At 35.7% G+C, this 548,169-nt stretch overlaps 23 protein-coding genes and 1 pseudogene across 33 annotated transcripts; 12 read left to right on the top strand and 12 right to left on the bottom strand.

Moving 5' to 3' along the window:
* Window positions 1-40,286: 40,286 nt before the first annotated feature.
* Window positions 40,287-62,168, bottom strand: LOC120629858 (ubiquitin-protein ligase E3C). The gene is made up of 20 exons (XM_039898934.1): window positions 61,759-62,168; window positions 61,418-61,621; window positions 60,916-61,035; window positions 60,145-60,271; window positions 59,610-59,763; window positions 58,078-58,298; window positions 57,099-57,480; window positions 55,590-55,858; window positions 54,303-54,526; window positions 53,065-53,278; window positions 52,404-52,518; window positions 52,205-52,323; window positions 50,775-50,886; window positions 50,390-50,522; window positions 48,381-48,593; window positions 47,006-47,100; window positions 45,323-45,483; window positions 43,681-43,811; window positions 42,659-42,826; window positions 40,287-40,753 (listed from the first exon to the last, which is right to left on the bottom strand). The coding sequence occupies exons 1-19, from the start codon at window positions 61,882-61,884 to the stop codon at window positions 42,659-42,661; spliced, it is 3,288 nt and encodes a 1,095-aa protein (XP_039754868.1). The 5' UTR covers window positions 61,885-62,168; the 3' UTR covers window positions 40,287-40,753.
* Window positions 62,169-62,384: 216 nt separating this feature from the next.
* Window positions 62,385-83,367, top strand: LOC120629025 (lamin-C). The gene is made up of 10 exons (XM_039897762.1): window positions 62,385-62,933; window positions 75,113-75,245; window positions 75,406-75,604; window positions 76,585-76,706; window positions 78,301-78,441; window positions 79,215-79,420; window positions 80,170-80,428; window positions 80,956-81,177; window positions 81,749-81,841; window positions 82,203-83,367. The coding sequence occupies exons 1-10, from the start codon at window positions 62,503-62,505 to the stop codon at window positions 82,245-82,247; spliced, it is 1,851 nt and encodes a 616-aa protein (XP_039753696.1). The 5' UTR covers window positions 62,385-62,502; the 3' UTR covers window positions 82,248-83,367.
* Window positions 83,368-86,180: 2,813 nt separating this feature from the next.
* On the top strand, window positions 86,181-95,868 carry LOC120631263 (UPF0489 protein C5orf22 homolog). The gene is made up of 4 exons (XM_039900751.1): window positions 86,181-86,281; window positions 93,308-94,163; window positions 94,633-94,878; window positions 95,737-95,868. The coding sequence occupies exons 2-4, from the start codon at window positions 93,369-93,371 to the stop codon at window positions 95,833-95,835; spliced, it is 1,140 nt and encodes a 379-aa protein (XP_039756685.1). The 5' UTR covers window positions 86,181-86,281; window positions 93,308-93,368; the 3' UTR covers window positions 95,836-95,868.
* Window positions 95,869-106,168: 10,300 nt separating this feature from the next.
* LOC120632927 (insulin receptor-like) lies at window positions 106,169-229,780 on the top strand. The gene is made up of 26 exons (XM_039902959.1): window positions 106,169-106,391; window positions 125,083-125,225; window positions 191,247-191,421; window positions 193,990-194,098; window positions 194,654-194,785; window positions 195,581-195,722; window positions 196,248-196,426; window positions 199,420-199,575; window positions 200,092-200,251; window positions 202,912-203,056; window positions 204,750-204,970; window positions 205,921-206,095; window positions 206,756-207,003; window positions 207,910-208,086; window positions 208,784-208,983; window positions 209,808-209,967; window positions 213,489-213,683; window positions 214,187-214,335; window positions 214,421-214,582; window positions 215,717-215,965; window positions 216,319-216,407; window positions 216,692-216,923; window positions 217,223-217,441; window positions 218,030-218,110; window positions 218,920-219,166; window positions 222,972-229,780. Exons 2-26 carry the CDS (start codon window positions 125,126-125,128, stop codon window positions 223,208-223,210), a joined length of 4,341 nt encoding a protein of 1,446 aa, XP_039758893.1. The 5' UTR covers window positions 106,169-106,391; window positions 125,083-125,125; the 3' UTR covers window positions 223,211-229,780.
* A 199-nt stretch (window positions 229,781-229,979) lies between these two features.
* Window positions 229,980-231,365, bottom strand: LOC120630717 (gamma-glutamylcyclotransferase-like). The gene is made up of 3 exons (XM_039900008.1): window positions 231,126-231,365; window positions 230,519-230,652; window positions 229,980-230,373 (listed from the first exon to the last, which is right to left on the bottom strand). Exons 1-3 carry the CDS (start codon window positions 231,249-231,251, stop codon window positions 229,980-229,982), a joined length of 654 nt encoding a protein of 217 aa, XP_039755942.1. The 5' UTR covers window positions 231,252-231,365.
* Window positions 231,366-232,146: 781 nt separating this feature from the next.
* Window positions 232,147-238,704, bottom strand: LOC120631661 (gamma-glutamylcyclotransferase-like). The gene is made up of 3 exons (XM_039901330.1): window positions 238,537-238,704; window positions 237,339-237,478; window positions 232,147-232,493 (listed from the first exon to the last, which is right to left on the bottom strand). Exons 1-3 carry the CDS (start codon window positions 238,651-238,653, stop codon window positions 232,205-232,207), a joined length of 546 nt encoding a protein of 181 aa, XP_039757264.1. The 5' UTR covers window positions 238,654-238,704; the 3' UTR covers window positions 232,147-232,204.
* Window positions 238,705-242,148: 3,444 nt separating this feature from the next.
* Window positions 242,149-246,767, bottom strand: LOC120634708 (glycosaminoglycan xylosylkinase homolog). Of its 2 annotated transcripts, none has more exons than XM_039905481.1 (6): window positions 246,150-246,767; window positions 245,690-245,827; window positions 244,665-244,893; window positions 243,938-244,133; window positions 243,133-243,333; window positions 242,149-242,491 (listed from the first exon to the last, which is right to left on the bottom strand). In XM_039905481.1, exons 1-6 carry the CDS (start codon window positions 246,450-246,452, stop codon window positions 242,278-242,280), a joined length of 1,281 nt encoding a protein of 426 aa, XP_039761415.1. In that variant the 5' UTR covers window positions 246,453-246,767; the 3' UTR covers window positions 242,149-242,277. The 2 variants fall into 2 exon arrangements, with proteins under 2 accessions (XP_039761415.1, XP_039761418.1); XM_039905484.1 differs by having other exon boundaries at window positions 242,343-242,491; window positions 243,137-243,333.
* A 10,824-nt stretch (window positions 246,768-257,591) lies between these two features.
* On the bottom strand, window positions 257,592-286,700 carry LOC120630707 (short stature homeobox protein 2-like). The gene is made up of 5 exons (XM_039899997.1): window positions 286,478-286,700; window positions 280,514-280,701; window positions 269,396-269,453; window positions 258,963-259,147; window positions 257,592-257,804 (listed from the first exon to the last, which is right to left on the bottom strand). The coding sequence occupies exons 1-5, from the start codon at window positions 286,698-286,700 to the stop codon at window positions 257,592-257,594; spliced, it is 867 nt and encodes a 288-aa protein (XP_039755931.1).
* A 1,172-nt stretch (window positions 286,701-287,872) lies between these two features.
* On the bottom strand, window positions 287,873-291,356 carry LOC120632508 (mitochondrial import receptor subunit TOM40 homolog 2-like). Its single transcript, XM_039902329.1, has 3 exons — window positions 290,613-291,356; window positions 289,664-289,858; window positions 287,873-288,636 (listed from the first exon to the last, which is right to left on the bottom strand). Exons 1-3 carry the CDS (start codon window positions 291,327-291,329, stop codon window positions 288,412-288,414), a joined length of 1,137 nt encoding a protein of 378 aa, XP_039758263.1. The 5' UTR covers window positions 291,330-291,356; the 3' UTR covers window positions 287,873-288,411.
* Window positions 291,357-291,802: 446 nt separating this feature from the next.
* Window positions 291,803-297,622, top strand: LOC120631982. Its single transcript, XM_039901711.1, has 4 exons — window positions 291,803-292,241; window positions 293,693-293,874; window positions 294,447-294,581; window positions 295,429-297,622. Exons 1-4 carry the CDS (start codon window positions 291,947-291,949, stop codon window positions 295,564-295,566), a joined length of 750 nt encoding a protein of 249 aa, XP_039757645.1. The 5' UTR covers window positions 291,803-291,946; the 3' UTR covers window positions 295,567-297,622.
* A 48-nt stretch (window positions 297,623-297,670) lies between these two features.
* On the top strand, window positions 297,671-305,827 carry LOC120631961 (mitochondrial enolase superfamily member 1-like). Its single transcript, XM_039901678.1, has 9 exons — window positions 297,671-298,299; window positions 299,539-299,757; window positions 300,472-300,594; window positions 301,095-301,245; window positions 301,662-301,819; window positions 302,667-302,809; window positions 303,557-303,720; window positions 304,629-304,810; window positions 305,440-305,827. Exons 1-9 carry the CDS (start codon window positions 298,201-298,203, stop codon window positions 305,572-305,574), a joined length of 1,374 nt encoding a protein of 457 aa, XP_039757612.1. The 5' UTR covers window positions 297,671-298,200; the 3' UTR covers window positions 305,575-305,827.
* On the bottom strand, window positions 305,587-322,042 carry LOC120631953 (WD repeat and HMG-box DNA-binding protein 1). Its single transcript, XM_039901666.1, has 16 exons — window positions 321,778-322,042; window positions 320,857-321,100; window positions 320,295-320,541; window positions 319,667-319,782; window positions 319,031-319,199; window positions 318,032-318,157; window positions 317,625-317,835; window positions 315,951-316,133; window positions 314,180-314,342; window positions 311,748-311,874; window positions 310,328-310,536; window positions 309,464-309,562; window positions 308,663-308,785; window positions 307,560-307,880; window positions 306,999-307,142; window positions 305,587-306,217 (listed from the first exon to the last, which is right to left on the bottom strand). Exons 1-16 carry the CDS (start codon window positions 321,852-321,854, stop codon window positions 305,963-305,965), a joined length of 2,814 nt encoding a protein of 937 aa, XP_039757600.1. The 5' UTR covers window positions 321,855-322,042; the 3' UTR covers window positions 305,587-305,962.
* Window positions 322,043-323,109: 1,067 nt separating this feature from the next.
* On the top strand, window positions 323,110-340,278 carry LOC120631970 (cystathionine gamma-lyase). Of its 2 annotated transcripts, none has more exons than XM_039901698.1 (8): window positions 323,110-323,219; window positions 325,008-325,160; window positions 327,070-327,266; window positions 327,737-327,827; window positions 331,026-331,296; window positions 335,890-336,042; window positions 338,401-338,575; window positions 340,134-340,278. In XM_039901698.1, the coding sequence occupies exons 2-8, from the start codon at window positions 325,008-325,010 to the stop codon at window positions 340,276-340,278; spliced, it is 1,185 nt and encodes a 394-aa protein (XP_039757632.1). In that variant the 5' UTR covers window positions 323,110-323,219. The 2 variants fall into 2 exon arrangements, with proteins under 2 accessions (XP_039757632.1, XP_039757622.1); XM_039901688.1 differs by lacking the exon at window positions 323,110-323,219 and adding an exon at window positions 323,226-323,398.
* A 5,312-nt stretch (window positions 340,279-345,590) lies between these two features.
* LOC120634424 (trans-1,2-dihydrobenzene-1,2-diol dehydrogenase-like) lies at window positions 345,591-350,577 on the top strand. Its single transcript, XM_039904954.1, has 6 exons — window positions 345,591-345,762; window positions 348,961-349,165; window positions 349,271-349,562; window positions 349,642-349,888; window positions 350,019-350,172; window positions 350,389-350,577. Exons 2-6 carry the CDS (start codon window positions 348,961-348,963, stop codon window positions 350,502-350,504), a joined length of 1,014 nt encoding a protein of 337 aa, XP_039760888.1. The 5' UTR covers window positions 345,591-345,762; the 3' UTR covers window positions 350,505-350,577.
* An 877-nt stretch (window positions 350,578-351,454) lies between these two features.
* On the top strand, window positions 351,455-355,274 carry LOC120633622 (trans-1,2-dihydrobenzene-1,2-diol dehydrogenase-like). Of its 2 annotated transcripts, none has more exons than XM_039903881.1 (6): window positions 351,455-351,543; window positions 351,704-351,924; window positions 352,223-352,514; window positions 352,927-353,173; window positions 354,288-354,441; window positions 354,517-355,274. In XM_039903881.1, exons 2-6 carry the CDS (start codon window positions 351,720-351,722, stop codon window positions 354,630-354,632), a joined length of 1,014 nt encoding a protein of 337 aa, XP_039759815.1. In that variant the 5' UTR covers window positions 351,455-351,543; window positions 351,704-351,719; the 3' UTR covers window positions 354,633-355,274. The 2 variants fall into 2 exon arrangements, with proteins under 2 accessions (XP_039759815.1, XP_039759824.1); XM_039903890.1 differs by having other exon boundaries at window positions 351,456-351,543; window positions 351,720-351,924.
* A 1,254-nt stretch (window positions 355,275-356,528) lies between these two features.
* Window positions 356,529-360,454, bottom strand: LOC120633752 (gem-associated protein 2-like). Of its 2 annotated transcripts, none has more exons than XM_039904090.1 (4): window positions 359,861-360,454; window positions 359,216-359,561; window positions 358,410-358,509; window positions 356,529-357,194 (listed from the first exon to the last, which is right to left on the bottom strand). In XM_039904090.1, exons 1-4 carry the CDS (start codon window positions 360,107-360,109, stop codon window positions 357,086-357,088), a joined length of 804 nt encoding a protein of 267 aa, XP_039760024.1. In that variant the 5' UTR covers window positions 360,110-360,454; the 3' UTR covers window positions 356,529-357,085. The 2 variants fall into 2 exon arrangements, with proteins under 2 accessions (XP_039760024.1, XP_039760032.1); XM_039904098.1 differs by having other exon boundaries at window positions 359,231-359,561; window positions 359,861-360,312.
* Window positions 360,455-361,717: 1,263 nt separating this feature from the next.
* Window positions 361,718-371,562, top strand: LOC120629448 (probable RNA helicase armi). Of its 2 annotated transcripts, none has more exons than XM_039898393.1 (6): window positions 361,718-361,952; window positions 362,616-363,058; window positions 363,705-364,111; window positions 366,837-366,989; window positions 368,823-371,093; window positions 371,173-371,562. In XM_039898393.1, exons 2-6 carry the CDS (start codon window positions 362,863-362,865, stop codon window positions 371,518-371,520), a joined length of 3,375 nt encoding a protein of 1,124 aa, XP_039754327.1. In that variant the 5' UTR covers window positions 361,718-361,952; window positions 362,616-362,862; the 3' UTR covers window positions 371,521-371,562. The 2 variants fall into 2 exon arrangements, with proteins under 2 accessions (XP_039754327.1, XP_039754331.1); XM_039898397.1 differs by having other exon boundaries at window positions 361,718-362,093.
* Window positions 371,563-374,512: 2,950 nt separating this feature from the next.
* On the top strand, window positions 374,513-396,716 carry LOC120629299 (protein hook). Its single transcript, XM_039898206.1, has 15 exons — window positions 374,513-374,758; window positions 375,051-375,203; window positions 376,552-376,668; window positions 378,166-378,260; window positions 380,266-380,391; window positions 382,134-382,427; window positions 383,967-384,104; window positions 385,445-385,558; window positions 386,963-387,143; window positions 388,131-388,261; window positions 389,311-389,455; window positions 390,102-390,275; window positions 391,214-391,316; window positions 391,975-392,120; window positions 392,940-396,716. The coding sequence occupies exons 1-15, from the start codon at window positions 374,671-374,673 to the stop codon at window positions 393,023-393,025; spliced, it is 2,091 nt and encodes a 696-aa protein (XP_039754140.1). The 5' UTR covers window positions 374,513-374,670; the 3' UTR covers window positions 393,026-396,716.
* Window positions 396,717-398,820: 2,104 nt separating this feature from the next.
* LOC120633314 (cytosolic carboxypeptidase 1-like) lies at window positions 398,821-505,989 on the bottom strand. Of its 3 annotated transcripts, XM_039903506.1 has the most exons (25): window positions 505,901-505,989; window positions 502,718-502,852; window positions 485,698-485,780; window positions 485,392-485,482; window positions 485,238-485,318; window positions 483,840-484,007; window positions 483,359-483,490; window positions 482,119-482,250; window positions 481,276-481,419; window positions 480,827-481,024; window positions 480,483-480,744; window positions 480,159-480,403; window positions 479,873-480,068; window positions 479,663-479,785; window positions 479,453-479,579; window positions 479,151-479,358; window positions 478,393-478,562; window positions 476,846-476,983; window positions 476,136-476,314; window positions 408,741-408,828; window positions 407,330-407,494; window positions 405,986-406,162; window positions 405,300-405,418; window positions 401,392-401,433; window positions 398,821-399,622 (listed from the first exon to the last, which is right to left on the bottom strand). In XM_039903506.1, the coding sequence occupies exons 2-25, from the start codon at window positions 502,842-502,844 to the stop codon at window positions 399,544-399,546; spliced, it is 3,474 nt and encodes a 1,157-aa protein (XP_039759440.1). In that variant the 5' UTR covers window positions 502,845-502,852; window positions 505,901-505,989; the 3' UTR covers window positions 398,821-399,543. The 3 variants fall into 3 exon arrangements, with proteins under 3 accessions (XP_039759440.1, XP_039759448.1, XP_039759457.1); XM_039903514.1 differs by lacking the exon at window positions 401,392-401,433; XM_039903523.1 differs by lacking the exon at window positions 485,238-485,318.
* Window positions 444,355-475,891, top strand: LOC120633338. 4 transcript variants are annotated; one of them, XM_039903541.1, is made up of 6 exons: window positions 444,355-444,485; window positions 468,636-468,741; window positions 472,624-472,700; window positions 473,121-473,328; window positions 473,902-474,057; window positions 474,853-475,891. In XM_039903541.1, exons 1-6 carry the CDS (start codon window positions 444,428-444,430, stop codon window positions 475,289-475,291), a joined length of 1,044 nt encoding a protein of 347 aa, XP_039759475.1. In that variant the 5' UTR covers window positions 444,355-444,427; the 3' UTR covers window positions 475,292-475,891. The 4 variants fall into 4 exon arrangements, with proteins under 4 accessions (XP_039759475.1, XP_039759467.1, XP_039759492.1 ...); XM_039903533.1 differs by having other exon boundaries at window positions 473,890-474,057; XM_039903558.1 differs by having other exon boundaries at window positions 473,902-474,067; window positions 474,853-474,980.
* Window positions 505,990-513,394: 7,405 nt separating the features above from the next.
* On the top strand, window positions 513,395-515,807 carry LOC120630699 (protein PELPK1-like). The gene is made up of 3 exons (XM_039899986.1): window positions 513,395-513,478; window positions 514,396-514,563; window positions 515,109-515,807. The coding sequence occupies exons 1-3, from the start codon at window positions 513,395-513,397 to the stop codon at window positions 515,805-515,807; spliced, it is 951 nt and encodes a 316-aa protein (XP_039755920.1).
* A 774-nt stretch (window positions 515,808-516,581) lies between these two features.
* Window positions 516,582-519,382, bottom strand: LOC120630692 (annotated as a pseudogene).
* A 1,140-nt stretch (window positions 519,383-520,522) lies between these two features.
* LOC120630683 lies at window positions 520,523-524,308 on the bottom strand (the record flags this gene model as incomplete). The annotated part of the gene is made up of 1 exon (XM_039899961.1): window positions 520,523-524,308. A coding segment is annotated over one exon (3,768 nt), but the record flags the coding sequence as incomplete, so codon positions are not given.
* Window positions 524,309-527,278: 2,970 nt separating this feature from the next.
* Window positions 527,279-542,465, bottom strand: LOC120634852 (extensin-like). Its single transcript, XM_039905689.1, has 3 exons — window positions 542,374-542,465; window positions 529,523-529,717; window positions 527,279-528,876 (listed from the first exon to the last, which is right to left on the bottom strand). Exons 1-3 carry the CDS (start codon window positions 542,395-542,397, stop codon window positions 528,274-528,276), a joined length of 822 nt encoding a protein of 273 aa, XP_039761623.1. The 5' UTR covers window positions 542,398-542,465; the 3' UTR covers window positions 527,279-528,273.
* Between the last annotated feature and the right edge of the window lie 5,704 nt (window positions 542,466-548,169).

Here is a 548,169-nt window from a genome sequence, read left to right as displayed (position 1 = left end):
ACATCGTGAGAAAATCTCTATACCCGAAATTTACCCGATCATAAAGTGGCGTGTTAAGTTCACTAATCCGCACTGGACTGGACTAGGGCCTAAGCCGTTCTCATTGTGAGAGGAGACCCGTGCACTTTAGTGGGCCGGTAATGGGTCGTTAAGAAATGACTTAGTTATTCCAATGTTGGTGGACTTTAACAAATACGGATATAATGGCAGATGTTAGTGATTATATCCCTACTCTTATTTTCTTTAGTAAGTAACGAAATGAAATCACTAACTATCCCGACAACACATTTTCCACGGTCACCCTAGTTAAACTGTATCCATAATAACCGATATTACCCATCGATGGCAGATGAACTTTTTTGCTGCAAACTTAATTAGCACTAAAACGTGCGTTGAAAGCTCGCTTAGCCGCTAATAGTTTCAGAGCCAACCGGCTGTCTTCCATTAAATTGAATACATTTCATAAAGGACTACAGTCTTCAATAATAAAGAATGTCATATTTACTTCAGTAAGTTAACCGTCCCTACTCATAAATAGAGAACACAGTTAATATGAGTAGGTACAAAGCTGCCCTAACTAAAATGTATTACAAATATGTACTTGTGCGTTAAAAGAGGGCAAAACATGATTAAAGAGCGTAAACGTAAATAATGGCGTGCTTACAGTAACAATTAAATCTTTAACAAACATTGCTTTAAAGAGGCACGCACTGTCTTTTATTTCCTGATATTATGAAACCTTTCCGTCCTAAAATCCAACCGTTAATGTACATTACAGTGAATACATAAATAATGAAATAATTTTAATCTACTAGACTTTTATTCACTATACGATGCTTACTTTACTCACTAAATTACTTGAGTTGCTATTCTTTAAGTTAAGTACTATAATTTATTTCTTCTATCATTCTCTTTTTTTATTACCAGGGTAAATAATAGAATAAGTTATGTATTTAAGAATTAAAACTGCTGTAATTAAGATCTTCAAAAAGAATAAGAAAATTAATAGAGATAAAATTGATGATTGATGAAAATCGGGCAACGGTTTCCAGGGACATGTCTCTTGATGTAGAAACATGTCCCTGTAAATTTACTTATACTTCATTACGTCGGCGCCGATTATAAATAGGCATTAACTGCGGACATTTGTAAAGGAATAAGTAGTGTTCATTTTACATTAAAAACACTAATCATCGGCCTAATGCTTTTCATTAGTGACGTTTTAAAATAAACGTATCCACACTAATTATACTATGCTACTTGCTTTTTCTGTCTATTTTCGAAAAAAGACAGAAACATCATAAGAAGTGTAAATCATTCTTAAATAAAAGTCAGTCATATCATATATTTGATTATTCCAGGACCTGTAGAGTGTCTTTCGTTTGGTACTGCACCTCACTACTATGGTAAAACTTGTATATACACCAGTTTTACCATTTTAGTGAGGTGATGGTGATAACTACATTAATTATCTTAAGCTGCAAGCTTTCAAATGCACCCAGGTCTATGAAGACCAAAAACGTACCTACTATTCTCATTATGTAGTTACATAGCGAAAAAGAACTTAAACTAAGCATACTCGTATAATCCTTATGCGAAAGTATTTTTTTCGTTTGTTTATGCTTCCTTTACACCCCAACTAAGCAACCAATAAACTTGATTTTAGGCATACAGTTAGTTTAAAGGACTAAGGAGGCATAACGGTTTCCAGGGGTTTTGTAAAAATGTAATAAATACGGACGAAGAACGCAGGCAAAATCGAGTTTTTGATATAATTTACACGCTAACCTAAAGTAAAACGATTAATTTTTTTTGCACATCCGAAAAGTTTAGCCCAATTAAGAGTTCCCAATTTGATTAAATCAAAAATCGCATAAATTTTTGTTCATTTAGAAATTTATAAAAAAGTTTGTCTTGTGTCTCATAGTTTACATTAAACAAAATTCATCTCCTTCGTTATAAAAATTTCAAAGTATTTCACATGTTAAATCTAACTAAAAATGAATTCAAACCGCGAACACCCGCAAAAGGTTACAATCCCATTTCGGTCACAAAAAGCCCTTATAAATAAAAATATAAATAGCCATATGAAGCAATAAATTTGTTTATTGTACAATAAAATAATATAGCAGTCGTGCTGGGTGGTCCGCAGACAAAAAGCGGGGCAAGATGGTCGGTAACCCGTTACCATAGAGACGTGACGCTCTTCGCTGCACCGTCTCACTTCGGATATATCATCATGTTCCAGCTTTAACATTATGTCATTATTTTATTTTTAAATAGACTAATAGGTGAATTTCTAAGACAAAAATCTTGACACACGTGACTAAATATAGTGTTCAAATTGAGACCAAAAAATGCATTTTGCACGTAGAGTCCAGCCGTTGAATGAATGCATTCCTGACAGCTCGTGATGGACTGGCCGATGTGACTTAAAACATTTTTTTTGTTAATTAGCACTATTACTGAACGAATATTTATAGTTAAATATTCGTTCGGGCCTTACAAATAAACGTATCTAGTATTACGTCGGAATCGTTTTACAGTATTAAGTCACACTTCAACTGACAGTTGCAGTGCACCTTTGATATATCAGAAAGTGATAAAACACTTAATAATAGATATTTACGCAACTGATGTATATAACTAAAACTCGAATGTGGGTTTAATCTATTATGTCTACTTAAAAAAAAAATACAAATCTTTAGATTACTTACAGACGTCAGGAACGCTTTCATCCAGTGACCGGATTATAATTTTAATTTAATTACAAAATGAAACAGTTATTTTAAATTTCACCATAAAGCCACGATTTTGGTATAGTATATAACAAATAATTTGATTTGTTTAGTTTTTATTAGCTCATATAAGTCGCTGGCATGAATTGTATCAATCTTTTAAATCGAATTGAAACTACTGTAATACGATTAAATCATAAATTCGGTGTTCTGAGGAAAAAGAGAGACCGATCCTTACAGCTATACGAGAAACTTCTCTATCCCTGAAAAGATAAAGAGTTATAGTACATAGATCCACCAAGCCGTAGCAATCCGGGATAGTTCTGAGAATATCTTAGCAAACAACACAATACCTACTAATGATTGGCCCGACTCGAAAATCGATCTACTCCAATGTCGTGAAGCTGTTTAGACGATGTCGAGATTGATGTCGTTGAACAACTTTATAGATTATTTGTACTGAGAACTTTATATTCAAACTTTTAAATAAATATACACATATTATATCAAGAACTATTATTATTCGTGAATATAGCAAGCATACTTGTATTAAGACGCATTCCAAAAATTATAAACTAGACATGATATTTACAGCTCAGATAGGTGAGCGTTGATGTCTTTTGAAACAAAAAAACTACTTAATTAAGATTTTTTTTAAATATACGAGAAATTAATGCAAACGTTTTTTGCAACGTTTGCATTAATTTCTCAATATAGCGAAGTAGTTGTCGCAAGTAAAGTGATATATTTATGTACATTTTTACAAGAGTTACACTGACATAATATTTAATTATTATATAAGTTGACGTAAACTTTTGGTAACTCTATTTGAGCCGGATGTTTCATATTATGTTATATCTATACGTGCATTCTTTAATAATACACATCTTTAGAACTCAGCAAAAATATCAGTAGGGGTTCGTAAATTGATACGGTAGAGATTGAGCACGCCTAGCGAACTTATCGTCTGTAGCAGGTAGTTGAATGTACCACTATGGATATAACTGCCGATATTGCATCATCGAAGAAGCTCAAACATTCGGCAAGGATATGTATCTCTATTGATAGCTATATGAATGTCTCTCTCGGTTATCATCCCACAATTCGTCTTGTTATAAAGAAAGGGATATATTTACTAGTAGTAGAGCTTCTTGACAAAGCTCATCCGAGGAGGGATAACCGCCATGCTTATTCCTGTGTTCCGGTCTGGAGTTGATGGTTGCCGGTGTGATTATAGGCATGAGGCTTAAAAACGCCTCAGTTTGATGAACATCGAGCGGCACCTATTTCGTAGAATGTTGTCAGATGGACTATCTGTTAAGTCTGTCAATTATTACTATAAGCACATCGCCTGATGTTAAGTTATTACCGCTCATGTACATCTGCAGCGTCGGCAACGGTTGATAGCTCCGGAGGAGGTTGCCGACTTTTGAGGAATATTTTTATCCGCATCGTGATCAACAGGACAACAGCGTATGTAGCTTGTGTTATGGGCAATAAGATGACTGATGAATATTTTTATGTATAATATTTTCGTCTTCAGCCTTTTTGTACTAAATTGATGTAGGCCTCCTTCTACATATTCCACTTCCCGCGACACTGAGCTGTGTGGATCCAATTCGAACCGGCTACCTTCTTCACGTCGTCCTTTCGGCAAATTTGTGGTCGTCCTTGAGGGGGCTTTTCTCCCCATGGTTTCCATTCGAGGAGTTGCATCATGTTTGCATCAAGAGTTCTCCTTCCGAGATATATGTCCGGCCCACCAGGACGCCTTAGACAAGCGGTGGGTTATCCTGCCTAAGCCCTTCAACATAATGTGTAATGAATAATATACATAGAGGGATATAATATACCGATAAACACCCAGACACTGAAAAACATTAATGTTGATTACACAATATTTTTCTAGTCTTGGGAGTCTAACCAACAGCCTTGGACTCAGGAAGCAGATTCGCTGCCAACTGGGCCAATCGCCTGTCATAATATACATATATTTTCATTCCATGAAAAATTTGCTCCGTTAAGCTTCAGTTTACGTTAACTCGGAATGCATCATCTAGGCTAGCGCTCCACCCTATTAAACCTCATCATTGCTTTCCATCAGCATATAAATTAACGTATAGTTTCATTATGTATTTTTATATAGAGGTTCAATTAGAGGTTCAAACGTAAAGTTATAGCTGAAAACTTTTTCCTAAATCTAGTTTTAAACCACATCCGTTAACGTAATTTATTTAGTTTAGTTCGTTTGGTGCTAAAGTTAGTTCAACTAAAATGTTTGCAGTATCTATTGTATTGTTGTTTTTCTAGCTATTACAGGTCCTCTGTTACAAATAAACATAATTTTTAAAACAGAGACGATTATGTATTTTCCACGATCTTGAAATTTTTTAAGCAAATATGATTGTGTTGTATTTATCCAATGTGTAGCTATATACACATATAGATGTATATAGCTACACATTGGATAAGTACTTTTTTATTATGATTTAAATACCATACGCATCAAAAAAATGTCCTATATTAAATTTATGTTGTAGACACCTTGTGTCAAGAAGATCATTTATATCAAACACATGGCGATTACCTGGCGACAGGGCCTATTAAAGACAGACTCAACCAAGATTGGTGGGCACCTTTTTTAACTATAAAAAAACGCCTAATCGAAATATAATCACTCTATTGACAGTCTACTCTTCTTTAGAGATATAGCGGCTAAGACTTAATAGCTACTATTGCAATGAAAATTTTGAGGTCATAAATAAAAAAAATATTAGCACCCGTATTTTAAAGTGGGACGGCGCGGCCGTGCCGTGCCGTGTGCAAAGATACACTTGTCGATACTAGTTCTTTATATATCAGTAGTTCTTTATACTTTATTTTTGTAAATGAATCTTCCTAAATCAACCAAAAAATCGACACACATGGATGGATGATGGTGATCTTAGTCAAAAACTAAAATGTTTTGATGCACCAAACCTTTTGTCTTACTTTACGTTCTCATTACTAGTATACCGAAGCTGGCTACTGTGTCTCATTGCCATGACTGGACACATAAATTGTGGTATTTTCCCTGCATAGCATTTCCCTGCAAAAGAAGTTGTTCTAAGTTTGTGTAGCAGCTAAAGCTCAACCGCGCTATAAACCTGCTTCCTTAGTGGCGTTTAGCTTTGCGTCCAGCGAGCGACCTATGACACAAACTTGAAGCAGGCAGCGTATAAACGATCAAATTAAGTGGGGCACTTCAAATGAATTCTATCGTATCTTACCGATGGATGTTAAAGTCAGCCCCCAACGAGGTGGACTGATGTCACCAAGCGAGTCGCTGGGAGTCGCTGGAAACAAGCGGCCCAGAACCGTGGATTGAGAACCTCGCTACAAAAGACCTATGTCCAGCAATCAAAGTCAATCGGTTGAATTTATGATGAAAATGACACCATTGATTCACAAGTCTACAAATCTCGAACCAGGAATCAAACGCTTTTGCTAGCTCGATATTATATCCGCACCACTGGACCGGCAAGTTCATCGGAAAACGAGATTTATTAAGATATCATTTTAGAGGAATAAAAAAACAGTTAATTTCCTGGAACACAACTCGTTTCTTCGAAGTATGATAGAATTTAACTCGGTTCGCCCGTCAGAAGCGCCAGCGATGCCAATACCTCCTTTTCGAACGTTGGCGCCGGCATGCGGCTGTCCCAATATCGCATATCTTAATAACCCGATATAGAAAAGCGGTACAACTTCATCAATGCGTACAAATATTGTTTTGTTGTTAAACATTTTTAGCACTTATGGCCCTACGAAAAGAGCCTCGTTTTCTTTGGTCAGTTTTATACCTCAAACGTCTTCTATAAGACCGGCGTTCCCGTGCAATAGGTGGTCACTCATTTGTCAGGAAACGAGAAGGTATTCAAGAAAAAATGGTATAAATGTCGGTCTCAATCAGCCAACAGGATGTTCTCACCAGTAGGTATTATTTGTAGTCTGGATTGTAAAATTAATTATACGTCTGCTAATGCTTTTGTTGGAACTGCGGAATGATTTTAGTTCAACGTAAAATAATGATGAATGTTTTTTTTTTAAATAATATATTATTGACCCCGATGACTTTTTGCTGAAAATATAGCAACAATACAAAATTATTAGTGCCCACGATTAATCCTTTGCGAATCTTGTTCTATGTTACTTGAAATTTTGCCGCGAATGCCGGAATTTTGAAAAATACTGCCTTTATTCTTGCATTTAGTAAATAGGGAACTTTGGTGAATTTTTTTAACTTCCTAGTAACTAGACTAAACTTTTCTTTTTATTCACATAAATTTAAGGCTAGTTTGGAATGTGTATATGTCGAAGAGTATACTGTTGAAACGATGTACTCTATAGAGAGACACACACAGACTTCTTTATTTTTGGATTCGTTGTTAATTGTTCGCTCAAATATTTGAAATTCTACAAACGAGTGAAGAGTGACGTGCTCATGTAATTTTAAAAATCATAATGCATTTACGTTGACGCCTAAGATGTTATTACGACGTATTATGAAACTAGAGTGTAAATATTTAAAAATTACTTTGTTCAACGTGCAATCGTGCGTTCATTCATGGAGCCAGCTTACTTTTATTGAAATAACTAAGCTCATTTTTGCCAAAATCGGTTTCATTACTCAAAAAACATTCAAGGTTATAAAAGTACTACAGATAAGTTTACCGGATTCTATTCTGGATATCTTATGTCCTTCTCCAGAACGCGCGCTATCTATAAGCTAAATTGCATCAAAATCTGTTCAGACAAACTATTTTTCATATGAATTCGATTTGCCTTTAAAGCTACTTTTACTACTTACATTTATTTACAAACGAAAATTGAGCATTAGACTACCTTAACTAGCTGTAAAATTAATTCTTCCTAAGGTATAATAAATTCTCATGAAAACTAGAATTTGTTTAACTGCATAGCACCACAATTGAAATTACTTGCAAAAATAGGCCTTAAAACTGCTTAAAATGATTCATTTAAATTGAAAGAATTTAGATTATTAATAAAATCTAGGTATGTAACATATTTCCTACCAAATGGGTGCTTTACGGGATTAAGCAAACCTTTATCGATAGAAATCAATGATAAATTTACCTGTAAAGAAAATTTAAATTACGTTTTTCTTAGTAATTCTTAAATTTTTTGGGATAAAATAATTCTGAGGGTTTTAATTGCTTTAATTTGTTTTATGCTAATTTATACTTATATTTCCTCCAAGTTAAGATAAGAAAAGTTAATAAAAATAAAAAACTTGACGACTCCTCGAATGCATCAAGAATCGCAAAAAAAAATAAGGCAAATAATTGCAAATTGCAACATGGCACACTGAAATCGAATCCGTCGTTTACAAGATCTTTTAACGTCAACTATTACGTCACCTTTGCTCTTTTGGACAAACACAATATTACTGGTGAGGATATATCATTCTCGAAATATGTAAGAAACGTTAATTGCCCAGTCAAATATTTAAAAAAATGTCTTTATTTTGAGTGATACGCACTTTATTTAGGTTCGATCCACATTAAAAAATTAAATTAAGAAAAAATGTAGAAAAGATGTTTAGTCCGTTTAGTTCAGTTTTTCGTAAATATTTTTGTCAAGGTTTTAATATGATATCCTTAATTGTCTATTATTTTAAAAGGTCTGTGTTGAAGTCCCTAAAATATGTATTTTTCAGTAGTTTTTGAAGTGAAACTTCTTTATTCTTCTTCTTCTCTCTGAGCAGTTTCCGCATGTAAGCTAATTTTTAAACTTCTTTATTGTTAAACTTCTTTATCGACGTCTGAAAAAAATAACCGTCACATTTTTCGGTTACGCATCAGACATTAATCAGACATTGGACGATATTATTAATTTTCTTCACCATTTATTGCTGTCATACACAAGTGGAGGTGCCTCTTTACTCGTTAACAATAATGATAAAATACCGATGATTTTAAGCGGAGATTTTAATATCAATTTAGTATCAGAAAAATCTTTGAAGCTAGTTGAATTTATGAAAGATAAATTGAATTTATGCATGAAAACCTGTCCTCAAACGTCAACAACTCGATCCGGCACTACAATTGATGGAGTTTTTACTCGGTAACTAATTTTTTTGGAATGTAAACAATATATTTCATATTTCAGTAACCATAAGCCATTAATAAAAACATATAATAACGATAACAATGATAGTAATAATTCTATTACAATCAATGAAATGCTGTAATAATCTTAGCAGTAATAAGGTGTGTACACTTAGTACACGCACATATTTTTTTTTTTAAGTTTATTTGCTTGAAACATTTCAATTACATATTTTATAAATAAAGCTGTACATACCACAAATTTTATTTATTATTCAAATACAATACGTTTCTAAAACGAATACCGATTAAAGCTAAAAACAAATTAACAATTGATAGCTCAAAGTATGCCAGAAAATCAAATCAAAATAATCATTTACAGTCACGACGCGTTGCGCGGTTGTTATAGGTATATGTATCTTTTTCTTTATTGTTATGACTTATGAATTTATGGTGATAACTACATTCGTTAACTTTAAAATTAAAAATTACGAGATTTTCCGTACACGCCTTTGTATAAGAAGTACACAAAAACATACATAGCCAACTCAGCGCCATTTACAACTAAATATTGAGTTAGAGAAATAGATTCTTCATTCTTTATATATAGTAGAATTTTAATTTTTTTTTTTTTTAATAGGTGGAGTATGTTCCAGTCAAATTAAAAATTGTGTACAATTTCCTACATTTATTAAGTCCGTGAATTTTTGTTATCTGATTCTTCTGTTTTACTTGCAATAAAATATTTCTTCATAGTGTGCACTAGAAGTTAACCTTATTTGTGATCTTGTACGAATGTTTGAAACATTTTTTTTTTTAATTTTAGTCGAAAAAGTGTGTATTGTCCCTTAATTTTTAGTGTTGATGTGGTTGCAAGAATTTTAATGTCTGCGAAGTCATTTAAAACTGGCGCATTTACGTAATTCGGAAGCGTCCTGAGCACGCGCCTTCCTTACTCAGGTGCACACAACGTTTCTTGGAAAGTTTACGAAATTTATACATCTTATGCCACGTTGGTTTAACGTGGGGGTTAATGTGTTCGACGATGGATCATGAGGAGGACTTTGGTCCTGGGTGTACATGTTTTTTTGTTATTAAATACTGAGTACTAGTCCGGACCTAGTAATTTCGGGCTCTCCACCACCTTGTGCTTTAGGGCAAAAGCACATAAAAAAAATGACTAGCATATAAATTCAGTATGCCACCCGCTTTGGAGCAGGATAGATAGAGAGTTAATGGCGGATCAATGCCATTGCCAGTCCTTTCTTAAAAAATATGTAAATCAGTTCAGATTTGGTGGAGTTCGATATGTATAACCGACAAATACTATACGTTAAAACTCCCTATTGTTTGTGGGTATTAAGACAATATATACTATATAATTTTTTTTATTATTATATTATTATTAAGACAATGGTATAGACTAGGACTTTTAATATGTATTTTAAATAATATATTCATTAGAAATTTCAAAACCTTCGACTTTAATATTGTGTACATAATTCTACTAGTCGAGGCCTTTCGATTGACATCAATATTGTGGGATTTGTGAAATCATATGTAAACCGTCATTTTGTGGCGGCGGCCATCTTGGACCAAATTCCATCAAAAATAACTTAAAGCAATTTCAAAATCGGTTCATACGTGCGGGAAATAGAATGCCACAGACCAAAACACACACACATAGAGACACGTCAAACTTATAACACCCCGTCGTTCATGCGTCGTGGTTTAAAAACTATTGCCGTCGACCTGAGCCGAGTCTTCTCCCGTAGACAGCGATGTGACAGATGTAGCTCAGATTTTACCTATACAATTTGACGAGGTCAACGTTTCGTATTCCCGTGGTTTCTTATCCAAAACGTTTCTCAAAACATGTCTTATATACATTGGGAAGCAGTTAGAGTTTTATTAATAGTATTTACCAATAGATGTGATTGTTCTTGAAGAGATGGATTTTCGTTACTAAAAACACGCTAAAATGTCTGAAAGTAAATTAATACATACTACAATTGGCACAAAAATCACTTAAATTATAACAAGTACAACATATCATGCAGGAACGACTTACGAGCTTGAGGTTATGACATATTATGTAGTGAGCCATGAATAGGTATTGCTTGTTTATTATAATTACAGTAGAATACCAGAGCTCCCTTAAAACAATGATTTATATAGGCATTTAATGTCTTATGAGTGTCAGATAACTTTGTTGCAGTGTGTTTAAGTGAGCATTTATTTATATTCATTACAACTTAAACATGAATAATGTGAGCTCTTGGAAATATGTCAAGTCACAACACTGTCATCTTGACCTTTTGCACGGACATAAATAACTTTTAACGCTATGGTTATCTGCCCCGGAGTGCCTGGGTTTGTCGTTGATAACAAATGGAACTGGCACATATCCTTTGTTGTTAGTAATTTTTTAGTCGTTTGTTATTTTGTTCTCACCCAATTGTAAGTGACGATTGAAGAAGTGACACGTAAACGCTAGTTATCGTCTAGTTTGTCGTACGATAATGCTAAATCACTACTTTTCGCGGCTCTACTGGTGATGTTCAGTAGCATAGCGTCGGGGTAACTTATTCATATCAAAATTTCTAACTGAAATCTTTCCAATTATTCCTTTTAAGTTTACACCCCATACCGCTGCTACTGCTATGCCAGAAAGGTCATAAAATTGAATTTGCTAAGGTATATTCTTAAAGATTCAATGTATCATTGATAAGTATGGACACGATCGCTATTGTTCTGATTTAGACGAATTCAACTTTCAAATCTGATTGAAGCTGACAACCCATACATCGAAAAACTGTGTATACTGAATTGAGAAATGAAGAGACCATTTGACAATGACCAACGTGGAAATTTTTAACTAGATAGGTTACGTTGGGTTCATAAACAATAATAGAAGGGTATAAGATAAAATCCAGTGTTATACGTATATCACTTATGGATTTTACATACAAATGATGATATATAATAAAACGTAATATGAATTAGATACAGCGTACTCGCATTTGCTTATTGCGGCAGCGATCGATATGCGTCGGGCACGGTCGTACTTATCAGACAAATCAGATTTCAATTGGAGGCTCGTACGTCAATCAGGGCGTATCGATGTCCAGCGCCGGTAGCGGTTTGGCAGAGCGATAGCGGGCCGCGGGCCGCGAGCGGCGCTGCCACGTGGGTGGGCGACGCGTGTGGCCGCGCGCTGGGTGGCCCACACACACACGCGGCCGCACCAACACACGCCACGCAAATAAACACAATAATCAACTAACGATACTTTACTCCGTCACCGGATAGAGTAATCTCTTGGATGCTATTGCAGGAATCGCGCCGTGACACGCGCGCGCTCACCTTTCCTACCATACGAATTACGTTCGATTGCTGCTAATTTTCTCGCTCGCGCACGATCGTGTTAAAGCGGTTTAGAGGGCAATAAAATCTGTATCGCTGCAGACATCTACAGAATCCTTTACTCAACCACCTACTCGCACTATTTATGTCCTGTTGTAAACGTCATATAGTCGAATGTAATTGGATTTAATCCAACCAGAGAGTATATTGAAATGGCTTTTGTGACACCGCATCTAATTTTTTAACTAGATCATGATCATTATTATCATCAGTACATAACCGGCCCACTACAGGGCGCAGGCAGGTATTTCAGAATGAGGGTTTAAGGCCGTAATCCGCCACGTTTTCCTTTAACGTTATTGCAAACTTTTTAAAAGTAAAGGTGACCGAAAGTAAGACCGACGTCCTAACCTTTAGGCTATCACCGCTTTGTTTTGACTTATCAATAAGATACTTTTGATTTTTATTGTTGTGGTAATATTGAATTAAATTATTACTTACTTAAATAGGTACCCGAATGCCTCAAAATAATATCTCTTAATCTTATTACTAGATGATGTATCGCAAAACTTTTTAAATTCGATAGTAAATTACATCATGGTTCTGCTGGTTAAACTTCAAGAGGATCCAGAGTCAGATATTCGTCCAAAAACCGTTCAATATTCCGATTAGCATAATAAGAGTTGATCTCGTAACCAGTGCCAAATTGCTTACTAGAAAAAAGCAAGCAAAACACGATTTAATTAATCTTCCAAAGGTCTCTAATTGTTAGCTTTAGACTTTCCAAATTTAGAACTACTAAGTATATAACAGAGCAAAGTGAGTACTACTTATTGTAGTTTATCACTGAAATAAAAAACCCAGAGATTTCGTAATCATGCATTAGTTTAAGAACGGAGATTCTGTATGCAATGTGTCAAGGCAATATAGATTCTATGAGCTAAATATAGTCAGTAAGTAAATTAACAACAACTTAGCACGCATTGTTCTACCCATCATTTATTCTAACTCCGTTCCTTCTTCGAATCCAGTGACGCCGGTATCGATTGCATTAACTGATAGTTTCATACATCCTCATTTCAAAGAAACTATAACAAGGAACAGGGAAGTGTAGAAAGTTATTCCAACGACAGAATATACAGAATATATTAACTCAAAAAACTAATTTTCAGGGGTATGTGGCTTAAATTAATTTCATATCAGACTCTTGAATTGGAGACTACTAATTAGCGGTACAAAATTAAACTTTAAATAAGGAAAATTCCTAGAGTCACTATATAATAGTGCTGTTAATATAACGGTATTATTTTATATGTGACTACAAAAAAATAAAATCAGTGTATCTTGTGGGTATAAATAAATAAATATACTACGACAATACACACACCGCCATCCAGTCCCAAAGGAAGTGTAGCTTGTGTTATGGATACTAAGACGACTGATGAATATTTTGATGAATAATATACATAAATACTTAGAATATACATATAGACACCCAGACACTGACAAACATTCATGCTCATAACACAAACATTTTCCAGTTGTGGGAATCGAACCCACGGCCCGAGGCTCAGAAAGCAGGGTTGCTGCAAACTGCGCCAATCGGCCGTCAAATAGCTATCTCGGGTATAGCTAAATAGGTCTCGCAATCTATCTACGTATCGTACAATGCTCATAACAGTGTTAAAAGTATATCGTTCTCTTACTCTTTTACTATACTATAAATACGAAAGAAAGTTTTTCTTAAGACTTGATAATTTTCAGAAATAAAATATAATTTTCAAAGACATCGTTGCGAATCAATCTTGCCGTAGAACTAAACCGAATATTTGATGCTCTGAAAAAAGGTGTAATTTGGTTTTTGAAGTGAAAACGTCTTTAGCGTGGTACGCATATTTTTAGATGAATAAAATCTCTGGACTCGTGACACCGTTACGAGACGCAGTTATTTGAATTTTCGAATAGGGAATTTGATTTAACTACGTCCAATAAACGCAATATTAGCAGATCGAGATATAAAGTACAGTTTATGCGGTATTCATGAGATATTTAAATAACTAAGAAACAAATTTATTTAGTTACTATTTTGCCATGAACCTCTACAGTTTCTATTTTAGACTAATAATTTTAATAATAACCATGATTAATAAAAGAAATTTAAAATATTTTAAAGTTGTTAATAATGAATACCCCAATAACCATTTAAAAAATATCTAACGCGCCGAAATAATTTTTCACTTCTATCGACACTCCCGGAGTGCAGAATCATCAAGATTCGAATAATAAAGTTTTAATCCTCAGTACGGAACTTGGTAAGGCTCGCACCGAACCGTTTTCCATATACCTAATTCTTTAATGAAAAGTTGAACAATAACGCTAACAAGTACTTTACAAAGTACACGACAATGGACAAGGACAATTTAGCAGGTACCTAATTCAATTTTTGTTCTTAGATTTGACATTGACGATTGTCTTATAATAATAATAATAATAATATTTATTTATTTGCCAAATTGTGGGTACATAACAAGTACACATTTCATTAAACAGACCCTTCACAATCGACTGTCACAGACAGTGTGCAAATGATTATAAAAATAAAAAATAAAAATAAATTACATTACAATTTTAAAAATAAAAATACCATAATCTGAAATAGTAATAATGTTATAAATAAATAAATTAATTAGGCAAATAATACAAACACAAATGTTGTTATACAGTTCTTGTCTTAGGAGATTTAAATAAAATTTGGCACTTTTAAATAGTCCCAAGGAAACACAAGTTACGAACAAAAACTGGTATCCGTTAAAATTAAAACATACTGTTACATTTAACTAAATGTATAGTTTTACTGTACTCAGTCTTCAAAACCCAAGCATTTTTGAGTCAGTAATTCTGAATTTAATTTTACCATTGTTCAAAATTTCTTGTTTTATAACCAGAAGCCTTTAGTGTTGTTACAAAACAAAGCGTACCGATGCTAAAATTATTCATGAATAGGGTTTCCATCCTTAAAGTTTTAAAACCAGGCCTTAGATTTTTCTTTATTCAAATACAATTTGCGCTCGACTTCAGTTATTGATCTCAGTTGTAGGGCGATTGTGTGAGGCGGTCAATGTATATGGTCATGTATAACATAATATGAAAATTTACTGACAATTGTTGTTACAACAAAGAAAAGTTAGAATTGAATGCTGGGATTCGAACTCGGCTCCCTGAAAGTGAAGTTGAAGTCCTACAAACTGGACTATGACCGCTACATATACTTGCTTATGTACAAATATACCATAGATGTCTACGTGTCAGTTACGGTAGTAACTTCAGAATCGCTTAGCTGGCTTATTTGGTGGTGCCACTTGTTTTATACAAACGATACTAAATTAAAAATTCTTAAAATAGTGTTAGCCTTTTTTACGGGAAACAATATTTTAAATTTAGTTTAGTTTAGACCTTTTAGTACAGCAAATTTGTGCCATAAGTAGGACTATCAATATCATCATCATCAAAGCTCTACATGGCCCCGGGATGGGCCAGGGCTTGGTCAAGCAAATCTCTCCATTTGAGGCGGTCAGAACCTGCGTCTTTCCAGCACTGAACACCCAAAACTCCCAACTCCGCCACTGAGGTCACTTTTTGCCAGTCCTAAGCCTGGATAAAAGGGGAGGGCTTTGAACAGCTGGCTCACACTCAAAAGTCGTTTAGAGTGAAGAGACTGCAAGCGCAACAGCGTGCGGTACTTCAGCACCATAATACTGAGTCTAGTATAGCGGTGGATAAACCCGAGATAAAACCTGGCGTGAATCTGCGTCAAAGATGGCCAACCAATTTCCGAATCTAGGATGCAGGGAGCCAATCACTCACTAATCTGAAACCCAATACGTGATGATGAAACAAAAAGTAAAAATATCAGATCGAACTAACCGAAAACTACCCTGCTATGTTATTTAATAGGTCCAGGCAGTGCTAATTTAAAAATGAATAAAACCGCTGTTCCCTGCCGGAAACTCAAACCCCGTAACTTAAAATCAAAAGGCCATAGCGCTTTTTCTCTCTCTCTCTTCTAATAAATTTGTGTTCACTATAACAGCTGACAATTGTTGTTACAGTGAGGAACTATAAATATTGTAAAAGCTATTTATAGATTCCAATATCAAAAATAAATAAACAGTCAAGTCCTGTGAATCTCAGATTAATGGAAAACCTATATATATAACAAATCGCGCACCGCTATTAACGTTGTAAGTTTCGTGCCTTCGCCAGACTCGGGAATTTCGTCAAGCATCATCAAAAGTAATAACTATTGAATTCAGTAGCGTTTTACTTAAACTCTGTTTACACAAACTGACGAAGCAAATATATTTTAGGGTTCCCTTTATAAAAAAACAATTTTGTAAATTTAAAGACGCAGCTAGCCAAACTTCAGACTCAAGTACATCTCACACATCAGTAACATCAGTAACTTACGTACCTACATTAAGTCGGCAAATGCATGTGTTTCGCCATATTGCGTTTCGGTACGATGCCGCTTAGAAACCCATTTGGGGTATGGCTAGTAGTATCAACTGTTAACACCAGGTCAGATTGTAGTCATCATCAATTTGGTAAGTCTTCGTTAACGGAGATCCTAAGGCCATCTTTCTACTGCTTCAGCATATTAGCTGTTATAATTTGTTCTCGAAATGGGTTAAGGGCGAACATGACACGACGTAATTTTGTAAAAATCCGACGCCGGGAACTAGTGCAAAAGTTATTTTCCAGGTTTGTTCTGAGCAACACACAAATGCACTTTAAATAAACCTTGTAATCATGTGGGTAACCCTGAATGATAAATGTAAAGTGCCAACCCTAGCTTTCAAACAAAATAATAGGCATTTAATTTGTGCGTGCTCGACAAACGCCAACTAGCACATAAACAACGCATACAAATGACAGTTACAACACTTCATTCGAGGAATCTCAATCGGATTAATTTCATCGCATTCTCCAAGCCCATTAGGAACGTTTACGAATATTTAATTGGCTATTATAACCAATTAAAATGCCAAGTAGACAGATCAACTTCACTGCGTAATGATAGACCACCTGCACCCAGAGTTACAAAACTTATAATTCAAATCTCAAAAAACAGGCGCTCATAAAAACAATTAAGTTTGACCGCTTTACCATAAAAGAGAGTAACATAACCAATCTTAGAGCAATTAAGGATGGTAATGGCAGGAAAGGATAGTAACGTACGTGAGCGGCCATTGCCAGGGGTGGTATCGCCATAATATTTATTCTATGAACTTAAGGCAAAGATTATAAAAACAACAGAAGCTAATTCTAATTACCTACCTACTCGTTTTTGAACATTTTAAATTACAAAGTTAATTATTTTCCCTATCATATCGAAAGGGAAGTTAGAAATGGCATTCTTTAGGGTTTTTTTCAGAAATGTTTGTTGTGTTTTTCCTTACAATCATTAATAACTCGGATTTATTTGGCTCTAAATTTATTTTTGAATTGAATTCTCCTCCCGTGAACAGTTATACGTAGGGACTCAACGCTAATGTTAGTATATTTGAACACGAGGCGTAAACGAGTAGCTAACGCGTCGTCAACGAGAAGGCAACGATTATTTTTACAGTTTTTTTAACAACTTACTTTATACTGCAGGGCTTGGTTTTCCGTGTTCTGATTTAAGTCCAGTTGAAGTCGAATCGGTATCCAATCTATATGATGTGCAGTTGCCTTAGTCGAACATTTGCTCGCTCGCAATCGAGGAGTCGTTTTCACATATCAAACTCTGTATCGTCAAAGAAAATCGAACCTAATGTTATTCGTTTTAGAGACGCAAATCCTGTACTTCTGAATTTTGTGTTACAAAGATTCTGTCAAAAGCCCGAAGTAAAGAGTTGTAGGCATATTTAGGCTTTAATGCAATGCAGATGTTAACCATTTTATTGCGATGTTCAATCATACACGAAATGGACTCCTCGATTGCGAGCGAGCAAATCTGGTACTAAGGCTACAGGTCCGTTCATACCACAAACAAGCAATATAGCGCTATACAGACTCGTAAAAGTGTAAAACCAGACAAGTACGTGGCGTGCACAGGGTTTTCGACTAGGGTAGGCATGCAGCAGGAGATTGGCATCGAGTGAAAAATTCGGCTTTTAGACTAGTTTTATAAATAATGTAGAATAGGCAGTGCTTGTGTGCACGTAGGAATTGCACGACACTGTTTTCAAAGTAAACGCATTTATCTATGTATTAGATTGAGTTATCCAAGCTAATCAAAAACACTAATATCACTGTCGTTTGCGACAGCTTATAAAAGTTTGTTTGTGTAAGATTATTGTTAGATCTCCTTAGAAACATCATTTAAAAATCTATTTTAATTTTCTGTAAAATTTACATAAAGTAATTAAGTAATTTTAGATTTTCCCTTAGCAAACTTAGATATCGGAGGAAAGGTTAATTTTTTTTATGATTAATGAAAAACTGTGGGCCACGTGGTAATTAAAATTTGATGACAAGATGTTAACCAAAATTAATTTATAACTACGGTGTAGCAGCAAAATGAGAGAAGGGGCCTGGACACTCGAACGGACAGATAGGGAGATAGACAGATCGACTTTCATACAAAAAATGTACCCGATAAGTATTCTGTTAACCTTTAATAGCGGAAGTCAGCGACTTCGTCTGCGTAGCTTTTCTTTTAAGCCGCGCGAAAAGATTTTTCTCGTTGCCTATACAGTCACTGTAACCAAGCAAAGCTAAAAGCAAATATTAAAAATGAAATACCAAAAGTATGTATATAATTTGTAAAATGATTTCCTTTTTCTTCAAACTTTAATCCATTACTTCCGTGATGCCCTTATTTTTTTATAAAAAAATGACTCATATACATTTTGCTCTGTCTACCTCCTTAAGGATTAGAACTTTAAGGTCTATAAATAAAAAAGTTAGAACAAAAGTCAGCCGTGCCATCAAAAAATGAAATTTTAACGAAAAGCTAGTCTAAAAAAAATGATATGAAAAAGACGATGTCCAAAAGAAAGGTAATACTAGCTATCAGTAATATACCATAATCAAATAGCAATCTGTGAAAACTTGTTATTGTGTAGTTCGATCCGTACCTAGTCATTTTCATAACTAGGTACTGATCGAATTTCATATCATTATCACTTAACCAAAATTTACATTCAAAATTAAATACATAAATAAAGATAAAAATGTTCCTATATCGCTATAGGCGTGGCTTTATATAAGCCATATTTGAAGAGTTCTCCAGATTTCTTCACTATCCCACCAATAGATCTAATGACAGTTTTCCACTTGGAAAATTCATGTCGAATTAAAAAAGAAAATCCAATTCGGTTAATAATTGGTATAGCTCTAAGGTAACATACATAAAATAAAAATTCAGCCGAATCTAGAAATTCCTCTTTTTTTTGAGTCGTTTAAAAATGGCAAGACTTTTTTGTATTTCGAACTTAATTAGCCACATAAAATAGCAACAAATCACCGATTAAAATAAATGACGCTGTAAAATAAAAACCCAAATTACATTTCATCTTCCAGAGCGGCCATAAATTTTTCAAAGTTCATAAGAATGTTAAATTTTCAAATTAGTCGTACAAAACATACAATAAAATTTTTAGTGTGTAATAATACCTAATCATGCGAACGAATCGGTATACATTATGTCACTTTTACGATGCCGACAGGGGTCTTGGCATATTTGATACTAGTGCGCTTATCCCTGGTTTGTGCGCGTAAATTCACATTTTTGGTACTTTTATTGTAATAAATACCTACTGCCATTTTTTGGGAGACTATCAGGGTCTAAAGAAGCGTTATGGGTTGTAAATCTGATGAGAAATAAAAAATAACTTGATAATGCGTAACCTACGTACATAAACAGTTTATCTACTTAGGTTGTAACATCTAGTTTGTTTACCAGCAATCAATAAACATCCATAATAGTTAAATTAATACAGTTTTACTGGGTAGGTTCTGTTAGTTCATATCCTATAAGAACGCTATTAAGTGCGACTTTTTTGAATAGTAAAGTTTTAAGGCGAAGCATAACATGATGACGTCTTAAAAACTATAGCAGTCAACGTGGGTGGCCTTTGTCATTCCTTGCATTATAATCAATTTGTACGCCTAACTCTGCGCCGGCGCACCCCTCGCAATGTGCCGGATAGATAGGTCTTTCGACACGCATCCTGCCTCTATTAACTTCTTCTTTGTCGCACTAATATTATTTCTTAGAAGTAGCCGATCATATTATGCCATGGGTTTCTGAGGTTCACACAAAATAAAACATAATAATGATAAATGAATTCGTAATTTAACATTCTGTGATTAGCTAATCTAATAAGACCTTACGACGATTTATAGCCCTCGAAACCCCCTGTATGCTAAATTTCATGAAAATCGTTGGAGCCGATTCCGAGATTCCAATTATATATATACAAGAATTGCTCGTTTAAAGATACTCCTATATTGATATTCCAGCTAGGACAACAGTCAAAAAGGAAATAAATACATAGGTGAAGTTTAACAGTTATCATTAAAATCATGAAATCAAATATAAGGATAATTGAAAAAGATTTAACTAATTTCATTGCGGCATATCCTATAACATTATATTTTCTACCGTAAATTATATCAAAAGTGTCGAGTGATTAACTGTTGTCCATTGAACTTGTACGTTTTCCAATTCGAAAGATTTCGCTAATATCCCCACCAAATTGTTATGCAAGGATGAAGATACATCCTCATCAAATGTTAAAATACTCATTCAAGTCGTCCCATCCCACAAAAAGGTATACGCTTGGTATACGCGAATGTCGGGCCGCACTGGTAACCTCCAAATAATTTTTTTTCGTAAAAAAAAAACCCAAACTATAATGTTATACAAACAACATTTACAATAAAATATAACGTAACATAAACATCAAGAAAACACAAACTTTTATCATAATAGTATGCGAATAAGACCACCCACATCGAACGACTGTTGCGGCTTAGTTATGGGTAAATTTTGCAAACAATGCAGACGTTGGTGTGGGATGACTCAATTAGTAGGATCCAGAAGATAATAGGATACACAATGGGCCGTAAATAGCTCTAGACGCCACTAGAAGTCTTTGAGATAGCCATACTGAAAGATTTATTTTTGATTTACAATTTGTTTTATACCGTAGAATAGAATCTTTCTTCAACAGGTGAAAGAAATGCAAGGAAACGTGAAACGGTTTGTAAACAAAGCTTTTATGGACCTTCTTAATGAAATTTCTTTATTTAAGAAGTAATTTGATAGTTTTGAATATTCGGTCACTTTTCTTGGGATATCTACGTATCCAAACAAAAGTGACTTGAGAATTCAAACTTAATCTGGGATTTATCAATGACCTGCATTTAAAACTATCACTCAATAAACATTCTTGGTTGGCTTTCTTTCTGCCGACGAAGATGAAAGAACAAAAATGTAAACAATATAATCAATCATTAACGCAGAATCGTCAACAACTAAAAAGTAAAAGATGTTTAATGTAATGGCAGGATGTTCTCGGTTCCCAGATATTTTTTGGAGTTTTTTTTCTCGCTTCGTCAAGGTGGCATCGGGCTGAACAAACTTAGCCTCGAGCGCGACATCAATAATTCACTCTTCAATCTATACAGACTCCGGGTTTGTTTCCATTTTCCGAAAAAAATACCTATATGATGTTTTTTAAACAGAACAGCAATCAAGTTTTATAAGTACCTGATACTATCAAACTTAAGCTAGTAAGCTTTAGTTTGATTGCTTGCCTGAATCTTTGACGTTTGGTTCCCATGCTTTGTATTCGTACCCTCGAACTAACTACTCAAGATATTTTTAAAAATTAAATTATACTAAAAATTAAATTATATTAAAATTGGCGTTGCGTACTTTCGTGCCTCCGAGAGCATGTTAGACCATCACCGACTTGTAAAAATAATAATCGTTAAAGCCCACATTAGAACAGCGTGGAAGGTCAAAGCTTAAATCTCTCTCGTATTTTAAATAGACGCACGCACACACAGGTGCATCAAGTTCAAACGTTTTATGAACGTTCAAAAATAGAGAATGGAAACACGCCTGGGATGACAGATATCGGTCACGGAGACTGACCGTGCTTCCTGATTCAATATTGCCGAGCTCCGTAGATAATCTTCGTGCGATTATTTACATTAATCCAAGCCGGGATCCCTTGTTCCAATTTTATTTTCCCAAGTCTTGTCGAAGTTTATTTACGTCCAAAAAATCGTTGATTAAACAGACTCTAGAACCGTTGAAGAGTTTTAATCCATTGTTGACTATTCTTTGTTGAACAGTCTTTATGTTATTTTTTTTAACGAATAGGCATATAAACTATTGATGTTTTCTACGTTTTTGTGTGCTTATTATTACTTTTCAACGTAGAGTCGAGTTTAAGGATTTTTAAGTAAACTTCGAATGCTGTTATGAAAAGGAAATGAATATTGGTTTGCACCTTGTTCAATATCTGGAGTGGTAATTGATTACTTTTTTTTAGACCTGACCTAAAAATGCCTCGTTAGTCCAATTGTTAGACTCTAGATTACGAGATATTGGTTTCATTACGGTTGAAGCAGAAAATTGTCACTGAGTACTCTGTAAAGAAATTCTCAGTACCGGTGATGTAGGGGAATGGGGTTAGCAAATTTGCAAACTGTCAAACCTTTTAGAGCACGTTATGCGTCGTAATAGGTCGTGGTAATTTTAATTAATCATTAGAATCGTCACGTCATCATCGCTTATAACAGTCCATTGCTGTATTAAAGGTATCTCCCAACGAGAGGGTTTGCCCATAATCACCACGCTAGGAAGACGGGCTAGTGATCCCATTATATAGTAGTAGTAGCATAGAGGACGCCGCTTCCCCTTTCTCCGTTATTTTCCCTTAGTCGCCTTCAACGAACACCCGCGGAAAAAGGACTTGTGGTTTTTGGACAATTGTATTTTGGTCTCTGGTCTGAGCAGCGTGGTGAGTCCAAAATCTTAATTCCTCTTTTCTATGGCAGAGGAGATATGTGCCTATAAGTAAGATATTGTTAAGCTATGTACGTCCACCACGAAAAAAGACATTGGCGGCGTGTAAAGGAACGAATTACATTATTACATAAATATTAATTTCAAGTTCTAGTCGAGGTAAATTGAAAGTATTTATTTTAGTATATATTAAGTAATTATGATTTTTTTGTCGATAATAACCAAACACTACTTAACAAAATTATCTAAACACTTTTATTTTATTAACAATGATTTATAAAGATATATAATAATAAAATACAAATAAACATTACATGTATATTAATTCTACTATAACCACTGTAAAGCGGACCCACATCCATTAAAATGTTACTCCACGCATTTTGGTTACGTTTTTGTCTGCCTGCCGTCGTACCTAACTTCGTTCCAAAAACCGACTTCAGAAATAATATCTACTAAGAGCGATTATAACAGCCCCAAAAAGTTTCAGAAATTACCTTAACCAATTTTTAAAAAGACAGAGAAAAAGTTTTCTTGTATCAAAAATGTATTGCAAGTTAATACTACGAATTATCTTCTCAGTCTATAATCATGAACGAAACAGATTACTGGTAAAAGCTCAAAGGAAATACTTAAGCATTAAAGCTTACTTCCTCAGAAACTATTAGCAAAGATTAAGATAACGCACTTTAGCAAGAAAAAGCACCGCTTTTATACCCACTTCAAATTCGTCTCCGAAAATATATTTTCTGAGAATTACGAGTATATACTACCTTCGTATAGCTTTGTTTGTGTTTGATAGTTGAGATAAATACTTTAATAAAATATAAACTAGAATCTATAAAATAACATGGGATAGTGATATAAATCATTAAATAAATAAAATAAGGTTAATAAAGTTACTATGTTAAATTATTTAATGTAATATGTACTTGCGTTAAATTAAAAACCTTTAAAACTAATTTTGTTATTTTTCTCAATAATATAAAATTTTCGGTAAATTATAAAATTAAACTATGCGGGCTCCGTTGTACGTTGTTGAGTTTAATTCGAATGTACATTACCTAATTAATAACTAGGGCAATTCAGTAATAGATAACACATGAACAAAAAAGTCTATTAAATTCTTTCTGCACGAAAGCAAATACGTGAACATTTGCTTGTTGATAATACGGCTACCAGTTATCTCACAAGTTAACATTTTTTTTCGTAAGCTTGCGAGTTGTCATCGGTTTCGAGAAGTATAAAAAATGTCGTCGCAAGTGAGGACACAGAGGTGTTTGCGCATTCAGTTATCGGGCGCTTGTTACCTCGAGTGAGGATAAACAACAGCCTTAATTCTTTGACAGTGGTAACTGGTACTGCTTCGGCGTTCCGAGGTTTTGCATTGTTGGTTTTTAAGGTGCCCATTATTTGCACGCTATTTAGGACTTTGCTTTTTGTGTTTCCATTTTCAGTGGCAGAAAACTTGTAGACCTGTCATCTTTTTTATTCGATTATAAGTTAGCCCTTGAATATAATCTCGCTTGATGGTAAATAACGATGCAGGATAATATGGAAGCGTACTCACCTTGGTTTACCAGATTTCAAAACCAAACCCGTAAATGATCCTGTAAAGGGGTATTAAAAAATGTTAGTGTCACAGACCCTATTATTATTAATAAGTATTTCATGCCTAGATTTTTACAGCTCCGTACGCTTTTTCATACGCCATTATAGTTAATTCAATCTATAATATCTTGTGGACACATTTCGTACCAAGCGTTTCTTGATTTAATTGTTAAAAGTTTGTTCATCAGAGAGAAGCAACGAATAGTCGCTACTTCCAGAATATCAGGTGGAGTCTAATTCTCCTCGATTATATCTATTTTATTTATTATCCAAAATTTTAATCGCTAGATATACGTCGGTTGTTTTGTATATTTATCTATTCTTATTCTTACCACACGACACTACACATAAGAATGAGTATCCTCAATAGCCTATAACAGTCCTCTGCTGGACTTTGGGCCTTAGGCATTGCCCTTAATCACCAAGCTTTTGGTGATCGCATTAGTTGTTATACGTATATATGTTATATTGCCTAAGTCGACACCCGTGGGAAGAAGAGGGGTAGACGTCACCACGCGGCACTAAACACCAGTGGTATAATACTTTATCTTTTTAATTTTATAAAATAAACCTACATTTTTATTAATATTTTTATTCCACTACAAGTTAGCCCTTGACTGCAATCACCTGGTGGTAAGTCATGATGCAGTCTAAAATGGTAGCGGGCTAAACTGTTAGGGAGTATGGTAGTCACACCCCAGACCAGAGAAAATTCAGAAATTATTAATTACCAATTTTCCCCTGCCTGGAATCGAACCCGGGACCTCCTACTTAAATTCACAGCACTCACAGTTGCGCCAGGGAGGTCAGAGGTCAGAGGTCAGAGGTCAGAGGGAGTCAATGCAATAAGTGCGTTGCATTTTAAGTGCCACGAAATACAACATTGATATTATTGTGCACTGTAACCAGTACCCACCTGAATATTAAAGAAGAATATTATAATTAAATCATGACACAGTATATATTATGGTCAATGTAGCCATGTGTATTGTGCACGTACTGAGGTGGGCACAGGGTTGCCATATCCCTAATAATATAGATTAGCCGGTTTTCTGTTTTAGACAAGAAACCAAAAAAAAAAACGTGGTAATAACTTTTCTAAGCTATGTGCGTTTTAAGTAATTACGCTTGTTTCAACGGTGATGGAAACATCGTGAGGAATCCTGCATGCCTGAGAGTTCTACATACTGTTCTCAAAGGTGTGTGGAGTCCACGAATCAGCACTAGGCCAGCGTAGTGGACTACGGCCTTAACCCCTTCTCATTGTGGGAGGAGACCTGTGCCCTGTGGTGTACCGGTAATGGGTTGATATGATGATGATGATGATGAATATAAGTTACTGTTTATATTATAATTTATAAAAAAAATATAATTAGTCCTGTATAGATCAAGTTTCAAACGTTACTTAACACAACACAAGCTACGCTTACTTTGGGGCTAGGTGGCGATGTGTGTATTGTCGTAGTATATTTATTATTATTATTATAAACACAAACAGTAGAAATCCTTCGTTAAAAATTGTTATGCGATTGAGAGAAATTCTGACCTTAATACCCTGTACTTACCTACCACAATTGTTGATGGTTATAAGTAAATAAATATACTACGCCAATACACATCGCAATCTAGTCCCAATGTAAGCGTAGTTAGTAGTTATGGGAACTAAGATGACTAGATGATTTTTTTACATAAATACATATAATATACAGATAAACTGCCAGACACTAAAAAGCATTCATGTTCATCGCACAAAAATTTTCAGTTGTGGGAATCGAACCCACAGAGGAAACTTAAAAAGCAGACAAAAAGAAATTTTAAAATTTTTGATTAAAAATCTGATTTGATTTTTTTTCCCAAAATAAAATACTTTTTCAATGACCTCCGATAAAACCAAGTCACTCCCACTGTTTGTTCGCTTCAATCTTTTAAAAAACGCAACGGATTTTAATGTAGATTTTTGCGATAGAAAGAGTGATTCAAGATATTTTTTTTTCGCTTGTAAATAATAAATTGATGCTGATTATGTTAACATAAAGAAATAACAATGGTTATATATATTATGAAGCTACAATGCCAGGTTTGTTCAGAATTTAATAAACCCTTTATCGTTATTTAAAAACAAAATAAAATGTTAGGTGGTAACCCTAGGTGTGCTATGTGTACTTAGGACGCTCGCAGTAGCTGTTTGCGCTACCTGTGCTACGCGGTAGCTACCTGCTCCCCGCGCCACTGCCATGCCTCCCTAAACAACGCAAACAATCCTTATCATCCCATAAAAATACTAAATCCTCAGGTAAGGCGGTTTATATGTATACAATTCCATATAAAAAGCGTATTTGAGTTGCTCTCAGGCGCAACGGTGCGAATAATCTGCTTGCAGAGAATAGCTCCCGGATTTCGTTTCCATTTGGGTATGTATCTCTCCTCCTCCGTGATAGCCTGCAAAAAATTATAGTTACGGGCAACACCGAAGGTAAAAGACCTAGACCAAACAAGATGGGAAGACCAGCTGAAAACATCAAAGTTAGGTACTTGAGATAGAAGACACCTCTCTGGCGCAGGCCTCTCCCAGCTCTCTCCATTCCCTTCTTTCCTTAGCGTTTAACTCTACAGCTGTATCCTTTTAAAGAAGAGTCCAAGCAATAGGACATTAATAGTCTAAGGAGGAAGATCATGATTATTTAGGCTTTTGCATCACAATATTAATGCCTCAAATATCTCTGAACACGTAATGCGTAGTCGCTATAATAACCCCCAAATGATACCCCTGTTAAGAAAAAATAAAAACAAATCATTACAGTAGTTTTCGAATGATAGCTAGGTACCTTTGCAAAAAGCTACCTACTGTCCCACTGGATATGGTCTGTGCAGCACATTTGGTACAAAATATTATCACGTAGGCACGGGTAGGTAGGTACTAATACTTTTTACCAGGAAAACAAAAGATTCGTTCAGGATTAAAAGGCCCAATAACGTCTTCTTAACAAAGTTTGTAGAATAAAGTACACAGCAATGAGGCTTGTATAACATTGTATGCATTATATTCTTTTATGTATTACGTGCAATAAAGTAAAGTGAAGTAATAAAGTAAGCTTCTAAGTCAAAGACGCGGGCGAAATTAAGTAGGTAGGTACAATTAGTAGGTACCTTCTTAATTACTTAGAATCTATATTACGATTTTTTTCTTATTCCGCCACAAATTAGCCTTTGACTGAAACCTCACCTACTGGTAAGTGATTATGCATTCTAAGATGGTAACAGGCTAACCAGTTAAGGGTATGGTAGTTATATTATTTATTTATTTAGGAAAACCAACCGCTAATACATTTTTTCTTGTCCAAGTTTTTACGTTGCGAGCTAAGTGAATGTTCAGCTTATTACAGGTTTTCACAACGTTTACAAATAATCTCAAAATTAATTACATTTTATATATAACTGCATTACAAAATAAATGTCTAAAAATATTTTACTAATTAATAATGTTAAAAATATAAATAGAATTAAAATTAAAATTCATATTAAATTAAGAATTAAATTAAAAAATTAAATTTAAAAAAAAAAAATTAACATCAATGTCCAAGTTTAAGCTTATTAAATTAAACCGTTACCTCCAGTCGCTTTTTATGAGACATCGCACTGGAACGCTTAGCGGCAAATTTTCGTCGGCAGTGTTGTGTAACTAGCCTCGGCCGAAGCCTCCCACCAAACCAGACCAAAGAAAATTCAGAAATTCATTAAATTCCCAAATTCTTGCTGGGTACACAATCGAACCCGGATACTCAAACCACAACGTTCGCCGTTTCGCTAAGGAGTTCGTCCAAAAATTCAAAAAATGTCGTTTATAGAACAAAGCATAATATAAGGAATCAAAAATGCCTCAGAAAATGTCTTCTAGGCATTGTACGAATTTAACCCTTCCACTTTTACCTTAACCACAATTTTATGTTAAAAGAACGAAATCATAAATCTTTCGACCGAGACATTTTTAAAGCGAAAAAAGTAACACGTGTCCGCGTCGTGTTATAGAGGGGCTAATTTCCTTTAGGGATTAATTTTTTTTTATGTTTTTAAGGAACACAGAAATGCCACCCACGACGACTCCAAGACAACGCTATATATATGAAAGGGGAGATAATATCATCGAACAAGTCTGAATAGCCCATTCAGTACTTGTTTGGATGTACTTGAACCATAATACAATGCTCGAGTATGATTTGATGGTGTCTATGTCACAGGTGGTAAACCCTTGAAATAAAATGTCCCGTACCTGTACAAAGTACTTTACGGCTGGATATTATTTTACACAGTTTTTATTGATTTATTTAATAAAATTTGCAATTAATATAATGTAGCTAATATAATAACTTATTACTTAACTTAACGTAGGTACCGACCAATTTGAATATTGACATTTCATAATCCCAATGGAATATTACCATTGATTTTCATATTAGAATCTTCTATGTACAATGATACAATATTTATTATATACAATATTTTGAATATTCTAGTTTATTCTTAGATTTGGGCTTAATTAAGCGCTAACGAATGTTGGACTTTAACAAACCACTTAAAGATATAAAGTTAATCTACAAAAATATACGAAAACTAATTAAAAAGTTAAAAAAATCTATATTAAAGATTCGAGTAGGTAATTAACAAAATAGTTACAATACATTATATCTATCTAAAATTATATAAAGTAAATCAAATAGCCAATAAATAACATGGTACAATTACATAAGTAACTACTTAAATTATTAAAAATCGATGTACAGACATAAGTCTCTTAACTTTTTTATTGTAGCTATGCGTAGATTATCTCTACCGCACAAGAATGAGGCGGCCGGTCCGATCAAAATAAGGTCTTTGAATAATTTATGGATAACTTATTTTTTATAGTTCATTGTACTAAATGACGCGATAATCAGCCTCCATCATGCCTATATCGGTTTGTAAAACGAATAAAAGCTTGGATTGTGTTGTTGTTCTCGCGCATACCTACCTACCTACCATTTGTGTGGGTAAAACGATACGCACGTTTTTTTTTACTAAATTTAAGATATATAACACAACCTATAATGCACTGCTTCTGGAGTTTTTTTACAAAGATTTAACAATAGGGAACAATTACAGAGGAAATAAAGACAGTCACATTGTTTACATAATTTCAACACAAATTCCTAACTGAACGGGCAGCTTAAGTTAATGTAAGTACTTACAGAATGTATGGAATCATGTTCGCGTTTTTGCCAGGAAGTATTTTTCGATGTTTTTCTTTTACCGATCCAGTGACGTAGGCCTAGGTATATACTAAGTAAAACTGTTTTCAAATATTCAAAGTAGGTATACCGTATTTTATTGCCGACAAAAGATTCATATAAATAAGGCAGTAACAGACGTATGAAGTAGCAAAACGGCTAGGTTACCTACTAGGTAAACAGAAATTCCACCTCAGAAATAGAAATAATTCTTAGTAGGTATGACGTTTTGTTATACCACTGGCTCATAAGGCTGCGTATAAGACTCATGACGTTGAAAATTCTCCGAGGTGACGCATCCAGACGCACCGTTGCACTAGATCCGATATGACGGGAGATAACTTCTCGCTATCTATTTCAATATTACTGGAGCGAACGCAATATCTTACAAATCTCGGCCTCATTCTGTCTGCCAGCCTACAGCCCACGACAGACCACCCAAGTCGCGTACCACTCTATAGTTACAATCTCTAGGTACATATAAGGCGTCTGTCTGTTTATTATTAAAGTATACTTCACTAATCTGTTTAATACTTATAACTAGCTGAATAAACGTTAGATAGGGGCATTCGGTTTATATGCGCCTTCTTAGGTATTATACGGGGCTGTTTTTTATCACTCAGTAACCTGCCGACTGAACATACGACTGTCAAATACGCAAACTTTAACCAACGAATCATTTCAATAGCGTGCACATTATTTATGCAAAAAATATGCGGCTCAACTTTGTCGGTACGGTGTTAACTAGCCACGGCTAAAGCCTCCCGACAGATCAGACCAGAGAAATTTCCAAAATTACCCCTGCGAACCCGGGACCTCCTACTTAAATTACGTTCCGTTGCGCAAGGGGAAATTGGCAAACCATCAACCAACCATCTTCCTGCTTTATGCCTTCTCTGTTCAAATACCCTGTGCACGAGAATGACCTGTTTGTTAAACTATCTACTCCTCATTAGGGTATACGTACTTGGAATATACCTACCTATTATACAAGGATAGTGAAATACTCAATGAAACGCGACAAGTTTTCAAATCACAAGCGTAGGATTTTGCATACAAAATACAGTCTTTGTAACTATGAAATATGCATACTGTATTTATCCCACTTTATTATACCTAACCTGACAGTTTCGCCCACTCAAAATACTGATACGCAACATATTCTTATGGTATAGTATCAGATTTCTCAGTCTTTCTGTCAACCTGAAACTTAATAGCAACCAAGTCGTTACTGCAAATCCTAGTTCTCATCATCGAAGAAGGAAGCCATAAGAGCGACTGAGTTAGAGTATTCACTCACAAGCGGGTTGGCGTGCTTTGATACAATTATTATGACATGTTAGTAATAATAGCTGAGACTAACGGGTTTCCGAGGTTGAGATTCACAGCGTCAATTTCGTATCTTCGTGCTGAAACTTCTTTTTTTTATTCCACTACAAACTGACTTAATCTCATCCAATCTCACCTGGTGATGATGCAGTTTCAGACAATATCTGGCCTTTCGCTTTTCCTTTTACGGATAGGTATGGCAGTTATAACCCTAACCCGTAAATTATATAAAAACCCTAACCCGATACGGTTGCTACACTGCAGTTACCAGGAATGCAAAGTCTCACGCAATCGTCACGACTTTATTGGTAACCACGGCTGAAGCTTCCCATGTGACTATCAGGCTTCTGTATCTTAATCGACACCAAATTTAACTAGCCACTGTGGAAGATTGCCACCTAATCTAGGTTTCCAACTGAGACCAGAAAAAAGTTAATAATTATAAATTCTTGAAGCGACCATTGGCGCAAGGGCGATTGCTATATTATTAACAGAATAACTCGATACCTAACAAATATTGCACTGAACCGGGAAACGTACCCAGGACCTCGTACATGACAACTAGATAGGCGAGGCAGTTCCTTAAATTGTTGTTGTTAAATCCTTATTTACGAATAAGTTAATGTAGGGAAATGCTTCACTGTTTCGTAGGTATTTTTCACAGATTAAACGGTAATTTGTTCTCACTTACAAAAAGTGAAACGAGCGAGCGTAAACATCATCTCAATAAAAAGCATTGCCCATCCAGCAAAAGTAATAATAAACTATTAATTCCTAAGCAATTGCGGTTAATGTTATGGTTTATGTATAACTAAGTGGAAACTTTAGGTTTATGTGATATAAAAATACGACATTACTTTTATGTGAAATAGTACTTTTTGCTGCCCTTGAAAAACTAATAAATGAATAAATAAACTGTAAATAATATAATTAATATAAAATAAAATATTCACCAGCAGTATTATAGCTAGTCAAAAGTAAAGAGTTTGTATTCGCCTTTGCTATCCACTTAAAAATCTTCAATTTGCCATAAGTAAACGTATGCATTCCTACCGTATAAGCTGGCCTACTCATTAGTTTCCTTAATAGTCCAATTGATTTCCTCATCCAATGATTGACAGGTAAGTTACCTATAATTACAGCTCTAAGAGTAATTTCACAAGCGCTTAGTTTTACTACGTAAGCAAAGCACAAAGCCTGCGCCGATGACCTTCCGAGAAATGGCCTGCCCTGGTGTAGTAAGCGACCACCCTCGGAGCCGATTGTATGTGTCGAGCTTTGTTAGAAGACACTTGACGCCTTTATTTCGTATAACAATACAAATTAAGACGTTTTGTAACGTTAGTAATTTTCGAGGAAGACGTTGCCATAGCACCTACGGACAGGCGTGAAATATTATACCATATTTATATGCTGAAAGGTAAAGATCTTAAGTCTTACGTTATGTCTTAGATCATAACAATTAATTAGTTGTTCGGTAAAACTGTTAACCTGAACTTTAAGTTCGCCATAATCCCAACTAATATAGTAGCTATAATGTGAAAATGTGCCTGTTTGTTTATTATCTATTCTTTCTATCTAGTTTAATTTAGATAGGTACTGGGATTGATCCTGGAGACAGACATACTACATAGAAAAGCAACCTGGAACAGTTAATGCGGGATTTAAAATATTAACATTTGTAACCCATGCACGGCTTCACATCTAAACAGAACTTGGCGAAATTTTGCTTAGGGATAGCTCACATTCTGAAGACGGCCAAAGCATTAATTTTATCCCGGGAAAACTAACGGCTCGGCAATTAAATCAAACAATGCTGGAAAAGCCGCGGACAACAGCCAGTGATGATCTATTCTATGATCATTTTCAGGATACAAGCTATGTACTTATGTGCAAATTCAGTGCACAAGTTAAGTCGAAGAGAGTCCAGTGGCGTGCTTAGAGGGTATGCACAGGGTATGCAGATGATATAAAATGAGGTATATTCATCCAGTAAGAGTTATAAAAACGTAACGGTAGGCTTTTTATGACTTTTACAAAGCCTATGCTTAAGTTTTTTATAACTCGTACTGAGATTTGTATAATTTTATATAATCTGCATACCCTGTGCATATCTTGAAGCCACGCCTCTAAGCCGAACATAGGTAACAAACCAATAAACAAACAAACACAATCTCGCATTTATATATTACTTACCATGCCAGGGACCAGAAGAATACATATTCATAAATTGCCAAAATCATAACCCTACCATAAAAGGGTAACAAACGAAACATTGGACCGCCGAACTCTTTAAAAATCAAATCAGGGAACTCGAAAATGAGTGCCATATATCTTCTATTCAGTTGTCGTATTGTTTCGTCCAGTATCTTTCCAGGGAACATTGCAAGTATTTGCAGTTTGGCGAACAATGTTGCAAATTAACTAAGCATGCCGAATTGGTAGGACAATCGTCACGGACGCGCGTGCCTGCGTGAATCGCATGCTAAGGTGGCGTATGTCGTCAATGCTCCGCGACAATCCGTCATTAGCAGGCGCTGGATAATCCGAGTGCATCGGTCACTTAAGTGGGAGCTACACTGAATGCCTATTTAAAAACCGCAATGAAACTAAACTACGTTTTTGGAATATAAATTACCCATAAACATTTTAGTGTGTTCGGTATGTTAGTACAATGACAAAACTCATAGTTTGTGAGAATACATTGGTACCTACATAGCCCTAAGAATTACTCTAATTATAATTTATGAATAATTGAAATTAATCATTATCATCATATCAACCCCTAACTGGCCCACTATAGGGCACGGGCTTCCTACCATAATGACAAGGGCAGGCCGTTGTCCACCATACTGCACCGCCGCGCCGCTGACCCGGATTGGTGGTCTCCTATAAGAACATTATGGGGAACTCTAGGCATGCAGATTCCCAAACAATATTTTATGCGCTGTTAAAGCTAGTGATTTTTTTAGTTACTTAAAAGGATTACTTTGAAAAGTAAGACGTGCATGATTTCAATTTCGGGGCGCCGAGTTTGAATCTTTGTAAACTCTGCCCCTCGAAATTGAAATCACCGAAGCCGAATTCTCAACCTTAAATTATCTATCAACACTTAAATTGTAATTAATAGAACTGGAGTTTTGGTTTTCTCGTTGGTAAATACATATTGTAATAAAAGGATCTAATAATTTAATGGCGGAACTTTAAATTAATCGACATTAATTTAACGAACTCTGACAGGCCACCTTAGGATAAGGAAAAACATTATAAATTTAAAATGCACATAAAAACTAGCTGCTTCTCTTTCTCTAGGATGGTACAGCCGCTCAAAATGCTTATTTAAGGCAATTAAGGATAGTTTCAGCTTCTGGTAGCTTCAGGTACTTAACATGAGGCCGGATAATCAGAAGGCATTCCAAGTTATAGGAACTTCTGTAACACTACTAGAGAATTTTAGAAAATAGTTTTTAATTCCGATTGCATATAAGATACATACTTATGTACCTAAGAAATATATATAAAATGTGTAACTGAATTACGAAATATTGTCGAAGGGTGCATACGTTTATTTCATAAGGAATCACCCTGTTATAGTATTATATCAAAAGAAGCATAATAATTTTTCTATACAAACTAATTCAAAACATTCTAAATGTTTACTTACGACAATCCTATTGAAGATAAAAGACCCACACGTACATGATAACTACGCTATGCGACGTGTTCTTAATAAAGTGACAGGAGACACTTGATTTTACTTTTGCATGTGATGTTAGGGCTGTATCTGCTTTCTTTCAGTAATAACTATGGCAATGGTTTAATCAAAAACTATTAGCGTTTCGGTTTTACAGATACAGTTAAAAATGTACCTCTAAAGTCTATGTCTCAGAGACAGTAAATAATGATAATATAAACATTTACACGTTGTATAAGGCAAATCAAACTATAGCTTTTTTCACTGTCGATGAAAAAGAAGAAGCTTGAAAGCTTTTATGGCATTTAAAAATGTAGCAATGCTTTCGTTGAACGGCGGTATTCAATCATCACTGAGGTTACAATTCTGTTACCCTCTCTCAAGCTAAACAATTTTATACACGGTGGAGTCATTTAATTCACATTAGGGCTGACAGGCAATCGTTTAATCCTTTCATTGGTGCTGAATTGAATCGACTGAGCGAGCGCGGTGGCCGATGACTCACGTCATAAGAAGTCAGTTTCTACGGTGTACCTTCGTCATGTTATGATAGTGACTAATCTATAGTATATTTTAAACAAACTAACGTATTAATGTATTGATTGATTGACTTTAATGTATTCAGTTGAATAATTATGATGAGCGTCTTAGGACATACGGAATAACGACACTAAGTATAAAGATCTCAACAAGCTTTTTGAAATCGTCATCGGTGCGTTCCTAGGATATCCCTCCCAATTCGGGTAGGAATCCCACAAAACCCGATCTCTCCCTTAGAGAGTCGGTGGAAACTAACAACAAAAAAAAGAGATATACAGAAATAATAATATATTACAGCTAATAGACCTGATATAAGGTACTTGCGGTAAACAAGGGCCACCTTAATTTAAAGCTTATAAAATGGTATAAATTTAAAAATAAAACTTAATTTGAAATCACAAGACAAATATTTGAAGATGCATTCATCTAAAACCGTACAAATATTACTGTTTTTATCACATTTTCGATGAAAAATTACGTTTTTTTAAAACCTTAGCTTTGGTCCTTATTGAACTTAGGTAGTATAATAAAGACCATTAATTATTACAGTATTCAAAATACTAACGTCAATTCTCACTGGGGCTTCTAGCTTATTATATCTTACATTATCATTTTGGCATAGAACAATAATGTAGCTACAACAAATTATGGGGAAAAAACCATTGTGGTCCTTAATAAACTTATGTAACAAACTTATAACAATAAAAAAAATTTCCAAAGAAATATCCAGATAAATTGGATATTTTAGAATAGAGAATTATTTACTCTTTCACAACTAGGGACAGGAAATAAGAATCGAATATAATTAAATTACAAAAAAAAATAGTGGCCCTTATTCGACATACGAAGTATATAATAACGAAATAAAACTTTCATTAAGTGTTTGGTAACATATGATATATTTCTTAAATCTTAGTCACTAATCATGACACCATTTTCGGCCGAGTGGGCATTGACGTATATCTTCACAACGTTCTGTATCATATGCGTGGCAGTACCTTATGTAATAATAATCTATTTATTTTGGTTTCTTGCCTGAAGTTTTCTTTCTAGAGTCTGTCTTTTGTGTTCTTTTTCAGTTCCTTGAGATTTGTTTTATGTTATTTTCCTTTTGATTTAGATCTCTTTATTCTTTCCTTCTCTGTAAGTAAATCTTTTGAAAACATAACAAAGAAATAATCCAATTATATGCACTAAGGATGTAAAAATATCTATGTAGATTTGTAAGTTTAATAAGGGCCGGCTAGCGGCCTTTATTGCCCGCCTGGAATGCGGCTCTTGTTAGACTCCTTAGGCTTGCTTTATAAAATTTACTAAAAAATGTACATAAAAAGTGAATTAATGGTGAACTTTCCTTGATTTGTCCGTAATAATCATTTTCTTGAATTCCTTTAATTAAAGATTACGTAAAATTTGTATATTTTAAGCTTTAAAATTCTTCACTTTACCCAAAATTTTAGCTAATGTGTAACGTAGACCTACTCATCGGATGGCGTCGTGGCTATTGACGAGATGGCTGATCGCGTGATGTTGCGCTTTTAAATATTAGCTTCTAAACTTCTAAAGGACCAATCAGAAGATTGGTCCTTTAGAAGTGTTCGTGAATGGAATCTAAATTAATATGTTACAAATGTGTTTTTGTGGCAATGGACCTTGATAGACACCGGCTCTTTCTACCCGCAGGTACCTTAGTGCTAGTTGATCGACCAGTGCGCAGCGCAATAATTGTTGACATTACTATTCTTAATCATTCATAACAATTAAAAAGATCAATAAATGATAGAAAATAATAATATAAAGATCTAAAAACCTATGATTGTCATCATACCATGAAACCCACCTTATTCTGTACTGGGCCGGTTGATATGATAATGAAAATCATGATGATGCGTACGAGTCGTCTTACATAATGAGCAGAGTTTTGTCGTCGCTGCTCAAGTGCGGATTAGTAGACTTCACATGCCATTGATAACATTATGGAAATTTACAGGCATGCAGGTTTCCTCACGACGTTTTCTCTCATCGTTAGTGAAACTAATAAGAAATTGCTTAAAAAGTATATAACTCCAAAAAGTTATAGGGGGTCCAAACCCTTTACGAAGGGAAGCCAATTTCTTTACGAAAAAGCTACCACACATTCTCAGATTAAATTAAAATTTTATTTTAGTTTCATTGTTATTTCAATCACAATAATAATAATTTATTTGCTTTAGATTGCCAGGGTAGATTGGACATAGACGTGTCGCTAAGCGATTTAGCGTTACGGTACGATGTCGCGATAACTGCCATAATCCAAACAGGATTGCCCATTACCATCGTAGACAGCATCATCATTGATCACTAATCAATTAGTTAAGATTGCAGACAAGCGCTAACTTTAGAGGGATTAAAAAATTAACATAAAAAACGACTTCTACCTAAGGCACGCTGTTTTGTATATTTTAGTTAAAATTACAAAATACCATAAAGGCATTCCAACTTATTACTTCCAACTCATAAACCATACCCAAGTTATAGATAACAGTGTGTATAAATCTTTAGATCGCTGATAAAGACCGATATAGAATCAAGATAGGTGATCTGACTTAGAATTAGGATCGTCCGTGCGCGTATGAGCGAGCTACCGCACACAGGCGAAGGCCAGCGCGGAGCGACCGTCTCGCGAACCTCATTCATCAACCCTGATTGATTGCAACTGTCAAAACTGTAATGGCGGCGAGTGGCGGCCATATTTGAAACGATGAATGCACCTAAGCCAATATTAATGCTGGTTATTGATGAGCACCGCATACAAGGTAACTTATTAAATGTGTAATTTATTTAACCTTAAATGCATGGGTATTTGACGACCTCTGCTAGCAAATAAAATGCCAGCTGAACTGAAACCGGAGTAGATCAGCCATTGAGCCAATTTCGGAAATAAATATTTTTGAAGTTATGCTTCTTTTGGCGCGTTAGGGAAAAATTATGAGAGTAACGATGCGCACGCACACCGTCACAAAAAACCGACACCCTGAAGAAAGCTATAGTCAAAGTTTTAGTTTTTTAAAAAAGTTACCAACAAAGTAAAAGTAAGGACGTCTACGTATGGTGTCGTCATGATGATAATTAATTGAACTTTATTTAACTAGATAATCTTATTTAAAACTTTCAATGTATTAAACACCTTTATTCTATTGTTAGTGTAGTTTTTCTATAAACTAAGAAAAAAAAAATTAAATACTTTTTTGTCTTGTTACGCCAAAGAAGTATAGCTTCTAACGAGCAAGCAAAAAATAAAAAAACACGACACGACATAAGTACACACAAATTTTTTATATTTTGCTTTTTAGTCTAATTTAAAAGATTTTATTTAAGTGAAGCTGGAAGCTTTATTTATTTTTTATTCTTTAGCCCTTGACAACCCTCTCACCTGGCAGTAATGATGCAGTTCAAGATGGTGCAAGGCTAACCTGCTAGGGGTATGGCAGTAATATTAAACCTATACCCATAAGGTTTCTAAGCAGATCGTACCGGACCGGTAAATCGCTTGCCTTTGTCGGTATGGTGATAAGAAAAGCCTTCCATAAATTATTATTTAATTGCTCCTGTCAGTGATGGAAGGTATCACTTATAAGCATCCCTAAACGTACAAAATAAGTGAAACGAGCTGGAGACCGTTGAAGTAAGAGTGGTGTTGCTTATACCCATTAAAGTATAACTAATAAATGATTATTTATTATTTCAAATAAGATATAAAAATCTGGAAAATTTGAATACCATGATATATGATGAATATTAAGCTTGAAGCGAAATTATTAATGCACACCAAACATATTTACAGCAATGTACTCTGTACCCACGTTTCGCACCGACACCGGAGCATCCTGAGATGTTGACTTCACACTGAACAATTGCTAAGAAATGCAATTGTTCATTAATCAATTGTAATCGAAACAAGTGATGAAAAGTTATACCTAGTGAGGTAGGCTACCTTTCTGAACTACGATTGACCTGCGGTTTAAAGAGTATTCTGGAATAATTAGACTCAAGAGTTGATTAAAGAATTCCTAGTGTCATCCGGTGATCTTATTCCAAATCCTCGAGCCCCAATACTTAAACATCTGAATGTCACCTTATGCAGGGTTAAATTAAAAATACCAAAAAACTCTCGGCCTGTAGTTGTTTACATTAAAACTAAAAACTTTTCCTTGCAATTTTATTTAACTTAACTTTTCGAAATATTACATATTCAACATTTTACATGGATACTCTATTTGTTACTACTCTGTAATGTGACATCAGCAATATCGCGCGAACCACAACTCTATCATGCGGTCACAGACCCGACTACGCGACTTTGTAAAATCATATGTATTTGGTTACACAGTGTAATGTCACTTTACAGAGAAAACATGATTTCTTATTTTTTTACATGAATTAAATCAAAACTGAATTTTAAACAATCGTAGACTAAAAGTTGTTAGTTTTAATGGTAGGAAAGACAAGGCCGAGAGCTTTCTGGTTTTTTTTGTTTATTTCTGTAAGTTTGTTTGCGTTGCGCGGTAGTAAAAAGGGTCTATAATTTATCTGGAAATTTGATAAAAGGCGTAGAAATTAATAAAATGTTATAAAGTTTTAACAAATTTATTTGACACTTTCAGATGAGATAGTATAATTTAAACTGGTTTAAAACATACATTACACCCGTCACATAATCATATCACATAATGATATTTGTATATTATACCCAAACAGCCTCCGGAAGAGAAATCTGACTTACTGTTATTCTACACTTATTAACATAGTTATAAAATTCAAACACAAAACTAAATACATGTCTACTAACTAATTCAGTATTACATCACAAAGTCGAAAAATATCTCTACATTTTGTAAATTTTTGTATGAGCAAGACCTTCATAATAAATAAAATACGACATACGAACTCAATTTAACATTTATTTACATATACTACGCTAGGAGCTTAGTTTATCACATTGAGATTAACGATTGGTATAAATAACATATCGCGAAAGGTATATTTGTTTTATGTATAAAAGTTGTTACATTAATTCCTCTTAATAGATTTACCTGAAATCCAACAAAAGACCAATGTTAATTTAAATTTCCAAAAAGCTTAATACAGCTCTGCGAGGCTTTGTAAGATTTTACTGCCCGATTCACTAACTTTACCAACAGTTGCTAAGCGGTTGTCAACTGTTATCTCCATAAAAATTAAGCGATAAGTTGACAACTGTTGCTATCAAATTATGCGGTGACAACTTGGTGGAAAAGGTAGTGAATCGGGCTGCCGTAAAGTTACTCACTAACCCCTGGAAACTCGAACACTTGTTCGTTTCAAAAACAAACGAAGATCTGAAATGTCTTACCGAAACCAGCAGTTTTCCTCACAACCTCCAAATCAAGAGCATCTTCTAGGCAAGAGCGTTCTACCTTAGGCTATATTATCACTTATCATCCGGTTCATTGCAGCCAAGACAAATTGACGGTACTTAAATAAAGTAATTGTTGCGCGAGCATTTGCCACGCAAGCAAAGTGATAACTGAAAAATTAACACTTTTTTATGCTCGCGAAAGAATACGCATGTTTTCTTCGCCAACAGACACGTAAGCACGTAAAAACTAATTCCTTAAGTAGTGTTCGCCAAAAATGTTAAATTCGAGATTTTAAATTTAGATTGCATGACAAACGTAACAAATGCTCACAACACGAAGTTTGCAAAGCGAATGGAGAGCACCGTCGCTGAGTTCAAGTACCGCAATAAAAACTAGTAAAAGACATCCATTTAGTTGCCTTGAAGGCGTAACATTTTACAAAAGTGCGATTATTAATTCACTGTTGTAAAATAATGCTGTCATATTTATTGTAATAGATCCAGTTCACTGTGTTCTGATTCAAGAAGTAGGTAATAAAAAAGTTATCAATATGACTCTTCTTGACACAACACTTTTTATTTTTTTATCAAAGCTTTTATGGCCGTAAACTCCAGGTTACGAAGATATTATATGAAGTTTGTTTGTTACGCTTTCATGCAAAAACTACTAAACCGATCATCAGGAAACTTTGTACACATATTCCTCAGTTCTCTTGGGAGAGGGGACGAAAGTGTTTGACGATTTTACACAAGGCTTAGCTATCCTAAATACATAAAGTGCTGCCACATTCATGAGGCACCTGTCTTTCGAAAAACAAAAACAAAAGCTGACGAAGTTGCGGGCAACGGCTAGTAATTCATAATTAATTAATAATTAATAATTAAAATTAATTAACTAATTATTAATTAATAAATTGTTTATAGTAAATTAATTGATTATTAAATTATTATCAATTAATTCACACATTTACATGTATTAGTTGAGCTTTTTGTGACAGAGCTTGTCCGGGGAAATACTACCGCCATGATCATTACTGCCGCTAAGCAGCAATGTTGGAATGCTAAGTTCCGGTCCGAAGGGCGTGGTCGCCGGTGTAATTGATGGACACAGGGCGACATGTTGCAGATCAAGTTGCTTGCAAGCCCCATTTACTGTTACCTTGGCGATGGTTTTCCACCTACCATTAAGTGGGCCATCTGCTTGCTCGGTTTACTATCACTATATATTTTTTTAAACTAATAAATAAATAAATATACTACGACAATACACACATCGCCACCTAGCCCCAAAGTAAGCGTAGCTTGTGTTATGGGTACTAAGATAACTGATGAATATTTTTATGAATTATATATCCATAAATACTTTGAAAATACATAACAAACACCCAGACACTGAAAAACACTTATGCTCATCACACAAACATTTTCCAGTTGTGGGAATCGAACCCACGGCCTTGGACTCAGACAGCAGGATCGCTACCCACTGCGCCAGTCGGCCGTCAAATACTAATGTATTTCTCTAGGCAAAAGTTGTGGTACAAATGTTTTTACTATCACAAATACTCCATCGGTAGAGTGTCCTGTTTCAAACATTACTCACTTAGCTCAGTTCGAAGCCCGCGCCGGCTTGTATTGCATATAGAAGCTTCTCGGCCATCGCCTGTTCCGAGTGGTACTCCGGTATCTTAAGAAGATTCATGCACGTGGAAGCTGACGGCAGGCGATCTGACGCACCCGCCGACTGGATGCAGAACGGTGGTTGTAAATCCTACAAGGACCATATAAAGTTCAGAATTAAAAACTGAAAGAAAGAAAAAAAACTGTGCAATTCACACACGACAGAACTGAAACTTCTGAAATATATAGCTTGTTTTTTAATTGGATCATTAAACTGGTAACAATCAATGAAGAATAACATATATAAAAGAGAAAGACAGGAGATTAAAACCTTCTGGAAATGACCACAGCGCGCTTAATTAAAATAATCTAAAAGCAAATCAAATAACAAAGCAAAATTTAAAACGAAACGCAAGCAATTGAATAGCCGCATGCCGGATTTTGGCCATCGGATTAGAAAACGTCCCATATTGGTTCCCACAAATTATGGTGACCCTATCGATACATTATGTTTATACAGAAATAGTAACGATTCAAGGAAAATATAGCAATATACTAGGTTTCGTGCAATATACTAGTTTACATAAAATTCATAATTCGTTTAAAGGAAATTGCATAAAATTCTACAACAAACTACCCATTGACATCTTGGAGATGTCTCATAAAAAGTTCAGTTTGAAAAAAAAGCTTGGGTGTGAATGATTGCTCTAACCAGGTTGCTAGATAAATGACAATTTGAGATGGTGATGACAAAAAAAACACCCGGCTAAGTCGGTTGTGGGCTTCTTATTGGACCAGGACGCGTTTGGAACCCTCGTAGCTTTAGTTTTAAGTTTACGAATGTGGTTATCGCCATCATCTCACTACCGAGTAATTCTCATGTAACGTACTCATCAAAAGTGCCACCTATGGGCCTACTTGAATGAAGAAATTTTTGACTTTAACTTTGACATTGACTTTAAACTACTTTTACAATGGCAAAAAAAAACGAAGGAATCCAAATACCTTAAATCCTAATAGTGGTGGCCTGGAACAACTCGTGACGAACTTAAGCAATTGACGCCGCTGCTCATCTGTGAAGGTCTCTACCACACGCCAGAAACACTTGACTGTGGCATGCGCCTCCGAGAAAGGTCCTGCACGGAGTAAAAAGTTAGCTTAGTTTATTTTTTTGTCCACTACAAGTTACTGACTGCGATCTCATGTGGTAAGTGATTATGCAGTATATAGTGTTAGCGGACTAACCTGTTAGGTAGAATGGCAGTTATATTTAACCCTATAGGTTAAATTCAAATTGAAATTCAAATATGTTTTATTCATGTAAACCTTATTACAGGCACTTATGAAGCGTTCATACATTTAACATATTACACTTATGTTAGTGATGGTGATAACTGCATTCGTTAACTTAAAACTAAAGCTAAGGGTTAATTATAACCATTCCATCTTATACTGCATTATTATTTAACACATGAGAGCGCAGTCAGTATCTTGTAGAAACGTAGGTAGGTGCCTACCTCTAATACGCGACATCATACCGGAACGCTTAATTCCTTAGTGGCACGTCTTTGTCGGTAGATTGGCAACTAGCAATGGCCGAAGCCTTCCCACGAGAACAGGCCAGAGGAAATTCAGAAATAATATATTCCCCAATTGCCCCTGCCGAATTGGGAAGCGAACCCGTGACCTCCAACTTAAAACCGCAGCGCTCACCGATGCGCCAGGGAGTTTTTTTATTAATGGATGCAGTAGGTAGTTCATTTAATTATTTAAAATAGCACTAAAATGTTGCAGCGCTAACAGCTTAGTGGTTAGGATTACGGCTTTACTTTCGGGGCGGGGAGGCGAGTTAGAATCCCGGCATGCACCTTTAACTTTTCAATGTTATGTGCGTTCCAAGCTTTTAAATATCAGATAGATAGAAAGTCTTCATGACACAAACAGAAAAAAAAACAAATTAAACAAAAGAAAAAGGTAAATAAATATATTATATGCGCAAAGGCAGCTTTATCGCTTGAAGCGATCTCCTCCAGACAACCTTTGGTTGATGAAGCATGTTTGATACGGAAAACGGGATAGTGCAACATTCAATTTATAAATAAATAATTGATATACATTACATGTACTTTACATAGTAATACCACATAATATATAGATAAATGAGATATATATATATATATATATATATGAGTAAATATATATATATGTTGGATTGTGTACGCTTCAAAAACTCAAAAAGTTCTGCACCGATCGAGCTGAAATTTTAGCATGATAAATAATACGCATCAAGGATTGTTTTTATCTATTTTTCTCAACCATTTAATCACAACGTGCCACAGCGAAGCGTGGCAGGGTACAGCTAGTATATACATATAAATACATGAATCATTATATACTTTACTACATTTTATATAGTAAATGGTCGTTTATGATTTGAAGAGAAGTTGCTTTAACGGTGCAAGAAAACATCTTAAGGAAAACTTCATTCCTGGTTGGTTCATGTTCAATGTTCTCAATGGCGTGTGAAGCCCACCAATCCGTACAGTGGCCACTACGGCCTAAACCTTCAGATACAGCAAGAACAGTATTAAAAATTAAGGAAGAACAAACATGAGCGTTTTGGTCATAGAAAATTGGTATCGCTTACCTCCATACTGCGTATGTCTTCGAAGGTCATCGAGATCGATAGGTACCTCTGCTCCCGATATTAACAGCTGTAACTCCCGGCAGGAGAACATTCGGATCCATTCCGCGTTCACCACAGACGTTAGACCACGTTTAAACGCGTTGCACTGCGCCCTTATTTGTCTATGAAACATTAAAAGCATTGGAAATAACGAAGATTTACAATTGCTAAGGTTAAAATAATATAGTTTGGCAAGTTGCGAGTCGAGGTTGTGTGTTGCTGTATTATAGCAAAATAAAATACGTACAAAAATAAAAAAACTCGAGTACACAAATTGATAATACGATAGCAATAAGAGGTACTGTTAACAGAAATACATTTTCTATTAAATTATGCAAATATATACAACGTTTAACCGAATTACGAAGTAATGTTGTAGGATGCGTAAGTATGTTTCATAAGGAACCAGCCTGTAAAAATATGAAATCAAAAGAAGCTTATTTATTTTTCCATACAAACTTTTGCATTGATAACATTAGTAGTTTTATCACAGTTAATAGTTTAAATACTTATATTTTTGTAACTGACTTCAAATATTGACATTTTGGTATACATTGCAAGTTTTATATCCTAGCTGTTAAGTTAGACTTTGATTCCAATTTAAACTTATGATACTTCTAATTATTTTTATCAATTTGATACAGCTTTCATTCAATGTTTTTCTTTCATGAACTTAGTCCACTTAAAACTCTACTTAGTTTATTTAAGCCCATGGAACCTGATCAGTTCTACGCATAGTGTCTTAAAGTTAAAATCACCATTCATCCATACCATACATACTGTACTATTTTATGTGTTGTATCCGTCAGTAACAGCGCTGGAGAAATCCGATCACACAGAAATAAAATAATACTGTTATACAACGTGTAACGGAATCACGAAATAATGTTGCAGGTTGCATAAGTATATTTAATAAGGAACCAGCCTGTAAAAATATGAAATCAAAAGAAGCTTATTTATTTTTCCATACAAACGAATTCAAAACATTCTAAGTGTTTACTTATGACATTGAAGACTATTGAAGATAAAAGACCGACACGCGCACAGTACTTACGCAACGCGACGCGTACCTAATAAAGTGACAGTAGTCACTTGATTTGAATTTAGAATCGGATGTTAAGTGCTGTATCTGATTTCTTTCAAGTAAAAATTATGGCAGTGGCTTACTCAAAAACTAATAGGTTTTCGGTTTCACAGATACGTCTCAGAGACAGTACATAATGTACCTCTAGAGCCTGTGAAATATTATTGCGGTTTTCATTTACACGTTGTGTATGAATATTATATAGACAATATGAAATGCCGATTGGCGTTATCGCGAAGCTCAAATATAGGGCAATGTTCATATATTTAAATTTTTCTGAAACCTTGTTAATTTAAAAAAAAGGTGAAACTTTTGGAATTGGAATACAACACAAAGAAACAAGGAAAGCAGAAATAGTACTTAGTGCTAAAGTGCAAAGGCTGCCTTATCAATAAAAGTGATCTTTATCTATGGATTTAAATAAAGCTTATTAATATTATTATCATAAACTTACACAATACTTAATTGCATGGAAAAGTAGTCTTTTTTTTATTTTAATGTTGCCGCACCCCTAAGGTTTCAACCTTAAACAAAACGGAACAAATAAAAAATCAACGCACCTATTTAATTTGTAGTCGGCAACAAGATGAATATATTCTATCCTATTTTCAGCTGTGACAGGAATGTTTGCACCGCCTGGTTTTAATTCTTCTATCTGCAAAAAAGTTTTTTTTTTTATTCCCCCACAAGTTAGCCCTTGACTGCAATCTCAACTGCAAGGCTAGCATTGGCAGGAGACAGTCATATCCCCGGGGAAAGGATACAAATTTACCTTCTCCCATAGCTTTATCAACTCTCAAAGCACTGGCGCCACAAGTGTATAATATAATAAAATCCACATACAATATATGTGAAATAATAAACGGGGGTACACTACTCTTATTCCATGTTCCCGTGCTTTAGCAGGTGGACAAGTTAATTATAACCCTTCTCAGGGGATATAAACGTGGTATATAATTTTTGTCTCCTGCCCGTGCTAGCACTGCTGGTGGTTAGTTATGATGCACTCTAAGATGGTACCGGGCTAACCTGTTAGGGAGTATGGCAGTCCCCTAATCGGTTTCTACGCGACATCGCACCGGAACACTAAATCGCTTAGCGGCACGTCTTTGTCGGTAGGGTGATAACTAGCCACGACCAAACCTCCAACCTGAACAAATTCAAAATTCCAAATTCTAATAACCTATTAAGCCCATGGCTTTCAAAGCTGTTAACTCAAGGTTACCTTGGGGACCTTATTTCACCCTTATCATATCATAGCCGTTGCCCGCGTGCTCCGTCCACGTTAATCACTTTTTTTTTAATCCCATTGAAACCGGTTGATTTTCTTGGTATAAGAAAAGCCTATGATACTCTCCGTATTTTCAACTAACTGTATGCAAAAAATCAAGGTCATTGGTTGCTACGTTAGGCCCTGAAGGAAGGACAGACAAACAACTTTTGCATTTATTATTTACAAGCTGTAGCCCGCATTCTACGTCCAAGTTACTGTTTCGCTGCTGAAGTTATTAGATTATTTGGATTAAAAATCCAAATTTTATTTTTAAAAATTGGTTTGTGTAATAAAATTTGTTGAACACCTTATGCATCTAGTAAGAATAATTTTTCGATTCCCTTATTAAACGAAATGAAGCAATATCCAATACATAATTAAGGTCTGAAGTTTTGCAATACATAATTAAGGAATTAAGGTTTGAAGGTTTGAATTTTACAGTTTACAACCTTAAGAATGTCTCTCATCTCTCATAGGATAGAAAAACTCTACATGAGATGCATGAGGTGTTTAACAAATTCTATGTGAAATGACATTGAATAGAGCAATCTCCTGTCTCTTGCCGGCTTCTCCTCGTCACTACAAACTGACTGAATTGACGTTTCAAAGTTGCTTATAAACTAGACCTACTTTAAATTTTTGACTATGAAGATAGTACTTACCCTCTGCTCTCCTAATTCATCGCTAACTATGGTGAAGTCCAAGCCGAGATCGGGAACATCCTCTCTCCTGTGGGACTTCAGCATTAAGAGTCCTCTGTACAACGCGGGGTCTAAAGAAGCCAACGCATGGACATCCGGTTCTCGAGTAGAGCACATCTTCGCCAGGAAGAATTCCGCTAGTGGTAATTCTACTAGTAGATTCTCATACAAAGCCTGAAATAGATCATGACATTACACAATGTGTAAATAAAAACTGAAATATTACTTCACGGGCTTTAGAGGTATATTACTGACGGCCACTGAAACTTATCTGTAAAACCGAAACGCTAATAGATTTGAAAAAACCACTGCCATAGTTTTTTATTATACAATTGATGAATTCCTTAATGACAAGGTTGCTTGGAAGCATCCGGCTCCGCTTTAATCTTTCACAAGATAGAAAAATTAATTTTAAAATGTAAATTGTTGATATTGGAAAAGAGCAACTGCTGAGTTTCTTGCCGGCTTCTTCTCGGTAGAATCTGCTTTCCGAACCGGTGGTAGAGTCACTACACACATACAGACTTGACGTTTCAAAAGTGCTTATATTAGGCCTACTTGAAATAAATGAACTTTTAATTTTGCTGTACGAAATCAGATACAGCCCTAACATCACATGCAAAATTAAAATCAAGTGACTTTGTCACTTTTTAGTTTATTTAGGTTCTATGCGCGTGTCGGTCTTTATCTTCAAAAGGGTTGTCATAACTAGACACTTAGAATGCTATGAATTAGTTTGTATGGGAAAATAAATATGCTTCTTTTGATTTAATATTTTTACAGGCTGATTCCTTATAAAATATTTTTATTAACTCTTCAACAGTATTTCATAACTCCGTTACACGTTGTATAGCAGAAACGGTGATAGCCCAGTGATATGACTTCGAATTCACTTTCGTGGGGCCGAGCTCGAATCCTAGCACGCACCTCTGACTTGTTTAAGTTATGTATGTTTTAAAATAACACTTGCTTCAACGGTGAAGGAAAATATCGTGAGGTAACCAGCATACATGAGAATTCTCCAAAATGTTCTCAAAGGCGTGTGAAGTCCACCCATCCGCACTCGGCCAGCGTGGTGGACTACGCGTGGTAATGGAGTGATTTGTAGATGATGATGATTATATAGAGTCAAAACGTAGCCCTAATTATGTCTTACATTCTTATCGTGACTAATACTTAACCAGAATTTGTGATATAAAAGTTTACTGTCCTTGTATAAACAGGTATAAAAAATGGATACGGAAAGGCAGTAATCCCTACTAATATTATAAATGTCAATATAAGTTTGTTTGTTACGCTTTCACGCAAAAACTACTTAACTGATCCTCATGAAACTGTACACATATTCTTAGAAGTTTTAGAAGTAATATAGAATACTTTTTGTCCCGACATTTAGCTCGGTTCCTTTGGGACAGGGGATGAAAGTGTTTGACGATTTTACACCATAACTACGACAAATTATAACCGATTTAAATAATTATTTTTGTACTATAGATATTATAATACGTGTTTAATTTTGCCCAAACTGTGGGTGGAGATAGAGAACAGAACCTCTCAGCGGACAGCAGCAAACCCCTCATTTAAGGCTTAGCGTTACTGAATACTTTAATTTTTTTAGAACTGCAGCTAAATTTTAAGCCACATGAAAAAACAAACTCAAACACAGTCGGGCAAAAGCTAGTAAGTTTATAAACAAAATATTTTTTATTTTTTGTTCCTATAAGTTAGCCCTTGACTGCAATCTCTCCTGGTGGTAAGTAATGATGCAGTCTAAGATGGTAGCGGGCTAACCTGTTAGTTGGTATGGTATCATACCCCTAATCTTTTTCTACGCAACATCGCACCGTAACACTAAATCGCTTAGCGGCACGTCACTGTCGGTATGTTGGTACCTAGCCACGGCCGAAGCCCACCAGACAAACAACAACAGAAAATCTGTAGTAGGTATTCTATAAAACTGTATCACTTACCTTTCCCGCTATTCTTCCAACGAAGTAATAATGCATAGGGAAATCGTCATATAGCAAATGCACCCCTGGATTCGGATACAGCATATTGTCTTTGGTAAGGCGAAACAAGCCTCGATTTGGATCAAAAGCCGATCTGAAAAATCAACTTAAAACTTGCAAATCGTAGACAGCAAAAATACAGAAATGTATCAAATATAAGGCGAAAAATATTATCTTTCCCATAAAAGTCCCTTTTAGCACATTAGTCATGTTAGTAACTAAGACAAGAAATATAGTACTAGATACAAAACTTCACACATATGCAACGTGGAATATGTTATTTACCATGACAATCAGTTCAAAGGAGGCTTCTAAAGTGAAAAACATATAGTCCATGGGCACTTACTTTAAAAGTTCTGAAAGGAATTCTCTGAACAAACCACCTCCATCTACTCCTAGTTCCTCCGCGCCTGCCTGATTTATTAATTGCACGCGAAGTTTCAGCTTAAGATCGGGTTCTAAAAGAAATACAATTTGATTGATCAAGAACGTACAGAATCCGTGTACACAACTAGTATAGAAACATCAAAAACCACTCCAATTCAGTAGTATTTTTCTATCAGGCGGTTAGTCACTTCATTCACTAAGAAGTTTCATTTTCACCATTAATTATTCTTAACGTTTACGATATAATGAGAAAAACGGGAAAGTTTGTAAGATAGCGATATTCCGCGGGTGTGAAGTGAGACGAGGACGTGTTCTCTATTTTTGGACACAATTCACTGCTTGCAATAATAGCTGAATGAGAATTCTGCATGTTCTTAAATCTGTGGTCACCTTCAAACTGATTTTAAAATAGGAGGATCTGCATGGGACAGAAGAGTAGAGAAAACTTTATTTTAAAATGTTCCAGTTAAGGAAGTAATGCAAAATTTAAAATTGCAATCCTAACTATTATTATAAATCCAATACTTTGTTCGTTTGCGCTTCTTTCATGCTCTAACTAAGCAGCCCATAACTTGATTTTAGGCATGGAGTTCGTTAAAAGGACCCAGAGAAACATAGGATACTTTTTATGCCAGGGAAACAAACGGTTCCCTTGGGATTTGTAACAGACCGTAATAAACGCATAAAGAACGCGGGCAATAACTAGGATGTCACCATCATCTTCATCAAATCTACTGCTGGAGAGAGGTTTTATTTGTATGCTGGATAGGGTTTTTATTTGTATGGCGTTCAAAATTAAATGGTCCTTGTGTTCAACTAAATTAGCTAACGACAATTTATTGCTGGATAGAGGTTTTATTTGCTGCTGGATAGGGGTTTTATTTGTATGGAGTTCCAAATTACATGGTCTTCTGTGTTCAACCAAATTAGCGAACTACAATTTATTGCTGGATAGAGGTTTTATTTGCTGCTGGAAAGAGGTTTTATTTGCTGATGGATAGAGGTTTTATTTGTATGGAGTTCCAAATTACATAGTCTTCTGTGTTCCGCTTGAGTAGCTTACAACAATTTATTAGAGCTCAAAGCACAAATTTTTCAAACCAATCTCTATAGAGGTGCGAGCTATGGTGAATATTTTATCTATAATAAATTATTGTCTGGTGTTATCCAACGAAACTATTTAAAATGTTACTTTTACAAATCTACACTAATATTATATATGTGAATGTGTCTTTCCACCAGTATGTGACCTTCAGGGTCCAGAAAACTAAATATTCTATGCTGAAAAAGTCGCGGAAACACGCTAGCAAACATGAATTATCCTTCCTTCGAATTTCTGCAGTTGAATAATAGAACAGTTAAATGATATTATGGAAAATTTAAACTCACCATTTTCTGGACTAAGTTTGCCAAATGCATCCTCATATAAATGCGTACGTCGAACACTTATGATTATTGATGGTCCCTCATTGAAGTTTGTCATTTCGTACCAGTGTTCATGTTTTTCCCTAGAAAAATATGAATTTATGAAACGCTTCGAAATGTTACAAACTAAATGTTTATATTTTTATAGAATTAAGATTTTTACCTAATTAGAAGACCTTGGAATATCAATACTCTAGTTGAAAATGGTACTACGAATGGAATTTCTCTCAATATTGTAACAGTTCTTAGTTCTTTAATAGTTAGCGGCGGACCCTCGTCTGTAAATAAGAAAAAGTTTAAACAATTACAAATTTTTGATATTCGCACAGAATTTAACACTGAAAAAATGGGTGAATGTCTTAAAATAAGGCTTGTATTTTAAGACATTTACATATTTTTATGTGGATGTATAAAATGTCTCCGGATATAGTCCGATAAGTCGATAGGTCGACATGACAGTATAAGGTATGGCTGGAAATGGGGTCAAATCCCACACCCGCATACCGTCCGTAACATTTTTATCTTAATGTTTAAATATTAAAATTACAAAATACTGGAATTTGTAAACCATAAATCCATCTATAATAATTACCTGTTGTTTTTAAAGACAGGACTTACAGTAAGAGATCGGGATGTGCCAAGAGTGTTGTAATATATACATAAATATTAAATACCAAAATGTATAGATACAAATGCATACATAACTTAAATAAACATACTTAATATATAAATATAAAATATACATAAAGTAAAGGTTAAATAGTTTGGTCTTCATAGCATTTATTTCTTACGTCATTAACGCTTCACTAACTTTTCCCACTCACCGTGGTCCGCCTGCGACAGTCTTGGTACGTAGGCTCGGTAAGGTCTCGCAGATCGAGGTGTACGGGCGGCGGCTAGGGCCGCCTCCGCGCCGTCGCCCGGTACTATCGGCCCAGCCGCTGTCCAAGCCGCGCTAAGTGGACTCCCGGGATGTGACGCACAGAACCCTAACCGTGCGTCGCGAGCGTATAGCGCACGCAAGAGTTGCGTGCACACCTTAAAAAATACAACTTAATTATTTTTTTCGACCTTGAAACAAATTATACTCTGTAACATTAATAAAGCAGCATTTAAAAAAAAAACTGACAAAGTTGTTTTGTGTGCTCCTTCTTAGGTTCAACGTTTAAATGAAAACCAAAATATTACTTTACAGGCTTCAGTGGCACATTTTTTACTGTCTTTGAGGAACCGAAACGCTAATAGTTTTGAAGTAAACCACTGCCATAGTTTTTACTGAAAAAAAATCAGATACAGCCCTAACACATCACATGCAAAATTAAAACCAAGTGACATCTGTCACTTATAATTGTGAAGGTACGCGTCGCGTCGGGAGTTACTATGCGCGCTTCGGTCTTTTTTCTTCAATAGAGTTGTCATAAACTCTACCGAGCTGTCGTAAACATTAAAAATAAAAATATATATATGCTTTTGATTTCATATTTTTACAGGGTGATGAAATATTAGTACTCATGCACCTTTTAACAGTAATTTGTAATTCGGTCAAACGTTGTAGATGTTATTGCAAAATGTAAACCAAAATACAATAATAATGGAACCACATAAATTAAAATATGAGCAAAGATTCAAATTAATAACCAATTCAATTCTGACGGCCGATCGGCGTATTGGGCAGCGACCCCGCTGTCTGTGTCCAAGGCCGTGGGTTCGATTCCCACAACTGGACATTATTTGTGTGATGAACATGAATGTTTTTCAGTGTCTGGGTGTTTATCTATATATTATGAGTATTTATGTATATTATTCATTCAATTATTCATCAGTTATCTTAATACCCATAACACAAGCTACGTTTACTTTGGGACTAGATGGCGATGTTTGTATTGTCGTAGTATATTTATTTATTTAATATAGTAGAAACTACCAGATAATGTTTTAATGAGCGTGGGATACTGAACCAAACTAACCTAGGACTACCGATGTTTGGCTTATGGACTAACTAAGAGATAAAAAATAAAGAAATTTCAGAACCTATAGTTAAATATAAAACTTATAACTTTACTTTGAATAAATGCGCCCACGCAGGAGTTTGATTCTTATCGGACAGTTCTAGCTGATAGTTCCCAACGGCGTCCTTGTATTGTCCAATCACAGAGGGCCTGTACTCCGGATACGCAAGCTCCACTAAGCCGAGACACACTTGTTTGAGCGTGCGACACAGGCCTCCCAATTCGGAGAAGTCAAACGCATGGGCGCGTCCGAAGCATGCGGTAGACGAACTTGTTACTGAAAAAAATAATATCCATAGATAAGTGAGTGCTTGACTGTCTCACAGAGTAAGAAATTACGACGAAATATTTACAGCTCAAATCTTATTCCTAGAATCGTATTGCTAGATCTAAAGAAAGGCATTGAATTTTTTTATTTTTTTTATGTTTATAGACGAGCGCATGACTGCAATCACACCTGATGGTAAACGATGATGCAGCCTAAGGTGGACCGCGCTTGCCTAGAAGATGTCTATTTACTCTTGATTTGAAGGTACTCATATTGTAGGCACTGGGGAAAATGGAAGCTGGAACGGCATTCCAGGTCCTAGCGGTGCGGATCAGAAACGAAGATGCAAAACGCTTCGTACGCGTCCGCGGTATATCGATCCTTACGGTGCCTCGCGGTTCGAAGGTAAAAAGGCGATTGGGGAACTAGATCAAATAGTTCTTGAGCACACTCTCCGAAATATATCCTGTAGAATAAACACAAACAACAAAATAATTTTCCAAACTCTGAATAGGAAAACTTTTCGATTGTTGACTTCAAATTAAAGAAGTTGGCACCTGATGATGTCGATGATGATATCGCAAAATGATATTTAGCCATTATCAATAGTATATTCATGTTATTTTATTTATTTATTTAGCAACGCACCCCGCGAACACATTACAGTTGACCAATTCGTCTCCCCAGGGCTTTTAAAAGAATTGAACAACAAAAAGTGATAATTGAAGAGGTGTATGCGTTGTTATAAGGGAGCAGCATTAATCAGTTTTTTTACACGATAGTACGCTATCAAGCCAGTTAAAATGCTGGTTAAAGCCCATAGTAGAAAACTAAAGCGCTTTATTTCTCCAGCTCGCCTTACAAATAGCGCTTGTTAAAACGCATTTCTTGCATGGAACCAAAAAAAACACAGTAAAGAGTGCAAGGAAAACGCCAAGAATTTACGCCCCTGGTATCATAGAAGTATCTCGATACCACAGAAAATTGCAGAAAAAAGAGGACTATCTTACACTACTTTTTACAAAAGAATTGTACACATTCACATTTATAAGAAAGAATTCGATCTACTTACTAATCATTTTTTCATCACCCTCTGTGTCTCTAAAGAACTCCGTGTCGTGCAGAGTACCAATCAACAGAGAAAACAGTGCACAGAAAACTGCAAGAGGCGCCAATAGTTTGTGCACTCCAATAACGGAAGTATCCGACCCCATGCCGCGGGAGAGCGCGGAAAGGAGGGGAGTGGCCGAACCTCCGAATGAAGACTCGTGGCTCATATTGCTAAGCCACTGCCAAAGGTCGCGCAAGAAAATTGGCTTAAATGCTAATGTGTAAAGTAACCTGGAAATAAGAAAAGGAAAAATCAAACTAGATAATAACAGAGGTTAAGCGGTGAAAGCCTAGTGGAAGTCGGCTTCACTTTCGGAGGGCCGAGTTCGGATCTCAGCACGCACCTCTAACTTTTTTAAGTTATAAGGGTTCTAAGCTATAAAATATCCCTTGCTTCTGCGGTGAAGGAAAATATCGTGACAAAAAAGTAGTAGGGGAAAAAACGTGAAAACTTGCATGCCTGAGATATCATCACAATATTCCCAAAGGCGAGTAAAGGTCCCCCAGTCCGCTCCGTTAAAAACTGTCTTACATAAATAATATTATATATTTATGTGGTCATCTTAGGTGTTAGAAGTACCTAATGGTATAACTTCAAAAAACTACTACAGTGCTCTTAGCAAAACAATTTGCTAACAGTTTTCATTGTAATTTTTCTTTTTTTTAACTTTAAGTAATAATTGAGCAATGTTAAGTAAAAATATAGTGATCGTTCTGCATTTCTAGACTCTGAATAAATGTCACAGGCATCGACCACAGGATTTGTAGGTCGATGTTTTCCTGGCGATTTGCTGTAGTGGTATTCGTATACAGTCTAAGCTCCAGCATTTACAAAAAAAAACCGAGTCGGACCCGCGCACGAAGTTTTCATTATCTATAAACGGTAAATAGTTTCTTTAATCTGTTTTCAGTATTTGTTTTGTAGTATGTGCTGTTGAGCGGCAAAAGAAATACATATTCTGTTAAAATTTCAACTGTCTAACAATCAGGGGCGTAGCTACCGATGTATCAGCGTATCAATCAATGATAAGGGGCACAAGGGGCAATGATATGTGTAAGCAAAAATTAGTTAAATGATTTCCACAATGTCACTAGATCTCGTGCTTTCCGATAAAAGAAACTGTCATACGTGAATATAGAGTTTTCACTTCAGAAATGACAAAAGGAAAAAAAACTATTTTTTTAACGGATACCAAATTATTTCAGGACTTCAATGGGGCAGGAACGGCTACCAGACTTGTCACTATTGTCTATAGAGGCAGAAATGAAAAAAAAAAAAAAAAAAGTGAAATCGTCTTCATCTTTTGTGAGAAATTTAATAGTTAATTTTGATACAAGGCCCCTCCAAACTACGCCACTGTAAATGAAATACTGACTGGTGACAGACAGATGAGACGGATAGCGGAGTTTTAATAATAGGGTCCCATTTTACCTTCTGATACGGAATATTAAAATATAAACATAAACTTACCGATACTTATGCAACGCCGTCCTATGACTTAGAAGTAGATTATGGCATATCTTCGACATACTATCAAGGAACTCATCGCACAACTCACTGTCAGTGATCTGTGAGCACATTGTCATGATGCAACGGTCGGGCTCGTTCAATAGCTCTATACATTTTGTGAGGAGCATTTGCTCGCGTATCGAAGTTGGATTCGGTTCTGTGTCACTGTCGCTATCGTCGTCGTTATCGGCTGCTGTCTCTTGGCTGTACAGCGAATCCTCGTACTCATACGTTATTTGCTTATTGCATACGTTAACAGTTAATTTAGCTATTATTTTCAAATATTCTAGTACAATACGGTTGTGTGGCAGTCTTGTGTTGTCTATTTGGAGTAAACTGTTTACTGTAACAACGATGAATAAATAAATCTTCTAAAACATTTTACTAGCAATATTAGATAGTTCTTGCTTAAAACTATGACGATTTGGGGTACATTCTTTTGCATAGCAATACACAATTGAAATTCAAAATTCATTTTTTAGATGGGCCTAGTTTATAAGCACTTTTGAAACGTCAAGTCGGTTTGGTTTGGTCGGTTTGTAGTGACTCTATCTCCAGTTCGGAAGGCAGATTCCATTGAGAATAGCAAGCAATAAACTCAAAGATTGCTATTTTCCAACATCATTTTATAGTTCAACAAATTTTTCTGTATTGCTGACTAAACCTCAACTAAGCAACAGATTTTTGAAAAAGACGTAGAATTAAAGTTGTTAGTTTTAATCATAGGATCTAGAAGTCCGAGAGCTTTCTGGTATTTTTTTATTTAAACCTGTAGAATCGTCACAATATACGTTCTCAAGAAGATGGCGTATTAAATAATGTAATAATACGATGGAGTTTTGAGAAATATGCTACTTTATCCCGGGGAAAATAACGGCTCGGCGCAAATTATTAATGTGAAAGTTACTTCAAAGCTTATATAAATACATGCTCAACTTACCGAAATCCGGTGGCTCTAAGGTTAAAATGGAATGCAATAACCAAGAATCGTTGACCAGACGCCCCGAAGTAAACTTATCCATGTATAAACTATGTAACAATGACAGAAATGGAAAACGCTTGTTGGGATCATTTATGAGAGCAGGTAATACGAACATCTCCACAGGCTCTGGGTAAGGGTTACAAAGGAATGCTGCAGTGAATTCGGTCACAACTGTATCGCTGAAACAACACAACAACAAACATGAGCTTTTATTCTTTATTAATAAACCAACGAAAAATATATTTTTCTAGGGAAATAATAATTACAAACTAAAATTAATATTTACAATAAATATAAGCCGCTAGCGCTATTGCCCCTTTGAATTGCTAGTTAAACATGAGCTTAGTTACCGATACTAAAATTCCTTGTTTAATTATTTATTCTATGAAAAAAAAAATTAAATATAAATCATCATCATCGACTCCATCAAATTGACCCATTATCGACCCACTACAGAGCACGGGTGTCCTCCCACAATGAGAAAGGTTAAAGTACCCATGTTTACGAAAATTGCGCGGACGGAAGAGTATGAAATTTCCAACACTTATAGTATATATTGAGAAGGAATAGAATAGAATAGAATACAAAAACTTTATTGCACACAACACAATAGGAAAAACACAAGGAAAACGGTAATAGTACTTAGTGCTAGGGTACAAAGGCGGAATCATCCCTAAAAGTGATCTTTTAAAGGCAGCCTGAGCGTACGAAGCCGATAAAAAAGTGGAAAGTGGGTGGTGCATTAAGGATGTTACAAAAATTAAATAAACTTACATGAACATACATAATACATTTACATATGAAGTACAAAAATACCGATATAAATTTATATATACTATAATGCTATTATAAACTTACATAAGGAATGCAGAATGCTAATTTTAAAACTTGAAAATACATTAAATCAATAAAAACAACATAACACACATTATTATCATAATCATATCAACCCATTACCAACCCACAATGAGAAGGGGTTAAGGCTGTAGTCCACCACACTGGCCCAGTGCCGATTAGTGGACTCCACACACCTTTGAGAACATTTTGTAGATCTCTCAGGCAAGCTGATTTCGTCATGATGTTTTTATTCACCGTTGAAGCAAGTGATATTTGAATTACTTAAAACGCACATTACTTTGAAAAGTTAGAGGTGCCTGTTGGGATTCGAAATCGGCCCCCCGAAAGTGAAGTCGAGCTCCTACCCAAAAAATAAAAACTTGCTTGACTCCAAAGCTCCTTTTTACTAGTAACGTAACATTAAATAGCTTATTACATTACTCAAGTCAAACTGGCTATCAAATGTTATAAAATATTTTTCAAAACAGTTTTCCATAACTTAAACATGCGCAAACAAAAAACAAACTCTTCAGCTATGTTTAGATATAGATATAGATTTAAATAGATAGATTGCATAACGGGTGAAGGTTTTTATCACAAGATGTATGCTGATAAAGTAGTAGAGAACAACTTATTTATACACAACTCCTTACCTATATTCAGGTACATTAATTTGTGAGATAAGTTGAAGTGGCCTCTGTATTAAATCTAACAAAGCAGCGCTCAGCTGTGTTGGCGGGTTAGGCGAAGGTCCATACAATGGTGGTGTTTTCTGACACAGCAGTAGACGCAAGTCCTTGAAGTAGCCTACAAAATCATTATGATATTAAGACTAGGATTTGAATATGTGAGTTTATAAAGATAATGTTTAAATTAAAAATATAGTCAGAAACACCAGTCTTCATAATGTCACATTGTACTTAGATGTTTGTTTTACCAAAATTATAAGTCGAATAAAAATATTTTTTTCAACACCTTAGATAAACTAAATAAAGGGGACTATTTTTCATTAATCTAAGTATATATATATTTGAAGACTAGATTAAACTTTTAGCACCTGAAGAAATGTCAAATTTAGTCATCAGTTAAAGTATGTTTGGTAACTGTTAAATCTGTATTAATTGAAAAAATATCACATTCATATCTAGATTTTAATCAGCCTATGATTAAATAAAAATGAATAAATACCTCTTTTTACTAAATACAAGAATGTTGTTCCTATATTATTGACAACTTCATTAGATGTCATAGATGATTCAAAGGAACTGGTGGATGTGAATACTTCAATCATCCTCAGTGGAACAGCCAAAGGTACCTGAAAGTCAATCATGTGTTAACTTAGCTTAATTAGAGATATACAAGCCAAGAAATCTAATGGCTTTACTTCAGTGGAACAGCCAAAGGTACCTGAAAGTCAATCATGTGTTAACTTAGCTTAATTAGAGATATACAAGCCAAGAAATCTAATGGCTTTACTAACCGCCTTGTTGGTCTAGTGGTCAACATATTTAACTACAGACATGAGATTATATGTTTGATTCTCAGGTCTTTCCAAAGGTGTTTCTGTTAAGGAATTAATACCAGCCAGGAGTTAGAAAATTGGTGTTGGTCATCCCCATACCTTCAATAGCACTTTCAGCCATCCATCCTGGTTATTATTACCCAAATTTGATAATAATTATTAAAGAATGCCACCACAGATTGGAGCAGAATAGTTGGTTGGGCTCAACATACCTCTCTCCCATGAGAGAAGGGGTACAGCCCTGGAATAGAATAATGGTGGATGATGACAGCTTAAAGATATAATAAATATTAAAGTTAAAAACACAAATTGCTTTTGCCAAATATTGTATTATTACTTGTGTGATAAATTTCTAACACTATTTGTTCATTTATTTATTTGCTCATTCACAAGAAATCATAGGGAAACTCTTTCTTAATTGAATATAACAAATATACCTTGCTATCATCCTTCAATAAGCGAAGATGCAATGCTAAAAGTCTCCTTATCTGTATTGAAGAGCCACAACTTTGGAATACTCTTTTCCATTGCTTAAGCAGGACTTGTGATATGGAAACCTAGAAATTTTTCATAGTTGTTATTAAAAATGTATGTCAAAAAATGTATTCGTAAGTACAGTCTTATTATAAAAACATGTACAGAGCTAAGCAAATGACAAACCTAACTAGCCCAATAGTTGTAAGTAATATAGCAAAAAATTTGAACCAATCAACACCATACCAAAATATTAATAGTTACAGACATGTTGAATGCAATAACAGGTTCCGAGTATACCAGCTACTGGGTTAGATAAGTTTGGACTATATACATAAGTGAAGTGAAGCAAGAGTTGTATGCTGCCAAGCTATTTAGTATGTAAAAACCAACTGGGGTATGTATCCAGAACACTACAATACACTACGTTTCCTCAAAAAAAAAACAATAGTGAATCATTTATACCAATCTTGCACAATCCTTTTTGTCATCATAAAAGAATAGAATCTTAGCCAAAAGCAGAGTTATTAAACTTTGATTCTCAGCATCACACTTAGTGAAGATATTATCAAATTCCTCCCTCTCTATTTGTTTGCAATGTTTTCTTGTTAAATAGCTTCGCACAAATGCTTGAATTTTTATAGCACTATGTAGTTGTTTTCTGTGCTCCTGTGAACAAATAAGTTATTGAATGTATGCCTGGCGACCTATTTTGGAGCAAGCTCACTGACTTGCAGTGGTGTGGAGGACCTAAGCTCCAAATCCCTTAATCCTTTGAGAGTAATAAATTGACAACAATAACTAACCTCTCGCTTCTGTCTTTGTTGTTGTGACTGCAGAATAAGAGCTTCTCTGTCAGTCTTTCGTTGTGCACTTGCGCCTGCTAAATTTTGCTGAGGCTTACGCCTAAAATCTCCCTCGAATGAAAACATGGCTACCTGTGATTGTTGTACTTAAAAAATAATAGGAAAAAATAACCCGTAAACAAGAATCAGCTGAATATTCCCATTCCCAGTCGAAAATAAAATACGTCACGCTCACTATTTATTATTTATGTAATGCGCAATTCATTAGCATTAACAATTATTAGTTATTTTTTATGATTCAAACACATTTTTTCCATAATTTAGAACACTTTTAACAGAAATTAGCAATTTATAAAATTAAATACAAATTTTGATGATTGGTGTTTTTCATGTGTTTTACCACAAACTAAAAATTCATCAAAATACAAAATAGGCCACAGAGTTAAAAGCTATGTTTATTACTGTCACGTTGGTATTTCTTTTAAGGCACAGAATAAACATAACAGCCGACAGGTAGCTTCCAATCTCCAACAAACCACCAAGTTTATGAAACCACACAAGTTGGGTCGTCTGTGACTAGCACTATTTTCATGGCAACATTATTTATGACTCAATGGTCACGTGACTACCTTAGCTTGGGTTTACAAAGTTGGAAAATTGTTCGGCGCTTGCATTTGATAGTTGGCGTGTGTTAAAAACAAATCGTGTTATTATTAACTATTGTGACTGAAAAACCGTTCAAAAATGTCGTCTAAGTCAAAAAAGAGTGTGTCATCATCCACTCATGTAAGTGTTGTGTCGTCAGTGCAAAGCCCGCCGCAATCAAGCACTCCTGTTGGTAGCCGCCCTTCCAGTTCAGCCGGCCGGCCAAGCAGCCCGTTAAGCCCTACAAGGCATACCCGCCTCCAGGAAAAAGATGCATTACAAAATCTCAATGATCGTCTGGCGGCCTATATTGATAAGGTTCGACAACTGGAGAGTGAGAACTCCGGCTTGCGTCGGGAGATTCAAACAACACAGGAGGTCATCACCCGCGAGGTTTCCAGCATAAAGGGCATGTACGAGCATGAGCTACAAGATGCCAGGAAGCTTTTAGACGACACTTCCAGGGAGAAAGCCAAATTGGAAATCGACTTGAAGAGGTTATACGAAGAAAATGACGACCTTAAAAAACGGTACGTTTTTTGAATTAATAGTTCATTAATAATTTAAAAACATGAAATCAACTTATTTTGGTAATTTTAACCGGCTAACCTTAGCATAGTTTACGTCATCGACGGCGTTTTGAGTCGGGCTAGGAATGACGGGCGCGCGCGACCTCGCCTTTACGACATCGTGACATCATACCTCGATATAACTATCCAATCACCTACACTCGTTGCACTAAATATAACTTGCGCCGCTGTATAACTTAACTTTTTCCTATTGTCACTTTGAAACTATGTCAGTGGATTTGTTTGTAAACAAATTTGTACTCCCTACACACAATGATTGTAATATATCAATTCAGTCAATTTAGTTTCTATTGTATAGGAATATTTATGAAATGGTGTAGTCCTATCAAATAATTTTACCACCAACATGTGTTTCATTCTACAAAGCAATTTGGTAAAGCTCTTCCTCTCTTGCTATATGTTCTCACTATAGCAGAGATGGCATATGAGCTAGAATCACTATATTGATCAAATATTAGGTATATTTAAATGAATACTTATACTATGAAAGTAACCTCATTCCCAATCTATTTGTGTCAAGGTGGATGTCCCACTTTCTCTGATGTTATATTTAATATTTTTATGCATTCACAGCATAGCAGAAAATTTATAACATAGACCCACCATGGATTAAAGCATTTATACAGGTTGGTGTTCTTTAATGCTATGGCATGGCATGGGGGTGGGTGTACACAACCAATTTATGAACTAAACAACATAAATTCATCTGCTATCTTGTTTTTGGCATAATGGATATGTAGGCTGTGTAGTCCTAATGTTACACACAAATTATGCTGTAACTAAGTTCTCAATTAACAAAAAAGTTAATGAATACAGGGACTGGTCCAAGAAATAGCAACTACAATTGTCTTTAATAATAAAAAAAAATTGCTTAAATTATGAATACCAATCATAATAAGACAATAGTAAGGAAGAAGTAAGTGTAATAACAAAACAATATAAATTATAAATCACATAGATTAATACATATAAGGGTACAAATTAGATTTATTTGAATCAAATGATAAAGTCTGACAAACTAAAATTTTAAAATTCACATTTTTAAAGTATGTAATAGATTTAAAACATACAGCTTAGATATTTTTTCCTTACCAATAAGAAATGTAAAATATTATTATTTTAAAATAAGTTTGTTCTTAAAAGGTCTTCACTCCTATCTTAAAAACCTGATAATGAATTCAAAGAGGTTGAATATTCCGGTTTAATTCTGGATACAAATATATTATTATGATAGTAGGATGCTCCAACAAAATCTAAACTTCCAAATCTAAACTTCCTTACTCACCACTTACAAGACCCTGGAGACCACCCTGGTGGCAATTATTGTATTCTGATCTACCATTACTACATGGCTATTTGGTACAGTTCTATGTTGGTAATGTATTTTAATCAATGATATTAATGTTTTTTTTTTGGAAATAATGCAATTTCTACATTTCAAGTTTTTACATAAAACAAACTTTGTATGAAGTTGACCAATTGAGAAGTCCAAATTGGGTGTCTAATTCTAATAAAGCCTTCCAAAAAGTTATGTAATAAATTTGATAAAATTTTAATGACAGGAGCAGGGCTGGCACGGGCGGGAGATAAAAATTATATCCCCCGATTATATCCCCTGACAATCCCTAACAAGGGATATAATTAACGTGCCCACCTGCGAAATCACTGGAACATGGAATAGGAGAAGTTTACCCCCGTTTATTATGACACATATATTATCTGGATATTATTTCCACTTGTGTGTCAGTGGTCTGAGAGTTGATAAAAGTGTGGGAGAAGATAAATTTGTATCCTTTCCCTGAGGATATAATTGTCCATGCTAGATGTGATGGCATAAAAGCTTTGCGGGTTATATACAGTTAATATGTTATCCATTCTACTAATATTACTACATATTTTTAATGCTTAACAACAAAAATATCTGAGCAAATAGAAGAAAGCATTGATTGTTAAATTAATATAACCCGTAATCGGGTACTGAGATTTTTGCACTAAATAATATAAAGTGTAGCAAGTATGTTGCCTTGGGCTGTTGACCCTGTAAGTTACGTCATAAAGATCGAAACCACGCGGCGGCCTTACGGCCACTGCATAAATAAAGCTAAGCTGTGACATCATCAACTATTTGAGTCTTTATAATGACGATTATTTCGATTATTGACGATATTCCTACTTTATAGTAAGAAATTTAAAAAAAAATGAAATAACAATAGCCGCAGAAAAATTATAGAATGAAAGATGAAGATATGAAATGATTTAAATGATCTAAAATTTATCGGATTGATTGGCACTTAAATTTTATAGTATACTGAAATTGCGCCGGTCAAAATTCAAGTGCAGGAAAGCTTTCGTAGGCGCGCCCGATGTTTCCAATTGCTAGGATAAAAGTCGCATGTCTGCAGCGGATGCAAAATGCTTTTAAACCTCTGACGACAGAAAACTTGAATGGTTTGTTGAGAAATCCATAAATTAATTTATTTTACAGTAAAAAATTCAGTTCCTAATATGAACAACTTATACCTATGTTTCTACTTATCAAGTTAACGCTTGACTCAGATCTCTGATAGTTGCGACTTCCTATTTAATCGGAACTCAATTTGTGTTTCCCTTTCTTAAAAAATTAAGATCTCGCCTGATAGTGCCTCAGATATGAAGATAGAAGGTGTATGGCATTTTTTTAAACCCATACGTCTAATCGGTTAAGTAGTCGCACGTCTTTGCCGCTAGTGTGGTTACTAACCGTCGCTGAAACCTCTAGACCTCTAGAACCAGAAAGAACCGGAGCAGATTTAAAGCATAAATTCTCAAATTAAGTCCATTTGAATCCGGAAATCGAAGCCGGAACTCCCCACTTATGAGGCCGCAGTTCTTTAGTTAGCTAGTTCAAACACTGACCACACTTTTGTTCTTAAAACACGAATGCTTTAGATCCATTCCTTCTAAAGTTGTAAAAGTGTGTAGGTATTTATTAACTAACGTAACTTTTGTTTGTCTCAACAACCATGACCTATGATGAAATTTCGGGTGCTTGTATTGCTTCCTTGGTAAAACACCCGGAAACCTCCCACGCTGGAGAAAACAAGGCTGGTTTGTTACCAAGTTTATTGATGTTGACGAAACTTTACATAGAAATTGTATATAAGGAGACATGTTAGTTAAAAATTATGAAGGCAGAGTTTTCAAAATACTGTTTTCTTATCGATGTTTATAACTAATACGTGTTGGACCTAAACATTTTTTTGCAATGGGAAATTTAGTATAACTGGCAAGCTTTCTGAGTTTGAATGAATGACCTTAATCAACGATGATGACATAAATGGTCAACAATGCTTAAGGTTGTATGTTAAAGGACCGATGGCAATACGAGGAATCGTGTCGTCATTGACATTATAAGCTCCACAAACAGTTGGCCGCATCGGAGGTCGCATACTTATATCCATGACGAGTTATAGTAATTCTTCGAACGAATTATAATTTTTCGTAGTGGCTTATGAAAATTCGATTCACAACGAAAACAAACTTCCTAACTGGTTGCCTATAATTGATATTATTATCCTAACTGATTTTGTAAATGCCAATGTGAGTTTTGTTTTCACTTTCACGGCTAAATACTAAAAGCCTAAAACCGAACATGATGAAATCCCGTACGTAAGTACTCCCGAGAGAGAGAACAATTGCTTTTAGACAAGGAAAACTTGAAAATATCTACGTTCGCCTATAAAATGCAAAAAGATCAGTTTAGGTGATTAGCTTGTTGAAACTAAAAGCTTTATTAAGATTTTTTTATTTTATAGTTAGGATTTTGTATATCCGACATTCCCACACTAGCTTAGAAAAGGCTCATAATTCTGAAAACGGCTGAATTGGGCTACTCCTCCAGGGATGGTTAAACATTCATAGGAATTTAAAAAAAATCAAATCAAATTTGACAATTGAGATGGACTAAGACAAAGTGGTCAAACTTATAAGATTACCACTTTTATAGTTTCGAACATTAAAAACGGTGGTCAATGAAAGGGTGGGTGAAATATCTATTTAAAAAAATACACATTGAACACAGAGGGATCTTTAAAAAATCAATCCTGATCAGTTAAAAGAACAATTTTATATTATCATCGCTGCGGGAGGTAAATTTGTATTATTGGCAACGGCCAAGAGTTCAAACAACTTTCTTATTATTTATTGACTTTTATTTTCCTTATTAGTTTTACACTTCTATTTTAATTTATCACTCGACACTAATTAACACAAGTTGCTACTTCGTTGAACGTTCGCGTTCGAATGCCTCAATTTTCGTAGAATGGCCCCCGAGGCGCCATCTTTGTCCCTTCCTAAATTGTTGTTGATCACGTGATATTTAGCAAAAATGCGCGAACCGGAAACGAACTCGCAATCCATGTTAAATCTTATACAATTTACTTAATATTAATATAAATGTCATGGATACTGTAAATGGATACTGTCATGGCGGAGCTCACTAAGCTGTCACTCCAGTTGCAGCCCCTTCCAGAACTTTTCAAGGATATTCATTGCATTAAATCGGATATGGCTGCACTTTCGACTTCCACTCAGGAATTGATCAGTAGAATCGATAGACTGGAAAAAAGGATTGATAATATTGAGTCTGTAAGTGACGCCATGCCTGGGTTGAGGGTTGCCATATCTCAACTTCAAGAGCAGATAGATGAGCAGGATCAGTGGCTTCGATATAATAATATTGAGATAAAAGGTGTACCTGTAAAGCACAATGAAAACCTTTTCGATGTTTTGTCTAAAATAGGAACAAAGATAACCTTCCCTGTTTCTAAAAACAATATAAACTTCATCGCGCGTGTGCAGTCCCGAAATCCTTCTGAGAACAAAATCAAGCCTATAATTGTGTCTTTTATTAATAGATATCTTAAAGAAGATTTCGTAGCTGCTGGAAAGGCATTGAAGACACTCATAACATCTGATATCGGCATCCCAGGCAATACTAGAATCTTCATTAATGATCACCTGACGGTCAAAAATAAACAGCTGTTATCTAAAACGAAACTCCTTGCTAAGGAGAAAAATTACCGTTTTGTTTGGGTGAAGCACTCCAAACTATTTGTAAGAAAAAACGAAACGTCCCCCGTCTTAAGTATCAAAGCAGAGAAAGATTTGACGAAAGTAAAATAAAGTTAGTAACTAAAATAACATTTATTAGAAGTATATACCTAGAAATAAACTTTAATCTTAACCTCATACCTCTTCGTACCGCAAGGTTGGGAAGCACTGGCGTTCTTATCTCGCTCCTTTGTTCGATGGGCGCAAGCTATTCATTTGTAATTCCGAGCGCCTCCGTAGTTTTTGTAATGAATATTGCTAAGTTTGAACGGTGTTATGATAATTTATATTATTTCTACTTACGTTATGTAATTCATTCGAAAATATTGTTTTTTCTTAACCGAGTATTATTTACTGTTTGCATTGGTTACATTTTAATTTTATACACTGTTTACCATATTCAGGGCATTTGGAAACTAGTTGCGTATATTATTGCTATTAGGAGACGTCGATTTCTATTACACTATTTTATAGTTGTTAATGGATTACTATTAAGGTACACTGCAGAATTAAGAAGTGCACTTAAGTATGATAATACAAACAGTAGTTGGTGTAAGTTTCTCCATTGTTTATGTTTAAATACAACGTTTTTTACAAGAAACGGACCTACTATTTCTATTAATTTCAACATATTGTCATTGATAACCTATGTTGGTGTTGCAACTAAGTCGTGTGTATTTGGAAGGCTGCAGTATTCTTATTATTGTGTATTATTTACTATGGTCTATAAGTGGATTACTTTTAGGCTTATTTGGTTTCTTTATAGTTATTGTGTGCAGTGTTCACTCTAGCTAAACTCAACATTTATCACCAAAATGTTAGGGGATTGCGGACCAAGACGGACACTTTTTCCAGAAATATTTTATTGAATGGTTACGACATAATTACAGTGACGGAAACTTGGTTGCTTGATAGTGTTTCGGACACGGAACTTTTTGACACAAGATACTCTGTATGGCGTCGTGATCGTGATTACAAGCAAATGTGTCAGACAAGGGGAGGTGGTGTAGCTGTGGCTACTAAAAAGAGCCTGAATGTTGAATGTAGGTCGGATTGGCAATCCTCAGCTGAATACCTCTGGGTTTCAGTCACTTATCACAACAAAAATCGTAACACTTCGCGTATTCATATTTGCACTATATATCTCTGTGCGGAGAATAAAGGTAATTCATTTGATCAACAATTGGATAACTTTTTGATCAATCTTGAAAAATTAACTAATGAACATCCTAATGATATGTTCTTAATTTTAGGTGATTTTAACATGAGTTCCATTCGATGGAATGAAACTGAAGAGGGCCTTCAAGCTTATAATTTAAATGATAATAATTCAAGGAACTTTATTGATACATTAAGTTTATGTAACCTCAATCAATTTAACAATATTAAAAATAACTTCGGTCGCATATTGGACTTAGTCTTATCGAATGATTCAGTGACTGTTTTACATTGTGATGACCCTCTAGTACCTGAAGATCCATACCATAAGGCCCTTTGTATCAATTTACCGTTCTTTTCCATCCAGACACTACCATTGTCATCTAGAACTATGTATGCATATAAAAGAGGTAACTTTTCTCAGATTAATGAAGCCTTATCGAATTATGACTGGGATACTCTATTGCATGTCGGGGATCTTGAATCTGTTGTCAAATCGTTCTATAAAATTTTGTATGAACTGCGAGATAGATTTGTTCCCTTAATCAAAAATAAAAGTAATAAATATCCATCCTGGTACAGTATTCCACTTATTAAAGCAATTAAAGAGAAATACAAACATTTAGTTAAATATCGTACGTATAAAAACCTAGAAGACAGGCTTTCATTCGATATACTAAGAACCAGAGTCAAACTACTTGAAGATAACTGTTACTCATATTACATTAATTCACTTGAAGAGTCTCTCACGAAAGATTCTCAATTATTCTGGTCACATGTTAAGCGTAGTATTGCCAAACGTGCAACTAGCTTCTATCCTAAGTCTATGACTTATTCCCATTCTAAATCTGACACTGGAACAGGTATATGTGAACTCTTTTCATCATACTTTCATTCAACCTATCAACAAGTAACTTCTTCATCTTCGCATGTGCAGCCAGGAGATTCTATTACAACTGACATTTATACAATTGAATTCATTCCCCAAGTTATAGAAAAAGCCCTAAAATCTTTAAAACCTAATAAATCAGCTGGCCCAGATGAAATTCCTGCCATTTTTCTGATTAGTTGTGCGCATAGTTTATCAGTTCCCCTTTCTATTCTTTTTCGGAGGTCTATATCTGAAGGATATATGCCTTCTCTTTGGAAATCTGCTTATATTACCCCTATTCATAAGAATGGCCCAAGAAATATGGTAGAGAATTATCGCCCAATCTCTAAACTTTGCCTTGTGGCCAAAGTTTTGGAACGTATTGTATATAATCAATGCTATAATGTCCTAAAGTCGCAATTTAGTCAGAACCAACATGGTTTCTTAAAGGGTAGATCTACGGTCACAAACTTGGCACTATTCTTAGATTTTCTTACTGATAAGTTAGATAGTCGTGACCAAGTTGATGCTGTATATACTGACTATAGCAAAGCTTTTGACAGGATTGACCACATCTTGCTTCTAAAAAAACTGGCCTCCCTTGGGATCAGAGGAGATTTGTTTCGCTGGTTTTCTTCTTATATTAATAACAGACTTCAAACAGTTGTGTTAAATGGTTTTAAATCAAATTGGATGGCAGTACCGTCGGGTGTGCCCCAAGGGTCCTTGTTGGGACCCTTTTTATTCACTATTTTTATTCATGATATCGATCTCTGCTTTATACATTCAAAATTTTTACTTTTTGCTGATGACTTGAAGGTATTTCGTACAGTCAATAATGTTAAAGATGCGGAACTTTTACAAGCTGACTTGTTTAGATTAGATGATTACTGCATTCAAAATAAACTTGATCTTAATGTCTTAAAGTGTAACTCTATATCTTTTACTAGGAAAAGGGAACCTTTTCTCTATGACTACATTTTAAAACATCAAAACCTTAACAGAACTGATATTATAAGAGATCTCGGGGTACTCCTCGACACTAAACTAATTTTTGATTATCATATAGATGCTATTGTGGCCAAAGCATTTAAAGCTTTAGGTTTTATTATACGTGTTAGTAAACCATTCAAAAAAATGAAAACCATCAAAATCCTCTACTGTTCACTGGTCCGTAGTCAACTAGAGTATGCTTGCCAAATATGGAATCCTGCGTATCACATTTATATCAATAAATTAGAAAGTATTCAAAAGAAATTCATTAGATTCCTTAAGCACAAATTTCACCTTCCTAAAACTTCCTACGAAATATCATGTTCGGATTTACACCTTGTACCCCTTCATACACGTAGAAACATTGCCGACGTTTGTCTCTTACTTAACATTGTTAGAGGGTCAATAGATAGTCCGGAATTACTTACTAAGTTAGATTTATTTGTACCCTCGCGATTACCTAGGCATAAAAAGATTCTGCACGTACCCTTAACTAAAACTAAGAATAGATTTAATTACTTTTTAATCCGTGTCTCTCGCCTTCTTAATTCTGTTTACAATGACCCCGAAATTGACCTATTTTATGGTAATATGAATAGTGTACGTCGCAAATTAGTAGATAAACTGTTGCATGCTAGGTAAACTTAACACTTTGTTTTAGTTTGCTGCGTTTCTGCTGGGTTCTATCAGGTACCCTTGTTTATATAAGACTTATCTGTGGAAACCTGTTATTAGTTTTAAGTCAATCAATCTGTTAACTAGTTAGTATCTACAACTGTTGGTTTTCCAATTAAAGAAAAAATAAAATAAAATAAAATAATTATTCATTTAGTCTATTTTAAATAATTGTTGAATAAACAAATATTAGAAATCTACCATAAACAGTATTTATAATAATTACATTCATAATTAACATCCGGAAATAACAATTCTCTAGTCATACTAGGATCTTGATTATGTTATTTTATACATTTAAACATTTACAATAAAAGTTTGACAGTAAATAATCTTTAATTAATAAATAACCCTAACAGTATGTATTACATTCTGCGAATACTCTAGTAATGAGGGCATTGCTGTATTGAAAATAATTAATAATAATATACAAGTGTGGTATAAACGACGAAAAATAAGAACAAAGAAATATCGTCCTCTTCATAATGAACATCTGGAAATACTCAATTTTCAGAATTAAACCCACTGTTAGTTTATGTCTTTAACTTTAATAGTATTAATAAAAAATGTGAAATTATTCCTATTCGACTAATTAAATTATGATAACGCATCTACTTAGCAATTTAACATTTCGGAAGCCGAATTAATAAGTCACGATGGTCACGGTTATATTTACTTGATTACGTCAACGACCAAGCTGCGATCACATTAACACGTAGCCACCAGATTATTTAAAGCTATCTTCATTTTTATAAGCATCTCACACCGACTATCCATATTATTTAAATGCTGTTTTATTATAAAACCGCCTAAAACACTGTATACGTATTAACCTCGTAAACCGCGATTCCTCAAAGAAGATCGCAGGATCAAAGGAATTAATTTTAAGCTATCCTTAATTTTCCACTACAGATGCTACAATAAGTTGAATTTGTGAATTTCTATATATTATTTCGCGTACCTATTAACGACCTAAAACTTGATTCACAAAAGACGACGGTTTACAAGCTTTACCTGAAGCTTTTTATTCAGAAATGTATTTCAAAGCTTTTTTTTCAGTCATAAGCCTGAGCGAAATATAAATATCAGCCAGACTCCATATAGTTTAGGATGTTCTGGAAACGGAATTTGAACACACTGACACGTCAAAGTATAGTATTAAGTGACCCTAGAATATAAATCGTAAAGCCAGAGGTCGACTGGGTGAAGTTGAATTGGGGCTGTTCGCCCTTTTTAAATTTATACTACGTAATCTATGTTGATGCTAGTACGAAGAGTACTAGCATCATCGAATCTTCAAAATATTAGCTTGATTAGCTATTTCATCAAGAATAAGTATTCTAACCACATAAATAAGCGATATCCTTATTCTATACCTAATAATGGAAACACACGATAAAATAGCCGAGATTCCATTGATGAGATTACATTGAAAATATATTTTTGAAACACTAGTTGCCTTCCGCATTTCAAGTTATTTTCGTCAACATGGCACGTACCTATACGCGATCAAGCAGAAGGCCCCCAGTTAGTTTATTAGAATTGGTCACGCTATCTTACGTAAACTAAACGAGGGGCGACTACTACACTATGTGCTGAACTAACACAAATCGTTTACGACTGTAAACATTTTAAAGTTGATGTTAAAACATTATATTCTATTAAAGTTCCGAGAAGAGTTTATCGGAACTTAAAAAGAACTATCCTTTACTTTCCAAACCAGAATGGCTTGATTACGGTGTGTAGATTGTTTTCAGAACCGTATATTTTTTTACCACGAAAACGGTTAATCAGGTAATACCGGAATTATTACACACATTATACATTATTACAGTTGATAAAATAGCAAAACACACCTACATACAATAACCAAAGTGGCGTTTCTAGGGTCTTGAATTTGAGAAAGCCTAGTTACTAATTGGAATCATCATGATTTCTAAAAGGCAGTTTTTGTTGTGCCAAATGACGAACAATATCAACTTATATTAGAACGACACTACGATTATGGTCAACACGCGAATTTCAATTGAAAATTTCGATTATCAGAAAAACTTTTTCTGATAATTCTGACGTCTTTCAATAGCAACTTGATACCTTATTAAAATTTAAATCACAATTACCAGCCGCGTTCCATCATTTCATTGAAAAAAAACTCAACTTAGTAGCAAAACCGTGATGTTTGTGATTGCGGACAAGTACTACCGATCCCGGGTACATCTGAAAGGTCTAGGAGGGAAAGAAAAAAAGTGTTATGAAAATAATTAAGGAAATTATACGCGTGACAAGCTGGCGGACTAATCTATAATGCCGGTTAACAAGGTCTATACGTCTGTATAAAAACAATATGTATGTCAAGAACAGTGTGCAAAAATAAACTTTATATTAAAGTAGCTTTGTTACCTTCATTTCTTAGTAATTTCTTTTTTAAACAGACTATGGCTCGCTTATGATTTTAGCGGGCTGTATGTATCGCTGTTCCCTTTGATAAATAAAAATATTTAAAATGTAACGTTGGATTTTTTATGACGTCATAAAAAATCCAACGTTACATTTTAAATATTTTTTTCAGTAACCATATATCTTATAATTATAATTTATGTGTCAAAATCATCATAAGGCTCACTTGTAAGTAACATTAAAGTACCCAAGTCTCGGTAAAACTACTTTATCTTATATTGAAGACCGTTTAGAATCAAGCTTAATCCTGCCAGCATTGATGACGTCATGTTTTCAACTTTGCTCTCTAACGGCGTACAAGATTGCTTGCAGCGTTTGACCAATCACAACAATGCGCGTTTGTGAAAGTCTTGTGGATAGTCTTACATTTATGATGTCATGAAAGTGGTGCATTTGCTCTTGAGCAAAAATGTCTGACGCTGATAAAAAACCGCGACAGCATCCTGAACCCTTTGATACATTGTTCCCTTAAAGTATCTTTTGCCTTTTGTGTGACCCACGGGGCTTCCTTATTACACCGGCAACCTGCGAGCCAACCCGGTTCGCTTGGATTTGTCTTTCAGCAAGCTATCTCATGAAACGTAATAGGTTGTTGTATTGTGTTGTAATATGAGAGTTAAAATTTACATAGAATGTATAGTTCTATTTCAAATATAAATAAAAAAAGGTGAAAATTAACGGGGGGCCCATACAATAACTTTATAACTTTTTCCACTCGATCTTAATAATATATAAACCATATAGTGTTTCTATGATTGGAACATGGTACGAAACTCCTCCCGTGCAAGTACTTCCCAATCGGATCAAGTTAAACCCGCAGCCCTTTCCCTTACAAGATCAAAGAACCCAATGTTAATTTTATTTATTTTTACAGTTTGGACAAGAAGACGAAGGATTGGCAGCAGGCTGACAGCATGGCGCGTCACTATGAGACCCGCTTTACAGAGGAGAGTAACAAATACAACACTGCCCTTGCTGACAAGAAGAAGGCTCAAGATGAGGCCAAGGTTTGTACCACTCACGATTAGTTTAAAATAACTTAACGGATACGAAAACAAACCGTAGAAAAACTCCCAAAATCAGACTGCTTATTTATCAGACGCATGGTTAACATTAAAGGCTTCAATGAGCTTGTTCGATTTACGTTTTTTTTTTTTTTGTTACTAGGAACTCGCGAAAGAACTGGAGAAACTGCGCAAGGTGTACGCAGACACTCGCAAGACCCTTGAGGAGGAGATGTTGTGCCGCATTGATATGGAGAACACCGTGCAGAGCTTGCGCGAGGAGCTCTCCTTCAAGGACCAGGTGTTCCAACAGGAGCTGCAGGAGACGCGCACCAGGAGACAGGTGGAGATCTCCGAGATTGGTGAGTATTTTCGCTGGCCTAAGTGGACCCTTAACAGATCGTTATCAACCCTGGAGGTACGATACTGATAGTTTTGGGTATCATCGATCTACAATGACTCGAAATTGATAAGCTAAGAATGACTCGAGATTATCAAATCCAAAGTATCTTCAACTTTGAACCTTTTTCAATCTACTTCATGCTAGCCGAAGGGCTCACTGAGCTTGGCTGCAATCTCACCTGATGGTACTGGCAGTGGCGTGAATACAGGGTATGCACTAACCGGGCAGATGATTTAAAATGAAAAAAAATCCCCATTACGAGTTAAAAAAAACTTAAGGATAGGCTTTGTAAGAGTTATAAAAAGCCTACCCTTAAATTTTTTATAGCTGGTACTTGAGACTCTTCATTTTATATCATCTGCATACCCTGTGATATCCTCTATGCACGCCACTGGTTACTGGTTAGTGATAAGTTTTATAGTAGCGGGCTAACCATTTTGGGGTATTGCATTTTAATACACCCATATAGAAGCGTGAGTGGGACTTCTACTTCTCTTTCGGGGTGCCGAATCCCAGCACGCACCTCGTAACTTTCCTAAGTTATTTGCGTTTTAATTACTAAAACATCACAGGCTTCAACAGTGAAGGAAACATCGTGTGGGAGGAGATCCGTGCCCTGTAGTAATAGGGCCGGTAATAGTTTGATATGATGACACCCATATAGGGGCAAGGGTTCTACGCGACATCGTACCGGACGCTAAACCGCTAGGTGCTCTTTTATGGTTTATGAAGGTTTTTCACAAATCCTGTAGTAACCATTTGTCTTCCTGGGATAAAAAGGAGCATGTGTTTACCATCTGTCCTTTCAACTACATAAAGGTAGTCCGAAATCAAGTTGGTTGGTTACTTAGTTCGCATTTATAATGTTAGTAAGGCTTCCAAGTTCTCACAGGTATCAGTTTTTTAAATTTATTAATCAAAAATTTTTTTACATCTTAGATGGACGTCTGGCTCAGCAATACGAGGCCAAACTTCAGCAAAGCCTGCAGGAGCTGCGAGAACAACAGGAGGCCAATATTAAGGCGAATCGCGACGAAATCGAAGCTCTGTATGAAAATAAGGTACTCTACACACTTCTACGCTATTATTACTAACGCTTTAGTATGGATCAGTGTAAAACGCCAGAAAGGACTTAAAAGAACCGTGGCCCGCGGCTTCGTCCGCTATTAAACTTATTTATTAATCCAGGTTTTGATCTATCTTCATCTCATCTACTACTCTACTTTCGAGCACAAACTACTGAGCCAATTTTAGTCGAATTGGCTCAGTAGTTTGTGCTTGAAAGAGTAACAAACATCCATCCATACAAACTTTTGCATTGATAACATTAGTAGTTTTATCACAGTTAATAGTTTAAATACTTTTACTTTTGTAACTGACTTCAAATATTGACATTTTGGTATACATTGCAAGTTTTATATCCTAGCTGTTAAGTTAGACTTTGATTCCAATTTAAACTTATGATACTTCTAATTATTTTTATCAATTTGATAATCTAAGTCACAGCTTTCATTCAATGTTTTTCTTTCATGAACTTAGTCCACTTAAAACTCTACTTAGTTTATTTAAGCCCATGGAACCTGATCAGTTCTACGCATAGTGTCTTAAAGTTAAAATCACCATTCATCCATACCATACATACTGTACTATTTTATGTGTTGTATCCGTCAGTAACAGCGCTGGAGAAATCCGATCACACAGAAATAAAATAATACTGTTATACAACGTGTAACGGAATCACGAAATAACGTTGCAGGTTGCATAAGTATATTTAATAAGGAATCACCCTGTAAAAATATTAAATCAAAAGAAGCATATTTATTTTTCCATACACACTATGTAATTCAAAACATTCTAAATTTTTACTTATGACAACAACCCTATTGAAGATAAAAGACCGACAAGTGCATAGTACCTACGCTACACGACGCGTACCTGGTAAAGTGACAGGAGTCACTTGATTTTACTTTTGCATGTTATGTTTGCTGTATCTGATTTCTTTCAGTAAAAAGTATCGGCATTTCGTTTCGGTTTAACCGATAAGTCTCAGAGACGGTAAATAATGTACCGCTACAGCCTCTGAAGTATTATTTCGGTTTTCATTTACACGTTTTTTTTGACTAGACTAGCTTCTACATTGCCAAAAGAGCAAGATTGCAATTGCTTTCTATTTTTGTCCTACGATTAATAATGCAAACTAACACTGATAAAATATTAACATGAAGATAACAGCGCTATCTGAAGAAATAAATCTTATTTAATAGGGTTTTCATAACATTAAAACATTTAATGCATATTTGTTGGGTAGTACAAATACCGCTAAATTATTTATCTCTATTAAGGCATAACTTACCAACGAAAAGGTCAGCTTATAAATTGTTGTGCGTGAACATCGACAAAGCATGCCTACAGCAAAACCTTAAATATAATACATAAATTAGTTTGCTCTGTTTAAAAACTTTAATCCACACACACACACACATTTTATATAAAGTAAATACATAATACGGTTATTTTGGCATGTGTCAATGAATATATAATGCATGAATTTTATTTATTACTCTCTTGTTATCTTCGATAAATAACATTAACGAAAGCATACCTTCATGTAGGTTTAGAATCGTCTCTTTTAACCGAAACATATGTTCTGTACAGATGAAGAACCTACAGTCTGCCGCAAACCGCAACAACAGCGCGGCTACGGTTGCAGTGGAGGAGCTACGCACGATGCGCACGCGCATCGACTCGCTCAACGCCACTCTCAATGACCTGGAGAACAAGAACGCAGCGCTCAGTGTAAGTTATTTATCAACTATCTCTGTCTTTTCATCCACTGAAATAGTTATGTATGGTACAAGTAACCATTGTTGGTAATTAAAGTATAGATGTAAATATATAGCCCTGAGTTTTATTAACACGGTTGACTCAGCTATGTTGTTCAATCTTAGTAAAAACGAAACAAAATGACAAAACTACCCACTTAAAGGAAAGAATGAATGAGATGGATATAGGCATGATGGGTATGAAAATATTGTATTTATCTATCTGCAAAATCCGAGATCCCAGCTATGACACGTCAAACGCCGAATTCAAAATTATAACGTCACGTCTATGTAATAATAATTTTGTATCGCTTGAGCTTCGAGAATCTCTGCGTTTATCAAGTATTCTGTGATTTCAAACTATCAGTTGCTAAGATTTTTCTTATATACCTTAATCGATGATATTTAGCTATGGAACAAGGATTCACTAAAGCTCTAAATTGTCTATGACGTGACGAGCGCGACCATGGCATCCGGCAAGCGTTTTCAATTCGCAATTTCTATCAACCTAAACCTTTAATTTCGCGAAATAAGATATTTTTTGCATATACATCCGAAAATCATAGGGACAAATATAGTTATCATGCCTATTAACATCACTTGAGGGAGTCATCAAGAGTCGTACATGCAACATCTGGCAGTTCGGATTCGACTAGGTACTGATTAACGAACGATTCTACTGGTGGAGAAATCCAAAGGAACATCGCCAAAAAATGTCATTTAAAAGAAAAACGTGTGTACCCTTAGAACCGCTGTCGCGAATTGGAGCGCCAGTTGGAGTCGGAGCGCGCCCGCCACGCGGAGGACTTGGCGTCCCTGGAGCAGGAGTTGGCGCGATTGCGCGACGAGATGGCGGCGCAACTGCGCGAATACGCCACGCTGATGGACATCAAGATCTCGCTCGACCACGAGATAGCCACGTACCGCGCGCTGCTCGAAGGCGAGGAGGACAGGTGAGCATTCAAACATCGACAAGACATACGTAACACTCAGATTACTAATTTGCTACAATTGGTCATAGTTTCTTCCGCTAACATGATGAAATACGAGGCTCACGTGATGATCTAAAGTATATACTCATCATCATCGTCTGCATCCTATTAGCTTCCCACTGCTGGGCACAGGCTTCGTTTTTCATAGAAGAGACGGTTTTAGAGCATAGACTCACCATGCTGCTCCCATGCGGGTAGCTGGGTTTTTAACGGGTTTTTTTATCTTCACCTTTTTTAATTTTGCTTACATATGTTAGGTGCCCGGGTAGGTATTATATATATATATATATATATATAAGTCTATGTAAGATTTGAAAAATTGGGCTTTAGACAAGAGATGATCATAATATTGTTACTATCCTCAACTCAGAAGTTATAATACTCTAGACAGGTGGCTTAAAAAAGTAAAATTACTCTGAAGTAAATTCGAATTACAAAGTAAATACCCTTTGCTTGGGTAAATTACTATTAAACCATATTGAACTACACAACCCACAGTTTGTTTTTACTTATGATGTCCTAATCCTAAAGTTGCCTGTACGAAACTGCATTAAGGCCACCTTTAATCACCAAAAATAAGATACCTATACTTTTTTGGTACTTAACTTAAAGATTAAACATTGATCAATCCGAATTCACCTACCCTTCCGATAGTACCTTAAAACCACTATGTAATGTACCTTATATGTTAAACTTATTCCGTTTTGTAGATTGAACCTGACATCCCAGTCCCCTGGTCGCGAGTCCCGCGGCTCAATGAGCGCTTCCGCGAGCGCCAGCGGTGGTCGCATAACTCCAGGCCGTCGCGCCACTCCGCTTAGAGCCGCCCGCAAACGTACACTCTTAGACGAGAGCGAGGAGCGTAGCTTGCAGGATTTTAGCGTGACATCCAGCGCTAAAGGAGACTTGGAAGTCGCTGAGGCGTGTCCCGATGGCAGCTTCGTCAAGATCAGGAACAAGGGGAAGAAGGTACGTGATCCCAAATCTTGTAGCAATAAAAAGACAAACCGCCTGTGTACATGCGTGAAATGGAACCGCAACTTCAATTCACGCGTGTTGTGATAACTTATTCTATATTTATTTATACAAGTCACTTAGCGTTCCGTTCGCGGGTGGAGAAACCATAGTGGGTTTAATATAACTGTCATACCTCTAACAGGTTAGCCCGCTATCATCTTAGACTGCATCATCACTTACCATCATCGAGATTGCAGCGTTGAAGGTTAACTTGTAGTTAAATAAAAAGATAAAATTACATACCCAGAAAGACATTAAGTTTTCCCACTGAAGTTTATCTAAAATGTTTTAAAAAACATGAACATTGGCCGAGAATAAAATATTATTTCAATAGTAGAAAACTATTTATTGATTATTAAAAATTATTAGCAAATTTGTTAAAATTCGTATCAATTTAATAAAATATAAAGTTGAAGTTATCAAGAGGTGATTATTTACCCACTTTACAAAATTACTGTAACCCGCTGTTTACTTCACAGGAGCAAAGCCTTGGTGGCTACCAGATCATTCGCAAGGCTGGTGATCAGGAAACATTGTTCAAGTTCCACCGCACTGTGAAACTCGAGCCGGGAGCGATCGCAACTGTTTGGTCAGCCGACGTCGGAGCGGACCACGATCCACCACGCGACATCGTCATGAAGGGACAGAAGTGGTTCGTGGCTGACAACTTCACCACTGCGCTGCTGAATAATGACTTGGAGGTGAGAGTGTATTTTTAATAGGTTTCACTTTAAAGTGCAAGAGTTGAGTGTTATAAAAGAATATTTTATTTCACCTGCCAGCTTATATGTGCAGGAGACAATTATCTCCCCGGGGAAAAGATAATAATTTATCTTCTCCCACAGCTTTATCAACTTACACAAGTGGAAATAATATCCAAAGAATATATGTGTAGTAATAAAAAGGAGTACACTTCTCCTATTCCATGTTTCCGTACTTTAGCAGGATATAACGTATATAAATAGTGTCTGTGCTTGCCCTGCTGGTTTGGTCTACCTTTGAGAACCTTTCCGGCTTCAAAAGTTACCACCCTGCCGACAAAGGCATACTGCAAAGGGAATACAAACTGATATGGGTTTAAAAAAAAGGGTAGCCCGATGCCATGGGAGCTTGGCAACATCACCTGGTGATTGATAACATCTTCAGATTCAATTAAGCTCACAGACAGACTGTGTCCTAGATTGACACTTTTTAGGGCTCTAACCTAAACATGTTAACTTTTTTGTTACATATTACAGGCTATTTATTGAAATATATTAATTTTGTTTCCAGGAGGTGGCGGTTTCGGAAAGGCAGCGGCGCCAGATTAGCACAAGCGCACAAAGACACCGCGAGATGGCGCACAAATTCCCTCGCCGTGAACAGGTAAATATCTCTGTTATTTACAGTGGCTTAGTAAGTTGAAAAAATAATAAAAAACGCAGCGTTAATCATCCCCCAACGCGGTGGACAGGCCTCATCAAGCGAGTCACTGGGAACCGCTGGAAACAAACGGCCCAGGGCCTTGATCTAAAGATCTTGGACACAGACCTCTGTCCAGCGGATGACGCCAATCGGTCAATATGATGATGAAGAACAAATAAATAAAAAGTCTATCGCGTTAGTCGTGATTTTATATATCACATAAATAAAGCTGATATTATCATCGACGTCCTTATAGAAAATATCTTTATTTTTAAACTACAACGAAAGATAACGCAATTGCTAATATATATTTTTATTGCAGATTGGAGAGATTCGCGAAGGTGATGAAAATTGCCGCATAATGTAACGTATGCCGGACAATGCGCCGCGTAGTTGCTGGTGCAATTTTTTTAATTACATGGTGCCTCACCACTCCTTAGGTTTCAATTTCGCCCTATGGGCTATCTCCTACCATATTTACTTAAAACAAGTATTATCCCCGGCTCGATGGCTGACGTGACTCCATAGAGGGGTAAGATTGACGATGTTTGATGAAAACGCTACTTATTCAAGACGTGCCTACGCATTCTTGCCCATCTATTGTGACATTGCGGTGCCTTAAAGTTTAAAAAAGACGTTGTGTATTCGACTTTAAATTTTACATCATATTTTGTAAAATGTTATCTAGTAAATCACAAATTATTAACTTCACTGCCCTAAATGGCATCTCCTTCGTTAAAGTCAAGATTTAGTGAACAAAGTACAAACATTAATCGTTCACTGTCATTATTGGTAAGCATAGATTATAATTAATACGTACGTAACATCCCCACCCATTAATTTGCATTAGATGGATAAATATTTGAGTCATTAATAAAAACAAACACGTTTCTTAACACCACATCAGTAGATTAAATCTACACAATTCTCTATTTTCGTAGTAATTATGGACTAGTAATATAGTTTGGTTAGATTTAAGACAGAATTGACGTATCACACCCATTGTCAATTTACGCTGGCCGCATATGGATATTGTATGAGAAACCAGTCTCCTTAAAGCAGTACTTTAAATAACTTTCATACCGATTTTCCTTCTGAACAGTAGCACAAGCAAACCTTTTTCCTTCAAGCTACAAGATATTGCAAAATTACTAAGCGCTTAAGCGACTAAATAGTTCAAGCGATAATAACCAATGTGCGATCAGCTTTAGATTAGGTGGCGTTTGTCATAATATTATTAAATGCTATTTTTATATTAACACAGTTAAATGCAGGTGCAAGTCTCAAATGCTAAGATTTTTCACAATAAATAATCATAAGATGTATTAAGAGCATTTATGATATAAATATGACGCGTATGGGTTGTCATTATTTTTCTTTAATCTAATATATTTATATCATAACGATTATGGAATTATAAGATTATATTAGGATAAATCGATTTTCACATGGTTATTTTCTATTATTAAAAAGAGGACAGAATCTGATTTGGTTGCTTAATTTTTTTTTGTTAAAGATTAATCATGAGACTTTATTTTCAACCCAGATGAAATATGTAATATTTTCCATGTGTAAATTACAAAATAAAAGTTTATTTAGGTTTAATAAAATTGTGAGTTTCATTGTGTTCACCTTTCTCATTATCCAGTGTCTGTATCCGGATATGTATAATTTGTCCAATCCGGTCGCCCGAACAATAATTTTGCAGCAATGCATTTACTATGTGATACATTGCTGTAAAAAAAAAAACCCAGTTTTGTGTGATGATTTGCATTTTTTGGTGACGTAGAATCCCATGTATTGTGTGAAGTACTACGATATACGACTAATATTGAAGCATCAAATAGACAAATACCACTCCACTTTAGTAGAGTTTCTCGATAGTCACTTCATACCATTTAGCAGTTGAACATATTGAACGTATAAATATTTTACCTCAAGCTCTAAATTATTCCCGTGAAATTGGTAAATGGTTTGTAAGCTAGTAACATTTCGCGGGTATGCAAGGCGTTTCACTTTATTTTTTTCACCAGGTACCTATTTAATAATGGCTAAAAGAGGGTTCAATTGAGCAATATTTATAATGTATTTTATCAAGACCATAAATCCGTTACTATGTTACTGCGTAAAGACAAACCAGCTAACATTCAGCATTAATGAGTAGGAGAATTAAAATCATCATCATATCAACCCATTACTACAGAGCACAGCTCTCCTCTGAGAACTTCACACGCCTTTGAGAACGCGATCTTAGATTATTATTATTTTATCCTTTCCTTTGCCGATTGTTGATTTTACAAAATTATACCTGTTAGGTTAGGTTGGTGGGTAGAGGTAAGGAGGATCATCTGTGTGTATGAAAAAGTGTCGTCAAAATGTATTAAATTAGGATAGCGCCACATTTGCATCAAGGTAACTCTTAAAAGAAGCGCCAAACCAAATATTGTTAGAGTAGGCTTGAAAAATAAACAAGGAAGTAAGGTTATATTTACCACAATATTTTGTACAACGTAAGTTGTTGAAATTCTCAATAATTAACTACTTTAGTCGATAATGACATTAAATTTTTTAACTCGGCATACTTCAATTCATCTACGATTGCTACATTCATACCATACCCTGTGCATCCACCAGCGCCATTGTGGAGGATTTTTGAACTGTTATTTAGCGCATACACTGGACACTTTTTCAACTTTTTTCATAGTTTTTTCATATACCATTTACTAAATCCCATCTCGGAAAACAAGCGCCTATTATACGTATTTGTGCGAAATACAACGATTTATCTAAAAAGACACCTAGCATCGATATCTTCCATGACTCACCCACAGCTTTTAGAAAAAAACTCACCGAACATCTATCGGTGAGTTAAATTTTGTGTTAATTTTTTTTTATTTTTTGCAAATTATGTTTATATGACGCTTTGTCAATGCTATGTGCACTTGTCATTGACGTGCATATCAGTCCATGTGTTCGTGTGTGTCCTATGTTTAAAAAACGTGTAATATGCATGTTGTTAGTGCTCTTAAATAAATAAATAAACTTTTCTCCCATATAAGATGACTCACCTTACCTCTACCCTCCATAGAATAGAAGATTAAGTAAAGTATTGTGGATAGAACGTTACAAATTGGGAATAGATGATTTATAATGGAAACGACATACTTAACGAAATATTGTTGTGGCAAAACAAGAGTCGTATATACTGGTGATGGAATTGAGATGAGTTGTTAAAAGTTGTTGGTACTATGGTTGTACCTGATGTAGCTTCAGATAAGTATATCTCCTTTGGGTTATTCAGGTATCATATATGGAGCCCTAGCATTATTTCATACAGATAGCTTATGTAGCATAGGTTGCTCTATACAAACAATTTGTTTCAAAAGTCCTGATGTTATAAGTGATCATAGTAGTTATGTTTGACCTGTCTTATATGTCTTGTATCAAAGGGCCTAGCGTTATAACATATGATAATGTTGTAATTGTGTTTATAAGTCTTGTTTTAATTGATTGAATAAAAGAGCAACGGTAGAGTTTCTTGCCAGTGATCTTCTCTGCCGAAGACAGCATTCCGAACTGGTTGTAGAGTCATTTGAAGGTAACAAGTAATATGAATTATAGAGAAGCTTAATATACAGTATTAGAGTCAGTCTAGTTGTTTTATTTCACTCCTTGGGAAGTCAGGTTTATAAAGTACAGACCCACAACACTGCTCTAAAGCAGGTTGGTGGGCTTTAAAGATTTCTTTTATAAAATTAATACTTTAATAGGAAGGAAGAATAATAGTCATGAGAATAAATGATTACTGCTAAGAAACTAGGTATTTAGCTTCAATAATACTGTTAATTAATGAAAGATCTAAGTGCCATCCTGAACATTGTGGGTATTGCAGTGAATAAGTGAATACCTTGGCCTCCCATATTTATATTTTTTTAGCAAGCGCATACAACTGGACACTTTTTCAACTTTTCTCCCATATAAGATGACTCTCCTTACCTCTACCCTCCATACTCTACCCTCCATACTGTTAGGTTAGCAAAACTGAAAGCAATATAGTCTTTGTCACAGACTAACATTCAATCAATGGTTTGTGATGTATCTTCATTCAATGGTTTGTAGGTACGACGAACGGACAATATAGTATATTGTCCGTACGTCGTACCTTAACGCATGAACTGATAGGCAGTACTGGAGCATTCAGTGCTGTATGATTCAATAGGAATGCGGTCGTAAAAGTTAAAACAGAAACACTCATTCTCTTATTTTTGCGCCTTGACATTGCTATTTTTAATCTGTGACACATTATGTCAGTGTCAAAATTATAACTATTTATTATCGAGAAGTACCTACCGAAGAATTGAAATATCATTTCCCGATAGATATTTATAACAAAAATATTTCGTGAGTACCCGTTTGAACCGGCTTTTTAATTATGTATATAAGCGAACAAAGTAAATAGAAACATTTCCTTTAGTAAATAAACTATTGATTACTTTATAACCTTAAATTTGTTTGTTTACATTTAACATGTAACATAAGTATATTTACATTTAATTAATAGAAGAATATAAAATAATTACGGCCCCAAACTCCATATACATTTACACTATGACCTTAGTTGCCGCTCCTTTGGCCTGTATCCTTTAATTTATTTATAAAAATTTAGTTTGTTTTTTTTTGATGCGAAAAACAACTAAACCTTCTTAATCATACTTACATCGATTAAAATGCTAATTGAAATGGACTAGAACCCAAATTACCACGAAACTAGGATATTTTGTAAATTAAGCCTAATTTTTTTTCTCCGCGAAAACAGGAGCAGATTCTCCTCCTTTCTTCGGCAATGTACCATCAACGCATGTTTCGCTCCGAAACCGGAGCATCCTTAGGAGACTTTAAAATGAATAATTGGACACATTACACACACATTATAGGAACATTGCTGAAGATCTGTTTGGTGTAGTGTATCAGGATTGAAGAAATTATAAATTACACACCATACAGATCCTTCTGTTTTTTGCGGAATAAAAATTCCGCATTTCCGAAAATTTAGCTTAATTTTCATAATATATCATAGTATCCCGCAAAGTAAAGCCTGCTTCTATCAAACACTGAACTAGTACTAGGGCAATAGCTAATCTATAAGCCTAAAAATTCAGGTGAAAATATGTTTATGTTCTCAAAACTTGGACATCAGTTGATGGATTGTTTCACAATATTGGATTTCTATTTATTAATCTTTGTTTAACATACAGTTTATCATTAAACTTAAGTAACAGATCCTGAAGGGTCAAAGTGTATTTGCCATCTCCCCTCCACAAGATAAATCCCTATGTTCCCACAATTACAGTTATTAATAACATACAACCATAGAGAAGCAGGTCCGGTTATATGTAGTAGAATATTATATTTTTATTTTTTATGTAAACATACAGTACTATAATTAAGTAATATGCGATACATATTTATAATTCTTACACCTAATGGTTTCCTAAGTTAGTTTGGTACTCATAACATTATTATTAACCCCTGATGAAATAGTTGGGTATAGCTGCATACATAATAAAGAGTGGTAGGATTATAAGTGGTATTTAATTACCTTAATTTTGGATAAGAAAATTAAAAAAATATATATTGAATGCTGTTATTTTCAAAATCTCTGAACACGAATCCATAAATCTGCAGGAAATAGTTGCTTGCTCATTATATAGTTTTTTTCTTGCTACATTATTATTATTAGGTAACTAGTAAGCAGTTAGGTTACTTTCAACCCAACCAGTAATATTAATAATCTAATGTTCCGATGTGGGAATGCCCTTAGTCCTTTATTGGCACATTTGACAGGGGTTTCCTTCTGTTTTTCACTGCTTCATCTCAATATAATCTTTTGAACTGAATTTTATTAATACAGATGCCACATCATCTATAATTGATACTTATAATAAATCTTTAAGTGGAAGATTTCTTTACATTTAATATATTTTGAAAATTTTGATCAAATTTTGATAGGGGGATGCTTTATAATCAATACTGAGTCCAAAACAGATTATTATTTAAATGTTGTCTGTCTGTCTGTCTGCTCGGGCATCACGTGAAAACTACTGAACGGATTTAAATACAATTTGGTATAGTGGTAGCCGATATTCCGGGTCAACATATAGGCTACTTTTTATCCCGATAAACAAAAAGTTTCCGCCATGAATTAGGAAGTTTTTATCAATTTTACTTCATAACTCTGTTAAATTTGAACTGATTTTAATAATTCTTTTTTTTTTATTCTATCAAGTATGTATTGTCTAATTTTAAGAAAGATCTGGTAAATATTCTCGGAGATAAAGGGCATAACTCTTCACTGATAACAGCAAGTAGCAAGGCATATGGGACAACAAATGCATGCGTACCGTCCTACTAATGTTATAAATGCGAAATTTTGTGAGTATGGATGAATGGATGTATGTATGTATGGGTGGATGGATGTTTGTTACGCTTTAACGCCACAACGAAAGAACCGATTTGGCTGAAATTTGGCAGAGACATACAATGTAGTCTGGAATAGCTCATAGGCTTCTTTTTATCCCAGAAAAGCAAACAGCTCCAACAGGTTAGCATCGCTCCTATCCTTATCCAAATAAATAGTTTTATATTTAAAAATGATTACGTACCTGCAAACTCCTCTTTAAATTATTTAAAATAGACCTATGTTTAGAAGTTACGACGGGTATAGAAATGCTAAAAGCAAGAAATATGCTGATGGACGCCCGGCCGCGTATATAGTTTGGAAATAAAACTGGACCCGGTAGGTGGCGCTGCAATTAGGTTCTTAGTTTTTTATAAGATATTAGACGAAGATGCGTGGGTGAGCTAGTCATCAATAAATAAACAGTCTACTGCTTCACTACAGGCCTATCCCAATGGGAGGGTTTGTCCGTAATCACCATGCTGGTCAGACAGGTTGGTGATTACATAAGATGGGTAGTAGTAGCAGTAAGGATGTGGCTGCCCATTGTTTGTTATACTAGTTTTCCATTGCTGGTGAACCTGCTTAAATGTCTAAAACAATATTAACCACCCTGATGTTCGAGCAAAATTCTGAGTCAATGGTTAGTTTATAACATTTCCTACAAGAATAGAGGTTGGTGCCCTACCATGGGAATTGGGATATTAATTAGAATGATACTGATATTCTGACCCACACTTGATCCATGATTACAGAAGGCGATATAGCCAAACCAACCTTGCTTATCAGTCAAAGCTAATTATTATATGACATTCAATTGTGCCCTACTTCTCACCTTGTTTATTACTTGAAAGATCCGATTATTACCCCTTCTGCTACAGAGTGACACGTATGTGTGTCTCTTCAATTTAACTAGCAATATTCAATCTTTCTGCCTGAAGGCCTATCCTTCAAAAATGGGGGATTTGCAATCGTCAGACTAGCTAGTGCTTAGCTGTTTAAACCAATCACTGTTTGGCGGACTGTGCAGGTTATTAATTGCAATGATGATCAGCCTGAATTTTGCAAGGGCCCGCCTATTGACCGCGATTGGTGAAAGGCACTTCTGGCTAAAGTATGCGATTAGATCATCAGATTTCTAAATGGGCGCATCAGCAAAATTCCTCAAAGACGCTTTAGACAGGTTGGCAAATATCGTGCACGGCGTTAAACCCATGCCCACTGTCTATACAAATCATTGAGCCTTTTGGTGTTACTATTTAGAATAAAATACCTACAGTCATTTTGAAGGTCAAGCAAAATAGCATTGGAAAGGGTTAGGAGACCGTTCAACGGACATTACGCTACTTTTCCCCTAAGTACAGGCTCCTGTTTTCTGTGTAAAGTTCAAATTCCACGCAAGATGTAGTACTGTTATTACGTCTTGGCCGGAGAGTTCACACATTGGATGTGACTGAAGTCGAAATCGGGTAGTGGAGACAATTCAAAACTAATAACTGCGGATGACTAAATTCGTCAGTTCGCTTTGTCTGTATGCAGCAATAGCAGAGTTGTAAATAATTTTTTTAACTACCACTTTTCTAAATTTCTGAAAGTACGATCTAAAACAGGTAATTTGTTTTACATACATATTTGAAAAAAATTGGATTATCTGATAAACGGATAAAAAATAGGATCCTCGAAAGCTGGCAATGCGACGTATTGTACGATGCAGCATATACTATTTGAAAAAAAAAAGGCAACCAAGGATGGAATACTTTAATGTCCCAGCGGAGTTCATTACAGGTAACCCTAGGTACTGCTCTGGATGAAAGTGGCCAGTATTATGGCTTAAATTCTGGAACCTGCGGGAAAATATAAGTTCTAAGCCGATAAATTCTTAAGCCTTAGCAAGTAGCATGATGGAGTTAGTAAATATATAAACTGTTACCTATAACCTCGAAAACCTTTACCTTAACGTACATCCGGATGTCGGATGGATCCGACACCGTTTTTGCGCCTTGACCCAAGTGGGCGTAACAGCGCAATAGGTCACGGGGGAGAAATGCGCGCGGGGGGCATGTTTGGACGGGTGTAGTAGCGTAGTGACGTCAGAGACGCGCTGTATCGACCCCGGGAGCCGTCAAAACACTCCGCTCCTCTCGCTCCACCCCCGCCGGCCCGGACAGCTCCGCGCATCTACGCATCGCGCCGCCCGGAAGTCCGCCCCAGCAAAACCTATAGGAAGTACCTATATATTCAGAAATCTGCTAACTGGGTAACTCCGCAATATCAAGTGTATCGTATAATCAAGTTTATTATCAACATGGTTATTGATACACTTAAACTTTTGGTTAACGTTATAGGAGTAAACTCTAGCTAAGTACCAGTCTATGATGCAAGGACTTTGATATATCAATATATCCACTTGCAGGAACTTATACGAACTTTTGTGCTGGACCCATCTCTATATTTTGTTTTGATTCGCCATTGACAAATCGCTTACAAAATTAAATTTAATTAAATCTTTTATCACTTGGTTCCATGGTGAAGGAAAACATCGTGAGGAAACCCGCATGCCTGAGAATTAATTATTCATAATGTTTTCAAAGGTGTGACTTTTATCAATACGCACAAATTCTGTGTGTCGTATTGATAGACCCGTGCCCTTTAGTGGCCGATAATGGGTTGATAGTGATTCGTTCCTGTGACCGAGACCTATAGCTTGACGAGCTCTCAGGGGCAAGAAGGAATGGAAAATTCACCAATTCACCGCTATGCATCGGAAGGATCTGCACCGTTACCATTATATCATTTAGACCTACCTCGTCCGTAATGCATGTTTTTTCAAATCTAGAAGGAACATAATTCTTTAAGTCAAGCGCTGTTCTATATTTTGGTCATCATACTTAAGATTTGGGTAAACTTTTGTTAAACTGCGCAATAAACTAATTTGAGTTATCGTAACTGTGTGTCACTCTCTAGCTTAGTTTACAAAAGCTTATGCTAATAGGAACATGAAGCGAAATAAAAACTAAGGCTTCCAATTTACTCGCCATGGCGTGCCATAGCGTGCCATCAATGCGGCGTATATTGTGATTGGTGTCACATATGGAGCTAACTTGCACGCTAATGCCAAGCAGGTTGGAAAACTTGGTTTCAATGGCAACCTTTAATAAATAATTCCATTCGCTTGACATGAGAAAGTGGAGTGTACTCAAAACTTCAAAAACAAACTATTTTTGGAGTACTTTTACGTTTTAAAGTAATTTACCCCTATAATGCCTATACCCCAGTCCCAACATATTATGCACGCCATTTGTTATCGATGAGGTAAGATCAAGATTAAATACATTCCATTATTTCTGACCTGTCTTATAATGTTTCATTGTTTTTCATTGTTAATACTTTAGAAAATTTTGATAAACTACAGTAGTTACCTACGTACACCAAGAAAATAGTGATAGAGATATAAAGGGGGGGACGATTTATCACCATAAATCTGTCAAATGTTAACTGAATTAAATATTTTTTTTGTACTGGATAGGTTATACTATCGGTTCAGTTTTGCCCAAATTTCATGTAGATCTGATGAATATGTTTGGAGATAAAGATAGAACTCCTCAGCGGATGATAGCAAAACGCTTACATAAAGCTTAACGATACTGAATACATAAAGTCTGGTCACATTTATGACTGAATAAAAATGTTAGAAATATTCTTGGTTTACCTTCAGCTTACGAATCAATTAAAAATGCGATTTTGATATCTTCCTTTGACGATTACTATTCTTTCTTAGTGATAAGAGCTAAGACTGATGGACACCAATATATTTTTCAAATTTCCATCCGTTTACTGTCTTTGTTCAAAGTTGCTTACCCAGCACTATCGATTAATATGTAGTGCTGCGGCTATGCCGCACATTATTTGCAGTTATTTGTTATAGGGATTTAAATGTATTTAGAATGAGGCAAAACGCGAGTTGGCTCTCGGGACGTGCATTTGCGATTGGCAATGTTTATGTGATTGCCTCCAAGAGCAAAAACAGATATATTTGCTGCCACCTCAGTAGTTGGGTAAATATTTTAAAATATCTGAGGCACTTCCAGTAGGTGCATTTGAAAAAACTTTGAGTTAGGAACCTATCTGACTTTTTGAGTTAGGTGTAGACTATGTAGCAATACACTGCATCCTTTAAGCCGCGGGGCACATCTATTTTTAAATATATTTATAACTCGCTTCACTAAAAAGTAACAAAAAGATTGTTTACATTTAAGACAGGTAAGAAAATATAGATTATAGATTCCTTTGCCGCTCCTCTGTTGTGACATATTTTTGTACATATAAGTACATACGCAGTTGCCCACTGTTCATACATTCACCTAACTACTGTTTGGTCGGTATTTTGTTCTCCAAATAGGCACTGTACTCTGTCAATGTCAGAAGTCAAACACACTAAAATATGTGCGCAGTTTCAACGAAGTGGTGGGGTGGAACTTTCCTTTTACCTTTTTTCGTTATTAGACCTTGACCTAATTCTGAGGGACGCAAAGTTACGCAGTTGCCTTTGTTTTGAAACGTTGGCGGCTAAGAGTCTCAGCGATTTACGACTTTAAACGAATGAAAGCCCTCTGATGTAACTAAATTAGTAAATGTAAATATCTAAGCTCGCAACTGTAGATGTGTTACGTAGATATATTTTCAATAGATGAAAATCCCCTGTTCAAAGTAGATATGGAAAAGATTCTCTAAGTTAATAATTAGTTTATTTTCTAGATTTCTCTAATACAAATTTTATTATCTTGACAACTTATTTTTCGCAGAAACCAATTTATTTATTAAACCGTGATACACGCGTGGTTTATTAAATAAATTGGCGCTCATCGTTTATTATTCTCACAAAACAAATTAAATTGAGACTCGCTAAGATGTTAAGAAAATATTGCTGACTATATTTAAATATATTTTTTTAAAGAATTTTCCTTTTTCAGAATGCAAAAATGTTATGACTTCCGGTAACCACCTGTATATGCGATTTTTGTTGGAATAACAATGAATGACCACACTGATCTCAACAAAAAAGAAACTTTGAAACGATTCAAAAAGATTCCAGTTCACGTAGTAGAAGAACACAATGATGCTCTTCAGTTTATATATTCCGCTATAGGAGGCAAAAAATTGCCGACAGAGGGCACAACATTGCTGCATTTAGATGCACATCCAGACATGCTTATAGATCGTAAATTAAAGGGGCGAGAAGCTCGCTCTGGTAGAAAACTTTTGCCATTATTGCAAATAGAAAATTGGATTGTGCCCGCGGCGGCAGCTGGCCATTTAGGTCGAGTGGTATGGCTGCGGCCACCGTGGGCGAAGCAATTTACCGACGGCACTCGCGTTATACATGTGGGAGACCACCCTGCGACAGGCTTGCTTCGCATAGACAGTAAAGAGCCTTATTATTTGTCGGACGCATTGTATTCAACGAAACTGCTCAATGAAAAGGCATTTACATTTACCGTTGCAGAGCTATTGGATGTCGACGAGGATCGTATAAATAAATTGGCTCTGAATCTTGGAATCAGTCAGCCGTATGTTCTTGATATAGACTTAGATTTCTTTAGTACTGGTAATCCGTTTCTTAATTTGTTCGAGGAAATTGGATTATACGATCGATTGGAAACAATCTTCAGTTCAAATCTCCCGTCTGTTTGTGACGTTAAAACGCTAGAAGAATATACAGAGATAAGAGAATCCGAATTACAAGAACTCGAAAACATATTTGTACATTTAGAAAAGTTTGGCGATTTAAGTCTATACAAAGGATCGAATACAGATATTTATAAAAAGGTGAAAATAATTAAGTATTAGTGTACTTAGTATAATATCAAGGGTACTATTCTGAAATAACCTAAATGCTAATTGAAAAAGTTACGCATACAGGACAATGATGTATAGGTATATTGTTTTGTTTGTATACCTACCTTCCTTTTATTGTAATTTGTTTGGTTGATTTTAATTGTAATGGAATAGCGAAGTCTTCTGACACAGGGGCAGTAATACTACTCTTAAAATAAGACTTCAGCGTTATATTGATACCACTGTGTTTCTTACCGAAATAAAACAATTTTTTTCAAATCGAATAACATAATGCTTTGAAGTATTTTGATACTCCAGAACTGTTATACGTTTGCTAGTGTGTAAAACTTATACTTGGTACGTAAAGAATAGTAGGTAGGTCTTTTGGGTTTTGTACGGGACGCAACGGTAATCAGATTTCGTTACGGGCTTTCGAAAATTTTCGATTTTACTTTCCCAGGTATGTGATTTGGTCAAAGTTGTCACTGCGGAAGCGAACAGACTGGGTCAAACTCCTGACTGGTGGATGATATACGCGGCAGGCTGTACAAGAGACCAAGGTGGATTGCCGTATCACATTAGCACGGAAGAACAAATAGAAACAGCTATTAAGAAAACTTTAAAACAATTCTTACACAATCTGCCTCCGCCTGTTTTAATTACCGTCGCTAGATCTACGGATGATGGATACTGCCCGTCAGACCAAGTACGTTTAATTAATTTAAATAACCTTTATTAACAAAAAAAACGATTAATAACATATAAGAAACGTTTTAATTTGTATAAATTACATTATTCATTGATTTTATACTTGTTTTTGTATTTAGTAAATGAATTTTAGTAATATTAAACTAATAGATTGTCAGTTTTTTTTTATAAATTTAATAATGTTGAATTATTATTATGGAGGTATAGACCGAATCAAACTTTATGACTTGTCAAACGTGCGTTTCGATGCGTAGAATTAAATATTTAGTATGAAACAATCAGCGGGCGGTGCAGCTAACTTCCCCGACGGCTTATAGTTTGAATCGAACTATCTTTATATAAAAAAATGTGACAAAATAATATTTCAGTGGTGAGCCCTGACTGCAAGACCCTATATGAAATAAAAAATATCAGAAAGCCTTGTAGTTCCTATCATAAAACCTAATAACTTTTGTTCTACGACTTTTCAAAATGCAGTATTAATTTATTTCATACGAAAAAATTAATAATTCATATTATTTCTGTAAAATTACATTACACTGTGTAACAAAATACATGTGATTCGACAACGTCGCGTAGTCGGTTCAGTTACCGCACGATACAGTATTGGTTTGTGCGCTGTTGCCAATGTTATATTACAGAGTAGACTGTAGAAACAAGTAGAGTATATATTATGTAAAATTTTGACAATTTATTAGTTCAAAACTATCGAGTTAAAAAAAAATTCGTAGATCAAAAAGTCGTATAACAAAAGTTCCTAGTTTTAATGTAATCAACTACTTACAGGCTGAGACCTTTCTTGTTTTTTTACATTTAACTCTATATATTATTATGACCGATTTAATTTTTCTTACAGGTGGATCTGATACAGTGTCTTGTACTGGAAACAGTCAAAGATGTTTTTGAAACGGACGAACCCAATTTACATTATCTTAATACTTCCAATCAAGCTTGAGTTGTTATTATAAAATAATATACTAACCTTTACTTTTAAGTGGCTTATATATTATTTTAATTATTTTATACACGCCCCAATTTCAATTCATCGGAACTTTTTTTTCCTAACAAAACAAAAATCATGTTTATCGCATATCGCATTTATTATGTATTAAATTTGCAGCATGTTATTCAGATGCATTGCTTAAGGTGTAATTCAAAATTTAGCGGTAGTTTATTAATCGCCATCATCTCACTACCATGTACCTATCAACATTTTTTGATGAATGTACGCATCAAAAGGGACATCTTTGGGCTATTTGAACTTGACGTCTTGACTTTGTCTTTAAATAATTTCTTGAAAACCTGTAGCGTTCGATCATGCGAGTTGCATGACTGAGTTCAGGTGATGAGCTTACGTCTATAAGCACGTATTAAACCACAATATTTTAACATTACGTTACCACCCTTAATTAACGCGAATGAAACAACGGAGAACAGCCAGTAAGGTGATAAAATTCACGTCGTAGTGTCTTTAATTTGCTTGTTATCAATAATTGACCCGGCCTGACACTGAGCCCTGCTAACTACGCCGCATGTTAGTCCGGCATTGCAAATACTCTAATACTAATTTAGTATGGTACCTGTGGCTTTAATTCAGCATATGAGCACTTCTGTCCCCGTTATTATCATTAATTGCAATTCTAAATACGCCAGCCAGTATTAGAGCAGCGTGGTGTGTCGAAGTCTCAACCTCCGGAGAGGAGGCTGATGTCCACGAAGGATTAATGATGATTGCTTTTGTAATTAAAAGTCCTGATAAAAGGTTATTTTTGAAACGAACTTCGTGTTAATTGGGGTTTTCTAAATTGCAAGGTTACAGTTCGCCCTACTGCTACTTTGGAACTATGCGAACATAAAGAAAAAGTTGTGATAGGTACTAAATAATGAAACAACCAAGAATTTAAATACTAAGTAGTATACATCTGAATCCTATCTAATTTTGAGATGTACCGGATACATGTAGTGTAACTAAGTACCGAGTTTTACTTGGTTTCATTGTCGCCAAACCATGTAAGTACTTACTCGGCCAAGTTACTTGGTTAAGGTGTTCGCATCTTAAAAAATCGAAAACTTGTTTAAAACACATGCACGGCAAACAGCGCTGTGCGCGAGCATTCACTCGGTTCCCGCTTCAAGCGTTTTATATGCAAGATTAGTATACCAGCCGCAACTGTATTTTACGTAAGTTTAGTCACTACGTCTCGTATACAAGTGGCTTATGTATTTTACGCGAAGTTAGTAGGTTTAGTACGTTTAGTATAAAATTCGCAAGTGTCTTTTATATCCGTTTAGTACGTCTAGTATATAAGTCGAAAGTGTAGTTTATGCAAGTTTAGTACGTTTCGTATACAGGCCACAAGTGCCTTTTAGTTAAGTACGCCTTGTAGACAGTTCGCAAGTGTCTTTTACGCAAGTTAAGGACGTCTCGTATACAGGTCGCAAGTGTCGCTTAGGCAAGTTTAGTACGCCTGGTGTACGCAGCGCAAGTGTCGCTTATCCAAGTTTAGTACGTCTAGTGTACAGGTCGTAAGTGTCTTTTATGAAAGCTTAGTACGTTTCGTATACAGGTCGCAAGTGTCTTTTATTAAATCTTCGTACGTTTCGTCTACAGGTCGCAAGTGTCTTTTATGCAAGTTTAACATGCCTCGTATGAAGGTCGCATGTGTCTTTTATGCAGGCTTAGTACGTTTCGTATAAGGGAAACAAGTATGTTTTATGCAAGTTTAATACGTCTCGTATACAGGTCACAAGTGCTTTTTATGCAAGTTAAGTGCGTTTCGTATACTTACAGGTTGCAAGTGTATTTTATGCAAGTTTAGTACGGTTCGTATAAAACGTATGTGCCTTTTATGCCAGTTTAGTACGTCTCGTATATAGGTCGCAAGTGTCGCTTATTCAAGTTTACTACGTTTCGCTTAGGCAAGTTTAGCACGCCTGGTATACGCAGCGCAAGTGTCGCTTATGCAGGTTTAGTACGTCTCGTGTACAGGTCGCAAGTGTCTTTTATGAAAGCTTAGTACGTTTCGTCTACAGGTCGCAAGTGTCTTTTATGCAAGTTTAGTATGCCTCGTATGCAAGTTTAGTATGCCTCGTATGCAGGTCGCATGTGTCTTTTATGCAGGTTTAGTACGTATCGTATACAGGAAACAAGTGTGTTTTATGCAAGTTTATTGCGTCTCGTAGGTATACAGGAAGCAAGTGTAGTTTATGCAAGATTAGTAAATCACGTATACTGGTCGCAAGTATCGCTTATGCAAGTTTAGTACGTCTATTAGAAATAGTTCAATCGTGAGGACAGTTTTTATTTAGTTAATATAATATCGACAAATCCTATCATGGTAAAAATCTTACTTTAAAATTTTTAGTTCGTCCTGTATACAGGTCACAAGTGTCTTTTATGCAAGTTTAGTACGTCTTCTGTATAGGTCGCAAGAGTCTTTTATGCAAGTTTAGTACGTCTCGTATACGGGTCGTAAGTGTCTTTTATGCAAGTTCAGTACGTCTCGTATACTGATCGCAAGTGTCATTTTTCAAGTTTGAGCTATTGATTGATCTGCTTGTTGTAGTATCTATCCTTTAACAAATTAACAAGTAAATACACTTTTGTATTTATTAGACCTTCATTATCATTGAAAAGCCATGGCCTTAGATCTATCAGAACGAGATGGGCTTAGGCCGTAGACCACGAAACTGGCCAAGTGATACTTGATAGACTTCACACGCTCTTGAAAATATTAGGCATGCGGGTTTTACTCACGATGTTTTCCTTTACCGTTGAAGCAAATTAAGTGAAATTTTATTGCATAAAACACTAAGAACCAACTCCAGAAACTATCATATTATTTAACGTTACCTCTTTATTTATAACTTGTGAAGAAAGTCAAGTTGCCGCGCCAAAATTTTACATTTAGATTAATATAGCTTTATAGGTTTTGTTGAAAATTCATCCGTGAAGTCTAAATGACGCAATATTATTTTATAACTCCTCTCGTTAAGAATTATGGGAGTGCATTTGGCAGTTGGCACACACGTTGTGCAGCATTGCGCCTATTCTTAAGTCGCCTTTTCGTTGGAGTTGCTACGTAAACTATACCAATTCTTTAAAAATAATGTGGAAGTTTATGGCATCAAATATCACTATAAGACCTGGGAGAAGCTAAGTGGGAATAATATGATATTAATAAATGTTTTTTACGAACAAGTTAGTCTAGGTTTAACCATAATCAACCTAAAATCAACCCATTACCAGGTCTTCTCTCAGAATGAGAAGGCTTTAGGCCGTAGTCTTCCGCGCTGGCCAATTGCTGATTGGTTGACTTCACATACCTTTGCAGAAATAATGGAACCGAAGGAGCCGAAGCCTTGACCACTAAGTTATCGCCACTTAAATAAATGAGACTCGCAAGAGTATATACGTACTTTCTCCATGGTGATCTCCACTCCCATTGACGTTTTTGATTAGGTATATCCCGCCAAATTTTGAGTTTGAACTTCGTATGGACCACTGGAATTCAGGATTATAACGCGTTCTGCGTTAGATCAAGTGAAATATCAGAACGCGTTATCCTCTCATCTAATAAGAGTTGAAATTAGAGCATTGATCTACCAGTATATTCCGTTGTTTGTTTTAAGGGGAAAAATCCGAATGGATTGGGCATGCCCCAACAAACCTCCCGTTACATCAGCTTCACTTCATCTTTGAGGAACCGTTAATTACTTCTGGAAGAGAGCTGTCCCTCTGAGACATAGACTCGGTTTTGTCTTCACTTAGGTGAGAGAGAGTTTTTAAAATCGTTAAGTAATTTTAGATTTTATCCAACACCCACAATCATTAAAATATACAAATAAATAAATATGTGAGAATCAAATTTTTCTTTTTTAAGATATCACTAGCTATTGGCCGCGGCCTAGTCCGTTTTGCTTTTCATAAATCCCGCAGGAACCGTAATTTTTTTCGGAATAAAAAGTATCATATGTGTTAATCTAGGGTATAATCTATCGCCTTTCAAAATTTCAGTCAAACAGGTTCTGTAGTTATTTAGTGAAAGGGTATCCTACCATCCATTAAAACTTTGGCATTTATAAGTAAGTACATAATAGGAAGTATGGATGTTAGTAGGACGTAGGGACTTCTTAGTTATAATTATTAGTAAAACGCAAAAAAAAGTCACCGCAGTAAACCTCTAAATAGGTAAGAACGCTCTCATCTCTATTGTTATTGTATTTGACTCTAGGTACATAGGTGTGTTCGGTAAATAGCTACATAATAATATCATGTAGTTTCTGATCATAATATCATTGATCGGGCAAACAATTTAGTCCTTCGATTGGGGGCGATTGGGGTCAACTGCACATCGAAGTGGCCACACTCGGGTCTCATTACTAACGTTGAATTACATCATGCAGCGGCCATGTCTAAAAGTTTATCAATTAAATCCAATCAAAAGTGCTAATGGCCAATGTAACATACGTACGTAGGAGTCTCCTTTACAACTATAGATCCTAGAACAACAATAAATTATCCTTTTTTATTTCACGCGATTTCGAATCAATAAAAGTTGAATGAATGTTCGAAATACTTGGCCTGTAGGCGTGACTGCTGCTGAAATAAATAACGAGTGGCTTGCGTAAATATCGTTTTCACGAATGGTGACATTTTGCAAGACATTGTATATTACATATCGTTTATGTAGCAGGATTCCACCTGGCCTTGTAGTGTTTTAATAAATAAATAGGATATCCCGATACCATTTTAGACTGCCTGAACACTTACCACCGAGTAAGATTGCAGTTATGAGCTAACTTGTAGCATAATAATAAAACGGTACCTTCAAGTGGGATAAGAAATATCGTGCGATATTTATAGTAGTACGTAGGGTAGATGTGTGAAAGGTGTCACTCGAAAATCCTTAGTGTGGGGTCGGTGGGCGCTTATCCCCCTAGATGAGTGACTAAACATAATATCTGCCCGAAATACCCGTGCGTAGCGAGTACAATTATAGTATAGCTTTGTTTGGCCCCGTGATTGACTGATAATCTGCCTCCCCTAACTTTCTCCCATTGCCCCCCCTTCTCTTACTCAATATGAATTACACCTGCCCGGTTATACACAACTCTGTAATGTATGATGGTAGAGTCACTACAATAACACTTGACGTTGACGAGCTCGTAAAACAGGCGTACTTGAATTGAATGAAATTTTACAGCTTTGATCAGGTTCAGATCAAATGCTCTTAGGGCTGAATAAGGTAAAGAAAACAGAATGTTCTCTACATCTTTTACCTTATCGTATCTTAATATAATCACCATGTCAACTAGTGGATGTCTACTGCTAGGTCTTTTCTATGGAGGGCTCCCTACGACTTCTAAATCGTTATGTTTTCTGTCAACCTAATGGGTGATCTAACAACACGGACGCTGCGTTTATCGATGCGAGTTCGCCATCCCAGCTCATTGGTTGATATCTTAATATTGGTTCATCTAAATTTAAAGCACACCGGAAGAAATCCTGGCTACGTCCTTCTCCTTCTCTATTTGCTTATCAAATCTGAAAGTCTAGGTTGCATTGTCTATTTAATTTCTTCACCAGTCACCTGTGTTTTTCACTCAGAAACACAACATTGTTTTTCTTAAATATAAGTAGACTAGCTCTTAGAGTACAATTACAACCATTGTAAGTGATAATAAAGTCCAAGGCAGAAGATGCCTATCGCTCTTGATTAAAAAGGGAAGACGGAAACCGGTAGGTCACTCCAGATCTTTGCGGTAAATATTAAAAACGAGAAAAAAAGCAATTCGAAGGTACCAAGTAAATCAAAGTATCATAGTTACAGGAACAGATATAAATAATTTAGTATTTATATACTAAAAGTTCCATCTGCATTGACTGTTCTGCAATAGTTACATAGGTAGAAACTTACGTTCATTGTACTCTAATCAGAAGTCAGAACCTACCAGTCTAATAAATATTAAATAATGAGAGGTATGATTTAAAGTTACTAAGTAATTACTTAATTACAAAATTAATTGTAATAATAACTGAACAGTTTATATCTTTTGACGACCTGTAGCGCACAAAGCTAGTGATCTTATTATTTGAAGTGAAACACAAATAATAGGTCCATTCAATAATTAATCCGATACTTCTCGAATAGAAGGTATAAGACTGGTCTAACTTTCTAAACTCATGAATAATCTCCCATGAAATGAATACCAAATGATTATTTCCATTTCCAAAGCAGAACTATAACCTGCATTATCGGTAACATGGAATTCCGCAATGCAACAGATATTGCCATCTCTGGAAAAATAGCAAGTCCTAGCGAATTCATTGCTTATATACCTAAAGAAAATCCTAGTAGAAACAAAAATATAGCAAAATTAATAGCAAATTTTTGGCAATTTGAGTTCATAAAAGATAGTAAAACGATCTTGGAAAAGCAACTGCTGAGTGTCTTGCCGGCTTCTTCTCGGTAGAATTGGTGGTAGAGTCACTACAAACAGACATACTTGACGTTTCAAAAGTGCTCATATAAGGCCTACTTGAAATCTACGAATTTTGAATTTGAACAAATGGTGTGAAAAACAGAGCAAAGATTGAGCACTAAGTGGTATATAAGTCTAGTCTCTACATTATAGTTTTAGTAGTTCACTAGAGTTTTCTGTGGAGCTTTTCGTCCAGGTAAGTACCTCCTGTCGTCAATGCTTATTTCTGCCGCAAAGCAGTATTGTTGCACTGTATTTGATGCTGTGTTCCTATCTGTAATGTTGCCGGTGTAATTACAGGCACATGGGAATTAACACCTACGCGTCAGGTTAATAAAAGCAGGGTTCCACGCAGTTTATAGGCGATGGTTTACCACTTACCATGAGGTAAGTCGGTTAATGTTTACTATAATAAAATAAATCCCGGTTAAATGCGACTTGACCTTTCAATAGTGCTAATATTAGGCCTAAATGAAATAAATGAATTTTGAATTTTTTGGAAATGCAGTGTTGGCATACGGAGTGTTCCGTATCACGGTTGAAAAAAAAACACTCCCAAATAATGTAATTCACATGATTGAGCAGATATACCACAAAAACATGTTTCCCGTAAAATAAAGTAACGACCCTGTGAAAATTATAACTCTAACTAGTAAGGTACTGCTAGTTAGCATATGGACGGACGGGCATAACGACAGCGGAGGTTTAGTAGGTAATAATGGCATGTGCCCGTTGGCACCTTTCAGGATAAAAATTATAAAGATTCTTAACATATTAATTATTGCACGTGGTTAGGTTAGGTTAGCTAGGAGTTAGGCAAAAGTAAGAGTTAAGGAATAGGCTCCATAATTACACTTAATAAAAAAGTTTCGGCCAAACTGAAGTTTCGGCGAATTATACCGAAAAATGGCAAAAGTATAACCATAACCAGAAGGTCAAGAAAGTACTATCGCCATGATTTTATAACAGAGCGGCGTTGTTGTGTAGCGGTATGAAAGGCGGTTCCCCGTGTATAGGTATTAAACAGGCATAATATTATGAGACCGAAGGCGTATGTGTTACCTACGCCTTGGATTGATAGGCGCAAGGCGGGCAATTTTTTGGACATGGTCCTTGCATGCTCTGAGAAGAGTTGCTCTGTCTAGGCAATGGTCAATTTGTTGGATAATTATTACTATAAAATTTAGGTATGTTAGTGTCACACTTCTGAGTTTAGGTGTCCTGTCGAATATGATTCCAATATTAAAAGTGCTCTTTAAGAGAGCAACAACACCGAATTCCTTACTTTGGGATGATACCTACAGAGATTTTCTTTCAAGAAAATCTCAATAAGTACTTACTTGTCTACATCCGGGAATTTAATCCAGAACATATTTTCGAATAATATTATATATATTATTATTCGTAATATTATTCGAAAATGTCGACATAAGAAAAGAAGGAGGAGTCGAGAATAGAGACTGAAGATACAGATAAAATATTTTGTGCGACTTCTACCGAAGCATCTATTTTTTGTCTGACTGACAAACCGTCTCACCTATTTGTTGTGAGCCCGGGTGTACGATAAGAAAATTGCTTTCATTGATAAATGTTGCTTGCGTAAAACTTGTTTTTCAATGGCGCGGTTGATAAGCGGACCGGGCGGCGCGGCGCAAATATCACCGAATGCCTACCGATATGATAGGAGCCATGAGTTACCTCAAAGGTCAAATAAGACACCTGTATCCAAACATAAACGATTATTATAATTTTCTTACCTAAAGTTATGTCCTTACACAAAATACGGTTGGAATTTAATTATTATCTTACAAGCTGTGCAAAAAAAACCTAGCCTAACCTAACCTAACCTAACCTAAAAGTAACCTAGATCTTGCTTCAGGATGCGAGCTATTTCTGTGCAGGATTTCGTTAGGATAGTTTCGTTCGATAGGAAGTATAGGACGTTAATAATTGTCTGAGGGTATTAAAAGTAATACTGTAGAAGTGTCTTGTAAGAAAGTAGGCGTAATAACTAACATTCCAATTCCTTCCCAGTTTCCTTGACTGATTATGGCCACGGGGGTCAATCTCCAGGGAGACTTTCCAAAAACGCGGGAGATTTTAAAACTACGCGGGAGATTTTCCAACTACGCGAGAGATTTTATAGTGCCGAGCGTGTGCGCAAACATAGTGCACTCTCTACTCCCTCACTCTCATAGTCAGATGGGACGGAAGCTCTGACACGACCGGAAGAAGATTAGGCGCAAGACCGATAGCGAGGCACGGAGGTGAATCACCACCAATTACCAAACTCCGGGCTAGTATTAAGAATTCCTTGATAGAAAAAACCAATAGGTTTGTCGTTGGCCCGACCCGTGGATCGAATCCAGGACCTTGTGATCTTAATTCGAATATGCTCACCACTGTACCAACGAGGCAGTGAGCCATTAAAAAAATAACAAGAAAAGAATATTATTTTGTATAGTTACCTTCTATATAATATGATTGCACCATAAAAACACTCGATTCAACTACGATTCAACAGATAGTTACGTCATAGGAATGTCGTTATGATACACTTTGGCTGTTATTGTAATGCTATTTTTTTATTGTTAGGAAAAAATATCAAACCCAACCTGATTGCTAATTGTGAGACCCTAATATGTTATGATACAAAAGTAAATACATATTAGTATTTATTTATTTATCATAACCTGTCTAAATAAATACATATTAGTATTTAGGTATGTTAATATGATCGTGCCTTAAAAACACAGGATTCAACGTAAACATAAATGTTGTTTTGATAGATACATTTCGCCTGTTGAATATCGATTTTTATATTATGTAAGCCATCAAAAACAAACGCCACGCACGTTTCGCTCTGAGACCGGAGCATCCTCAGGAGATGTTGACTTCACAATGAATAATAGTTAAGTTGACTTAACGTAAGTCAACTTAACCTCTTTATTAACTTTCATTTGTAAGTGATCATTGTTTTATTGCTTTCATTTGTAAGTCATTTTAAAGTCGACATCCCTGAGGATGCTCTGGTTTCGGAGCGAAACGTGCGTAGAGGTTACATGGCCGAAGATCTGTTTGGTGTGGATTATAAGGAAAGAAGAAATTTTAAATTACACCATACAGATTTGACAAAGGATATTTACGTGTCTTTTTGCCAAAGCACGGCTACAGGGAATAGTAGAAGTTTACTCCCGTTTATTATTACACGTATATTCATCATCATCATATCAACCCATTACCGGCCCACGGCGGTACGGGTCTCCGCCCACAATAAAAGCTTTAGCCCGTATTCCACCCCTCTGGCCCAGTGCGGTGGACTCCGCAAGCCTTTGAGAACATTATGGAGAAATCTCAGGCATGCGGTTTTCCTCACGGTTTTTTCCTACACCGCTGAAGGAAGTGATATTTTAATTATTTAAAGCGCACATAACATAAAAAAAGTTATAGGTGTGTGGTGGGATTCGAACCCACCCCCCCAAAGTGAGGTCGAAGGCTTAACCACCGCTCCTTATATTGTTTGGAATATTTGGATATTACTTCCACCTGTGTACCAATGCTCGGAGAGTTAATAAAACTGTCAGAGAAGATAATTTTTGTCCTTATCCCGTGGAGAAAAAGTCTCCTGCCCATGCCAATAGACGTTTCGGCCAAACATGTAACACCCCTCTTTTCCTTAGGGGGTTAAAAAATAAAGCATGCGAGAACGGGCTAGCCGCATTCCTCGACTGGGTCGACGCCGCGCGACGGTCGGCACTCCGCACCGGGCCGGCGCCCCGCGTCCCCACCACCCACCGTCCCACCAGTCGTTTGCGCGCGTCGTCCGCGATAGCTTGTGTATGTGTTACCGCTCTCCGCGCGCTGTGTCTGTGTTTACAAGTGTTGTTTTTGGTTATAACCGAATATAATAACAAGTGAACGGTGCTTGTGGCATAGTGATAACATTATTCGGTCTCAACATTGCGACAGTTGATAAACGATAGTGGTACGCGTGGAGCAGACTAACACGGCAGGCGCCGAGCTCAGGTAGCGTTTCGTATGTTTTCAATCTGATTACGTCTAGGCTAATCTGGTACATAATAATTATTATTGTCGTGTGGACGCCAGTGCGTTTCGTACGAGTGCAGGTGTAAACGGCGGCCACGTGATGCAGTATATTGATATACGCCGTAGGTACCCACGTGGTGCGGTGGTGTAAACAACTCTGCCCTTCTCTTCACATTTCGCTTCACGCGCCGTGCGTCTCGCGCATAGGCCCTCATGGCCATTCCATGAACTCTACTCTCTACATCCATTCTAAATATTATAAACGCGAGTAGGTTTGTTTGTTTGTGTATTTTTTTGTTACCAATGCGGGCCTCAACCGCTGACGATATTTAGCTGTTGGGCTAGCATGCGTGCGACTAGATAATTATGTTTACCTTTTTTTTCCTATGATATAAAGCGAGAAAATGCTTAATATTAATCGCATCTCAGCCCTACGAGAGACGGTCAAAGTAAGCTCCATTATTATTTACAGGGAGCTGTAGGTAAGACCTTTATCAAAAAGCTAAACAGCGGTGATAAATACTTGGGCCTCCCTTTCGGAGACACAGAGTTCTATAACGGCGCGTCTCCAACTTTCTGGAGTTTTGTGTAAAAAAAATTATATATCGGTGAAAGTAAACATTGTTTGGTAACCTGCACGCCTGAGTGTTACTAAAATTGCGAATGTTCCTATAGCTGAAGTGTAATAAAGCGCCCAGAGCAGCATAATATTATTATACCTAATTGCAGAAAGTGTGTCAGTGTTTGTTTGTTATCCGGATCCAAAATTGCGCACAGAAAAAGCTAAAATCCTGGAGACGGTTACAAGAGTTTACACAATATATCCCGACCTACAGCATAGCGCCCGTTTTAGGCTCCTCTAGTTTGAGGTTAAGTAAATAAGGACTTGCTAAGGAATCCGGCTGTGAAATGCATATTATAATATATTTACCTTCTTCTTAGTCACAGAGATTAACGCATTCAGACAATCAAAAAACATCCTCTGCAGCTTTATTATACCTACCTAGATAGATTACAGAACGACCACGGGAGTAACAGCAAAGCTAGTTTTCTATCACAGGCGTAGGTAGGTACTGTCGCTAAATCCCATAATTTATGAAATCGGACATTTATTTCTTATGGCTAGGTAGGTAGATTATATAGGTAAAACTCAAGTAAACCTTTTAGCTTTACAACAGGGACACAGGCATTGATATAAGTCTATTGAAGTTATTGGGCACGGGTCTCCTCTTAGAATGAGAAGGGTTTAGACCGTAGTCCACGCTGACCAAGTACCAATTGGTAGATTTCACACGTCTTTGAGAACATTATGGAGAACTCTCTGGCATGCTAGCTCACGATGTTTGGCTTCGCCGTTAAAGTTTAACTCTTATAACGCACGTATCATCAAAATCAGTTCGAATTTAGCTCTTCAAAAGTAAAGCCTAGGCTCTACCCACTAGGCAATCTCCGCTTAGTTGTTAGTATTAGTTAAATTGAAGGAATCACGACAATAGTCTATACATTATCAAAGGCCTTAACCCAGAGAGTGTCCGACCGATTTACAAGCCCAAAACTGGAACAGTTGATTGGGATATGCCCGCACAATTGTAAATTCAGAGGCTAAATCTTAGTTTAGATACCTTATAATAGCTATAGGTCATTCATCGTGATCAGCTGTTAAAGCGGATTCCTTATCAGCAAAAAAACCGCTTACCAATTTTTGTCCGACCCGGAAGTCTAATCTGGGATCTCGTGATGTGAACCTCGCTAAACACTAGACCAACAAAGCATTAGTGAAATATAGTTTCTAGCTATATTGTAAATTATGAAACCACGGACGATATAGATGCGGTTCTTACCTAGCTACCTATTATAATTCCTCTTTGATAGCTAAATACCTACTATAGACTAAATAATCCAACATAAACACAGGTGTTGTAGTGTCAAGGATTGTTTACAAGTTTACGTATAAAAGTAAGTTTTAATTTATTTATTTTAAATTTGAATCAAACGTATGCAAATATAAAGTCGGTTATTAATAGGAAGGAAAAATAAAAAATCGTTTAAATAGTTAAATAAATACTATACGGAGATACGAGTAAAAAATCTTGTCAAATTAGTTAGTTATTAGTTCATTTGTTTAATTTATATTTACTATTTTATTTGTATTAATTTAAATTTTCTACAGTTAGAACTATAAATCGTGAAATTTTTTACTTACTTTTTTATTTTTTACTTTCACAAACAATTATTTTATTAAATTATCAAAACAAACTACATGAGAGTACAGTATAATTTGCGAACAATAAATTTCATGTTTCACAAAGCCTTGAATGAATAATTTTTATTGCTATATATATCGTATAAAACTGAGCAATAGTTTTTGTAAAATATTCTTGTTTCGTTGTTCTAAGAGAGGCGGAGACTTTTCTTTATTTCTTTCTCCCGGGATTTTCCATCATAAAATTATTTTAGGTGAAATTTAAGGCACAAATTAACGTTTTTTTTGGTTGTGCAATAAAGAATTTTGAAAAATGATATTAAATGATTTTTTAATCCCGCGTGCAATTTACACACATAAACTTGCGTTTCATTGTATACAGTGTAACATTATAAAAAACATGCAAAGCAAAAGTTGACCACTTATGAGTACACTTACTACATGTGGTACATGGGGATCATATTTTGGCACTTGTTTGTTTTTAAAACATAATTACGTCATCCTACAATATGCGTGCGTTGCCATCAATAATAATTCACTGCAATATAATGCAATCTAGTTAAACCTACATAATATGCAGGTCAACATCGTAAGCTATTCGTCGTTTATATGCAAGTACTTTTGAATTCAAATCTATGCAGCCCGCCCTTTTACCATTATCTTCTCTCCACTGTTGCATTGGGTGGTCCGAACTTCGTGCAGGAAACACGCACGCCGGATGGATATGGAATGACAATCACAAAAACCCTTAAAGTTTCACTGCAGACCATCACCATGGCTTATTGTTTAATGGTAAAGAATAGAAGAAATATCTAGAACGTATAACTAGTTCAAAATAATCAATCTCAAAAATTCACCACTTAGAGATTAATATTACTTGTAATAGAGCTTGTGACAGATCTGACTGGGAAAGGACTTACTACCGCCACGCTTATTTTAGCTGCTACCAAAACCAAGCATTACAAAAGTTGCTCTGTTTATAGATGATTTTCACATGCGCTGCTTACGCAAAATCTTGTGCATTAAATATAAGGATGTGGATGTGGAGACCAACGAGAGTGTTCTACAACGTGCGAGAACATTCAGCCTCACTGCCTTATTAAAGCAAAGTCTTGTATAAAATGACTCTTTTACCGCGACAGGTCCTTCTTGGCGCAGTAGAACACGCAAAGAGAAATGTGGGTAGACCGCTACGCTTTAAAGACTGCGCCAAGAGAGATTTGGCCGACTTTCATATTTATCACAAAGATTGGGAGAATCTCGCGATCGACTGGATTAGTTGGAGAAGTTGTTTAGGGGAAGGATATGGAATCCACGACACCACATGGTTTGATATTCCTGCACTGAAAAAAACGAAAAGACGGATCAGTGATTGTCAGTTTTTGGCATAGCAAGTGTTGTCGAAATTGTGGCTCGCAAGTTGGGCTGTGTACAGAAGAAAATGCCTCCGCGACAATTTTTGAATCGTTTAACACAGACATAGAGGCCTGATAATGATTATAGGCGATATTTTTCCTCTTATCATTACGTGGGCCATCTGCTTCGACCGTCAATTGTTACTATAAAAAGAAGTTACTTGATATGTACCCGAAGAAGGCCGATAGACAAACAACCTTGCGAAAACGTCGGTGTTGTAAACAGTGAGTAAACGAAGAGTAATCACTGATTAGTGACATAGGCCGGATATTAATTGTACAATTGATCTTAAAAAAAAATTTTTGGAGATTTTCCACGGTAGCCAATAGATCTTAACAAATTTTTACTTCAATTTATTACACGGTGGCAAAAATACAAATAGAAAAATACGTGCCTATTTAGAATGCCGCAATGACACGTGAATTTCTTTCCCACTCGATTGGTTTGAGAAAACTGCCCTAGTTTAGACTAGACACCCCGTATAATGCACTGCTGCACATACCGAAAAAGTCTACATTATTTAGGCGGCAACAGTTGCTAACAGCCTAATAAGAGGTCACCACTCTTTAACCGATGAAAAAATAATTGGAACTTTAAGGAAAAAATAAATAAAATCTTCCACATTATTTAGAAACGCAGACAAAGAACGCGGGCATCAGCAAGTAATTAAATAAAAAGATAACTAATAATGTACTTTTATTTATTACCACCTACAGTTGGCAAATGGTGGTGGAAGTTGGCTTCAACAACCAAAACAGATCACAATCAGATATTATGTGACTAGCTGGTCTTAGTCACAGATAACCTTATACGAGTATCGCGCTGACTGTTTAAGTAACTCCAGTCGGAACAGGAGAATAAAAACTTTATCAAAGTTGTTTATCAAAGTTAAAAAGTTGACAGTTTCGGAGAGTGTACTTGTTCTCTTAAGAACTATTCCGTCAAACCTTCCGATTTATCCCACCTTCTCTCAAAACTATTTTCGACTCCTTTTCTCATATGCTAGGTTTTGGTACGCCCTTCGGAATTCTGTCTTCTTTTCCGATTCTTACAACCTAAGTATGCAGCAGTTGTAGAGCTTTTTGTGACGGAGCTCGTCGAAGTACCACCGCCACGCCATGCTTACTTCTGCCGCTTAGCAGCTTTTTTGCAATGCTGTGTTCCGGTCTAAAGGGCTTGATTGCCAGTTTAATTACAGACAAGTGAGGCTTGACAGCTACGACAGGTGGATGGAACACAAGGCGTCACGTTGCAGGACATGATCCTTGCATGCTTTACTGCTTTTTGTGACGGAGCTCGTCGAAGTACCACCGCCACGCCATGCTTACTTCTGCCGCTTAGCAGCTTTTTTGCAATGCTGTGTTCCGATCTAAAGGGCTTGATTGCCAGTTTAATTACAGACAAGTGAGGCTTGACAGCTACGACAGGTGGATGGAACACAAGGCGTCACGTTGCAGGACATGATCCTTGCATGCTTTACTGCTTTACAAAAGTTACTCTGTTTATAGGCGATGGTTTTCCACTTACCATGGTAGGCCATGTGCTTGGTACGTCAATTAAAAAAAAGTCTTGAATCTTCTTTTCAAGGTCGTCCCATCTAAAGCCACATATACTTTCTTTAGTGCGATTGTGGTCAAGCGCGAGCTATTATCTCCAATTGCTTTATATGAGACCAATGACCCAAACGGTAATGTAGATAAGTTTAAATAAAATACCTCATCGAGGCGCAATGAGGCGGAAACAATAAGATCTTATGTTCACGAAGTGTGCTTACTAGATTTTATTTGGCATTTTTCCGCAATTTTGTCGACGTCCCAGCTGCGCCGTTTTAAGTTGGAGATCCCGAGTTCGATACCCGGCAGGTGCAATTTGGGAATTAATAATATCTGAATTTTCTCTGGTGGGAGGTATCGGCCATGGCTAGTTACCACCCTACCGACAAAACGCGCTGCTACACGATCTAGCGTTCCGGTACAATGCCCCGTAGAACAGATTTGGGGTATGGGTTTAATATAACTGCCATACTCCCTAACAGCCTTCTACCATCTTAGACTACATGAGCACCTTCCACCAGGTTCTGAGATTGCAGTCATGGAGTAGCAATAAATAAATTAAACAGCTTAGTAGTTACCATGTTTGACTACTGATAATGAGGTGCAGGGTTCGATTTTGGTCAGACCAATAATAATTGTTGGGTATTCGTTATTTAAGTATAATATCCTATTTATATGAGATAGTACGAGATAATGGGCATACAAAATTATATTAGCCCGCTGTTTGCAGGATCTGATCAAGGAAACTATGTTATTGCAGTGCCTTAATTAAGACAACTGTCTACCAACATTCAAGTATATTAGACAAGTGAAAGTGAGATAAATGGATCAATTACTGTATGACTAATAATTGTATTTATGACTAGAGATTAAATCAGGCTATAGCATTCAATAAAAAAACGGTATTTATTACGATTAAACAAGCGTTTGTTCAAATTGAAATTATGAATGTTCTTCTGTTTTTTTTTATACTTTCCTTTTTTGTGCGATATAGTTTGATAGCCAAAAAACCGTATAGTAGTTACACCTTTGGGAACTAAAATTTTCCGGTGTATTAATTCACGGTATCTCCATTCCAATTTTCAACTGTTCAGTCGTTCCAAATAAAAAGCTTTCAAAATAATTATATTCAGTTAAGTAGGATAAGGAACCCGTTTTTTGTACCGGGTCGGGAATGGGACAAAAAAAATGTCCCTAAACTACCTGCGTCTATGCATACTAACAAAATATAACGGTAACTTTAACTATAATCTATTAATATTATAAATGTGAAAGTGTTTTTGATTGTTCTATTTTACGCCCCAACTTAGCCACCAAACCACTCTATTTTTGGCATAGAGTTAGTGGAAAAGAATCACACAGGATTTAAAAAAAAAACCCGTAAGTAAAGCGGACCAGGCCATAGGATAACTACGAAATAATTGTTACATAATGATATTTAGAATGTATATATGGAAACGTTATCAGGCCCCGGTGACTATAAATACAACATAAATAAAGGTAACCTTTCACCTATAGTCCAATAACCAGGTACGGTAATCGGATTATTTACGAAGTAGGTAACTAGGAATCTATCGTTTATTGTAATTACGTTACATTATATTGTAAATCGTTACGTATAGACGCAACCGATAGCGCGTACAAACACTGACACCTATGTACACCTTAAAGTCTTATCAAGACAATGTACCGAAAACATTTTGCAATTGTATGGCCTTGAATTGGCTTATTGATATGATAAGTTGAAAACAATCTTTCATATGTCAACGCTCAGTTTAAGTACGATCTTGGTCACCATTTATTGCATAATTAAAGTAATGAATACAACTTAAGGCATTTTCGCGTCGTTTAAGTCTTTCCGCAATACTAAAGCACCCGTATATACCTACTCATTGAAGTGTTCCCAAAACTTTTAGTCTTTAATTAGCTTATTGATATGTTAAGTTGAGTACAATCTTGCTTAAAGGTCTCGTTTATCTCAAGTAAGAAGAGCTCTGTTTCAATTAATACACTCAATGTATGAGTACAGACATCATCTTTCAGGTCAGATATTGGTCTCCTTTTTGTGCTCCTATAAGAACAATATGAGAATAATTGCGATTTTAAGAATTCTAGTCTCGTATGCAAACAAGCAGTGAAAGCATTCCATCCAGTATTAACCGCAAGTTATGATATTTATATGCATTTCTTATGTAATTTCCAAATCCTTAACAGTTACATAATACTGGTAGGTACGTTTAATAAGTTAGTGATACATCTATAATTATAATAAGTTGGTGACTTTGAGTTAATAAGGTACGTGTTGTACCTAATTAACTCAATGTCACCCAGCGGAGAGTGCTGCTCGGATTATCTTTAAGAGATAAATTAGAAATGAGGGAGATCCATCAAAGAACCACATAGTTCTATAGCAAGTCATAAAGCTAAGTGGCAATGGCACATCGCTTACAGAACCGTTGGACGCTTTGGTAAGCTCCCAACGTGCTGAAATGGCGACCCGTGTCGGTAAACTTTGTGTTGGTAGACCCGTACTAGGTGGACAGATGACATCAATCCGCATCTTGCAGCGCGGCATGCAGGTTTCTTTAGGATGTTTTCCTTAACCGTTGATGCACGCGATATTTAATTGCTTAAAACGCACATAACTCCGAAATGTTAGAGTTGCTAGGGATTAGAATATTGATACCATATCCATAACCGCCATAATGTGTAATTGGATCCTTCAAAGTAGCAAAAATATCTCATTTAATAAAAGCTTCCAGTAGTAGGTAGGTAATTACGTAGTTATTACCTAAGAAATAAAATATCATAGATATTGCTTTTTTTTATCGAATTCGCAGTATACATTTTCGTGTGCCTAAATAAAACATGTTATAGGTTGGTACCTACATAACCATGATACACTTCTAACTGAATGTAGAATTGTTGACTACACGACTTCCTGGGTTCTATTTCCGGCTCGGGCAAGGAATTGTTAGGTGTTGAATGCATTTGTCAAGAATCAGGTAGGTAGTTGCAATTGTCCACCAGGAGAGCATGATTTGCCGACAGATTCGCTAGAATCTTATGATTATCATAATTAGGTATAGTTGGCCGATCCACATTGAAGCAGCATGGAGGGTCTACGCTATAAATTCTTCTGTACCATGACAAGGAGCTTGTGCCCAACATGATAAGCTAAGAATTTTGCAACGAAGCTATTTGATAACCTTCAGATAGTTACAGCAACATTAATAGCCTGAGAATACTGATTTTCCTATTAAGTACTACCTAGTTGTTGTAACGAAAATAGCTATAGACTGTAATAGAGCACGTTGCAAGGCTAAACAAACGCACTCGGCGGCCGGCGCTGTTATCAAACTGCAATGAGGTTACGACGAAGTGTGCTTACTGCACGCTTTTAGCTTCCCGGCGCAGATGAGATGCGGGGGTGGGTGTAGTATTTTGGCCAGCAGGCATCGCGCCGCCGCACCGCCCGCGGCCGGATCGATCGTGCTGCGTTGCGCTGTTCTATTATTTATTACCGAAAACATGGCGGCGTGGTGCGGCACGCGGTCGTCAACCTCGCTGGCCGCCACGCTACGGCGCGGCGCGTAAACAACACGGAATGCAGCGCGGGAAACTGGTACCTCCCTTCCCTACCTGCTGGATTCTACACGCCGCAGACCGCAAGCCCTGCTACGGGTGCGCCCGTCCCGCTTTCACCTGCTTGCAACACCCAACCGTTTATACCTGTCTCTCTCTAAGAGACGCTACGCTAGTTGCTAGTAAGCAGCATGCGGTACACGTGTTAAAATTCCTGCGTAGTCAACAAGAAATTCGATAGTACCTAACTAATTAGTAATGAGGTATGCACATAGAGTACAAAGGCCGGCTTCATAGATCCACGGGTAAGCAACTTAGCCGTTTCACGTCAAAAAAACTTATTCAATTGTAACTATTAGTTACTCCTTTAATGAAAATATATTGTGATTCCTTAATTTTTCCGTAACTGTTTTAAAACCAAACATCAAAAAGGTTTGGTAAATTATACCGAAAAAGATTGTTACGGACAAATGTCGATGTCAAATTATGGGTTTTTGGATGAAGAAGGCCTGTTGGAAAAATGTTGGAAAAGTTACCTTATCGAAACCTAGATTCGGAAACGCTATAAATCGAAAACATAACAGCAAAGCCGATCTTCACGCAGTTAAATGTTTTGTCAGAGTGAGGCAGAGTGGGTCTAGGAATCAACAGGGGCAAGACGAGGATTATGCTTATGTTTCGCTTCACCCAGTAATCGTTGAAAACAACTGGACTCAAAATTGTAGACGAATATTTATCATATAATTCAGTTTGTGTTGGGTTGCCGAATCCAACTCAGACGAAAAGCTTCGTGACATCTTTTTCTCCAAAATCCCTTAGTTTCTGAAGGCCAAAAACTTCGACCAGTGCATGCTGTCAGTGTTGACGTTTGGTAGTGTACCACGGTCACTAAGGGGCTCGTTAAATGGCTGACAGTAACTTAGCGGGCAGTGAGGAGGCTGTTCTCGGAGTATCTCTACGTAACACACTCAAAAACGAGGACATCTGTAACATAATCAAAGTTACCGAGATACTAAACAAGTTGCGGAGAGATTTGGGTGAGGCATGAAGCATTGAGGAGCGATGGAGGTTGGGGTCCCAAGGTTCTCAGGTTTTCCACTAGGTTCAACAGACAATATCAAGCGAGTAGCAGGGAGTCGCTGCACACATAGTACGTGTAGATAGAATCATTTCCAGGTGCGATCATTTATCAATTGCAATGATGACGAAGATAGGTGCTTGATTGAGCTTGACTGCATATCAGCACTGATGGAAATAACTAATGAAGTCTAGGTAGGGATTTGACAACCTCTAAAACGAACTTTTTGCTTTAAAGGGACACAAGTCGTACTTGGTAGGGAATACGGACGGCGGAAGGGCGTCTAAACTTAGCGGTTCAATGCGGAAGTAAAACGTTTCGTGTAAGTTTATTGCTCATCAATCAACCAAATAAGGATGCCACCGTTGCCTTATGCTGTCCTATGTTATAACGGTAAAAGATTAACCAAATGGTGGGTTTTGTGATTATTCCTAACAAAGTATCATCCCTCAAATACCGTTTAATATGCCGCATTGCGTCGCTACTTCTAACCTAACAGTTTTGAGTGTTAGTAATTCGTCAGCAATTAAGCTCGGCGATCAACCCGGTGAAATAGATCGAACTGGAATTTGGCAGAGCAAAAGTGGCATCAACCTGGTGAAATAGATCGAACTGGTATTCGGCAGAGCCATCCCAACTTTAAAACAATTTTAAAACTTATCCTTAACAATAACCATAGTGACTATTCCGAAGCTGAACTTTTTTAACAGTGTAAAGTTTTACCAGTGCATGTACAGTTGAAATATTCAATTTTAAAAGAAAACTTTTTCAATAACATATACTGGAACAAAGTACAACATCCAGTATGCACGCGGGCCGTCAGTCGAGGCCGGTTATGCACTTCGGGCGCGTTCAATAGGTATGGCGAGCGCACGAACGTTTACCTAGTTCCTCGCCTTATTAATGAATTACCCACTGATTTACGAGACAATATTAATCCTCCTCCACTGCGGTGTATTTGTGCAGATAAGTAGACTTCACATGTCTCTGTGAAGATTATGGAGACCTCTCAGGCATCCGGGCATGCAAGTCTCCAAAGACTGTTTCCCACCACATATAAAGCAAGTGATTTTAAATTGCTAAAAACGCACGTAGCGCCAAAAAGTAGATCGAACTCTTTCCCCCGAAAGGAAGAACGAAGTCTTTACTTAACAGTTGTGTACAGAATACCTTAACACGTTATCTAGTGGGTTACAAAAATCTAGTTTGATAAGCGCAACGTACCTATCGCGTCCGCGTCAGTTCGGCGCCGTGGTCGCCAGCGTCACGGTGACGTTACATTTGTAAACAGAACACGTAGGTACATACTAGATAGGTATTGTGTGAGCGTACTTACCATTGATTACATGCGTCGATGTATGCCAGAAGACAAAGTCTTCGAACAGTGCGTGTTGCCAGTGGTGACTTAGAGTTCTGAAACGTCACTGTCGCGCTGACTATGGATCTCGTAACAGGGCCCAGAGTCACTCATCGGTTGATCGCAAGAGCTACGCTTAGAGTATCTCTAGGTCTTAAACATCATCGTCATATCAACCCATTACCGCCCCACCACAGGGAACTTCCACAATAAGAACAGGTTAATGCCGTAGTCCAGCAGTCTGGTCCAGTGTGGATTGGTGGACTCCACACAGTTTTGAGAACAAAATGGAGATCTTTCAGGCATGCAGGTTTCCCCACGATGTTTTCCTTAACCGTTGAAGCAAGTGATATTTTATTTACTTAAAACGCACATAACTTGGACAAATTAAAGTTGCGTGCCGGGATTCAAACTCGGCCCCCCGCAAGTGAAGTCGAAGTCCTACCCATTGGGTTATCATCACCGTTTCAATAACGTGTGATATTAAATAATTGTTACAGCCCGCCGCATTAGAGCAGTATTCTGTGTTTAGCTTCTAAAATACTTTTCTAAGAGAGGACTTGCCCAATCTCTCTTGCTGAATCTGGGCATTTATTTAATTGACTGAGAATGATGAAAAATCCTGCTAATATTATAAATGTGAAAGTTTGCATGGATGGATGGATGATTGTTACTCTTTCACGCAAAACTACTGAACCAATTTGACTTAATTTTGGAATGGAGATTATACCCTGGATTAATACATAGGCTGCTTTTTATCCCGGGAAAATGTACGGTTTCCGCAGGATTCGTGAAATACCAAAAAACCGCTTACGAAGCCGCGGGCAACCGTTGGATAGACATAAAATTTTATATTTGTTTCTATCTCTATTCTACTGGAGTATACACTCGGTGCAGCTGAAAAATGGATTATATGCGCTGACTAAGTTGCAACTGAAAAGTAGACAGGTCGAATAAACAAATCGTTGTTGTATTCAGTTAAATCCTATTGTCGGCAAAACAAGGTTACCACATGCGCCCGCTCGCAGTGCTCTTCGGCACCAATAAGTTGGTACCATTTTGATTGTTCAGTTATTTAGTAAAATTAGTAGAGCTTTTTGTGCCGCCGAGTAGCTTTGCTGTGTGCCGGTGTAATTACAGGCATATGAGGCTTAACACCTACGCAGTTCGTAGGAAGTGTCCATTGCATTCCCTGCGAAGTTTGCGATAATATTCCATTTTCCATGAGTTTTAGCTATTAGATTGTTCAGTCAATTGTCTTGATGACAGTAAAAAAGAATCACAAAAATAAATTCTTTGACAACAAAAACTGACTTTGTAAAAAGTGACTATGTATAGATCATATACTTCGTATTCCTTTATATATAGAAGCAAGGAAAGTACTTGTAGTTTTCTACATTTTATTTGGCACCCACTTAAAAATGTTGTAGAAAATATTTATGTCAAATATTATGGTCTTCATCATCAGTTTTACTTGACCAAATGGTGCTTTTCGATAACAAACGCGCTCAAGTTAATACTTTTTTTTAATATTATTTTGGCAATATTTATTTTTTATATTATTTGTAATTTATGTCAACAAAACCTTTAATTTTCGCAAAAATAAGTTTTTTTTTGGATATAGTAGATACATCACAATAGCTTTTCAAAATTAGTCATCATGGTTATTATTACTAAATTTTTTTAAGGCTGTCTGTGCATCATATTGTACAACTGCTACTACGAAGTACAATAATGAGACACAGTCACGATACAGAAGGCGCCATCGCCATACACTAGGTGCCCCGTTTTACCGCCGCAGTGTAATTTGCATAGGCTTATGTCCGGGTACCATATTCAACTTACTTGTACTACCAAAGTACCTTTAGTTAGTTAGTTTGATTTGTACATATTTTTGTATAGTATAGTCTCAGTCTAGCTCGTCAGCTACTAGGTCATTAATCAAACTTGGTCCGCTGGAAAGCCTTTTTTTATTTTTTGTTGATGGTTGCCATTTGGACCCTTTAGCCGGCTGTCTGTCTTACTGTCCGTCAGTCTGACTTGTCTATCTTTTTATCCACTCCTCCTGTAACTCCTTCACCTACGGCATCAACTGCTAAACTTAGGTATTTCAAAAGCGCGTCACCACACACGGCCGTTCGCCTTCTCATCCAGCCGCTAACTATTAAAAAGGCTATTTACAAGGTGACTAATGAACCAACAAACGCGTACCCATAAACCAACAACACGACCCTCCGGTAGTCAGTCGTAGAATAATCTAGTCAATATTGTAGACGAATTTCCTCAAAACCTCCAGTCATTGCCTGCTGGTTTTGATTGCAAATGGCCAGTTCTGCGAATTTTAAACTCAAGGCTCGAAGACTTCGCAAAATGCAATAAAATTGGTTTGTTTTTGTAGCTCTGAATGTTTACGTTTTAATAGATTTTTTTCGTGTACTCTTGATTGCAATTTTTGGCGTTAAATAGGTTATTCAGGCACTGAGATCATCCGAAACCTGAATTATGAAACTAAGCTAATTCGATTGACAGTTTCCATAAGATCAATAAATGCTTGATCGATATTAGTGACGTTCTGTACGATGGGTTTCAGAATAAAGAGTAAATGTTTTTATCTTTATTCCACTAAAAGTTATCCCTTGACTGCAACCTCACTTTTGCGGCAAATGATGACACAGTTTAAGATTCGCCGTGGGTTAACATGTTAGGGGTAAATATAACAGTTATATTAAACCCATACCCCTACCGATTTCTACGGTGATGATGCGTATGCGCACAATTTTATAAAATATGAGTTAATGAACTTTTAATGCACCCCGTAACAATACAAAAATGTAAATCCGATCTGACTCAAGGCTTTACGACTGTTTGGAAAATACGATAAAATTTTTCTTTGATTTACACGATCTAAGGCTGACTTTTCCATGCTTCAATTTTAGTCAAAGCCTTCGTACACCGTATCGACAATTAGGTGTATTTAGAACCTCGCGAACTAGATAGACCAACGGGACTCACCGTGACCATATCAAGGCTCGAGAACTGCTTGAAAAATCAGATAAAAGTTTTTCGATTTTCTAACTTCATCATTCTCGCTAAACGATTGTGTGAAAAAGCTCTTAAAAGTGTGATTCGGGCCGGATTCACATTAGTGTGGTTTTGTGCTTTAGAACGGAATTGTTGAACGGAGCTATGTACGTTTTGTGGAAAATGGTTAAATGCCTACATTCGTAATACTGAGAGAACTGGAGAAGACAGGCGTCTTGTAATCTCATATAAAATGGTTAGGGATCGTACCTGTAAGTGCATCACTTAGAGCAGCCAGAACTCCTAAGCCACGGCCGGCATCGCGACAGCCAAATATGCACTTAGCCTCTTCATATAATATGTATGACGAAGGCCGTCCTTCAGATATATTATGACAGAGTATCAGTGTAATGTGATACCGCTTTAATATTTATCTTCGGGAGTGACTCTGGTACGTATTTAGGAATATTTTTTATGCCTTCTTACTTATTATTCTCTAGTACGGAATATTTTTATTCCTAAACACGTACCAGAGAATAATAATTAAGCATATGTGTTTTTATTTCACGTCTACTTATTAATGTTTAATTTATTTAACCGTAAATACATGGGTATTTGACGACCCATCTGGCCTAGCAAAGCAAATGCCAGCTAAACTCAAAGCAGACTTGATCTATCGTCGAGCCCATTCGCGAAATATTTTTTTTTCTCAACTCAAGCCACTGCCAGATTTTTTTTTAAAGCTAAGTTTAAGTTAGCCCTTGACTGCAATCTCATTGAACTATTAAAACCGTAATCATAATCGTTAACTTAACTAAGAAAAGAACGCGGTAACCTTAACGTGCTGTCATAGCTCAAATTTGAGGGGTTGGCGCTCTCTGCACCCCCTCACATGTTACATTTAACTTGTCATGCTTAGTATTTTCGGAGTGAATCCTACTTTTCTTTAAGGAGATACACTGCTTTGAAATATTATTTTTTTATAAAACAAAAGTACTTAAATCGTATTTTGACCCGCGAGTTGAACTAATTTAAGGTCTTAAAAATATAATATATTTTTTCGAAGCACAAATATGTCACCATTTCAAAGATACAATGCGTTGAAAACCCCTTGTTTAGCACATTTAAACTAAGACTCCAACTTAAAGAGGCACACCCCTAATCGGTTGGTATCGGTGGTAATCGGTCAGTAGGGTGGTAACTAACGCGGCTTTAGCCTCCCACGAGAAGCTTTATGTCAAAAAATCTTACAGCATACCTAATAAGCCCCAGCAGGTCTGTCGTGAGAATTGCGCGGGGCTCCCACGCTAATTACCGGTGCCTTCATGCTCTTTGTGGGCTTTGCGAACCGCCAATGTTAATGAATGTTTATTATGACTTAGTGGTTACCCGCGGCTTTGTTCACTTACAACTTCTAATATCGTTTATTTGTATATCTTATCTTATATCTTTAAACGAGCAATTCTTGTATATATATATAATTGGAATCACGAAATCGGCTCCAATGATTTTCATTAAATTTAGTATACAGGGGGTTTCGGGGGCGATAAATCGATCTAGCTAGGATTCATTTTTAGAAAATGTCATTTTATTCGTGTTTTCCGGTAATAACCGATTTGGTGCAACGAAGTCGCACGGGTCAGCTAGTGATTATAAAATGTGCTGTAAAAATTATAAGTTTTAATTTATTTCACAAAAGATGTTTTTTTTTTACTATTTTTATGACGCTATAAAAAGATTGTTACGGTAAAATGAAAGTTCGAAACATATAGTACGTACAACCCACAGTGTAACATTTATGTTTTTATTGCAGCTCTGGTCATAGCTTATTTTCTTGTCTGTAAACAATCTTACCATTATTTTTTATTATTTAGTTTTATGAATAAATACATTCAGAAAATGTATTTGTTTTATACTTTTAATTAATATACTTAATTTTCTTTGCGCACTAAAAGGGAATAAAAATATTGTTTGCTTTTAAATAAGGCAAGTTAAAATTTTGATTATGATTCATATATAATGAAAATATATCCTTAGTGAGACTTGTATTTATAATTTACAAAAAGAACTTCAAAATCTAGCGATCGTTCATGACACGTCAAAAAAAATTCAAAATTCAAAATTCATTTATTTCAAGTAGATTAATAAGTAGGTCTAATTAATAAGCACTTATGAAACGTCAAGTCTGTTTGTAGTGACTCTACACCGGTTCGGAAGGCAGATTCCACTGAGAAGAGCCGGCAAGAAACTCAGGAGATTGCTCTTTTCCAACATCATTTTAAAGTTTAACAATCTTTAGAATTTTTCTGTTTTGTGAGAGATGGGAGCGGAGTGGCCTGCTTCCAAGCAGCCTTGTCGTTTAGGAATTCATCAACGTCACTTCTAATATAGTTATATTAGAAGTGACGTTGATTGTTTGTACCACATGAACTTCCAAAATCACTGCACTTCTTAATCGCATTATATATCAAGTATTTTGAGACTACAAACTATCAGTTGTTCAGTTTTGTGTTTTCAATATTCTTTAGCTATTATGTAACAAGAACTTGGCATATATATATATATATATATATATATATATAGCTCTAATTTGCGTATGACGTCACGAATGTGGCCGCAGCACCTGACTAGTTTCCGTTTCGCGGGAAATAATATTTTATATATAATTTGCAATTTAAAAAATAAATAAAAAATATGAAAGCAGGCATCAATCAATCCTAACCGTATTCGGTCACAGCGACTGTTTCAGATTCCGGCTGAGAGCGCCGCTGGTGAGCCCTTAGATGACTCGCATAACCTGATTTTGTGCTAAACGTGCGGCTGCATTCGCTACACGTCAACACACCGGCAATGTAGTTATATGATAAGGCCGCTGGTTGTCGGGCCTTTAGCTCATCGCGTTTAGCATCAAGCGCCTTAAGTCGCCTCCACTCAAACTTCGTCACGTTCGTGTTTACTAAGCGCCGCCAATGTGAGCGGTCTTTTGTAAAGGTCTCCCATCTTGCCGGAACTATGGAACATTGCTTCATATGACGCTTCAGCACATCTTTGTACCGCAGAAGCTGGCCGCCTTGTTTCCGCTTGCCATCTTGCAGTTCAGAGTAGAAGATGCGCTTTGCAACTCTTTCGTCAGACATCCGTGAGACATGCCCACACCACCGTAGCTGCCGCCTCATCAAGTATGCCTCGATACCCCAGACATTTGCTCGCCTTAATATTTCTGTATTGCGAACACGATCCGACCAGTGAATATTCATTATATCTCGAAGACATCTGATGTGAAATCTGTCCAGAGTGCGGATGTGTTTACGGTAAAGACACCAGGTCTCAGAGCCATACAAGAGATTTGGATGCACCACTGCCATGTAGACGCTCACCTTGGTAGATAGTTTTATGTCATGTGAACGGAACACCTTGTCTCTCAGCTTGCCAAAAGCTGCAGTAGCTGCTCCTATTCTGCAATTTATATATATATATATATATATAGCTCTAATTTGCGTATGACGTCACGAATGTAGCCGCAGCACCTGACTAGTTTCCGTTTCGCGGGAAATAATATTTTATATATAATTTGCAATTTAAAAAATAAATAAAAAATATGAAAGCAGGCATAAGACTACCTTGAAATAGTTTGGACTCAACAAGGTACCTCCATTCATTGGTTACTTATAGGATATAGGTAACCATTGAATTAAGAACATACAGAATCCTCATTTAGCCATTATTTTTTGCAGTGTATTGTATCCAAAACAGTCAAAACGCCCCGCGCACGTCTCACTTTACACTCGTGGAACGTTACTTGCTCGCAAACTTTTTCCTATTTAGTTAAGGTTTACAACATTAGAGGTACGAGCAAAATAATTACTCTTACTGCTAAATTGTATGAAATGACGAACCGTTTGTTCGAGAAACCATTCTAAAGTGGAGTGGTTTTTGATGCTTCAATATTACTATCCTCTCGGAAAGCTCTCGCCAGTACCTACTCGTGATCTTTTTATGGTAAACGTTTAGAACATTAGAGGTACGAGTAAAATAATAACCGTTGAAATGCTTCAATATTAGTCGTGTACACGATTTCTGTATTTTCTTAATCCGTTGTGGTTAATTAATTAACAATGATCTTTCGTATTATGAAAATGAAGCTTAATTTGCTATACTCCGCGAAAATCCTTATACTCCGCACTAAACAAATCGTCGGTAATGCCTCTACACACGTTTCTCTCCGATACCGGAGCATCCTCAGATGTTGACTTTACAAAGAATATTTGTTAAGTACCTACTTGTTGTACTTAACAATTATTAAGATCTGTTTGGTGTGGATAGAAGAAATTGTAAATTACACCATACAGATTCTCCTGCTTTTCGCGGAATATTGCAAATTAAGCTTAATTTTCATAATATATCATGGATTTCCGCAAAGTAACGCCTGCTTCTATCCAATGATCTTTCGCCCGCAGCTCTGGTCATGCGGAGCGGGCCGGGCCGGCTCGGCGCGGCGTGATGCGGCGCGCGTGCGGCTGGGTCGCGTGGCCGGCGGTGGCGTGTGCGCTGCTGCTGGCTTGCGACCATGCGGGGGCTGTGGACATGCTGGCCCCTGGCAGTGAGTACACTGTTGTATTAATGCTGTATGGTAAGCGGGGATAGCCTAGTGCTTGGATTTTCAGCTTCACTTTCGGGGACTTTTTTTTTTATTCCAATACAAGTTAGCCCTTGACTGCAATCTTATCTGGTAAGTTATGATGCAGTCTCAGATGGTAGCGGGTGTACCTGTTTGGGAATATGGTAGTCATACCCGTAATCGGTTTTAACGCGACACCGCACCGGAACACTAAATCGCTTAGCGGCATGTTTGTTTTCTATCCTAGTTCCCTTTTTTGCCATTGGCCACAAGTGTTTCTATATTACTTTTAAATATTTTTTATGTCATATGGAGGTGTGAAACACGACAACTAACGAGTCTTTGCATTATTAAATCAGATTGTGTTACCAAGCCAAATATCAGTTTAATGAAATTTTACAGATAATTTAACTTTTCTGTAATAATTTAAGTAAGACACGATTTTTATTTGTTAATGTTATGGTAAAATTAACTATTCCAGTTACTTAAATTTTAATTTAGATGTTGTAAATAACACAAAATGTAAACATCGCCACGGAATGGAATGTACATTTAATTAAAACGGCGTGGGATAATTACAGTTTCAGACGTGGAAGAAAATTTTGTTATGTTCCAGTGTTCACTAGATTTTTTTTGGAATACAACTTGGTTTGCAGTTTCCTTTTTGATTCTCAGTAAGGCGAAAAATCAAACTTTGGTAGATCTTATCTCAAAACTAAACCAGTCTTAAGATGTATCTGTTCCTAAGATGTGACTTATATTAAGAACATCTTCTTTAGACTTCTTTGGATTGTACTCCTTTTTTGAAGGCAGAGGGTAGTTTTATTCAAATTCTGAAGTGGGATGATCAATTTCGTCCAATGACGTGATCTAACTTTTTTGCGTCATCTCTTTTGTTTATGATTTCTATTAAGCTTGCCTGGGCATACATGGTGCGCAGAGTATACATGCCCATTTTCAGCGTCAGTGCTGTAGGTAGATGAGTTGTTTACAATAACATTTTTTTACTCATAGATCTTATCATCAGTTACGAAATAAAAAGTAGAATGAAGTTACTTTTGTCCTCTACTCATGCAAAAGTCGTGTCAAAATAGACTTCCGGACAAAAATGTAGAAGAACGTTTTCTTTGGTTATGGTTTCAAATTCTAAATTCATTCATTTCAAGAATACTTAAATTACTTTTTAAACAGAATTGAAAAATGTCTAGTCTCTCGGCTTGTAGTGACTCTTTTCCAACATTAATAATTTTTTTATCATATGAGTATAAAAAGTGGTAGTATCTTAGAAATCATGGACACTTCAATTTTACTTATTTGTACACCAAGGAACTCTATTTATATTTATTTATTCCTAAACATCCACGTAAAGTCATCGCCGATCGTTCAAAATTCTGACACTGGAATAAAATCTCAAATAAATCTTCTCTATACGTATCAATGTAATGTTAATTGGGGACTTGGGGTGGTTGGCCATTTGTTTTCGGTAGTCAGAGCATCTGCCACATCTGTCAGCCTTTAGTACATTCGTGCCAGTCTCCGCTCCTACCTTTTTGCTCCCTTCCCCTACTCATGTGCCCCCATTCTATTTTAAGTATATCCACGTAATGTTGACGGCTTGTTAATTACTCTATGAATAATATTGTCGCCTACACATCACAAAATAATGTGTGACGCGTTGAAATGTAAAAGGCGCAAAATTCAAGCAACCGTTTTTCAACCGCCATTGATATCCTGCGGTCTATTAAACTCCAGTTTTCTAATTCTACGCCCATAATGGAGTTCAAAGTTCGTTAATCTGTTTAAATTGTATGTGGTTGCCAAAACATGACGTTCTCTTATCCGTACAAAACGAGGAGACGTTTGCTTCCAGACCAGTTTTGTAGTGACTTGGAATTACAATTTAAATGAATAATATACCTATGATAGCTATGCCCAACAAATTTTGTATTTTTAATCTTGAAATACGACATTTAATAAGCAATCATAATATAATAAACTTGCGCTCTATGAAAAATTCATATAAAAAAAATGTTTACAAGTATTTAAAGTTAATAGAACGTACGCAGGTCTCAACTAGATACTTTTTTAAAGATTTGTTTTTATATTATACATATACTTACACTATAATAGCAAGAGTGTTAAGAACACAGAAATACCTTCTGCGTTTTATCTTTACCAAAACCGGATACGCGATAACGACCTTGCTATAAATATTGTTTTACACAAACAACTGCTATAGGTTATGTTACATTCTTATTGAGAGCAATTTTTTCTATTGACAATGCAATGTTTTCCTTGCATCTAACATGCACTGCTTGGATATAAAAAATCCCTTTTTATAAGCTTATATTTGACTTACAATTTATGCATGTTAATTTGTTTAGGTGAAATCTTAAAACTAATGTAATAAACAGCTAATGAGGGAACTTCTAGTTCAAACCTCTTACCACTGTCGTTAGATTCGTCAAAAACAAAACATGTCTGTGCTCCTTTACCGTACTTCACTGGGGAGTTCCATTTATCGCATCCATCAATAAATCAACTCGATACCATCTAGGTATTCATTGACATCAAACCATCAGATTATGAAACAACACAAGTAAAATTTCAGGTCGTGATTGTGGCAAAAATTTAATAATTATTGTTAAAACGTGAAGGACAACCACACCTGTACGTATTAAAATACCTGTACATACATGTCGGAAGTCTGCAAATGAAATAAATTCTTGTAAGCAGGTAAATTTACTGTCTGTAACACCTAACAAGAAAAATATACGTAGGTATTTTCTTTAAAGGTCTTAGAAGTAATTCTTATTAAGTCGATGTTAATGAACGTAAATAATGAAAAAAAATCTGCGTCTCTTTTATTAATAATTGAGAGGAAACCAAATATCTTATAAGTTGAACGTAGACTGCCACAAGTTACTATTTTTCAGAACGAACCAATAGAAATGCAAGTGACAGCGTCAATCGACCTTTCAATTGTTAACGTTTTTAATTCATATTTGCTCAGCCATTGCATCACTGGTGCTGATCAAAATTTTTTTGTTATATCGGCAAATAAGACACAAGGATAAGTTAACACTTTTTAGGAGATCATCTGATAATATAAGTGAGAAACAAAAATGGCCCCATTAGATCGCCCTATTGCACACTCTAAATTGGGACTTCTCTTTTTAGGTTTAGTAACAATTCTTATTTTAAAGATTTCAGCTTATTGTACTTGCCCCATAATTGCCTACGTAAGTGTTATGAAAATCGCCAACCATTGGCGACCTGTCATGTCATACTGGACCTATGTATTTTTGTGTCGCTCTCAATTCATACGTTTTTTTGAAGATTAGAGTTTTGCAGGTATACCAGAATTATTGGAATCGAACTGCGGGGCTTTTAAATATCGTTGAAGCCCGCGGGTTCAGCGGAGCCGCCTGTCTCAAGCCCGTTGTGAGATATAACCCTGCTCGTTATAGTTTTATACGCTTCATGCGGCACTTGGGGCGCTCGCGGCGAAGTGCGGTCAACTTTATGGTCAATGTAACAATCAAGGGCAGTGGTTTCGGAGCGTGGCGGCGGCGAATGGCGAGCAACGTAAACAACGTTAACACTCCGGATATTCGCAAAAACTTCCGCGGCCATTGATCCTGACCATCGTGAGGCCACTCGTACCTCGCGATTTTTTCTCCCCCGCTTTATTTGAACTTGTGCTATTGAACCCGATGCGTCGTACCGCGGCGTGCTCAGTATCATGCCGCCTTTTAATCCTTTAGATAACGACTCAACTGGAATACCTACTCAGTATGTTGTTTGTTTGTAATTCCGCTCCGCTCGCCGCCGACGAGCTGAGGCCTCGTTTAGGAGGCGCCCCGTGTTATCTTGCGAACAGAGCCGAAATTCATTCGACCGTGTAATATGTGCGCCGATATCGAACTTCACGATGTAAACACGCGCCCGCGCCGCGCACCCCGCGCCCCCTACTTCGCCCGCACTCGTCTCCACCATCTTAATTGTATTCTTTTTTTGTTTTTACCCATCCTTAAAAACGGTGGAGGCTATCTATCATACCCGAATAATGATGTATGTTTGGATACGTTACATGTGTATTGTGTATGTCTGTATTTAGCGTCCAAACGTCGTCGTACTCAAAAGAACTACCTACCTATTATTTTTGACTCAAAGAAAACTTTTCATGATAATACCAAAAACGTTTTTAAAATCCAAGTTGGCCCATGACTGAAATCTCACCTGGTGGTAAGTCACGATGCAGTCTTAGATAGAACCGGACTAACTTGTTAGAGGTATGGCAGTTATAATAATAAACCCATGCACCTTTCTAGGCGACTTCTTACCGGTACGCTAAATCGCTTAGTGGCACGTCTTTTCGGCCAGATCGATCTTGATGGAATTTTGCACACATGTAGCTTGCATCCTGGGAAGAAAATGTTATCCGGAAGGCATAAAAAATACTGTACAGCTTTACTAGGTTAATTTTTGCTTTTCAAGTAGTTGGCATCCTAAGAATAATACATTTTATCCCGGGAAATAAAGGGTTCTTGCAGGATTTTTAAACCGTTCCAAATTAAACGCGGTTGAAGTCGCGTTCAACAGCTATTAACTCTTGTTATATTATAAAGAGAAATTGTTATTGTTTGCTTGTTTGATTACAAATGCACGACTGAGACGCTGAATTGATCGTTACATAATCTGGAGAAAAAGTTAGAATTTAAAACAAAGTTTGTTGAATGAAATATTGGAATTCCTTAACAAAACATTGCCAATCTGTGCAAAAGTTTAGTAAACAGTAGGTAGGTAAGGACGTGCCAATTTTTTTTTCCACCAACAGATTTTCATTTAAATATCGATGTAAACTAGCTTATATGCAGTATGAAGGAAAAAAAATTCAGCTACTTGGTAAACACCGCATGCAAATAGATAGTGTTAAACTAGCTTAAAACTACATTCAATCATAAAATAGATTTTATTTACATTTTATCATTCATCTCTTAGTTTTGCGTAAAAAGATTCCAAGAGTCGCCTAGATTGAACGCAATAGTAGAAAATATATTTTTGTACAAATATTTTTTTGTAACTTAACGATCATTAACCTACTCGAGGCACGTAACTGCGCAATTCTATGCTGAAGCCTGAAATAGCTCGCGACCCGCAAGCAATAACTCATTTCTCTCAAACTATTGTTACATAAATGATGAAACCACAAGAGCTTCATAAACAAATTGCTACAAAAACATTTTTAACATCTCTTCTTTTCTTAGTACAAACAACGGATACCGTTTGACCCACTTTCACGCCATTCATAAAAATATTACAGTATTTATCGTCGGACTTAGGACTGGTCGGTAAGAGAACAAGTAATTCACAATAATTTTCACACGATATGACAAACAAATGTAGGTTCACTTGCGTTTCGATCAAGTTGCTTTTAGGTTAGAATGAATGGTTTTCAGTGTATCCTCAACCATGGGGTTTCTTTTCTTTTTAAAAAAATAATGTTTATTACCCGACTGCCTAAAAAAAAGTTATAATATCAACCCATTACCAGGGCACGGGTTTCCTTTCACAATGAGAAGGGGTTTGAGAAGGCCGTAGACAACTTCGTTGGCCCAGTGTGGCCCATTGGTGGACATAAGTGTAGCTTGTGTGTGTACCTTTAATAATAGTAGAAATCAATGGTTTAAATCTCGTGATTTTCAATAAAGAAAAAAGTCACAGTCAAGTAGTTGTTATTTCTTTATTTAAATAGGCACATAAATGGCATTTTAGACGAGCTCATTACAGTAGTAGGCGATAACTGCATTCGTAAACTTTAAACGTGCCAAACGTGCCGTGGTCAATTGTAAAAATGATCATCATATTGGGATAATAAAAAAAACCCCACTTGACCTAGTAACCCACCACTTATATATTTTGACCCTCTTTTTATTGAAATCATTGATTTTCGGATTTATAGACCAAGCGAAGTACGAGTAAGAGGCTTTTAGTGTGATAATAAGTTATGAAAGGATGTATATTTAAATTGCGTTTAAAACTAAAATATTTACAGCAATAAGGCCAATCACCTTACTATTCAGCGTGAATTTAACTCGATAAACCAATCTGTTTCTGAGAAGAAAAAGGCCTTTAAACACAAATTGACGGAATAACGGTTTGCAAGACCACTTTGTGATCCTATTAGAATTTAGAGTTCTTACCAGTGAAGTAAAACTAAAGTAAAAGATTATTGAAATTAGAAATTACAAAATTATGTTGAAATTCAGTTACTTAACATAAGTTTTAGTTTTCGTGGTCCATCAAAGAAAAAAAAATTTTAATACTTTCTACTCTACCTTAAAGTCTAAACTGAGACTATTTTAACCCTGTCTTTTAAGATACCGTGGCCTGTTTCCTGTAAGATGTAATCCTCCCGGGGTACCATATGCTCGTCTACAGAATGCGACGCTCTTTATTTTCGGGGGAATTACGAAAAATCCTGAAAAAAATAAATAAGAAATCTTTAAAGCGCGAAGATAAATCCGCCATTTTCGCTTTCTATGTGAGCATATTCTAAAATCCTTATTCCCCGTCTACATTATAAAATGAACCACTGCAATATTTCAGCTTTCTTGGTCTTTGAGGTTGGATTTGATAAAACAGTTAGTGAGTGTATTGTGACTTTTCATTTTGTTAATAGTTGCAGATAGAAATATAGAATATAACTATACTGTTAGGTATTTCATCACTTAACCTACTAATACCTACTTGACGTCACCGAGGCGGTGCGTTGTACTCACATAGGCATAGTAACGCGTCGTAACTATGTAAACTTTGGCACAACATTTTCGTCACGCGTCCAGATAATGTCAAATTTTGCCGAACCATTTAAAGTCTTCTCCGTGAGTCGTGATGAATACGTAATACCCTCATAGCTACGTCAAAAGATGTTAATTTTTAATGGACTTCTAAAAGGGACTTAACAACAGTTTTTTTTTACTTTTTTTGCAGCTATATTATCTCAGATAAGAATTAAATTAACAGGCACTTTTTTCCGGTAGTTTGAAGTATGATGAATTGTATTAATATCGAGCTTTATTAATGTCACCTCTCCGCACTGGTTTCAAGTTTCTATAGAATGGAATACCCACTCTAGACCCACCACTTCAATTCCTTTGGGCTGCGAGAATGTTATTGCGCACCTACAAAGTGCAGAAGTTACTAACTGATAAATATCGGGGAAGGCTAACAAAAAATAAAACTATTAATTATTATGTAACGAATTTATTTTGAGAGATGACCGTTTGTTTAAATAAAATGTCCGTGAAAACTCTGCAAGGCCGAACGTTGCGGCGCGCTCCACTAAAAAATGAAAACATACAAAACACGGAAAACATTTTCATTTGTATACGTATATCGGGACTTTATGTTTTTGTAGAATCGGTAGATTCACACTTTAAACATAGTTGTTCGTGGATCGTTATAGACATATTCGCATTTCGATTAATTTTCTATTCAATTGTGACCTAAAAGTGACCGGGTCTTTAACATCAAAAATATTGTATTTCTTTGTGGTTCTATCCCTATCTACGTTTCAAGGTGTAAAATGTATACGATTTTCTGCGAAAGCTATAATACCTTGGCGAAACAGTCTTTACGTTTCAAAAGAACCTGTGAGTCCGTAGGTCTAATAATTTTGCAACAAATGATGTATCAGTCGAGTTTCATGGTTCTTATAAGTATATATAGTAAGTACGAATAAAATATCATAATTTGTAGTTGCGTTTAAAGTATTATTTTTAGCTTCTTAGCTTAATTTAAGTTTGCGTAATAATACAATCTTATATTTCTTATTTATATAAATTGCTATTCGTCAGTCTCACCAAAAATTTTAAACGGCTCGACTGGTTTGAATAATTGTTGTTGTATTTAGATTGCTTCACACAGGGGTGTGTTAAAAACCCAAAGGAACAGCTGAAAAATAGAAAAAATCTGAATTGGTAATTTTGTATCGAAATAGGTGGTATGCGAAATTCACCGGGTCATCTTTATATATTCCCACCAGTTTTATTATAGTCGATAGCATAATATGTTTTGCGCATTTCCATGACGTAATATATAAATTAAATGATAAAGGTTGGTATTTAGATGAATACCAATAATTATACAACAAAATAAAATTAAAGTCATTGATGAGGCTTTTGTAGAGACTTTTACTGTGGGAAATGCGAAAACAGAGTTTGCGTTTACTACTTTGCTCAGAATCCTAAAAACCTCGGAATAGCGAAAAATCTAGTTGCATCGTGCTATTAGTTTGACCTTTTTTACCACATAGGAGTAGGTATCTACAAGCAAAAACATTAGCGTATAAAACCAAAACATTAATCAAAGATAGCTAAAAGTTAAAAATGTTTTGTGTCACTGTTCTTATCTCCTTTAGTGCCAGTCGGCATCGCGTGCACGAGCACACCAGCTGTCGGGGTCAACGACCGCCGCCGAAACAACCCCATCTACGACCCCCTTTGTGTCAACATTGAACCATGAATTAAATTTCCGTTGGAGACCTAACTGCGCACTTTGTAACCGGATCGTATTACCACAATAGAAAAAAAATATAACGAAAGCACTTACTAGGTTCCCACCGGCAATGTTTTGTTTATTTTGTTTTTCTACTTGTAATACACTTTAATCCAACTCTTCAGGTGCTTAGCGCTGTCAAAACGGTTATCCGCTTTACTATTTTACCTGTAACGAAAATTAGAAGTACGCTTTTCTTAGTTGTTTATTAAAATATTGGGATAACAAAAAACCCTCGTACCTTATCAGTGTAGACATATTTAATATATTGGTCGTTGAATTTTTTTTGCAAATGCAAAAATCAGTAGTTAAAAATGTGATCATTATTTTATTTTTATTCCAATACAAGTTTGCCCTTGACTGCAATCTCACCTATTATAATCTGCAATAGTCTAAGATGAAAGAAGACTAACCTGTTCAGGAGTATGGCAGTTATAATGAACCCACCAGACCAGGTCAAACCAGAGAAAATTCAGAAATTACCAATTCCCATATTGCCCCTGGCGGGAAAAGAACCGGAGACCTTCAACATACAACCACCGCTGCGTCAAAATCAATCTGATCATGTCTGACTCTGACACTGACTAGCAAATAATGCGTCAACTTGCATAAACTTTTTAAGATAACGTACCTAAAGGGTTATTAATCAAGAGGCAAATTGCTTGCATAAATCTCTTGAATTCACTTTAATTATATAAAATTTAACTAAAACAACAAAGTTAATTTTCCCCACAGGTTAGGTATCTGGAGTTGGAAACTGTTAAATAAAACTTTTATAATAAAACGCTATCTGACTTGGTCTCGAGCTTTTGCAGACAAATTATTAGTTTCAACAAGTTTCCCAATTATGAACATTGTTTCCGGGAATTTAAGATTCATTTCTTCCGAATGAAATAATTTGTCGCGTTTCCAGACTACTTAGTTCTTATGCAGAATAGTCGTTGTCATCATCATTCCCAGCTTATTAGTGACCCACTGTTGGGAACAGGCTTTTTGACGACGCTGGACAAAATCTTACTCTTTTTACGGGAGAGGAACTTACAGCTTTTTTTTATTCCAGTATAACTTAGCCCTTTACTGCAATTTACCCCGTGAAAAGTGATGATGCAGATGGTAGCGGGCTAACCTGTCTGGCTAAAACATACATTCTCCGTCGTTATTTGTGGGGATTTTAACATCGATAGACTTAAGATAAACGCGGTATCTTTTCGATTTGAGCAATTATTTAGTTGTTTTAATATGAAGCTGGTGTTGAAGAAACCAACAAGATTAAGAAGCGGTACTTGTATTGATAATTTTGCGCATAATTGTAGGAGTGCAAATTATCAAATTCTGATTGGCTTTATCAGACCAGTATGGCCAGCTACTTAAATGCCGAATTCAAAATATGTGTGCAATTTCCTATTGGAATGTTTATAGACGTGACTTAAGTCAAGATAATATGGTAAAGTTTTTAAATTATTTGAATTGCTTGACTTTTTCTGAACAGGAGACCCTAATAGGGCTTTTGATATATTTTTCGATTTATTCAAATTGATGTATGACCTATGTTTTCCAGTGATACGAGTGAAAATAAATGCTATTCAAAAACCAAAATGGATAACTAAAGGTATAAAAAGTGCTGTGTCCGTAAAAGACAATTATTATGGGAATTTAGGAAAAATAGAAATGAAAAGAATAGAATGAACTTTAATATTTTTACCAAGCGCCTTTAAAAAATTATCTTCCTAACACAAAAAGCACAGAATAATGGTTACATAAAGACATCTTCAAACAAATCAAAAGCTACCTGGAGAGTCATACAAAACCCTAGTAATAGGCTCCCTCAAGATAGCATTGAAAAGATAGAAGTAGAGCAAAAATTAATAACAGATCCATCTGAAATAGCGCACGAGTTTAATTCATATTTTATAGGACAAACTGATTCCGAAAGTCCCGCTATTAGAACAAAATTCAAAATACCTAGTAAATGTAAATCTATGTTCTTAGGTCCGACTGAACCTCCCGATATAATGCGCTATATAAAGTCGCTTAATAATACCGGTAGTACTGGGTACGACGATATTTCTACAAAAGTAATAAAATTTGTATCTGCTAGTATTGCCTCTGTTCTCAGTTGCCTATAATGCATGATAAATTTCCAGAAAAATTAAAAATAACTATTATTAAACCCATATATAAAAAGGAAAGTAAAGAAGATATGGGTAACTACAGACCTATTGCATTAGTTCCCGTATTGTCAAAAATATATGAAAAAGTCATATATGACTGCCTCTATAGTTACTTTGAAAAAGATGATAATATGTTTGCTAGCCAGTAAACGGGCTTCCGTGAGAACTAACTGTACAATAAATATGGCAATCTTTAAATTCCTTCAGGAAGTAACGTCTAATGTCGATAAGAGTGCTATAGTTTGTGCTTTATTCATGGACCTGAAAAAAGCATTTGACCATGTCATTTTACTAGATAAAATGTACAGTTATCGGGTTAGAGGTAGCGTTTTAAATTTGTTTCAATCATATCTGATGAATAGGTTCCAAATGACTAGATTAACAAGAATTAATTTAAAATCAAAATCAGAGATAGCGTACACATCTAGTTCTCAAGCCATCCAACGGGGCGTACCTCAGGGTAGCGTACTGGGTCCGCTGTTGTTTAATATCTACATGAATGACTTTCCTAATTTTATTAAACATCCTATTTTCATGTTTGCCGATGGTTGTAACGTAATTCTTAAAGACGACGGTAAAACTGATCTTAGTATAAATATTTGACGGCCGAGTGGCGCAGTGGGCAGCGACCCTGCTTTCCGAGTCCAAGGCCGTGGGTTCGATTCCCACAACTGGAGAGTGTTTATGTGATGAACATGAATGTTTTTCAGTGTCTGGGTGTTTATCTGTATATTATAAGTATTTATGTGTATTATATTCATAAAAAAATATTCATCAGCTATCTCAGTACCCATAACACAAGCTACGCTTACTTTGGGGCTAGATGGCGATGTGTGTATTGTCGTAGTATATTTATTTATTTATTTATTTATTTATTTATTTATTTATTTAATGATACTTTGGCGACTATTGCAGAATGGGTAACAGCAAATAGATTGACATTAAATTATACTAAAACTAAAATCATGACGTTTGTAAACAAAAATAAGCGACGGCCAGTAATAAAAGCTCAACATGGAAACGACAGCATCGCTGCTATTACTTCAATTAAATTTTTAGGGATTCATATCGACCACGATCTCAATTGGAAGGCACACATTGAGCATGTCTGCATTAGGTTGCAAAAATTTTCATATGCCCTCTACATGCTTTCTAAAACAGTAAATAGAGAAACACTACTAGTTGCCTACAATGCTTACGTTGGCTCAATTCACCAATACGGTGTAATTTTTTGGGGCAACTCTGTAGAGCGAGAGCACGTGTTCAAAGCCCAAAAAAAGTGTGTTAGATCAATATGTGGCTTGAAACAAACTGAAAGCTGTAGACCGTATTTTAAGGAACTAAAGGTCCTTACACTACCTTCGTTATACATTTATGAATCATTGCTCTTCGTTTAGAAGAACATGCATTTATATTATAAGCATTGTAATAGAGAGCGCCATAAACATAAGCTTCTTATGCCTCCATCGAAAACATTAAATATAGCAAAAGCTCATATGTTATGTTACCTAAGCTATACAATAAACTACCGTTAGATCTCATTAAGACAAATAATGTTAATATATTTAAAAATAAATTGAAAGAGCATCTTCTGAATCAATGTTATTATGATGTAAATGAATATTTAGGTTAATTTTAAAAATTATATAACATTAGAAGAGTAATCAACTTGACTAAACATTTTGGTATTGGCTGACATTTGAGGACATACTTTAATATTATGATATTAAATTTAGTTTATAACTTTGGGAACCAAATTGTATAATTGCGTTATCATCGTAATGATATAATTATTATTAGTTTTTAAATAATGTTAATGATTTAGCACGCCAATTTTGGCTGAATATGAAGATCATGAATTATGCATAACATCTATTTTTTTTGTACCATGTTCAAGCAAAATTTAATAAATAAATAAATAAATAATTGGTTTCCATTTCCCTTTTTATTAACCTTACCCTAAAGGTTAAACTTTATAAAACGTTGTTTTTGTTTTGTGCTCTGACACTTATTTACATTACTATTAAATTACTTTAAAAGATTATTATATAATTTTTTTACAATTACCGTTGATTAGTACTTACCTACCCACAAGTCACGTTACACTGCCATTAGCCAATTATATCGTCTGCCAAAAAAAACTTAACACTTTTGTTTTGTTCTATTTATATATGTACATACGTTTTACTATTTCGTCTTGAATACGTTTTAATAAAGAACTTGAATTTAATTGATAGCCCCCAGTTTAACTTATCAAGTGAACGAAGTAATATTTGGAGTTACATATAAATCAGACAAATGTGTATTGAAATGCCCAATTGTCATTTCCACTCCTTTTTATAGAATGCCCGATGAACGCTAACATAGCAATGATTTTAAAATTTTTAATAGTCTTTTTACCTACATTTGGAAGAAGATATGACTTTTATAAATTTAAAATGCATATAAACATTTTGCAACCTGCGACTCTTGCAAGCGCCTGAGCGCTTTGACCACTAACACTTTGCGCTTTGAGTTTTGACAGTAGGCGATCCGTATCTTATTGGCCAAAGCTTAAGAAAATTTTATTATTTTAAATGCATTTTAAGTTTAAAAAATAGATATGATGTTAGGTTATATGGATCGTGGCGTAGGTGTTAAGCGTCATGTGCCTATAATTATAGCGGCAGAAAAAACAGAGCCTGAAAAAACTCTACTATTACTACTAATGTATGTGGATGTAACTAAAACCCACCTCAACTTTCTGGACTGAAATAGTCCAGTAGTTCTAAAACACTGAAATTTCCAGTAAAAGAACTGACGGGATTTAACGCATAAAAGGTTCATAGAAGGTAAAATACCTTCTATGAACCTTTTATGCGAAAGGAAACTCATTTAGACTAGGTCATCATGATATTGCTACAAAGTTACCGCCAGCCTTCGATTACATGCACGTGTACCTTTAAGCCACGGCCGCGCCGGCGGAAGGGCTGCTATAGGCATACCAAACCAATGCTATACACAGTTACACAGTTAGTGAATCGACAAATTGTGTTAACCAGTCATACGTCAACGATAGTATATGTTATTTAAACGTTTTAATCCTTACGAGCGCAGCAATTGTATTCTATTAGTAGGTATTCCATTAAAAGCTTGATAAATATTCCGTGTATCTGTACGAGAATTCACGCTCGCCTTCCAGCTTTAAAATTTACTACTAATCTATATACATATTATATTATATACCATATAAATGGTAATGGCATATAGCTAAAATATAGTAATGTCAATGAGAATGCAAATATGGTACAATGTAGTGTATATTACATGTAAAATGATCAACAATTTGATATTTAAAGATTCTCTTTTTCATGTTTCTTTTTAACAATGCAAATGGTAGTAAATTAATAATTTTTTTCTTTACAAGTATATTTAAAAAAATGTTAAAACTCCTATTTTTTACTTTGTCTTGAGAGGGAAACACTTTTCATTACTGTTGAGTGTTTGTTTACTTTATTAGACAATTAAATATTTTAAACTAAGATTTTCGTAGTTAATCAACATTTCTTAAATTTAGTTCAACGGGTACATACCACGATAATATTTTTGGATTTGTCGATATTTCGACCTAGTTGCATGGATCGTGGTCACGACGGGAACTGGGTCTAAACATCGACAAATCCAAAAATATTATCTTGGTATGTACCCGTTGAACTATATTTAAGAAATTTATTAGACAAGGTAGAAAAATGGAGAATATTTGTAGGACTATATAACTATATATATACTATTTATAGGATTTCCGCTATAGTTATCATAACTGCTTCGAGCTCGTTAGATTAGTCTATATATGACTATGTGATATGGCACATATAATCATCATCATCATCATCATTACTGGCCCACTTCAGGGCTCGGGAACGCCTCTCAGATAGAATATGATTAAGACCGTAGTCCGTGACACTGGTCAAGAAATATTAGTGAAATTTAATTGATTGAAATTAACGACGCACATAATTCCTACAACTTAGAGATGCGTGCTTTGGATCGAACTCGCTGTCCCCGAAAGGGACAACGAGGTTTAATACATAAATATGGGATATTGTAGACTCAAAATTGAAATAGCTATGTTATTATTAAAGTTATATTTAAGTGAGTCAAGCGCGAAATGTTTTCGTTTGTATTGTTATTGATTGATAAGAGCGGAACGAGCTGGGCGATTGCGTAGGTTGCCCAATTCCAACAGATAATGCCTATCGTAACAAACAACTGATAAGTTTGATGGCGCCATGATAGGGGCGCTACGATACTATAGTTTTGAGCTCACTTTCAGTACCCTTAGTACAATAACTACTCGCTTGTAATCGAGGACTCTCGAAATACCGTAACATTAAAGCAAAATGGATGTTATTCCTATTGAGTTATAGCTCAAATTTGTTCACATGTCTTCAACTCCGTGTTTTGGCAAAACGTATGTAAAATAAAAATCAGATGCAAACGATTCCCGACTTAAACGAGGCAGATTATGCCCATTTTGCGTTGACGGTGAAGAGTTTGATATGCGAAAACGAAACTTCGATTGCAAGCGAGCAAATCTTGTACTAAACCCAACTAAACTGTTCATGTGGTCATGTTAAATTTCATTCAACTTGAGATACCAATGTTCTTGACGTAGTTAAACGAAAAGCTTGTAACATACATGAAAGAAGTCTCGGAGCATTTGGGAGCTTCAATATAGCATAACGAATCTAAGAAATAGCAGTCTCTAATATTGAAATAAATAAATAAAAACCCTGTTTTTATTCTTTGATTTACAGGTACAAAAGTTATAGTCAAGCTTTTTTAGAAAAACTGAAATGTTGACTATAGCTAACTTCATGGTGTGGGTTTTTTGTGACGGTGTCACGCCCGCACAATTTTTACGGTGCGCACGCATCGTAAAAATTTACTCTCACCATTTTTCCCTAACGCGCCAAAAGAAGTATAACAAGTATAACAAAATCTAACAAAAACGTTATTAAGAAAATAAGGTCTTCTATGATTTAAGTGGTTTGGTATTTGAATTGCATAATGGATGTTTTCTCTAAGATATAGTTACTATGCACGAGAAATAATGCTCAACTATTACGGCGATTAGATTGTGATTAATTGCTTTTAAATATCCGGTAAAAGGTCATACGCATGCCCATTGCAACAAACCTGTTACCACTGGTATTGTAAACTGATAACGTTATAGTTTATGTTTATACTCTTACTTATTATGATAGCTAATAGTACCTTATAACCTTAGCATATAATGAATGCGATTACTACTGCAATGATGATGTGACTAAGCATAATAATGAGATACGCTGATAGTAAACTAAATGCGAAAGCTGCGTATATAGACACCGGGAGTTTTTTTTTTATTTTTATTTTTTTTTTTTTAAATAAATATAAATAAATATACTATAAATATACTACGACAATACACACATCGCCATCTAGCCCCAAAGTAAGCGTAACTTGTGTTATGGGTACTAAGATAGCTGATGAATATTTTTTTTTATGAATATAATACACATAAATACTTATAAGATATAGATAAACACCCAGACACTGAAAAACATTAATGTTCATCACACAAACATTTCCCAGTTGTGGGAATCGAACCCACGACCTTGGACTCAGAAAGCAGGGTCGCTGCCCACTGCGCCACTCGGTCGTCAAAAGTTATCTTTGCTTCGTTCGAGTCCATGTAGGACTGAGCTGCATCGATAATCCGGTCGTATTTATATCAAATTACCCACCAACTCAATGTCATGAACATTGGTTGTTAATCAAACATAATATTGATTGTTTCTTGAAACTATCTATTAACTACCTTATTAAATATCTGCCAAATATGAATTTATAGTTATCAAAAGTTTAAATATTTACCCACTTAATAAATTTGCTGTGACAATAGTAATAATTGGCGTACTAATCTGATGGCTTATCTTGATGGAAGTGTAAAACCATCAAAACTCCAAATTCAAAATTCATTTATTTCAAGTAGGCCTAATATAAGCACTTTTGAAACGTCAAGTCTGTCTGTTTTTAGTGACTCTAACACCGGTTCGGAAGAGAGTCCTACCGAGAAGAAGCCGGCAAGAAACTCAGCAGTTGCTCTTTTCCAACATCAACAATTTACATTTTACATTCATTTTTCTATCTTGTGAGAGATGAAAGCGGAGCCGGATGCTTCAAAGCAAACTTGTCATTAAGAAATTCATCAATTGTATAGTATAATTTTACACACATTTATTACCTCGCTGTAATAAATGTGTTTTAACATATTCTTTAAACTTATGCATTGGTAGGTCCAAAATCACCTTCGGAATCATATTATAAAAATGTTTACTCAATTCCACAAATGACTTCTGTACCTTTCGCAGACGATATGCAGATGACACTAATTTATGACCATTTCTTGTAAGTCGACTGTTTATGTTGTGTTACAAATACTATATTATTATAAATATATGTGTGATTGTGATTATGATATATGTGATTTCAGTTTATTATATATCCCCTATAAACACTTTGCAGGGCATGTAACATTCTAGAAAATGTCGGTCTTTGTACTTCTATTAATACTACTTAATACTTCTTCGTAACAGCTCTGTTACAAAATCTATACTACTATTAAAAAGTGTGACTTTTGCAATCTATAATTTAATGTTTTTGGTTTAATTGGTTAAGAACCAGAAGTGTAATGTTAAAAAATATTTTGTTTGGATAGAAAATGGATTAAATTTCTTTTCGAAGATTCGAAAATTCATTTTCGAACCATCGTGTTATACAAGTTTGTAAATATGACTAATTTCCATTTTTCCGCAAACTTATGATTCTTGTGTATAGAGAACGAAAATATTTATTTATCTAGCATTATCATCATCATTACAAACCGATTACCGGACTACCACGGGACACGGTTCTCCTCTCAGAATAAGAAGGGCTTAAGCCGTAATCCACAACGCTGGCTTGGTTCAGATTAGTAGACTTAACACTTGAATGATATTTAAAAATATATGAATAAAATTATGTATATTTTGAATGTTGTTGTACAACACAAATATTAATTAATTATCATAAATCAATATAAAAACAAAAATAAAAAAAAACCAAAACCGTTTTATTATGTTTTATGTCCAATTAAATATACATTTTTTGTCTTCGTCTGACATTTATGTTCAGGTGAACGAGTGAAGGTGTAAAAATAAAATAGTAAATTATAAAGCTCTCTATAGATGTACCAACATTTTGACTGCCGACTCGTTCTAATCTATGAAGTAAATAAATAAAATTCATGAGCGTGTTAGTAGATTTTCTTAATATTGGTTCTATTGGTCGGTTGCTATTTAGCCTCCAGCTTTTATTTATAGTTATTAATTTGTATACTAGTATTGAAAGAAATATATCGTTTGCATTGCAAATCTGCTCTATGTCATCGGTCGAATTTATTTATTGACCAGGTTAACCAACACGCCACAAAACTAAGTATTGAATCGAATTAAATTGAACTAGCCTAACGCGTTTCGGCAGACGAATTGTGCCTTGTTGACCCAACTTTTGCTCTTATTTCAGATTGTGTTGGGTCAATTCAAAGTCAATCCAGTGCTCGCATATTCACATTTCAGCTTCTATTCATTTACTATCAGCTGTTAACTTATTAATCCACTCAATTATATACACATACATTTTGACTATCGAACTCTTGGAGTAAGTTTAGTTTTCTGTAGATGTCATAAAAAAAAGTGATAGGCAAAGCTCGTATAATCCATTAATTCATTTAAGTTTTTTCCCAACTACCTGTCCGACAAGTTGGCTACCGACCTCTTTGTGGTAAGAGTTTGGTTTGTCTGTCAATGTTATAAAAGAAGTGATAGGCAAAGCTCGCGTCCAGAGCGAGAAGTGGCCATGACCTACCACAAGCGGCCAGCCAGCGCCGCGTCTCTTGCTCGCCACCCGACGCGGCCGCGATAAGCGATCCCTCGATAGATATAAACGGAGCCGTAACATGCGAGCACCACGCCATATCATCGTAAACTAATCTCCTCTTACAATGATAATGCTGTTCAAACGGCTTGCGTCGCCGGCGGTTGTGCGAGTCCTCAATGTCCACGCAAGTCGCAGTGCAGTGCGCGTGCACTCCATGAATGACTTCTCGGACGTGTCTCGTACCTACTCAAACTTGCTTGCTTACTACCGTCGCCCAAAGCAGTGTTATTTTAAAATCGTTGACATTGTGTTTCAGGGTTTTAATCCTTATTTTAACAATTTCTTGAAGTATGTGAATTAGACAGTCATCCTTACTTATATCAATGCGAAAGTATGTTTGTTTGTCCTTCCTTCACTCGCGATCAAATTTGTTTTGCTCACACAACATTAACGGTAGGAATGTTTTTGGTGGGATACATTATATTCATAACAATATACGTGTATTCATCATACCTACATTAGTCATTGCGTGTACCTGTATGGTTAAACAAATAAAAACAGTTTCATCATTATTACTAGAAGGTGAAATGTCACACATAAATTGATTAAGTAAATTTTTGAGTCACTGGTTTTTCCACCAATCGTTGTACAACTTTCGCAAGGATAACAAAATTTAACCTTTCTTAAATACATGAAATTCGGTCTGCCTTAATAGGTAAGACCCTAGTTTGATTTAGAATTAGTACAAAATTGTGCCGGAAGATCAGAATATGGTTGTCACCCTTTCCCGAGGAAGTCTAGACTAAGGGAACATAAAGGAGACCGGGATAAATCTCTCTTTCTCTAAACTTTATGGTACTACTACAACCTACTGCGATCACCTACCCGCCTGCCCAGCAGCATGTTGATTACGGGCAAACGCTCCCTTTGGGAGAGACCTTTAGTCCAGCAGTGTACCTACTGTTGTAGGCTATATGCATTTTTTTGCATTCAAAACAAACGCAAATAAAATCGTTTTTAAATACATGAAATTCGTTCTTCCTACATAGGTAAGACCCTAGGTTGATACAGAATTAGTACAAAACTGTGCCGTGTGGTGACGGCCGATCAGAATGTAGCTGTCACCCTTTCCTGAGGATGTCGCACGAGGGACTAAAGGAACATAAAGGAGAACGGGCAGCAGCGTTCTCTTTACTACTTCTACAATGGCGTGCACTGGACCTCTTACCAGGGTATGCATAGCAAGAAGATTGCCAAAAATCCGCCTACTGTACGCGTTATAATTCAATTTTAGGGTATTCAGTGCATCTGTGAATGTACGAAGTGCACGCCTGCTCTACTACCATACACTGCTATCACCTACCCGCCTGCCCAGCAGCTAGGTGATTACGGGCAAACCCTCCCGTTAGGAGGAGCCAGCAGTGGACTGTTATAGGCTATATGAATGTATATGATTGCCAAGGTTTGCGCAACACATCACATTCGTTGCATTATACCAATTTATCCGATGATTCTTTGCATGAAGAATTGTTTTTCTATTAATTGTTGTTTGGTAAAGATTCGCTTATTGTTACGTATGTGCGTGGTTTTTAAACTGGCTTTGTATATTAGGGTTAGTTTTTGTAAACTGGTCTTATATGTAGAGTGACAAGTGGAAGCACAAGTGACAAGTGACAAAAATGAAGTGTACTACACTAAAAGTAACGTAACTTGATATTGTGTGTTAAGTAAATAGAAATAGTACAACAAACCCAGCCGAATACAACTCATATGCCTAACTTTGTTAACCCAAGTAAATTAAAGTTGCTGATTAATCCTTACACTTTAACGATATGACCTAGAGTCCCATCGCGCCATTAAAAAAAGAGAAATACAAATGTAGGATACTAAAAATATAATAAAATTAAGTGTTACATGTATGATAAAAATGCTTAGTTATGAATTGCTCTAAATTCATAGCTAAACCATAACATGACTTTGAGATACTAAAAAAACCTGGTTACGTTTGTTGTGGGCTCTTCTTTGACCAGGGCGCGTTTGGAAACCTCCTAGCTTTAGTTTTAAGTTAACGAATGCAGTTATCACCATCTCCTAACATTAGTGTTCACATGTTAAATGTATGAACGCTACATTCTTGCTGTGATAAGGTCTACATGAATTCAACATTTTTGAATTTGAACAAAAACATTCCATAGTTTAAATAGCCAGCTTTGGTGTATTATCAACATGAACACTCGCCTCAATGCTTCTCTATTTCTGTAGATACGAGTATATTACTGTTTACTTTTCTAATTAGACGTGCCAAAAGAAAAGACGGACGGTCAAGCGGCTCGCGGTAAATTTATCCCTACTATTTTCGAAACAATCACGGGAAGTGGGTCACGGGGAAAATATATCGGTTGTAAATAAAGCAACCTTTTCACAAGAGATGTGAGTCGATGCTTGTTTTTCCATCAACATTATCAACTCATTATTGGCCCGTATTGGTAGACTTCACACGACTTTGTGCAAGTCAAAGTGATATTTAACTCCTTAAAAGCACGTGCATATGAAAAGGTAGAGGGGTGCATAGATCACATTGATCAATCAATGTTATAATCTATTATAATAATAATTATTTTCAAATAACCAAATTCGTAGGAGTAAATAAAGTTGTTGCTATTTCAGACAGTTGGGATTTACATGCGCGCTGTGAGATGATTATGTCTACTATTTTCTCGTCAGAGTTATGAGTTAAGACATAGTTGAATTGGTATAGTTTTCTAGGATATGTGGATATGTTTGTGTGTGAGGTTGGTGATATTGAATTATGTTATGAACACAGAAGTAAGGTTCATCTAAAAGCTAAGTAAGATTTATATTCCGAATACGCCCAAATTCCATCTAAATAAGTTAGTGCTGTATTATAACGTTTTTAATTTAAACTTTAATTACGTACTAGTTAACGTCGCAAAAAAGGTTTTCCGTATTATATTATTTATAACTAAGGCCATAAAAATTAAGTAAAGTTTATTATGTATTATTAAAATAATTTTGCATTATTTTCACTAATTAGTTTAATTACAATAACACACTTGACCATGGAATTTCGAATACCAAAGCTATTGCAAAATGGCTAAAAATAATATAAAACAATTCACTTTGTATGTTAGTATTCAAGATAATCAGCCTAGTAAGTGTATTAACTGTTGGGAAAATATTTTCTTTAGAAAAATATAGAGCTTAGACGCACCATGCTGCTTGAAGATGGTTGTATGGGCTGGCGAGAAGGTAAAGATAATTCTAGCCAAGACAATATATATATTTTTTTTATAATGCTGGTTAGCCCTTGACTGCACTCGTGCCTGCTGTTGAAAGTGTGAATCCAGCGGGCTAACCTGCCTGGGGTATTACAGTTATATTTACTTAAGAAAATTTTGATATTTCCGAATTACTTGAACCGGGGATCGATCGAACCCGCCCTCCACTTATATAAGGGCACTTCACTCACCACTGCGCCAAAAGGTCGGCAAATTAGGTTACAATTGTCATCAGGTGTAAGTAGGTCGGGACGGGCGGCTCAACTTGCTTCCCAAAGCACGGGATAAACAGTAAAAGCCGAAGTCGGTCATTCATCTGGAATCCGACTTCCGTCAACGTTGCGTAACCAATGCAATCGATTTGGTTGCTCTGCATTAACTAGGTCACACCACCCTGCTTTATTTTATACGTAATGTCGGCAAAAGGTATTGAATAAATCAAGTCAACGAGTAACGGTTCTATGCTGTGGGTTCCTCATTTGAACTGAAACTACTTGTTCGTAGTGTTTGTATTTTCTTTGCAGTTAAAAACGGCAAAGATGACAATCACTTTTATTCGCTTTAGTTTATGGCCGCCGTTATCGCGGCCGCCGTCATCGCGTAGTTCAATTAACTTTTTACGGTGATACAACGTATATAATACAACTATTTGGCTTGATAAGCCATGGGCACCCATTTGGGCCTCCCGCTTCTGTATACCTTACTCGCGCGTAGTGTTTATGTTCTCCTTGCAGTTATTAGCGATGATATTGTTAAAATTGCACCACATTACCGTCTACCTGAGCGCATGCGCGAAATTCGCTCCACTTTGTTTTTGCGTTCAATGTCAGTGTATCGGCTAATTTTATCACGATTCGCACACACTACATAACTATAAACATATCTTGCTCGATGAGGCCAAATACTGTTTGTTTTGATTTCTCCCGGCCCAAAACGTTATATAAAACAAGAATAAACTATGATAAACGTTAAATACCTATGGGGGTAAGCTACTTGTTTGTATGGCCTGAGTAATAAAAATAAGTTTTTTTTTTCCCAAATATGAAGAACTCTGGCTGTGGAAAATGGACCAGTGTATCCATTTCTACGACTCTTAAAAAAATTAGTATTTATCTTAATACGGGTTTTTTTACGAATCAACCTACTGAGTTACCTATTGAGTTACATGTATAATACATATTTGGGTAGATATTAAAAATTCATAATTTATGTGTAAAATGTGCATCCCCAATCGATATAAATGGCCAGACCCATGCCAATAATAAAGACTAAGACACCAGGTGATATCCTTGCGCCGCCTGAGTCTGTCAACAAGACTGAATTGTTTTTATATCAAAATAATAAAACATTGTGTCTGTGCACGTGAACATTCGCCCGCTGTGAATCAAATAAACTTAACGTTAACTTGATTTAAATTAAATTATTAGCATTTTTTACAAATCTACTAACAGTTAAGAATTAATTATATATAGGTATTTTAATTTTTTTTTATAGTTATACTTACTTTAATTTAGGTAACTTTAATTATTTACCCACTTTACAAAATTACTGTAACAATAGTTACAATGTAAACTCAAGCCGGGGTCTTCGGGTTTCTTAAAAAAATAATCATCCGGTCTCGAAAAGGGCTCTTCTGATTTTAGGACCGAACGATTTACCACCTAAGCTGTTATACCCTAATAGATGGTGCCGAAATTTATTTTCAAATTCTAATAATAGAATATCAACAGTTTTTCATTGAGTAAAACAACGGATAAAACGATGATTTCTAAAAATGAAACCTCGCTATGCAGGGTGCATACAAATTTCATGAAAAAGCGTTGGAGCTGTTTCGATTCAGTTTTATATTATGTATATACATATATAATACAAGAATTGCTCGTTTAAAGTATTAGATATACATCTGAAAAGTATGCTATTTACCAACGACAGCAGAACAACATGTGCGAGAGGTGAATGTGCGGGCATCCGCGTGACGGCGCGGCGCGCGACCAAACGTTTTTCATCGCTATTTCCGCAACAAGTGTTGTTTTGCAAAGAGAGGCCAAAGCGGGGAGCGGTCGTGTCGCCCCACGCTCTCAAGCCCCACAATTTTACCCAACTGCAGAAGGGTTATAATTTTGTCTGTTTGTGCTTCCCGCACCCAGTCAATAATATTGACAATATGCAGTAATTGTCAATAATAGTGATGTGTGTGCAGTCAAAACTTTCTGTATTTAAATAGGGCTCACCAATAGACGCTTCTGTTTGATGCGTTCATACACTTTTCGCTATTAATATTGTAGTTAGATAGTCGATAACCTCATTCGAAAACATGACTAGAGAAAAAGCTACGCGCCTAGTTTAAGACAAAGCGCACAAAGTCAGGCGCGTTAGCATTTTAAATGTTTTTTTTACGATAGAACGAATGTAATAAGTTGGATTTAGCAGAATAAATTACAAAAACTTTGTTTAAATAAAAATTTAAGCCTTCATTGTATGGATTAATATCACTTGTGTTAGTAGTCGTTAAAACCCACTAACTTTAATTCGAGCTCTTTGCTCTAAAACCGTATCGAGACGAAACCTGTGCCCAGCAGTGGGACGTTAATAGGCTAGAAATAGTAACAATAAAAAGGTATCAGTGCTCAGATATTTATTTTCCTAACTAGAGATCGGGTAATTTTTGTACTTTGTATAGGTAGAGCTTAACGTGTCTGTTACGCTGAGCGAATGCGGTCCTAAAAATGTAAAATGCGTCAGTTTGTGGTATAAAACATTTATATACAGTTAACCTTTCAACCGCGTAGTATGAATTTCATTAAATAATGTTTTATCATTATTATTTTCATTTAAGATTAATTTAAGATTAAAAATGTAAACCGTGTTGATCAAACCGAAAGATCAATTTTTGCTTTACGATAAAAAATATTTTATAGTGAAGCCGTGATACTTTAGAGTTACATTGTCCATTTTACGACCTGTCTTGGCGCATTCTTAAAACGGCTGAACGATACGTGTAACAGAATTACGAAATAATATTGAAGGCTGTATAAGTATAATTTATAAGGAATCACCCTGGAAAAATATTGAATCAGAAGAAGCATTTTTATTGTTCCATACAGCGAATTCGAACATTCTAAGTTGTTTATTTATGACAACCCTAATGAAAATAAAAGAACGACACGCGCTTAGCTATACGAAGCATACTTAATAAAGTGACAGGAGTCACATGATTTTAATATTGCATGTGATGTTAGGGTTGTATCTGATTTCTTTTAGTAAGAACTATGGCAGTGGTTTACACAAAAACTATTAAGTTTTTGGTTTCACAGATAAGTCTTAGAGACAGTACCTCTTAATCCTCTAAAATACCTCTAAGACGATGTTTTCCAAAGATACTTCAAGTTAAATAATAGAATTTAAAATATAATAACGAGACTGACAACATTTCTACGCAGAAAAAAGAAGCGGCTTATTCAACCATAAATTATCATGTATTATGAACTGAATTAGAAAGAAACAGCAGTTTTTTGCAAAATTCCAGTTGATATTACTGCCTTTTTATGATTGCTTGACCGTCATCTCGATGTTTTGATATGACGGTCGTGTTTGATGTTTAATTTATTGGACAGTTTGTTTCTTTATAGTGTTATATAGCTGTGCAATATTGCGTCAAATAGAATTATCGCGTTCATCACACGTCACGCGGTACGCAAATAAACCGCGTGGTCATCGACGTCGTCACAGTTGCCTTTTCAGGAAATTACGCTCCTAACGAACCGCTTACCGCTTTCTCTTCCTGTTCCCACTTGTCGCTTATCGCTTATTAATTGTACTATTTATTTGTGACTTTGTAAGGCAATAAAAACCGTATACACATCAATAGCCTATAACACAGTCAACTGCTGGCCTAAAGGCCTCTTCCAACGGAATGGTTTTGCCCAAAAAGCACCACGCTGGGCAGTCGTTTTGGTCAGCACAGTAGACTTTCGAAGTATCACAGAGGACGCTGCTGCTCGTTCTCAAGAGGAGTGGTGGTAACAACTGTATCCTGAATTCTGACGGTTTTTTTGCAGTGACACGAAGATTAACGAAATCGGCAAAAAAGCTTATCCACTTCTCATGCTCTTAAAGTCTTATTTTAGTCTATGTTTAAGCGGACTAAAACTCGATTGTATGCACTTGTGCATAAAATTCAAAAACTCAAAATTCAAAAGTGATTAAACACGGCTCGTTTAAATGAAATTTTTTAATAAGTCCCATGCTTGGTTCCCTAGCATAGATGCCTTTAATGTGATGAGTCCTCCAATTGTACAAATGCGTTTTTTTTTATTTTTGCATGTGCTTCTTGGTATTTACTAAAGTACCTATCTTTTATGTATTACGTACCAACCTGTTTATATATAATAAATTCAAACTAAAGGATGTAAACATAACACTCAACAATGAATAACGAGCAAAGCTGACGTCGCTCTCAAAGATTAGAAGTAGGTACGTTAAAAACCGGTCAATGAATTATATGCGGCGGATGGAGATCGGTATTCAAGGCGCGGGTAGGCGGGGGTGGTGAGAGGTTCGCAATCTGCAGTTATAGGTTGCATTCCGAGCGCATTCCGCCGGCCCCACCCGGCGGACGGCCTAGCTGCCTCTAAATGCACATCCTTGTGTTATCGACATCGGTATGCGGTGTGATTTTTACAGAGAGTAAACAGCATAATAAAATTATGCTGTGTACTCTTCGCAAGGTGCTTTTTTTAAATCACTCTGCTATTTGAGATGAGTTATTAATTAGGTTAAGCGCGTATATAACGTGTAACCAAATTACGAAATACTGTTGAAGTGTGCATTAGGAAACAATTAAATCAAAAGAAGCATATTTCCATACAAACTAATTTAAATTATTCTAAGTGTATAACAACCCTATTGAAGATAAAAGACCGTCACGCGCAAAGTACCTACGCTTACGCGAAGCGTACGTAATAAAGTGACAGGAGTCACTTGATTGTAATTTTGCATGTGATGTTAGGTCTGTATCTGATTTTCTAGATTTGTAAAAACTATGGCAGTGGTTTACTCAAAAACTATAAGCGTATTGGTTTCTCAGATAAGTCTTAGAAACAGTAAATGTACCTCTAAAGCATGTAAAGTAATATTTCGGTTTATCTACACGTTGTATATTCATTATCACCTGTTACCGACCCACTACATGGCACGGGTCTCCTCTCAGAATAAGAAGGGTTTAGACCTTAGTCTGCCATGCTGGCCGTGTGCTAATCGGTACACTAACCATGCTATTAAGAAAATGGGTGGCTAATCCTCAGGTATGCAGGTTACCTCACGATGTTTTTTGTTCACCGTTGAAGCAAGTGATTTTAATTGCTTCAAACGGGCATAATTCCAAAATTTTTGCGGTCCGTTACCTGGTTCAAACTCGGATTTGGAGTGGGGAGTCTGTAGTCTTACCCACTTTAGGCTACTACGGCTATTAAACTATATTTTTTTACTGCTGCTGGAATTTGTATTAATAAACTGCAATTGATGGTACTAGAAACTCCAGAAGAAGTTGTGAGAAAACTATAACTATCTACCAATAAAAACTTCAATTAATTCCGTTCTGTACTTTTTGGAATTTCAAACAGGTGCGATGGATTGACTTTATTACATTGTAGTAATTTACTATTTCCATTCATGATAGACTAGCGCTCGATTACAATCTCGCTTCTTGGTAAGCAATGTTTGCCCAGAAGATTAACGTATCTTATTCAGTTTTGCTTTGAAGGCAACTAAATTATATGTAGCACGAAAAACGGACGCTGGCGGGTTTACTTCTTTGGATCATACCGAGATGAAATTCGTACAGTTTGAAGCTTTTACTTTTCGGTGGTGCGTCTGCCGCGCGTTGTAATTGCAATATATTACGTTTTTGACTAAAGTTAGATAATACAGACTTAGAGAACTCACGAAAAGGTTACTCACGACTGTTTCAAGAGATTCATTAGACTAGCTGATTGACTAGTAGATATTGTAAAATACCTACATAAATTTAGTAGTCATATAAAATTCACCTTTCACCTTTTTAATATAAGATAGATTATTTACATCATAAGTAAGTAACTTTGCAGTGACCCTGCTTTCCGCGTCCAAGGCCGTGGGTTCGATTCCCACAACTGGAAAAATGTTTCGTGATGAACATGAATGTTTTTCAGTGATTGGGTGTTTATCTGTATATTATAAGTATTTGTGTATTATATTCATAAAAATATTCATCAGCTATCTTAGTACCCATTACACAAGCTACTCTTACTTTGGGGCTAGATAGCGATGTGTATATTGTCGTAATATATTTATTTAACTATATAGTATAGTAACAGTGTATATTAACGAATAAAGGCTTGTTTATTAATCAGGTACTTGTTTTTAAAACAAACTACCCAACTTTTAATAAGTTAAATAAAAAAGCGTATGCTATAAAATTATAACATTCTTAACATTATTTTGCGTGGCCTCCAAGATACTCTCAACTGCCGGCTTCTATAGATGTATCAACATTCCACATAATATATTACATTACCATTATAATTATGTAATGTAGTCGTTATACATAAAAGCCGCAATTTTACCTAGGAATGCTGTTCCGCTACCTACTTATCAATAATTTATTTTATAAAATTCTGACTGAACAAGCATTGAACTTGATGAAATTTGGGATATTCATAGCTTGCATCCTGCGAATAGGCATAGGATACTTTTTATCCCAGACAAGCACCTGGAAACCGTTTCCGCGGAGCACCAAACATAACCTTAATTAATACCTGCTAATACCGATCTAAAACAGAATGTTATAAAGTAAGCTACAACATTTTGGAGATGGGCATAGAATGCTTATAGCTCTGAACAAACGTTTCCCGACGAAGTCGCGAGCAATAGTTAGTATTCTACAAATACCTTACATTAATGTACTGAGCAACGTTATTTTTTTCGGCCCGGTTTCACTCCAATATCCGTCCTTTAAGTTGAGCCATCCGCGTTCCTACATACAAACGTAATCGGATGCTCAATCTTTATTTATCACTAGCTTTAGGCCCGCGTCTTTGTATTAATGAAGATTTGTCACTCAATGTAGGTTGTTCTTTTCCAAAAGTAATAATCCATCCCTCGGGAACAGTAGGTTCTTTTCCTGTATGAAAGGTATGTCTTTTTTTTTTTGTAATTCTGATAAAGTGTATAGAAAATCACATGATGGCCGGTTGAGAAGTTGTGACGTAAAAGCGTGACAATCAAATATAATATATTAGATCTATCGGCTAATTCGCTCGCGTTTATTATATCCCAGCAAGGTTTTTGAGTTGAAACAGTTTTGTTTCAGGCGATCGATATTATTATTACTAGTATTATACGACCTATCAATGGTGCCGTAATGATGACTACGCAATAGGGGCGTTATGCGCAATATAGAGTCGTAGGAATGCCGCAAGCAAGGGGGTCCTTCTCAAGCACGCCTCCTGTAGACCCCCCTCTATACTGGCGTTTCCGGGTCGACGACCGCGCCTCGTGACCTTGCCGTCGCTCATTGTCCTTTACATCCGACTACCGAAGGGATCATTTCGATTTTTCTGTCTATATCTTTATTACTTGTGGTCCATCTGTTTTGCATTTTGATAAACAATTGCCTCAAAGGCCTTTTTGACCGTGAATCACGGGACTTTAGATTTTCGGACTTTAGAATAAATTTTCATTATTGATTGTGTAAATTTTTCATTATTGGAAATTTAAATTCGAGCACGCAGTTAGGAAATTGGTGTTATCAAACCCCTTTTCTAATAGAGCACGTTAAGACGGCGCGGCGCTACCGTTTAGTATCATTGACATGTAATCATCATCGCTTCAACTTATTGAGCAGTGGGCACTGCTGGTCTTTTGCAGTTAGTTCAAAAATCCACTGTCCTGGGACGTTTGTTTCCAGCGCTTGTTTCTTTGTTAGGGGACCTACGCTGCATCTATTATTGGACCCCAACATCCATCTGTTCTCCGAGTTAATGGCATTGGCATGTGATAATAGCATTGAAATAATCGTTTAAGCTCGGTAACTTTAATTGGAGTAGTGAAAACTTTTTCAACGTTTCCAGTATAGATAATCTTATGACTTCGGTATCGAAATGTTCCAATTATGAATTTGACAGAAGTATCGTATTAGGAGGAAATCCCACGCAGTCAAAATCATTGTCATACCGGTAACTGTAACTATCTAAATGGTGATGGAAAAGTGCTATTTGAATTAAGTAGTGCAATAATTTAGGCAGTCATCGAAGAAAGTTCGGCGGTATGTATCCGCATACGTTGAATAAATTGAATGTTGGAATGATTGGTATCGCGTAGTCGGACATGTCACATGGCCTGTATGGCCAGTTGTCCGTTTATAGTGAGTCACCGGCGAATGGCGCAGATTGGTTTAATAGTAGACTCTTAGATACTCAAAGCTGCACCGAAGGCAAATAGATCGGCCTTATTTGCGCTTGTTGAGGTCGTATATCTGACCATTTTCAACTGTCTAGGGCCGGGGTTCCCAACCTTATTACACAAATTTGCGCGGTGCGCGGCGCCCGCGCTCTAACGAAGCTCGCGTAATCATATTAGATGTAAGTATTTTGTAGTTCGTTGTTTGGCAGATAGGCGGAAAAAATAAAAAATCCTCATTATGAAGGTAATAAAGCAATAATTAATAATAACAAAGCTTTAAGAAAAATAAAACTACCCCGACAATAAGATTGCTGAGCTTGATGATCTGCACACAATTTTTTAAATTGTTGGACAAGCGGTGACTCCATCAAAGACTAGATATAAAAAATATTAAAATTTCTCTTGATTTTTTTTGAAGTACAGAAGGAGTTCGCGTTGCACCTCTTTACTTTCTACGGCTCGGCAGGGTGCAGCGGCTCACAGGTTGGGCAGCCCTGGTCTATGGTATTCTCAAGAACTCGTTTTCGTGAGCACGGTGCGAAGGAATCTGCAGCCATGCGTAACGGATGCAAGGATGGCGGATGGATTGGGATTTGAAAAAATATATAATCTTAGCTTTGCCTAATTCATAATTTATTATTATGACTGTAATAAGAGATAAGCTATCTTTTGGGAAGTCGCGCCAGGAAACGGTGATGAGCTACTTCTTTTTTCAGGTTCAACCAACAATGGTATTTGCATCTTTTTTTTCTCTATTATTTACATTTAGACAAATTTTATTTGTTGTCATCATCATCAAGCCATTAGCGGCCCACTACAGGGCACGGGTATCCTTTCAGAATGAGAACGGTGTAGGCAGTAGCCCACCACGCTGGCCCAGTGCTGGTTGATAGACTTTACACGCTCTTGAGATCATTCTGGAGAACTCTGAGGAAGCCCAGCACGCACCTCCAACTGTTGTTCTAAGTTAACATATCACATGCTTCGACGGTGAAGGAAAACATCGTTAGCAAAACCTTCGTGTCTGAGAGTTCTCCATAATGTTCTCAAAGACGTGTGGAGTCCACAAATCCGCACCGGACCTGGGTTGATATGATGACCAATTGTTTGCGTGGTCTAGAGTGCGACGCATCGCGAGCGCTCTCTGCGATGTAAACAACCGGTACGTCCGTCGTCCTGCGAGGTCACCGTGCACCGAGTGCAAATAAACATACCTACGTCACTCGTTGGCTTGTATTCTCTGCCAAATGTCTAGGCATTTATAGTGCCCGTCAGGAAATTTTAAGTACCTAGTTGATTCTGAGGTACCTGGTAGATAACAACCTTGGTGCGGTAGAAAGGACTCAGTAATCTCCTAGTCCTAGTCCTAGTAAAATGAAAAAAAAATATGCAGTATGAGTTATAAAAAGCCTACCCTAAAGTATTCATAACTCGTACAGGAGACTATCTTCATTTTGTATCATCTGCATACCCTGTGCATACCCTCTATGCGCGCCACTGCTAGTCCTGTAGGGACTTATATCCGCCAGTTTACTGTACATTACTAATACGCTTAATTTTCATTTCATAAAATTTTATTCTTATGGAATGAATAGTGTAGTAAGTACTTAAATACATTTACTTTATCGATTAGACTTCTTTTGGTTTTGCATTGTCTGCACCTAACAGTCGTTTGTGCTGGTCGTCCTGACATGACTATTTTTTATTTATTTTCAACGATATGCCCATGTGTCCCATATGTTATATTTTTATTTTTATTTATAGAAATCATTATTCCTACCAGTGGACTTGTAGCGCTAAACGTTTACTTGTACATCTTATGTGACTACTTTTTGTATGGATCGCAACCGATGTCTTCTGCCTGTATTTTTCGGTTCGGGGGATCTTAGGTTGATCGTCTCGTCATAAATATTATTATTGATTTCCAACGATATTCCCCTTGAGTAACATAACGTTGTATTTTATTTTTATTTTGCGCAGTAAAACGACGTAGCTGAACGAAGAGCTAGTTATAATTAAACCAGTTTAGTGGTCGTATGTCGTTGTGCTTACATTGAAACAAAAGGTTACTACTGCGCGTCAAAGTACGCGCACGTCGATGTTTTAAACGATTGTCAATAATTAGTTAATAGTACACTACTATAGTACACTGTGTACGGGCAATTTTGCGTTGCATTAAGCAGAACGGATGACGTCGGTTGAATAGATTGTTTTCGTCAATAATGTTAATTGTACAATTACACACCTCAATAGGTCTTGTGATTAAACTTACGATTAACTAAGTACGAGTTACAGTTACTAATTGTTATTACAGGCTGAGTTTATGGAAATTAAGTGTGTGTGGAAAACACCGGGGTATTTTAGTATAACTTTTTGTGATAGAATTTGCCAGGGGAAGTAGCGCTTTTCACGCTATTGTTGCTGCCAAGTAGCATTGCTGTATTTCGAGCTGAAAGAAATTATTATCTCGGTTATCTCAATAGAAAAAATACGAGAAACTTGTAGAGATAACTACCTCATGCTCAGTGGCGTGCATCTCATAGATGCAAATAAGCAGTGCATACCCTGACCTCAGAGCCTCTCAGACCATAAGGACGACTTAAAATTTAAAGATTGAAAAAAAATTATACAATTAATAGAAAACTATAAAAGCGCCATCTAGTTAAAACCGGCCGCACTTCTATGTAAATCAATGGACAAGTCCCGTGTCATGGTTTAGAACTAAAATAGACAAACTGCATAATATTTCGACTATATTTTAATTTTGAGTTGTAAACAGTATCCCTAAATAAAAAGTAACGCTTTAAATATAATTTAAATCTCATAAAATAAGCTGGGGTTTTCACGATTAAGTATCCATTGCCGGGCAAATCGTTTATTCGTCGCTCGAATTAATGCGCCGCGCCGCCGCGGTCTCCATAGAAGCACAGCGATTGAATGCATCTGTCGTTACTTGTGTGCACCAGCACACAAGGAAGTTCTGGTGTGTAGTGATATAATCGCGTGCGTGCTTACACAATATTTGGCTCTTTCTATGTGTGCGAGTTTTCCAGGTTTCCAGTATAGGGGTTTCGCTTGTGTGCAAATCTTAAAAGCACTGCTTACGGAAATTTGAAATCCAAATGTATGCTTTGTTTTTTTATAAGCACAAGTAATTTGCTTTGTTTGTTATTGTTTTAAACGGCAATAATTCTTTTTTGTAGTTAAAAAATTTCACAATGAATTTTATTACATTCAAGGTCTTTAGAAATTTATAAGTACCTAATTTGTTCAAAAAGTATATTAAATAACCAAATTAAAAGTTGCCGAATTATGTTAAATAAATAATTAACGTATACCAGGTGCCATTGGTAACTGATGAAGTAATATTCTTCAAATGACAACTTTTAATAGCATTTGTGTACTAAGAAAATATTACGGACATATTTTGACTATGATATTCTCATTATCGCTGGCGATCGCTCAGCGCCATTATTGTTTACCTTTTACCTTCTGTCATAACAACTTATATTCACCGAATTAGAATTAATCACTGTTTTTTTCGTTTGCTGTACGGTTGTTTGTAAATAGTTACAATTATTATTGTTAACATTAACCTTTGTGACAGTGTACTGTTTGTAAATGATTGTGAGGAATATTCTTAGTGTAAGAAAGTTCTTATATTCGGCGTGTGATCTGATGGTTCAGTGTGCTTGGAAAATGTAGGTAAGTTTAGAGCTAATTCTTACTAACGTTTAATTGAGATTATTCGTAAAGGAAGGAATGCACCTACAAGGAGCGGCACGTAAAAAGAGCTCTGACTGACTTACAGAAACAGGCGAATAGCAGTGATCAATGTTTTGTTTCATTATTTATTTATAATAATACCTATGTTTGTTTATTGTTTACACTAAAAAACATTATTTAATGTAATTGCCGCAATGGCAGACAATTTTAAAAACTCGCTAGTCGGTCGTCTCAGAGCTTACTATACCTACTGGAAATAGGAGATGATGAGAAGATCTACATGGGTATCACAAACAATGTTAGGTTAGGTACCTACTCACAAATAAAATTATACAGTAACATCAAAATAGCATGTTCAGTACCTATTTTTTTTTATGCATACCCTGACCGAAAACCCTATGCACGCCACTGCTCATGCTGGCCCTGCTGGTGTCCACTACCATACAAGCCGAAAGGCCGGGCTTGCGTTACAATAAATATCTCTTAAATTTTTCTCGACTATTCCGAAATGAAATTAACAAAATAATTAAAACTTGATAGCAATGAGGATATAAATACAATGTTTTAACTTTTGCTTAATGATGTATACTCTTTGTCTACTTTACTGCAAGCACTACGTTACTCTGGCAGGTAGTCTCTGTGGTAGCAACCAGCCGAACGGCGCGGCGCCGCGCCGAACTATCACTATCGCGCTCTTCGCGTGTCTCCGTACGCGATCGGAGGCCCCGCTTTGTCTCGCTCACACTCATTTGCTTATATGGGGCTTTTATTTTACTGCTCTCTCTCATAGAAATTTCAATGTATTTAGCAGAGACAATCTAGATTATTTAATAATTTAGTATGGAGATGAAATGCCAGATTGCGAGTTGAAGTTAGTGAAGATGACCAGCGAGCGAATTGAAACAACTTCACGCGTGTTATTGTTTGCGTTTCAACTGGTTGACACTTGACAGATTCATTATTATTGATTAGTAACTACTTAGTTAGGAATTTATTATTGTTTTTTTGAGTTGAATAGTGCATTTTACTGGTTTGTTTCTTAAAAATTATAGTAAATATTGTTAAATGTGAGCTCAATTTGTGTGCAGATTGTTTCTGTGGCGAAATCAAAAAATAATTGGCGAACAACAGGTACATTTTTGCATATTTTTTTTCTAATGAAAGTAATGCTTGGAACGCGGCTAGTTACGACATAAATTCCAGGCATCACAAGAATTAAAGAGAGCAGAACTCAAAGAAACACTTGGGATTACTATGATTACTTTTTAATTTTGGCAAACATTGCATAGAAACTTCTTTATCATAATTCGCGTGCTGACCCTAACCGTAGTGTTTTCCCAAATGTATGGTGGATATGGTTTGTCATTTGGAATGGTGACTTAGAGATCATGACTAGTTAAATTTGTCCTTTAGGTAACTGGGCTTGCTCAAATTCAAAACCCTAGGAACGCCACTGGTCTAGATGTGGGATGTGTGAAGCTACCCGTGCACTCGCTGGCTTCTCCCGTTCACTGAATGACGACGCGTGCGATGGGAATTCGTATTTGTACGAGTAAATACAACCACTGCGTTACGGTAGGAATTAAATGTAAAAATATGTCGATAACATTGTATCGATAAATATATAATACGAAATAGTTAAGTCACATTGCTTAAATGGGGCCGGTCTGTTTATACATTTACTACGATTATTTATTCTACGCCTTTCCTCTGTTCCTTCAGGGTTCAGAGTCGTGTCGCGTGCTTACAGCGCTCACCCCCACGCAATTATTACATTCCTCGAATATTCCGACAGAAAGCTTCCTATATAGCTTTGAACATAATAAATACAACATGATTGCGACTAAAATTGGCATCATTAAATTAAAGCGCCTACAAATTGTATAAATATCCTTTTTTATAGCTTATTGTTACGTATATTGTAAGGTATTAAATGAAATGGTAAAAGATTCCTGTTCATTTCATGTAATCAGTGCCTACCCGTATTGAATTTCAGTAGGTTAATGTGCATTATCATAATTTGGCAGCGTTTTTTTTGCTCTTTTATGTGTAAAACATGTCTATTATTGTCGATGGTTTACACTTTCTTCTGAGATGTTTAACGATATATAGCTAAGTGTATTCAATTTTAAAAAATCAGAACTCTTTTGTTCATTTCATAAAGTAAGAGGGTTGAAATTATATTCAAAAATACCATCTGTTTTTACACAATAATTTAAGTCTATTGTGCATCAGAATGCTTTTATTTATTGTATTGATAAAGAAAACTCTATTTTAGATAAATTATATAAAATTGGTATTTGTAATGTTTTCACCATTGTGTATTAAATGAATTTATTAAATTATTGACCGATTTTGATGTCGATGTGAATGTCATAGAAAATATTTATTTCTTGCTATTTTTTACGAAGTCGGTGTTTATTTGTCAATTTTTTATTTGAATTTGTTTATAATTTTTATCTGTTAAGATTTTATTTGCCACTATTAGTAAATTATTTTATATTAATTTTACCGGCACACTTTATGTTACTAGTTTAGTTATTGTTTTGCAAATGTTTGCTACGAAAGGTGGTACTTATTTTTTTTATAAAATTAAAATAAATTTAAAAAAAATTAATTTTTTAGTTACACCATTACCAGTTTTTCTAACCCAGGATTTGCTGATGGTTGGAAGACTAGTTAGTCTAGTCTTCCAACCAGAGTTACATAAAATCTTAATATATATAAATCTCCTGTCACGATGTTTGTCCGCGATGGACTCCTAAACTACTTAACCGATTTAAAATTAAATTGGCTCACCGTGAGCGGTCTGGTCCAACTTAAGAGATAGGATAGCTTAGATCTTTAATTATAGTCGCAATTTTATTTTATTTCAAATTAAATGTCTATAATTAATTGGCAGTCACATGTTATATATATATACTACTATACTCATTTAAAGCTTAGCGATACTGAATACTTTAAAAACAAAATCAAACGCAGACGAAGTCGCGGGCAACAGCTAGTATATTATATAACATAACCGAATACGAAGTAGTATCTTCGATACGTATATATAGTATACGAAGTAGTTTATAAATTATGTATGTATACCTATAGGAGCTTATAATATATTGTTCCAATAAAAGAAACGATGGTCTTCTTTACATATTGCTCGGTGCGTGGAAAATTTTATGACGGTCCGCTACGTAGGACATAAAGCCCGAAATAGAACAAATAAACAAATACACTTGAGTAATTATCAAGGTTTCACGGCCAAATGGCAAGCCCTATACTTTCGCGACGACCGGTTACCAGTTAGATAACAATACTTAGGGCCTGTTGCCTCCTTCAGCAGGGTTAGCACAGACAGGAGACGTATAGCTATTTTCTTAACAGGTTAGTTGCCATCATCTTCATCATTTGTTCCGGTCTGAAGGGTGTGGGTGCCGGTGTAATTACAGGCACATAAGGCTTAACACCTACACCTTCGGTTGATGGACACAAGGCGGCACGTTGGAATACCTGTTTCTTGCATCCCCTTCTCCTTACATGCCCTGCAAAGTGTTGCTCTGTTACAGATGGTTTTCCTTTAATCACCAGGCGGCCATCTTCTTGGTCCGTCAATTATTACTAAAAACAATCTTAGACTGCACTTATTACCACGCAGTCTAAGGCTAACTAAAAATGCAATGCTTAAGAAAAGTATAAACGGATGAGAACACTACGCTGCTCGAATGCGAAATACGCGAATGTTGGTCGGCGAGATAATCAACCGACTCACCTTTCCGGAACACACTCGTAAATCTCTTTAAGTTCAAGTTTACAAATTGATATCTTTTATTAATTTACGTTATTTTCCATGACAGTTAACTAGGCAGCTATTGGCCCTCTTTGTTTTGTCTTTTTTAAACCATCAGAAACTGATCGTTTTAGCTAAATAGTTACCTATGTCGGTCACCAGGATACAATCTATGCAGTCTTAGATTTTTTTAACTGTATTTCTTCTGATAGAATACTATCATTTGATACTCATGTATGGGGGAGTTCTGAAGAAATATCTCATGAACCATTTTGTGGCGGCAGCCATCTTGGACACACAGAAACTTCAAACTTCGTACTTTCGTCGGGGGTTAAAAATTAACCTTATGCAACTACCGTGCTGAAGTCTATTATACACGTAGTAAGAACTTGAAGCAATTGAAGATGCCGCAAAACAAGGGATTAATGAGGTCCCTGATATTGGTGAACCACCGGTGATTTACCTGTGGTTCTATCATTTTCCTGCGAGACATCCTGATTGATATTATAAATGCAAAAGTGTGTTTGTTTGCACTTGCCTCACGCCTTGACTAAGCAACTAGTGAACTTCAATATAGCAAAGAAATAGTTGAAGGGGTGGAGAGGATTCTTAGGAAAACGAACGGTACCCACGGGATTTGTAAAAAGCCGCAATAAACGCGACGAAAAACGCGGGCAGCAGCTACTATGATATATTCATGACACCCCTGTGGAATTAGGTTAGTTTCCATCCCCATTATATCCGAAAGATATTCCGCTGCCGACTAGGTACCGTGACCAGATTTCCATTAGAAGTAGGTATCCGCGCCAGGCTGGCGTTACGATCGTGACCTGAATCCCTCCACGCTCTACCTTCTCCGTGTCTATTATATTACGACTTACGTGCCATTGTTTTTACATAAGAAAGATCAAACATTTTTACCAGTTAATACATGCGAGATAAAATTATAATAATATAATCGGTGCTGAGCGAAAGACCTATTCATTGAAGAGGCGAAAACAATATAAGTGATCCAGAAAAATTTTTTTTTATTTCGTACGTTAAAATCTATCAACAACCATATCATCAATAGCTCAGTCCACTGCAGTGGATTTAGGCCTCTTCAAACTAAACCCCTTCCATTAATTTCTAAGCTACAATATCGTTACATATAAATTTATTACAATGTCGTACGAAATTACTGACGTAATATGCGAAATTCGTATTATAATGTTTACCTCGAACAAAAATGTTATATTGTGTTGGAATCAATTAATTGAATTAGTGTAATTGGGCTTAGTCCGTTTGTCCTTTTTTTTTATTAACATCGTGTCCCAAAAATTGGTCCTTACGTCTGGTGACCCAAGAGCTGGCGCTTATTTAGCCCAAAGGCTAAGTCTAGCAATTCAAAGGGGCAATTGCGCCAGCGTTTTGGGTACCATGCCCATAAGTGAACAGTTAGAAGGCTTCTATTTATTGTAAATATTATTTTTAGTTTGTAATTATTATTTTCCTAGAAAAATTTATTTTTCGTTGGTTTACTAATAAAGGATATACTTTGTCCGTTAAAGTTAAATAACAATATATAAATTAATAATAATAATAAATAAAAAACGAAATATTATTCGGGCATTACACGTCATATCACCAAGTTATAGCAAAAGGCTTTAAGGCTTCTCGATATGAACACTCGAAAAGCCTGAGCCCTGAAACCTCTTTTTTTTATTTTAATAGCGGGCAAACAAACAACTGGTGTCATCTGATGTTAAGTAATCACCGCCATCCATCAACATCTGCAGCACCAGAGGAGCCACCGATGCGTTGCCGGCTTTAAGGAATTTGTTGATCCGCCCCTTGAATAACCCTAGATTGTGTTTTTGAGGAAACACATCAGATGGGAGAATGTTTCCGCGCACCCGTAGTCGATTCAAAGCGAAAAGTAACTTAAATCCCAAACAAAAATGGTACAATAACTCAAGTTTAAGATATAATTAGTTTGATATAAACCATGAATACTCTAAAAGCTAATAGTATGCTTATCCTATATCTGTATCGGCGTTCTTAATCATATTTAGACACACGGCAGTGTGTTAAAACCAAGTTTTGTAAAAAAAAAAAAAAAAAGATTTTAGTACATAGCCAACTTGAAATTAGGATTTAGTATTTTTTTTAAATTATAAGATAATAATAATAAAAGAAGGTCTATTTTCGATCTAGTCTGTTCAGCAGTTTATGCATATGCTAACATCTTCTCAAAAGTAGACATTTATAATTTGAGTAAATACTTCTCACTAATATACTATAGGCATTGCATTGTTTATTATTGTTTTGATCACATGACGGGCACAGTGCGCGCCGTTGTAGCTCTTCATGACCATAAATAGTTTTTACGAGCGCGTTATCGACTGTCTATTATAGAAATAAACTGTGGTACCGAGTACGTGTTTCCACATCGACAATGTTAATTGTTTTCGCAAGTTTTAATACGGAGTGAACGAACAAATGGATGTAAAGCCTTGTACCCATTTTCTAAGCCGTAACCGCTGAGGTCCCTCGACTCTAACTCAATCGAAGGAATGTCTTGACAAACTCAAATCTGCCATTTTTACTTGTCTGGAAGAGGAAATGAAAAGGATTTTTGAATAAGTATCCTTTTCATTTCCTCTAATTCTAAGTCGTAACCCCGAAAGCATCTCGACTTCAAATTAATCGAAGGTAACTCAAGGAATGACTTGGGGAAACCTCCTCCTCTCAAATCTGGTATTCATATATGTCAGGAAGAAGAAATGATAAAATACGCATTATTGTTGTTCAAAGTTAGGTATCTTGAAACCTCCTCATAATTACCTCAAGTGAAGAAGCTGTTTTTGTTGATTAGATAAATTGCAACGGTGAATATTGAATTAAAACACCTCTAAAAATTTATTTAAGCTTTATTATGTTTTAGTAAATTTCTTAAAGGTCCAACTGAAAAAGTTAAGTTCAAGATAAGTTATATGTAAACAAAGTACATAAAGTTTATTTTATGTTCAAATTATAATAAATTAATTAATATACTACGACAATACAAACATAACCATCTATTCCCCAAAGTAAGCGTAGCTTTTGTTATGTACTTATAATATGACATATATAAACACCCAGACACTGAAAACATTTCATCACACAATCATTTTTCAGTTGTGGGAAACGAACGCACGACCTTGGACTCAGAAAGCAGGGTCGCTGCCCACTGCGCCAATCGGCCGTCAAAAAATATACATAATAAATATCAATACTAATACCTCCTATACACAGCTGAATTATTACTATTATATCTACCCCGTAGCTGAACATAAACAATAGCGGTTATCTGTTAGTAGCTGCATATATAATATTTGAACAATGTGATTCGTATCTTTACAGACCCAAACAGACTTCTGAAGTGTTTACTCTCATGTATTAATCACTAGTGGTTCCTCGCGGTTCCATTCGCAAGTGTTGTAACGTAATTTCATAGTATTGCGATCTAAGAAACGCGTACATATAAACGTAAACTTACCATTCGACCTTGCTTAGTTCAAACCGCGATATCAAGTGCCACAGATTTAGTACGAACTTAGATTTAGTGCTTCATTATTTCCTAAACTATACAATATGTATCCAAATGGAAATCAAAAAAGGACTGTTTATTCATAGGACGATTGTAAATCACAGAATTAAGAGCATACAGAATCCGTGTAGACGACGAATATTTAAGTATCAACCATTCCACTTTAGTAGTGTTTCTCGGACAGGCTGTTAGTCACTTCATCACATTCAGCAGTTAACAGTAATTATTTTACCTCTGATGTTCTAAACAATTACCATGAAATGGAGAAAATGAGAAATTTTGTGATCAACATTTCGCAGGTTTGAAGTCAGACGTGCGCGGGGCTTTTTACTGTTTTTGGACACAACGAACTTAGTGAGGGTTCTGTATTTTCTTAATTCTATGTTGTAACTCACCTATTAATTTTTAAATTATTATCAGCATAAAATGCGTTATTGTGGCTTATTTATAACGAGAGTTGGTTGAATTGTACTAGAAATCAATATTTTGCAGTGGGTACTACGTACATACTTACATAGTATCTATTAAATGTATACCTAAAGAATCCTTTAGTCAGCGCACTTGGATAAAACAGCACGGCGCCATTTCTTAGTCAAGTTGTTTTTACGTCATACATTACATACAAAAAGAAAATAAATCTTCCCTCTTTATAATATAAGTATAGATATTTTTAAATTTTTAGAATATTTTCATTGCACATTATAATATAAATATTTTTTATATTTATATTATAATGTGCAATGGAATGGTTCACATAGGGCATACAGTAGTTATTAAAAAGGGTTTTATATGTAAAGCATTATCCATTATATAGATCGTAGTATTTTATTGTGAACCGAATTATTTAATTATTTTATTTCGAACGTCACGTTTTTGATAGATGCGAAATACTATCTCAATAAAACCGTTTATTACTCTGCGCTTGCGCATCCAATTGTAAATAAATAACAACTGACATCGTAAATTTCGTTAATGCGTCTATTGAATATCCGCCAAACAAATATTGAGATTGTTGAATATGAAGTCTAAACTCTAGTCTAGTTTATTTTGCACATCTTATATGGCATCCATTATTAGGTAATACATTATTGTATGCTAAATGTTGTCATTTTACGGAATAAATCAAATCTTAATGTGTATTTAATACTACTATAAATGCACAATCAAAGTATATTTGCCCGAACTTCCATATACTATAAGTCTCTACCCTGGCATGCCCTCTTGATACTTAAATACCTGGATGACCGCTCAGTTTTTTTTTTTTTTTTTCAATAAAAAAAAAAAAAAATATGTATTTATCTGGTCTCGAACCGGGGACTTCTGGTTTCTTAAAAAAAAATATCCAGGGCATCGTTTTATCCAGGGGGCGAACCAATTAGAATTTTGTTTTTTTCATTTAAAAGGTGAATTTGTTGTGTGTTCTTAGATGATGGAAATCGTTCCAAGGTGGCCGCCGCACAACTCCCTCAATATGGGTATCAATTGAAAGGGCTTGACTGGTGGAATAATGTACACAATAATGAAAATCAGGGGTTTTTTAAATTTATATATTTTGTTAAAAATTCAGCACGTGCACTGTGCACCGCTCACTGCCTACCTACAATACGTTATCGTTTATTGCGCAAGTTGTTTTGCTCCGTATCTACCGACCCATTTATTTGTGAACGAGCGAGCCCTAACCAACATTCTACATTTTAATTAGGTGTTGCAACTTGGCCCCTATGTTTATATTTTAAGTGTAAATATTCAGGATTAAAGTTTATTTATCTTTGACAGGCAATAATTTATTTTTTTATCTACCTTTGTTGTTTTTATTATTAATGGCTAGATACCAACCTGCCGACAAAGACGTCCCGCTTAGCGATTTAGCGTTCTGGTAGTGTGTCGCTTAGGCGCCGATCAGGGGTAGGTATGAGTTTAAAATAGCTGCCATACTCTCAGCCCGCTAACGTCTTAGTGAGTGAGTGAGTAACGGTGAGATTGCAGTCAAGGGCTAATTTGTAAAAAAAAAACAAGTTTACATGCACAATGCATATAAGCGAAACTTAACCGTTGATATAGTTGATAGGTGTATACAACTCGTAGTAGAATAACGTAATCTATATATATAAAAGAGAAAGTGTGTGGGTGTGTTCCGTATAGGCTCCGAAACGGCTGGACCGATTTCAATGAAACTTTCAGGGAATCTCCGGATTGACCTGGCGAGTAATCCTGTAAAGTTTGGTGACGATCGGAGCACTCCTATTTTTGAACTGTCAAACTGTCATACAGCTTTTATTTACTATGATGATATTCTATTGTTGGGTGTACACCCGCCCCTCGTACATCGCCTCGGTGAAGATCACCCGCTCGAGAAGAGAATGAATACGGAGAGAAATAAATGATTTAATATATTTTTAATGATGTAAGTTTAATGTTTAAATAAAATAAAGCAAAATCTCAAAATCTCTCTCAAAAAGCCAATGCGCTATCACCGCTTCATATATGTGAGAATTATGGAATGAATATTATTCAATATCATCCTCCACTAGTTGGTGTCCCACTGCTGGCCGCAGTCAATTTCTCTTTTCAGTGATAGATATAGCGCTTAGACCCTCCACGCTACCCTGATGCCAACTGGCGGGCAATACTTAATATTAGCAAAACCGTAAATAAATCATAAGCGAAAGACATATAGAGCAAAACCTTTGAGAATAGATAGTTTATTGATAAGAGATGACAGCTAAGACGGGTTAACCCGTCTTCGTTGACATCTGTGCAACAAATTTTATTTTTTATTTTTAAATAAATGAAATTAGCAACTAATGCAGGCTGGAAGGTATTATAAAAGTCCTTATTTTGTGAAGTCAGAGTAGGTATTTGAGCTACATCTTCATTACAATTCATATAGGTAGCACTTCAAGTAAAATGAGAATAAAAGAAATAAACTAAGTAATCTTAAAAGTAGACGTGTTATGGGATTAGAAATAGAAATCTTTCTTTATTCATCAGTACAACTATAAAGAGTAAAAATTTGTTTGTTTACTTATTTGTAATCGATAAAGTTTAAAAATACTGTGCTGATTTTATGGTGATATACTTTTAAATAGTCCGCGATGTTTATCTTAGAGCCTCCTGTTTTTTCTTTTCCATAGTGAAAAAAGTATTCAGGTTATTTTGAGAAAACTGTATTATTCTTTATCCATTTAGTTTTATCCATTATATACGTTGTACGTTTCATGTAGGTCGAAATTTCTCTTTACGGCATATAATTAAAATGTATATCGTAGATTCTTAGAGGGTATCAGAGATTTAAAAAGCGGTGGCAGAGCGGCTCGCGGGTGCAACATTAAAACTCCCACTAAATTACATACACACAGTTTACATACATGATACGCACCCGTGCGCAGCCGGGGCTGGTCACTAATTTTTTTTGTTTCATAGTTAATAATTGATGGACCAAGCAGATAGCCCACCTGATGGTAAGTGAAAAACCATTGCCTATAAACATAGCAACACTTCGCAGTATGCAAGGAAAACATTAACCTGAGGCGTAGATTTTAAGCCTCATGTACCTATAATAACACCGCCGATCACGCTCTTCAGGCCGGACACAGAATCGCAAGTTGCTCACAGACGAGCTCTGTGATCAAAGCTGTACTACTACAAAAATAAATTAATAAATTAAGCGATGAGGAAAATATTTTGGTAAAGCATAATGTATTTTTATCGCCGCGGCCGCAAAATGTATGTGCAAAAACATTGTAATTTGCATTCATCGTAACAATCGGTGTGAATGAACAGCAACAATAACACACTGCGCGCCATGTGTGGCGACCATTGATATCTTCATTCACGGACCGGAAACATAAATCAACGTAGTGCGACGTTACGCCTCTGGATTATCCCACATACTTCGAGAGTTTTACGCCTTCCAGTTTATCATCGTCATCATTATCACTTTATCAACCGGACATCCTTCCTTGATACTGGTTAATGGACACACTCATAGGTATATTGTATGGGCTTCCGAATTCGACGGTCTTGTGTCGCTTATAATAAATTTCCAAGGCCCACAGATCAGTTAGTTTCTAGGTTCGGGGCTCTACGTTTTCCAGTTTACTGTCGTATCTACGTCATCATCATCATTACCGACCTATTACCGGCCCTAGAGGGTCTACACCCAGACTGATAGGTTTAGGCCGCAGTCCACCACGCTGGCCAAGTTAATACGGATATGAAATTTATATGTGAGTTTTCCTACGGCGTTATAGTGTTATTAGAATTGCTTACCCAAACGAGCAAGCCTCTCCTTATCCTGATATAATTTTGCAATAATGTTGCCTTCCAATTACGAGTTCAGTTTGATTGCAAGCCATCCATTTCCTAAATTCTAATAGGTACCTACAATACTATTAATAGCATCTCGTTAGATTTGTTACATGTTCTTAATGCTTAAACTGATAATGTTTGAATAATTTTAGATAACGACCGTATATTTGCTAACATGCGAGTATGCTACGATTGTGGCAAAATCATAGCTAAAATATAGCTGTCATTGGTACCTAGTGGCCAATGTTGTAGAAAAACAAATTCTATATCGAGTTCTTTCACACAGAAGTAACACTGGCAATAAAAATAGCTACGATGTAATAATTATTTAAAACTGGGGAAAACCGTCAAATTATACACTTATTTTTTATGTCGAATAAATTTTGCAATAGACTTGACTCATCAGTTGCAATTCAAACGCGTGTTTTTCGCATTATAATTTATTATATTCAAGACAGCTGCATCCTTCTTATTTTTCCCAGATAATATAAAATCACCACAAATTGTGAATAACCATTTTCCCCGCGTTATTCTACAGAATCAGATATTCTATCACTTTATAATCAGGTAAGTACTTTTAGTTAAGTAGTAAAAAGTAATACAAACATTTTAAACTTAGATTTTCGTGGTTAATCAACATTTCTGAAATATAGTTCAACGGGTACATACCACGATAATATTTTTTACCACGATATATATTTCAGTTGCATGGATCGCAATTGCACTTATACCTATGTAAGTGTACGTTTTTATCTATTTTCCAGTTGTTTCAGCACTAAAGTATTTTGTGGAGGCATTTTATTTGAAAGAACAAAACATGTTTTCTGGTTAACATATATCAGTTCGATATCGATTCTGAACTAATTAAAAATAAATTAAGGGTGACGAAAAATGTATCCTGTATACTTTATGCTTCCCTAGTCCAGCGATTAGTCACTAATCATTTGTGTACTCTTACCAGCTTTTGCCCGCAGCTTCGTACGAGGTTTTTTGGTTTTTCATGAATCCAGCGGAAACTGTACATTTTACCGTCCCGTCGTGTCTACGATCCATGCAGCTGGGTCGAAATATCGACGAATCCAAAAATATTGTCGTAGTATGTTCCCGTTAACTATATTTAAGAAAAAGTAATACATTTACTTCTGGTGGAAAAAACACTATTTAATATTTGATATGTAGAACTAACTCTGATTTCGATAACGTTCATGTATTATAAACTTTGTATTCATAATTTTATTTAGTAGATTCAGTCTGCCGTCTTAGAGTGACGCATTTTATTGCATGGATGACACAATATGTCGGTTTCTTTTACATTTTGTTGGTTTCTTAGCGTATACTTATTCTATCGTAGTCGATAGCGTAGTCGATAGATAAATACGTAAAATTCTATTCCCGGTTGCCGTGCTTTCGCTGGTGGACACAAAAAGTGTACAAGAGGTACACTTTTTGTCCGGGATACAGTTGTTATCTCCTGCCTAAGCTGGCCTATGCTAGAGTAGAAAACTTTGATATAGACCATAGCTGCCTATATATATGTAGGAACTGTTACTATAGATTTAGTCTGAGGTATATAGATAGATAAAGTGTCGTAATTGCCTATATTCTAAGTCTAACACATGTGTGAAAGTGTGCGTTCAACTCAAATGTGAGGACGTGCTGAAATAGATTGATGACTAGATTTATCTTGAGTCTGATAGCGATAAATCCTGCGGGATGATTCTCTGAGTAAAATTATATTTAAATGGCATGTTTATTTAGAAAATATTGCTATGGAAACATGCGATGTTGCAACTAACATAAATGTCACAGGGAAATGAAGAAAGCAAGCATTTCGTCATCGCGGTAGAGATACCACAAGTCTAAGGATATGACCGGTGGTCTCGGATAGTCAAGCATGCCATAACTCTTAAGTGCAGGCCTACACTGCTACAAAACACTGCGCGTTTATTTTATTTTTACAATTCTTTACGTTTTACAGAAATGTATTTTAATGCAATATATACATATTATAGATATATACACACGTACGTGGAAAATAAATAAAGGCAAAATCGCGCGGACGTTTTCGCGCCGCTGGGTAGTTCTACGTGATGGCCACTGGACTTTCGCGTCGCGCGAATGACTGAAACATATGTATTGAAATATACCAAACATACCTCGGGTAGCGACGCGATTACCCATACATTTAAACAAAAAAAAAATCAGAGATATTTCGTTTTAATAATTGAAATATAAAAAAATAAACAAATAATATTGATAGTTTTATAAATCAAGACTTATCCGTCTCAAAATAATGAAACAACTATAGATGATCAGTTCCCCCCATAGCTTTCGTGGATATATTTTGCTGTATAACTTATTTTACAATTTTTTTTGGGAAGATATTACCGAATCTAGTAATTGCATTATTCAGTGGTATGAAAAGAAAATTCGTTATATATCATTGTTTTTCGACCTTAATTTCATTTTCCTTCTATAATGACATAAAGTGCTGTCAGCGTGTTGGCAGTAGCATACAGTCAATAAAGTTTAAATCTATTGCAACGTAACCGCAAAAGTAGGACGTGTATTCACGATTGTAGCACATTTGCAATTTACCTTGTGTTTCCATTCAAATGCCATCATGGCTGCCCTACTTGTGAACATAATAACATTATGCAGTCGTCACAGAACGAGATTGCCCTAAATGGGCGGCGTGCGATCATCTGTGCGAACGATACGTCGGACGTCCGCGAGCCGGGGTCGTAACGTAACGTCGAACGTATTGTGCACGTGACGTTGCAGTGCATTAGTGTAGTTATACTTGCATCTAAATGTGACGGAGCGTCGCCAAATATACACTAGCTCTTGCACGCAACTTCGTCTGCATACGCTGTATCCCTACATGCCTATAAATTTGAAAGTTGAAGCGTGAAAAGCTACCCGCACACCTTAATATCATTGACACTATTGTCAATAATATTGACGTGTGTGCGGGCAGCCAAAGATGGACTGAACAACAAACTCCGTTCGTAAAAGCTTTATTATTACACTTGCTTTTTTTTATTTAATAGCGGTGTTAGCTCAGTGGTTATGACTTCGACTTCACTTTCGGGGGGCCGAGCTCGAATCCTAGCACGCACCTGTAACTTTTCTTAGTTATGTGCGTTTTAAACAATTCTAAAATCACTTGCTTAAACGGTGATAACATCGTAAGGAAACCTGCATGCCTGAGAGTTTTCCTTAATGTAGCAGCACGGAGTACGCTGCTGCCCGTACTCTGTTATATTTCCTTGCCTCGTACGCCGGTGGGAAGAGGAGGGGTGGTGACAACTGTATTCTGAGCTGCAGTCAATTTGGTTATGCATTATCACCGGTTCCCAACTGTATTTTTTTTCTTAATTTTTATGGAGGGTTTGTTCAATTCTGAACATGCCACCCTGAAAGAGAGTCTTCGCTTCGGACACATTCCACCAAAATGTGATAAATACCGCTATAGTATTGCATTCTGAGCACTTGGCGACGAAGATTTTCTGACTAGGTGCGCAAATCAATTTTCCCAACTGTTAGAAAAACGAAAAGCAAGGATAACATGTTTAGTCTTCACAGTAAAAGATTGCATTAATTCATTTTTTCGGAATAAAAGGTAGCGCATGTTAATTTATGGCCCACTAGCTGTTGCCCGCGACTTCGTCTGCGTTTGATTTTGTTTTTGGATGTGGCATTCAATTTAGTTGTAGTTTTAAAAAAATTTAAAGTATTCAGTATCGCTAAGCCTTAAATGAGGGGTTTGCTGCTGTGCACTGAGGAGTTCTGTCCTCTATATCCAACCACATTCATAAGATCTACACAGTTTGGGTAAAATTAAACACATATTATAACCTCAACAGTACAAAAATAATTATTTAAATCTGTCGGAGTTATGGTGTAAAATCGTCAAACACTTCATCCCCTCTCCCAAAGGAACCGAGCTTAATGTCGGGATAAAAAGTATCCTGTATTACTTCTAACACTTCCAAGAATATGTGTACAAAGTTTCATGAGGATCGGTTCAGTAGTTTGAACGTGAAAGCGTAAAAAACAAACTTACATTGACATTTATAATATTAAGTAGGGATTAACTGTTACCTATACAAAAAAAAAATTGTCCTGTTGCTGCGTGAAAGAAGGACAAACTTTCGCATTTCTAATATTAGTAGGGATGGTTAGACAAGCAACTCTATTTGCAGTGAAAGTGCAGTGAGTCAGACGCAGGCGGCGAATCCGACGCGCGCCTTCGTGCTCCGAAATAGAGCCGCCTCGACGGCCGCCTATCGCCGAACAGATGCACACCCACATCGACATCAAACAATTTTGACACTTATTTCTAACAAAATAAAATCCACAATAGCTATTTAGATTGTCGGTCACTCGTGCGGCCATCCAAACTATTTGTGCGCATCCATGAATTGAACGCATAACCGAAATAACTTGTTGTTCACTTTATAAATATGACTTCGCTTAATGGACGCGATACTCGGTTTAAGGGCTCACCTATGGAGCGTGAAATTCACTTTCGTTTATAAAGAATTCCTAAACGAAAGTTAATTTTAATCGGCAACGGCAAACGGTCTTTTCGTCCACACGTTGCCCGAATGGAAATGCCACTTCTTTGCGCGTCTCCCGCCGAAAACGGGCGACAGCGGCCTCCTTGAGGAGGTCATCCTCCGCCTTTTGTTTGGCCTGGGCTTTCGCCTCTGCCATGTTTTCCTGTTGAAGGGCCTCCCTAGCTTTTTGCAAAAATAAAAATAATTAATTTCACTGGAAACTTTTCGGACTTTTTCCGAAAATTTTCCGAGTTTCCAAATTTTCTAACAAAATTTTCACATAAGCGTGTGGTCCTCACCGGACTGCACGACACCCGCACGCGCGAGAGCAGCGCGCACGCGAATTTCGCACGTTTTAGACGGTCGAAAAAGACATAATTCTTGAACCGAGGCTACATATAACTGCCATACTTTGAGTGATTTCATTCAACAATTTGACTGTTAAATACACTTACGCCGCTCCTGGTCGAGACTTTCTACGAGTCCGCTGTCGGGGTGTGCTTCCTGGCCTGCTTGGCCTGGACACTGTAGACACGCACGCATTTTAGAGAATGAAACTTTTACTTATGAATATTTTGAATGAATGAATGAATGAATGATTTTACTACACTACTTACTTTTACTTTTTTATAGACGACGAAACGACCAAAAAATTCGCGAGAGTCCTCAAAGTTTGAAATTGATTTTGGCCTATTTCAAGGAATAGCCAGGGAGCTGGTGGAATATTCTGTAGAGTTACTTCAAATTAAGAATTCATTTATTACAAGTGGGCTTACTACAAAAGGTCTTTCGAAATGTCATGTCAGTCTGTTTGTATACATAGAAATAGAACTACAGAACACTATGTCCAGCAGTGGACTTCCATTGGTGGTTGGATGATAATGAATGTTTTAGGGTCTTCACTCCTGAATGCTTGTTCTTCCCTAGAAATTAAATTTTTCTGAATTTTATAAAATTATATTAACTGGTACTTAGAGACAACTGCTAGACTACGAGATACACACAAATATAAATAGAATATTAAAAAAAAACTCAAAAAACAAACTTCACATATACATAAGTGAACACACTTTTATTATACAACTAAACAAAAGTACAGAAGACAAATAACCAATAACGCATATATTAATAGTTTTCGATTGATGTCCAACGACATTTCTGGCAAAGTTATGGAATTTTATTCCATCGTAAAATTTCTGTCTCTAGTTCACAGCTAATTAAGATGAAAAAAATACATAAGTGATATGTTTTAATATCAAAGCCGGTATCTTAATAGTTTCAACTTATGGATTAAAACGATTATTAATTAGATACGTTTGGGCAGGAAGTGTTCACTGAGCCAGAGTGACTATTTGTTTTTATTTAGTTGCCAACCGGTTATCTTTACACAAAGTACATAATTTGAAAACTATGTACTTATACTAGATGTACAGCTTTAGTGACAGAGCTCGCAGGGGTAATTCTGCCGCCATGCTTATTTCTGGCGTCAAGCAGCATTGCTGTTTTCCGGTCAGAAGGGCATGAGCGCCCATTTAATTACAGGTATAAGCTTAACTGGTACGTACGCCTCAGGTTGATAGACACAGGCCGACACTTTGTAGGCACGTGTACCTGGCAGTGGCGTGCACTTCATACATGCACAAAAGCACTGCATACCCTAAAATTTTTGGGAATATATAAAGGAATGATTTTATGTCATCTTCCTTCTTTATGCATACCCTGGTCAAAAACCCTGTGCACGCCACTGGTACCTTGCATACCCTACCGACATTAGTTGATCAGTTTGCGAGTATTTGATGATTTTTCCACTTACCATCAGGTGGGTCATCTGGTTCGGCATTTTTTTTTATTCAACCATAAGTTAGCCATTGACTGCAATCTCACCTGGTGGTAAGTGATGATGCAGTCTAAGATTGTAGCGGGCTAACATGTTATGGAGTATAGTAGTCATATCCCTTATCGGTTTCTACGCAACATGGCGCCGGAACACTAAATCGCCTAGCGGCACGTCTTTGTCAGTAGAGTGATCACTAGCTACGGCCAAAGCCTCCCACCAGACAACTTATTAACCCTATTAACTATTTGTACAAAAAGAAAATCAAAAGAGTGGTGATGACACGGCCATCACCACCCTTTCGATTCGCAACTGTCAGAAAAGTTACAGAGTACAGGTCGCTGGACTGACCGTGTATACCATTCCTATTATTAGGATAGGCCCTTATATACCAATTCGGCGAAGAACACATTAAAGAAAGCGTTCATTCATTCCAAAATTTAGATAGTGCTGAAATTTAGCTGGTGTTACTTTGCGGAAGTCCATGACTTAGCTTTTACGTTGCAAAATAAATTTGATCTCTCCTGAGAATGCTCGGTATTGTGCGAAAGGTGCATCGAGTGTGGATGTGGTTTGTCCAAAAAGATATTTTTTTATATGTTAAAAATAACGTACAGTTTTGTCTGATTGTCGAGAATTATAGTAAACTATTTGTAGCCCATACTTCCACCGCGGTTTTTCCGTCCCCGTGACTCAAGCCTTGCAGAATTTTGCCAAAGATCAGTTAGCAAAGGTTACGTATCTATAAATTCCTACAGAACGCTGTCTTGCTACTTTTTCAGGTGCCACTGTCCATCTTCAGGATGCAAACTGTATATTAGTCAAATTTCATCAATATAGCTGCAGGTTAGTTGATCCGAACATAAAACAGAAACATTCCAGCATTTATAATACTAGCTGGCGTGGTACTAGAAAATGTTCATTGCATTCCAAAATTGTTTCGATTAATTAGGAAATTAGCACAATCACGTGAGTTATGCCGTCGTACAAACGTTAACTGTGGAAAAATTGTTTGTTTTATTAACACAAGTAGAGTTGCCTTCACATACCGATCGTTTTAGTGTATCGAATAAACTTACGGCATGATTCAACTGTTTTTAGGTTACCGGAACCGGAACTAACAGTTAGTGTTGCGTACATTTTTCAGGGTTCTGTAGCCAAAGTGCAAAACCAAAACCAATTAATATCACAATTCTGTTTATCTGTGGAACTGCGTCGGTGTCACGGAATTCTAGCTCGTTTGTGTACTGACTTACAGATCCGAAATGTGGATATTTAAGTACAGAAAAAAAGATTGTTTCGCTTTATAGGTTGATCGAACCGGACCTCAACAGTTCACACACAGTAATTTACTGTCCCGACCCAATTTTACATTATCAGCGTAAGATATAAAATAGCCCATAAACTTTCAATTATTTTGCGTGTACGCATTTTAAAGTTGAGCAAGACGGCCGATTGGCGCAGTGGGCAGCGACCCTGCTTTATGAGTCCAAGGCCGTGGGTTTGATTCCCATAACTAGAAAATGTTTATGTGATGAACATGAATGTTTTTATTGTCTGGCTGGCTGTATATTATAAATATTGATGTATATTATTTATCAAAATATTCGTCAGTCGTCTTAGTACCCATGACACAAGCTAAGCTTACTTTGGGGCTAGATGGCGATGTGTATATTTTCGTATAGTATTAATAAGTAAATTTTAACTTCTTTAGGCGTACGGTAGGGAACAATAATAATAAATAGTAAATGCTTTTAATTCAGGCCAAATACCCATATGACAAAAATGACAAAAATTAAAACAAAAATACAAAAAATACTGTGAAAATAATACAAAAAATTAAAAAAAAAAAAATTGTACCCACCACTCAGTTGGACCCATCGCGTGTTATGGCAACAGCTAATTGTGCCCTAACTGGACAGAACCCGGCCCGAAACTTGACTTTATAAAAGATCAGCTCTCATACAGTCAGATTCGACCGAGCAGACTAAACCAAAACTTGAGTTCGGGCCAACCACGTATCCTGGAAACAGCTTATTGTATCCGATCCGGATAGGTTCACTTCACTTCACTTTTTGAGCTTATAAAAATAAACCAAAGAAGCTCTTATAAAAATAAACCAAAGAAGTTGTTCAGCTACTTTTGGTCTGATACTGATTTGTTTTAATTGCAATATAAGTACACTCTTGCATAATTGTCTGTAAACCTATTTGCAAACACTTAATTGGTGCTATTCGTTATATGTAGGTACAATCTCGATCTGACGATTTTAAAATTTGTTTTCTGGGCAAACAGGAAAAAGTTATGTTCTTGATAGGTACCACAAATGCGTCAGAAAGATAAACGATTCTGAAATCCTCGTTTCTGTAATTATCATACTGATCTATTAATGTATTTGTGTCGTAGTGAACAATGTATAAATTAAAAATACAAATAAACTTGGTGATTGTCTTTAACTATCATCATCTGTAGGCGAGGCAAAGTGAAGCAATGTTATTAATATGAAAATCCTGTATTTGAGTGGTTAATATGTCTTTAACTTAAGTAAGTAGGTAAGTAAGTAAGTAGTAAGTCTTTTAACTTAATATTATTTGAGCTTTGGTTTCGTCTTTGAGTTCGTAGGCATGTGCTATGAAAAGGTTTCACGATAATGAAACCAACTATAAGAGGTTGACATGAGGGGTTGGAACGTTATATAAAAATTATATGTTGACTCTGTAAAAGCTTACATTTACACTAAAGATTCCCGCCAACGAGTTATGTGTTTATCGAATGCACTGACGCCATGTGCATACTGCATAGTTGCGTTACAAGCGGCATCTACTACGTTGTGCCACATATTATGACGCAACCTGTTTATCCAACGAACATCACAGAGCGAACTCAATGACTATAATTTTACGGAATTATCGTAAAACGTGACGGCGGTGCCGAGCTCACCATTAATAACTGGCCGCAGCCCGTACTATTTGATTCGTTTATACCCGAAGGAAAACAGTGCAGTCGTTCGGGAATTTTTGCCTTGCCAAAAATACTGTATAAATCCCGTTGGATAATAGAAGCAACATAGAGGTGTTCAGATTCAGTAACCTTGGAACTCGAGATCCGTTGGTAAACAGTAGTCCAAAGTGTGTTTGGGTCCATCTTAATTGATAGGTGGAAGACGGGTTCGCAGTTCAAAATTATGTTCTCACAAAGAAACCCATTAAACGGCTTATATTTTTTAAGTTTAAGATTTAGGCATTGATCTAAAGAGCATACTATGACTTTGCGCAAAGTAAGTTAAAAGTTAGTCAAATAAGACAGCTGTAAGTCAAAGTCAGATACGTAACTTTTACCGGTTTCAACTGTGTTTTAATTCTGACGGAAGTCAAAGCACACTTCTATAGATATCAGTTTAATTCTTTGGTAATGATTTAAAATAAATGTAAGTGTTAATGAATCCATTCCGAAAATTACCAGACAGTGTCACACACGCACGACGAACGCTACTTCCGGCCATAATCAGCATTCTTAGTCGAGAAAAGCTAAAACCGAAAAAAATAGAACTCCGGTCGATTCATTTGCAAGTATTTTTCATTCTCCATTTTGCATGCCTGTCTTATTGTAAAACTATCTTTTAATATTTTTGTCCTAAATATGTTTTAAAATATTTAACATATATAAGTAGTAAAAAAATATAAGTAGTAGCATAAAAAACTCATTTTCTTTTATTCATGTATGTACACTTAAAACATTTGCTATTTTCTCTTATTTTAAAACACGCTACACTAAAAATTAATCGAAAGATTACCTTAGGTATAAGTGATTAAAAAAATATACAAGTCATAAACAAGAATTTAATTAAAAAATGGAGTAGGGTATTAGGTATCGCATGTTTATTTCGTTTAAATTTTGTGAGAATCTCGTACAGACCTTTTTTTTTTTTTTAGCTATAGTTCACAACCATGCATGCATTGAACATGAGATGGACCTTATTCCAAAGCATTTTCTAGCAGCTAACATTTCGACATGAAGAGCAGTTCTTAATAGAGAACAGCAAATCTCTCGGAATAGTTTAAATTTAAATTCTTTATTTGAAAAAATAAGGTAGCTACTAAACGCTGTAGTTAACGGTATGCTTTGACCTAGCGAAGATGTATCGAAAGTGGTTTACTTATTTTTAACAGCAACTATTATTTCCGTAAGGTATTTTTGTTTTGATATTCTATACATTTTATATGTATGGGTTGTCGCGATACGGTTTCGTAGTAAGGGGCCGAAGGGTGCGGGCGGAATGGAGGCTGTAGTAACGACGTAGTAAGCGCGGGGAGTGTGGAAGGGGGAAGGGCCGGGGCTCGTAAGCGTTCAATATTCCGTTTCACGAGTGTGCCAGTGTTGTTTATAGACTGAAAGTCATTCTATCGAGTATCGATAGTTGTTTTATCGACATCCACCATCTTTTTTTTTATGACAAAATGAAAATTGCCTTTAAGGGTAACATATTAAATCCTTGTTGTATGGCATATAAGTACGACAAAGTGCGTTTAGAAATCCAGGTAAAATTTTCAAAAATAAACACAGCTTTTTTCACCAAACTAAGTTTAAAACTATGATTGCTGCTCATTTAAACATACCGACATAAGACTGGTTATAAGTGTTCATACGACTTATATATATTTGCAGAATGTATTCACAAATTAATATCAAACTTGATATATTTATATTTCTGCTCTATCTATCACGTCCGTTATTTTGCCTTGACATCATGTTGTATGAAATAGAAATATTATATTACTCGATTGGATTATCATCTTATTAGCCTAGAACAGTCCTATGCTGGCACCACTTATCCGTTATATTCCCTTATTCTCCTCGCACAACACCTGCAGGAAGAGGAGGGGTGGTGAAAACTATATTCTGATTTGCCGCCACCACATTCATCATCTTCAACTTTCGTTATCGTAACGTTCTCTATTCAACATTATAGGAACCCAGGTTTTCGCATGCAGATTTTCTTACGATGTTTTCCATCGCCGTTGAAGCAGGTGTTTTATAATTGCATAAAACGCATATAACTTTGAATGTTAAAGGTTCGTGCTGGAATTCGAACCGGCCCCTCGAAGGTTAAGTCGATGTCTTACCTACTGGATTATCACCGCTTCTTTCTTTCATAGTCGAATAAAAACAATGTCGATACAAATTAACGGACATCACTAGCACCTGCGAGGAGTACAATAACATTCCATGCACTATAAATATCTGTTGGGTCGAGCGGTGGAGTGCGGGGCGCCGTTCTGCGGAGTGCGCTGAGTTCATTTGCATCGCAATGCACTCGCCGTGCACAGAGTACCGGCGCGGCGGGACCACGACATTATTTGCCTAGCGTCCGGCTCTGTGGTAACGCGCCCATGGTGCCATAATCGTTGCACCGAAATGACAAGTCAAAGCAATATTGTGGTCAGATACTAAAAGAAAACTAGAATGAGGAAGTTCATTTGTATCACTATACATACAGTCCACAATGTTCTTTGCCTGGAGCCCGGCTTTACGGTGACGCGCCCATGTTGCTATAAACTTTGCACCGAAATGGCACACAAGTGAAAGTAATATTGTAGTCCGATTTTAACAGAAAACTAGAATGAGGAAGTTCATTTGTATCGCTATACATAAAATAAAAATAAATAAATAAATATACTACGACAATACACACATCGCCATCTACCCCTAAAGTAAGCGTAGCTTGTGTTATGGGTACTAAGGTGACTGATGAATATTTTTATGAATAACATACATTAATACTTATAATATACATATAAACACCCAGACACTGAAAAACATTCATGTTCGTCACACAAACATTTTCCAATTGTGGGAATCGAACCCACGGCCTTGGACTCAGAAAGCAGGGTCGCTGCCCACTGCGCCAAATGCCGGCCGTCATACATACATACACACAGTCCACAATGTTCTGGCGCAGTGGAACCAGACCGACATTCTTTGCCTGGCGTCCGGCTTTGCGGTCACGCTGCCATGTTGCTGTAAACATTATACCAAGTTGACTTGAAAAATATTTTTTATTTATTCTCCAATATTAAAGACATATTTTTAATAATGATTGTCCTCCAATATTACGAACAACGTTTAATTATTGTATCAAACCGTATACACATATTTATTAATTCAAATAATTCAAAATTAATTTATTTCAGTTATGCCTCCTTTATACGACTCGTAGAAACGTGAAGACTGTATGTTTGTATCCTACCGAGTCTAAGCAGCCGACAAGAGCAATTCAGTAGTTGCTCTTAAGATTCCAACAACATTTTACAATATTTTTTCTATCCTGCGGCAGATGAAAACTGCTTCCAAGCAACCTAGTCATTTGTATAGGATATCTTAAGTCGTGAAAAAATACCTCTGACCAGACTATTTTTACAATACATTTCATTAGTTGTTGAATATTTATTTAGTGGACCCCAGCGCCACCCAAACGCATACCAAAAAATTCATTCAAATCGGTCCAGACGTTTAGGAGGAGTTCAGTGACATACACACGCTCACAACAAATATATATATAAGACAAGCGGACCCTAACGCCATCTGTCGGGCTGATTTGTGAATCTAAACCATTCAGGGTGTCACCCAAACGCATACCAAAAAATTCATTCAAATCGGTCCAGCCGTTTAGGAGGAGTTCAGTGACATACACACGCACACAAGAAATATATATATAAAGATTACGCAAACATAAATTGGGTACTTATTTTACTACATAAGTACCCAAGTTCTGTTTGTGTAACGACAACTGACTTCAATGACGCTGACGAAATAACACCTGCCACATGTTGATGTACAGGTATAATTTAAAGAGAGCTCCAAAAAACTTGAATAGGCATGGCTTTAAAAATATAGGATTTTTTCGATTTCCATGGGATCCTCTCATCAGATTCTGACTGGGTGATAATAGGATCATTTACCCTCTAAACGTATTATTTTTAATAGGTTCTCAATTAATATAGAAATGGATAAACCAACAAAAAATACAAACAGTCGTAGATAAAACCTCTTTTATTTGTTATCTTTAACAAATATTTAACGACATTTAAATATATAGATTGTACATAAAAGGATGTGGTTTACCGTGTGATGAAAAAAAATGTGTAAAAAAAAATAAAAATAAACTCATAACAACCTACCATATACGTAGTTTCATTCACGGTCTCATATCCCCCGCACTTTACAAACTGTACAATCATGCCTGACTCATTGATTAGTGTACGTACATACCTACTTTAATTATTGCGTCGTTGTTTTTAGCCGAGTTATGGTGAAAAGGTCATTTATTTATATCTGGGAAATATTGCCGTGTTAAATGTTTGTTTTGTTATCATTTGTGTCAAGTTTATAAGTATAGTCGTTATACTTTTAAGACTCTGTAAGTACTGTATACCCGCATTGCGTCGCGTATACTGAGTTCTAAATGAGATACTTTGAGATTTTTGTAATATAAAAAAAAAATTTTTTTTTTGAATAGCTATTTATTTTGCCGTGTTGTAATACAGTTTTTCACCACCCCGTTGCTTCCTGCGGATGTCATACGAGGCGACTAAGGGAATGTCTGCGATACTAAATAATTGAAGGAATTATGTATTGGATAGATATAGGAAAGTGAGCGTTACTTTGCGGAAGGCTATTACACTCAATTAATATTAAGCTCAATATTAATATTAAATTTAATCGACTACAACCAAAACAAAAAACAGCACAAACAGCTGAAGGTTTAATAATAAAGGGTTTTTATTTACTTTCTTCCTAAAGGGGATTCTTTTCTAAAATTCTTTTCCTAAAGGGGATTTTATTAAGCACGGGGTGAATGTTTGGGTATGAAAGCCAAATTGTTAACGTTGTATCTGTAATTTGGTATTTTGATTTTTATTTGCTTCAAGTTGAGCTGTATCTTGCTTTTTGAAGACGGTTATACGATCCGTACAACAAAACTTAATATCGTGAAAACTCGTTAGTATAAATAAATTTGTGCAAATATTCATATTAGTAATAGCAAAGCTTTTTGTGACGGCTCATGTCCGAGGAAGCTCTACCTCCATGCTTATTGCTGCTTCCGAGCAACATTGCTGTGTTCCAGTCTGAAAGGTGCCGGTGTAATTATAATGACATGAGGCTTATATAGATGGACACAGATCACTTTGTAGGATGCATTCCATGCCCATTTACCATCAGTGTTGAAGGAATACGTAATACAATAAAATGTTAGTGTAGATCAAATTGAAGTTTTAATGTTTGCGATAAATTTAATAGGTATGCGAAGTGTGTCCATATCCATTAATTCATTCATTTTTTTTTGCCCGTGCGTGTATGAAATATGCGCTGGTAAACCAACAAAAACTGAAGATTCTGTTGGTTACCTAACCTGTTTCAATATGCAATCACATACATATCTGTTGGGTTGATTAAGAACCTATCTACTAATATTATAAATGTTGATTATGATTGTTGGTAATTCTTCTTGTTAGCAGCAACAGAGCAACGGATAACGATAGATTTCGTATAGAGATACTCGTAGTTTATGTTGCGGAGAATAACATAGCCTATTAAATACAAAGCGAAACTTTCGGGTATTGAAAATACTCGTGATATTCTTTACGTCCCCAAAAACTAGTATTAGAAAAGTGAGTTTGTTGATTAGTCGTCCTTTTAATCAGCGACATTTGCATTTATAATATGAATGCGAGACACCCAGGCATATCTACAGCAAACGCGTTAGTCAAGACTTGTTTCTAGAAGATGTAACAATAATGAGAAGGTCGATAATAAAAACTGGAAGTTTGCAAGGCGTAAACGTCTGTGATTCACGATCCTTGCAATTTTAGCGGGATACAAAAAGGCCCCATACACAAAAAAATCCCTCGGGAGTTCTTCTCTTCCTCGTTGGCGACGTTAAATCTCTACGTAGCGTTGAGTTTACAACCTGCGGTGTAAAATTACTCTAATTATTTATAAAAAAGTGAATACGACCCATTGGCAACCTGTTGTTACTGAAATGGCAGTTGCAAGATTTAACCTTTATTAAAAAGATTTATTTTCTGATAAACACCACGCCTGCTATTTGGGTATGAAATTGGTTTTATAATTCAATACAAATATTTAATTAAGTTATTAACCAGCAATCAAACTGCTGCTTTTCAATTTATTTAATATGGACCGACTTAGGAAAAGGGATGATCGAGACGATTTTGTGGAAGATCACCTACAAAATTGCCTCGAGCCAAATGCTTGTTTGCAAAGACGCCATTTCAGCTTTCAGTACTTAACATCCCGCGTAATTCTTGCACATGCGCAGTGCTTGTACTGCGTCGGACGCGCTTCTTCTAGGTGTTTTCAAATGATCAGATGCGATATTTTCTATGTAGTGGATAAGTGGCGATTGCATAAGAAAATCGTATTCATTTGACACCATAAAACCGTCTCAAGCAGTTTGGGTTCATAGATGCTCATTGATGTTTAAGATTACGATCGAAATTCGCAAAGGACCTTGCGAAAGACTGAACGTTAAGAACGTTTAGTTACTTATCCGTAAGTTTATGCTTGCTAATTTTACTTTTGAAAGGACTTAATGAGTGGCTGACTGATCTATCAAAGTGCGACTCAAACCACTTGACGGATAGGGCTGAAATTTGGGATACAGATTATTATTATTGTTAAAAGGTGTTCTATGTTATCTATATATATAAAAGAAACTTGTGTTAGTCACACCATTTATAACTCAAGAACGGCTGTACCAATTTTTAAGATATTTGATTTTTTGGATTTCTCTTAGACCGGAATAGGATAATAAGTATTAAAATATAAAATTCATCAAAAAAAAATCCGCGGTACGAAGTTCGCCGGGACAGCTAGTTATAAATATATACTACAATAATACACACATAACAATCTAGGCCACAGCTTGTTTTATGGGTACTAAGAAGACTGCATAAAAAAAGAACGAAACATTAACAATCTTGCCAACTTTGATTAAACAAAAAATATTCTATATCTTTATATATAAAAGAAAGTTGTGTTAGTTACACCATTTATAACTCAAGAACGGCTGGACCAATTATTATGATACTTGATTTTTTTGGGATTCCTCTTAGACCGGAATAGGATAATAAGTATTAAAATATAAGATTCATCACATAAAAAAATTATCCGCGGTACGAAGTTCGCCGGGACAGCTAGTAAATTATAAAACCCGCCAATACATATTATTACGGTTAGCCCCCTAACCTTCCTCCGTACACGTTAGTATAGTATACCTAATATATCGGCCTGACAGTTCCTGATAGAAGTCCGTTAAGCATACATAGCTAATACTTAGTTCGGTAATTTAACATAACACCAAACAGATCCTCGGCAATGTACCCTCTACGCACGTTTCGCTCCGAAACCGGAGCATCCTCAGGAGACGTTGACTTTACAATAAATAATTTTTCTTAACGATTGGTGTGGAGTATACGGATTGAAGTAATTATAAATTACACCGTAAAGATTCTGCTGCTGTTCGCGGAGTATAACAAATTAAGCTTAATTTTCATAATATATTATGGATTTCCGCAAAGTAACGCCTGCTTCTATTCAATACCATAAGCACGGCTAGCATGGGCAGGACTTATTTTTATCTCCGGGGAAATGACAAAATTTGAGCTTCTCCAAAAGCATTATCAATTATTATTCTCCGAGCATTGGCGCACGTGTGGAAATAAATCTAAATAATAAACGAGGGTTTAATTTCCTGTTGCCGTGATTTGGCAGGTGGACATGTCAATTTTATCCCTTATCAGGTGATATAATCGGGGGATATAATTTTTGTCCCCTGTTCTTGGCTAGCCGTGCAGGTGGCCAAGCTGCTGGGGTTGCCAATTATTGCAATAAGAAACATATCGTATCGCTCACGTCGCGTAAACTAACGGAACGTACATCACCTACTGCGAACTAAAGACAGACGTTGACGACGAACTACGCAATAGCACGGAATTGATAATAGTACGCAATAGTGCGACCTTGCAACCTTCTTATATTTTATTACAAGCGGTTGCCCGCTTATTTGTCCGTGTACAATTTCTTTTCAGGTATATTTTTCCAAGCATACTTTCATCCCCTATTCTACAACTATAAATGGATTATTTAATAAACACAACTTTTAATGCAATAATAATTTAAAGCGGAAAATTTTTTCCGTATAATTCTAACCACGCCGCGCTCTGCCTATCAACCCGAAACGTGGGTGTTAAGCCTCAAGTGCCTCCTGTAATTACACCGGCAACCAAGCCTTTCAGTCTTAAATGCGTATAACGTTTGCTTATTACTTGTAGTCATAAGTTTATTTATTTTTGGAATTAACGAAACTGAAAGTAAATTACAAAATTTTGATTTGTATTAACATCCTTAGTGTCAGGATAATAGTGAGATGACCTATAATATAATCCTAACTAGTATAAATCCTACTCTTAGCAAGTTTATGGTATAAATTGATTCCAACAACGCGATGTCGCTGCTGGAGTAATTGCTTCGTGGGAGACCATTAGCACATAATCTAGTATGAGGCGGAAACAATAACAAACCATTTATTACTAATTAAAATCAATTATTGTTTATTTCTTCATTAATATTTATGTATTTTATGTAACCTGATTAAATTTAAATCAAAATACGTTAAAAGTACATAAATCATAAATAAAACCATGTAGGTCTTATGCAACCGCGTAGCGCTTTCATATAACCGCCAAAAACTTATACAGTAGAATTATTATTTTTGGACAGGAGTTATCATAACACCCCTGTGAACCTACAGGTTGTTGTGCTGAACATCATGGCGGATTCACAAAACTAGAGTCCTTGAATCAAATGCAATGCGCATGATAATAACCTACCTAATTTATTATATTAATAATTTATAAGAAAAACCATTCCTAACTAATTTTATTTTTATTTTATTTCGTATAAATTTTATGTTTTTGTTGCCACCTGTACTCTAAAATGGTATCTAAATATAATCGGTAATTCTAATTAATTTAATGCTCAAGCACTTTATTAAACACAATGATTTCTATAGTCATACCTGTCCCATTGTAATAATCCAATAATTTTACTATTTACTAATAATGGGCTGGTATCCTCAAGCCAAACTTGGATGTTTTTGAACGAGCAGCCACCATCAGTCACGTCGAAATGTAGGTGGCATAAAATGATTTTAAAAAGAAAGAAAAACTTTTACGTCCTTCAAAAGGCACAAAAATTTCTTTTCAAAAATTAATAAATGCCCTCTTTTCCTTCCCTCTCTGGAATCAGATGATGTAATCCTTTTTTAAATAGTTGGCAACCCTACCTATGTGCTAATCCAGTATCTATTTTCATTATATAATGTTTTTAAAACAAACGTGTCGAAACTTAAAAATATTTAGTGTGAATTGCTTCTTACAATTTAAAGAATGCATAATGTATTCTAACACTGCATGTTTCTATACCTATTTATTATTGTTGTAAATTAATTTGACACGATTTATAATAATTATATGGCTTTATCGTATATTATTATCTATCTGTTTGTGCAATAAACTATTCTAATTGATAAAATAATTGAAATTAATAAGTATATAAAATCATCTTAATTCGTTTAAAATTATAACTAGGTGTACATATTGCGTCACCCTACATTAAAATTCTATGAAGTACTCCTCACTAACATTGCATGCCAAATTAATAGCAATACACAGTAACTATGTACTTAAAACCAAATGTAACACTTTATTCAAGTGTATTGTTTAATAAATTATTATGTTGATAAAGAAACATCCATACTTTGTAACTTCTAATTTTTTTTTTTAATATTACATTACTATCTTTATCTTCTTTACATAGTATAAAACAAAGTCGCTCCCGCATTTAGAACGCTTAAAGTACGCAACGGATTTTAATGCTGTTTACAGCAATAGACCGCTTGATTCAATAGGTAGGCTAACAATTAGAATGCACGCGTATTATAATAGACAAAAGCAATGAAATTCGAAGATTGCTGATGTCGTAACAAATATATTCGCTTGCATTGCAAACGCCGAGTTAAACTTACGAGATACAGTAGGTATTTTTTTTTATTTACTACAAGTTAGCCCATGACTGCAGTCTATCCTGCTGGAAAGGGATGATGCAATCTAATTTGGTAACGGGCTAACCGGTTTGGGGTATCGTAGTTTTATTAAACCTATACCTCGGTTGCTAAGCGACATCTTAAAAGAACGTTAACTCGCCTAGCGCACGTCTTTGTCGACAGTGGTAACTAGCCACGGCCGCAGCCTCCCACCAGACATTACGGAATTACTGTCAACATTGCGCCCGTGCCACGCCGGGGCAGGTCATTAGGAATATTATATATATTTTTGATATTAATGCTTAGTTTCAAACAGTTTGGCCTTGAAATAAAATTAAATAAAAATTCATAACTATCGAATCACTTGCGGGGGCCTAGTTTCAATCCCAGCACCACTAACTTTTCTAAGTTTTAAGTAACTAAAATATCACTTGCTTCAACGGTGAGGGAAACCTTCATGCCTGAGAGTTCTACATAATGCTCTTAAAGGTGTGTGAAGTCCACCATTCCGCATTGGGCGAGCGAGGTGGACTGCCTTAACCCCTTCTCATTGTGGGAGGATACCCATGCCCTGTAGTGTGTCGGTAATGGGTTGATATGATGATGATGACGACCCATAGTATGTGGGAGACCTAAGCAAGTGAACTGTTATTAAATTTAAATCTTTTTTGTTGCAGTATGCCCATCGATGGATATCAGAAACAATCCAGACGCGATGGAAAAACTAGCAGCATGTCGGGTGATCGAAGGTCACCTCAGCATCGTCCTGATGGAGCGCGCCACGTCCGCCTCCTTCCAGAACGTCAGTTTCCCGAAACTTCGGGAGGTTACCGGCTACATATTAATATATAGGTAACTTGCTTACATGAATTATTATACTTATAAGCTTTTCCGGTTTAAAAGCGTATTGTTTCAAAATTCACATGGACATATTTATAAAATTCTTCAAAATCTATTCTGCCATACTAAGCATGGAGGTTTTTGTTTATCCCATTTGAAAGTGTCATCCCGGGATAAAAATTCCAAATGTCAATGGCTGGATATTATGGCCATGTAACAAATATGTCTATACATTGCTTGCTCGTATCTATGATACATACTCGTATATCTAAAGTTAGTAAATAATTAAAAAAAAAATATCTTTCGATTTTCTTTACTTTTTTACTAAGTTATCATCAACATCAGCGTCAACCCATTACCGGCCCACTACAATGCACGGGTCTCCTCTCAGAATTAAAAGGGTTTAGGTCGTAGTCGTTCACGTTGGCCAACTGTGGATTAGAATTCTTCACACGCCGTTGAGAACATTGTGGAGAACTCTCTCTCCCTTCACCGTTACTTCACATAACTCCGAAAAGTAGTGCGTGCCGGGGCTCGAACTCGGTCTCCACGAAAGGTAAGCCGAAGCCTTACCCACAAAGCTATCACCGCTTCAGGCTTTTATTGTATAACTATTACTTGTTTTTACTATTTCAATTTATAACGCATTTATTTCTGCACGTCATTATTTGTAAATGCAGCAATTAACGTTTCAACAAAAAACGCATCAACGGGAAAATTAAGATTTAATACGCTTTTTGTTCCGCCCCGTTAAGACTAGCGATTGCGCAAAAGCTTGTTAATTATAAGGGTGTTTCAAAATAGTTCATTGCCAGACCAATAAGTTTTATAGTGAATGTCATTGAGGTGTTATTATTTCTAGGGGTAAAACACGAACCAAACCAACGTGGCGCGGATCCTAAAAAACGGTCCTATCCAATGACAACAACGGCGTAACTTTTACGAACCAGTACACTTTTTTTGACAATTATATTTCACTGATTTATATCAGTGAAATATGACTGATTTATATCATTGTTTGAAGGTTTCAAGAGTCACCCAACATGTATTATATATGCGGAGGGTGACCGAGGGGGCTGAATTGTGTAGAAATATTCAACAGCCCCCAGAAATTTGATTTTATAATATATAAGCAGAGTTTTCTTATGCCAGGTCCTCTTAGTGCGGACACCGAGCGGATTGAAATTGCTTGGATTCTAACATCTTACATCATCTAATATCATCGAGTAACTCACCAAGAGGTTTCCTGGTGGACCGTGGTGGACGACGGTCTTAGCCCATTCTCATTATGGAAGGAGACCCGTGCCATGTAGTGGGCCAGTAATGGGTTTATATGATATGATGAACTAAAAATATCCCACAAAATTCGAACCACAGAATGTATCCATTTACTAGATAATGCGGGCTCTAAACATTATAACATCTCTCTGATCTAGCTGGTTACAATTTACCGGATCGACCTTACCTAAGTGGCTTTCTATCGGATTCGTGGAAAAATACGTCATCAGAGGCTAAATACTTCTATCGTTCTAAATGATTTATTTGATTCGTAGAAAAATAAGATCTGGCCTAAATATTTTCAGTATTTGAAACTATGTCAACAATTATTTTCAGTTCTTGTTTAGGCTAGGTTTATGCGAAATAAAAACGGCTATTTCCATAAAAGTAGATATTAATAGTTAAACCAGAAATCTATGGCAAAGGACAACAATATAAGAAAGTCATCAAACAACAATAAATAATTCATCTTTCTCTTTTAGATTCTTTCGACTTTTTTTCTTCATAAATTTTTCTACTTAGTTGGCAACAGTTTTCTCAGTTTTCAACGCAGAATGATACCGAAATGCAAAATCGTCAAGTTTAACTTTATTAGCCAATTTAAATACAAAAAGCTACAAGATGTTTTTGATTACATGCCATTATGTTTTAAATTAATTAGTAATTGTGACCTTTGTCAAGCTTATGAAATCAGTTTTATGACTTGTGAAATGTTCGTGCTCGTATATTATGTCTGTGCTATAAAGTTGTTCGCACATTGCCAGCAGAATCGCATATTCTGAACGTAGACCTTTTAAAAAGTACCAATTAGATTAGGTACTATTTCATTACTTTTTCCTCCTGCGCTTCGTCGGTAGGTCGAATCGAAATAATATTGCAATAAATTTCGTTTACTTTCGTAGTTATACTTTTATTTGGAAGAAGTAGTTTTACTAACCATCAAATAAAAGAAGCATTAAATAGTGTCAATATATATTGATAAGATTTTGCACGAAAACGCTAAAAGATTAATTAAGAAAATGTAATAATGGATAGTTCGTTTAATATACGATGCGTTTTAAAAAATTGCAGCGACTCGACATGAATCTTTACTTAATTGCACGAGTTGCAAATTCTACTACAATATTTTGTGTCTTAATCCACATCGACTTTTAACAAATACGTATCCGAACAATTATTTCTCGTTCTTAAAAATTTTGAAACCTATTATTCGTGATTAATTAGGATTGGAAATTCAACTATCCAGGATTCGCGGCTTGTCTATCCATGTGCGATTAACTAAAGCTAGACATTTAATTTCAGATTAAAAGGTGTGCGTAACCTCGGTGACCTGTTCCCGAACCTTTCTGTGATACGAGGCATGCAGTTATTCAAGGATTTCGCTCTAGTTATATTCGATAATGGCCTTGAGGTAAGCATAATAATTAATATAACATTATGGTAAGTAGTGCATTATCTTTTGACAATACTTTTGCCGATGAACCATCAGACAATACTATTTTCGATGTACCGTGATATGATTGGTATTCCAAAGTTGTCACTTATAGCGATGTGCTTTAACTATATCTATTTTTTGAATTCACAACAAGGTTACCCTTGAATGCATTCTAACCAGGTGGTAAGTGATGATGCAGTCTAAGATAGTAACGAGCTTACCTGTAAGGAGAATGGCATTTATATTAAGTCCATACCCCTAATCGGTTTCCACACAATATCGCAACGAAACCGGAACGTTAAATCGCTTGGGGGCACTTCTTTTTCGGTAGGGTGGTAACTAGCCACGGATGAGACGAGACCAGAGAGCATTCAGAAGTTATAAACTCCATATTTTTCACAATCCTTCGTAATAATTAGATTACAGAAAATCTAATTAAAAACTAATAACTATGAAACTGCGCTCTGCAGCTAGATCTGTGTTCTTCGCGGTTTTATTTAAACGATATTTGAAATATTATTTTATTTGCAGTCCTTAGGACTTCGCTCTCTTACGAGGATAGAGAGAGGCGCCGTCCGCATTCAGAACAACGATCGTCTATGCTATGCCAACACCATAGACTGGACCCAGATCAACGAGGAAGCCGGCAATAATATAATCAGGGTAAGTGTTAAAAGTATGAATGAAAGTATGAATTTTGCTAAATTTTAGAATAATACCTATTTCAGTTTGTTGCGATAGGTCTCTTTCGTGACTTTCAGGGCCTGCAAACACCACCTTTTTAAACGAGCCGTCGACGCCCAGTAGGTGGTAGTAGTAGCAGCAGCTGCCGTCCGTTCTCCGTAGTACTTGAACTTACTCCGTAAATAGGCAGGGTGGTGACAACTGTATTCTGATCTGTCACACTTAATTTAAATCTAGCTTTGTTCCATTGTGACGTTCGTATCACATACATGAGTTATGATGTTCGATAAAACCTTACCCTGTTTATTTTCTGTTATGCGGATTACATACCAGAACGCCAGGCGTGTGGTATGTTACAACAATATTGCGGTTCTCACTTCTCGGCCGATATTATATTCCTTATAATATAAATACAAAACTTGTTTCGGAGTTCGGAGCCTTAGTCGAGCGTGGGATTTCTTTGTTATTACTTATTAGTTCCGCTTTTGTTGTACTATAAAAATAACTTTGGTATTATTGTGTTACGTATTGATAACTTTGTTCAGTTGCTGGGTAGCAATCGGCTTAAGAAACAATATAGAATAACAATCGTTATATTGTAAAATGTTCATATTGGAAAAAAACAGCTGTTGAGTTTCTTACCGGATTCTTCTCGGTAGTATCAGACTTCTTAGTGAAATGGAGACTTAAAAAAAACACTAGCTAATTATTAATCCTTTATAGGCTTATAATATTGGTTAAATTATTATAAGGTAATAATAATGTGTGTTACAGTCAAACTACGACACGCGTCTGTGCGGTCTGTGTCCGAACGCGCAAAGCCGGATGACAGACCATAAGCAGGGCCAGTTTCAGTGCCCATCAGATTTCATGGGTCGTTTGATGTGCTGGGACGACAAACACTGTCAGAAAAAAGGTAAAGTGCCTAATCTTCTTTTAGACTATTAAAAGTGATAAACAATAACAGTAACCCTTTTTTTTTCAAATTAGGACCAGCGATTCACTGTAATAACAATTCGTCGCTCAGAATAATATGAGAGAGATATGATACCACGCTATCTTAATGAGGGTTTGGTGGGCTACCATAGCTTCACGTTGTGGAACGTGTTCTTGCATGCCCTGCGAAGTGTTGCTATGTTTATCTTCTTCTTAGTCGTTACAGTCTTGATAGACAGGTCGCGGTCGTCACCTGGGTGTTGTGGATCGCTTTACAATCCGTCGCCACTCTTCTCTAACGGTTGCTTTTTTGCGCACTCATGTAGAGGAGCCTCGACTACGGCCTTCTCTTGGTCCGTCCATCTCGTCGGTGATCTACCGCGTTTACCGCACTGTTTATAGGCGATAGTTTTCTAATTACCATCATCTTGCAATTTTTGACGCGTCACTGTGTAAGTATTAATTATCATCGATCGAAGGCGCTAATATTATAAATTGTCTTCAGATTGTCCATCAAAATGCGGCGAGCGTCCCTGCATGTCGGACGGCAGGTGTTGTCACCACACGTGTCTCGGCGGATGCGACGGGCCCTCTCCCAGCGACTGCCATGTCTGCGCCAACTTCTCTCTCGGCTACGACGACAAACGCACCTGTGTTGATCGTTGTCCAGCAAATACTTACGAGGTACAAGATTAATGAAAAGTTTATTTTACTTCACCTAGCGGGGTAGCCTGTTATAGGTAGGTATTGACAGTTATATCAAACCCATACCGCTACTCTAAATTGTTTGGCCGCACGTATTTTGGTAGGTTGGTAACTAGGTGCGACTTGAGTCTTCACCAGACAAAAACCAGAAAAAAAGATTTGCCCCCGCCGGGAACGAACGCCGGATCTCCCACTTATAAGACCTCAGAGATCACCGCTAAGCCAGCTAGGCGTGCAAATTCTTCCCATTTGAAAATGCTATAGCTATAAGCCTAGCTTTTTATGCCAAGCGAATAATATTCGTAAAGGAACATTTGAAAGTCTCACATTCTAAAAGAATTCAAAATATTAAAACAATTTTTACTTTAAAGGAATTTTTTTTTTTTTTTTTTTTTTTTTCGAATATAATTTTTATTAATACATAACTATAACCTAAAATAAACTATTTAAAATCTAAATAAAATCTAAAACGTCCTCGAAACCACCGCAGCGAGGCACAGTTCCCAAGATGCTGGCAGCATTGCCCCTTTGGATGGCCAAACTAATTCGTTGGCCAAGGTAACTGCCCGCTCTAGGATCACCGGTAGACTCGATAACCCTTTTCGATAATTCTTTGAAAAGGGCTCTTGCCTCCGGACCCCACGGTCCCAAAGTCTCTACTCCAAAAGGCACAAAAATGAAGCTGCTATCCAGGTTTTATATTTACGCCTCTTGGCCTGCTCGGCACTGGAAGGAGCCGCACCTACCATTGACGAAGTAGCCTGGATGTGTGATGCAGCTAGGGTATCAACACAAGTTGCATCCCACAGAAGTGACCTTCCAAGCCTCCAAGGTATGAGCGTCATACCATCAGGTCTCTTGCCATTAAAGGAATTGATTTTATTTATTTATTAATTAAATTATAAATATCGTCTAAAATTATCGATACCTTTATCAATTATAATGTTCTTAAATCTAAAGAAAGCTCCAGTCTCAGGGCTAAAATTTATTCGAGTCATAATAAAATTTCAGCCTTATGGTATGGTATTTATAAAGACTTTGACTTGATTTGACTTTGACTTTAAAGCAAGACAGAAGATAACGTGAAACTTTGTATTAGTAACCTTAGAACCGACTTTCAAATTTGTGTAGGTATATTTCTAGTCAAGTTTTTTCACTTGACACCCATATTATGAAAAATATGTAATCCGCTATTTTTTGGCTGCGGCCATTTCGGATTTTCATCAAAAACAGCTGGAGTAGTTCACCTTTCAAACAAAATAAAACAAAATCAAAATCGTTTCATCCAATCGCGAGCTAAATAATTTAAAGGTTTATTTTAGTTGTCACTATCAGGTATAGAATATTAATCTTACAAACAAAGTAATTTTATTTTCAAGACAATCGTGTGTAGATGTAATAATATCTTTATGTATATATATTTCTTGTGTGCATGTGTCTGTCACTGAACTCCTAATAGACGGCTGGACCGATTTTTATGAAATTTTTTGTGTGAGTTCAAGGGGATTCGAGGATGGTTTAGATTCACAATTTGGTCCACTCGAAAATGTTTAAATAAATTATCCGCGGTACGAAGTTCGCCGGGACAGCTAGTTATATGTAAACCTTACACCTTGAATCCTTTTACAGCTGAAGTAAGACTAAGCACGCTTTATAGATCAGGCTAAGAGGTCCGACTCTCAACATAAGAGTCCCATTACACTACTGTAAAACTAATATGAATATTAACCATAATTAGTGCGTCATTACAAGTTATTAAATTTAAATCTTTCTTTGAAATTCTAATACATTATTTTTCAAAACATTATATATTAAAAACACAAAAGAATGATTTAGTGACAGCATTTTACTCTATTGTGTGAATACTGTGATCACAAGATATAATATGTTGTTGTTTTCGAGCTCCTACGTACACAGAACGTACATACGTCTTTGTACGTGTTCCTTATATTATTTATTCTATAGGCATTGTCCGTCGTCTTTGATAAATAGCACTTTTTACGACATTGTGTAGCGGACATATAATTGATAGTCAGTCCCATATCACTTTATAGTTCATACTTACACTTATAATCATTCAATACATTTATCACTCTAGTTTTTTTTTTCTATTTTACATCAATTTATCTCTAGAAGCCTACCTCAAAAGCTGTTAAGTGATAATGCAGTCTAAGATGGTAATGTGGTAACCTTATGGCAATTATTAAACAAATTTAATCGCTTAGCGGCACGTCTGTGTTGTTCGAGGGTACTTAGCCACGGCCAAAGCACCCTACCAGACCAGACCGGACAAATTCAGAGATTATAAATTTCCAAATTGGCGCTGCCGAGATCGAACCCGGAACCGGCCACTTAAAACTACAGCGCTCACCGCTGCGTCAGGGAGGTTGGCAATAAAAGGTCGTTTTTTCACACAAAAGTACGTAGGCACGTACTGTTTTAAGATAATCTCATAGACACCTTGGTGAAGGCTTAAATGTCAATAGTTTCTGCGACTTCGACACCCTTCCGACCTCCACGACTACAGTAAGATCTCATGTAGAAAAAATAAGTATCTACACGTAGGTCGTAAGGTCGACCCGACTTCGGGCCATAAAAACCGACGGATTTTACGTCCATCCTCATATCTTACTATTACAATTATCTTACTTGTGTTTACTGTTTATTTCGTGGTGGACAGCTGCGTGACAAAAGACCGCGTAAATACTTTTTTGCTAATTAAGACATGTTTATAAATGTTAGTTACGCTGTATGGGATTATTAACAACGACATCTTAAGTCAATTTGTTGAGCAATGGCTTTTCTTGAGATTTTAGAAGGCACTGTTGCTTACTTTACATATTAGTGAGATAATTTACAGAATTTGTTAACTTTTAACTAACTTAACTTAACTTTTAACAAAACTGTAGCCTACTATAAATTGTTTAGCGTAAAATATTAACTTATCTATCAATCAACCCTTTCGTGTGCAGTTATCGAGGCGCTGTGTGACGGAGCACGAGTGTCGCTCCACGCCTCCACCGCAGAACGACGTGGTGGACGCGGCTCAGCGTGCACCCACCATACGGGCGTACAAGCTGCTCTTCAACCGCTCCTGTGTTTACTTCTGTCCCAACGGATATATGGAGGTAAGAACTATTTTAAAGCAGCCTAGTTACTGTTCACTGCGTCCGAGGCATCACATCCTCATGTGAGATAGGAAAGAGCTCTAACTCTCCTTCTCTCTATGCTGCTCAATTTCTTAACTCACGACCAGAAGTTTTAGGAACTTCATCTCAGGTTGATGGATGTAGGGCGGCTTTAGTATCTGGTGGGTGTTCCTGCGAAGTGTTGCTCTGTTTTTTACTAACTTCTTAGTACGTCAGTTATAACTAAGAAAATAACGAAGAAAAAAACATGACTTTCGAACTACCCAATACCCACAAATGTTAGCCATGACCCGGGAACGAACCCAGGGTCTCGTGATATGTTCATCACTAAACTATTACGGCGGTCATAAGTTCACTACGATCGTTTGTCGAAAAGTGACAGCAACAAAATCAGGGTCCCAATACTTTATTATTGGCTGTAGGTACTAGGGTACCATAAGTTGCGCTAATAAAATAAAGGCAACATTCCGCAAAAGTTTCATGATTCACCCACAGGTTGGCGACAAACACAACTCCACATGTCAACGGTGCCCCAATAGTGGTTGCAAGCTCGATTGTTCGGGTGGCAAGATAGACTCTATCACATCTGCTGAACTGTTCCGGGGCTGCACTCACGTCAAAGGCACGTTAGATATATCTCTTCGAACCGGGGGTGGTGAGTATCATTGATTTAAATAATAGGTTTCAGTCCCACTAGGTCGACCGATGACAACAATAGTGTCATAGGTATTGTTTGGTTTTGCTTTGTTTGGAATCTTTACTGCACACTATAAAACTAAATACAAAAGCGGATCCATGCCTTTTCTTCCAGTTTATCTTGAAACAGCGATGAAAACCGAGAATCCGGATACAGAAGACCGATGTTCAGCTGTGGACGTATGTCGGTTAAGATTGTTAGATATTGGATAAAAGCACTACTTTGCGGAAATCCATGATATATAAATTTCATTGTAAAGTCAACATCTCCTGAGGATGCTCCGGTTTTGAAGCGAAACGTGCGTAGAGGGTACATTGCCGAAGATCTGTTTGGATCCTTTGTGGGGATGGGTATATGCTTTTATAACATGATACCGAAGGTAATATTAGATCTACCTTTACCCAAGTTAAGCTACTCTCATCTCTCACAAAACAGATAAATTCTAAAGATTGTTAAACTTTAAAATGATGTTGGAAAAGAGCAATCTGCTGAGTTTCTTGCCGGCTCTTTTCAGTGGAATCTGCCTTGCGAACCGGTGGTAGAGTCACTACAAACAGACTGACTTGACGTTTCAAAAGTGCTTATTAATTAGGCCTACTTGAAATAAATGAATTTTGAATTTTGAATTTTTGGTGTGGAGTATAAGGAATGAAGAAATTAAAAATTACACCATATAGATTCTCGTGCTTTTCGCGGAGTATAACAAATTAAGTTTAATTTTCATGATATAAGATGGTCAGAAGGGTTAAGCGTTTTTTATTCGAACCCTTTTTTGCCTCTTACCCGCATAGTTATATATCGATAAAAGCAATATTGTTATTATATCGCTTAAATGATAGTAATAATAATAATAGATACCAATAATTAACAAAGATTTGATACTTCTGGAGCAAACCGAACTGTAAATTCGAAATAAATGGCATATTTTTTTGCAATGCCTATTACTAACAACGTCACTGGCCAGAGAACTCTTAATGTAAGTGCTTACTTAGATGACTCGTAGAATTTAACCCTTATATCCAACGAGGGAAGTTTTCTGTGGGGTCCTTTGTATAGGTACGTATTGCAGCCAAAGAGACGATTCTTGAAGTTCCGATTATTGTTAAAGACCAAATCTTCTATTTGTATTCACGCTGGCAACCCTCGTATTATTATGGCTAAAATATTGTTGTGGAAATACCCCTATTCAACTAATATAATTATGTAAAGCAGATACTCGTTGGGAATAAATAGTGATTGAGCGAGTTGTGTAGCTTTATTCGAAATCTTTTATATATTCTGTAATTTTAGTAAGTATATGTACACATTTTTGAATAAGTAGCTTATGATTTATTGAAATGCTATCGTAAGGTTTCGACTGATATTCTGACTGAATCTCTCTCAGGTTTTCCTTTACGAAGGATTTTTTAAAATCTGCGGTTTATGAATTATCTACTCAAATCTCAGCGGATTTAACTTCTACTTTAATTTGTAGTCACGTTACTTCCATTTATAGAACCGACTGGAAATTTGGTATACTAATTGATCTTAATAACACCGATCTTCTATAATCATTGTGTCCTTATATCATAATTCTATCATTAAGATAGGAAATCATTAAATCTAGAACTATGCCCCGAATTCCATAGTGGTGTAGTTTTCTTATTAATGTCTCATGTTGTACACAATCGAAAGCCTTGGACAAGTCACAGAAGACGCCAAGTGCGTCCCGTGACTTCTCCCAGGCTTTAAATATATTTTTTACTAACTCAACACCAGCATCCGTTGTTGAGCGACCCCGTGTAAAACAAAATTGCTGCCCGTGCAATAAATCGTTCTTATTAAAATAGTGAAGTAATTGATTTAATATAAGTTTTTCAAAGATTTTACTGAGAGTAGTTTTGAGCATTTCCCCATGAGCGTCTTCATATAATCATTGATCTTCCTAAATCTGCACATGCAAATATATTATAGAAATTTAGAATAAAACGGATAGCTATATTTATTTTCTAAGCACAATTAGTTTTTGACCACTATGTGGGTTCTCAGCGCCGGGGTGCGAGAAACTCAGCCATGGTTTTTAGGAAATACAACAAAGAACTTTCTTAATTATTTTATACAACCAATCTGTCTTGAATGTTAAAAGTAAAGGTCTTTTGTTAGCGTTATTGGGTGTAACGTAATGGGTCTATCACCCATTTTATTTTTTGCATATGGTAAGGGAGTGTTTTTGTGTGCCTTGATAACTTGGTAATTTCATTTACGGTGTACTAAACGTGGTGTACGGTGTTAGCTAAGCGTGGATATGACATTAACATGTCAAAATTTGTATGTACGTTTTTGATGGAATATATCTATAGCCTAGAATTTGACCCTCGGCAATTTGAATTTTTTTATGCTTCGATATTAATTTAAACAATTAAAGTATTAATTATATCAACGATTAAGGTAAACGTCGTGAAGAGGAAAACTGCATGCCTGTGATTAATTCTCCATTCTCCACTCAAAGGCGTGTAAATCTGAGAGGAGACCGTGCCCTGTAGTGGGCCGGTAATGGGTTGATAGGCCTATTTGAGTTAACAAAAATTTTACTTTGACCTTGGGTTTTTCGCACAGTTTGATGTTATATTTTGTGTCAGGTAACACGATGACCGTGATGGAGCAGGCGCTGGGCGAGATCCGCGAGATCTCAGGCAGTTTGCGCGTGGTGCGATCGTACCCACTCGTGTCACTAATGTTCCTGCGCAACCTTCACACCATCGGCGGCCGGGAAAACGACAATAAGTGAGTCTGTAATGTCCGCATTTGTTCTTTTCACTTCACTTATGTAGGGCCTTTTTCTTTCATGCGGATTTTTGCCCTTAGTTAAGCTTTCCTGTAGCCTTAGTACATGATTTGCTCGCTGACAATCAAAACTCTACAAAGTGTACTCTACAAAGATAACCGAACTAATACTTCAAGCTGGTTTAGAGGTACATTATTTACTGTCTCTGAGACTTGTCTGTAAAAACGAAACGCTAATAGTTTTTGAGTAAACTATTGCCGTAGTTTTTACTGAAAGAGATCAGATATAACCTTAACACCACATGTAAAAGTAAAAGACTCCTGTCACGTTATTATGTACGCGTCGCGTAGCGTAGGTACTATGCACGTGTCTTTTATCTTTATTATAAGTAAGCACTGAGAATGTTTTGAATTTGTTTGTATTGAAAAATAAATATGTTTCTTTTGATTTAATTTTTTTTTCAGGCTGATTCCCTATAAAATATACTGGAATAGATAGAGTCGCAGAACTTATTATAACTTATTTTACAAAACTTCTGCTAAAAACCCGGGGTAAAGAATTGTAATCAAATCTTTGTTTTAATACAATACGAATAAAATCCATTTCGCTTTGATGTTTAGGTATTTATATACTAAGCCTACTGGTGAGCTTGCGTGTCTACAATAATCTGCGTACCGCGTAAGTGCAGCCCGTGAAAAAGAAAAAAGGAGTATCAAGTAATGATAGGATAAGGGCAGCCAGCATGCGGACCAGATCCGCACGCGCGTAGAAATTAGCATGACAGAAAAAGGGTACAAGTTTTTTTTGAGTTTTTCATTATTTTTCCTAGGATAAAGATTTCCAGATCGCACGCTATATCTATGCATTGGATAAGAAGGGTATTTATTATTAATCCCGCGGGAAGGTTTACCGAATGCTCGTCCATGAATCCATCTCCAGGATACAAGCTATCTAGCCAAATATAGCAATAATTTATAATTAAATCAAAATTGGTGCAGTATTTGAGAATATGTTCAGCTAGCTTAACAAATAAGTGGGTCTGACTTGTATTTATAATACTAGTAAGCTTTGTGCCATGTAGGAGACCGGTAATAGGTTGATAATTAAAATAGGAAAAAATTATTATCCAGATCAGTCTATCTTGTAGCTTTGATGGGTATAATCCACTCGATCCATTTTAAGAGACAAGTATATCATAGCTTAGATTTACCACGTGCTCCGGTATGGCTTAAGGAACTAAGTTCGACTTTTATACATATAACGAAATATACCTTGATTTTTGATAGTAGACTAACGCTTTACCACAATCTCACCTGACGGAAAGTATAGATGTGGCCTAAAAAAGGACGCGCTTGCCTAGATAGACTAAACAGCGTGCTCTCTGAGGTACGCGATAAAGTTAAAAGTAAAATTATATATGAACATGACATATGAACGTGGATTAATATTGGAATAGACAGTGTTCTGTCTATAACACTGAATAACTATTTCGACGCTATACCACGTTTATTTGTAAGACTGAACTTTTAACTTTGTTCCGTACCAATTTCAGACAACCAAATTAGGTCACCCGGGAGTAACCGACTAAGATATACCTTGCTCACTTAACCAAAATATTGGGATGAGTGACACCACCCTTAATTACCTATTAATTATTATCTCATAGCTAACTACAATGTTTGTTTGTTCTAGAGGGCAGAGCCTATACATATTCAACAATCCAAACCTGGAGCTGCTATGGAACTGGTCCAATCACGGCAACATAATAGTCGAGAAAGGCAAACTGTTCGTACATTTCAACCCGAAGCTGTGCTACAAGAATATAGAGGAGCTCAAAAACATGACCCGCGATCCGATCTCCACTTTCAGCGAGAACGAAGTGTCGCGCGACAACAATGGAGACCAGGCTTCTTGTAAGTAAGATACGTGTAAGTAGTTCGGGACGTTGCCGGCTAGGCAATGTTACCTAATTAAAAATGTGTGATTATATGAGCCTATGTTGAGGCATATGTCATCATCCTCGTTCATTGGTAAATTCGAATTTCAAATTCATAAGGTTCTTGATGTTTGTATGTGCATTTATCATTACAGGCGATACTAACATATTAAATCAATGATTACGGGCATAGCACAAATGCTTACGAGATGCCTTTCATTGATTTGATTTTAAATTGGTAAACCGACGTTGGATTTTATATTTTTATGTGACAGCTCTTATTTTGCGTCAGTCTTAAAATGGTATTCGATCGATCTCCATATATAAAATAAAATCAGGAAAAAATTTGGTATTTCGTTTTTTGTTGTACCTAGTTATTTTGTGCTTTGTACAATGTTTTTAACTTAATAAATAAATTCAATATGTCAATCTTAATTTTACTCTGTTTAGCAATAACGAAATTTTGTTTTTGTGTATTACAAGCTGTGATAGCATATTTTGACTTAAGTCAAAGGAGATTGTGTTCGATCCCAGGCATCGAAGACGAGGTCCCCGATTTCTGACGTCCGGACGTGGCTCATAGCACAGCCTTGGAGGCGTGCGGACTAATCACTGTCCCAAACCCTGTCGCTCTAATCGTCGCGTTGCCTGAGCCGAGGTTCGGCCTCACATGAGGCGCCCTCAGACCAACGATCCCTTCGCTTCTTCGAGCCCCAGGGCTCAAACTCATTTTGAGGCACGCCAACAAGCCCGCGTTGTGCCGTTAAAATCATACGGGTTAATAAGCTACACACAATACGATAACACAAAAAACTGAAAACTTAAGAGTTTTCAGTTTTATTTGTATTTTAAACTTTGAAATATCACTTGCATTAACCAATAGTAATAAGGTAACACAAGTTATCTGGAACTGCGTTTGTTACATAGGTTACGAGGAGATGTTGCACTTGAAGGTGCACGAGCTACGCCAGGAAGTCGCCATTCTCACGTGGAACATGTACTGCATCGACGACATGCGCAAGTTGCTCGGCTTCTCCATATACTTCGTTGCCGCCGACCACAACGTAACTCTGTACGGCCAGCGTGACGCTTGCTCTGACACGTAAGTAATACCGCCTTAGATATTAATTTTAGCTTTCCGTGACAGAGCTCTTCCTGGGAAGTTCTATCGCCATGCTTATTTATACTGCCAAGTATCATTGCCGAAGCAGCAATGTTGTATTCCGGTCGGAAGGGCCTAGTTTCCTCAGATTGGTCGACACAAGGCGGTTCTTTGCAGGGCGTGTCCTTCGCATACCTTGCTAAGTATACCTCTATTTATAGGCGATGGGTTACACCTGCTATCGCTTGGTACCCCAATAATTAGTTAAACAATATATACATTTACCACAGCTTATTGATGTCTCACTGCTGAGCAATGAATGCAGGCAATAGCATTTAACTGTTGAGAAATGTGATGGGCGGGACATGTGCAAGGCATGGACGGTACGAGAACTTCGTGAGAAGTTGATCGCTGATTTCAAGCGTCCTTTTGGGCATGTAATATTAATCTTCACAAAAAGTTAAGTTGTTTTATTTTCAAGATAATCTTATGTAGATAAATACTGCCTTTTACAGCACGTTATTTGAAAAATTTAAGTTCTCGGATCTACCGGAGCAGTTTTCGTCTATAAGTAAGGTATCTTTGTGGCAAATATAACATCGCTACCCGCTAGTGTACAAAAGGATACGGGACCAAACTTATTCCACTAACTTATTCCAGATGGAATGTTCGGGACCAAACGATCGAAGAAGTGCTCAACAAAACCGTAACCAACCCGCCGCCTACAAAGACTAAGGATAAGAAGGTGTTACTAGAGAGCTCATGCAGTGATGTTCAGCCGCTGTTCTACGCGCTCACGAAGCTCACGCCCTTCACACGCTATGCTGCATACGTCAAGACCTACACCACACAGCAGGACAAGCGCGGCGCGCAGAGTCCCATTATATACTTCAAGACTCTGCCCGGATGTGAGTAATAAAACATAGACAACGTGTAACGGAATTACGAAATACTGTTGAAGTGTGGAAGTATTATTTCGGTTTTCGTTCACTTATTTTATATTATATCTGTATTCTTTAGAGGAAGAGACTAGAATTTTAAAGAGAAATAATGAATAAACTGACAAACAAAAAGTACCTATTAAAAACATATTTTTTCATCTATAATTCTACAAATAGATTTGTAAAACAAGCCAGAAGAAAAACCGCTAACAATCAGCAAGTATATACCTACGACATATTATGAAGTCTAGTGATTATATCCGTCCGAAATGATGAACGCTTCCAAAAATATTGAGGGAGATTATATTTATTAATAGCAGTCATTAAGTAATAAGACTTCGTATTAGAGCAGTCGTGTCCAAAGAAATCTATGCAAACACCGATGCATGAATGAGATCGCAGAATAATTAGCACTTCTCTATTTTGTTCAGTGATCTCTTAATTCTTTGAGTAACCAAGATGGCATTCTTAGGACCACAAAGCATCACTTTGTTTAGCTGAGCGGCTATTCCAATCGTCGTTATTGCGTACCTATAACATTATTATACAAAGGTCACAATAAGTCCATGCACCGTTTCTCTATTACTAAAATATTCTGACTTTTAACAATTGCCTATAACATTCCACTGCTGGACTAAAGGCCTCTTCGAACGGGAGGGTTTGCACACAATCCCCACGCAGGGCAGACGGTTTTGTGTGATCGTAATTCGCAGTAGAACCCGAGAACGGTATATGCCTTAGTGGTTTCATACGACATCCGTGGGAAGAGGAGAGGTGGAGACAGTGTCAGTGTATTCTTGTCTTCCTCTTCGTGCTATCTCTCACGGCACTTGACTATTTATCTTTTTATTTAATATTTACTATTTTTAACAGCGCCCAGTCCGCCAATAGGCTTAACCGTGGACGTGTTGAAGCAAAACTCTGCAACCATCAAATGGCAGGCGCCTACGATGTCCAACGGCACCATCGCCTTCTATCACGTCGAAGTGCAAGCCAATCACTACAATCGCCCCAAAATTCTCGCACTCAACGTCGATTACTGCACCAATCGTAAGCAACAGATTTTATTTTTTACTAGCTGTCCCGTCAAACTTCATACCGCGAATCATTTTTTTTATGAATGTTATATTTTAATACTTATTATCCTATTCCGGTCTAAGAGAAATCAAAAAAATCTAATTTCATTAAAATTGGTCCAGCCGTTCTTGAGTTATAAATGGTGTACCTAACACAACTTTCTTTTATATATACATTTCAAATGCCCACACGCACGCGCATTGTTCGCACGTAATGTATCCTTAAATCCCTACTAAATTTAAAAATGTGAAATCGTGGTGATCGTACTGAATTCAAATTTTTTTTTTTTTAAGTTAGCGGTACCTGCGTATTTCTAATTTATCAATTGATTTTGAATAAACTAAGGGTGGCCGAGCGAAAAGTAAATCACTTGAATACAAACTAAATATAGTTGGCTTAATTTAGCTTCCGATCGAAATATTTAATTTAAAATTGTTTAGTGTTAACTATGTTTATATCTCGCTTTGGCGGGCTGGAAAGATTCATATTTTTTATGATAATCACTTGGGTACAATAACTAAGACCGAAAAATGCTTATGCATCTTACTCTAGAGGCACGACGGTGGAACAACACTTATTTCCCAAATGGCCTAGTAGTGAAAACTTGACCGAAAACTCACACAATCATTATGAAGATGACCCAACTTCAATAGATCATTTGTTCCAACAGCGAACGCCCTAGTGAACCTGATCGCGGTGCGTGGGGAAGAGGGTACGGGCACTGAGAAGAAGGATCAAAACCTGACTGGCGACGTGAAGGGGGACACGTGCATGTGTCGCGATGACACGCGACCGACCACACGCTTTAGCTCCGTCGCCGAGGAAGAGCGCATCGAGAGCATCGACTTTGAAAATGCAGTGCAAAATCTGGTATGGTATATCTCTACTAAACATGGCTTTTGACTTAAGTCCATTTTCTATATTCAATCTATCTGTAATCTGTTGATAAGTTGCTAAGCAAAGTTGTTGCTAGTTAAAAATTGCGTTGGTAAGTAATTAAAAGATAGATTTAATATAGAAAATGGCCATAAGTCGATGATGGGGTATTAAAGTATTTATGATAATATAAAACATTCTTCTTGCGATCAATACTTTGTGAGAAATGAATTTACAAATTTACCATAACTAATTACGCTGTGACAACCATAACATTATTGTGTGCGATTAATAAAAATTCTTGAGAAATGCCAGTATTTAGACTATCAATTTCTTCAATCACATAAGTTTTGTGCTTTCTACAGTTTGTACAGATTCGAGAACTAATATAATCGCAATCATTGTCATTCAAATGGCAAAATAGCGTTCTATGTAGGTTTCTTAGGTCTCTTTAGGTCTCTTTTTACGTGTATACCTTTCTTTTTACCTACCTAGAGCGATTTTGTCTTACGAAATACCTTGCTTGTTTGAGTGGGTGATAGTTTTGCGGTGTGTCCATTAGTTTTAGTATGACGTATTATAGTACTTCCTGTGCTTGCTCACTATTAGGAATCACGGATATTTGTAACTCAGTCAAGCCAAAATGCCTGAACCTATATGGTTAATAGATAACGTCTGGAATAGCACATAGATGTAATATTATGTACCGTTTCCGTGGAATAGATTTGTTCTTGTTTTAGAATAAAAATATTCACACAAACAAAGTCATCTATAAAAGATAAAGTATACAATGTTTTTAAATACGACCTTTCTAATAGGTGTACGTGAAGAAGCCCGCGAACGAATCTTCTTCTAATGAGTCCTCCGCAAGCCGAATTCGTCGCTCCATCGACGTCAGCGTCAACAGCATGCTCGTCATTCTCAGTTCCGCCCACGTACCTTTCTTCGGCAGCAACTACACCAACGTCACCGACGGAAGTGAGTACCACATTGTAATGTACTGCTGGTACGGACAGTACTCACCGGGAGCGTTCTTTAAGCGAACGAGCGTAAATTCGTGTCTGCGGTTCAAGCTCGAGCGCATTATTCGTGAACAAAACATTTTGTGAGCACTTTGAAATTTGTGGTTATTTCTTTTCATTACATGTAGCGCTGGTTTTTAATCTAATTTTAAATAAATTTTTACACCTTTAGATATATCGCATTAAAAAGAAACTTAACATTTTAGGCCGTAGTCCACCACGCACCGGCGTGGTGGACTACGGCTTAAACCCCTCTTATTCTGACTGTCGACCCGAGCCCTGTATTGGCCCGGTAATGAGTATGAGTTGATGATGATGTTTATACATATTTAGAAAGTTCACGAGACGTTCACGAGACGTTCACGAGACGTTCACGAGACGTTCACTGGGTTCGTGAAACCAACGCTTGGTTCGCGAAATAATGTGCTCGGTGCACGCGACTTGAATACATACGCTATACGCAATACGCTCTTGGCGAATACTGTCCTGAGAAGGTTTTAATAGGTTGAATCTCTCTCTTCTATCTTATTCAGCAGTTATGTTAAATGCTAAAAGTATTAGAAGTGCCAGAGTAACCTTAACGCTAAAAGATTTGAAAACATGTGTGGAGAATACGTTAATTACCTTTAAAGAGCTACCACATTGTCATGCTGCCCACTATTTACTTAAGACTCATTATCCTATTTCCATCATTAAGACTGCTTTTCCGTTAATTATTTACGCAACTATGCTGTGAAATAACCTAGCAAACGTAAGCGCTGAATGATATACTGCTGTAGCTTGTAAAATTTGTTTATTGTTCGGTTTCTCTTGGTTTTCCTACTCCGAAGGTTGCCTGGAAGAGATCGCTACTAAGCTATAAGGCCGCCTTTTTTGTCCTACTTTTTAAGTTTCTACTTTCCTGCCCATATCTTTTTCTTTTTGTAAAAGAACTCCAAGGTACTTGTAAAAGGGTGCTACGCTTTTGAAAGAATACACTATCCATCATCAGTTTACCCCTTTCCAGGGTCCATTCATAAGAGCGTTCAACAGTTATCAAAGGTTATATGGAAGCATCCTCTGACTATCTGGTTAAAAGGCAATTAAAGAACGTAGCTTTCCAGCTTCAAGTAAGATTATATTTTCAGTCAAATGCAGTGGCCGCCAGTTTAACGCTTGCATCATTATGGATCATCCGTCAGGTTACATAGATTTCTTCATAGAGAATGGCATGCCATATTTTTAAGATCCATATTAGTCATAAGTTATTGCAACCTTTTATTTACCTTGTTTCGTTCTTTTATCTGTCTTTCCGATCGAAAATTTTAGTCCATATTTAAATCTCTTGTTAGTATCCGATTGTGGTTAACTTTTGCATACTTGTTTTACTTGATTCCTATGCTATCAAAGCCCCACTGCTGGGTAAAGGCCTCTCTATATCTCTCTTTCTCTAATGGAAGAGATGGATTAGCTTGACCCTTCACACTACTCAAATTCGGTTTGAAGGGCTACTAAGGTACTGTGACAATACTATATGCAGCTGGTGTGATGATGGAGTCAAAGGGTGTCTATTTCCGCTATTTGGGCAGTTAATGAGGGCACATTGTTATATTGGTCTCGATAACTATCTAGTTGGAAGATCTAAAATAATTTTATTGTTCTTACTATGCAATAAAGTTGTTTAATTATTTATTTAAATAATGAAGCCAAAAGCGTGTCCTTAAAACGTTTTCACACCATATACTTATATTTTTATAACATTGTCATATCATTAAACCCGGCACGGATTATACTTTATTGATTGTGTAAAAAGATATTAAATTGTTAATTATTGTTTTATGACACTTTTTTATCCGGCATGTGTAGGGGTTTTTGTACCCGTAAATAATATTACATAGTTGTAGCTGTAAAAATAATGCACGTGGTGGTGGCGCTAGGTACCATTTATTACTATAGTTTATAATAAAATATAGTCATAGAAAGTAATAAACATATTATGATGCTTCAATATTAAATATCATGTTATATAGGCACTCATATTTCTTTTGAATTTGATAAAAAAGTTATATCTTAAAAAATGCATAAGGTATTGTTGTCCATCTGTATGTTAATATCCTTTTTCTCAACAGCCTGAGGTATCACGAAACTAAGACCACATACGCTAGTCAATAACTTTAAAAAGTTCAAACAATTGAAGCGGCCCTTTCTTGCACGCAACATTTTTTTGAAAGTTCCTATGTCGAGAAAGTCTCCTAATGCAATAAGCATATAATCGTAGATTACTCAATACAAAGTCTGCTGTTACGGGCGCCGGACAGAGCAGTTTCAAAACGTAACGAGGGCTTTGCATACAGAATCAACGAGTGACGAGGGGTTTAAGGGCGTCTAAGACGAAAACAGCATTACCCCTGCGTTTAACATTCTAATTTCATCGAATGTGCTTTTTAATCCAAATCATACTATAACCCATAGGTGAATTGGATTTTAGTACAATATTTTTAGTACAACCCCTTTTAGACTTTTTAAATATAATGAAGTACCTTACCTTCTTATAGCAGGTTTTTGTAAAAACGCATATCAACCGAAGGATGTCCACTGTTGGAAGCTGTACCTTCTGTAAAGATTATCACAAACCAAGAGCATGTGCCGCTTGTAATCAGCGGCTTCCTGCGGCTAGTTTTATGCCGTCTGTCCACCTTGTTTTCCAGACAATATTACTTTAAATCATCTGACCTATGGTTCCGAAACATGGGCGCTACTTTTGGGCCTCATAAGAAGGTTCAGAGTTATTCAGCGGGCCATGGCTCTCCATGGCCGAGCTATGCTCGGAGTATCTCTACGAGATAAAATGAGGAGATCCGTAGAAGAACCAGAGTTACCGACATAGCTCAACGAGATGCGAAGCTGAAGTGGCAACGGGCGGGGCACATGGCTCAGAGATTGGATGGACGTTGGGGTCCCAAGGAGCGTTGGTCAACCACCAATGAGGTGGTCAGACGATATGAAGCGCGCCTACAAAAGATCTAAGACTATGTCCAGCAATCAGTGGCGCGCACTGGGTTTCTTACCAGGGTATGCATAAAGCAGGCAAATTGCATGAAACGGCAAAAAGTGGCCTATACGAGTTATATATAAATTTTAGGGTAGGCAGTGCTTTTGTGCATGTATGAAGTGCACGCCACTGACTGCTGGCAGTAGAGGGTATGCACAGCGTATGCAGATGATATAAAATGAAGAAAATCTCCAGTCAGAGTTATAAAAAACTTAAGGATAGGCATTGTAAGAGGTATAAAAAGCCTGCCCTTAAATATTTATAACTCGTACTGGCGATTTTCTTTATTTAACATCATCTGCATACCCTGTGCATACCCTCTATGCAGGCCACTGCCAGCAGTGGACGTCTATCGGTTGATATGATGAAGATGATGAAGATTACTATATATCCACATAAATTATCTACGTATATGCAAACAGTATAGCATAGTGACGTATTTTCAGAGTACGTAAAGAGTTTGTACTACGACTTGGAGGGGGGCGCGCGGTCGCTCACGGTGGAGAATATGCGGCACTTCACATGGTACACTGTCAACGTGTGGGCGTGTCGCGAGAAGCACGAGAACGAGACCCAGGGCGACTACGAGATGTCGTTTTGCTCGCCGCGCGCTCATTACACCTTCCGTACGATGGAAAAACGTGAGTATTGCTTTACTTCTCCTCTTTTCTCTCACATTGAAGAAAATTGTTATATGTCTTTTATTGCCTAATTTCTGCACCTTTATAAGCTACGCAGACGAGGCATCATCAGACCCCAGCCCAGATTTTCCTCTCGTCAGCTGAAAGTTCAAGACCTGCTGGAAGTTCTCAGCCATGGTTAGTAATCTACTGAAAAAGACGTGCTGCCAAGCTATTCACCGTTCCGGTACGATCGGTACGGTCATGTAGAAACCGATTAGGAGCATGTGTTTAATATAACTGCCATACTTCTAAAAGATATAGAAGAAAGAAAGAAAGAGAAGTAAAGCCCGTTACCATCCTAGACTGATCGTGACTTAGAGACCAGAGGTTTAAGGACGATACTTCTTACGGAAGTACGGACGCCACCAAATCACTAGCAATACGTGCTAGTGATTTGGTGCAGTATATATTCAATGTCGTTCTTGTTTGTCTTAAAAATTCTATTAATTTTCTTGTTTTAGTAAATGCTGACGTCGTAAAGAACCTCAACGTTGCAGTTTTAAACAAAACCCAGCCCGAAGTGAATGTGACGTGGCTACCTCCGGAGGACCCGAATGGCTTCGTTGTAGCGTACAGTGTTCGCAGCTCTCGCGTCGACGATAGCAGTCAGGTTTGTAGAACTGGCCTTGATAGTTTAGCGCGTAGTAATGCCCAATCAGTTACCCTTAACATGAACATGGCTTTGGTTTATGCAGGAGTTGGGTCTAGCGAGCTGCATCACGGCGGATGACTACGAGGCGTTGGGGCGAGGGGTGTCGGTGCGCAACCTAGCGCCCGGCAACTATTCTGTGCGTGTCATACCGCTAACCCTCAGCGGCGCGGGCAACGTGTCCGCTGATCGTTACGTCTTCATACCGGTTAGTTATTACTACCAACAGTCCATTTTTTCTTACTTGTCTTACGGTAAAAACAATCTTTTTATTGACTCTTTAAAACAACGCAACAAATAAAATTAGATTTTTCTTTAGTTTTTGAAATAAAACACTAAAAGTAGCAAAAAGATTGTTCTCATTTTAAGACAAGTAAGGAAAAATTATTTTACATCCTTATGTATCTGGACGACGCGTACCTATGGTTGATGCGTACAATGTCTCCGCTGATCATTATGTCTTGTGCGTTTCCCATCTAATAGGTCAGGGCGAGGCGTCATGATGCGTATAACCCGCGCCATTAAATAATAATTTTATAAAAGGCGCCAATAGTAAGCTATCTCGTTCGCACAATATTCGCGCGCTTGTGTATTGCGTGAAAGAGATAGTATGACATCGGCCACCTTTTACGAATCCATTCTTTAATGGCACAGGTCATAATCTTTTTCCTTCTTGCACTTGCAGCCAAGTCAAGTTGTACTTGACGGCGCATCTCTGTTATTTTTTCCTACCCAACTTTTAACAACCATACCCATCTTGGCGCCTGCCTTTGTTGCGCTATAAAAGATTTATTATTGCTCTTTGTTGTCTAATAAATTCTATTTTTATTTATCTTCTAAACCATGCAACGGTGGAAGTGGCTTACATTTTTCACAGATATTATAAAAAATAAAAAAATAAAAATAAAAATTGTTTATTTCGGTAAGAAACAAAGTGGTATCAATATATCGCTGAAGCCTTCTTTTAAGAGTAGTATTACTACCTGTGTCAAAAGACTCCGCTCTTCCATTACAATTAAAATAAACTTAACAAAATACATTAAAATGAAGATATGTAAACAAACAAACAAAACAAGAGATACAATGATATACAATAGGACATACATGTTATAAAGAAATTTATATGATAATAAAAAATTATATACAAAATAAGTATGCGTGTTTCTGTGTATGTTTGTTTGTGATATTGTATATGTAGAAATAATTTAATTTTAAATCGAAAAAAAGCATATTTTGTAACATATACATAGCAGTGAACTCACTTTTTTATGCCGTGGCGGGTCGCTAGTTGTTCTATAATATTAAAATCAAATAAAATTAAAAAATATATTTTTGGTCGTAGGAGCGCACGGCGGAGTTAAGCTACGAGTGGGTATGGGGCGTGGTCGGCGGCTGCGCGGCGCTGTTGGCAATCATCGCCGGCGGGATATGGTACGCGCGGCGTGCCTTGCTTCCCCTGGCGGAGACCAACAAGCTGTTTGCCACCGTCAACCCCGAGTACGTCTCCACCGTGTACGTGCCCGACGAGTGGGAGGTGCCGCGAGGTCACATCGAGTTTATACGGGAGCTCGGACAAGGCTCTTTTGGCATGGTATGTTGTTATTCTACCTTCTCTCGCTATTATTTAAACTTTACACTTGCACTTCTAAGACTATATATTATGATATTTATGTTCTATATATTCTATATAGCTTATTTGCTTATTAGCATGTATATTTCTTAAAAATTGTTCTACGTGTACATACCTCGATAATATTATGGGATTTGTCAATATTTTGACCCAGTTGCATCATGGATCTTGGTCAACTCGGGATGGGTGGGCGATGCATTGTCGGTTGGTACGGGACCGAAGCCAAAATATCGAAATTATTAACGGGTGTAATAGCATAGCATTAGTTAGTAATATCGAAATTCGTAAACGATTAATAATGTTTTGTTTCACAGGTATATGAAGGTCTTGCTAAGAATATTGTCAAAGGCAAACCGGAAACTCGATGCGCTGTGAAAACTGTCAATGAGCATGCCACTGACAGGTGAGACATTTTGCTTACACGCAGGTTAAGTCCTAGTAGAAAGCCTTACCAGTTAGCTACCTAATGCACACCTATTTACTTCGTCAAAGGATTATTTCGAATGCATTCCATTGTAATTCGAAAAAAACCACGCCTAAACCAACCAGTACTTGTTCCTTGCATGCCATGACAAGTATTTATAGGCAATGGTTTCCCCACTTGCCGCAACTTTTGATCCCAGTTCCATCAATTATTAGTATGTAATAAGAAAAAAATATATAATGTTTATTGAATTATCTATGTAGGGAGCGCATCGAGTTCTTGAACGAGGCGTCGGTAATGAAGGCGTTCGATACGTTCCACGTGGTGCGGCTGTTGGGCGTGGTGTCGCAGGGACAGCCCACACTAGTGGTAATGGAGCTGATGGAGTGCGGTGACCTAAAGACGTACTTGCGCTCGCACCGTCCCGACTCGGAGTCGTCGCTGCCCAAGAAAGGGACAGCTAATGTGCCGCCCACGCTGCAAAGTATACTGCAGGTGAGCGAGACAGATAATATTAACAAGTGTTGCATTGACACTTTGAAATGCTCTAACAGCTATCTAATCATAATAAAATTACCCAAGATTAACGTAGTACCACGTTATAAACAATGCAAATTTCAAAATAGTAATTTTGTTAGAAATCATATGTATCAATTCTATAAAGGAACATTTTAGTTATATATATTATTAAAATTTACATAACATGCTGCATTGTCGTATTAGAATAACTTTTTCCTGTGATGACAAAATGTAAGATTGGGAATAAATAATTAAATAAATAAATTTGTTTTCAGATGGCTATAGAAATAGCGGACGGCATGGCCTACTTATCGGCCAAGAAGTTCGTGCACCGCGATTTAGCGGCACGAAACTGTATGGTGGCCGGAGACCTCACCGTGAAGGTGGGCGACTTCGGCATGACCAGAGACATTTATGAGACTGATTACTATAGGAAGGGCACCAAGGGCCTACTGCCCGTCCGGTGGATGAGCCCTGAAAGCTTAAAAGATGGGGTAAGTTGCTAATTATATATATTTAAACTTATAAGTTTGATAGCTCATTGGCTCATTGGGCTTCATCATCCCTTTCCCTCGCCCAGAATGCAACTCTAACTTTTTGGAGTTACATGCTTTTATAATATAAGCAGTTAAAATATGTCATATTAAAAAACGGTGAAGGAAAACATCGTGAGGAAATCTGCATGACTGAGAGAGACCATAATATTATCAAAGTCATGTGAAGTCCACCAATCTGCACTTGGCCAGCGTGGTGGACTATAGTCTATACCTTCTTATTATGGGAGGAAACCTGTGCCCTGTAGTGCGTTGAAAGTGATGTAATTTATAAGAAGCAGAATTTCAACGGTATTTCTGAAAGCATGAACCAAAAAGTCAAACCAATTGACGGACCGTTATGACAGTTTTATTCCGTCTTATTGTACTTGGGAACTTCGTAGTAATATTTTAGAATATGGGTCTTAGTTTTTGTGCAAATAAAACTTAAATTATCATGAAAATAGTAGTACGTAAATATTTACAGTGAAAAGATAAATTGTGAGTTGATTGTTGTAGATTATATAATATGTTCTTCTTTTACTACAGGTGTTTTCAAGTAACACCGACGTGTGGAGCTATGGGGTTGTATTATGGGAGATGGCCACGCTCGCTATGCAGCCATATCAGGTGTGTATATTTACTTGTTACAAGTCCTGGCATCAATTATCGTTCGTGTTCTATGACAGATACCTGTTGATTGAAAAAGGAGAAAAGTTGCATATTGATAAATCCATATTAAGAATGTCCTCCACATTATGTTCATTAATTTTCTCTTTTGTAACAGTGGATTTTAACCTCTTTTATAAAAGTATAAAATAGGCAGGAATACTGTAGACCCAAAAACTTAATTGCTTCTGAGGAAATACAACTTGTTTGAGTGCCCTGAGCTAAGCGTAAGGTCACTTTAGAGTAGCCTAAAAGCTTGGAGGCTACTTATTTTGATCGCCCTGAATCGACGTTTCGGTTGGGTTGGGGGCTTTTTTGTGAGCGGAAATCTCAATTTAGTACAAGAGATAAAATTTATATCAAATTCAAATTTTATTTATTTCAAGTAGGCCAACTTTATAAGCACTTTTAAAAACATCAAATCCCTCATTAAATCCCCTAATAATTGATGAAATTAATATGTCCACCTGCAAAACCGAGGCAACAGGGAATAGGAGAAGTTTACCCCCGTTTGTTGTTACACGTATATCCACTTGTGCGCCTATGCTAGGAGAGTTGATAAAGCTGTGGGAGAAGACAAAACTTTATCCTTTCCCCTTAAGAGAAAAATGTCTACTGCCCAGGCTAGCAGTGCAGGGCGACCAAAAAGTTTCGATACTACTGTACGCGGGTGTAAAAAAAGTGAATCTTGAAATGTTTTTGTGACAAAAGCATACGATTATTTTGCATGTCAAGGTTTAGTAATAGTAAATTGTATGGTGTGGTCGCAGGGGTTGTCGAACGAGCAGGTAGTTCGGTACGTGGTTGAGGGCGGTGTTATGGAGCGACCAGAACACTGCCCCGACCGCCTCTACGAGCTGATGCGTGCGTGTTGGGCCCACCGACCCAACCAGAGGCCGTCCTTCCTCCAACTCGTGGCTGACCTGGCGCCCGCCGCGCAGCCGTACTTCCGACACCGCTCCTTCTTCCACACGCTGCAAGGCCAAGAGATATACGCGTTGCAGCGCACCGCCATGGGTAAGTAGTCCTTACAGCAATATCACTTGATACTGTATCTCGATGCATAGTCAAAGAGCAAAATACAGTTCGCACAATCTTTCTTGGCCGGGCTGAAGTTTTCTGAGACGTTCCCGCACATACCACGTTTATAAGTCACCTCGGATTATTCGAATTCTTATATCTGCACAGTTACTCGTGACTTATTTCAGTCCGGTCAACTTAGTTCGCGCGTATTGTACGTTATGATAACAGTCTTGAAATTCTTAGATGTACGCATCGCAGCGCACTGCAATGGGTGAGTACGAACACGCATCATCATCTCATCCGATGGATGTACACTGCTGGACATAGGTCATCTATGAGTATAATTGCACTATCTTTTCTTGTGCCGCTTTCATAAAACGGTTTCCTGCGACTAGCTTCATTTTGTCTCCTCTGAGTGGGAGTTGTTCTAACACTGCGTTTTCTGTTGGCCACTTTATGTTTCTGCTAGCACCTTTATATGTCGTGGTGGAAAAGCTTTATGGCTACCTCCTTTTCTCGGGTAGGATGGAGATTATGTTGGACTCCCCCTCTGAAAGATTCACCACGGCATTTCCCTCTTGTTGGCTTTACTAGACGCTCGGGGAACCCGTTACTTTCCGGATGTGTCACTCTAGCTGCTTAGGACCCACAATTTACACTTTTTAAAACTATCTCAGCACCTTAGTTTTTCCTAAGCATCTCACTTCTGATTTGATCACGTGGTGATTCTTCAAGATTAACTGTCAAATTTTACAACTTCGATCGTATATTCAATATATATTCAAAACAATGCTAGAGGCCACTGTCAGGAAATGTTACTTTTCAATGATATGGATGAGATCTAGTTAAATACGGTCGTACAGCTTTCGTTTAAAATAATGAATACTGTTAATTGAGATTACCGTTGATGAACTATCGAGTTATCCGAAGAGCAGCTTGAACAAGCATGAGAGGATTGTTTAATTATAATCTTACAGACGGTCTTGGTAAACTTTGATTTATGACCTGCAGTGTACAGCCAAAGGTGAGCTACGTGCAAACTACGATCATACCGCGTTGCTGTGAGCTGTTGCCAACCAGAGCTTTTTAGCCAGGGCAGGTTTAGGTTAACTATATTTTAAGGATCATCTCCCAATGAATTAAAAAAACTCTAAACATGGGACACAGTGGTAGAAAATCTTACACTTGGCACTTAGAAGTTATCTCTCCGGGAAGTTCAAGCATGTATCATGAATATTGCCCTATTTTATCCCTGCATCGCGTACGCGTGACTTATTTCCGTGCGGTCAACTATAGATTGCACGTACTATGCGTGTATTCGCATTAATAATGAATGAACATCCCTTTAGAAAGAGAACTTACCGATTAGCAATCTCCTCAAAAAAATATATACAATATCATCTGCGTCTCATTTTCCCCTATTATTCAGGATTTTAAAAATCATTACACTATGTCACTATGTTTTCTTTGAACGTTTACTTAAAAAATAACATGATAGTTGATTTGTTTTGGTTCTACGCGCACGCGCACTTATAGTCTTTCAGAGTTCCTTGGTCCTGCTACATGGTCGCTAATAAATTTTTATGAATAACTTTCTCATAGACACGTTTTTACTACTAATAGCGGCGACCTAGTTATGGTGTACAAGTTCTACTATTGTGAAAAAAAATTAAAAAACAAGTAACGAAAGAATGTTTTTTAGGTAATGCGGTGCTAAAGAAACAACCTATAATGGCTATAGAAAGTGTGATGGGACGGTGCGCTGGCAGAACCTATCATCGCCCGTCATGCACTAACAAATCTTATATCTTTAAACTATATATATAATTGAATTCTCGGAATCAGCTCCAACGATTTTCATGAAATTTAGTATACAGGGGGTTTCGGGGGCGATAAATCGATCTAGCTAGTATTCATTTTTAGAAAATGTCATTTTATTTGATTTTTCCGGTAATAACAGATTTGGTGCAACGAAGTTGCACGGGTCAGCTAGTTTATCTTAATTCAATTAGCTGTACTAAACACATATTGAATGTTGTGCAGTGATCGTTTCGATTCTATACATAAAAGCGCTGCCGGACAAAAAAGACAAAAGTCACTGTGTATTGAAAAGTATTCTGATTATTATCGTGAAAGACTGTCCCATGCTCGGACGAGGTCCCATCTTGGTCTATATACTCGGTAGTATTGCATTGTCTATGTATGCCCTTATTATTGTTGGGAAACTTCAGTAAATGATAACATAGAAGTAAATTGTTATTATTGTATATAAAGTAGTATTTGTACCTAGTAATGTTTAATTCTTGTTTTGTTGCACGGTCGTGCCGTACAGAAGTGTGTGCCGAGCAGGCGGCACTCTGTTCACTGTAAGTAACGGTCATATGCATGTTGTACGTACTCAGACTTAGATCACTCTTCATGTGTTATCATTTTCTGAGTGGCCAAGTGTCATTGTAGCGTAGATAGCACTCGATATTGTCTTTACTCGCAGAACAAAGCAAATGCAGTAGTAATGCATATTACCGCTTTTTAACTATTAGAATTAGGCTTGATGTTAAACGAATTTATTTAGCGTTGAGTTTTACCGCTATGATTTTTTTTATTGCTATATTATCTTAATTATTCGTAATAGCTTTTTGTGACAAAGGAGACGTTCCAAAAATGTACGGAGCGGTGGAAAAGAATTTGCACCCGCTATTTAAAAAACTAATTTAATGACTTATGCCCTGGGATAATACAAATCTTGATAGATTGAATGATCTATTACGTCTTCTTACTGAAAACAATTAGTGAAGTGGTTGACTAATACGTCATTTAAAAAAAATTGCTCATTGAATACGTAACAAAGAAAACAGATATTGCCGCGTTTAACGAAATGAAGAACAGCATTGTCATTTCACTGCGCGGACAACATGGACATTTCACAAAAAATGGCCATCTTGTAAATAAGGTTGCGTAGGGCGGTGATTTTAATCTTACTATAATATAACTTTGTATATTATTATATTTTATAACGTATTTTAATATATTATATAATTTGCAATGCTTTTAGAGATTTCGCTCGGTGTGTTTTATTTTAAAGTGATTATTATTAATGTCCTTTGTAAATCATTATTCAGTATTTGGTCATGTCACTGTAAGAAAGAAAAAAATAAACTGTTCAGTAACTATATGATATTTGGTCTAATGAAAGGGTTAAATTAATCTTAAATGGAACCAGTTAAAAGTGGGATGGATGATAGTATTAGAAAACATTGCAATGCTCCGGCTAAAAAAGAACTGCGTTGCTATGATTTAGCTCTGCACCCGAACTCTGTGCGAGAGGTACTTTGGATATAACGGCTTGAAAATATGTGAGGAGTCGAAAAAACATAATCTGGAGTTCGATCGTTGCACAACAACGCAATTTGAGCGAGAATACCATAAATTATGACAATGGGGATCCACGGGCAAAACTGATCTCAGAGAGCGCTACAAGAGATCCTGCAAAGTAAATTTAGATCAACATTGTTTATTTTGATTGTTTGATTCGAATGATTGTGATTGATATGATCGTACGTGGAGTATAAATTAAAGAAAACAATCATAATAATATAAAAAAGATGTATGTTACATAAGGTAAGCAAGCGTTTTACAGCTCATAGCCCGTGGAGTTTGTATTCTTAGTTTAGCCGGTTCGCTTATGCGTCACCGGTCGGTATAAATGGGCATTGTGGATTCCCATTGCGTTAATCGCAATTTGGTATTGTCTAGTTTCGCAATCGAGTCGCAGATTCGGAACAGTGCGCTTCTGTTGCAGTGGAGGAGGAGAGTGAGTCCGCGGAGGTGAACGTGGGCGCGGTGGCGACGGGCTCGGGCTCCAACCTGTTCGGCGTGTCCGGGCGGCTGGCGTCGTGGGTGCGAGAGCTGTCGTCGCTGCGCTCGCGCGCCGACGACGACGCGGCCGCCGAGCCGCTGGCGCCGCCCGAGCCGCGCGCCATCCCGCTCAAGGCGCGCGCGGCGGGCCCCAACGGCGTGCTGCGCGAGCAGACGTGCTAGCCCCCGCGCCCCCCGCACCGATATCTACCTCAGGCCGCGGCGCCGCCCGGCTCTTCGAATCCTAGGAGTAAGCGTAGCTAGTGAATCGTTCGCAGCGTCGTTTTATTTATTACCGCCGTCCGCCGTGACCCGGCGGCCTCTGCATTTATCAGGTCGAGCGCCGCGCGGGTCCCGCCGGGACCGAAGAGCGGAGTGAATCCTATATAGTTTACCTCAGTAAAATAGTTGTATCGATGTCATTTGTGACGCAGCCTATTATCGTTAAGTTTACCGTGTAAGCTGTAAAGTGTGTATAGTACCTAACCGTGACGTAGTGAGGTCGTGTACAAATTACTTTAGTTCGTTACTTTATATTTGACCTTCGAGAGCTCCCGTTCCGGATGGAAGCGAATGTCCGAGCGAGTGTCGAATTTGTAGTTTAGCTTAAGTTTTTGTTATTGTTGTAAGCGCTTTTTTTGAAAGCGCATCGCTTACCGCGATGCAGGTTTGCCACTCGTCGCGTCTGTTGATAATACTCAAAGTTCGATCGGCGTATCGTTTTCGTTTGTCGTTTCTATTTTATAATGAGGAAATAATTTTCATAGATCGGATTTAACCACCAAAGACTTGATACAAATCAAAACGCTAAATTAAGATTTTATTATTATATTGTATTTAGATACGTTATTATTTTGTACATGTAGCGCTCTTTGCGTCGAAGGCGTCCCTTCGAGTACATAAGACGAAACTGAAATCGATGTGTTCCGTATCAATTACAATGCAATAGATATTCTGCCATTGTTGTTACATAGTCGTTATATATGATAATTTTACAATTAATGCGTAGCGTGAATTACCTATACTCTGTAGCCAAAGTCTAGCTGACACGCTAGACCTTTATACATATAACTGACAAGTGGACTCGCGTAGAGCTACGATCGATCAGTTGACTAAATAACTTATTATCCCAGTGGACGGCGACGACGGCCACCGGACGTCGCAGTCGTACGCGTCGAGTAACGGGGAGCATGTATTGATGCTTTTACAGTAATTCATTAGATTAACGAGTTATATTCGAAAGTTTTAAGAAAAATTTAAAATAGTTAAAGATTTTAATAGCATTCTTTATTATGTAAAATATACGCTAGACGCACTATATGTTACAGTATGAAATAGTGAGCTATTTGTACAATAGTTGTATATCCAACCAAAGTTAGACTCCATTATACAACAATCCTGGACATTGGACCGCGTTCCGCGCGGGCGGGGGCCAATGTGATAATGATAACTTTACGATAATGTGGTTTAAGGGTATAAACGAGTGCCTTCAGAAATCCAGCCTTCATTGGAACGCAGGATTGTTGATTGAAAGAGGAACATGACACGAATACACGAATGTTGGTTTTTTATTTTTTAATTTGTGAGGTGGAGCGTTGCATTAGCTACATTTATTAATTAAATTTTAACATAATTATATAATAATTTACCTTTATTACTGACATTTTTATTTACAAACTGATAAAATGGTATATGTATATACAAACCGTTCCTATTATAAAGACTAAGATAATAAAAACAAATGCAGGTACCACAAGTTGTTGGTTGAAGTGACTTACAGCCGATCTAAAGAAGTTATCATATTGATGCATTCCTTACATTTCCCATACTCCCTTAATTACATACTTACTACAACTTCGCAGGGAAATCCCCATTACATCTGATCACATACGGAAGTTTCACCAAACAGACCATTGTTAAACTGGTTGTGCCCAGAGTGTCTAGAGTATTGTCACTAGATGGCGCTTTTGCAATTCTATACAAAAAGTACAAAAAGTAGTACTTCTACGTGATAAAATAGGCACTTTGTCTCCGTATGAGTTTCTCCGTTTCCGCTTCCGTCACTTTCACACAAAGTGACGGATTTCCTAAACAATACTATGTATGTATCATTAGTTTACATGAAACTAGCACTGATGCTACAGGACCCCATTTTAACGTCGCAAACTGTAGTTACTGAGTTTAACGATTGAAAATCAGGGCCCTGATTGGTGGAGCCTTTCCCTGTGTCATGTTTGCGAATTTGAGTGTTGCACAAATTAAATAGCAGTTCGGGCAATTTTAACGACGCAATGATGCACTTATCTTATTATTACTTTGTTACAAAAACTTTTGTTTTTAATGTAACAAAATTTGATTTTAATAAATACAAACTGTACCGATTGCCAATAAACCAAATGATCAATTATTTATTAATAACGCGTTGTAAAAAAAAAAAAAAAAATATTAAAGACGAAAAAATATAGGAAGTTGTAAACTTAACTTTGCCTCGGATTATCTTATAATTAACAAGCTATTGTGACGTGAGACCTCTTTCTGACGTTTCGAGACGTTTTTCTTTAACTAAGGACAGCTAAAGTAGTTAATATAAATAACAGATACGAGAATGGGCTTAGTGGTGTGGACTTTTTAGATGAATTTGCTAGTACTCGTATGTTATTTATACAACGTATTATAAATCGCGTCTGATATTTGGATTTGATCCACGCAATTTAAACTTAATTAAAAATATTGTATATAACTACTGATTACGTACGCATTGTTAATAAATTGTTAACAATTAAAATTACACATGTTCTGCAACATTTCTAATTGTATATTTGAAATGGTCTCAAGGCGCGTTGCATTTAATCTTCAACTTTCTTTTCCAGTGAATTAACCAGTTTTTGTAATAAAAAATGAGAAAATCGAAACTAAGATATTGCAAAGTGCCTTTAGATTCAATACAAAAATAAATATTACAGATCACCATGAGTAGTTCCTATTTTTTCAATTTAGCATGAAGTCGTCGAACAAAATGGGTCAATTTTTCTCCTTATGTTAAATAGAAATATAAACGAACTTTTCATCTGATCTGAGCTCACTTGAAAATTACGTCATTGTACAAAATGAGATTTTAATTTGGTCTCAATACCAATAATTATCAATCGGCCAGTTTGATAATAATAATTGTTGCACGGTGTAGTATATATATTTTCTGTATAAAATTGAGAACCGTTATAAAAAAGTTATAAAAGACTCATTTTGTTGGATGACGTCACGTACAACCGGTAAAAATATGAACTACCTGTGTTAACTAAGTTATCTGTAAGACGCCACTCCCACGAGCTTTTTTCACGGTTTATTTGACCAGATTACGTAAAGACCGTTTAATTTGATTGTAGGGATGGCTCAAAAAAAGAGGGGGCTGATCGGGATTATTTTAATGCAACAAACTAAAAGTTCGTTTCCAAATCGTTTCCAAGTTCGAAAAGTTTTTCATGGATCGTTATTTATTAATCGTTAATAGTCATGGTTCGTTTTTAAAAACTTTGTATTATGTTAAAATGGCAGCTGGTTTCATAACAGTTCTAAGGAAAGTATTTGCAAAGCTTTCCCTGATTAGAACATTAAATTCGACAATCAATGTGTATTAGCAATCAATTTTTTAGATGGGTTGCCTGGCAGACTTCGCTACAAAGCGATAAGGCCGCCTGTATTCTATTTCTTTCTTTATGTTTCTATTTTCTTGTATATATCCTTTTTATTTTAAGTGGTGCACAAATAAAGTGTAATAATAATAAGCAAATTTAGTAACAAAACGCTTTATTTATTGTCCTACGCCAGAAATGGGTCAACTAATTCAAAATCTTAGGAAGCCCTGATTGAATTTATTACTGTAGGTAAGGCAGTATAGAATCTTTAAATTTAATCTGCCACTAAAAGTTTTTGGATCAGAATGATTATTGAATTCGGACGTTAATAGACGATCCAAATGGTAAAGCAACTATGCACCCCAAACACAATACCAATTAGGTTTAAAGCCGTCAAATGATTATGCTTTTTTTATAAATTCGTGTGTGTACAATAACATTCATGAATATATTTTAGACCAGTATTAGTTTTGATTCGTATAGGAACGTTAGCCTTCCCGATCAGTAACTACCTTAATGCGAACTAACTTGGCTGGAGTGTCGTGCGTTAAAAAATGACTTTAATGTAACAGCGGTTGAAACCGCATTTCGAGCCAAGACACTCCACCGTCGCTCTTTCATACACATAACTTAATAGTTTAAATTTTCCGACGTTACTAAAGACGTAAAAGAGTAACTATTATTAAGGGCAGCTAAGTGAGATGCGAGCGCGTTTGCGTGGAGTGGCTGCGGCGAAGTTTCGCACAACGTTGCCTCGAACAGCGTTCCTTGCGGGGCTTAATTCGTCTGTTCATTACTTGCATATCAGGGCATACTAGCTTAGGCGTTGCGCAAACGTTGACAGCTTTGGTGTCACACTAGACACACATAAGACATAATGAAAATCGTGTTTAATATGTCCGTATTCTCAGTGACTATTCTATAGCGTAAGCGTTAACTACGATTGTATGGAATTAAAAGAGCGTTATAATTCTTGACAATGGATAGCGCTGCTTCAATTACATACAAATCCTTGTTAACTGTAATACGATCAAATATGTAGAAAATCTCAGACTAAGCACTCTGGATTTAGACAGAATCGCAGATTGTTTTGACTGCATCGATCAATTTAGTAGATGGTTGTGTGGAGCACCAAATTTGTTCGCACACAATTTATGTGAAAAATTGCCCCGTTGGACTTCGTAATTAGCTTGTTTACAAGAATTTAGTATCGGACCAAAAGTTGATATTGATTAGATATTGAGTATTTGTCAAGTATTTTCTGTTTCAGGATTATAATCGTAATTTTTAGGACGTCACGCATCAGCGCAATGACATGCGTTGACGTTTTAAAACTGCTTAAGCGATAGAAGTAATTCCAACGTAAAAACGGTGTAAAACCGAAATCCCTATGTTGAATGTGCCCAGTGGTACATTAATACCTTGAGGATGATACAAACTTTTATCCCGAGTCACTTCAAACCCGCGTACTTACCAAAGTGTCAACGTTTGGGCAGCACCTCTGCCATGACATTCAATTCGTATGAATTTGTGACGTCAAATATAACTGTTCTTCTTTAAATAGAAAGAGTTTTACGTCACAACATGTCGTTATATTAATGTCATAGAGTATCAAGTCCCAGGTAGCGAGCATTTTCAGATATCATGTAAATGGGAAAAAATATTTGGTTTTAGCAAATGTTACAAACAGAGAATGACTTTAGTTCATTTCCATTCCATTTATTTGCAACAATATGGCTAAACAAGGTGGTATGGTGAATTAGAATCGCAATCAATCATGACGATGGTTGTACCATGTTACGGTAGCCCACACCGAATTTAATGTTTATTACTGTGAATTATTGTAAATATTAAAATGTAGATAATGAAATAAAAAATTATTTATTGACTAGGCGAAAAGTTATTTCATAAAATTCAGAGCTTGGCTCTAATGTTCTGTGTAATTGGTGTTATAACTATGCGCAAAAGTGTATTCTGACGTCAATTTTGAGAATACTCCACTACGAGCATTGTCATTGACGTCAGGAATTGCTGTGACTAGTGTGGTACTATTTGAAAGCCATAGAGAATTCAGTGCCCAGTGCTAAATACTGAACTTTCACTATGAGAGTCCCACGCTATCAATTTAAGTCGTTTTCGGCTATCGAAACAAAAATATCGAAGGAAAATGGACCTTTAGGTTGTTTGTTTTAAAGTCCTATATGCTGAACAGTTGTTTTATTATTTTACAAACGTTTCGTTAGGATAGAATAGAAGAGTGAACAAACTTAAGGTTTAAATCAAGGTGAATTAGATCCATTTTACTCTGAAGTTACAGTATTTCGATACTCGACAACGACTGTTGCTGCAAGCGAGCGTGCTCATATCATACTTAGAGTACTGATTATAGTCTGATAGAATATAGTCCTGCCGCAAATGCTCGTGCGTAGCTAAATCTTGACAAGCTCTTGTTTTTATCAGTATTTCTTATTATTATGATTTCCACCTGATTAAGGCACTTTACCTCATTTTAGTGATTATATTATTCGTAAAATTGTGGACTGATAAGATAATTTCCAATCGATGTGTTCCTCGTGTGATTTGTGTGCGTGTTGTTGTATATATAATGTAGTGTCGGGGTGGCGTTGTGCTATATGCTCAGTTTAGATACAAATTCACCAAACTATTAAGATAGTGGTGTTTATTCGGTTGTATACAAATTCCTAAACTGCGGCCAATAGAAAGCGTTAATTAATGTGATTTATTTGCGTCAGAAGGAAAAGAACAGATAGTAAGTATATGTATCCTTTTCTCTCGCACGCAAATCAAGTCGAAAGTTTGTTAACATTAATTATTGATTTTTATTGACCATTGTTAATACAGGTCTATAAGTACAACAAAAAGAATACCAATGCTTTGTAATAGCCTGTCAATTTAATTCTGTTCAGATATTGTGTACAATCGAATGAAACCAAGTGTATAATTTTTATATTTAATTTAATGAAAACCGAGTACCTATTATTATTAATAATTTTAATATTTATATTATTAAAAAAGTTACAAGAATTAGCAAAAAATAGTTTTGAATATCGATGTATCCTAAAAATAACCCTTGTTTAAATATATTTTATACCAAGTTAATAAAAACAAGGTCTATAACGTTCTTAAAATAAAATTTGTTTTTAATTGAATTGAATTCTTATTGGTTCTTTATCACTTCTTGAAACCCTCACCTCACTTCTTTAGTATAAAATTTATATAACTGCTACAAATATTGTGGTATGATTATATTATATATATATATATATATTTATATTATATTTTATTTATATTTTTTATATTTATTTCTTTAGTGCCTCGATTTTATTCCTTAGTGCCTCGGAAACCCAAATTTGAGGTTTCTCCTTTTTCTTAGGTACATTACAAACGCAAGGTTTTTCGATGGCATATTTCAACAGAAGAGTATACATCTTTAAACACCCTTTTTCACCATTGTCTTTAAATCTTTCCAAGCCTTGGATATAATAATCGGGAAGCTTATGCTCCATTGCACCAAGTATTATTATTTCTTTGTAAGTCCAAGACGGCCATCTTCCTACTGGTATTATGTCGTTGTCGCCTCTTGGTAACGGATTATCCTTGTGTATGTATACACGACACTTAAAATAACCCATATAGGGCGTCAAGACTTGTACATGAGTTGGATAGTAATTTTTTCTATCCACGCCTTCTTGTCTGAAAAGTATTAGTCATCGGTCGTATAGTTGTTTAGGAAACATGCCAGTATATTTGGTATGAACCAGGATAATATATCTAAGTTGAATGCAAAGTATACACATGTATAGTCTGTATTGTCTCATAATTTAGATAAGTATCTTACTCATCAAGTGTAGCGACATGTTCAACTCCTAACCTCCAGATAACGCCCCAAACGTGCGCATTGGCCGTAGGCACCAGAGTTGCAGTTGGTCCGCCCCAAAAATTCGAATATCTTGTGAAATCTAATCTATAATTCTGTAAAAGTAGATCGATGGCAAATGGATGCCATTGCAGTCGCTGCGACTGGTAATTTAAATTTAAAAATAAGTGGCCGGACCAATATATTAAGGAAGATTTTTTTATTAGTGTTTTTTCGAAACAACTAAAATTTGAAAGTCTACATACCCACAGTATGTCACTGAACTCCTCCTAGACGGCTGGACCGATTTAAATGAATTTTTCGGTATGCGTTTGGCTGGCACCCTGGATGGTTTAGATTCACAAATCAGCCCGACAGATGGCGCTGGGGTCAGCTAGTATAAGTATAAAAAAGAGCTGATACCTAGCTCATTTAACTCCTACTAAATCGGACAGAGCTTTTATTCAGTTTTACAAAGTTTACACATGTCGGAACCGTCGTTGTTACGCAAGCAAAACAGATCTGGAGTGGAAATGCTTAGGGAAAGGCGGCCTAAACTAAAAATAATAGGGTTTAAAATAATACTTGCATCCAAACGCCCTATGGAAACAAATTTGGCGCTCGGGTTATTAATATGTATTCTAAATGAAAACATATTGCTGCCGTATGCGAAATATAGAAATGTGCCGGGCTTGTATATTTCATGCTTCAACATTTTCTTACAACAAATATTTTAGTAATCCTAATGAACATACTTTATCAAGATTTAAAAAGTTAAAATACTAAATTTGTCAAGTTTATTGACTTTCAACAACCAACCTGCCAGCTGCATTTTTTACTTTGACTTTCGCATACAAATTATCATTGCGGTATTTGGTGCGATAAATTTCTCCTCTAATGTTGCTATCTATGGTTATTTGTGTGAGAAATCACTTAATTTTAGAAATCTGCAGCAGAAATTTCCCAACGCTGTACTGGCCTAATATAAAGTCAGTGCTACGATGTAACTTAAAGGGTATGAAGAATGCAGTTGGAACAACGACCTCTATTACAATCACTGTTTTTGTCGATAGTAATTCGCATTGTGTCGCTGTAGGTTGTGTAGCTGTATGAGTGTTCAAGGAACTAAGATTTAAATTTTATTGTAAATACACTTCTCTGTTGACATTTCCATACGACAGCCAGTCTATTGCTAGTGGTAATAAATAATAATAGACATTGATTCAATATAAGCTCACTGATAATAGAAATCAGTGATTTGGAGTTAGAAATTAACTGTTGATAATTTCCTTACAAATTTCAAGACCAATTTTCATGCAAATTTTACCTTAAGTGACATATCTATCTAGAACAGGTTATGTACAACAGGTTATGTTACAGTTTAGGTTAGTAGGCGTTAGGTTCATACGGCCATCAATGCTTTAATTTGTTAATTTTATGTAACTGTCTTTTTTCCCCACCATTATTTAGATAAGATCAAAGGTTTTAGTTACCTACTAAATTAAAAAACAAAATATAAAATTATGTAATAATATTGACAATATTTACATCCTGAAAATTAAATAACATAATTGATAAACATTTTATAAAAAAATTACATAAAACATTGCTTAATAAAACATATTTCTTTAATTTCTGATTTTTCGTATAGCATAATGGAACTTTTCTTTACATGGATAGCTTTTCAATCATTTTAGGTGATGCCTTTTGTCCATTATGAGGGATTTTCTTCAACAGCATTATATATTCTTTTGGCAAGTTGCATTCAATAGCTCCATTAACTATACAATCTAAGTAAGTACTTGATGGTCTTCTTTCCATTGGCAGTTCTTCGTCAGCACTCCTTAGAGGAGGATTTATAGTTTGTTGGTAGGTACGACATTCTATTTTATCTCCATTCAAAGTCAACACCTCAACTGTTTTAGCGAAATACCAGTTGCAGTCTACACCCTCTTGTCTGAAATTTATGAAGAAATTTATTGGTTGTAGTTTTGGGCATAACACATAAACTTGCCCGACTGGAGATATGGGAAATTATTTAAAATGATGTATGAAAATAATGGTCCTTTTTAACAAAGAACATAGTGACTTTAAAATCTGTCAAATTGGTTTTGGCAATCATTATCACAAAAATTTGCAGTAGCTTATCAATAGGGATAATTTTAAACTGCTTATCATATTATGTATGTGTCATATATAAGTATCTACATCATTTGTTTACCTTTTCTTAACAAAAGTAAAACCAAGTGGGTAGTTTAATTAACACATGTATAAACTGTCAAGTTTTGCTACCTAGCTCAATAAACGTGTTACTATGCAATATCGTATTATTTATACATAATAGTGGCGACGAGGCGAAAATTTAATTAAAATGGACCACAAATCAGTGAAATTTAATGAATTTAATCAAAAAACGGATGTATGGGACAATTACATCGACCGGTTAAAGTTTTGTTTTGAGGCTAATGGCATCATGTTAGACGGCGCCAAACGAGCGAATTTCTTTACTGTGTGTGGAGCGGAAGTCTTTGAGACTCTTTTGGCCTTGATTACACCAAGGAAAGCTAGTGATGTGACATTTGTTGAAATTGAAACAATTTTAACAAAACATTATAGCCCAAAGCCAAATGAAATCTCCATGTCATATAAATTCTACACACGGAACCAGAATACTAATGAAAATGCATCAGAATATATTGCACAGTTGAGGAAAATTAGCTCAAAATGTAATTTTATGGAATTAGAACGGATGCTACGTGACCGGCTTGTGTGTGGTATGAAAGATCATCGTCTACAGTATGAACTCTTGAAAAAAGATAACCTGCATTATCAAGATGTTATTGATGCCATGTTAGCAGCAGAGACTGCAGGAAAAGACTACCATATGATTCATTCATCTATGGGTACAGAAAATAGCAGCACAAGTACAAACTGTGCAGCAGCAACAACAACTCAAAGCTCCTCAGTGGAAGAGATGGACATAAATGCAGTACAAACTAGATCAAATACACGACTATGTTTTCGGTGTGGTGATCGTCATGGTGGTGAATGTAGATTTATAAATGCCACCTGTCGGTTCTGTAAGAAGCGAGGCCATATTGAGAAGATTTGCTTGGTAAAGAAGAAATCTTTAAAGAGAAATATTAATTTCACAAATGATGAACACACAGATACACACTTGAATGGTATCTACAGCATTAACTGTGAAACCAAAGTATTACCATTTGTTGTTGAAGTATCATTGGAGAATATACCTGTTGTGATGCAGGTAGACACAGGTGCAAGTTTTTCATTAGTAAATGAATGCACTTGGAAGAATATAGAACATCAGAACCAACATATAACTCTTCAACCAGTGAACCTTACTCTACGTACATGGACAGATACACCTGTAATCTTACTTGGCCAAGCTAAACTACAAGCTCAATACAGAGACATCAAATGTTCACTAAATGTTATTATAGCAAAGGGTCGGGGCCCCAATCTTCTGGGAAGGGATTGGCTGGGCCCATTGAATATCGCATTGAATATCAATGTTATAGCTAACAATGATCTTGTGAACATTGAGAAGACAATTTTAAAATACAGCAACATCTTCAGGGATGGACTGGGCACATTTAGGGGAGATCCAGTGACCATACATCTCAAACCTGGTGCTACACCTAAGTTTTTCAAGGCTCGTCCAGTACCATATGCTATCAAGGCTAGAGTTGAAGAGGAAATTGATCGCTTGGTGGCTGAAGGTGTACTGAGGCCTTTATCTTATTCAGAATGGGCAACACCTGTTGTGCCAATAATAAAGAAGTCTGGAGACATTCGGTTATGTGGAGATTACCGTAGTACTGTCAACCAAGCAACTGAGTCGGACACCTACCCCATGCCAACAGCAAATGAGGTATTTGCTACAGTTGCAGGTGCGAAGTTCTTTACAACCTTAGACCTTGATAGAGCATACACACAAGTGAAAGTTCAAGACAGCACTGCTAAAATGTTAACATTAAACACATGCAAGGGTCTCTACTCCGTACATCGGTTACCTTTTGGAGTCAAAGCCTGCCCTGGAATATTCCAGAGACTCATGACAGCATTGCTAGCAGGAGTTCAAGGAGTGGCAGTCTTAATTGATGATATAATTGTAAGTGGTCCTACAATGCTGGAAATGCAACAACGACTTGAAACTGTTCTAGACAGGATACAAAAGGCTGGATTTCGTCTTAACAAGAGCAAATGTAAATTTGCTCAAGAAAAAGTAGAATTTTTAGGTTTTGTGATTAATGGAGAAGGTATCCACCCAGCTCCAAGTAAAATAGAAGCTGTAGTGAAGACGCCAGAACCACAGAATGTCCAGGAGTTACAGGCTTTCTTAGGACTGTATAATTTTTATGAAAGGTTTATACCCCACAAGGCAACTATACTTGAGCCATTACATAGACTACTAGATAAGTCTCAAACATGGCAATGGACTCAACGGGAACGAGATGCATTCAATAAAGCTAAACAGTTGCTTACATTTGAAACCACATTAGTTCATTATGATTTATACAAACCACTAATTCTTACGTGTGATAGTTCACAATATGGCGTTGGGGCAGTGCTATCGCATGTGATGGAAAACGGACAAGAAAGACCGATCGCAATGAGTTCTAGGACATTAAATTCCCACGAACGACGGTATTCACAGTTGGACAAAGAAGCGACTGCCATTATGTTTGGCATTAAAAAGTTTCACAATTATTTAGCGGGGAGGAATTTTACTGTGATAACCGACCACAAGCCCCTTGGAATATTCGATCCAAAAAGGCCAATGCCATGTATTTTATCACCTCGTTTGACAAGAATCGCAATAGCATTAACTGCGCACGATTATAGCATTGCTTATCGACCAGGAACTGAAATCGGCAATGCAGACAGTTTAAGTCGATGGCCGCTACCTGTACCAGATCAAGAGGAACAACCTCTCTATGAAATACTACTGATGGCGGAAAATCTTAGTGATTTCCCTTTTACCGCGCTTGAGATATGCTCTGAAACGAAGAAAGATCAAACTCTCTCCCGAGTTGTTCACTTTCTACAAAGCGGATGGCCAAACAAAGTTAACGATCGTGATTTACGAGTATATTGGTTACATAGATCAGAGCTCTCTCTACAAAATGGTTGTGTATTATTAGGTGGTCGTGTCGTCATACCACGACCTCTTCGACAAACCATCTTACGCATGCTGCATACTACGCATAATGGAATTGTGCACACAAAAGCATTGGCCCGAAGTTATGTGTGGTGGCCACAATTGAGCGATGATATAAATGAATTAGTAAATAATTGCACTCGGTGTCTAGAAAATAGGCATATGCCTCCAAGATCATCACACGAGTGGATCGTTCCTTCAAGACCATGGTCCAGAATACATATTGACTTTGCAGGACCATTTATGAATAAAACTTTTCTTATAGTAGTTGATGCTTTTTCTAAATGGCCTGAAGTGCTAATGACAAATAGTACTAACTCGGCATCAGTGATTCGTCATTTAAGGAACTTATTTGCTACTCATGGTATTTGTGAAACCCTGGTATCAGATAACGGAACTTCTTTTGTGTCCGCAGAAATGAAATTGTTTTTAGAATCTAACAAAATTAGACATGTGACATCCGCACCTTATCACCCGGCCACTAATGGCTTGGCAGAACGGATGGTACAGACAGTGAAGGAAAAGCTTCGGAAGATGGATGGATCATGGGAAATAAAAATTCCAAATATGTTACTAGGTCTTAGGGTGACTCCGTGTTCTAAAACAAATAAAAGCCCTTCGGAACTTTTGATGAATAGACGCCTACGCACGGTCTTAGATTCTTTGCACCCTGATAGCCTGCAGTATAAAAAGGTTGAAGGTCAAATAATAAATAATGCACAACAGAAAAACAGAGAAACTAATGTGGGACAAAAAATAATGTACAGAAATTACACAAACGGGCCAAAATGGTTACCTGGTCAAGTTTTCGAAAAAGATGGCCCATCTAATTACAGAGTACAAACTGAAGATGGTGCAGTTTTACGGCGTCATATAGATCAAATAATTAAAGTACAAAATAGAGAGAAAACAAGTGACATACTTGGAGGAAACAACAATGAGAGGAGTAATGCAGAGACTGAGGAAGATAAGATTGATCAAAATGAACAGAATAATGATTTAGGAAGCGGATCAGAGCAAGAGTCAGAAAATGATCCTATTATTGAAATACCAAGTGCAGAAAAATGGGAAGAGATGTTAGGAATACCTAAATCAGCTGAAATTGAAACGTCAGGGGGGAAGATCAGAACTAAACGAAATGTTCATTCTAAAGTTCCATATTCTAGACCCAGTTGTTTTAATGAAAATAATGATTAAATTGATTACTTTATTTGTTTAATTTTATGTTATATTTTTAATAGTGTACTGTGGATTTCTTGATTTAAATTGTTAAACTTTAGTTAATTTACATGACATACTTGGGGGAAAGGTATGTCATATATAAGTATCTACATCATTTGTTTACCTTTTCTTAACAAAAGTAAAACCAAGTGGGTAGTTTAATTAACACATGTATAAACTGTCAAGTTTTGCTACCTAGCTCAATAAACGTGTTACTATGCAATATCGTATTATTTATACATAATAGTATGTGATCTTATTTTGATATTTGATAATGTAAAGATGTAAATATGTATGTGATTAATTAAAATCAATAATAATCATTCATTAACATACAATCATCTTTTGAATCAAATATTCTAATAATACAAAAGGTACAAATGGAACAATAATTACTTGTCTAAAGCAGGCATATCTTTATTGTGAAGTCTCCAAACTGCACCCCACACATGAACCTGTGCATTCTCCGTTGGTATGATTGTGGCTGATGTTCCTCTCCAATGGTCAGAATATTTCATGAAATCTAGTTGATGACCCTGTTAAATTGTATAGATAATAAATATATAATAATAAAATGTATAGAAAATATTGAAACTAAAAGAGTTATGGACACAAAAAAAAAATGTGTGAGCCATCACAAGTCACCTGGCAGATGTGAAACATTGAAATTTATGTGCATAAAAGAACAGATTATGACAGGAATTTCATAATAAAAAGATCAAGCATTAGATATTTGATGCATAAAATAATGACTATTTATTATATAAATATGCATTTTTATTAAAAACAATCTAAATTTAAAAATTTATTTAAAATAGTGAAAACTTAACTACTTATAGTACATAATATATTCCATCATATAGCGTTGCGATGCATCGCCACACCAACTATCAAGTTTACACTCGCCTATAGATGTTTCACATTAATAAAAACCTTGGTACATATGATTTCTACTTTGCTTGACCTGTGGCAATTTTTTGTCCTTTACTGAACACCATAGAGACAGCCTCCAAAAATATCAGCATGCATTGGAAGTAGGTACATTGGGGGAATAAGTCAAAGAATGGATCCAAATGTTGGATATTAGGACAAAAACAATATAATGAGGGAATTGACCAAATTAAGTAGGGTTGGACAGGGCAACTATTTAGAAGCAGTATTGAAACGTGTGTTACTGTGTTATTGCCGAGCAAAAGCGAGGAAGGCATTTGTTTATTTAAAATTGTAGTTCTAGGAAAATTTTTGCAATCTATATCATAATAAAGGATATGTCACCTAACCCTTCAAACCTGCTGGTTTAAAACTGCAAGGCACAGTTATTATAAGATATTGATTTGTGGTCATGACAGTAGTGGAGTGGTTACATGCCTTTCGTTGACGGGTAACTGATTTTGTCTTTTATCTTAAATACGGAACGTACACTGTTATCTTGGCCATTAGAACTTTACCAACAAATTTGTTTGAGAGTAGCGTCGTGGGTCTAAAGCCAATTTCCCTCTCTCCTATGGAAGAAGATGTATGTGGCCTGTTTTTGGCAATGGGCTGTGATCTATTCTTATATTCCTTAATTTAATTAAATGCCACATAATCTTACATCTAGTCTGCCTATTCCAATAAACTCTGCAGTAGGGTTGTTTATCCGTATTCGCTTTTTCAGCAGATTGCTGCCGTAGGCAAAGTAAAGGAATGTTTCTTTAATTTGCTTTGCCATTTTCAATAAAAGTTTAAACAATATTCAGTAGGTAGGTTTTTTCCAAACAAACATGAATTCAATTCAATTCTTGTTTATGGCTTTTGTCTGCGCCAACTGGGCACAAGGTATTTCGCCAATGTCTTGTAGATGAAGAAGGCACGAAGGAGATTGATCGGTGAAACTAATGAAAAGTTAATTTTGAATTTGTACCAAGAAATAGTTGTTATTAGCTAGTTAGCTCTTTAACCTAAGGACACAGACAACACATGCATATATATCTTACACGGATATTTTTTGTACATTATACTTTAATTTTATTACTTACTATATATTTACATAAAAATCTACAATAAGGACTGAAAACAAACATTAAAAAACATTTAACACTCAAAGGACGGGGGACTTTGGGAGGAAGAATGGTGGGATTATGAAGGTTAACTCATGTTTCTTGGGACGTAAACTTTTACAGTTCCACTGTAGCAGGGTTATTGGGCCCATTTTGGAGTAGTTTAAAAAGTTGGCTTAAGTTTTTGGCAACGTTGGGCGGTAAGGGAATTTCACTACATGGAGCGACAATACTAAGTAGAAATTCGGAGATAAACTCAAGCATTTTACCTTGGGAGGGAGGGTTCTCAACATTGTTGTTGAGAGCGCATCCATTAGGAAGGGATGAGGAGTAATCACCGACAATAGTCTGAACAGCTTTTTTATCGTAGCCCTTTGCTAGAGGAGCTCGGGGACGAGGAGAGCGGAAAACTGTTTGCCGGTAGGAGGTTTTGGAGGAAGTTACATTAGTAGGAGTAAACATTTCTTTTGTTATCTCAGCATAGGACCTGCGGACAGGAGGAAACTGAGATGATGCTTCAATGTAAGATTTATTATTCTGAGACATGACCATTTTAATAGATTGCTGCCTGGAGAATTCTGGGCAGTCTTTATCAGTAGCAAAATGACTACCAGAGCAGTGTAAACATGTAGATAATTCCTTGATGACCAAACATGAGTCACCTGTATGGGGCTGAGCACATCTGTAGCATCTGGGCTTAGATCTGCAGATTGTTTTAATGTGGCCAAAACGGCAGCAGTTCTGGCACTGTATTGTTGGAAGTTTATATGTTTCAACTGGCAGTGAGGTGTGGTATGAATATACCTTAGCAGGAAGCATTTGCCCCCTGAAGGTTAGGACAACAGATTGGGTAGGCACCCAAGTGATGACACCCTCTGTGACAGATTTTCTGTTCAGTCGCCTTGATTTCAGAACCTCACCACAGCCAGGCGGGAGCTCTAGCGAATCAACAAGCTCGTCCATCGACCAGTCCACGGGAACTCCTTTCACCAGCCCCATTCTGGTTATGTTGTATGTGGGAATTATAGCTCTATATTTGCATAACTTCAAAACTGGACTAACCAGAAAGTTGTTGGCAGCTTGGGCAGAAGTAAACTCTACAGTAATTTTGTTGCGGCCTATATTTTTGACGCCGTCGTGGATAATTGAACCAATTTTGTGTTTGTGCAAGAATTGACCGAAATTTATAGCCCGTAATGACGCTCCAGAGGATGGGTCCTCCACTTCCCGTGAGACTTGGACGATAAAAGGCCCATTATCATCGTCAGAGTATGACTTGGCGCCTTCGGTGAAGGAAGGATGTATGTAAAGGCTTTGAACGGATGGGTTTACCTGAGTAGGATCAGTTATAGTTTTTTTGGCCGCATATACGTTGGTATCCTCTCCTTGTCGTTTGCGAGACGAGGCTGATGCCCCCGGGTCGGGCGGCTCAGGAGGTGTATCTAGATCCATTTTACTGGAAACACTATAACTACAGACACATAATAAATATTTAACCAACACCAAATACGGTTAGATTTATACGAATATCACCAATAACAACTATTTCTGCTGCTGTGTAAATTCACATAAAACACCGAAATTACACCGGAATCTCACTAACACGTGTGCACAAATTGACAGGCCAAGTTACAGTTCAATATAAACAACACCAAATCCTTTTCAAGACGAGTTTACAGTAAAATCAAAGAAAAATTTGAGAAAACCGCGTCCGCCATGTACGAAGTTTCCCGCCGAAAAACAAACAAACATGAAAATAAACTTTTCAGTCTGTTTCGAAATTTTGACATTTGACATTTTTTTTCTTTATTCTTTCCCATAGGGAAAAGGCAAAGAGTACCGTACCGTACAGCCATGTCTTCAGTGTCAAATATTCACATTCAATCTTATTGTAATGCATAAAGCCATGTCTTAAAAATTCATATTCAATTTAATTAAAATCTAAACTCCCTTTTTTCCCCTCCAAGTTCCTTCCGACTCCCTCTACCCATAATAACAAATTAGTTAGGTATATAAAAATTCCATCTAAAACTATAACTTCCAGAGATGCGATAATAGTTGTTGAAGCTCACCAACCCGAATTGAAGCAGCGTGGTGGGCTCTAATACTCTCTGTCCTATGTGAGAAGAGTCCTGTGTCCAGCAGTAGGACGGTAGGAATTAAGCTGATGGTGGTGGAGGAAACCCTAAACCCGTAGTGTTATAACCTCTTTGCGTCATGCGTTAGGAAAACAGTTCAACCTTAATTTTAAAATAACGGCCGGAAGTGCGGTACTATATCGATTGAATTAAGAATTAATTAATTACATCACAGAGACCGTGGTAGAATCCCTAATTAACTTGGCTTGATCATCTTCCTTGTCACGGAGAGAACTTTAAGTAGTTTTTGGTCATGTGGAGGTTTATAGAACCATCTATATTCGTGTTCGAAGCTCTAATGCTGAGATGGAATGGGCTGAGAATTATTCAAATTATCATTAATCTATATTACTTTACTATTATTTACCTACACCATGAGGGGGTTTATTTATCCTAAAATAATACCTACATTTATTCGTCGCATGGGAGGCTTCGGCCGATTCGTCCTAGTTACCATCCCACCAACAAAAACGTAACGCCAAGCGATTATGCGTTCCTACGTATTAGACACATTAAGTTTAATATACGCCGCTACCATCGTGTATTGTATCCTCACATACAACTTGTTGAAACTGCAGCAAAAATAAACCTAACATGCATTGCAGTGTTGAAATAAGTCTCGAAAAAGAATTATTTAATTATTCATATGTATAAAAACTAACAAAAGATAATTTTTTGCAAAAAAAATGCCATATTTTATAGTTTCGTTGATTTTGTAATATTAGCAGGAATATAGGTAATATTAATAAACAAGGAAATTGAGGCATGAGGGTCTCAAATATTGATCTTTGTCACCGTCGTAAAATTACTAACATTAAAGATTGGATAACCATTATGTAATCACCATAATGTTTCTTCTACGTCAACGTGTATACTTCCAGGTAAAATTATACTTAGTATAGCATCCTAGCAATGCGATACTTTAAAAGACTCTTATCACTATAAAAATATACTATTAGTAGGTAGGTAATACGAAGTCTAACCTCGTCGTAATGGAATAATAATAAAATAAAACAATAGGTTTTTTGTACTTATAAAATCTCTATTTAATCATATTATCACTTTGATTTAGGCACTGGCACAAATATGGTACACACTTGCTATTTTTTCACTCACTAACTATTCATTTATTTGTTAACATTCTAAGTTGTACGGTACTTAAAATAATCCATTTTTAAACACCTTCGACCTTCCATGTTTACCAATACAGTACTGTATAGTGGCATATACTTTGAGTAGTCTTCGTTCTACTGCTTTAAAGTGATCGTCTGTGGCCAGCCTTTGGCCTCTGAGCGCACCCAATTTTTTTATTGTTTCGGTTAAACTGCCCCCAGATATCATCTCCAGGTTTTGCCAAGTTGAAGTTGTAAGTCTAAAAAATAAATAGAATAATTTGTTAACGAAATGCAAAGTGCACTAGGTGATAAAATTACACTGTTTTCGTGTGAGGGTAACAATGTAGGACGTGATGTTGAGGGTCGTTCATGCAGTTGTAAACTTCAGCCCATATGTTTCTGAATTAAATTCCTTATTTTTAGAATGTCTGTCAAATAAACTGTCTTTTGAAAAATCCCCTTTGATTTAATATGTTACTATCTGCCGATAGTTACAGCTACTCTTAACTTAGCTCGTAACTTAAGAAAAATGAATCATTTTTCTTAGGCCTTAAACCTGCGTCTTAACCAAAGCATGAGGCGTAAACAAAACGTGTTGGATGTTTTATTCCAGAATGATGATCCTTATAATTTAGGACATTTTAATATAATAACCCAATATCAATGGTGTAGAGTATCTGGAATCAGTTAAGCTGTTGCTATTTTATCAAACAAAGCATGTGGCGTAATCAAAACATGTTGGGCGTTTTATTCCAGAATGATGATCCTTTTAAAATAATTCCGTAATATCAACAATGTAACATTTTTTAATTTTATCTGTTAATATTTTATCAAACACAACTAGAATTTAGTGAGACACATGAAGCAAAATGTTTGTTACATCTAATTATAAACTTACATACAACATTGGTAGAGTGGTGCTAAAATATCTAACTCGTCAACCATGGCATTTCCCAGACCTTTTCCATTGTCTAGTAATACAATTTGATCTTTGTAAACCTCGTAGCGGTGTCTGTCTCCATTTTGTATAAGGAAATCAAAAATTGCCACATCTATCAGGTTGAGTAGCCTTTTCGCACTCAATATTCCTTTCACTTTCCTGAAAATTATAGAAAATCATGTATAAAGAAATAGTTTCCCTGCCAATCATGTATAAGTGAGGTGTGGGGGTCAATCACCGCCAATTTCAAAAGTACAAACGACCAACAAGCATGTATACATAAATATACATAGAACCTCCAGAAACACCAATGTATTAGTATACTATATATTTTATTATGTTGTAGCTAAAACCTTATGTAGGCCTGAGATTGTTGTAAACAGTTCAAAGTTAACTTTTAAAATCATACCTTATCTATAACCAAGACATGGATACTAATTGTCAATTTATGTACTGATAATCTCAACAACTAAGATTTAAGAAGTTACTTCGCATCTATACAAATAAATAAAATTGAATTGTCTTGTGATTTTGAAATAACTGTCTCTTATAAAGCTGCTTACTTGAATGTAAGCATAACCTTAACAAACTTTTTCCAAATTTTTGCTAACTGCCTTAAGTAGCTATAAGTAACTTTAAAACAAAATAACTTATGAAGCCTCTTTTGAAAAAGTATGTTTAAGAAAATTTGTACAGGTTAATTTAATTTATTAGATTTGTGGACAAAGTCACGGGCAATAGCTAGTAATACATATTTACTTACTTACAAAAATCATTATCAGTTTCCCATTCCATTTTCTTGGTGCTGTAAGACCTCCTCCAAGGTGACTTGTAAATTTTAAATTGTCTATCCAAATAAAGTATTGCGGCTCCTTCGATCACACCATTACTATTTGGGCAAACAGTTTCATTTATTTTACAGTAGAAGCATTTTCCATAGATACACAATGATCCACTATCTGAAATCAAGATATTACGTAATTAAATAATCTACTTAAAGTTTACTTTAGATAGAAGTAAAGAAAAAGAAACATTGTTTATTATTATAAAAGTTACAAATAAAATCTTAGTTACTAAGGCGTTCTTAAATCAAAGGTCACTCAATTTTTCCGACCTTTCTTTTATTATAAACAATTTTTTGTGGAAAGTTTTTAAAATTTAGGTTTTAAAATATTAAAAAATACAAGTTCAACAAAATAAATAAAGGAAACGAAATAAAGATTATTTTTATATTAAAGTATGTTCTTATTATTTTCCCATTTTCCCAACAATTTAACAATAAACTTAGTAACAAACATATTGTTAACTATAAGATAGGTAGTAAAAAAGACTGAGCCATGTAAATGTGTAATGATAGGTTTAAAAGTACCCTTTTTGAAAGGATATCACTACCTTTTGACGTGCAAATCTATTTAGTTTTGCGATATCCACTAAGTAGCACTAAGATTGGTCATCAACCTTACAATGTTAATCCATGAATTAAAAATTACCATTTTTTACCATAGTCCTTTTTAAGCCTGCTGTAGCAACAGGCACTATATCTTTATGTATATGTATTTGTCGTATCACTGAAGGAGGGATCCATCGAAAGTTTAGCACCATTGCTAAGTAATAGGCAAACACTTCAGAGTTATGGCGATCAAATCCTCCATAGATGTTTCCATTAATGACATGACTCAAGTTATAGCGTTTTGGTTTGAAATAAATCTTCTGCTTGCCCTAAAAAAAAAAAAATGTATTTAATATGAGAAATAGAGTTACATCTATCAACAAAAAACAGAATTACCAAAACTTTTGCCTTACTGATAATAATATCAATCTCCAAAACAGCTTGATACATTTATCAAGGACCAATAGAGAACTTATAAGACTAATCAGAGCCATAAGACTGTAAGAGAGTCCCATCTTTTTCTAAGTTAAGAACATTAACATAACAAAAGTAAGTTCCTTTTACAGTGTTGGTAACCACAAAGAAAGTTTTTCCTTTAAGGGTTAAACAGAAAGTTGCAAGAAAGTTCTATATTTTTGAAGTTAAAGGGCCTTGAAATCTGCATTATTTTAGAAAAAATACCTCTTAAAGCATTTTCTGAAACAATCCTCAAGTTAAGTAGAATAGTTATAAAAGTATATATGCAACAATACAATATTAGTAGTCGTTACAATTAAAACTAACTGCTTATTTAAAAAAAATACTTGCATGTTAAATGAAACCTACCAATTTTTTTAATACAAAAAATAAATTCTGCAATAAAAGTACATAAATAAGTGCAAGAATACAACAATGAAATATATGGAAATATTGTCTATCAGTTCAATTCTGTTGGCTAATGTGAAATAGTAGTCATTTTCTTTTTACACTTAGATGTTTAAAGATGCTGTCAGTTGAATCATAACAAGACACTGCATAACTATGCCAATGTAATGGCACTTTTATCAATATGGTCGACAGAATTCAAATACAATGAAAACCTTCACTTAAACCTGATCAAATTAGTAAAAGTGGCAGATAACTTACTTCAAGTAGAAGTAATAGTTTCAGCTGTGTTCCTTTAGGTGCGTTGTCTACCAATGCTACCTGTGAGGTTTGTATGGCATGTAATATTTTACCAGGAGCACCATCTGTGTGTGGAAATAATGACTCTTCACTTTTCCACTGAAAATGAAAAGATCAGTTATTAAAATAAGTAAATAGCAATGCATACAATCGATTCAAATCAATGAAATATACATCAGTTTTATAAAATACCACACTATATTTTCAGCTATGCAACTTAGGGATATCTGTGGTCACAACCAAGCTTCCATTAACTATTATTATCACACATTCCGCTGTTTAGCCTTATTAAACAAAATTGGCTTAAGTCATTAACTAGTTGTGTAAATGGCTTAACTTTTTCTCTGTGCCTCAGAGAGCATGTTAAATGATTCCTGTTTCTAAAACATAAAAAGGAAATAATTCTTGAAGGAATACTTACAGTCTCTGTTTCCCTCCAAACATCCTGAGTATTAATATTATGACTTGAATTAAAAGATATTAAAAGATTGTTCTGTATTGGCAGAAAATTTAAATTTTTAATTTTGTAGTTACTGGGTAAATAGTTAAGATAATCATATATATCTTTAAACACACCAGATGATAAATCTAAATTTATACTCTGGACATTAAACTTAGGAGATTTAGTTCCAGCTGTGTTAAGAGTATAGAAGAAATAAATATTCAGGGCGACAAGAACAAGTAGGAATAATGAAAATCCAAAAGCATAGTTCATAGACATCATGTACGATACAAAGAACGATTTTAAACTATTGCACTCACATGTTTGCCTGGTAATTTACTAATTAGGTACTAAAATATTATCATGCTTCATAAAAATAGTAAACTGAAGATAAAAAGATTACGGATCGTTACATAAAACGAGAAAATTGATTGAAATAATATGTTTTTTGATAAGCCACACACACCTAAATTATCATTAAATATAGGTTGTACCTAGTTGGAGATTGAATCACTTTTGAATCGATAATATTTTATTGAGTTACACAGTAAAAACATTTCAATTTAGAATGTCAAAAATTTCGAAATTCGAAGATTGATTTTTCAATTCAATTCAATTCTTGTTTATGGCTTTTGTCTGTGCCAACTGGGCACAAGGTACTTCGCCAATGTCTTGTAGATGAAGAAGGCACGAAGGAGATTGATCGGTGAAACTAATGAAAAGTTAATTTTGAATTTGTACCAAGAAATAGTTGTTATTAGCTAGTTAGCTCTTTAACCTAAGGCAGCACAGACAACACATACATATATATCTACCACGGATATTTTTTGTACATTACACTTTAATTTTATTACTTACTATATATTTACATAAAAATCTACAATAAGGACTAAAAACAAACATTAAAAAACATTTAACACTCAAAGGACGGGGGACTTTGGGAGGAAGAACGTCATAGAGGGGATAGGTAAGTTTGGGACAGTTAAAAATAATATGAGTTATAGTGCCCTCATCCAAGCCACACTCACAGATGGAGTTGTCCCTTATCCGGAGTTTGGCCAGATGTACAGGTGTGCTAGCATGACCAAGACGCAATCGGGAAATTGTGGATGAAGTCCAGCGATTTGTACTCCGAGAGTGACAAAACCAGGGTTGTCTTGGTATGTTTTGTTGGATGGTAGCGTAAAACTTACCCTTAACCAATTTGGAATCATTCCAAAAAATTTTCCAGGCTGTTTCCATATATGTTTTGGCAAGAGTACATAGGTCATGCGATGAATTTTTAAAATGATCTAGAGAACCTGACTCAACAGCTGTTTTGGCACAAGAGTCAGCAGTCTCGTTTCCTGGAATACCTGAGTGGCTTGGAATCCAAACCAGTAAGATGAATAGTCCTTTTTGATTGCAAGAGAGCAGAGCCTTCCGGATTTTTAAGATAATGGGAAATCGTGATTTGCTGCGAAAGGGGTTTTCTTTAATAGACATTAAACAGCTTAAAGAGTCAGTCAGAATAACCGTCTGTTGTACGTTATGGGACAGTGCAAACAGGATTGCTTCCAAAAGAGCAATGGCCTCTCCGGTAAACACAGAAGACTCGGGAGGGCATTTAAATTTTAAAACAATTCTGTAAACAGGAACCCAACATGCAGCACCAACACAACCTTCTGGAGACAGCTTTGAAGCATCAGTATATATAATAAGATGATTTGACCAATTTTGACTAATATGCTTTTGTAGTTTGATATTGGTATCTGGGGATCCTTTACTCAGACCTAGATCTGTGATGATGGAAGGGTTGTATATTAATGCTTTAAATGGGGTTGAATATAGTGGGTTGATTGTGAAAGATGTCAGGGGATTAGGAAGGCTGGTATACTTTAGGAAACTATCTAGCAAGTAGGAAGACGAGTTACGGGAGCAAGGTGCGTGTGATAGTTGGCTTAGTCGGTGCCAAAGAGGATGGGATGACAGCTGTAACATCTTGCTGATAAAGCGGTCACATAGATATTGTCGACGGATGGATAGAGGAGGGTCAACGCATTCTACCTGCAAAGCATTAGTGGGGGAGGATTTCATTGCACCTAGAATAATTCTAAGGCATCTATACTGAATTTTATTTAACTTTTCAGCAGCTGATTTATTAAAAGGCTCTAAAACAAACATACAGTAATCCATGTGGCTACGTACTAAGGCATTATATAATAATTTTAAAGTATAGGGGTGAGCACCCCACCAAACTCCCGCTATTGCTCGTAGTACATTGATGCCTTTTTCACATTTTTTGATAATGTGTTCAGAATGAGCAATTCCATTCAGTCGTGTGTCTAAATAAACACCTAAAAATTTAGCTTTAACTGCAAGGTTGATTGCTTGACCTTCAAATGAGATGTTGAGGTTCGGGAGGTATCTCTTCCTTGTAAATACCACTGCCTGACATTTGCCCACTGATAGGGACAAGCCATGGTCAGACAGCCACTGGCCTAGATAATACAAAGCAGAATTGATACGACAGGATACTTCCTCTATACTGCCTGAGCTGTGATAGAGGACAATATCATCAGCATATTGTAAAATGGTACAAAAACTAGAAACAGACAATTCGAGGTCGTGGGTATATATGCTATAGAGCAGAGGACTGAGAACAGAGCCTTGAGGGAGGCCTTTCCAGATTAATCTGGGGGGAAGAGAATTATTCTGATGCTTTACCAGAACATATCTGCAAAACAGCAGATTACATATGAAATGAACCATCCTCGAGGGAACACTCAGCTTAAGTAGTTTCTGCCTGAGCACCGGAAGTAGGACATTATCATATGCAGAAGCAATATCAAGAAAAGCACCCACAAGGTACTCTCCTTTTGTAAAGGCTAATCTAATATCTGTTGTTAATACACTGAGACTGTCTGTTGTACTCATACCCTTCCGAAACCCAAATTGGGAGGAGGGGAGAATATTTCTACTTTCCATTAACCATTCCAGTCGGTTTTTAAGGAGATGTTCTGTAACTTTAGCTAAAGTAGATGACAAAGCTATGGGTCTATATGAATTTGAATTAAGGGGATTTTTATAAGGTTTAAGGATAGGAATAACAATTTGAGATTTCCAGGAGTTTGGGATAGAACCAGTTTCCAAACATTTATTGATTATTTTAAGGTAATAAATTTTAGCTTTGTCATTTAAGTTAGCCAGGAAAGAATATGGAACGCCATCTTCCCCTGGAGCTGTATCTTTTAGACCATTGAGAGCAATTTGAAGCTCAGAAAAGGAAAAGGGGGCATCCATTTCATCCGTAGCTGGAGCTGGCGTAGTAGTTAGAAATGAGTCCACATAGGGAACATAAGGTGGAGCTAATTTGTCTGCAAAGTTGTTAAGCCAGTCAGAAGGATTATTTGAGGAAGGATCAACGTGGCTCAGGGAGCGACGGAATCTCCTCATATTTTCCCACACAATGGTGGAGGGTGAACGAGGGCTAAGCGATTCACAGAACTGCGTCCAACTTGCTCTTTTCTTTTTGAAGACTAATCTTTTAATTTTAGCATCTAGTTTTTGGTAACTATTAAAATTATCCTGAGTCATGCAGGCTGAGTATAATTCTTCTGCAGCAGATCTTTTACCAAATAAATCGCTGCATTCATCATCCCACCAAGGAGAGGAAAGCAGCGGATTTTTCACAGGGTGTTTTTTTGGAATATGGGAATCGGCCGAAGATATAAGAGATTTTAAAAAGAGATCATAGCATACCAGAATGTTTCCATCACTTTCCAAATCGGGCAGAGTGTCTACAATGCAATCAACGGATAGGGCATAATCTTCCCAATTTGCTTTTTTAAGTTTATACTTTAAAAGGGGATCATAGTTAGGGGTAGGTAAGGATTTATTATTTAATGTAACAATTATAGGAAAATGATCACTGCCACAGGTTGACTGTAGCACGTTCCAAGTCAGGCGCGATGCTAGGTTAGCCGAACATAGGGTGAGATCAACCGCTGATTTAGGGTTCTGATTGGGGTATACCCTTCGAGTAGGAGAACCGTCATTGAGGATGCAAAGACTGACATCATCAAGTAAATCAATCAGCAATGGAGAAAACCCGTCACTAGCATGGCACCCCCACATCGTGTGGTGGGTGTTAAAATCACCCATGGCTATGATAGGGCTGGGAAGGGACGACAAGATTGCTTGTAATTCGGGAATAATAGAAGATGAGGGATGAGGAATATACAGAGATACAAAAGATATGTCTAGGGTACGGACAGCAACAGCATTGATCTGTTGACTGTGGGAAGGAAGAGCGATTTGGGTGTAGGGGAGGGAGTGCCGTAGAAATACAGCACTGCCTGCATACCCATCACTCCTGTCATCCCTCAAACAGGAGAAGCCCGGCACCCGTAATCGTGAACCAGGCCTCAACCATGTCTCCGAGATGGCAAGAATGGTGGGATTATGAAGGTTAATCAGAGAGATTAACTCATGTTTCTTGGGACGTAAACTTTTACAGTTCCACTGTAGCAGGGTTATTGGGCCCATTTTGTAGTAGTTTAAAAAGTTGGCTTAAGTTTTTGGCAACGTTGGGCGGTAAGGGAATTTCACTACATGGAGCGACAATACTAAGTAGAAATTCGGAGATAAACTCAAGCATTTTACCTTGGGAGGGAGGGTTCTCAACATTGTTGTTGAGAGCGCATCCATTAGGAAGGGATGAGGAGTAATCACCGACAATAGTCTGAACAGCTTTTTTATCGTAGCCCTTTGCTAGAGGAGCTCGGGGACGAGGAGAGCGGAAAACTGTTTGCCGGTAGGAGGTTTTGGTGGAAGTTACATTAGTAGGAGTAAACATTTCTTTTGTTATCTCAGCATAGGACCTGCGGACAGGAGGAAACTGAGATGATGCTTCAATGTAAGATTTATTATTCTGAGACATGACCATTTTAATAGATTGCTGCCTGGAGAATTCTGGGCAGTCTTTATCAGTAGCAAAATGACTACCAGAGCAGTGTAAACATGTAGATAATTCCTTGATGACCAAACATGAGTCACCTGTATGGGGCTGAGCACATCTGTAGCATCTGGGCTTAGATCTGCAGATTGTTTTAATGTGGCCAAAACGGCAGCAGTTCTGGCACTGTATTGTTGGAAGTTTATATGTTTCAACTGGCAGTGAGGTGTGGTATGAATATACCTTAGCAGGAAGCATTTGCCCCCTGAAGGTTAGGACAACAGATTGGGTAGGCACCCAAGTGATGACACCCTCTGTGACAGATTTTCTATTCAGTCGCCTTGATTTCAGAACCTCACCACAGCCAGGCGGGAGCTCTAGCGAATCAACAAGCTCGTCCATCGACCAGTCCACGGGAACTCCTTTCACCAGCCCCATTCTGGTTATGTTGTATGTGGGAATTATAGCTCTATATTTGCATAACTTCAAAACTGGACTAACCAGAAAGTTGTTGGCAGCTTGGGCAGAAGTAAACTCTACAGTAATTTTGTTGCGGCCTATATTTTTGACGCCGTCGTGGATAATTGAACCAATTTTGTGTTTGTGCAAGAATTGACCGAAATTTATAGCCCGTAATGACGCTCCAGAGGATGGGTCCTCCACTTCCCGTGAGACTTGGACGATAAAAGGCCCATTATCATCGTCAGAGTATGACTTGGCGCCTTCGGTGAAGGAAGGATGTATGTAAAGGCTTTGAACGGATGGGTTTACCTGAGTAGGATTAGTTATAGTTTTTTTGGCCGCATATACGTTGGTATCCTCTCCTTGTCGTTTGCGAGACGAGGCTGATGCCCCCGGGTCGGGCGGCTCAGGAGGTGTATCTAGATCCATTTTACTGGAAACACTATAACTACAGACACATAATAAATATTTAACCAACACCAAATACGGTTAGATTTATACGAATATCACCAATGACAACTATTTCTGCTGCTGTGTAAATTCACATAAAACACCGAAATTACACCGGAATCTCACTAACACGTGTGCACAAATTGACAGGCCAAGTTACAGTTCAATATAAACAACACCAAATCCTTTTCAAGACGAGTTTACAATAAAATCAAAGAAAAATTTGAAAAAACCGCGTCCGCCATGTACGAAGTTTCCCGCCGAACCCCCAAGATTGATTTTTAGCATTGAATTCATTGTACGTCAAACCGACGCCGCTGACATTTTGAGATTGATTATTAGCAGCTGACAGTGTCAGATTTATTGTTTACGTTCAGAAACACTCGAATTTTTAGTTAAAATTGTTTCTTAAAAATATTTAAAGTAGTAGAACATTGTCGAAAGCTGATAATATTAGTATAAACTCGTTATTATAACAATGAAAATAAATTTATTATGGACTACATAACGAACTGATAGAAAGTAGCTTTGCAGAACTGTAGCATCTTATTCTTAAAATATTATCTACCCCTAGTACAATTTTTCCGCTTAGTCGGAGGAAAAGAGCAATAAATAACTTAACATAAAAAAAAACGGCCAAGTGCATATTGGACTCGACACTTGGCAAAAATATTATATCAGTTGTATGGGAGGCCCCCATACAGTAGATATGATATTTGTGTTGCTTTGATTTATGAATTTTATTTTATTTTTTAGTATTTGTTTTATAGCAATAGAACGTACGTCATCTGTGAAAATGTATACTGTCTTACCATCACTGTTCATGAGATGGGTTAGACAGATGGGATAGATAGACCGACGGATGGATGTGGAGTCTTAGTAATAGGGTCCTTAGGGTACGGCACCCTGAAGAGGATGTTATATATGAGTATATTAAATGCATATTCCATAGATATTAATTGTTTGATTCTCATTGCATATCGTGGGATGCATCCATTAACTAAGTTTCAAACTTAGTTAATGGACACAATACATCCCACATTACTTTTTTTAACGTAATACGAATGCAACCGAGAAACAAATTCTAACACGCGTTGTTAACGATGTTAATATTAGAGAGCGAAAGAGTTTGAATCTGCCTCGGTGGGCAAGTGGTTAACATATTCATTTACAGATCAAGAGTTCCTGATCTCCATTCCCGTGCCGGGTCAAAATTATTAGTTAGTAGGAAATTGGCAGTTCCCCTGTGCCTTGCAAAGCACGGCCTTCGGTCCCGGTAATTATAACTAATGATTGCTAAAGCCCACCAACCTAAATTTTGTCAGCCTGGTGATTAAAAGCTCACATAAACATATCTTCAACAAGAGAGGAGGCATGTGCCCAGCACTAGAACTTTAATAGGGTGCTGATCAAGATCCATGATACTTGTACCACGAGCTCTTAAAATACTGGAAAGTTCTCTAACATGCGAGGGGAGACTGTCGCCCGATCCGCGCTGGCTCTGACGCGACATGCGGCAAGGCACGGGATGTTTGTCTCCGATGCTAACACGATTACGCCCAATCAGCAGCGTCGCCGCCCTAATTGGGCGCCCCCGATGCGAGGGCGGGCTTTTTTAACAGCTTGCGCAAACATTCTCTCCCTGCCTGAGCCGAGCCCGATGCCAACAAAGCAGCCGGCTCACGTGAATTAGGATTTCGTAAACAAAGTGGATACGAAATTAGGGCTATATTAATATTATTCTTTTCGTCTGCGGGTTACTAACCTGTCTTTTTTTTTTATTTTATTTTATTCCATTACTAGTTAACCCATTACTGCAATCTCCACTGATCGTCAGTCTAAGATGGTAGCGGGCTCACCTGCTAGAGTATGAGAATTTCCAAATTGTCTCTGCCAGGATCTCCCACTTATATTAAAACTACAGCGCTCACCACTACTCCGTCAAGGAGGAGACGTATTTTTAGCTGGGGATACTTCATCGTGGGTACAAATCGCACGATACTTAGACGGCCTGAAGTTGGCTCTAGGAGACGTTTGCACTAAATCCATGAAAGTTCGTGCGCGATTTAACACATGGCTAGAACCTATATATCTGCGGAGACCATTCTGACTGATTTCATTTCAGCATAGTCCGGTATAGGTAAGTCCTTGACTAGATTTCATATTCTTTGCCTTCAGGCATATGGTATAATTATCATCATCAACCCTTTACCGGCCCACTAAAGGAAAAGGGTTTCCTCCCACAATGGGAAGGGTTTAAGGCCGTAGTTCACCACGCTGGCCCGGTGCGGATTGGTGGACTTCACACACCTTTGAAAACATTATGGAGACCTCTCGGGCATGCAGGTTTGGGCACGAAGTTGTTCTTCACCGTTGAAGCAAGTGATATTTTAATTGCTTGAAACGCATATAACCTAAAAAAGTTAGTGCTTTGATTCGAACTCGGCCCCCTGAAAGTAGAGACTTGGTCCTATCAACTGGGCCATCATTGCTTCGCATGCTCCTAAATTAATCTAAAGGCGAAATCACTCTAGGATGGGAGGACTTTTTGCTCCTTTAAAGTTTTTTTTACTAGTTTACTTTAGTTTAATTTATTCGACTACGTTACTCGTAGTCGAACATACTAATCAGTAGACCAACTAGTGAGACCAACTTGTATATGCATGCTGAAATAATATCATATATAATTTTCGGCAAAAAATATCAGTACTAGGTACATAACTCAGTATAAAAGTCGGAATCTTTCTTTGTGCAACAAAAAACCAGCTTTGCTTCGTACGTAAAGACTTCCATTATCAATTTTACAGTAGCACTGACGACGAGCAATCGGGGTTCGGGGCTGTGCCGTGCCGACCGCCATCCATCACTACTGCAAATGTAGAAACAATTCGCTTCTCACGTTACGAATAAACAATGTTACTAGGGTTATCGCTACAAGAACAAGTTTATTAAATATATTTAAAAACAGGTATCCAGATAAACAATAACATTTTCAATTTTCATACACTAAAAGTGTCATTATTGCTAAGCGGATTAAAGTTTATCCGCGGGAATACTTTTTTTTTTACTTATGCGACTTTAAGTGTTTAAACACACTATGCCGAAAATACGCGACCGAAGTTCCATGGCTGATTTTACGTTCCAACGCATTCGGCTGATATGACACACGATAAGAGCCGAAATTACGCGGCAGAAATTCAGTTGTGTAACTTTGTGTGGTGGGTATTCAGTGTCTCAAGCGTTGTCGTGGCGTCGTGCCGTGTTATCTACACAGTACGCAAAACGAAGTGATCTTCTTAAGGTTCCGTTGTTATTTTTGAGGTGCGAAACCTCAAAAACTTCGGTCGCGAATAATGTGTTGCTATACAAAACATTGCCGCCGAATCGCTGCCGAACTTACGCCCGACCGAAGTTCGGCTGTACGTTATAACGCGACGTGATTTCGGTTTGGTGTGTCATCAGTTAATAAAATACATTGCAGGCGTAGGCACGCTGAGCTTCGGTCGCGTATTTTCGGTATAGTGTGTTTAAACACTAAAGCAGGCGAAAGATCTCTAGTTTTTTCTTTGTTTTAATTTTTTTCTTTCAATTATATTGGCCTACAAAATTAAAGCTATTCGTAAAGATTTCGTTTTTCGATGTGCCAATAATTTTGAAATGACTCTGAAAACAAAAAATATTAAGAAGGAAATTTTTAATTTGAATTCTTTTTCGAAATAACCTACACTGCTGTAGGCCACTTCCAATTCAATAAAAAAAATAATGCACTTGCGAATTGCAATCCTTGACGATTGGATGTAGGTATGCGTCAATGCGTTTGTCAACAAGTAATATAAAAAAAATTAATATATCGCGAAATCTCTACATTTTATACTGTTACATAACGAACTTTGAGATAAATGCGTACATCATCTCATAAAAATATAGAGCTGGAAGACAAAGAAGCATCCAAAGAAGTTATTCCAAATCGGTTTCCGTGGAAATCACATGAAAATTTATGTCAGTACCTACTGGTACTGGAAAAAAAAATGTTACGTGGGTGATTTTATAAATTGGAAAAACGAGTGCAATCATACACCCACTGAAGAAGTTTTCTTCATTTATTATGATGACTTATCTAAAAAGATCCTTTGGAACGAATATTAAAGTTAAGGATGACCATAAAAAACAAACAAAAAAACTTTGAATTAATGTAGGTATCTAAGTAATTATTTATCGCATTCAAAGTTAATAGTAGAGTGTTCAACTCGCGACTAATAAAAACCCTTCAACGATATGATCTAGTCCCTATAGGATGCAGGATGCATTTCCTTCCCTATCAAAATCTTTCCAGTGGTTTAGGCGTAAAAAGTCACAGACGAACAGGTCCGAATTTATATATTAGGATGAAGTTTGCATTTCCTAGTGTTCTTTATGGTTCAACCCTACTGTTTCCTGCAAATAATTGAAAAAACGCAAGCTCATAGTTTTTATTGAATGAGCAATTCTCTGAACCCAAAATAAATAATCAAGCTAATCCAACATTTCCTTCTATAAAATAAAAAAAAATAGGTAATACAGATTTGTTGTAAAATAGTTGATGTACATATGTAAAAACCATTCAACTCGATTTTATAAGCTAAAAATCTTGTACTCGTTTTAGTCGCCTGTAAACAATACACCATTTTGAATTTTCAGAGTTCTTTTTACAAATCCCGAGGGAACTTTTATGAGATAAAAAGTGGATTATGTTCCTCTCTGTCTAGGTAGGTTAGTTAGGCTGTGAGAAATACAAACAAATAAACAAACACACTTTCACATTTATAATATTAGTAGGATTTTAGTCCAAAACATCAATCTGAGATTAATTTCAATCTTGACTCATGGATACCTACATTATTAATTTTACACCTCTATATTATTTTGAGAACTAGCATACCACATATTATATACTCAGATAAAAAATAAACAAACTCGCTTTTGTCTAATTGTATAATCCATATTAATAGTATACAGCTATAAACAGAGCAGCAATTTTTATTTTATTATAATGAATCTTACCATTAGGTATATATTTAACTTTCGTATTTACAACCCTTAAACCTGTAAGTAAATTAATTATTATGACAAGAAGCTTAAAATCCAAATAGTTTAGATAATTTTAAAATTATATTCATGAGATCATCGCCTCTATTCTCGAATACTCAATCACTATCACAGTTAATTCATTTACAAATTTTCCGTACTAATAATACTCATTGGTCGAAATTTTTGTTTCAAATGCAAGTCCAACTATTTCGGCACACTTTATTCTTTCGTAAATCTATTGGCGAGTAGACTTCATTACAATAACATTGCAACTTTTACCAGAACTAATCAAAAAATGGCTTAAATCTCGCCTAACTTACTTGATTGTGATATGACAAAAAAACTTTTTTTTTGTGAATTAAATACAACCAGCTCCTACTCGCCAATGGATAAATTCAAAGGGAAATATTTAAACACTCACGAAGTAATTAACAGACGAGTATTTATGACCAAACGATTTTTTAAATCTTTTTTTCGGAACTAATCGTCATAGAACGGTGTGTGGGCTATGTGTCGGCGGGCGCGGAGGCGGGCGAGGGCGCAGTAGCGGCAGCCGGAGGCGGCGTGTGACCGCGTGCGGCCGCTAACGCTGCTGCGTGTCGCCGCGCTTTTAGCCGCAGGTCCGCGATGGAGGAGGATCGACATCGCGCCGCCAACGCTGCCAATCCTGCGTATGGTGGGCACAGAGCGGCCGCGGCTGCTGCGGCTGCAGTGGCATACTGCATCATAGTATAAATATAAAATCATTTGGCATATACGCAGTGGCGTGCATAGAGGGTATGCACAGGGTATGTCGATGATATAAAATGAAGAAAATACGAGTACGAGTTATAAATACTTAAGGGTAGGCTTTTTATAACTCTTAGAACGGCTATCCTTAAGTTTTTTATAACTGGAGATTTTTTTCATTTTACATCATCTACATACCCTCTGCGTACCCTCTATGCACGCCACTGCATAAAGGTGTGAATTTATGAAAGAAAATGGACCAAAACTGTATGAAACAATCCCAAAATGTAGATCATTTTGGGATTGTGTCATTATAGTATACATTTTTGCCTATGGGTTAAAGCTGCGGATTTAAATGATTGAAGTTTAAAAAACTAGATTTTGTCATCTACATACATATTTGTACAGCTTTCAGCCAATTTTGTCCATGCCCTTTGTATGTTTTTGACTTATTGATATTTAAAAAAACGGTATATACATAAGTTCTATAGTTTACAAATTCAATATTTATTTATTTCAAGTAGGCCTAATATATGAACACTTGTAGTGACTATGCCACCAGTTCGGAAGGAAGTTTTTACCGAGAAGAAGCCGGCAAGAAACTCAAGAATCCGGATGTATTAAATGTATTTTTTATACATTAAACTTATGTAATAACTATGTATTAAAGTGTTATGTATAGATAAATCTAAGATTACCTTCGGTATCATGTTGTAAAAGCATACGCTTAGCCCTACAAAGGTTTTCTGCACTTTTCTAAGACGATCTGCTGATATCACTAATTTATGTCCGTATGTATTTAAAGTACCTAGGTGGCAGAACTGTTATTCCTAAACTTTCATTGAATAGTGAAAAGCTGTTTTGTAATTGTGTGAAATAAAAATTAATAGCTTTCTACTTCTCAGTTATCCGAAGTAACAAATCTTTCCCTATTATTTTGGCATATTTTTTCATTTTTCTCTTTTATTTTTAAAGCCGAAGAGAAGTTAAAGCTGTTTTGATTTGAAACTTGGTGGAACAAAACTGCGTCCCGATAAAGTAGCATATACTTGTTAGTTGTTACCCTGTATCCATCTCAGTCTCTCGCTACTGAAGTTTTGTTTTCGAACTAATATTATATGCCCTACTGATATAGGATCGCCACTAACCTGATGAGCCGCAGCGGACAGCAATGCAGAGTCAAAGGGCGCGAAGGCCGTAGCCGGCGGGTGTGGTGCGAGTGACAGCGGTGGTGGCGGCGGCCGAGGCGTTGAGTTAGCCAAACGCGGAACTGCCACATATGGCGCCACGCGACAGGGCTCCAATGGTGTGCCTCCTCCGCCTACCAGGAGACCTGATAGTGAATTAATTGGTAGGTAGAAATAACTGGCCATCTATTTAAAAGGACCATCATCAACGGGAGCATTCGCCTTGAATTCTTTCGCGAACCGAACATGTTTTCGCGAGTTATTAGTTTTTAAGTGTACTCTGTAAACTGGAAGTGGATTCTGTATCTCAATTGACAGCAAATCTAGCTATTTACTGTTAAAAGTTGCCATCAAATAACGCCCAAACATTATTACCTATTAGGTAATTGTGTCTGCCAACCGAGTTGAAATAAACACAATTTAGAAACATATTACATATTTTGTGTTTTGAAACTTAGGTTTCAAAAAACAAAATATGTATGTAACAGGTTATTTGGTGGCATACAGAATTGGGCTGCTGCGTTCTGTTCTGTTGCGAAAAAATTTGATTGCAATGTTCGCAAAAAAAAGTTTGGAAAAAATTAAAAATATAAGTGTTACTTCGTTCATGATCACACCATTTGATAGAAAAAGAAATTGTTTGCGAATTTTTAGCTCAAATAATTATAAATATATATCCCGCTGGAGGTCCACTTTAAAAGCATTTATTTCATTATTTTCCGGTAGAAAAAATTGAACCCTACGAAGTTTTAAGTAAATGTAAATTAATATTTTTAAGTCACTCCGTGCCTGTAGCGATGAGCACTTACTTTATGTTTAATGTTGAGAATGCAGTAATAATTAAGTTGAAATGTTACTGAGACAGTATTAATCGAGTAACTCAACAAGCAATGCGAACCGTGACACTGCATTGATCCGCCTCGATTGGCAGAGACAAACGAGACCGCCGACTCGAGGCAAATCCGCACAGATCCGTTCCCGAACTCCACTTAATTAAATTGATATTTAAGTAAAGCATAATTTGCTCGTAAATTAAGTGAGATTCGTTGTTTATAGCCCACTCCGGGCGAAGTGCGCAATTAATAAATTAACGCGGATCTACCCGACTTAAGGTGGGCGTTTTCTAAAAGGTTTAATAATTTAATTTTCCGTTCACCTCAGGGCTCAACCATATACCAACCGTCTTTACAAACTTACCGTTAGTTAAAACTAGATTTTTCTTGTGACCATCAGATTTCATTGGAATATTTCTACAATATTACTGCCGGCATACCTTTTCTACATCGATATTTAACATTTTTCTTTAAGCAAAGTTACCTAACTGTGCTACTGTTAACTCAAATTTTCTGGACGTATTAATAAAACGCCATATCCTTTCATCATAGTATTGTATTATAATACATTTGCACTAAATATTTTAAGGTTTTTTAATCTAAACAACTTGGCGTTTTTGAATATAAAATAATAAGCACTTATTTTGTCATGTCCGATAACAAAAAAGTGACCAAGCTCGACTTCAATCAAATTTCATGTTATATACCTACTAGTAAGTGGTAACATCAACTTAAGTAAGTAATAAGGCGAAATATGTAGGTAGGCACTGACACTCTACATATACGTAAACGATAACAAGGTAACTGTAATTATAGGAACGATTACCTACGATGTATGTGTAATGGATACCCATCAGGTGTCTTTGAGCGCCGGTTCTCTCAATGACTATACAAAAAACGAATTATACGTATACGTACACTGATTACACATATTATGACGATACTATAAACCGGCACTGCTAACCGTGACCTTGTAATAGTAGGGATAATCTTCTATACACTAATGGTATTAAACGCAACAAGCACAATGAGAGAAATAATTTAAATATTTGTATACAATATATAATAAGTATATTCTATTTATATACTAAGTATATTGTATTAAATTACGTATATCTATTTCTTAAGCATAGATCAACGGGTACATACCACGATAATATTTTGAATTTGTCCCGTCGTGACTACGATCCATGCAACTGGGTCGAAATATCGACAAATTCAAAATATTATCGTGCTATGTACCCGTTGATCTATGCTTAAGAAATGTTGATTAACCACGAAAATCTTAGTTTAAAATCTTTAATTACGTATATCTATTGTCTGATTGTTATGGGTTGGAATACATACATTTGCGTACGTACATACATACGTACATTTGCAATTTTTCAAGTTAAAGTTGATACAGCAAAAGAGGTGATAATCTACATACGTAATAATAATAATAAATGTTGAACTACGTACGTAGAGTCGCCAATAATGCAAAACCACGTATGTGTGCAGCTGGGTTGGACCGAAGCGAATGTGTAAATCAAAGCCCCGGTCGCCCGTCGACATTATCAAAATGGATGCTCCCCACGCGTATGAGTTATTTCCATATTTGACACTGAATTACTTTCGAGAAGTGCCGACATAAATACGACCGGGAGCCCGTCCGACGGCGGCCTCCTACTCGCCCTTCACCCTGCTGCGACCGCCGTGCATTTATTTGATTAACTCTGAGTTGTTTAATTTAATCAGATTATAAGGTGAGTTCGCGCAGGGGCATCCTCGCTCTCGCTTATTTTAAAGCGTTTGGAACATCTTTACAGCGGTTTCTGCGTAATAAAACATCGCCACCCTCGCAGTGCGCGAATAACTTTACAATTTCATGAACAGGGGAACAATTAGGCGTCGAAGTATTTTTTCCTTTTTGAATTTTACGGCTGCTTTTATTGTTTTTATAACGGGTGCCGCTCGTCCAAGATTTATCTCTTCGTTAAAAATGAATTCTTAATTTTATGAAGATTCTGTGCCGACGTTATATGATTTGTTTCTTAGGTAACTAAAAATATTACCTTTTATTTTGTTTTTATTGCTTTGTTTAACACAAACATTAAAAAACGTCCGTCTATGAAATGAAGCGAAGCTTCTTCACGCTTGTTTGGGATCCAACAAAAAAGTATAGCAAGTGAGCGACCGTATGGGAACGGCATATCATTTCATTGCGGTAAATTTTAGGTAAAAAGCTCTTCCTGGTGTGCCACCTGCGTGTATACCTTAACCTTTTTTAAATGTGTCAATTACTTTTACAAAATGATCTGTGACAACTTTTACAGTTTATCGTAAAGCCTCAGTTCGTGTTTACAAACATGACATACAACTAACGACTTTTATGAGACATGTATGATTGCTTCAAACATTTCATATAGTCATGCCTGTATTTTCATAGGACTTCTTCTTGATTATTTCTTAGTCATGACAAAGAATAGGTAGATACTGTAACGGTATATAATGTAATGGTATATGATGAACAAAATGAATGTCTTAATAAAAGTGGGTACAAAAACTTCACATCATGCAATTTTACTCAAGCGCATTGCACTCAAAGTGCACATCGTAGCAATTAATAGTGCAAGTCATTTTACTGATACAGATCGATAAGATACTCGCAAAATAACACAAAACCGCAAGCAATTGCGTGAATATGAATCAATAATAGCATTTGTAACCTCAACGCTTCCTAAAGGGGCAAAACATAACAAATAACCGTTTCATTTCACTTTACATGATTGTTCTCGTGTTAGGCAGCGGGGTGAGGTGCGGGGGGGCCATAAGTTAATAAGACATTTAGCAGGGGACGGCGGGATTGCGTCCGAATGGCTCCCGCGGGGAATCATTTTATTCGATTCTGGAGAGCAGCTTTTTTCCGCTTTACGCTCTGTTTAGCGGTTCTTCGGGGCTCTCGCAATCTCGGGAAAGTGGGATTTGGGAGAATCCCTGCAGCCGTCACCTTAGGTTTGTTGACGAGCTCTTATGAGCGGGGACAGCACTCGCCGCAAATTGGTTACAGTGGGTAATTCGTTATGATAACGTTACATTCTTTGGGATTAGTTTAAGACAAGACTAGGAATATAAAATAGGAAATAAATAGGCCAAAGTTAAGCCAAAAATGACATGTATAATATTTTTATAAATGCGACGGTATCAGTTTGTTTATTTGTTAAGTAATGTTTGGCAGCTGCTCTGCACGGACCTAAAAAATAATAGAATCTAAAAGATGAAATTTGGCATGGATAAGCTTGCATCGTGGACGAACATAGGAAGGATACTTTTTGATATATATAGGAACAAACAGTTCGAGGATGCTTACCCTAGAACTATTCCCGCGAAATCAAACCAACCAACCTTCGTTACTTATGTACGTCGCACGAGTTATACTGATATCGACTATATATTGCATAGAGGCTGCTTGCAAACAAACGCTTGCGGGAGTTTTTTTAAAGCTGTAATAGTTCAGAGAAATTCGCTAGTTAGTATTTAATATTAATTTAAACCCTTCAAATATATTTAATTTTTTATCAACCATGTAGCTCTAAGACTAATTATATGCTGGTAACGTAGCCCGATAAACAGGCTACGTCAACGCTACGGCGTAGCAGATTATATTAGTTGGTTTATTGAAGTTATTTGGTATTTCAGAATTGTGTTCCGAGAGTAAGCCGTCCAAACATTTGCATCTTTTCATTACTTTTTACTGAAAACTGTGATTTAAAATTGTTAAAATCTCTTAAATTGCATAATTGTAAGTGAAGTATATATTAATACTGTGTGATTGTTAGGTCAGTTAGACTTGTAAAAAGTAAGAAAAAATATAGTCGTTAAGTAGGCGCGATAGTAGAAAAAAGGTACGCACAGTCATTTGAGTAACATTTCATACATATTTAGTCTCGTTTTCTTCGAAGTAAATCTCTCAGTGCCTGCAAACCTACATCTTAAAACAGTGAGAGGGGATACTTTGTTCTATTCCGCAATATATTATCTCTAAATAGAATCAAGAAAATTTATAATTGCTTATTTATTTTCTGTTCTGGTGGGAGGCTTCGGTTGTGTTTAATTACCACCCTACCGAAAAACATGCCGCTAAGCGATGTAGTGTATTGATACGATGCCGCATAGAAACTATGAATAAAGATTTGATTGATTGATTAGCGCTAAGGGTTTCTAATATAACTGCCATAACAGGTTAGTCCGTTAACGTCGTAGACTGCTTCATCACTTAGAATATGAGGATATTATTGCAGTCCTACTTATGATGGAGATTCGTCGAGTCACCGAAGGGAAAGTACGTTGAGTACTTTAGTTCCCACTAGAAAACGTAGGTTATGTTGGAGCCTTGCTAGGTAGATAGACGCAAATTAACGATAAAAATGCTTGGGTGTAAATTATTGCTCTAACCAGGTTGCTTCCTTAATAGTTTTAAATGACAATGTGATAACAAAAAAAAACAACCGGCTAAGTTTGTATTGCGCTTCTCCTTAGACCAGGGCGCTTTTGGAACCCTCGTAGCTTTAGTTTTAAGTTGACAAATTTAGTTATTGCCATCAACTCATATGTCATATTTAATGTACGCATCAAAAGTGCCATCTATATGCCTATTTTAATTAAAAAATATTTGACTTTAACTATATACGTTTTTAATTAATCAAATATGATTTGCTTCAACGGTGAAGGAAAACATCGTGGGGAAACCTGCATGTCTGAGAGTTTGTCTTTAATGTTGTCAAGGGCGTATGAAGTCTTCAAGTCCGCACTTTGCTAGCGTGGTGAAACTCCGCCTAAACCCTTTGCATTCTGAGAGGAGACCCATGGTAGTTAGTTGGCAAGTAATGGTTTAATAACTTTGTCTGTTGGGAGGCTTCGGACGTAGCTAGTTACTACCCTACGCGATTTAGCATTCCGGTACGATGTCGCGTAGAAACCGATTCGGAGTATGGCTTTATTATAACTGTCATATCTCCTAAAAGGTGAGAATGCAGTCAAAAGCTACCTTGTCATCATCATCATCATCACATCAACCGATAGACGTCCACTGCTGGACATAGGTCTTTTGTAGGGAGTTCCAATGTCCACGATTCTGAGCCGCTTGGATCCAACGGCTACCTGCGACGCGCTTAATGTCGTCTGTCCACCTCGTTGGGGGTCGACCAACGCTGCGCTTACCAGTACGGGGCTGCCATTCCAGCACCTTGGGACCCCAACGTCCATCCTTTCTCCGAACTATGTGCCCGGCCCATTGCCACTTAAGCTTCGCGACTCGTTGAGCTATGTCGGTAACTTTGGTTCTTCTACGAATCTCCACATTTCTGATTCGATCGCATAGAGATACTCCGAGCATAGCTCTCTCCATCGCCCGCAGAGTGACTCTAAGCCTTCTTATGAGGCCCATAGTTAACGACCATGTTTCAGAGCCATAGGTCATCATAGGTAGTCATCCACCTTGTAGTGGAATAAAAAAAAAATAATGATGTGTTTCCCAACCAAGCGAAACGTTTGTAAAAGAAATTCTCATATCGATCCGAAGCGAAGCAATATTGACCAATAAGCACTTATTTTATGGCTTATATTATCGGAGAGAGCCGATACACTAGCAAGCAGGATCACTCAATCGCTAAGTGCGTTGGTCCATTCCCTAAATTTATCGCTTTCCGTGTATCGCTTGCACGTTTTTTACCGATTCGCGCGATTCCCGCCGGCCCGTTTTAATTATTCATCCGTGTGAGTTATGGTCGAATTAAAAAACTGTTAGAGTCCGACCGGCGCGCCAGCGGGAACTGTAATCAAGTTAGACGGAATGATTGAGAATGCATAATTTGATAGCCACACTTGCGTTAGCATGGGCTATAGCAGTGGCGTGCGCTTTATACATGCACAAATGCACTGCCTAACCTTTAATTTTTTAAACTCGTTTATTAGGAGGTTTTTTTTATTTTATACCACCTTCCTGCTTTATGCATACTCTGGTCAACAATAATACTACACCACTGGTTGTCTGGAAGAGACTCTGTCGCTCTTTAAAAATAAGAAAGCCTTTTTGTACCTATCTCTGATAATAACAGGTTTTTGGTGTGCAATAAATTATTTATTAATTATTACTAATATTACGCTTAATTTTTGTATGTATTAAACATAAATACATACAAATATTAAGCGTTATAATAGTCAAGTCGCCTTGTTAGACACGCTTATAGATTTTGTAACGACTCTACTACCTTATGATATTACCAATAATTTTTTAAATCTTAGAGACGAAAGCGGAGCCGGATGCTTACTATCAAGCAAGCAAGCAGAAATGCATCGATTGTATATTATTCTCGCTGTCATAAATGGTTTTTTTAACGTTCGCTGGTTTTAGCACAATTTAAAAAAAATTGCGTTGTTTGGTCCAAAACTACCTGAGGAAAAACCTACCTAAAAGCAGATATTCGATTTGGTAGTATTGTAACTAGATAGCGCTCCTTCCATACCAAACAAATCTTAGTTAACTTTCACACGATCGATTATGTGAACGTAGGTAGAAAATCTTGCATTTGTAGCGGTCTCCACATTACAGAACTAGATGGCGCTACAAAAATCCTGCATCGCGCTAGCGAAGTGTTCACGAAGAATGCCTATATATACAACTTCCAAAAATGAATGTTCGGACCTCGGTCCCCGAGCACAATCACGCGCTCAGAGGAAGATCATTCTATTGTTACGGTCGAGCGTATCACCATAGCTCCCGTATAGTAGTGATACGCTCGACCATGAACACTATATGTCTATAGATGATGTAGCCAATTACTAAAAGTACTGTACTCTAAATACCTAATAATATGGTATTTTGTAACGAACACGTGTGCAATAAAATTTACCCATCTATCTAAAAGCGTCATTATATCGCACGATAAATTAAAAAGTTAAACATGCAGTACTTAGGGCAGTGTAAATTTCCACCCGAATAAATGTTATTGTGCGCAGCGAGCGATGCCAACTCGGGGGTAGTAGTTTGCCAGAATCATTTGCAATTTCTACTTTTCGACTACATTAAGCGGGGAATTTATTTAGCATAATACGTGATTCGAACATTTGTTTCCATTATATCTATCATTACCAGCGTTAACTACATTTTGGTGTTGTCGTGTCTACCTACCTAACTGTACCTACCCTTTGTTTTATATTATTACCATTTATTTCCGGCGTTACATTTTGTATTTCGAAAAAGACCGCGGTAAATATAGCAGTTATTACTCATACGGCGTTTCATTTTGTATTTCGAAAAAGGCCGTGGTAAATAACTCATTTTAGTCGCTGTCAGACTGGTCTTGGTCGTCATCTGGGTGTTGCGGCTAGCTCAATTCGTTTCCACTACTCCCTAATGGCTACTGTTCTTGTGCATTCATATAGAGTGGCCTAAATTTCTGCCTTTATTTGGTCCGTCCATCTCATAGGTGATCTTTCGCTTGCTTGCGGTAAATATAATTGGCACGTTGGAAAAAAATAGGCACTTACAAATAATAGATAGGTTTTTGAAGTAAAACTTCTTTAGGCGCGACTATGGTGTGAATTATAATTTTTTCTGACGGAAGTGACGCTTACGTCAGACGTCTGTAGTTTCTGCTAATTAAAAATAATAATTTGGATTGGTCGTAAGTATATGCCATATAGTAAATATACTCCACGCTTCTTGACTTATACGCCAGCTAGTGACAAATATCGTAAACGGATCAATCGTGAAAAGCAAAGTGAATAAAAATTCAGCAGTTTAAAAAAAAAAAAATTATTGCAAAGTTTGTAGAAAATCTATCCATATATACTTGTTTATTTATTGTAATGATAATTATTAATAAATTTCTGACGATTGCGACATTCTATAATATTCAATGACAAGGTTATATTGACAAATGACAAGTGCTGATCTAACCATCAATTTTCTACTCTCAATAATTCTATTTAACAAAAAATTATGTAAAAAGTGAAACTTCTTAAAGACCTTATTTTTCGAAAAATGATTTACTGCAACTTTACAGAAACTGGTTAAATAAAGTTAAATTAGATAAAGTTTAACAAAAGGCTTTTATTATCATGGACATGAATACAAATAATACAATAAATGTTATTTTACTTTATTACTACTAAGATTATTACAGCTTTAATTTAATTGTAATATTATTATTATGGCTTATGGTAACTGAAATATGAAATATAAATATAAATAAATAAATATACTACGACAATACACACATCGCCATCTAGCCCTAAAGTAAGCTTGTGTTATGCGTACTAAGATGACTGAAGAATATTTTTATGAATAGGTAATATAAATAAAATACTTATAATATACATATGAACACCCAGACACTGAAAAACACTTATGTTTATCACACAAACATTTTCCCGTTGTGGGAATTGAACCCACGGCCTTGGACTCAGAAAGCAGGGTCGCTGCCCACTGCGCCAGTCAGCCGTCAAATATTGTTTACATTCCATAAAAACTCCAGCAATTTTAGTGCCGGATCTTGTTGTTAATGTTTGAGGACTTTTTTTTAATAATATATAAAATTCAAATAATCTTTCAAAAATTCAACTAGCTTCAAAGATTTTTCTGACGCAGATCGGTTTTTTATCATTATTGCAACCGAGTAAAAAGGCACGATGACGGAGGAGGAAGAAAAAAAGAAAAACATTAACAATATCGTTCAACTTCTGATTTGGAGATATATAAAGTGCAACAATCAAAATATTCATCCTATTTTCCATTTGGCATTGAGCCATACATAAGTCAGGAGAAAGAACAGAAAAATCTATCGATGAAGTTACAATGTTAATAACATCATTAGTATTATGATATATGCTTACGTCTTCAGCCGTTTAAATTTTGCAATGCATTTGAAGTTCGAATAAACTCGAATCATCCGTGGTTGGGACAAGAAAAAGACGGCGCGTAACGAAAAAATGTGGCGCGTAACTGAAAAATGTTACACTAAATTTTTTTCCAACCCCGATAAAGAAGTTTCACTTCAAAAAAAACAAACAATAGCTGGGGATTACTATTGCGGCGTATTCACACGACGTACTTTATATGCGTCTAAAATGTTATGCAATGTTTACTGCCTGCGATTGCAACTCGTTTGAAACATGCTTATCATTACTAATATTATAAAAGCGAAAGTGTGATTATTTGTGTGCCCTTCCTTAACGCCCTATCAACCACACCAACGTTTTTTGGCAAAGATTTAGTTGAATAGACGCAGAGCGACATAGGCTTCTTTCTATCCTGGAAACATATAAAATTCCCAAAGGTAGTTTAGAGAAAAAATATATTTTTTACACCAAATACGTAATTACGTTTATAATTACGTCTTTACAATTCAACCAAACGACTTATTCGCAGCGGGTAACACCGCGGAGTGCAGCTAGTTGTAATTATGTAGTATGTCAATAAAATTGCCTGATGAAGAACATTATTGATTGAACCTACCTTATGATTGTGTGATATGCATCTAAAAATACGATGTGTGAATCCTGCCTTAGGTGTTTTCTTACCTTTATGCATTTGGCTCTCATGTTTTCGACACTTGGCACGTCGGTTTTGAAACCACACCTATAAATAAAAGTTAAATATTATTAATTATATTATTCTTGGTAACATCAAGTGACGACAGGAATGAAAACTGACATAGCTTGAGCGACATGGTCTTTTGTTTAAGAGTTCGAAGCGCGTCGTTGTCTGTATTTTTATAATGAATAATAATTCAATTCGGTAAAATATATATATCTGAATAGTATCGTAGGTTATATCACTCGTTTATCAATTGAGTCTACGTTGGAAGACTACCAATTTTTGATTTGGTAAATTTCAACTACAAAGTTTTAAAAAAAGTCTTGCTGCTAATAGAAAAATATGAACGTAAATTACTTAAAAAATCAGAAACTTTCATAACAGTTTTCATCCCCTATTTGATACCTTTGGAGTTGGAATTTTTAAAATTTGTAAAACGCGTATTTATTTATTTTTAATCGAAAACCTAAAATCAAATTGAAAAATAAATTGATAAATGAAGGATTTTATACAAACTTTCATCCCCCATTTAACCCTCTTAAGGTTGGTTTATTTCCAAAAAATCCTTTCTTAGCGTATGCCTACGTTGTAATAACTACATGTGTGCATAATTTCAACCCGATCCGACAAGTGGTTAGAGCTGTGCGCTGATAGGTCAGTCAGTCAGTCAGTCAGTCAGTCAGTCAGTCAGTCAGTCACCTTTGTATATACATACAGTCAAAACCGTTTATGGCGACATCGTTTAGAACAACATACTGTTTAAATTGACCAAAATCCTGGCCGAATGCTATATGACCGCCTTATCGGAAAACATTGGTTTTTACGACATTGTTTAATACGACATACCGCATTAATCGACCACAATTGGTTAATGTTTTCGGAAAATTATATCTATAGAACGACCGGTTCAGCTGGATTGTAAACAATTTGAATAGGTAACAGTATCCACATCTGGCACAGTATAATGGTCAATGGCTATTATCGTAAAAGTAAACAAAGTTTAGGGTGTTTTATAATTCTTAGAAACAAAGCACATGCATGCCGTAGCCTCAAGGCCCGCCTCGTCATCTCTTAAGTCAGTTGGTTACTTATCTTTACACAAGACGCACCAAAACATATTGTTGAGTTAACTGTGAAAATGTTAACATGTCGCAAAAAAGAAAACAAATCAATATCAAAGAAAAATCGCGTATTGCATACCTACATGTATTATCTTTCCTATTAATACCTGTCACCGCTTGTTACAACTATCGGTTTTTACGACTAAATGTGAGTAGTCCCTTCAATGTCGTTATTGCAGATTTTGACTGTATATATAGATTTAAGGTTGTTAACACTATAAACGTAAACTGATTCATAAATACAGATAACGAGGTCAGGAGTTCGATTTCATAGTAAAGCTAAAAATAGTTCCCGAAAATTGTTAGTAAATTGTTCTTCTCAGCATCAGTCTGAAATTCGGAGCCTGAGTCTGTGTCCAGTTTTTACCGCAGTGGCATTTACAGAGTTTTTGATATGGGTACGCATAAAGCAGGAAGATGACATAAGTTGGAAAAATCCTCCTCTTATGCGAGATATATAAAATGTAAGGGTAGGCAGTGCTTCTGTGCCTGTATGAAGTAAGTACACGCCACCGGCTGTGGGACACAAATATATGATTATCATCATTAATATATGAGCTTACTTTACCCACAATGAACAATCTCCTATCGGAATTATTATAGCAAGGGGTGACATTTCTGGTTGAGCAAGAACACTGCATAACTATTCAGACGTTATGCGAAGTTTATTTCTATGGCATTGACTATGACCTTATATTAACGTGGTGCAATGTCGGAGTCGTTGCGTGGTGTACAGCTTTCTGATATTTGAACGTTGTTGCTAATTAAAATTTGGCGGAATATTTGAATGCAGCTGCAAGTTTAAGTGTGACTTAATAACTGTTCCGACTTCCAACGCTATGCTGCGTTTATTTGTAAGTTTTACCCATACTACAAATAGCTATAGTAGTATTAATCCAAACAATATATATTTTAATCCATCAGCTAGGTTACGGTACGCATAAAATATTCAAGTCAGAGCTGGAAATCTCATTTACTGTTCAAATATCTACGTACGCTACAAAAGTGTTAGGTACTTATGTGCCTCAAAAGTAAACAGTGCAATTTACAAGGAAATATGTAGATACCACGCAACAGGACACAGGTCACATATAAATAAATAAATTACCACAATACAAACTTCGCCATCTAGCCCCAAAGTAAGGGTAGCTTCTGTTAGGGGTACCTACTAAGACAACTGATGAATGTTTAGGAATAATATAGGAACATAAATACTTATAATATGTAGATAAACACCATGTACCTGAAAAACATTAATGTTCACAACAGTTTACAGTTGTGGGAAACGGCCTTAGACAGCAGGGTCACTGCCCACTACTCCACTAGGTACGAGTTATAATACGGAGCGGAGAGAATTAAGGAAAGAATTAGGGAGGGATAGAATTTTCCACCACGCTGCTCCAACGTGGGGTGGTGGGCTTAGCGATTGTTATCACATATCAGCGATAAAAAATAACTCTGAGGCTCTGAGGGAGGATAAATGTATGACAACGATGACAACGCTATTTCTAAAACTCATTAGGGCTGTTACAGGAAATTCCTTATCGCAAAAATAAATGCTTAACAATTTCCAAACCCAGGAATTGAACCCAGAACTACTATAGTTGATCTTTTAGGTGAACAAGGAGGTTCTTTAATAACAGTAAAGAAATATCTCATTTAGTCTTCAAGTACGCATGGTTACCTGCAATGTTCTTTGCACAATATGTATTTATGTGCCTTAGAAGTAAACAGTATGAGGGAATGTAGATAAGCATACCGGACACATAGATATGTACCTACTGTACCTACAACAGACGTGCAGACAAATAGGCAAATACGGTTAACCGCATTAGCGAAGAGGGCACGCAGTGCGCTGATTGCAGACAGGGATGCTCTGCCTACAACTGCCCCTCGCTTATAGAATAGTATTAATAAAAAACCTGTTTCTGTCGTTAAAGTATATAATATGTTTGAAACAACTTCCAACTTTAACGACGGAGACAAGTTTTTTATTAATAATATTCTATAAATTTAAGCCACGTTTTGTTATAAAATATTATAAAATCGTCAATAACTTTAACCCTCTCTCCCAAACGAACGAACTGTTGACTTTTTCCTTATCCTAAGATTCTCTGGCAGAGATCGCTTCTAAGCGATAAGGCCGCCTTTTGTATACTGCTTTCGTCTAGGTTTTTTTTTAATCTTCTTGTTTTTTTAACATGTAGTGTGCACAAAGAGTATAAATAAAAAAAATAAAAAAACTGTACTGAATTGCGTGAATAAAAATAAAGAATAAAAAAAATGTTTTAGCTTCAGCACCAATTTTATAGTGCCCTATAGAAACGTTTTCAAAATATTTTCAATATCTGTAAATTGAACCTATAACAATTTTTTAGATTTCCGGGAAAAAATTATTATAAGTTAAATTTTACAGAGCTAATTACCTGAACTATCTACGTTCTCTTAAGTGTCGTGACATCATTATTGCATTTTGCTTTCGTAAGTTTTTATATCAGTTATTATGCAACTATTAAAAACAAAAAATACAACTAGCTTATGCACTAATTTGAAGTGCCTTCAACATTCAAAATTCATTTATTTCAAGTAGGCCTACTTTATAAGCACTTTTGAAACGTCAAGTATGTCTGTTTGTAGTGACTCTACCAGTTGAGCTTGAGGCAGTATATTTTCGTTCGATCGTTGACTCGTTTCCGAACATCTTCCAGATCTTCACCCAATTTACCTAAACAGGACGCAAAGACCTAAACTCGTATAATACTTAGTCTGTGAGACAAAATATTACTCTTTATATACAAAAAACTGATGTTAACAATCGACTTACTAGAAACGGACATACATTAGTAATATCTGCATATCGTCTGCGAAACTCTGTTGTGGGGTTGAGTATACGATTTTACAACATGATTTAAGGTAACTCTGGCCCTACCAATGCCTACATTTAAAGAATGTGTAAAAAAACATCTAATACAGCGAGGTTACTATACATTTCATGAATTTCTTAATGACAAGGTAGATTCGAAGCAGCCAGCTTCCCTCTCATCTCGCGCGAGATAGAAAAATGATTGTAAATGTTGATGTTGGAAAAGAGCAATTACTGAGTTTGTTGCCGGCTCTTCTCGGTAGAATCTGCTTTTCGAACTGGCGGTAGAGTCACTACTAATAGACATACTTGACGATTCAAAAGTGAATTTTAAATTTGAATTTGAATTCGTATTAAAACTCCAAAAAAATCAAATCGGTTCATCTACTAAAAATGTATGTTTGTGCAAGCAAAAGTTACCTTTTAGGCCATTCTTTTCCTTTGGTTTTCAGATACCTAATGCACTCTACTATTTAGAAGTCGATTTAAAACGAAATTATATTAATATCTCGCGAGTGTTTACAAATCCGCTTATTTCAAAACAAACTTTCGCATATCCGACGACCGATAGCTAACTAGGGGAGAATTCATTAGCTCTGATTACATTAGACTATTCCGACTAAATAGCAAGCAAACATGTAAATACACCTCTTCATTTTATGCTAAACATTCCCGCTAGTATCCGATATAATCGAATTAGGCTTATGGCCTGCGACCCGGAAAACGAATGTTCATGTGAACAAAATATAAATAGTGGCTTTTGTCCGAAAGATCCTTGGTAATATTAGAAAAGTTTCGTCTTTATGACTTTGTCTACTCAAAATATTGGTACTTTGTACTTTTAAAATTTCCCATGTAAACTTTAATAAAATTATTGCACTTCAAAAGAACGATTATGAAAAATTATGAATAAGTATAACTGCAGATTTTATTGGCTATTTAAGACTTTAATACAATTTTCGAATGAGCAAACAAATTTTGGGAGGTCGTTAATGGGAATTAACGATCTCCCAAAATTTGTTTTTCGATAACGCCTGTTTTTTTCTTCCCTATTATACAGGTCCTGAAAAGATGTAAACTGAATATGATTAAAATATATTTATTAATAAACAAAAAAAGTTAAGTTTGTGTGCGTACAATGGAACAGAATAATTTGACAAAGAGTGGGACGCGCACGCAACGTACGAAATTTTCATAGTGTCACGCTTCCAGCTAGTTGAGTAGCCCTAAATATTACTATGGGATATCCACACGGTTAAAATGTGTAAATCTATATGCTTAAGTATTATGAATAATATTTCATCCATCAGAATCTTTAATGGGCGTTCATTCGGCCTTTCGGTTGTTTTTTTCGTGGTTTAAATCTTATTTTAAATAATGGCGGTATTAGAAACTTTCTATTAACAATCAATGACGTAGTGAGATGTTTCAGAACTATTTTTGTTTTTATTTCTTTAAAGAACCTCAATTTATTTTATTTGTTTCATTCGTCAGAACCTTTCAGACAATAACAGTCATTAAATATGTCATAATATATAGTAGACATATGAAAGGGATACCTTGATAACCTTGGTATGTGAACCTCCCTCAAATATACTTTTACGTCAGTGGGGTTAAATAAAAAATACCAGAACGCACTCGGCCTTATACTTCCGATCATTTAAACTAAAAACTTTTATTCCACGACTTTTCAAAATTTTGTATCTATTCAGTATGTTATTTCTGTAAAGTGACATTACAATGACTAAATAAATGTGATTACACAACGTCGCATAGACGCAACGTATCGTGACGATAGAGTCGTGGTTCGCGCGCTGTGGCCGATGTTACATTACAGAGTAGTCAATAACAAGTAGTAGTTAGGTATGCATAATATTGAATTTTTAATATTTCACAAACTATCGAGTCAACAAAAAAGAACAAAAGTTGTTAGTTTTAATGTAAACAACTACAGGCCAAGAGTTCTCTGGTAATTTTAAATTAAGGCTGTATAAGTAAACGTAAAATTAGTTTTATGATTAAAATATAATTAGAAAAACAAAGTGTGATGATAAATGCTGCTTTTAACTATGATTATTGAATTATTTTTTTCTATATCTTATATGTGTTAAATGAATATTTTCATTGATTTTAAAATATGTATTTTTAATTATATTTTAGGGTCTGCAAATTTTGAGTGATCGCAGACGTGTGTTTCTACAGTAAAAACGTTAATAAACATACCCCATTCCACTGACCGTAATAGGAGCAACTGCTTTTTGAGATTAAATTATTATTTATTAATTATTATATGACGAAATGCTGAATTCCAGAAAGAATATCATAGAACACTCCCCCATGATTGTATAAATAATTTGAAATGTATATACTAGCATAACGGTCAATATATTATTGTCTGAAATAAATCCGTAGTGAGCTTAAACTGGCGGTAATAAAAGCGTTTAGTTTTTTCAGCGCATTTCAAAATCCCGAATTAAAACTAGCTTCAAACTTTTAATGTCCCTTACATACTTTGGAAAATTTTGTACTTTCTTACCAAACTCCAGATTTCCGGAATAAAACAGGACAGAAAGACAGACGACTGCCAGATGGTAATCTATAGTTATAATAAATCTGTAACTGGAAGATTTCTGTACATTTAATATATTTTGAAAATTTTGACCGGGGGATGCTTTATAATCGATACAGAGTCCAAAACAGATTTTTATTTAATTTTTGTCTGTCTGTATGTCTGTCTTTCTGTATGTCTGTCCGGGCATCAAGTTAAGACTACTAAACAAACTCAAATAAAATTTGGTATAGTTAACAGTAAGTTTCCTCCGAGAAATGGGATGAAATTTTTTATCAATTTTACTTCATACCTCCGTTAATTTAGCATCGATTGTAATAATTATTTATTTTATTTAAAAGTGTGTATGCATGCATTCTCTAATTTTAATGAAGATCTGATAAATATTGTCGGAGATAAAGGACATAACTCTTCACAGATAACAGCACGTCACAAGGGACAACGGTCGAATGCATGCGTACCATCGTGGAATAGCTCATAGGCTTCTTTTTATCCCGGAAAAGCATACAACTCCTAAAGGATAGCATCGCTATTTTTTCCGCATTTGTCTTTCAAAATCCGCGCAACAGAGTTTTATATTGACGTGGTTTTTGTAGATAGGCATGGTTGAAATATTATCAAGCTTTCGAGTTTGTTTGGTTGAACGCGCTAATCTCAGAAAATGCTCTTTCGTTTTCGATTTTTTTTTTATTAATAGCATCAATTAAGGCTGTTTAACATCACGCTACGACAAAAAATATCCTTTTTGAGAGAATCCGATGCGTGCGATGCGTGAACGGTAAACGTTACGCCAAACGACGGAAATATGTAGTACCTAAGTATATCGGAATTGTTTCTTTAAAGTTCTATAAAACAGTCCGCGACAACATACGACTACTTTTTGAAGTTGATTCATTCGCGGACGAAGTCGCGCGGGTCCGCTAGTATTACAATTTAATAGTTAAAATTACATTTAACTAGGTTAATATTACAATTTATTATCTATCATTTATTGATTTTCACTTTTTATTTAATTCTTTTAAATGTTTTTAAAATTATAGAAATAATAACATCACTATATTTTGTTTGCCCTTTTTTGAATGCCCAAGCAACCGATGATCAGGGCTCCAGAGTGAGGAACCTCCTCACAATACGCGCCAGTTAACAACAATTTATTATTAATAAGAACCAATAATGAAAAAAATAATGTCATACAATAAAATTAATACAGTTTCATTAATAAAATATATTTTCGTTATTTAGAATATTTGTTATATATTTCATTCAAGCGGTGTATATCACAACAATGCTCAAGGAAAAGTTGAACTATCAACTAAATCAATTAACAATTAATTTAGTGAATTAATTTTCGTTCATCACAATTATTCTAAGTAGCAAGAAAGACAATATTTTAGTAGGCACTGCGGGTGTACATTACGAAACTACCTTTATCTTTAAGATTTCAGCTTGAATGATCTATAATCTGCTCTAATAAGGAATAAGTAGTAGTGTTTCTAAACACCTCCACTTGACACTAGTGAAGACGTATCGCTGGCCTCGGAGCTTTTATCTATTTATTCGTTTTTCCCCCACGACCGGACACCACTTAACGCCGATCGGTCACTAATCGCGATATATCGGCAATAAACCTAAGCACTTGTTGGATTAAATCGAAGTGTGAGGGTATTAAACTTAAGGGTCTAATAAGAACATTGTATTTCTTTAATCTTTGTAATTTGACGACGTCCCTGGCGCAACGGCGAGCGCCGTGAATTTAAATAGGAGGTCCCGGGTTTGATCCCGGATTTATAATTTCAGATTTTCGTCTGGTCTGGTCTGGCCGTGGCTAATTACCATGATAACGACAAAGACGTGCCGCTAAGCTATTTAGTGTTCAGGTGCGATGTCGCGTGGAAACCGATTATGAGTATGACTATCATACTAACTAACAGGTTAGCTGGTTACCATCTTAGACTAGAATTTTATTGTTATGTTATAACAAATTATATTATTATTATTATTTTTTTTATTGTTATGTTGACTATAATTATTATAGTTGATCAAAATAAACTAAATACTATTAGGAATGACAGAGGGTATTTATAAATACAGTACCTACTTCTTTTAGCATATTTTATTAGCTCATGCTTTTTAAATCAAATATCTAAAAAAGTGGTTTGTGTTGATAAACATTATTGTTTTTCAGTGTCTGGGTGTTTATTGGTAAAATATTTATGTATCAACCCGCAGCCTTTTAACGTGCAACTGGGCACAGGCCACGTCCCATGTGAGAGACGGTTTTCGTGCATATACCCACCACGCTGCTTCAATGCGGTTTAGTGGTCTTTAACGACTATTATCTAAAGTAAGTAATAAAAACCGGTGACGAGGCCTTAACGTGCCCTCCGAATCTATATTATTCATAAAATAGTCATTAGTTATCTTAGTACCAGTAACACAAGCAACACTTACTTTGGGGCTAGATGGCGATGTGTATATTGTAGTTATAATATGTTTATTTGTAATTAAAATTATAACTTGTTGAGTACGTAGTATAGATAACATTTAATTGTTTTTATACTAAGAGATGGACGATAGGGTGATACTAGTTGGGTATAATTACGTGCATTAGTAATGAGGGTTGCGACGTAATAGCACAATTGGTAGGGGACATGTAGTAGCTCTTAATTGATATCGTACGTGATAATTTCAAAAGCGTGTTGTTTTGTTATGTTAATCTACCATACTTATAGTTTATTAGACTGTCGAAGCTGGATAATTCTGTGAGAGATATTTCGAGTTTCATTTCAAAAGGATACTTTTAAATGAGCCATAACTAATAAACGGAGCCACCACCTACAATAATCGCGCGCTCTAAAAAAAACGTAGAATCTTATAGAATAGAACAGAATAAAAAAAACTCAAAAGAAACAACAAAAGGAAAGCAGAGTATTAGGTTGGGGAAAAAGTTTCTTCGTATTTTTTAAGAATATTGGAATATTTTTTTAATATAGTTTATTTACATTTAACTAGAGTATTTCATTCATCATTTTGTTCGGTAACTTTTTGCCATCTTGTAGGTAGGGACGTAATCCCATTGCTATATAAAAATAGTATAGGCAACCAGATTTTATTACAAGTTCATACATACTATAATGCGTAAAGACTTTATTAGTTAAAAACTAAGAGTCTTATAAGTTAGAAATGTTTCATAATTGTTAAAATAAATACTAAGTTCATTTTAGGAAAAAGTTTAATACAAAACTATTGGCAGCGAATACTGCCTAAATTATCGATAAAAAACACAATATAATGTAGAAGAGGATGTTTAGTGTCTCCACTGGTGCTAAAATTCTACAAACAAGATAAATAATATTTTGCAAGGTCATTAGATATGAAAATTATCGTACTAATACAATACAATAAAACGTAATAAGACAATATGACTCGTAGATCACCTGTTAGCTATAATCATGTGTATAACGATGACGGTCAAAGCGTTGCCAATCTTATAGCGAGGGAGGCACCCTCTGTGGCTAAAACGGTACGTAATAATTTTTAGTGTGATATTTAGGTATGTGTGAGTACCCACCTAGATTGATAACCTGAGTACATTTATAATTAGTTGAGTTATCTATATTACGAACTTTAACATCGCATTATATAAATACCTAAATGGCGATGGCAAATCAGATTAAAATTGTCACCCCTCTTCTCGCCACGAGTGTCGTATGAGGCGACTAAGGGAATATATCGGAGTTTAGGCAGCATCGTCGTTGCACTACATCAATTTATTACGATCAGTCGTCCCGTACGACCCGTCTGCCCAGCGTGGTGATTATGGACAAAACCTCCCTCTGGGAGAGGCTTTGGATGACCTCTTTTTATTTAACGTAAATATTCGATGATCATCCTCATAATTTACATACTAAAAATCTGGCATAGAGTTAACAGTTAAGATCCCCCATACTACTTTAATTTTATTTATTTTTAATGTGGGTAGCCGGGTGTTAATTATTTTATAACCAGGCTGCTGAAAGTTTTACCTATATATGTAGTTGAAAATGCTTTCCACAAGACCAACGAATATATAAATGAAATAATCGATAGGCAACTGATAAAATATTTCAGTGTTGAAGATTTACTTTAATACAGTAAAACACAAGCAGATTAATAATAACGATTATTGTTACTCAAATCGGTTAATAATAGTCATAGCCCGCAAACCCGAGGTGGTTTTGTTTATGTTCTAAAACCCCTTGTATTATGAGAAAGGAGGCCTGTGCCAAAACTCTTATAAAGTTACGTGACTAATTGGAAAAAAGGCTTAATCGGTCTGACTGTTCTCAAGTGATGCGCACAGTTTTTTATTTGAATGCGGAATGTTTCTGGATCAAATCACATTACAACCCATAGTGATACTGGGTTACAGGAGACGATGACAACCCCACCAAGCTTTATGGATGTAATAAAGTACACCTTATTGCAAGGCCTTTTAAGTTAAATATTTAAGATAAGGAAATTAAGGTGCGGACGAGAGATGGGACCAAAATCATTATGATCAACTTACCTGAACTCTCGCTTCACTAAGGCCGAGGCGCTGGCTGAGTTCTTCGCGCATGAAGGCATCAGGGTAATGTGTCTCGTCAAACAGCCTCTCGAGCTCACCTAGCTGCTCCAGAGTGAAGTTTGTCCGCGAACGTCGCTGCTTGCCGCTGTTGTTGCTGTTGACGCTACCGTTCGACTTGTCCGTGAGATCTAAGGAAAATTTTGTAAAGAGTTGTAAAATTGAAAAACTATCTTAAAGGAGGCTTCAAAGATTGTTAGTAGGTCAACTGGGGTATTAAAAGGACTTCATTTGCAAATTCTAACATAAGTTTTTGTCTGTATCTTTGTTGTCTACTCAACAATACGATTCGATATTGTACGATTCGGTAATGTGGTATAATGTAGACCAAACTGTTGAGAAACTCTCTTGAGGTCATCGAACATTGTATTAAGTTCTCCCAAAATCTCCGCCATAACTTTGATACGTATTCTCTATGTATGAGCCTCATAAAAAGGCTCAGATTCACTTAAAGGGCAATAGAGAATATGTTGCCAACATAGATGAACGAGTTGCGTAGCTGAAGTGGCAAGTGGTTGGGGAAGTAGCACGTTAAAAGGGAGTACAGGAGTTGCTGGAGACAAGCAGCACAAGAAAAAAAAAACTATACAATAGCTTTTAAATATGCCCAGCAGTGGACATCAATCCGTGGAAATGGTGATATTGAAGATGATATCTAAAGAAGGTATGATAAATTTTACATAAATATTGCTTGATTTACAAGTAACCTTTAATGTTTAACAAAAAAATAGTTTCAATGGTATGGTCTGTATAGTTACTCTAGCTAGATGTTTCTGCCTTTTTCAAAACTGCGGGGGCAACTGAGGTAAAAGCTACCATGCCGCGCAACGTGATGCACGAAGTTAGAATCGGTGACTTCCGGAATAAGCCCAATGGGTAATTTTTGGAGGAAGCACCGATATGTTATTAGGAGTTTCCTAAGTCCTCCAATTTGTGCTGAAGATTTACTGGATTTTAGAAGGTAAAAGACTTCCTGATCAGTCAGTCACCAGGAAAAAAAGACTTGTTTCGCTTATTAATCTCCGTTGTCGTTTACCTAAATGACTTTGGTTACCCTTTTTCAGTTCTCTTTTTCACCAGCCGCGTACAGCAGTAAACGACTGAGAAGCATTTCCAAAAAAAGAATGAAGTTTGTATTCCGGATGATCTGACGCTGTTGTTATAACCCTTATTATGGTTACCTTAAGAGTTGTAAAAGCATTACTGGGGGTCCGGGACCGAGGGGTTAGGCAACTAAGAAGTTGAGGCTCAAGCTGACCAGGAGTTCACAACATCGGACGAACGTCGACTAAATAGCGCATTATGTATTAGGCTCGAACCTTGATTTAGGGTGACAAGAGGCTGTATAACAGTCACATAAAGATTCTTCAGCGCCATCTTGTCTGCACGTTGCTCACGTGTTTGTTTAAAAAAACCCGCGACTTGTCATTAATTTATTTAGATAAGAAAAAATAGACTATAAGTGCAGTACACGCAGCAGAGTGAAGACAAGGCCGTGGAACGTAGCCGGTCACAGGCGAGCGGGCGATACGTTTAAGAGTGTCATTTGAAGCAATTTAGCAAATTGGGAAGCTCTCCTTTTTATACGGCAATTATGTAAATGGAGGGATTATCCAAACGTAGGCGGCGCTGCGGGCCACACCCTCTCCCCTGTCGTCCCGAGGGCATTTTAACTCCTTCGGCATCTAAGACTTGCGAACGGTGATTAATTGACGAGTGTTGCACAAAATACCCCCATTTAATACTCGGTGATTTATTCTATTGAGAGTCCTTTCATCCGATACTTATTCACATTAACGCTTTTAAAGAAATTACTGCCTGAGATACGCCATGATGATTATTAATTATCGTCAATGTAGTGTTGTTTAAAAGTACCCTAACTATCCTAACTAATATTATGATTGAGTGATTGTTTGATTGTTTTTTACGCCTAAACGTCATGAAATTTTGCATACCTACACGTTTTCACGGTTACAGAAATGGATATAGGGGTACGTACCTTTTAACCACTAAAAAGTTGTAAACTATTTAAGAGGGATTAAAAAACTAATTTCAGAAGACGGCATCCCGAATTGATTGCCAAAATGTATATAAACGCGAGGGAAGCCACGGGAATAATGTATTTCTTGTTGTTGATGCTGTTTACGTATGATAATGATCCAGAGCCGTTAAAACAGTGATTGTGTGAACAATCTTACTGAATGCTACCTTTGAAATTTCGGATCCTTTGGATTCGTTAAAGGCCATGATAGTAATTACGAATGAGTCTAAAATGCCAGTTCGTTCACAATTTGGCTGATTGTGTTTTTTTTTTTTGTTATTGAAAATATTTTTCTTGCCTTCTTCTAAAAATACGGCGTAGGTAATTAAAGCTTTGTTAAGCGTATGCGATAGTGTCAATTATACAGGGTAACATATTAAATCAATACATTTATATTACATATACGATATTGTATGTACTACCCAAGCAAACGTATATTTAAAACTTTGTCTGTCCCTCTAAATTTCAGATTTGTAGACTAAAAATTGGGCAAAATCTTTCATCCCCTATTTTATAACCCTTAAATTTCCCAAAACCCCTTTATATTTAACGCGGATGCTGCTTTATATTGTCACAATGATTAATTTAGTCATTTGTAAATATAATTGTTGTGTTATAATTTTATTTCATTATTTGCCGTGTGTAGATGAGTATCCCTTGCGGGTATAGGTTTCCTCCAGCGCCTACCAGGGTCCTCGTTGCGGCTTTCTTTACCCAGTCTGTCCCTGCTAAGCTGCAGATATCCTCGTTGATTTAAGTCTGCCTCGTTTTCTTTTCCCTTTAGGGCCAGTCCATGTTCTTACTTTATTGGTCCACTTATCGTCAGTCATCTTGGCTATGGGTTCGGCCCGTTGCCATTTTTGACAGTCGACTATAGTCACTATAAAAGCCAATGCCAAACTTGAGCTCAATGAAATGCTCTAAAATTGAATTGCGAACAGAAAAGACATGCAAAAAGTAAGTTAAATACAAGCGTCGATTATATATCTACCTAGTAAGTAGTACCCATCTGTCTCAGAAGAGTAACCTTACTATACACTGGTGGGTGAAGCTGGTGGGTGCACGCTTCCTCCGAGGAAGGCATCCGTCCGTTTTAAAGTTGGGTCAATAACTATGAATTATTTCATAGAAAAAGTTTTAAGAAAGCTAGACTTCGTCCGCAATTGTTTATATTCTTAAAGAATCCTGCAAGAAAAGTTTATTTGCCCGGGCTTAAAATTATGCAATGTCTATCTCCAAGATTTTCGTGGTTAATTAACATTTCTTAAGAATAGTTCAACCCTATAATATTATGGGATTTGTCGATATTTAAACTCAGTTGCATGGATCGTGGTTAAGACGGATCTGCGGAGGTAAAAGATGTCAAGTGGGATATCGAGTGTTTCTTCGGAAAGTTTTGTGAAGATCTTTTAATTCACAGTATCTATATCTGTCTCTGGGATGCCAGGTTCCTCTATATTTGTGCCAAATTTTGAGAAGGTTGAACCAAACATAGACAACAAACAGACAAACGGACAGACAAACCTTCAAATTCAATATTGGCAGTGGCCCCGGAGACTTACTTATGTTCACCCTGACTATTATACTTTTCATACCCGATCTGAATGACTGCTAATAAAATCTAATAGCCGATTCAACAAAAACAGTCGATTGCGGTGAATGTGCTGACGAACTTCACAATCTTGTTCCTACTTCCCCGTTCTACCACAGAATAGCGAGACATCCTTATGTGAACCCGTATGTGAGCGGTGACATCCTTATGTGGTTGATATTCCATCAACACGCAAGAAATGTTTTTTATCCACGTTTCTGATACGTACTCCTAGGATGTGGAACGCCCTCCCGGCAACTGTGTTTCCTGCCACGTATAGTTTGAGTGCCTTCAAGGCAAGAGTGAATAGGTTTTTTCTAGGCAAGCGTGCTCCCACCTAGACTTCATCATTGCTTCCTAACGGGCATGATTGTTGTCAAGCGCTAGCCTATCGTCAATAAAAAAAAGTCTAGCCTTCTTGTGGCTTTGTTCAACACTGAATTAACAACATTAGTGGTTTCAATAGGAATATTGCGTAAGTCGGTTTCAGCTTCTATCGACTATCATACTCTTGGTTGACTCTTATAATACAGAAGGTTAACCTAGAAAATTCTTCAATTCTTTGATGAATGTACTTTAGCAGTAATGACCATAAACTTGCGGTAACACATATTGATCTACAAAAAATGTACACAAAACAAAGATATTGCGCGTCATGTTTAACCAATCTTTATCTGTAATGTATCTTGCAGCTTTTGCATTTTTTTTAATCCTAGGAAACCTTTAGTTTCTACGAGTTAAAATTAATATTATATATGTATATCCATTACACACTATATACCTACGTATAACAAGTAAGGCGCATGGCGCTGGACCGCTAAAGCGAGCCGGGTTTTTTTTAAATCGGTTTGAGTAGGTAACCTTTGATTTAGACTATTAATATTCTCGAAGCGGTTGACATCAACTGTACGAACCGTGCGAACACCCTTGTATTGAATGTATACTGTATCACTGTTTGCCACGCCGGCCAGAAATATTGACATAACTCCTACTTTCAATTTCTTATTTTTTTATTATTTTTGTTTGTTTGTACTTAATAGGCTCCGAAAGTACCGATGGACCGATTTAAACTATTTCTACACTAAGAGTAAGTTAAACTATCACGAAGTAACATAGGCTATAATTTATTCGAAAAAAAAATGAGATCCAATAATGTAAAAATAATGCACACAGCAAAAAATTTCCTTACGGAATATAATAAATAAATAAAATAATGTATGTAAGTACTACATGCTTGAAATACCTTCTCATCATTATCTACAAAAAGTCCGCGAGGGAATATATCTAACTGTCTAGTTAGGTCGCAATTGCAGCTTTTGTGATCTTAAAGTTTATTGAATAGCCGGTGGAAACAAAAGTGTGTTACATTAGTATCGCAGTATTAATTCTTATTTAAATAAATAGTTTATCATAAAGGGTGTTTATATAGCAGTTAAATACTTTTTAATTAAACAGTTAACGCGAGTTTAAACAATTTAAGGACTGCAATCTAATCATAGCAGTTATTATTAGAGATACACTCAATTGAAAAAGTTCTTTTTATAAATGACGTCTGATAAAAATAATCGTAATTTGATTGTATGCCACACATCTCCCAAATAAACCTTTTCTACGGGATGCTTTAAAAACAACAACAAACGCGGACGAAGTCGCCGGCAACAGCTAGTCAAGTAGACGCTGCTTGATTTCATCACTGCACCAAGACCAGGGTTCCATAGGGTACCTAATAATGCTTTGTGCTTAAACATATATAACATAATATATTTCCCTTATCCTATACAAAAAAGACAAAGATACGAAACAAGAACGTTATAGCTCAGCAAAGCTCGTAAAAACTATTCATTCCAAATAATTTCTAGCAGGAATATCACTGTACTAATATGTGCTATCACAATATCAATTATTCTTGTACCTGAGCAAAATAGGGTATGAATGACGGTCCTTAATCATGATTCAGGAAACTGTGAAAGTTAGTAATCTGCATATTATTTTTCTATTTGCAGAACCTTGTTTTTGCGATTATACTTTGGGCAAATATCTTTTTCATAAGCAAGTGAGGGAATACATGTTTTTCGTAGCATTTATCCCTACCACTCACCACTTTTATGGAAACCGTATGATTTTTTGGAAAATACTTTTATCAAGTAAAGTCTGTATAAACAAAATTGTCATTTGAAGGTTGCTTTTATTTCGTAGAATTTCGTCCTTAATTACTCGTCACTTCTAACAAACTGAAAGCTAGAAAACAAAACTATTTAAGCTCACGAATACCAACCGTGTTTATTATCATCATCATCGTCATCTCGTTTGTAGTTCTGGGGTACGGGGGAAACGAGCCAGTTTCTGGGTCTCTTCGCCGGCGGCGCCTTCTCCTCGAGCGCGGTGATGTCCACGTCTTCATCCACATCGTCCTGCTCCCCTGGCTCCGGCGGCGGGGCCGGTGCGTCGCCACCCTCCAGCGACTTGCTGACGAAGTCCGCCAGCCGCTCCATCACCATTACTGCTTCAGACACGCGACCGCGCGCGCGGCCATCGTCCGCCACGCTCTACGGAACACACTGCAGTGGAGGCGGTTCGAACGCCTACACCACCACATAAACAACAACCCCGTAATAAACACAACTCTACTAGATCCGGTCATGGTTTATTTTCAAACGGTACTGCGTCGAAGGCGGAAAATAAACTCCGCCCAAGTCTCGCGCAGGCGCCCGCCCTAGCTTTCGTTCCGTGTGCCGCTCACTGAAGTTGCCGACGGCGAATAATACACGCCTACATTATCGTTATATTGAAAATGAAATTTTAATGCGGTCCTTTTGTTTTGTGTACTGATGTAAATCTTAGGTGTGAAACGTTCTGTGAATAAGAAAAATGTGTATACTCTTAGTTGTGTCCGCAAATCGCAATGGGCTTTTTCTTTTGTCTTCGCAGTCATATTACAATACAAAAACAATGCTGATTTTATAAAACATCGCACTTTTAAATACAATCTGATTTTATTTTAATACTTTAAAATATCGGGCCTCGCATAAAATTTTCGGGCCCCGGTAAACCTGTACAGGTGCTTTATTTTTACGTGTGCGTTATATTTCATTTTACTCTTGCAGGTTTCATTTTATTTTGACAAAGAAATATAACTTCTTCGACGTACAAGAATCTATGTGGAATAAAGGCAACCTATAATCCTCTTTACCATTCTCAATTTCATATTCACTTTATCATGCAAAAAAGGGTAAGAATCCATAAATGAAAACCATTATTTTTATATATCTTTATTTTAATATGTATTTACAAGTCATAGGTAAAAATATAATATAGTTCCTGAATGATAAACAGTTTAATGGCTTGATGTAAATACAAACCTAACTTAATAGTCTAAAATGAAGTACAATAAATAAGTGACTGTACACAAAATCAGATGTATCCGCAGCTTCGATTTATCCGAAATAACGAGCTTTCCGTCGTAAATAAATAGAACGTTTCAAATTCCGCTTTACGTGGTTATAATTAATAATTTCTGTTTTTTTTTTGCCCTTGCTGAAGTCTTTGGTCGTGGCTAACCGGGGGGTAACCACCCTAACAAAATAACTTGGCGCCCAGCGATTTAGCATTCCGATAACATGCCGCGTAGAAACCTTTTAGAAGTATGGGTTTAATATTACTATTATACTAAGGTACCTCTAACAGGTTAGCCCGCATTTTATGCATTTATGCATCAGCTGTAGGTACAACCTGGAGGTTGCAGTAAAGGGCTTACTTGTAGTGGAATAAAATGAAACAGACAGTGGGAAACCACTACTGACTTAGCTCTCTTACAAACCTACATAAGAACCGGTGACGAATGGAGTGCAGACCAACATACATAAGTGAATTTGTATGTTGGTCATTCTTTTAAGCAGTTAAATCAAAAGTTAAACCCTCGCGATAAAAGAAGCCCGATGGTAACATATGATCTTTTTAACTCGAAAATCCTTGTCATATATTTGACATCTTAGCTGAGGTGGCTACATGGATTTTGACTGGTACTTAGTTTTGGAATACAGGGTACTTGTTATCGGATAAAACCTACTGACATTCTTAATGCAAAAAAATCATGATATAGCCACAGGGATATAAACCGTACACAAGAATGGTAAGGTAAGGTAGTATCACTACGACAAGCTACTTTTCTACAAGGTAAGGTACGTGCGAAGCTGCGGACACAGCTAGTAACTAAATAATAGCACCAGTGATCCCGAATCCAAGACGGAATTTATCATTGGGATGGTTGAGAAGAGCGGATATTGCGCAGGCTAGTTGGGTGTTCTGGCCTCCCAAAGCTCTCTGGAGGGTAGCCCCGACTAGTCCGTCAGAATCCACGGAACCGCGCACCGTCCAAGCGTCTGTATGCCACTCGTAGGCCATCGTAGCTACAGCTCGTCGGATTGCGAACCCCACCTACAAGACGAAGTTCCATGTATAATAGGGGCAAAAAATCCAAGACATTTCTAGCTTAGGGTTTTTTATTTTTAATAAACATGCCAACCTCTTACTCATATCTAAAAACCTGTGCACGCCACTTCCGCTCTCATCGTATCAACTATCAGGTCAAGGGACTAAGATCTAAATCCCTCTGTCAATCATGAATCATAAATAAGAGAGGAGGCCAGTTCCAAACTGTGGCAAGTTAATCGGCTGAGGATAATGATGACTTTTTAAGTACGTACCATTATGGGGGTTAGTTTCAACTCTTAAAGTTCAAAGCAGTTATAATTTTCTAGAAACTCCATTTATAAAACTAGATTATAAGCTGTGTTAGTTACGGAAATCTGTTACCGTATAATTTGAAAGAGGTTATGTTTAATAAAAGTGTTATAATAATTATATATATTTAGTGGTCCTTCGAGCCGGTCCGTAAACAAATTAGCAGTAGATACGACTTGTTTACTTAATGTATCCACTCCTACAGAATATGTATACCCTATATATATATATATATATGGTCATCATCATCATGTCAAGCAATATAGGTCTTTTGTAAGGAGTTTAATGGTGTTTTGCCGTTTGGCCCCAGCGAATCCCTGCGACACGCCAGATGTTATCCGTCCACCTCGTATGGGGTCTACCAACACTGCGTTTACCGATGCGAGGTCGCTCTTCCAGCCCCGTGGGACAACAACGGTTCTAAAAGCTATGTGCCATTGCCACTTGAGCTCCGCGACTCTTTGAGCTATGTCGGTAACTCTGATTCTTCTACGGATCTTCTCATTCCTGATTTTGATCACGTAGCTATACTCCAAGCATAGCTCTCTCCGTCGCCGGCTGAGTACCCTGCGCCTCTGAGGCCCGTAGTTAGAAACAATACTACACATCTACTTAACACTTTCTTAAGTTGCGTCAATCTATACCACCGCTACAAGGAATAGATAGTAAATTTTGCAGAAGACAAACTAAACATTCTTTCGGTAAATAAAATATCGTCTACCTCCAGCATAGCAGAGACAGTGAGAAAGGGCTTGATGGCTCGTGCGTAGCACAGATCTAGTCCCCTGTTTCCAAGAGTAGCGCTCACGGAGTGGTCTTCACCCACCCAACGCGCCGCGCCAGACGCTGAGCTTAATTCCGACGCTTGTCCTCGAGCTACTACCTCCGCACCAAGTGATATCTGATCTGTTATAGCCTTAAAAATAAGTAAAAAAAGGAAACTCTTTATTATATTGAGTTATATTACATATTCGGTTTTTTTTACGCTTTAAGGCTAATAAAACAAGTTTATACAGCTTTCTTGCCTTCTTGGAAGCCGGGAAGTCAAGAATGCCGTTCTAAAGGCCTATATTTAAAATCTAATTTCGTCTTAAAACTAATTTTAACCTATTAGCCTCGTTTCAGACACACTCCTTGATGTGTTGCAGGTCCTACGCTACATTGCACTATGAACAATGAGCGGAACGTGTCCGATTCGAAGCCTAAGGACTGTTACCACCTCGGTCCTACTCATTTTGGCACCCAGAAACCAATAGATTTCTGGGTGCCAAAATGTTATATATTAGTTGTTTATTATTAAGGTTGTAACGTAGGTACCTAATGTAACTCTGGTATCTTCAAACCCGACACAATATTATCTGCTGAGCATTAGGCAACAGCTGGCGTACCAACTATCACGACAATTAGACAAATGGAAGGCATAACATCGGAATTTAATGTTTTTCACGTTCCAACAATATCCTCTCACAACGCGGCGTCTCGCTATCCTGTATTACATACATACATTCAAATGAACATAATTTCAAATGATCAACTTCTCCAGGCTCGATTCCCGGTATCGGCATAACAGTTACTAGGGGTTATCTGCATTCTTCTCTCCTATAGGCTGAGATAGAGAAGACCTATGTACAGTCCGGGCTTTAATAGGCTTAGGATGATGATAAACTTACCTGCAAGTAATGTAAAGCAATAAATTCTTTGTTTACACCAATAACAGACGTAGTAAAATTGTTGAAATATGCGTCGAATATACTTTCAAAACTATACAATTCTCGATCGGCCATTTGCGCTACAATTGTGGCTCTAGTGCCCTTCGACGGTCCCACACGAATCTCGCAGCTCATTTGTCCACCTGGTGCCGCTTCCATTACAAAATACGGCAAACCTATTGCTTTCGTTTTATCGACGTATGATAATAAAACTTTGTAGCCACCAGGAGTAACAGAGCTAAACGACATAGAATGTCCGAGTACCCAGTTATTGTGGGTCCTTTGTTTCACAGACACACAAGCGCCTTCAAAGCACTGTGGTAGTCGGTATCTGGCGGCGTTATGTATGTGCCGGAGCAGCCCCGGGTTAGTGGCTCCAGCTGGCAGAGCCAATTCCTTATCCCTCTTGCAAGTACTACCAGTGCGAGATCCTGTAACACCTGCTCCAGTTTTTCCCCGATCGCTTGCAGACTTTGTGCCATCTGGGACTCTGCATGCGCATTTTGGAACCTGCGGTGCGTCTCCCCCACCAGCAGTATCAGGTGGACAGGGAAGAAGGGTTTCTTTTCTAGGACTGTTAGGATTTGATTTTGCATATATAGTTTTCGTCTTAGTTAACTTGAGAAGATCTGATAGAGTTGGTATATAGAATTTGGGTCCACTTTCTGTTCTGTTCATTGCTATTTAATTAATCCGAAGCAATCTATTAAAATATATTGTATAAAATAAAAAACGTATTCAAAACCAGTTGTCATCTACGACAAATAATTTTGACAGTAGATCTCATCAAAGGCATTTACTTTTTCTAAATGAAATGGCAAATATATCTACTTGTTTTCTTGCTTTTTGCCTAACCAAATATAATATTAAGGTAACAAAAAGACCGACAGACACTTTCGCATTCAGAAACATACCGGCCATAAATATTGCGTTGGTTGTGTTTTGTTACGTATACATAACATCTGTGATTTCGACTTTGGTTGATCATTTAAAAGATTCATATTTAAAAACAACGATGAGTACTATTTTATTTATAGTATTATCGTCGTCGTTTTCTACATAAAATAAGATTATGTTACTTTTTGAGCTGTCACAACTCATATGTTTATTTGACTAACTGTGACTGGCAACACTGAGGTTTGGTTCTGTATCTGAATTCTGACGGTCGCCTTATTGTTTTTGATTTGTGATTTACGTCACTGGGGGTTTTTACCTACTGTTTCCTTGTTTGTTTTTAATTTTAAAAGTACCATTACCACCATCTGTAATACATGTCCATTTAGATTTCTTCAAAAATGACCAGCAAGTTAAGTGCTAAGTTCTTCGAAATATTCCGGAATCTTAAGTCCGACGCGATACCTAGGCCACCTCGGCCGAGTGAATCATGCCCGCAAGATAACTCCGAGCCAGAAGCGCAGAATGAAAATGTAGATTACACGGACAACCAAAATATATTTGCCGAACAAGATGGTCACAAGAAAGGCAAGAAGAAGCCCAAATACAAGAAATCTTATTCAATGCCAAATCCAGATATGCCAGAGGAAGAAGACAGGCGGGGAAGTAACGCAAGCAGCACAGTCAACACTCAAGGTAACCTTGCAATCATAGTTTGAGCTGAATGCAAGAATTCCCTATGCCGAAGCTTTTTCGGTCAGTTTTGTCACTCTGCTTGCTCTCTATATGTATATCAGTGTATATCAACTTTAGATTGGCAACTCAATATTGTATGAGACTATCAGACAAAAACAATAATAAATGTCATCTGTCCATTGTTTGTGTTGCATTGTAGCAATGGATTAAAAGCGAACAAGAAATGTAAGAAATGTAGCCCATATTACATTTTGGTATCTTATAAGATATAACTTAGTATAACAAAAATGAAACAAAAATATTTACAAGTAAACCAGCAATGCAATGTAACAAAATTAATAAAAAATAAACATAGTAAGTACTGAATGTTCTGACAAGTGCCATTCATCATCACCATCCACATGCTGTAACAATCCACTGCAGGACTAAGGCCTCTCCCAATGGAATTGTTTTCCCATAATCACCACACAGGCTGTTGATTGAAGTAGATGGTAGTAGTAGCACAGAGGATGCTACTGCCCATGCTCCATTATGTCATAATATATATTAGTTTATTATTTTTATATTTATTTATTTGTATTGATATATATATATATATATATTTTATTTTATGTTTTTATTTGTATTTATTTTGTTTATGTATTTGTATATAGTTATTTGAATGTAGGTTTATAATAATTTTACACCACCTATTTGTTCTCGCTCTTGTTGTCCTAATCCTAAGGTTGCAGGGCAGAGATCACTTTTAAGCGATAAGGCCGCCTTTTGTATTCTACTCCAGTTTTTGTGTTTCTCTCTATTCATCCTTTATTTTCCTAACTGTGTAGTGGTGCAAATAAAGAGCGACTCAACTTGTATTACAAGTGGTGGAAGAGTCACAACACCTAGTGGCATTACAACCATCAATAAAAGATGCATACATAAAATTTACATTTATATAACTATTATCTCCGGTTAATAACTATAAATTAAATTTAAATGTATTAATAATATTGAATAGGTAATTGTGAAACTATTAACACGTTGGCTGCTGAAAACACAACGTTTGTGTTTTAAAACTACGTAACGCGTGTGCGGCTCGAACACGCTAGGCGTGTTAAAATAAATGTACTTACAAGGATGCGGCCGAACACGCTGGGCGTGTTTTTCCGGCGTTCTGCGAGTGCGGCAAACACAAACGCTGTGTTGTTTTAAATATACTGCTAGAGCGGCATTTACGCAACAAGTGTGTTATACGTTACCGCAAGTATGTTTTATTAAATATTAGTTAAAAACACAAACATAAAACCTGAACTACAACCTCTTTAGCTTTAAAGTATAAATATTTACTTATTCCTTAATACTTTGGATTTTGAGGTATGTGAGGATTTTTTATGAGTCAAATTTTTACTAAACGATTATTTAAAAAATAATGCTCATTATTATCTGTTTTTATATTTTATTGTTATCAGCTACGGGGAATGTTATCAACATTGTGAACTCCAACAATGTTCGCTGCGGGAATGAACTTATTTACTACATGGGTCCTGTTTATGGCCACCGTGGTCAGTCAAACACATCTGCAAATTATGATGAAGAGGAACCTGTTGAGAAGACTAATCTAATTACACTCTTGTTGGAGGCTAATAATAAGGTATTTATTTACCACTCCATCACCACACATCCATACCAGGCCATAATCTCACTACCGTGTAATTCTCATGTACACATCAAAAGTGCCACCTATGGGCCTGCTACTACTACTTGAATAAAGATCTTTTTGACTTTGACTTTGACTTTTACGTGAGCTAATTGTTAGTGATTGATCTTATCTAACATAAGTCTCTCATGCTCTTTTAAAATAGTTTTTGTGAGTATATACCCACTAAGTAGGAGTAATTACATCATACACAATCTATTTAATGTAACAGGGTGGCAGCACTGTGTAGGAGGGTGGTGAGGTTACTGTATTATATGAATTAGTTCAATTGACACAGATGCATGGATTAAAACAAGATAAAATTATAAGTTATTATATCTTCCACCCAAGCTGGCTGTAGAGGCAATTTAGTTCCTTGTTATGATAGCTTTAATGTTAAACGTATTGAATAATGTAATATCATACATGTCAGTACCCTCATCTAACCATCTGCATTTTAACAAACTTATGGTACGTTGGTAAAAACCTACAAGCACGATAAATAACCATTACCTTATTTATTATAGCCGGAACACGATTATATAGATTACATATCAAAGCATTTGGGCAAGAACTGGCACAGTTTCTTCAGGCGATTGGGATATAAGCAGGGTACAATAGAAACTGCTGAAATTGACATGGCCAAACATGGAGTAGCAGAGGTGAGAGTGGATTTCATTCATACTAATATTATAAATTTGAAAGTAACTCTTTCTTGACTGTCGTCTTTCAAATCTACATGACTGAAAAGATCACAATACTATTTACCAGTGATATATAGATTGTATAAATTTTAGCCTAGAATCCAACATAATGCATTATGTTGGATTTATAAAAATACTACTTTTAAACTTAGCCGTATTTCGTTTTCCGTTGCAAGTAGTGCATTTAACTTGTTTTTTATTTTTATTTCTCTACAAGTTAGCCCTTTACTGCAATCTGACCAGATGGTAAATGATACTGCAGTTTAAGATGTTAATGATGAAAATGCAGGCTAAGTTATAGTTAACTTATACTTCGTAAAGTAATCGTTTTTTTTCGCGGAATTGTACCGGAGCACGTCTTTGTCGGTAAAATGATAAGTAGCCGTGGCTAGCTAGCCAAGTCTCACCAGGTAAACCATGTGCGACCACGAAATAAATACTTGTCTTTCTCTCAAATGGCTACAACCTGATGTTGTGTTTCATAATTATAATCCTTATTTTAAGAACATCAAGTTATATATTTTAAAAATAATACTCCACTAAGCTATTGTAGTAAGCCTCAGTAGTGGTTCGTTAAATGGTGCAAGCAGCGCCACGCGCTAGCCAGCCTTCAGAATTACACGTTAAATGTCCTCAATCCGCTAGATTAGATGTTATGCGCCGTGAGAGAGAGATTCAGAGGAACCCCTAATGCCCGTCCAATATCCATGAAAACCATTGTCAACACCCTCGATTGTGTAAATTCAGAGGGTCAATTATTGTATTCATATTTCCATATTGCGTAACTTACATTTTTTTGTTTTAGGCTCGCTATAAGCTGCTACTCGATTGGATACGTAATGACAGTGATGGTACACTGGGTAAGTTAGCAAATGCTCTTTGGGAGGATGGTGAAAGGCAGATTGTTAAAGAGTTGGCTGCAATGTACAATAAAACCACATAATATTGAGGCTTCGACGATCACAAAACTTAATAAATATTAGTCTATAGGGGCTCCATAATACACGATTATAAAATTTATTTTACTGTTTTTGCAAAAGATATTTGTATAAAACGCCTTAACGTTAAACGCTTGTGCTCTGAACTCTTTGAATGCAACCGTAGATGAAAGGGAAATGGTCCATACATTTTTGTAATGTACCATGTATACCAAATAATAAAGAAAGAAGAAAAACTGTTTCATACGAATTCTATAAGCTTTTGCATTTTTAACATTCCAACTATGTTTTAGTGTGTTTGCATTGCAGATATCTTATGAAAAACAATTTCTTGAATGTTTTGTCCTTAGGATTCAGTCAAATTTTGTAAAGGTTGCTCAAACAGTATATATCTGTTTTACTAACAATTAAATATATTATTATTACAATGCACACATCGCCATCTAGCCCCAAAGGAAGCGTAGCTTGTGTTATGGGTACTAAGATGACTGAATTATATTTTTATAATAATAATTAGACGATAATTAACATTCCTTGAAAGAGTTTAGTGTTTAAGTGTGTTGAGAACACGACAAAATTGAATAAAACACTTTTGTTTATATAGTAGATAGGTTACATTGTAAAAGCGCGTACAAATTAGAGGCGTAAAGAATAATTTTCATAATATAACATCAAGAAGCACAAAGGCAGCGATAATACTGTGTCATGCGGACGTCATTTTTACGTAGTGAAGTTTGCTACTTATCCTTAAATATTGTTTATATTGAGCCTTAACAATATGTCCCAAATAGTAAACGATGCACTACCTCTGAACAGTTAAGCAGTGTTTTGCCACGCTATGACTAAAAACTCCTTTCCAATGTCAGAACATGTCAAAAAACATGTCAATTATTAAGGAGTTGAGATTGTCTCGACTTTGAACCATTTACTGAGGAATTTATAAATCACCCTGCAATATGAGATACTAGTTCTGAGAGATATTCTAATAGCGTTCAAAAGAAAATAGCTTGGGATGATTCTTGGAACAAATTTATTAAAAATTCCCAAAACCAAATACAAGGCAGCTGAAATAAAATCATTTTTATTCTAATGTTATTTATTGTACTATTTTTTTTTTTTGCTGTAATAGCATCCATTTATGCATCGCATTTTCTACAGAATCCATAGTATTAATGTCAGCTGAGTCTTGTTACGTTTCAGTAAATTTACTGATAATCTTATCAGTAAATTTACTGAAACATTACAGACTTTTTACTGCGCCACAGGCAAGCTACTTTATTCTTCTTAATGGTAGGTTTACTTTAGTAGCTTCTTCACGTCTCTGATTTAAAGGTGCTATAACAATTTATTCAGAAATAAATAAGCAGATATATAATAGTAGGTGCAAGGTAAATATAAATTAAAAATATGTATGACGAACCTAAGTTGTTTGTAAAGAAATATGTATTTTAGATACAAACTGTTTTACAATATTTTACACAATTTGTTTTTAAATGTTACGTATTCGTATTTTAATATACTGTTTATAATACTTATTTACTGAAGGATATTTAGTTCATGTAAGGCCAACTAATCGTAAATTAATGCAATATACAATTAAGTGCTTCCATTCCAATGAATTCATAACTTACTATGTACAATTATTATTATTGTATGTCTACATACACTCCTACATACACGCCCTGTTACATGTCAACAATCTTTTAATTACTTTTAATAGTAGAATGTATTCAAAATACAAAAAAAAACTTAAGTGATTTGTTTATTTTCTTTATAATTTTAAATTGAGGAAAAGATTGTTTACATTATAATATAGGTGAGAAAAAATAGACTAAGTTAGCATTAAGTTTAAATTGTGATATCAGACATTTATATAAAAATATTGAGTAACAAATTTTACAGAGTATTGATAAATATTGCATATTCATAAAATTTATCTAGTCATGCACTCTCAAAAATCCGGAGAATAATTTTTGCATGCCATAATTGAGAGAAAATACTATTTAGACTTCCTTTTCTTTATGTAGGTTTTATAATAAATAAAGTTTTATATTACATTCATATAGTTTTTAATTATGTTTCCTTGACAGTCATTTTTATCACTTATTTTATTTTGATTACTGTGCAGATATTGTATACTTTAGTAACCTTTATTTTACTTTCTTTTACATGATAGATACACTAGTATTATTATGACGTATAGGTTAAGACTTCGAGTTTATGCGCTTTAATGAAATATCACTCGCTTGAACTTCGAAGGAAATCATCGTGAGGATATCTGCATACTGCATCTGTAAATTCATGCGAGTACCAATCCGCATTTGGCCATCGTGGTGGACTATAGCCTGAACCCTTCTCATTCAGACCCGTCTTCTGTTGTGAAGCGGTAATGAGTTGATATGATAATGATCGACATTTATAATAAAATAATAATAAGTACCTAACGTGTACAAGCTTTTTTCTATACATTGAGGGCAAATATATAATCGGTCCACATTGAAGAAGATAACTAATTAAAGTCAAATAAATTCAATTCGTTGAAGTAAGCAAGTTGATAAAGAAGTTAGATAGTAACAAAACATAAACAATTATGTACAGTATAAGACAGTTCTCGTTGAATTCCACACGCTTGGGAGATAATGCCATTTCCGAGTAAAAACGGTTTAAAAATCACCCAAATCGATGTTAATGATGTGAGGTTCCCGACTTCCCTTGGAGGACATGGGTCAGACGCTTTGGTAGAGTACTCTTATCTTATTGCATAAAATTAATCAAAATGTTTTAAGTGCGTACGTTACGGCTACACAAATTATTCTATATAAAAGTATTATATACTTACTCTGAATTAATTGACACGTCTTTAATATTATTGCTGTCCTTTTCACAATGTTTCCAGTGAAGAATTAAGCTTATTTTTTGACATCAGTATTGTACCATTTTATATTTAAATGATACAATGACAAATCTCTTCTTCAAAATATAAGAATGTTTGTTTGGAAACCCAAGGTTCCTTCCCAGAGGGCTATAAAGCATAGATCTACTAGGGTACACCAACGCAGTTTGGTGGACTTAACATGTTAGTGATAAAAGACCTGACCTGGACCGACGGCTAAACGTGATCTCCGCGGTACGGGGTGAATACTACCAATTTCGTAACTTTGGATCGGTGCTGAGTTTCAAACAGATCAATCAAATTCCCGGCAGTTCTCGCCCCCACCTGGGAATCGAACCCAAGACCTCGTGATTACATTGAACAAGACACCAGAACAACGAGGCAATTAGATCAAGGCCTAATGCTTTGCCGCTGTGGGAAACAAAAATGGCTGACGGTAGGTACTAAGCCAAGCTCTATATTAAAATATGTGTATGTGTATTATCATATTGAAAATATCGTCATTCTATTGTAACTATATGGAACTATAATTCTAATAGTTAACAAATAAATACCTATACCTACCTATAAAAAATGTAAACTAACTCATTCAATGTATTCAAAACTAAATTAGCTTCTTATATATTAAGTAATACCAATAAATTTAAAGACGAATACATTGAATGAGTAGATAATAGATAATAGTAAAATTGAATTTAGTTTAGTCTAATGGCGAAGTGTATTAATTTATAATACAAAATTAAGTTCCTATGCTATGTAAGTGACTTAGGTCTTTTTATGGGAATAAATGTCTTTAAACCTAACCTATTTTGGGTGCGCCGTTAAAACTGTATAGTGATTAGTCCACACCATTACTCTTCCCACGAGTGTCGTAAAAGGCGACTAAAGTAATATAACAGAAAACTGACAGCAGCGTATGCTAGTACTACCATCTGCTGCGATCACGAACCCGTCTGCTCAGAATGGCTATTACTTATCGGCAAACCCTGCCGGTGAGAGGCCTTTAACCCAGCAGTGGATTGGATGGTCCTCAGTCGATTTTCCAGTGCTGGATACCAGTGTTTCTAAAGTATTTTTTATACAGCACACGGATCCCAATTACTCCTGTGCATATGTGACCACGACCACGGAGAATGGCAAGCAAGGCTTTGGGCTCACGTTCACATGCGGTCGCGGCACTGAAATCGTGGTGCTCACGGTCCGGGCCATGAAGAAGTTCATCCTAGGTCGCAACGCGGCGGAGATCTTTGCAGATTTTGCTGGCTTTTGGCGCGCGATTACTAACGATTCTCAAATGAGATGGGTAATATATGAAACAGTTTTAATTTACAGACAACTTTTTATCCCGGGAAAACTAACGGTACCGGTTTTTTTAGGATGCAAGATATCTCCATCCAAAATTTCGCCATGACCGATGTAGCCATGAAGCCGTGCATATGTAACAAAAGGCTATATTTTTAAATCCCCTGGAATAGTTTCCCTAATGCTTTGCCCGGCTATACGTGTGCCAAATTTCATCAAGGTCATTGCAGAGGTTAATCCGAACCTAGTTTACAAAGAAACATGTATAGTCAACATGATTTTGCAAATTCAGAGGTGGATGATCCTTTAGATATTAGTGTCCGTGAATAAATTCTGTTTTCCCGTTGTCCGCCATATAAAGTAGTAGGTATCGAAGTCCTCCTCTTACTTGCTGAAGAAGAACTATCAAAATCTAGCCTAAAATTTCCGCGGTAAAGTTTAGGCTAGATTTCATACTTAAAGTCTTTCAGGTGAATAGTCGGTTTAGCTGTCCATTCGTCCAAGACAGAATCGCAGGGACGTTTGGACGCTTCGACACAGATATCTTGGAGAGATTTGCACGATGTTTTGCCACTAGTATTCAGCGGATAACTCTCATTTGAAGTATCTATATACATCCATGAAGCATTCTAGCAAGTGGCGTAGTCATTATTGTCGGGATTGCCGCGACCAAAGTACAAAAGAATAGTCGGTAATGTTTTAAATAAATTTACAGCTCGGTCCTGAAAAAGGAGTGGTACACCTGGCTGTGGCAGCTATACTGAACTCTTTATGGGATTTATGGGCCAGACTTGAAAACAAACCTTTATGGCGACTATTGGTTGATTTAACACCCGAGGTAAAGACACAAATTATTCCTGTGGTAAAGGATATCCTATGCCAATGGAGCTCATCCCTTAGTATAAAAACTTTAATTTTTCACCGTTGAAACTAACGCGATTAAGTCAGCTAAACTCAATTTACGCATGAAAACTGGGTTCAGGACAGTATTAACCACAGCTAACTTGATGTTATTGAATTCATTTTCAAAGCAAACGGTGAAATCAGCATATAATAATACGCATAAAGATTAGATTCTTGTATCAAACAAACTACCATTTGCTTTTAAATGATTTAAAACTGAACTCGAATATTAAAATTATTCATGAACGAGTTATTGGGTGTCTATCGACCTTTCTTTACCCAAGTAGATAACTAAGTTGACAAATTATCAAAATTAATGCATCTCATGACCCTCTGTTTACAGAGCATTATAAAATATATAAAGGTCACGACGCGACGCTCAGAAATTTCTTATCATGTTATTATAATAATTGTAAATGTTGTTGTTGTTGTCAGGAATTGGTATCAACTATAGACTTTCGTTACATAACTGACGTGATAACTAAAGATGAAGCTATAAAATTATTAAAAGACAAACTTGCTCGTAAAGACGAAAAAGTAAAAGAATTGTCGGAGAAAGGATATCCGGCCTATACGACTCAAGTTGGTAAGATATATTTCTTCCAATACACCGAGCGATGTACGTAATGATGTAGCCCAAGATGGTATCTGGCTACCCTGTTAGGGGTTTTGGCAGTTATATTAGTCATACCACTACGATTGTAAGCGGTTTTTACGCGACATCGTACAGGCGAGACTTTTTCGGTAGGGTGGTACCGTCGAATCCGAAGCCTATTCAAAAGAACTGTTTATATTTTCTATACACCATTTCAGGTATCAAATAGTTAGTTTACAGAACAGTAATGGTATCTAAAACCCTCGAAAATTACCGATCTAATACGCATCGCAGTAATTTAATTTTGATGACGCATCAATAATGAATAGCTGTCCCCAACTCGAATTAATCCTTTCCTTTCGTTCCATGAATAGCATTTCACTGAAAAGTATTGCAATAATTTTCAGGTTGGATGGGTTACAGCGATGCACTTGTAAAAGAACTATGTGACAAATATTTAGATCTGGGGTTCCAACATTTCAAAGTGAAAGTAGGACTTAATTTGGAAGACGACATTCGAAGATGTACTGCCGTACGCAAATACATCGGCGACGACAAAGTACTGGTAAGCACTATATAATTAATGAATTTTGTTAAATAAATCTGGCTCAGCTATGCAATGAATTAAATTGATCTAGTTCTTTCAAATAGTAGTTTTAACTCTATGTACCAACGACATAGCATAGTGAGGACATGACAATCAAGTCATGTTTTTAGTCGGTTTCTGACACAAATCCGAGCAACGCACTCATGTGTTGGAAGGTCTAACCATAGTACTTACAATAACCCAAAAGTTGAGACCATTTCATTTATGGTACCCAAACGCCGCGGTCCGTAAGAACTTCAACATTCATTGATCGGTATAAAGCTTGGGAAATTTCATCATCATATCAACCAATAGACGTCCACCAAAATTCTGTTGTAAGGAGTTCCAAATTCAAATGTATGGTGCTGCTTTCGTCCAGCGGGTCCCTATGGCTCTTTTAATGTAGTCTTTCCTAGTTTGGGTAGTATTCTATCGGTGCACGGTCACCATTACAACTATAGAGCTCATACCTCGCCCATTGCCACTTAGCTTGGCTTGACCCTTTGATTGAGGTTGGTAGGTAACTGTATGAATAAATCAGAAATGAGATCTTTTAAAGAACCTCAGTTGGCCACGACGTCCAATGAGCCATGTCCTACAGGACTCTGTTGTAGGGAGTTCCAGAATCGACAGACCTGAGCCGCTTGTTTCGAGCAGCTCCCAGCGACTCGTCTGATGTCGTCTGTCCACCTCGTAAGGGGCCAAACGCTACGTTTACCGGTGCGGGGTCGCCATTCCAGAACCTTGGGCCAAAGGTCCATCGGTTATCCCCAATGTTCATTGGTCCGGTAGATTACTTATCAGCCTTAAATATTTTTTGCTATAGATGGTAGACGCAAATCAAGCGTGGAGCGTTGGAGAAGCTATCGAATGGATGAAGAAACTAGCGCCCTTAAAACCGATGTGGATTGAGGAGCCCACTTCACCAGATGACGTGTTAGGTCATGCCGCAATATCAAAAGCTTTAAGGTAGGTTAATAAGAATATGCGCTTAGAAGAAGATTCATATTCAACTTACTTAAGGGAACCAAAATTATTATTAAGTTTATTTAATAGTGAATACGCGAAAGTTTCTAATTCTCATTGTTCATTAAAAAGATACATGTAAGGTGTGTGCAGCACAACGATTCTAATTCTACTGTAATTATGCTATCCTTTTATTTATTTATTTAAACAACTTTATTGCATATAAAGGAAATGGAACACTGGAACACTTACATTAACATAAATTATATGCAAAAGGCGGCCTTATCACTAACAGTGATCTCTTCCAGGCTACCTTAACTATTTGAATAAGGCAATGAGAGACGGGAAATCGCAATAATATATATATATATATATATATATGCATGTATATATATACTATATTCATAAATAATTAAATAAAATAATAAATGTAATTATGTAATATATATGAATATAATACTTTAATATATATATTTTTAATATATATAAATATACCTTTTCTACAAAGAACACAATAAAAGGGATGGGAAGGGCACTACTCAGTTGAGCGATGTGTGTGCCAATAAATTGGCACCATTATTACTGAATTGTCTTCCTGCAAAAACAATAAATTGAGATATACTACTTTAGACTACTCACTGTCAACCAATGTGCAGTGTGGTAGACTCAAAACTTGTCGCGCTGCGTGACGCCATGTGAGTTATTAAGAGTGCTGAGATGTAATTTCGATTATGTCGTAATATATTTCAGGCCTTACGGTATAGGAGTGGCGACGGGCGAAATGTGTGCGAACCGCGTTATGTTCAAGCAGTTCCTACAAAGTGGCGGCATGCAGTACTGCCAAATCGACTCAGCTCGCATTGGCGGCGTTAACGAGATTCTCTCTGTTTACCTCATGGCTGAGAAACTTAAAGGTACGAATAAAATAACTAGCCAGAATCCAGGCAGCGTTTTGAGGCAAACATGTGATATACTACAGTAAAATATAACAAAAAATAATTAATACAACAATACAAGTCGCGGCAAGTAAGTCTAGCGCTGAACGAAACATGGAGGGGATAGCTGCGCATGGGTACTGTCGCGCAGGCAATACAATCATTACTTTAATTAATAAATAGTATTTAGCCATTAATTAAAAAAGTAATGATTATTATCCAATGAAAATGATATTATTTAATTGACATGTGTGTGTTTGTGTGTAGTGTAAATGCTTGTTTGAGTGTGAGTATATGTGTTTGTAATTATTATAGTTTAAAGTTCCCAAGATTTCTTGTTATCTAGGCTATAATTTTTAACAAGTTTATGGGTAACAGAAAAATAAAAGCATTCATTAAAACAAAAACAAAAATTAACAGTAATAACAATACAATTCAGAACGCGACTGTACACTGGAAGTGCGCGGGGTGTCGTATCGGTACGGAAGACGGAATACGACTGGAGAGCCAATAAGCGCCTGCGAACGATACGCACACCCTCCCCGCGACCCTCTTACTTCCCCATGATACCTTATTTTCGACTTCTGCGCAATAACGGTCACCGCTAGACTTTCGTGCCGCTACTTATACTGAATTATTGCAACAGTTTCTTTAAGCTACTCGAATTTTGGCTGACGTATTGATGATAGATAAGAGGAAGCTTGGACGCGTGTAGTCTAAAAATCCAAACTGGGCCAGCGTGGAATAAACTCTCGTCATTCTGAGAAAGATCTGCGCCCTGTAGTGGGTCGGTAATGGGTTGATAGTAATGATTGCCGTATTGACCCAAGATGGCACATTATTTACGTATTGTCACAAGAGCCAGAAGATATGTTTGTCGGTTTCAGTGAAAGTGTGCCCCCATGCGGGAGGCGTTGGTCTCTGCGAGATGGTGCAGCATCTACAGTTTTGGGACTACGCTTGCGTGTCAGGTACTATGGAAGGGCGACTTATCGAGTACGTGGATCAACAGCATGAACACTTCTACGACCCGTGCGTTGTGGAAAACGCTAGATATCTAGCTCCTAAGGTAATTTCTATAATTCTGCTTCGATAAATAATGTACAAGATTTACTGACATTACTCAAAAAGTATATAAGGTCCCACCAGACACTTGGAACATATTTGCGTTAGTTTGCTTACAAAAACACCAATTTGAGTGTGCTAACGTCCTAAAAAAATTACTATTATATATAATACAGCAGAGTATAAAGAAGTGTTATTCTTTTAGTTTTCGTATGAGTCTCGCACATCAAATACAGAATCGAATTCGTTTTTAGGACATGTATTCGGTCTAAGATTTAAATTGAGTGCTAAAGCAACTCTGTCCAAAATGTCTGCATGAATATAATAACAGTAGGTGTTTGGCGCTTTTAATATCATTAACTACTGATATATTATGAGAGCAGCATAATATTTTTTAGACTTTCATATCCACTATGAGAATATCAAAGCCTAAACAGTAATTTCACCAAGAAGGTATGTCGACGAAAAACAACTTTTATAATTTTTGCTGTAATCGCATGTATCGTAATTTTCAATGTAGTTACAAGTGAATATAAACCAAAAAAACGACTATTGTTAACGATATCACAATTATTAAAAAGAAATTTAACCTCTGAAGTCTTTCTCAATCTAACCAATGACGATTGTTTACAGTTACCGGGATACAGTACAAAAATGCTCCCGGAAACACTTAAGAAATTCTCCTATCCCAAGGGGAGCGAATGGCAGCATATGTTCAAGGAAGGAATATTCCCAAGGCCTGATGAAGCCGAACTTGTCAACGTGTAAAACAAAAATGCCTTGAGTTAAAATAGTATATTTTAGTTACAGTGGAAATAAAGTAAAAAATTGCTCAAAAATGGTATCTTACTGTGTTACTTAAATCTAGGTAGGACCGTGTCCTGCATCAGTCGTTATATACATAATTTGCTTATTTTAACACATTTGATATGTTTTTAGGTCACACACTTAGAAAAAACCGAAGTAGAAATAAAACGTTGGTTAAGGCACGTCGCTGGAAGTAAAATCTTGTTTTGTCATATACACTGTTTTTTTTTCGCCATACCTCGATGACAAGATATTGTTTGAATTTGAGGGTAGTAGTCCTGAATTTCTTTTTAACTATTCCAAACTTTTAAAAAACCTGATTTCCTTAATTAAGAATAATAAATAAGTTTTAAGTCTTCTTTGAAAACGAGAAGGCACTTAGTTTAGACTGTTTCGGAGCATTCGCAAGTGGGGGTTCTTCAATGCTCTCATTAAGCTTTCGCTTTAGTCCATTATCTGTGTTTTTGCTTTGAAGCGCTTTGAATGTTCTCACACAATGACGCGTTAACTCAGATGGTGTAAGATCGGGATTTTCCTTTTCCAATGATGATTTGTTGCGGGAAAACCAATCAACAAATGTTTCCCCCTCGTTTGGTTTTAAATGCTGTAAAAAAGGAGATCGTATTTTAAAAAAGTAACATACAATACAAAAGTAACAGTACGTCATAGAAAGAAGATCGTAAGTGTTGTTTTCACAATACACTGCATTTCGCGCCACGTGTACATAACTTGATCGTCACTAAAACCGCTGTTTTATTCATATGGAAAGTTTGTAGTAGGGATAATTGTTATAGATACCTATAAGATTACTTAAACGATAAAAAAGCTTGGTTGCTCTAACTTGATAACAAAAAAAAAATTACCCGGCTAAGTTTGTTGTGGGCTATTTTTAGACCAGGGCGCGTTTGGAACCCTCGTAGCTTTGGGTATAAGTTGGCCAACGAAGTTCTTACCATCGCCTTGCAATTATGTAAACATATATGTATGAACGCTTCATAAGTGCCTGTGATAGGCCTACATGAATAAAGAAATTTTGAATTTGAATTTGATAAACTTTAAATCCAACTTATATGTTATAAGTCAAATTCAAAATTTCTTTATTCATGTAGACCCATTTGCGACTGCAAATTTTTCCCATTATCATAATATATTTCACAAGAGTTTCCTCGACGCGAAATGAAACGCGTAAGTCATTTTCTTAATCCAAGTTCTTTGGTTTTTTTCTCATCCCACAAAATCATAAATATGAGTGTGCACCAAGTAAAACTATTAGAATCGTATTAAGTTTATTCACGGGTAGGTAGTAGAAGTATATTGACTGTTGTATAATCTTTACAGCTTCAACAATTAAATTTTATGAATTATTTTAGGTAGTATATACTCACATCACCATTTTCAGTTTGGTCTTCAGTAGCGTGCACCTCTACAAGCGTCCTTTCGGTCAAGCTTAGTGGACTCTGAACTAACTTGGCTGTTTCCAGTTGTTTCCTAAACGGATTCCGCGCACCGCCAGGTGATGATTTTATTGGCTAAAAATGTATGTTAACCGTAACTTAACACGTTAACAATTCAACGAAAAAACATATTTTCGTAGACGCGATTTAGATTTTATATAACTATTTAATATTGAGTACTATGTAAGTTTATAAAATGGTATTAATATATATCATAATTATCTATTCTACATTTATACCGGTATTTTTGTAGTTATTATTTAAATATGTGTGTTTTTTTTTTTTTAAATATGCACTATCACCACTTTCCACCTTTTTATCGGCTTCGCACGTTCAGGTTACCTTTTTGTGATAAGCCCTAGCACTAAGAACTATTAATTTGAGTAGTTTCCTTGCGTTTTTTCCTATTGTTTTGTGTTGCAATAAAGTTTTTCTATTTCTATTTTTATAAAATCAGCAGAGCGTAAACAAAAACATTAAAATTGTACTTACGACTGGTTTTATGGGATTGTCATTTTCAGTTTTCTTCTTAACAGTTTTCTGTGGTATAATCAGACTTGCATTAAGGTCCTGCTCTGTATTAGTGACGTCATAAGTTTCCTGCGTTTCTAGTTCTTGGAAGTGAGAGTTCTGTGCAACATTGAATTTGTCGGACTCTCTTTCCCACGTGTCAGCCAGATTTGATAATTTATCAGCCAAATGCATTCGGCCCAATCTCGACGCGTACTTAGCCGCAAGGGGAAGTAATCGGTCGTCCTTCAGTAGCTCCATCAGTTCGAGAGCTCTTTGTTCGATTTCGCTTCGACATGCGAGCTAAAAATGTATGAATCGCTATAAAGTCATTTATACTATCACAGCCCTTAGCGTAAGTGACGTCATAAAATTGTTTATTGTTTTATTTTACAAAAGCACATTATAACACCTCTTTCTGTATCGCAGTAGTGGCTAAACATCATCATTATCATTCATTATCACATTACATAAGAATTTTACAACAACAATTATTAACAATTATTCATTGTAAAGTCAACATCTCCTGAGGATGTTCCGGTGTCGGCGCGAAACGTGCGTAGAGGGAACATTGCCGAAGATCTGTTTGGTGTGGATTAGATTTATTAGATTATTATAAGGATTGAAGAAATTATAAATTACACCATACAGATTCTCGTGCTTTTCGCGCAGTATGGCAAATCAAGCTTAATTTTCATATCATGGATTTCCGCAAAGCAACGCCTGCTTCCATCCAAGAGAAATAGTCTTTTTCCCGCTTAATGTGAGGCCATTTTAATAATGACAATAAGGTTTTTCGTTTGTCTAGTTTTACCTTATTCTAAGAAGATCTGATGAATATGTTTTGAGTTAGAGGATAGCACTTGTTTAGAATAGGTACAACTATTAGTAAATCTACCAGAAAAAATTATTAATACTGCTTTTCACGGAGCTTCAAATCCAGCTTATTTTTCATATCATGAATTTCCGCATAGTAACGCCTGCTTCTATCCAACATTCACAGTGGATGTGTTTTGAAGAGATTCCTATATTACACGGTCTCCAGCAATTGCCATACATACTATAATATAATATAAACTACTTACAGCAAATAATTTTAGAGCTGTTTCTCTAGCGGCCTTTACGTCAACCTCCGATGTAGTGTGCGCCCATCGCACTAATTGTTCCTCGTATTGGCCTTTTTCGGTGTCCATTTCACAAAGGGGAATCTGAAATAGAATTTATCGTACCTTGGAGCCCGTATTTTTATATATATATAAAATACGGGTTATATATATATATATATATATATTTATATATAAATATATTTCTTGTGTGCGTGTGTATGCCACTGAACTCCTAAACGGCTAGACTGATTTGAATGATTCTTTTGGTATGCGTGTGGGTGGCATCCTGGATGGTTTAGATTCACAAAATTAAAAGCTAAATGAAAATAATCTTTTTTTAGTCGTAATTTACGCACAAAGCAGACCGCCCACATGATTGTAAGTGTAAACCTGTAACCAGAGCAACAGTTTGCAGGACATGTCGTGCAAAGTGCAGCCATGTCTCCATCAATCTAAATACCACATCAACTCATTACCAACCTACCACAGAGCACGGGTCTCCTCCTACAATAAGAAGGGGTAAAAAGAGGTGGGGGGGGGGGGCTTGTCCACCACCCGTGCAGCTTTGTGAACTTCACACACCTTTGAGAACATTATGTTAAACTCTCACGCATGCAGGTTTCCTCACGACGTTTTCCTTCACCAAGTGATATTTTAATTACTTGAAAAGTTAGAGGTGCGAGCTGGGATCGAACTCGGCCCCCCGAAAGTGAAGTCGAGCTCCTACCCAATCTATCACCGCTTCATGAGCCTGTAATTACTATTAAAGAGTCGTAATACCTGTATAGGGAGTTCAGCAACAATTGGCTTAGGTACTGTGACAGGGAACGATGCTCCGCGGCAAAGTATCGCTCGCACCTTTTGTGTCGGCTCACATATCTACAAAAATAGTTCAGTTATAATCAAACGTATGATAAAAAAATCGCTTATAAATAAAGTGAAATAATAATGTGGGACGATGTTCCGGAAGGCATTGAAAGCTTTCCTTTTAAGAGCATACATTGGAAAAACTTTTTTTTTAACTTTATTGCACTAGAATAAAAATACAAAGTTCGAAACGCGAACTTAATACTTAGCATAACTAGTTAACCTTGGTTCAATAAGAAAATATTGTGGCAAACTAAAACATTAACGATTGGTTGGTGGGTTCGATTCCCACAACTGGACAATGTTCGTGTGATGAACATGAATGTTTTTAAGTGTCTGGTATTACATTATAAGTATTTATGTATCCTATTCATATAAATATTCATCAGTCATCGTAGAACCCATAACACAAGCTACGATTACTTTGGGGGCCAGATGGCGATGTGTGTATTGTCGTAGTATATTTATTTTATTTTATTACCATTATACCATTATATAATAAATAAATATACTGCGACAATACACATCGCTACCTAGCCCTAAAGTAAGAGTAGCTTGTGTGTTGGTAACTAAGATGACTGATGAATCATTTTTATGAATAATTTTATGTAAATAAAAACTTATAATATACAAATAAACACCACGAAAAACATTCATGTTTATCACACAAACATTTGCCAGTTGTGGGAATCGAACCCACTGCCTTCGACTTAGAAATCAGTGTCACTGCCCACTGCGACAGTGGGCAATCAGGTTTTGGGTGTACGTTAATCTTACCGAAACTATGAACCAAGAATCCGAAGCTCCTTTAGAATGGGAAGTGGTGTCGCATATAGGCATCCACACACCGCTGGAAACGTCATACAGTCTTAATACGCCGGTGTTGTCATATGCACACGGTGACCCCACATCCGTGGTGCCGATCCAGGATAATTTAGACCCTGGGGTTAGTGGCAGAAGGACGGTTTTGCTACGTACTTGACGACCTACAAATAAATATTAGTTACAGGAAGATGTGCGTTATAAGAAATTTAATAGCACTTGCTTAAATTTCAAAGGAAAACATCGTGCGCACCTGAGAGTTTCTCATAACATTCTCAAGGGCGTGTGTAACTGTGGGCGATGTTTTCCTGTGTGCCTACCGATTCTATTGCTACGGCTTAAACTCTTCTCATTATGTGACGAGACCCGTGCCCTTTAGTGGGCCGATAATGATGACACGATATGGCACTCGAATTTGTAACAAAGTACAGAACTCACTGTACATCCGATCTAAGTTGGCCGCACGGTAATAACTCAAATTTAGCTGTGTAGATATAAGTTTTAATAATTTTAATTTATGATATAGGTATATGCGTACATAGAGACAACGTCGGGTCGACCAAGATAGCGCGATGTCTAAATTATAATTTATAACCGACGACCGATTTATATTTTTTTTGGGTGGGCAGTGGGCAGCGGCCCTGCTTTCTGAGTCCAAGGCCGTGGGTTCGATTCCCACAACTGCACAATGCTTGTATGATGAACATGAATATTTTTCAGTGTCTGGGTGTTAATCTATGTGTTATAAGCATTTATGTAGGTATTTTATTAACAAAATTCTTCATCAGTTATATTAGTACCCATTCATAACACAAGCTACGCTTACTTAGGGACTAGATGGCGATGTGTGTATTGTCGTAGTATATTTATTTAATATTATCATTTATTATAACCATTGGTACAAAAAAAATACTTGAAATTTTTATTGAAGAGCACGTCAAATGCTGGTAGTACGTAATACGTTACATGTGAATCGTTCATTGCATGCCTTACGCAGCGAAATTTTAATAACGATTTAGACATTTTTCAGCTTCTACAGTAACAGCCAATTTGATGTCTATTGCATTATGTATTAGATATTGGGTGGTCTTTACATATGCACTAAGATATACCGTTTTTTGTCCAGTAATGAAAATTCTTAATAAAATCATTAAACGGAACGGTAAAAGTCGGGAACCGGGAAGCCTCGGAGCCAGACTAAAACATCATCAGGAAATATTAAACACGTGTCTAAGTAACAAGTTCCATTCAAAATCTTCGTCTGTTTCCACCTTTTTTCTCATGAGTTACGTGTTTATTACATCTTCAGTTCTTATGGGGTTTAAAACAGCTGTTTGGCTAACTTAGCCGATAATATTATATTCATTAGTTTTACCATTAAGGGCCACAATATCCACGGCGAGGTGCTGGTCCGAGAGGCCGGGGTCTGTATGGTGGTACGTCGCAAGCACTGTGGTGCTAAATCCCGCTAAAGCTACGACCGGACCAGCTAACGATATCACCTGAACAAACAGAATAAGTTCTATACCTTGGAGTAAGTTCATATTACATATAAATAAATAAATAAATGTAGTTTATTATCATTATATAAATAAAAATAAATTAAATATACTACGACAATACACACACCGCCATCTAGCCCCCAAAGTAAGCGTAGCTTGTGTTATGGGAACTAAGACGACTGATGGATATTTTTATGAAAAATATACATAAATACTTAGAATATACATATAAACATTCATGCTCATCACACAAACATTTTCCAGCTGTGGGAATCGAACCCACGGCCCTGGGCTCAGAAAGCAGGGTTGATGCAATCGGCCGTCAAATTATATGTATGAACCATATATATTATATACAATAATTATATGTGTAGTGTTAGAATTTATACCATATTGTTTAGTTTGCAATATTTTTATGTAGGTAGAAATTTTTATTGCCGCATCAACCCGTTCCTTATAAGAACTACTTTCGCCAAAGGTTGTTTGAGAGATCGATTTAGCGATAAGACCGCCTTTGCACAACTAAACTAGTTTTTTATTATTTTTTATTTGTATATGTGTTTCTCTTTGTATTTTGTTTTTGTGTGCAATAAATAATTTAATAATAATAATAATAATAAATATACTACGACAATACACACAACGCCACCTAGCCCCAAAGTAAGCGTAGCTTGAGTTATGGGTATTAAGATAGCTGATGAATATTTTTTTATTAATATAATACACATAAATTCTTATAATATACAGATAAACACCCAGACACTTAAAACATTCACACAATCATTTTCCAGTTGTGGGAATCGAACCCACGACCTTGGACTCAGAAAGCAGGGTCACTGCCCACTGCGCCACTCGGCCGTCAAAGACATATAAATTCATCTTTTTATTTAGTATAATATAGTTTGTTGTTTGTTTTTAAAATATCTTTATTAATTAAATAATTGTATTACAGTTCATAACCTAGTGACTAGCCTAGGTTGAACAAATAAATAATTTTTAAAACTTTACAGCATATAAACTAAACATTTTGAACAACTTATTGAGCCTCATAACAGATGATAATAACTTGTTTTACGTAGAACTGAGTATATTAGATAAATTGATCTAGAATGAATCCTAGATTCATTAATATTGGAATCTCGGGCGAAAACTGCGAAAAATATCCTTTTTGAGAGATACTGGTGCGTGCGATGCGTGAACGGTAAACGTTACGCCAAACGACGGAAGTATGTAGTAAGTATATCGGAATTGTCGGAATTGTTGTTTCTTTAAAGTGATATAAAACAGTCCACGACAACATACGAATATTTTTTTAAGTCGCCTCATTCGCGGACGAAGTCGCGCGGGTCCGCTAGTATCTTTAAACGAGCAATTCCTGTATATATGTAATTGGAATCTCGGAATCGGCTCCAACGATTTTCATGAAATTTAGTATACAGGGGGTTTCGGGGGCGATAAATCGATCTAGCTAGGATTCATTTTTAGATAATGTCATTTTATTTGTGTTTTCCGGTAATAACCGATTTGGTGCTTTGGTGAATGCTAGTAGTATATAGTGTCCATATCGTGACAATGTGACGTCATTAGTTGTGATAACAAACATTAATTCATTTCAGAAGACTTAAAAATCTTGTTATCTATACAAAGGTAGCCTAGGAAACTAATTGGAGACATACTATTATATTTAAGCCTCTCTTGTGTATCAATCTCGACAAGTTATAAACAAAACAAAAATTGTTTAAAAAATGCCGGTTGTTTATAATGACTGGAAGTTGAGAGTACAAATTTAGTAAAAATCAGTCTAGATAAGATAAGAGACTTGGTCCCTCACTCCACGTTTGCCAAATTGACGACACTCTCATTCTTAAAACTAAATTAACGTAATTTTAGAAACTAAAATTTAAATACATAATACAAAATAGTAACCATAGTTAATACATATTTCCTAACCAGTTCATGTTACGAACAACAAATAACTGATAATAGTTATTGAGAGATTCTGGGCACCATGACTCGTTGGTATATAAAATAAATGAGATGATGATAACAAAATCAAAATAGAGATGGTGATAACAAAAAAAAACACCCAGCTAAGTTTTTTGTGGGCTTCTTCTTAGGCCAGGGCGCGTTTGGAACCCTCGTATTTTTAAGTTTACGAATGTAGTTATCGCCATCACTACTCACTGCTATGTTCACATTTTGTATATAATCAACGCATCAAAAGCCACCTATGTGCCTATTTGAATAAAGAAATATTTGACTTTGACTTTATAGAGTGTCCTAGAGAGTTTGCTGGAAAACGTACTTGTCTCTGAGTCCCGCAAGACGTGAAGAGTCGGAGCAGCCTCGCGTTGGTAGCAACGGCAACCAATCCGCTGGTGGCGGCCACACAAAGGATTTCCTCTGTGTCTGGCATCGACACACTCCATTCCTTACTACTGCCCACTAGTGATATGCACACCAATTTACTGCGGACAAGTGGATAATGAACGTTAAGCTTAATTTTTAATTTCTTACATTTTTATGTGTAAAAACAAGCTCAGCTTAGTGTGTTCGCTAGCCTTTTATTCTGTTGTGACTTAATATTAACCTAATGTATGTAACAAATGGTCCTCATAAGAAGGTTCATAATCACTCAGCGGGAGTATCTCTACGTATTCAAATCAGAAATGAGGAGATCCATAGAAGAACCAGAGTTACCGACATAGCTCAGCGAGTAGCAAAGCTGAAGTGGAAATGGGCGTGGCACATAGCTCGGTGAATCGATGGACGTTGGGGTTCCAAGGTGTTGGAATGGCGACTCCGCACAGATAAACGCAGCGTTGGTCGGCCCCCAACGAGATGGACAGACGACATCAAACGAGTCGCTGGGGGCCGCTGGAATCAAGCGGCCCAGAACCGTGGACCTATGTCCAGCAGTGGACTTCAATCGGTTAAAGCGGTGATTATTAAGTACCGGCTCTGAGACTTATCTGCGAAAACGAAACCTAATAGTTTTTGATTAACCCACTGCCATAGTTTTTACGGAAAGAAATCAGATAAAGCCCCTAACGTCACATGCAAATTTAAAATCATGTGACTCCCACACTTTATTATGTACAAGTCGCGTAGCGTAGGTCCTATGCGCGTGTCGGTCTTTTATCTCACAAGGTTTTGAATTAGTTTGTTTGAAAAAATAAATATGATTCTTTTGTTTTAATATTTTTACAGGGCGATTCCTTATGAAATACACTTATGCACCCAGGCTCAAAAGTCTTCTCACTATGTCCGTACTGTCGAAATATAGAGGCTGGGTGGCCTCGATATTTCGACAGTTAGTAGTTTACGTGATGATGACCTATGTTCGTGGGCTTCGGCATTTTTTCTAATAATTTTGTCTACGAAGTCCATGCGCAGATAAATAGTTCCAAAATAGTTCTATGATTCATATTTACAAAAAATATATGCTGTCTAACCGTCTATTCATATTTTAATGGCATGGGGTACCTGAAACTCTGGTGCTATTAGCTTTTTTAAATTTTCTCCTATTTTAGTTAATAGTTTACACCAACTTATTTGGTAGTAGTATCTGTAGGACCTTCAGATCCATAGAAATACAATTAAGGCAGAGATATTCAAAATAAAATTTAAAGTGACGGTCATTTCTTTGGGATGTTTATATCGAATATTGAATAGGAGCAGGCGTTCCTTTGCGGAAATCCATGATATATTATGAAAATTAAGCATAATTTGCTATAACTCCGCGAAAGAAGGAGAATCTGTATGGTGTAATTTGTAATTTCTTCAATCCTTATACTCCACACCAAACAGATCTTCGGCAATGTACCCTATGCGCACGTTTCACTCCGAAACCGGAGCAGCCTCAGGAGATGTTGACTTTACAATGAATAATTGTTAAAATTTTAACAAGCAATTATGTATTACACCATACAGATTCTCCTGCTTTGCGGAGCAAACAAAGCTTAATTTTCATAATGTTTTTGTGTATAAAATACGATACTGTTACGTCTACGATATTGTTGCTAGCTCGCGATCGGACACAGTAAATTTGGGTAACCATGCGCTACGATACTCACCTAGGCGTCTCGCAAGCTAACGCCAAAACGTGTGAAGACAAGCTGGCCATGGTGTGGTTGAGGTAATTGTTTAGGTGTATGCCGTGGTGAATGCCCGAGTCGTGGAATTCCACGTCGATGCTCGACTCTCCGTTTTCTGCAGTATGACAACGGACAATACCGATTTCGTTCCAACACATGTACCTAAAAAGATTGGTTAAATCCTGAATCACACTTTAAATTCTGTCGCTGATTATAAAGTAGTAATAAAAACAAAAAGTCGACCAATCCTTAACCCTTTCTCATTATAGGAGACCCGTGCTCTGTAGTGGGCCGGTACTGGTTGTTGTGATGATGATAAAAACAAGATCACTAGAATGAAAAATAATCGTCAAATATATAGAAAACTTATGATAACTTATAAAAATTGTTTTTAATAATAATTGACGGCAGATGGTAGGAGTCAAACCATCGCCAAAGGAGAAACCAACACTTCGCAGAGCATGCCATAAACACATGCTGCAATTGCCGGCGTAGATGTTAAGCATTATGTTTCTGTAATTACATCGGCAACCACGCCCTTCTGACCGGAACACAGCACTGTAACAAATCTGCTTGGTGGTGGAGGATCTTTTACCATCCTATTTTTGGCACACAGCGAGCTTTTATACAATCGTTAATCTTTTTTTCAGGGTCGTATCAATAAAACTGTCCTTTTTAATACTGCTTTACTCTCAGATCCCGATGACCCAAGTTTATTTATCCATTAGCACTTCATAATTGCAAAAAAGTGCTTACTGAGTGGTTACATAAATTAAACTATTATGAAACGGAGGATTTGATGCAACAACAAACACAAACGTACCTCAAGTAGACACACATGTTGTAATTATCTTTGGTTAACCTTATAACTTTAAATTATACTTAATTTTGATTTATATAACTATGATCTACTTATTTATTTCAATTTGTATATTATGTTATGGAAGAGCGGGGCCGCCTGCCACAAGTGCTAGTAGTAATACTAGTAACTTACTAGGATGACCCCAATTTCAATGTATTATTTTGCTGTACGAAACGAAATAAATATTTTTAATTTCTTAATTTTTTTAATTTAAAGGACCTCAGCTGGTGATGAGTAATGATGCTGCACAGGATGTTAGTGGTAGTATTAGGGTATATTGGGTAGTAGCAGTAGAGCTTTTTGCGACAGAGTGACGGGAAAGTACTGCCACCGTGCGTATTCCTGCCGCTAAGACGTATTGTTACAATGCTGGGTTTTGGTCTGAAGTGCGTGTGTGCTGGTGTAATTACAAGCAACTCTGCAGGATGTGTTCCTCGCATTTATGGAAGATGGTTTTCCACTTACCATCAGGTGAGCTATCTGCTTGGCCCATCAATCAATTATTTATTATTAAAAAAAAAGGGTGTCAGTCTGACTCTCACGGCCGAAGCCTCCCCCTACGGAAAAGACGAAAGAATAAAATCCGAAAATCCACATTTCGTAATTGCCTCTCCCGTGGACCGATTCTCGGACTACTATAGACGGGATAAGACCACAATTGCGCCGGAGAGGTCGTCAATCGTTATTAATACACCGAACCAAAAGTTACGGACATTGACAGAAAAGAAGACAATACAAATGGCGGCATTATCGGTTAGTAGCGATGTCTACACCCAAACTGAATTACTCACCTATGCTCTAAATGCACCGGGGTAGATGAGGGCTGGAAGGGTGCTTGCGGAGGTACCGTGCTAGGCGCAAACGGAGGCGCCACTGACACCGGCCTCGAATCACCCTTCTCAACTAAACCGAGGGCTTCGTTCTTTATCTTCTCCAACGATATGGCGTTGTCGTCATCACTCTCGTAGTTTTCAATGAGGTTGTCCAGTAATTCGTCGTTGTCTAGAAAATATATTTATTCCTATTATACTCTCTATAGGATATTGGGGTCCAAACATGCTGGAGTAGCCCCATTAGAATGACATACAATATCAAGCTAATCACAGGGAATCGCTAAACATAAACGGTGCAAGCAAAAGTTGGATATATAACTATCCTTCAACTTCTGAATTTATCCATTGATTCTACAGCCTCTTACCATCACCGTCAGCTCTTTCAACCATTTCAATATCGTCGTCATCTGTTTTGTTACTATCCTGGCCGTAGCAGTTCACCAACATGCCCAATTGTCCCGCCACATCGCAGTACACAAGGATTCCATTGCCTAAAACAAAAATATTTTGCTTTCAAAATATTACAATTATATAATAGCGAAAGAATTTTTTGACAAAAAACAAACCGACTTTATTGTAAAACTAAAAAGCAAGAAATAAATTTTTTCTACTACTTTTTAAGTCGGTGCAAAGTAAAATGTAGCGTTAATGCTTGAGGAGTTCTCTCGGCACTTAACCATCTGCAGATTTATTGTGACAATCTACGACGATTGCTGACGAACCATATTATAACATAATCGAATCAAGTACCAGCTCGATGCTTTATATTCGGTGGATCGTCGTGAAAGGAGACTCATTGACAACAACCTTGTAGTCAGTAGACTTCAAAATCTTGAACACCGGCGCAAGGTTGCCTGTCTAGCTGTATTCTACAAGATACATTTCGGAGTGTGCTCAGGAGCTATTCGATTTGGTTAAACCATCTCCTTTCTAACATCGAACTGCGAGGCAACGAAAGAATCTGCACCGTTACGTTGTTGAAATAACGTCAACACGTACGAAGCGTTTTGCTTCTTCCTTTCTGATCCGCACCGCAAAGGCCTGGAATGCCCTCACATCTTCCGTCTTCCTTGATACCTATAATCTGGGTACCTTCCAAAAGCTAGCTTCGCAAGTGCGCTACATCTTGGCACGATCCGCCGATAACAAAACAGTAACAGTACCTACTGGTTAAGTAAAATAGCACTGGTAAGTAAAATACGTAAAAGAAACAAAATCTGTTCAAAACATGTTCTTTCTTTTGACCGCAATATATTTCTTTATACTTTATATGCTTAAATTCTAACTGAAAGTTATTTTTGTACAACCAAACACATGATTTTTAGTTGGTTAATACTAGCAACTGTCAAATTTAAGAATATTACCTTTAGGATTCCAAGCAAGAGCAGAAACATTATGTGAAGTGGGATGCTCAATAATCCCTATACAAGTCCCTGACTCCACCTCCCACACAGCTATTTGACCAGCGACTGTACTGCCAGCTAAATACTGCCCACAGGGGGAAAATAAGCATTGGGATATTGCGCATTTTATCTGGAAAAAAGATTTTTACTATGTTACAATTAAAGCATGTAGCTTCTTTTATCTTTACACAGTGTAAAACAAAGTTGCTTCCCCTGTTTGTACGCTTGGATCTATCAGACTTGGCATCAGATTTAAATGCAGTGCGGAGCAGGGACAGGCTACTAGTATATTATTATGGCTATATATTATGAGAAGCACAAAGGTGAATTAATGTTGCTTATTAAAGATAGCAAAATCGGGATAGCTGTGTCGAAACAGCTGATACTTAATGAAAAACATTACAGTATCAGTTCTAATTGCTCTCAAAACTCTGGCTTAAAAGGCACTAGACAGTTCTATGGCCATAAGCAAACACAGTGGGAAAAAATATAGTGGGTACAGTACAGTATGAAGAATGTAAGTTAGATTGTGATTGAATACAATTTTAAATTAAATTAAAGTTTACATAATAGTAAATTATAGTTACAATTACTAACGGTACTATGAGTGAATGCCATACGTTGACTCCAGCTTTCGCAGTCAAGTACAATAATTTCTCTATTGTGTGGATAAGCTAGATATTTTCCCTCCGATGGCTCAAAATCCATTCGACCTGAAATGAATTGGCAAATTATGCTCATAACGTAATTTTTATTCTTAATGTCTAATAATTAGATATGCCAGTGTTGTAGTCACACAGGAATAGTAATGGCACTAACAGCTTATTATTTTATTTTTAATTCTATCATTTATTATTTTTCTTTTTTTTTTAAATTATTAACAATGCTTAAGAATAAATTAAAAAACACTATTAAAAATTTATAAAAAAAAAAACTTCCACCCTCCGCTTGCGGGGCTTTTGAATGCCCAAGCAACCGGTGGTCAGGGCTCCAGAGTGAGAAACCTCACAATACGCGCCGTTTCAAGGACTACTGCCTTCTGTATCCGACCCTTGGTCCAACAACCAAGCGAAAGCTTTTTGAGACGTTGGTCGAAGCTTTTCGCGAGAAGACCATTGACTAAAACGACTATCGGAACAACAACGGTCGACTCAACATATTTATTTTTGACATATTATTAACATAACATACTTATTTTATTATTATTATCACAAGCATAACTTACATAAAACTTTGGCAGCAAAGAAAGTATTAATTTTTGGAACACATGAGACCTCTTTAACAACTTTCTGTGTATCAATATCCCAGACCTTCATAGCACCATCTCCGGAAGCTGTACAAGCATATTTCATGTGTGGGCATATTGCGATACTAAGGACAGGACCCTTGTGCTCCGGCATCACAAACAAGGGAGCACCACCTTCAAGACTGCAAATCTTTGCTTCCATGTTTTCTGAAGTACATCCCAAAGCCTGTGAAATGATTTAATTTATGATACTGAAAACTGCAATAAAATAAGTATTGATAGGTATTTACAATTTATTTAAGAGTATAAGTGATAAGCTTAGAGCTGCATTAGCCTGAAATAAGGCATTGTTTTCAACAAAAACCACTCTGTCAAGAGTGAGGAGGAGAAGAGAAAGTCATAAGGTCAACATCAAGGTGAAACTTGTGAAAGCTTAGTGCACCATACAATTTGCCTGACTCAAAATCAAATACCTATCTCCAAAAATTGTAGTCATTTTACTAATTTCAGTATAATCCCTTATACCGTAACCACTTCTTACCTCAATTTTTGGTTTTGATATAATCTGTGTGACGGGTGCAGTGAACCTTGTAATAATTCCATCCTTATCAAAAGCTGGAAATGTATAAGCCTGAACTGCATGGTTATCTGTAGCCACATACAGTCTGTTGTCTTTGAAACACACTGCAAGGGCGTTCTCACCAACACAGTGAGAATTTGGATCATCATCCTCAATACCCAGCCAAATTCTAACATCACCATCATGACCACAGGTAATTATGTGCCTGAAACAAACTAGTTTTTAACCCCTAATCATTTTTAAAAATGTCTCAGCTCAGATGGTATAATACCATTTATATCATATTGTATAGAAGTTTGGTGAGTAATGGCCTAACTAATGTGCTTCTTTGTGCACCCCAGTGCCTCAGTTAAGTCATCTGTTCCAGTACTTATCACTAACTTAAAGCAATAATTGTTAAACCAACCAGTATTTTAACAATATTATGGCTGTTTCACCATACTACTTTAATGCATTTTTGTGAAATAGTGCTCTAATATTGACAACCTCCAAGATGCAGTGGTGAGTGCTATGATCTTAAGAGTGAAGTTCCAGGTTGCAATTCTTAGTTTCTGAATTTTCTCTGAACTCGTCTGATTTGGTTTGAAGCTTTGAACGTGGCTACTTAGCGGCCTACTGATAAAGACGTGCTGTCAAGAGATTTGGCTTGCTGCTACGATGCCGCGTAGAAGTTGACATAGCAATTTTATTAAACTCCCTAAAAGTTTAATGAAACTGCTTGCATGTTAGACCGCTACGATCTCTGTCTACATATTTACTAAATTACTATACTTTATTTAAAAAAAAACCCTTCTCTTTATGAGAGAGGTCTGTGTCTAGCAGTGGGTGGGTAGACTGAGAATGATATATATGATGAAATCTGAATATTATTAAATAATAAACCTTCCATCCTCGCTGTAGCAGACATCCGTATAGCCTTCAGCATGAGCGTACCGCAAAGGTTTGCTGTCTATTTTCATGGTTGGCGTTAAAGTTTAACGTTTTCAAATTCACTGACGAAGTTATATTAGTCCTATACACATGTTTTAGCAACGTTCCTATACTTATTAGTTATACACTATTTCATGAAAAATTTCATTTAACTGAATTTCAAATAAAAGACATGCAATTAGAATAAATCAATAAATTAATTGTAATTACGCAAAAAAAATACCCGAAAATCACAATAACACTGACGTCAATTTTGGCGGGTTTAAATAAAATCAGACTTTTTTTCTTTATTCTTCCCGCAAGTTAAAGGTATATCATCGTACAGCCTAAAAATATGGACAATAGACATTTAGCCACAGACACTCGTTCGATTTCCAAATGTGTAATTTCGATTAGGTTTTCCCGTTAATTTAACGCAGACTTTCGTTCTTCTTCATTTGAAATGTATACATGTCAGTACGGTTAGTACAAGAGAGTTGCGAACGTACGATGAATAGCAATAACAAAAGAAAAAAGTAATAATTTAAAAGTTTCTGTTAAAAATTAAGAAGAAAAAGAAACATCGTTGTTATTGGGTGCACCCATTGAGTACTCCATTGAATCATTTTATCTGAAGAGAGCAGAGTTACGAGCACACCCAGATAAATTCTTTGATTTCTGATATGACATAACCAGCTAGGCTTACTTTGGGGCCAATTGGGGCGATGTGTGTCGTAGCATAAAAAAAAAAGTAAGTACCCGAGTAATATTTGACGCTTTTTTGAATAATATTATGTACATAGTAATAAAATTTCATAATTTATCCAGATAAATTATTACAGTACAAATTGTAAGAAAATGTTAACTACAATATGATGAATACAGATAAAACATTCTTAAATTGAGATAGGGATTAATGAATCATGATTTTAATGAGCAAGACCACACCACAGTCTGTGTAAAACACTTAATATTAAACGTGCGTAGCGTAACTCCACACCAAACCGATAGTAGTAAGTAGGGTACATTGCCGAGGATCTGTTTGGTGTGGAGTTAGGAGTATACGGATTGAAGTAATTATAAATTACACCATACAGATTCTGCTGCTGTTCGCGGAATATAGCAAATTAAGCTTAATTTTCATAATATAGTATGGATTTCCGCAAAGTAACGCCTGCTTCTATCCAATACATAATATTAACCTATATAGCCATAAGTTAGGTGTAAAACAATGTTACCATTATGAAGAAAACAGCCGTTCAACCTCCATTCCACAGCTGACTGGCATTGCTTTTAAGTGTCAATGTCAAGTCATAAAGTGTCAACTGTCTAGAAACTCTTCTTGTCAGAAGGCGCAAGCAAGCGCGGCAAAGAAACCTTTGAGTTTGAAAGAAATTATTTTATTTCATCATCACGTAAGTTTGTCACTTGTTCGGTGTTCCATTTTCAATAATTTTAGTTTCACTTTGTCGGCATTGAGAGTGGGTCTCTTTGTAACGTGCAGCTTCTCGCTTATTTTAAGGTTATTTACCGGTGCTTCTTAATTTAATTTGAATTGAAAGTATTCTTTTGAAGTGATATTATTACATAAAAGGTTTGTAAATTCTTATATTATAAATTATAATAAATCATTAGTCAGGAAAAAGATTTGGTTACTTCGATGATAAAGGTACATGTGTTAGGAATTACCTAATAACTTGAATTTTTTAAAGAAAGCTTGAAAGAAAAATATTATAAGTGACTTGTGTTTTATTTTGTTGAATTAGTATACACAGTCAAGTAGAGTTGTATTTTTATCAAACAAATCCTACAATGAATTAGGTACAACTACAATAGGTGAATCAGGTTTATTAAAACTTCTTTCCCACATTGTAGGGATATTACAATTAATAATTAATTTACTAGGTAAGGTAGGTATGTTTTTATAGAACACTGTAGTAATCAGGGCAAGTAGTGATTGAATTACTTGAACCCAGGTTTAAAATATTCCATTGCTGTAATGTAATATAATTAGTGTAAGGAACTATAAGTTTTATAATAAAAAGTACATAGGTATGTACTGAGACTTTAACATAAATATTTTTAACAGTGTCTTTGAGTCTTTGAATTGCATAAAAAATGAATAAATTAAGTATGTACAATGAATTTTAAAATAATGGTATCAATTGATATTCTTTACCAAAAAAAAATAGAAAAAATACATTGTTATCTATATGTAAATATATGTAATCTTTATTAATTTTTTGAGTACTTTTTTCAAAATATATTAAATTTACTGCAGGTTTTAATCTCTCTGACTTCAAAAACAGGATATATGAATCTATATTTAAGTCCTTTGGCAAGGATTTTAGTAAAATGCTTTCTGTTGGTGATGTCCACTCTAAAATAAAACTACCTGTTTTTTGCACAAGAAACAGACTTTGGAAAAATTGCAAAAATTTTCCTTCCCCTGTTTTAACCCTTAAAGGGTTGATATATGAGTCCAGATATAACCACTCTTTAAGGATAGATATTTGCTTAACTGTAGAAACCCTTCAAAATCATTTCAGCTGTTCCTAAAAGAGCTGAGGTAGCTCAGACAAAAGACAAAGATTTTAAAACATACAGATACAAAACCTCAACTTCCTTTCTTCACTCCAGATTATTTTCTGCTGATATATAATATTTCAAAGTAATTGTTAACCTCTTAATTAATTTATATAAGATAAAATCAATAAAATAGATACATGGCTTTCTGTCTGTGATTTCAAAATCACTTCTTATGAAGCTCAAAAGATTCTATTTAAATTAATATTTTCCACATTTTTTTTAATTCTCCTAGTCCCTCTGCTTGTCTGACCACTTTAACCAATAAGGAGGTGAAAAGGAGAAGATAGTTGAATTGTATGGATATCATAATTATGTTTTCTTAGTCAGAGAAAATTAAGATGGTTACTTTTAGGGAAAAAAGGCTTTAATAAAATCAACCCTAAACAAATTGCAAGAAAAGTGGTGGGCTTTTTCGTTCATCCATACTAATTACTATAGGTTTTATATGCCCTTGCCCCTTATATCAATACTTTTGCACAACTCCAAATAACTGTCCTACAGTGTTCAGTACAGTTATTTTAATATAATTATGTCTGGCTTATGTCTGGCGTCAGATGACCTTCCGCTTGACGACAGTGCAAATTGATTATTAACGCTCCATTCCAATAATGCAGATGGCAGATCAGGGTTTTCTCAAACAAAAGCCCGGCTACGCTACCACAGCGATCCACGTTGGCCAAGATCCTGAAAAATGGAACTCAGCAGCTGTTGTTCCTCCGATTGTCACCTCAACAACTTTCAAACAGCCCGCACCTGCAGAACACACAGTATGAAAAATATTTTTCATTACTCTTTTTCCTACTGCCTTGGACCTTGATGGTCTATAGCAGTAAGTCTTGGTCCTATAAATTGTATTAGTATTTCTTGAAGTTCAAACTTTGGCCAACGAAAACTTATCGTCATCAAGACAACTAACAGTATACGCTGGGTAGACGGTTTGATGATCGCAGTAGGTGCTAGTTGTAGAACAGAGGATGCTGCGTTCGGCTCTCCGTTATACTCCCTTACTACAACAACTACGGTAAGAGATGGGATGGTGACAACTGAATTCTGATCGGCCGTAACCACACGACAACGAAACCTAAACAACATAATGACAGAAAAGACAGTATCTTATTAGGTCCTTCTCGCTTCCACTCAAATTACGTCAGTTTTCATTAATCGCTTACATCAATTTTATTTATCGTTGGCAATTGTTTAAGTAGTCGGAATATCAAGAGTATTTCGAATTAAGAACGCAAGTAATAGACGTTCATCTTAGGCGAATAAAACACAGCGAAACACTCTCGTGTTTCCTACACGAGAGGGTTTTCGATTTGGAAGATGCTCCTGCGCAGGTAGGGTTTAAAGATTTTTATCACTTAGCGATAATAACCGGGAATGAATGGTTAACTTGCTCTCCGAGGCATGTAAGTGGACATCAAATAGTTATCTTTGTTGATCTGTAGTCCATTAAGTTCACTACTAAATTAAATTAGTTAGTAATTAATGGTCCGATAATAAGTCGTCAAACTTTGCTCTTAGACTCACTGAGTAATCGCGGTCGATGCTCGTAAACCTTGTGCGATGACGAAGCATTTTGAACGATGATTAGGCATTAATCCTTTAAGTTCTTTTATCAGTTAATAAAGTTTATCACCAGTAGTCAGAAAATAAAGAATTTAGCTCTGTATTCCCCCATGTTTCTGTATTTTTTAAAATAGCTGACTAAATAAGTTAGCAAAGTCAAATAATGCCGACCTGGAACCTTTTTGTAGTTAGTGGCAGATATGACAAACGCTGTTTTGCCGCTTCTGTTATTTTAGCATTTGAGTGAGTGCTGCATAGATATATATTGGGTATATATGTTTGGTGTGCTCGAACCGTGGAAGCGGCGAGGTACCCTAGAATTTAGCTCTAATAATAACTCTATTGTAATTTGAGGATAGATTTATTGATCCAGATAGGTCCAGATAGGTCAATTATTTTGTACTTTAAACTAAACTAAATTGGAAGATATAAATATATAGTACTGTCCATCCCCATAAATAACATAGGCGAAAAGGATGGAACAAACTGGTGTAAAAAAATCAGCAATATTTTCTTTGTTATCATTGAAAATGAAAACGGATGGATTGTAATTCAGGATTTTTCATTGACATACCTTCTTACATCAATGTATATTGTAATAAAAAACTTTTCCTCCAACATTGTCGTGCTCCTGAGAGCTCGTATAGCCGTTTGCCCGGTTATTATCACATGTTTGTAACGTTAAATCTACAAACCTGTATTGTGAGTATGCTCTAAAACCCTCAGCTATAAAACTGCTGAATACAAGAGGGTTTGTATTCAGCAGTGGAACGTTAAACGTTTTCTGATAATTTTGATGAACTTTGTAGGCCTATCGAAGCGTTGTATCCTGCAGAATTTTGATCGATGTACAACCTGTTTGCTCAATGTACTAATGTTATTACGTAATGGAAATAATAAAAAACATGTCACCACCATTGCATGATGTATGAGTCTTCATCATCATCATAGAATATTTAATAGGCATTTTAAAAAAATCGGGCCAGCATTTCCAGAGATTATCGCGTTCAAGTAAACAAACAAACAGTCTTCAGCTTAATATACTAGTATAAGATGCCTGGCGATTTGTGTTGTGTTGGAAAAATTCTGGAATAGATTCATTTTTAGGGTTTTGAATATGGCAGATCTGGTAACCCAACAAGAAACACACTCGAGGAGTGCTTAGCGGCGCTCGATGGTGGAAAATATGGACTTACGTTTGCCTCTGGTCTCGGGGCCACTACGAGCATAGTTTCCTTGCTGAGCAAGGGAGATCACATTATATCCTCAGACGATGTGTACGGTGGCACAAACAGATTGTTCAGGTACCTATCTCACCTATAATAATTATTCTTTGTTGTCAAAAGTTTCTGCATCTACTATACTCGTAAAGTGCAATACCTAGCACGTTTTCCAAATATGAATTTAATTTACTTTTCTGGAATGAACTTGTCAGAAATGTGAACTTCCTAGTACATACACATTTACAGTCACGCATTTTTGTTATTTTACTCAGGCATTTTAACAATAACAAGTAAAACTTATTCCTATTATCGAAGTAAGGTAAATAACTGGAAAGCTATCACAACTTAGGTGCATTATAAAATACACAAAACTGTCCAGAACTCTCGGATGAATCAAAGCAGATATCATATTTTTTGGACCGAGACCTACTTATCTATGTACAAAAAAATACACTGAAATTCCATCCACCTCCTGCAGTCACTTAATATATTTATTTATTGCATTTTTTTTTTTTAATAAGAAAGTTATTTATGTATTTTTTTAATTACAGACAAGTTGTTGAAAGATTCGGAATAGAAACATCGTTTCTCGATTTTACCACACCAGAAGCGATCGATAAGTCAATTCGAAAAAACACAAAGGTGAGTTGTAACTATATTCATTTCCTGTTAACATTTAGCATCACAATAGAAAAAAATACATAAAACATAAGTTCACATATTAATGTGTAGGTACCCATTGCCTATACAATAGCTTATGGTAATAGACGGTAGATTACGCCATCTTTTCATATTCATAATATTTTCTTATCGATGTTTGGTAATCCATGTAACCATAACAGCTGATATCGTAGGTATTATTTCATATTATAATTACATTACGTTTGCACAAAATGATAAGTCACTTTAGTACTTATGTCGTATTACAAACAATTCACAGATAAAGAGTACTTTGGGAGTGTTAATTGCAGATAACTTGATAACTGATGTCAAAATAATATTGCAAAATAATCGACGGTCTTCATATCGGAATGCTTATTATGTCTTGATATGTTTTTAAACCGCGGGTTCGGCCGATTGAAAATCGAGAAAGCTTATTGTGTCTTCAGTTTCCACAGGCTATGTAAAGGAAACGACTGATTTATTGTCAATGGTGCAAATTCTGTTCTACACAAACGTCTAAACTAAACGAAAATGATAGCTCTAAAAATAGTGTTTTCATTCAACACAGTGAATATTGTAAACTTCTTTTTTTAGACGTGTCCATTTTAGTTTAGTTTAGACAACGTACACAAATCTCGTAATTAAACTTGATGTGTTTAAAAGTAGAGCTAGGTATCCTTTTCACAATGTATTCCCAGAAGAGGGATTGCAATTATATTTGACTTGTCAATTTAGTGCAATTTAGAGATTTGTCTATAACAGAATCGGTACCAATGCCAATTTTACTTGGATGAATTTTCTCGCAAGCCAGTGCTGAACTATAATTACTTCATAGGTTCGAAAATTAGGAATTGGTTTACAAAGTCGCTGTTTTTGGCCAAGGCAAGGTTTTTCTTTAAATTAAAGACCTGGCTAAGAAGCCTCGCCGTACAAATTCACAACCAATGTTATGACACGCAGCCGCCACTCCCGCGCCGGTATTTATTGATAATTTTCCACGCTACATTTAGCCTTGCTATAAGTACAAGTTCGGGGCGTAGCACTTATTTAAGAATCGCGTGCAAATTGAAACGACATTGACCGCCGCCTTTAATATGTAACAACGTAACGTAATATGTATCAACGAGCAAACCGATGAAGCAAATTGAAAAGACGATGCTCCAAAATCTGCAAACATATTGTACAAAACTTGCTTTGGAACTATCTATGTAGGCAAAATTAAAAGGCACTTTGGCGTTGACCAATCGTCGCTTACTATACAATATCGCGTAAGTAAAATACGTGTTTTTTGGACGCACCTATAATAAACAGCTCTCTTATAATAAACGAAAGTGGCATGATAAACCTGTCTAAAAGTTATTCTTCGCAATATTTAAGCGTTTTTAACCGACGAAATAAGTTTTGTTAAAAAAGCATTTTCTCAGCAGTATTGATGAGTTTATTAAAAGTGTTTTTGTATTTTCCGAAAACTTGTGTAATTTCACTTGCGCGTTAACTAAGCTACGAAATAGCCTTAAATCTTTAAAAAAAGTCGACGTCATAATATAATTGACCAGTCAATTACACAAAGTTGCAACGGTTCTAATTCGATCCGCATTTTGTCCGCTATCGGGTTTCGCCGCCTCTCTTTTATCCCTCTACCGATGTCCCAGAAAATAACTGCTTAACTATTGAAGCATGTATGACAGATATTAATTGATGCCACAAAAGACAAACGACATGCTCCCATTTATTAGTCGTTAATGAATGCCTTTAGTCTCGTCCCCCGTTTACTATAAATAATTTCTAAATTGGTTAGACGATTTAGATCACATTGAGCCGTGCTTGTGACCCTACCAGGTTTATTCTTCAGCAATTTCCTTCACTACACTATAATATTCTTTTCTTTAATGATTACTTTGAAAATGCAAACATTGTAAAACTCTGGAACTTTTTGTGACTAAGCTTGCCCGGGCAGTAGTTCTACTATACTTATTTCTGCCGTCAAGCAGCATCAATGCGTTCCGGTCTGAAAGATGTGGTTGCCAATGTAGTTACGTGCACGAATAGCTTAACACTTACACCTCAAGTGCATGTAATTTAATTACATTGTAGACACCGGCCGGTACTTTGTAGGACATGTTAATTGCATGCCTAGTGAAGTGTTGTTCTGTTTATGCGTTGTATGTCCAAATTCCATAACCTATAAACCGGTATAAGCTTGGTTTGTCAAATATTAATTTAAAAAAATGAAGCGTCATCAATCATCGTACACGTCCAATTTGAAAGCTCGTCCATTTGGGAAACACCGAATAATTTCTTGACGACCCGGAGTAAATGCATAGAATTATCAGTTATTATGTGCTACAAGATAATTATCTTAATGCTTTCTCCAATGTATATTCATAAGGAAACGTTAATGGAGTATCTTGGTCCCCGAGGATTTATTAAGTCCCGTGTCACCCGGATTTAACACTTTCATTCATACTTGTTTTTGAGTACAACGAAATTTAGTGCGAACTTCGATTAACTAAAACGCCCATATCAAGACGTTCCTCCCGATTTCATGCTTTGGAGCTCGATATTAGAGAAGAGCTCACTCTACCCCTGGTTACACTGCATAGAGAAATCTTGTTACCAGTATCACTACATTATCTGTAAGACCTTTTATGTCTATGAAGTTTGTGTCTCACAATTTTTAGATATCCGAATTCTGCACAGCCAACTTTTTTCACCACACATTTAAAAACATTCTCTACACACTGCATAGAGAAATCTGGTTACCAGTATAATTACATTATCTGTACCACCTTTTATGTATGTCAAGTTTGCATCTCGCTTTCAGATATCCGATTCCGAACAGCAAACGAGTTTCATCACACATTTTAAAACATCCTCTAGTCTTGATAACTCGAAGATTCAATCTGTCTCCCCCTAATCTCTGCTACAATAAATAGCTATTTAATTTACAACTATAGTGATGGACTATTGTTTATTTATTATTTCAAACTATACCTTTGGCGTTATTGGTACATACGGCAATCTGTTTGAACATAATAATAAGCATTTACATATATGTTTGGTTGGATCGCGGTTAGATGAAATGCAAAAACCAGATTTTTACGTTCCTAATTTAGTTCGGCAGATTAGTACAAGGAATAAAAAAAGAACTTAAAAATATAATTTTTGTCTTTCTAGATGATATGGATAGAGACACCGACAAATCCAAACCTGAAAGTGGCAGATATTGCTCTAATCTCAAAAATAGTCAAAAGTCACAACAAAGATATAATCGTAGTGGTAGACAACACGTTCCTAACTTCGTACCTGCAACGACCCCTGGATCATGGCGCTGACATGGTCATGTATTCCTTAACTAAATACATGAATGGACATTCCGATGTAATAATGGGAGCTGCTATTCTGAATGATAGTGAAATTGAGAAGAAACTTCGCTTTCTGCAAAACGGTAAGACTCCTTTGATACCTACTCTGTTTTTAAAGACACTCCCAGATTCTGAACGAGAAGTAAATTATTTGAAATATACAACGTGTAACAGAATTACAAAATAATATTGAAGGGGGCATTAGTATATTTTATAATAAATCACCCTGTAAAAATATTAAATTAAATGAAGTATATTTATTTTTTCATACAAACCAATTCAAAACATTTCAAGTATTTACTTATGACAACCCTATTAAACATAAAAGACCGACACGCGCATAGTACCTTCAATACACGACGCGACGTTTACCTATAAAGTGACAGGAATCACATGATTTTATTCTGCATGTGATATTAGGGCTGTATATGATTTCTTTCAGTTTAACTGTGGCACAGATAAGTCTCAGAGAGTACATAATGTACCTCTAAAGCCTGTGAAGTATTATTTCGGTTTTCATTAACACGGATAGTTTGATCTAGTGGGCTCTCGTTAAACAAAATTTGTTTTCTAAGGTTTAACCTTTGATCAACAATAGTGGTTGCTAAGAACATACATTTTACGTAATTAATGATCGATGACGGCGATTTAACTAATTCATAAGCTGCAATCGATGATAAGTGCTCGAGTACCTATTTTCATTAAGCTGTTTAAAAAAAAACCGAAAAAACAACGCTCATAATAATTAGTTTTATGGCTTAGGTACTGTATATTTTCGTTATTGGCATGATTAAAAAACCACTACCATTGTTCGGAAACGAGCATTTTTGACAAGCCCAGAACATGTTGGAATTTATGGTTTCAACTAAAATTATATATACCTACCTTCATATTTCAGCGAAGTAAGTGGACGAGTCACATTGTCACAGTGAACATGGTGCTAGGGTCTCTTTTAATTGTTTTTCGTTTTTATTGAGCATGACGTATAGTATTCTACTGCTAAATGACTGAATTTAACACCACAAGTGCCATGACCTAAACTAGGCCATTAACTTAGAAGTTTCAGATTGCAATAATGTTCGGTTTGAAATTCAAGACATTGGTATAGGCTCACCACAGAATCCTTAGTCATTCTCCGCCAGTAAATAGTTTACCGCACCTATTGTCTTTCTGCCTATAATAAAGATGTGTACTTTAATGTTATGCTAGCCTATTCGTGAGATCATTAAAAGTTAAAAGTAGGTATGCCAATTAGTTAGTATTTATTGTTTCATAAAATTGATCAAAAGTATTTTGCCTGCTACAACCTATAGTTATGCTAAAGTATGACAAACTAAACTAGAACCCAATTTTCACAATTTTATGTATCCTGCGGGAACCGCAAATTTTTTCGGGATATACGAAAAATTATGTCTTAATGAATCCATTCTAAAATTCAGTTAAATTGGTTCAGTAGTTTTGTTGAAAGAAAAATAAACATCCAGCCATCAATCCTTACAATCGTATTTTTAATATTAGTAGTAAGTAGTATGTAAGTATGTGCCGTGACACATTTTGCGTATACAAAATATCGAAACATCTATCCATCCATCCATCCATCCATCCATCCATCCATCTATCTATCTATCTACCTATCTATCTATCTATCTATCTATCTATCTATCTGTCCATCCATCCATCCTTCCATCAATCCATCAATCCTTAGAAACTTTAGTATTTATAATTTTAATAGTAAGTACTAAGTTGTATGTATGTGCTGTGAAATATTTTGCTTATACAAATATGGGCACGTAAAGAAACGTCCTGCATTTGCATAATATTTACAATTTGTCACAATGTCGTCAATAAACATTAAAAGAGACTATGCTTTTACCTACATTTTGTCTACTTTGTTTGAAAGGAGACCAAGAATGTTTTTTACACTAGAATTTAGCCCCAGACTGTAATCTGACCTGAGTGATGATGCAGTTTAATATGGTAGCGGGCTAACCTGTTTAAGAGGGGATTATATTAGACATCTAGCAGTCCCCAGCGAACGTGGATTTTGGAACCCCCTAGATCAATGTTGGGGATCAATGTTTTGGGTTTTATTATTTGTAATATTAAAAATGTCTCAAATTCCACGTAACAAGTGGGTAAAAGAGCTACAACGGAATCTCCGGCTTAAATCGGACAATCATGCTTGATATGAAAGGTCAGGATAATTTAAAACAATAATATTTTGTCAATTATATAAAATTTCCAAACGTTTGACTCGTTTGATGTCGTTCGTTCGCTTGGTTCGGGGTTTACTAACACCGCGTATTCCGGCATTCCGGCACCTTGGTAAACGCCAATGCCCTGCATACCGCAAATTTATCTTCGCAGACCTGGGTGTCCATTTTGATCACCTAGAGATATTCCGAAGTGGTAATAGCCTAGTGGCTAGAGCTTCGGACTATCTTTCGAGGGGGCCCAAGTTTCATTCTGGGCTCTGACCTCTAGCTTTAGGGTGGCTAGAAGATATCTGTGATAGAGATAACCTTTCCTTTGTTGTATATTATTATATATTTATGTTTGTAATCGCAATTTCTGGTACATAAATAATAAATAACTTTTCGGCGTTATGTAGATTTTAATTTAAGCAATTAAAATATCACTTGTTTTGAGATGAGGAAAACATTATGCGGAAATCTACCTGCAGACTCATTATGCGGAATTCTACGCTTAAGATTTTTTCTATACCGTTATCAAAGGCGTGTGAGGTCTTCCAATACGCACTTCGCCAGCATCGGACTACGTCGCAAACCTTTCTGATTCCGCCTGGTCAAACATAATGATGATAGCTCTTCCCATCGCGTGACGAGTAGTTCCTTATTCAAACGCTCAGTCGTGAGGTTTTAGACTATTCGTTATCTTCATAACTCAACCTGTTGGCGTCCTATATTTTGTAGGGAATTACAAAATCCACGGTCATGGGCCGCTTGTTCATAAAATATTTAGATATAGGTAAACAAATGTTTAAAATTCGAATTCAAATTCAAAAATTCTTTATTCATGTAGGCCTAACACAGGCACTTATGAAGCGTTCGAACATATATGTTAACATAATTGTAAAAGGATGGTGATAACTTCGTTCGCAAACTTAAATCTAAGGCTACGAGGGTTCCAATCGCGCCCTGGTCTAAGAAGAGTCCACAACAAAATTAGCTGGGTAATTTTTTTTGTTATGACATGAAGTTGGAGCACACCCAAGCTTTTTTATCGTTTAAGTAATCCTTAACATTAAAATAGGATTTTTCTGTAAGCTTACGTTTTACATAAAATATTACATTAATTTGTTATAAAATTAATATACATTTGCCCTTGAATGAATAAGTAATTTTTATATTTGCTTCTAATATTGTTAAAGTCTATTTTCTTTTTGAATTTTGTTATATTTTTATGGACATAAATAGTTCAGTCAACTTCCATTGAGTTTACAATCATTGATAAATAATTAGAATATTAGACCATAATAATTTTATCATTATGATGACGTCGTTATGTATTCCTGACGGATATTGCATAATGTTAGAATATCAATGTGCAATGCCTTGCCCACTATACTAGTAATGCATTACAACTTGTGACTCAAGGCTACGTCATGGTTTACGTCACATTTTTACCATGCTTTAACTAAGAAACTGTTTTACGCAAATCATGCAGTCTATATATAAATTAATGTTTTTCCTTATCTCATGTATTATTGAAGAATAGTGCTCATGAACAATGCAATTCTTTGTGAAAAGTTTCTACAGAGCGGAATGTTTCTTTTCAATTCATAACAACTAAATTTAAATCCATACTATATACTATACTATACTTTACTAACTATATATTAATATTATAAATGCTAATGTGTGTTTGTTGTCCATCAATAACGCTGCAACAGAGCAATGGATTGATGTGAAATTTTTGCATTGAGATGGCAGCCTTCCACATATTTGTTAAAGAACATTATAACTTAGAAATTATACTAAATAAGCTTTATTTGTTGAATTATAATTCAAGTAAACATTATTATTGTAGATGTTAATGGATCTGTTTATGAAAAAGCTTTCAAACAATTTCAAAGCTTTGAAACAAAATTGAGATAAATTATTTTTATTTATTTTGGCAACATGCAAAAAAACATATTTGTGTAGGTTCCAACTCACAAACAGATTCTTCAATAAAAGCATATAACATATTTTGCTATCTCGGAGTAATTATTTTGAATGTTTTTGCATTATTGTTCACTTATAATAACTTAAATTATTATTTTTTTTTAAATACACTTTCCTTTATTTTCGGCATAGAAACAGTTGCAAGGACGCAAAATACAGGAGACACAAGCGTCCTGAAATAGTGCACTGTTCTGTATTCATGATCGGCGTGATATTCCTCCTGGCAAAGTTTTACAATTACCACGCGAGCGAAGCCGCGGGTAAAAGCTAGTTCAATAATAAAATTCAAAACATTCCAGTGCTTAAGCCTTTGAAAGTAATTGCAATTAATTCTTTGTAAACAGTGTCTACGGATGCGGAATGTTTCTTTTCAATTATTATATTCAATAATAAAATGATACAGAATGTAATTAACCTTTAGATAAAAATACTTGGAATAAGGCATTGCCGAGCGATTTTTTTTAAATTTGTATATAATTTAAATTACAGCTATGGGTATCGTCCCGTCACCGATGGACTGCTACTTAGTGAACAGAAGTCTGAAGACGTTGGCCCTAAGAATGGAGCAGCACAAGAAATCCTCCTTGATTGTAGCGGAGTGGTTATTGAAACAGCCCATGGTCGTCGAAGTGTACCATCCAGGTGTGTGAGAAAATCATAATTTATATAACAAAAATTACCTAGTTTTATGTCAGTAGCATGAAAAGATCATTTTCTCTCTTTCTCGTTTCCACTCTAAATAAAATTTTACAGTAAATTTATAAAGTGGGTAAATAATTAAAATTTTGATAATGACTTTGAGTTGGTGGGTATTTTGATATAAATACGAGTGCATTTTCGATACACTTCAGTCCTACATGGACTCGAATGATACAAATATGCCTCCCAATGTCTTAGTCGTTTATCAAACGATTCAGCGTTTTCTAATCGACTATGAATCGACAACGAGTGGTTAATAAGTCTATAGCATGGCATCAACTATTGCTCCTACCACCTAAGCAAGCAGTCAACACGATGTCGACGAGTGGTGAGCGGTTATAAATGTGCGATGAGTGGTCAACCAGTATTCCACTCATTGTCCTTTTTTTTTTTTTTACAATTTTTACTTATTTTTGTAACGCACGACATTAAATTAACTTGACGACCTCTCTGGCGCAGCGTTATGAGCTTTGGTTTTAAATGGGAGGTCCCGGGTTTGATCCTCGAAAGGGCAGTTTGGGAATTACCTATTTCTGAATTTTCTCTGGTCTGGTGGGAGGTTATCGGCCGTGGCTAGTTACCCACTCTACCGACAAAGACGTGCCGCTAATGGATTTAGCGATGCGGTTCGATGTCGTTTGGCATCCGATTAGGGTATTAGTATAACTGCCATTCCCTAACGGATAAGCCTGTTACCATCATAGACAGCATCATCACTTACTAGCAGGTGAGATTGCAGTCAAGGGCTAACTTGTAGTCAAAAAAAAACTTTTTTATGCTCTTTTCCTTGGGAATTAAGCCGACGAAAACTATCTAACCCATTCATATAAATTAGACATAATCATGAGTTAATACAACACGATAGTTTAAATCCATAAGTCATAAAGTATTTATATTTTTTGAGAAATGATGGTATAAGGCGAAATAAATATGCAAAAAAAAAAAAATAAGCTATATTGCGAAAAAACTTTAATTTGTAAAATGATTATAATTTATCTTAATGAACATTGATTGACCTCGACAAAAAACAATGATAAATCCATTGACTTTTATGATAAAATATCGTAAAGATCACGAAAAGCTTATATAATGATGGTATCAACTGCGGCGTGGCACAATGTTATTTTACTATACAAATTGGTATTCAAATAATCATACTTATAGTTTAATAATCATACTTATAGTGTTAGGTAATAAATCCTTTGGACGACTCTTAAACTTCACTCCATTCAGCTGTTGACACTAATTATTTTACCTCTAATGTTATAAACTTTTAACATAAAATGAGGGAAAGTTTGTAAACTGGCAACATGCGGGTGTGAAGTGAGACGTGTGCTGGGCGTTTTCACTGTTTTCAGACACTATTCACAGCATGCAGTAATGGCTTGAGGGTTCTGTATGTTCATAATTCAGTGACCTTTATGTGCCGATATATAAATTTCATTACCTTTAGGCTTTTGTTCGCGCGCTTATTTTAATTAGACCGCTTTCGTCTAGATCCGTAAAGCCGTTCTGTACGGTCTATATAGGTACAATTCCGTGATACGTTATCTCGATCACGAAAGGTTTGTCAGGTCAGCGATTGCAATGGAAGCGCACAAATAAATGTTTGTTGCTGCATCACATCAATCTTTTAATTTCTTAATTTTTCTTTTGTATAATATGCTATATACTACATGTATATAGTATATTATATATTAGTGCAACGTAGAGAGCCTTGAGTGCAAGCTTGCGTGCGTGCGTAGGTTGCGATACTTTAGTCATAAATCGGGTGTGCGTCAGGCTTGTGTGTAGTGCGGTGCTGCGATGATCACGTCGGGTGTGCGTCAGGCGTGTAGTGCGGTGCTGCGATGATCACGTCTGGGTCACCAATGTACGGGAGCTATGGTGATACGCTCGACCTTAACAATAGCAAGATCTTCCTCCGAGCGGCTGATCATGCTCGGGGACCGAGGTCCACCCATTCATGTTTGGAAGTTGTACACATGGTCAAATTTTGTGAACACTTCGTTAGCGCGATGCGGGATCTTTGTGGCACCATCTTGTTTGCAAGTGAAGACCGCTTCACTACCTATAAACCTTCCTCTTGAATGACTCTTATCTGTTGCTGAATACGGCATTAAAATCCGTTGAGTAGATTAAAAAAAACCAAGCGTACAAACAGCGGAATCGACTATGCTTTATACCATGTAATAATAATATCATAATAACAATATTTCTGTGGTGAAATAACATTATATGTTATAATTTATTCTATATTTTTTTTTACGCAATTTCGTAATCAAAAATATTTTCTTTAAGGTCTACCGTCACACCCACAGTACGACATTGCGCGGAAGCAGATGACAGGTCATTCGGGCGTTTTCAGCTTCAGACATTCCGGAGGGCTCAAAGAATCTAAAAAATTCCTTAGCTCCCTCAAAGTATTCACGCTGGCCGAGAGCTTGGGAGGGTACGAGAGCTTAGCGGAGTTGCCGTAAGTACAAAATAAACTGCTACATGAATGCCAAACAAATTAGTCCAAATTAGACCATTACGATGGCGAAGTGCGGTTTGGTAGATTTTTACACTTTACACGCCTATGAAGTGGCGTACACAGGGGTTTTGACCAGGATATGCATAAAGAAGGAAGATGGCAAAAAATGGAAAAATCCTTCTCCTTTATAAGGTATACAAACATTTTAGGGTAGGCAGTGCTTTTTTGCATGTATGTAGTGCACGCAGTGGCGTGCACTACATACATGCAAAAAACACTACATACATGCACGTTGCTTGAACAGTGAAGGATAGGAGCGATATTTAATGCACATAACTCCGAAATGTTAGAGAGTCGTGCCGGTGATCGACCTTGGTCACCCCAAAACTCTGCGGGATGCTTTGGACTTTGCTAGTTAAGACCCTACCGGCAGAGACGCGCCGCTAAGTGATTTAGTGTTCCGGTGCGATTTCGCGTAGAAACCGATTAAGGATATGACTACCATACTCCCTAACAGGTTAACCATCTTAGACTGCATCATTACTTACCGCCAGGTGATATTGCAGTCAAGGGCTAACTTTAAAGATGTTAAGATAATGACAGTTTTTAGCCAATACATATTTGAAAATTTAATGTATGTTCACAAAAATATATCTAAATTTAAGAGAAAATGTGACTGCAATGGTTTGAACATTAGAAGCAAAAATAAACTTGCAGTGCAATATACTAGACTACATAAAATAAGTAATTAATTTAAAGGAAATTGTATACTATTTTACAATAAATTACCAGTTGATATCTTGGAGATGTCTCTGAAAAAGTTCAAAGTTTGTATTAAACGTAAGCTTATAGAAAAGTCCTATTATAGTATTAAGGACTACGTTAACGATAAAAATGCTTGGTTGTAAATTATTACTCTAACCAGGTTGCTTCTTTAATAGTTTTTAAATGACAATGTGAGATGGTGATAACGAAAAAAAATAACAACCGGCTAAGTTTGTTGTGGGGTTCTTCTTAGACCAGGGCGCGTTTGGAACCCTCGTAGCTTTAGTTTTCAGTTGACGAATTTATTTATCGCCATCAACTCACTTGTATGTCATATTTTACATGTAATGTACGCATCAAAGTGCCATCTATGTGCCTATTTGAATAAAGAAATATTTGACTTTGACTTTGACTTTGAACTGGTAGTGGAATAAAAAAAATACTGTAATTACCGACTGTTTTTGAGGACCAAATTAGTTACGTCTGTTTATTTTATAATATAGGTTTGATACTTTTTTTCCGATGTTTTGTAATGTCAAAGTACTGAAAAAGAGCAATCTGCTGAATTTCTTGCAGGCTCTTCTCGGTGGAATCTGCCTGTCGAACCGGTGGTAGAGTCACTACAAACAGACTGTCTTGACGTTTCAAAAGTACTTATAAACTGGGCCTACTTGAAATAAATGATTTTTGTTTTGTTTTTTTAATTTTTTGAACTGTTTATGCTGAATCGTTTGTTATGTGCTTTCGCTTTACGAACAGATTTAGTTTAATTGTCCAATTTCCTCAATTTTAGATCACTAATGACGCATGCGTCGGTTCCCGCGGCGCAGAGGGTGGAGTTGGGCATAACAGACTCTTTGCTCAGACTATCGGTCGGGCTTGAAGACACTGAAGATCTGATCACCGATCTGGACCAAGCACTAAATGAAGCCTTTTAATAACGGGCTGAACGGAAACGTACTTATAACATCCTTAAGTTACAAAATAAAACTACTGTTCGATTTGACACATCACTTGCCCCTTGACCTTGAATCGGGTTGTGTTAAGTATGTTTCCGGCCTAAGCGTTTCGCTTAACTTTAGTTAATAAAAGAAATGTGCATTTTAAATATAGTAATGTTTGCATTAGGCTAGGTTCAGATGATATGTAGTTAATCAAACAAGTTATATCAATCGCTTTATAACTTCGTACTTGATTGATGGATTATAAATTATTTAGTTTACACTAATAATTATTGATCTGTAATAATATAAGAAGTATTTTTATCTCCGGTAAACTACACTATCTAAACCTAGTCTTATCAACAGCACTATGAAAAATATAGCAACATATATAATATAAGTAGTCCCTGTCATTGTGAAACCAAAAAGATATTATAACGAACGCTATTTTTTTTTACAATCTGTAGAATTTGAATCAATAATTTCCAGGAGTAAAGTTAGGTGTTCAGAATCGGGAGATAAAGCGATATCTAGCTTTAAATAAATAAATATACTACGACTATAAACACATTGCCACCTAGCCCCCAAGTAAGCGTAGCTGTTTTTATGGGTACTAAGACGACTGATGGATATTTTTATGAATAATATACCTACATAAACAGTTAGACTAATACAGATAAACACCTAGACACTAAAAAACATTTCATGTTCTTCACACAAACTCTTTATGAGAAATAATATCTCTCTCTCTGCCTCTCTCTTTCTCTAGTTGAGGGAAACGAAACCACAGCCTTCCACTCAGAAAGCATCAATCGAGATGCGATTAGCTGGGGCCACCTTGAATAAAATCTCCAACTTCAAATTATAAACTACCCTACATGTAAAGATTTTAACTTTCATAATAGTAGTATATTATTAAAACATAATCAGGAAATAATAGCCTAGGAAGTAATATACTCTAAGATTTGTCGTAAAATTTGTTTTCTAATCTTTCTAGTTTCACAGCGGCAATAATAATGTTATGTAATATTGAACATAAAATATTATTAGCAAAAATATTAAAATGTTAACTATGTGTAACATTATCTTAAAATATGTCAAACATTTAAATACCGATTTGAATAACGTACATTTGGTAACATAAGAAGTGTAATATTTATATCATCACATCCTATAAAAATATATTTAGAAGGTTAACTATGTGTTAAATTATTTATAACATTATCTTAAAATATGTCAAATATAATTACCGATTTTAACGTACGTTTGGTAACATGAAAAGTGTAATATTTATATCAACACATCCTATTCGAATAATGAATTATACAATATTTATTTACGTTAAATTTCATAAAAAATAATTTGTAAGTGAATTTATTTATCAATACATACATAAAGAAGACATATATAGCAATTGTTTTAAATAAATATATAATTTGATATATTAACCAATTTATAAGTTTTTTAATAATCAATGATATGTGATATATTTTATTAATATTTTATTTAATTTATGAACTGTTTTGATTACTTCTACTAGGTGCATTATTCTTTTTAGATTTATAAAGCTAGGTAATCTATATACATATTTTGTGTGATCGTAGGAGTTTTTGCGATTTCAGAACTTAGTAAAATAATAATCTGAATATAGTTTATAAGATCACGATTTTCACGTATTAAAAATGCAATTATATTGAAAATAAAACAGAATTGAGTTAGTTAGCTTTTTAAATCGTACATAAATTTATTTAACAACAATTTTTTGTATAACATACACACAAAGGTACATTTTACTAATAGTAATATAAAATCTCATGAAGATCGTCTTTTTTACTAGTATGTTGTGTACGGAAGCTTGGGATACAATAGTTTGAATTCGTTTTTAAAATGGACAATTATACCAATTCTGTTGAACACTAATCTATGGGTTAAAACTAAATTGACAGGTTTAAATGTAGTCCTTTCTTTTTCACACTGAATATCCTGGAAAATAACTTATCAATTTAGTTTCATTTTCAGATTTGTGTACAGTATAGTCGGTGCGTCTTATGTACATTAATTGATACCTAAAATATATTACACAAAGTTTAAATATTATTTAGTCAACTATCTTACAAAGAGTTGTTATATAATGATATGGTTTCATATCTGTCTTTATTAAGTAGACAATATTTTCTTCATTTTAAACTGTAAAATATTATTTTAAAATATTAAAAAATAATAAAAACGTTCTCTCTTTTTATTTATCTTGTAAAAACAAATAATTTACTAAAAAGCTATAAAAATATTGCTGACATTATATTATATTATATTTCAGGTTAAAAGAATTGAGTTTATTGAAACTCTTTTTGTAATTAGTAATTGTCTCGTATCCTTTGCCACCTTGGGGCTGCGTTGATTTAAAATCTCTAAATCTAATATTTACATTTTTATAAAACTTACGAAATGGGGAGATCCGTAGAAGAACTAGAGTTACCGACATAGCTCAGCGAGTCGCGAAGCTGAAGTGGCAATGGGCAGGGCATATAGCTCGGAGAACCGATGGACGTAGGGGTCTTAAGGTGCTAGAATGGCGACCCCGCACCGGTAGGCGCAGCGTAGGTCGGCACCCAACGAGGTGGACAGATGACATTAGGCGAGTCGCTGGGAGCCGCTGGAGGCAAGCGGCCCAGGACCGTGTATTGTGGAAGTCCCTACAGACCTACCTATATCCAGCAGTGGACGTCGATTGGTTGACATGATGGTGATGATGATGAAAGCGATAAGACCGCCTTTGCGTATCTTTTATAAATTTTTATTGTTTTGTTATTTCTTGTTTTCGCTTTTAATTTTTGCAATAAAGACTATCTATTATTTTTATAATTCTTAAGAGCAATAAATTTTGTAACACGGAAATTATTATTTTTTTGTTTATGTATGCAAGCGATATACAAAGTGTAAATGAAAACTGAAATAATACTTCAGAGGCTTTAGAGGTTCATTATTTACTGTCTCTGAAACCGAAACGCTAATAGTTTTTGAGTAAACCATTGCCATAGTTTAAATTTAAAGAAATAAAGATACAGCCCATACACCACATGCAAAAGTAAAATTATGTGACTTCTGTCACTGTAGCGTAAGTAATATGCGCGTATCAGTCTTTAATCTTCTTTTGATTTGTCATCTATATCTATCTATCTTTCAACTTAATATTATAATTATAAATGTCAATGTAAGTTTGTTTGTTACGCTTTTACCCAAAAACTACTTTACCGATCCTCATGAAACTTTGTACATATATTCTTGGAAGTGTTAGAAGTAATATAGGATACTTTTAATCCTAACATTAAGCTCTGTTCCTTTGGGATAGGGGATGAAAGTGTTTGACGACTTTACACCATAACTCCGACAAGTTATAACCGATTAAATTATTAATTTTGGAATGTAGAGGTTATAATATGTGTTTAATTTTGCCAAAACTTTGTGCAGATCTGATGAATGTAGTTGGAGATAAAGGACGGAACTCCTCAGCGGACATCAGCAAACCTCTCATTTAAGGCTTAGCGATACTGAATACTTGAATGCCACATCAAAAAACAAAATCAAACGCAGACGAAGTTGCGGGAAACAGCTAGTAAGTAAATAATTACAATGTTATGAATTAGTTGGTATGGAAAAATAAATATGCTTCTTTTGATTTAATATTTTACAGTGTGACTCCTTATGATATGAAATATACTTATGCACCCTTCAAAAGTATTACGTTATTCCGTTACACGTTGTACATCTTCACTTCGCTGATTTTATTTTGTGTGTATTTCAAAGACTGTCTCTTAATTCTGTGATAGTTCAAATTTACTAGTTTAACGTAATCATAGCCTAAACCCTTGTGCCAGTATAAATTGGTAGACCTCACAAACCATTGAGAACATTATGGAGAAAATTCCGGAATACAGGTTACGTCAGGATGTTTTCTTTCACCATTAAAGCAAATTAGAGTCATTACGTGAGTCGATCCCACTTTACGTATGTGCCTAAAAGGTAGGATTCTATATCTCACGGAGTGATGTTTGGTTGGTATCTGCTATTCAATTTGTGGGGTGTGTCGTGTATTGTGGTGAACTCTCTTTTTTTGACTATAACTTGCATACAAAACAAAGATAAAAGGTAGGTACATATAAAACAAAAATAAAAGTGGACCTAGATGAAGTTCTTAGTTGTGTCTTTCTTTAATTATAAAAATATAATTTTTAGGCTGTCTAGGCGCGAAAAACTCAAAAACTAGCGAACGGATTTTAATACGGGTTTCACTGAACATGAGCAGGTGACTAGTCATGCGGAAGGTTTTAGTGTTTTATGGTTTTCTGTAAATTGGCTGAAATATAACGACGTTTGTTAAAGATTTCATACCGACTAGGAGCTTTACTGGCGTACGCCGTGAAAATGATTTATGATAAGTTATGAACTTAAATACTAATAATGTATATATTTGCCGACAAAATTGCAATGTCTTATAGAATAAAAATTTGCGGGAAAAATTAAGAAAACCCTCGACTTTCAATAGTATAGTAGAATCATGTATACGAATACATGATTATACTAGTCGAGACCTTTTATTTGATACCTATTGATATTGAGGGAGTTTTAAAAAAAATATATAAACCGCCCATTTTATTGCCCGGCGCGCGGTCTTCTTGAACCGATGTTCATAAAACCTAGCTAAAAACTCCCGACTAATTCACCTTAAAATAAAAACATTTCGGTTTATCACTTCGGGCGCTACGATGCCACAGACAAACAGACAGACACTTCTAACTGATAGAACCCGTCGTTTTTGCGTTGAAAGTTAAAATATAAATTTACAATCGCATTGTCCGCTAGTGCAATCATATACCTAATGTGTTTGCAGTTAAATTAATTCCTTCAGTTATCTAATCAATAGGTAACATATATCTAGTAATAATATAGGCCTTTGTCGATAGCGAAACTCGCGATATTAGCGACTTGATATTGGTTGAATCTAAGATACACTTCTATGTATTTTAGCCAACAGGGGAATAGTATCAGCCAGCGGTATATATCTAGTTTGGTTGATATCAGCCAATTAGAAAGCATTACGATCGTAACACCGTCATCCTTTCAGACACGTTTTAGACTGTCGATTGTCGCAGAATGACAGTGACAGTTTGACGATTAGGGATTCTACCACTATTGGGTATAATACGTAGTTCTAGCAAGATTATAACAATTTCTTCCAATATGAATGATTCCGATAATCGCAATGAGATACTCAGGTACTTTACATCGAGCGCTACGATGCCACAGATCGATCTGTTGCATTCGTTTGATGTGACGTCACAAATACCTGTATTATTACGTCTTGCGAGTTCCGACTTCATGTTTGTGTATTGAGCGTTGCAGAGCTTGGTTAACGTGCGTAAGCCGGTGCGAAACAATATTATTACTAAGTTCTTGCTGTTGCTGTTTTTATAAGGTCTAAAGGTAAGATAAGTAATGAATATTTTGAGAATAGTAATAATTAACATAGTTTATCTGCGTTGAGAACGTCTGGAAAAAGCAGTAGTAATCTTTGTTAGTATATAAGAAGTTATACTTACTTCTATGTATAATTTTAGTTTACCTAACTATCTTGTGGCGCGACGTTATCTGCGTGAACTTTTGATAAGTTTCACATAAAAAACTTAGATTCGCTATTCTTACATAATATAGGTAGGAAATTCGATTTACCGCCCACCACCTTCTCAGTTGTTTCGGCTATATGATTACAAAGAGATCTTCCTCACGAAATGGGCTAATCCATTCTAATACCCATAACAAATGCAATATTTTGTCTGTTTGTTTGTCCTTACTTCACGCTTTAACCTAGCAACCAATCCACTCGATTCTTGGCATATAGTTAGTTGAAAGTTCGGAGAGTAATATAGGCCACTTTTTATCCCGATATAAACGGTTTCCACTATTTAAAATACTTACTTACTTAATATAGATACTTCTAATTGTAGGTACCTATTTAACAAGTGCTATCCTCTTACTCAAAACATATTCAATGAACATCAAGCTTAATTTGCTATACTCCGCGTAAAGCAGGAGAATCTGTATGATGTAATTAATAATTTCAATCCTAGTACTCCACACCAAACAGATCTTCGGCAATGTACCCTCTACGCACGTTTCGCTCCATAATGAATCGAATAAACAAGATGTAGCTAGTTAGTTACCTACCAGTCAGATTAGTTTTTTTTTATTACACTTATGTGGAGGCCATAGCTATTCTCAATATATAACATAGTAAGCTATAATACCTATGGCATGCAAATATTTCACTGTACACAAAAACAGGAACTTTAATTTATGTTATACATTGTAATGTCAAAACGATATGAGAATACAAGTTTCCCTATCTGTTACTGTGAGTTTTACTGTATGAACTGTCTATACATAATTACCTATTAGGAGAATACAAGTTACTTTATCTTTAACTGTGAGTTTTACTGTAAACACTGTTTACAATTATTAGGAGAAAACAAGTTTCTATAACTTACTGTGAAAATTATTGTATGCACTAGCTCCGCGTTTATTGCGGTATTCTACAAATCCCTATGTTAGCTACTCTCCGTCCTATCAAAAGTGATTTGTTTAAAAAAAAAAACTAAGTAAATTGGTTGCTTAGTTAAGGCGTAAAGGATGGACAAACACACAAACATACTTTCGCATTTATAATATTAGTAAGGACTAGCGGATTCCCGCGGCTTCACTCGTATACAATTTCTAAGAAAAACATACCTACGTAAAATTATAATGTACAAATTTTATACCATTGAAGATTGTTTTTAAAAAATGTGTTACTGAGCCATTTTATTTAAAAAAAGAAATATAAGCCTTCACAGCGGATAAAACACTAACAGAACCAAGTTTCATTGATATAATTTAAAGTAATAAGGACTTTCTTAGAAACAACGCCAACAAATAGGAGATGGAATTTTCAAAAACTGACTAAACGTGTTGTTTTATTTAAAAAAAAAAAGCCCAGATACCAATTTTCTTGGCCACAACTTAAATAATTACAGACTTTCATGAAAAATGGAAAATAAGGGGTTTTTATTCCACTACAAGTTAGCCCTTGAGCCTTAAGTAATGACGCAGTCTAAGATAGTAGCGGGCTAATCTGCTGGGGGTTATATTGAAAACATACATACCTCTAAATCGGTTTCTACGCGACATCTTATCGGAACGCTAAATCACTAGGGGCACGTCTTTAGTACCATCCGGCTACCGTCCGACCAGACTAGATAAAATTCAGAAATTGTAAATTTCCCAATGACCCCTTCCAGGAACACTTCAATATATTGGGATCCCAATTGAGAATATTACCGTAGTGGAATTTAGGTTTAAGAATAATTTTAAAAGTAATAAACTTACTATGAGTACCTACATTACTTATAACTACGTAACGTACCTATCCATCTGTATTATCTTTAATGTTATTTACTTGAATTGCCCTTGGATGTCCTTTGTGTACTTATTTGTAATTACTAAATATTTGTAAACATTTTATTATGTTCCTATCTATACAAATATTATAAAGAGGGAAGATTTGTGTATTTGTTTATTTGTCATCGATTGACTTTATATTATTTTAGTAACTGGTAATAAGATTTAAGCTAGCAAGAATTGTATTTTTACACAAAGCCAAAAGATAAAACCATCCCGATCTGTTCTTTTAGGGTCCCCCGATTAAATGGCCTATAATACACAAGTACTATAACAAAATTGGTAGTCTTTAGTGGATTTTTAAAAAGTCCGTGAATCCAATGCCTTTTATATGATAAGAGTTGTAGAGCTTTTTATGACCTCGTCCGGGAAAGTAGTTCCGGTAGGCGGCAAAAATAATTTTGCCGCCTACCGGAACTACCGCCATGTTTGTTTCTGCCGCCAAGCAGTATTTATGCAATGCTGTGTTCCGGTCTGAAGGGCGTGGTTGCCGGTGTAATTACAGTCATACGAGGCTTAACACCTACGCCTCAAATTGATACGAATAAGACAAACGGGAGAGATTTACTTAACTAAAAAGGTATCCGCGTGGCCAATGTAACGTTACGATGTTAACGCGTGTAAAACCGCGAGGAGCAGCAATACTAATGCGTAGGTCGGTATATAATTTAAAGTTCCTAGATTGAGCCTCAATTATTCAAGAAGTATTTTACAAGAAGTTTTCTCTTTAGGTAAGAATTAACAAGTTAATAATTTAGTTGTGTATTAATTTAAATTAAATATTAATTTGTCTTTATATTAATTAATAATTGAAACAGGTTTCGATCTGACGGAGATATTGTGTTACCTACTCCAATGCCTAAACAAACCCTGTTGCATTGATAACCTCCTCCGTTAGAAAGTCTGTTTAAAATGCAGTATTCTTAATCATAAAATAATGGTTTATGCTCATGTAGGTGACCTTAAAACTATTTACAATTTTAACTATTGTGATTAAAACTAATAATTCAGATTTTTTGCAATTTGTTTTGGCATTTTTCTGCAAACAAATCTCGAATAAATTATGAAACTTGTACAGCCATTTACAAGCAATAAGCGAGGCACACGAACGACTATAAAACGAACGAACGAATAATATAAAAATGATCTATGGATACTTTAGTAGATACTTTTCTATTTTTTTTTCAGATGACGATTCGTTGGGGAATAGTAAGCTGTGGCAAAATTAGCCATGACTTCGTTAACGCAATCAACACTTATCCGGACAAAGGTGATATGGTGATAGCTGCAGCAGCAGCTCGGGACAAATCTAGAGCTGAAGAGTTTGCTAAAATCCATAAAATACCCAAAGTGTTCAGCTCTTACGCTGAAATGGCAAAAAGCAAAGATATTGGTAATTATTGTCACGAAAACTCTTAGAACATAAAACTTGTTGTGTAAACTAAAGCTATCAACAGTTTAATTATTTACCCACTTTACTAAATGACAATGTTTTCAGACGTTGCTTACATCGGAGCTCTTAATCCGGACCATTACTCCTTGAGTAAATTATTCCTAGAATCAGGAAAACATGTTCTTTGCGAGAAACCGTTATGTTTGAACTATAAACAATCGCAAAGTTTAATCAAGATTGCCAAAAACGGAAATCTCTTTCTCATGGAAGCGGTGTGGTCTCGTTTTTCGCCATCTTACATAGCTCTAGAAAAAGAGATTCAGGCGGGAAAACTCGGTCAGCCCCAATTCCTTGAGGTCAACTTCGGTGTACCGATTGAATCTGTTGAAAGATTGTAGTGAGTAGAAATTATTGCGAGTACCATGGCTTTTTAATCTTCAATTTTTGTAATTATAAATAATCCTTGATATTTTCAGCAAAAAAGAGTTAGGTGGGGGTGCCATCCTCGACCTTGGAATTTATACTTTACAACTGGCCCAATACATTTTCAAAGATGAGCCAATAAAAGTGACTGCAGTTAGTGAGTTGAATAATGAAGGAGTTGATCTTGTAGACACGGTTGTTTTGGAATACTCTGGCGGCAGAAGGGCTGTATTTAACTTGAATACAAGAATAAAATTGTGGAATAAAGCAACTGTAGTTGGCCCCCTTGGAAGAGCTACAGTACGTGTTTTTTTTCGTGCTACTTTAACAAAATAGTTATCCTTTACATATAAAGGAAAACTGTGTGATTTTAGATTTTTTTTACCTTTTAGTTGACAATTATTAATATTTTTGTTCATATATTCCACAGCTTGAAGAACCTTTCCACTATCCTATTACTCTTACACATGTCGATGGCAAAGCGGAAAATTTCCCTCTGCATAAGTCAAATCTCAAGTACAACTTTGAGAACAGCGCTGGATTAGTTTTTGAAGCTCTTGAAGCAGCGAGATGCATAAGAGAAGGTAGGTTATATATGAAACATTTTATTACTTTAGCCGTCTCTTGTAAGGAAGCTCCATTAATGTGCTTTGTATTTGCCAATACAGCGTCTTCCAGTGCGAGTTTGGCATTCCAGAATCTTGTGACTTAACGATATTCCTTTAAATAATAATAATTATTTTTAAGGTTAACCAAATTTAAAATATTTCTGTAATTATAAATGGTATTTCTTTAATCAGGATTAATAGAATCGCCGCGAATGTCCCATCAAGACTCCCTTGTTATCGCAAAACTTATGGACACCGTCCGCAAGCAAATTGGCGTGCATTACGACGTGGACGACCAGAACTTCTAATCAAATGAAAACACTACAAATAGGACCAAAAAAAATTGTACCTATTTATAAAAGAAAACTAATTTTTTGAACTATTTAATTTTTTTTAAAATAAAATTTGATTATTATGGTTTAATACAGCATTTTTTGTTTTGTTATTGCTCGTCTAGGACGTATACCTATTTCACTTTAATATAATAAATAACCGGTTTTTCTTGCCCAACATTTGAGAAACGGCAAGTGTGGTACGTTATATGTTGCCAGGAGCGTCTCGAGCTAAACAACATTCACTCGCCAAATCAGTATGTATAGCAAACGAAGTCACGGGTACTGGTGATTCATGAATAAAAGTTTAATAACAGAAACCAGATTTATTATACATGTAAACTAAAATTGGGCTACATTAAAGCTGAAAACAAATAGGTACCTATAAAAAGGATTAAGGGGTTCGCCACCGTGGTGGTGTGTTTATTTCATAAGTATAATATGAAACAAAACGATATATATGTTTGCGAACATTATGGAGAATTCTAGGAATGCAGGTTTCCTCACGACGTTTACACCTTAGCGGTAACAATCATTTAATTCCTTAAAGCTCACATAACCTCGAAAAGTTAAGAGGTGAGTGCCGGGGATCGAACTCGTCACCTCGAAATGAACGCCTTACACCAGTGGCGTGCAATTCATACATGCACAAAAGCACTGCATACCCTAAATTTTTTTTCTGAATCATAAATGCGAAGGATTTTTCCATTTTATGGCACCTTCCTTCTCTATGCATACCCTGGCCTTACATAATCCTAACTTGATATTTTTAAAATAATGAAAATTAAACACGAGTATGTTTTAGTATTATATCTGCAATGAAATCGTTCTAGGTACCTATTATAAGTATGTAGGTAAGTACTTGAATTGCATAAATGCCCCCTCATATCTTTAATTCGTATTTAATTATAAACAAAGTTGGTGCCTACGTAACGTAGATACTTGTGATCACTTCATCGCGGTGGTTGTGCCAATTTAATTTATCTCTGAATAGTAGTAACGAGAAATTACTAAGGTAAGAATTGGTGCTGATCTGAAAAATAAAAAGTTTCTTATAACGTAGGTAATAACTGCTATTAAAAGCTCCGTAAAAATCTTCGTATCCATCATTTTCATTTTAAATTTCCTGGAATAATTAATAGGTATATAATCTACATCCTAAGCTATATTTCCAGTCATTTTATTTTTAAGATGACTATCCGCTGGGGTATTGTCGGTTCGGGAAAGATATGTCAAGATTTCGTCAATGCTATAAACTCATATCCAAAAAAGGGAGATATGGTGGTGTCAGCAGTAGCTGCACGGGAAAATTCAAGAGCAGCGGAGTTCGCTAAATGCCATAATATTTCCAAAGTCTTTGGATCATACGCCGAAATGGCCGAAAGTAAAGAAATTGGTAAGTATCTACTTGACAAAGAATATTATAGTGTTGTTGTGTGTTTTTATTTCTTTATAATATTTGGTTTCACACTCAATTAGGCTCTGTCGGATATCAAAGATCTTAGTTATTTGACTTTTGCTCTGCTACTCAGCCAGCTCCCGATTGTCGTAATATGATTATGCTAGAGTACTAAAAGTAATTTTTTTTTTTAATTTCCCCATGCGTGAGTGGTGTTGTCTTCAGTAACCTGTTTGTGTTGTGTCTATTGCATTGAAATTGAATAAAAATCATTATTAGTAGCTTTTTTTTTTAGATGTTGCGTACGTTGGGGCTCTTAATCCCTACCACTACGAACTCTCAAAACTATTCCTCGAATCCGGTAAACATGTCGTTTGTGAGAAGCCGTTATGTTTGAATTATAAGCAAAGCGAAAGCTTGATAAAAATTGCTAAAGAGAAAAACCTCTTTTTAATGGAAGGAGTTTGGTCACGCTTTTCTCCATTGTATATAAGTCTGGAAAATGAAATAGAGTCAGGTAAACTAGGAAAAATACTGTTCGTTGAAGTAAACTTAGGACACCCTATCGCAAACATTGGTCGTATCAGGTAAGGAAAAATATTTATTTTGTACGTTTTTGTCTAAATTCTAAATTGTATTAAAAACAAGCTGTTCTCCGCGATTTCGTCCACGTTTCTTTGGAATTTAGATCTTTCCAATAAAAGATTCATTAAAATCAATTTTGGTGTAAAGTCGACAAAATCTTTCATCCCCTTTCCCGAAGGATAGATACCTTTTGTTTTTCAAAATATCCAATATACCTACTCATTCCATTATTATCCTAAATGTTAAACACTAAATCCCGTTAAGTAAGTAGTTTTGACGTGATGTGCGAGCAGACCCAAAATTTAATTTTCCAAATTTATGTACAAGAATCATCCATTAACAGTTTTATTATAATTTTTCTATGGTATATCAGCCATATTGAGCACCTGAAGTTAACATATTAAATGTTTCTAGTAAAAAGGAATTGGGGGGCAGTGCCATACTTGATATGGGTGTGTACGCCCTACAATTCGCACAGTTCATTTTCAAAGACGAGCCAATTAAAGTGACTGCTGTTGGTGAATTAAATGAAGATGGAGTGGATTTAGTGGACACAGTCGTTCTCGAATACTCGGAAAGCAGACGTGCTGTACTTAACATACATTCGAAAGTGAAGTTGTGGAACAAAGCTACCGTAGTCGGCACTCTGGGAAGATCTACGGTATGTGGATAAATAGCGTTACCCTATCCGTTATAATTCACAATAAAATATCAAGACCTGGCGAAATACTACATTTTTCAACACTGCTAGTTGTCTTTTTAGATCTGCAATTATGTCCTTTATAAGGTTTTCTAATAGCCCGCGAAAATCTAATACTAACGGCACAGGACGTGAACGAAAAAATCATTCGTTAACTAATCCCATCGAATGATCAGTACTGATTTTACGCTCGTAAAGATATCAAGGATTACTGTCGACTTACCACTTAAAATAATAACGCTGCGCTAACTTCGTTAGGGAATACTTTGTCTTTTTCGTGTCATGTTGTAGCGGTTATGGTGTCTTGAAGAAAGATTTTATAGTGCAATAATTCCAAGAAGGGATTATTCAGTCACGGTAGATTCTCACACATCGAGAATCAGAAATGTCTTATTAGTTCTTGCTAGCTTGTCCGTAAAGCGCAGCAAATCTGTATTAATACTGAACTTTTTGATTATATTAAGTATTTCTTATCCCAATTATCTAATGGTTATTGAGATGAGAAAATGATTTATGAGAAATGCTTACGGCATTTTGTATATGTGACATAACTTGGTGTAGTTAATCTCTGTGGAGTTCTTCTGTCTAGTTCCAAAGTGATGCTTGCTCAACAAGAAACTGTTCTTTGACTTGTAGTACCCACTCAGATTTGAAGTGAGACGGTGATCCTTAAGGATATCTTATTAGCTGAATTCTCCTATGTCAGAATGCTTTACCGTTAATTTTTATTGACTTTCCTACAGATTGAGTCAGTTTTAGTTAACTGGAGGTTTTGGCGGGAATCAGGGTTATTATTACGATGCGACGGTTCCACTTTAACACATTGATTTATGAAAGAAAAATGTGTCTTAACCTCATGTAAGCCACGCAGCTAGGAATACTTTTCACTGGAAACGATCTGGTTTACATATCGTGTAATCTAAGGTGGAGAAATCTCGGGGTTATTTGTTAAGATTCGTAAAATATATAATCTTTTTGATCACTGACAGCATATCCAGTAGGTATATTATTAATCGAAAAATGAGACATCTGACATACGAGCTGTCCAGGTAAATAATAATTGTCTGCTTCTCAGATCGAAGACCCGTTCCACTTCCCGAACCAATTGACGCACGTCAATGGTACCGTAGAGAATTTCTGCTTGCATACATCACCGAATGAATATAACTTCCAAAACAGCGCCGGGTTAGTTTACGAAGCTATTGAGGTATCCAATTGTATTAGAAATGGTAAGTTAATTTTCAACCCAACTTGAACTTAATCTAAGAGAATTATCATCCCAATTCTGATTTTTTTAATCTCAGGTTTATCAGAATCGACAAGAATGACTCACAAGGACAGCCTTATACTCTCCAAACTAATGGACGAAGTTCGTAAACAAGTTGGAGTGCACTTAGACGTCGACGATAAAAACTTTTGAGTGTATATCGCATGTGAAATATAATTTCACAATTATTTTATTATCATAATAAGTTATTTGTATTTGTTAAATTTCATCATATTATTCTATTCGATATTTATAAAATTTCGATATCCTAATATACACCTAAATAATTAACCAACCACTTCCTAAAAATTTTGGCTGAATAATCAGAAGTGAGTAGACCATAAGGGTGCGATCCGGCATATTTTCCGGATCCGGTACAATTTTATAGTACTAAGCTGTTTATAGCATGAGGAGTATACGTGAACTTTAGGGTGAATTAAAACTCTTTAATTCCGTTAATTTATGATTCACAATTTAAAACTCCAGTTATTTTGTCCAGGTAAACTTTGTACCACCTAAAGTTGATTTCATGATAACCATATCTGAAAGATAGTTATCGCAGAATACACAAGTTACAATTAATATTTAATGATGCAACTGTCAAACAATAAATGCCCCACAAACGCCATCTATTGAAAGTTATCCGAAGCGGTAATTCCCTCACAGAATTGCTGATTTTGATTTTTGGGCTGTTCTGTTAGAATTAGTTATTTATTATGAGTTCCCTGGAAATCTTAATTGGTTTAGTTTATAATATTTAAGTTCTTAGTTATTTTTTTCTGTTATTATATTTTTCTTTTTGAAAAGACTTCTGGTCAATAAATTATGTAGTTTATTTATTTTCTCTTTATTTCCTTAAACCTAGTGGCGAGGCAAAGTAAGAAACATTGAAATTAGAGTTATTTATAGTATTGTACATTAAAAACGTGGCATTTTTAGTAGTAAATTTAGTTGAGTATTTTTTTACTACTGAATACAAATTACAGGTGCACATTTTATTCATCAGACCAAGGGATATATCGCAATTAATAATAAAACAAATGAAATAATATAATTAATTTATTTTTTAATTAATAAAATTCTTAACTATTGTGCATTCTTAATTAAACTGACTTAATTTCAAAATACACAGTTATATGTAATAAAAACTGATGGAAATTAAGGGCTAGAAACCAATGTCTTAAAGCCAGGTTATAAAAAATCTACTATAGTCGTAAAAATGTAATAGGCCCGTTTTGACATTTGTGCAAGACCATAGAATGTAACTTGGAACGAAACTGAAAGAAACAAAAAAATAAAAATCAATTACATACAGTGTTTTAAAAAATACGTAAATTTTTTTGGGAAGTTAAATAATACGAAAGAATATATCGCGAGTATTCTTTTTGCGCTTACTTCATAGTAGCATGCAATTTATAATTGTTGCGAAACGTTCCGAAAACAGTTACGTTCTCAGTCTTTTTTTTTTTATACTAGAGCCGTAACCATTTTTTTTACTGAATATCGAAATTATATATTGTGTAGTTATTTTTACTGCAACGAATGAGCTTGGTTCTCAAAATGGGTTCTAAATAATGAGTCTGAGTTGATGTATCTGACCAAGCGGCACATGACTGAAGCGTCCCCGCTCGCACTGCGCAGTTTTTCGTTCCTCATCTTGTAAACTTGACTGTGCGCTCGTTTAAGTAAACAATATTGATATATATATATTTACTTTTACGTTAACTATGGCTCTTCTATTTTGGACATGAATTTAAACATAGTGATTTGACTCGATTTTTGTGTTTGTTTTTATATAGTACTAACTCTGTTTCAACATGTTGAAAAGTGGACGTATAATCAACAGCCAGTTACGCGTATTGGTTGTGAAGTTAAAGGAATACTTTGAACGAACGAACACTTTACAATACATAATAATATCAATCCAGTACTGATACAAACTTGAATTGATTTATCGTGAGTATCGAGTACAGAGTCTTATGGTTCCATAACTAGTTACGTCGCGATGACAAATGTCAAAACGGGCCTATTATATTTTTACGACTATAGTAACTAGTAATTGCACAGATTATAATGTCATTTTCTAACAATGGAATAACCTCGCAACATTTTTCCCATCCCCCTTTATTATCCTTATAATTGACAGACAAAGCTGATGGCCCATATGATATAGAGGAAAGCCATCGCCTATATAAAGAACAACACTTCGCACGGCATGCAACGCCTTTCCGTCTTACTAGAAACTTCTGCGATTAGTCCATCAACTTGAGGCATATGTGTTAAGCCACGAGCCTGTAATTACATCAGCAACCACGCTACTCAGACCGGAACATAGCACCAGCGTAGTAACCGGCTGATTGGCGGCAGAAATAGGGCGGTAGATCTTCCCCGGACAAGTACTGCCACAAACAGCTCTACTACTGCTTTATATTAGCATCTTTCAAATTTGTTCAATTTGAAAGATCCTAATATCATGTTACTGTCTTACTCACATATTATCTTCTTCAATAGACACATGTAAATCTAGAGCAATTACAAGCAAATGGGTTTCAAAATACCCTTGTCAGTATAGGATAAGGAATCACATAAGTTTAATAATTTAACTTTCAGTCTGCTAAGTCATACTGTCTGAAGTATCGGGACACCAAGCATATGAACAGGTTTAATGGGGCAGCAGCATGTTTTGAATTCTCATCTTCTGTGTTTAAATTTGATCTAGAACAAACAAAACAAAAAAAGAGTTTGTAAAGCTTTTATACAGAAATAATATGTGAATCTTAATATATATAATCCTTCTGTATCACACTGTATGTGTACCAAAAAAGTCCAAACTCTTAAAATGGTTGGATAAAATTTGGTGTGTATATTTTAATAAGTTTCTAGATGGTTTGTACCTGGTAGGCGAGGCTGCTATACCAGGAAGGATCACGCTAGTATGTTATATATTTAAAAGGCCACACATAAACAGTCCTCTGTTGGACTAAAGGCCTCTCCCAAAGGGAACCTCCCTTACCCATAATCACCACTTAGGAGACAGGTTGGTGATTGCAGTAGATGTTATTAGTAGCATAAAGGATGCTTCTGTTCGTTCTTCATAATAAACCCTTAGTTACCTCATGTTATAACACTGGTGGGAAGAGGCACAACACCTTAAAACAACAGTGGAGGAATTTATCATCAACAGCCAGTTTCTCATAAGACAGAGAGATTAAGAGTTTAGACGCATGTTGTACCAATGCAGCTCAGTGAGCTTTAATGATACTTATCACATGATGGTGATGATACTTATCACATGATGGTGATAATAATTAAGCCTTATGGATGCAGTTTAAGGGCTATCAACGCCCAATTCCTAACTCCAGGCTAGTACTGAGAATTCCTTGATCCAATATTTAACATCTTTTGGCTGAAACCCAGTTTTCAACAAGTCATTGTAAAAAATATGCCATCTTCAAGTTCAAAGAATACTGTATGTGTGAAGAAGATTGTGTAACTATTCTAATAGATCGCCAACTCTATGCAAAACACATGGTTGTGGCAGTTGTACTGTCGTCACAAATTTGGTGTGAAGACTAGTTGTTGCTACCATTAAACTGTCAGAACAGCTTTCAAGATGGAGGCTGGAGAGGTTTAGTAGTTTTAAACCCAGACCATACCATGAAGAAGGGATACAATAGTATATCCCAAGACAGCAGCATGGCGATAGTGTATAGAGTTAAATCCATACTAGGCCAGTAAGGTTGCTGCACTCAGCACCCACTTGCCACATAATATTTCTGCCTAGACAGTTTCACTGGACTTCTATATGGCAATCTTTACACTGTACCCATATTTTTAGTAGGTGTTTTCCTACGTGATTGAGACCTATGTATACAAATAAAATGTAATAACCAGAGATAATAAAAGAAGCAAAATTTAAATTAATTTTACCTGATCTTTGCACATTTTCTTGCTAAATCTCTTAATATGCTCACTGTATCTGAGACCAGAGGCTGCCTAGTGCATGCAAGTAATGCATAAATCCATTGACCTGAAAATATATATTTTTTTATTATATTAATGGAGGATAATCTCAGGGACTGAGAACTCCAACAAAAATAATTTTGAATTACATAAGCAAATCTTCATTTGAAAATGTTGAAGGATAAGTTTTTCTCAGTTTTAAGTATTAGCCTTGTGGTTAGGAATTCAGCCTCACTTTCGAGAGGGCCAACTAAGATCCTTGGCATGCAGCTTTAACTTTCAGAGCGATGTGCATTTTAGGCAATTCGTTTTATCATTTGCGTTCATTGTGAGGAAACCTACAGGCCTGGAGATTTCTATAATTTTCAAAAGTGTGTGAATTCCATCAATCGGCACTGGACCAGCATGGTGGACTAAAACCATTCTAACAGAAGACCTGTGCCCTTTAGTTGGACCATAATGGGTTGTGAATGATGATGATGAAAGGAAATACTCAATAAAAACTCAATAAGTTCAAAGTTTATATAAAACGTAAGCTTATATATATATTACATGTATGATAAAAAAGCTTGGGTATGAATTGCTTTAACTTCATAGCTCAACATTAACTAGACTGTGAGATGATGAAAGCAAAAAAAAACTGGCTAAGTTTGTTGTGGGCTCTTCTTACACCAGGGCACGTTTAGAACCCTCCTAGCTTTAGTTTTAAGGTAATTCAGATCACAACTTGTAGTCTGGAATAAGTAACTACTGATGTTGAGTAGAAAACTTACAATTTTGATATTCACCTGTTTTATGAGTTATCGTGCCACCCGGTTTGACATCATCTAGTATAATATCTGTCATTACTTGCAAGGCAATGTCTATAAAAGCTTGATGAATGCCTATTACACAAGATAATGATGATTCTTCAGTTCTAAACATCTTTAACCATATTGCTGCATTTTTACCATTTTGGTCACATAAAGAGGAATCTAGCCTCCTCGTATTAGGCGGCCAGGCAGACCTTTTGTTTAAAAGTCTTGATATGTACATACGTACTTCAGAAAAATCTGCAACTTGAATATTTTGCCATTCTATTGTGGGTTTTAGATTGTCCGGTGCCTTAGCGTGAGATAGCTAAAAAAAAAAAAATTTTTGACACATTTTATACTATATTTTTGAAACATTTTTTACTGTATTTTGGTTTGATGCCAACACTGAATTGGCATCAATTGGCTAAAAAAGAAATTCAACAATGGAGAAACTCTCTTAATATTTATGATATTTGTTAATGTATGTGGGTAAGCCCTGTGGTAAAAAGTTTTGAATCAGATAATATTGCATGGAATAGATGATAGTTTGTATGGGAATCTGTAGTTTAACGATGGAGAGCACAAACAAAAAATATAACTTAGACACAGATTGTGATAACCTACCTCTTCTACAAACTGAGATTGATTAGGAGCAAATATAGAATAGTCTTTATTACACTTAAGAATAGAAGAATATCTTTCTCTTTCTTTTTTAACTTTCAGAAGGTATTCTTCGCCATTTGTAGGGACATCTTTGAGTTCCACATCGGGACTTATTTGAAAACATGTGGACTTCAACGTTTCTGAATCTTCATCGTCCCTTTTAATTTTGTATACAAGCTTTTTAGTTGACATGTTGTACTGGTGAACCATTTAACATATAATTATAATATTCTCTTCTGAACCATATCTCACACCAATCAAATTGCAAGTTAATTGTTTATTGTTATTTCTTTATATTCTTTACATACTATAACTTATATAAATATTTTTGAAAATTGAATGAGAAAACAAATAAGTAAGTAAAAATGATATAATTTTAATTGTTTCCACCACAGACTAGTAAATAAATACCCACAGACTAGTGTCACCAAATGTCACTGTGTGGTCACTGTTATCAGCATAGAGTAGTAAAAAATTTTCTTCTTCTTCTTCTCTTGCTTTTTTGGGCTTTTAGGTGTGCCAAATTGGCACGTTGTATTTCGCCAATGTCACGTATACTTGGAAGATCCACAAAGTTGATTGTCAAAACATTTTATCAAGAAATGTACAACAAATGACAGCTAACTAAAATACTACAGTTGTACCCACAAATTCTCAGAGACTAACATGACAAACGCATTTCAAATAAATAACGTCAGACCTTAGTAGAAACACTTTTACATCTATTTTATTTATAGGTACTATTTTATGTATAGGTACGCGCAGTATAATAGAGGAGAAAGATTAGGTTGTAAAATCGCAGCCACATGACCTCTAAGAAAATCAATGGTAATTTAGTGTTATTTATCGATAGTTCACAAGTGGATAGAATTCCAATACTTGAGGCGAAACCAAATTATTGACAATTAGTAAAATATTATAAATACTGTGCTAAATTTGTTGATGTGATAAATATTAAAATAATTTTTTTATTCATACTACAATTCTTCATTACGCACACGGGAGATTTTATTGACAGTATGCAGAATATTGTCAAGCCATTGTTATGAACATTAATATTCAATGGCTTTATAGTGATGGGAAACATTGGCAATTATTTATTTATTTACTGGTCTGAGGCGACTATAATCATGTGATTGACACCACTCAGACCCATTCAGTGACACCATATCAGTTTACTTTAAATGCATTAGCTTATTATATACACTTTATGTGCCGCATTAACCGTGTGGTTCTTTACTTCTTAATTGTATTATAATACATACAATTATTAGTTATTGTGTTATCTATTACATTTTAAATTATGAAAGGGGCATAAATATAATGTATACTGATGTATCATGATCAATGTGTGGCTGATTAATTCTTGAATTTAACTTTCGATAAAATATATAATTTTATCTAAAGTGCAGAAGCCTCTGTTAGAGTGAGAATATTCCTGTAAATTTAAAGCGACAGTTGACGTTTTAAATACTTTTAAAATCCCTTTTAGATTTATTTCAATGATTTAAATAAATATAGAAAGGAGAATAGATTAAATTTATTTCAACAATAGATTTATTTAAATGATTTTTATGTTTAATATTCTAAAGAGTCGTAATTTGTTTCAAATGCTTGTACACATATAATGTTTCTGATAAAAATTTAATTATGTATATTTAAAATAAAATTGGTGGCCGTAATTTATAACATCGATTATTTTTTCGAGGTCAGTTATAAGTGGTCTGTGGTGAGAAAGTGAGTGATACCACAGAGTGTTTTTTACTTTGAGACATACATAGTAAGTCCATACCCTATATTCTCAGAGTACATTCAATCATCAATGCACTCTGTGGTAGATACCTACTTTGACTGCGAATAATAATTTAATAAGGATAAAGGAATTATTTTTGAACACACACAGCACCGAATAGATAATTTTACTACCCCATTGTGCTTATAAAATGATATTGTGCTCAAAAAAAAATATTATAAAGCTGCGACGGTTGGAATGTCTTCTTCTAGTAATATTTCTCAATCAGCGTATTCCCCGTCAGAACCTGAAACTCCACAAGTTAGTTCCAACCGAAATCTGTATCGAATACGATTGAATTAACTAGTGCTGATCACAAAGAAAATATGTTTAGCACTACATACTATTCACTACTGCTACTAGTTACTACTACGTTACGATTCTAAAAATCATTCCCTAAGGGTAAGCTTTATTTATTATCGCTTCTACCAATTATTGACAGTTTATTCTCAAATAATTCTCCAAGAATGATTAAAGTAAGAACATAAACCAGTTTTATGACAACCCCATCACTAAATACCTAAGTCAATAACAGGGCAAAAGGGCATTTTCTATTCGGCTAAATTGGGAAAAATTAAACACTATAATTAAAAAGATGATAATAATTATAGAATCCTATTCTATTCTACCTTGCAATGCAAATTTTTACTAGTTTGTCCGTAACTACACTGTCCACATGCTTCAGGCTGGAACACAGCAATGCTGCTTGGCCGAAACGCAAGCTCTGCAGTAGCCTGGACAAGCTCTGTCACAAAAAGTTCTACTACTACTAAGCTATAATATTAATATATTAACTTAAAATGTCAATAATTCAGTGTTATAAATTGAGCAAGCAGCAGGGAATACAGTTAATTCAATCTTATTCAATCATGTTATAAATGATTTGTAAAGTGTTATGGTTAAAATTTATTTATCCTTTTCCAGAACTCACAAATACAGAGTAGAATTCTTAATTTTGATCAATCACTAAACCACAGTGATCTTGGCCACAGCTTTGAGCAGTCATTAAAAAATGCTCACAAGGAGTTGCACCAAAAACGTATACAAGCACTACGAAAAGAACTTGACTATTTAAAAGCTACAGAATGGAAGTTCGAGTATGACAAAGGCTTTGTACAATAGCTTTTTAAGTTTGACTATTTTTATCAGTACATTGGCAAATAACTAAGAGATGTTCTCATACATTACTTCATTTATTAATTACTTATTGGGCAAGGAGCATTATGAAGAAAGTGATGAAGAGAAAGAAAAATTCTTAGCAGAGCAGCTGTTCGCTCTCGAGCTAAAAGCTGAACAAGAAACAATAGCCCCAGCATCAGCATCAGATGCAGAAATACCTAGTAATGCAGAATGTTTCCAAAAAACAGGTCAGCATTTACTTCACAGTTTACAATAATTATTGTGATTGAAGCTTTATTATCTTCCTGAACTGCCTTGAGTTAAGTTGGCAGGTTTTTTAAATTAGCGGACAGGACCTATAATCATACTTATAATCAGCTAGTTATCCTGGATCACTGGCTTACCCTGCCCCCCAAGGCACAAGGCTGGATCTTGCCAATTTTTTAATTCTAGGCTTTTCGGTCAAGAACATCTTATAAGTGTTTTAACTTTAAAGGACTGAAATAAGTGTGTTAAAAGTCTCATCTCATTCTGATAGTTAGACCTACATGTTAATTACGAAAAATAAATTGACAGTTTATTTATATATATCCAGTGGCGTGCATTGAGTTTCTTACCAGGGTATGCATACACCAGGAAAATTGCATAAAACTTCACAAATTCTCCTCCTATTCGAGTTATATATCAATGTTAGGGTATGCAGTGCTTTTGTGCTTGTATGGATTGCACGCCACTTTATATATCCTGATTAAATTACCTGTTAAAAATTTATCCTAAAGGATTAAAGAGAAAAAAAACCAATGCTTTAGAGTGTTATCGTTTCGGGACCATGTCTATAAGTTTTAATCAAGCTGGATAATTTTATAATATTGATTAATCATTTTTATTTTGCAGGTGTTATAACTTACTACAGTGATAACTATGTGCTTATTGATGGCATGTTTTACTATGATTTGTCTGGATGTACTGTAGAAGTGAATGTTAATGACAAAGTACTGTATTTAGGTTATAAAGATGCTAACAACGCTATTGTAGTTGTAAGAATTTTACAAAATGAAGGTCTGTTTTGGGGTGATGATGACACTGAAAGTGAAGAAAAGATTTTTAATGTAATAGAACATGTTTTAGTTGGCCAAGTTGAATATAGGCAAGATCGGTTAGTGTTTATCAAAGAGAGTGATTTGAAATTCAACTTAGATGGAGTAACAGGTACTTTTGTTCCTATAAAAGGGGATTGGATTGAAATGAAATGCTCTGTACAACAAGATGTTAATAAGCCTTCTGATATGTCTACAAATCAGGTTTGTAAATATTCATAATCAAATTGAGATTCTACATTAGCATCAGTTTGAGTCAGTATGACTCCCTAGCCACAAAATCCACTCAGATTAGAGCATGGAAACGTAAGCTTTATGTTGTGCAGTGTAACATTAGTTGTAAAAAAAAAACTAAAAGTAGGGTACAACTTGGTGGCCTTCTTCTTTTGCATGCATCCTAGTGCCAGCACTAGTGCCAGCACTAGGATGCATAGGTTTTTTCTGTTGAGGCTAATGCCTCAGACACGGCCCTTCTGTTGAATGGTTTTATTAGCACTCGAGAGTGGTTTTGGTGGTGAACTCATTCCTGGGAGTTGTCTCCAGCGAATGAGTGTATGGTAGTTGCAATAGGTTTGTAGGGTGAGTTGCGCCTACGTTGGTGGCCTTACTGCTTCACTTGTATTTTATCAACATCAACCCATTAGCAGCCCGCTACAGGGCAAAGGTCTCTTCTCTGAATGAGAAGAGTTTTTAAATATGTATGTGTTCTTATCATATATGACCGTGCAACTTTGTTGCACCAAATCGGTTATTACCGGAAAACACGAATAAAATGACATTTTCTTAAAATGAATCCAAGCTGGATCGATTTATTGCCCCCGAAACCTCCTGTTTACTAAATTTCATGAAAATCGTTGAAGCCGATTCCGAGATTCCAATTATATATATACAAGAATTTCTCGTTTAAAGATAAAAGATTAGTTCTTTTTTATATTTATTAATTAAATTATATACTTTGATTTATTGGTGTACAATAGCTTATGTATTAGTATGTAGTTGTTCACATGTATGTATTTTAAAAATTTGTACCACCAGCAGTCTATTCTACTCTTCTTTTTTCCTAATTCAAGGGTGGCCTGGCAGAGATCGCTTTTAAGCTATAAGGCCGCCTCTTGTATTCTACTTCTTTCTTTATGTTACTGTTTTTATTATATTTTTGCAATAAAGCAATAAAGAGTTAAATAAATAAATAAAAGACCACACTGGCCAACTACACTTGCGATCTTTATGGAGAATTGTCAGGCATGGAGGTTTCTTTATTATGATTTATTTCATCGTTAAATCAACTGATATTTAATTGCTTAAATTAAAAAAATTGTGTGTAAATTTCTGACCACCTACAGTTTGCTTGCCACTCTTTGACGTCAAGAAGTTGGCATCTCGTCAAAACTCTTATCCGTGCGCGTGATGTTCGCAGTTACCGCGGTGCCTGTCTGCTCCTTTTTATTTCTATTATTCTCACTTCTTTTATGAATATAAATGTCGGGCAAAAAAGCAAGTTGGTGGTAAAGTAAACTAAACCGCTGAGGGGCACGTCTTTGTGTTACTGGTACATTTCTGTCCTTTTTATATAGTAGAAAAGGAAAGAACCAGTAATTTTCTAAATTTTACTTGGCTACTTAAAAATGTTGTAGAAAACATTTATTTCTTGCTTTTTAGTCGTATTTAAGTACAACAAAGTCGGTTTGTTTTTGACCAAAAAAAATCCACGCTTTTTAATGGGTAGGCTTGCAAACATGTCTAAGTAATAATAGCCAAATGTCAACTGCTCATAACTTTTTTTTTTTTTAATACAGACAAAATGCCTGACGCATACCACTCCGTTGGGGGAAACGGAGTAGTTATGTGGGACTTGCACCCACTAAAAACTCTATGTGTCGCTGGATAGACCTATAAGTGAGAGCACGGGGTTCACTTGCGTATTCACCGCACTCTCGCCAAGGTTTTCACCCCCCAGTGCATGGCGGGTCCTATCATCAATGGCCTGATCGCTGCCAAATCCCCCAGATATGCGTGCGCTACACGGCACGCCACCTTCTTAGGCCTGTCATTAGTTGAGTGACCAACTTCCCCTTTAATTCGCCACCCGCGGGCAACTGCTCATAACCTACAAAATATGCTTGAGGAATTACCCGGCACTTCACCATCAGCTTTTCTATTGACGAGCATAAATTTCTTACCTTCTATATACCACAATCGAAGCGCAATCAGTGTTATACTTATTATTGTGTAGTTCCGTTGTGGCCGTCCGTGGTCTACATCATTAGTATCACTTGACCAAATGGTGCTTTTCGATAGCAGATGCTTAAGTTTCTTTAAAGAATACTCCAACCGCTTTAGGTGTCCCTAAAATACTTGTGGAGTTACCTCAATTTCTCCAGGATCCCTTCTGATGAAAATAGATCTAGACCTGATGAAAATAGGACCACATAGGAAGTATTCTGTGTTAAACAAAAAAAAAACAAAACAAACGAATTCGTTAAAAGAACCTCCTTTTTTGTAAGTCGGTTAAAACACACAATTTGCAGATTAAATATATAGTTGTGCCAATCCTGTTGTACCCATTTGTTTAAAGTAACTCAATGTCTATTCTTTCCACAATGTTACCGTGGAAAAAGATTTTGCCCTAGTCTGGTCTGATGAGAAGCTTTACCTTTAGTTACCACGCTACCATCAAAGACGTGCCGCCTAGCGATTTAGCGCTCAATTACGATGCCGCGTAAACCCGTTCACGCCACGCGGTCAACTAGGGACTACCGCGCCGAATCATCCGTCTCGTGGACGACTCGTTGATGCTGAATCCAGAGTTGGAATTGAAACGGCGTTAAAACGCTGTTGAGTAAATAGGTGTGCAAATCAATCGGATAGAGTAAAATTTTGCATAATATGTAAAATTCAATTTAGTTCAAATTTTACATTATTTTTTTAGGTATTGAAGGTGATATGTTTTAATCCAATAAGAACTAAAGTCAAGAAAGCAGTTGTTACCTACTGGTCTGGGACAGATGGTGTTTGTGACAGGCAAATTTATTTCAATAACGCTGTTATAGCGAATGGCAGTCAACCTACTGTTGGATCAAAGGTAAGAAGAGTATAATATGTTTCTATTCACAAATGTATTTAGGTTCCTTCATTTAAATAAACGTAATAAATATCATTTCGAACAATCACAATATAGGTTTGATAATTTTAGTATGGAGCCAGGTTACCTACCTATTGTCGGTCATTTTTATTTTTATAATTTTAGCTAGCTGTTGCACGCGACTTCGTCCGTTTGTTAGTAATTTTATAGCGTCCCGTAGGAACTGTTTTTTTGAGACATGTCTGGCAGTAGCAGCGGCAAAAAATAATTCTTGAGTTAGGGGTTCGCTGCTGTCGAGTTATTTTCTCTACCAACAATAATATTGACCAGATCTTTACGAAATTTTGGCAAAATTAAACTAATAAAACAGCCTTGCCGGTGAATGAAGAATTACAAAAACGCTTATATATTTATTGAGGGGACGCCTGCCATTGCCAGACGGGTGATCAGTCCTCTGTAAGGACTATTCCCCCCAATTCCCCATGTTTGAGACACTGGTTTATTGGTATCCCGGTAGAAACCTACTAGCCCCTTTTGTGAACCTCGCGATATCCCTTATAGAGGTTTGCTAGGTCTTCTACACTTATACTGTTCTTACCTTGTAGTCCAGTCCCATCTTACTAGCGCGTACATGGGGCACTCAGCTATGAAATGAAAACTGGTTTCCACCTCACCATACTCTGGCCAGGATGGATCTTCTGCAATTCTCATTATCGTTAGGTGTCTATTTAACAGGCAATGTCCTGTGGTTATGCCTGCTACCAGTACTATATTGGTTCTGCTCTGTGACATTACACAACGCTTACAACGCTGTCGTAGTGGTTGAAGAGTTGTTCTTCTGGAGATAACCCTGAAGGCAGCAGCCATGTCATGGAGGTTCTTAAAATGGACTATTTCATCATCATCACATCAACCGATAGACGTCCACTGCTGGACATAGGTCTTTTGTAGGGAGTTCCAAGTTCCACGATTCTGAGCCGCTTGGATCCAACGGCTACCTGCGACGCGCTTAATGTCGTCTGTCCACCTCGTTGGGGGTCGACCAACGCTGCGCTTACCAGTACGGGGCTGCCATTCCAGCACCTTGGGACCCCAACGTCCATCCTTTCTCCGAACTATGTGCCCGGCCCATTGCCACTTAAGCTTCGCGACTCGTTGAGCTATGTCGGTAACTTTGGTTCTTCTACGAATCTCCACATTTCTGATTCGATCGCGTAGAGATACTCCGAGCATAGCTCTCTCCATCGCCCGCTGAGTGACTCTAAGCCTTCTTATGAGGCCCATAGTTAACGACCATATTTCAGAGCCATAGGTCATCACTGGCAACACGCACTGTTCGAAGACTTTCGTCTTCAGGCACTGAGGGATTTCTGACGAAAAGATGGCACGGAGTTTCCCGAACGCTGCCCATCCGAGTTGGATTCGGCGGTTCACCTCCTTCTCGAAATTGGACCTACCTAACTGGATCGTGTGTCCTAGGTATACGTATTCGTCAACAATTTCGAGTGCAGTGTTCTCTACGATTACTATTTCAATTTAACGTATAAACAAAACTTGGTGTCTGTTCTCTTCGCCTTTAAGGAGTTCTGCGCCGGGAGTCAACCCTGAGGGCATACTCCCATATTTTAGCAAAACTTAAGCCTTGTTGACTTGTCTGGTAAATATTGTGTTAATTGAATGTTCGATTTATTTTATTTCAAAGACGATAGTTTGTGATGGTTAAATATGCGTGGCATGCGGTAGTGTTAGTGAGCGGTACCCACAATGAAGTATGTACTATGTTATCTATATTATATTTTACCGAAAAAAAAATACGTTTTATTGCGGTTGTAGGTACTAGTTGAGGCAGTTGAAAGTACTCAAGACAGATGCAATTGGAGAGCATTAAAATTAATAGTTATTGAAGGTCGATCACCTAAATCATCACAGACTGAGTTACCAACTGAAGAACAAACAAGTTTAAAGATAGAAAACGAAAAACAATTAGAAATGACTTACCCTTTAAAATTTGAAAAAGTCAATTTTCAATGCACAGAAAAGATTTTGTTAAATATTAGTAACAGAAGTAATCAGATTTACATTTTGTATAAATGGATTGTGCTTAGTAGTAAAAGAGACTCACAGATAAACATTAAACCTTTTGTGAATCAAGAAATAAGCATAAACCCAGGGCAAACAATTTCTTTCACAATTACATGCCACCCAAAATTCTTAGGAAATACAAAAGAATCTTTTGTAGTTCTGTTTAAAGGGTTTCAATTGAAAAGGTTAATTGAAATAAATGTAGTTGACACTTCAAATACTATGAATGATGTCATTCATAGTTATAGTCCAAACCACACTTCCAAAAATATTGAAATTATGAAGGAAGTAAGAAAAAATGTCAAGAATTATATTCCAGGAGAAAGAATTAGTAAAATGCCTAATTTCGTTGCAGTAAAGATAGGTCAATTTCCTGTTCCAGATAAGATTTGGTCCGTTATTGTTGGGGATTCGGTGGAAACGTTTTGTACTAACTTTGAAAAAATGTTATCGAACTTTGAAAGTAAATTTCCATGCTTGGCACAAGAATTAAATATTGCCAATTACATTGATAGATGGCATACACTTCTATATATCCATGAGGCTGATGAAAACATAAACATGAGGGCTTATGATAAAAGTAAAGTTTACTTGAACCACTGTGATGAGTACCTAAGTCTTGAAATACCTGGACTAGCCGAAAAAAGACCATCCCTGATTATAGGTGATAAAGTTCTAGTTACAGATACATGGAGCTCTGATTCTCCACCGTTTGAGGGCTACATTCATGCTGTCCGTGGGAATTTTATTCTAATGAAATTTAACTCCCTATTTCATGAATCTTATGGTGGTAGTGATGTTTCAATACAATTCCATACAAGTCGAAGCAATTACAAAAGAATGCATCATTCCATCAATTTGGCATTATCTTGTTTGGGACCAGAAATTTTATTTCCATCTCATCTTATTATAAAACCACAACAGATTCCGGATGAAAATTTGAATAAAATTGAGTGGTATAATGAAAGTTTAAATAAAATCCAAAAAAATGCTGTTATTAGTATACTAAAAGGTGAATGTCGGCCGATGCCATATATTGTTTTTGGCCCACCAGGTACTGGAAAGACTGTAACAGTTATAGAGACTATTTTACAGATATTGAGATGTGTTCCTGAAAGTAGAATTTTGGTTGCTACTCCGTCTAATAGTGCCTCTAATTTGATAACCGAGAGACTTATACAATACAAAGAGAAATTTACAGGTTCTGTCATGAGGCTCATTGCATTTCATTTAGTAGATTCTGATAGTATACCAGATATTATAAAACCATATTGTGCCACTCTTGATATTGCGGTAGAAAATACATCAAAGAGTAAGCATTATGTTAAAGATAAAATAAATATAAACTGCTCAAAATCCTTTATAGGGAGACACCGCGTGACGATAGGTACGTGTAATGGTCTTGGAATTTTAAAATATATAAACTTGCCTCAAGGTCATTTTACGCATGTAATAGTAGACGAAGCAGGACAAGCAACAGAACCTGAAATAATGGTACCGCTGACCTTTACAGACAAGGACTATGGGCAAATTATTCTGGCTGGTGATCCAATGCAGCTGGGTCCAGTCGTTTTATCTAAGTATTGCAAAGAATTTGGTATGGATGAATCATTTTTGTTAAGAGTTCTTGATAGATTTCCTTATCTCAAAGATTACGATGCGAATTTAGATGGCTTTGACAAAAGACTTGTTACCAAACTAAATGATAATTATAGGTCATTGAAAGAAGTTTTAACATTGCCCAGTGAAATGTTTTATGATGGCACACTTGTTGCTAAAATAGACAAAAGTTTTAAATGGACTAGTAAATTGATTAATGCAACTGCTGAAATTTTTGATTCACAAAGTTATGACGGAGGCATTTTTGTATTTGGTATTAAGGGTCTTAATATGAGAAGTGAAGAAAGCCCTTCTTGGTACAATCCGCAAGAGGCTTCAATGGTCGCTCTCACCGCATGTAAACTTTACAAAAGAAAAGTGACAGCCGATGAAATAGGCATTATCACTCCATACGTAGCACAGGTTAGATTCAGAATATTTATACACTAATCTCTTCTTAGTTTGATTTTTATTCATACTGACCATTGGTTTCCTTTTTCAGACAAAATATTTACGCGTTCTGTTTGATTCTATGGGTTTGCCTCAACCGAAAATAGGAACAGTTGAAGATTTTCAAGGACAAGAAAGGGCTATTATACTTATTTCAACTGTAAGATCTAGCGAGTCAATAATACAAGAAGATATGAAGCGTTACCTGGGATTTTTAAACTGTCCAAAACGTTTAAATGTCGCACTAACAAGAGCGCATATTTCATCAATAATTTACTGCAATCCACATTTATTGAGTACAGATCCTTTGTGGCATAGAGTCATAACCCATGCAGTTGCAAATGATAAGTATATGGGCTGTGACCTACCTAGTGTTTATGATAATATAATTAAGTTTTAACAGTAATTCCCTATGTCTAAGAATAAAAGTTTTTAATCTGTATTTACTTAATTTTTATTCAGATACCCGTGTGCCCCGATACCGAATATAGGTATAATGTGTATTGGAGTCATCACAATTAATAACTTTTGTTATCTATTATCAACATTTTTAGAGAATTTATTAGTCATATACTCTTTGATAGCGGTTTTCATACGGTCAAAGTCAAAGTCAAAAATATCTTTATTAAAGTACTTATGATGCGTACATTACATGAGAAATCTGTATGCGGTAGTTGCATTATGATGGCCATAACCTTATTCGTAAACTTAAAACTAAAGCTATGAGGGTTCCAAACGCGTCTTTGTCTAAGAAGAAGCCCACAACAAACTTAGCCCGGGGTTCTTTTTTTTATCACTATCTCATTTAAAATAATTATAACAAGAGCAACCTGGTGACAGCAATAATTCACACCCAAGTTTTTTTATCGATAACACACTTTAATAGACTTTTCTATAAGCGTACGTTTAATACAAACAGAACTTTTTAAGAGACATCTCCAATATGACAATGGGTAGTTTAATGTGAAATTGTATGCAATTTCCTTTAAACGAAATATGAATTATATGCAATATTGCACTGCAAGTTCAAATTGATGCAGTCACATTTTTTATTAAATTTAGAAATGTTTACTCGGTGAAGGCAACAGCATCAGCTTAGTATTTTTTATTATAGACATACATCTAGTGCCCTGCGGCTTCGCCCGCGTTAATTACGGAACGCTGCTACATAGTCTACAACCTTACTCCATAAATCAGGCTATACCTACTTAACGCAAGATTTTTTTCGATCGTTCCAATATACGATCCTATGATGTTAAGTACAGGTAGTATTAAAACATATGTAATCAAACTGAAGTGTTACCAAATAATATAACTGCTCTTGCTCTTAGAGCTTCACGTAAACATTGCCAATAGCAAATGCCCATCCCCAGGAACTACTTCCTTTTTGCCTTACATAAAATATCTTGTTAAGTGTGGCTTAACAGCAGCATTAAGCAACGTAGACCCAAGTCAGTACATGGATGGGTGTCCGTCTTTGGCAGTTTAAAAAATAATTTGTTATAAATGAATCTCAGTTCCTATCACTAACCAAGAATAGTAATCGTTAAAGATTGAAGTCGAAATAACATTGTTATTTGATTCGTTTGCCAAGAAAATTTCTTACATTTTTTATTTAGTCTTAGCACTAAAGTTCTTATAAATGTGGCAACACTTGATATATTCAGTATCGTTAAGTGAGGGGTTTGCTGCCGTCCGCTGAGGAGTTCTGTGTTCTATCTCCAATCATATTCATCAGATCTACACGAAATTTGGGCAAAACTACACTGATAGTATAACCTATCAATTACAAAAGAATAATTTAAATCGGTTAACATTTGAGGGAGTTGTGGTGGTAAAATCGTCAAACACGAAGGTTTAGGCTGAGATGGCTTAACAAGAGATTATTCCCTTACTCAAGACAAGCAAATGGAACTCTATTTTAGCACTAGGAAACCTAAAAGCACAGTTAAAAGTACCTACATAGTAAAGACGGTCATGTAGGCTACAGAGCGTATCGTTACAAGGTATGGGCATGGGGTATTGTCGTTGTCAATCAGGTCGGTGCCCCTGCCCCCGGGTAAACCCTACATATTTTTTGTGTCTGTTGGCTCTCAGAGCTTTGTCATTCATTAACCCGGAACCGAAACTATATAATAAGTACTACACGGGTTGCGATTTGATATTGGTATATTTTTGGTAAGCATTTAGCGCTCTTCATAATAAAGGAGCTGATAGTGAAGTTCCGGGAGAACCCCTCAATCATTAACAGATCTGTAATTTTTTTATAAATAAAACTCTTTTTTTTTTTAACAAATAATTTCTACAATAAAGACAAAAAAGGCCTGAAAAGGCAAAATTATTTTTACCTAGAGACAGAATGGCAGAGAAAGAGAGAGAAAATTATTATATCTGTCTACAGCTCACAATCTTGCGCTAACTACGATTTCGATTTTCGGATGGACACTTGCCGATAAACACCTAATGGGGTTGCTACGGCGTCACCGGGGAAGTAGGGCGAGCGCGAAAGCTCGTCATGAGAAGAGCCTCGATGACATCGGGGGGTCGCGCTAACTACTATATTTTTTTTCTTTTATAGAACTGAGTAATGCAACAAGTGCAGTGTTGCCAGGGACAGATAGTCAAATATAACATGACAGCTCAAAAGGTAACATTTTAACGAGAAAGTTAGTTATTACCTTTTATGTGGAAAAAACACAGGGATCAAGGTACGTTCTCACTAAACCTACTAACTGACCTAGTGATAACGGGCAAAAGTAGTGTCCGTTTCACGATAATATCCCTTTTACTGGAAAATATTTCAATATTTATCATGTCCTCAAATTAACATTCTGAGTCGTGTAAATAAGAGTAACATGAAAAGGTCAAAAGTAACGTTAAATGTTATAAAACAAACATATTGGCAACGCTGAGCAAGTAGTTGCTGCACTGCAGTGCAGTGTTTTATTTGCGCTGGACATGTAATCTGTCATCAGTCGATCAGAAGTCTATATATATAGCATCTATTATACTTTAGTTAGTATTAAATTATATTAAGTTATGACCTATAAAGTTTTAAATATAGTTATAGTGATGAAGAGATAAATTTAATTTAAACAGATTGACACGTACAAAGTTGCTCTCATTTTGCTCCTGCGTAAATGTTTTTTACCTGAGGTTTTTACTAATAAGTAAGAATCGTATTAAGAATTTACTGATCTATTTTAAACCACGTACGAAACGTACGACCATAGTAACATTAAATCAATCACGGAACCAAACACGGACACCGCGGATAAAACAAAACAAGAGTATGAAAGTGCTCTGTGACCGGTGTAGGGTCTATGTTGTGAACTTTGTATGAAATCTGTGGTTAAACTCAAACGTCAGCCATGCAAATTAAAAAAAAAAAAAGTCCGCAACGAATATGATAATTTTAGCGGATTTCTCTAGGTATTAATAATTTAATTTCAAAATTATCTTATCAAGTGATAAATAATGCTTTTGCTTATGTGAAATTGCAAGTGTATAGTTTATAAACGATTATTGTGTGGCACTTTATTCTTTGAGAATGGAGGCCAACAGTGTTGTTCTATGTGACAATCTAATCAAATGGTTGCAGACTTTGAATCTGAATGCCAAACATGGAAATCCAACAGGTAAATTTTTATATATTCGTAATACAGTCACCCTTTAAAGGAAGATACTTCAATAGATCTAGAACATAATATGCTCCAACAGCTTCATGGAGCTCTACTTAAACAAACCGTCCCACATAAATTGTTTACATAGTCTACCAAGAAAATATTCCTACCAAGAATGTACATAATTTTTTAGTATGTTATGAGAACACATGCTGAGGAAAAATAATAAAATACTGGTTAAAATTCCTTTTCATAATTAGTTTTATATTGTATTAAAAGTGAAAGTGTTTGTTACTTGACTTCGCAGAGTTATCAGATGGTGTGGCAATAGCAGAGGCGCTTACTCAAATTGCACCCGAATATTTCTCAACTAAATGGAATTCAAAAATTAAAACTGATGTTGGTCATAATTGGAGACTGAAGGTTAGCAATTTGAAGAAAATATTGGAAGGTGTTGTTGGTAAGTTCATTTCAGTTTTATTGTTTAAATATTTCTTTATTCAAATAGGCACATTGATGCACTTTTGATGCGTTTGTTACATACCATACATGTGTATGTAGTAATGAGTAGTGACAGTAATAACTACATTTGTAAACTTAAAACTAAAACTACGAGGGTTCTAAATTTACTGCAGAAGAAGGAGCCCAAATCAAACTTAGCTGGGAGTTCTTATTGTTATCACCCTCTCACATTGTTATTTGTGAATATTTAAGAAGCAACCTGGCTAGAGCATTAGTGCACACCCAAGATTTTATATCATTTAAGTAATCCTTTATACTATAATAGGACTTTTCTATTATATTTTCATGAATCGTAGGGTAGAGGGTGCAATCTTATAGGATGGTGTGTGATATTGCAGTCAGAAGCATACTAACCCAAAAGGTATACAAGTGGTTAATAAATAATGAAAAGGAAGCTACCATCTTTACATAGGTTACTATAGGCCCTACTTTGGCACATAGGAGCTGAAAATAAAACATCCTCATTATGAAACTAATAAAACTATAATTAATTAAATATCTTAACATAGAATTAAGAAAAATAAAACTACTCCAATAATGGGATGGCGGAGCTTTGTGATCTCCACACAATTTTCAAAGTTTGGGACCAGCTGCTACACTTTATAGATTTTTGTTAAGTACATAAGGAGGGCCTAACAGCACACCTCTGTACTTTCTGCAGCGCCCAGGTTACTGAGGCCTGGTCTTGTAGTTAGCATATTCAACTATAGATCACAAGGGCCTGGGTTAGATTCCCAGGACAAGCCCAAAATTTGTATCGGAAAAAAAAAAAAAACTGATTCCAGCCCTTAGTTACAATTATAGTTAGCAAACAAACAGAACAGATACATTTGTGCATAATATATGTTATAGAATATTGTGTATGGATATATAATGTCACATACATTATGTACACCTTCATACTAATCAATACAGCATACCAATATTGCTTATTACTATTTTAGTGATGTACTTGTAATTTTGATAAAAAAATGATTAATTTAATTAGCTGATCATCACTCACTATTTTATGCATAAACCAATAAAAGTAAGACAATTTTGATAGTCTATTTATTTTGATAGAATCTGTTTAGTATAAACCAAGTAATAGAAAATAATGTAAAGATTTTTGTAAGTACATATTTTTACTGAATCATGCTGATTGAGAGGCATATAAAAAATCTGCTATAGAGGTAGACAAATTACATTTTCCTGGATTAAAACACAATATACTTATATGCTGGTACATATACGAAGATCACACAGATTTCCACAAAAAAGTTATTTAAAATATACATTATTTGCAGATTACCATCAAGATATCTTAAACCTAAGCCTACAGGAATTTTCTAGGCCAGATGTAGTAAACATTGCCGAACATGCTGATCCAACAGATTTGGGAAGACTATTGCAACTAGTTCTCAGTAAGTGTCTATTTCCTACATTTTTATATTTTCCAATTTTTATGCGCATCACGCTAAACCCACTGAACCGAAAGAGACGAAACTCTTCGCAGTTAGAAAGCGTAATAACTAGTTAGGCTTAAATAGAGCTATAACTTTGAATAAACTCTAGCCCCCTTAGTAATAAAAGTGGTATTACGTTGAATCATTACTTCTTTGTTTCTTTATGGCCCTTTGTACTGTGGCTTGGACCACAGTTATTCAGATAGCATCAGCTTAGTGGAAAATACAGTGTGGCGATGGGTTGGTTGCGCTTTGCTTTAATAACTCTTTGGATAGACATTTTTTTTGTTACCTCTAGATACAACGTGTAAAAATAAATATTATTTTATATTATGGTTATATAAGGAGGGATACAAAAATCTAAACTATCGATATGAATTTTATAAATGTTTTATAATTTTTATAATACAATTCAATATAGTAACATAAACATTACACATTGTTTAGTCACATTCTGATATTTTAACGGTGCTGTCAGTTGAAGTGTGATAAAATAGTATTCTGCCATTATGCCACGTTAATTAATAAGGAGGCAAAGCTTTATGAAATAAACGTGGCATAACGTAGGGATATTATTGCCGTGTTTTTTCTTGCTCCGACATTTGAAAGGTAGCGTGACAAAACGAACAAAAAGCATGTTTATTAATTAAGTGGTTAGGACTATACGAATTTAAATTGGGCTAAGCTGAAGGTTTAGTTAGTCGACTTTATAATCGTGATTAAAGCTTTATCAATCTCCCATTGTTGGGCTTATAAGGAATATGTAAATTGTAATCTCTTGGTGCCAGTTTCGATTTGTGTCTCTCTCAATATACAATTTAATATACCGTTTAAAATATTAACACTGTTCCAGCAATGGAAGATTGATAAGGCTCTCTCATAGGAGAAAGCATTTTAGTGTTAGACCATGTAAACCGCTCAAATGTGGGTTTGGTTCTGTAATAGCTTAATGATTTAAAAACACCAAAGCTATAGCGCCAAGTGCACACTCTGGATCGTTTTCCAAATCACATAATTACTCCACATTTAAGAGAGGTTATTACAAATCCAAAGAATCATCTAATTCAGATGACAGACCACGGTAAGGATTATTGTTTTTACCAAGAAGACATCTGTGTCTTCTTGGTAAAAACAATAAACGGTCTGCCGCTTCGCCCCGAAAAATAAAAAAAAATCGGGCGGAACGATGTTAAGTGTAAAAATTATGTAGTTAATCCAGACCAATCAGGACCACTCATTCAAATTCACGGAAATAATATGAAATAATAAAATCGGTCCAACTACCACATTAAAATATCATCTGCATGATGCACATGATATTTTCATGTGGTAAAATTTATTTATTACATTTATTGAGAAAAAAAATCACGAATCGTTTACTTTCCCACTCCTGCATTTTTGATTTTTTTAAATACTTAAACTTGCCTTATAGTAATTGCATTTCGATGACGCCAGGTTGTGCAGTCAACTGTATTGAGAAAGAGGAATACATCACGCGAATCATGAAGTTGGAGTTTGCGTGCCAGCGGTCTATAATGCAAGCAATACAAGTAAGTTTACAGTATAGATAATCGTTTGAGATTATACCATATAATTAGTCGCTTGTATAGGATTGTAGAACGTTGGAGCTACTTTGCATGTTGATGATAAATAATTGCCGAATTGAGTCTATAAGAAATTATTAGGTTGGGTTCCGCAGGCATGCCAACATACGTAAGCCCTAATTGTATAGTTATCACATTTAACAGTTTTTTTAATACTTATAAGTAGGTACCAGTACCAATTCACGCTGAAGGATGTTTGACCACAATTTTTATTATTCAACTCTTTATTTGTATACCACAACATTCACATTTACCAACATAAAATAAAAACAGAAACATGAAAGAAAGAAGTAGAATAAAAGAGGCGGCCTTATCGCTAAATAGCGATCTCTGCCAGACAACCTTTGAATTAGGAAAAAAGAAAGTTTTATTAATTAAGTTGACAAGTTTATCTTTAGATCCAGAGGTAACTGCAACAAGGCAAGAAATACAAATCTCTTATTTAATTTTTTTACATTTCCCTTGATTACATAGGAAACAAAGGCCTGGTTTCGTCTCGAATTTTCTTAAAAGGAACTCGTTACAGTCCTATCATTCGCCTAGGGTGCAATGAATACTCGCTAGCCTCCGGCTCGGCTAATTTCCAGCTTTACAGCTTTATAATAGCTCCCAGCGCTGCGTCGAGTTGTGGTCTTAAAAGTGGAAAGTCCCGGTACCTGGAAGTTCTGGCCGAATGATTTGGTGTGATATAACTGCCACTAATTAGACTAAATTCACTAAATCACCAGGTGAATTTGCAGTCTTGTAGTCAACTAATGTAAGACATAGTTAAATGCTCTGAGGCTAGAATAGTGTGTTTACGAAATAACAGCAGGTCAATGATGTACTAAACCAGACATATTGAATCTGGGGTGTAACTTCCGTCCCAATGTCTGAAAAGGATATTTCGAAATTCAATTCCACAGTTGGTTCAATAACTAACTTACTAAGCACTAACTTAATGCTTTTTTTAGGTTTTCGTAGTAAAACGAAGAATAAGTTTTTTTTTAATTCTACTACAAGTTACTGGTGGTAAGTGATGATCATAGCGGGCTAGCCTATTAGGGAATATGAAAGTTATATTAAACCCTTATCACTAATTGGTTTCTATGCGACATCGTACCGGAACGTTAAATCGCTTAGCGGCACGTTTTTGTTGGAAAGGTGTTAACTAGCCACGGGGGAAACAACCCACAAGACCAGACCAGAGAAAATTCAAAAATTATAATGATTCTCAAATTACCCCTGCCGGGAATCGAGTCGGGGACCTCCCATTTGAAGCTTAAGCTGCGCCCGCGCCACCAGGAGGGAGATCGAAAAAATTAAAGACAGAACTAAATTTAAAGGAAATGAAGTGCTATAATATTTGTTAATTAATATATTTATGTCTGAGCTAATTGAAATTATAAACAGTGCAGAAAATGGTAGTACTATTTATTATTGCAAAAATAAATTAGCACATATTAAATTGCTCAACGGCACTTTCGATGATGTATGCTCGTTAGTCGCCGCAAAAGAAATACGAACGATTTAGTTACGCACAGTTTAATGTCCTTGGATCACGAATTGTACAACAGTGCATAACTCAGTTAGTTAACGTCTGGGTGTTTGTGTTATGTGATCGTCGAACTGTTTTATTATTTTTTTTTGCCGCGAAAAACTGTACGCTTGTACTGTTTTATCGGTTCCATCAACTGAACGTGTTATTAGTTAGCTTATAGCTTTATTATTATTACAATGAACTGTGAAAAATGATGGGCACGAGATTCTTTTTAAAAGTGCAATGATCTTTAACTTTTTTCCCACGATTTTGAAACAAGGTTTTAGTAATTTTAAATAAACTTTTAAATACGTTTAGCTACAAGCTTTTTAGTGCGGTGTTAGTTGATACTAAGTTTTGGTTCAGTTACTCGTGTTCGTATGAATAATTACAAATGGATTTAATGTGTTAAGGTTTTATTTTGCTTGCAAGGAATTGGAGAATATAACATTGGGAACAAATCGGAATAGCGTACATTCGGAGACAACGAATGCAGATCAAACGGATGCTGATATGAGAGAAGCACTCGCACAAAGGTGCCATGAACTCGATACACAGGTAATAACATCGAGTTATCTAATTTATTGTAAAAAAAAATTAATAACGCTTTATTTGTACCCCACGAAAGGTTAAGAATCACAACAACAGACTTAAAGAAAACACAGACAAGCCAACAGACACAAAGCATTTATAATAATACTAGTTGTTGCCCGCGAAATGCCTGTAAATTGTAATAATTATGTATGCTTATGTTATTCTCTGATCTATGAAAAACAAAAAATATATGTGCCTATCTGCTACTCTAGACCATAGTCTATCTCTGTGTATCACCAAACTTTCGCATAATATATATATGCATCGTATAACTGAATTACGGGCGCATAAGTATACGAGTATTTCATAAGAAAGCACCTTGTACAAATATTAAATCAAAAGAAGCCTATTCACTTTTTTTACAAACTAATTCAAAACTTTCACAAGTGTTTACTTATGATAACTCTAGTGTAGAAAATAACTATACGCATAGTATACGACGCGTGATGTTAGGGTAGAACAGATACAGATCTGTTTACTTCCAGTAAAAACTATTTCAGTGGTTTACTCACAAACTATTAGTGTTACGGTTTCACAGTAAATAATGTACACCTGAGGCCTGTGAAGTAATATTTAGCTTTTATTTTACACGTTATATAGATTATTATTAAGATAGATTAGAAAGGATACAATTATATTCATTTTGTTGAGTTTTTCACATTTTGACATTGGTGTCATTTCTATGGTACTAAACTAATAAAGTTATAAAACGAAAAAAAATAAAGCGGAGAATATACAAGAACCATGTTATTTATGATTGTTTACTCAATTTATAAAACTTTAATACTATGTTGTGTTTTATGATGAACTCTTTGTGTGTATTAATTAAAAACTTACATTGGAGCGGCCTGCTTCCAAGCAACGTAATAATTGTGTGTTTAATACATTGGTTAAACTTAGGCACACGTAAATCTAATATCACCTTCGGTTTCAAGGTATAAAAGAATGTACAGAACCCCACGAAGTATTTTTGTACTTTCCTCCCAAGCTTTTCGACCCTAAATTCAGTTTTTCACAAATCGTTCAGGAACCATGGATTTTTCCGGGCTAAGTAGCCTATATTGTTTGAATCCAAGGTATAATCAAATTGGTTTAGTAGTTGCGTGGTAAAGAAGTAAAAGTCATGCACATACAAACTTTATAATATTAGAGTGCAGTGGCGTGCACTGGGTTTCTTACCAGGGTATGCATACAGCAGGAAAATTGCATAAAACGGCAAAAATCCTCCTCTTGTACCAGTTGTAAACAGATTTTAGGGTAGGCATTGCTTTTGTGCATATATGAAGTGCACGCCACTGTTAGAGTGATAGCAGGACAGCAAGACTGTTTTATTTTACGTAAACAAAAACAAAGTAAAAAAATTCTTAATTCAAATAAGCACATGGATGGTTCTTTTGATGTGTTCATTACACTGACTTCTATTATAGGATAAAAGAGGTCAGTGGTTAATACATGTACATGGTAGTGAGATGATGGCGATAACTATATTAGTTATATTAGTTATCGCCATCTTACTTGTACTTAAACTTAAAACTAAAGCTACGAGTTTTCCAAACACGTCCTGGTCTAAGAAGAAGTCCACAACAATCTAAGCCAGTTCTTTATACAGGGCTAATTATTCGAAACTATAAGGCCGAGATCTGGTATTTTATATTTAACCCTGTATAATATGTTCTTCATAATAGGTCTAGCTAACTTTTTGACAGGTGAAAATTCTCCAAGAAGAGAAAATGACGTTGCTAAGCGAAGTCAGCAGGCTGACTGCCGCAAGGGAGGCGGAAGGGTGTGACGCGAACGATGCTAGGGATCTGGATGAAGCTGGTGCTTCTTTAGGCCCCGCGCACGCAGGCACGTTGCGCTACAGCAAAATGCGTGCGCAATTGGACGCGCTCAAGGATGAACTAGATAAGGTGGAGCTGCAGAGGGATGATCAGAGAGCGAGGGCAGACACTCTGGAGAGAGAGCTAGCTGTAACTAAGCTGAAGAACGAAGAGTTGCAGGTAAGATTAACTGTCTGTACTGACATTGATTATATATCGTATAGACGGCCGATTGATGCAGTTAGCAGCGACCCTGCTTTCTAAATCAAAGGATGTGGGCTCGATTCCCACAACTGCAAAATGTTAGTGTGATGAACTTAATGGTTTTCAGATTCTGGGTGTTTATCTGTATATTAAAATTGTTAATGTATATTATTTATAAAAATATTCATCAGAGGTTTTAGTACCCAAAACAAAAGCTACGCTTACTTTGGGGCAGATAGATGGCAGTGTGTGTATTGTCGTATTATATTTATTTTATTTATTTATCGTCTAATGGGAGGCTATGCCAATAAGGAATTTATCGGGATGATGCGGCCTAGAAATCAATTAGGGGTATTATGGGCCTGCCATAACTGCCTTTTACCTAACAGATTAGCCCGTCACCATCTTTGGCTGCGTCTTCGGTTACCACAAGGTGAGAGGCAGTCAAGAGGTAACTTATAGTGGAATACAAAGAAACGTGGTATTTGCTTATTTAGGATCCTATGTCTGTTTCCGGATGTATGATATGTCTGCGAATAACGTCGATCAAAATAAGTTTATCTGTTTGTTATAGGTAACAAAGGTCAATTTTGAATCACGAGTCGTGCCCACTTTTTATTTGGGGTTAAGAATTAATGTTCACCTCCGGAATTTAAGCTATCTGTTTCCAAATGTCATCAAGTTCGGTGCAGTGGTTAAAATGAACATACTCGTAGAAATAACAACCAAATAAACAAGTAACTGTATTTTCACATTTGTATTAGTAGCATAGAAGCATGTATTAGAGGCTAGGGCCTTAAATGACGTTGCGTGATTGCAGTAAATTATAGCAAAGTGTATTCTTACGAAGAAGACTGTAATTTTTTAAACTTACTTTTTATAGTTAAAATGCACATGTAAAAGCAGAAATCACACCTGATTGTTAGAGTAAAACCATCGCCTATAAACAGCACAACACTTCGGAGGGTATGCAAGTAACACGTCCAGCAACGTTCAGCCATGTGTCAATCTGAGGCGTAGGTGTTAAGCCTCATGTTCCTAAAATTACTCCCTTCAGATCGGAACACGGCATTGCAATAATTCTGCTTAATGGCTCAAGAAGGCTTGGCGGTAGTACTTCCCCGAACGACGAGCTCTGCCACCAAAACCCGTTACCGGTCCATTCGGGGTTCTCGTGATAAGAAGGGTTTAGGCCGTAATCCACCACGCTGGCCAAGTGCCGATTGGTAACCTCCACACGCCGTTTAGAACGTTATGGAGATCTCTCAGGCATGCAGGTTTCCCTACGATGTTTCCCTTCACCGTTTTAAAGCAAGTGATATTTAAATTGCTTAAATAAGAAACGCACAGTTCGCAAAGTCAGTGGTTTGGCCGAAGCTTTAACCACTAGGGTATCATCTTCACCACTTGCTGAACTGAAATATTAAATATTTTATTTCTTACGTAATTGTGAAATTGCCTCTGCCAGAATTTCGCTCGTTTTGAAGAGTTGTCATAGTGTTTACGATGTTTTAGATAGCGGCATCAGAAAACGTGGCTCTAAAGGATGAGTTGGACGCGCTACGAGAGACTGCTGCCAAAGCAGCCGCTCTTGAGGCCACCGTCGCTTCCTACAAGAAGAGAATGGAAGAGCACGTCGATTTGAGGCGACAGGTTCGTAATCGTCGTAGTTTTTTTAATTCTTACCACGGCAAGCCCCGACAAGTAGAATGCAAGAGGCAAATATCTTAGTAGCGATCTCTGCAAGTCAACCTTAAGATTAGGGGAGCATAGTTTGGTTTGTGTGATGAACATGTATTTTTTTTTTATATATTTATATTAATAGCGGGCAAACGAGCAAGTGGGTCACCTGATGATAAGTGATCACCGCCGCCCATAAACATCTGCAGCACCAGAGGAGCCACTGATGCGTTGCAGGCTTGTAAGGAATTTGTTAATCCGCCCCTTGAATAACCCTAGATTGTATTTTTGAGGAAACATATCAGATGGGAGATTGTTCCATAATTTGCAAGTGCGCGGTAGAAATGATCTGGTATTTCGAACAGTAGAAGAATACCAGGCATCCAGATGATGAGGGTGGAATTTATTTCTACGGGGTGAGGTGCGGTCAGAGAACAGGGAAGGAGGTATCAACGCAAACAACTCTATTAGTATTTTTTTCAGTGGCTGGGTTTTTATCTGTATTTTATAAGTATTCATGTATATTATTCATAAAAATATTCATCAGTCATCTCAGTATCCATAACACAATCTACGCTTACTTTTGGGCTAGATGGCGACGTGTGTATTGTCGCAGTATAGTAATTAATTAATGAATTCTTTAGAGACCTTCAGTTCAACAGACTATATGACACTATAAATTTTTATTGAATTTTCAAGACAAGTGAGGTGTCGTGGAATACCTGACAGAAGTGAAACACGACAATGGCTGAAATAAGTATATATATTAACATCCCACCCCGTCTTTCATCTTTCTCATAGGAGAGAGGGTTTTAGAGCATAGGGTATACATATAAAAGCTTCAAAGTGAATTGGTGGGCTTTAAAGTTTATTATCACATGTAAGTCATAAGTACGGAACCGCCAGCTTAATGTGCTCCCGTGGCACAGTTAACTTCGGCTTAAAAAAAACTGTTTATTTATTTATTATTTATGTACCTTAAATTGTGAATGTGAACATAAGATACATGAAGTGTACAAAGGAAAGCTTGTCTCTATAAGAGATCTCTTCCAGCTACCCCAGGATGTGAGTAAGATCCATTATGGAGAACTGTCAGGCATGCAGTTTTCCTCACCATGTTGTCCTGTAACGTTAAAACAAGTGATATTTAATTGCTTAATTTATAAACGCACCTTCAATTCCCCGAAAGCGAAGTAGAAGTCTTAAAACACTAGCAATGTTATGATTATTACAGAGATAGTCCGCAGCGGAAAAATCAAAATTTGTCTATGACTCCAAAGTGGGCGTTGAGTGCAAGCAGTGTTATGTTGTAGGTGAAACTATTGGAGCGTGCCAACACGGAGCACGTGCAGCGCGCAATCGAACACGAGCAAGCGGCCACGCGAGCGCACGCGCTCCGTGCTCAGCTGGACATATACAAGAAACAGGTACACTATTATCACTCCAATTTAAAGAGACAGCCTACAATTTAAAGAGATGTATACTGCCAGTAGCTTCGAAATATTTTTATGAGAATACAAGGTGTCGCCCGAGTTCTCCGTCCGCGATTCTTACAGTTTTTGTGGCAACCGTTTTTTTTCCAGGGATAAAAAAAATAGTTACTCTCTTTCCATTGAACTAACTCTATGCCAAAAATCTAGCTAATTAGTTGCTTAGAGAGGGCATTAAGGAGAGAAGGACAAAAAAAAAAACATATCTGCATATCGTCTGCGGAAGGTACATGCATCATTTATCTGACAGTTCGAATATATGCTTTTATAATATGATTAAACAATGTGTTAAAAACACATTTATTACAGCGAGGTTACTACACAATTCATGAATTTCTTAATGACAAGGTGCTTGGAAGAATCCGATTCCGCTTTTATCTCTTGGAAGGAGATAGAAAAATGAATGTTAAATTGCTAATTGTTAAAGTCGGAAAAGAGCAACTGCTGAGTTTCTTGTCGGCTTCTTCTCGGTAGAGCCTGCCTAACTAACCGGTGGTAGCATCCCTGAAAACAGAAATACTTGATGTTTCTAAAATGCTTATATTTTTTTGAACATTTATCGTGAGACGATACGTTCAAATACATTTGTAACCAAATATAAATGTGATTATTGTCATTTATACGGTATAAAATTTTATAATTTTATAAATGTTTATGATTGGTAGGCCTTTGTTTCATCGTCCGGGAGGTATAAAACGGGTTCCCCGAGCGTCCAACAAAGTCAACAAGAGGGACAGGCCGTGGTGGTGTTTAGTTTGTGTACTCCCTTTAGAGAGAGGAGTCCGACATAACCTCAGTCCTACCCAGGTCGGACAGTAGCAATAAAGCTTTTCCACCACGCAAAAAAAGGCCTTTGTCCTTCTTTTCATAACATTTAGCAGTATTGTGGGTTTTACTTTTTTCAAAGGGCAAAGTATTTCTTAATAATTAGACTCAAGGGGTTATAAAACAGCGCGGCACAGCTAGTCTGAAAGTTTTAGTTTTAATTTATTTATTTAAAATATTGTACTTTTATAAAAAAAAGGATACTTTTTCAACGGTTAGTTCAGTTTTTTTCACAAGTGTTTGTAATGAAAACACTTTCGAAAGAAATAAATGTTCAACATATACCTATTTTACTTCCATTACCTCCGTATTCATTAAATCGGAAATAAATAATTATAAATTAAGTATTGATCTAAATTGTTATACGCTTGAATCAATATGCCATATTTGTATTCTTGATTTTGTGTTATATGCTGTTTGTGTTATACCTTTGTAAAGAAAGTGTTTTTTTTTTTGAAATTTTTGGATACCATAAATACATTTCAGAGAAGATTTTCTCATTGCGATATTGTGCAGGTAACAGACTTAAACGAGAAATTGGACGCAGAGATAACGAAGGCGGACAAGTTGGAGATTGAGAACAAAAAGCTGAGCAGTAGTGCGGCGTCTTTGCAGCGCGAGCGCGATACGTTGCTGCATGAACGGGAGACATTGCGGGAGACCGTCGACGAGCTTCGCTACTCTACTATCACTACTGGTAAACGGATGATATTTTCACCTGATCATCATCATCATTCATATCAAGTTATTTCTTGCACTAGACATGGGTTTCTTGTCAATGTGTGAAGGGGTTTCATCACAATGGCTAAGTACGGATTGACTATAGACTTCAACCGCCTTTGAGGACATTGTGGATAACTCTCAGACACGTAGGTTTCCTCACGATGTTTTCCTTCACCTTAATGGTGTATTTTAAAGTAGATTTTTGATTGATATTTCCTTTAATGACACATGTGGTAAGTGATGATGCAGTTTAAGACAGAAGTGGGCTTTTCTATATATGACAGTATTAAACAACTCACGATGTTTTCTTTCACTGTTAAATAATTTTAAATTGGATTTTGAACCTAAATAAATGCTAAACCAGTCTCTCCTCAATATGACAATTATCATAAAAGATTTTAAATATCTAAGAACACATCTGCTCATAGTCGAGGACTGATCGCAGGACAATAACAGAAAAAAAAAGGATTTAGATTGACAATCCCTTTTATTTCACTGTTGGTAAGTGATAACGCAGTCTTGGACAGAAGCGGGCTTACCCATATATGGCAGTATTAAACTAGCAACCCAAATCGGTTTCTACGCTGTATCGTACCGTAACACTAATACAGTTGGCGGCACGTCGTCTTAGGGTGATAACTGTCACGGTCAATGCCTCCCACTAGACAAGACCAGAGAAAATCCATAAATAAAATTATTTCCAAATTGCCCTATACCCCTTTCTTTTAAGAACACAGCGATCTCCACTGCGTCTTGGAGGCTGTCTTAAAAAGCCTTGTTGAATTCAGCAACAATCTGAAATTATAAAATATGTTATGAAAATTAAGCTTAATTTGCTATACTCCGCGAACAGAATAATAGTAAGATAATATAGCAATTTAAGCTCAATATTCATAATATATTATGGATTTCCGCAAAGTAACGCCTGCTTCTATCCAATATTTTAAAATATATTTTTCAGGCGCTAGTGAAGATAACGTATCGCGAGAGCTAACGCGGAACGATTGTAAAGAACGTCTAATAAGATTGGAGCACGAGAACAAGTTATTGCGGCAGAACCAGGGTGCGCAAGCCGACCAGGCGTCTGTACAGGTAACATAGACACGTACACTGTTACCTCTTGGCTGTAGATTAGGTGCTGGTTCTCTTTACTTTGTCAGTATTTATCCCATCTGTACATCTGTCACGCAACCAGGGTCTGATCTGGTTGCGAGACAGATGTACAGCACCGGGGAAGATTGGAGCGAGTCATATAAAGTATTTCCACTCAGGAGCATTAATTATCTCTAAGCAAAATGTCATGTAAATATATTCGTTTGTTGCTGCGTAAATGGAGGACAAACAAACAAACCCCTTTCATTTATAATGTTAGTAAAACGTCATGAATTTAGCATCGTTTTTATCTTATTAGTATTACAGTTCATAAATAAATTTATATGTTCATAATAATAACCGGTTTAGAGTTACTTCAAACAGACAGACGTGACGTTTCAATAGTGCTTATATTTCCTACTTGAAATAAATGAATTTTGAATTTTATCTCTGTTAGTATTAAATATCAAGTTAACAAACTTTGGAGTTTATTTTTTTGTAGTTTTATAGATTTACGTCAACGTTGATGTGACGTCAGTTTACAATTATTTACATGAAAACTCACACTACGGTTGTTTTTAGTTTGCGTTATATGATATCGAAGGTTATAATAGATTTACGTGTATGTGTAGGCGATGCTAGAGGAATATGCTTCGCGGCTGGAGACACAACGCGCGAAGAACAGAGAAGCGGCCGCGAGGATAATGCAGCTCGAAGCATCGCGTTCATAAATAAATTTATATGTTCATAAATAAATTTATATGTTCATAATAATAACCGGTTTAGAGTTACTTCAAACAGACAGACGTGACGTTTCAATAGTGCTTATATTTCCTACTTGAAATAAATGAATTTTGAATTTTATCTCTGTTAGTATTAAATATCAAGTTAACAAACTTTGGAGTTTATTTTTTTGTAGTTTTATAGATTTACGTCAACGTTGATGTGACGTCAGTTTACAATTATTTACATGAAAACTCACACTACGGTTGTTTTTAGTTTGCGTTATATGATATCGAAGGTTATAATAGATTTACGTGTATGTGTAGGCGATGCTAGAGGAATATGCTTCGCGGCTGGAGACACAACGCGCGAAGAACAGAGAAGCGGCCGCGAGGATAATGCAGCTCGAAGCATCGCTCGAGGCGCCGAACCCGAGGCTCACGTCCGCAATCGAGGACAGTCAGAGGAAATGTAAGGCTTGAACGTTCTACATCCTTCCAAAGGTCGCGTCATCTCAATACACCCTTAGCGGTCTTTTTGCACAGTAGACGATTGTTACAAATATTATATGAATGTAATTTATTAGCCCCTTTATTTTATTTTTAGTTAGTTACTTCATTCCATTTGGTATTTTACCTTTTATGTTCTAAACGTTTACACATTCCGCGGGTGTGAAGTCAGATGTGCGCAGTGTGTTTTCACTGTTTTTGGACACAATGCACTTCAAAAATTAATGGCGAAACGAGGGTTTTGTATGTTCTTAATTCTATGGTTGTAGCGTTATTTTTACATTAAATAAGCGTTGGATTATCAGCAGAGATGATCACTTATACCCTGGGCTTAAATTCCGGTATTAGAGTCTAAATCAAATAGACTACATTTGTACATTGTAGCGAGATGGTAGTATGTTATGGTGGAGATAAGTATTTTAGTAAATTTAAAACTAAACCTACGACTATACGAAGATTCCAAACGGTCCTTGTTTTTTTACAATCGTGTGTTGCTAGAGCATTAAAATAGACGATTAATCAGAATTATAAAAGATCTACAAAAAAAATAATGACTGTATTTTAACGTAGTTTTAACGTATATTTTTAATGTTTTGTTATTGTAATAGCGCTCCAAGTTGAGGAGTTACAAGCCACGTTAGCAGAAGAGAGAAGGCGTGTCAGCAAACTCCAAGAAACTCTCTCAGCGAGAGAAGCAGAGGTGTTGGCTACGGAAGATAAGTACAAGAAATGCGTTGAGAAAGCCAAGGAAGTGATCAAGACCCTCGATCCCAGGACAACTGGTAAGAGCATTTATCAGTGTCATGGTAAAATAGTATCAAAAACCCATTACCGGTGCAATACAGGACACGGTTATCCTCTCAGAATGGGAAGGGCTAGAACCGTAGTGTGCCATGCTGGCCAAGTGCGTACCAGTACACACAGTCTTCACACGCCTTTGAGAACATTATGGAGAACTCTCAGGCATGCTGGATTCGTCGATGTTTCCCCTTTACCGTTTAAACAAGTGATATTGGATTGCTTAAATTATAATCGAACTCTATCTGTATTTAGAGTAATTTATAATTATATATTATAATTTTTATTCTTTAATAATTATTGATCGGAGTATAATTTCTTAACAATCATTCATTGTAAAGTCAACATCTCCTGAGGATGCTCTGGTTTCGGAGCGAAACGTGCGTAGAGGGTACATTGCCGAAGATCTGTTTGGTGTGGAGTATAAGGATTGAAGAAATTGTAAATTACACCATAAAGATTCTCCATATTTTCGCAGAGTATGAATGAATGAATGAATGAATGAATACACTTTTATTGTCACAAACATACATCATCAAAAAAAAAAAGTAGTTACAGAGATATAAACATATAGCAAGAGAGTACAATTTGGTGGAGTATTTGCAAAGTTAATATTCGTATCATGAAATTCCGCAAAGTAACGGTTCTATCCAAAAAAATTTAAGGCTGAATATAATTTTGCATCGTAAGATATTTTTTTGTATTATTTTTTTACATTATTTGTGCATTCTAGGAGTCGTCAAGGTCATTATAAATATTTTTTTTAATTCAGAAGTATGGTAAATAATTGCATTTCCTTGTTTCACTAAAGATCTACGGAATAGTGTCAGTTATTTCAACCTTATTATAGTAATCTTAATGTTCCTTGTATGACTCCAGCAAAGTGTCTTCTTTAATCTAATATTGTAAATGTCGTTGGCAGGTCAACAGTCCATGTCCGACACAACGTTGGGCTACTCGCGCAATGCGGGCGCGGCCAGTGCGTCAAGAGCTGAAGCGGCGCCTACGAACAATAACAGGCACGAGTGAGTCACATTATACCCGACCTCAAAAACAATGCAGTTTTGTACTAATATGCATGCTTTGTGTTTGTTACTCATCTAACCAGTGGCACGCACTTCATACAAGCACAAAAGCACTGTATACCCCAAAATTAATGATATAACTCGTATTAGAGGACTTTTCCATTTTTAACCCATCTCTCTGCTGTATGCCCACTTTGGTCATAATCCCTGCGTAGGCCACTGTTTCTACTCAACTTGATACGTTAAACCCCTCACGAGACATTACATAGAAGGGCGTTCTAATTATTGAGAATTGTATCTTAGTGATTTATATTCATTAATTTGAGACATTGCGTATTAAATTGTCATGTTTTTTTTCCACCATAAATTAGCCAATTAAAATCTGCATCTGCGTAAGATGGTAACGGCTTATCCAGCTAGGGGTATGCAGTTATATTAAACCCATACCCCTATTTGGTTTTAACGCAACATTTAGTTCCACGTCTTAGTTGGTAGGGTGGTAACAAGCCATGACCGGAGCTGAAGGGAAATCTGAAATAATAAATTCACAAATTTTTCCTTTGCCGCGGTGCCTGTTCAAACCGGGAGTTACCAATTAAATCCACAGTGCTTATCGCTGCTGTTTGAGACTTTTAAGCAAGAAAGGTTAATATTATAGGTGGAGTGGTAGCGGCAGTGGCAGTGGCAGCGAGGAAAGCGTACGCAGCGCGAATGAGCAACGCCTGCTTGTCTCGGCATGGTACCAGCTCGGGGCGAAGTGTCACCGAGACGCTGTCGAGTCGAGGTTCGCCATACTGTCGGCAGGTAATATCAAATCCATATTGTTTTTTCTTCTCTAATCACTACTTTTTTGTATATTATTTATTTATTTTTTATTTATTTGACTCTTTATTTGTTCACACTATGCAGTTAGGAAAATAAAAGCAGAATAGAAATACATATTATATTTAAAAAATAAAAATATTAGATGTTGCATGCGAATTTATCTGGAACTTTCAAATACCCGAAGTATTTTAAAATCCCGTGCCCGTCTATTTTTCCGGTATAAAACCACGTAACACAGCATTGATCCTGGTTAAAGGAGTCGAACAAAATGTTATCACGAAAGCTGTTATATCCCAACGGCTTAGTAACACCTTTTATTTATCCTCGTATGTTGCTTTGTTGTTGTAATCATACAATGTTTTTATGGTTTTATTAACTTCACCGGTATGTTTGTTTGTATGTGTGTAACCAACTCCTTTGGACTTCCCTTTTGACCCCTTCGAACGATCGAATTTTGTTCAAACTTTGTATCGAGGACTAATCAAAATATTTTGATAAGATTCTTCCATTTTTCAATTTGCAAAATAAGATTTTTGTTAATTTATAATTATATTTCAAGCAGGAAATATGTTAATTTTAAATTTCCAATCATTATCTTTAGCAAATTTCTCTAATATTAACATTAAAAATTTAAACTATTAAAAATAAAAAAAAACTCTCTTTTATAAACAAACTAAACTAAAATGTAGATATTCGGTTTTTTATACCAAGCGGGTTTTTTTAGTTTTAGAACTATTTATGTGATTAATCGTGTTAACAAAGTCCATTCGCAGATAATAACTTACATATAAATTGCAGGGCACTCGTTCCTTGCAAGGCAGAGGCGACAGGCGACGAGACCGAGGCCAGTTCCAATGTCTCCCGCGGCGGCACCCTCCCAATGACCGCCGACCCCAGGACGCCAGTTCCGCGTCTTCTACGAGAATATCTCCCACACAGTCGCTATGGACGTTGAAAAATTCTAAATTTGTTTAAACATATAGCTTCGTGTTCTCGAGAAGGAAACTTGTTAACATCGGATTTTATGGCCCTAATTCTTTGACATATACTTTGTGACATACATCAATAGCCTCTAGCTAAAAGCTCTCTCAAGGCAAACTGCTGCACTCTCTCCATTATATTCCCTTGGTCGCCTCTTACGACACCAGTTGAAAGTGGGATAGTGGCAACTGTATTCTGATCTGTCGTCACCACATGGCACATGTTTGACATCAACTAAAATGTAAATATTGTTACGTTCAAAACATGTACGTTTACACACGCCACCAAGGACACAAAAAAAATCGGCCAAGTGCGAGTCGGATTGCCTTTAATATTTAGTTTATTTTGTATTTTTTGTTATAGCGGCAACAGAAAATATTATCTGTGAAAATTTCTACTGTCTCACGATCACGATTCATGAGTGTTACAGCGTTGTGACAGACGGTCTTAGACTTTAAATAACCGTCCAGTGTGTATTACAACTTCTATGTCATAGCAAATTAGGGTCATGAAAAATAGGCGCGTATACATGTTTTTTGAACGCGTGGTTAACGTGAATTTAGTACTCGGACTAAACAAGGGATAAAGCACTAAAAATATAGAACTGCTCAGTGAAATGGACCTAGTTTAAGCGTATGTCGAATTTAGCGAACAGGAATAAAGATGGGTTGTTTAGCCATGGTAAAAAAAAGGTTGACGTAACCTTAAGTGATAAGAATTTCTGTCCATTTAAGAATTCCGCGTTGTGTGCAACTCACCAAACATGAACATGTAATTAAGACCGAGCTGAAGTCGACGGTCAACTACTTTGTAGCTATCTATAATCTGTGCCAAATGGATTGCGTTGTCTTTACAGTCAAAACTCTATGGGTACCACAGATTGATAAATAAACAAAGTGCGTTATGGTGTTACCCATAGTTGTAATTAACAACTATTTCAGTCTTATTTTTTACATGAATTTATAATTTTTTAAGTTTAGTGTCTGCTTTTTTCTAGTGTTTAATGTACCTTTGTCTCAATCCATTTTACACGGACTATAGCTTCTACTAGTGCAAAAGCACACACCATTTTAATATCAGTGATATTGCGTTTTGTTGATCTGCTGTATGGTAAATATGATTTTTACACTATATAATGTTTCGTACTTGATGTGCGTTCAAAGAACCAGCGCACAGAAGAACCAGCAGCGATTTTTGTGATCGGCCAGAGACCACTAATGATGCCAGCGGCTTATTAGATACTGTGGCATGCCGGCAGCTACCAATAAGTCGAATGTCATGCCAAAAGCCGCATGCCAGAGCTGGAAGGGCAAGATTTAAGTGTGCACCCTATTGGCACTGACTCATTCCGCAATCGGAGATAAACGAACCTCAGTGCATGACAGTATGGACTGATATTAATAACGGCATGCCTTGGTGTCCCTCAGCATGCTGTTACCTTCCGTTGCGTCTCTTCGGATGGCATCACACTTACCGAGCGTGCCGCGAGAAAATTCTCCACTGATGCCTTGAGCTCGATCTCTAAACATTGGAATCTGTATCTCGTTACCACTAGTTGGAATTTACATTGGGTAATGATAAAATGCTTAGCCGTACCAAGTGTGAGCTGTTTTTGTGTAGTAGTTGTTTAACCAGAGTATTTTCGCTGGTTAAGTATCTTTAAAACTGCATAATTTAGCCTCCTTCGTGCCCTGAACGGCTAGCATAGACAAGAAATTTTATTCCCCAAACTATAGCCACTCACAAGGTATAAGGTACCACCTGGTGAGATTGCGGTCAAGGGCTAACTTGTAGTGGAATTTTAAAAACAGAAAAAAAAGTTCTTTCCCCATTGGGAAAGTGTGTCCTGCACACGCTTGCCGTGGTCTAGAACTTTAAGTCGTTCCGGTCACTATCACAACACCGATAAAATTTGTTACGAGATGTTACTTTACGTTTTTTAACTAGGCCTAGCGAACTTATATTTGACCCTCTGGCCTATGCCCAACTCTGGGGCATGAACAAGATAATTGTAATCGACTATTTTGAATATCACATCTAAAACCTCTATATATTATAAGTATTTATGTATATTATTCATAAAAATTATTCATCAGTTATCTTAGTACCCATAACACAAGCTACGCTTACTTTGGGACTAGATGGCGATGTGTGTATTGTCGTAGTATATTTATTTATTTATAAAACCTAATATAAATGGTTGTTTGCATTTTTTCGTTGGTTAGAGAAAACGTTGAAAAAAGGCTCAACTGAACAACTCATTAAGTAAAAGATCAAAAATATTAATTTAAATCTTTTTATATCGTTGACCGAATCCGACCGAATAATCTTTAATATACCCCATACAGAGGCGAAAGCGGTAGCGGACACTGGCTGGTGCCAGTCACGTTGGTTCAAACTAGCGCTGTGGCGGTTTCTTTTTGCGAGGTGGCCAGTGGCTGATGTAGTTTTTACTCTAACCATTATCACCATTTTATATTATATTCGCGGGCATTACCTAATGCCCGCGTGAGTGTTTTCAATCCTTTGTTTGAGGTTTCCATGCATGTTGATATTCTCCGTACGTAGACTGCCACATATCACTTGTTTGCGACAATAATTACACATCCCAAAATTTTAAATTTTAGAGGCGTTAAATTTTCTCCATTTTCCTCATTATGATATGATTTTTTCTGTTTAGGGTTAAAAAATAAAAAAAAACGCTTTTTTAAATTATGTCATCCTTATCGCAAATGAGCGATTTGTTACCGATCGCCACCGCTGCCGCCTCAGATTGGGCTACTCTTAAATGTTTGTAATTAATCGCCTAATTATATTAACTACTAAATGTGTAAATCGCCTTGAGAAATACTATAAAATATACAAACAAAATATTATTACAATATTATAACAATTTGTTTTTATTACTATTGTATTGTATTATATTTTGCTCATTTTAAAAGACGTTAAGTTATAAGCTAATGTGTCTTAATTTACATTTTATACAATTTAGTGCGTGTTTACTAATCGACCAGACTTTCAAATAAATAACGGGGTGACAAAACGCGTACTTTGGTTATTTTGTTCACCCCAACTACATAACATTGTGTAACGTTAATTTGGATCACCAACCCGCATTGGAGCGGTATGGTGGATCTAAACTCGTAATCCCTCTCCTATAAACTATATGAATAATCTCATAGCAGATATTCTCCTATGAAATAATTCGGCGTAGTACTCGTAGAAAGTATCAACTCTGATGTCACATTTTATTTATATATTTTGGTGCATTTTTATTATATTATGTTATAAATATCGAGTCTTTACCGTCCACTTACGTAATCTACAAATCACAATTTTACAAAATATGGTTTATATGTATAGGTATTTGTTAAAAAATAACGAGTCAGTTACGCTAAGTCGGCGGTAATGGCTCGATGTTATTTGTAAGTTTAAACGCTTTGAAAGTGAAATAAAGTATAAATAAGGTTGAACACACTTCAACCTTAATGTTCGAAGTTATATTATAGCAATAATGTAGAGTATAGATATAATACTGACCCATTACCAAACATTAATGAACAAAATGGTAATTATAAAAAAAAAGTACTCCATAAATGAGTAAAGAAATTATATTTTTTATTAAGTATTATCTAATTGTGATTTTTTTATGTTAAATATATTATTAATATTGTTAAAAAATACCGTTTTAGCAACTAATATTCATTCATTTATCATCACATGCTAAAGTTACGTTTACACTGTACTAACTGTTCCGATGGAAATTGAACAGGCAACATTGTGTCCTTTCAACATCTTAGTTATTTTATTTGTATACCATTCCTCGTCTGCGGCTAGCATGGGCAGAAGACAATTATGTTCCCGGGGAAAGGATCAAAAATTATCTTCCTCCGCAGCTGTATCTACTCTCGGAGCACTGGCGCACAAGTGGAAGTAATATCCAAATAATATAAGTAATAATAAATGAGGATAAACTTCTCCTATTCCACGTTCCCGTGCTTTAGCAGTGGACAGGTTATTTATATTGTCAGCGGATATGATCGGGGGATATAATTTTTATCTCCGGCCTGTGATAGCCCTGGTGGTAGGAGGCATGTCCGACTGTGGATCACAAATTCCAGGTTTCGGAGTCCGGGTTTGGCTAAAATTTCATGTATTTTGGATTCGAAAAAATTGTCTAGGCTTACTAATTAATTACTAAACTCTTAGATAGCCTCACATAAAACTTTAAATTAGGACATAAACAGCTTAAAGTTAATAATGTAAATTATTCTATAAAAGTTACAAATTCCATAAAATCACGACCATGCTTCCTCCAAAAAATCTTAAAGATTTTTTTTTGTGACGGAACTTAAAGTAGAGTTATCATTCGTATATTTATTGTTTTTGTAGTTATCAATTTGTCAGATCTGATGTTAATAATTAATTGAATACAAAATCTACAGTTTAGTAGGATAGGAATAATCCAGGAAGAGTAGGAAAGTCGATTATAAATTACAGGCGTTAATTTGTGGAAGATTTTTCATAAACTATGTGCTAATGTAAACGTACCTTAGATGCAATTTCATTAATCATTATTATTATTGTGATAACTTTGTTAGAATTTGAATTTAAATTAAAAGTAACAATGTAATAATTACTGTATCTTTCATTTTTATTATAACTCTTTATCGCACATGATAATCAGTTTTGTGTTTTTATGTTTTTATAGAACAGATTTAATGTTTGTAAACATTTATAATTTATTTTTAGTTAAAATAAATTTTCATACCTTTATTTTTATTTTATTTACGCACTGCTTTGTACAATTCACATTCTTCCTATTAAAACTAACGAAGCTTATAAATTTTAGGTTGATACTAATAAAACTCAGATGACTCCCTGAAAACACTGACATAATTATAGACTTTTGAGATGGTATTGTATCACAACCGGAATCGTAAAAGATAAAGTTTGATCTTATTTATCCAAAAATCATTTTTTTGGTTCTCACGGCTTTGCAATTTGTAAGAAATAAAAATATATTGGATAAATTCTAAAGTTTCTAGTCCTAGACTTTAGTAGCTCGTCCGGGTAAGAACTACCGCCATTGCTTATTTTTGGTCTGAAGGGTGTGGTTGCCAATGTAACTATAGGCACATGAGGCTTAACACCTTTGCCCCAGGTTTATGGACAAGGCTGAACTCTGTAGGATGTGCTATATATAGCTGTTGGTTTTTCCATCAGGTGGTCCATCTGCTTACGTCAATTATTACTATTCAAAATAAAAATTAAAACAAATACTTAAAAAAAACAGTCCCCATTGTTATAAATCATTGCCATTAAAAGCATGCAATTTCGAATTAATTCGATCGGAATGCTATGGTGTGGGTAAAGATTAAAAAAAATAACATGTTACCGATTTCATAATTTATTAGTTACTGAGATCACAAGGCACAAAATTAATTTTAATATCACAACAAACAAAAACCTAGAAATATAATCACAGTCGTATACGATCAATTTCAAAACATAGTAAAATACCTGTATAAACTGTAAGAGTTAAAAAAAAAGTTATTATTTCTAAGCTTATGAAAAAATCAGAACAGATTTGATTTGATATAGGTACCTACTCACAAAATTTTTACAACTTAGAAGTAGTGGCAGTTACGAATAAAGAATGAATAATAATAGTTCGCGCACACGGAGTTGAGCCGAAGCGCAACGATGTAGGTATTGTAAACATTGTGGAATAGTTTCTATTTCTTGTCTAGGTACTTTCCAATTCTGAAATACCAAATTTTGGTCTGTGGTACATGACAGCATTAGAATTTGCAGCAGCAGTTGTTCCTTTTTTGTATTCCTAAATCGTCATACTTTATTTGCTGAAATTGTTCTTTATAACCAATAGGCACATCGAGACTTATTATCAAACTAGGTATATAGGTTACATATATTTGAAAACGTTAGAACAATGGAAAATTTAGATCTCTATATGTCACTGAAAAGTTGTCCCGGATAAAACGCTAGTTGTAATCCCCTAATGCTTATTCTATAAAATAAAAGAAGAAGAATAGTCAAATTGTTTCCACCGTAAGCATTAAGTGAGCAAAGGATTAACTGAGGGCAATAAATAGCCTAGCCGGAAAGTCTGGTGCAGGGCACTTTCCTACCCGGAGTTTATTGATATGAGATTGCGGCATAAAGTGGCTTGATGAAATAAGAACTGGCTGTGGTAGTCCTTTATTAGATTTAATAGTTATGTGATAACGTGATGGTATAGGAAGCTTTTTTTAAATACAAAACGATGCGCCCTATCACCGTGTGCGCTAACCCTATTTTATAATTAAGGCCATTTAATCTAATTTATGAATTTAAAGCTGATTTGATATTTATAGTTAGGTCATTCCTTGTAAACGCTTAGCCTAAGACAACGAGTGTTTTAGTCAAAATCTTCATCAGAGTCTGTCTTCAACACGCTGTCTGATCCAGAGCCTGGTTCACTGTCCACTGCTAATTCACTGTAAAGGAATAAACATCATATAAATCATTACTAATATTGGATAAAAGCAGGCGTTACTTCGCAGATTTCCACGATATAATATGAAAGCTAAGCTTAATTTGCTAGATCTACTCTACAATAAGCAGGACAATTTGTGTGGTGGAATTCATAATTCCTTCAATCCTTATTACTCCACACCAAACAGATCGGCAATGTACTCTCTACGCTCGTTTCGCTCCGACGCGACACAAAGAATAATTGTTAGGCAATTATTCTTTACAATTAAGTTTATTCATTTTAAAGTCAACATCTCCTGAGGATGCTTCGGTGTCGGAGCGAGAAGTGCGTAGAGAGTACCTTGCCGATCTGTTTGGTGTGGAGTAGCTAAGTAGATGAAGAAATTACACACAGAAAACAGATTGAAGAAATTATAAATCACACCATACAGATTCTACCTACTGCTTTTCGCGGAGTAGGTATAGAAAATTAAGCTTTATTTTCATAATATTACTTAGGTACTAATGTTATAAAAGCGAAAGTATATTTGTTTGTTTGTTCTCCTTCCCAACCTAGATTTTTGGCATACAGTTAGTTGAAAGGGCGGAGCGTAACATATGATAGTTACTTTTTATCCCAGAAATATAATCTGTTCCCACGGGATTTGTAATGAAGCGGACGAAGAACGCGGGCTAGTATTTTATATATTTGATAACTAGCTCTGTCTGCACTCGCCCGCGTGTACTGTACTTACTTACATAATGACATATAAAAATTCACCGATTCAACTTAATGACATATAAAAATTCGCGCGTTTCGATTTCCGAACGAACAAATGGAACGACCATTCCCAAATCAGCCCGATGAGTTGTTAAGGCTTCGCAAAATTACTTGTGATTATTTAAGTACCCACTAGAGCTTGCTTTGTTACCCTGAAGTGGTTGATAAGGACAAAAAGGTCAAGGTCATATAAAGCTTTGCTACAGTTTAGGCAACCTTTTAGGTTGTCTTTTGGTTGGGAATCAGGGGTATTCATGGTTAATATATATGTAGATATAGTAACTGAAACCGCTTGCTTCTTCACGGAAACTTCAAGGAAGTCCTTTTCATTGAATAATACCTAAACCTTCGAATTAAATAATGTATTTTATTATATCAATAGTTTCAAGGAGTGCGCACGTAATACTTCAAAGCCCGGCGCAATCTATACGCTTCTGGCTCGAAAGCATAACGAAAAATCGAGATCACAAAAACTCAGTCAGCCAAAAAAGTGTTTTTTTTTTGTGCCATCCTCTAAAATCTGCTGGCTGCATTCGGGAATGCCGTATGAGAAGTTGCTGTAGGGAAGCAAACATTTAGCTGCGTGAGATGAAGCTTTGTCGGTCCTTACCATCTATTATTATTAACTATAGATTGATTTTGGCGCTGTAAGTTGCTAGCTGTAATATCAGTGTTCAAGTAACTAACATTTGAATTACTAACAAAACTGTTATACTTGTTCCGGTTTCCACATTAGGTACTTAATTCATATGTCAATTGTTGCGCTTCAAATGGGGACAAGATTTCAGCTGTCATTTAAATGTCAGGACAGTTATAAATGTTAGGTTCAAGTGGACGTTATAAATGTTAGGTATCTACATGTTTTAAACAACTAGAATGAAGGATTAATTGGGTCATCGTGTAGATAAAAAAATAAATGTCTTGAGTACATTGTACACGTGTAACATTAGTAATTCAAACAAAAACGGAGTATATTTTGTTAGATCATGCTATCTCTCATAAAACACTTGCCTGTTGTCCGCTGCATCGGCTAAATGAATTTCAACGATATTTCTGTCAATCAAATAAGTACATAATCAGACTTGTTTTATGGGTAATCATTATTTGAGTACTAAAAATAAAAGTGCTATAAATAACATGCTCATTATAAGTAAGCACGTACTTATAATGAACAACCCCTAGTCCCTACATTGTTGTACCTACTATTTTCAATAAAAAAACTACCAGTTACCGGCTCCGTTAGTGATACAATTTAAACAAGGCTACCTTTCCATCTGGGTCCTGTTTGTGTGGTAGAGTAAATTTTTACCTATGTATAAAGAAACTAGTGTGCTTAAGACCATACGATGGAAGTAAAACTATTTAATGTAAATTAATATATTCATATATATGTTAAATGTATATACATATACCGACTTATATTTCCCTGTGAACTTCCGTTCTCCTCGTCTAATCTTACTTTTCGTAAAGCTCTCGTCACGCATTCACCAGGTATCTCCCAAGTCAATCGGGCATATAGTTTTACTTATAAATTTGTGAAGATTTAGTTGCGTTGAACGTTAGATATATTATGGAATCTGAGCCCTTAGATGTTTAATCATAGTTACTTATGCGATTTTTTAACCCCTGACGGGTAGTTTGACTGCTTTGTTCGCCTATTCCTGTTGGTAGACCGATTTTATAGCTATTTTTTATCGGCAGACATAAAGGCATGAAAGATTTTATGGTACTTTATGTATTAACTTATATTCTGAAGGCGCGTGTATTCGTGAGGGTGACAAGTTCAAGAGACGGTAACTTCAATGCGCGGTAGCTGACTTTTGAATTCTGGAATTTCGCCCCTGAAATCAGCAGCTTGAGGGTATGTGGCCTATCTACAGTCACACGACATCAGTGGCTGATATAGGTCGGTACCTTTACGAGCCACTGATCCTGAACGGCTTAGTTCCATCGCATTTAGGTTGTTGATGGAAAGGCAGCTTAGGTACCGTGGATCGTCTGTTCGGTACTAAGAATGGAACAGAATAGAAGATAACAGAATAGAATAAAATGGAATGGAATAGAATATAATAGAATAAAAACAGAATAAAACAGAAAAGAACAGAATAGAATAGAAATTAGAATGGAACCATATTACAGAATAGAAAAGAATAGAATAAAATAGAATCGAACTGAATATAATAGAACAGAATAGAATTGAGTAGAACAGAACGGAACAGAATAGAATAGAATAGAATAGAACGGAACATAATAGAACAGAACAGAACTGAGTAAAACAGTAAGCACCTACCTACTAAATAAAAAGTGCTCGACACTCATGCTTAATTGAATTTTTAAAATATTTCTCATAAACACGTGGAGCTCGTTATTAAAAGCAACAATGTTGCTGGTGGTTTATCGCAAAAATGATTGATCTGCAAACCATTTGGTGTAGGTAATTTTAAAAGTCCACTTTGTTGTACGCATCTAACAAAAAATACCCTTGGCATCTATTACATTGCAACTTAAACTAAGTATTAATAAAATTTTGTAACATTGTATGAAATATTTATAACGCATACATATGTATCGAAAGAAGTAACATTTTTAGCTTACACTTTGCCAAGAACAGTTGTTAAATAACTCGTAAATTGATAAATAGGTAGGTAGACGAACATAAAAAATGATTATAAAATAAGTTCAATGTCAGTTTACCTACAGCTTCGTAAAATATAATACAATGCAAGGAAAATGTCAGCGACTGGTAGGCCAATTCACAAATTCACAACGAATCAGTTAGTTGCAAGGTCCGAGAAGTGTAGTAGGGGAGAGTGCACTGGGGCTCAGAAGCTTACAGTATAAGCATACCTACTAAAATTCGATTTAGAAAAATAATGAATACTTACAAATGGCATACATTCCAGTTTAATTACATATTAAAACATTTGGCATATTATACCTATTTATACCTAAAACCCATTACACACACCAATGGACGTATTTATTTGACTGCTTTAAACGTAGGTTTTTACGTTTCAAACAGCTAATACACACACACCGGCGGAACATAAAAAAGGTCCATAATTAAGAAAATATGGTTTTGTTTTAAAATCTACTTACTGTTATTTAAAGTTTCATATTTTGAAACCTATTGGGATGCAAAGCTTAGATGATAAGAAGAAAAAAATGTTATATGATATATACCTTTACATCGGTGGGGGAAGCGGCTATAGATTTTTAAATTTGTAAAAAAAAACTGTTGCATGGACATCCTCGAGCGCGTCAGATATTGATAGCATCAATGCCCTACGTATTTTTAATAATGTACGTATGTTAATCTGATCGTTTTCATGATGCGGGTGGTTGTATTAAGGGGTTGAAAATGAAAAAAAAAAAAATTATCGAGCGCGTCAGATTTTCTAAGGAAGTGTTAAGTGCACCAAAAAAAAAGCTCTCATTCACTAATCTGACGATTTCGATGGGACGTAAACTCGCGGCCATTTTCATAATGTGCAAAAAAAGTTCGCCATTTGCAAATACTCAAGCGCGCCAGATTAAGATATATATGGTTCATCTTTATATTCTAAACGTACTGTCTCATTATCTTACGATTATCTAGAGGGATTCGCCTGATCTGACAAAAAAAAATTATAAAAACGGTTCACCTTAAAGGCATTTTTGAGCTCAAAATATAATTTATTTGATATTTTGAGCTCGCTGAGTTCAAAGAAATAATATTTCTATGCATTTAACCTCTCCCAGCTCGAAAGTCCGATAGAAGTTTCATAGAACACTATTTTTGGAATTTTCAAACCGCAAAAACTTTTGAATGGATCAGTTTTATCATCCTCATAAGTAATTTTGCAATTTTAATTGAATTTGAAATGTAATTGTAATTTTTTTTACAACTTTGTTGCCCTCCCCTTTTTTTACGTCTCTCTCAGATTGTCAGATTAGTGGAATATACACTTTTTAGGATGTAATTAACTCACCCTACCTTAATCTGACGCGCTCGAGAATTTCTTATGGTCAATTTTTTTTTACTAATCTGATCCTGTATCCTTCACGGGCGGCCTTATACATATATGGATTTCATGTTTTGTGGAGGTACTTAACCGGGTACAAGGTATCCCCCTGTATATTAATCTGCCGCGCTTTAGTAAATCCCGAAATCCCCGCCTGGGCTCCCCTACTATTAAGAACAGATTTTTCGAGTAAAGACTATTTGTGAAAAATGGTACATTATGGTACTTTTTATGTAACCGGGAAAAGTGAAAATTAATATTAAAATAACAATTCGTTAAATTAGAAAAATGGTGATTAATATTGCGTATTTCCTCCACGTGCTCTTATTAAAGTTTCTACCCGTCTAGGCATACTGAGAATGATGTTATTGATGGTCTCCTGGGATAGTCTCAGCCATTCCTCAACTACGGCGAGGCGCTCATTGCCGGTGTGTATAAGTACATATACATATATAATTATTGGTGTTAATATAATTATTATATTCATAAACGATCCTTGAATAACCTCTCTCTACTTCTGTAAATAATGTGTTTATGGGCACACATTTATACTAGAGGTAGTGATTGTGTAGGGTGCATTAGCATAGTGGCGAGCGTTTTGATCTTACAAGTGGGAGATCCGAAGAAGGAGAGGTAATTTATAATATTTTCTGTTTTCCTCTCGTCCGGTCTGGTGGGAGACTTTTGCTGTAGCTAGTTACCACCTTACCGAAAAAGAGATGCTACGCTTAAGCGTTCCGGTACGTGGCCTCATGGAACCGATTAGGGACACTTGCTGTACCCTAACATGTTATCCCGCTGCCATCTTAAACTGCAGCATAACTTACTACCAGATGAAATTACAGTCAAGGGTTAACTTGTAATGGTTTTAAAAAAATTGTTCATTGTGCCTTAAGCCATTATATTTAAACTTACCCGTTAAGATCCTTAGTAAGCTGAATGTCAACACCGTTGGCGTTATCGCCGAGACCGTTGAGCGCCTCGCAAAAGTCGCTGCCCACGCCCTGGAGGTGCTGAGTATTCAGATGGAATCCCTGGATGCGATAAATTATATGAGATGACGTAAGCGTAGGCGACTTAAACCCGTTCCAGAGAAGAACGCGCGAGATATCCTATAGAATTAACTACTTAGGCACTTATGCAGAGTAAAAATATCTTTCAAAATCAAAATCGACTATTATGTAAAAACCTTAAATAGAGAGAAATCTCGTACTGTTTTTCCTCAGCATTCTTTCGTCACGACTCACGGCATAGCATGCGTTGGAGATATATAGGAGATAGGTGATATTGGACGCATGACAGTTCTACTCCTCACTTTTTTTTTGTTTTTCGCTTACTTTTATATCTGTATCAATTACATGATTAAGCTATTGAATATTGTTTGATCTCATATGTTACAGCTGTATTTGACAAACATACAACTCAGGAACGGCTGGAGCAATTTTTATGATATTTGATTTTCTGATTTCTCTTAGTCTGGAATAGGATAATAAGTACTAAAATATAACACATAAAAAACAATGAAACGCGGTACGAAATTCGCCGGGACAGCTAGTGTCATAATAAGATTAAATAAATAAATATAGGACGTTTGTAACAACCTTAAAGGGTCCCCGGTCGAAACCGCAGAAGGAGGCTTCCATAGTGTAGGATCTGGTGACTCCCAAGTGACGCCATACTGTGACGCGCGCCGTGCTTTCGCGTTCACGTTCAACGCGAAACGAGCACGAGCCGAGCGCGAACGCTGGCGATATCCGGTGCATGAGCGCAGGCAACATCTAGCAAACACACAATCACACTTACTTAAACTTCCAATTGGGTCTATCTTTCCAGCGGCGTCTCTCTTCTTGGCGTTCATCATTGTCTAAACATTACCGGCCCACTACAGGGCAAAGGTCTCAAAATGAGGAGGGTTTAGGCCAAGATCCAACACGCTAGCCAAGTGCGGATTGGTGGACTCCACACGCCTTTGAGATCTTGTTGAAGAACTCACAGAAATGCAGTTTTCTTTCACCGTTAAAACAAGTGATATTTAACTTAACATAAACTAAAAACGGACAGCTCCAAAAAGTTAGAGGTTCGTGCCGAGAAAAAGGATGTGATCCTATGGCCGAAACAATAAGTACTAGGCTATCACAGCTTGTTATATCAGTAGAGATAAATACATTTTAATACAACTTTGCTTGCATTCCTCTTTTATGGATATTCTACTATTTCTATAAACATGCTTATTTGGGTTAGCAAGCTGTAACTTGAATCTTACACATGTTTTATCCGTAAGTATCGATGCACTAACGGAATTAAAGGAACAGCTAGTCGGAAAAAGTTTTAATTAACGATCTGCACAATCCTGTAGAAGTTAGAATTAAGTAGTATTGCCAGGGCCGTAGTTACGGGGAAACGTAGGGTGTCCAATTTCCATTAATTTTAAGAACCGACTGACGTGACAGCTTTTGGCAACCAGACCTGCTTTTGTTATCATAATAAATAGATAATAAAATATTGAGAGATTCTACAATTCCCTTGAACTAAGCAAAAGATCTGTGATAGGAACGGGTCTGATAATTACACGACGAAAGAAATCTACTACAGTTTCAATATAGCGCATCCGACCCTCAAACGTTGAGATATTATGGCAATGTTATCTATCGTACGTAGCAGGAATGAAATGATTAGAAACCAAACTAATACAATGTCATGAATATACACGTAACGTATTCAAAATGAATACGTCTTCGTCTAATAATTAAAAAATAATATTAAAAAATATTCACACTCCGCATGTTTGACATACAAGGGGAAAAACATATTCGCAGGCAGTTATATAATATAGTAAGTCGTAGCAAGAAAATCTATAGGTACCAGTAAAAATAATTGCAACTACCTAGAGGTGTATTTTCTTCTGACTACGTGTCTGTTTTATCGAAGCTATTTTTGCAACTTACAAGGTATTTAACAGGTTCGTCCGGCACCAGCCGATCGTTACTGCACCAGCTCTCTGCGCCGGCGCATCCATAAAAGAAAACATTCTTCTTGCGCGAGTGACCGTGGTAGTCGCAGTACACTAACGGCGGTTTCTTCCAAACTCGTACTAGGTACTCTATTAGGCCCTATAGGTGGTTAATTTAAAAATAGCATTAATATTTACATGGTTTGGTTGTTTTAGTTTAACATAATGAATTATATATGTTATAAGTAACCTGAAATTGTAATGTGTTCAAAATTAGGGTAGGCAGGTTCCATGGTGATTTTACTATCACCATTATCAACCTATTACCAGCACTCTAATGGGCGTGGGTTTCGTCTCAAAATAGGAAATTTGGCTGCTGATTAAGACTTCGCACACCTTTGAGGACAATATGGAGAAAACTGAAGCATGCAAGTTTCCTCACGCTGTTTTTCTTCAACATTAAAGCAATTTTAGTGCGCAAATAACACCGATAGTTGATCGTACTGGGTTGGTTCGAAAGCCTCCCGTGGAGTCGTAACCACTATTGGGCTATCACCGATTGTTATGTATACCTAGTATAGGTATCCAACATAAAACATGTCTCACAGGAAGCAACCTTACGGCGAGTTTCCCTAATATTTTGATAGCTCTGTCATTGAGTGCCTTCAATGACAGAGCTTATGAGTTTGATCCTCATCCTTGTAAGATCTGGTACTAGTTGTTGTAGCGTTTGCAGTTTATTTCATCCAAAAAAACAAAAAATAAAGACAAACAGAAATATAAAACAAGAACATATCGCAGAAGACCAGGCAAAAGGCAATTTAAATTTAAATTATTATTATTAAATTCTTCTTGCTTTCCAGGAGATCGGGGGTTCGAAATCTTCCATGCGTATCAAATCAGCTACCTATATATAATATTTTACCTTAAAAAAGTCTAAAAACTTGCCCTTTACAATAAGCTGTTTTTCAGTAAAGAAAAGTAACTGTGTAAAAGACGACAGCGACCATTTTTGGCTATAGAAATCTGTTCAACACCAGATTTTCCTCCGTTGGAGGTTGTACATAATCATTTTAAATTCTAACATAAATGAATGCACTATGCATTATAGAGGTTTAAATGTGAGATTGCTATTATCAAGTTATTTTTGCCACTAATTTTGTAATGTAAATCCGACTAAAAGGCAGACTTTTTTGCCTGTTGCAAACAGCTAGGTATTGAAAACAGCGTGAAGAAAAAGATTAAAGGAGTCGAGGTAAAGAATACCTATCGCTTTAAATAGCATCACCAATTAGTCAATGTCTTTATTTTTATTTATCTGGATGTAAGTCCCCGTATAAAATTAGCTCGTAAATAGAATTGTCTTACTTTAATCACTAATGAGCGAAAATTCTTGGTGTAATTACCTTGGTATGGTAAATAGAAGGATGCAAAACGGGGCTCGGCTTGCACCAGCGTCGATTTAAATCTTCATTAGTTAAGCCGCAGCGGTGGCTGGAACAACATAGGCATAATCTGTATTATACGCTAGCTTTGTACTTAAATACTCCCTAATAGGTAGTACTTGCGCAGAATAAAACAATACAAATTATTATATCATAACAGGGATAGCATACTTTATTACTTATTAGTTCAAAACATAATTGGAATAGAATAAGTAGCCATTATCATCTCACTACCATATTATACAGTTTTTTTAGTAATGGATGCATCAAAAGTGTCCATGTATTCAATATTTTATTTTTATTTATTTATTTTATTAAGCAACTTAAATAACTTACAATTGTAACTTTATTTTAAAGAGAGACACCCATAACGTACTATTGAATAGAACATGAAATTTTATAACTAAACTCTATTTATTATAGTGACTCTATCACTATAATAGAGTTTAATTTCTCTTTTCCCAGATAAAAGTTGTTTCGCTCTTTTGATGCCTTCAATTCTCATCGTAAGATCTACAACCATTAGCGTAAGTCAATGTGATGGCTTTTTAATAATATGAGAGCTTTTTGTGGCAGAACTCGCCCGAGAAGAACTATCGAAGCTAGTTGACATAGGTGGGTCCGCTCTTTTCCGCACTAGCTTCATAAAAGCTTTGGTAGCCGTGGATTTCAGTATCTAGTTGATATTCTTAAACATACATTCGTTTATTTATTTTATTACCGCTCTATTATAATGGCTGTTACTTTTTTGTAGGTTATAGTACGCTATAGCTATATTATGAAGCTATAATATAAATGTATTTAACAGTTATATTGTTGTAATATGTAGTATGTTTATTGTATATTCTTTTTGTACTAGTTGAGATAGGCGGGTGCATTCTTCAATAGTCAGCGATTCCTCAAAGGGGCAAAAACATCTCATCGCCTGCAACCATCAGCGTGGTAGGTCTCAACTTATGTGACTGTTTAGAATGACAATGAGACAGAAAGCTTCAGCCGTGGGCTTGTTATAATGTCCAGATAATTCACTTACTGACATTCGGCTTTACTGTTGAACGTTAAGTAATTTACTTAATTGGTAGATTACCGGTACAGTGGCACCCGATATTTCATTAGATAAACTTAATTAACGTGTATATGTTAGGTCCGTAACGCCACAGATAATATATTACAGTTAGGCGCAAACCGATATTGTTTAATTAATGCCCATTTTTACTAACGACGACCAAGGCAACGCCTAGTAGGTAACGCTCAATCAAAGAAGATTCCTAGGCATAAATTTATCTTTTACCAATCGATTTTCACTAAGCAACTCATATAACTGATCTTGTCTATGATTCTTGCCTCAAGGCACAAGTTGTGGTATTTCATGTTTGTATTTTCATATTTATCATTTTTTTTCGTATAGATTGAAGGTTATTTTAAAAAAAATGTTTTTTTCAACTGTCAAGTTCAAGTTTACGAGTTCCCTAATCATTACGCACTGCTGAATAGGTGTCGTAATTTAAGATGGTATAATATAATAATTTCTAACCCCACGTCGTAGGACATCATCTAAGAGTTGGTGAAACGTTTTTTTCTTTAAGCATCAACCAAATCATTAGCCATCCGATTTAAGCGTTTCCTAGGTTTAGTGAAAACAGGAATTGGTGTTATACTTTATATGACAGTTCTTATTTCTACTTTTTAAATAACTTGCCTCTACTTTATTCTGTATCGAGGATGTTTTTTTTTTAAATTAAATCACCAATATGGCAAATTTAGGATTTCATGCTTCCTTGAACAACAATTTCAGTTACACAACTATATGGATCGATGCAACATTGTCACGAATGTGTATCTCAATTGGGCCATATAATAAAATAAAAAAAATTCTTATTTAACGAGTTATTCATAAATAAAAGCGTAGACCGTGATTTGTGCACGTATTAAGAGCACGCCACTGTTTCTATATCTTGTGTCTAATGTCACGAACATTAAAAGTACCGAGGATTTGATCGTTGCGTTGAGCAGCTGCTCTTGATTGAAAAATAATTAGTTCCATTCTTAAGAGGTACAGTTACCTGCATTGTACTTTAATGATGCAGATAAGTAGGTATAGATTACCAGGAAGCTCTGTACATCTTTATAACGATAAGTGCCGTTGACGCGTTCAGTGAAGTGACAAGCCCCGTAGGTTGAGTCGGTATCGTCAATTCAATATCAGACTAGTTAAGGACGCAATGGAGCTTAGAAACTAAGTTCATATTATTGGCTAAGCTATATCGGGTTACTAGCCGCAACGTGGAATTCATTAGAAAGATCTATTTTTAGCCCAGTAACGTAGTGCGCGTACAGTGTAAATTTGTATGACGATTGAAATGTATAATATAATATATAATAATAGTTTGTATTTGCTTAATAGTACTAGTTAAGTAAATAAATAAATATACTACGACAATACACACACCGCCATCCAGTCCCAAAGTAAGCGTAGTTTGTGTTATGGTTACTAAGATAACTGAGATAAAGTAGAAGTAGTAGTGTAGTTTGTTTTTTCTAAAATTACCCTGGACCCCAAAACTAGGATATCCCGTGTCTTGGGGGTCAGTGTCTTTCCATATGTGCATCGAGATTAGAGAAAAAACAGAATGAATACATATTTAGAAGTTTACATTATCAACACTCAATTTATTAATTATTTATGTGTGTGTGTGTGTGTGTGTGTACAACCTCTCGAATTGTTTCTATCAGAATGAATATATATTGAAATTGCAATTGACGCAATAAAACATAAGTGCCAATGAATTTACCTACACATAGCGCGGAGTTTGCTCTTTCGAAACCAGTAAGTAAAGAGTAAAGCTGATAATCAATTTGGTACTGCCAGAAATTAAAATTAACCAGATCGTGTTTGTTAACTATCATAATAGTGAAACATTCATTTGCGAGTTCCAAAAATAAGTTACCACTTATTTTACGTAGGTAAGTAGGTATATGAGAGGTAAATTAAATATTTAAATTATTATGAGTCGATAGCTTAGGTATCTAAACATTATAGAAAAAGTATCACATTTTTTTATCTCAGTTTTAATGAACAAACTTAAATTAAGCTTTTCAAAACAATAGTAGTATTTTTCAAGGTATGTAACCTTAAGTTTTCGAGTCTGGTTCGCATTTCACTAAGTTTTTTTCTTTCGCAAGTACCTACCTTTATCAGCGGGTAATAACTTATAAATAGCAATGTGTCACTGTATCTTATCTTTTTATCTTACATTTATTATTACAAGCTTTAAGCTATCAATTTCCATTAATAGCTGAGTACAGCATTATAAATTATTATCAGTATTTAGGTATCTAATTACGTATTAAGCGTAAATTAATTTAATTCTATAATCGGTTCATCGATTTTATCACTTCTTAACTTAATGTGAAGCGAGAGATCGTTTGCATATTATTAAATAATAATAATCTAGTAAATTGTTTTTTTAACATGTGTAGTAGTGGATCATCAACACGCCCAGCCTCTTAGTACCCCACTGCTCTCCTACAAAGAGGGAACTGGCACTGTTCCCTCTTTGTAGATCAAACAAAGAGGGAACTGGCACTGTTCCCTCTTTGTAGATCTATCTTTGGAGATAGATTCAGATCTATTTGAATAGAAATAAGCTCTATGATTGTTGGCTAATTTAATGGGATAGATATTGTCTATGGGATATAGATCATATCTAAAGAGTAATGACTTTGTTATTCTGCGTCAGGCAAAAATTACTGAACAAACAAGTTCAGTAGACATTCATAGATTCTAAAACACGCTGTCCTGAAAACCCCACTTTTATAGTCACTTATTTTGAGTGTAATTTTACACGCAGCAGCTTACGTAACATTCGTATCGAAAGGTAACAATACACGCGAATATTACACCCAGGTGAATCCGTGAGCACTGTATTAGTATAAATAATATATTTAGTGCGCAAAGTACACTCAATAATGGACGGCTGAGTTTTTTATTTGTTTATCTGTTGAAAGAGACGCTGGCACGCCTGTCTTATAGGTTTTTTTATTAGGTTTTCCAAACGATTGCTTATCTGTACAGCTCCATCCAATTAGAAAGGAAACCCGGGACAACTTAATCACTGGCGAGCGTGTGTATCTTTGACGACCTATCTAGCGCAACAGGAGGAATCTTAAGAATATTCTCTATTTAAATTGTCTATTTAATATACTAGCAAAATTGTTTATTTCAAGGAGACCTATATAATTTAAAGCACTTTTCAAATGTCAAGTCTATCTGCTGGTATAGTGACTCCATTACGGGTTTGGAAGGTAGATTCTACTAAGGAGAATCCGGCAAGAAACTCAATAAGTAGTTTACATGCGAATTATCTCACATCAACCATTTACAATTTTACATTACTGTATCTTGTGGAAAATGGAAGCTCAGCCGACTGCCTCATGGCATTTGAAAAAGCATTAAGGAATTAATCTAAATATTAAACATTATGAAATTAATAACAATAATTGGAATAGAGACCCCGTTACGATAAACGGACACCAAGCGAGTAGCTGGGAGCCGATGGAAACCCAGGACCGTAGATTTTATACTTCCATACAGACAGTGGCGTGCACAGAGTTATCGACCAGGGTATGCATAAAGAAGGCAGATGCCATAAAATGGAACAATCCTTCGCATTAATGGGTTATACAAAAATTTTAGGGTATGCAGAGCTTTTGTGCATGTATGAAGTGCACGCCACTGCATACAGAAGTCTAGCAGAGGACGTCAGCCAGTTTATATGATGGTGATGAATTGAATAGTATAGAAACAGAATAAGTGCATTTTTGAGTTAATACGCACCCCCTAGAACCGAGCATTTTTGACTTTTACCACCTTAAGCGTGCCGTAACGTAAGAATAGGTTCGCAGTGTATGTAAACACTTGCACTTCACTTTTCAAATGCATTGAACGTGATAAAAGACTGCGTAAGTAATTAATCAAACGCTACACCACGGATAATTAATGAGAGGGTTAAAGTTTTAATATGATGTTAATTAGACATAAGGATCTAAGTATGTCGCTGTAAATAGCTAAAGTGTCGGGCCCACCTAGGTTTCGCTCGTCTGATTATAGCAAAATAAGCTTAGTGATTATTTATATCTCATGTAGGTACCTACTTGCTTATTATAACAAACTATTTAGTAAGAGGCTTTATATTAACTGTATGCTATATAATAAAGGATAGTTTATTTCACCGTGCTTTCTCTCTCGTAGGAGAGAGAAATTTCGGGCTTCCACGGTGCTCCATTGCGAGACGGCGGCGGGCTTTTAAACGATAATTATAATAAATCGTAAATATCTATATTATTATAAAAAGAGGAATTCGATTTTTGAGAAAATTGAAATGTGATTTTCAATCGAGATTTTTTATAAAAGAATTTGAATTTAATCATTAAAACGAACAGTAACGAATAATGTCCGTTTTTACTAACGACGGATAATGCATTGTAAGTAACACCTTATCAGAAAAATATCCTAGACATGCACTTTTCACCAATGGATTTCAACTAGGCAACTCATATAACCTAACTTGTCTATGGTTCTTGCCAAAAGGTTAAGTATTATGTGTTTGTATTGTTATATTTTTCATTTTACGTATGGGTTTAAGATAATTTAAACAGAAATGCTTTAAATTTTTTTCATCTGTCCGTGCCAGGTTTAACTTTACAATCCGCCGAATCGGTATCGTTACTTTAGAAGTTCTTTAAATCTGGGAATCCCCTAAATCACTGTGCATCCGATTAGGACGAGTCCTAGTTTTAGTGAAAACTATTGAAAACGGGCTATACTATCAAGATGACAGAAGAATTCTTGTCCTATACAGCAAATTATTTGCTTTTGTAGTAAGAGTTAATGAAAAATGAAAAATTTCGGCACGTATCGGAGGAGTTTACGTCTTTTAGTAATGTATCTGTGTGTCCAATATTACGTTACAACCATTAGTTAAAGTGTGCGAAACCGCGGGCAACGGCTAGTAAATTATAATGTTTTCTTTTCATAATAATAATTTATGTACCAAGCAGATGGCTCACCAGGCGGAGAACCATTGCCTATGAACAGCAACTCTTCGGAGGGCATGCAAGGAATAAAGTGCGGCCCAGTGTTCAACAGCCTGATGCCTAGTCGTAAAGCATCATATGATTTTTATCACATCGGCAACCACACCCTTCAGACCGGAACACAGCACTAAAATAAGCATGGTGTAGTACTTACTTCCCCGGACGAGCTCCGTAACAAATAGCTCTACCTATACTCATTGCAAGTTTGGGATTAATAACAATAACTAACGGTGTTCTCGTAAGCGCTGATGTTTAGACATCGCTTAGTGCTGAGTTCTTTTTAACGAAAAAACCCAATATGTAACTAAGGGTGACTTATGGTAATCGATAAAAAAATATACCTGCATGAAGCTTCGGTATATACCTATCGTACCGAAGCGATTATTAAATTAAATGCGTGACACGACTGCACGGTTATAAAAGTTTAATAAAATGATAATTGATTCACGATCATATAAGGTTTAACGTACCTGCGACAATGAAAGCTTTGAGGGCAATTTGATATGACATGCCATTAAATTAAATGATTGGCTGACCACGTAGGGACATGTAGGCTGTACAGCCTTCGTACATATCAATTATAAAGTGTGAAATTAATTATATTGTTGGGCGTAGGTAAGAGGGGTGTTCTTTTTAGTGTACGCTACGAAAATAATAATAATAAAACAGTGCAGTATTAAAAATATATTAATTTCATAATAGGGATTTAAGATAAATGAGTGTGTAACTAATAAAATGCATTCTATTAAAGATGACTTCCGATAAAACTCTTGCCGTGCTAAAAAATATAAGCATGGCATAAAAATACTAGCACAGCAATCGGAATAATCCAAATAGAGTGCACAGTAATAAATAAGATACGATAAAGCTGCATGTAAGTCAGCAAGTCTTCTGTTTTGCATTTTCACAGCAGGGGTCCTTAAGATTTAAAAATAGAAAAGGATATTATATTGATCATAGATATAGATAAAGTAAGATAAATGATAACTGTATATACTAATTTTCACTACATTTGTTTGTAAAGATATTTCTCACATATAGCTACTTTATAAATTGTAAATGTTTGATAATAGGTAATTACGAAATATCTAATATTAAAATTATTATATTATATGCAATTTGACTGAATATCCTGATTTTAGCTACATAAAATAAATTATAATTTGAGCTCTAGTTTGAAAAAAATAATTTGATTATAAAATTGTCTAATACAGAAATCTGTTATAAATAAATTCCGTCGGTGCGGTAGTATGTTTTAAAAACGCAGTTTGATACACAAAATGTAAATTAAATTTCCTACATTTGAGCACTAATTGTACAGAACCAATTAACAAAAATGAGTTATATAAGTTTTGATAATTTGACTGATGTAAGAGAACCACTAGTCAACAATACAGTAAATATAATTATTCTAAACAAGGCAGATACCTGTGAATCTCAACATTTTCAAATTGTCACGTCGCGTCGGTATCATTTTCAGAGTTGCCATCTTTGGGAGAACCGTTAAATAATGTTCAACGAGTATTAAAAGAAAGAAATAAAAATAATTTTGTGAATAATATCTTGCCTTTTGTTACCTATCATCATCATCGTAATAACCCATTACCGGCACGGGTCTCCTCCCACTATGCGAAGGGGTTAAGGCCGTAATCCACCACGCGGCCCAGTTATGATGGACCCCACACACGTTTGGGAACATTATTGGGAACTCTTAGGCACGCAGGTTTCCTAACGATGTTTTCCTTCACCGTTGAAGCAAGTGATATTTCAATTACTTAAAACGCACATAATTTAGCAATTTAGAGGTATGCGCGTGCTGGGATTCGAACTGGGACCCCCGAAAGCGAAGACGAAGTCCTACCCACTGGGCAATCCCCGCTTCTACCTTTTGTTACCTATTCCGTGAAGTAATCTGTGGGAAAGGAAGTGCGTACCGTTGGAGCTTTCATTACCTGTACCTTGATTAAGAAAGAGTAACGTCTCCAATTGTGTCATTATTTACAGCTAGATTCAGTGCGTCTGCAATCTACGACAATTCACTGTATACCCGTCCGTTATTACAGGGTAATTCTTGCTGTGTACGTGTTTCTGACATAATCGCGTTTCGATGGTTTACATGCGAACCTATATATAGAAATGTCCTCCTAACAGGACGATCAATCATCTTGGATACTGTTACCCATTCATTATTTATTTTTGAACTTGTCTGTACGATAATAGATCCTTGTCTTTTTTATGGCTTAAGCACGCATATGAGCGGACAGGTCACATGTATGTGGGTTTAGTGCGGAATTTACACACACATTTAACTTGCAAGTGCCAATGGTTTTCGTGTATCGAATGACTGTAATCAGACTAACGTCAAAGTAAATTGGACCAAGTGTTACTCTTTTAGAGTCGCGAATTTTGCACATCCCAGTGAATTTTAATTTAAGAACGTTGCGCGAACAGCATTGGTTATAGAAGTAAGCAAGAGTTTGAGTATTAAAACAAGGCTTGATAGGATGCATTTTAGTCTCATTTGAAAACTGTTTACTATTCGAAAGCCACCCACTGATTGTAAGCTTACAAATTTCATACTAAGGGAATCAATCAGCGGTCTCAAAGTGAACCAACGTAAAAATTTAAAAATGCAACTTCCATACTGAATATTAATTAAAATGTTTTCTTTAACCGATTATTCAAGTTTACCTACCTATACTTCGCTGACTAAAACGTTTTCTTCATAATGGTTGCTTGTTTTGAGTAACTGGCAGTACTTTGCCAGAATTTGCAAAGTAAATGTTCAAAGGAAAGCTTGTGAAAAGAGCGCATGAGTCTCGTTGGAAACGAACGATATCTAACGTATCTATCCCTTTTTATTGACGATCACGGAAGATTGGTAGCGATCGGAGGTGGGACTTCAAGCCCGACCTAGCCTTAGATATATGAATAAAGAGAAGATGAAGAAAGCAATGTCAACAAATGGACGTACACTGCTGGACGTAGTTCCAAATAAAGGTCTTGTGCAGCTTGGGTCCAACGGCTCCTTGCGACTTGTTTGTTATCATCCGTCCACTTCGTGGGGTCTACCAGCGCTGCGTTTACAGGTGCAAGGTCGCTTTTCCAACAACTTGCGACCCCTTAAGTTCTCCGAGCTATGTGCTCCGTCCATTGCCACTTAAGCTTCACGATTCTGAGCTACTTCGGTAACTCTACGGATCTCCTCATTCGTTCACATAGAGGTACTCTTAAGCAAGCATAGCTCATAATAAGCGACCACGTTTCAAAGCCATAAATAATCACTGGAAAAAAGCACTGTTTGAAGACTTTAGTCTTCACGGCATCTTGTCGTCCAAAATACCTTAAGTGCCTGAATAAAGTATTCCTACAAATCCAAAACAATTTGTTCATTGTTTCATATAATATGTCGTTCACTATAAGGTATGATCTTTTGGTAATACAACTATTAGATCACTATTTAAAAAAAAAGTAGGTCTGTATAAGTTAAAAGGAAAGATTATACGTTGCTACCAGGAACTTATTATGAAGAAGATGTTCTAATAGAATGACTTAAAAAGGATACATTTTTTTAGCTTTATTGAGCTAAAGTTTATTTGAATGCAAGTAAATAACCTACTCTCCATAAAGTACAAAAGTAAAGAACAGCGACAGATTATCATGACATGCGTTTGCACTTTGAAGTGTGCGCGCGTGCAATAACAACTATTCATAGAATTCATGCTGTGTACATCAAGTTTACGTGTCCGCAGAGTCGGTACGCACCATTAACAGTATCACGGTATGTGCCTTGACGTGGCAGTTTTTTCCCTGATGATGGAGCAGAGCTTACGTCCAATTAGGAGCGGTTCAGCGAAAGGACATCATTAGCGGGCGGCGGCGAGGCGCGGACGCAGGTCTCCGACTCTGCGCAAGAGGCGTCCTTCTCTGGCAGCGGCCTTCGCCCGCCAACCGGTTGCGCATCTTTTACTCTAATCAGGGAAAAAAATAACCGTCGCCCGCATGCGCAAACGAAAGCGAACAAGCGAGTCCACAGTGTTTTATGCACATTGTTACTTTCGAAAAAAAAACCATCTGTACTCTTAGTTAACTATATAACCTCGTGATCGTAGCGTCGTTTTCGAGTGTCGAAACTCTGTACTGTCAGATTAAAATGGAGCTTATCACAGCTAGTACACAGCTCAAATTCTTCTACATTTTTACAGCTAGTACTAGTATAACGTTTGTAAAATGTATATTAGTGGTACATACAGAATTTACGACTTTAAAACGAGTAGTTTAGGTTCGTTTTACTTTAACGTTACACGATTGCTTGCGAGCTAATCTTACAAGTACTAAGGGCACAGAGCTACAAGGAACGCGATTATAATCAAACACTTGTCACTTTAAAGTACTATCATTTAATACTCTATAGTTTCACATTGGTGTTAAGAATATTACGCCTAAAGAATATTCTCGAATGTATGATATTAATTTAAAAATATTGAGTGCGAAGGAAAAACAATAACATAAAAGCAATCCGCGGCTAAGATAGCCTTTGGTATGTTAAAAATATACAGTTGTAGCCCTTTGAGACGTGTAGTGATGACCGAGGCTGGTTCAAGGGTCCGCCTGCCATCTATTTATAGACCGCGCCGGGGCGATGCTATCGGCCCTCAGCCGTACCTCGGCCCCGCACGATCCCAACCCGCCCTTATGCACCCCTCACATAACGATTGCCCAATAAAAGAGACCAAAGAAAAACTACCATATTATATTCGTACAAGCTATGTATATCATATGTCCATTGTTTCTGCCTTTGATTTAATAGCCGCGGGTGGGTCTATTTCCAGTTCGTGATACTGGTTAAATTGATTAAAGTGAATTTAAATGAGCCATTCCTTTACGGTTAAGAAATCCGGAGTGCAGATAGTAAGTAATAAGGATTTAAAATACGATAAAATCATTGTCGATAGTTAAACATGTCCGGGCCGCGTACGTTACACTCATCCGTATGCTCGACGCGGAGGCAGCTTCCTGCGCACAGTAAGGGAGGGGGCGCTCAATCACAGAGTTGCTTCCCGTACGTCCTTATATTATACTTGTCTTTGTCTAACATAAATAAACACTAAATGGAGCTAGACCGCACCGAGCATCGAGGGTCGGTTAGGATATCGCGACGTAACGTTAGCTGTCAGGATTCGCTAGGCAGTACCGACAACTCTGTATTCCTAGTCGACACCGGACACAGCGCGAGTTATTTATGATGGCCGCGAGACAATCGGCCGGCCGCAACGCTTATCCGGTGTCAGCGACGTGGTGCCAATAAAATGACGTGGCCATCTTCATTAAACACCATCCTTCGGAATTAACACACGTGCCTAGCCTATATTTATAGAATTGCTGAATCACACTCTATGTAAGTAAGTAATAATAACTTTGGAATGACTAAAGGAATTGTCTCTACAGTATGCATTCCCCGGCTAAGTTTATTATTGCTGCGTCCGCATCGTAGGCTTATTATCGTCGGTGCTTTAGATTCGCTTTGTTGATTGTTGGCGCATTTTCCCATAATGTCCGCGTGGTTGGGTCGAGCTAACGGCGTCGGCTACACTAATTGATTTTATTTGCCGTCTGTTGCGGAAGCGGAGCAATTCGCCACAGGTCGGTTCATTGACACGACTCTTCTCGAACAACTGTCCCTACGCCGTCGCTGCCGTGGAATGCAGTCTCTTATATCACGTCACGTCATTTCATTACAACAAATTGTCAATAGCGTGGATCATTACCATCGCGAATGGTTCTACACAATAATAATCGTTGATAACAAATGATCCTGCGTTGTCTGATGTATATTGCAATTACTTGTTTACAGTTAAGCTGGAAAACTTCTCCTATTTGTACTTAACTGTTGCAAGAATGAGAAACAGAGGTAGTGCATAATCCAGCACTGTTCTAATCACTCAATCGTTAAAAAATCTCTCAGATATCCTTTCAGGCTGTTTTGAATTCTTTATGTATTTTATTATTTGAATAATGAGTTTATGACCCCGAATATTTCTGGTTAACGAGATTTTGCCAATTCAATTAAATATTTAATTTTCTTTAAGTTTTAGCACATATTATAAAAGCCGGCCTGTCATAGCTACTTGTACTAACACCGAGGGTCCCGTACTAGAAAACCAAAAGAAGTTAAAGTTAAATGACTATAATAGGTATTATGTTTTATGAAACTGAAAACTTTATACTTATCACTTTAGCATCTGTGGGTCACAACTAACAAAGTTTGGTTCTGTTGTCATATTAATTCATTATAAATACCTAAACTAAAGGTTATGTAACAAAAATCCCTTACCTTAATGTAGCGCAAAAATAACTTTGTAGAGTTTTATTGCAATAGTAGTTGGTTTTATTTTTCTGTAAAGTTGGCTTAAAACTTTTTTAATCCTAATTTTTTACGGATATTATATCCTAATAATATGCGTAAAATGCAAATGTGCTTTGGAATGCAAAGCGTGGAGGTCGGAGGATAGACGGACAAAATAGTATCACAATTACCACTCGGTTCCATATTAGCCACTTTGGTATGGACTGCAAAAAAATGCATATGCATATGCATTATTTATAACACGCAAAATAAAATTTGTTTACTTAAAAAATCTTAAAAATCCTGAACAGAAACTGACTGCTCTAAGAAGGGAAAGAGGGTACTGTTTATTTTATTTCAAAATTTTAAGCCAAATGTGTCCAATTTATAGTGAAATTTATACAATACATTTGTGCCAAATTGGTATGACTGTAGAAAGATGCGCCTTGATGTACCTAACATAATATTGCAATTTAAACATTGTCCACATAAATTGTTGGTGGGCAGGTGGTTAGTTACCTATCCTATCTGAAACCTGAGATGAAGGAATGCCAAGAAGTTTTGATAAATTAGCGCAAGAAAGAGCATCGCGATCGTCTTTTCCCATTAGCTAGACAGGTTATATTGACTTTCAACGTAAAGCACGGCCTTCGTGGGTCTTAATTTACAAAATTTATATGTTTATAGTTCTTTGTGAAATCGCGATGGAGGAATGCAATATTCTACACGACTAAAGTTATACTTCATATGTCTTTTAAAGTTACTTCTTTTGAATTGGTTCCCCACAACTTTGTCCGCGTACTTAGTTTAGGGATTAAAAATTTATTTCATTAAAATATAAAACTCATATGTTTCAAATAGGTTTAATATAAGCACTATTGAAACGAAAAATCTCTCGGTTTGCAGGGACTCTTACATCGGTTCGAGAATAAACCAGTCGGAAACTAAGCAAGCAATTGCTGCTCCTTTCCATCATCAACATTTTACAATTTTACAATCATTATGCTGCTTTGTCTTGCGTGAGATTAAAGGTGTGCTGTCCCCCGATTATAGCCCCTGACATGGGATACAATTAACGTGTCCACCTTCTAAAGAATGGAATAGGAGAAATTTAACCCCGTTTATTATTACACATTTATTATTTGGATATTATTTCCACTTGTGCGCCAGTTCTCTGAGAGTTGATAAAACTGTGAACGAAGATAAATTTTTATCCTTTCCTCGAGGATATACTTGTCTCCTGCCCATGCCAGCCGTGCTGAGCAACTTTATCATAATACAAATTTTCATTCTAAGGCCCAGTATGAAGGTCGTAGGATGAGTGGTTCGAGTCAACGGGGTGGTGAGGTCATCATGAAGCCATTACTTACAGTGCACGGGTCTCCCTCAGGGTGGGCCATAGTCCACCACGTTGGCCTAGTACGGATTGAGTTCACACTCCTATGAGAACATTATAGGGATATCTCAGGTATGCAGGTTACCTCGTGATGTTTTCCTTCACCGTTAAAGCAAGGATGTTAAATTACTTCAAATCAACATAACTCGGTAATGTTAGAGGTGCGGAGATCGCAGTCAAGTCAAAGTATTATGAAACATAAGTTAAAATGGTCTTCTTTCAAAGTCAGTAAAATTTTTCTTTATTCATGTAGGCCTGCCTACAGCAGTCACTACGGGCGCGTACACACAAATTTACATGTTATAGGTAGGTAGATGATGGCAATGATGGATGATAACTATAACTCGAAAACTTAAAGTTAAAGTTACAAGGAGGGTGCACCCTGGTTTAAGAAGAAGCCGTTAGCCGTGTATTATTTTTATTATCACCATCTCACATTGTCACATAAATAATTTAAATAACAACCAAATTAGAGGAATAATATTTATACCCAAGCTTAAAAAGAAAGCTTCCGTGGAACTCTTTACAATAATAGAACACTGCTATTAGTTTTCGTTCAATACAAACATATTTTTCTTACAAAAGCAGCGTCATTTATTCACCATAGTGAAGGAAATGGAAAAAGTGTAGGTGTATGCAAAATATTTGACACTTAACCGTAATTACGCAATGATGTTGTCGTAAAAGTGATGGTAACAAGGGTAAAAGATAAACAGGTAGTCGACAGGTGCCTCAGGTAGAGCGCTGAGCGATCGACTATAATATTGCAGCTGGTATTAACATTATCCTGTAATGTGTGCTTATTTGTGTAAGTTATACGGTTTCTCGCGATGTATTTTTTGTAAACTTTGGTACATAATGTAAACTGAGTTCAGGCGCCAGCTGATCTGCTATTCCTGCAGTACCTACCTAACTCATACGGCATACCCACTAAGCATTTTTATTTAAGGTAAGCGTTAACATGCGTACCTCGACATATTATTATATCTTATACTTTGTCGTACTATTTCTATTACATAGGACAGTCAATTCGTAGGCATAATTATATCGTAAAGAGCATGTTACCCTTTAAAGAATAGACAGAGTTTCTATTACTATTGCATCACTTTGAACTTTGAGCTCTTTAAAGAAATTTATTTGGTCCATCACCTGTTCTATAACTTCACAAAGAAGTGGAATAATTTATATTTGAAAAGTTTATATAAGAATGTTGCTGTCAGGGTATGCCACGTAACGAAACACTGTGGGTTCCGCTATCCCTGTTATTGATTGTTTTTTTTTAATAAAAGTAATGATTGACGGACCAAGCAGTTTGCACATCTGATCCTGAGTTGAAAAACCATTTAATAACATGCTCGTTTCAAAAGTGCTTATATTAGGCCTACTTGAAATAAATGAATTATGAATTTTGAATTTTTTGAATTTTCAGGGCACGTCCTACAAAATGCCCCCCGTGTCCATCAACCTGAGGCGTAAGTCTTAAACCACAAGTGCCTGTAATTGCACCGGCAAACTACTCCCTTAAGACTGGAACACAGCAATGCTTCTGGGCAGCAGAAATGAGCAGGGCGGTAGCATTTCCCCGGATGAGCTCTGTCACAAAAAGCTCTACCTACTACTAAAGCTAATTTTATTGTATTGAAACAATATTTTTCTGATGCCATTGCTGAATCAACTTGCTTAATTTAAGCATCTATCTATCTAAATATATAAAAGAGAAAGTGCGTGGGTATGTTCCGTATAGGCTCCGAAACGGCAGGACCGATTTCAATGAAACTTTCAGGGAGTCTCCGGATTGACCTGGCGAGTAATCCTGTAAAGTTTGGTGACGATCGGAGCACTCCTATTTTTGAACTGTCAAATTGTCAAATACAGCTTTTATTTACGATGATGATATTCTTTTGTTGGGTGCACATGGGTGTAGATAATGATCTTCACCCGCTCGAGAAGAGAATAGAAGAGAATGAATACGGAGAGAAATAAATGATTTGTTATATTATGAGACTTAAATTAAAAATTTAATGATGTAATTTTATTGTTTAAATTAAATAAAGCAAAATCTAGCCCGGCGAAGCGGGCTGGGTACGCTAGTTCAAAATAAAATGTATGGAACGAATCTTAAAAAGCAGTTCAAATATCATGTTTTTTATTGAATTAATAAAGGTTCTTAGTACCAACGTGTCTAAAGGTGCCTGGCGTGGTTGTGTGAAATTTAAAATATTGTTGAAGCTATGTGATGTGATGACGACGATGACTTGCTAATGAGTGTCGTTGACTCCGCTTTATATATAACAATGATGCAAGATGCTTCGCATGGAGCATTTTCACCGAAGAAGCATCTCACATCTCACGAGCTTTAGCTATCAGCAGTAAGGCAATTGTATAAGTTTGGAAAAAGTTTTTAGAACCATCCGATTAGTATATCAAACTTACTTCATTCTTAGAGTGGAAACAATCTTTTCGTTTTGTTATTAGTGTAATTAGTGTATTTTAAAAATAGAATAAATAAGTGGTCAGTGAATAAAAAAAAAGAAAAAGATTTATTTGGTTACGTTGATATTATGTTTTTATTAGTTTTAAAACATAGTTAACACCAAGAAGTAAGGAAAGATTAATTAAATCATAAAACAGGTAAGAAATTGTTGACTGAAGTGAAGTCATCATCATCATATCAATCCATTACCGGCCCACTACAGAATACGGGTGTCTTCAAAGAACGGATTAGTAGTCAGTCATCTATGTACTACTTAGTAATAAAAAGCTGCGGAGTTAATTTATTGTTTGAACGCGCCAACCTCTGGTACTACTATTCAGATGAAAGTTTCTAAGGGAAGAATTCTAGTTTATAAATAAAACGGTGGCGTGTACCGACAACGCAAACCGTAAACCGGTGGACCTACATTTTTGAAAGAATAATGTAATATTTCAGGATAAAGAGGTGCTCTAAATTGTGCAAAATCAATCTTTTAGAGGCGAGGCGAGGCTTTTGCGTAAGGCAAGAATTTTGGTATTAAATCTTAATAAACTACCAAATGGATTTTCAATGGGAGCAGAAAAGCTTTACTGGAAAAAATAATATTTATAAGGAGCGGTGCAAGTTTTTGCCCTGACAAAAACTAGGATATACTATAAGTATATCCTAGTTTTTAACTAGGATATGCGGAAATTTTACGTCGACGCCGTATTTGAAGATAACGTAAAAATATTTCGCAAATGAATTTGCTTTCGAGGTCTCTTACCCTTTGGGAGGACTGTGCAGCTAAACAAGTTATACGTACAAATGAAATAAGTAGAAATTATAATGTATGTTGCATTTATACGTACCTACGTGCAGTAGGTTGGTAGGTACTTACCGCACGTGTGATCTCAACATATTTTATTTTTTCTCTTATTTTACACCTATAGCACGAGCGCACCGTGACGGGTTTCTCGATGGTGGACCGTGAATGCGACTTCGAATGACTTCGAATAAAATGAAAAGGGTTTAAGTAACAAAATAGTTCGAACTCCAAATTGAGTTATACGCTGCGCAAACATACAATTTTGATTATTTTGCTGGATACTTGCTGCCTCGATGGTCTAGTGGTTAGGTGGTTAGAATACAGATCACGAGGTTATGGGTTCGATACTCGGATCGAGCCAGTAAACAGTTTGCGCAAACACACGCATCAAAGTATCTCCCGCGTAGTTGGAAATCTCCTTAGAGGTTGACTATTGAGATGGCCGAAATCGGTCAGGGTGAGAGACTCAAGAGTCATTCAGCGGGCAATGGAGAAAGCTATGCTTGAGGTATCTCAACGTGATCAAATCAGGAATGAACAGATCCGTAAAAGAACTAGAGTTTCCGACATAGTTCAACGATTTGCGAAGCTGAAGTAGCAACGAACGGAGCATATAGCTCGGAGAACCGATGGACGTTGGGGTCCTAAGGATGGGACGTCGCCTTGCCAGCAGTGGATGTCCATTGTTAGACATGATGATAATTATTGTGAAGACATGGATGGTTGTTAACTGCGCAGACAAAGATTCTTTTACTAAGTTCATTTGTTTCCATGCGACTGGCGACTGCCGATCAGAAATGGTTCGGTATATAAGCAACTGGATACGTCATAGTTTTGTAACAAAAAGTGTCTACGTATGTGTATTATAGAGTAAGTACATTTTTAACATGTAATAGTACCATCGAGTTCGCCCATTCGCACTGGAGCAGCGTGGTGGGGCAATGCTCTAATTCCCTTTCTCATGTGAGAGAGAAGATCTGGGACATTAAAACTGCTGAGAAAGATGATGATGATAATCAATGCAGGCCTGCCAACCCTCTTCTATAACATCCCAGCACAGTGGCGGGGTTTTATTAGGATGACCTTGATGAAGCCTGAGTATTTACAACCAAAAATCGATTTCCTAATCGATGGAAACTTTAAAAATAGCTCTAATAATATTGATTGCAAACAAACGGACTTCTTTAGTTTGACGATCAAATTATTTGCTGCAATCCCACCTAAGTGATATGGGTTATGGTTCTTGGCTTTATCGTACCGAAACTCTGAATCGCTTGGCGGCACGTCTTTGCCGGCAGGGTAGTATCTAGGCACGGCTGACGCCTTTCACCGGACCAGTGCAGAGACACTTTGGAAATAATAAATTCACACAAGAAAGAACACGAGCACGCAGCGGCCACGCAGTATTTTAGGTCACGTTTTAGTTTGCAGCGTTTTCGAATCGAACCCGGTCACATCACGCTCTTAAGGGAGGAATCCGTGCCACAAGCTTCGTAAGTCGTGTCGCCTATCTACAGCCTTGCTCGGCTCTATTATGGGACTTGCACTGTCCGCCATCGTAATTCATTAGCCGACTCCGTTCGCCGAGTATTATTTATGGCCCGCTTAGGTTTTGTCCTGGGATATTCTCAACGTTGCAGCACTCTCTTAATGGATGTACGAGAAAGGAATAATAAGGACATTTGAATAGAGCATCTTAGGTCAAGGTTTTCTTTAGTACTTCGTCCCTTTCATAGGTCTTTCTCCAGTGTCTTCGTTTGATTTATTACATGACAGGCCATTTTCTAAACCCCATGGGTCGAGACTAATAAAATGGTCTGTTTTACGGCCTTTGTTGGGTTGCCGCTGTCGTCATTAAATTTATTGATTCATATTTTCCTCAAGGGAATCAATTTTCGTTAAATCTTTTAGTGTAATCGTTTTTTACTTGACAGTGGGCACGGTGTAAAAGCTAATGACTATAGAACGAACAAGTATAAACTATCTGTAGGTTTTGTTTAACAAAGAACTGAGCGAAAGCACGTTAAATAATTTTATTGATTTAGGATCTTTTAACTATTTTACTGCTGGAGCAAGTAAGAAGTTTAACTAGAAAGATATGTAGAGGTATCTTATATGATTTAACTAAACAAATGCATTGATTTGTTTTGTTGCATAATATTTAATTTGGACGGCCATAATAATATTATTTATTGGCAACATAATACAAAACTGATTTGTGTTTATTTAAGTTATTTGGAACCGCAATATTACATGCAAGATTTACGTTTTGCATGTTGTTAACATGGGTTGACAGGACAGAGCAATCATACAAATAACATACATTTAAAACATCAACAAATGTGATATGTATAACATCATACAAATTAATCCCGGATATGGAATTAAATTATTAATAAGTGGAGGTTTAACATTGCATGTAATTATAAATCCCTTGCATCAAAAAGACTCCTTATTTTATTATTATACTTTTTAACCCCCGACGCAAAAATTGACGGGGTGTTAAGTTTGACATGCCTGTGGCATCGTACTTCCCAAACGGATGAACCACTTTTAATTTTGTTTCTTTGTTTGAAAGGTCCAGTAGTCTGGAGTGTTCTTAGCTACGATTTGATAAAAATCGGTTCAAAATGGCCGCCACCACAAAATTACATTACATATTTGCGGATTACATATTTTTTCACAACTTCTTCAATATGGGTATCGAATGAAAGGGCTTAGAAGTAAGTAAAGTAGAATACTATGACAAAAGTAAATCGAAGATGGCCGCTACCATATAATGGCGAATTAAATTCACAACTCCCTCAAAATGAATATCAAATGGGGCTTGACTAGTAGAATAATGTTCTTTTTTTTTAAATCTGGGGTTTTTGAAAGATTTAACTACTATATTATTTAAATGTGTATTATTTGGATATGATAATTATTGAATGCGAAATCAAGGTGCCATCGTAGGTGAGTATACAACATGTCCCATTATGAAATGATAAGTTTGGCAGTTTTATGATATAGAGCTTAAGCAATGAAAATAAAATGTATATAGCTATAGATGGTTCAAATGTTTACTTTATTTTAATAACTTACATCGTATCGCTACGAAGTATCTCGTCCGTTTTAATAACCGGGTACGCGGTAGGATTTATAATTACATGCAATGTCGTTAAACCTCCACTTATTAATAATTTAATTCCATATCCGGGATTAATTTGTATGATGTTATACATATCACATTTGTTGATGTTTTAAATGTATGTTATTTGTATGATTGCTCTGTCCTGTCAACCCATGTTAATGTATTTAATCTAACAAGTACGAATGATACTGTTTGAACGGAAATGTAACTCTGGTTATCATATCTCTTATTTAATTGAGCAAGTAGAAAGATAATTAATGGAAATTTTTAGATTTGTATATCTTCATATATTATGTACTCTACAGCTATACTTATAATAAAACTGTAATAGCCTCGTACCGTATTGAAGATATTTTAAAAGTTTTATTTAGAGGAAACTGTATAATGAATACTGAAGCCAAACTTTATTTCTTTTAATTTTTGGTGGCCTATCAAGAGCGACACTCCTAAGAACATTATGGAGAGCTCTCACGCATGTAGGTTTCCTCAAGATGATTCGTTCACTTTTTAGCAAGTGATAGTTAATTCTTCAAACGCACATAACTTGAAGTTGGAGGTGCGGGGTCGGTAGCGTGCAGGGGTTCAAACTCGACCCCCCGAAAGTAAAGCCGAGGTCCCACTAGGTTTTCACCGCTTACCTTATTAGTACCACACAGCTGGGTACTAATAAGGTAAGCGGAGGACTTAGGATTGGCGGGTACCAAGAAGCAGACAATGTTTATAACCAACAACCGGTTCCTGCGGGAAGGCTGTGTGCATCATCTAGAGCACAAATATAACACTAAATATAACTGATGATCTCGGACACAACAAAATTTCCGTAAAATTAAGGTGTCAGTCACAACAAGAGGTTGTTGTTCGTCATTTCGCCACGAATAGCCGATAGGTCGATGGCAGTCCGACGAAGCGAAACGATGACCGATAAGATAAATATTTTGATCTTTAATTATTTCTTAATGATTACTAAAACTTATTTTTCAATGAGAGGCATTTATTGTTCGGTAGTTTTGGCCTGTTTTTGAGGTTCTGGTATCAAAATGGAAAATCGAACTCATATGCGCAACTTACCGCTTCCCACAACTTTATATCTATAGTGGTAATGAAACTGTATAGTTTTAAAATTTGGAATCGTTATTTTTCGTTCAACTTAACTGCAAATGAAACGAAACCTGCTGAACGTGTTATAAAATGTAAAAAAAGGACTAGTGCAAAAAATTGAGCTTCCCGCATGGTATTTAAAGGGACTACATTTTGGTGTATTTTATTAATATTTTTTTCTTTATCGCGTCGCACTGAATCGCGTCACCAAACTATAACTTAGATTTCTCGGTCCGTATGGATCGTATGCAATGTTGAATAGCTTATAAGCTTCCAACAGAATTGGCTATAAAAATATGCAGAAAAAATATTCAAATCTGATTGGTAGCTTCAGAAATGAGCGCGTAATCGGTCTTCCAGAGAAATAACGTTAGGGAGAGCTTTCGGGCAACTCTACGCTTCCGATGGATAGAGGCTCAAATGCCGGCAGAGGGCATACATTATCTAAATTTCTGAGAAGGTTTCGAGGCAGTTTTTAATTGTTAGGCGTCCACGGCCGTATCCTTGGAACAATACTGAAGGTGAGTTGTCATCGGGTATCAACGGGCACGCACGATCCGTCACTGCTCACGCCGCCAATACGGACCGTTTACACGTAATAGCTGACATTCAGAATAAATTATAGTTAATTCGAATATAAAACATTTCTTAGGGCATATCGAGCGGCAAAGTTATCAACCCATTATCGCCCCACAACATACCCAGTGGCTTGCATTTCATATATGCACTAATGCCCTGCCTACCCTTAAAATTTCATATCACTCGATTAGGAAGAGGGTTTTTCCATTTTATGCCACTTTCCAGCTTTATGCCTAACCTGGTCAATAATCTTGTGCACGCAACTGTCAGGCATGCAGCAGGTTTCATGAATTCACCGTTAAAGCTACTGATATTTTATTGAGCGCCATAATCTCTTGTGTATTTCAAGTTGAAATCAATCGGAATCGCCGATTAGAAGAAGTACATGACGCCGATGATGTTTATTTTGCCTCACAAGTTACATTTAGTTAGTCTTATGCCTTCTTAACTAGGCTTAGTAAAAAAAATATTAAATACTAAATGTTTTCCTCGTTCTTTATACGCGTTTATTACGGCTATTTACAAATGAATAAAAAATTCTTGGGCTGAAAAGATGACTGTCCGTCCTTTCAAGTAACTCTATGCCAAACACGAATTTAATTAGTTGCTTGGTTAGGAAGGACAAACAAACAAATAAACAAACACACTTTCGCATTTATAATATGAGTAAGAATTGCAATAAGTGATATTAGAATAAAAAAATATTAATTCGGTGCTTAAAAAATAACCCAATCAAAAGTGCGGGTCGGCTCAGCGGCGGTATTTCTAACGGCCCCAGTCCCAGGCCCAAGTTTATCGTGTAAATAGATTTTTAATCACAATACACAATTATTATAATAAATAAACATCATAAATATGGGGAGGCGGTGTCATAGCATCGACTCTCTCATAGTTAGCAACAAGCACTCATGAATAAAATTCATGAACTGAAAGGTCATTCCTTCTATTACGTAATAAAATATTCTTTTACATTTCAATCAACAATAGGTAAGTACAGACAGCGTGGAAGGGCAATAAACTAGTTAAAAGTCGTAAGCTTTGATGCGGAACTATGCGGAGGCGATCCCAGGAGAATCCGGAACGGAGAGGGTAAATAACAATAGTTCTTGTAATTTTTTTTTATTTGACTTCGAGTTAGTTATGACGCAGTCTTAGACGTTAGCGGGCTATCCTGTAGGGGTAACCTGTGTCAGTTATATTACCCATACCCCAAAACAGTTTATATGCGGCATAGTACAGGCTGAAATCTTTTAACTAGTAACTATAGTTGCTAACTAGCCACGGCCGTAGCGTCCCACCAAAATGAAAAATTTTGATGATGTTATTTTTACATAAATAGGTGCTTTGCCGCGAATAACATAGACGCTAAACGAGACGCTAATCTCAAGGACTTCTACGGGGATTTTATCTCAGAACCATATGATATTATTGTAGAGTAGTAAGAGCAATTAAATTAAGCTTTAATTTAAAGAACTTTTTTCGTAAGGTAGGTATTATTTACGCCATGATGTTATAATAGTCCACGGTAGTGCTGATAAAGGAATGAAGCTGAGTAGCTTCAACTCGAAAACGTTTATAAAACGTTATTCGATTTCTGGGACCGAGGATCTTTCTCAAGGTTGGACCTTGAAATAGATCCAACTCATTACAAAGTCGATAATTAAAATCGGTTCAAAATTAGCAGTTGCCCCATATTTTAGAAGATCAGATGAATGCTCCAAAAGCCCAATTTAGAGAGCTTTCCTAGCGTTTGGAAAGCAATAAAAGCGCACGCAAGATCTCAATCAGAACGCTCAACAAACACTCGATGCCGAGTCAATATTTCCACAGCCAACACTGATAACAAAGAGCCAAAGAATGGATGCTAAACACGGCACACAAACAAAACACTTATTATATACATAAAAGGAACTTTTTATAAAGGCTCCGGAGTTAGGAGAGTTTGCTTTTAAATTTATATAGCGTAGGGGCTATTTTGACGAGTATGCTCGTGAGAAAGCATCGATCGCTGGCTCAGATGGGCTATTCAGATTGAATTTATGATATTTCAAAATCACGTTCGTAACCTTGAACCGGCGAGAAGCAAATTCACACTGTTGCTTTGAGTTAACGACACATTTTATCAGGCTAACGAATGTGTATTTATATGTAATACATTTAAAAAGCTCTTCGAATTTTGCCATTAACAGCAGAATTTATTAATAATATTTTTTTTAATAGGCAGGTACTTTGTGATAGGTTAGGCCAACGATTTTATTAACGGTTTTCTTTTATCTAAATCACTGTGGTTTAGGCACTCTGTAGGTAAATTTGAATTATTGCACTACAGACAACGTTTTTTATTTATTTTGGCATAAGTATATATCTATGCATTTTTAATGGACATATATTATTTTGGCATATGTCTATTTTATATTACTAGTAGTAGGTATAATCATAAGTAAAAATAAATATCACATCTTGATTTAAGGTCGCGTAATTTGCTAAAAACTATAAACATTATTTAAAACAATTATAACGATCCATAATACGATAAAACTAATCTTCAATCAAGAACTATTACGGATTTATCTATATTTTTCTTAATAGATATAGAGATATTACGGATGCTTCTCACATTTCACTTCAGAGTTAGACCCTTCTAAAGGTTGTTATCCGGTGAATTACAATGTTATAACGGCAAAAATAAGATAAGCAGCATCTTACGCGAATTTCGTGGAAATAAAAAGTACAGTAAACTGCACCACAACTTACCATACCGAGTAATGTAATGTTCTTTAGGTAAAAAGTTGACTTTATTACCTTTATTTAAATACCTACCTTTTAGCTGCTAAATACATACTATCACCCAGTGCGTCGGTACGTCCAGTAAATGTTTCAGTACTTCATCAAGGCGTCTTTCAAAAACCTGGGAATTCATCAACCTAATTAAACTGTCACTGTCGAGCACTGCCTACTATCTCATAGCACGTTGTGATATATGTAAAGCTTAGACTCGCCAAGATGATTCAGGCGGGTAATGACCTCCGACTTAAAGGCAACGATTAATATAAGGTGGTATTGATAATAATCGGGATAGATAATTTGAGCCTGCCTGATAATTCCATCGAAAATCGTTTCAGACTTCAGACAGAGTTGCTTATCCTTCGCAATCGACTGGTTTGCGCGCTTCCTATGGCCTAGTTAACCGCCATAGTTAGGTACTTTATAGTAGTCTTTGTAAGTATATACAAAATAAGAGGCTGTCGAAATATGTCTACATGAAAATTATAGGGGGGATAGTGAAGCGGTACCTCCGGTGCGCACACCACCGTTCAGTTCTGACACCTCTCCCAGACGGATCCCGCGAGCCTCTGCCAATTATAACGGGAATCTATCCTACCTCGATCACTCTATAGCGGGTGCTGTAATTGCTTAAACACATAATCACCTATGTCACGACAGCGCGGGGCGAATCAATATCACGGCGTCTTATCCGCGACGATCGAAACTAATAGCTGGTCCCCGCTGCCTTCAAAGTACTGAATTATGATAAATATATTTGCTCGCCCGTAAGAATGGGCGTAAGATACCATCTCCGGGGGAAATTAATAAACTCGATAAAAATTCCTGTGGTATGCACGGATGCAAAATTTTATCTGTAGTTAAAATCTCGACTTGCACTGTATGGTACTAAGGCGTTTTGATTGGCCTAAAGGATAGCATAGACCAGGTATTGTGAACCTTTTAGCAACTATGTGTAAATTTAAAAAACAATTTATTGTTTCATGCCAACAAATTGCTGTGTTGAATAATATAAATAAGTTAGGGCAAAGAGATTAATAATTAGTCGCGACTTCACTCAAAATATACTGAAATATGTCGGTAAAACTAAAAACAAAGTAGTAAATTTATCGTCTCTATCATAATTAATTATAGTCGTAGTAACGTAGAATTATTATTAGAGTTCTTAATAAGGTCAACATTTTCGCTTTATTATATTTACAGATACGGACGTATGCTCTTGTAGCTAGTATACAATTTGTTGAAAAAAATGAAAATTCTAGGCTACAGCACAAAAACGTGAATGTAGCTATTTTGGTATTTATATTTAATTTAGAAACGGGTGGTTCTATTATTAAGTTAGTTATAAAGTTCAAAGGTTTGTCATCCCTGGCATAGACAAATAAAAGGCATTTCAATTTATGTTTTGGATTATGATCTTATTTTTACCAGACTACGGAGTAGGGTATGATTTTAGCGGTTTTTTTCTTTTTTGTTTGTATGTTGAATGGGAAGAAATCTGTTTCTTACTTAGATTTTTATAAATGAGGTGCCGTTGACATTTTTTTAGCGTTTCTTATGACATAAGATACTATTTTATTTTTTATTCTTATTACATGTGATTAATGTCTTGAGAAATCTAGAAGTGGCATTGCAGGTACAAACAGACACGGAATAAAATATAAGATAACCGTGGTTTAATACTAATGTATTTTTCGCTCCGCCTTTTTGGCCAGGAGATTTAAAAAGCCCCTATTGCTCCTTATATGCCCTAGATGTAAAATAGCTAGAAAAGGACGAGGAAAACATAGAATATCAACTTCATATTCCAGTAAGAATCCCACGTAATTGATCTGTTATTAATTTAATTTAGATGAAACGGTGTACACGTTTTGGTACATTCGGGTACTATGCTAATAGCGTGAAAAAAATTATCTTATACTGCATGAAAACACTACTTCCAAGCGAATTACATTTTAAAGGTATAAGGTATATACAAAATTAAGGTACAAACACAGGTCGCGCGATTTAATGTAATGTAGGTATTCATCATCATAACGAGGGTTACGAGGGTTCCCAACTCGTCCTGGTCTAAGAAGAAGCCCAAAACAAACTTAGCCGGGATTAAATTTCACTTGAGGTATGTGCGAACGTCTCTGTGCACCTAGTCCGGCCAAGTTAACTATTAAGTACCATCAGTTTAATCCTGTATCCCATAAAACCAGTTTAAATAATTCTCCAGAAATATCTTTTCTTAACCAGCATATTATAAATAATGAAAAAAGGTTATTCGTAATATAAAATATGACTGCCAAAATCAGTTTGAATTTATATGTTTGAAAAAAAACGCCATTCAGTCGCCATTTCAATCAATTAGCTGCTCGGCATAGGTTACTCGGGAAGGTGTGTTTAAATCTGATTAGACGAGAGTCATGGTGGAATACAGAAACACATATATAAATACATACATTGACCGTGAAAACATTACACCCCTGTTTGATGCAGTCGTGCAAAAAAGTCTTAAAAGTGAATCAAGGTTACGTCACGTAAATAAATAGGTTTAGCGATATCACGGTAGATTAAAACTGGACGTGGTTTTTGTATAAACAATATAACAAGCAAATTGATATTTCTCTATTCGATTAAAATAGTTAAGGTCTAATTAAAAGGTCTCCCATTCGTGATAATTGGCAGCAGTAATTGTTATAGGAGCAAGTAAAACATTTAATTGTATCTATCAGTGCTCCATGGAATGCGCACCGGTCGGGCATGATCCCGAGCCTTGAAATTACGAATAAAAACGTTAGAATCTCCGGGCCGGCAGCGACCAGAATAATTCAAAATTTTACTGGAAATGTGTTCCAAATATGGATTGTACTCCGTACTAATATTATAAATGCGAAAGTGTGTTTGTTTCTTTGTTGTTCCTTGACGCCCTGACGAATCAACCAATCAACTTGTTTCGGTATAGAGTTAGTGGGAGTGAGAGTAACATAAGCTACTTTTTAGGCCCAGTGAAATAAACGGTTCCCATGGGATCTGTTAAAATACCGTAATAAACGCGACCGAGGAAGAACGCAGCCGAACGCTACTACTTATTAAATTTAGAATATTTATTATGCGCTTCTACTTCACAATTCTTCTATCTTTTTTCTTCTATCTTCTTATTTCTTTCTTCTTGGGTTGTATTACAAAAACGGTGCGACAATGGCGGTGGCAACATAATCCAAAATTGGTGCGTTTGGCACAAGTTTAAATGTTAAGTTACATCTAAAGTGGAGTCAAAATTACAAAGTACCTCACTTTGTAATTTTGTATAAACTATAAGTAAAGAGGATAAGATAACATAAGAATGATCTTTATTGTAATGCGGTTTTTCTGTAAGTTCTGGAAATACCTAACATGAAAAATTGTTAAACAATACTTTTCCCATGTTAGACAACTGTTTGCTTGTTTTATTCCTAAAATCAGAGCTAAATGAGGCTATATTTTGTATTCATCCATATAAAACAATCTAAGGATTTTAATATCAAAAGTATGCTTATAACATAGTTTATGTCTTGTACCATTATAAAGTGTTTCAAAATTGATCGCCAAAAGATATATCTTTTTATCATAATTGTATATACAGTGAATGTATTAGAGTCAAAAGTTGCAGTACCTTACTAGGTGAATCATGGCTCGGCATTTTGCAATTCAGATCCACAGTCGGTTTTTTTACGACTCAATCGAGACATTGATAGCTTGTTTAGTAGTTATCCAAGCGACTATACGCGGCTCTTGTTAATACTGAACGACAACGGTACCGTAAAGATAATCGAGTTTGCGCTTACGATAAAATTATCTTATGGGTATAACCTCGACATTATACTCTATACAAATTGTATACGTTGTTTTGTTATACTTTTCTCTTGTATGTACTTTTTGTGATTTGCAACAAAAGTATATTCATTCATCAATTCATTCAAACTCGACAAATTCAAACGAAATCCAAATTTTGAATTCAACCATGAAGGTTTTGATAAACTTTTTAATAAACCGACGGTGAAAAGTACTTTAAACAATAAAAATGAAGTTAACGACTAAAGTAATTTTATAAAATCTTTATTAAATAGCTTGACTAAAATAATCTACGTATTTAAATAAAGCATTATTATGATTTTTGAGAATGTTTTTTTTCTAACTGTTGCCTGTGTTTTTCAACCTCGCTTATTACTTGTTTATTACAATTCCCATGGGAACCGCTTGTTTTACTAACAAAAAGTAGCCTACGTTACTTTCTGTATTTTCAACTAACTCTGTTCAAAAATCAAATGAATTGGTTGCTTAGTTTGATCGTTAAGGAAGGATTAAGAAATACCCTATAAATATTGATAGGGATGTACATAACGTAACGTAATTTGAATGGAACTTATTTAAAAGCATTAGATACAGAATAGTATAAATGTGGATAACATTGTAGATTAAAAAAATTATAGTATCATACTATCATATCAACCCATTACCGGCCCACTACTGGATATGTCTCCTCTCACAAATAGACGGGGTTAAGCCCGCAGTCCACCACATTGGCCCGATGCGGATTGGTGGACTCCACACAACTTTGACAACATTATGTGGAGAACCCTCAGGTATGCAGGTCTCCGCACGATGTATTCCTTCACCGTTGAAGCAAGTGATATTTTAATTACTTAAAACGCACATTAACACATAGAAAAGGGATTCGATTTCGGCTCCACGAAAATGAAGTCGAAGTCCTACCCATTGGGCTATCATCACTTCATCATACTATAGATAATAATAAAAAAAACAATGCATATAGACGTTTCTCTTGAAATTAGGTTGAAAATTAGAAATAGTATGTTGGATTTGCATTAAAAAGCGAACCTAATTCAAAACGAAACGAATTCTATAATGAAGCCGTTTTGACCGCTTAGTTACCTACATACTAGATTCGATCAAAATGGCTGATAGACATGCAGTCTGTCGTCGTTTTTTGATTGCCTCACTATGGTTTTGTTTAGACTGTACGTGCGGTCCTATTATAGCTAGTATTCAAACGTCGCAGTCATGCACCCGTTCAATTAAACGCTGTCCGAACCTCGGTTACATCTCACGTAAAAAAAAAAGGATCGCTCCCCGCTTCTTTTGTTCCCTTTGTGGCTATTAAAGTAATATCAAGATTTTTTTGTAAAAATAAAACTGTGAATTTTATTTTATCGACTCGCATCGCGGGCGAACGTAACTCATCCGTTGTAAAACAATACGATAGGCATCGGCTGAATGCGATTAAAAAGAGATTCAAAAACGTTCCTGGAGGCACATTAAGGCAATTTAACTTTCTTCTGGTCCATTTTAAGTGCAGTATCTTGTTGTGAATGGTTCAATAGTATCGAATATATTACGGCTCCGGATAATGATTAGATGCTGTACCTAGATAAGCATTTTTAGCGATACTCTATTTCAATAGCCTCTGGATAAAAATGGCAACTGAACTGATATACGGCCGCTAACGTATTTAAAAATAGACGAAACCTTTCAAATATAAGTGCAGATAGTAAATAAGTTACTCCGGTGGGTTTATGTAGGGTATTGTTTATATTGTACGTAAGGTGGTTATCTTAGCTTAGTTTGTCACTTAGAAATTGAGCATGTTAGGTATTATTTTAGGGATACTGAAATAACACTATACTTGACACAGGAGTTAACTCAAAATTTTTATAATTTAAAATCTTAAATCATGTACTTGAAATTTTAAATCTTGTACCACTCGCCAAAAGTCACTATAAAGGTATTTCTTCTTCTCTTGTTTTGGAGATACCAAAGGACCAAACCTACCACAAATGAAACAAACTTAGGTATGAATGAATGAAATTTAAAATTAAAATAAAGTGGGATGTTCCGTGTTTGTTTCCCGCCAATTTATAAATTATAGATTCCTAAATTGGCTATGATCTTGTTAGGTAGAAGACTTCAGGGCTGAACACGTTCGTACGATTCTACGTTTAAGCCGATTAGCTAGCCGATTGTTTAACAAAATGCTCTACCCCTCCGAACTTAACTGCATCGTTACTTAATTACATAATTTAAAATCTCAGCCAAGCGTTTTTAACATAGAATAATTTTAATATAAATTTTATAATAATTATCTTTATAGGGACTTTTATAGGGATTTAAATTTTCAAGGGTTTTTCCACTTTTGACTACTGACATTCTGCGACTTCTTTAATCTCCTCTTTCCGATGCAAGGTCACCTCTTACCCAAAATCCAAGAATCCTTATATTATAGTGCCCCTAACCTTTAGCTTTGCAAGTCATTATGCTATGTTAGTAACTCTAGTGATCTTCTATTTATTATGTGGAGTTACATGAGCATAGAGAGATAGCATAGCATCCATCGCCTGAGTGACTGTGATTTTTTAAGTACAAATAGAAAAAACGAGTACGCAAAACTATGTACATATACTCTACCAATATATAGGTGAACAATATTTTTTTTATTTTTTTAGCTGTTTATATTATTTTTATCAAACCATCCCTGTATTAAAACAAAGAAAACAATAATATAAATTACGTAATTCAGTCAAACAAACAATAATATAAGTTACGTAACTTAGCAACACTAACAAACAGCCATTCTTTTATATTTGGATTGCCGACTGGCGAAGAGGGCAGCGACCATGCTTTCTGTGTCGAAGGCCGTGGGTTCGATTCCCACTGCTTGAAAATGTTTGTGTGTTGAACCTGAACGTTTGTCACCGTCTGGACGTTTATCTGTATATGATAAGTATTTATGTATCTTATTCATAAAAGTATTATAGCTCATAACACAAGCTACGCTTACTATGGGATAGATGGCGATGTGTATTGTCGTAGGATATTTATTATTTATTTATATGTATATAGATTACTAAAAAAATGTGGTTAAGTATAGGTATAGGGAGTTTAGGGACAGTGGGAAGGCAACACCGGTCACTTGGCGGTGGCCGTACGAGCAAACAGAGTGGCACCAATTAACGTGGCTCTCAAAGGCACATGCTTGTAGTGACTAGTGAGGCAGCGGCGGCGCTTTCAAGTCCACCGCATACCCTTCGAGCTTTTATTTCTGAATAAATCTAATATTCTACCCACCTCTGTATTTACTTCGTAGCGCGTGACTTCCACTGTGCGTGTTTTTTTTTTTGTAACTTTTTTAGCGTGGCTACATTTGTACCTAATGTGTGCGCTTGTAATCTATGACGGCATTACCTGCGTCGGTCCACCCTTACAATTTTAATGTACAGTCTTGCCATAAGAAAAAATTTAAATAATATTCTTCCTTAGGGCAATATAAAACAAAAATAGGAACTTAAATAAAACTAATAGGGGAATCTACGCGGTGTAACTCGAAATCTTTTGCACTAAAAATCATCAGAGTACTTCAACTTTTTACTTTGAAGTTTTCTATATAGGTCTATATGATATATATCGTTTAATGTTTTTGAAATATACTTATATAATAATTAACAGCGCTTTAAAAGCGCACCTAAAGCAATTTCACATGTCATTTGACTCAACGAAAATTTATCTTATTTTTAAATTGAAAATTTATAAACACGTGAGAAACGTGTTTAAAGTTTTCATTTCGAAATGCTGCTGCTAATGAGATGCCGAAAGGATGACTGATGAGTATGGATATTGTTGCTTTTTATCTGAGGTTAAATTTTTTGCATATAATTCGCTTATAAAAACAGGAAGACTTGGGTAAAGGTATAATGATGAATTTTTCTTTATAAGCTGACTATATCAAATATTATGTAAATAAGATAATGCATAGACCCTATCCTTAAAGTGCACGAGACAGATAGAGCCATTTTGAATATTTAATGAAGGATACCTTTTAAGTATGAAAATCTTTAGAACTAAGATCGCTATTATCGCTAAAATGCAGTATTTTTTCATGAAGCCGGTCGTTTGATATTCGATATAGGTTGTTGTTTATCAAAGTGAATAATGAAAAAAAAAAAATCTTTGGTAAAACTAAAGAAATTGAAATATGTTATGTTACTATCCGATAATGGTTAAGACAGGACAAAAGACCTGAGAACTGTGCATTGACGCCAAAGAAGTGGAGAAGATATATCACTTAGCCAACTTCAAAAAAGAGACACGATTATAAAAAAGACTTCAAAAAAGACATACCAACTTCTATAACTCATCTGCGGTGTGTGATTTTATTTAATTTGGGAGTATCAATAAGAACACTCCCAAGTATTTCATTACCAGGTAGCCAAATTTAATGGCACCAGAGCGTCTTGGTACGCTTGGCAGATTCAATATTCATCTCCTAGAATGTAACTCAAAATATTTTACTCAGACATAACTCGTGCTGCTTTATGGACGTGAAAGAAATGACACGCGTTCTCCAAGTATTAATATTAATCTCTGTTAACTCGGACCTCAAAGATCTTTTGGTCCGACATAAGTATCGATCTTAGAACTTCGGAGATTGTGTCATGAAGATCTAATGGTATCCAGAATAAATACGTTTTCGCAAGTGGCAGTGGACGGACTTCAAATGTCTTCTGATCCAACATAAGTCCCAAGATCTTTTTGATTGTGTCACGAAGATCTAATGATATACAAAATAAATACGTAAATAAATACGCCCATGGAAGTGGATTTTAATATCCGAATTCTACAGTATCATCACTTCATTAAACTTATTGACATTTTATTTGTGGAAGTTCGTTTCTGCACAAAGTTGTATCCAATTTACCAGTGCATTTGTACCCAACTAGAAATTTCTTGTGTTGAAGCTTTGACGCAAAATTGAAAAATGATAAAAGCCTAAAGCAACAAAACCGAAAGCTTTTAAATCTCTTACAAGTTATTGAGCTATAAAGTTAAATTTATATGAGGGATATTTTCTAAAGATATTGCATATCTTAAGAAAATATACGTCATAGTCATAAATTAATATAGGTACAATATACACGTAATAGGCGCAACGCGTTTGACAGGCTCTAACTATGTATATATATGCTCAAGAAACGTGCCTATATAAACTGATGGAAGCCCATTGCTAGACATTTATCTTTTGTAGGGAATTCATTGTACGGTCATGAGAAGTTGTATCCAGAGCATCAACCCAATAGGCTCTCTGCCAATATTGCCAGTTCTGGTGGGAGGTAGTAATTACAACACTTGGTGCATAAAGCCATTCCACTCATTGCCAGCTTCCGGAATGCTTTTTGGCTTCGCTACATGGCTACTTTGGTAATTTTGGTTCTTTTACAAATATCCTTGTTGATTTAAATATTTATCGATAATGCGGGCACAGCCATCTCTTCTGCCCACTGATTGAATTTGAGCTTTTCCCCGGTTATTATCACTTTAGCCTCTGGTTGTTTAACTGGCTAAACCTATGCCTATGCCTATTCCTACGGTTCTTCGACGAATCTCTTAGCTACTGATTCGATCACCTTGAGATACTCCGAAGGCAGTACACACCATCAAAGATGCAAATCTGAGTAACGTAAATGATAACAATTTACTATTTTAACTTATTAACTTATTAACTGGCAATTATTTTTCAATTTCAGTAAGCTTTCCTGCGAAAGTAGAGGGGTGTTCCGAGTTAGTATGCCTGTGTTTGATTTATTTTGTTTCAATTATTTAAATTCGGTTTTTTGCATGAAGTGCGTATATATAAGTAAAAATAATTCAGCGCACATAACAAACAAATATGTTTACAAAATATCAACAAACTAATAAAATATAAGATCAAGAATTGTTGACAAAATTTTGCTATTGTCGTGGGTTTTGTTGAATTTTATTTTCTTTACGACTATCTTCGGGACACGAAAAGAATTCGCGACGACTGAAACAAGAACAAATTGAGGGAACGCAACTATAGTGCGGTACGATTGTCGAGATAACTCCCGTGTCGCGGTGATGCGGTCACCATTTACATCGATTTTCTTTGGACATTTTAATTAGGTGTTAACTCATTATAACAGCAACGAAATCCGAAGTTATTGTGATTGATGATGTGAACTGAGGTAGAGCTTTTATGATTGCCCTTACCTTATCAGGAAAAGAAGATAATGTTATGCATAAAATTAAATTAATTTCAATTAAAATTCCTAAGTAAAAAAATTGTTGAGTATTTTCCTTTTCGCTTCAGACTTATCAGTGTCAGTTTGAACTTATGATATTGCGCTGTCCACAACCGTTCCTTGGATAGCTTGTATTGGATAGTGTTAATAGTGGTTAACCCGCATTGGAGCAGTGAACTTGTTTGATCTTTAAAATTTTCAAAAGGCTTGTGATCATCAGTAGGACAATACCTAATAGGTGTAGCGAAAAAAAACCAGGATAAATTTATAACTTTGAGTAAAGAGATAAAAGATAAAAGATGCAATAGCAACAAGTTCGTGGCATGTAACTGAAGTTTTTTTGCTGTCTTAATAATAGTTTAATTTAGATAATCTGGAATATTCTAGAGAAGTGATAAATATTTTTTAGAGCAATGTTTTTTTTTTCCCAAAAAAGATACAATAAATCACCAATGTGGTGCCAATTTAAAACTAGGACAGTCTGGAATATTCTTGATAACTGGTGAACGCCAAGGCGCGCGGGCGCCTAGCGTCCGCTTGCCTTCGCGCCGGACGTCCGCGCTGTACCGGACCGCCTGTGGGACGAGCCCGAAACATGTTATATCACCATTACCGCCTCGCGTCGTAATTTTATCAAAAGACACGATCTAAGAGGGCAATGTACGTCATGTTACAGGAGGCGACCGTGGAAGCATCACTGGTATTGTTTGTGTAGACGTGCGCGCGGGACGCATCGCTGTTATAAGGGGGGGTTCAGGAGAGCGCGCGTTCAGTGTGCCCGAGTGTCCCGTGTTGCGTGTGCGCACTTCAGCGAGTGATCCCGCAAAGTTGACAAGAAATCATCCCGTCTTCCAAAATGCTACTTCTCGCAAGCTTTATCCTGCTCACCGCATCCACCCTTGGGCCCGTTGCAGGTATGTCTTTACATTTATAATCGGCTAAGTTTATTGTGAGATTTACCTTAAACCAGAGCGAGTTTGAAACCCTCGTAACTTCGTTTTGAAATAAACGAGTGTACATCGCTATCACCTCACCATAATGCAAAAATTGTATGAAGGATGTTTAATTTTATTTATGACATTTAATTTTAAAATAAGATAATAATGTAATAGTCTACAACATATCTATTGCAATAACATAAAATGCACGTTACGTAATCACGCGTTTTTTTCTTTTATAATTTAAGCCCTCATTTGTAAGTTACAACTGCATAACTATTAGAAGTCCAACTAGCTAATTCTACGTAGTACACAATAATTATTACATTTTTAGGTGCCCACAGACAACGTATACGATTAAATTTACTTAGCTAAAACTCAGAATGACAATGTATAAGCAACCTTTATTCTGAGCAATAAATTTGCCAAAATATCAAAGTAAGGTCATCTTACTATCATCCTCCGTCAATCAAACAAATCCGAAAATGAGCTACCACGAACGATCTTTCAATAAGAATTCTGTAGATTATTTTCGGGTTTTTACTTGTCAATCGACAGAACAGAGGACTCTGATGGCCGTTCTCCGTTATATTCCCTTTATGGCGCATTCATTACGGGTTTCAGCGAGTAAAAGACTCCCTTGGTCAACTTTAAATTACTTTATTAAATAATATCACGAGATGTTTTGAAATAACACGTGTAGGCGATCCCGCATTATCCAACATACTTGTACATGTCGCGTTACGTAAAAAGAGCGCCAGCCGCGCATCGACCTGCGCAGTTTACAGTTTATACAATTGCATTTATGCAATATGATGAGACTATGACTTTAATGTATTAGTTAGTATCATCATCATAATCATCCTCAGCCTATTAATATCCAAACGCTGGACACAGTTCCATAGCAGACAGGGATTTACATTTTTTAACCTTCCACGGTGCCCTGATTTGCTGCTTCAAGTTGGTGGGCTTAAAAGATTATTACATATACATGTTCGTCTCAAAAGATAGAAAAATACTAAAGATTGTAATGATGATGTTGGAAAAAAGCAATCTGCTGAGTTTCTTGCCGGCTCTTCTCAGAAGAATCTGCTTTCCAAACCACGGTGGTAGAGTCACAACAAACAGACTGACTTGCCGTTCCAAAAGTGCTTATGAACTAGGCCTAATTGAAATAAATGAATTTTGATAAATCTAATTTCTAAAAGATTTTATTAGCCGTGTCCGGGATTCAACTCAGTACCTATATATCTGTAGTCAAATATAACCACTAGACCAATGAGGCAATAAATTAGAGAAGTGCAATATATAAAGACATGTAAAGGCTGCGGTTATTCAATTATTTAGTACTTACAGTGGAATCCTTTTATAATGACATCGAAGAGAATTGACAAACACGTTATAGTTACTAAACGGACGTTTACAAAGCACGTTTGTGAACAAAAATCTTTTTTTTGGTAAAAACGTTTAGAAATAAACCATGTACCAATAAAATTAAATTTGTATAGTTGTAAAAAACAAAATGCGTAGTAAAAGTAAGCGCTCTTTTTACTTGAATCGACTTATACATGATGATACATAGTGTCATCCGCCGGCTCTAATAGGCACAACGACTACACGTTGATTAGACGAAACGATATTACACAATCAGTCGACAGACTGCTCAACTCTGAACTTGACTTAAATGTGTTTTGAAATGTAGGGCTTGTCTAATACAACACTTGTACACCTATAACATTGTGTAGATCTTGAGTACTTTCAGGGCCTTCCTTAAGAGGTTTTTTGACGACCTCCCTGGCGCAGCGGTGAGCGCTGTTTTTACGTAGAAAGTCCCGGGTTCGATTCCCGGCAGGGGCAAATTGAGAAAAATCGGAAATAATGTTCCGATTTTTCTCTCGTCTGTTCTGGTTGTAGGCTAGATTTAGCGTTCCGGTCCGATGCCGCGTATTAACCGATTAGCGGTTTGGGTTGCCAACTGACAACTGTCATAATTCCTAACAGGCTAGCCCGCTACCATCTTAGACTGCATCATCACTTACCACCGCCACATACCACATCTCACAGGTGAGATTGCAGTTAAGGTTTCACTTGTGGTGTAATAAAAAAAAAGGCAAGAGTGAATAGGTATTTTCTAAGCAAGCCTGCTAGAACCTAGGTGCTCCAACCTGTGCCTCATCATTGCTTTATTGCAGGCCCTAGTTATTAAAAAAAAAGATAGTTAAATAATCTTTATTCGACATAATATACCTATACTTATACCTATGCGAAAAAGCTTGAAGTAACCACTTTTTGGTTAAAAAATCGTAATACGGAAAATGGCATACTGCAATGGATAATTATTGATGACTAAATATACATATTATACCTATTCTAGACTTATATCATTGAAATAATAAATAATATACTCAATTACTTATATTGCTAAGATGATAAGTTTAAATGTACCTACTAACCTCAGGCTTCAGGAGATTAATTGCGATTTAGTACTATAAGATGAAGCTTTTGTTGTTTATTGAAGTGGGTGAAACCGCGGGGCACGGGTACTGTGTTTATATTAAATTGTTTAATAGAAAATTGTATGTTAACACTTACAATAAAACCAATTTGGAATAGAAAGCATTATATTAAAATCGGGCATAATTTACTTCGGGATTGGATTGTCTAACTTCAAAATACGTACTTTTTGTACCTTACACGTATGTATTGTTAAAAACCAGAAAAAATGTATTGTTAAAAATCATTAAATACCAGAAAAAATAGTTTTTAATAAAGCAGTGAAATACGGACAGCCGGGCAGACAGACAAACGAACCTACACCACGCACCTTGTTTGGACTCTCTCCGAGGTGAGGTGATTACAAAAAAAACCTCCTATGTCTACGTTGAAATATAAAAGTATGTGGTTCAAACCGCAACGAAATAAAACGAATTACTACTAGTAACTTTGCATTCCTAGTTCACGACATAGTCTAGAGGCTGTCGTGTTGACCCGCGGGTCCTCGACCCTTATTGTTCAGTTGCTACTATACTCGTAGTACAATGGCAGTAGGAAACTTACACACATTCATCTCCTGTGGGAGTTTTAAATACCTTGCAGTCAAAACAAATTACGTAATCCGAGCGCTCTATTTCACTTAAGGCTGACTTTTCAATCGCATATATTCTGTCTGAAGAATAAATTTTACATTTTGATAGTTGTTGCATATGAAATCTGTCAAGTGGATTTCCAGTCAGATTTTTTTATTCCACTTTATTCCACAAGTTTTTGCTCAATTGTTACAATGTCACTGGTGGTAAGTGATGAGAAGCGGACTAACGTATTAGGGAGTATGGTAGTTATACCTAGAACACTAAATCGCTTAGCGGCACGTCTTAGGTAAGTAGGGTGGTAACTAGAAACGGCCAAAGCCTCCCACCAGACAAACCTATTGAAAATTCTGCTCTTAAATTACTAATTTATACACTAACTGTCATGAATAGTTTTCTTTTACTTCTAGTATACAAATAGTTGGGATGTTTTATAAAATCAAAGGTGTTCTCATAAACTGTCGTTGTTGATACAAGTGCGGTCGAAGGTATGTAGGGAGACAAAAAACCAATAACGGAGGCCGTAATACAACACAATATCAGCAGCTAGTTGTATTAAAATGTCTTTTAATAATTTAACTGACAATTTGCTATTTCTAAAGAAAATAATAACTAAATTAAAAAAAAAACAACATTAAATCATTACACACGGAGTACAATAATATTTACGTTGCTATTACGCAATTCTTCAAGTTCATTTTGCGGTCGAGCTTCTTCCATAAAAAGCTTTGCTCATTTACTTTTTATGCCACCATAAATGCATAGATAGTCATGCTCCGAAACAAAATTGTGAAGAGTCAATGACATTGGTGCCCGCCAGCAAGATTTTATTGGAGTGCAGCGAATTACCTCATCAAGATTACCCAGTGAATACGTAACTGCATACTAAAGTTCAGAGCTAAATTAACCGCACAAATCAACATCGCTGTGAGCGATTTTGCAAATGAAGCGTATCCGCTGTATCAGTCGGGTTATCGACATGGCGGCAAAAACTGTGGAACGGAAGTTTTGTTGAGAAAAAATGGTGAGGGGTGAGGAAGAGCGGCGACAGGTGCGGGTTCAACGGCCAGTAGATAGTTGCCGAGGATAGAATCGTACCTTCGCAGTTTCCAAGGAATAACATTAGAGTTTATCTGGACCCGTCTTCGATTAGCTGGAATGCAACTACCGGTCTTGTAAATGACGCGGCAGTGATATTTTTATGATGCCGCTGTTTTATTTGCAACAAGATGACTCCGCACACTATGTGTCAACGACATAAAGCTCGCCTGTAGCTGGATCCTCTACGATTAGCATTCCATTTCACAGTATAATTGCTGTCCGCCATTATGCAAAAATGTTGTAATGTTAGCTAACATTTAACGTAAGAAAATATCTTTCACGTACATTGCTATTATAGAGCATTATACACTTCCGCTGCATCTGCATAATTCTTTGTAGCCATTTTTTACTGCGCATCAGTATTTAAGAGCTTTCTAATTGAAGTCGGAAATGTAATAAATATATACATGAGGTTGTATCCAGTATATTATTATGCGGAATGCTGTCGGAGAATTATGTATTGATCTAAAATTGTCTAGAAAAATGCTGTCATTGTTCCTTTACGTTACTAATAGTTTATACTTTGCACGTGAAAGCTTCAATTATTATCATAATAAAGGTATATTTAATACATAACATGGCTAGTGACGAGGATGACGAAATGTTATTGCATACCAGTGCGAAATGGTCATTAGGAGGCTACAATGCATATAAATTTTATGACATGCTTAAAATTTAAATAAACAACAAACTTGTATGAGTGTACAATTTGTAAAGGAAGTTATAACTTATTGGTTTTGAATGAAAGCCTTTTGTGAGAGTCCAAAGATGCCCGCGGAGAACGGAATTAATATTCATTTATATGATCCCGTAGCACAATGTCAAATTTAGGTATCGGAAGACATAAAAGTGGATTAATTTTTTATTAGTTCGGTGCCGAAAGGTTTAATTTTAATTTATTGTGATCCTTCAATACTTTTTTTGTGGTTGCGTTTCTAACATGCCCTACAACAGGTGGTGATTATATCAAATTACTGAGTTAACGGTTGTTTTTTTGCTGGATTCGGTTTTATCAAGATGGAACTTAAATACTATTACAACTATTTCGAACTTTTTGTATTCAATTTCAAGATTTTTACTGTCTTATGTTTGTCGGCATTCGCTAGTCATCATTATATAATTGTATATGCGTAATATAATGCATTTTGTTATTTAATAAATATTTCGTAATAATTTTCCTCTAAGTTGGTATATCATCACCATATCAATCCATCAGCAGGACACGGGTCTTCCCCAACAATGAGAAGGGGTATAGGTTGTAGTCCACCAAGCTTTCCCTGTGCGGATTGGTGGACTCAACACACCTTTGAGAACATTTATAGAGAAAATCAGGCATGCAGGTTTCCAGGTGCTTGAAACGCACACGTAGAAAAGTAAGAGGATTGTTTTGGGTTTCGAACTCAGCCTCCCAAAAGTTAAGTCAAAGTCCTACCCTATCACATATAATATAACATTTTTGGTTGACCGAAAATATTTTAAACTGTAGTCGGTTTACAGACACGCGAGCGACCTTTATAGTTTGATTAGGACTGCAATTTTTTTTTGTATTCCGTCCCTCATCCAACGGGGATATAGGGTATCATCACCAAAAAAACCCGTCTGGTCGAATGGATAACCTCTTCGTTTTTTAAGGTCGGTTAAAAATAGTCCGGCCCATGCATTCCTGCGCGAGGATGCGGCGAGGGCGGGATCGCTCAGCGCTCGTCGACCTTGAAGTCGCCTTCTGCGTTCTTTCTCCATTATCCCGATCCCCTTTTTTGTGTTCCGATCGTTATCCGACCGCGAACAATACGATTGAAATTCCCACGGACGGGAGCAATCAAGAAGATTCGATAGAACTTCGTGTCGCAATTTTTTTACGGATCATTAAACGATAATTTGCGGTTTCTTGACTCACTCGAGCTGGGAAGGCATTTCGCCGAGCTCGGATCCACCAATTATAAAGCGCAAAAAAGAGACGTAAAATGAAAATTGATAACACACATACCTAAAAGATTCGCATAACACTTCACTTAAAGTCAGCCTGCCTCTTTGTCTGTAAGAATTTTTAAAGTCTGAAGATTTATGGTTGATATAATCCATATTTAATATTATATTTCAAAATGCAATAGTGTGCCCGTTTGTTACCCATGTTTGAACTAACCTCTATATATAGATGGAGCTTTATGAAATTTCGCGCTAAGATAGCTTGCATACTGGAGAATGATGTAGAATACTTTTTATCTCCGAAAAACATCTGGGTACCGTATCCTTGGTATTAGATATTATATTTAGAATTTGTTACATATATGTACACCGCTTTCAGTGGCGTGCACTTCATACATGTACGAAAGCACTGCCTACCCTAAAATTGATATATACTTCTATAGGAGCGGGATTTTTGGCGTTTTATGCAATTTTCCTGCCGTATGCATATCCTGGTCAGAAACCCAGTGCACGCCACTGACGGCTTTGCAACTAAATCAATCTTGGCGACTTTTTGAATTGACATAGCTTACATCGTGGAGACGAATATATAGAATACCATTTATCCCGGTTAGAAAAGTTACGGTTCCCGTGGGGTTTAAAAAAATGCAGACGAAGTCGTGGACAACAGTAAGTGAGTTGTATAATGCTATAATTTATTCGGTTATCCATTTTTGGCTTCAATACCCGCACGTTAGTAAAATAGCAAAAGTACTTTTACTTTTACATTTTTCAGTTTACATTGTTTTGATGGAATGGTGGTGGATAAAGCTTTGAGACCGATAAGATCTTCGAAGAAGAGAAAATACATTTCAAACTAAAGTTTTAACAGTGAAACTACGTTACATCTGCAGGAAGCACTTTCCGTTATGACCTAGGCTTGCACTGTATAGAAATAGTCGAAAAAAAAGTTAGATTTTTATTATCTGCGCAAGAAAATACCTTACAAATTATAACTATCAAAGCTTGCAATTCTTGTTAAATGTTAAATAACAAAATGCTTGTTATTATTTATTTAACAGGGATATGCTTGAGCAGTGTTGAATCATCAACATATGACCAAGGATATCCAACGCTGGACAGTTAAACGACAGTAAAAGAAAAAATATTAGAGCAATTTCTGTGAATTCCTTTCCATAGCTGTTTAATAACTGACATCATAATTTTCGCGTTAGCTTTAACGCCGGTAATACGAGTACGCGGTTAACCAGCCCTGTTCAATAAATTTAAGCAAAGCACGAACATTCGCTGTCGAGAAACTTTAGTACGACCGTGAAATGGCGGCTACCTTGCCCTTGTACACGGCGGTAACGTAATTCACTCGACGGTATGGCCGTTGCGACCGATACGAGCGACTGGTTTGCATTATGTAACGCGATGCACAATCGCATAAGCGCCGGCGCGAGGTGTGACCACGACTACCTACACGCAGGCGCCAACTTATTGCATCCACTGGTACTATTTAACCGCGTAAGCCCGGGATGGAGAATCTTACAATGTTTATGTGCACTTGTGAATATCGTTCGGAAATTGTGCGAACATACTTCGCGCGTATACACTGATTCCATGCGTTTAAATTCGTACATCTCTACATAGTTAAAAACAAAATCACTTTATGCGTCTGTCTCTTTATTTTTTTAAACCACGCAACAGATTTTGTTGCGGCTTTCAACATCGTTTAGATACTTAATTTTCACAATTGGCTTATACACATAATAAAGCATTAACTTTTTTTAAATAATAAAACATTTAGTAACTCCATTTTTTTACACTTTGGAAGCCTAGCCGGTTTGCTGATACAAATAAGTTTCAGTTTTTATAATATGTCACGAAACTTAGACTTGGTATCCTAAAGTGGTAAAAACGTAACGACCAGTCGTCTCTAGGAGTTTCGGTTCAAAAAAATTGAGCATGGTATTTAGAGATCGTGCTCACATCTTATCGCGGGAAAAAAAAATAAAGTTTATTCAACAAACTAAATGTAAACTGTATTATTTTACAACTATATTATGCAGTAGAAGACGACTGTTATGTTAAAACTTCGAATTCATTTAATAACTTCTCCAGCAGGTAATAAAATTTAAACGCCCATAATTATTTAAAAGAATCTTTTCTTCAACCTTAACTTGGGAACATAGTTGCAGTTCGTAAAGCGTGCTTCATCTGCAACAAGAATAAAATTTCCCCCTGTGGAGACTGGAGACACGACTCTGTACTGCGTACATTGCAAGTGCAAGTCAAGCCAGTCCTATGGAACTATGGGGCACTATTTTTAGAGACTAGGTTGCCTTACAACGACCGGTCGTACACCTTTATGAATCATAGTAGATCTTTAATGTGTTTTGCTTTTAGCATATTTCATTTTAAGACGCTAACAATCTTTATAATAATATTAAATAAAACATACTACCATGCTTTACTTCAAATTCAATAATTGTATTTATGAAAATTTGTTCTTATGAAAAAAATCTTTATATTAGTTTCGTCATGTTCACAAAAATATATCTTAATTTAAGAGAAAATGTGACTGCAATAGTTTGAACATTAGAAGCAAAAATAAACTAGCAGTGCAATATAGACTACATAAAATAAGTAATTCATTTAAATGAAATTGTAAACTATTTTACAATAAATTACCAGTTGATATCTTGGTAGCTTATAAAAAAGCTCTATTGCTTTAACTAGGTTGCTTCTTTGATAGTTTTTAAATGACAATGTGAGATGGTGATAACGAAAAAAAAATAACAATCGGCTAAGTTTGTTGTGGGCTTCTTCTTAGACCAGGGCGCGTTTGGAACCCTCGTACCCTCGTTTTAAGTTGACGAATTTATTTATCGTCATCAACTCATTCCTATGTCATATTTTACATGTAATGTACACATCAAAAGTGCCATTTATGTGCCTATTTGAATAAAGAAATATTTGACTTTGACTGGAAAAACCTTTCGCATGGCTTTAATTAAAATACGTGAAACAAAAATTTATAGTACTACGAATTATAAGATCATTTGAACGTCTATCAATTAAATAATTACAAATTCGTTTAGTCAATCTTAGATATACGAGTATAGACATCGAAAAGGAAGATCCCCTCTTCTTGCAGACGACAGTTGTCAGGAAGAAAATGGCATTTTTAGTCAAGTTAAGTCAAAGTAAAACGTTTTTGATAAATCGAACCCTTAATAGAATTGGGTAACTTTTGATATTAAGGTACTTTGAATGATTTACTCCTGCCGCCAAATAGAATTATCCAGTTCTTAAGATCTTGTTGGCGCTGTTATTACAGGCACACGATACTTAACACATATACCTCAGGATAAGGAGATGTCAGGAGAAGTCATGGCAATCAGCTTTGTCCGTCATTTATTTCGATAAAAAATGGTAATTATCAGTCTACGAACTTGAGTTGAAAAAAAAACCAGTCAAGTTCCAGCAGTAGTAATTAAGTATCTAGTTATAACATTCCGCTTGAATAGCTAATTAAAATGTAGGAAGAGATGATTTTCCACCAGGACATTTGCATAGAATTCTTTAGAACTTTTTGCTCTTGATCTAACAAGATCTTTTTATCGCGCGTTACACAGGAATGACGATTGTAATTATTCTCCTTTTATGTCCAACTGAGCGTGTGAGCAAAAAATGATGCACATACGTTTTGTATTATTACGTGATTGTTTTGCATTCCCTTATTTATTCGTAGACGGATAGGGCGATGGTTAAGTAAATCAGTTTTTCAGTAATCTTTCCATAAAGGCTGTTCACCTTTTGTAGGTCGAAATATCGATTTACTTCATAAATCTCTGATACTCACAAATCTACTGGTTTGCGAGTATCAGAGATTTATGAAAAAGTTTAAAGAAAGTTTGCATGGGATTTAATTTCTGTTATCAACTAACTATTTAGAATTAGTTATAGAGATGAGAATATCTCTGGTGTATCAAAATTATCAATTACTACTTAGCTCGTATTTCCTGGAAGAACGTCCGCGTTTTTTTTAATCGCGCGTTAAATTTTTAAAATAAAAGGATATTATCCCCGTGATAAATAGTATAAAACCTATACAGACATAGGAGATGTTAGGGGTATCCTATCTAAGTGCAAAATGTCATTCAAGTCTGTTCCGCTGTTCTGGCGAGTTGGAGCAACAACCATCCATCCAAAACCTTTGCATTCGTACAATAGTAGTAAGTTGAATTATATATCTATTTAACATTTTATATATTTTTTTTAAAATGGTAATTAAAAAAAAACATATATAAGTAAGTAAGTGTATATATATATATACATATATTATATAAAACCTATATATATATCCTTACTAATATTTTAAATGCGAAGGTATGTTTGTTGTTCGTCCTAACTAAGACGCCAATTAACCTGATTTATTGCTCAGGAAAACCAACAGTTCTCATGGGATTTGAAAAAACCTTAATAAATGCAGACGAAGAAAGCAGGCAACAGCTAGTATATAATAATATGCAACTGTAGACGCTCTTGTACAAAAGTAAAATATAAATACCTTGAACTAGAAACTAAAATATTAAAAAATGCGTAAAGGCGGCCATGGTTGTTAAAGAAAGCTTGTTCATTGGTAAATAAATAATTAAAGCGGTCTGATTTTGATTTCTGACACGTATTACACAATTCCGGCGACAAAACGACAGACAAACTGAGCATCGATTTATACAGAAATGTCCAGGCAAAGTCGTTGTATTGAAGTAAATGTTACAAAACCAGGTATAGCCTCATTAGTATTCGTTTACAAACTCTGTCGTGAATCCCAAGTACCATTTAATAATAACTACAACTTCCTCCCATTCATTGAGGAATATAACATGAATTTTTAGCGGCATTAAATTTGTGGTTCAACGCCGGAACTCTTATACTGAATTCTAGATGAAAATAGCAAAGCTTAGATGAAAAAGCTTTGTCTGGGTCAGTTTTATTACTCATCTATTTTGCAGAATAGGTATCGTTGGATCCTCCAAAAATATTACTGAGTACGTTTATGTACTCAGTAATATTTTTGGAGGATCCAAAAAACTGACCCAGACAAAGCTTTTTCATCTAAGCTTTGCTATTTTCATCTAGAATTCAGTATAAGAGTTCCGGCGTTGAACCACAAATTTAATGCCGCTAAAAATTCATGTTATATTCCTCAATGAATGGGAGGAAGTTGTAGTTATTATTAAATGGTACTTGGGATTCACGACAGAGTTTGTAAACGAATACTAATGAGGCTATACCTGGTTTTGTAACATTTACTTCAATACAACGACTTTGCCTGGACATTTCTGTATAAATCGATGCTCAGTTTGTCTGTCGTTTTGTCGCCGGAATTGTGTAATACGTGTCAGAAATCAAAATCAGACCGCTTTAATTATTTATTTACCAATGAACAAGCTTTCTTTAACAACCATGGCCGCCTTTACGCATTTTTTAATATTTTAGTTTCTAGTTCAAGGTATTTATATTTTACTTTTGTACAAGAGCGTCTACAGTTGCATATTATTATATACTAGCTGTTGCCTGCTTTCTTCGTCTGCATTTATTAAGGTTTTTTCAAATCCCATGAGAACTGTTGGTTTTCCTGAGCAATAAATCAGGTTAATTGGCGTCTTAGTTAGGACGAACAACAAACATACCTTCGCATTTAAAATATTAGTAAGGATATATATATAGGTTTTATATAATATATGTATATATATATATACACTTACTTACTTATATATGTTTTTTTTTAATTACCATTTTAAAAAAAATATATAAAATGTTAAATAGATATATAATTCAACTTACTACTATTGTACGAATGCAAAGGTTTTGGATGGATGGTTGTTGCTCCAACTCGCCAGAACAGCGGAACAGACTTGAATGACATTTTGCACTTAGATAGGATACCCCTAACATCTCCTATGTCTGTATAGGTTTTATACTATTTATCACGGGGATAATATCCTTTTATTTTAAAAATTTAACGCGCGATTAAAAAAAACGCGGACGTTCTTCCAGGAAATACGAGCTAAGTAGTAATTGATAATTTTGATACACCAGAGATATTCTCATCTCTATAACTAATTCTAAATAGTTAGTTGATAACAGAAATTAAATCCCATGCAAACTTTCTTTAAACTTTTTCATAAATCTCTGATACTCGCAAACCAGTAGATTTGTGAGTATCAGAGATTTATGAAGTAAATCGATATTTCGACCTACAAAAGGTGAACAGCCTTTATGGAAAGATTACTGAAAAACTGATTTACTTAACCATCGCCCTATCCGTCTACGAATAAATAAGGGAATGCAAAACAATCACGTAATAATACAAAACGTATGTGCATCATTTTTTGCTCACACGCTCAGTTGGACATAAAAGGAGAATAATTACAATCGTCATTCCTGTGTAACGCGCGATAAAAAGATCTTGTTAGATCAAGAGCAAAAAGTTCTAAAGAATTCTATGCAAATGTCCTGGTGGAAAATCATCTCTTCCTACATTTTAATTAGCTATTCAAGCGGAATGTTATAACTAGATACTTAATTACTACTGCTGGAACTTGACTGGTTTTTTTTTCAACTCAAGTTCGTAGACTGATAATTACCATTTTTTATCGAAATAAATGACGGACAAAGCTGATTGCCATGACTTCTCCTGACATCTCCTTATCCTGAGGTATATGTGTTAAGTATCGTGTGCCTGTAATAACAGCGCCAACAAGATCTTAAGAACTGGATAATTCTATTTGGCGGCAGGAGTAAATCATTCAAAGTACCTTAATATCAAAAGTTACCCAATTCTATTAAGGGTTCGATTTATCAAAAACGTTTTACTTTGACTTAACTTGACTAAAAATGCCATTTTCTTCCTGACAACTGTCGTCTGCAAGAAGAGGGGATCTTCCTTTTCGATGTCTATACTCGTATATCTAAGATTGACTAAACGAATTTGTAATTATTTAATTGATAGACGTTCAAATGATCTTATAATTCGTAGTACTATAAATTTTTGTTTCACGTATTTTAATTAAAGCCATGCGAAAGGTTTTTCCAGTCAAAGTCAAATATTTCTTTATTCAAATAGGCACATAAATGGCACTTTTGATGTGTACATTACATGTAAAATATGACATAGGAATGAGTTGATGACGATAAATAAATTCGTCAACTTAAAACGAGGGTACGAGGGTTCCAAACGCGCCCTGGTCTAAGAAGAAGCCCACAACAAACTTAGCCGATTGTTATTTTTTTTTCGTTATCACCATCTCACATTGTCATTTAAAAACTATCAAAGAAGCAACCTAGTTAAAGCAATAGAGCTTTTTTATAAGCTACCAAGATATCAACTGGTAATTTATTGTAAAATAGTTTACAATTTCATTTAAATGAATTACTTATTTTATGTAGTCTATATTGCACTGCTAGTTTATTTTTGCTTCTAATGTTCAAACTATTGCAGTCACATTTTCTCTTAAATTAAGATATATTTTTGTGAACATGACGAAACTAATATAAAGATTTTTTTCATAAGAACAAATTTTCATAAATACAATTATTGAATTTGAAGTAAAGCATGGTAGTATGTTTTATTTAATATTATTATAAAGATTGTTAGCGTCTTAAAATGAAATATGCTAAAAGCAAAACACATTAAAGATCTACTATGATTCATAAAGGTGTACGACCGGTCGTTGTAAGGCAACCTAGTCTCTAAAAATAGTGCCCCATAGTTCCATAGGACTGGCTTGACTTGCACTTGCAATGTACGCAGTACAGAGTCGTGTCTCCAGTCTCCACAGGGGGAAATTTTATTCTTGTTGCAGATGAAGCACGCTTTACGAACTGCAACTATGTTCCCAAGTTAAGGTTGAAGAAAAGATTCTTTTAAATAATTATGGGCGTTTAAATTTTATTACCTGCTGGAGAAGTTATTAAATGAATTCGAAGTTTTAACATAACAGTCGTCTTCTACTGCATAATATAGTTGTAAAATAATACAGTTTACATTTAGTTTGTTGAATAAACTTTATTTTTTTTTCCCGCGATAAGATGTGAGCACGATCTCTAAATACCATGCTCAATTTTTTTGAACCGAAACTCCTAGAGACGACTGGTCGTTACGTTTTTACCACTTTAGGATACCAAGTCTAAGTTTCGTGACATATTATAAAAACTGAAACTTATTTGTATCAGCAAACCGGCTAGGCTTCCAAAGTGTAAAAAAATGGAGTTACTAAATGTTTTATTATTTAAAAAAAGTTAATGCTTTATTATGTGTATAAGCCAATTGTGAAAATTAAGTATCTAAACGATGTTGATGTTGTAAGTTGAATTATATATCTATTTAACATTTTATATATTTTTTTTAAAATGGTAATTAAAAAAAAACATATATAAGTAAGTAAGTGTATATATATATATACATATATTATATAAAACCTATATATATATCCTTACTAATATTTTAAATGCGAAGGTATGTTTGTTGTTCGTCCTAACTAAGACGCCAATTAACCTGATTTATTGCTCAGGAAAACCAACAGTTCTCATGGGATTTGAAAAAACCTTAATAAATGCAGACGAAGAAAGCAGGCAACAGCTAGTATATAATAATATGCAACTGTAGACGCTCTTGTACAAAAGTAAAATATAAATACCTTGAACTAGAAACTAAAATATTAAAAAATGCGTAAAGGCGGCCATGGTTGTTAAAGAAAGCTTGTTCATTGGTAAATAAATAATTAAAGCGGTCTGATTTTGATTTCTGACACGTATTACACAATTCCGGCGACAAAACGACAGACAAACTGAGCATCGATTTATACAGAAATGTCCAGGCAAAGTCGTTGTATTGAAGTAAATGTTACAAAACCAGGTATAGCCTCATTAGTATTCGTTTACAAACTCTGTCGTGAATCCCAAGTACCATTTAATAATAACTACAACTTCCTCCCATTCATTGAGGAATATAACATGAATTTTTAGCGGCATTAAATTTGTGGTTCAACGCCGGAACTCTTATACTGAATTCTAGATGAAAATAGCAAAGCTTAGATGAAAAAGCTTTGTCTGGGTCAGTTTTATTACTCATCTATTTTGCAGAATAGGTATCGTTGGATCCTCCAAAAATATTACTGAGTACGTTTATGTACTCAGTAATATTTTTGGAGGATCATGTTATAACATAAAGGTGGAAGACGGAAATACAAGCCAAGATAAAGTTGTGTGTATGAAATTAGGAAATTATGAATTTATTTGTTTATTGTAGGTATGGCGATGTCGGAACGGCACATTTTGAGGAATTCGTTAGCTCTAGTCGCAACACCTTAGTTAGTTATTATGTGACGTACACAAGTCAATTATGTGTATAGTAAAGATGTTAATATGTGGTAAACAAAAATTTCAAATCAATGAATGAATGTAATTCTCTTATATAAATAAGATTTTTTTTTAAGTTATGTCACTAGCTCTAAATTAATTTATTTAAGTAGGCCTGCTTAATAAGCACTTTGAAATGTCAAGTATGTCTGTCTTAGTGTCTCTACCATCGCTACGGAAGTTAGATTTTCCGAGAAGATGCTGGCAAGAGTCCATAAAAAAAATAATATTTAGTAATTAAATAAAGCAAAGAACTAAAACATGCGCATCCCGATGGAGAGACCGATAACAAAGCATTCAAACTTAATCCCCCTTTTTGTTTGATGGGGGTCGAAAGTTCATGTCATACGTGAAATTATTCGCCGAAAATACACATCCAAAATCGCATGAGCTGTGAATGGACTGTAAAGGCCAGTTTGCACGACGTTTCGCGATGCGTCACTAGCAAGGAGTCTCATGGTTTTGGGCAAGGGGCCGTTAGCGACGCGTCATTCAGCGCGTCCGGTGGATGAGCGGGCGGATATCCATACCTCGATTCCGAGTGCAATCACCTGGTAATAAGGGCCAGCACACACTACCATATAAAAGAAAAGGGCTTATCCTGTGCCTATGAATGCCCTACTCATACGCCTTTTCTTTCATGGGAGAGATAAATTTAGATCATAGCCCACCAAGCAAGCTCCTGCAATTTGTTAGCGAGCTTTTAAACGTGAAGATAAAGCGCGAATACCAATCCAAACCTAGAACTGTTAAAAGGAGTTAGGGGAAGTTCATTGAAGTAGATTCCTTTGCTCACAAGAGCAGACACAGGGAAAAATTCCTTACGGTTATGCGAACGTTAGCTTATGTACCATACCATGCGATATAGTTCTTGGTCACGCCTCTCACCGCGTGGTTTTCCCTAGATTGGCAAAAATCCGGAACGATACCCATGGTACTCAGAAGTATTTATTTGAGCTATGAGATTATTATCTTAAACTTTTTATATTAGGTCAAAAGTTGTGAGTTATTCGGGGTTCAGCAAGTTATTAGCGTTTTCAATCCTCGTTCCTAGCATCGCAACACCTATAGTTAAAATAAAAGTGGATAAAAAAATTAAATAAAAATATATTAATTGGCAATTAATAGCTATTGCGGGTTCTTATGAGTTGCCATGGTTTGTCAATTATAGAAAACTCATATTTTAATTGACAGTTTTATGATCATCACCATGCAACATACCTTAAGTCCAATTGCTAGAGACAGGCCTCCTCATAAGCGGAAGGCTCTAAGAGCATAGGCTCAAACACCATGCCGATTCGATGGGTTGATAGATTTTATGGTAATTGCATGACCCCAAATATTGTATGAAGATCGCTATTAGTTAGCAACTGTCAGAAAATATACTGAACAGAGTGAGTGTGTGCATCCTCTACGTATTCTGGAGGCGACGTCGCGTCTTCACATCAGTATGCGCCACATAGCGCATGCGACGTGACCCGCCTCTGGCTTCACGATCATACGTCAAAACCAGTATCAGTATCCATCATCCAACACGACAAAATGGGTCTCACCGCACCGTAATAAACTCCACATTTGGTAACCAGGACTGTGATAAAAACCTTCGTCACACAACACTCTCATCGTACTTATTTTTATTATAATCTGTATGTTCTAACTTCTAACGATACCTTTTATGACGCCCATTACTACAAACTTGATGGAACAGTTTTACGACGCTTTATAATAAATATTTTTATAATTTATACGACAGCGCTAATTACCTATGCTCAAGGATGCATTCTGATAAAAAATACAATAATCCTTTAATAAGCTTATGCTATTTTCCGTGTTAAAATAGTTTTTATCGTTAGATATTATTCGCTACACGTTGTAAAAACAAAAGTCTTTTTTGCTGAGTAAACATTTTCTTTAACAAAATTTTAATCTCTATAAATTTATAGATACATACGTCGTCACTATTAAAACGCGCAGATTTACCAAATTAACTTTCGTTTTAACTTAGCTGTGTGTAGCGATCTACCGCTACTTTTTGTTAGTAAACCTGGCTTCTAAACACTTTTGCTCCTAATAAAATTCAAAACTTTACATTGAAAAAAATATTTTTAGTTTGAAACAAAATTTTGATAAATAATATTTGTAACTCCAATGCAACTATTTAATCAATGATTAAAGTATGTAATAGTTAGATTTAATATTTATTAAAATAATTATTATAAAAAATCGTTTACAAGATACGCGTAGGTATATAGAATTGGTTTGAGTAGACAATTTTAATCGATTACGTGAATATTTCAGTCTGACACGGTGATGTGAATACCCTTTGTTTTACACATAGGTATACCTATATTATCATATCGGCGTATAGACGTCCACTACTAGTATGTCTTGCCGTTTGATGTTGCCTATTCCCATAGAGTAGGTGCACAGATATTTCCAGCACTGACCTCCAAGAACTTCTAGTTCTTCGGATCGAATCCATTCAAATTTGTTCCAGCATGATCATTGCATTTCTTCCTCATTGCCTTCTGAGTTACTCGGAGGTATCTTATTAGATCCTATAAGTCACCAACAAACATTTACCTGTATTACATCGTAACAATAAAATAAAAAAAAGAAACATTGCGTCAGGAAAGTGGCCATGAAGGACAAAAAGAATTACACACCAGAAATGTGCGACATTGTTTATGCATGAGGTTGCATTATGCATGAATGCCGACGGGACCATGAGGCAGACGAGTAAAACCTGGCGGACGAGATTAGCAATTCCATTAACTCCAAACAGCCAGCCTTGTGAGAAATTTAAGATGAAGACCATACCAAGTATATTTAAAATTAATTAAAAGTTTCGAGAATAGATGATCTAGAACAGAATTGCCACAAATAAATCAATACAGCATTTAATAATTCTGTTTAAAGAAACCCTAACCGAACTAAAAATTAATTCCATAGGGTACCTTTACTTATAATATATTAAATCTTAATCCTAGTTATTGAAATAAAGAGAAAATGTATCCTAGATACATTAATGTGATTTGAACCCATACGGTGCAGTCTTTACTTTTTAACTTTTTCATACTTTTGTTTTCTTGTTCCTTTAAGTAAAAGTTAATTGATAAAGGCTACTGACCGCCATAGTGCCTTTAAAATTATAGATGCTTATTTTTTAGATAATAGATATTAGATTTAACCATCTTATTCAGAATACTATTTTCAGTTTGTTAAATCGAACGGTATATTTCACAATTAATGAGTAATTATTGAACTGCTGTCCCGATAGATCATTTCCAAAGGCACAATATTAATAATTTAAAATCAATTTCTATTTATGATGTTTCATATTATAAGTTCTGCTCTAGTCATATCGGGCTATTAATAAAGCTTTACTACGGTTATATATCAGCTAGTCTTAATGACGTCTCAACACAGCAGTACGCAAATGAGTTTGGTGCAAACCGTTTTCCGCGTCCATTATGCATCGACAGTGTACAGGATGCGTTAATTTCATTTAAAGCTAGGACCCAGGAGCGATGGACAAGTAGTGTGCAATTTAAACGGGAAAAGAACCATAACCGGTCGTATACATCTACTGATTGGTATCTAGATGCGTTTAGGGAAAACCAAAAGCAATTAATGTTCTTGGTTATCAATTTGACTGAACAGACTGTTTATTGTTTCATTCCTTGGCACATACCTTCTCTATCATAGAAGTGAATGTAGCATAGAACCTCTACATTCATACTAGTATCCTATATTGATAATCGAATCAAATAATATTTCAAAATGCTGCTGGTAGTTAAAAATTATATCTACTGTTTATTAAATTATTTCAATAACTTACGATATCTATATTCAAAGATTATAATCAGAATGAATAAAATTAATATGGGAGCATCATCATATCAACCCATTACCTGCCTACTACAGGGCACGGGTCTCCTCCTGCAATGAGAAGGGGTTAAGGCCATAGTCCGACACGCTGTCACTGTGCGGATTGGTGGACTCCACACACCTTTGAGTTCATTATGTAGAAACTCTCGGGTAACCCTACGATGTTGTCCTTCACCGTTGAAGCAAGTGATATTTTAATTACTTAAAACGCACATACTCGTAACATAGAAAAGTTGGAGGTGCGTGCTGGGATTCGAACTCGGCCCCCCGAAAGTGAAGTCAAGCTCTTACCCACTGGGCTATCACCGTTTCATTGGAGCATCATAAAGGTTTAATCGATCAAATTAAACACGAAAATTTCTACCCAACCTAAAATTCTATGCGTGAACAAAGAAGCAAAACCTCACTGCAAGTATAACTATCGACAGTATAAATACTTCTTCACTTTTAATAAAAATAATTATTTTATGGGTTCTTAAAATGACGTAGGGTATTTACAACTTAAAAATTGCAAAAACTGTATATAGTTTTTGCTAAACCGTGTGGCTTTCATGCTTCAAACGAGGCTCAGCAGTAGGCACCTGGCGCCCACAATAAAACTTCATATAAAATGGCCGTAAAGTTTTGGATCTCATTCGTTCAACAACGAGAGTTCGAGGCACGGCTCGTTCCCGCCACAGTCTAGCATAAATCATCCTTAAAACGTAGAGTCGATGCGATGGGACCAACAATAATTGCAACATTACGAGTGTACCAGCGACGCGAGCTGAGTCTATTCCACGTCGTTTCTTTAAAGTGAATGACAATGCACATTCAATGGTGTAACGACCGCCGACTCTTTGCGAGAGTATGTTTATTATGACTCTCAACAATAGGACAGTAACATTTTTCATATTTATTGCTAGCAGTGCCTGCATCAACCTTATTCAATGTATAAAAGCGAAATACTACCGATATATGCTCTTTTAGTGACTATTCATAGATACAGATACGAAAACTAGCTAAACAAATATATTTTCAAATTTCGAAAAGGATCCTATGCTCTTTTCCAGGACAACCGATCGTAGGGCCAAATTCTGTCAAGACCGGTTTACTCCAAATTTTTTGCCATCTTTTGTCGTGATCGGTTTAGCCATTGTTTTAATATGTTAATATTTATAAGCTCACCGGATTTAGCGGTTCCAATCACTTTACACTTGGGCTTTGTTTAAAATATAAAATAAAATGTATTTGGTTATGTAACAAAAAGCAAGTGCAGATACTTTTTGGGAAGGGCTTATTTAACGGTAAGTAAGTGATTTTAAATGTGTGTGAGATGATGAGTCCTAACAGATTGTTACTCCTTACTGATTGTACGACTAATTTCGAAGATACAATCACACTGAGAGGAAAAATTCTGTGCATAGGATCAATAATGATCTTATATAACTTTGACATAAGAAGACTGATTTACAAACTAGAACTTTTTATTATATTACGGACTACGGACATGTTTCACAGCCCTCCGGATAGACTAACCTATAGCGGCGTTCGGCGCAATAACTATTGTTTAATATAATAAATTATGCGGTAGACCACAACATGGATGTTCAATGAATTTAATTATACTAGTAATATTGCAATGGAGGTGTGAACGCAACTCGTCCGATGCCAACTATCTTTCATCGCAATTAAGCTATTTTTAGGCTAAACAAATTGTTAATCTATAGTAGGTAATAGCCGCACGCACCTACTTAATCACAAAAGTTATCTTAAGACGTATGAGTAAGAAGTTAAAAACTAAAGATATATTTTATCAAAGTCTTGTATATAGGGTTCTGCGAGGATACGAAGTGAGAAACGTTTTTGTAATCCATCAATAGATTTAGGTTCGGGTCTTCTTCATTTGGTCTTGGTCGCGATCGTGAGTACGGGGCTCGATGGTTTTGCCTAACAGGCAGTCGTTGTTGCCTGGAATTCGAATTCCAGGCCTTTTAAACAGGGTCGCGGCCTGATGGGAGCTGGCATCGAGGTTATGGGCCTGTATGGGATGTTCACCTTAATGTCAAGTCCGCTGAAGGAGTGATAATTCTAATGTTCGTCTTAAGAAATCGATACAACTGTTGCTTGAGTTGACAGGCGCTATTAATGGTCATGGAATTGGTGATCGTGACGTCACGAGGCAGGGACACAGTCCCGTCGACATTAATAGAAAAGAGAGTGCGAGAGTACGGGTATGGCGAACTTGAGAGGACTTCAATGGATGATCTTTATCGACATCAGTCTTGTGATTTTTCCAGACATGTCAGCACTTTCGTATAACAAACAAAACTTATAACATTGTGGTACGAGTATGCGGCTGACGAAGCCGCATCAAAATTCTACACACATAAGTATGCGTTTTTCGTAACGATTGAAACGAGGTTGCGATTTATATTGCAATGTGATTTGTTATCAAAACTAGCACAAACTGCATCAATAAAGAAAAGAGAAACTTTATATTTATAATCATAGGTTAAATGATTATCCTAATCATACTCTCATTAAACTCATCAGAAAACAGCTTTATTTTTTTGAATATATTAATCTCGAGAACTACGTTATTGATTAAAGTTTAACGCGCCTTCAAAGTTGAGTAGGTACGTGAGAGTATGCAGTCATAATCCGTGGGTACAGTTCATTATCATTAACGCTTTATTATAAAGTTTCTTACCTTAAGACTGCGTTAAGAAAGACACTGATTTTGATTTGATTTTTGATATGTCAGTGACGATTTTTCTCCTTGTCCCATAAAGTATTAGGTTAGGCTCAACATGCCTTATCCAGACTTGAAGACATAATATGGTTGTGTTGGTTTTGGAAAAATTAAAATTCTTATCGCCTAAAAAATACACACGATAAACACACAGTATTAAGAAAAATAATAACCATTGTACCGTCATTATTGCATGCAGTGCATAGTGTCTGGAAACGCCCCGCGCATGTCTCACTTCACACCCGCGCAATGTGGTTAGCTCACCATTTTCCCCATTTTATTGTAAACTTTTAGAGCATTAGAGGTAAAATAATTACTGTCTACTGCTAAATGGAATTAAGTGACTAACAGCCTGTTCGAGAACACTACTAAAGTGGAGTGGTTTATGATGCTTGAATATTAGTCGTGTACATTGTTTCGGTATGTTCTTACTTCTGTGTGATAGACCTCCCCCTGGCGAAAAGTCGTTTAAAATCTCCACGCAAACAAAGTCATGGAGCGTACCTAGCCCTTGATAGAGTCTTTTTATAAAGAGCTCGTTAAAGGGCATGTTCCTGCAGACAATAAAAACTGGAGGAGTCTGATTGTTAATGCGTTGTATTATGTGATGAATGAGGCCGAGACGCCACATCTCGTGGTCGTATTTATTTTTGTTAAGAGCATCGTTCATTTTAGTCAAAGCGACGGCTGGCTGCACTTTATTCACAATAATAATATTGTTAATAACGTTTACGTTTTCACTAAACACACGAGCAATACACATAAAACTGAATAACATAATATTGAATAATACTAAGGAATAGTTAAGAATTACTATTTTAGCACTCAAATCATATTATTTAAAATATTGTGTGATTTTTTAAATGCCCAACTATACTAAAAGATAGTTTATAACCTACCAACTATTTCGCAGTTTTAAAAATTGTTCTGCTCGTGTAAGTTTAAAATCTCTCTAGATTAACAATATCATAACGGCTGACGCGCGAGATTATATATATATAATCGGTCAATTCCGGAATCTACAGATGACTTTAAAATTAGTATCCTTTTTCTAATTTTTCCTGCAGATAAGCATCATAATTTTATTTTCCATTTGAATTGTTTCCATTAGAATGATAATATGATTATGAATATAAAATTTTAAATTATTAGGAGGAACTTACGGAATGCCGATAATATTTAAGGAGGCACTGTATATCGAAAAACGTTTTTTAAAGCTATGAAAACTGTGCCAGAAGTACCGATATAGTACCTAAAGTTTGTTTTCTTTTGAATATTCATTTTTCAAAGGTTTTTTCAATATTTTATTGCAGTAAGAACATCTTGCAAAGTAAGTTGCTTACGCATTTTTTAAACAAAAATCCTAGTCATGTACATTTCTAAACGCCGTCCTAGTACCGGAAATCGAAACAACGTGTTATGATAATATTTGAATAACATTCACGATGGTTGTGTTAGTAAGGATTTATGGGAATCGAACATTATGTACCTAGCCATTAGAATATTACGGGGGCTTCTATAGCATGCTAGTAAAGCTATGAATACTAAAATACTTCCTGACATCTACATGCACCGTCTGAATTTCAGGACAATTTATTATTTTTAAAACAATATGGAAGGGCTATAAGTTTAGCAGTTTCAAGGGATCTACCCCACGCTGAGCTAATTTTGAAATGTTTCAACGTGGATTTAACGATTGACTGAAACATTAAGTTAGCGTGCCGTGCGTAAAAGTTTTTATTCAAATACATACGCAATGAAAGGAAATACCATTGAGACAAATGAATCGAGCTTGGCAATAATAACAGTATGTAAAAATCTGTGGTATTTTTGAAGGAGTTTTTATAGAAGAATTATGTATAAAGTTAATTAATTGATATTTCTTTCACGTTCACGCGGCATGATTTGGAGACTTAAGGATTATGCAATTGTTTAAAAAAATTAAAATAAAACACTTTGTTTTTATTGTTACAGCCCAAAGGATAACGACCATCCAATTAGACGGAGTGCAGTACTTTATATCGAGAATGAACCCCTACAGTCCAGAGCTCAACTATTTCCTCGCTTATCAGTATTGCAGGTAAGACATTTCTCAACGCCTAGCATTACAGCGTATCGAATCACCCATCGAGGTACTTAACAATGACACACCCCATACTTCAGTTGCGAGTCGTATCATATTTCTCTCGGCGCATTCGCTGGATATAATAGTTACATCGTGACTAGGAATGCTTATCCGGCTTATCTGTACTCTTGTCCTGCCATAACAGCGCTCGGTCGGGCGTTAACAAGCGTTGCTAGGCGCGCTTCGAGGGCCCACGACCGACCAGGAAGTACCAGGGACATTTGCATTACCGTTAGTGGTACTGGGAAACCTCGAGAACAATATCGGCACCTCGGTGGCTACTTCCGCAAGCCGTACCCGCTGTTTTAATACGCACAAAGGGCTTGAGGTTTTATTGTGGGGCAGCTCCCACGGTTCCCGCGTTACTGAAGCTTAATAAAAAGCCTCAGTAACTAACCTCCTTTAATGCACTTTATAGAATGGTTTTACTTTTCAAATGCATTCTATTTCTTAGCATCAGCATTCAAATTATAAAACATTATATGAATTCCGCAATTTATGTATTGAAACTCTACATTTTTGAATGTTTTGAATATGTTGTGAGTATAATAAATACGAATTTTGTTATTACCATTATCTCAATACAGTGGAGTGAAAGAATTTCTATGGAGGCAAATACAAAAAAAAAAAACGATTAAATGGTTTTAAACGATAATTGATTTTCCATTTTCCTAATCCTTTTTCATTTTATTAAAAAATCAAGAATGTCTCAAAACTGTTTCATCCTTTTGTTTGACAACTTTCCGTTACAAGAGACTGCTGTCCAAATTATGTTTAAAACAATTGTTATTTTCGAATTGGCGGTGAGGTGTGAATATCCTGATTCCTAAATCAGCAGGTTCCCTTTTAAGTATATAAATTGAAATATTCATATACGGCCTTTTATTTTCTAGTACAAGTAGCCTATTAGGAATAGAAAGAAGTAGAATCAAGGCATGTTGCGGTTCCGATTCTGCAGCGTGCACGCTTAAACGACTAAAGGGTCAGTCGCCTCGATGCTCGGTCACGATGTCCTCCTATTGCGACTTCGTCACGACCTATATATTTACAGTTTATAATACATTTACGGTGACTTAGGTAGGCATTCTTTAACCAGTGTTACGGATTAAAAAATTCATAAAATACCTACGAGTACCAATATTGTAATTTCTCAAAGGCGTGTGAAGTGTACCAATCCGCAATTGGCCAGCGTGGTGGACTACGGCCTAATCCTTTTACTGCTAAGAAGAGGAGACCAGTGCCTTGTAAATAATTATGATATTGTTAATTCCATAATTATTTACAGGGCGACGTAGATCCATAGTACAGACCTCAGTTCTAGGAGAGTTTTATTTCCATTTGTTGCAATTTTTTATTACTCATGTTTGTGTATACAGCCATCCTCTTTAGGTCTTCTTTTTCGTTTTCTAGCTGGATTTTCTAAGTTTGGAACTCACGATCAATGTCGACTGCATGACGATTTACCTTAACGATGATGCCTCTTGTTTTGGTACTAGCTTTGTTGAAGTACTAAAATGTAATCACTATAACAGCACACGTAAAGACTACTATTATAAGTTTATTATCAATAAGAGGCTCATCAAGATCTCATTTGATATTTATGGCTTAACCTGCTAATTTGAAATAGGTTACGTGGTTAAGTGGAGTTTTTGTTACCAAATAATAATTTGTTTCTACTAACGCCACACGGAGGACGTGTGAGTGACATGATGATGATGACGTTGACAGTCACCCGGTGACGGGTAAAGTATGAGTGTGGACGGCATAATCGATTAAGGGCACGATATATAGGGAGAGTTATACTAAAAAAATAAGGTGAATTGGGTAATGGGTATAACCGCAACGAAGTAACAGGTGGCGTGACGAAGTGTCATGCGTCGTGAGAGACTCCATACCGTGGCTAATGGAAACTGTATGTCGCTGCGTCTCATTTAATATTGCTGTGATAAAAGTTCACTAACTGTAAGAACATAAGGGTTATTCGCGCTCAGTCGCTACATTTCTGTTTAACCACAAATTTTACGATGTTGTTAAATTGATACGACTTAATCCTCTGCAGTGTTTATTATGTTTCAGTATGAGCCTTAATTTGGTTTAGTTTCGTTGAAATTCCAAAACAGTTACACAAATATATTTGGTACTTTTGCGATTAGTTTTCTACAGGGCTCCACAAATATATTTCGTACTTTTGCGAGTAGTTTTCTAATCGGTTATGTTACTAATATAATATTATTCATTGAGAAAGTTTTATAACTTATGATGACCCTCAAAATGTAAATCAATCTGTCCATTGAATTATGCTCTTCAGACTTTTTTCTAGCAATAGTTTTAAAATAGCTGGTACACAATTGAATGTTGATGAGGCTTTGATAAAAAATCTACGATACTCTTATGGTGCTAAAATATGTCGATGTGTCAAAGATACCTCAATGGGAAAAACAATTGCTTCGCATGCGGTATAATTAATTCACCCTGAGTACAATTTATGAGTTTTTAATTCGGCGCAAGCACTTTTTACGTGCCAGGAATTGAGGAGTCCAAATTTTACTCATTGCAATGAAAGCAGTATATAATTAGTGGAAAAAGTGCGCTGAATTTCATATTAAAATGATTGCTACTGCTAATAAAATTCATTGGACTATGCCTCGAATTTTTAAGTTGCTAAATTTGGGAGGTCGTGTAACATTTATTGTTTCGGCGACAAGTTACTGGCGTTGGTAAATGACGGTTCAGTCTGTGAAGCAAACACGTTAACTTAGAATGGGGATGGTGTTAAATCAAGCAATTTATTGTTATCGGAGCTTCTAAGCGGGCTGAACTGGACCTAAGCTCGTTTAGAATTCGTAAACCCCCGAACTTATCAAATCAGAAATGGAACCCTTCAAAGGCTACAATGCTCACTGCTGCGTCATAGTAGTCGTTATATTCAACATCAACAGCCTATAACAGATCACTGCTGGACCAAATGCCTCTCGCAATGCGAGGGTTTGCCCATAATCACCACGCTGGGCAGGCGGATTGGTGATCGCTCGAGATGATAGTTGTAGCACAGAGGACGCTGCTGATAACGGTTTCCGCTATATCCCCTTAATCGCTTCTTACGACACCCGCTGGAGAAGGATGGGTGGTAATAACTGTGTTTTGATTTGCCGCCACCACACGGTAGGTTATGAAAAATATTCTGTTATTGCGAGACAGTAATTAGTTGTAATTAAAACGCTTATATACTAAGTCGTCTGCCAACTTCGTTAATTGTTGCTCCGAGACTCAAAATAAATATATCTTTGCGAGACAAAAGAAACAGTTTTATAAATGAAGGAAGTCACAATCAGGATTTCAAATCTTGAAAACGTGATCGTTATAAAAATGTTGTAACTAAATATGGGAGTGCATCGGTAGATACGGGACTTCGCGGAGGTTTTTAATCTCTTAAGAGTCCTGGAGTGCGCGTGGAATGTGGACTGGTCGTGGCAAGGCCAAAGCGAGTGTTTAGCGGATAAATTGCAGCTCGATAAACTGGCTTCGCGATGTAGCTCTATAGACCTTATATGTTACTATTACCCGTGGTGGTTAGCTCAAATCGTATTTATTGATCCGGCATTTCAAGTTTGTAAATACCACGTCGCTGTATCGAGTAACTTATCATTAAATTAAATATGAAGTCCAATCAGGGTCTAGTCGTGTGGAGCTATTAGCTTTAGTAAAATTTTAATTCTATTTATTTTTCCAATTTTAATTTTATAGTTTCTAATTAAAATTGGAATGTTTGAACCAAGCAATGTATGTATCTTTGATCTCTTATCCATTATTAATATGTTCTATCATATTTCATTCCAGATCATTAGGACTGCAGTTGGCATCATTTGAGACAAAGGAAAAGGCTGACTCAATAACAACATATCTAACAAATGCAGGTAAGATAAATTTTACATCATCACGCTTTTGATGTACGTTTTCAATAAAATAGTTAGCTATCTGTTATTACACCATAATCTAAAAGTTTGTTTTTTTCAAAATCATACTCAAGGTGAAATGAAACGTATTTGAGACTTAAATTTTCTCTTTGCTTGAAAAAAGAATTAGGCAGATGTTCTCCCATAGAACTCGCTAGAAAATTTAATCCAAGCGAAGGCAATCTCGACGGCTCTTGGTCAAACGTGTGTGTAATATGATTGGTAGCATTTGAGAATCGTAATTAAAAGCCACCGCGGACGCTGGATAACGATATCGGCTTTAAACTTAGCAAAGAACCCTGGTCAAACCCCTTAGAAGAATAATTACGATCATTTTACATTGAATATTTATTAATAATTTATTACATGTTCCTATCAAAGGCTACAATAAATATGACTTTTGGACGTCGGGCAACAATCTCGGTACGGACATGTACCTGTGGATGAGTACAGGGCTTCCTTTCAACGCGACCTTCAACTACATGCGGCGCATGACCCTTGATGCACCAAGCCAGCACGCCGATGACAGCATGGACCCCCTGGATGTTCCTCAGGGCAGCACAGCACCCCAACGCACCGCGAGGCATGGGTACGTTTAATTTTATATTATCCTGAGTGGTCATTATTAAAATCAGAGAGATATACATTTTTGAGAAGCTTCCAAACTCCACGATTCTGGGCCGCTTGTATCCAGCGTCTCCCCGCGACTCGTTTGATGTTCTCTGTCCACCTGGTTGGGGGTCGACCAACGCTGCGTTCACCGATGCGGGGTTGCCATTCCAACATCTTGGAACCCCAATGTCCATCGGTTCTCCGAGCGATTTGCTCCGTTCATTCCCGCTTCAGCTTTGCGACTCGTTGAGCTATGTCGGTAACTCTATATATTTTACGTCTCTCCTCATTTCTGATTTGATCACGTAGAGATAGAGATCGCTGGCTGAGTGACTCTGAGCCTTCCCAACCATAGATTAGTTAAATAAAAACCGATTTCATCAGATGCGTTGTAGCTTCATCAAAAAAAAATAAAGATGGAAAGAAGTCTTGTAAATTAATAAATAAATTTCTAATAAATCTGATTTATAGTATTTTCAGTCACCATGAGATAAATGACTTGCAAGACTCAAATAGAAGTAAAAGACATAAGAAGTAGTCTGTTTTCCAGAACTGAGCATGTGATGACCAACGGCTGCGTGTCACTCAAGGCGCCATCCTTCCATTGGGAACCACAGCACTGCGGCGAGATCAAGGACTTCATCTGCGAGCAGACCCGCTGCTACTACTACAACTACGGGTCCATCCCCGTCTCCTCGGCGCAGGGGTAATGCCAGGTGAGATGCCAGCCGTCTCCGGAGGCCTACTCCCCGACTAGCCGCGCGTTCTCTAATTTACTGGTCAAAATTGTGCACCTTAACGTTTTCAACTCCTTTAAACATGTCCATATGACGACATTTTGTTTAACACGGTATGGTGGGTGTGTAGTTGTTAGATTTTTGTTAAGTAGTTCGTGTTTTTTACATCACAATAATCTCAGATGTTGTTTCTGGCGCGCTGGCCCGCGGGATAAGGTCTCTGTGCCAACCCAACCACCAAACAAGAGCCCTACACCCAGATTTATTGGTAAAGCATTCTTTAATGACATTCTTCCATAGTAATTTTCGTGTTTAACAATGTAAATGTTTAAAATTAACAACATTATTTGGTGGGTGGGTGAAGGGGGCTTTGCTTGGTATCTCTTGCGATGTTTTTATTTCTGTTGTAAATGTATCTAACTTAATTTATATCCTTGTGGTCGCTTGAGGCTTTGACTTAAAAACAATGTTCTAGAAAAATACAAGAAATTTACGTTCAAAACGATATACTCATGGGCTTCCTTAGTGTGTTTTACAAAAAATTCCAGCCATTAGACAAAAGAATATGTCATTATTATATCGACACAATCAATTCAAATCTTATGAGGGTCGGCAAGTGAAATTTGTGGCTTTGCCTTCCTGTAGATATGTATGCCAAATATGATACAGAAAGTTCTTGCAAGTCTGAAGCGACTATTTGTGATACAAATAGAAATGTTTGAACGACTCCCTAACGCGAGGGTCGGTATTTGTGTGATCGGCAGGAAGCCACTGTCGATGACGACCACAACGACGGCGCATCCGCTCACATCGTCGTCGCCGCCGCCGCCGCGCTCTGAGCATCTCCCGACACATTTCACCCTGAACGACCTCATCGGCAAGCTACGACCATCGTCCCTCGACGGCCTCCAATCACCTCACCTCAAAGCCGGCGCTTTGCTTAAGTCCCCTCCTCAAATCGACTCGCACTATTCGCGATCGGCTGATGCACATTCCAAGGAACCCGAACAGGGACCAAAGGAGGAGCCGACGCAGGGTCCTTATGAGGCCGACGAGGGTATGGTGGGCGACGACCCAGCGGCGTACCTCACGAACGAAGCTCGCGACGCCCATGCTGTCGAAGATGTGCCCTCGACCGCCGAGCCGGATGCCACTGAGCATTCCGTCCACGCCAGCGGCATGCTGGCTCCCCCTGCATACTAGCGTCCGACTCGACGGTCACGGTAATAATAATTATTATAAGACGTGACTTAGGTTTACGTACTACCAAAAGTATTATTCAATATTTCAAAGCGTTTTGTATGTAAAGCAATATTAAGACTTAAGTGCTTGCTAATGAGGGTGATATCGCTTCGTCATTTATTATTATAAATGTAAATGAGATTTATGTATTGTAGTACTTTTAATTATTAATATGCTCGATGACGAGTGGTGGGATCTAAGGGTTCTTTGGGACAGTAATCTGTAGTGTTGAAGGTGCTGGCGACTCGCTCTGTACGACTTGCCTCCGCTTTCTAATCAATCATAATAACGAATATTCTACGAAATATAGGTACCTAAATTTCATAGACTCCAACTTGAGAAGGTTTGTCCGATCTCCGATGTAAACATTTATTAACCTTAAAAATATATTAATTTTATGTAAGAAAATTTTCTGATTTCGATTGTCTGGACATATCATTCGGTGTAGTAGTTAAGATAGTGTTTATATTATGTGACGTACCTAGTTAAGTATTATAAGTTGGAACTCAAGAATTTAAAGAATAGTGATGTAGTGAGTTAATAAACGTAATATAAAATTAACATTCATCGTTTTATTTCTAGTAATAATTTAGATCAACGACCTTTTATAATATTGATTCGCTGCACATTTTACTTTATATTTAAAGCGTTTTGTTCAATTGTAGTAAAACTCTTCTTCGTGAATATTTACTTAGAAGAGTCGATAGATGGCGTTCATTAACGTATATAAGAGTTCGAGGCGAACACAAAATCTGCTCGCTATTATATATTAATCGACAATAACTTAAAAACTAACTCGACTTACCAGCCATTGATGACTCCCTCTACGTTGAGCATGGGTACGATCTTGAACACGTATTTAGCCCTCAGCGCCGCGGCAGCCTGCGTGTTTGCCATCAGGTAGTCGAGGGTGCCGTCCATCACCCACGACGCATTGCTCTCCCCAGGATGCACCCGCGCCGTCAGGAATATTATTTCTCTGTCCTAAAATATAAACACGCACTTTATGCCCGTTCCTTAGGTTACTTTTTTTGGCAGTTTTTCAAAGTCAGCATTAATTCAAAGTCACAACTCATTTTATTATATAAAAGGCACTTTTGATGTGTAAGTATAATTTTTTCCGTTGTAGTGAGGTGGTAGTGATAATTATCAAAATTTGTTTTCTTAGAAATAATGCTAGTAGGTTTCAAAAGAGTTCTTTTTTCCTTAACTTATGCAAGTGCATTCCTGAAAAACTAAATGCATTTTAGTTTAAGTTCCCTAATTTCCCCACTTATGGGTGTTTTTCCCGAAATTAGTATTGTTCACCATCATGACTTAAAAAGTACGTTCGGTCTTAAGTTCACCTTGCCATCTCTCACCGGAGCAGCGTTGATGGCCTGGACCTAAAGTTCACTCTCCTATGAGAGAGAAATGAGACCGAGAGCTTTAAAGCATTGTGAGCCAGAGCACACATTAGCTCCAGCGAAGGATTAGGCATAGGTTCGAGCTTTCCATATATAAAAAAATACATACCACTATAGGATTGGACGGTGCATCTTCCGCCGATATCGTAAGCAAAGGAACTTCATTGTTGTTTAGCGAATAGCAAAGAGGCTCTGCACGGAGGTAGGCGTTTGGTGGCATCTGCGTGCTCCATTGCCATATTCTAGTCTATGGAATTAAAAGAATTTTAAAATACATATCAATATCCTATACTAAACCCGTCTTATTCTATGAGGAACCCCGTAGGGGGCAAGTAAAGGGTTGATGATGGTGATGATGAATGCATTGTAAACACGAAATTTCCTTCAAATCTCATTGATGTTCAGTTCAAACCTGTCTGTGAATGACCTCTTTGTAAAAGTCACGACATTATTCAACAATAATATAAATTCTTAAGTGAACCTATGTATGTTTCTTTTTATGTAGGTATAGCTTGCCCCTTATAGATAGATATATATTATATTCCATATACTTTATATTCCAGAAAAGCCTTTTTATTTCACCACTAGTTAGATGGATGATGCAGTGGTTGTCTAAGATGGTTACGAGCTAATGGGCTAACGGGATGGCAGGGGTCTTTGTCGGAAGGGGGTCAAATAGTCAAGGACAAAGCCAATAATACCAGACCGGAGAAAATTCAGAAATTACAATACCACCGAGGTTTGGAACTTCCCAATTATAATGCCATAGCGCTCACCATTGAGAGCACGCCAGGGAGGTTTACAGAGAGTGATGTATGTTACGTGCGTGGTTTCCTCGCCGTGTACTAACACAAAAATATTGAAAATGTGTGCTTTGTGCCACAATATGAACTTTATTCGTTCATATTCCAATGCTATAATTTGAATCGAGTTGAAGTCCACGGCTTGGTCTGTGTTTCCTCCACATTTAAAATATAATTCTTTGAGAACCATATATTTCGCGGGATTGATAAATTTCCCCGGGATACAAAATATTTTTTTATTCATAAAATCGTCAAGATCGGATTGGCTGCTAACAATCGGTGCAGTGGTTGAGCTGAATACAGGTAACAAACAAACTAATAAAGGAACAGACACGCTTATTTACAGTATTAAGAATATGGATAAGTACGGGATGTGATAATATGATTCCTAAGGTGATTTTGGACCTGCCAATGCACAAGTTTAAAGAATTTGTTAAAACACACTTATTACAGCGAGGTTACTATGCAATTGATGAATTTTTTAATGACAAGGTTGCTTGGAAGCTTCCGGCTCCGCTTTCAGCTCTCACAAGATAGAAAAATGAATGTTAAAATGCAAAATGTAAATTGTTGACGTTGGAAAAGAGCAACTGCTGAGTTTCTTGCCGGCTTCTTCTTGGTAGAATCTGCCTTCCGAACCGGTGGTAGAATCACTACAAACAGACAGACTTGACGTTTCAAAAGTGCTTATATTAGGCCTACTTGAAATAAATGAATTTTGATTTTTTTTTGAATTTTGTGAATGCTGTATTACAGTTATGTTATGGATATGGATAGGTACCCAAAATAAACAGCTCAAATTTGTACCAAAAACGAAATTTACTACAATAAAAAAGTAAATGTCAATACTGACCATCATCATGGAATATGTAAATGGAAAATGATAGGCGAGGTAGCAGACATCGTTGGTGTGAGGGAATTCGATATTGAAGGTGACAGTCAAGTAACATTTGTTGCTCTTCAGGTTGGCGTAATGGTAACTGTTGCGGTAGTAGCAGATGTCTGAACCTACTCTCACCCAGCCTGAAAATTAGAGGAGAATTCTGATAAAAAATACATTATTACAAATATTTTTTACATAATTTAAGGTAAATAAATATTTAGACCAATTCTACTAGTACTTTAGTCATTATTGGTAGAGAGTTAAATAGTGAGGTACGTAGCTCCAGACAATACTTCAGTCAATAGTCAATTTTGATTATAGAAGTAACTGGATAACTAACTATAAGCGATTATGGTTATTCAAAGTGACCATGAGCAATTTGAATTGACTATTCCGATACAAAATTGCCAATTTAGGGTTTCTCAGGTTCTAAACTACTCCAGTGTTGAAGCAAAATAAACAAAATAAAAATGTAATCTGTGAAACCACTTTTGAGTTTTGCGAGACTACGAACGGCAATAGATATTTTAGTAGGTATTATGGGTATTTTTTAAATCTAAACAAACCGAAAAACGATCTCCAGACCGACCTATTGGGCATAAAGCTACCAGCCATAACACACAATACACAAGAGGTTGAAAGTATAAATAAATAAGACTTACATTTAACATATGCATTGTAAGTTACAACATGCTCAAAAATAACAAAAGAATCTTAAATAATGTTACCTGGTTTTCCAAGAACAGCTTCCTTCACAGAATACATTACAGGCTTCATTCCAAAATTGAACTGGCTATCTGATTTCTCACAATTCACGATATTGAAGACGTACGGGCGGCCCTGCTGCATGTTTCGCACTTCAAAATAGAACCATTGATGTCGTTTTGGAGAATTCACATCTGGCATTAAAATCAGCTCATATTCTCTTAAACCTACCTGTCAATATAAGAAAAATAACTGAAAATGTTAATCCCAAAACGAAGATATTATTTATGAATTAAAATTAATTTCATTTTGTATTTTAACTCACCTGAATAACTTTTCTAAGATTTCCAGATTCAAATCTTGATTCAAAACTTAGTCTTGACGCAAATGTATTCATTTTTGTAATTTCTTGCTCATCGGTGTTATTAAGGCACAAATTGTCAGTGCTCAAACTGGAAGACAACCAATTATTTTCATTCAAGTTCACCATTGATCATCAGTATAGCGTGATGAAGTGGTTTTATTGGTAACGAACCTTTTTTGTGCTGTAGACTCTGTGGTTGTACTGGAAGCGCAGAGTGAATCTAAATCATAAACAACTTCGTTCATGTAGGATTCAGGATTTATTGCTCTTTCCACGCACGATAGCAATTTGTTCCTATATTTTAAAAGAATTCCTGTTACACTATCATATTTTGATATTGTATATACATTAAATTAAAATATATTTTATTTTTTACCCTACCTGCAAGCAATTCGCTCCATTTTGTTTAAGGGCTCAGGTTGATTAAAACCCTGCCCTCCTGTCATATCCGGATAAGCAACTTTGACAAACGGTATTATACTTCTGACTCTCGAAGATATTGTAGAGTAAACGGATGCAAAATTACCGACTTTTGAAATGTCTTTATGTATTTTCAGTGAAGAACAAGATGTGGTAGCTGTAAATATATTAATTTAATGAGTCTGAACATTCTTATAACATAGTATTGAAACTTTTAAATCAATGAGAGTAACTCTAAAATACTTACATGTACTTTCATGTATTTTGTGATATCCTTGAGAAAATGAATGCGATAACCCTAGAACGGCGTCATAATCCGTAATTCCTATACCTCCAGCAAGAGAAAGGTTCGAAGAGGATTGTTGATAGCGATTTCCACTAGTTTGTGGGTTAAATATATCATCTAAAATGGAACCACGAGAGTTGGATCGACTTTTAACCAGTCTTATTTGTTTATTATAGGATCCAAATTCTTTAAAATAAATATAATATCTGTAATAAATATTAATAAGTAAACAGTCAATTAATTTTTATTAACGTCATTACGTTGTACAATACACGCAAAACCTACTTTTTTAAGTCTTCTATTTCTCTCTCATTGGGGTTGAACCATACTGCACTTTGTAAACTTTCTCCACTTTTGGCGATTTGAGATTTTTCAATATCTTCAGTTTTTATTTCGGTTTCATTATCAAACTCAATATCAGGATACTCATCGATGCCCTCAATATCACTATCTGGACCATCATCTTCTAAATCTGAATTAATTGTCTTTGAATCTGAATTGGCCCCATCTTCATCATCTTCGTGGCATGGCCACATTGTATTTGTTCCTATTAATGAAATAAAATATAGAAATACTAATTTCAATTTAACATTAAACATTATAGCAACTTTAATAAGCACTAAAAATACCTTTCAAGATAGGGTTGAGATTGAATGAGGCTGGACTAGTAGAAGGTACTGGTAAAGCTTGGTGCTTCAAACATAAAGTGATAACAGAGCACACTCGTGCTAACAGCCCATCGAACTCAATTTCATCTGGACACTGAGCGCAAAACCTATGAAGTATTTGTACGTGTTTTTTTATGCACAGAGCCCGGCGTCCCGCTTCTAGAAATGAGACTATTTTTAAAAATCATTTATTTTTATGTTTCTATAGTTGTATTTTACGACATAACCATTTGAAGTATTTTATACAGCATAATTCAATACCATAAACTATACTTTTGTATTACACAAAATATGGCAGACACAGGAGATTGTTTTTATTCTAATAACATAAAAATTGTTTTTTCATAGAATAAAGTCTACTTTTATAATTATTTAAAAATGAAGCGTGTACGTGTAGGTACAATACGTACTTATATTGCAGAGATGTTGCATAGTCTGAAGGATGTGTGCGCAAATCTTTAATCTCATGCGTCCTTCGTAGCGATCCCATCGGTCGAACACCCTTATCAGCACGCTACAAAGGCCTGTCTTCACGATCTGCATGCAGCATACCTCTGTATGAGTTACCGACGAGTGACTGAACTGACATACACATGTTGCATTAAACGTGCAAACATAGTAATCAACCGCATATAGGTTCGGCTGTTGGTGCGTTTAGTGTTTGATTTTGTTGCGATAGATTCACTGTATAATATAATGTAATCGGCATTGTGATTTAAGGTTATAGTTCAATAGTGCTTTTCCTAACGCTAACCAACCTGAACAATTCATTATATTTAAATAATCAGTAATATTAAGATATGAAATGTATATTTATTTTCTTCTAATATATTAGATTAGGATTTTACTAATAAAGTACCATCAAAGTATTTAATTCAGCTAGACTGTATACATTCCACTGTTTCATTTAGCTTTTACCAACGTAAAGAGTGTTTCAGAGAAGTGGTTTTGGAATAAAGTTTCTTAACGCGACTAACGGCACGAGTGAAGCGGTAATATTGTCACGTAAGGAAACAGCGTTATGCAATTCGTTCGGTTCCATACAGCGGACTTTATCATCAAGTGCTGGCCGCCATATTTGTTTAAACCATGGAGTTTGAACAATAGTTCTTTCCGATAGACGGAAATAGAGGATTTTGTTCCTGAAGAGAGTGCTACCACCGCATAGTTTTTTTAAATAAATAAATGCCATTCGTGCAAAGGTGGGCTGTGTCAACTAAGTATAAAAATTAAGTTATGTAATCGCGCTTAACTGTTTTTGCTAAAGTAGTCGATGGCGTCAAGGCACAGGCGGAGTCGAGCAGTGGGGATGTAGCCTAGGCTCACTAAAACTCTTTCGTATGTAGCTATTGCTCCGTCTCGTATTAAAATAGAAGTCGTAACACCTGTAAAAATAATAAATAATTGAAATCTACCTAGATATCTTCATCAATAAAAAAAAATTGTGTGATAAATATGAATGGTTTTACAGTGTCTGGGTGTTTATCTGTTATATGTAATACAGACAATATTACAAGTATTTATGTGTATTATTCGTAAGAGATATTCATCAGCGATCTTAGTACCCATAACAAAAGCTACTCTTACTTTAGATTGCGATGTGTGTATTGTCGTAGTATATTTATTTATCAAAGCCAACCGGAGATGGGAAACTCTCAACTCCAGAAAGAGATAATATAAATATAATCACTTAACAATTATTCATTGTAAAGTCAACATCTTCTGAGGATGTTCCGGTGTCGGAACGAAACGTAAGTAAAAGGACCATTGCCGAACATCTGTTTGGTGTGGTGTATAGAGATTGAAGTAATTTTAAATTAAACCATACAGATTCTCTTGCTCTTGGCAGAGTGTAGCAAATTAAGCTTAATTTTCATAGTTAAAAATATAAACTACTAGCGTACCCACCCCGCTTTGACGGGCTAGATTTTGCTTTATTTTATTTAAACAATAAACTTACATCATTAAATTTTTAATTTAAGTCTCATAATATATTAAATCATTTATTTCTCTCCGTATTCATTTTCTTCTATTCTCTTCTATTCTCTTCTCGAGAGGGTGAAGGTGATCTACACCCATGTTCACCCAACAATAGAATATCATCATAGTAAATAAAAGCTGTATTTGACAGTTTGACAGTTCAAAATTAGGAGTGCTCCGATCGTTACCAAACTTTACAGGATTACTCGCCAGGTCAATCCGGAGATGCCTTCAAAGTTTCATTGAAATCGGACAAGCCGTATCGGAGCCTATACGGACACTTTCTCTTTTATATATATAGATTTTTAATTCGCACCCAAGTCTCAATTACTTTTTTGCCAATACACCACATGTTGGTTAACTCTTTATATCTCTTGCGCCTAATGGAGAGGAAACCTCCGCAGCAGTAAGATATCTAGCTGATGTGGGTGATAAATTTAGACGCAACTTAATATATCGCTTATGTACTTTACAGGAAGCGTCTCTCATCTATCTGAAATACTAAAAACTTACTGTTTTTCGCTAGTTGTTTTAGTATAACCAGCAGTGGAAATATTAATTTGTTGTCAGTGAAATGGCCTTTCAATATAAGATGCATTGTCCTCACACACCCTAACATCCTTACTTTCATTGCGAATTTTGGATCTGAAAAGAATAGAGTTTTTTTACGGTGTGATAGTATGCATAAAATAATATTTATTTATTTTAAATGGTCAAATGTTATTCGAGGCACCGATTTGTATTTTTTTTTACTCTTTTGAGATTCTGTACCCGCGGGTCTACAGATAGTCGCATCAAAATTTCATTAACTTATTAAGTAAACTTTTAACCAGCTGCAGCATGGGTCATAATAGGTACAGTTGATCGTATGTAAACGCTTAGGTACGTCGATTCTTCTGATATATATACGAGCGCAATCTCTCGTGGGCTACTTTCCAGAAGTTTCACTCCCGCCGTGAGTGAAAATTGTACAGGATTTTTTTTATATAGTTACCTCTGGGTGCTAGTGCTGCCAATACCCACACCAGGTCTTGCAACATCAGCTCCGTGCTAACGTTACTGTCTCTTTTGCTATGTGTGCTAAGCAGCGTACGAAGAACAACCTGCGTGCCGTTTAACGAAATGAAGTGCAGGGAACATTGCTGTCTTGCTACGTTGTTTGCTGTAATATTTTAGATAAGGAATTTGAGTCGTCTTCATGTGCAATTAAAGTACCGTCGAACATATATAAGGATCGATGTCTTATAGTCAAATGTCAAAAAACCAAACGGAGTTGCTCTTAAAAAAAATCTTATACTTAACGATTGTACCTACTGCGTCTGTACCGGCTGTAAATGCGGTTTCATTTTCGATGATTACAGAAACATTGCAGTATCATAACAAAAATGATATGACATGAAATTATGGACTATTTTTGATTAGACATTGATTCAGATAATCGAATCCCGTTGCGAAAAATATATCTTCTGCTCTCACATGTTTAAATAAGCTATATAATAGCCTGTATCATTCATATTAATTAGAATCATAACGTGTATAATAAAGCTTGAAAGCGTGACGGTGACAAAATATTATGTTACACAATTCTTTAAATGTTATACTAACGAGGTTATAATTATGACTATTTCAATGTCTTATGATTGAGGTTCGTTAAATTGGTGGGTGTTAATACAAAGGGCAAACAGATTTTTGCGTTGCATTGCGATACGGCCTACTGAAATGGCGAGGCCTTACGGTGGGTTACAATCAACATTATCTTAGTTGGCATAATAAATGTGTTAAAAGCAAGCAGTAAAGAACATACATCTAAAGCTAAAGACAGACAGACGTGTCGCCGCAACAGTTTCGTTATTTCATACTAAGCTCTCTTATTATATAGCTCTGCCTACATATAAGACTCATAAAAGTGAAATGCGAGGAGTACTTTGATTATTCGTTATCCAACCTACGATAAACGATAGCAATATGCGTACCTAAACAGCGGAGGTGAGTTTTTTTTTTAACTTTACACTAAGAGTAACAAAATGATGATGTGTACATTTTAAGACAAGTAAGAAAATATAGACTTTATAATGTATTTTTGCTTTTGTAACTTTGACTCTGCCGATTAAACCACGAGTTACGCATATTAATAAGATCATCCTTCGATTTCACAGAAATGTAAAATTAAATACTTCAATTAAATTAATATTACATTTCTTTAAACTGAAATTGCCTGCATTAACTCGTAAAATTGCAATTTCTAGTAGTAGCGTTGCAGTAGACATGCGTTTAATAAAACATCCTGCAATGCCGCTGCGGCATCTTGTTTTGTCTGTATTATGCTTTATAATTTGCTATGGAACTGAATTAATATTAGTCAGCAAACCAAAAGCCTCACACGTTGACATACCCTTTTTAAAAATTGGAAGTTTATTTTCTTTTCCTGACTTTTTGGTATCCTTCTTCTTCGTCGTTGGTACTTCATTTGCAACTGATTTACATATAAATTAATTTAAAAAAAGAATGCATAAATGTCGTACAAACTTATGTAATGAATTGGTTACCTGAACATTTTTTTCCTTTTCCCTGTTTTAAACATAAAGCCTCTCTTAATATAGACGTGATGTATGTTGATGTTGGGGTGTCTCTGGAACTCTGCAAGATAAATTACTAATTGGTTTTTGTATTTATTATTCACAGTATTTTATGTAATCCTAAATATTATTTAAAATGCAAACGTGGGTGAGTTTGTTTTTTCTTCGCGCCCTAAGTAACAAATCGATTTTTAGCCTCAAGTTCGATGAAAGCACGAAGACTGACATATGCTGCAAGAAGTTAATAGAAAGACACATAACTCATGGACACCTCACCTCTAATATGGACAGTAACATCTGAATGGCACCCGTTTGTTTATTCCAAAGTTTATCCAGTGTACTTTGCCGTATAAGTTTATCTGCAAAGAAAATCGAACTCCTATAACTTTTTGGTTTCCTCACTTTGTTGTTTTTTTCATGCAAGACCGATTGAGCAAAGTTATCAACACATTATATATTTTTATGCTGTTTATATAAGGCGAAATAAATATTATATTTATGTATTCTTATATTTATGTTTTCAATTTATATTATAAATTGTGTGCAATAAAGAATTTATCTATCTATCTGTCTATTATATTCAAGAGTAACTATTAACCGTATTCGCAAATATTACTGCACGGTGAAAAATGCTTATGTGTGACTATGAGTTTGCATGGTGTTTATTTTTTTCACTCATGTAGTATCATTAAATGCGTGGATAAATTTACTATTATGGTAACAAGAATTTTGCGTTCTACAGCAGCAGTTCTAAGCAAACATACTACCTAAGTAAGTAGGTGGAAAACCATTGTTTATTAATATAGCAACAATTCGCAGGGCTTGCAAAAACAACGTCCTACCAAGTGTAGCCCTATGACCATGAACCTTTTGTCTGGTAGCTAGTTACCATCCTACCGACAAATACGTGCCGCTTATTTATTTAGCGTTCCGGTGCTATGTCGCGTAGAAACCGAGAGGTATGAGTTTATAACTTCCATAGCCCTAACTGTTTAGCCGGTTACCATCCCATGCTGTATCATCATTAATCAGAAGGTGAGATAGCAGTTATGGGTCAAAATTAATTTATTTCAAGTAGGCTCAGTTTTTAAGCACTTTTGAAACGTTAAGTCTAGACATTTTTAGTGACTCTACCACCGATTCGGAAGGCAGATTCCACAGAAAGGAGCCGGCAAGAATCTCAGCAGATTGCTCTTTTTCATCATCAATTTACAGTTTACAATCTTTAAGATTTTCTATCTTGAGAGAGATGAGAGCGGAGTCTGCTTTCAAGCAGCCTTGTCACTAAGAAATTCATCAGTTATCGTTAACTTGCAATGGAATAAAAAAAACTTCTACTGCATACAGAGATGTAAATTGTAGAGATACATAGCTGTCATAATAGTTATATTTGGTTGTTCCGTATTTCCTTAAATACCTTAAAACACATCAATAAGAGGGCGGCCTCGTTTGTCCACCTGATAGGCTTCCGTGCATTTTTGTCATAACAACGCCGGTGTTTTTCCGAAGGCCTACAAGTGGTCTTTTAAAAGTACGTTATACTCTGCTCAATTGTGAATAAGGATGTTCTGGTGTAATAATTGAACTAATTTATAGTGTACTATACCACTCTTTATTTTTATAATTTACAGCATGTTATTTGAACGCATTGCCCAGGATATCATTGTCAATCTACTACCAGCTCACTACAAGACACGGGTTTAGGTCGTAGTCCAACACACTGGCCAAGTGCGGATTGGTAGACTTCCCACGCCCTTACGAGCATTATAGAGAACTCTCGGGCCAGCACTGCTCACGATATTCTCCGTCACCGTTGAAGAGAGTGATATCTAAACACTTAAAACACGTATAAGTCCGAAAAGTTAGAGGTGCGGGTTCGAACTCGGCCCCCCAAAAGGAGAAGCCGAAGCCCACTGAGCTATCACCGCTACGGATGAGGTGGGGACGCATGGATGTTTGTTACACGTTCACGCAAAAACAACTATACGGATTTAATTGAAATTTGGAATGGAGTGAATTGTACCCCGGAATAATACATTATGATACTTTTTACCCTTGGCATTTTTATTTCCACAAGATTTGCGGAGAACTGAATTTCAAGTCGATTCTAGCTAAAGTTTGTCATATGAAACTCACTTGATAAATAAACAAATAAATAAATATACTACGACAATACACTCATCGCCATCTAGAATATAATACACATAAATACGTATAATATACAGATAAACACCCAGACAGTGAAAAACAATCATGTTCATCACACAAACATTTTCCAGTTTTGGGAATAGAACCCACGACCTTGGACTCAGAAAGCAGGGTCGCTGCCCACTGCGCTACTCAGCCGTCGAATAAGATCTGTCCTAGACGCATCTCGCGTAGTTCCCCGCGATAAGTCTTTACACGTAAATTTGCATTAAAAACAAAACAGCTAGACTATACTGATATTATAAAGAGGAAAGATTTTTTGTTTGTGTGTTTGGAATTAATATAAGGGAACGTATGCGAGGGGCTTATACGGCTATGAGTAAGGTATTCGCGTTGCTAATATAACCTCCCTAAGGTTGAAACATCTGGGCAGTGAGTTTACAGTAACATATTAAATCAATGCCTCTGGGAGCCCCTAGTCCAAAATATAATTAGTCGGGTATGACAAGGAAATGCTCAACTACCCATCAAAGTTTAACAAACACATCCAAGTCAACATGACACTTTTATGAATTGTCTTAGTTAATCATACAAATATAATATTAAACTGAAACACACTTTATAGCTTTGACAGCAATTATGCTGACTTTGATTGAGACAGACGATATTGCATCTAATAAAGTTGATAACGCGATTAATACGAATCATTAATTTTTGCAATGCAGTTAATTGCATCTTCTTCTTTTGCCCATTCTAATAATTAACACACACTGACAAACGCAGCCTGCCAGCAATTAATTTATAAACATGAGCGAAATTCTTTTTCAGAATCCATTGTCTATGGGGAATAAAATGTTACGAGAAGAGAACGATAATCTAAGGAGAATCTGTTATTTTTAAGATTATAAGTTAGATAGATATACTACAGCTATTTCTGAGAAATTAGATCATAAATAAAAAAAATAAAAGTCATATCAAATCGTTTCAGGTTTCGGGGCTGTAGCTTTTGTATTAAAATTTCATACAATAACCAGAACTCAGTCGCAGTAGACTCAACAGAATAGTTATTATTGGATATGGAGACGTTAAAAATGAGAAAATTCCTAAATAGTTTAAAGGGAAAACATAAAATTCACGGGGACAATGTCGTTGGCATCAGTTAGTAAAATCAATATACTTATTATTATACTTTTATTGTTTTTAACCTTGTCAGCTTAAGTGTGTAAAGTAGTATACACTCAAAACTCAAAAACTGGATATCGATAACAATGACAAGCTGTCTACGAGTACCTACCTGGCGCTTTGCCAGGGCGGCACGCGCACGTCTCGCCGACGTCATGGTGACGCGGGCTGGGGCCTCGTTGTCGTTGCAGAATAATACACACTGAACATTTAAACTCAAAGAAAATAATAACAATAACAAGCCTTAAGCCTCAAGTACGGCATTCCACGATAAACAAATACGATCAATTTATAAACTTAAATAACGCGAATCGCCCCGTGAGAAATTCAAACAAATTGGTATATTTACTGTAGCTTCACAATATATTTATAATAATATAGTATTTGTAAGATAACAAAAAGTGAATATAAACAGTCGATTTACAAGAAATGGTCATAAATCTGTGTCATATGCATATCGTCTGCGAAAGGAAGAGAAGTAATTTGTGGGATTGAGTATACGCTTTTATAATATGATTCCTAAGGTAATTCTGGACCTACCAATGCATAAATTTAAGAATATGTTAAAATACATGTATTACAGCGAGGCTATTATTCAATTGATGAGTTTCTTAATGACAAGGTTATTTGGAAACAACCGGGTCTGCTTTCATCTATCACAAAATAGAAAAATGAATATTACTTCTGCTCGGTAGAATCTGCCTTCCGAACCGGTGCTGTTAGAGTCACTACAAACAGACAAACTGGACGTTTCAAAAGTGTTTGTATTCTACTTGAAATAAATGAATTTTGAATTCTTTGAATTATGCAATGAATTTATAAATAACTAATTATAGATTTAACAGGGCTAATAATAGGTTCCTATTAAGTACGCGCAAGTCTATAGCCACATACTGTGTCATATTATTCAATAAATAGTTTTTCTAAGTTGGTTTGGTACTTTAATTTCATAACCTCATCATATTTTCTTTAAGCGCTATTTCAACCGGCTCTTAGTCGTTGCCGCTCACTACAGAAAATATACCCTTGACGGTGTTTTGCGGCTGTGGCCAGTGTGTACGGCGACACTTATAGTTCTGATCGGTCCATAGTGACTACTGCGCTACTAGGTAATTCTACTTTCCTGTTCCGGTTCTAAGAGAGGCTTTAAGATCATTATAGCATGTTCGGCTGATCAGGGTTTCAATTGATTAAGAATATGTGAACCATTGAGCGACTTGGTTCTTTATCTACTTCACAGTTGGCAATATGACGAAAGTAGTAATAAAGTTAAAATTTAATATTTCCAAATAAAGATAGAGGAAGAAAACAGTTGTGTATGATATATTCCTTATTGCAGCTGTGAAGAAAATAGTGCTAATGTCAGGGCAACAAAGTATTTTTGGCCTTGGATGGTTTTTTTATGTGATCTGTGTTTTTAGTGAATGAAATATTATGTTAAAACTGCAGAATAGCAATAGTTTAGAAATTTGGTGTCAAATTTAGTTTAAAATATTTATCAATTTGTTTTAGCTAAAGAGATTTTGTCTATGTTTATTAAAAGGCGAACTACCTATAATATGATGAGATTAGATATGATGCATTAGATAGTCGCTCTATTTAGGCAGACTAGGCTTTATAACATAACATTACGGAATTTAGTGCGAGGTGAAACCGAGGGGCACAGCTAGTGCACCATACCTTGTTGTATAGTAAGTTCATGTGCACATTATTATTGTTATTTTATGTTTCCGGCTTTTAAATTTCTTAAAACGTTTAGCATTAAATATATTATAAGCCAAACGTGACTTTTAACAATTATTGTAAAGAGTATGTGCTGAACTTTTTTTCCACTTCCTTCTCAATATAGTGTAGCAAATTCTACTGAGAATGAATAAAAAAAAATGTAATCCACCATTTTATAGCGGCGGTTAACTTGGACCGATTTGACACTTTCGACTAATAGTCTAGTCCACAGGTTGAAAATTTATTATAAACAAAGTATAAATATTTTTTAAACTTTTATGGCACGATCTTTTTAAGTATGTATGAAAGAAATATTCTACGAAGCGAACATTTTTTACAACTATTATTCAAACATTATTTTTCACTTACAAATAAGACGGAAGTTTGAGAAAATTTTGTTAGTTAACCATTGTTTAACTCATTAAAAAAAATCCCGCGGGAATAAATTATTTATAGTGTTCAGAACACACCATAATTTATTAAAAAACAATATATATCCAATCCATTAAATAAATTAATTAATATGCACTCTTTTGAGGCCGCGCGCGTTATCTAAAAATGTCGCGCGCAGACCTTTTTTCAGCGTTAAATTAATATTATAAATAATGCAGAAGGAGTTCCGGGAGTTGAAAGCTTTTATTGGAAATTTTCTCCTCTTTCAGAATCTTTTCTTGAAATTCTTTAAATATTAATAGTTTATGAAATATTGGCGTGTATTGTGTGTGTGTGTGTGTGATACAATGTAACACACTCGCACAAACACACACACACACACACACACACACACACACACCCTTACGCATAAACGCACGCACACACACACAAACGTTAAACTTATAACACCCTGTCGTTTTGCGTAGAGGATTAAAATTTGTGTATACCTAGACCGACTCCATATTGTAAGGGTGTTGACAGTCACTTAGTAAATTTAAATTTAACGACGATTTCTGGATTAATAAACGAATCTCCATTTCGTCATATCTTTTGAGCTGAATCTAAATCACGATATTATTTATAAGGAAGGAAGGACTTAATTTTATTACGGTCTATTTATTATACAACGATAAATTATGCTAGCTTGATGTATTGCTGCCACCGTTCATTTACAACGTTTGCTCAGAACACCCATCAAAATGTTGACCGGGACTGTTGCCAACAACATCGTAAACATGGGCTGCTTCCAGCTATAGTTAAAATGTATATATCACTCTTATCAGAGAAGTTGATGTCCACGATGTTAAGATCTACTGCCTCGTGACCTATATGCATTATTTAGATTTGTGCTTATTCCTATGAAGTCTATGGAATATATATTCTGCTGATACGGGGTGACATTATCAATCTTATGACAAACGCCAAGTCAAATAAAGGGAAAAAAATACCTTTGACATATTATGTCGATTACAGGTTAAGAGGTTTCGTAGCACATGGGCGCAAAAAATCCTTTTTTTGGAGAGGAGGCTAAACTTGTATACCTACCAACATTTCAAAATATGACTTATTTTCTTTATGTAGGTAAGATTTACTTCGTATTACATTACAACAATTTAAGAATTGTTATTTAAAAGCATCCGGAATAGTTTTAAAAATTGATATTTAAGAATTGTATAATTGAAATTCAATCAGCCAATCTTAAATTATGCGAAACAATAAAAAAGTATGTGCAGTTTATAATCCCACAGAAATACCTACATAATTTCATTTTGGAGAATTTTTCTCAAGGCTATCTCTATCAGGCAAGGAAAGAAAATTATGAAATGACTTTTATTTGGCCTTATTATATTCATAGCAAGATTTGTTTTAGGTATCAAGTGTAGGTAATGTCTACAGCCATAAATAAAATTGAAGTGTCCATCATTTGTTTTAGGTAAGGTGTAGGTTATATAATCCTTAATAACATAATCAATGCGAAAGTATGTCTTTATGTCTGTTCGATTGTTTGTTTGTCCTTCCTTCACGCCCTATTAGGTATTTTTTGAATAGAGGTATTTGAAAGGAGAGTAACATAGGCTTCTTTTCATACGAAAAAAAAATGGTTCTAATGGGATTTGAATCAACCGTAATAATCGCGGACAGCGAAGGTGAGCAACGTCGGATAGCTTACAAATAAAATTGAAAGCTCTATTAGGTTATTTTGACGATATCATAATCGAAACACATGTTTTTGAACATTTTAAGCGTCCTGAAAGTTTATGTCGACTAACCTGGCGCAGTGGCGAGCACTGTATTCTTATAATCCCGGGTTCAATCGCCACCACAGGTAATTAATAATTTCTGAATATTCTCTGTTCTAATCCGGTGAAAGCTGCTCCCGTTGCTAGTTACCATCCGACAAAGACGTGCCACCAAACGGTATGATGCCGCTTAGAAAGCGCTTAGGGGTATATAACTACCTGAACGTAGGTGTTAACCAACTATACCATATTAGACTGCACCATGACTTAACACCAAGCAGTTAAGGGCTAACTAGTAGTGATATAAAAAAGCGCGCGAAAGAAAATGTAGCTTCCATATATTAACAATAGAATCCCGCGACGTTACAAACTTTTTCCATTCTTAGAAGAATAGACTGACATGGTGAAATCTTTTTACTGCAGTGCAGAAGACGGTTCTAGTGTAATTTCTACGTCTGTGCAGAACAGCTGTGCCCACATCGCGCTCAAACCGACATAATTTTTTATAAATATCACATAGGTACTTCGCAGCAGTAATTTTCTCATGAACGTGTTTAATCGATCTGCTCAAATTCCTTGTTATGTTTTCGCAACATTATTTGTGGCAGACTTTCGCATTTAAAACTGTAACCAGCATATTGGCTAACTATTGTAGGTACGCGTACAAAATTCTCGCACTGAATACAAACTTTAGCATACTTTTCGTAAAATATACCAAAATCGTTTTGCAATCTATGTATTAAGATTCTTTTAACTGGCTTGTTTAACGTATAGTGAGGAAGGTTCACAATAGATTGCGAGGGCATTGGTTCGATCCTGAACAAAAATTATTGAAAATTATTGGTACATAAGTTAGCTTATTAGAAAAAAATGGCATTGATTAGTCCTGCAGTACCCCAAAGAGAACAATAAATTGTCGGCCACGGTTATAAACAATAACCTGCATTAATATAATCCTCACAGCCAGCCATATTACCGGAGAACCGATGGCTCGGAGAACCAATGGACGTTGGGGTTCCAAAGTGCTGGAATGGTGACCTCGCAAAGGTAAACGGACATCAAAAGAGTCGCTGGGAGCCGTTGGAAACAAGTGGCACAGGACCGTGGATTATGGAGCTCCCTACAAATGACCTATGTCCAGCAGTGGACTTCAATCGGTTGAAGCTATGATGATGATGATCCCATATTACAGAAGCTTGGGCGCTCTATGTTCTTAATTCCTTTCTTTCCTCCCTAAATGACGATAAGTAACTGTAAGTACATAATTCATAGATTAAAAAACCCAGTAGAGTGGTCTTAGAGTATTACCAATATTCCATTTCAACAGAAAGTATTGTATTTTTTTAGTCTGTCGGTTTTGTTTAGCCGAACAGAAAAATAATATTGTTATTGCCATCACTAAGATTCAGAAGAAAGGAAATATAATAATAAGTATTGGGATTCTTGCATACATTTTATTATTTGTGTATTTTAATATTACTTACCTAACTACCATATTGACTAGTGGAAAACTAAGACCAGCCCGACCAGAGTGTGGGGGACGCCAGTACGGACTTCAGGTGCCGACCTAAGCCAATGTCAAGGCAGCACTTAATTTATGCCAGCGCGGCGTATAAATAGAACTAGAAGTAAAACCGTACCATGTTGAACTCTCGGTGAATAGTGATTGACAACGTAAGTGCTAGCCAAGAAAACTTTGATTCATAGTCTTTATAGACAAATTAATTTGGGATATAAGAACACTTTTATGCGACTCAAATAAAATCCTTTTTTAATCCCTGACGAAAAAAACGACGGGGTGTTATAAGTTTGTCGTGTCTGTGTTTGTGTTTGCTTGTCTGTGGCATCACAATTGATTAAGTTTTTTCACATTTGAATCAGTTGGGAGTGTTATGGCCACAAAACAACGGATTATATATTTTTTCCCAACTCCCTCAATATGACTGAATGCTATTTGCGTGTTATTTTCTGTCAAAAAATAGAAATTACTTTGTCCATCTAAATGCAAAATAATTCCCTTGTTTAGATTTTAATGATTGCTCAGTGGAAAAAATAATCACTCCCGTAATTGTTTGAATAGCAACGGCTTCGTAAGTTTTATTGACCCAACATAAAAGGCCGAAATGGTGGCAAAACCCCCTGGTACAGGCGGTACTTATTGTAATGTGCAAGTAATGAGGAATTTCCGATGGGCAACTATAAATTAATGGTAACACCTGGGGAAGGCGGCACGGACGAGGAGTTTATTCTTTATTGTACCTGGGGTAAGTATAGCCGTTAAACACGCGATATTACTGCATGACACTTATCTACCCGGATAAGATTGCAGACAGTCGTTTTCTGCAATTTATATTACAAGGTAATATGAACCATCAAGTAATTAACGACTTCAACAAAGGTATAGGTTCGCATTTTAAAACGTTCTTTGTTATTTTTATGCATTACTGTGATTTTTGTACCGATTTTTATTATGAAAACTTACAGTTTTCATATTTAATTTGTTTTATGCCTATTAATATGTTTTTTTTAAATGCAAACTGCGTTAGACGTAGGTGATGTATTAGGTTTAAGATCTGCACTAATTTAACATACAAATCTTCAAAATAAACGACTTGCACAAAATAGTTTAACTTTTGATTGCGAGAGTTGATTACTTGGAAATTAAAATTGCATGTATACCTAATATGTTATTCCATTCCATAAATAAAAAGTAGAATCCTACTAAAGTTATAAATTTATTGTAGTTTTAGATCAATGCTAAAATGTCTATATTTTATCTATATATATATAATGAAAATGGTCTTCGTTTGAGGCTCAATCACGCCTAAACCACTGACCGTATCGACATGAAACTACCACCATTCGATGCGAAATTTTTCCTAGATTTTCCTGGTTTATGGCTATCTATTTTTTGAATTCCAACATTCCTTCATTTTTTTATTGCTGTTTTACTTTTATGAACATTTATCCCGCTAATAAAAACAAAAGATAAGCATTTTCTCTTGATTCTTTTGTTTTCATAGATTTCAACAGAGTGTATTAAACGGATTATGGTTTTTTACATTCAGCTAAGAATCTACTCACGGTAGTGGAGAACGGCTGGACCAATTGGGCTTTTTTTTATCTTCAGAATTGTCAGGAGAAAGTTTTGTATGTAAGAAAATTTTAAAAAAGCCCGATAAAAAGTTAAAAATTTCGATGATAATCGAAGAATTCCCATCTATATAGTCACTCGCCACGAAATCTCGGGAACCATAAGACTTAGAAACGTGAAACTTGGTAGGAATATTACTTTTGCTATGTAGAGGTCAGCTATGAATAGATTTTAAGAAATTCATTCCCCAAAGGGGATTGCGGGGGCGTTAACAATGAACAATTCCCGTTTTTAAACTATAGCTCCTATAGACTTCAAATTTGGTAGGAATCTTCTGTAAGAGGTGTAGAAATAGGCTATGAACGAATTTTACGATAGCTCACCCCACAGGGGGTTGCGGGGGTGGGTATTAACAATTAATATTTTTAATTTTCCAGCTAAAGGTCCTACAAGCTCCAAATTTTGTAGGAATTTTCTATAAGTGATGTAAAAATGATTTATGAACAATTTTTACGATATCCCACCCCAAAGAAGATTGCGGGGGCGTTAACAATGAAAATTTTCAATTTCCAAGCGATAGCTCCTATAGACTCCAAATTTAGTGAGAGTGTTCTATATGTAATATAAAAATGATCTTCGAGCGGATTTTACAATGATCACCTCCAATAAGGTTCGCGGGGGTGGGTGTTAACAATAAAAAATTTCAATTTCAAAATATAGCTTCTAAAAATTCTAAATATGGTAGGAATCTTTTATTATTCACATAAAGAACATCTCAAAATGGATTTCAATAAAATCTACTTCCGACAGGAATTGCGGGGGTGGGTGTTAAAATCTAAAATTTTTATTTCTAACCTGTAACTTCTACAGACTCCAAATTTGGTGGGGATCTTCGTGTATGTAGGGATATTCGTGTATTTCCTTACAACAATCGTCTTTTTGGCAGCGGAGAAAAAGTCATTGAGAGGTTTCTATAACTTAACTTTACATGTAGCTATCCAATCAACGGACTAAGAATTTTACATTCATTTTACTTTTGCAGACTACATAACCGACGAATTCTTTTATTGCGGGATCGCGGAAATGTAACAGATTAAAATGAATGCATTTTCCAAGCACATGAGATGTGGAAAAGAAATTTAGTTACTTATTCCAATAGAATTCATAAAAAACATGCACAATTAATTTTCTATAAAAAATTGATGTCACGGAGAAAATTTTAGTTAACAGAATATTCGTCGCACTTGAACCTAGACAGATTTCAACTTCACATATGAGACTTGCAATGACTTTAACTTAAACTTTCAATGCTCATTTCAAATTTTTTTCTTCATGTCAATTATTATTAATTTTTGGAAGAAAAGCACGGAAATGATTGCACATTGAAAGTTACAATAAATATTAGTGAGAAAAATCACCTGGATGAAAGATACAGGCTAAATCGATGGAATTTGGAATTTGAGTAAGTCTAAACAATATCGATGCTTACAGTTCTATCCGCGGGGCCTATTTATGTTCATACAAAAATAAAAAAAAAGGAGAATAATAAAAATATGAAAAAAATAAATAAAAATGAAACATAAAATGTAATTTATTTCCTTTTTCAATTCGCCCAGCGAAGCGGGCTGGAAACGGCTAGTAGGTTTATATAAAAGTATTTAAAAAAAATATTATTTTGAACACAAACTTCAAAACTCCGTTCCACTCCTAAAGTGTTAAAATAGGTATATTTTTTTAAGTATTTTACTAAAATCTAATAAAAACAGTAAACAAAGTTAACCTCTTCGTATACGATTTAGAATTTTCACTAGCCGAATTAAACAATGTCTGTGAAACTTTAATAGAACTTTTAGCCAGGCCAAAAAAACGTGGTGTTTCCGAGTCATTCAAGTATATTAACTGCCGCTTGACACGCGAAAAGTTCTGCCAGAATTTGAAATGGATTGCGTAACTTTGTTATTAGTTTGAAGTTTTGTAAAGAGCATGAAATATTGTATAGTACGAGGGTGAAAGAAACGATCGTTAGTAGGATATTACTTTATTACAACTTTTCGGAATATCTACTGAGGGGTAATTTTTTTCTGCAAAGTACAACTGTTTCGTAAATTATGCAAAAAAATATCTCTTTAAATATATCTCTTTTAATAATAAAAATATTTGTAAACTATTGTTAGTTGTTGTAATAATATTGCCAAATAAATTAACAATAACAGACTTCACTTACGTAGAATTTCTGATTTTCTGTTATATTTAGACACTTTCCCGTTGAATTCCTATTTGTTCAAACCGATACAGTGATTAGAAGGGTTACCAAAAGTAATTTATGTCGTATGAAATCATAGTTAAGTTTTTTAAGAAATATAATACAACTCCTGTACTTTATATTTTACCATGAAGATGTAATAACATAATTAAAGTTTAGATAAATCCAGAACTATGAGAAAGTGCATTTTTCATGCAAAAAAATAAGTCAATTCGATGCTTTTTTGCGCAAAAGAAGGAGAGACCTAAGTGAACTAAAAACATGATTACGCTTACGACTTCGTATTTTCTCAAAGAAACAGTTTTTTTTTTTGCTTTTGGTACTGGCAGGTTTAACTTTGTATAAGGCATAACGTTATTCAAAGTTATAATAAATTAAATTAAAATGCCTGCATGTTTTAAAATATCTGTCTCTTTACAAGCTTATATGCATATGTAAAGCAAACCACACCCGAAACACACGTTTTTGAAAAGGTTTATTGGGCACGAAACTGATTTTGACGGTAATTTCACAGTCATGTAGTCTAATCAACGAATATTGGGGTATTGGAACAACCAGTTATGACTTAAAATATATTACTTTGTATGCCTCATTAACGTTTGTATAATTGAAACTTGATTTTTGGCATAATGTTAGATGAAATAACGGTGGGTAACATAGGCTTTTTATCCTAGGAAAACAAACGGTTACCAGGGGATTTGTTAACAATCTTAATAAACGCGGACAAAACATGCGGGCAACATTTACTTTAAATTAAGCAAGTTGTTTACTAATAAGATTCGATCGCATAAATAAATCAATGTCTGTGGCATTCAATCTCACTTTGCCGCGGTTTTATTTCTGTTTGCTATTTAAGTCTTACTACGAGTAGTTCATCGTTAGACAAACATTAATAACATACTACTGATAGATTATCCATTCAAATTTCATAAATTGGTCTATTCCTTATTATTCTTCTTATTTATTTACAAAGTCATACGTATGTCTGTCCGTTTATTTTGTTCCCTCGTTGTTATAATATGATGAGTCGTTAGCTTCATCTTAGCATCGGTATGGCGTCGTTACCGATTAAAACTATACTATCAGTAGAATGAAGAAGTACAGTAAGTCCACGTAGTTTTTGGTGACCCTGCAATTAATGTAAGACGGCTTTGTTGGACTGTAACTGCAGGGCATGGCTAGTCAAAAATTCTATATTCATTTATTTCAAGTAGGCCTAGTTTATAATCAAACGTTAAGTCGGTATGTTTATGGTGACTCTACCACCGTTACGGAAAGCAGATTCTACCGAGAAGAGACGGCAAGTAACTCAGCAGATTGCTCTTTATCAACATCATTTACAGTTTGAAATCTTTAAAATTTTCTATCTTGTGAGATATGAGAGCGGAGCGGCCATATTGCTAGCAGCCTTGTCATTAAGAAATTGATCAATCGTATAGTAACCACTATATATTTAACGTGTTTTAACTCCGTTGTTTAAACTTACGCATTGCTAGGTCCAAAATTACCGTGGGAATCATATTATAAAAGCATATACGCAATCCCACAAATGACTTCTGCACTTTTTGCAGACGATATGCAGATGTCACTAACTAACGTCCATTTCGAGTAAGGCGGTTGCTTATATACACTTTTCTTTTATAAAGAGTAGCGTTTTATCTTACAAATGCTATATTGTGAAGCTACTGAAAGTATATCTATTTCTAGTCTAGTCTAATTATAAATCTAAAGATATAATTGTTTGAATAAGCTAATCTCTGGAATTACCAGTTAGATTTGAAAAATATTATTTGTTTTTGATAGATCAATTCTTGGGAAGTCTTGCTATAGTTATATCTTTTAAAAATTTACCTCGAAGGGCAACCCCCTTAACTACCCCAAAAGTAGACGGTGGAAGTTAATATGGAAATGAATAAAGCTAAATCGATAATAATGGTAAGATAAGTTTCTGACTTTCCCAATATTCCACCTTCAAACGGGTCATATAGAAAATGAAAATTAATTTGGTAGAACGCGCTGAACTTAGGAAATACAACTATTGTTTTGTTTTATATCTTTAAACGAGCAATTCTTGTATATATATATATATATATATATATATTATATAATTGGAAACTCGGAATCGGCTCCAACGATTTACATAAAATTTATTATATAGGGGGTTTTGGGGGCGATGGTTTAGAAAATGTCATTTTATTTGTGTTTCCGGTAATAACCGATTTGGTGCAGACGAAGTTGCACGGGTTACCTAACTTAGTATTATATAGGAACATATATTCCAATATTAATATATCAGATACGAAATGAAAGGCGAAATAGTAATAATAATAGATGCGAAATTTTTTGAGAGTGCAGATTTTGTTTTCATTAGTGTAAATGCGAGTATATACCAACAGTTTGATTTATGTCCTCATTGGTTAGAGGGACGTAAGGAAGAACTGAATACGATATGGTAATGTGATGATACATGAATTTGTTGATTACCAGCCCTTTGGACCACTTCTCCCATTTCCTACCTACATAAGCTGGATGGATGTGGCTCAAATAAAATCTAATTTACAAATAATGCAAATGAGAGTTTAGTTCGTGGCTATTACTAGCGTTGATCAATTAACACTATTGTAAGTTTTTTGTTCCCCGTGAGAGACATCGTCGAACGTAATGTTGGGAATCTTGCCAAGTAGCAAAAAATATATGGACGAACGTCAAGCTTTTAGGTAATAAAGATGTGGTATCAAAACATAATTTGTCTAATGTACATTAAAGTCTAGACAACTGATAGTGATAATAGTCGTTGTTTCTTCAAAGTGACCTAGTGACCAGATTAAGGTTAGCATTAGGTAATCCATTCATTCATAAGGTTATAACACCGAAGCTATCATAGTGTATAAATTTGTCATGAATATTGTTCGCTCTATAAAGTTAAAAATTTATCAGTTTTTACTTAAAATTCCGAACGGCAACATTATAAGGACTATTATCGGCAATATCTACAGTTTAATGTGGCCATATTGATGTCGGATGTTCTGAATTTATAGGCCTTGTGATTGCAAAACTATAATGGAAATGCGATGTATTTATTGAAATGATTCCTTTTATTAACCAAGTCAATACGAAGTTCTTAGTAAGTTTTACTACGTTCAAGTATTTGAGTCCATAAAAATCACGAAATGTATTTTGTAGCAAGACTATCTAGGATTTATATGTCGGGAATGTTACACTATCTCAGTCGCAAGACTGAGTTAATGTTAGTAGATGATATTAATGATAGAATTAACATTCTATTAATACACCCATATTTCTTATATTTAACTAGAGCTTTTTCAAATTAATACCGTTAAAAATCGAAAACAACATAATTTTATTGTAAAAACAATATGTGGAAATAAATGAATGTAAAATAAGTGATAAGCAGAGATTTATGATAAGTGATACTTTAATATTATTATTTATATAGCCTTTGATCTAGTTTCGATAATTTTGGACACAGTGGTAGCCGGTATAAATAACGCGTTTCTGGGTTTTATGTGCTGCAACTTCCGATATAGTTATGACGTTATCGTTATGACGATTAAGATTCGCACTGTGGGCAAACATTGAATGTATATCGTGTATAAAGGCTAGCAGATTTATTAGCAATATTATCTATGAATACACATTTAGTTATCGTCACCTAATACCAAGGACGGTTTTTGTGGATATAAAAAGTTCATATATGCAACGCAACGATATACACACCTAATGACGTAATGCTGCTTGTATTTCTAGCATGGGTTCATCATCTTCATCATCATATCCTAAGGCACAGACGTCCACTCTCACGGAATACAGATGGTTGGAGGCAGCGAACGAAAAAAATTTGAAGTGGCCCTTTCAAACAAATTGTCATTCAAATGGCAACTATATATGTAATTAGTCTATATACGCAATTGAATTGCAAAATACAAATTTGCTTCTATTATATGTCATGAAGCACAGGCCAGCTGTGATTGGCCGGCAGTAAATCTGTCAGCATTGTGACTGTAGGTTAGAACTAAATGCAAGCGGGGCACACTTAACTTTTTTTAACCTAACTTAACCTTACCTAACCTTTTGGGCCCAACACGAGATTTGAACAGGAAAGTAGTTTGAAAACCAACATGCTAAAGACAAAATCAACGAGGCAATAAGTATTATAGATGGATAAATCGATGGTACACAATACAACTAGCGTTTATTGCTGCATTTGTAAAAAGCCAAAGAAGTTTTATAATTGAAATATCTCTACGCTTCCGATGGCTCTTATGTGAATGAACTTTACTCTATTAACCCTCTAAACTGTTATGCTGAACCATAAACGGAAATCTAAGAAAAGGAGAGCCGGCTCTGTTGATGACGAAAATAGTGATAGATAGATAGATCAACACTCTATATATAAGTCGGAAACAACACAAATGAGATCCAATAATAAATTTTTAAAAACATTGGTATGCACAGAAAATCTTTGATAAAGTTAAAACATTTTTATTCCAGGCAACCCTTGAGAGTAGCAAGAAGAGAGTGTTTTTATATTTTCGCAAATTAGCAGGGCTTAATGCTGGATTTAGACCAAGAACTAAGCTAAGTTAGCTTAACTTAGCTTGCAAAGCTGACGCAGTTTTTCATACTTGTATATCGTTTGCAGTGTGCACAGAAGTGTCTGTTTAGATAAATAAACCAATAAAAATTCACCGTGTGATGAGAGGCGGGAGTTGATCTTCGCGGTAATGGAACGCGCCACCTCGGCGGCATCAGGGGCCCGCTGTTGGTGCATGCGGAGGCGCTCGAAGAGGCACTCTGCCGCTCCCTCGTCCGCCATGCGGTACGCTGCTGACGAAATATTGTTCTTAGAATTATGATTTAATGGCTTAATAAAATGCCGTGGCTTTCAGTATTCATCCGCAGCCTTTTAACGCCCATTGCTGGTAACAGGCCTCGCCTCTTAAAAGAGGAACGGTTTTGAGCATTGACCGACTGAGCCGGTTGGTGAACTTGAAAGGCCGACGGCTTAACGTGCTCTCCCAGGCAAGGGGGTTGACACCGCCAATTTCCTAACTCGGGGCTGGTACTGAAATTACTTTAACAGAAAGTTACATTTTGGCAAGGTCTATTAGTTCTTAACAATAGGCTTTGGAGTTTATGTGACCCACAATTGTCGCAAGAGAGACAGATAAAATAAGAGTACACAAAACCGAAATGCGATTATTGAGATGGATTAGGCATGTAACAAGAATAGGATATGAAAAACAATAGATACAGACAGACAGACAATCAAAAATTGGAACAATTTGGAATTTATAATTTCTGAATTTTCTCTGGTCGGCAGTGGCTTGTTACCGACAAAGACGTGCCGCTAAGCGATTTAGTGTTCCGGCGCGATGCGATTGGGGGTATGACTACCTGGTACCATACTCCCTAACAGGTTAGACCGCTACCATCTTACACTGCATCATAACTTACCACCAGGTGAGATTGCAGTCAAGGGCTAACTTGTAGTGGAACAAAAAATATAGTAGTTACCTCTTGTTCCTATAATAACACCGGCAACCACGCCGTTAAGACCAGAACACAGTATTGCAACAATGCCGCTAAGCGGCAGAAACAAGTAAGGTGGTAGAATTTCCCCGGACGAGCCGTCACGAAAAGCTCAAAGAAAAACACTACAAGTCTGCGTTTGTTTTGGGTTATTCTATACACCGCGCAAACCGTTTGTTTTCCTAGCATAAAAAGTGTCCAAGATGGAATATATATATCTATCTCTATGCCGCAATGGTATTTGTTTTAATTACGTGGGAATGTTTGGCGCTTTTCACCAGACGATTTCATCTTATGAAAATCTCCAAGATGCAAGCTATTTAGGTATGCACCAAATTTTATCAAGATCAGTGCAGTGGTTGAGCCGTATTTTGGTAATAAACAAGTAAACAAATAAATAAAAAAAACAAAGTCATTTTCACATTTATAACACTATAGTATAGTTTGAAAACACGGATAGTATATGAGTTATTACCGTATAATTTTGTATTTTTTACTGAAATGTTAATTTTTGGTATTAAAAAATTACGATCGCAATAAAACACCTTTGTTCTATTGTAGTATCACTCGACTGGTGGATATTACAGGAAGCTTGCCACCCTTCCGTTTAAATGTTGTTGGCGTGTAAGTAGAGGTACATAAATTATCTGATAATTGTCTCGAGGCAATAGGGAGGTGCTTATTTTTTTGATTTTTTTTTTGATTCTTTGATTCGATGAGTAGACAAATATGTATATGACAAAGAGCTTTGTACGGTATTTTTTTTTTATTTGCCGAAAAAGGGGAATAAGTATGTAAAAATCTGGTCTCGAACCGGGGTTCTGGTTTCGGTACCACCCAATTTCCCACCTGAGCTATACATGTAAATAAGTACACATACAAGAATGGCTCGGTTAGAGTTATGAGATAGATTATTTAGGTTTAATATTGCAATTATGTGAAAAAAGTGTATTGTTTATTGATAGTTGTTTTCTATTTTTCTCTCTGGATTTATGAATGAATGAATGAATATACTCTTATTAGACAGCACAAAAAGTACATAAAAAAAGAAAAGTATAACAAAACAACGTATACAATTTGGCGGCCTTATCGCTTCATAGCGATTTCTTCCAGGCAATCAATGGCGAAGAAAACAAATACAGAAAATGGTTTCGTTTATGTGTCTAGAGATTACACAAATAAAAAAAAAGCTTGTTATTAAGGCAGCTTATTATCGATAATCATTTGCTGATTTTAGACATTTAGAAGATATGATCATTGATGTGATTTATTTTAACAATGATAAACATTAAGAAGAATATAAAAAAAAACAAGCAACACAAACACTAAAATAAAAACACAACACGCGCCGAAACATCTGGAACATGCTGTTTTGTAATCATGTAAAACATTACTACTTGCAATCCTATATTATTATATACTATTATAAAATGCCTAATGCAATACAGTATTACTATACACTTTTTTGTAGAAATGTTATGCTGAATGCCCAGTTAAATTAGCATTAGCGTTTGTTAACACTAACAGTGATGCCGTCTTTCAAGCCTATATTTAAGTAATATCTTAATGATAAAAACTAGATAAATGCTATGTGCAATACAGTATTACTACATGCTTTTTTATAATCATGTGTTAGGTAGAAATGTTATGCTGAATTCCCAGTTAAATTAGCATTACTGTTTGTTAACACTGATGCCGTATTTCAAGCTTATATCTTAATAATATCTTAATGATAAAACTTGATAAATGCGATATGCATTACACTATTACTACATGCTTTTTGTAATCATGTTAACAAGAAGAAATGTTAGGCTGAATGCCTTGTCAAATTAGCATTAGCGTTTGTTAACACTAAAAGTGATGCCGTTTTTCAAGTCTATATTTAAATAATATCTTAATGATAAAAAACTTTAGCAACACCAACATTATCAACACAGAGGATATGTTTGTGTAGAGTATGCATATTACATGAATCGAAATGTTAAACAGAAAGCACCCTCAGTTAGCAGTGTCGTTTGTTATTACGTGAAATTACTATCAGTAACATTACTGATGATGACTTTCAAGCCACTACACTAATATCGTATAGATAACAAAAAATTGCAAAACCAACACTGTTTTAGCAGATAATTGTGTATATAGTATGCTATTTTATAATCGTGTGTTAAATGTTAATCCTAAATATGAAATTAAATGGAACGTTGTCGTATATAAACAAGAAATTAGCATTGTCATGAATGTAGGCCAAAACATACGAACGGCTTATGTGGACGTGTGTTTTGTGTATGGAAAATGTGATGCCATGCTTTAATAAATTCACGAAACGATAGTGGAACGTACGTGAGTGCGTTGCTTTGTGTTGTCCTTCTCTTGGTGATTGATTGTGACAGTTTGTAAATAAACAATGTAGTTATTAGATATTATGTCGTGTGGCGAGCTGTGCGCCCCGCGACGGCCGTCGGCCGACTAATCGTACTTCAGCACTTGGGAGTCTTGGGACGTACTGAACGGACTGGAAATCAGAGCGCGATGCGCGGGGGCGGGCGGGCAGAGCGGCGTCCGATAAAATCTATTCTCCCGCCACGACTAGCCCAGGGGGTAAATAGCTAACACTGTAATTGATTTTGTTTGGTTTCCATCGTAGTTGGCCTGGGGATGAACCTCCTCCATAACATAGAATTAAATTATATAAACTAAATAAAACGATGATGAACGCTGACAGCCTAGTAGTAAGGCCTTCCGCTCCCTTTCGGGGGACCTAGTTCAATCCCCGGCACGCTACTTTAACTTTCAGAGTAAAGTGCATTTTTAATACCTGGTATTTATAAAAGCGTGTATTAATATTTACATTGACTAACCTTTAGATCATAAAGGAAAAACCAGCTTACTTTAGACGTTAGTTGAACAGAATCAATCCCTCAGGGGTGACAAACATATGTAGACACACTAAATTTGTTAACCGTTTGCCATTAATAGTACACGTGCCACTGATTTGCCATATCTGATCCGTCAAACCCCAGCTAGTCTCGGTAGATTGCTTTGCCAAGTCTTATAAGCGACTAACTAATAAAAAATAATATGCAAAACTGATCTCTTTGCGTGCCCGGTGCCTCGATATTCTACGTTTATCGATTTTTTACAGTTCGGTTATCAAATCAACTTCACCCATACGTGGTTGGCGCCCAATCAACTTGCAATTCTCGTGAATTTCATCCACGTTTCAGTTATTAACCCAACTTTCGGTAACCTTGTTTCTTGCCACGAAGGTATACATTGAGTATCTTCAAGGGTGAATAGGTACATTTATGGGTACCGTGCTCCCTGGCTAAAGACTAAGCTATAAAAGAATAAGAATAGGAAGGTATCTTACGTTTCTTTTTCGTTTTTTTGGTTTCTTGTGGCGTTTTAAACGTGGAATCAGCCTCTATCACCACATCCTAATGAAAAATTAATGCCATATTAACGGTTGCATCGACCTCATGTGTTGGTTCACGATGAATTATTAAGTAGATATTCGAAGTAAAACATCGTATTTTAATATGCAATATATCTCTATCACTTTAACAGTGAAGATAAACACGGTGGGGAAACCTGCATGCCTAAGAGTTCTTTAATGTTCGCATAGTCTTGTTAAGTCTACCAATCCGCACTTGGCCAGCGTGAACTACTTATGCACCAAACCCTTTGACCGGCAATGGTTACGTATTAAGAAAAAACTGATTTACTGATCCAATTATGGTCCCGATAAAGTATTGAATCGTGACTATCGGAATGTTTTCAAAAGCATTGAACGTAACAAAACAATAAAATAACCTACTTATAACTTGTTTGTGAGTTCTTAAAAACTGATTCATCTAGAACTATCTGTTACAGCACTAATCAGCTTACCCGACATTTCTCATTCATCTCAGAGTAGATGTTATTTTGGTCATGAAATGCATTTCATTTCCCAATCGTATGTTAATTTGATATTTTATAATCTGTAAACAAAATGTCACTGCGAATCATTGACATACTATCTGTCTTTATTACTACCGGCCAGTGCTTTATTACGAAATTTGTATTAAGTTTTTGTTTTTATTTTTTTTTCATCTGAGCGGATATGCATGTAATCATTGATTTAATATGTTACTATATGTAATTGCCAGACTACTATATGTAGTTGTTATTTTTAGTCTTATTTATTAAAAAGTTTTATTACAATTCGTAACTTTTTACTAACTACAGAAGAGGGGCATCTTTAAGGTTTCCTGAATATCGCACCAACTCGCATGAATCGTTTTGTGATATTTCTGTGCAACTAAGTCCCACCTCCAGCCACATCACAATCTATAAAATGAGATTGTAGTCGAGCGAACTTAAATTAAAAAAAGATCTCGTAAGATACTAACCTAGATACTTGACTTTACTTCATGAATATGGCTTTAGACTTCAATGATTCAATAATTTTTATGGAGTTGTAAGAATATTAACATTTTAAGAGTTTAATTTCCATTCATATCAGGATTAAGAAAATAAATAATTATGGTAAAAAGAGATTGACAAGGTACACATATCGTGGTTATTTCACGATGAATTTCTTAACGACAAGGCTGCTAGGAAGCAGTCCACTCCGCTCTTATCTATCATAAGATTCTAAAGTTTGTTAAACAATAAAATGTTGTTGAAAAAGAGTGATCTGTTAAGTTCCTTGCCGGCTCTTTTCGGTAGAATCTAGTTCCTTCCAGACCAGTGGTGAAGTTACTACAATCAGTCTGACTTGACGTTTTAAAAGTGCTTATAAACTGGGACTACTTAAAATAAATGTATTTTTGATTATTTAAAAAAAGTGATTTTTGGATTTTTTTTGGATATAGAATGGCAAAACTTTTACCTTTTGCTGGGTACAATGATGAATTACTGTGCTGAAATAATTGAAAAGTGATTGTCTTTGTTAATCTATGTTTCTATTAAATATTACTTGTTAAAACACACTTTATACTAAAATATAATAAAACGAATGAAAAGTTTGAAGATTATAAATTATCGTGAGTAAAGTTCATTTGTGCTTTTATTTATTTGTAATATACGGCTAAATTCACGGAAATTTCCATCGCAAGTACTCCGACTCATTTCGAACTCATCTTAACTCTCATCAACGGGAGCTTAGTCCTTGGCATCTATTACACAGTAAAATTTAAATGATTGACTTCATACTAACCTAGTTTGGAAATCGTCATTGCTGTGTTGAAAAGTAAGTTAAGCCAACCCGATTGTTATCTCTAACATTGGAGCAGAATGGTAGCTTACTTTCTAAATCACCCTTTTCTATAATTCTCCTTAAGGAAGCCTGCGCCCAGAAGTGGGACAATATATTAGGAAAAGAAGAACTATGATAGCTACTACGCGATAAGGCCGCCTTCTACTTCCATCTTTGTATTTCTATTCTTCTTTTAATTTCCTAACGTCATAGTAGTGTACAAATAAATATGATGGTTCTTCACCTGTTTGCTACAGAAAACACCAAAATTAAAACATTATTTATTCTTGTAAGCCTATTATAAATACATAAGAGGCGTTCATAAATATGTGTCTCGATTATTGTAAGGTGATAATGATAACCAGATTCGCTAAAATAAAACCAAAGCTAGGAGGGTTCCAAACAAGCCCTGGTCTACGAAGAGCCCTTTACAAGCTCAACCGGTTTTTTTTAGTAACACCTTTTTCCAATCAATGAATATATTAGCTTTGAAATTAGAGCAATTCATAAACCAATTTTTTATCGTTTATGTTACCTTTAATATTATAAAAGAACCCATTACTTAGCAGTTGTATTAATATTTATTCTAACGAAATATTTATTTCCTATCATAAAAAAAGAGATTGTGCATAGTAGTTTACGACAAAACAAGTGCATTAAATCGTTGATACATTAAAGTTTTTTAATGCCACGTTCCTGATCAACAGTTATCGAACACGTTCGTGGAAATGTCAGCAAGTGATGTCTGGTAGCAAATGTCAGTCGGTGATCTGCAACGATTGAGATCTAGAGCAGCCTTGCTAGAAATAGGGTGACTGTTATCACGGATCAATTACTAGGACAGACGGATTGATTCTATAGATAGATAAAGTCCATTTTTGTTTTTGTATAAACTCAAATACAAAACAAATCAAAAAACAAACAAAAACAAATCACAAATTCAAAAAACATTCTATTCACATAGACCCATCAAAGGCACTAATGAACATAATATATGCTACCATTATTGTGAGGTGATAGACAGGACTACATTCGTTAACCTTAACTAATGATATCATAAAACAAGTTAGAAAAAATTAAGTATGGCTGTAGCTATCTTAATGGAATTCACAACGCACGCAACATACATTTTTCTCTAAGCCAACTTAATTAGTAAAAACCTACCTTCTCTTCCATAATCATGCAAAGTGCTTTCCTCTGTCAAATAAAACAACACATATGATTTAAATAATAATACTGTAATGCCAAATACACTGTCCGACAGTGTCAGGTATTTGTCAGGATTTTTTAGAAAACAATTTCAATGCCCATTCAACTCTGAATGCAGTTATACGTATTTGTTATAAATTTGTTGGACCAACTGGTCCGGGTTATATCTCACTTTGGGTAAATACATTTTGCCCAGTAGTGCAAGTGTGAAAGTTAGTGGGTGGATAGATAAAAATAAGTTTTGTTGGACATGGACACCTTATTAATCTCTAAAGGATACATAACGAAACAAAGTAGCATGTATATTGAAATGATGCATTGTTTTCATATAACACTGTCACTTTTATGATGTATCGATTGTTGATTATAATGCTGGGATCACCTTGCGACTTCCTCCGACACAAATATAAGTTCGTCAGATGCCTATTTTGCCAAAACTTATTTGTCACGGGAACTTCTTTCGACGAATTTTCGATTTTAAAAACCTATTAATTATTTGTGGGAATCAAACAAAACTTAAAGTGTTTCTTAAAAACTGATGTATGTGAGTAAATTGAAGAAAAAAGTATAAAAACTAAAACTTAATTATTTTAGTCTAATACTTTAAAAATAATAATCGTTACTGTTTTTCCTTTAACAAATTTACATATAAATTATCCCTATTTAAACATAAGAAAATGATAAAAATATATTTACGAAATTTAAACGATAAGGCAAATTCTCAGTTAAGTAAACTTAATTATAAGCTATTGCAATATAATATTTAACTCTGTATAACATTTAACTCTGTGATGCGTTTGTCATATTGTATTCGGCATAAGTTCGACTTCGACTTGGTTTGACTGACTACATCTTATTTATCAAAATTTTATTAATAGTAAGTAGGTAAAAAGTGACGATGAATTCGTAAATGAATTATATAGTTGGCTGAGTAATGGTGATTGTAATCTGTCGATAGATAGTCAGAGTTAAAAAGGTGGGTTGATGCTAAATGAAACAATACTGGACTACGAAATAAGTATTTCAAACATATTGAGTTGTATCTTTTAAATATAATTATTTGCCCAAACAGCATACAAAGTTATACACACAATACTACAACAATTGTTGTAAGTATAGGATATAGTATTGTTGTAGGTATACTTGTTAAATAAACATCTAATACGCATATTTTAAGTTGACTTTCTGATACTGATTTCAGTGTTGAGATCATTTGATTTATGCGCATCGATTTATTTATGAATAAAGTGCGGCATTGCAACTACATAATTATATTTGGTTACTTTAAAATAGTTAAAACATTCCCGATGAATAATGATGATTATTCTAAAAATTATTGTTAAGTAAGGTAATAGTTTTGGGTGGTTTAAAATTTAAACATGGTTTATTGAGTGCGTATTTTAATAATCTTATAAACTTTTAGCTTTAATCTTGATTAAGTATAGAAGAAGATAGTCTTATGTAATTTAATATGTATACGTAAATAAATAAAAACAACCGAAAATAAACCATACAATCATGTTAAAGAAAAAAATAATCGTAATTTTAACTAGTGTACATTTACATTTATCTTGAGCGAGACATAGCATCAGGTCCAACGAATTTAATGAAAAATATTTTTATTGTATTCAGAGTTGAATAAATATAGTTGTGCATTGAAACTGTTTTCTAAAAAAAAATCAAGTATTATTTTAATTTAATCCACAAATTCCTGACAAATACTCTATATATATATACATTATTTACGTGCTTACTGTATTTCTAATAATCAGAACATAGACGTATACCGACGCTACAGTTGAATAGTTTTTTAACGGAATTAATTCAATATTACTCCGTTCTTATAAAATTCTGTTGGTCCCACGGCGCACGCCAGTTGACCAACAGAATTGAAAAAAAAAGTGGACCCACTATATGTCATGATTTATCGTCATATTTTTATACTAATGACATAAAATATTTAGCAATTAAATATCACTTACTTAAACTATGAAGGAAAGCATCGTGAAGAAATCTGCACGTTTTATAGTTCTTCATATTGTTCTCTAAGGCGTGTGGATTTTATCAATTCGCGTTTGACCAGCATGGAGGAGGACGGCCTAAATTCTTCTCATTCAGAGAGGAAAGCAGTGCCCTATAGTTGGCCAGTTCATAAAATCCATGAATGATGGTCTCCATAAACTATTCCATCCTTTGGTGAAAACCGTTTGAAAAACTATTCGGTAGTTTTAGAGTTTATCGTGTTCAGAAAGAGAGAAGACAAAGACAATTAAATGATTAATAATTAGAGTTTAATAAAAATGTATATATTCCTACTGCAATAAGTATACCTGCATACATTTTGAGTTATATTTCTGTATTTATGGTTTTAGAGACAAAATAAAACAATGGAAGTAATTTTAAGGAATGATATACAAAGTCAGTCTACTAATTTAAGCAATATGGATATAACTCAAAATGAGGACATCACACTAAATATTTTCGAAATTCGTGTAAGAAGGGATGCTACTGGCGCAGGTAATATGTTTTCACCTCATTTTGAGAGAACTTTAGAGGTAAATTGTAAATGTATTAATTGGTTCTAAAAACTAAAATATGTATAGTTTTAATTCACTTTTAATAATACTACTTCTGGATTTAAAAAAAATGTAACACAATCTTTGCATTACCTAATAAATAGATAATATAATATACATAACATGTAAAGGTTGTATTTAAAGTGTAGTAAAAAAGTTTAGAACTTTATCATTATGTTATTTTCTAAAAGGCAAGTTTGTGGAAGCAGCTCAAATGCCTAGAAGATAACGCTGGTTCGTCTTTTTCTTAAAACTAATGGGGCGCTTTTCACGTCGGGGGATCTCATCCTTTACATCCAAACCTGCCCAAAGTAATCGTGTACCTTTACAAAGAGAAAATTGTCGAGTTCTTTATACCATATATTGGTCAAGAAAACAGATGATATTAGAATGGATTTGTTACAATTGTGTATTGTATTAGCTACTAATCTGACTCGCCCAGCATCGACTCAATGAAAAAAAAATTTGTTTAGTCTGGTATAGTCTTTTAGATTTCGCTAGTATGACTTAAATTGAAATTATGTTACAGCGATGTAAATTAAAACGCATATAAATCTTCAAACTATTATGTCGAATTAAAAAATCGTTTAATAAAAATCATTATTGTTTTATTAGTAAAATAAAATTTACTCATCACAATAAACGAAATAAATAATTCGGAGCCTGTTTTATTTTTACCTAATGCCTATTTATAAATACCTACCTACTGAATAGTGCAGCAGTTATGCGAGATGCAAACTATGAATACAAATTCGGCGGAGTGTTAAATCTAGTTTCTTTCTGCCCGCGATTGTAAGTGGGTGATCTCGAATGTGTATAAAAGAGTCGGCTGTGGATTACAACAACGAGTACAGGCAACTCGGTCCTCAAATATCTAGTGCCTCCGAGATGAAGGTACGAATGTAGCCTTCTGTGCCGTTAACGTTTTAATAATATTGGTTTTGTTTTCAATTAATTTAATACGGGTAATTGCAGATAGTTTTTTTTGAATTCTTCCATTGATAGGATTGTTTCCATTAAATTAATTAGTTTCTTTTTTATCGTTTTAATTTTAGGCAAGTTTTTTGTAAAGGTTTAAATTCCGTTAGTATGCAAGCGTGTAGTTTGAATACCTTCGTTAAAAGCCTACTGAACTGATGCAGTTTGTATTATTGGGAATATGCTGTACATATATGTATACAGCTTAATAATTGTATTTATGAATCAATTAGTCGAATATAGTTTGTTTGGAATAAGATAAGTCGGATCAAGTGTGAGCCAAACTTTAAAATAAGTGTTAAATCTAAATTAATAATTTGCTTATATTAAAAGAAATTTAAGTTTTTCATTTTAAATGCAATTTTACCTAACTACCTTTGCTCTGTTGTTAAACAAATGAAAATCATTCACTGTACATAGGTAAATAGGTAACAACACTTTGTATCATATTAAAGTTCAAAAAATTATAATGGGATCTATTAGAAACTCAACCCTAGGGTCACTTTTTTAATGAATTCCTGCCATAAGTTAATGCTTTTGATAGATAGCTCAACTATTGGCAAATTTAAAGTGCACAGCGGAACACACAAGACTGTTCGAAGTTGAGGTCCAAAGGTGCTGGTAAACGGTGGTCCCAAACTTAGTGGAAAGACGCGAATTAAATTTATCACAAGAAGGCGCTCAAGCTCCTCAAAACCCGCGGGTGTGGAACAATCCTAGAAAATACTTATGCCCTTCTGTAGACACCTATCGCCTGTCATGGCATAATTAACGTTTCGTGTGTTTATATGTACATCGAGTGACGTTTGTTAACAATGTGTTTTTTTGTGTAGGTATTTGTGGCGTTTTTGTGTGCAGTGACCGGCGCTGCAGCTAGCAATGCAGTGGCATGGCCTGGCGCTATACCCCTTTCGGTACCATACCACTCGGCACAAATCAAAACGATCATACCACCAGAAATTAATGGTTTCGCATACTCCACCAGTCAATATATTAACGCTGTGAGTATAATTCTATTTTGTTTGTAATTTAACAATAGTGGCTTGGGACGGCCTCCGTAGAACAGTGGTGAGTGCTGTAGTCATAAATGAGGGAGACCCTGTGTAAGTTTACAATGTAGAGGTATATTTAGGCAGTGTGCAGATAGATCAGTGATTAAGAACAATTATTTTAATCATCATCATCATCATTATATAAACTCATTACTGTCGCACTTCAGGGCACGGGTTTCCTCACGATGTTTTCCTTCACCGTTAAAGCAAGTGATATTTTGCAAGTGAGATAAAAGTAATTGATGCCTTATGTTATTGTTTAAACTGTGATAATGTTCATGTAATTTTTGTTTTCTATACTTAATTAGAAGGATGTGAAAGTACGTTTTATTTCACATCCTTCTAATTAGGTATAGAAAATAAAACTGTTTCTAAATTTGAAACTTAATTAAAACACAATGCTTAAAGCGGAGAAAAACGATTTGCGTGTAGAGGCCTAATGTTAATTGCGCACAAAAGAGGCTGTACAGTAAATATAAATATTATGTTTACAGGTACCACAGCACGCATACCAGCCACAGTTCGGCTACCAATTTTTGCCAGGGTATCCATCCTACTCGCAGATACTAGCTTCATACTACCCTTCAAATAATTTCCTCTATCCTTCGCCATCGCCTACCGGACCTATTTCTCCTGTTAGCCCGATCGCCCCAATCGCGCCTGCACAGCCACCTCAACAAAGCCCGTCCAACCCACCATCAGGACAACCAGCCGGTGACGAGGATACAGCAGTCGTCGAATCTGCCGAATTGTCGCCCAATCAACAACCTTTCAGTGAAACATCGCAATCAAAACCTCAGTACCCAGCTAATCCTTCTTTTCCTCAATCGTCCTTAGACTCTAAAAATATGCCCGGATTTCCCCAAATACAACAGCAACTCCCTTCTTTTCCTCAGCAAATTTTACCGCCCGGTACTGGTTTCCCACAATTGCCTCAGTTTCCTCAGCTACCACAGTTTCCCCAGCGACCTGAGTCTCCTCAACTCCCACAATTCCCTCAGCTGCCACAGTTCCCTCCGCAATCTCAGTTTCCTCAGCAACCACAGTTCCCTCAACAACCCCAGTTCCCCCAGCAACCACAGTCACCTTCGAATCCTTCCTTCCCTCAAACTCCTTCGCCTAGCTTCCCACCAGCAGAAAACACCGATAAAGGCATAAACGACGAAGACACTGTATCTGTAGATGCTGCTTAATTTAATCTAAACAAGTAACTTAATTAATGTTTTTGTCATTAGGTTTTAAGATAAAATGAATATGATTTAAGCTAACTGTCATGTCATGAATTCATGGTATTTTTACGATTTTTATACAAATACAACTACTTTTACTTATCAAAAGTCTTTGAAATTGAAACAAAATTTTTTTTTTCTTTCCATCGTAAGTTATATAATATATATAATACAATACATATCGCCAATATATATATTCTTATCTACGATTGGTATTTTGGATATGACGTATAGCGTGGGCGGCATCGCCTGCATTTATTCATCGAGCAAAATGTGAATTGAAAGTTTGTGAACTAAGAATACAGGTGATTTGAATGTAATATGTTGCTGTCGTGAGTTTTGAATATTCCTGACAGCCCTACATTTTTTATGTGGAAGCAATTATATATAGACTATTTTTAATACTACTATACTACTATACTATTATAACTAACTATACATTATTAATCTTGTTTATTAATGTACCTACCTTTAGCAGCCATAATAATTGAGTAACAAAAACATGAGATGAGATGCGTCTCAGCATTAGGCAACAGAGTGCTATATGGTAGTTTAACGCTGATGAAGTAGGGGGCCATCGTGATACCAATAAAAAGCTTTTGTAGTACACTGTTTTTATTAGGGACTCATGTATCACCCAATAATCGACCTTCCATAATAAATGCCGAATATAAATTAAACGTCACTAATTTTGTTTCCTTTATTAGGTATTTATTATTCTTATGAGACTATTTACATTTACCAAAAACCTTCTTTGCGTTCTGAAATCCATTGCATCATATCCTTTTGAGTTGTGTTTTTGCCATGTAGACCTAGCGAAAAGTAATAACTGTACGGGAACCAAAGACTGTTGAATGTATTATGATATTGTATACTCCAACCCCATCTATTACTGGTTCAACGAATCGGTTTGGCATAAGTAGCTTGGCACAAACAATTGTTGTTTCGATGCCAGCTGATAACTGAAACAACATAGTTCATCAGGGATCAGTAGGGATTTTTTTATTACAAAAGGTGGAACTGTAATCATTTTTAAATACCTCCTAGGAGCTCAAACATACTCTTTATATATATCTTACACGAGAGACGAGGCAAACAAGGTGAGGTGTATGTATACGCCATTAATTTTCTAAGGATAGTTCTAAGAGCTCACAGAACGATGCGTTTTGATGAAATTTTTATAGTTATCAATATCTCTTAATGCAGGTACCTGAAAAACTGGAACAGAGGTTCTACCTAGGTTTTAATAAAAAAAATCTCCGTGGTTATTCTCAGCACAAACATGGAAGAACCCCAGCGTGATCCTCTTAAGATCACGCCGGTGGCTTCACGTCCTTTGACTCTTTCAGGGGAAAACGCTCTTTCTAACCCGTTTACCGCTATTAGACATGGCAGTTTATGTCACAACAGTAGTCTATCTTAGCGGGATTTAATTGAAAAAAGAACTCAAAGGGACTAAGATACATAATGTTTTCTCTACTCTCTATAATTTTAAAGACCAAAAACTATTAAACAAAAATAAAAACAACATGCGAACCTCTTCCCTTTATACTACTTTACTTTATAATACTAGGTCAGATAAAAATTGATTAGTTATTTAATAAGATGAATTACCATTATAAAGGTACCTTTATAATGACGTTCATTTTGGCGGGAGGATTTGCGTTAACCTCGAAACTTTCTGAATAGAAAAACGCTGTTTGGCGCTTTTTCTTATAGCTCATAAAAACCGTTATTACCCACGACAAAAATCAGGGCGCTCCAGCCACTCTTTTGCTTTCTCCTTGTCCTGAGAAAGTCTTGATGTATGCCTATGCCTTAAAAAATAAAAATAAATGAAAATATACAGAAAAGCTATCAAATCTTGGAATATTACATTTTACAGCAGAAAACATAAGTGGCAATGGGTACTTTAGATGGAGACTTATTTACTTTAGTATTTGTAGTATAAAGTTAGTAGTAAAACTGATAGTGGAATTTAGATACAATACACCTATAATAGATCTCATAATGAAAATATGAAATGTGAGTGCGCGTATTCGTGACATAGGATTGGCAGCACACTCGTGTCTGCGCGGCATTTTGTGGCGTGAAGCAGACAGTTCTTGCATAAACCGATGTCTAGATTGACTTCGCGGAGTGCACTGCTTTAAGAACAATGTACATACATTGTACCTCGTATGTACAATGCACAAACTACTAAAAGAAGACTTGAACTACTTATTTGCTAATTAATTTTAGTGTTTAATAACATTAATATTATAATACACAAACAGGAATTTTAGAACAAAATATTTGTGGACTACACAGAAAGTAAATTCTCAGTTCCGTCCAGTTAAAACTCCGTCTTCTGGATCCCTTTGCAGATATGATTTCTATAATTGCTCTTAATTGCACTTTTAAATCTACTGAACTCTAATTGGTAAATGTTTCAATTGATGACCTGGTTTTGTAATTCCGACATATTAAAATTAGCTTGATGGTTGTACTTGTTAATAACAGTTAACAAAAGTATACATACTGGGGCCTCCATCCACCAGCATAAAGTTTTTGGGATAAGGCCGGGGTGTTGCCCCGGCCTTAAAAAAATTTATTATCCAAGATACATAGGGATATACCTATATATCAATCAATATACAGGGGAGGCTCCTTGTTTATTTATTTATATATTTATTTATTTATTTATTTATAATGGACAACCAACAGTAGATACATTAAAACTTGCTTTTTTTTTTTGGAATGAGTCGCATAGTAAATGTTCAACTATTTACAGGTTATCACAGCATGCATTAAAATGTAAAAAGTCATTCTTATAAATTATTTACAATGAATTATTAGTCAGTTGATATAAACCTTTCAAAGTATAAATATTTAAAGCTAAATTACAATAAAAAAATTAACTTAATCAATTATTAGGAGACAAAACAAAACAAAAATTAATTAAATCGTATTAAAATAATTAATATTGATGTCTTAAAAATAAAAATAATTATAATATTGTTAAGTCTTTTGCGCATGGCGCGGCGAAAGCAAGGCACTCCACCGGCTGATATACCGATGAGCTGAAAGGCGCCTTCCATGGCTGACCAGAGGAGCCCCAGGGCGAACTCAGCAACCAGAGCTGCTATGCCAGCTGTGGCACAGAATACGCCTTAGAAATTAATGGAATAAACTCTATTCACAAACCTTGCTAAGAAGATTTACCCTCTAACAGCGGTGTAGATTTACCGAAAAATACGCGAGTAGATGCTTGCTTAGATTAGGTGATATTTAATGAATCGTGATGGCAGTGGCATATTTTAAGATTCGGCGGTCTGGGTCGGTTAGATTAGCCGCCCCCATAAATGAATCCAAAAAAGACATCAACCCATCATCATTAAAGTACATGTAGAAATTAAAAAGACATTTAAAGAAAGAAACTGAAGAAGATAACGCTTGAACAACCGAAGCCGACAGCCACGTTGCTCGCAGCCTACCAACCCGGGCCCCCTTAGCCATAACCAGGAGTGTTGCAGGCACATGCTTCTACCAAAAGCCATCCTTGAATATTGTAACTAATCTTCAAACTATAAATATCAGCGTTAATGAATCGCGTAAGGAATATTTAATATGCTTTGAAGAATTGTATTATTTTTATCACTAAACTAAACGACAAGTACAATTTAAATAAAACTTTTTCATAATTGTCTTTGCAAAATTTCGTTACTGAAAATATCTTAGCAGCAGGTCTTAAATCAAATACAGCTAAAATTTAGTTATTATTTATTTGTATATACTACAACTAACATTGTCATATTTCTATAACTTGTAGATGTATAAGTATAATATTTAAAGTAAGTAATTTTTTATATTTAAACATTGCATAAAATATTATATAAAATTAGAAGTTCCTTTTAAACTTACAGGTTTTTTTTATTGTATGTTATTTATTTCTATGTTATCTCAAAACTGTAGATATAAATTACTTATACTTATACTAAAATAGTAAGCAATGTCTTCCCCTTTACATTGTTTGTTATGGGAGAGTTCCCGTAATTAAATCAAACCTACCTAAATTTACAAAATTATTCGACACAGGTTAGTTTAATAAAAAATGCATTGCACAAGCTAAGCATTGCACAATACTATGAACATTTTCACCGTTACAACTATCAATCTACAACTAGTCGCTTATTATTTTTTTTACAATCAAGTTTTGGTGGCACATTTTATTATAGTATCAAAACTTTGTGGTTTCGATGTTAAATCCTGCCAATCTCAGCGTGGTAGGCCTATGCCCTTCTCTTGAAACCCCCTTAACCCCCTTTCTATGAAAGACGGGGCCAAAGTACGATTTCTGTTGATGTGTATTTCATAGTTGAATGTAGATATGATAAATAGCCTAGTGGGTAAGGCTTCCGCTATATTTTCGTGGAGACCGAGTTCGAGCCTTGGCACGTACCATTGTCTTTTCAGAGTTATGTGCGTTTTAAATTTAAGCAATTTAAATATCACTTTGAACGGTGATAGAAAACATTATGAGGAAAACCAGCTCGCCTGAGAGGTATCTATAATGTTTTCTACGGCATGTGAAGTCTACCAATCCGCACTTAGCCAGCGTGATAGGCTACGGCCTAAATCCTTTTTATTCTGAGAGGAGACCCGGTGCCCTGTAGTGGGTTTATGATGACGATATATACGAGTATATGTGGATACATCTAGTTACTACTAATACTTGTGATGCTTTTTCGTGATGACTCCGATTGGAACTGTGGTTTCATCAATGTAATCCATAAATTTCTTGTTTGCGCGTCGCATATTATAAAATAAACAAATAGTACGAAACCTTGCATGGTAGAAGTCAAGCAAAAGAGATACGACCAAAGTGGGTTGCTCGAAAAAGAGAGAACTCCAAATATCCACGTCAATCCTAGTAAAAAGAATAAAAACACAGATAATCTTAATTGAGCACCAATAAGATCAATATCTGCCCTTCTCATTTTTCCATCAGGACCTTTAGAAATAGCATAGATTACTAAAACAAACAACGTTACGTTTATAGATAAAATCATACATATTGGCACTACAACACTTACGATTAAATAAAATCCAGTGGGATAACATATTAAAGATTTTGACTCTCCAACTGATGACACGTTGTTAGGTATATAGTTTTCTCTATCTAAAGCTAAAACAGCTATAACTGGAACAATTGGGGTTGCCCATCCTATTAATGTGAATTTTATCATAAATCTAGATGGTCGATATACTCCCAAAACTCTTACATACCGTATAAATTGTAAAACTGCTGTTATCAACATCCACATAAAACTTGCAAGAACTGAATAATGTAATAAAGCCCCCAAAGAGATACAAACAGCCCTAAACTTTTCAGGAACAACAAAAATACCATTAACTTCTTTAAATATGGTATTGTCCAAGTTGAACACAATCATGAATATCAAAGGTAGAGCTATAGAAGTTGAAAGGTGTAGCAGAACTTTTGTGCTTGCTTTTTTTCTCCAAGTATGAAAGACTGAAGCTGTAATCCAAATACCCATTATACCTAGCAAAGAAAGAAAACTGCCCACTAAAGATATTATGTTTAATGGTTTAGTATGTTTGTCTGCGAAAGCACTTGTGTTGTTTCTATCTCGTCCAAAATTGAGTAACTGACCAAAGTGTGTTAAATGGTCGCATTCACAGACTGTTAATTTGTTCTCAGATTTTTTCAAATAACAACCAGTGCTTGACCAATAACCAGGAACATTGCCAATTGAATGAGGCTGAAAATTCCAAAACCCACAAACTTTTTCAGCAGATGTAGGATTTAAATCTCTGTATACTAAAGGCATAGTTTGTTTGAAGTAAGTTGAAAAACCTGGCAAGGAGACACCTATTATTCGACTATTAACACAGTATTTATTTGATTCTAATTCTTGAAATATCGCATCGTTATGGAATATGCTAATAATTACATGCACACTGTTTTTATCTGCGCGTGTTTCATTTGTATTCCTTTTTAAACTACTTAGCACTGCATTTGGTATCCAAGTAGCAATTTCCAAATTCTCAATTGACATTACTTCTTCTAAGGTAGTATTTATAAATAATGGTCGTACTATCATGTCCGTGAAAAAATCATTGGTCCTTAAAGGCTTAATTAAGGCTATGCCACTTACGTTATTAATTGCGGGATATGATATTTGTAAAATAAATTGTGGTTTTATAGCAATTTGATAACCAATGTGATCCCTCCGTTGATTATCAATAATATCGTTGTCTTTAAAAGCCAATATTTCTATAATATTATTAAGTGAATCTAAAATAACATTTGTTGAATTAAGAGTCTGAGCTAATCGTAAATAGTTGTTATTTAGTACCATAACTCTATCCATAATCCATGCTATATTTTCTATATTTCCCATATCTATTGACGTTTGGTTACTTTGAGCAATCCTTAAAATATGCTGTAAAGACATTGACAAATAGTAAATATCTGCAGGAATAATTATATCAACATCGCGTAGTACAAAACCTAGACCATCAGTCAAAAAACGAGTGGTATTGTTTTCTGGTATTAGTCCTTTAACAAAATTGTATAAAAACGTGGTTGTATTAGAAGGTTGGTAATTATAATTACAGTTTCCTTCAACATCACCCCAAAAGCTTCCTAACAAATACGATCCATCACACAGTCTCTTTACTGGCAAACCGTTTTCTTGCAAACAAAACTGTTTAGGTGCAGCTATGTGACCGATTGCTGTTAGATCCCAATCGAGTATATTAGAGTTATCAAAAGAAGTTGTTGGTAAGCAATATAATGAACTTGATAAATTAACGAATTTATAATTGTATTTCGGAAGTACTGTTTCAGCTATATGAACTGTGGTATCATAGATCTTTTGTATGTTTTTGGAATTATATTTATATAAATTATCAACAGCGATATGCATATGCAATAAAAGCATTAAATAATTCGAACTGTAATTCAAATATTCCATAAGAATAACCTTTTTAGCACTGAATATGTATGTTATGTTAGTACATAATTCAGATATAATTTCATCGCTATTTTCTTCAATATCATCTAAGCAATAAAATACATTTATAACAAGAGAGAAAACATGAACTTCATCACCAAGAGGATTGACTAAAAGTTTTTTTGTTTTAATCAGAGAGAAATTATTTGTGTGCCCTTCACACCAGTATTGTGCTGCTCGATCTGTTATAATGTTTATTTCGTATACAATTTTTTCAATACTAACAGCATCATATGTTGAATTAAGCTGGTCGGGTTTTACTTCAATAAGTGGGAAATCGTTAATTTCAATTACTTTAGCGAATCCTTTCACATCAGTGAAACATTGCATACCTCGATCATATTCACTATATTTCCAAAGACCAGAAGGATAATAAATAGTAAGATACATTACTTTCTCTTGTTCGTTATACTCAAAAAATAATTCAGTTTTTTTATAAATCACTTCAGTTAAACAAGCCATACATGGTAACAAAGTATTAGCCGTTTGTAAACCAAGATTACCATATTTATTGATTGAAACATATATTTCTGGAAGGGTGAAGTTAAGAGAACTTGCATGTTTTTTTTGCCTTAAGTCAAATGAATCAAACCAACACCATATATCAGGAGGTAAATTGTTGGTTTCAGCTATCTTTTTAAAAATAAACCTGGTTAGATCATCATTTTTATTGCCCATTGATACATTACATATTTTATTGTTGGTAAAATCATTGAATGTTAATTTTTTGTGAGATTCTTCTATTCCAAGACAAACGCCTTCATAAGGCATATATCTAACAGAATGGTACTTTGGTGGGCATTTTGCTGGATAATGAAGGTCGTTTATATAAAAACATAAACTAGGATAATACTCTGTACAAGTTTCCGTTATTAAAATTTGTTGTTGAATGTCTAACAACAAACAATTCTTTAATTTCGTCGCATGAATACTTAAAATGTTATTGGTTTCAACTGGATGCCCCCATTTTGGACCAGGAATGTGCCACCATACTATTGGACTAAAGAATTTTGTACGTTTAGCCGGTAACCAAAAATATTGTGAGACATTTTTAAGATTTAGTGAATTTAATAATGAAATAACATCATTGTTACTCAAATCTGTAATAACTGAAGCACCGCCACTTTTAGAACAAGGGTAATTCCAAGCTGTTTTCTCTTTGATTTGGTAGCAATATTCGTGATTACTTAAAGAAATTTTATCGAATCCCGGAGGACACGCTGAAAGGTTATAGTAATTAACTATTTGTAGGCATGGACTTAGTTCATCGGCAGGTGGATCCCATTTTGAACCAACACAATTCCTGCTTATTAATTTTTCATTAAAATAACAAGGTGGATCCGATCTTACGTTATTTGCTGGAACAGTTTTTGCCCATTTGACGCGTATTCCAGTATGTGTAAACTCCTCGTCACAAATCTGCAACGACAGTTTTATTTCATGAAATGTAACAAAATGTAATTATTTTTTATGCACTACATATTTATACCTTCTAATTAGTTACCTGTAATCCAAAATGAATGTATAGACACATGTAAAAACTAAAAATAATTTTTAACATTTCGTTCAAAATCATTAAATTATTGACATAATATAGTATATAAGATTCAGCTACTAGCAGCAATACCAATAGAAGTTAGCTATGGAATGCCATGTATCGACGTATCTATGTCCAATATTCCCGCGTAAATAAAAAGTACAAGGTAAAATTATAAATGGTGTTTGAATGTTGTATTTTTAAAAGCTTATATTCAAATTAAATTTATCATATCCTTTGTTACCTACGGCTTCATAACTGATCTGACGATCTGATATTGGTTATCCTTAGTAAACTATCTCCGGGTAATCCCCTTAATCTGTGAGAACCGGATTACCCCCTAATAAAAGAAATAACCAGTAGGTATTTAATAGGTGACTATGAATGAAATGATGACATGACTACACAACACATAATATTTAACTATATGAGGGACACTTCATGAGAGATTTTACTCTAAGAAAATTTTACTCTAAGAAAACATTCCTTTATTTTTAAACTGACAGAAAACTACATACAAAGATTTTCACAAATTCTATTGCCACATTCGGGAATATAACCGACTAAAATCTGTAAAATTTAAACCTGTTTTTTATTGCATAGATCGTTAGGATCAATTACAAGGATCAAATCTCTCTGAGAAACTTGACAACTGAATTGAAAGGAAAACCAGAAATTCAATGAGTCAAGTTAAAGCTTTTAGACTCAAAAATCCATCTGTTTACTCATATTAGTAATTGATAATTGTTAATGGCGTCATTTATTAATTAAAACGGCAAATTACTATTTAGATAAGACGATTGCAATTTGCACGTGTTTGTAATGCAGACTCCTTTCTTAGATGCGACATAACTGCGTGTATGAGGTAGTTTAAATATGGAATGTTACGTTTAAAAATAGAATGTCATTTTTGTTATTCTATGGCATACCAAAAACAATTTGATTTAACGGAAGCAAATTTTTTAAATATTAATATTATTATTTTATTGGATGTTTTTATTCGTAAGTATGTATGTAATAATAATACACCCATATTTTCGTAATCCTCAGGTCGCCTGGAAGAGATCGCTACTAAGCGATAAAGCCGCCATTTGTATCCCACTTTTTAATATATGAATATGAATAAATAAATGGGTAACCCACCCATGAGCGAAATCGAAGGCACAGCTTGTTTTTTGATATAATGAAACATGTAGGAATCATCCTGTTTCCAGTGTGACAACCGTAATCAGTTTAATAACATAACTGTCACCATCCCACACCAAAACACTTTCGATAGGATATCGCAACCGTATTCATAGATTCTACGCCATGAAAATATATGTGTGTAATTGAAAGGCTTAACTCTTATCTTTTGTATGCGCACAGATTTAGTAGAGCTTTTAGTTTCGTTGATATTAATACTGGCGGTTTTTATTAAACTAATATTTATGTTTTCATACCTACAATCAACATATATGAGGAATAACAAATAGCATAAATGTGGAAGGTTGGATATTCATCCAGGATGTTTGTTACTCATACACGCCAAATCGGCTGAAAGGATCTGCATGAAATAAATAAATAAATATAAATATATTACAACACTACAAACATCGCCATCTAGACCCTGATGATAACTAATGTTTTTTATTTATGAACAATATACATAAAGACTTATAATATGCAGAAATGGGGGTTTTTTCTGTATATTTAAACTGAAAAACATTCAACAATTTTCCAGTTGTGGGAATTGAGCCCACAACTAAGAAAGCAATGTCACTGCCTACTGCGCCACTCGGCAGTCGTCGAAATTTATTATAGCCCGGAACAGCACTTAGGCTTTATTACGGAAAATTTACATTATAGATTGGTTTTTTTTCCACCGAGGAAAAAACAAGTGGATCTCCACTTGTTTTTTTGCGGAGTGGTAGTTCAGCGGTCAGAAGTGACAAGTGAAGTACTTAACAATTATTCATTGTAAAGTCAACATCTCCTGATGATGCTCCGGTTTCGGAGCGAAACGTGCGTAGAGGGTATATTGCCGAAGATCTGTTTGGTGTGGGGTATAAGGATTGAAGAAATTATAAATTACACCACACAGATTCTCCTGCTTTTCGCGGAGTATAGCAAATTTAGCTTAATTTTGATAATATTCCACGGTTTTGTTCCGCTTCGATGCAGCGGCTACCTGCGACGCGTTTGATGTCGTCTGTCTACTTCGTTGGGGGTCGTCCAACTTAACAATATGCTTGTAATAATAATAAGAATCTAATAATAATCTAATCTAATATCTAATCTAATAATAAATTCTAATAAATCTAATCGATCAGTGCGCCGTGCAATAATTGTTGTCATTACTATTCCACATGACGATAATCTGGTGAAAGCTGAAAAGGAAAAAGTATCTAAATACTTGGACCTTGCTCACGAGATTACCGCCATGTGGAATGTTGAGTCGACCGTTGTTGTTCCGATCGTCGTTTCAGTCAATAGTCTTCTCGCGAAAAGCTTCGACCAAAATCTTAAGAAGCTTTCGCTTGGTTGTTGGATCAAGGGTCGGATACAGAAGGCAGTAGTCCTTGAAACGGCGCGTATTGTGAGGAGGTTCCTCACTCTGGAGCCCTGACCACCGGTTGCTTGGGCATTCAAAAGCCCCGCAAGCGGAGGGTGGAAGTTTATTTTTTTTTATAAATTTTTAATAGTGTTTTTTAATTTATTTTTGTTAATAATTAAAAAAAAAAAAAGAAAAAGAATAAATGATAGAAAAAAGAATCTAAAAAACATCTATATATTAAATAAAAATCGAGAACCTCAGTTTACCTAATTTATTACACATGTGTAGCACGTAACATAAGTATTAGTTATTATACATTTTATAAACATAGAATCATTTAAATCTTTTGGATCTATAGTATGATTGTTAAGTTATGTGCACCAAAGCACTTTAAATATAGTGATTTATTTGCTTCAATATCTATTTACATATTTTTAAATAACATCAGTGGCGTAAATTAGGATAGGGTTAAAAAAAATCCTCCCTATCGTTTATCTTATGAAAATAACGAGGGGGATACAAATTTTTTAATCTAGAAATCTAGGGGTATTTTTTTATAACCCAAAATGTTTCGTCCCGTTCATCGTTGACAGTTGTGCTGCTGTTACGACTCCCTGTCGATCTTAATTTTTTCTCGTGTGAAGTAAACGCTACTCCTTTGAGCTCTACAATTTAATTTACAGGAACTTTGTTTCAACTCATCACCATAATGATTGATGTTATTTTTTTAATAAGGACATAATTTTTATAATAGTAATAATATTAAAGATATTAAACTAAGATTTTCGTACATTTCTTAAATATAGTTACATACTCGTCACGGGCAGAATCTGACTACCCGTTTTCGTGTTCCCACGAAAGCGGGAAGTCAGATCAGGTATCGTGGTATGTACCCGTTGAACTATATTTAGGAAAGTAATGTGCTTGTTTTATACAACTACCATATACCTAAGTGAAAGGCGTATTGTCAAGTAAATCCCAATTATTAACATGATCAACTTTTATGATTGCTCTCATTATTTATTTGTATATATTATCAGATAAATTAATGGCGATGAAAAAAATGCTAATGTAAGCATTAATTTTACATTTTGAAAAAAAAATCGTGAATATAAAAATTGATTTCAGACCTTTTGCATTTTAAGAGATATTTTAGATTGCTTTTTTATAAAAATGTTTCTAAGTTTATCAAAACCTTATACACAATTACATTACAATATATTACTTACATATAATATCAAAGGGAGCGTAAAATTGATGCTAAAAATAAAGATAATATCTTATCACATAAAATATTGTGTATCTAAAAGGTTAATTATATCTTATTTTAAACATCTACTCAGCATTCGTTTTCAAGCCGCCTTTTGGAAGAGGAGGTGGTGGTACATTGGGTATTGCAGGATCTTTAGAAGAGTAATTGAGGAGATTCAGATCGCTTGGTTCAGGGGGTGGAGTCTGAGACGTTTTGTCTGAAGATACAGGGGACGCTACAGGAGTTTCTGCTCTAGGGGGTGGGACAGGCGCACCAGCACCCAAAATGTTTGTTAACGGTTGGTAAAGTGGTAATCCGCCATATGGTTGGAAGCCGAAAGGATTATAGGGATCATAAAAACGTAAACCAGGGTATGTGTAAGGGAAAGCTAATTGGGTGTATTGATAGGCGGGACTGAAGTGGCCCCCTCCAAGAGGTAAGATTTGTGGTGGCAGGCCAAACTCATTGAGGGGAATTGGTGACTCTGTTCTCGGTGGTTCAGGGGGCGATGGTGCTGGAGCAGCCGTTTCGTCTCCTGATACTGGACGTTGTTCGGGTTGTGGCGACGGGGAAGGTTGTTCTGAAGGTACCGGTTCCGCTGGAGCATCAGTTGGTGATGGTGGCGATTCTTTGGGATTTGCACTTGGTTCTTGTGGACGAGCCGCAGGAACTGCAGGAATGAGGCCCTGAAACGAAAAAGTTGATATGTTATTGTACATTACCATTATCCGATTAAGAGTTCTGCCCTCCAACTACAAATTACAATTATCTTTATTAGATCAACATTTAATATTAAATGGGACAAAAATTTGGCCCTTTGTTTTTAAAGTTATGATTTTTGCAGATATGTCGTTATATCTTTTAAGTTCACTACGAATGTTTATTTATATATAAATAACACAGTGAATAATATTTCATCAAAATCAATTTCAAGCTATTACCGGCTAAAAAACAGGACAGGACCTTTCTAATACTTAAAGTATTAGAAAGGTCCTGTCCTTTATGTTCATTTTTAATTTTGGTACTAAATAAATAAATAAATAAAGGTTTCTGTCTATTTTCCTCGCTGGCAAAATGCGGATTGGTAGACTTCACACGCCTTTAGATAACTTTCAGGCATGCAGATTTCCTCAAGATGTTTTCCTTCAACATAACACATTAAAACGCACATAACTTATAGGTTCAGAAGATCTACCTCAGCTTCCACGAAAGAAAGACCCAGGTCCTAAATCCTAGGCTATGCGCTCTTTCTACTACCACTTTTTGAAACTATATTTAAAAAAAGGAATTTTTTTAAAACTGTTTTATGTATACAGCATTCTTCATACTTACATTTGTTAAAGGGATGTCTCCGTAAAATACAGGTTGGTACGGGAATGGGAAAGCATTGTGCAACACTGGCTGGTACACGGGATAAGCTTTACTCGGCTCCAAGTTCTGATTCGATGTTATCAAAGCGTTGTACACTTTCGGAATCCTCCCTGGAGTAGGTTCAGCATAAACGCCAGCAAGAATTATGCAGAGCAACTGAAAAGTCAAAATAAATACTTATAATTGAACTTAAATTCACATACTTATAATTAAAAATTTCACAAAAATCACTTATCTATTGCAGTTATATTTCAAAAACTTTTTATTTTGAATCTGTATTTATTGAGTATCTGAAAATAAAGTCGAACAGCATTATATGACTTCCAAAAAATTCCAATGGTCGTTATTATTAGAACTGAATAAAACTAAGAAATGAAATTTATATTTTCTCGGTATTATTTAAGATCAAATTCAAATACAAAAATGTTTTGTTCATATAGACCTTATCACAGGCACTTATAAATAATAAATAAATAAATATACTACGACAATACACACATTGCCATCTAGCCCCAAAGTAAGCGTAGCTTGTGTTATGGATACTAAGATGACGATGAATATTTTTATTAATTATATACATAAATGCTTAGAATATACATATAAACACCCAGACACTGATGCTTATCACACAAACATTTTCCAGTAGTGGGAATCGAACCCACGACCTTGGACTCAGAAAGCAGGGTCGCTGCAAACTGCAAACTTATGAACTTATGAAGCGTTCATACATTTAACATGTTAACATTAATGTTAGGTGTAAGGTGATGGTGATAGCTGCATTCGTTAACTTAAAGCTAGGAGGGTTCCAAGCGCGCCCTGGTCTAAGAGCCTACAACAAACTTAGTCAGTTTTTTTTTGTTATCACCATCTCACAGTCGAGTTAATGTTTAGCTGTGAAGCTAGACATTAACTCGACTGTGAGTTGTAGAGCTAAGCCAAAGGTAGTTAAAATAAGCTAAATATCCACTAAATTTAGCTGCTTCTTTGGTCTCGTAGATAGCATGATTAACTACGGATCACGAGATCCTGTGGTTCCAGTGCTTACAAGGTATTTTAAGAAAAAAAAAAATAGTAACAGGACATGGGTATTGTTTCAAATCCGTTCTTAGAAGACACTTTATGCCGTCATCGTCCCTCCTTGTTACTATTTTATTATTGAAGCCCGCACTCATTTGCTCAGCGTTGATAAAGGCCGTAGGGATATAAAGCTAAGGCAGCTTTATATCCCTACGGCCAGATAAACCCTGCGCATGTACATAAAAAAATATGTACATTCCACTAGTATCCGTTTACACTTACGGACAATTATTTTATTTTATGGATCAATTAAAATACATTGTGTACTATAATCATTGTAGAGCCAATTATTATTTATTATTGTACCTACTAAGTTTACTTCACCTACTAGCAATGACAACAGAGCAAACATGCATATTATTTTTTTCTCCTACAAGTTAGCCGTTGACTGTAATCGGGAGAGTAGCGGGCTAACCTGTTTGGGAGTAAGGCAATTATGTTAAACTTATACCTCTTATCGGTTTCTGCGCGACATCGTACCGGTACGCTTTATCTCATGACTATGTCTCTGTCTGTATGTCTATGCTCAGCATGATTTTGTCGTTATAGATGCAACTAGCCACGGCCGAAGCTCACCAGACAAAACAGCTTGTCTGCTGCTGACAATATTTTATGGCTAAAATCTAAACTGATCTGGCTGTAATTAAGTGCCAGTGCCAGTTTCCCAGTAATCCTTAAAATAGCATTTATAATTTTTACCATTTTAGTACGGAATCCTTAAAACAAACGACCTCTCCAGCTTTATTATATGGATATAGTCAATAGCTAGTTTAATTTATTATATTATTTATATAATACGCACGTGTTTTCTGATATGGAGTTATTTTTATGAATTAATGATTTCCTCTGGTATATCAAGAAAACAAGTTTGTGTTAAGTGTCGATGTAAAGAGTTAAGAGAGCAATTATCGTTTGCCTTGAATGTTACTCTATAACAAGTACCTATCTACCTATTAGAATCATGTCTATGTGACATAAATGAACTAATTTACTCCTTAAACTTACATAGATATTTTATAGGAATTAAACTGTATATAGATAAGTAGGTCAGAATTATATTATTTCCCAGTATTAACGTTTATACATCACATTGTACGGATAGAATAGGCAGGACACAAAACTCGTGGTGGAAATGTATTTTGCCCATGCTAGCCGTGCTCCTGTCTGATACATGCTCCTCCTTTGGGCTGGCGGGCTTTGACGTTAAAAATCACATGTATGATACACTAAATTGAAAAAGTTACTTTTAACAACTACACTCGGTTTTCTTTTACAAGAATACAATACTTAAAAATATACTTTCAAAACTAGTAGTATTATAATTTTAATGAATAACTAAGTAAGTAAGTATATAATCATAGACTTATAATAATTACACGGGACTATGGTGTATTGCTGCAAAATACGTTTATACCTTTGTTTTCTTGGTCTTACCCGAACATTTCAATTTGTCATGCGGCACAAGTTCGGACAAAAACATTCATAGCTAGATGCGAGACTAATTGGACAATGATCGCTTTGAGTTTATTTTGAATTACACCCACACAAATGCGTAGGCGTTAATTGAAATTATATAAAACAGAATGAACCAAGAACAGTTTATTAGCTACATTACTCATTAATCTAGATAACTCCTAAAAATATGTAACAAGGACGCATTTACGTATGTCAAATTTAATTAAAACTACCTACGAGTTTTAAACATATAGAGTACCTATGTTCAAATATTAATTTATATTAATCAATATTATTTTTGCTATGTGTTGTCACGTTATACCGACTTGTTACACACAACCATAATGTAACGTTACCTAATTATTTAAAATAGACCCATCTGTTTAGGCTGTAGTCTAAAAATAGAGTAAAAGTTGTACCCACATCCTTAAAAAATAAATTTTATACATCTAAAAATATAAGACACTCCCTCTTCTGGGGCAGTTGTAGTCTGGGGTAAAGCATTTAAGTTCTGGGGTAAAAAAACAAATATCGTTTAATAAAAGTAGGCTTATTGCAAAGATTATAAGACAAGTATTTTTTAACTTTATCGAAGTTTACGTTTTATAAAACAGACTTACGCCCTAAACTCATAAGCAATTGAATCAAAAACGTTCAGATGACATCCTACATTCCTATAATTCCCTATTGATGCCAATTGTAGATTTTTGATTAGATTGATTAAAAACATCAGTATCCAAAAGAAACTGGGTAAAAACGTTTCTTCCAAAAATCGAGATTTTAAACTTTATTAAAGTATCATTATTTAACAGTGTACATTATATTCACACAAGCATCTGTGCAATTAAGTTTTATTTCTTCAAAAGTTTAGAAATACTTTAAGTGTTAAGTTACTGTATGTTTAAAATTAGAATTTATTGAAAATTGTGTCCTCTAACAACACTTTCTCCTAATCATTGATTTAATATGTTACTATAGCTTTCAATCTGCAAAACACTGATTGAGTTGGATTTACGTTCTACCACCTAATGGACTATATTACAAATCGTTGACAGCTAAACGAAGTGTATAAAATAATCCGCCATACTCGAACTATACCATGCACTTCTTTCCGTTAAAAAAAGTCTGAGCGAATGGTAGGTAACCTTGGGCTAATTAGGCTAAAGAAATAAAATAATAGTTTATTTTCTACGTCATACAAAGCATTGTACGCGCGACCGATGGCCTTAGATTAGTTAATTGTTTAACCTTAGTGCTTACTTGCATTTGCTGTCAATCTTATTGACGTTGAAACCACCAACAGGTTTTGCAGGATAGACAATACAAATTGCGGTATTATTTGCGGTCCTTTGAAAGATCGAATTCCGGTCCAAGCTAAAACTACTCGCGGACAATTTGTATGAAGTATGAACGTTTGTATCAGGGTCACCGGTCAGTCCTTCGATGCATGCCCTTCAGATCAAAGCGTACAAACGGGTGACATTCTAAATGAAAACTGCATGCAACCTGCTGGCAACCAACGGCACCACCCTTTCAGGTTTCACGGTTGCAGTGGTTCTGAGACCGGGAAACACTGACCCTGATATGTTTGTACACACACCAAAGGATAACCTTTATTAGTTACCATTTCACCATATTTTGACTATCAAAATATTTAGTTCCAGTTATCGCTATTTCGCCCAACAGATGGCGCGGTTCTAAATTGTTTGAAAACACTTGCATATTTAAATAGATATATTAGGTATTTGTTGTGGAGTACAATTTGGTATAAAAAGGTACGCTTTATTTTTAATGATAAGTTATTTTTATAGTAGGTTAAGTATGCAAAAAGTAAACAGGTGAATTAACTTACGATTAATTTTAGTGTGTCTGCTATGTGTATGTACTGATTTCAAGTGAAGGGATAACAAAATGAGTGCATGGCCGTGTCCACTACTTATGTACTTAGTGCTAAACATATATCATTTTGTAGCCTCCGACCCAGCTTTCAGTTTGTAATTAATATATTTATGGATAGCAAACTATATTAATAATTATAGAGCGCGGGTTTTTCAAGAACGTTTCTTGATAGGGTTTCATAGAAAATTATTGTCAAATAAAAAAAATATTGTCTACGGAAAATGGATAACTTTGTTATATATGGTTAAGCCATAAACTAAACTGGGAAAGCATTGTAGTGTTAAGTAATACTAATACTTTACTACATTTTATATTTTTATCCTGCAGTAAATAAAAATCAGAATTTCCGCGTTTAAAAATCAGTATTGATAGATATATTGTCGAGGATGTTTGTACTTAGTTGTTGTTAATCCAACAGTAATCTTTAATCGTGGGTTAGGAAAAATTACCATCATGGTTAAAAATAAAATCCCAGCAATTCTCCCTGAGATTATGAATAATTTGTATTTAAACACACAAGTGGTTGTCGCTTTGGGTCATTGCCGAACTCTAACGCAACTGTTTGCCCAACCGTAATATCAAAAATTAGGGTCCCGTAGCTAATGGCCAAAACCGGATTTTTATGATTTCGCTATCCTATTGTCCATTTTGTCTGTTTGAATATGAGACTTTTGGTGGGATTTTGTAGCATAGGAGGTCTTCAGAAAAACTTTAACTAATTAAATTAAATTAAAATCTAGTAGAGTCACAGTGATGAAAGAGTAAGACTTTTAATAAATGAATTTAAAATTTTGAATTTTAAAGTGACTTTATTAATTCAGTCAATAGTCAGTAATTGAAACTTCTACCCTCTTATACTAATTAAAAAAAAAACTTTTTTTTTCTTATTTATTAGTGAAAATTATTACAGTCTGTTATTATCAAAGGATTTTTTTTCAAACGAACCCTGACGGCTCACACAATAGTTAAACTTTATCCGACACAACATGCGTGACACATAAGGCGTGTGGGGTCAGGTGTTACTAAAATGTTAGTAATAACACTAAACCTGACTAACTATTTTAAAATCTTTAAAAATGTTGTAAATAAGGGTGATGTTAGGCGTGATAATCATATTAAATATTTGAGATTTATTTGCTGTACTTAATATTTACTTTTATTATAAAGCCGTATGCGAACAAAGCATCATTAAAAATAATTGTTAATTCAGACACCTCTAACTCTCATTATATTGCGAAACATAAACTAAGCCCATAAACTGTTAGGTCAGGCTGTGCCGATAATATCTCTGTGAATTGCGATACAGGTAAAGGTAATTACCTTTATCTGCTTATCCAAATTGTGATGCGAAACATCTTTTGCCACGCTATAGCTGTAAAATCTACCTGTATTCCGTCACGACTAACCACATGAACCTTGCACCTTCTTATGACGTCAACCTCTCTACGCCACTGCATATTTATTTCTTTTCTAATTTAATATGTATGTATGTTGTGTGTAATGAATAAAATACTTTTAAAGAGAACTACTACGACACACACACAAGCAAAAGGTGCTCTTAAAATACTTTTTTTAAGAGCACGTTTTGCTTGACTTGTTTTGCGAGACATTAAGAATGATCCCTACTAGGTCTATCCAGATTCCAAGATATACACGAAAGGATCACAAATAAGCTGAGGGACAGGAAATCGCAAAGTATACAATATAATAAATCTACACTGTTAAATAAATATGACAGTAAAATATAACAAATATTAAATAATAAATATTATATTTATATGTGTATAATAAATATACATTAAAACAATAATAAATATATGTTATTTTAAATTATAACCAAAACCACATAATTTTATCAACGAAACTGTTTAGTTTTGTAAAAAAGCAATATATAGTAGTAGTTAGTCTAGCGACGGCATATATATATATATGTATATTAACCTTATAATACACAATAATAATAACATCGTAATTATTGTTGAAGTAAAATACATCATAATAATTTCTCCAGTCTTTATATCTATGTATATAGAAAGGACAGAGTACGCACAGAACACATGGGCTAGTTTTAATGATTCTTGCAGCAACTAATTCGTTGCAACCTTGTGAGATACCAGAGAATAAAAGTTAATATGGCAGCCATTAGATGTCTTAGTGGGACAAATAAAAGTAATGATCTATGTCATGCGAGATTGTCATTGATTAGGTTTCATAATGTACACACCCTCAGCCTATTAATTCCGTCCGACTGATGGGTTAGGTCCATTTTCATAGGAGAGAAAGTTCGAGAGCATACACCCAACATGCATCTCCAAAGCGGATTGGAAGACTACATAGTACGCGGGGTTTTAATTATGTTATACATTCGTTTACTACTAAAACTACTATAGTTTTATTATAATTAATTATTATTCGTTAAATAATATGTTTATTAACATTAACAGTTTAACAGTTCAGTTTGTAGAGAAGTAGAAGAATTACGGGTTTCACTCTGGGAGTGCCGACAGAAGTAAAACTTATTTTGACGCATTACAAATTTTCTAGATGGATGGGTTATTGGGTTATGAATTGCATTTAATTTATAAATTGTATTTTTAAAATTATTAGAACCTTTAAAATACATTAAATATTCTTTTATGAATCATCGTTAACAATTTCAACAACTCTTGTATCATCATCATTATCATTAAATAGGTAAATGGCAACTAAGATAGGAAAATTCGCGAGATTTAATTGATAATTTCTATTTTTTTCATTTCCTAAAGAAAATTGTTTATTTTCCTATTTTATTGCGTTGCTTTGACATAGTAAAATCAAACTCTCTATTCAAAAAATCAAAAAGCTGTGTCTCGTAAATGTGTTGCGAGGTCAGAGATAATAAAAATATGCGTAAAGCGCTAAAAAAAGTTTGCGCTTCAATATACTTAGAGACGAATTCAATCCTTGTGAAGCGGAAGTCAAGATACTGTAACAATGAGGCGGTTTTATTGATAGTCAATTTTGATTAAATATCAATAACACCCCCACCGCAATTTATTTTATTGATAGATAAAAATAAAAGGAAATTTTGTCAAGGAACTATCTTTGCGTCGTTGATTTCGTATCCGCATATTTATTGTAATTGCCAGCATTCTTAATATCTGATTTTGACAGCCAAAAAACGGTAAGGTGTTACATAAATGAGTATTTGCTCACTAAGCCTTCGTTATTAAATTTAAATAATCTGATCTATACATAATATTATGAGACGTGGAGTTTCACATTGTCACATTATTTTTCAATCGCTGATTGGTTTCAAACTTTTACTGTTAACTGAGTCACCTCAAAAAATGTTCTCACACAAACCTTAGTTGCATTACAACTGTCAATGATTACCACATTGTTGTTGTGTATGCCTAGTACTTTTTGTTGCTTTAATTTCTGTATTTTTGTAGAAATATGGAATTTTATATTTAACTAGCGGTTGCGGGCTACCTCGTCCGTTTTCGGGTAAGATGCTTACAGAAATCGTTAATTGTCCCAGGATATCCCGTGACCGTGCCTTTATTTATACAAAATTTTGCTAAGATCGTTTTATCTGTAAGCTCGGTGTGCATTGGTAACAAAGGCTTTTTTAAAAACTCCCGGGAACGTCTAATAATCATAATCCCATATCTATCTCCAGGAGGCAAGCTATATGTGCTCAATCTCCATAAGAAGATCAGTGCAGAGGTTAAACTGATCAAAAGTGCCTAACAAATAGGCACACTTTGAGATTTATAATATACTTAAGTTTCAATAAAACTATAGTTACGAGAACCTTTTTAAGTTCAAGACATGCTAAAATAACAGAAAACCTAGACTCATTATAACATTAAAAATAAAAAGGTAAAGCATCAAGAAATAATAATCATTTCAAAGACTTTTCTTGACATTCTCGTAAGATTGGCGTTAATCACTGGTACTATTAATTTCTGAAAAAAAATAATGCATCGATACAGTATTTTCAATCAGAAATGATGCGAGGTAGGATCGAAGGTTGCGTCTATTATTATGAACTAGAACACAGACAATAGGTGCTGTACACTGGCAGTGTCCCGTGTCCGGTATACGTGTAAACGAAAATCGAAATATTACATCGCAGACTTTAGAGGCATTCTATTTCGCTGTCTCTGAGACTTAAATGTAAAAGCGATACGCTAATAGTTTTTAAGTAAAACAATGCGATAGTTTTTACTGAAAAAAATAATTTACATCCTAACATCATATGCAAATTTAAAATCAAATGACTCCTGCCTTTTTCTGTTTTATTTAAAGCGTCGCGTAAGGTACGTACTTCGCAGGTTACCCTGATATTAAAAGACGTCGGTCTTTAGGATAGGGTTTTCAATAAGCATACACTTAAAATGTTTCGAATTAGTTTGTGTAGAAATATAAATTTGCTTCTTTTGATTCAATATTTTTACAGGGTGTTTCCTTATGAAATATACTCATGTCAACAGTATTTCGTCATTCGGTTACACGTTGTTAATATATGTCAGCAAAAATAAGCGAAAATTTGTCTTACTTTAGTGAGAGCAATACAACTTCGTCTGAATTGCGTCCTCAGTCCTAACTCTTTTTGGAAATCGGTTGAAAATCTTTTGTCATGGGAGATACTTAAGCCTCAAGTAAACGATTATTATCGTTTTAATTCAAAATGTTCATATGACAGATTGAATTTAGTAGTTCTGTTTCATTTTTTGTACAGCTGTGCTATTTATTATTATTTTTTTACTTCAGGTGCTAATCCTACAGTCTAACTCACTAGGTAAATATCTATTGAAGTCAAAAGTCAAAGTCAAAAATATCTTTATTCAAGTAGGCCCATAGGTGGCATTTGTTGCGTGCATTAATGAGAATTACACGGTAGTGTGATAATTTAATAATTAAATTTAAAACTAACTCGGCTTCTTCTTAAGCCAGGACGCGTTTGGACCCTCGTAGCTTGGTCCAAACGCGTCCTGGCTTAAGAAGAAGCCGTCAACAAACTTAGCCGAGTATTATTGCATTTTAGTACTTGAAACCTTATTTTATAAAAGACAAAGAGAACTCCATTAATGTTTTTTTCATTTCTATACTGTGACGCTAGTCATTGTCCGGTTTAAATCCGGAAATCGGCGCGTGCGTTTTACAATGCCAGCATTCGTCTGGTGTCGGCCGCAAGCTCGCCTACGCACAACGCAAGGTCTAAGAAATGGTACAGGCTCATCGAGGTCAAATTATCTTGTTAAATGATATCCTATTAAGTTAGCAAAAAGTTTAAATGTTTTAATAATAGGTAAGATCAATTTATTTAATGTAATGTACGCGTAGATTTAAGTTAGGACATTTATTTGCTTAAATTGGATTAAATAATAGTTTTAAATCCTTTTTAAACATACGTACTTATTACAAAAAAGCTAAGGAATGGGTTCGTTATGACAATTATTAAACACAAATATTTTTAAAACACACTACCACCACGCTGTCCCATTATGGGTTGGTGGGCTTAGACGATTATTAGTTACAAAATTTGAAATTTTGCTGACTATCAACCTAGGACTATTAAACGTGCTTACCAAAAGACCATCGAGTAGGTACTTATTTATAAATATTTAATAAATCAGTTAGTTTCGTATCACTTGAAAAACGTCTTTTATTGAAAATAAAGCCATTTCCAAAAAAAAATATTTAAGTTTTTTCGGAGGTTCCTTTTTGTTTTCATTAATTCATCAATTTTTTAACCCCCTTTAACAACTGTTTTATTAAGTATGTATTGTATTAGGGGTTTAATAAAGAGGTAAAAAAGTCGACAACCAAAAATATTCAAATTAGTCCAGCCAAATAATACGAGACATGCACGGCTAAACAAACGGCTTAAACAAATAATATATACAAGATAAATAGTGAGATTATTATATTGACAGTGTAGAAATGGCAAGGTCCGTGCATCATTGTGCATTCAGTATAGGCACGGTTCGACGACCAGCGATGGCCTCTGCATGTGATGAAATGTCTCTATGTTGCATTTAAGGGCTTAACTATTTTAGGATTCCGTACTTAGATAATAATGGAAAATGGCGTCTGCTCTCTTTCCGGTCGTGTCGAGGTGTCGTCCCGTCACACTTGTACACTATAATATTTCCCCGATAGTGGGAAAATCGCTCTGGATATTGCCCGGGAAAATGTATGTATAACAATGGAAAAACGTTTTGATTCACATTTATCTCTTTATAGCTTATTTCAAGAGTTACAATTTACAAATTATCAATCTAATTTCATTTAATTTTAACAATTTTAAATACTGTTATTAAAGGTTCACTTTGGTGTCTGTCCGTCGGTTTGTCTATCATTTGTCCGTGTGACAAGGCTATTTTTCCAAGTTTGTATTTAGTGAAAATACGCACAAGTTTCTGATTGAATTAAAAAAACAATTTTGGTATCTGCATGTTCTAAGATAAGTATTTGTTTGATTTGCTTGTAAGCACTGAAAAGCCAAATATCTTAAGTCCGAAACTAGCATAATAATGTAAAATCTGAATTGACGGAAACTAGAGTTGGTATGAATCCACAGCTGGAAGTACGAATAATTTTAGAAATAGCATAATTCTAACAAAATCTGTTTTGCTGTCCCGAACAAATATCCTTATTTTAGCCAAGTATTTATAAAGCATCGTAACAAAACCTGCGTGTTTGAGAATATCCCATATTGTTCTAAATGGCGTGTAAAATATATAAATTTGAACTTTGCTAGCATGGTGGACTTCCGGCCTAAACTCTTTTCATTCTGGGAGGAGATGTGTGCCCTGTAATGCGTTGATAATAATGAATAATTTGTAAGAGTCTTTAAAAGCAATTTTTTTTTTTTAATTTTGAGTGTTTTACTACAATTATGTCCGATGGGAAGCAATTAAAAAAAAAAAAGGAAAGAAGGGTTAAGGGCTAAGAGCTTGTTGAGGGAATTGGTCGACGGGGTTTACCCCATAAAGTGCCCCCCGGATTTATGTGTAACTGAGAATCTCTTATTAGAAAAACTCTGCACTAAAAAAACGACGACGATTTTGTACGACCTATGAAAAACCTGGTCAACTACGATATTACTCCAGGGTTCGACTTTCAGTAGGGTTAACATGCAAGCCACAAGATACTTATCTACCAACCCATATTCTCGTCTTTTCTTCTCACCCTAGACCTAATATACTACCTCATAGCCTGAATGGGAGCTCTACAGGTCAGTATTTTTACATATTTGTGGAAGCACCCATTAAAACCTATGGACAGATAACAATCGAACTTCGTAGCCTTCCAAATACGAATTTAGAAGGCTATCAGAATTCAATGCTTAAGTACTCTTACTTATTCAATAATTCCAAACAATGTTCCTTAGAGTCTAGAATAAGAGGTACAGCTTGACCCAATTATCACGCATACAAAAGCCAATGGTCAAAGCTAACTTAAAATATTTATATTTGTGACCATTAAATACAGGATCAAGGACTTTCAACTCGTAGATTACGTCACGTTTATTATAATATACCTACCTAACAATTAAAAAAAACTCACCGCTAAATTGACTTTTACCTCTATGGTTTGCATAAAGAGTGGGAGATGTAAATAATAGAGAGGATCTTCTTACATAAGCTGTATGTACATTGATTATTTAAGTTTATGTCATATACAGTCATATATTGTTATTTTTTTAAAGTTAAAAGCTCTTTATATAATTAACAAAGCTACTGCGACCTTATTGCTATTCATAAAATTTTCATGTTTTCCTTAAGCTCTGTGATAGTGTGCGAATATAGGCTTTTTTTATCGCTATTCTAGTATCGATATTTTCGTAGGTTAGTAATTATAAAACCTTTAAATCACAAAGAGTTGCTAGGGTAAATGAAAACTAATAATAATTTAAACTTATGGTGAACTTAGTACCTTATTATGTAAATATTGGCTCTATTCTAAATCTCAATGGTTTAAATTCTTTCACGCATTAGTATACGTGCAATATTGACATTATTATGTATGGGAAATCGTCTGTACCTACTAACGCCTGCCTGATCTTACAGGATGCCGACTAGTTTCGGAGAAATCTAGTCGGATATACACTGACAAAACCTGGCATATCGCTATTCTTATTTTTAATTATTATGAGATAGTTAAAAAATTTATCTTTCTACGTTGTAGGTACCTCTCTAATATGCTAATGTTTAAGATAAAAAAGAAAATAACTTTAATTCAAAACACAAAACATGCATGCGAATACAAACACTCGGAGACACTTGATGAACTTGACTTCGTTCAAGCGCAGTACGAGAGGTCATTAAAAATTATATAAGAAATGAGGCTGTTAGTATGGTAATGAAGTTTAGATTGTAACTCACAGGCAGACACTGTTGGGCCGCCATGTTGCGCGCGAGGCGAGTGGTAGTGGAGTGCCGGTGTGGTGGTTGCGACTTGCGCCTGCGCACCTCGCTCGCCACCAAAGAACTGACTGCCGCTGGAAGCGATTGTTTAGCTTTCCTTTGTATTCTAGGAATTACTTTCCGTGTTGATATTCCCCCAATGACATATATATATTGCACTCCCGGCCAGGCGTTTTATTTATTTCCTTTTAATAATTGTAGTTATTTACGTCATGCGTCTTATGTGATTATTGTTGTAGGTTAAAAATGAATCATTTCCTACCGTTGATATCTGGAAATATTTGCCTAAGTAGGTACTTGAATCGTATGGTGGTAAGAGTCTAATTAATTCCCAAAGTCTAAATCATTAGGTACAGTATTTTATGAAAACTCTTTTCTGTATTACTTACTATTACATCTAATTAACTGTCTATACCAACCTACTAATCATAGTTGTATATGTTTGTGGCCATGCAATTGGTTTATTACAGTATTTAAAGGAAGCGTCATAATTTTTTAATTTACTATTAGTGTTTTATTAAGTTTTGAGCAGTTTCATACGCTAATAAGGTACTTTATCTTATATAATAAATCTCGAGAGTTTTGTTTAAAACCTTTCTTGCTTGAAAACGATAAATAGTAAATGATTTTTTTGGTTTTTTTTTCGAATTGTTATGTTTAGTCATCTGATATTAATTGGCCAAAACTTCTAACAATAAAAGTACCTAACACAGTATTGTATAAATAAATAAAATACTTTTAATTAGTTATACATGATTATTGATAATGTAAATTATCGAGTGATGTACAGCAGTTGCTTTTATTCGATTTTCCCTGTAAAATGCATTTTTTTTCAAAATCAGGATCCAAAGCGCTTTATTTTAACTGCCGTGAATTACCTTATTCAGTATTTGATTTTGTAATCAGATTATTAAGATATTTGTGCAGATAAATAAAAAAAAAAATTGTAAAAATAATTCTTCTTAAAGTTATCATCATCATAATATTATTATATCATCTTCAAACGCCTCTTCTTGTAGATTTATTTCTGTACTTAAGTACCTACGAGTAGGTATGTCCTTGTGGGCGAATGCAACTTCGAGCTTTGGCCCACTTTGGTGATAAGCTTTTAGTCAATCTTAAAATATATGTCCAATTACACAGGTGCAGAATATTTAAATTATAATTTTACTGTAACCATTGTACATAGATAGATAGGTACTATAGTAGTGGTAAACGCTTTATAGGAGCGTAATTATCACGCTTTTTTGTTATTTTTCTGTTCTTAATCATTTTCATTTTTAGCATTAATAAATCGATATGACTCTCCGATTTACAAGTTGTATATTAAACTCCACGTAGGGCTGCCTGGACGCAGACATTTTAATTTGTGACTTTTTATATATTGCATATTAATATTTAATGTAAGTTTTTTTGATTTAGTTTAGTTTTTAATTATTCTGTTATGTTATATTGTAGTGTGTAGAGATGGGTCATGGATACCAAATAAATAAATAAATTTTCATTTGGTTCATTTATATGGCTCTCTTACAACCAAAACTATCATTTTAAATTCGAAATCCTAGAGTATGTACCCTAGCATGATTCAATACAAACAAGGAGCAGATTAACTGAAAGAATATATCACGATTAACAAGCGATAACAGAGTATATCGGTGTTTCATTAGAAATACCTTTATATATTCAGGAGATAAAAACAGATCGTAACGAAAGTCGAACGATAACATAACCATCATAGACTTTTTTTTTAACTTATAGCTAAATGAAAATAGTCATCCTCAAAAGAGTTACATTATCTTTGTCTGACTCTTATACGTTCTATGTAATACACGCTAACACAGCTCTCAGATGGCAAAATTTTTTTCGTAGTTAATACTAATCATAAAATGTTTGTGAATTTTACAAATGTAATATCTTTATAAATTAAAGCATATGTTCTATCCTGGTAGTTGAATTTTGTAACTCTAAAGTTTCATCATCATCCGTTCAGTATTTTTGCACGAAAGAGAAAAATCCTTTTTACATCCATCCATACAAACTTTCGCATTAATAATATTAGAAGAAGAAGAAGAAGAAACACTTTATTGCACGTATAACAAACAGGAAAACAAACATTAGGGAGTATACAGTAAACAATTTATTAGTAGAAAAAAGTTAATCATTTATACCTTGGAAAATAACGGCACGAACAAAATATGTGTAACATGAATTCAATAAAAGGGCATTCTATAAGAAAGAATATATATTGTTAGGTACAATATACCTTTATATAATGGCTTATTTTATATTCCTGTTTAGGCCTAGCCGCAGTGCCATCAATCCTAACTTAAGTACATACATACCTATATCGTGTATTGTACTCTCACTTTAATGCGAAAATGCAATGACAAAATGTCACTGACTCAGCTTTGCTTGGTTGTAAAATTACCTACAATACAATAACATCGATAGTAAGTCATTATTAAATCAATATCAATTCTAATATTATAAATATAATAGTGCGTTTGTAGGTTTGTTTGTCAATACTTTACGCCATAACTAAGGAACCAACCAACCTGATTTCTGGCATAGAGTTAGTTAAAAGGACCGAGAGTAACAAACGTTACTTTTTATCCCAGGAAAACAAACCGTTCCCACGCGATTCGTAAAAAAAAACATAAAAGCGGGCAACTACTAGTATTATTTAATTAATTAAACAATATTATAAAACTACTAAACTAATTCTTCAAATCCTAACCAAGTTTTAACAAAACAAAAACACATCTGTGACCAATAATGAATTTTTTTTTAAATAAAATAAATGGTTTTTTAACTCCAAAGATATTATTACTCATCCTCATTGATCACTTTACTAATGCGCGCCATCTTGTACCATGATGTAAAACTACGACGGCGGAAGACTAAGCACCAATGCGTAAATGTCAGAAATTGTACGACATTCAGCGCCCACTGTCAACAATGCTTAACTTAACTTGAATTTACGTAGAATTGTGGTAGATGGCTCTACACGCAATATTTTACTAGTTTTGAAATCAAAATTCTTTATTCAAATAATAATACAAATATCACAGCCATGATTTGTTTGTAAATCGCTATAAATACAAGCTAGTTTGAAAATTACATAAATGAATGCAACATTATATGGACATTAAAATAGTTATTTTCCTTTTTCAGGCGCGTCTAGAAATTTTAAGGTTGCTATAATCCGCAAAACCTGACCTACAAGTCGGCAAAGTGCAGTTTAAAATTTCTTCATTCTTTATACACCAAACGTCTGCCAAAATGCACGCTCTACGCAAGTTTCGCTTCGATACCTCAAAGAGTCCGAGCATTCTCAAGAGAAATTGATTTTCCAATGCACAATTGCTAAGTACACTCATTAATGTATATCTACATATTTAGGGTTTACATAACAATATTTGCCAAATAATGTTCCTAGACAAAGAATCTGATAATTGTCTCTAATGTACAAAGATACGAGTCTGCCTTTATTTTAAAACTATTGTTGAATTCTAATTCATGAATTAATAGTAATGAGTCTAAACTCCAAAGCCAACCTGTTTGATTTTGCATTCGCTTCCTATTTAAAACCAGTTGTTTTTATGTACTAGCCTCCAGTCCAGCTACGCCCAGACATTGGACATTGTAAGAACCCAAGAATGCCAGCAATGTTTCTAATTTACGAATGCATATACCTACGTATTTAAATTCACGAGACACGAAACACACATTAAGTTAAGGTACAAGTATGAACTAAATTCTAGGTTAATTACACGTTAGTATATAGATTTTATAATCCTTTATCAGGATCCATAGCAGATTCAGTTTAGGACCATGTAAGCTACATTAAGCTTATGGAGAATCAAAATGGCTTGAAATCATTCGTGTAAATAGTGATCGCCAAGATAATGATCAATTGTTTTAAACTTTTTCTACTCTAACTCTAGCATGGGCAGGAGACAACTATTTTATTCACCGATTAAAAGGTATGTAACTTTCTTGTTTACATGCCAAAGACCGGCACGTTTACCGGGAAGTTTACCCCCGTTTGATACGTCATGCTTGGATAGTTTAAAAAACAGTGGGAAGAAGATAAAGATTTTGTCCTTTAACTGCGGAGGAAAATGTCTCTTGCCCATGACATCTTGGAAAAGTTGTTTTTACACACTTTTTCTTTTGTTACACATTTAAACATAACGTTCGTAAAAGTAAGCATCATAGAGTTGTGCATCTTAAGTGGTTTTCGCTTTTTGCCTTTTGTTCTGAAGCTAAGCTTTTACCCTTATGGCCAGCAGCAACCTATTCTCAGTTTTTTAAGAGCCTGTAGAAAAGCACTTGTTTGGCATACAGTAAAAATTCTTGGTGATCGCAGTGTTGCCCTATCGCTAAATATGAGATATATATATGATACGATATATATATACGATGAGACTGCTGTCCTACGTTCTAAGGATGACTATTGTAAAATCGTTGAATCACAATTAGCAGGTAACCTAAACGACGAGGCTCTCGCGACCGGGCATGTTAAGACGGCTAGAGGTTCGGGAGACTGATATTCATAGCCTCAGCCCTCACCCTAGGTATATTCTTATCCCACATTTTTTTGTCTGTGTTCTTTATGTGTTTATCGACTTTTAACCCTTCTCTTCAAAGCTGTAATGCAAATTGTTATCCCAGTTTCGCAGTACCTGTACGTTAAGTTTTGATTGCCTTGTAGTTAAGGACTCCGGCCTCCCTTTCTAAAAGCTTCGATCCTCAGCATGCATCTGTCACTTTTCGGGGTAAATGTTTTTTTTTAAATTTAGGCCATTAAAAGATTACTGCTTTCAGAGTGAAGGAAAACGTCGTGAGGAAACCTGCATGCCTGAGAGTTGTCTATAACGTTCTAAAAGACACGTCACATGTGTCATGTGTGATATGGAGAGTGCATATTGGTCAATAAGCACTTGACTTGCAACTTATTTACTTAAAAACGGTAATCTATGTGTAATAGTTATTCGTAACTTATCAGTTTACACTTATTCCACGAGTATACTGATACAAATATTTGAATTCTAACAGATTATTCGATAAGTTAAATAAATATTTCGTAGTAGAAAACCTCTAACTATCATCTTTCTACATACTTACTTTGTTATAACTTAATTTTTATTTTTCAACTTAATGAAATAAAACGCACATAAGTTACGAGTGGCTCGAACTTTAGCACTGAGAATTATATCCAGAGTTTACTAAGCACTATAGAAACTTTATCTAGGTAGTATGCGGAACTTAAATAGGATAGGATGTTTAGATGTACTTTTATAGTTTATAATGATATGGTTCGCATTATCGTAGACAACGATAATAAGACCAAAAGAAAATTTTTGAGGAACTCTTCTGAATATTTTTTTTTTATAAGTTATTCAAAAAATCCGTCTTTTATTTAACCAACGAAATCCAATCCAAAGACAACAATCAATCCGTAAACACTCGAAATTATAGATTCAAATTATGGATTCAATAGACGACGAGGGACTGTAACGCAAAACAAGTAAGGAGAAAGATATGTTTGTTTTTAAAGGATGCAATAACGGCGGTTCGTTTAAATTTAAATTCGGATAATAAATCAAGTCATAGTTATATTGATTTTTTAACATATCTTATTCCCAAATTCTGTCCATGGTTTAAGAAAAGTAAAACAGAAAAAAGTTGGATATACCGTAAGGTATGTTATATCCAACTTTTTTTTAAATTACAATGATCATATTTCGT

The sequence above is a fragment of the Pararge aegeria genome, chromosome 2 (genome assembly GCF_905163445.1).
Source record: "Pararge aegeria chromosome 2, ilParAegt1.1, whole genome shotgun sequence".
Taxonomy (NCBI): Eukaryota; Metazoa; Arthropoda; class Insecta; order Lepidoptera; family Nymphalidae; genus Pararge; species Pararge aegeria.
Note: the sequence above shows the minus strand (reverse complement) of the source record. Positions and strands in the feature narration are given on the sequence as shown.

What these genes read in the sequence shown, in the direction of transcription:
- LOC120631982 (XM_039901711.1), top strand. Translation starts at nt 291,947, where the DNA reads ATGACCAGCAAGTTAAGTGCTAAGTTCTTCGAAATATTCCGGAATCTT. An exon ending in CAGCACAGTCAACACTCAAG is followed by an intron (nt 292,242 to 293,692) that starts GTAACCTTGCAA and finishes TATTGTTATCAG; the next exon opens with CTACGGGGAATGTTATCAAC. An exon ending in CCAAACATGGAGTAGCAGAG is followed by an intron (nt 294,582 to 295,428) that starts GTGAGAGTGGAT and finishes TTTTTGTTTTAG; the next exon opens with GCTCGCTATAAGCTGCTACT.
- LOC120634852 (XM_039905689.1), bottom strand. Translation starts at nt 542,397, where the DNA reads ATGGCGGCCCAACAGTGTCTGCCT. An exon ending in CGGCCCAACAGTGTCTGCCT is followed by an intron (nt 529,718 to 542,373) that starts GTGAGTTACAAT and finishes TTGACTTTTCAG; the next exon opens with TTGCTCTGCATAATTCTTGC. An exon ending in GAGACATCCCTTTAACAAAT is followed by an intron (nt 528,877 to 529,522) that starts GTAAGTATGAAG and finishes TTTTCGTTTCAG; the next exon opens with GGCCTCATTCCTGCAGTTCC.
- LOC120630707 (XM_039899997.1), bottom strand. Translation starts at nt 286,700, where the DNA reads ATGGTGATGGAGCGGCTGGCGGACTTCGTCAGCAAGTCGCTGGAGGGT. An exon ending in TGATGATGATAATAAACACG is followed by an intron (nt 280,702 to 286,477) that starts GTTGGTATTCGT and finishes AATTTTCCTTAG; the next exon opens with ATCTCACGGACAAGTCGAAC. An exon ending in TTAGTGAAGCGAGAGTTCAG is followed by an intron (nt 269,454 to 280,513) that starts GTAAGTTGATCA and finishes TTTTATTTATAG; the next exon opens with GTGTGGTTTCAAAACCGACG.
- LOC120633622 (XM_039903881.1), top strand. Translation starts at nt 351,720, where the DNA reads ATGACTATCCGCTGGGGTATTGTCGGTTCGGGAAAGATATGTCAAGAT. An exon ending in GGCCGAAAGTAAAGAAATTG is followed by an intron (nt 351,925 to 352,222) that starts GTAAGTATCTAC and finishes TTTTTTTTTTAG; the next exon opens with ATGTTGCGTACGTTGGGGCT. An exon ending in GCACTCTGGGAAGATCTACG is followed by an intron (nt 353,174 to 354,287) that starts GTATGTGGATAA and finishes TCTGCTTCTCAG; the next exon opens with ATCGAAGACCCGTTCCACTT.
- LOC120634424 (XM_039904954.1), top strand. Translation starts at nt 348,961, where the DNA reads ATGACGATTCGTTGGGGAATAGTAAGCTGTGGCAAAATTAGCCATGAC. An exon ending in GAATCTGTTGAAAGATTGTA is followed by an intron (nt 349,563 to 349,641) that starts GTGAGTAGAAAT and finishes TGATATTTTCAG; the next exon opens with CAAAAAAGAGTTAGGTGGGG. An exon ending in AGCGAGATGCATAAGAGAAG is followed by an intron (nt 350,173 to 350,388) that starts GTAGGTTATATA and finishes TTCTTTAATCAG; the next exon opens with GATTAATAGAATCGCCGCGA.
- LOC120629299 (XM_039898206.1), top strand. Translation starts at nt 374,671, where the DNA reads ATGGAGGCCAACAGTGTTGTTCTATGTGACAATCTAATCAAATGGTTG. An exon ending in AATATTGGAAGGTGTTGTTG is followed by an intron (nt 375,204 to 376,551) that starts GTAAGTTCATTT and finishes CATTATTTGCAG; the next exon opens with ATTACCATCAAGATATCTTA. An exon ending in GTTCGCCATACTGTCGGCAG is followed by an intron (nt 392,121 to 392,939) that starts GTAATATCAAAT and finishes TATAAATTGCAG; the next exon opens with GGCACTCGTTCCTTGCAAGG.
- LOC120632927 (XM_039902959.1), top strand. Translation starts at nt 125,126, where the DNA reads ATGCGGCGCGCGTGCGGCTGGGTCGCGTGGCCGGCGGTGGCGTGTGCG. An exon ending in GACAAGGCTCTTTTGGCATG is followed by an intron (nt 215,966 to 216,318) that starts GTATGTTGTTAT and finishes TTTGTTTCACAG; the next exon opens with GTATATGAAGGTCTTGCTAA. An exon ending in AATGAGCATGCCACTGACAG is followed by an intron (nt 216,408 to 216,691) that starts GTGAGACATTTT and finishes TTATCTATGTAG; the next exon opens with GGAGCGCATCGAGTTCTTGA.
- LOC120630699 (XM_039899986.1), top strand. Translation starts at nt 513,395, where the DNA reads ATGTGTATAAAAGAGTCGGCTGTGGATTACAACAACGAGTACAGGCAA. An exon ending in CTAGTGCCTCCGAGATGAAG is followed by an intron (nt 513,479 to 514,395) that starts GTACGAATGTAG and finishes TTTTTTGTGTAG; the next exon opens with GTATTTGTGGCGTTTTTGTG. An exon ending in CCAGTCAATATATTAACGCT is followed by an intron (nt 514,564 to 515,108) that starts GTGAGTATAATT and finishes TTATGTTTACAG; the next exon opens with GTACCACAGCACGCATACCA.
- LOC120629448 (XM_039898393.1), top strand. Translation starts at nt 362,863, where the DNA reads ATGTTCTCATACATTACTTCATTTATTAATTACTTATTGGGCAAGGAG. An exon ending in AACCTACTGTTGGATCAAAG is followed by an intron (nt 366,990 to 368,822) that starts GTAAGAAGAGTA and finishes TTGCGGTTGTAG; the next exon opens with GTACTAGTTGAGGCAGTTGA. An exon ending in TCACTCCATACGTAGCACAG is followed by an intron (nt 371,094 to 371,172) that starts GTTAGATTCAGA and finishes TTCCTTTTTCAG; the next exon opens with ACAAAATATTTACGCGTTCT.
- LOC120631953 (XM_039901666.1), bottom strand. Translation starts at nt 321,854, where the DNA reads ATGAAAATAGACAGCAAACCTTTGCGGTACGCTCATGCTGAAGGCTAT. An exon ending in TCTTGCTTGGAATCCTAAAG is followed by an intron (nt 318,158 to 319,030) that starts GTAATATTCTTA and finishes TTTTTGTTTTAG; the next exon opens with GCAATGGAATCCTTGTGTAC. An exon ending in CCGGTGCATTTAGAGCATAG is followed by an intron (nt 316,134 to 317,624) that starts GTGAGTAATTCA and finishes CAATCTTTTTAG; the next exon opens with GTACATGTGTTGGAACGAAA.
- LOC120634708 (XM_039905481.1), bottom strand. Translation starts at nt 246,452, where the DNA reads ATGATGTCTATGAACTATGCTTTTGGATTTTCATTATTCCTACTTGTT. An exon ending in AAGGACTATGGTAAAAAATG is followed by an intron (nt 244,134 to 244,664) that starts GTAATTTTTAAT and finishes TCTTGATTTCAG; the next exon opens with ATAGTGGATCATTGTGTATC. An exon ending in CCACTCTACCAATGTTGTAT is followed by an intron (nt 242,492 to 243,132) that starts GTAAGTTTATAA and finishes TTTATTTTTTAG; the next exon opens with ACTTACAACTTCAACTTGGC.
- LOC120631961 (XM_039901678.1), top strand. Translation starts at nt 298,201, where the DNA reads ATGCCATTTCCGAGTAAAAACGGTTTAAAAATCACCCAAATCGATGTT. An exon ending in TGGTTGATTTAACACCCGAG is followed by an intron (nt 300,595 to 301,094) that starts GTAAAGACACAA and finishes TGTTGTTGTCAG; the next exon opens with GAATTGGTATCAACTATAGA. An exon ending in CATGGCTGAGAAACTTAAAG is followed by an intron (nt 303,721 to 304,628) that starts GTACGAATAAAA and finishes TGTCGGTTTCAG; the next exon opens with TGAAAGTGTGCCCCCATGCG.
- LOC120632508 (XM_039902329.1), bottom strand. Translation starts at nt 291,329, where the DNA reads ATGAACAGAACAGAAAGTGGACCCAAATTCTATATACCAACTCTATCA. An exon ending in TTGCTTTACATTACTTGCAG is followed by an intron (nt 289,859 to 290,612) that starts GTAAGTTTATCA and finishes CTTATTTTTAAG; the next exon opens with GCTATAACAGATCAGATATC. An exon ending in CTGTCTCTGCTATGCTGGAG is followed by an intron (nt 288,637 to 289,663) that starts GTAGACGATATT and finishes TTCGTCTTGTAG; the next exon opens with GTGGGGTTCGCAATCCGACG.
- LOC120633338 (XM_039903533.1), top strand. Translation starts at nt 444,428, where the DNA reads ATGCTACTTCTCGCAAGCTTTATCCTGCTCACCGCATCCACCCTTGGG. An exon ending in CACCCTTGGGCCCGTTGCAG is followed by an intron (nt 444,486 to 468,635) that starts GTATGTCTTTAC and finishes TTATTGTTACAG; the next exon opens with CCCAAAGGATAACGACCATC. An exon ending in CCCGTCTCCTCGGCGCAGGG is followed by an intron (nt 474,058 to 474,852) that starts GTAATGCCAGGT and finishes TGTGATCGGCAG; the next exon opens with GAAGCCACTGTCGATGACGA.
- LOC120631970 (XM_039901698.1), top strand. Translation starts at nt 325,008, where the DNA reads ATGGCAGATCAGGGTTTTCTCAAACAAAAGCCCGGCTACGCTACCACA. An exon ending in CGTCGAAGTGTACCATCCAG is followed by an intron (nt 336,043 to 338,400) that starts GTGTGTGAGAAA and finishes ATTTTCTTTAAG; the next exon opens with GTCTACCGTCACACCCACAG. An exon ending in GAGAGCTTAGCGGAGTTGCC is followed by an intron (nt 338,576 to 340,133) that starts GTAAGTACAAAA and finishes CCTCAATTTTAG; the next exon opens with ATCACTAATGACGCATGCGT.
- LOC120631661 (XM_039901330.1), bottom strand. Translation starts at nt 238,653, where the DNA reads ATGGCAAAGCAAATTAAAGAAACATTCCTTTACTTTGCCTACGGCAGC. An exon ending in TTGGAATAGGCAGACTAGAT is followed by an intron (nt 237,479 to 238,536) that starts GTAAGATTATGT and finishes ACAATTTAACAG; the next exon opens with GGTCATCAACTAGATTTCAT. An exon ending in GATATGCCTGCTTTAGACAA is followed by an intron (nt 232,494 to 237,338) that starts GTAATTATTGTT and finishes CATAAATTTCAG; the next exon opens with ACAAGAGGGTGTAGACTGCA.
- LOC120630717 (XM_039900008.1), bottom strand. Translation starts at nt 231,251, where the DNA reads ATGTTGAAGCATGAAATATACAAGCCCGGCACATTTCTATATTTCGCA. An exon ending in TTTCCATAGGGCGTTTGGAT is followed by an intron (nt 230,653 to 231,125) that starts GCAAGTATTATT and finishes CTACTTTTACAG; the next exon opens with AATTATAGATTAGATTTCAC. An exon ending in CATGTCGCTACACTTGATGA is followed by an intron (nt 230,374 to 230,518) that starts GTAAGATACTTA and finishes AATACTTTTCAG; the next exon opens with ACAAGAAGGCGTGGATAGAA.
- LOC120633752 (XM_039904090.1), bottom strand. Translation starts at nt 360,109, where the DNA reads ATGGTTCACCAGTACAACATGTCAACTAAAAAGCTTGTATACAAAATT. An exon ending in AACAGGTGAATATCAAAATT is followed by an intron (nt 358,510 to 359,215) that starts GTAAGTTTTCTA and finishes ATATATTTTCAG; the next exon opens with GTCAATGGATTTATGCATTA. An exon ending in AGAAAATGTGCAAAGATCAG is followed by an intron (nt 357,195 to 358,409) that starts GTAAAATTAATT and finishes TGTTTGTTCTAG; the next exon opens with ATCAAATTTAAACACAGAAG.
- LOC120629858 (XM_039898934.1), bottom strand. Translation starts at nt 61,884, where the DNA reads ATGTTTTCATTCGAGGGAGATTTTAGGCGTAAGCCTCAGCAAAATTTA. An exon ending in GGGTGATGAAAAAATGATTA is followed by an intron (nt 54,527 to 55,589) that starts GTAAGTAGATCG and finishes TATTTTTTTCAG; the next exon opens with TAACAAGTTCGTCTACCGCA. An exon ending in ATGAATTAGGAGAGCAGAGG is followed by an intron (nt 47,101 to 48,380) that starts GTAAGTACTATC and finishes ACTTTTTTGCAG; the next exon opens with ATAGAAGAATTAAAACCAGG.
- LOC120633314 (XM_039903506.1), bottom strand. Translation starts at nt 502,844, where the DNA reads ATGGCGGACGAGGGAGCGGCAGAGTGCCTCTTCGAGCGCCTCCGCATG. An exon ending in CAAAATACATGAAAGTACAT is followed by an intron (nt 480,069 to 480,158) that starts GTAAGTATTTTA and finishes ATATATTTACAG; the next exon opens with CTACCACATCTTGTTCTTCA. An exon ending in GAGTCTACAGCACAAAAAAG is followed by an intron (nt 479,580 to 479,662) that starts GTTCGTTACCAA and finishes GTTGTCTTCCAG; the next exon opens with TTTGAGCACTGACAATTTGT.
- LOC120631263 (XM_039900751.1), top strand. Translation starts at nt 93,369, where the DNA reads ATGAATGACCACACTGATCTCAACAAAAAAGAAACTTTGAAACGATTC. An exon ending in ATACAGATATTTATAAAAAG is followed by an intron (nt 94,164 to 94,632) that starts GTGAAAATAATT and finishes TTACTTTCCCAG; the next exon opens with GTATGTGATTTGGTCAAAGT. An exon ending in GATACTGCCCGTCAGACCAA is followed by an intron (nt 94,879 to 95,736) that starts GTACGTTTAATT and finishes TTTTTCTTACAG; the next exon opens with GTGGATCTGATACAGTGTCT.
- LOC120629025 (XM_039897762.1), top strand. Translation starts at nt 62,503, where the DNA reads ATGTCGTCTAAGTCAAAAAAGAGTGTGTCATCATCCACTCATGTAAGT. An exon ending in AGGCTCAAGATGAGGCCAAG is followed by an intron (nt 75,246 to 75,405) that starts GTTTGTACCACT and finishes TTTTGTTACTAG; the next exon opens with GAACTCGCGAAAGAACTGGA. An exon ending in CTCGAAGGCGAGGAGGACAG is followed by an intron (nt 79,421 to 80,169) that starts GTGAGCATTCAA and finishes TCCGTTTTGTAG; the next exon opens with ATTGAACCTGACATCCCAGT.